Source organism: Polypterus senegalus, chromosome 7 (genome assembly GCF_016835505.1).
Source record: "Polypterus senegalus isolate Bchr_013 chromosome 7, ASM1683550v1, whole genome shotgun sequence".
NCBI classification, from domain to species: Eukaryota; Metazoa; Chordata; class Cladistia; order Polypteriformes; family Polypteridae; genus Polypterus; species Polypterus senegalus.
This window is the reverse complement of record NC_053160.1, coordinates 28,474,413-29,051,128: the sequence shown is the minus strand read 5'-3', so window position 1 is coordinate 29,051,128 and position 576,716 is coordinate 28,474,413. Positions and strand designations below refer to the sequence as shown.

At 38.6% G+C, this 576,716-nt stretch overlaps 3 protein-coding genes across 6 annotated transcripts; 2 read left to right on the top strand and 1 right to left on the bottom strand.

Moving 5' to 3' along the window:
• The first annotated feature begins 18,429 nt into the window (after nt 1-18,429).
• aggf1 (angiogenic factor with G patch and FHA domains 1) lies at nt 18,430-69,147 on the top strand. Of its 3 annotated transcripts, none has more exons than XM_039758402.1 (16): nt 18,430-18,479; nt 18,587-18,686; nt 23,030-23,226; nt 23,846-23,945; nt 24,335-24,531; nt 25,249-25,383; nt 27,125-27,310; nt 44,651-44,987; nt 57,874-57,982; nt 58,338-58,389; nt 59,047-59,148; nt 60,013-60,178; nt 60,607-60,686; nt 61,394-61,521; nt 64,933-65,032; nt 68,651-69,147. In XM_039758402.1, exons 3-16 carry the CDS (start codon nt 23,044-23,046, stop codon nt 68,846-68,848), a joined length of 2,073 nt encoding a protein of 690 aa, XP_039614336.1. In that variant the 5' UTR covers nt 18,430-18,479; nt 18,587-18,686; nt 23,030-23,043; the 3' UTR covers nt 68,849-69,147. The 3 variants fall into 3 exon arrangements, with proteins under 3 accessions (XP_039614336.1, XP_039614338.1, XP_039614337.1); XM_039758404.1 differs by lacking the exon at nt 44,651-44,987 and adding an exon at nt 37,659-37,728; XM_039758403.1 differs by having other exon boundaries at nt 18,440-18,686.
• Nucleotides 69,148-129,633: 60,486 nt separating this feature from the next.
• On the top strand, nt 129,634-478,111 carry pde8b (phosphodiesterase 8B). Of its 2 annotated transcripts, none has more exons than XM_039758399.1 (22): nt 129,634-130,488; nt 297,283-297,339; nt 361,865-362,055; nt 373,592-373,651; nt 376,825-376,882; nt 380,815-380,903; nt 386,755-386,833; nt 389,816-389,956; nt 402,922-403,010; nt 406,040-406,094; nt 423,953-424,004; nt 427,892-427,963; nt 429,269-429,345; nt 433,595-433,759; nt 437,645-437,690; nt 440,161-440,296; nt 444,338-444,536; nt 446,738-446,955; nt 448,922-449,060; nt 452,355-452,522; nt 456,297-456,426; nt 472,033-478,111. In XM_039758399.1, exons 1-22 carry the CDS (start codon nt 130,207-130,209, stop codon nt 472,143-472,145), a joined length of 2,616 nt encoding a protein of 871 aa, XP_039614333.1. In that variant the 5' UTR covers nt 129,634-130,206; the 3' UTR covers nt 472,146-478,111. The 2 variants fall into 2 exon arrangements, with proteins under 2 accessions (XP_039614333.1, XP_039614334.1); XM_039758400.1 differs by lacking the exon at nt 129,634-130,488 and adding an exon at nt 297,028-297,159.
• Nucleotides 478,112-478,365: 254 nt separating this feature from the next.
• On the bottom strand, nt 478,366-553,927 carry wdr41 (WD repeat domain 41). The gene is made up of 14 exons (XM_039758401.1): nt 553,745-553,927; nt 546,059-546,115; nt 536,581-536,696; nt 531,276-531,324; nt 517,212-517,340; nt 516,026-516,088; nt 508,899-509,010; nt 504,415-504,477; nt 503,136-503,246; nt 502,402-502,586; nt 501,673-501,794; nt 500,720-500,805; nt 486,073-486,206; nt 478,366-479,350 (listed from the first exon to the last, which is right to left on the bottom strand). Exons 2-14 carry the CDS (start codon nt 546,104-546,106, stop codon nt 479,210-479,212), a joined length of 1,359 nt encoding a protein of 452 aa, XP_039614335.1. The 5' UTR covers nt 546,107-546,115; nt 553,745-553,927; the 3' UTR covers nt 478,366-479,209.
• Between the last annotated feature and the right edge of the window lie 22,789 nt (nt 553,928-576,716).

Below are 576,716 nucleotides of genomic sequence, written 5' to 3'. Positions count from 1 at the left end.
CGGACTGTGCAGACTTGTTAACAGAACAGAAGCCACAAGAACAAGACCTCTGCTTCCATTGTTGGAGTTCGTGTCACTGCTGGGCAATCGGCATTTTCTATTGCACTTGGCCACAAAAGGCACAAGTAGACTGCTGGTGTCACTAAATAAGTTATAACTTTTATAGAAGCAGATAAATGAATCCGCAGGAAAGGAGTCGGTGGATAGCTAGGATTTACTGTATTGCTAAGACTTGGATTAATGCACCTCTTCAAACAGGGGGCAAGAAAGAATTTTCCAGTAAACAGGAGATCATACTTCATTGTCTGTGTGGAATTTCTTTATTGTCCCAATATCCATGTAGTTTTCTAAATGTACTCCAACTTTTTCCAAATCCCAAATTTTCATTACTTGATGTTACTTAAATTTTGCTAGGATGTCTGCCTCAGGAGGTGCACAAGACATGACCAACTGGGAGAAGCTTAAAGGTATCACATAACATGCCGGAGGGATTATATGGTGGGAGAGCCTAAGTATTCCTCAAGAAGGGCTGGAAGCAGTTGTCAAGGATAAGAAAACCAGCTCAGCATATTGCTACCATAGCCATCACCAGGAAAAGTGAACTAGGAATGATGATGAGGATACACACTGGATTATGGAAAGTATTGTGGTTGTGTCACAGTTCTGTGCACCCAATATCAAATACATACCTGATTACTTTCTGTGTAGAATTTTCACATTCTTTTATGCTATTATGTGCAGGCTTGGTTAATTGAAGACTCTCTATTTGCCCAATATAAGTGTGGACATGGCAGAAAGTATGCAGTGCACTGAGATGGTTTCTGCCTTACGCCCAGTGCTGTAGAGCTGGTGTTCAGGTTTCTGTGACCCTGCAAAGGAAAATCAGGTATGGAGCTAACTAAATACATTATTATATGAATAGTACATATGTAGTTACTATTGCAGTTGTCATTATCACATAATTCAGAACAAAGTGAAAGTTCTTACATGACTTCCTTAATATAGATTTTAACAGAAAGATAGAGAAGATGTTGCCTTATCAAGCAGCACAAAAATAAATTTAGTCAATAAATAAAATGTATTTCCAAATGATACTGGTCTAATCTGCACACAAACATCTTTTTATTAAAACAGTGGTTCCCAAACTCAATCCTGGGGACCCCATGGGGCTGCAGGTTTTTGTTCCAACCAACTTCTGTTCTTAAATGGACTCCTAGCCTAATTAAATGGGCTGTTATTTCCCAGTTTCCGTGTTTTCAGGTCAATAAAGAAATTACAAGAGTAAGTACGTTAATACATTTTAATAAAAATTAAGCTGTTAAATGTGGATAAAGCATTTTTTTTATTTATGTTCATCCTGATTTCTATTCTGCATTTCCATTATTAAGTAATTAGTGCATCTAACACTGAAGCAATTGCAGCCATTCATCCAGGTCTCTGCTTTGCTTCTTTCTTATTGTTCCTATTAGGATACAATGAAAGGAGCAGACTACACAGAATAAAAGAAAAATAATAGGAAAACAGCAAAAAAGTAAACAGTTAAAGGTAGAGCAAAAAATAGACATATTTATAAATGTCTTATAATGTAAAAATCATAATGCTCTGCTTTTCTGAACACAGAAAAAGAAAAGAGAGAAAAAAATCAGCTAACTAAATGAGATCAGTTATTATCACTGATTGTGAATCTGGTTGGAACAAATACCTGCAGCCACATGGGGTCCCCAGGACCGAGTTTGGAAATCTCTGATTTAGAATTTCTTTCACTTTGCTGATGCATTTAAGACAATGCTGATTTTTCATGATACTATGCTGCCCTCTAGTGGACAAAAATTAAAAAGTGTTTTCTTTCTTCTGCCCCTCCCCATTATGTGCTTGGCAGAAACAATTCTAGGGAATCTGGGGGCCCTAAACAACAAAACTCCATGAGTCTCCAACTCACCTTTGTGGAGTCCCAACATAGTAAAATGTATTGCCATTATTTAAGCACAATGTCTGAATTAATAAGACTAACAGGGAAAATTTAAGAAACACAAACCCTTGTGCACTAAATAAAGAAGTGAAAGCTGCCTATATAGGATGGTAACATGGGATCCAAATTAAGAACAGTAAAATTACACAGTCCATAAGCTGGTAAGTCAGTTGTCTCTGAAACTATTAAACAAAACACAAGTATTAGTAACTATCTTAAGAAATTGTAGCAAAATCAAACAAATTAAAAAGCTAGGGAAGAGGAGGACCTTCAGAAATAATGTATTCATTCATTCTCAAGCCCCCTTAATCCAGTTTTAGTGGACAATGAAAATTTTGCTTCCTAAGCATTTTTGGGTAACATCTTAAAGATTTTGGACTGTTGATTATACAAACAATGGTGGATAATTTTTCTATCTCAAGGCAGCATCACTCTTCCTCTGTGTGCTCTCGGGGAGTACATGCTGCTAATCTTCGCACGCTTCCCCAGGCTCGTCCTGCAGCAAGCTCTTCGACTTCTATCAAGGCTGCTGTCTTAAACGTGAGATTAGTGTCTAATAAAACTTTTATTCTGCAAGACTTTTTTTTATCTCAAATAAACTGGATTTCTTTTTCATCACTGAGACCTGGATTGTAAATGGTGACTCTTCATTTTTTACTGGCTTGGTACCATCAGGTTATTCATTTCTAAACTATCCTCGGCTGACTCATCGTGGTGGGGGCATTGCCACTGTTTTTAAAAGTATGTTCTTGTCGGAGCCTTATAAAGGGTACGTTTCGTAGCTTCAAACTGCAACTGCAGCTCCCCTTCTTTATTGTTTGCTGTGGTTTATAGACCTCCTGTAATTAATGATATCTTCATTTCTGAATTCTCTGATCTACTGGATGATATTACCCTCTCCCATGACAAAGTATTTATTGTTGGTGATTTTAACATACATGTTTGTTGTCAATCGAAACCTTTGGTTAATGACTTTTTATCAGTATTGGACTCATTTGATTTTATCCAACATATTAATATGCCAACTCACTCTCTCATTCACACCCTTAATCTCATTCTTACACGTGATATTTCAGTTAATAATATTGATTTATATGGTGTTTCTTTTACTGATCACTTTTCTATAATGATGGATTTGAATATTACTGTTGATGTTCCTACTACCAGTTGTGCTCCACACTGTTCTTGCTTTTTAAATTCTTCTGTTATATCTGATTTTAAAACCATATTCTCTAGTCTTAATGTACATGTTCAATATGATGCTATGTGATTCTGTTGTAGAATTTAATTCTTCTTGTAAAACGGTTTTAGACTCAATTGCTCTGCTCAAGATACGCTGTAATAAGGAAAGACCTGCTCCCTGGGTAAATGAAACTATGTGATCGCTGCACTGCGTCTGCCGAACTGCGGAACGGCATTGGAAAAAAGATAGACTGACTGTTTCTAAACAGATTTTTAGGACTTCTCTATTCAACATCCAGGTTGCAGTTATGAAAGCTAAAAATGATTTCTTTGCTGATTTAGTATCCCGTCATTCTAAGAATCCCAGGGTCTTATTTAATTCAATTAATGTGGCCATTCACCCTCATTTTGTGATGGGATTAAATAGCACTGTTCTTTCATATGAGCAGTTTCTTTCATTCTTTGTCAGTAAAATTGATACAATCCGCTGTGGTATTGTTCCAACTGGCTATGAACTTCCTACTGTTAATCATGGCATTCTCTTGGAATCTTTTGATCTTGTCTCACTTTCACAGTTAAAAAGTACCATTGACACCCTTAAACTTACTCTCAGTCCTTTTGATATTGTACCACTACGCCTCTTTGTGGAAAGCTTTGATGTTTTGGGTCCATCTTTACTAGCCATTATCAATGGTTCTGTTAGTGAGGGTTTTGTGCCCTCATTTTTTAAACATGCTGTGGTGCATCCCTGTCTAAAAAAGGAAGAATTAGATCCTGGAGTTTAAGCCAATTTTCGTCCGATTTCCCGATTGCCATTTCTGGCTAAAATATTAGAAAGAATTATTTATAATCAATTGGTTGATCACCTTAACTCCAATAATTTATTTGAGATCTACCAATCTGGCTTTAGGCATTATCATGGTGTTGAGATGGCCCTCCTGAAAGTATACAATGACATCTCTATTATTACTGACTCAGGTGGCGCTGCAGTCCTTGTCCTCCTTGACCTATCCGCTGCCTTTGACACTATTGACCATGAGATATTGCTGATGTGGCTTGAAAATCTAGTTGGGCTTAAAAGGGGCAGCTCTTTTCTGGTTCAGGTCATCTTTAACTGGTAGACACTTTTCAGTAACTTTAAATTCCTCTTTTTCGTCTACTGCTCCTCTTAAATGTGATATTCCTCAGGGATCCATTTTGGGTCCTATTTTATTCTCTATATACCTCCACTCTATTGGAGCTATTTTTAGGAAATTAATATTTCTTTTCACTGCTATGCTGATGATACTCATGTTTATATTCCCATCTGCAACTCTGCAATGAATCAACTGCACAACTGTCTTTTTGAACTAAGATTCTGGATGGCTAATAGTTTTCTTGATCTGAATCAAAATAAAACGGAAGTGCTTATAGTGGGTCCATCAGCTAGTCCATCATTGGTCTTGGACTTCTCGGCTCTTTCTCTGTCTTTTGCAAACCTCAAATCTGTAATCTTGGTGTTATTTTTGACAGTAACCTCTCTTTTGAGAAACAGATTAATTCTGTAGTTAAGAGTTGCTTTTTCCAGCTTCATCTTTTAGGTAAGATCGAGCCTTTTTTATCTTCTAGGGCTCTTGAGAAAGCTACTCTTGCTTTTATCTTTTCTCGACTTTTCTTACTGCAACTCTCTGTATTCTGGGATTAGCAAATCCCTGATATGCAGGTTACAGTTGGTCCAGAATGCTGCCGCTCGCTTTCTGGTTAGGGCAAGAAAGTATGACTATGTTTCTCCAGTATTAGCTTCTTTACACAGGCTGCCTGTCAGTTTTCAAATTGATTTTAAAATCTTGTTGCTAGTTTTTAAATCTTTACATGGGCTTGCTCCTGCCTATTTATCTTAATTGTGTGCTTTACACCAGCCATCTAGAGTGCTTAGATCTTCTGGTCAGTTGTCTCTTGTTGTCCCTCGTACCAAGTGTAAAACTAAGGGGGACAGGGCATTTGCAGCTGCTGCTCCTTACCTGTGGAACTCTTTACCTCGTCACATAAAGGAGTCGTCTACAATTGAACTGTTCAAAATGAGATTAAAGACTCATTTCTATTCACTTGCATTCCGTGACCTTCAGTATTACTGATGGTTTCCTCATTGTGATTATGTAATCTTACTTCTATTTATTATTTACAGTATTTTATTTATGTTCGTTTATTTTAATTCTATTTATGTTATTTATGTTAATTGAGTGTTTTTTCTTCTTTTATTGTAAAGCACTTTGGCCACAGCATTCCTATGTTGTTTTAAAGGTGCTATATAAACAAATTGACATTGATAAATCACCTTTAAATTTTCACCTATTTTGTGATTTCCTATTAATTTCCTTATATTTTAAGTATACATATACAGTACAACAACTACAACTAGAACATCTGTGATGATCCAGATATAGTGGCACTTCTATTAGGAATGCAGATCAGGGCCATCTTAACGTATGGGTACTGCAATGCAATGAGCACTGGCCAGGGGCCCCAGGAGCACAGGGGCCCATGATGTTTCTTCTGATGCTTATGTATGTTTCTGTTCTACTATCAAAAAAAGGACACCAGCACACTACTTTTGCCTATGATGCTGTTAAGACAGCCCTGTGGATATGTCAAGTACTACGTTTTCATTTGTGAATGGGACAGCTGTGCTAAAGGGCCTGATTACATTAATAAGAACTGGCAGCTCTGTTAGCATTTGTGTTGTGTTGTGTTTCAGCCAGGTTTTTCCCCATGAGTGGGGTTTAAATTAATTTTTGGTCTGTTTTGTTCATTTTTGTTTCTTTTGCTTACTGTATATTAGTGTTACTTTTGTTGATTATTTGAATTACTCTTTGTTTTTGATCATGGTTTGAACATGGGGTTCAGGGCCCCCTATCCCCGCCCAGACTCCTCCTTGAACCTACCCCTGGCACCCGATTGGTTCAATAAACTGTTAAGGGCCCATTTGATGGATGTCTGCCCCCTCGTTGAACCCGCCCCACACCTGCTTAGTGAAATAAACTGTCAAGGGGCCGTTTGATGGATGTCTGACTGCTGTTTGAACTCACCACCACCCCCCTCTCCCATGCCCGGGCGTGTTACAGCCTTTACCTCGACAAGCCCAGACATGCCCGGGGCCTGTCCTGACCAGCTCAGACATGCCCGGGGTCTGCCTCGGCCCCCGCCCTTTCTCTAGCACAAGCCCAGACATGCCCAAAGTCGTCCCGCACCGGTCCGAGGACGTTCCCATCCGTACCCTGCCGGCCTGAAGGGTCGGCCTCCCCACACTGCCCGGTCACCCACACTTCCCTGCCGAAAGCCTAAAATGCGAAGCATTTTGTTCTCATCTTTGCTTCAAACTAAGTCAAGCTGCTTTTTATCCATCTCACACACAGATAACAAACTGTGAGATCAAAGACACGGTCTGAGTCAGCCGCAAAACCTGACGGTCGTCCTCCCCACACTTCCCAATCCCCGACACCTCCCAGTCCCCCACACTTCCCTGCCGAAAGCCTAAAAAGCTAAGCATTTTGTTCTATCTATGATTTTAAGATGAGCACACCATTAAAACAACTCATGTTTGCTTCAAACTAAGTCAAGCTGCTTTTTTTTCCTTCTCACACACAGATAACAAACTGTGAGGTCAAAGACACGGTCTGAGTCAGTCAGCGTGATCGTACCGTTTCTGGGCCCCCCGGGGTCAGGCCGCACCTAGCAGCTGGTCTCCCCACCACTTCCCAGCCACTTCTGATAGTGCTGTATAAAAAAGTGAAGCATTTTCTTTGGTTTTATCTATGATTTTAATATGAACACGCAATTAAAATATCTATCTCATCTTTGCTTTATCACTTACAGGTCCATCCTTTTCCATCTCACAGAAATTCCTCAACCAACATTGAATCAGGTTCCCAGTGACAGACTCTGCAGTAAAAACATTCTTAGCAAAGAAGCAGGTTTCTCAGAAAGAAATCAAGTAGCCCCGCTTTTAGCAGACCCCTTTGCAAGCAGGCCTGTGTGCTCTCTCTCTCTCTCTCTCTCTCAGAGCCCAGACACGGGCTGAGACAGCCCCTGCTGCAGCCTGGAGCGCGATCGCCTTCACATAGTTGTGTGCTTCGAGCACCCATTCGCGCTGGGTGAGCCCCTGCGAGATTGCATGCTTGTCAGCAGCTGTCTGTAAACTCCCCTACCCCCATAATTTCAGCGGGCTCGAGACCGCGCAGACCCTCTGTCGATGGATCTTTTAAAGTTAAGGGATTTTTAAAGATTAGCTTGTAAAGTTTGAGATAACTGCTAGTTCAGCCCTTTAAAAATCACACATAGTTAAATAATATGCCGCAGTTCCCTTTTAAATCACGTTTGAGACGTCTAAAAAATCTAGCCTGGGCTGATTGGTGGCTGATATCAAAAATGTTCACATATATACAGAGCTTAACCTTATGGTTTATTTTCCAGGGTCTGTCTAAAATCAGACAAAAGAAACCTCTCTAAATACCATTGTGCATTTCAACGAAGATATTTATAAGAAAGCAGGTTTTCTACCTGATCCCAGTGTTGTACATGCATGTAAAAGCACTTACTGTTACACTAGCGCAAAATATTTATATTTTCTGTCTACTCAAAAAACTGAAATTATTTCTATTTACACAGGTGATAATTACAAATCATTTTACTATTTTTAACCCCTTTATACTCATACTTATGTAGACCTTAAAACATATTCTTACCAAAATAGTTCATCACTTCCCAATTCCTGTAACTTCAGGTAATTAGAGAGAACTCCATGACAGGCAAGAAAAGATTAGAGGTCAAATACACAGTGTCATAAAATAAAATAAAGTGTGAACACCGCGCAGACCTCTGCCCATGACGGATGGATCTTTTAAAGTTAAGGGATTTTTAAAGATTAGCTTGTAAAGCTTGAGATAACTGCTAGTTCAGCCCTTTAAAAATCACACATAGTTAAATAATATGCAGTAGTTCCCTTTTAAATCACGTTTGAGACGTCTAAAAAATCTAGCCTGGGCTGTATAATTTGTAATTATATTAATTAATATAATTATAATTTGTATAAAATCGATCTAAAAAAAGCCCTTTTTCTATTCAAACTCACGCAACATTTTAAATAAAGGTATCTTCAGCTGACCCTAAGGAAACATCTTGTGGAAGCAAGTGGCCCGCATGGCTCAGGGAGGGGATGATGGTTCCAGCACGGACCGATTTAACACTTCAGCTAAATCAGGTTTCCCAGTGATGGACTCTGCAGTAAAAAACAGTTTTAGCAATGAAGCTGATTTCCCAGAGAGAAAGACCAAGTGGCAGACCCAGTCAGCTTTTAGTCGACCCCCCTGCGAGCAGCCCCTGCTCTCTCTCTACACACAGAAAGTAAAGTCAGGCTCTGCAAGCACCCCACTCAGGGGAAGGACTCTGCGAGTTCGCTTGCAAACAACTGAGCCTGCCTGTTTCGAGCACCCACCCCCCGCTGGGTGACCCTCAGAGAGCGCACCGGCTGGTAGTCTCAGGAATTTGTTAGGATTAGGTCATGTACAAACATCCAATTTGATTTATCACCTTTAAAGACATCGAGCAGTCTTGTGCTACAAATGCATTGTGTCTCTTTTTAACACTTCTGCCTGTAAAAGCTCTCTCTCTATTCCTTCTGTGGCCTCAGGTTTAATAGGGGCTTGCACCCAGGCTAATGAACAAGGTCCTGTACATGTTGAGATGCCAGCCCATACCTGCCGTCCCTTAAAATACATAACATTTTTAGGTTACTCATTTTGTAAGTATAATATAATGAAGTTATTTTTAAAAGTAACCCCTCACCGCACAAGAGAGACAGATTCCACGTGTTTTTGGATTTGCTGCAGTCAGTGAATTTTAGTGTTTTGCTTAGCTCATTTCTATCACCTAGGAGCCTTTTGACAAAGGAAAACTCTGTAAATACACTTGTGCATTTAAACGGAGATTTATAAGAATGCACAGGAGGTTATAGTGAGGTGCGCTGGTTTAACTATAGGCAGGGGATGTAAGAAATGCTTTTCTTCACCTCCGAAGTTCATCGAACTAAAATCATGTTTTTAAAATCAGCAGCTTTAGCTCATGCTAGTGACCTCATAAATGGGAGCCAACAGCTCAGCACGCTTGTATAGCTCACAAAATAGCAGAGCTAATTACTCTTTCTGCTTAAACTAATGATCAAATATTCAGGTAATTCTTAATGAAACACTAAAGCGTTAGTGAACAAAAATACATGTTCAGTAGCCAAGTAAAACGACCGGTTGCTTTAACATGAAAATAAAGCATCTTTAGAAAATAAAGCATCTAAAAGCATCTTTGTAAAGTTCTGATTTTAAAACATTATAAGAAAAATCCTAGTTTCCAAAAAAGTTCTGCCCATTTTTCCAACAGTTTTCCTGACTGATCTTTGGAATCATCAGTGCCTTTCTGATCACATCCACCCAAAACAAAGCATAAAACTTAATTTCTGTACTCATTTTAAATGATAATAGCCAGTATAAAGTCCCTAAAGGAACTGGAGACATCTGATATCTTCTGTCATATATGTTTTCTTGCCAGCCCAAGTCATTCAGATTCTGCTTACAACACAAATGTACGATTATTTTTTCTCAAATGGCCAGTTCTTTGGCCTGCTAATCATGAAAAAATCTGATTTTATTCTCATGACACTTTATTTGCATATTTTATTATACCTACTTAACTTGTATCAACATTTATCTATCTCTATATTTATTTTTCTGTATCAGAAGGTAGTTTAAGTTAATTTGTTTTGAGTTCAGTAGATGTATTTTTCATATTTTCGACTCTTGTTTTCTTTTTTTCACATCTTCGAGTCCCCTTTTTGTTACTTCGCGCCCCCTAGCGTGGTCCGCCCAGAGTTTGAGAACCACTGTGTAGGGTTTTATTTTGTAAAACACTCTGCGGCATTTCAAGCTAAGTTAGATTCCCTTGTTTATTCAGCCGTCCACCGGTGTTCCATTTTGTTATAAATTGTATTTAGTCTCTCTTTATTTACTAAGCATTTTATATGATGATTAGAAAACAGTTATCTTGTTCAGGCTTTAATTTAAAACAGCATTTTCATCAACAGGTTATAACCACTTTGGTACTCAGGGGCTTTGTATAATACAAGTTTTAGAAATTCTGTGAATGCTTGGTAATAGCCTTCCATTTGACATTAGTGATGAGCCCCTGAAAATAAGAACGGTAATAGTAGGTTATAGGAGCCTGTACACTACAGGGCTGATGATTAGGCTTTGGACACGTTAGGCCAATCAGGATGGAAAATGTTTTTAGTGAATAGTTACATCATATCTATTATATGCGTCAGCACAAGGATTATAATTTTACTAAAACAGTAAGGGTTATTCTTTCTTTTAGGTAGTCAGGTGACATAGGACACCTGTCATTGAAAACTGCTTTTCCCCTCTGTTTGTAAAAAAGCACCCTTGGTTTTAGTAGCATTCAGGGTCATGGGATGCAAGTTTGAACTGTGATTCCAAGTGTCTGCAAACTTCTTGAATACGAGTCCAAGGACCAGGGTTTGTGCAGGGATCATAGTCAGGGGCAGAATTAAGATAGACATTATTATTCCAACATGAAACATTGACTCGCCCCTATCACAAAGATAAGATCGGAAAAACTAAAATTTACAAATACTAAGTCGCAGAGGAGATTAAAAAACATCTTAAGACCGGATCAACAAGGGATCACCCCAAGCTCACCGCACACTACAACAGAACCTACGTGTTCTGCGGTATATTATCAGCTAAACTGTCATCTATGTAGGCAGTTCCACGGGATTGCAAAGAGTTGGGGAAAACATTATTTAACATCTGCTAGTATGAGGCTGATTAACATGAGCCGGTTATTGTTAGAATCTTACCTGGCACTAAAAGTCAGGCTTGTGTTCCTCCTGATTCAGGAAGAACATTAAATATTGGAGTTTAGAATATGAACTAGACTGATAAGGACATGTGTGCCAAAATAAATAAATAAAGTAAATGACCACATGAAAAAGTGGAGTGATTACAATTTGAAAAACTGTATAAAATGTATAAAAACATTTGAAATAAATAATAAGCTTTTTTGACATGCGCAGTCTGGAATAGTCTGAATGTGTCTTAAAGAGTTCATTTTTAAATAAAACTTAAAAAGGCAAATTAAAAATATTAAACCTGAATAAAACACAGAAGTATCATTTAATGATATCAATTAGGGTTAAGTATTATCAAGCACCGGGATCTATTTATAAGGTTTATTTAATTTAGTTATAAACAAAATGATTGTTGGCATTTTGCTTTGAAATGAACAATAGTTTGATAGAGCTTTAAGAATTAGAATGCAAGGGCTGACAAAGAGTATCTCGGATCTCTGTTTTATTTTAATCTTTTGACAAGAAACCCCTGGTCAGGGAAATATACCTCCTATATTGAAAATGAACAGTGCCGACATGCTAACTAAATAGATATAATCTAAGATATTTTAGAATATGGCCCTGGGCACTAACCCCCATGATTCTGACCAACTAAACAGGTCTGAACTTAATTGTCCAGCTTCCTGCGGGTGCTATGGATCTTGTAATGGAGACTGCAAAAGATTCTCTAATCTTTACTCTGTAATGGTCCATATGACGGAGATCTAGCGCCTGGGTCCGCAGTGTTAACCGGTCATAGGACATGATGTTCAAAATTCACCTCGGGTTTTTCAAATGAGATAGGACGAGTGCGGTGTGTGTTCTGTATTCTCTTTACTATATTCACTATTCACAGCGACCATAACCCCGAGACCTTAGGTTTTTTATGCCGAAGTACCTTTCACTGACCCGAATAAGAGACATCCATCAAAATGCTCTTGACAGTTTCCTTAACCAATCAGACCGGTGGGGCGGGAGTCTCTTTTCAAAGAGTATAAAAAACGTTTGCAGCTGCGGTGAGCTTGGGGTGATCCCTTGTTGATCCGGTCCTAAGATGTTTTTTAATCTCCTCTGCGACTTAGTATTTGTAAATTTTAGTTTTTCCAGCTGTCCTATGTCACCTGGACTACCTAAAAGAAAGAATAACCCTTACTGTTTTAGTAAAATTATAATCCTTGTGCTGACGCATATAATAGATATGATGTAACTATTCACTAAAAACATTTTCCATCCTGATTGGCCTAACGTGTCCAAAGCCTAATCATCAGCCCTGTAGTGTACAGGCTCCTATAACCTACTATTACTGTTCTTATTTTTAGGGGCTCATCACTAATGTCAAATAGAAGGCTATTACCAAGCATTCACAGAATTTCTAAAACTTTGTATTATACAAAGCCCCCTGACTACCAAAGTGGTTATAACCTGTTGATAAAAATGCTGTTTTATATTAAAGCCTGAACAAGATAACTGTTTTCTAATAAAATGCTTAGTAAATAAAGAGAGACTAAATACAATTTATAACAAAAATGGAACACCGGTGGACGGCTGAATAAACAAGGGAATCTAACTTAGCTTGAAATGCCAGAGTGTTTTACAAAATAAAACCCTACGGTGGTTCTCAAACTCTGAAGGAACACGCTAGAAGCTGAAGTAACAAAAGGGGGACTCGAAGATGTGAAAAAAAGAAAACAAGAGTCGAAAATATGAAAAATACATCTATTGAACCCAAAACAAATTAACTTAAACTACCTTCTGATACAGAAAAATAAATATAGAGATAGATAAATGTTGATACAAGTTAAGTAGGTATAATAAAATATGCAAATAAAGTGTCATGAGAATAAAATCTGATTATTTCATGATTAGCAGGCCAAAGAACTGGCCATTTGAGAAAAAATAATCGTACATTTGTGTTGTAAGCAGAATCTGAATGACTTGGGCTGGCAAGAAAGCATATATGACAGAAGATATCAGATGTATCCAGTTCCTTTAGGGACTTTATACTGGCTATTATCATTTAAAATGAGTACAGAAATTAAGTTCTATGCTTTGTTTTGGGTGGATGTGATCAGAAAGGCACTGATGCTTCCAAAGATCAGTAAGGAAAACTGTTGGAAAAATGGTGTGGAGCCGACCCGGACACAGACAGGCAGACATGTTGTAATCACCACCGCATGTTTATTAATACAAATATTTACAATATTTAAAGTCCAAAAGTGCACACAAACAAACCCCAATTCATAGTCCTGGCCACAAATGCCTCTTCTTTGGGCCGCCTCCACACCTCTCTTGTGCCTCGTCCTGCTTCCACTCAACTCCAGCCTTGAATGAAGGGAGACGGCCCCCTTTATACATGACCCGGATGAGCTCCAGGTGCTTCCGACACTCCCCCGTTGGCCACACCCCAGCGTGGCGGAAGTGCCGGCTGTTCTCCCGGCAGCTCTACAGGTATCGTCCTTATTCTTCCCCCCAGCACTTCCTGGTATGGCGGAAGTGCTGAAGTAACAGGTCCCCAATGCATTGGGGCACCTCCTGGCGGTGACCACTGGCCCCTACAGGGTGGGGCTTCCATGCCCACAACCCGTGGCCCCCAGAGCAACCAGGAAGGCTTTGACCCTCTTCCGGTGCCTCACGGCGTCCCGGCCAGGTCGTTGCCCCTGGCATCCCTGACAATGGGCAGAACTCTTTTGGAAACTACAATTTTTCTTATAATGTTTTAAAATCGGACCTTTACAAAGATGCTTTTAGATGTTTTATTTTCTAAAGATACTTTATTTTCATGTTAAAGCAACCGGTCGTTTTACTTGGCTACTGAACATGTATTTTTGTTCACTAGCACTTTAGTGTTTCATTAAGAATTACCCGAATATCTGATCATTAGTTTAAGAAGAAAGAGTAATTAGCTCTGCTATTTTGTGGGCAATACAAGTGTGCTGAGCTGTTGGCTCCCATTTATGAGGTCACTAGCATGAGCTAAAGCTGCTGATTTTAAAAACATGATTTTAGTTCGATGAACTTCGGAGGTGCAAAAAGGGCTTCTTACATCCCCTGCCTATAGTTAAACCAGCACACCTCACTATGGCCTCCTGTGCATTCTTATAAATCTCCGTTTAAATGCACAAGTGTATTTACAGAGTTTTCCTTTGTCCAAATGCTCCTAGGTGATAGAAACGAGCTCAGCAAAACACTAAAAATCACTGATCGCAGCAAATCCTAAAACACACGTGGAATCTGTCTCTCTTGTGCGGTGTGGGGTTACTTTTAAAAATAACTTCATTATATTATACATACAAAATGAATAACCAAACATGTTATATAGTGTAAGGGACGGCAGGCATGGGCCGGCATCTCGGCATGTACAGGACCTTGTTCATTAGCCTGGGTGCAAGCCCCTATTAAACCTGAGGCCACGAAGGAATAGAGAGCTTTTACAGGCAGAAGTGTTAAAAAGAGACACAATGCATTTGTAGCACGAGACTGCTCCATGTCTTTAAAGGTGATAAATCAAATTGGATGTTTATACATGACCTAAACCTAACAAATTCCTGAGACTACCAGCCGGTGAGCTCTCTGAGGGTCACCCAGCAGGGGGTGGGTGCTTGAAACGGGCAGGCTCAGTTGTTTGCAAGCGAACTCGCAGAGTCCCTCCCCCGATTGGGGTGCTTGTAGAGCCTGACTTTACTTTCCGTGTGTAGAGAGAAAGCAGGGGCTGCTCGCAGGGGGGTCGGCTAAAAGCTGACTGGGTCTGCCACTTGGTCTTTCTCTCTGGGAAATCAGCTTCATTGCTAAAGCTGTTTTTTTACTGCAGAGTCCGTCACTTGGAAACCTGATTTAGCTGAAGTGTTAAATCGGTCCGTGCTGGAACCATCAGCCCCTCCCTGAGCCATGCGGGCCGCTTGCTTCCACAAGATGTTTCCTTAGGGTCAGCTGAAGATACCTGTATTTAAAATGTGGGGTGAGTTTGAATAGAATAAGGGCTTGTTTTAGTTCAATTGTTATACAAATTATATTAAGTAATATAATTACAAATTATACAGCCCAGGCTAGATTTTTTAGACGTCTCAAACGTGATTTAAAAGGGAACTACTGCATATTATTTAACTATGTGTGATTTTTAAAGGGCTGAACTAGCAGTTATCTCAAGCTTTACAAACTAATCTTTAAAAATCCCTTAACTTTAAAAGATCCATCCCTCACGGGCAGAGGTCTGTGCGGTGTTCACACTTTATTTTATTTTATGACACTGTGTATTTGACCTATAATCTTCTCTTGCCTGTCATGGAGCTCTGTCTAATTACCTGAAGTTACAGGAATTGGGAAGTGATGAACTATTTTGGTAAGAATATGTTTTAAGGTCTACATAAGTAAGAGTATAAAGGGGAAAAGTGTCACCCTAGGGCCCTCCCACGACAAAACAAAAATCATAATTGGGCTTTTCTGTTTTTAACTTTTTAATTAAAAATAGTAAAATGATTTCTAATTATCACCTGTGTAAATAGAAATAATTTCAGTTTTTTGAGTAGACAGAAAATATAAATATTTTGTGCTAGTGTAACAGTAAGTGCTTTTACATGCATGTACAAAACTGGGATAAGGTAGAAAACCTGCTTTCTTATAAATATCTTCGTTGAAATGCACAATGGTATTTAGAGAGGTTTCTTTTGTCTGATTTTAGACAGACCCCGGAAAATAAGCCCTAAGGTTAAGCTCTGTATATATGTGAACATTTTTGATATCAGCCACCAATCAGCCCAGGCTAGATTTTTTAGACGTCTCAAACGTGATTTAAAAGGGAACTGCGGCATACTGTATTATTTAACTATGTGTGATTTTTAAAGGGCTGAACTAGCAGTTATCTCAAACTTTACAAGCTAATCTTTAAAAATCCCTTAACTTTAAAAGATCCATCGACAGAGGGTCTGCGCGGTCTCGAGCCCGCTGAAATTATGGGGGTAGGGGAGTTTACAGACAGCTGCTGACAAGGGGCGATTTCGCAGGGGCTCACCCAGCGCGAATGGGTGCTCGAAGCACACAACTATGTGAAGGCGATCGCGCTCCAGGCTGCAGCAGGGGCTGTCTCAGCCCGTGTCTAGGCTCTGAGAGAGAGAGAGAGAGCACACAGGCCTGCTTGCAAGGGGGTCTGCTAAAAGCAGGGCTGCTTGATTTCTTTCTGAGAAACCTGCTTCATTGCTAAGAATGTTTTTACTGCAGAGTCTGTCACTGGGAACCTGATTTAATGTTGGTTGAGGAATTTCTGTGAGATGGAAAAGGATGGACCTGTAAGTGATAAAGCAAAGATGAGATATTTTAATTGCGTGTTCATATTAAAATCATAGATAGAACCAAAGAAAATGCTTCGCTTTTTTATACAGCACTTTCAGAAGTGGCTGGGAAGTGGTGGGGAGCCCAGCCGCTAGGTGTGGCCTGACTCCGGGGGTCCCAGAAACGGTGCGATCATGCTGACTGACTCAGACCGTGTCTTTGACCTTACAGTTTGTTATCTGTGTGTGAGAAGGAAAAAAAAGCAGCTTGACTTAGTTTGAAGCAAAGACGAGATGTTTTAATGGTGTGCTCATCTTAAAATCGTAGATAGCACAAAATGCTTAGCTTTTTAGGCTTTCGGCAGGGAAGTGTGGAGGACTGGGAGGTGTGGGGGACCGGGAAGTGTGGGGAGGACGACCGTCAGGTGCTGCGGCCTGACTCAGACCGTGTCTTTAATCTCACAGTTTGTCATCTGTGTGTGAGATGGATAAAAAGCAGCTTGACTTAGTTTGAAGCAAAGATGAGAACAAAATGCTTCGCTTTTTAGGCTTTCGGCGGGGAAGTGTGGGTGACTACTATCTCATTCAGATTGACTCTTCTGCCTAGGATGTAATCTACCTGTGTGCATCTTCCTCCACTCTAGTACGTAACCCTATGTTCCTCCCTCTTCTTAAAATATGTATTCACAACAGCTATGCCCATCCTTTTTGCAATATCCACTGTCATCTGTTCTTCTTCATTCCTCTCCTTGACACCATACCTACCCATCACCCCCTCATCTGCTCTATTATCTTCACCAATATGTCAATTGAATTCCGCTACAATCACCACTCTCTATCCCTTCAGTACCTCGTCCATCACTTCATCCAACTCACCCCAGAAATCTTCTTTCTCATCCATCGCACACGCAGCTTGCGGGGCATATGCACTAACAACATTCATCATCACACCTTCAGTTTCCAGCTTCATAATCATTACTCTGTCTGATACTCTTTTCACCTCCAAAACACTTTGACATACTGTTCCTTCAGAATAACCACTACCCCGTTTCTCCTCCCATCCACACCATGACAGAACACTTTGAATCCACCTCTGATCCACCTGGCCTTACTCCCCTTCCATTTAGTCTCTTGCACACACAATATATCAACCTTCCTTCTCTCCATCACATCGGCTAACTTTCTCCCCTTACCAGTCATACTGCCAACATTCAAATTTCCTACCCTCAGTTCTACTCCCTTTACCTTACTCCTCTCCTCCTGTTTCTGGACACGTCTCCCCCCTCTTCTTCTGCCAAAAGTATCCTAATTTCCGCCTGTACCCTGTTGGCTAACAGTACTGGTGGCGGCCGTTGTTAACCCGGGCCTCATCCGATCTGGTATGGAAATCTGTATTGTTGCCTGCATATTGATCTGGCAAAATTTTACACTGGATGCCCTTCATGACGTTGTTTGTGTTTGTGTATCCCCTGTGGCTGGGTTCTTTATCCCCCACAGACCAAATGTGGGAAATCTCACCTGAAACGAGAAGCACCAGATATTGACTAAAAATGGAAATCAGCAGCAAAACATTTTAGCTCAGTTAAGCTAAATGTCAGCAATGTTAAGCAATTAAAACACATTTTCATAAAAGATGTAGGAGGAAAACCCGTGCAGGCACACAGAGAATGTAAAAATTCCATATGGACAATATCCTGGCATTTAATTTGAACGTGTAGGATCAAATTGAAAAGGTTAATACAAAACTTAAAAAGTAAAGTAATGGGTAATCCCTAGATATAATTATCATAAACATACTAATGAAATTAGAAATTTTACCATACAACTCTAGACTGGAACAAACCTAAATATAACTGGAGACAGGACTCTTTGTTCAGTTTAAGTAACAAGAAGTGTGGGTCTTTCTTAGACAGAAGAAGCAATATTCGCGTCAACAAAGCTGCGCAGATGCTGCCCTGATGGTAGAAGAACAGCATTATATGGTGCAGTTTAAGCGTTCTTGCATGAACTCCTTGTAGAAAATCTGTGGATGGGAAACGCCTCCTCGCGCAGATTAAAGGTCACGTGAAAAGTCCGTCATAGCCCCACAATGCCCTGCGTTCCTATATGGTGGAGATCGTTTTGGTGTTTGTGAATTGTAAACATCTAAGCTTTGCAAGAACTATATTTAACTGTAAAATGGCAGCTTTGCTGGATGTAATCGCGCACAGAAGTAGTCATTTATTCTTTATTTTACTCTTTCAGGTTGGCATTTGGCTTTTTAATAAAGGACAATTCTTTAGTGACCTGGACGACGCCGAAAAAAATCACGAGGGGTAAAGCAAAAGCCCATAGACGTTGAGAGGTAAGGCAGATAGATATTAATTTCATAAAGTTTCTGTTTAACGGCGTTAATATTGGATTTCGTCTAGTAAAGCAAATTTCCAAGATGTGTGGTAAATTAAATATATTTTACACTTGAATATTTATTTTGCGGGAGCTTTAACACACATGCCACACATAAATGACCTGTGCAATTGATCAGTTTTCTATGGGTCGTTGTGTAGCAGTAAATCTGTAAGCGGACCTTTTGTGACTCTCCATTTTGCTTTAGTTGATCGTCGTAAACTTTGAACAGTTCTCAAAGTGCGGAAAAGTAAATCAAATAATTACCGGAGAATGAAGAACATTTGTACCATGAAGGGGAATGGTTAAAACTGAAAAGGTACCACAGATGTATTTGGAAGACAGAAACGTTTTGTCCTGAGAATAACTACCTGTAGTTTACCAACATGAAATTTGTGTCTAATTAAGAATATTAAGTCCTTCGTTCTGCATTTATAACTACAAGTTGATGAAGCTACCAGTTGACAAATCTTTCTGTCGTCAGCTTCAGTTTAGCTTGATTCCTGTGTTTTTAGAGTATATTCATTTTGATTATATATTTGAACAGCAGAACATTAATGGCAAATCACACAGTGAAATAAGAAACAAGGCAGGTACAGCCATTTACTTCAGAGTCGGCTAGAGAAAACAAAAGCAAAGTATTCTGTAAGCCAACCTAATTCAGTGTGCTCCTAAAAATTATAATATAATTTACTTCATGAGGTAGAAGTGCATACTAAACAAGAAGAGTTAAATCAAATATTTGAAATTTTAAAATTTGTCCATAAATTTAAATGTTTAAAGTCTAAATATAATCAATTGTAAAAGAAAAAAAAACACTAGTAATCACAGACCTTGAAATTGTCCAAAATGATATCCTTTATGCTTGTTACAACAACAACATTTATTTATATAGCACATTTTCATACAAAAAGTAGCTCAAAGTGCTTTACATAATGAAGAATAGAAAAATAAAAGACACAGTAAGAAAATAAAATAAGTCCACATTAATTAACATAGAATAAGAGTAAGGTCCAATGGCCAGGGTGGACGGAAAAAACAAAAAAAAAAAATCCAGACAGCTGGAGAAAAAAATAAAATCTGTAGGGATTCCAGACCATTAGACTGCCCAGTCCCCTCTGGACTCTTGTTAGAAATTTGTCATTTTTTAATCTTCTGCTAGTGACTCTTAGAGGACTAGATCCATTGGTAAAGAAATGCACATCAACAGTAGTATCATATTCGTGATCAACAGCTAGAAGTAGCATAAAACTGCACTTCTCATGCCTGTATTGCCGATCACTATTTTTCCAAAGTTTTGTGACAAGAGGTAACTTGGACTTCTTGTATCCTTTTAGTGGGCAAGCCCCTGGGGTTGGTTGATACAGCATACACTATATGTATTCTTTGGATCATTTGTATTGAAGACACCAACTTGTTTACCTGTTATCACAAGGATGCAATTTCCTACACAAAATATGGTCTAAAAATGACCTAAACATGAAAAGGGGGAGAACCACAAAAAGATTGTCATTTGGCATGTTAGACATCAGGACAGTTCAAATGGTGTATCATATGTTGGGGCTTTTCACTTACTGGTGAATCAGAAGGCGCCGGATGTAATAAAATTTTGATTTCAAAGCATTCATAATTCATGTGCACAAAATGCAAATGAAAACCTAAGCAAAACAAAAACCAACCCCCACCCCGATAAAGAAAAAAGGGTGGACACAAGAAAAAAAACTTTTTTTAAATGTAAGAAAACAATGAATACCATAAGAAACTCAATCACAGTAAATATTAGAAAAATTTTTATGAGAAAAGGCCCATTGAGCCCAAAAAGTTCATCCATCCTAATTACCTGGATTGTCCAAGATAACATCATTAGGATTTGAAGGTCCCTAAAATCCTTGGCCCATATTTATCAAGCATCCCATGGTAGTAAAACTGTTCTAACTGGCTCAAAAATCTGAGTGCATCAGATTTGGTTCTACTGTTAGGAATCAGAGAAATAATATTTTATCAATTTTCCTAATTTAGGAAACTACTCTTAATAATGATAATGCCCAGGCAGAGATCAACATACACATCCCAGGAAAGGCAGAATGCTTTGGAAATACTAGACAATAAACTCAAAAAGAGATATCTTTTTCACAGAGAGAGTTTAATATTTTTAACAAATCTTGTATGTTACATTGTTGCTCCATCCACGTGGAGAAGACCTCAGCTAAAATGAAAGTGTTGGTAATGTTACATGTAAAATGCAGCTTTGCAGTAACAATGATTTTGTTATATCACAGCTTACCATTTCTTGAACTTTGCAAAAAACTTTGAACTTCCTTACAACATGTTAGGTACTACACAGATTTATACATTTCCCCACCACTCCACATTAGGTAATGTTAAACCAAACTCCATTTGTACATATCGGCAGTCACATAAAAATCATTGCCCCAAGTGTAGACAAGCATACATTTGTGAATCCCATGCAGTATCACAATATATCGGCACACAGTGGTCATGTACATAACACGCATAGGGTGCAAGGCAGGAAAGCATTCATTGTTAAATAAGCTTGCCAGATTTCAGGCTTTACTCTCATTCAGTGTGTGTGCCTGGGTCTTTCAGTCTCAGTGCTCATTACAAAATTATTCTTTATGTTGTGAAATAGCAGCTATTACATACAGCTTAGCTCAATATCCTACTTTTTATATTCTTTCTAGTGTTATTTATTATCATCCCACTAATTTGATTATTCTTAGTGCTGTTTATTGTGTTTTTTCATATTATTCTTGTTGTGCAGCCTTCGTGTTAGTAATAAGAAAATACAGATCATCATTATGACTTTCAGTTTGCAGCTTGGGGTGTTGTGAAGTAATGACACCATTCATTCTCAGACATGGCCCCCTGCTCTTCACTGGGCCTGGGATGCTTTGTAAAGATTACTTGTGTCCTCCTCAGAGGTAGGACAGATTCTTATCCTAGTGTGACTTGTTTTCCTTCCTAGGCTTAAATGGAAAATACCCGACTTATTTAAGTATTCTTTATTTTCCTACCCCACACTGGGCCATCAGATCTTGACGTGGCAGTGGTGTTTGTGGTGGAAATACTGTGGGAAACAATGCACATGTCTGGTGGAAACTGGAGTTGTGACAGCTTTTTAAAATAATAAAATGCAGTAGCATCATGTACAAGTCTGTTTCCTGTTCAGCATCCCATGCATGATGGTTATTATCTCCTAGATAATGTAAAAACATGATTTAGAATTAACAGTAGTAGCATTGCCACATATAGAGAATACAGTTAAATTATTTTTTACATGTATGACTAGCAAACAATGCATTGCCAATCTATGACACGTTGATTTGCCACAAGAATATATTAAGAATGTGCTTTGTTCATAACATATACCTTTTAATGTTACTTTAATATTGGATTTTTCTGCCTATATGTATCTTTTTTTTTTCCCCTCCCCCTGACTTTCCTGTATATAACTCCTTTACTTGTATGACCACCACACACCTTAGGCCTACTTTCTGTCTGTCTGTATAGTGCCTTTTATCACTGTATCCACCAGAATTTCCCTTGCAATTGTTATTAACAAAACCTAGAGCTTAGATATATTTATAGGTGAATTATTTTATCCTGAATATTTTTTTTCAGTGGCTTATTTCATGTGAGCTAAGTTGTGACCCTGAATAAATCTGTTAACCTCCCTGAGCTTCAGTTGCGTGAGGTGTTTTGTCATTTGTTAGATTAGAACATTAGAACAATCTAGACGAGAACAGGCCATTCAGCCCAACAAAGCTCGCCAGTCCTATCCACTTGTTTCCTCCAAGAAAACATCAAGTCGAGTTTTGAAAGTCCCTAACGTCTTACTGTCTACCACACTACTTGGTAGCTTATTCCAAGTGTCTATCGTTCTTTATGTAAAGAAAAACTTCCTAATGTTTGTGCGAAATTTACCCTTAACAAGTTTCCAACTGTGTCCCCGTGTTCTTGATGAACTCATTTTAAAATACAAGTCTCGATCCACTGTACTAATTCCCTTCATAATTTTAAACACTTCAATCATGCCACCTCTTAATCTTCTTTTGCTTAAACTGTAAAGGCTCAGCTATTTTAATCTTTCCTCATAATTCAACCCCTGTAGACCTGGAATCAGCCTAGTTGCTCTTCTCTGGACCTTTTCTAGTGTTTCTAGTGTGTCAGTTTCATCCAATACGTGGTTTTTGTTATAGTATAGTGTTTAATGTGATTTAAAACTTGTTTGATTATTTATTAGTGCCTATATTTAAAATATTTACATATGTTTACTTTCAGTATGTCTTGACACTATGGCATCCACTGAAGTTGATGGCCCAGAGTGTGAACTAACACAGCTTCATCTAAGAGTACAGACCTTGGAGGAAGAGCTGAAGTCTTGCAAAGCTGAGATTCATAAGCTTAAAAAACAACTGAAAAAAGCAGATCTACTATGTCGAAATACAGAAAGTTACAATGAAGATTTAAGAAAACAGGTGTTGTATTTCAAATTCAAACTCCACTGAGATTAGTCTTCCTGAATCTTCTGCTTATGTAGAATACTTTAACATAATACACCATCCTTCACATAATAATTTTAAATTTACACTTCCCCCTACCCCCGTTTCTTTTGAAGTTTAAGGGTATATATGAGGGATGATTCTTAGGTTTTTTTTTTCCTTCACTATTTATAATAATGCTGAAAATTTGTCTTGTCCTCAGTGATTCTGTGTTTCAGAATGTTTTGTGATATGTTTGAACTGTAGGATTTAGTTTGTATTTTTTCTTACTAAAATATTGATTTTTATTTTTTTTTTATTTAAAAAGCTACAGGGCATAACATGTAAAATAAAAAAAAAAAGGTTTTATACTGTTTGGTTTTCATGTCTGTTTTTTTAATGTCTATTAAAATTATTTTACCTCTGCCTATTTGTATTTATATCAATACATATTGTTCACATTTATGAACTTATGTGACAGAAGACTTCTGCTAGCAGTACTGGTGATCTGTTTTCTGGTGCATTTTACTAGTTACATTGTTTACACAGAATACATTTTTAATTGCAGAATAATCTAACAAAGTAAATTTTTTCTGCTTTAATGTTTATTGTTTAGGTGGACAAACTAAGTGAAGAAATTCATGAAAGGAAGAAGAAAGAGAAAAACAAAGTGAATGCTGAAGTACAAACTGAAACTCTGTCTTGGTCAGAATCAGGTAGTTTTTTTCAGTACTTTAATTGCTGTTAATAAACTGCTCCAAATAGCATGTGTAATAGTATTTCACTTTATTTATGAAATGTACATAGTGATCCTACTTTATTATGCAGCATTTATTTAATATGCTGTAGCTGTAGACTCCTGGAGCATATCATTGGTTTCAAATACTGAGAATAAAAATAGTGTTTTGCCTTTTGTTGTTCTTAAGAACCATGCAATGTGTGTCAAACTATTTATTGCAGCAGATGTGTGTGTATATATACAAGAACTAGAATATTGTGATAACAATGAAGACGTACAGTTAATTACTACACAAAGCCTAATTTGCTTAAAGCAATTATATCTACTATAGTGTATAGTCTGAGTGGCTAATTTCTATTTTTACAGACTATTTCAACTATTATGCACATTTTTATGAAAATGGAAGAGAAGATGCTGAAAGTTCTGTCTCATATGTGCATGGAGATCAACAATACAACTTTCCTAGCAAATCAACTGCTGATGACCAAAATATGGCAGAAAGTGGAGAAGTCGGTGAAAAAACTAATTCATTTACTCAGCAAAATTCAGTTCCAGAAGAGGAGGTATAACTAAATTTACCAGAACTTAAATATCCAAAGGACAGTTTAAAAAGCATAAGCAGCATTATAATCATACTTTGTGAAATCATAAAATATTAAAATTTTTACAGTAGTTTTTCCCAGTATGCAGTATTTTTATTTGCTTCTAAACTGCATTTGTAAAATTAAATAGTTATATAAGTACCTGTCACTATATAACTATATAACTATATATATATATATATGCCAACATTATGCCACTTTTAAGATTTCCTTGAACAAAGGAAATGTTACATTATGTAGATGTCATGTTTAATTTGGTGACTTTTTGGTGACTAAAGACAAACTTGAAAAGAGTACTTTTTTTTTCTGAAATGTCACTGCTTTGGAGGAATGTTTCTTGATATAGCTTAAGGGTGTCAAATTTTATTTCACTGTCTAAGGTGTGTGTACTGTTGCATGGAAAAAAAATCGACCATATGCACAAGCAGATTATAGTCATGCTCTTGAATTTTTCCATGATCTTTCCCTAAGTAACAGTTTTAAAAGTAATTAATCTGGACGGTTGTGCACATAGTGGTTTTTGTAAGAAGCATATATTGTAGCTAATGAGGAATGTAGAACTCTCTTTAGAAAGTTCCAATATACCCAGTTTACAATCGTACAGCAGAGATTAGTCTTTATCGTGTTATATCCACTACTGAAAATTTTAAAGTAATATTTTTTTTCCTTAATTTATAGGAGAATACGGGTGGAAATTCTTTAGCAGATCTATTAAGAACTACGGCAGAAGCTGCAGTATCCCAAACGGGCTTTGTCTTTGATGAAACTTTTGGGATGTACTACGACCATAGCACAGGTTTCTACTATGATTCAGTAAGAACCTATTTTACAAAATGTTTTCAATAGAGAGTATAACAGCTTTTATAATATTGTTTAGGAGTAGTTGTCTTATGTGTTTGTGTATAATGTACGTAAACATTTTTTCAGGAATAAACAACACCGTTATCATAATAATTTTAAATGTGTTAAATAAGTGTGCAGGAGCAAATCGGACATGTGAGCTACTAATGACCAGTGCAAGACTGATATAGACGATAATGATTCTGATTTCCTAGAGGACACTAGTAATGTAATTCATTTAAATTACAGAATACCAAAATATGATGGGTTTGGAAAATACAAAGGAAATTTTAAAGATGTTTTACTTGCAGACAATTAACAAATTACATCCTTAATGCTTAACACAAAGGTTATTATGGATTTTATGTTAAATAACTGTATTGTATAATTTATTTAAAATCCTTAATATATTCTGATCTGTTGAACAAAGTTAAATACCATTTTTATCAAAAAATATTAATTTAGTACAATGTTGTTGAGTATTGTAGGCAGCGTATGTAATTCCTGAAAACTTGCATACATTTTTGATAAACAGTATTTCTTTGCTATCAGTTACATAGTGTAGGTAGTAGATTATGTGTCTCGAGGTGGGGAATTAAGCTTTTTAAAGGAGCTAAATAAATAAATAAACACGATATCAAACATCATTCTCTTTAAATACGCACAGACTAAAAAGTAAGAAAAGTTGTAACTTGGTCAAGATACAAAGAGCAGTCACAATTAGGCTTTATGGTTTTTGTTCTGCAGACAGTCATCTCCTGTTCTGGGGGTCATGTTCTTGGCCATAAATGAAATCATAAAATATGTATTGCATCCAGACTCACAAGAAAGCTTTTCAACGTAAACTTCTGTATACACAGAAGTCATGTTTAGATTGACCCATTCTTTATTTTAATATTTTCTTGTTATGATTCCAGAGAGTGATATTGCATGTTGGTTGGACATGCAAGTTAAGAATTGAATGTTTATGCAACAATTCTACTTACTACTATTGGTAATTCTTCTTCTGTTTAATATTATTGTCAGTGATGACAAAGACTGGCAGTCTTTAAAATACTTTAAAATGAAAAAGATTATGGTGTATTTTTAATTTAGTCAGGCAAAGTACAGTAGATAAGAGTAAACATTTTAAAAAAAAAAGAAAAATCATTCATTTTTGAACTTGTTAAATATAACTAGGCATGCAGCAAGCCTAATGTTTTCATGCAATATTGAACAAAGGTAACCTTAATTTGGATTCCAGATTATTGCGTTATAGTTATACCTACACATGAGCAATCTATCTGCTCATCTGACAGTTCTGTTGATGTTCTTTTTATAAATACTGCATGTTTTTCCAGTTTTTGTTTAGAAATCAAAGTTATGTTGGGGGAGGGGGAAATTGTAATTTAGTGGCTAAATTAATGTAGTACTAGGGTGTTGTACCATGTTAGCCATTATGGGTGTAGTGAAAAGTCGAACAAAATGACACCTTTTATTGGCTAACTAAAAAGATTACAATATACAAGCTTTCGAGATAACTCAGGCCTGGAATATTGTAATCTTTTTAGTTAGACAATAAAAGGTGTAATTTTGCTTGACTTTCTAGCTAAATTTACAAAAAAAAAAGTTTGTATTAACAGTAAGGGTAATATGTTTTAGGTTTGTGCTTTATAGTAGTATTTTAAAAAATATTGGCAATTTCTGCATTGAAGTTTTACTTTTTCTACCCCAGAATAATCAGTTGTATTATGATCCAAACACTGGAATATACTATTATTATGAAGCTGAGAGTGGTCGTTACCAGTTTCACTCTCGTGTGGATCTCCAGGCTTATCAGACACATACAGAGTCAAATTCAGACAAAAAGACAAAGAAGAGGAGGAAAGCCCCTGAAAAGCACTCGACTAATGATGATAAGGTATATTTATTTAGGTTATTTTTCATTGCAAAAGTAGCATAGGCTGTTACATCTCACAAAGTATATATCTATGTAAATGGTTTTTGTTTCAGTTTTCATTGCATGTTTTTACATTTTCAATTTTAACACAATTAGAAATTTCTTTTCTTTTTCTAGTTATGCTTTTTGACAGCATAATAAGCAGTGGCTGTATTACTGCATTTGCATTACTGGGTCTCAATCCAAAATCAGAATTCATGAAAATCTAACCTGATGTGTGAGGTATTTACATTACGTGGTCCTGATGTGGTTGGAGCGGTTACCTACATGCTCAGCTAAGCCCATGTCACATTAGACAACTTTTCCAGTGATTATTAGATTTCGCCATCATTTTACATAATCTAAGCCAGTTGGAAGTGTGCTTCAGTGAAGACAACCACGTAATGTTGCATACCTAATAGCTGAGCCCAAATAGTCTACGACTGGCTGAGATAATATTACACCTGTTTGATTTTCTCATTATTCAGAGGGGCAGGCTGTTTGCACAGGAGAGCTGACAACCAGTAAATTCTCACCTGGAAGTACAATTCATAGAAAGAATATAGTGATGAGGAATAAAAATGAACGTGTTTTAAACTTCACAGATCGAAGAGAAGCTTGTCTGTCTGTCATGTTTTATTTACTAGAATAGAATGGGAGGAAAAAAGAAAAGTGGCTGAGGCGGCGGCTGCATTAACCCTTCGCACAGCACCTGCTCTGTCACAAACTGAAGAGAAGCGTGTTTTGTCTGATGTATTTTACATACCATGACAGATTGGTGGGAAAATAAAGGTCTGAAATTGCTGCCCTCCTCGCTGTGGCTGTTAATCCTTCATACAGTGCCAGCTCCTTCAGTAAACCCACTATTCACTGTCGGGATAAATGGCCAAGCACAGCTTGATTGGCACTAAGTCAGTAAATGTGACAAGCTGCAGTTTTAGTCTTGTAATTTGATGTGATGCAGCTATGGGATCTGTGATTATGATTAGCAGATCTGACATACCCCACGACAAACATTTGTGTAATCTCACATCGGCTTTACTTGACATTTTTGACCTGAGCTTGTGTTGTAATATATTTGCGCTGGTAAGGCATAAGTCTTGATCTTTGCATATTTGTTTACCCTGATGCTATAAACTTTTCTACATTTTTGAAAGTAGAGTTTGTTTTCTAAATATGTTGTCTGCACAGAACAGCTACAGTATGTTATCATATGCATCAGCATTTTCTGCTATGATTTTCTGAGTACTTTCAGAGAAGAATATGGATACAGAATGGGAGTTATTAGTCATTCGACTATTATTCACTGTTTACTATTTTTATTTAACTGTTTATTGTTATGTAAGTGTTCAACTGATAATCCTAATGGCTGAAGGAATTTGGAATGAGACAAATACCATTTTAATATCCATAGAATTGTCTCTCATCATGCTACCCTCTTCTTTTATTGTGTTGTGTATTGCACCAAAATGATGTAATCAAGCCTCATCCTTAAATTAAAATCTGATCATGCTTTTTAAACTCGGATAGATTTTGGGTAATCGAAACCGAAATGTAATTCCATGCCATGCTCAAAAGTGGCCTTTTTTCTTATGCGAAAAGATCAATAAACCATATGTTGTTTTTTTTTATTGGGGGTATTTACACCAAATGTGAACAAGCTGCTTCAGGTATATAGAACAAAATCATAACCAAGTCACATCAGAGTGGTAGTATAAACATGACTTGTACAGAAACATTTTGAATTATTTACTTTTCAGGGTTTTGTGTTATATTAGGCTTCAATGTAAGTGTTTTTATAGCCCTGAATGGGTTAATCCTAGTGTGTGAATGCAAGATGAAGGTTATTGTTAATTGTATTGTTTAGCACCGGTGAAGTTTGTTTTCATACTATATTTTGGGATGTTTGTGGTACCTCATTGGCCCATTAATTGCAAACTTAATTTTAAAGCACATGCATCATGTGTTGCCATCACTGTGATTGATCAGGAATACTTTATACATTTAGGTGCAAAAGTATTTGGTTTTAGAAGGGTGTAATTTCTGAACCTTCAGAACATAGCAATAGAAGATAAAGTTGCATTTGTTAAAAATGCATAACAAGTAACACGAGAAATATCGGAAGTAACTTGTGCTAGTTGACTTATTTATATTGATGGTACCTCAGTTAAAAAAAAAAAAAAAAGTATTTTAAACATTATTTCTGTGAAGTAACAACATCCATTTGAAGTATCAAGTATAAATAAGGTGGTCTGTCACAGTTAAAACAGGCCCATTAACAATGCAAACAACATTTTAACTACAACATTTATATAGCATATTTTCATGCAGTCAGTATAGCTCAAAGTGCTTTATAAGATCTCGGAGAATGTTACATGATAAACTCCTGTAAGATTAGACAATAATAGTAGAGTGTAAGTAACAAAGATAACGCAAATCTATACAATCTTAAAAACAGAAATATCAATATTTCTCTACAAAGGCAGAGCCATAACAACAGACAGCTTCTTCACGTCGATTTTGCTGGCTAATAGACTGCTACAACACAACAGGAACTTCCACCTGCAGCTAAAATCACTTCAGTACACAAGCAGTTCTCCACATTAGTGTTTATATCTGGTAGTGCCATGCTGATGGTGTATGTGCCCAAAAAGAAGTCTGTCTGCATTCTCAGTACCATGCACCATAGCGTGGAGATTGGGCAAGATCGGGGGGTGGGTTGGGGAGAACAATGTTTAAATGACCTAGTGTTTTCAGATAATGATGTTTTCATGTATGGATGTGTGTGCATGTGTGAGAGAGGCAGAGACAGATTTGATATCATTTACTAGGTTACTAGAATATAAAATAAACACTTTCTCAAAGGTATAACGAAACAAGTGTGCTTTTATTCAAAAATAAAACTGAACAAAAAAAAAAAACACTCAAGTGACAAAAAAATACCAAGAAAACATGATTCACCTGCGTTTATCTGCTTATATCCCTATCCCTTCAGTGATATCTTTTACAAGTAGCAAAAATTTATACCAACTGAGTCATTATTATATAATAGTAATAATAATTGCAGCTCACTAGTCAAAACAGTAAATGCGGGAATGACCCAGGATCAGACCCAGAACCTCTTGATTATAAGGAAGCAGTTCTTACCTCTGAACCAGCTAGAAAGGCATGTCTTCTTTGTGTCAATTGATATTTGGACTTCGGTTTTTACACATTGATAGCAACATGTAAATTGTATAATTTTTCTTTGGTTATATTCTTGAATAAAACGTACTTGTTACACCTTTCGTGAAAGTGTTTTTGATATTTGGATTTCAGTCTTCACACATTATACACATCAACATTTTGGCATTATTATAACATGAAAAAAGTTTGTTTTAGTTATGTATTAAAAATTTCTTGCCTTGCTTATTCTACATTTACACAGACCGTTGTAGGTATGGAACACACACTAAATATATGTATTCTAAATAACATTATATTACTTACCCTATACAATTCCAGACACCCAACTCCCAGATAAAGTGACTTCAGGTCTGAGAATTTTGTGTCTAACTTCACCTGCTTCAGTGGAGGATGAATGAGCAGGCTGCCTGCTGCCAGTGCTTATTGGCACATTTGCAAAACGAAGATGCTGATGAGGGGGTGCGATGGAATTTAAGGTGGCTTGGCATTATGAATATTTTCATAGGCTTCAGGGATTCTGGTGTTAAACACTCAGAAGACAATGAACCAAAAGAAAGCTCCTTTTTCCATTAACTGCTTTAAGGTTCACAACCAAAAGTATAGTTAATTTTCAGTAAACTGAAATTCTTTACAGAAAACCATGAACAATAATTTCTATCTTGTGCTTTCTAAAGTACATTCACTATAAATACATTTTGAGTTCTCAGATCTGCAAAAGCCATAGCTTAGTAAGCATGTGTTTTTTTTTTTTAGGTTTAGTAACAACTAGCAGAATACCCACGCTTTGCAGCGTAGAAGTAGTGTGTAAAAGAAGTTATGAAAAAGAAAAGGAAAAATTTTAAAAATAACGTAACATGATTGTTAATGTAATTGTTTTGTCATTGATATGAGTGTTGCTGATATATATATAGAAAGAGAGAGAGATTGATTGATTGTGGACTGGGACCCGGACACAGGCAGACGGACGTTGTTGTTACATCCAACACACTGTTTATTTTCAATCTATTTACAATAATGACGTGTAGTCTCAAACCCCAGAGCCTCCAGCACCGATTCCTCCAATGTCCAGGCCTCACAGTCTCTGTGCCTCTCTCTCCTGGCTGTCTCCAGTCCTCACTCTAGCTCCATCCTCTTCCACCCGACATCCGCCGATGACTGGAGGGAAGCGGCCCCTTAAGTAGGAACCCGGATGGGCTCCAGCTGCTTCCCGGCACTCCCCTTTGGACACACCCCTGTGTGGCGGAAGTGCCGGCTGTGCACCCGGAAGACGACCGGGTGTCTTCTGTCATCTTCCTCCCCAGCACTTCCTGGTGTGGCGGAAGTGCTGGGCTCCAGGGTTCCTTAGGCACCAATACAACCAGGGCAATCGCCCCCTTGCGGTCTGGAGGAGGCACAAGCCCTCCTCCGGTCCTGCTGGGCTCCAGCCCCGGCCGGGTACCACACAGGATATTCGGGCACCGGGGAGCTGCCTGGCGGTGGCCACGGGTCCCTACAGGGCTGGGCTTCCAAGCCTTGTACCCGAGGCCCCCAACATAACCCGGCCGGGGACCACTATATATATTATATACTATGGGGTGCCAAACAGGCAAATACTGTACATTGATTTTCTGAATATATAAAGTCAAAACCTGAATATATAAAGTCAGCGTCGGAATTTATAGTCATTCCTGATTATAAAAAGTCAAAGTCAAAATATATTGATTGAAATGACTCTGAACTGAACTAAGTTAACAAACGTATTCAGAAAAATAAATTAAAAAAACACTGTTCGGTTAATGTTTTGAAAATGATGCATGTGCCCTGCCCAGGATTGGTTCCTGCCTTGCGCCCAGTGTTGGCTGGAATTGGCTCCAGCAGACCCCCGTGACCCTGTGGTCGGATTCAACGGGTTGGGAAATGGATGGATATTCCAGCACTTACTTTATATATTCCAGCGCTTACTTTATATATAGTTTTGAGTTTATATAGTTACATTTATTCATCATTGCATAACTTTTTCTTTACCATAGAAATTTTAAGACTAAATTCAACTTCCATTCCTAACAAAGATATTTCTGGTGACTAAATAGAACCTACTTATATCCAAATTCGAGCTATTGAGCTTCTCACCTGCCTGCCTGAATAAGTCACCCTCGCTTCGCTCTTACTTTTTTTTTACCATTCATTTAATCATGGCTAGTGGCGGAAAATTTATAAAATGGAAAGTGGATTACACCGAGTATGGCTTTACCAAAACAATTATTGATGGCGAATTGATTATTCATAAAGATTCAATTGGTGATCTGTTTTTCTGTGTTAACCTCATATTTTTTCATACTTCTTCTCAAACCAAGGGGTTGCGAGGGTAAAATGAATTGGGAAGCGCTGATCAATGTAATCGGTGTACCAGGAAATCATGCATTGACAGAAGTTCCCCTTTGCTTGGAATTGAAAGTGTGATTAAATGCGTGATTTTTTTAACGCGTTATGGAGCACATGCATTGAAGCTTCTCAGCTGTGCTTGTGCTAAGAAAAGGAAACATTTTAAAAATAACGTAACACGATTGTCAATGTAACCTTTTGTAAGTAGTGCCTGGAGGATTCAGTGTGGAGAAACTATAGAGACAGCGTGTGTATTAACTTGTGGATTTTTCTGTGAGTATTTGGTAGCAGCGTCACAAAGTCACTTCTGTAAGACTGCGTTAGCTGCGGAGCTCAGCTCAGAGCGAAATGAGGTTAATGGGACGGGAGATGATGATGTGACTCCCCCTCCCGCCTTAACTGTCAATCCCCCACAAACACAGTCTCTCGGAATTTGCATAAGCATAGCCCTTCACCTGCAATTTTAACTTAGTTACAAAGTGATCAAAACTCGTTTATATCCTGCGTCCTCTCATTAAACTTGTATCCCGCATTACCCGTGGGCATGACAAACGCCAGCGGCAGCCTATCTATGAACTTAATTTAAACTTTAGGTTTACACCGTGCTTTGTTTCCGAAGTAGCAGCACTCATGAATATGGTTGTATGTGTCACTCGCTCACTTCTTATTGTTTCGCTGCCTTCTCAATTATATAATGCATATTTTCTTCAGCGCTTTTTGGAGCTCTTCCTGGTTTTCTACGTACTGCGTTGACAGTCAGTTCACGTGATTATGTGGGAGGCGTGATGATGTCACACAAAACTCCGTCCCGCCCCCACGGCCATCGAGCTCAACTCCATTACATTATATGGAGAAAAATAGGTTCCAGTTATGACCATTACGCATAGAATTTTGAAATGAAACCTGCCCAACTTTTGTAAGTAAGCTGTAAGGAATGAGTCTGCCAAATTTCAGCCTTCTACCTACACAGGAAGTTGGAGAATAAGTGATGAGTCAGTGAGTCAGTCAGTGAGGGCTTTGCCTTTTATTAGTATAGATGCAATTACAATATGTAAATTACTTTGTAACTTGAATAACAGAATCCTCCCCCACAAAAATGTTAGAAGTAAAGGGAGAAATCATCTGTCAAGAAAAAAACTGCAAAAGTGTTTCTCAAAATATCCGCTAATTCTTGTGTAAAGTCGCGTGTCATACTGAAAATTAAACATGTGCCAAAATATGGGTTTATCTTCACTCATGATGCTTCCATGGTCCAACCTGTCACTGTTTTAGCAGAATCATCAGTGGACAGGGGATGCACAAACCAGTGTGTTTCTTCGCGCCGGTCCCAAGCCCTGATATATGGGAAGGGTTACGTCAGGAAGGGCATCTGGTGTAAAAGTTTGCCAAATCAATATGCGGACAACAATACAAATTTCCATACCGGATCGGTCGAGCCCCGGGTTAACGACCGCCACCAGTACTGTTAGCCAATAGGGTGCTGGTAGAAATTGGGATACTGTTGGCCGAAGAGGGGTGAGACGTGTCCGGAGGCAGGAGGAGAGGAGGAAAGTAAAGAGAATGGAACTGAGGGTAGGAACTTTAAATGTTAGCAGTATGACTGGTAAGGGGAGAGAGCAGATATGATGGAGAGAAGGAAGGTTGATATATTGTGCATGCAAGAGACTAAATGGAAGAGAAGTAAGGCCAGGTGGATTTAAATTGTTCTATCATGGTGTGGATGGGAGGAGAAATGGGGTAGGAGTTATTCTGAAAGAACAGTATGTCAAGAGTGTTTTGAAACTGAAAAGACTGTCAGGAAGAGTAATGATTATGAATCTGGAAATTGGAGTTGTGATGATGAATGTTGTTAGTGCATTTAGTGCATATGCACCGCAAGTTGGGTGTGCAATGGGTGAGAAAAGATTTTTGGAGTGAGTTGGATGAAGTGATGAACAGTGTACCCAAGGGACAGAAAGTGGCAATTGGAGCGGATTTCAATGGGCATGTTGGTGATGGGAACAGTGGAGACGAGGAGCTGATGGGTAGGTATGGTGTTGAAAGGAATGAATAAGGTCACAGGATTGTGGATTTTGCCAAAAGGATGGACATGGCTGTGGTAAATATGTATTTTAAGAAGAGGGAGGAACAAGAAGGGTTACGTACAAGAGTGGAGGAAGATGCACACAGGGTACATTACATCCTAGGCAGAAGAGTTGATATGAAGGAAATTGAAGACTGCAAAGTGGTGGCAGGGGAAAGTGTAGCAAAGGATGGTGGTCTGTAGGATGATGTTGGAGATCAAGAAGAGGAGCCAAGGATCAAATGGTGGAAGTTGAAAAAGGAAGACTAAGGTTGAGTTTAGGGAGGAGGTGAGACAGGCACTGGGTGGCAGCGAAGAGTTACCAGACAGCTAGGAAACTACAGCACATGTAGTAAGCGTGACACAAGAAGGGTGCTTGGCGTGACATCTAGAAGGAGGAAAAGGAAACTTGGAGGTGGAATGAGGAAATACAGGAGAGTATACAGAAGAAGAGGATGACAAAGAAGTGGGACTAGTCAGAGAGATGCAGAAAGTAGACGAGTACAAGGAGATAAGGCGCAAGGTGAAGAGAGAGGTGGTGAAGGCTAAAGAAAAGGCGTATGATGAGTTGTATAAGAGGTTGCACACTAAGGAGGGGAGAAAAGGACCTGTAACGATTTGGCTAGACTAAGGGACTGAGCTGGGAAAGATTTGCGGCCAGGTTAGGATGATAAAGATGAAAACATACTCGCAAGCGAGGAGAGTGTGTTGAGCAGATGGAAAGAGTACGAGAGAGAGAAGAGGTTGGATGATGTGGAGATAGTGATTCAGGAAGTGCAACGGATTAGCAAGGAGGAAGTAAGGACAGCTATGAAGAGGATGAAAAATGGAAAGACCGTTGGTCCAGATGACATACCTATGGAAGTGTCTAGGAGAGATGGCAGTGGAGTTTTTAACCAGATTGTTTAATGGAATCTTGGAAAGTGAGAGGATGCCTGAGGAGTGGAGAAGACATGTACTGGTGCCGATATTTAAGAATAAGGGGGATGTGCAGGACTGTAGTAACTACAGGGGAATAAAATTGATGAGCTACAGCATGAAGTTATGGGAATAAGTAGTGAAAGCTAGGTTATGAAGTGAGGTGATGATTAGTGAGCAGCAGTAGGATTTCATGCCAAGAAAGAGCACCACAGGTGCAATGTTTGCTCTGAGGATGTTGATGGAGAAGTATAGAGAAGCCCAGAAGGAGTTGCATTGCGTCTTTGTGGACCTGGAAAAAGCATATGACAGGGTGCCTCGAGAGGAGCTGTGGTATTGTATGATAAGTCGGGAGTGGCAGAGAAGTACATAAGAGTTGTACAGGATATGTACGAGGGAAGTGTGACAGTGGTGAGGTCTGTGGTAGGAGTGACTGATGCATTCAAGGTGGAGGTGGGATTACATCACGGATCAGCTCTGAGCCCTTTCTTTTTTGCAATGGTGATGGGCAGGTTGACAGACGAGATTAGACAGGAGTCTCCATGGAGTATGATGTTTGCTGATGACATTGTGATCTGTAGCGATGGTAGGGAGCAAGTTGAGGAGACCCTCAATGGTGGAGATATGCTCTAGAGAGGAGAGGAATGAAGGTCAGTAGGAACAAGACAGAATACATGTGTGTATTGGGTGTGACGAGGATGGATAGGATTAGAAATGAGTACATTAGAGGGTCGGCTCAAGTTGGACGGTTGGGAGACAAAGTCAGAGAGGCGAGATTGCGTTGGTTTGGACATGGGCAGAGGAGAGATGCCGAGTATATTGGGAGAAGGATGCCAAGGATAGAGCTGCCAGGGAAGAGGAGGGCCTAAGCGAAGGTTTATGGATGTGGTGAGAGAGGACATGTGGGTGATAGGTATAACAGAGCAAGATGCAGAGGACAGCAAGATATGAAAGAAGATGATTCGCTGTGGCAACCCCTAACGGGAGCAGCCAAAAGAAGATGATGATCAGTGGACTATTGTGAGTTGTATAGCATACACACTCACAAGTTTCAATAATCAGCTAGTCAAAGGCAGATGTTATCAGTGTAGACTAGAATTTTCTTTTCTGTTGCCAGCCTGTAATAGACATCAGTGCAAATAATTAAATGGAAAAGTAAAACTGCACTTTTCTATTAAATACATGGATAAACTTGTTTTACTAATTTCAATTGGGACTGAAAGTGTTTTATTTAAAGGTAACCAATTAGTCTTTATCATTACATTTTTTTCTTTCTGATTTGCTTTTGTGTTTGGAATTATACAAAGGTCATTTCCCTCACAAAACATATAGTCGTCTTCATATTTATGTAGAATCCTAGTATTTCTGCTTCTCTTCTAAATAATCCTAGACAGGTTTAGTAGCCTATGGCATTATGGCACAGTTGTTGGCACTGATGCCTCAGCAATGGAGATTACACATTGTACGTGCAAGGAATTCTGGGTAGTCCAGTGTTCACGCTGCATTCCTAAATATGTAAAGATTAGGTTAATTCACTATTTTAAATCAGTCTTGTGCGTGTTGACCCTGTTATGGACTGATACTCTGTTCAGGCCTTTTCTTACTTTGATATCAGTGCTGCCAAGACAGCCTCTGACTACCTGTAACCCTGAATTGGATTAAATGGATCTGAGGATTTTATGTTACGGTTCCATAGAGGAATGCAATTGTGCTACTCATAATAATAAACAAGTTTTGAAATGTTTTGAGGTGAATGAGATTTTATAATAAAGTAATGTCTTACTTATTCCTCCTGCTTCATAGATGCAACAGTTGTGTAAATCAGTGGCTAGAATGAAGATTTCTTCTTTTGGACATTCAGACACAAACAAAGGTACATTGGCTTTATCGTTCATAACCCAGTGGTAAAATTTGATTGAATGGCTGAAATTAGACTTTATAAAATAAACAATGGCGAACAGAATAAAGTAAACATTTACCAGTTTAAACTTATGTTCTTGGCTAATGTAGTGTTAGGGGGAAGTAACATTTTTAACTACTTTGAAAAGAGGTGTTAGATTTTGAAACAAGGAATGTCATAGTTTGAGATAGTGATTGGGTTTTTCTGTTTTTAGTTGTTAGTGGTGGTGTTTTAAATACAAAGAGGACTGTTTGATTTATGTTAGGTAGATTGCCCAGAGGGGACTGGGCGGTCTCGTGGTCTGGAACCCCTACAGATTTTATTTTTTTTCTCCAGCTTTTGGAGTTTTTTTTTTTCTGTCCACCCTGGCCATCGGACCTTACTTATTCTATGTTAATTAATGTTGACTTATGTTTATTTTTTATTGTGTCTTCTATTTTTCTATTCATCTTGTAAAGCACTTTGAGCTACATTTTTTTTGTATGAAAATGTGCTATATAAATAAATGTTGATTGATTGATTTCAATTTGTGTGTATTTAATTGCTGCTTCTTAATTAAGGTCAGCCCAAAGTCATTTAAGGTCACAAAAAAGATTCCTTAAGTTTTAGCGGTCAGCTAGATTTTATTACACACTAATGGAGTGTAACATTCGAGCACCTGGAAGATTTTTAAAGAGCTATAGATGTTTTACAAAAAGGCTAACAAGTGGTCAAAATTATGACTGAAACAGCAAGCAGTAACTAAATACCTGTTCTTTTCAAACAAAAGCTGCTGCTAAATTAAGTTAATGAAAAGTCTGTCAAAAGAAAACTAGACAATATGGTCTATAAGTCCATCACCCGCAAAAGATGGGATATTTAAATTGTTAAACTTCACTGGAAGTGCTTATGAGTTTGACACTCGGCTCAAGAAAGTTTGATAGAGTCACAAGAGTGAATCTGTAGCAAGCTCAAACTATTTTTGAAACACCTAAATTAAAGGCAATGGCTAGATTCAAACTGCAGAAGATAGGTCTTGGGCTCAAGTCATCAAAGATTGAGTAATTGAAAACAGCACCCCATCAGACTGAAATCAAGAAGTTTACTTAATGATAGTGTAGTAGTGCTTTATTCAGGAACTGATTGAATGTATTTTATCAAATTGACTAAAGTTTGTTTATTTAGATCGCTAAATTAGTAGATAGAACTGACCCTCTGTTCTAATAAGTACACAAGTTTTTCTCTCTCTCTGTTTTTGGCCCAAGTATAGCCTTATTCTGTTTAATCTGTATGGTTTTCATCAGTATTTCTGAGCTCCAAATATCTGTCCAAAAAGCAGTGCTTTGGTTGTTTTTTATGAAAGTAAGGTTGCATTTGAAAGCATAGTTCCAAACACAAATGTCTTGTATCCACTTATCTTCCAAACTTAGTGCATATTTTAGCATAACGGGGTCAGCAGAATGCAGCAAGGCTGAAGTCTTTTTTTTGCAATCTCTTAAGCCATAAAGTGACAGTGTAATTCTCTCACTCACTCTCCAAACACTGACTGTAACTTTGGTGGTACTTAGTTATATTTGTTATCTCTCTTCCCAGAAAACACATATTGCCACCATCTACTGTAATGAAATATGATGTAGATATGGCCATGTTCATATTTTCGCACCTAATTCTGTTTTTAACTATAATTGCAACTACAGCAGTATAGTCCTTATTTATTTGGTCCCTCCTTTCCTCAAAACCCTCTCTCTTGCTACATACCTTTGTGCTTCCCTTTACACTTTTAACCATACTTACACATTTCACAATATTCAGAACTTGCTATTAACACATACTACCATTTCACTTCATTTATAAAAATCATACATGCCCTTATGTATTCCCATTAGAGCCAAAGTTAAATTTAAACCACTGTGCCAAGTCATCCAACTTGCCAGCCAGTGCTTTCTGTTTCTGCACATACAATGCTTCTCTTGTACTATCTTTCACAGTCCTTAATAATGTCTAGCCCCCATACTTCGATTCCATATTTTATTGTATTTTTTAAGCCCAGCCACAGTCAAAATTCTGTTCCTTTTTCCCCCAGTACTAACGACCTTTAATTGCTATTTTGATGAGCAGGGACTATACCTTTTTAGATGCTGATTGCCCCTGTTAATGGCAATGTGTGCTTGGGGGAAACTTTCTGTTTTAAGTGAAGCTTTAACTCTGTTGTCCACTTAGAAAGGACCAGTGGGATGTCATGAAGAAAAGTGTGTTTGTTTGAATTGTGGTGGTGTTTGTCCTTCCTTTTGGTTGTTCAAAAGTAAGCCACTTTGCTAAAGCATTACATTCTCCAGGATCATTAAGGATTAGTTTATTAGAGAAGTCCAGTGCTTATTATGGGAGCTACACATTCAACCAAGAGGATTCAGGCTTCTAAACAACTGAGTCTTTGTCGTGGATAACCTTAGCAGAGTATTCTTGCAGCATGTGCTGTTTCCTTTGCAGGCTGTTCATATTTACCTTTTTCACTTACTAAAGCTTATCTTTTTACGTTAAAGAAACTATGTAGTAGAGATGAGCGAACCCTGCAGAGTTCAGCAAAATCACGGAAATTGTCAGGAGCTTCATTGAACTCGACAAAATGTATTGAAGTCGATGGAGAAAGAGGTGCTGAACTAATTTTGAATGGATTATGATGATGTAGTGGTGTTTTTAATTGCCCTGATGTGAGCTGTGAGCCAGCAGTGCTAACCACTGCAACACTGTGCTTCAAACAAGAAAAAGTGGAATGATAACCACAACTAAAATACAACAAATAGCCACAAACTAGCAATGAGTATTAAAAAAATGTACATCTTTGCCCTCGCAGAGTTCCGCTCTTGGGGTACACATAGCCATGTGACAAAGTGGTGGCACGGGACTAGCTTGTTCCATTGTTTGAAGTCGCAGCATCTGTGCAGATGCATTGAACTTTTTCCTTCAATGACTTCAGGCTGTCATTGCCAGCAAAAGGCTTTCAACCAAGTATTAGAAATGACCATTTTATTTCCAGATATTTAATTTGTCCAATTACTTTTGAGCCCCTGAAATGAAGGGATTGTGTTAAAAAAATGCTTTATAGTTGCCTCACATTTTTATGCAATCGTTTTGTTCAACCCACTGAATTAAAGCTGAAAGTCTGCACTTCAACTGCATCTGAGTTGTTTCATTTAAAATTCATTGTGGTAATGTACAGAACCAAAATGAGAAAAAAGTTGTCTGTCCAAATATTTATGGACCTAACTGTAGGTTGGAAGGCTGGAGTACTAATCAGGTAGTGATCTAATGGATGCAAGTAGCAGATCGGCTATGATCTTACTTCTGCTCATGACTGCTACAACTCTGTAATTTCATGCTGGCTTTACAAAGCATCATGGGCTGCTGGAAAAAAATGGGTTTGTGGAAGGTATATCATGGGATTTAATGTCTTTGGTTGTCACTGAAAATCACTCACAGTCTATCACTGCATGGGAAAAAGATCATAAAACAAATCAAACGCTGGCAATCCATTTAATAGACTGCAGAAAGCATCCATAGCTTGGCAATTGTAGATTCACAAAGATTACTGCAGGACTCCATATTACAGGACAAAACACTGGCAGGAATATTCAATTATGTTATGAAGATTATTAAAAGACTTTCAAAATTGGTTTGTAATAGCTACAGATCACAACTTAGAACTACCTCATTGTATTACGGGCTTGAATAGATGTCTCCTGACAAGAAATAGTACATTTTGCTAATTACTTTGACCCATTTGAAAACACTGCCCTCATTCATTCCTTTTCTATCATATTCTCAACAAGATTGATTGGTTCATCCTAGGCTAGCCGTTTAGTAATAGGTGAAAGTGGATGGCTTACAGTGACTACGGTTTGTTGGCAGGTGCATACTTGGGTCATTTAATTTCTCAGCATATTGATGGCTCTGGTGTTGTATCAGATGCCGAGCTTACATCCACTATGTAAGCTTGAATTATTTTGTGTGGAGCTGACTTGCCGCTTTTTTTGTTTCCATACTGTATATGTTCTCCAAAGTGTGTTTTTCTTTCTTAGAGTGGGCTCTGTGCTGGTTTGCTGAACACACAAGGCTTGAGTAATCTGTACTAGTTGAGCAAACCTACGATTTTCCAAAGTGTAATGTGAAATTTATAAATATGGCTGTAATTTTAAACTATGCTTAAAATGAGTTTCTGTTATGTGCAGAAAAGTGTGTTTTTGCTATTTATAGTTAAATACTGAAGTAGTTTTATGCCGTGCAGCTGAATGGCTCTGAAAACTTTTTTTTTTTTTTATTAAAAACACATGCTTTGTGCAAATTATTTTTTACATAAACTGAAACCGTTTCAAGCTATCTGTGGTTTTTATTGGGCAGAACAGTAAGGAACCGTTATCAGGATACTGGGCTGGTGGTTCATTAGTGAGAAAAAAGGAGGCAGAAACCGCTTGGCGTAGCACTGGTAGTTATTGTAACTAAAAATGTGTCAGTTGTACAGGTACTGCACAAACTGTAGTCTGCCCTAACAGACTGAATTTAATGTGCATTACAGTTATTTGTAATTTGGTGACTTTAAATCTCTACCTGAGAGGTAGAGGCAAACGAGGTGTTTCAAAAATGGTAACTTTCTGAATTTGCTATTAGAGCATATTATGCTGGGATTTAAAGTAGTGCTGTACTTTATAGTAATCACTTGAATGCTACCTCTCATGGGGGTATGGAAGCAGCTCCTTTCTGTGCCTTGATCTCTTCAGAGGAGCATTGGTCTTTGGGTTGTGCTTAATGCTAGATGATTCACTGATAAGGAATACTAGTGTATACTGTGACCTAAGTGGATGATTTTCTTTCTCTCTTTCAATATAATTCTGTCAGTTTCTATGATAGCCGTTGTTTGCCAGTGTTGTTTTACAACAACAAAAGTATGCATACCAGAGTTGAACTGAATTACAATACAAACATATCCACAAAAATGCTTACAAATTTTACTTTAAGTCGTATTCACAAGGGACATTCTCACTGTAAAGGTATTCATACATATTTTTAATTGATTAACTTAAGTTGGAGTTTTAACACTATTGTTTGCTGTGCGTTTTAAATTAAATTCTTATGAAGAGGTATAAATTGTGGGAATGTATCTGCTTTGGGTACAGGGTGGGATACAGGGTTTATTAAGTACACATGTCAGATAACAACCTGAAGTGTGTTTTACACAGAAAGCATAAATTCTGCCTCTTACTAGTTGCTCGGGCTATCACCACAAAGGGAATCGCAGTGTGTGACTAATGATGTGATTATTTCAGAGCTTTTACACTTGTACCAAGATGTGTTTTGTGGCATCTGTAGCACTTGTGGGTGATTTTGGGAGCCGTTTGATTTAAAGAATTCGGTCATTTGCTTCAAGATTGAACCCCATTCTACCAAATCACAAAAATAAAGGAGTGTGTTTTCATTACAGACCATGAGCATTAGTGGTTGTGTGACAGGTGGTACATCCCTGCTTTAGAATATACATCTTTTCAAAATGCATCTTGCAACCCTGGAAATTTGGTTAAACATAAAAACCTATGAATGTCCTGGAAACTGGTATTACAAGAAAGAGGAGAAATACTGAATAAAAAAATTTTAAAATTGTATTAGGAAGTGAAATAAACCCTTATTTACATCATATTCAATATTGGCATTAACCTTCCTTTCTACAGTATCATATGAAACTCCATATGAGATATGTTAATGTTAACTTTTGGTGCTACTCTAGACATTGCAGATATTCTTGTAAGTGCTGAATTAGTTGTGCATCTGACTGTATGTTTCTGTGTTTAAAATTAAAAATTTTTCAACATGTTAACTTTGCTACACATGAAGTATATAGGATGTGCAGACTTTGTGCCATTTTATAAGGAATCCAGAACCAGATTATAAACATCATGTTGTTTTTGCTGGATTTGGACAGAAGTATTTACATTTTTGCACATTCTGCCCTTTGGCATGATGCGCTTCCAGTAAAATTACTGAAAGGCATCTGTAGTATAAGAACAATTGAAACACTGAAGATTTTTCTCTAAATATTTAGAAGGGACAAAATGTGCATTATAGAGAACTAATACCCATTTCAACTCAAAACTTTTATAGAAATTAATATTCAGTTAATATGTAAATAATTTAGTAAATCATAAGCTGAAGGATGACAATAGTTCAGAAGTACTAGATAATTCCTCAAAGTTTTCTGTTTTTTGGTCTGGTGTTTTTGGGGGATATCATATTAATATGTACCTTGCTCATTGTCAGTCAATGTTCCTATAATTACTGTAAAATTATCCTATTTAATACAGCACATCAAGTGTGCAGGTTGTTTTATCAGTAGATTAAATTTCTGGAGCACTGAGAAGTGATCATTTCTGAATTGCTGAACCGCATTTTACATTACTAATACATCTTTATATATAACTGAATACCTATAAATACTAAAAGATGAGCTAGTATTATTGATTGCTTACCTTACTTCAGAATATTCAAAAATAGTTTTTTGTGTTAGAATTCATTCCATTTTAATTTGGTCTTTTTTTCCTATGAAGTTTGTGCTTTTATTTAGCAACAGAAGTTTAAATGTTTCGTCCTAAGTTATTAATGTTTCATGTTTTAGTTTCAAGTTAAGTACTCATTGATTTATTGCGATCACTCAGAGTATTTTCAGAATCCTTGTATCAACCTGAAAAAAAAAGTTGTTAAAACTTTCACTATGTATAACATGATAGCATTTATGATTTATCAATGGGCTGCATTATCATCAATAGGCTGCATTTTGTTAAAACGTTCCTCGGCTTTTATGGTAGATATTTTCTGGCACACTAAAATTTAAAAGGGTTACTGACTCTGTAACCTTTTTGATATTCTTTAAAAGGATAGATCAGAAGAGGTGTTAACCATAAACGATATTCAAAAGAATGTAGCGGAGGAACAGGAGCCTGATCAGAAACGGAAGAAGACCGTAATCTCTTCTGAAATCCTAAATGATCAACTCTGCTCTGTGAATAGTGAATATTGTACATTAGAAGACAGTAATGCTGAAAAGAATTACAATCAGAATGATCCAGGTGATTGTGAATGTAGTGAAAGTGAACCGGAGGAAGGGGAAATCACGGAATCGGAAGCAGAGGGATCTGCAGAGGAAGTTACATGCAGAGAGAGCTGTGAATCAGACGAAGAAGAAGAGGAGGAGGAGGAGGAGGAGGAGGAAGGTAAGATGCAATCAAATATTCCTAAAACGCAATTGATTTATATACAACACAGAGTAATGTGCTTTGTATCAAACTAGCGGTTTTGCAGTATGCTGATAATGCACTTTGAAGCCATTTAGTGCATTTTACTTTATGAAAGCCTTTTTTGTTATTGCCTTGCAGCTAATGTTGACAAAATAGCTTTCAAAGTGAACTGCTCACTTTTTAAAATAAATATTTCATTCATTTGTAGATAGTAATAGCTTTTTGATTAACTTGAAACAAAATTTAAAAGATTTAGGTACAGAGCATGGATGATCTTATGGACTGTTAAAAATTAAAGTTTATAAAACAAAAATAAGGATATTTTTCCAACATTTTCCATTCACATTGTTGTACATACACAAATTACTATTCTGATACATTATTTTATTTAAAGCAACAACTTGTATAAGAGGTAAGGGGAGAGAGTTAGCAGATATGGTGGAGAGAAGGAAGGTTGATATATTGTGCGTGCAAGAGACTAAATGGAGGGGGAGTAAGGCCAGGTGGATTGGAGGTAGATTCAAATTGTTCTATCATGGTGTGGATAGGAGGAGAAATGGAGTAGGGTTATTTTGAAGGAACAGTTTGTCTAAAGAGTGTTGTGGAGGTGAACAGAGTATCAGACAGAGTAATGATTATGAAGCTGGAAATTGGAGGTGAGATGATGAATGTTGTTGGTGCATATGCACCGCAAGTTGGGTGTGCAGTGGGGGTGAGAGGTTTTTTGGAGTGAGTTGGATGAAGTGATGAACAGTGTATCCAAGGGACAGAAAGTGGTGATTGGAGTGGATTTCAAAGGACATGTTGGTGAAGGGAAAAGAGGAGACGAGGAGGTGATGGGTAGGTATGGTGACAGAGAGGAATGAAGAAGGTCAGAGGATAGTTGATTTTGCCAAAAGGATGGACATGGCTGTGGTGAATATGTATTTTAAGAAGAGGGAGGAACAAGAAGGGTTACGTACAAGAGTGGAGGAAGATGCACACAGGTAGATTACATCCTATGTAGAAGAGTCAGTCTAAAGGAGATTGAAGACTGCAAAGTGATGGCAGGGGAAAGTGTAGTTAAGCAGCAATAGGATGGTGGTCTGTAGGATGACCGAGATCAAGTATAGGAAGAGTGAGGGCAGAGTCGAGGATCAAATGGTGGAATTTGAAAAAGGAATACTGCAAGGTTGAGTTTAGGGAGGAGGTGAGACAAGCACTGGGTGGCAGTGAAGAGTTACCAGACAGCTGGGAAACTACAGCAGATGTAGTAAGGGTGACAGCAAGAAGGGTGCTTGGCATGACATCTGGAAAAAGGAAGGAGGAAAAGGAAACCTGGTAGTGGAATGAGGAAATACATTGCAGATGTGCAGCAGGATAGACATGGAAACGTACTCACAAGCAAGGAGAGTGTGTTGAGCAGATGGAAAGAGTACTTTGAGAAGCTAATGAATGAAGAGAACCAAAGAGAGAAGAGGATGAAGAATGGAAAGGCCATTGATCCAGATGACATACCTGTGGAAGCATGGAGGTGTCTAGGAGAGATGGCAGTGGAGTTTTTAGCCAGATTATTTAATGGAATCTTGGAAAGTGAAAGGATGCCTGAGGAGTGGAAGAAGTTTACTGGTGCAGATATTTAAGAATAAGGGGGATGTGCAGGACTGTAGTAACTACAGGAAGATAAAATTGATGAGCCACAGCATGAAGTTATGGGAAAGAGTAGTGGAAGCTAGGTTAAGAAGTGAGGTGATGATTAGTGAGCAGCCAGTATGGTTTCATGCCAAGAAAGAGCACCATAGATGTGATGTTTGCTCTGAGGGTGTTGATGGAGAACAGGAGTGGTCAACCCACGGCTCCCGAGCCGCATGCGACTCTCTTCCTGGTTTCATGCGGCTCTTACGTTCATATCGAAGTTTGTATTTGTGTTTTTTTGTTTTTTTTTAATGTTCGTGTTTGCTTCGCTTGAGTTCAATATGTTATTTTCGTCAAATGCGCATGTGCGTGAGATGAAAATACCACAAAGTTTCCTAGTAGGGGCAAGATCATTTAGTAAACAATTTGTGTCAAGTTTGCTCTCAAAATGTCAAGGAAAAAATGCACAGCAAAACGAAAATATGAAGATGAACACAGGACGTTTTTAACAGAGTGGGAGAGTTTATATTTTTTTGTTGAACGTAATGGCAAGCCATTCTGCCTTATATGTCAGGCATTATTAGCACATTTCAAAGCTTCAAATCTTCAGTGCCACTTCAGCTCACTCCATGCTAACATCGACCAGGAATTTCCAAAAGGGACTGAACTTCGCAAGCACGAGTTGGTCACTTTGAAAACTCAGGCAGAAAAGCAGATACAGTTTTTCCGAAAATTTACGAAGTGTTCAAAGACCGTAACGCTCGCATCGTATCAACTGGCTTGGAACAATGCACGGGCTGAAAAGCCATGCAATGAAGAGGAGTTCGTTAAAAAATGCGTCAGTGACGTTGTTGAAATCTTGTCTCCTGCCTGAAAACGACAAACTAAAAGGCATGGTATCAGATGTCCAACTGTCCCGCCACACTGTTGAACACAAAATATAGGACATTAACACGGCTATTGAATCACAGTTGCACTCTGACCTTCAAGCATGCGAGTATTTTAGTGTCTCATTGGATGAGAGTTGTGACATACAAGACAAGCCTCAGTTGGCAATATTTGCACGGTCTGTGTCAAACAATTGTGTGATCAAAGAAGAACTCCTTGATATTGTGCCATTAAAAGACAGAACCCGTGGCATGTGAAAGACACAATGACTGTATTTGCGAAAGCAAATCTGCCCATACTGAAACTAACTGCAATAGCCACGGATGGAGCGCCAGCCATGATCGGATCTGTGAACGGGCTTGAGGGGCTGTGCAAAGCTGACCAAACATTTCCTGAGTTTTGGAATTTCCACTGCATCATCCACAGGGAGCAACTCGTGTCTAAATCATTGAATTTAGACAACGTCATGAAGCCTGTGATGGAAATCGTCAACTACATCCGCACACATGCGCTTGACCACAGGCATTTCAAGAATCTCATTGCTGAGCTGGACCATGGGCTTCCAGGTGACCTGCCACTGCACTGTGAGGTGGCTGTCAAAAGGCCAAGTACTCTCTCGCTTCTTTGAGCTTTTGGATGCCGTGATACTGTTAATGGAAGAGAAGGACAAGGACTATCCCGAGCTCTCTGTCCTCAAGTGAATTATGGATCTGGCCTTTTTGGTTGACATGCTGCCTCACTTGGACAGACTGAACCTGACCCTGCAGGGTAAGTTAAAAATACTGCCTGACCTGGTGCAAAGTGTGTTTGCGTTTGTCAGCAAACTGAAGCTGTTCAAGGCGCATATTCAAAAGGGAGATTTAACGCATTTTCCAACTTTTCTAAAAGCCAGCGGACAATTCACCAATGCCACCCTGAATAAGCAAAGAGCCAGATATGCAACGCTGGTTGAAAACCTGCACGAAAGCTTTTTGACCAGGTTCCGTGATCTACAACTGAAAAGGCCACAGATAACGTTCCTCGTCGACCCATTTAATGCGGAAATTGACTGTTTGAAAGCCCCGCTAGTCACAGATGAGGCAGCGGCTGAGTTGTAGATGATCGATCTTTGTGAGGAGGACCAACTGAAACCTGCTCTAAGTGAAGGGACCATTGAGTTCTGGAAAAGTGTGCCAATGGAAAAATACCCCAATGTCAAACGGGCTGTCAATGTTTGCGTCAACATACGTCTGCGAGTCTGTGTTTGCTACCCTGAAACACGTGAAATCAAAGCATCAATCTGTTCTGACTGACACCCATGTGAAAGAATTACTTCGAGTGGCAACAACGGAATACATGCTAGATTTGAAGAGGATTGTTCAAGGCAAGGAATGCCAGATGTCCCATTAAGCAGCATGCATAGTAAAAGAAAAATGCTATTGTAAATTATTATATTTTTGTTTGTGGATTTGGTTGAACTGAGAGTTTGTGTATGTGAGACAGTGCACACAATGTTCATTGTTGAAAATGACTAGCTTGTGGTTTTAGTACTGTAGGAGTCAATTTCTGTCATGTTGGTGTATGACATTTACAATAAACCTGGCTGAGCAGAGGTGTGTGTGTGAGGAAGGGATGGGTGATGTTCATGTGTGCCCATTTGTATGATGTGGCCCTTTGCGGTAACACAGTAAAAAATGTGGCTCTTTGCGGTAACACAGTAAAAAATGTGGCTCTTGGTCACTGACTGGTTGGCCACCCCTGATGGAGAAGTATAGAGAAAACCAGAAGGAGTTGCATTACGTCTCTGTTGTCCTGGAGAAAGCATATTGACAGGGTGCCTCGAGGGGAATTCTGGTATTGTATATGGAAGTTGGGAGTGGCCGAGAAGTATGTAAGTGTTGTACAGGATATACAGGATATGTACGAGGGAAGTATGACCGTGGTGAGGTCTGTGGTTGGAGTGACAGATGCATTCAATATGGAGGTGGGATTACATCACGGATCAGCTCTGAGCCTTTTCTTTTTTGCAATGGTGATGGGCAGGTTGACAGACGAGATTAGACCGGAGACCCTGTGGACTATGATGTTTACTGATGACTGTGATCTGTAGCGATAGTAGGGAGCAGGTTGAGGAGACCCCGGAGAGGTGGAGATATGCTATAGAGAGGAGAGGAATGAAGGTTAGAAGGAAGAAGACAGAGTACATGTGTGTAAATGAGAGGGAGGTCCGTGGAATGGTCAGGATGCAGGGAGTAGAGTTGGCGAAGGTGGATGAGTTTAAATACTTGGGATCAACAGTACAGAGTAACGGGGATTGTGGAACAGAGATGAAAAAGAGAGTGCAGGCAGGGTGGAATGGGTGGAGAAGAGTGTCAGGAGTGATTTGTGACAGACAGGTATCAGCAAGAGTGAAAGGGAAGGTTTACAGGACGGTAGTGAGACCATGTTATATGGGTTGGAGACGGTGGCACTGACCAGAAAGCAGGAGACAGAACTGGAAGTGGCAGAGTTAGAAATGCTGAGATTTGCATTGGGTGTGACGAGGATGGGCTGGATTAGAAATGAGTACATTAGAAGGTCAGCTCAAGTTGGACGGTTGGGAGAAAAAGTCAGAGAGGCGAGATTGCGTTGGTTTGGACATGTGCAGAGGAGAGATGCTGAGTATATTGGGAAAAGTATGTTAAAGATAGAGCTGCCAGGCAAGAGGAAAAGAGGAAGGCCAAAGAGCAGGTTTATGGATGTGGTGAGAGAGGACATGCAGGTGATGGGTGTGACAGAGCAAGATGCCGAGGACAGAAAGATGATGATCTGCTGTGGTGACACCTAACTGGAGCAGCCAAAAGAAAAAGAACAACTTGTATAACATACCATTTGCAAAATCTCTGAACTGGATTAACAGAAGTCACACTTTCTTCATGAGGTTCAGTGTAACAAGTAATATACAAACTTAAAAATTTTTCATTTAAAAATTAAGATCATTAAAAGTGTTCTTTGTGTAACCTCAAAAACTAGATTGCTTTACTTGATTTAATTATATGCTCCTAGCATGTGTTGCCAAATAATATAGTTTGTTCGTTTGTTAGTGTTGGATTTAGCATTACTTCATTTTAACACAGTAAATGCAGCAATCTCCTGAACCATTGGCCCTGGACAGTTACCGAAAAAGTGTATGCGCTGGTACAAGAAAACACTTTATAATGGGCAACAGGATGGAGGTAGCTGGTTGTGGTCAGTCAGAAAAATTAAGTTATTGTTAGGATGGGGTTTCCAGAGTCTATTGAAACCTGTTTGTGACAGAAAGGATATTTGGGTAGAGTTATTAAAGTTGCATGTGCTGAGGTAGGTGACTCAGGAACAGCTAAAGTATAATAAGGACAATTGGTGAGTATGCACAAGCAAGGAGAAAAGAACAAGTACTAGCAGTAAAACAGTTTGGCATTTTAGTTTGGGTATGACCCTTCATCTAGGTTTTTTGATTGCAAAGTAGTAGACTTTAAGATACCACTGAAGTACCCTCTTAAATAATGAATGGAAACTGCTTTAAATAGGAGTGCAGCCAAAGAGGTCAGTCATGCCCACAATATTCTTGTGTGAAAAATATTTTTAAAAAATGAAACCTAAAATTGTAGCCAATGAGAAAGTCTTGGACTTGGTATCAGCAGTTAGGCTGTGTGTAGCAGTGAATAAAAGTCTTAAAGGAATTCTGCATTATGTGGCACTCTGTATAGAGTTATGATTATGCTATTTAAAAGCACACATGCGATACATTGTGTCATTTTTATCTTTACTTTAAAAGATTAAGAGAATAAGATGTGCTATTACTTCATGTACAGGTAGTCCCCAGGTTACGGACATGCGACCTACGACTTACGAACAGGGCCGCAGCTGTGACGCATGCGCCTCAATAACTCCCACTCCGTCATCATCGGCTTGGGGACGCTGCAAGTGGTGGCTGGAGGGGGCCGATTTTGCTGCTCGCGCACTGTAGTGCCCCTTGGGCGGCTCCCAGTGGTAAGCAATGACCCGTGGTCCATAGTCACCAGGGCCACAGCTATCGCTCGTATGCAGGATGGAGGCTTGATGGCGCGGTTTGCTACCTGCCCACTATGCCACCGCAGCTACTTCCCCTGGATGGCGCGGAGGAGGTCGTTTTACTGCCCGCCCACCACACATGGCTACCCCGTTTGTTCTCTGTGGGCGGCTGGTAATGCTGCAAGCGGTGACCCGGTTGTGGCTGAACGGATGGCCATTGAGTGTGAACGGGGCGACGGGGGGTAAGCATTGTAGGGTGGCTGCCTGTTGAATGGGGGTGGTGGTGGTGGTGGGCGATTCACTACCCACCTTTGGCCGCACCGTGTTTGATCTCGGTGGGCGAACGCTGCAGGCAGCATACTGTGGGGTGGGTGGGTGGTGAACTGCCCCTCACTGCCCCATTCATTCTCAATAGCAAGCCTGCTTGTACTGTTAAGCACATAGTAGGAAGTTGTCTCTTGTCAGTACATCAGACGTGTTGACGACGGGTGCCTTACCTGCTGTGATAGCGTGTACACTGCTGTGCAGAAGAGCTCATCTTAACCTTTTTTCTTCACCCTTCAAGAATGTCTCTGAAACACAAATCTGATGCTAGTGCTGGTGATACAGTAAAGAAGAGAAAAACCATCACCATTGAAAATAAAGTAGAAATAATAAGATAAGAGAGAGGTGAAACTCCATCATTCATTGGCAGAGCACTTGGTTACAGTCAGTCAACAATAGCATTTATTAAAATAATGTACCTGTTTCGACTTATATACAAATTCGACTTAAGTACAAACCTACAGACCTTATCTCGTACGTAACCTGGGGACTGCCTGTATTTACAGTGCATCCGGAAAGTATTCTCAGTGCATCATTTTTTCCGCATTTTGTTATGTTACAGCCTTATTCCATAATTGGTTAAATTAATTTTTTTCCTCGGATCTCTACACACAACACCCCGTAATGACAACATGAAAAAAGTTTACTTGAGGTTTGTGCAAATTTATTAAAAATAAAAAAAACTGAGAAATCACATGCACATAAGTATTCACAGCCTTTGCTCAATACTTTGTCAGTGCACCTTTGTCAGTAATTACAGCCTCAAGTCTTTTTGAATATGATGCCACAAGCTTGGCACACCTATCCTTGGCCAGTTTTGCCCATTCCTCTTTGCAGCACCTCTCGAGCTCCATCAGGTTGGATGGGAAGCGTCGGTGCACAGCCATTTTAAGATCTCTCCAGAGATGTTTAATTGGATTAAAGTCTGGGCTCTGGCTGGGCCACTCAAGGACATTCACAGAGTTGTCCTGAAGCCACTCCTTTGATATCTTGGCTGTGTGCTTAGGGTCGTTGTCCTGCTGAAAGTTGAACCGTCGCCCCAGTCTAAGGTTAAGAGCGCTCTGAAGCAGGTTTTCATCCAGAATGTCTCTGTACATTGCTGCAGTCATCTTTCCCTTTATCCTGACTAGTCTCCCAGTTTTTGCCGCTGAAAAACATCCCCACAGCATGATGCTGCCACCACCATGCTTCACTGTAGGGATGGTATTGGCCTGGTGATGAGCGGTGCCCGTTTTCCTCCTAACATGACGCCTGGCATTCACACAAAAGAGTTCAATCTTTGTCTCATCAGACCAGAGAATTTTGTTTCTCGTGGTCTGAGAGTCCTTCGGGTGCCTTTTGGCAAGCTTCAGGCGGGCTGCCATGTGCCTTTTACTAAGGAGTGGCTTCCGTCTGGCCACTCTATCATACAGGCCTGATTTGTGGATTACTGCAGAGATGGTTGTCCTTCTGGAAGGTTCTCCTCTCTCCACAGAGGACCTCTGGAGCTCTGACAGAGTGACCATCGGGTTCTTGGTCACCTCCCTGACTAAGGCCCTTCTCCCCCTATCGCTCAGTTTAGATGGCCAGCCAGCTCTAGGAAGAGTCCTGGTGGTTTCGAACTTCTTCCACTTACGGATGATGGAGGCCACTGTGCTCATTGGGACCTTCAAAGCAGCAGAAATTTTTCTGTAACCTACCCCAGATTTGTGCATAGAGACAATCCTGTCTTGGAGGTCTACAGACCATTCCTTTGACTTCATGCTTGGTTTGTGCTCTGACATGAACTGTCAACTGTGGGACCTTATATAGACAGGTGTGTGCCTTTCCAAATCATGTCCAATCAACTGAATTTACCACAGGTGGACTCCAATTAAGCTGCAGAAACATCTTAAGGTTGATCAAAGGAAACGGGATGAACCTGAGCTCAATTTTGAGCTTAATGGCAAAGGCTGTGAATACTTATGTACATGTGCTTTCTCAATTTTTTTTATTTTTAATAAATTTGCAAAAGCTTAAGTAAACTTTTTTCATATTGTCATTATGGGGTGTTGTGTGTAGAATTCTGAGGGAAAAAATGAATTTAATCCATTTTGGAATAAGGCTGCAACATAACACAATTTGGCAAAAGTGATGCGCTGTGAATACTTTCCGGATGCACTGTAATCTGTGAGGAAAGACCGAGTTGAGTGTTCATTTTAAGCAAACCCAATTAGAAGCCATAAGTTGATTAGCCTACCTATTTTAAGGAATTTATCAAAGGGTTTGTACACTTTAAAACCGTTCTTTAGCATGAACACTGAACCAAAGACGCGAGTTCCATGATCACTAGTTTAACCAATATTAAGATGTATGTCATTTCTCGACACATAGAATAAAAACAGTTTCCTGAGTAATTTACAGATAGATGAATTTTAGTACTGTGAGGCTGCAAAAGCTCGACTGTAACATTTGTAAAAGATAGGAGAATAAGAAATCCCTTGCTGTGTTGGACTGAAGGGCTAAATAATAAAGATTCATTACTTACTAGTTTGTTCTTTTGCTTTATTATATAAAATGAAGTTTTTGTTCCCCTGAGATTCTTCTTCTGAGATTGGCTTTAGTTCTGCAAGATAATTTTAGCTTGTTGATATAATTCCCAAGTTTCAGCATGTATTTTGCATCCAAAGCTATATAGCCTTATTACTATCTGTCCAGCTTTGTCCCTTAACTATGCAAGCAAGACTTAACAGCATATACATGGTAACAAATATCTGCTCAGACTATTAAACAATAGAAGTGGTTGAATAACAACAAATGATTCTTGCCGTTTGCCTTTAATACCTCTGCCTACCTGAACTTTCTTCGAAGACATGAGCATTTTAAAGTATACATTTGCTAAGTATCAGGGAATTATTCATTGCTTTTTTAAAATGTATTTACCATTTTTCTAGTAAGAAAATGCTTATTAACAGGAACATCACTTCTTGACACGTTTTAAGTGTATCTTATGTGCTTCCAGGTAGGCTCTTTTCCAAAATCAGTACAATCAGTTTTTCTGTTGATGCCATTGGGTTTTGCTGACACAATCATTGCTTTCCATGGTTTATGGTACATTTGAAATCTAGTTCTGGTTTGCCATGCTCTTGGTTGTGCTTTGCACGGAGTTTAATTTACATTCAAGCTTATTTGAATGTTTCTCTCTGATAGGACGTTTGCAAAAATTGATTTCATATTGGCTGCACAGAAGATACTACTTAAAATAGAAGATTTAATTGCATTTGAAGCATTCCTGTTAACAGAACATCTATGTCCCATGGTCAGATGTATAAGTAACAAAGCCAATGTATTTGCTTATTTGTCGGAAGCAAATCTGAAAAAAATGTTGATGACATGGACATTTTTTAAATAAATCGCATATAGTGGATCCTCGGGTCATGACCGTAATTCATTCCAAAACTCTGGTCGCAGTCCGATTTGGTTGTGACCTGAAATACTTTCCCCCATAGGATTGTATTTAAATACAATTAATCCATTCCAGACTGTACGAGCTGTATGTACATATATATTTTTTTAAAGATTTCTAAGCACAAAAGTTGTTAATTATACCATAGAAGGCACAGTATAATAGTAAACTAAATGTAAAAACATTGAATAACACTGAGAAAACCTTGAACAGAGAGAACTCGCATTGCAAGAGTTCATGCTATAGCCTTACGAACCGATCGCAGTAAACACACTATGACTTGACCCGGCTCGCATCCATCACAAGTATCATTACCAGGGTGAAAATGAAAAGATAATATAGTATCACCCATTTTAATTTCATCACCATGTTCCGAAGCATATGGGTCACATTTTGTTTTAGGCTGAAAGGAAAAAAATATTTTATTAATTATTATAATGTATTTTAGACTTGTGTTTGTATATGAAGTACCATGCAAAAGTTTGAACACCCTTGGCTAAGTTACATATTTTGTTGAGTTTGGAAGCTCACTCGCTCACACTGGTTCTTTCCACGCTGCTTCCTGCTTACTTCTTGACTCCGCAGCCTCAGTCTTTCTTTTTCCTCCCTTTAGCTGCCTCGCGCCTCTATTTATGAAGAGGACGTGGCAGCTGTAGCAATCAACCACCACGCCCCCTCTAACTGGCCTCTTGATGTGAGCTGTGGACCCGCTATACCACAAAGCCCCTCTGCGTGATTCACGTCTGACCAAGAACAATGTACTGTACAGGGAGAGACTGAACACGTGTGTAAATCACCGGCACATACGAACCGGAAGGGAAACGAAATAGAGCACAAAGAGTTCACAGCGAATGCACAGGAAGAGACTGAACACGTGCGGAAATCATCGACGCGTAGAACCCGGAAGGCTGGCTTGTTCGTCACCCGAGCGTGTGGTAGTGAACAGATGCAAAAGTTTGGCGAAATGTTTTGGTCGTAACCTGATTTATACATGTTCAGAGATCTTCGTGACTGTATAGTCAAGTGGATATGCCAGGTCTTCTCCACAGTGACTGGATGAAAACATCGGTTTCGGACAAATTTCAATACTTTGTTCCCAGTAACTTTCTCCTTAAAAAAAAAAAAAAAAATCATTAATCTGTTCCTGAATAAATGTAAAATAATTTACAGGAACGGTTCTTAGAATTTTTTTTTTTTTATTATTATTTTACTTTTTGAATTATTGTTTTTGGTTAATGGTCAAGTTTGGCTGTAGGAAAATAGACTTATTAAATATACATAATCATACAGTACTAGTTTATTTTATAGCTGTTGGAGAATTTGCAGTATTTAATGAGCCAGCAAGTAATTCTGATTCCAAACTTTTTATGAGAAGGTAATGTGCTTGGATTCTTAGAATGTTCAGTGCATGCATAATACTAATGCAAAGTCCTTAACAAGAAACCATACAGACACGTTCTCAAAGAGCTTAGAAGAGGAGCAGAGTGAAACAGGGTCAGTCAGTACAAATAAAAAAGCAGAATGCTCTTTAGTAATATGGTTATTTTACCTCTGTCTTCAGTCTCCATGTACACAAAATATGTATCATATATTTGTTTGACATAATGATCAAGTAACACATTAATATTGTGGAGAGAGAGAGAGAAAACCAACCTGCCTATCTGCTGGAAATATTCCCACAAGTTCTGCCATTTGACCTACAAACATATTATAGTATTTAGAAAGATTATAACTATTCTATATAGTGTTAAGGGGCTTTACGTCAACGTTTTGGTTTGGAAAATGTTAGGGGGTGGTTTACACATAGCAAGCAACATTTTAATACACAATTGTAGTCTATTGATGGGCAAAAAATTTGTAAGTTGCATAAGAGTCTGCACTGGTGCTAATATGTTAACTGCTGAGCAGTGAGTGGAAAGTTCTTTACATTTATGAGGATGCAAAAAATTGGTATTTCATCAGACTAATCATCATTCCCTGCTCAGGAGTTTGTGGCAAGGCATGGGGCAAAACCATTTCAAAGCACACTTGCCTTCCAGCATCTGTAAAGGTAACACATTTTAAAAGGTACGAAGCACAATTGATGTTTGTATTTTTTGCATTTTCAGTTCACTTTATTGATAGCTAGTTGGAATGACTTAATATTTTTTTTATTTTGGAGATTAACAGCAATATGTGTTTTGCCAACAATGTTTATTAATAACATTAGAGTTATTAGCTAAAATGTATTTTAACCAATTACATTATTCATTGTAATAGTGACATGGCAACAGCCCAGAATGTTAACCGTGCAGTGTGTACTTCTTGACCAGCAGATACCATTGATACTGATAATATAGGCTTTGCAGTTGATGCATTTATTTGAGTAGGTGGAAGCAATTTTTAGACTGATATGACCTATTTATCTCTGGTATGCTCTCCTATGGTTTACAGTATAACTAATCAATCTCCATTGTTATTTAATACCTTGTAATAGGAGTGCTTTGATCATGGGAAAGGTGCCATATAAAAAAAATTATTTTTTGAAGACTCAATAAAAACAGGCATCATTATAAAATGATTCTCTGCATATTCATATTTTTATGTAACTTCTGTTTACAGCTATTGAGCAGTGGCCACCATGTGTTCGAGTTATTGTTGTGCGATCACCTGTCCTGCAAACTGGGATGCTTTATATTATCACTGCAGATAAATCTGCAACCATTGGAAGGTAAATCTACAACATTAATAGTAAAAATACCACTTTATGCTGTGGTTTTTTGTCTATCTGGAGTGATTACTGTGTTTACAATAGTCATGTTAAAGACATGTAGTTTATTATTTCTAATGAAATTTGTTGTTTAAAGAGCTTTACATGTATTTTAAACCCTGTAAGATGTTTAATTCTTTATGTAGAAGAAGGTAGTTAAAAGGAATTAATTGCAACTAGTAACACTTTCTGTTTGTGTACCTAAAGTCATTTTAATAATGTTGAATGAACATGAGGATAAGCAGAAAAATACAATATTGTAATTTCATTTTTGCATATTGCAGTTTCTAAATACATATGTTGTATTCCCCCTCAGGGAGAAGGATATGGAGCATGCAATCCGAATTCCTGAAGTTGGTGTCAGCAAGGTAAGCTAAAATTAAGTGCTGAGTTAATTGAATATTAAACGTGTTAGTAAGGATGGGGGGGACTAGGGTATGTATTTATAGCTGGAGATCAACCAACTCTAATTATTTAATCTGAAAGCAATAACTATGTTTGACCAACACTGAAAATGAGAGACTAATCACTATTCAACATTTCAAGTGCAACTAAGATTTAAAACCACTCTGTCTCTACTTTTTCATTTTATTGTTTGAATATCTTTCTAGCTGTCTGTCTAGCTTCTGTAAAAAGCCAAATTTCCCCTAGGGTACAAATAATGTATCTCTGATTTGTAATCATAATAAATGCATTACTTTCCGGACTGCAGGTTAAACCTTACTATAGCAGGTCTTGTAACAAGTTAGATTTTTGACAAAGCAGATCATTTTAAATAGTCCAAACAAATGGAACAGCTCATAAGGCATGTGGACAATGGAATAAGTGAAAATCGGTGATATTCAAACTTTATTTTACCACCTTTCTTCTGAAATGTTTATAATAAAGAGCAAAGAACCCATAGAAAATCTCCTTCATAGCCTAGCAGTTTCAGTTGCTTGGTTAATGCAACAGTGTTAAGGCACATTTAATCAGTAACAATACTGCTACCATCTAAAGAAATAAAATTTTACTTTTCTTTTTAGTTTCATGCAGAGGTATATTTTGACCATGATTTACAGAAGTATGTCATTGTTGACCAGGGAAGTCAAAATGGAACTGTCATCAATGGAAACAGGATTTTACAGGTCAGTGTATGCAGTTTATATGTATGTTTGTGCCCAGGTTGTTTCCTATGCATTTGTTCCTAGAATTTAGGCCACAATGCTTTCTTTGCAAGTTATTAGTTTTTTAACAGATTCTGTCCTCTATCTGAACTAGAAACAAGCCAAAGCTAATGTCATAACCCAATCAGTACTTAAACCTTCCATACTGCATGGGTCTTTTTTTTAGTTACTTTTTTTTCTTTTCATTTAAACAGCACATTAGCTTACATTGTGTATTAATTTTGAGATAAAACTTCTAAAATGTTGTAATGGTACCGAATTGATCAAAGCATTACATTCAAATCTGATTGAAGCTACAATTTTTACAAGATGTACTGCAAGGGTATATTTATACCCAAAATTCCCATATTACCAGTTTAAATTTAAAAGAATACAGTCTCAAGTAAAACTGTTTTCCAGTGACCACCAACAATAGCCAAGGACAGTCACATAGAAAATCAGACTGATGGCACTATAATTGAGGCCCATTGATTTACAAAATATCCCCAATGAACTCAGCTAGTGTGTGTGTGTGTGTGTGTGTGTGTGTGTGTGTAAAGATAGAGATATAAAGATATGTATAATACACATGCTACATCAGGTTAGACTCTTTTTACACTTTTTAGTTTATGAAATAAATTGGAACTTTACATTAATATATTCATAAAAATGAAGAAAATGAAATTGTTTTAGTTTGTTGATGTTGTATTTGCTAATTTCTGCTTCCGATCTCCACAAAATACCATATGTAATTTAGCCAAGGGTGTTCAAACTTTTGCATGGTACTTCAAATACAAACACAAGTCTAAAATACATTATAATAATAGAACATTTTTTTCCTTTCAGCCTAAAACAAAATGTGACCCATATGCTTTGGAACATGGGGATGAAATTAAAATGGGTGAAACTGTATTATCTTTTCATATTCACCCTGGTAATGACACTTGTGATGGATGCGAGCCGGGTCAAGTGATAGCACACTTGAATCGACACAAAAAAGAAGAATTGTCTGGTGAGTATACTGCTGGCCATCCAGCTGAAAATACGGACATGGAATGGTACAGGTTAACCTTTTCCATGAAAAATGCATTTAAAATTTATGGAAAAAAATGTCAAATTAAATAGTCAGTGTGATTGCTTTTGCCTAAAGTTTTAACTTTGAAAGTGCACTTTTTAATTCTATTCAAACTGATGCATTATTGAATCTTGTGCTCACTTGTGCTGCTATGATGTTCTTCATATTGTATAGGTTGAAACCTTTTGATTTTCATTTATATCCCTTTTTGGGGAAAAATCATTTCAACCATTTTATATAGAGGTTAAAATTAACAGAAGTAGGCTGACCCTGGTGTAAGCACTGGTCTGTATGTTATATAAAAAATTATCATTTATCATAATTTTTAGCTATATTCATCTTATCTTAAGTTTTTCTTTTATTAGGATTAGTTCATAGTAAAGAAGATAAAGAAGTACTTAGACAAAAAGAGTTGAAACATATTAAAGGAAAATATGGTCTAAAAGTAAGTATTCTCGTATGCTTGTAAACTTACAGTACTAGTAAACATGTATGTTTTGCACTTACAATTAGGAGGCCATTTTTAGGTTGTTTGAAGTTTCTAAAATGGTCCTGTCTGTTACGTAACATAGTATGCATCTGTTATGAGCCAACAGTATTGTATCACTAGAAAATATTTGTGTATGCTTAGCTTCTCAACTCTAATTTGTGACATTCTTGTTGAAGGAATTATTTTAAATTAACAGCAGAGCATCCACCTTACAGTAGTATGTTGCTGATTTAAAGGCTTTTGATTGGGATTGGGGGGCATGCACTTGAAAGTGTTGGACTTATTTTGCTTTTTTAAACTGATTTTTTTTTTCTATTCTTGACAACTTAAAAACATACTATAGCTTCTTAAGGATAGATGAACTGTTCCCTAATAAACTGCCTTTAGTTCATGTTCAATATCATCGCGTCCTGTAATGAAAGGATATTGCACTTAGCTGAGCTGTGCTCAGTTTATTAATTTTATCTTTTATATCCACTCATGACCATGGGCTATTGGTTTTTAAGTCTTTGAAATTATTTTATTATTTTACTGTGTGCAATGCTCTGACATGAAGCATTGTATACTATATCCCAAACAGATCAGAAGAGTCTGGCGTAAATGGAGTAAAGAAAGCTGTTTGCAGTATTTTAAATTAGTTTTTTTTTTTTCCTGAAATGTAGAACAGTGATTATGATGATACAAAGTTATTGAAAAGCTCAGTTTATAAGGACCGAGCAGAAAAACGAAGGCAGACTGTTGGCAGTGAAGGAACCTTTCAAAGAGATGATGCTCCTGCTTCAGTTAACATGTAGGTAATTTTTCCACAGTACTATTACTTATTTCTTAAACATATACATACATTTTAAACTGTTGATTATTACATATGAGCAAATTCCAAGAAAGAATCTATGAATGATTTAAATTAAATTTCATTAATCCTCAAATGCAGGAATAGTGTCTATTCTCTTTCAGTGTTTTCATTTAAATGCATTTTATAGTAATTTAATAGGTAAAAAAGCAATGTTAACTGAGTGTTAGTACTATCTCTATCTATCTATACAAAAGTCTGCATTCCATGTTCATGACGTTAGTGTGTGGGTGTGTATATTATTGCAGTGCACTTGACTCGGTTTTCTATTTAAAACCACATAAAGTCTTTGATAATGTGACTTTTTTTTTTTTTAATGAATGACCATACTCTTGCCCTGGAATCTGCTATCATTATCTTTTTGGGAGATCACAATTGTATTATTAACATTTGAATGTTTGTAATGGTTTTTATGGGACCACACTTTTTGTCAAACTTAAACCAAATCAAGAACTATTCACTGACAAGAAGCTACAGTTAAAATCCATGCATTATCTTGGTCATGAGCGAGTGAAGCTAAAATCTGTGAGTGTCAGCTGCTTTCCCATTCAATACTTATTCTAATAAACATATGCAGTAGCATCTGGAATCGCTAAGAAATTTTCATATTTTTTGAAAGAAAGTGATACTTTTTCATGAAAGTATCAGTAATTTGATTTTAAAGTGTAGCCAAGATGTTAATACTGTAGTGTTGCAAAAGGCCAATACTATTTGAAATGACAGATTCATTTATAGTTGCGCTGTGTCCAGCAGGTTGTTCCTGCCTTGCACCCAATGCTGGCTAGAATAGGCTCTAACCCCCTGCAACCCTGCCCAGGGTTAGGTGGGTTTAGAAAATGTTATTGTTTGGTATTCATGTAATGGCCGCAAAGCCTCATTTTCAGCAGCTATTGTCCTAATGATAACTGTCTTATGTCTTTCGTAATTTTTGATGAAGTTCTAATTAGTTATTGGAGTAACCTTTGTAATTATGTTAGGACAGCTAAAACGTATTATGCTGCTCAGTAAAGCAAAGGGTTGCAAGATTGTGGCATTTTTGTAGTTCAGTTTTTGGTTCAAAAATGTAAAAACCAAACAATTTCCTGAAGAAGCATGTTAGCCTGTTGTTTTCTGAAATAAGTTATACCATGTGTCAGATTGTTAAGAAACTGAAGATTATATACAAAGGTATCCACTACTGTATTGAGAGGTGATGGCAAGAGGGATCTGTCCATCTGTGTGTCCTTTTTATGCATTGTTGGCTTTGGATTTGTATTATAGCTGTTTAAATGGCCAATCTGTTACAGTGTTTCCCTTGTAAGAGTTAATGTGTGGCTTGTTTCTAATTAGTGTCGTTAAAGAGGTGCGAAGTTGGTTGTGTTCAGACCCCCTTCAATTTTTGATTGCAACCAGTTGTCCTGTCCCTGCAGCATGATGCTGCCACCGCCATGCTTCACTGTGGGGACTGTATTGGACAAGTCCCCACACATACCGCTTAGAATTAAGGCCAAAAAGTTCTATCTTGGTCTCATCAGACCAGAGAATCTTATTTCTCACCATCTCAGAGTCCTTCAGGTGTCTTTTAGCAAACTCCAAAATAGGACTTTTTGGCCTTAATTCTAAGCGGTATGTGTAGAGACAAGCAGGCACTGCTCATCAATTGTCCAATACAGTCCCCACAGTGAAGCATGGCAGTGGCAGCATCATGCTGTGGAGGTGTTTTTCAGCTGCAGGGACAGGACGACAGGTTGCAATCGAGGGAAACATGAATGTGGCCAAGTACAGGGATATCCTGGACAAAAACCTTCTCCAGAGTGCTAAGGACCTCAGACTGGGCCAAAGGTTTACCTTCCAACAAGACAATGACTCTAAGCACACAGCTAAAATAACGAAGGAGTGGCTTCACAACAACTCTGTGACTATTCTTGAATGGCCCGGCCAGAGCCTTGATTTAAACCCAATTGAGCATCTCTGGAGAGACCTAAAAATGGCTGTCCACCACCGTTTACCATCCAACCTGACAGAACTGGAGAGGATCTGCAAGGAGGAATGGCAGAGGATCCCCAAATCCAGTTGGTAAAAACTTGTGGCATCTTTCCCAAGAAGACTCATGGCTGTATTAGCTCAAAAGGGTGCTTCTACTAAATACTGAGCAAAGGGTCTGAATACTTAGGACCATGTGATATTTCAGTTTTTCCTTTCTTAATAAATCTGCAACAATTTCAAAAAATCTTTTTTTTTTTGTCTGTCAATATGGGGTGCTGTGTGTACATTAATGAGGGGAAAAAAATAATTAAAATGATTTTAGCAAATGGCTGCAATATAACAGAATGAAAAATTGAAGGGGGTCTGAATACTTTCCGTACCCACTGTAAATGCTAGTGTTTTTTTGCTGAGTTTGTTTGTGAGTTATTTTGCTTCCTTTATTGTAAAATTTGATAAAGGACTTCATTCTTCAGTCCTGTGGTGATTGCTTCCTTTAATTGTATTAACTCAGTTGAGGAGTAACAATAGAAAAGGTTAACCAGGATACTAGTATAGTTTACCTGACTATGTATACAAATTGGAAATGTTAGAAACTGTGCTCGCAGTTCACCACAAGGATTGCTTTTGTTGATTAGAAAATTAGAATACGGGTATCATTGATGAGTGATTTAAACTTTGTTGTTCTTTTTGCTTTTAATATTGTTGGCCATTATTGCTCAGTAATTATTAAATTAAAATACTATGTTCATACTTCATATTCAGAATTCTTAAACTAGTCTTTATTACAAAATATACTTGTATGTATGGATAATTAGGAAAGAAGTCTAGTTACTCATGGACATGTGCAATAAAGAATGATCTTGCTATTATATACAGAAGTACAGATGAGATCCTATATTGACACTCATGATTGTCAGCCCTGCTGATTTTTTGTTTTCCCCAGCTTATATTGTAATTTGGCATCTGTTTAAATGAGGTTCTTAACTTAATTGGTACATTTATCTGAATAACAGTACTAGGACAAAGAAAATCACTTCAGGTCGATTGTAAAATCAGTATTAAGAAAGACCCTGGCTGAGAACACTCTGCTTTGCATTGATAAGTAATTCTACAAAATACCCTGTAGCTTTCAGAAAAAAATGGTTATTTTCATAGCAGTTTTACTTGGAAATATTAGACAGTTGAAGCCCCATAAACAAATGTTTGTGCTTTATTATTCAAACAAATAACTTCTTACTAACCATACATTTAACTGTTTTTTGTTCTGTCATTTGATATTTACAGATTATTGAGTTACTTTTTTTTGAAGATTTTTTGAGACTTTCAAAATGTAACATGCATTTTTTTACACATCTTTTTTATTTCCTCTCTTTGTTTCTAAATTAGTGAAATCAGTGATGAAAATAAGGGTCGTAAAATGCTGGAAAAAATGGGCTGGAAAAAGGGAGATGGACTTGGAAAAGATGGTAAAGGAAGAAAGGATCCGGTATGTTTCTAGTGAACTTGAATTTGGTGTATAAAAGATTCATTCATTCCCCAAAACTCCATCCCCATTTGGGCAGTCAATTTAATGGTCATTTCTTCAAACTTACATCAGTTTGCCTTTGCTTTATAAAAATTGTATTTGTAACTTTACAAGGGAGAATTTTATTGCTGTCTTTTTTTTTTTTTCCTCCCCCCTTTGGTATACAGTAATCCCTCCACGACCCTAACGCCCCGCAATAGGTGAAAATCCGCGAAGTAGAAACCATATGTTTGTATGGTTAATTTTATATATTTTATGCCCTTATAAACTCTCCCACACTGTTTATAAATATTCCCCGCACAGTTATACAGCATAAACCCTTTGTATTCTCTTAGATATTAGGTAAGATTCATTGAAATTATGTATGTAAACACACTGTTTATATACAGTAAAACCTAAATATTATTTTAAAGATATCAAGCGTCTCCGATATCACATATGTTACAGCCATTACGATAGACAGGCCACCAGCAATAAATACGTACAATGCAAGAAAAATTGTAAACAGTAAATGTGTGTACAGTGACACTAAACATAAGTACATGTACTAAGTACTGTAAGTAGAAAATTAATTATGGTTACTCACCAACAATGACGCGTCCGATAATGATGAGTTTAATTTTACTGCACAACAAAGGAGAGCGTTACAGCCCTTCTAAAGGAGCCTCTTCAGGCGACTGTGTAGCACCGCCCTTGTTCTTCTTCCGGCTGTCTTCAATCCAAATCCCTAACGACTGCCTTATTATGTCCACTTACAACTCATTTTGCGCCCTGGTTAAAAGGACACTGCTGCCATAGATCTTATATTCTTTTCCTCCTTTTTAAATAAAAAGAATCGTGGACTCATTGTTGCCGTAATGGCGTCCTACAGCGGAGTAGCTTTTCCCTTCCTTCAACATATCCAAAACTTTTACCTTTTCGGCAATCTCTAGCATTTTCCGTTGGCGCTTGGGCACGGCCCCTGAAGCAGTAGCAGGAGCAGATCGCTTTGGGGCCATAATGAAGGGCTTGACGACTATGCACAAACAAATGCAAAAGAGCACAAAAGTTAACTCTTTACACAACGAAACTTGTTGATGCTGAATGAGCGAAACGAGACTTCCTGGTTAACTCCGCGGAATCGAATTTGGCGCTCTGTCGCTGAGCCAGTCAGCACACAGGAACTTAACTGCATGCTCTGATTGGTTAGCTTCTCAGCCATCGGCCAGTAGTGTCCCTTGTATGAAATCAACTGGGCAAACCAACTGAGGAAGCATGTACCACAAGTAAAAAGACCCATTGTCCGCAGAACCTGCAAAGCAGCGAAAAATCCGCGTTATATATTTAAATATGCTTACATATAAAATCCGCGATAGAGTGGAGCCGCGAAAGTTGAAGCGCAATACAGCGAGGTATTACTGTATTCTTCGTGTGTCTGAGTTTCTAACATTTTATCACAAGCTAAAAACCTATATTATCTATTGAATTCTAATGATGATATTCTTTAGTTCCTGATAGTTAAATTACTTTTGCCTTTTTCAAATAATAAAATGTCACTGTTGGAATTCCAATATGGAGACCAGTAAAATCTTTAGACACCTAGTATCATGATAACTGCTGCCTATCATATCTACATGAATTTGGTATATCTTCTTCAGGTGCATCCAGCCCTGCAAGTAGGCCCTCCAACCTGGAGGGAAAACTTGGTGGTTGGTGGTGGAATTGGCAGTCCAGCCACCATAAAATACCTCACACTATTCCATTCCATCTGAACTAGTGTGGCGCTGAGGAGTCCCCCATTTTATGGCTGCACTCTGGTCCTAATCTGGGATCCTGAGGTGGTTTATCATGTGGTGGGTGTGGCAACGTGCTCTATCAATGCATGCTCCTAACCTCTTGTTCCGGTGCAATGGTAAAATTTTATTTCAGACTAAGCCAGCTCTTTAATCTGTTCCCAGTTTTGCATTTATGATATTCTGGGTTGAGTAGACACCATTAGACACAAAAATGTAATTTTGATGACTGATAATTTTCATATGATCTGCAGAAGCAAAAACAGTTTTAAGATATATAGTTGATCAGGCCAGAAGTTCCAGACTGCAAGAAGTTTGATAATGGGCTGTTGAAGTCCAAATCCTTCTGGGAACCCTGCAGCTTACACTGTGACTGTAAATGTGCAAGTGAGTTGTGCACATAATGCATTATCAATTCAGTCTTTTAATGTAATTTCCCATCTCTACCCCCTGTTCATTCATGGCCATAACCCACATTTGCTGCTTCACTGTGGGATTTCTTTAGAATTGCAATTATGACCTCAGGAATTGTAATTAGTTTACCTGTTATGGATGGAGTAAACAACATATTGAGTATCTGATTTCATAGCTCTTCAGTGCGTTTGGAATGGCATTGAAACAGTGTTTAAAGTGAAGTATTTATTACCTGTTTTATTCGTAATTTATTCCTACAAATTTAAAGATAGGAATATTTGATGAAAGTTTTGTTTTTATTGAAATATACAATTTGTAATACTTGCAAGAAAATACTGTTGGAACTAAAAGAAATATTGTTAATTTTATCACTAACTTTTTATATATCAATTCTTTTAATTACACGATAACAAGTCAGAGTTTAACAGACAGAAAATCAGACATTTCAGTGATTGAAACAGAATCAAACACTTTACCACCACACTGCCCCAGAGTATCTAAATTTTAAAGTATAAATAGCTTTAACTTTTTTTTTTCTTTGTGTTGTAATTTACTTCTGCAGTCATCTTTTTGCAATGCAGAGCTTGCAAATGCTAGCATATTTCTACCTTGCACACACAGACAAATATAGTAGCATTTTTATTAGTTTTAAAATTTATAGCAGTGACATTTTATTGAAATGCTACAATTTCTTTTTTTGTCCATTTCTTTCCTATCTGTATTCCTCTTCCACCAGTATAATTTGGTCTGTGCTATTATGCAATTTGCTTGGTAAAGCACTTTCTAATACTGCTTGTTGTGACAGATTCTAAATAAAGCAAATTTTGATTAAAGAATTATAGATACGTTTTCTAGGTCTCAGATGCTAATTTGGAGCAGTTTCAAGAATGACTCAAAAGATGGCTGCAGATGGTGATAGATGCATTTGGCAGGAACTGAATATTGAGTTAAAATGATCAAGTTACATAAGCTGTGTTAGATGTTACAAGAACATTATTGCTACTGTAGTGGTATATAATTATATGCTAAAATGTTGTTAAAATAAGTCGTGGCAGTCTTTAGAAAGCTCATTTGTTGTTTTAGGAATAGATTAACTTTTAATAATGGTACAAAATTAAACACCAATATGTTTGTTATATAGTATACATTCTTTGTGATTTTTTATTTTTTTTTTTTCTAACTTTTAAATTCTTTTTATATATTCAGAGTTTTTTCCAGTTGATTTTGTTATATTTATGACTTTTAAACATTTTCTTATCCTGGATAGTAGTATAACCAGCATTTAAGCATTTAAAAAGATTTATTTTATTATATCCTCCACATCCACACAAAACATTGATTCTTTAATAGAAATTCTATAATTAACTTGGTTTGTATTCCTCTCTATTTTCAGATTCAGCTTCAGATACGTAAAGCTCATTCAGGACTGGGGGCAAGCGCATCTTTGTCTGTTGAGGATTCTCTGATAGTCAAAAGCAAAACGCAGAAGAACTGGGAGAAAGCTAGGGAAAGGTTTGCTGATGCATGTCAGACAGAGCCAAAGAAAGCGAATGTCAGTCCAAAGACTTGGGTTAAATCTGATGGGGAATAAAAGAAGAATCATTAACATATATTATTGATTTTAATTAAAAGAAAAAAGATCACTGAACTCTGAACGACTGATAATAAAATTAGAACCTATTCTGTGTAAAAGAAATGTTGTAGTTTGTGGGCATATCATTACATTATACTGGATAACAATTATCCTCAGTGCCCAGCTTGCCTTTATTTAAGTTTATGATGTTTGTTTATAAAACATCTTACAAATGTAATCAAATCTGCTCTGTTTTTATTTTGTAATCTTTAAAAAGTATTGTATAGTAATGCAGTAAAATACTCCTTGGAATTCAATCTCTTGCTTATCTCTCATTTAATTATTTCCATTTTTTACTATGGGAAGTAGAAAGATATTTGAAGAGAAACTGCCCAGAGTTGGTTTGGACTTGTGGAGCAAGAAGTAGAGAATAATGATGATCATGTTTTGAGAACCAGGCCAAGAATAGAGATGAATATGATGTGTTTGAATGTGGTTGGAGTGACATTGGAAAGATGGGTCTTGACGCTAAGGATATCCATCTTTGGAGAAAGTAGAAGGCAATGCAGGATAACAGGTGAGCCGGAACAAGCCATTAAACTGGTGGTAGTACAGGATAAAGGACAAAAGGAGCACTTGTCAAGCCAATATTAAGATGCTAAATATGTCCCTAATTATTTTTTCAGTTTGGGAAACATGGTTATTAACAAAAATTAAAAATTCTTCTACTTCGCAAAAAAAAATGCACAGTATCATTTCAAAACAAACCACAAGAGGCGTAGGTTATTTAAAAAAAATAAGTTATGGAATGTGACTTAGTGGATACGTTTGCAGAGCTGGGCTCTAGTAGAGTTCACTGATCAAGGAACGATATACAAGATTGAACTAAATGGAATTATCTTCCCCTTTTACAGGTCCAGCTAAAATATTAACACATGCTATCTGTTAAAGGTGTAGTATTACCCCTTTGCTTTAGGCATTATGTGTTGTCAAGCCCACAGCCTCTAAAAGACACACATTGGCTGTGGTAGCTAAGTATACTTTGCCATTACTGAAAATGCTCTTTAAAATGTCTTTTTTTTTTTTAAGATTTTATAACAATTAAAGGGGAAAGTCAGAAGCATGTAAACAACTGCAAAATGTGGCTTTAGGGGTTGAGTAAAACAGAACAGGATCAAGAGCAAAACGATTCTTTTAAGATGCTACAGAACTGTTTATAATCTGTTACTATAAGGTTTCTTTATTTAGTGTGTAAACATGAAATTTGCCTTCTCAGTTGCATCTAATAAAGGACAGAATGAAATAAAACAGACAAATAGAAACAAGAAAGGTTAAGGAAAGGAAGTTAGATAATATATATTTACACAAAAAAAGGTTACAGGATATATATCAACCTTAATCATTATCTCTGATGTTTCTTATTGAAAAGTCGTATGGCACTAGGAAGAAAGGAGTTCCTGGAGTGATTTGTGTGGGTTTTCAAAGCGACTATCCTTCCTAATTTACTAAACTTTAGTTCTACATGTAATGGATGACTGTCATCAGTTGAGATGATTTCCAGTTTCTTTAACTTTGCCCTCTGACACACACACACTCGTCAAATCATCTACATCAGCCCCAATAACTTTAGCTGCATATGTCGTAATCTGCTGGGGCTTTTTTGAGTTTTGGTTTGTCAGACTATTCAACCAGGCAATGAAACTGAAAATGATCACAGACTGGATCAGATTGCGATAAAAAGACAACATGAGGTCCTTGTCAGCTTTAAATAGTTTGAGTTTATGGAGGCGAAATAAGCACTGGTTGCATTTAGTGAATAATTTTTTTGTATTTGTATTCCAGTTAAAATTGTTATCTAGGTAAGTTCCTAAGTATTTATATTCAGTCACTATTTCTATCTCCTCCCCCAAAACAACAATGTATATATATGATGTAAGATACCTTTGTTGTTATTAAGGAATACAATGAAGGATCATTTGGAGCAATATAGTGTGTGTATGTGTGAGGATATGTATATACATTACCCTCCACAATTATTGGCAACCCTGGTAAATATAAGTTAAAGTGGCTATTAAAAATATATATATTCTCATTTGGTGAATTGCCTTAATCTCATACTAAAAAAGTAGAGCAATCTAACCTTTAACTGAAGTAAACATATTCTGAGAAAAAAAAAGCCCTCATCAAGAAATAATTCTCTTTAACAAGACCACATGTGCCACAATTATTGGCACGTCTGCATTTAATACTGTGTCCAGCCTTCTTTTGTCAATGAAGCAGCACCAAGTCTTCTCCTAAAACATCTTACAAGGTTGGAGAATATAGAGTAGATAATCTAAGACCATTCCTCTTTGTAGAATCCCTCCAAGTCATCCAGGGTCCTGGGTCCTCTCTTGTGCACTCTCCTCTTCAGTTCACCCACAGTTTTTCAATGGGGTTTAGGTCCAGGGACTTAGCTATGGCAGAAGTTTGATTTTGTGTTCCTTTAACCATTTTGTATTGATCTAGACGTATGTTTTGGATCTTTGCCCTGCTGGAAGATCCAACAATGACCCAGTTTTAGTTTCTTGGTAGAAGCAGCCAAATGTACACTAACAAGGTTCCCAGAAGGAAAAAACGCTCCATAACACCATACTCGACATTAGGGATCAGGGTCCTTTCTGTGTAGCCGTCTTTCTTTGTATATTAAACTCCTCTTGAGTGTTTATTGCCAAAAAGTTCAATTTATGCTTCACCTGGCCACAGAACACGATTCCAATCGAAGTTCCAGTAGCACCTAGCAAACTCCAGGTGCTTATTTTTGTGGTTAAATGACAGGAAAGCCTTTTTTTTTTTTTGGCATGCTATCTAATGGTAGTTTTGGGGACTTGTGACCCTCAATTTGCTACTTCTTTTCTGTATTTCTCCAACAATGATCCTTGTGGATTATTTAACTCTTACAATCCTGCTTGTTGTGCATTGGGACGAAAAATAAACTTGGGTCCTCTTCCAGGCAAGATCGTAACGGTGTCAGTTGATATAAACTCTTCAATAGCTGTTCCCTGACTTATGAAGGTCACAACACACTTCTCTCATTTGAGTTGTGTGTTCTCGTTCTTGTCTTTCCCCTGTTGATGAATTAATAAGGGAATTTGGCCCCAGTGACACATTACTGCTTGAATCTTCTACACACCCTTCCTGAACAGTTTTTGCAGTGGGGCAGGGTGAGTTAGCCTGCTGAAAGACGCCACTGCACATGGAGGAACACTTTTGCCATGAAGGGGTGTACATCATCTGTAGTAATATTTAGGTTGGTGGTATGTGTCAAACATCCACTTGAATTCCAGGACTCAAGGCCTTCCTGCAGAGCACTGAACAGGGCATCATACTGCTTCCTCCAGTGTTCCTTCTTCCCTTAGTGTATCCTACTCCCTTCTCATCCCCAAGTAAATAACCCACCTAGCCCTCCTCATGATCTAAAAGAAAACGTGATTCATCAGACCAGACTTCCACCTTCCATTGTAGGCACTTTCTGTTATGGACAGAGGTCAAGCACTCTGGCTAGGCTGTGGCTGTGCAGCAAGCAGTGATGCACTGTGTATACTGACAACTTCCTCTCATGATCAGGATTACGTTTAACAGCAATTACTGCTACAGTAGAACTTCTGCAGAATCGGACCAGACAGGATAGCCTTTATGCCCCACACACATCAATGAGCCATGGGCATCCATAACCATGTTGCTGATTCACTGGTTGTCCTTCTTTGGACACTTTTGGTAGGTAGTAACCACTGCATACTGGGAACACCTCACAAGACCTGGGGCCTCATGTATAATGCTGTGCGTAGAACTCGCACTATAACACGGCGTAAGCACAAAAGCCGAAATGTGCTTACGCACAGAAAAATCCAGATGCAGGAATCTGTGCGTACTCCAACTTCCACGTACTTCCGCTACATAAATCCCGATCAGCGTGAAAAGTAACGCTCGTGCACGCTTTATGTAATGCCCCAAATCCTCCCAGAATTACGCCACTTTGAATATGCAAATCAATATAAATCGCCCTTAAGCTCAGCCTTCTGTGAGAAGACAATGGGAAAAGCACGGGGGAAATATAAGAATTTCAGCGAATACCAAGTGGAGGCAAAGGAAAAACATACTATTTGTTCAAATAAACCGTGATATAATCAACAAAAGGAAGCTGATCGAGTGGCATAGTGTGTTGGAGAAACTTGAAAGCTCACTTCACAAAATTGCACAGTGCCGGAAATATAAAAGAAGTCACATATCAAAGTCGCCGTGAAAAGGCAAGTTGTAGCCCACTGTCTGAGTGTCAAGCTTATTAGGGTACAGAGAAAAAAAGGCACACGGTGGGGGGAAAAAGCACGAAATGTGAACTTCAATCTCGACATTTCCACTTTAATCACGTAGTTTATTTTGTCATTAAAGTAGAACATCATGAACTTCATCTTAAAATCGTTTAACCAGTTTCTCAAATCACATCGTAATTAAAGTAGCACGCTAAATGCTTTGTTTTGTATTTGATCTTCTATGTGCTCTATGTGTGTGAATCACTACTTGCTTCTTAAACCGGCTCTCTTCCTCCAACTGGACACAGAGTCCATTACATTCGTTATATTACAGCTCTTGAATAACTAAAATACTGAGATGTATACGTGATATCATTTTTATGATGATAGGAGTTAAAGCACGTTATTAAACATGGGTTTCACTTGATGAAATAATTTATTGCAGCAGTACTCGGGCTGCTCTAGGCTTGTGGTGGCACTGGGCAGAGGAAGAATCGGTGGCTCCTTCACCCGCCAATGTCAGTAAGGTAGCTTATGCACGGCGGGTGGCCACGTCTGTTGCAGACACTGCATAGCCGCCGCCAAGCATTTAACTTTTGCCGAAATATGTCGCTGTGGTGTTATTTTCTCTTTCTGTTTTATATTCAATATATATTGGCGTAGACGCCACTGCAGTCCTTGCTTTTCTTTCCCCAAGTAACCGATCGTCACACAATCAGCTCTTCTCACAGCAACGATTCTTCGTTGTACATGTTTATTCTATCCTTCACGACACTCTCAGTGAAGAATATAGATTATTTAAATGAAGTTAAAGTTTTATCTGTATAATTTAATAAACATTTTGCTGCATTTCACCTTAAAAATGATATCGTCATCATATGTAAATATGCGCTTTATAAAGTGGCTCAGGTTGTGTAATATTATAACTGTAGTGCAAGTTTACAGTGGGGTGATTGTACTTATAAGTACAAACAGTTCTACAAGGTGCAATTGATGGAGTGCATTTAAAGTTCTTGGGATGAAACTGTTTCTGAACTGCAAGGTCCATACAGGTAAGGCTTTAAAACGTTTTGCTGTGGCTTAGACAGTGTGTCCTTGAAGCTGTATACCGATAATTCTCTTTCCGATCAGCTGCTGCTGTGATTCACACTCGGATACAGTGATATAAATACTCTGAGTGGTGCAGTGAGAGTAATATGGAAAAAGATGATCTGCTGTGGCAACTCCTAACGGGAGGAGCTGAAAGAAGAAGAAGTGAGAGTAACAACACTAAAGCAGTTATGGTATTTGGAATACTATGGCTGTTGCCTGGACCATTATATTGTTACAAGTTAATTACAATCAGATGCGTTACACTAATAAACAATATGCGGTTAGTTTCAGTGTATTTATAAAGCTGTGTCAGGAAAATAAGGTGTAATCACACAGGAACAGTAGCACTGCTTTGACGCTGAGTGCCGCCAGTCTGCAAAACCAAGCGGAGAACTTGCGTACGACAAGGTATGAGGTACCGTGGAAAAGTGCGTGGCTTTACGCCAAGTGTAGGTTTTATACATCGCGATTTGAACGTGCAAAAGTTCTTATGCAACATTTCTGTGCGTACGCACCGTTTATACATGAGGCCCCTGCTGTTTTGGAGATGTTCTGACCCAGTCATCATGCCAGGGTTGTTAGACCTTGGCCAATAGAGGAACAGTGAAGCTGCAGATGTAGCAGTCCCTCAACTGTCTTCCCCATCATACCGACACTGCAGATCACCCTCCCGATCCCCAGTCTCACCTTCGAGACTCTCCAGCAACTCATCCATAGAACCAAGGAGGCGCATTATGGTCTCTGCAGTACTCTGTGCTTTACTAAATCGGATAGTAGACTTGATCCTCATTCCACTTCTGACACCAGTGTCGCGCCAGCACCACATGCCGATATGGATCCTTTGCACTTTACATGGCTGCTTTAGGTGGCTTTCTGTCCTTAAAAGGATGTGATAGTGCGGGTTGGCTCCATTCTCCCTTTATGCTTTTGGAAGCTTCTTTGACCCATAACCGTTGATAGTCATGAATCGAGATGAGTCGGGGAAAATGACGCCCACATGCATCAAGGGGTGGGTGCCTAAAGTGTGAAGTGCTTCTATTAACATCAATCATAAAACTGAAACAGCGTTCAAAGAATGCAGTGCGTCCAACTAATCGTCAATAAATAATCCATAAAAATAGTGTCTATGTGGAGGTTAAAATATTCAAATAATAAATACTCCATTCCATTAAAATGGGTTAAAATCACAGGGAGGGGATCTGTTCTCCCTTAGTGTATGTGCCCTGCGGTGGGCTGGCACCCTGCCCTGGGTTTGTTTCCTGCCCTGTGTTGGCTGGGATTGGCTCCAGCAGACCCCCGTGACCCTGTAGTTACGATATAGCAGGTTTGATAATGGATGGATGGAATCTGTTCTTTAAATAACGCACAAACCCTGGTGCATTGTTCTAAAACTGATGTCTCCTCTGCACAGCTAACTTTTTCTCACAGGCTCGGCTCCCGGCAGGACGCCTCTCGGTCGCTACCACATTTGGACGACACGTGCAGAAAACGGTATGTAAATTCTGTTCCCATTTCATGATATTCATTTACGACGTGTTTTTACCACTGTGACGAGTATAAAATGCCAACATTTTTTGCTTTATTTAAAAGAGTGAATCTAGAACTAAACAAATATTTTTCCTATTTAAAAAGCAAACATATCCTTAAAGACACAACCGGAACAGTCAACATGCAAATTACATGATGCGGAGTGCCAGTTGTGTTCCTGCTTTCTTATCATGTGCTGAGATAAGAGATAATCAGTCATGTTCGATTAGGAAGACGCACAAGCCAAACTACTACTTTATTGCTACGAAACAATTATAAAATGTTACTTCATGTACAAAACGAATTACAATTACATTACTAAAGTAATTCATTTTACACTAACTTAGAAACGATCTTGCACAGATGTTGTCCAAATTAGGTTTCTGGTCCACGTAGTGACACTCGTCCCTTCATCTCAGGAGCATCGGGCCATTCCAGATACCCCAAAATGCTCAGTTGGAGCGGCCCTCTTCAGCCCCCCTTGAGTGTCAGCTCTACACTCCTCCAAGGGGCTCTCCTCCCAGCTGCCTGCCTCCTATCCTCCGTATCCTGGCATCTTTTATTTCCTTAATTCTTTTTGTGTGGGCTCTCTCTCTCTCTCTCCTCTTTAACATCCATCTCTCATTCTGTTCTGATCTTTTTCTTTCTCTCTCAACCATGCAGGCTCTTCTTTATATGGCCTGATTGGGCACAGGTGCGATATGACGCTACCTCCAAGGTGCGAGTAAGGCATCTGACGATCTGCTTGCCGAAGCACCACAGTCAACCCCGGAGTGAAGCATACTGGCGCACCCCTGCACCCAACTGGAGTCTGCACACTCTCACGACGCGATTATTTAAAAGCAGCATAACGCCACAGTTCACTTATCACAAAGGACTGCTTGTCATTACCACACTTGATGGGATTCCGTTTGTGCCATTGCAATCTTGTCGTTTTTTTGTAGGTGCCCATGCTGCTGGCTTTGAAGCTGCCGATTTGGTTTTATGGAATACGGCTGGTGGACTCATCCCTGACTGCAACTTATCAGTAGCTAACATGATTGGTTATTTTGTGTTTTATGTTTGTAATTCATTTAGAACACTTTGACATTAAAGAGTCTGTTTCTGTTGAACACTGTTGAAAAAGCCAAATTAATCCACTGTGATTAAGTGTGGCATAAGAAAACGTGGGAACTTCCAAGGGGTGAATGCTTTTTATAGGCACTCTGTGTATGTCAAGTAAAGTTAGGTTGGGAGTTTTAGCCCGCAAAGTTTGGATTGTTTGTTGCCAGAGTTCAGTTCTGATGTCGCTGCCTTTTTGTACGAATTCCCCTCACTGATTCTTTGGCCTGATTAACACGTGGCCTTGAATCAAAATGCGACAAACTCGGAGTGGCAGCTGAGTGAAATGCAGTACATTTGCTTTGCTTTTAGTTATGACACACGATCAACGGAGGTGAATTCAAATGCAGTGTGCTTTAATAATGCATTTCAAAAATTGTGTGCTGCAGTGAAAAGCAGTCGATCATTTGGTTGATGAGTTTTTAATCACAACACAATAAAACCTTCCAAACATTAAATATGCCGCATGCATAAGCATTGCATTACAATATAATTAACATTTTGGATTACATTTAACTTTGCGCCAGATCTTTCACATTACTTGGTCATTTTCATTGAGTGGTTTATTAAAAAAAATTCTAAGCCATTAACACCTAAATTCACCTGTTTAAAATTGAAATATGCAATTAAGGTTTTGAACTGTAATACATTAACAAAAATTAAGCCCATTAAATACATTGTTTGAGCAGCAAATAAATGGGTACTTATTAATGTAATTATTAATTTAAAAATTAACTTTCTTTTGATTTTTCTTGCTTTCTAGTTATTCCAGTGTGTGTTCAGACCAAAGTGGCTGTGTGTATATATTTACTTATTTAGTTACCTTATTTGTCTATTTATGTATTTATTTATTTATAAAGCTTATGTAAAAAGCCAAATTTCTCCCTGGAGATAAATAAAGTTATGTCTATCTAAAAAAAAATGGTAGAAGTAAATACATGCAGCCACTCCGACCCTCCAAGATCGTTACTGAGGACCCCAGCTTTGTCGGCCCCCAGTGTCTGTATGCCCACTTTGTTGTTGCAGTGCATCCTGAAAGTATTCACAGCGTATCACTTTTTCCACATTTTGTTATGTTACAGCCTTATTCCAAAATGAATTAAATTCATTTTTTTCCTCAGAATTCTACACACAACACCCCGTAATGACAACGTGAAAAAAAGTTTACTTGAGGTTTTTACAAATTTATTAAAAATAAAAAACTGAGAAATCACAGGTACATAAGTATTCACAGCCTTTGCTCAATACTTGGTCGATGCACCTTTGGCAGCAATTACAGCCTCAAGTCTTTTTGAATATGATGCCACAAGCTTGGCACACCTGTCCTTGGCCAGTTTCAACCATTCCTCTTTGCAGCACCTCTCAGGCTCCATCAGGTTGGATGGGAAGCGTCAGTGCACAGCCATTTTAAGATCTCTCCAGAGATGTTCAATTGGATTCAAGGGCTCTGGCTGGGCCACTCAAGGACATTCACAGAGTTGTCCTGAAGCCACTCCTTTGATATCTTGGCTGTGTGCTTAGGGTCGTTGTCCTGCTGAAAGATGAACCGTCACCCCAGTCTGAGGTCAAGAGCGCTCTGTAGCAGGTTTTCATCCAGGATGTCTCTGTACATTGCTGCAGTCATCTTTCCCTTTTATCCTGACTAGTCTCCCAGTTCCTGCCACTGAAGAACATCCCCACAGCATGATGCTGCCACCACCATGCTTCACTGTAGGGATGGTATTGGCCTGGTGCTGAGCGGTGCCTGGTTTCCTCCAAACGTGACGCCTGGCATTCACACAAAAGAGTTCAATCTTTGTCTCATCAGACCAGAGAATTTTGTTTCTCATGGTCTGAGAGTCCAAGTGCCTTTTGGCAAACTCCAGGCGGGCTGCCATGTGCCTTTTACTAAGGAGTGGCTTCTGTCTGGCCACTCTACCATACAATCTTGATTGGTGGATTGCTGCAGAGATGGTTGTCCTTCTGGAAGGTTCTCCTCTCTCCACAGAGGACCTCTGGAGCTCTGACAGAGTGATCATCGGGTTCTTGGTCACCTCCCTGACTAAGGCCCTTCTCCCCCGATTGCTCAGTTTAGATGGCCACCCAGCTCTAGGAAGAATCCTGGTGGTTTCGAACCTCTTCTACTTACGGACGATGGAGGCCACTGTGCTCATTGGGACCTTCAAAGCAGCAGAAATTTTTCTGTAACCTTCCCCAGATTTGTGCGTCGAGACAATCCTGTCTCGGAGGTCTACAGACAATTCCTTTGACTTCATGCTTGGTTTGTGCTCTGACATGAACTGTCAACTGTGGGACCTTCTATAGACAGGTGTGTGCCTTTCCAAGTCATGTCCAATCAACTGAATTTACCACAGGTGGACTCCAATTAAGCTGCAGAAACATCTCAAGGATGATCAAAGGAAACGGGATGCACCTGAGCTCAATTTTGAAGTTCATGGCAAAGGCTGTGAATACATGTACATGTGCTTTCTGATTTTTTTTTATTTTTAATAAATTTGCAAAAGCTTAAGTAAGCTTTTTTCACATTGTCCTTATGGGTTGTTGTGTGTAGAATTCTGAGGGAAAAAATGAATTTAATCCATTTTGGAATAAGGCTGTAACATAAAAAAATGTGGAAAAAGTGATGCGCTGTGAATGCTTTCTGGATGCACTGTATGTCTCTTTCATTCCATCTGACGGTGCATCACAAGCATTAACATTGCTTTTGTGAATCCCATACCAAATGGCATATAACTGACATATGAATTGCATTTTTCATTCCAACAGATGGTGCATCACTTAAATTAAGACCACATTTACAAATGCCAAACCAAATGGCATATAAGAGACCTGTCAATTGTTTTTTTCATTTCAACAGATGGTGCATCACAAACATCTGCATATATTGCATTTTATTACTACAAATGTTCTTGATGCACCATCTGTTGGAATAAAAAATGCAATTCATTTTATTACTACAAGAATTACAAAATGTATTCTAATAGATGGCGCACTGAGGCCTACTTTGATTATTCAGATATCAAGCTGTCTAAGATGGGTATCACAACTGGTATTTGTAATAAAATTGTAGAGTCTCTCCATCTGTCACTTGATTACTCGCAAAATAAGGCTAGAGCCTTGATCTTGGTCCTAATCAAATGCTTATGATCTGACATGTGCTGGAAATTCAAAAACATTTAGGTAGTAGCGGCAACCTGGTGGCAGAGCCGGGTCTAGGATTTTTGCTGCTCTAGGTGAAGTTGTAAATGGCACAACACCACCCACTTTGCTTTGAGGGGAATCATCACTGCTAGACCTGGATATTGAGACCTGGAGACATGTAGGACTGGGGACAGCAAAGTTCTTAGGACCTCGAATTCACAGTTTGAGAATGTTCAGTTGTAGCAACGTTTGCTTACAGGACTATCTAAGAAAAATACGCTCTTGAGGGGTACCATTTCAGAAAATAAGTAGGAATCAAGCTCTGTCGTTTCTCTACCGAAAATTAAAATAAAAAATACGTGTATTATTTTAAGACCATGGTTTAAGTTGTGTAGTTAAGAATTTAAACTACCTGCTAAACAGATGCATTTTGATGATGGTGACATTCTATGTAATACATCTTCTTCTATAATACGCTACCGTGGCTGTCCGTTTGTCTGTCCAGGATTTTAAATCACCTGTAGCTCGCAAACTGTTTGAACTATTGACCTGAAATTTGGAACACATATACTACATGACCTCTACTATCCGCTTTCAGCTTGATGATTTTTATTCCTCTTTTTATTTTATTGTACAATCAACTCTTGGCGGCGGCCACCTACCACCTTTGCTGTCACTTCCCCTACCTCTTCATAACTTAAATCGTTCTTGAGGCAGGTTAAGCTGGCACTTAAGTCTTTAAGTGAAAAATGAAAACATACTAAGTAAATGCAACACAAACACTTAATCAGTTTTAATGTGAAAAGATGCCAACAAAAGAAGGAAGGAATGCTCAAGTCAAGTGTATTCACTACATGTTGTTGTGCAGTACGCCGTTATATATATATATATATATATATATATACACACACACATACATTTTTTTTAAACTAAGACATTACCGTAACACATCTATCCATCCATTATCCAACCCGCTATATACTAACTACAGGGTCACAGGGGTCTGCTGGAGCCAATACAGGGCGCAAGGCAAGAAGCAAATCCCTGGGCAGGGCGCCAGCCCACCGCAGGTCATACACACACACACACACCCCCAGTAGGGACAATTTAGGATCACCAATGCACCTAACCTGCATGTCTTTGGACTGTGGGAGGAAACCCACGCAGACGCGGGGAGAAAATGCAAACTCCACGCAGGGAGGACCCAGGAAGCGAATCCGAGTGTCCTAACTGTGAGGCAGCCATAACATATATACTGTATGCTGTTAAAATTAATAAAATAAATATAAAACTTAATATAATGATTATCATTAAACTGGAATCTTTGCTCATGTATGCAAATAATGCAACCTACTGATCCAAAAAACACACACCTGCTTTAGCATGCCCAGCGTGAATGTCACAAATGGTGGTGAGCAACAGAGGACCATGCGTTTTGAAGTATGTCCATTTGGGAGACAATCATAGTTTGGGTTAAATCAGCTTTCAGCAATTCACACAACAGCTGCAGTCCTGTTGCAATTTTAGTCGTTTAATTTTATTTCGCCATGTCGGTCTCTCCTATGCTACAGTTTGAGGATTACTATTGGCGTCATCATCGTTTTTGTTCGTGTTATTGTTGGACTGTGTAGGTCGTCGGATGTTAAAACCAAACAACACTGGTATGTGAAAAAAATATAACACAATATAATTAGACATTTGCTTCGAGTCTGTTTGTTCGTAGGTCTGTATTTTAAATAAATAAATGTCTTGTCACCCAGGACCGTTTCTGGGCAGCAGATTGTGCCGTGCATAGTGCAGACAGTGCAGGCGCTGCACAACATAAACATTTTGTTCTGTTCGAATCCAGACACATTTTTTTCTAAACACAATAAAGATAGGAATTTCTACATGGAGCTGCAGTAATGCGTCGTGACCACTAGAGGGCACTTGCCTAGACCACCTGTGCCTAGAAACAGTCCTGCTGGGTGTACAGAAACGTTCATCATAAATAAAGCACAGCCCATGTACCAGTAACCCTGCAGGACACGTTACATACGAGTTTAGAATTTGTAATCGAATGTGATTTCTTAAAGTTGGTAAACGACAGGCACAGAGTGTACTGTTGTGTCTACTTTGCTTTTTGTAGCCTTTTACTTCAGGACTTTAGGTCTGTGTATTGCACTCATTGCACCGTTCATTTTAATAAATACATTCCAGAAGGAGGACAGTCCATAGTACAAGTGCATTTCCAAAAATGTTACAATGCTGTCTTAAAATGTAAATGAGAACAGAATGTGATAGTCGGTGAATCATTTAAACCTGTATTTCATTGAAAATGGAACAAAGACAGCATATCAGATGTTGAAATTGAGCAGTGTTATTTTATATATATATATATATATATATATATATATATATATATATATATATATATATATACACTAATTTTGAATTTAATGCCAGAAATGCATTTTATTATAAAAAACTAGCAAAATACCCGCGCTTCGCAGTGGAGAAGAAGTGTGTTAAAGAAGTTATGAAAAAGAATAGGAAACATTTTTAAAATAACATAACATTTGCTTTCTATTCGTTTGCATAAGCACAGTCCTTCACCAGCAATTTTAACTCGGTTACAAAGTGATCAAAAGTCTCGTTTATACCCCGCGTCCTCTCAGTAAACTTGTATCTCGCAAATATCGTATTCATCGTAGATATGACAAACGCCAGCACCAGCCTGTCTATAAACTTAACTTAAACATACGGTTTACACCGTGTGCTTTGTTTCCGCAGTAGCTGCACTTATGAATATGCTTGTATGCGTCACTCGCTTCATATTCTTTTGCTGCCTTCTCAATTGTGTAATGCATTTTTGTTCAGCTCTTTGGAGCTCTTCCTTGTTCTCTACGCATCACTGCTCACAGTCAGTTCACGTGAGCCGCTCTCTTGTGTGATCTTGCGATGTCCACGGCTTTATTTAATGTTAGCTAAGACCCAGCACTTAAGTTTCTCTCGCACTTTCGCTGAGTTTGTGCCAAACACTAGTCTATTCCTGACCATCTCATCTTCGTTTGCATAAGCACAGTCCTTCACCTGTGAATATTTACCTAATATGAGCAGGCACTCAATTACGTGGGAAGCGTTACGATGCGGGACGCAACTCTCCCTCACACGGTGACCGAGCTGCAGGCTATGGCCGTATATATGGTCGAAAGTAGGTTCCAGTTATCAACCTTACACGTGGAATTTCGAAATGAAACCTGCCCAACTTTTGTAAGTAAGCTGTAAGGAATGAGCCTGTCAAATTTCAGCCTTCCACCTACACGGGAAGTTGGAGAATTAGGTCTTGTTCACACGGGCGTTAAAATCGAGCGTTTTTTCGTCAGAAGGTCCGTGAGCGGATCAAGCGCTGAGTATTTTCTACACGTAGGAGTCAATGAGAGTGTTCACAAGGGCTTTGGTGACGTGCGCTTTGTCCGGCTGCGCGCTTATACGGCATCAAAAAAACGTTGCATGCAGCTTTTTCTTGGCGTTCAAAACCCAACGAACGCAAGGAAACCGCTTCTAGTTCGTTTTCTGCGCGTTTATTTTACACTTCGGAGGAGCGGGGCATTTCAGTGCATAACACCGGTGTAAGCGCATACTCGACTACTGTTTCCTTACCTCAAAGTGATAAGTAGTCTCTTCGCTAACACCAAGTCGCATATTGGTTGATCGGCGTGCAATGTGGCATTGCACCAGCTGCAGCAGACAATCAAAAGTGGAAACCGACATCTGACAGTAATTAAAAAAACTTGCGCGGAAATTTTCGCATTTCTTCATAAAGCACAAAAAAACTTCCTTTAACCCGACGTTGTGCAGTCAGAGGATGAACCAAGTAGCGGCAGTGATTTTTTCTCTCCCTACGTCGCCGTATTACGAGTATTTTTAAAACAAGAAGATTAATATCTAACATAGCAAAATGGTCCATATTGAAAGGAGGCACCTCAAATAAAACGACAAAGGCTTTCATATCCAGTTCCCGACACTGCCTCCACAGGTTAACACACAAACTACAATTTGGGCTGCAGGCTGGCGTTAGACAGAGACAAACGAACGCGGGTGTAGAAGTCAATCGATCGCCACCACAAAATGCAACATAAACGTCTAGGACGTTCAGAGCAAGTTCGTTTATCCACAAACTTAACGCCCATGTGAACAAGGCCTTAGTGATGAGTGAGTCAGTGAGGGCTTTGCCTTTTATTAGTAGAGATTTGGAATGGTGATAACAAAAGACTGGAAAAGTTGCAAAAAAGACCCACCTGGTGTAACATCTCGCAGCTAATGTGGTTAATTGGCAGCCTGTCGGGAATTTGATTGGATATAAAAAGAGCATCCTGGAGTGGTGGAGTCTCTGAAGTCAAGGGGGAGGAGTTCACCACTCTGGGAATGACAAACAGCTCAACAACATACCAATAACATTCCTTGGCGTACAAATTGACAAGAATTTGGGGGTTTATTTATCTACAGTGCATTAGATAGATGAAAGATTCAGAGAATCCGCAGACGCCAGGAATGAGACAGCAAAACAACACTGGACAGCTGTGATCTTCTGGCCGTCGGGTGACAGCAGTGCCTTAAAAACGGATCTGTAGTGGAAATCGCTGCGTGTGCTCAAGGACACATCAGGAAACCATCGTCTGTGAGCAAGTGTGTAGCGAAGTTAAGCAGGCTTTGTGGGACCCTTCCTCTCCAGCCATGTCTGTTACGTGTTCTCATCATTGCGGGCTTGGAGCCACTCCTCCTCCGCTGGACCCTGGGTAATCATTACCCCACTACGACGTCCGCGTCTGATAGCTCAGTTCTTCGCTGCATCCACAAGTTAGAACTCTTAACCATGCAAAGTAGAAAGCATTAGATAAACCTGATTCAGAAACAACGCCACCTCCTCTGTGCCCGAGCTCGCCCAAGATGGACTGAGACAAAGTGGAAAACTGTCCCATCAGTGCCCAGTTTAAAAGCCAGCATCAGCTTTAGTGCACATGGCACACCATTAATGATTACGTAGAGGGTTTGGAGTAACGTATGCTGCCATCAAGACAATGTCTTTTTCAGGGGGTGCCTTGCTTATTTCGTCAAGATGATGCCAAGCCACGTGCTGCACGCATTGCAACAGTACGGCACCCGGTGCTAAAAGTGGCCAGACGGCGGTCCAGACCAGCCCCCCGGAACATCTGGCGCATTATGAAATGAAAGCTACGACAAAAGAGCTGTTGAATAGCTGAAATCATACATCAGGCAAGAATGCAACAACATTTCACTAAAAAAAAAAACCTATAATCTGGTGGTCTCTTCAGTTCCTAAATGTATTTAGAATGATTTTAAGAGACGAGGCGATGCATCACAGTAGCCAAGTCTCCCAGCTTGTTTGAAACGAGCTGATGGCATCAAATTCTAAATGATTCAAAAAACAATACTTCTCAGTTTCAGACATCTGACGTGTTTTCTTTGTACTACTTTCAATTTAAAAGCGGGTTTTCATGGTTTGCAAAAGAAATTTAGTTTTATTTACTTTTTCAACTGCTTCCCAATTATTTTTTTTGTTTGGAAACAGGGTTGTAATTTGTCAATAATGGATATACGTCTTACGTGGTTATAGTTGCGATCATCTTTCATCTTCCCCGACTTAACTATAAAATCCCCATTTTTGTTATATTATAGTCACAGTTCTCTCCATGCATTCTGAAGTGGGCGACCGCAAACTCGCCAAGCACTTCAGGCTGAAGTCAAACGAAATGAGGGCTACTTAAAGTGACCACAAGGGGCGCTGCAGTGCGCTTTCCGTAGCACTTGCAGAAAACTCGAAAACTCCGCTGAAAGTTTGCTCGCCGAATTCTGATCAGAACGACGTGAAATTCCGAGACTCGTCTAATCTGATTCGGGGCCACGCGGAGATGGAGTTTATCCCACCATCCTCAGGCGAACGCACACCCACCTCTGTCCTCTCCAGTTTACACCCCCCTCCAATAAGCCGAAATAAAAAACAATAAACTGAACGTGCAAAGTAATTTTGTGGTGGGAATCTCAAAACCTAAGCAACGCTTCCCAAGTAATGGTATTAAAAAGAAATGCGAGTTGTTGTGTATCACCGTCCCAGCCAGCTTATTTAGAGAAGATGACAGCAGCACCGTGAGACTGAATGATATTTGCATTCTCTCCCCATGTCTATTAATTGGTATCAGAATGCGCTTGCGCGGTGGCAGATAGGCGCCCCGTCCAGGATTGGCTCCCGTCTTGCGCCCGATTCGACCATCACTCGCTTCAGTCACCAGTATCTTATGCTTTGGAAAGTGTGCACCTTTTACCAACGATTATTTGCTTTTCTTTCGAGTGATATTAATATAGCTGCCTGTCGTTTGCACTAATGAATCCGTGTAATTGTTTTTGTTTTAGCGCCCCTTTGTGGTTGTGTTTTAAATCAGTTGTCTTTTCGCTTTCTTTGAATGTGACGTTTGTTCTCGCCTATCTACTGTATATTCAAGCCGTTCCAGAAGTGGTTGCCGTAGGCGCTATATGAGCTATGATCAGGCGTGGACTTGAGATCGCCTTGCCGCTCTTCGGTAGACGGTGCCGCTGGACTTCTGAGGTCGTTTCAGCTGGCAGTCCCGCTCACGCACACACGACATTCACGCGGCTGCTCCCGTCTACTTGCGATCTTTGAAGATCTCTCTATTGGATATCAGACCCCTTCGAGTGAAACTTGTGGAATCGTGCAGACTTTGTCCACTCGGAATACTTAAACTCACCGTTAGCTGTGCAGAGTTGTAGCCGTCAATAATAATAATAATAGTAATAACAAATACTCGGAATTGCGTGGACGGACACATTTCTGTTGGAATTTACAGGGAAAACTTCTGTTTCTCCTCTCCGAGGCTTTACTATGAATGGAAGAAAACAGGGAGAGGGCATTCACAACGGACCCCGCCTGGAGGTGAGTGACACGCCAGTTTGAAACCCGATTTGGGGGTGCCACGCGGGAACAGGTGGGCGCACGTGGGTTGGAGAATCCCGTGCATAGCGCACATTCGCTTCATTGTAGTCCACAGGTGTTCTTTTGAGTTAAACTCGTTTTAGATATGAGTGGGGCATTTGATTGGAAATCTGACTGTATGCCTGTCATGTACTGACGAACTGTCATTATTAATAGTTGAACGAATTATCTCGATGTCACCCATTAACTGTAGTTTTGTTTTTTTTTTTTTGTTTTTTTTCCAGCAGTGCGCGCTACGCGAAGTGACAGATGTTTGCTAAAATCGAAACAGAATTCAGATAAATCCGAGATTGCGAGTTGCAGTGTCGGCGCGGAGAAAGCGCAGTTTGAATATCGGAACTGTCACCTCTGTCATCGCGGACTCGCGTTATGTGCGAGTGTCTCGCTGTCTGTCGGCTTCTCGGTGCCATTCCTGAACTCGCGTTGTCCCCATCAGGATTGCGCAGATCTGGAGTGAGAGATTGCAGAGGAACTGGACGGGACGTCAGCTTATGTCAGTGTATATGAGATTATTACACGTGTTTATGTAAAAGAGTTGTGTACATAAAATGTGCGGGACAGAAATATGTTTTGTTTTTTTGTGAGTACAAAAAAGGAGGCCTAATGCACCTACGTTTGCAAATATAATGCATGTGCTGCAGATGCACCCTCATGTACTTCTCGGCATAAATTCAGAAACACATTATTGGTTTATAAAGATACAATTATGGGCAGATGCGGCGAAGTTGTGCTTATCTCTCCTGCTTCACAATTTCAGGGTGCCGTGTTCAAATCTCAGACCAGGCCAAGTCCCGGTGCACCGCATCACAAAGGCATGCGTGTGAGCGGAATTGGCTTCTTTGAGGTCACCTCGGGAAGAGAGAGAGAGAGTGTGTGTGTGAGAGAGAGAGAAAGAGAGAGAGAGAGAGAGAATACCTCCCGCGATGGCCAGCAGACCCCCTGCCTAGTGCGTGATGCTACAGGGGGAGGCTGCGTCTCTGTAACGTTGAACTGGTTTAAGTAGGTACGCCGCACATCAGTGGTTCTCGGGGCCACCATGGCTGCAGGTTTTCGTCCCATGCAGTTTGACCACCAGTGAGGTATTTTACCTTTAACCGATCTCGTCATTTAATTACGTGCCCTTTTTTTCTTATTGCCTTGCTTTCCGAAAAGTACAGTAGTGCGAGCTTTACAGTGACAAGAAATACGACGTGTGTTTGTGCCACATCTTTCAATGCTTTTCTCATTTTCGTTTAAATCCACTTTTGCTTTGGAGTTTGCTCTCTTAATTCTGTGTACTGACAACTAATTTATAGCTCAATAGACCCCCGTGTTGTTGGGGGCTCCAGGACTGAACTCGACAACCACTGATGTGGTAATAATGCGTGTGATGTCATCAGAGTATATGCATGGAGGACATGACTGCAATGATGCTGAGAAGGCTGATTTAGCTCTTCATATCGGTAGTAATCGTAACAAAAATGTAATCGACTGAACAAAAAGTTAATAATAATACTGTAATCATTAATGTACTGTATATTATGAGCTGAGATGCACTGATGTGGATATTCATATCAGTAATAAGAAGTATGTTAAAGTATATCATTAATAGAAATACACTGGTTTAGATGGACATATACAGTGGATAATACTTAATGATAACTGATGATAATAACATTTTAGTTTAGATGTATTGAATTGCGTATACTTATTGGTAATAATAATTTATAATAAAGTACATTTTTGGTCTAGAGCCATTAGATATATAAATATTGCCAATAGGAATGATAGAATATGATATTATTAAAGGACATACAATGCGTTAGATATAATAATAATAATAATATTGGATTAAATATACATATTGGTGGTGGTAATAATAGTAATGATGATAATAATCTTCTTTCTGCTGCTCCCGTTAGGGGTCGCCACAGCGGATCATCAATAATAATAAAGCCTAGATGCAGTAGAATGCATGTACATGTTAGTACTAAGAATGATAAAATATTATATTATTAATGGACACACAAAGGTTTAGATATACAAACTAATAATAATGACAATATTATTAATGGATATACACTGGATTTAATATACATATTGGTAATAATGATAATGTATTGGATTGCATGTGCATGTTAGTACTAAGAATGACAGAATTTGATATTAATGGACACACAAAGGTTTAGATATACAAATTGATAATAGCAATATTAATTGGTATACACTGGATTTAATATACATATTGGTAATAATAATGATAATAATATAATCTATTGGACTGCATGTGCATATTAGTAATAAGAAAGATAGAATATAATATTATTAATAGATATACAAATTGCGGATAATAAGCATATTATATTATTATATGAACAAACACTAGATTCATCCATCCATTTTCCAACCCGCTGAATCCGAATACAGGGTCACGGGGGTCTGCTGGAGCCAATCCCAGCCAACACAGGGCACAAAGCAGGAACCAATCCTGGGCAGGGTGCCAACCCACCGCAGGACACACACAAACACACCAAGCACACACTAGGGCCAATTCAGAATCACCAACCCACCTAACCTGCATGTCTTTGGATTGTGGGAGGAAACCGGAGCGCCCGGAGGAAACCCACGCAGACACGGGGAGAACATGCAAACTCCACGCAGGGAGGACCCGGAAGCGAACCCGGGTCTCCTAACTGCGAGGCAGCAGCACTACCCACTGCGCCACCGTGCCGCCGTGCCGTCCTCAAACACTAGATTGGATATACATATTGGTAATAATAATAATAATAATAACTGAAAATAATAAAACATTTTTGTCTGGATTAATTGAATATACTTATTGGTAATAATAGTAATAACTAACGTAAATGTCTATTATTTGCTTAGAATGTCTTGTTTGGATGAATTTTTTAATGATAACACTAATAATAGTTATGATGCAGTGCTTCAGATATATACTGTGTCTCTTGGTAGTAATAATAACAATAATAATATTAGGTAGAGTGTAGTGCATTTCTCGATTCTATTTCTAAATTATTAAAGCTAAAGTAAACTGATTTATTATCAGTTAAGTTGAGAAGCACTGGTTTGCATATATATATTGGTAATAATAAACATAATAATATATAGTTCACATGTGCTGTGTTGGGTGTTATTTTTTATTTATTTATTTTTTATATTTGCCTAACAGCTTGATCCAAGGTGACGTACAACATCAGGACATATGAAGTCTGCTTATTGATTTTTCTAGATGAGCTGCTCAGGGTCACACAGTGAGGTTTACGTCCACAGACATGCTGGCTCTGCGTTGGTTCTGTTGTACTCTAAACACTCGTTCAGGTCTCTTAGTCTCGGCAGATGCTGGCTTTGCCGTCCTCTGTGGATCATCAGCGTGTGAAAGAAGCTGAGATATCCTGTCAATAAGAGCTGACAAAAACCAGACCATCGTTCTATGAGATACGGCAAATACTGGCATTTATTCAACATGCGATTGGAATTGTTTTAAGACTTGTGCAGTCAATCATTTTTTGTTTAATTCTTAACTACTTATTAAATATTTCTGCAATTTCTGTCACATTGAATAATGAAGCAATTAGACACATTTAGATTTAATTTCATGCTCGGCAGAATTGGAAAATTTTGCAGGATGTTAATCTCACAAGACACTTTCTGTTTTATATATACTATATTTACACACACTGGATTCTGCACCCCTTTACTTTCTGCACACTCTATTGTATGTTGTAGGTTTCATTTTAAATTGATACATTTGTGATTTTTGCTCATCAGTCTACACTCAATTAACATGTAATGACCAAGTGTAAACCTGCTCTCAGAAATGTCTACAAATGTATTCAAATTAAAAACTGAAAGCTCTCACTCATGTGAGTATTCAAAGCTTTAATTCAGTACTTTGCAGAAGTCCCTTTTGGCAGCGATGACAGCTTCAAGTCTTCTTGGCTGAGTCTCAACAAGATTTGCACACCTGGATTTAGGCCGCTTATCCCATTCTTTCTTGCAGATCCTCTCAAGCTCTGTTAGACTGTGAAGAGCCGTCTTCAGGTCCTCAAGATTGAACCTCCTTATCCTACCAGACTTTTTATCGAACCTACTTATCCTACCACAGCTTATCAGAGAAGGAGAGCCTGAGCCTATGTAAACAGCACTGAGGAGAATCCATAATGGGACTCGAATTTGCGTCTGAGCACAATGATATACAAAGGATATTAGGAAAGCTAAAAGACAGTTGGAGCGAATACTGCGGAAAAGGCAAAAGATGACCCAACAAGATCTTTCAATATCTTAGTAGTAAAAGAACAGTCAAGGAGGAGGCGAAGAGCATTAAGTACGGTAAATGTGAGCTAGAATGTATGGAAAGTGAAATAGAAAATGCTTTGAAGTTGCGCTTTATTGATTTTTATACGTGTGAAGAAGTCGATGACCTCTCAAAGGTGAAAGAGACTAATAAAGAGGTACTTAGTGATTTAGAAATTGTAGAGAGAGATGTGCTGCTTAGATTAAAAAGGCTAAAATCTAACAAATGAACAGAACCAGATAACATTTTTAGATAAATAGATACTTTATTAATCCCAAGGGGAATTTCACATACTCCAGCAACAGCATACTGATAAAAAACGATATTAAATTAAACAGTGATAAAAATGCAGACAAAAGGTAAAACAGACAATAACTTTGTATAATGTCAGCGTTTACCCCGCCAGGTGGAATTGAAGAGTCGCATAGTGTGGGGTCTCCTCAGTCTGCCAGTGGAGCAGGATGGTGACAGCAGTCTGTCGCTGAAGATGCTCCTCTGTCTGGAGATGATCCTGTTCAGTGGATGCAGTGGATTCTCCATGATTGACAGGAGCCTGCACAGCGCCCGTCGCCCTGCCACGGATGTCAAACTGTCCAACTCCAGGTGTGAGGCGTCCCTCTTCTTTATGCTGCCTCCCCAGCACACCACCGTGTATAAGAGGGCGCTCTCCACAACCGTCTGATAGAACATCTGCAGCAACTTATTGCAGATGTTGAAGGACGCCAGCCTTCTAAGGAAGTATAGTCGGCTCTGTCCTCTCTTGCACAGAGCATCAGTATTTACTCAAGTGCTCATGGAAATTAGTAAGTACATAAGTAAACCCTTAATACATATTTTTCAAAAGTGCAAACTGGGGACATTCTGATAACCTGGAAGTTACCAGATATTATCCCATTGTATAAAAAGGGTGATCAGGCTGATCTGAGTAACTAGAGACCAGTAAGCTTGACGTGCATCACAGGTAAATAATGGAAGCAATTATTAGGAAGATTGAGAAGCAGATGTCTAGAATAGGAGTGTCAGCAAATACTCAACTTGGGTTCAGACAAGGAGTCTTCATGATGAAGGTCATGTTTCACTAATATGCTGGAATTCAAGGAGGGAAAAAAAAAACAAAAGGCTAGTACAGTATAAGACTTACCTTGATTTTCAGAACGCTTTTGATAAGGTACAACATGAGAGGTTAGTGATCAAAGTAAAAGAAGTGGAAGTTCAGAGCATGGCCTGTATGTGGATCCGAAAATTGGCTCAAACACAAGAAAAGAAAGGATTATGGTGATGTTAAAAGGGGTGTCCTCTGGGGGATCAGCGCTGGGACCGCTGCTCTTTTTTTATATACAGTACACATGATCTAGACAAGAATATAATTGATAAGCTCCTTAGGTTTTGTAGATGATGCCAACTAAGTCGAAGGGTAGAAAATGGAGACATTGTTACAGAGGAACTTGACAGCTCACTGTCTTGGGTAGATTTGTGGAAGATGAAATTTAATGTAAGTAAAGTATTATTGTAAAGAAGTATTGCATTTAGGAAGTAAAATGAAACTTGAAAGCACATCTTATGAGAAGAACCAAAGAGTTGTAGTGAACTCCTTTCTATCTACACCCAGACAGTGAACAGAAACGATCAAGTAAGCTAGTGGGATGCTGGGTTATAAATCACGAGGTGTGCGTGCAGTACACATCATGGACATTATTAGGTTATACCTAAGCTTTCTAACACAGTAGTGAGGCCTTGCCTGGAGTACTGTGTGCAGTTTTAGACCCCATATTATGAAAAAGGCATAGCAGCGCTGCAGAGAGTCCAGAGAACTAGGCAAAATCCAGACTAAGCAGTATGAGCTATAGGGAGACATTGAAGGAGTTTAACCCTTTCAGTTTAAAAAAATGGAGATTAAGAGGAGACATGATTGAAGTGTTTAAAATGATGAATGTACAGTCATATGAAAAAGTTTGGGAGCCCCCCTCAGCCTAGTATTGACTCTACTTTCAACAAAAAAAGATAAAAATGGTATGTCTTTCATTTCCTAGGAACATCTGAGTACTGGAGTGTTTTCCGAACAAAGATTTTTAGTGAAGCAGTATTTAGTCGTATGAAATTAAATCAAATGTGAAAAACTGGCTGTGCAAAAATGTGGCTCCCCTTGTAATTGTGCTGATTTGAATGCCTGTCACTGCTCAATGCTGATTACTTGTAACACCAAATTGGGTGGATGAGCTCGTTAAGCCTTGAACTTCATAGACCGGTGTGTCCAATCATGAGTGGTAAAAGGTATTTAAGGAGGTCAATTGCAAGTTGTGCTTCCCTTTGACTCTCCTCTGAAGAGTGACAGACAGCATGGGATCCTCAAAGCAACTCTCAAAAGATCTGAAAACAAAGATTGTTCAGTCTCATGGCTTAGGGGAAGGCTATAAAAAGATCTCGGAGGTTTAAACTGTCAGGTTCAACTGTAAGGAATGGAATCAGGAAATGGAAGGCCACAGGCACAGTTGCTGTTAAACCCAGCAGGTCTGGGAGGCCAAGAAAAATACAGGAGCGGCACATGTCAGGATTGTGAGAATGGTTACAGACAACCCACAGATCACCTCCAAAGACCTGCAAGAACATCTCGCTGCAGATGGTGTATCTTTACATCGTTCTGCAATTCAGTGCAATTTATACAAAGAACATCTGTATGGCAGGGTGATGAGAAAGAAGTCTTTTCTGCACTCACCCCACAAACGGAGTCACTTGTTGTATGCCAATGCTCATTTAGACAAGCCAGATTCATTTTAGAACAAAGTGCTTTGGACTGATGAGGCAAAAATGGAGTTATTTGGTCAGAACAAAAAGCGCTTCACGTGGAGGAAGACAAACGCCGCATTTCAAGAAAAAAACCTGCTACCTACTGTCAGATTTGGTGGAGGTTCGATCATGCTGTGGGGCTGTGTGGCCAGTTCACGGACTGGGGCCCTTGTTAAAATCGAGGGTCGGATGAATTCAACCCAATATCAACAAATTCTTCAGGATGATGTTCAACCATCAGTCACAAAGTTGAAGTCATGCAGGGGTTGGATATTCCAACAAGACAACGACCCAAAACACAGTTCGAAATCTACAAAGTCATTCATGCGGAGGGAGAAGTACAATGTTCTGGAATGGCCGCCACAGTCCCCTGACGTGAATATCATTGAAAATCTATGGGATGATTTGAAGCAGGCTGTCCATGCTCAGCAGCCATCAAATTTAACTGAACTGGAGAGATTTTGTGTGAAGAATGGGGTCAAAAATACCTTCACCCAGAATCCAGACACTCATTGAAGGTTATAGGAGACGTCTAGAGGCTGTTAGATTTGCAAAGGAGGAAGTGTTGATGTAATATCTCTGTCGGGGAGTCCAAATTTATGTACCTAATTTTGTTATGATGCATATTGCATATTTTTGGTTAATCCAATAAACTTAATGTCACTGCTGAAGTACTACTGTGTCCATAAGACATGTCATATATTAAAAGGAAGTTGCCTGTTTGAAAGCTCAGCCAATGACAAAAATTCAAAGAATTAAGAGGGGTTCCCAAACTTTTTCATATAACAGTCAATCCCATCTGTTTCCTTACAATAATTTCTTCAACAAGAACACAAGGGCGCAATTGGAAACATGTTAAAGGCAGGTTTCATACAAATTGTTTTCATGCAAACAGCTGTAGACATGTGGGACAAATTACCAAGTAGTGTGGTAGAAAGTCTATCTTTAGAGCCCCTTAAATCTCGACTTGATGTTCGTTTGGACAATCTCTGTGAATAGAATGGATGAGCTCATTGGGCTGAATGGTCTGTTCTATTTTCTAATGTTCTAATGGTGTCCATGTTCTCTCTGAGGTTATCAAGCTTCGCTTGAACTGGTACAGTGGCCTATTTTTGGATGCCTTTTTATTTGACTGGTCCACTTAAATTAGTGTTGAGATGCTGTTGCTCCTGAAGACTCCTTTGGGACAATGAGGATGGCATACACCTATAAGAGGTCTGCTTGGAGCAGCAAGCTGAGGGGGGACCTGGGAATTGTCTTTCTTTCTATGTAGCTGAGGTCTGTTATTGTGGTTTGAAAGGTCTGGTCAGACCTGCTCAGCCTGTTGCTACCAAGGTGAGATTAGAGGCAGGCGTGAGTTCCCACATAGCACATTGTTTGCAAAGTTTTGCTCTGATTTGCCCAGTATGAGTGAGCATTAAGTGTGAGGGGAGGTCTCTGATGCGCTGGAGCCCCTTCCAGACTTCTCTAACCAATAATGAAAAACTGCTTAGTCAGAAAAAGGTATTTATGAGCTTTGATTTTGGATTTTGCAGAAAAACACCAAAAAATGCAGTGTGTCTTTTCTTTAGTAGTCATTAGGACAAATGGTGTTGGAAAGGTGCCTTGATAAAAAGAAAAAAATGAAACTTCTCTCTTATGAATTACATTTGCTTTGTTAGCTTCATAAGAAAATTTTTAAGAAATCAAGCCTTGATGACTGGAGTCCGTTCAGAGTTGGTCTCTACATGGCGGAATGATGCCATGGTTGGCTCTGGCCCCGGAAATCCTGAATTGGAGAAAGTAGGTACAGGAAATTGATGAATGGTTAGATCTTTAGAAGTCAGTCAGTAAAATCATCCATTATATGTTAACCAGTAATGGCGGACTATACGATAACATGCAATTAATACACTTGACTTATAATTTTCATCCTCTTTCTCTGTATGTTTAGCATTCGTTTGTTCAGAGGTTGATGCGCTTGCTGCTTCGTGAGCAGCTCTTCTTTTCTCCACTCTAGTCGCCCGACTTCTTCTCTTCTTTCGTTGGCATCTGTTCGCGGTAAAACTGATTAAGTTAGTGTTTGTGTTGCGATTACTTACTACGTTTTTTTTCTTAATTTTTCACTTAAGCTGGCACTTAAGTGTTCAATCTGCCTCAGAAGAGTTAGGGGAAGTGACAGCGAAGGTGGTAGGAATGAGAACGGCATCCGTAAACATGCGCCACATGGCCGCCCTGCTGGCTGCTGCCGAGAGTTGATTCTACAATAAAATAAAATACACATAAAAAGAGTAATAATAATCATCACCCTGAAAGCAGATAGTAGACGTCACGTAGTATATGTGTACCAAATTTCTGGTCAATAGTTCAAACGGTTTGCGAGCTACAGGTGACTTAAAATCTTGGACAACCGCGGTAGTGTATTATAAACTCAGCAAAAAAAGAAACGTCCCTTTTTCAGGACTGTGTATTTCAACAATAATGTTTTAAAAATCCAAATAACTTTACAGATCTTCATTGTAAAGGGTTTAAACGATGTTTTCCATGCATGTTCAATTAACCATAATCAATTAATTAACATGCACCTGTGGAATGGTCGTTAAGACCTTAACAGCTTACAGAAAGTAGGCATTTAAGGTCACAGTTCTAAAAATGCAGGACACTAAAAAGACTTGTCTACCGACTGTGAAAAACACCCAAAGAAAGATGCCCAGGGTCCCTGCTCATCTGCGTGAACGTGCATTAGGCATGCTGCAGGGAGGCATGAGGACTGCTGATGTGGCTAGGGCAATAAATTGCCATGTCCGCACTGTGAGACGCCTAAGACAGCGCTACAGGGAGACAGGAAGGACAGCTGATCATCCTCGCAGTGGAAGACCACGTTTAACAACACCTGCACAGGATCGGTACATCCGAATATCACACCTGCGTGACAGGTACAGGATGGCCACAACAGCTGCCCGAGTCACACCAGGAACACACAATCCCTCCATCAGTGCTCAGACTGTCCGCAATAGGCTGAGAGAGGCTGGACTGAGGGCTTGTAGGCCTGTTGTAAGGCAGGTCCTTACCAGACATCACCAGCAACAACGCCGCCTATGGGCACAAACCCACCTTCGCTGGACCAGACAGGAGTGGCAAAAAGTGCTCTTCACTGATGTGTCACGGTTTTGTCTCACCAGGGGTGATGGACGGATTCGTGTTTATCGTCGAAGGAATGAGCGTTACACCGAGGCCTGTACCCTGGAGCGGGATCGATTTGGATCGATGGCTAGGGCCATTCCCCCCAGAAATGTCCAGAAACTTGCAGGTGCCTTGGTGGAAGAGTGGGGTAACATCTCACAGCAAGAACTGACAAATCTGGTCCAGTCCATGAGGAGGAGATGCACTGCAGTACTTCAAGCAGCTGGTGGCCACACCACATACTGACTGGTACTTTTGATTTTGAGCCTCCCTTCATTCAGCGACACATTGTGAAACATTTTTAGTTTATGTCTTATGGTGTTGACTCTTTTAGTGTTCATACAAATATTTACACATTAAGTTTACTGAAAGTAAAAACAGTTGAAAGTCAGAGGACGTTTCTTTTTTTTTGCTGAGTATATAAGATCATCTTTTTTTAGGTGGCACAGTCGCATGACAGATTCTTGGATTGAAATCCCAGGTCTATCTTTATGGAGTCTAAGTTTTCTCTTTCAGTTGCTGTAGATGTTTTTTTTTTTTTCCCCACATCCCAGAAATTCTCTGCTTTAAAGTAGCAAAGTGTCCTGAGGTGGACTGGCATCCCATCCAGGATTGGTACTTAAGTGAAGGGTCCGAACTTCCTACAAATGTGTAATACATTAAGTAAAGTTTAGGAGCTGAATAAATATCCCGTAAATAACAAACAACATTTTTATACAAGATGCTTTAAATATACAGTGGTCCACATGAATACACTGTAAGAGAACATAACTGACAGAGAAAAAGAATTGTGGCACGTCTGTGACCCCATATAATTTAAAACACAAAAACACAAAGATGGTAGCGACATCTTTTCAGACGCGAGTCCAACAGAGAACCAACAAAATATGGCTGAACCTCTGGTCATATGAGTTCCAGACAAGAAGGGGCAGATCCAGGAGGGAGGACAACAGAAGTGGCGTCAGTGGTGGAGTGGCAGTTAGTATTCCGTTCTTCAGATGGCGAAAAAGAGAAGGCATTAGAACAAAGTGCCCACCACTGGCTTGGCAGGTAACTACCATCACCAGAGGCCTCTTAAGAAACCTCAAGTGCACGTGCGTGACAACACAAATGTCGAAAACTGGGCGGGTAGGCAGGAAGTGGCAGCAAGAACCAAGAGCACCACTGCATCTACATGCACAAACCGAGCAAATTCTTAGGAACATTGAACTAATCAAGAGGTGGTAAGTGGGGTGACCGCCCCAGGCCCCGTGCCTAAGGGGGCCCTGCTTTTGAGGTCTGCGTGTCCCATTCGAGCGGATTTGTCAAGTTATATTCTCAAGTATATATATATATTTGAGATGCTTCTAAGAGGAACCCTTTTAAATCCATCTTTAAGGTCAAATACATGTACGTCTTTGAAAACATTCCACTGTCCACCTTCATCGCCCGAAAAGGGTTGCTACTATAATCCCTTCCTAAAATAGGTATAGCCCATTAGTCACTGGGTTGGCTTCCGTTTTGACTTGGAAACAACTGATATCTTGTCGCTTACGACTCATTCGTGTCCGGAGAGCCTTCCATCGTTTCTTAGTCGAGTCTCTTTGGTTCAGTTTGCTACAGTAGGCCTAGTTGAAACAGTACGGGAAGTAATTGGTAGTGGAACGCGCAGCAACGTTTTATTACTGGTTTAGCTGTATCGCTGTCGACGCCATGAGTGGAAGGAATTGTGACGCACGTTTTTTAATAGATTATATCGTTATATTTTGCTAAAGTCAGTGTGTTATCTTGCAAAAATGTAGCTGAATACTGTAATGAGAAAATCTATTTTATGTTAACATAATTTTTATTAAATTCGTATGCAGGTTTATACAGTCCACACAAACCGGTAACAGCGTTTGACGTAACGGCCTCCCCTTTGGTCAGCCCTAGGCCCTGCACACCCCTAAAGCCGCCTCTGGAACTAATACTGTGTTGGGTCTTTGTTTTGCATTCAAAACACCCTCAGTTCTTCATGGCATGGACTTTACAAGATGCTAGAAACATTCCTTTGAGGTTCCGTGAGATGTTGACATGGTTGCATCATGCAGTTTCTGTAGATTTGTCAGGTGCTCATTCTTGCTGTGAATTTCATGTTCTACCACATCCTCAAGGTGTGGATTCAGATGTGGTGACTAGGAAGGCCACTGAGGAACACTGAACTCATTTTCAAGTTCAGGAAACCAACTTGAGATGACATTTGCTTTGTGAAATGGTGCATTATCATGCTTGAAGTAGCCATTAGAAGATGACTAAATTGTGGCCGCGAAGTGATGTACGTGGTCAGCAACACACAAAACAGGCTGAGGACTACAAGAGATGATTGATTGGTATTAATGGGCTCATAGTGTACCAAGAAAACATTTAGTACCATCACCAGCCTGGACTGTAGACACAAGACAGTTTGGGTGCATGGAGTTGTGCTGTTTGGTGCCAAATTCTGACCCTACCATCTGTGTGCCTCAGCAGAAATTGTAGGTTCATCAGACCAGGCTGTGTTTTTCCACTGTTCAATTGTCCAGTTTTGGTGAGCCTGTGCCCACCACAGCCTCAGATATCTGTTTTTGGCAGACAGGAGTGGGACCCAATGTGGTCTTCTACCGTTGTAGCCCATCCACCTCAAGAATGGACGCGTTGAGCATTATGGGATGATTTTCTGCTCACCACAATTGCACAAAGTGGTCAGCTTGTACCGCTACACAAAGAAACTAACTAAGCCCAGTGCATTCGCAAGATCAGAACACCACTCTAATAATAGAAGTAGTGCTTAATATACTTAAAAGAAATATTTTGGGGTTCCGTGACGGTGGCGCAGTGGTAGCGCTGCTGCCTTGCAGTTAAGAGACCCGGGTTCGCTTCCCGGGTCCTCCCTGCGTGGAGTTTGCATGTTCTCCCTGTGTCTGCGTGGGTTTCCTCTGGGCGCTCCGGTTTCCTCCCACATTCCAAAGACATGCAGGTTAGGTGGATTGGCGATTCTAAATTGGCTCTAGTGTGTGCTTGGTGTGTGGGTGTGTTTGTGTGTGTCCTGCGGTGGGTTGGCACCCTGACCAGGATTGGTTCCTGCCTTGTGCCCTGTGTTGGCTGGGATTGGCTCCGGCAGACCCCCGTGACCCTGTATTCGGATTCAGCAGGTTAGCAAATGGATGGATGGGTTTCGTGACTAACACACATCCTGTTTAATCTACCCATCTCATGTCGCAGATCAGCACTCAATGAAATGCAGTAAACAGATAAGACAAACACTTTAGACATAACCCCTTAAACAACAAATACGTTCCTAGAACAAAGTCAGAAACAAACAAATTAGGGTGCAGGATATAATCGCTATTGTTTCCAACAAATAGCACAGTCTGGTTTTACTGTCCTTAAAGTTGTTAGAGGAAATTTAATTGCTGGAAGCAGAATGGAATACCAATGCCAAGACTAATAACATTAAGTCCTACTTGTCAATATGTTAGTTGATCCATAACAAATACAAAAAAGTTCATCTTCGGAGACGCGTCTCAATTGTAATCCTGAAGAACAAAATCCGTCTTCCAGCAGGAGGCTCCTGTTGTAGACTTTCTGTGCTAACATGCTGTTGCTCCTTGATTCATCACCCAATGTCTCTTTCCCCTTTAGGCCAACAGTCCTATCACCTTAAAGGCACAGATCCCTATTATGGGGTAAAGCCACAACAACCTATTTCCTCCGGTAAAAATTAAGGAGAGGCAAACTAACTAAAGGCCAATAGTACACGTGGTACCTGCTACAAGCTGAGTTGGTGTAGTCTTTCTGTCAGCTCTAGTCAGTCTGGCCATTCTCCTCTGACCTCACTTATCAACAAGGTGCCTCCATTCAGGGAACTGCGGCTCTCTGGATGGTTTTTGTTTTTCGTGTCATTCTGAGTAGACTACAGAAACTGATGTGTGTTGAAATTCTAGGAGATCAGCAGTTATAGAAATACTCAGACCATCCAACAATCGATGAGATTATATTTTTTCCCCACTCTGGTGTTTGAACATTAACTGAGGTTCCTGACCTGTATGTATCATTTTATGTATTGCGCTGCTGCCTCGGGATTGGCTGATTAGATAACTGCATGGATAAGCAGGTGTTTTAATGAACTGTACAGTGAATTTATTTACAGTACTTATAAAAAATATTCACCCTTTGGATGTTTGAACATTTCATTGTTGTGCAGTATGCACAAATCCATGATCAACCATACTTGGTGTGATGACCTTTATGTGTGTGCCATCAAGCACACCAACAACTCCAGGAAACCCAGTGATTTGCATGAATGCAGAGTGCTTTAACGTTACCTCACATGGAGTGGTGGGGAAATGCATGAATCTGCGTATGACGTTACACGTTGTAAGGACATTTAACGTTTTGGGGCAAATTCAAGAAATGGTTGGTTGTGACATACCTAGATCTTCGTTATTGCAAAGCTACATTTTCCCTGTGTCCAAAAAACATAACGTTACCAACACTTTCATTTCGGCTGAGAGCGAATGGCTTCTTCATATAAAGGACATGGAACAATTATGTGATATAAATTTTTTTATGAATATTATTCCACCTCTTTCACATCACAGTGCCTACCACTCTTTGCCTGTCATCTTCTGGCAGCCCCTAGCAAGTTTGGACAGCTTACAACCACTCCTACATTTTAAAGACGTTAGGAGTAGTTTCCTAAATTAGGAAATTTAAAATGCTATTACTTCTCCTAAATTTGCGTCACTCTCAGATTTTTGGTCCAGTTAGGACTGTTTCCCTACTTAGAAAATTAGCCATCTATTTGACACAATCTTATCCATACAAGGGTGATCAAGTTCATGAGAGTGTCTACTGTGCAATGTTTCTGTGGCTCCATGCTTGTGTTTTGAGTTGTGTGGTTGATATCTCCTCTGTGATGTTGTCCGAAGTAAGTAGATTAAGAGTGTGTAGTTTGTGTCTGCATGAACAATTGCTTTGCGTACTGCTGTTGTATGCTCTTTTGTTTGGAAGAATTTTCTTAAATTATTAATCTTCAAGTTGAGTAAATTTAAGTATGTATATCTGTGAGATCCCTTCTTCCCTTAGCAATTGAAAGAGCAAGTGGTTCTATGGCTGCTGTTTGTGTTTTGTGAGTAGAGGTCATGTTTTCCTTTGGAACTGTTCTAAGTCTGTTTGTGACCGAAGTATAACTCTGAAGGAATATGTGAGCATTGGTATGGCGGGTGTATTTATGGCTGTGTAGGTGTGTTTTGAGTATTTGTGATAGATGTGATGTATATTTTTGTCTAAGAACATATTTAAATTGTTTATATTAAATATGTTTGTTAAATATTTGTAAAGTTCACCATCTACAATGGCCTTGATTAAGTAGCCATTTTCGAGGATATGCCCAACTTCTCTTAAGAATTCCTTTTTTAAACATTATTATTATTATTATTTTTATTATTATTATTGTTATTATTATTTTATCCCTTTTGTAGTGAAACCTTAGTGTTAGTTTTAGAAAACTATAAAACGGTATCATAATTTCCAAGGAGACTACAAAACACCTTGTGACTGGCAGCCAGGAACAAGGCAAGACAACGTGAAAGTTTTGGGTTCAACCCCGGTAATCCCGTTTACTTTATAACTCAAAAGCAAAGAAAAAACGTTAACAGAAACAGTCCCAAAAATAACAAATAGTCATAACTGAAATATCTTATATAACGCATAATTGCTTGTCTGAGCTCCTTTCTCCTCCATGGTCCTTTCAACACAGTGCCACCTTCCTGGGGTGTTGCTTTTTATGTCCCTGAGACTGGAAGGGGTGGGACTTCCTTCTGACATTACTGTTGGGCTTAGTTGCCCTCACTGGGCATGTGTTTTTCACTCTGGATAAAGAAGAGGAGACCATTATTAACAGTGTACACTCTCGTCTGGAAGTGGAACTGCTTACCTTGGCTGAGCTGACTGGGCAGCCCTCTGGTGCACATGCATGACGACCTTCACAAGTACTATTTTGAAGCTCAGGATGCCATAAAATCTTGATGTTATTCATTGTCAAATGTGAGGTCCTACTCCTCCCTGGAAGTGGGTGTAGGATGCTTCATAACTACTCGTGTTCTGCTCTGCGGTAGGACAAATTCTTATTCTGGTCAAACTTTTATTGCAACTGCTCAGAGTATTTCTAAGACAATTGGTAGATACGGGCACTGGTTCACCACTTTGTTCATCTGCTGCTATCTTTCAAAGAGTCATTTTGTCTTAAAAGTGAAGTGTTGCCCAAATCATCAAGCAGTGCCTTAGGGGACATTACATTGCTGAAGCTCCCATGAAACAAAGCTAATCTGGCCTTTTGTATGTTAGGTCTTGAGGGTGTTCTTGAACTGCTGGCTCTGACCACCCTAGGCTCACTGGTCTTGATTCTGATTGGGACTATTCTCTACTTTCGAAGAGGATGATCCTACTGCCTGTCTTGCCAAAGATGGCCTTCTTGCTAGTCTCCCTAACTAGTGGCTTCATGCTGCCCTCTCTCTACTACCCACCCTGGCCTCACTGTTTCTTAGAGCATTTGCTGTATTGGCTGCCTTCTACTGGCCTGGAGGGTCTTTACCTGCCATAATGTCCAAAACTGGTGTCTGTTGCCATGCATCTGGGCCACCCGTGAACAGAACTTGCCACTTGTTAGGGGGCATTTTGTTTCCACACTCCAATGTACAGCACCTGACATGCTGCCAGCGTAGGATTCACTTCCTGCTCTGGAGATCTTTTGTAAGACTCTCTCCTGCATTGTGCCATATTACTGGTGTCCTTTCACCTGGCAATCTCCTGCCAACTACCACCCACAACATACATACTTATCACACAGATGTCTGAATGAATTTATAATAGTGAACATCTCCTTATGCCTCAAGGAGGACTGATAAGGCCTTGTGTGTACAAGTATAAAACAATCGTCATGTGAGAAATAATAATTTTTAAAATGAAACTACAGACCATGTTATTACGATTCCTATTATTAACAACTAACTATCTTAAGGAGTGGCACTTCATTTTCAAAGGCCGCTTTAGACCCTCTCACTAATGGCTACTGTCACACTGCAGGTCAAGTGACTTATTTGGGGCTTTTGTTGAAGTGATGACATTATCAGATGATCTGCTTTGTTTGCTGCACCGCATCTTGCTATGTTAGTGTTGGAAATGTAGCTGTTATCAGATCTTTTTGTGGGGGAAAGTTCATGGTGTTCTGTAGCAGTGCTCATAATTAAGTAAACAGAAGACACACCACAGGCGCAGTGGCTCCCGTTAACATTTTTCTGCATTTGCTTATTTTGTGCTAGGACACTTGGCAGCTTTACAAATATGTCGAGGAAGTTTATTCATCCTTGACGGCATGCATACTGCTGTCCTGTTATTGTGACTTATTGGATGAGACTCCAGACTCTAAAGCATAAGGATGCGGGATGAATACTCACAAGTGTTAACCTGCCTGTGCTGCAGTTATCTGTAGGGTCTATACAAAGCCCTCATCCCCTTCACATTTTATTGCTACAGTATGCAACATTGAATCACAGCTGATTTGATCCCTGGTTTCAGAACATCTGATTCCTCCGGAGTTTGCCTATCATCTTGCCTAGGATGCTCTCCTCTACATGCTCCACAAAGCTCACTCCCACTTGGACAACGCCGGCACCTCAGTCAAGTTAATGTTCTTTGACTTTTTTTGGTGCTTTTAACACCATTCTGCCTCATTGACAGGGGAAAAAGCTCAAGGCTTTGAATTAGTTGTTCCTACAATGTCCTGGATGATGGACTACCTGACCAACAGACCTCCGTTTTGTGAGGCTGAGCGACTGTGTGTAATACTGGAGCACCTCAGGGAACTGTCCTGTCTCTCTTCCTGTTTACCTTCTACACAACGGCTTCTTGCACAATACCAGTGCTTGTCACCTTCAGAAATTTTCAGATGACTCGTCCATCATAGGCTGCATTAATAATGGAGATGAGTCATCTGCAAATTTCTGTAGATGGCAAGAGCTGCTATTGTGCTGGAAGTCTGTTATGCAAAGGGTAAACAGGAAAGTTGTGGAGGACTTCATCTTGTGCTGTAAAGAAGCCTCCGAGACCAGTCGCAATTTAGCAGAAAGATGTGGAAGTGGTGCAGAGCTACAAGTACCTGAGGATTCACAATAATAACAAACTGCACTGGACTGACAACCCAAAAAGGGTCAGAGCAGACTGGACTTGCAAAGGAGATTCGAGTCTTTTGATGTTCATGGTAGCCAGTGGGGTGTTCCACGCTATAGTCTCCTGGGGAAGCAACCTGACCACAAAAGAAGCACAATGTCTGAAGAAATGTATCAGTAATGCCTGCTGCATCACTGGGTGAACCCTGGACACACTGGCAGCTGTTGTGGAAAAGAGGATTTTATGCCATCATGAAAAATCCTCCTCATTTCCTCCAGGAGGCGCTCTCTTGGAGCACTTTAAGCCACAGGCTTATTCCAAGTTAGTGTGCTAATTGCTTCTGGGGGTCTTTTCTGCCCACTGCTATTAGGCTTCAATGCTTCTACCCAATGTGCTCATTAAGTTTGTTCATTTATTTATTGATTGGCTGTATAATCTGTATCTTTGTTTTTTATGTTTTTGCTGCTGTATGTATTTGAATTTCCCCATATGATCAATGAGGAAAGATGTGGGAGTTCACTGTGATGTTTATAGATGGGTGCAGAATTGATCGGACACAGGAGGCAGAGGGTGATGGTGAGAAGATCCTTATCAGAAATAGCTGATGTTAAGAGTGGTGTTCCACAGGAGTCCATGCTGGGGCCACTGCTATTTTTAATGTATTTAAAAGATTTGGATAGGAATACAAGTAACAAGCTGGTTAAGTTTGCAGATGATATCAAGATAGGTGGATTAGCTGATAATTTGGAATCCGTTATATCATTACAGAAGGACTTGAACAGCATACAAGCTTGGGCAGATTTGTGGCAAATGAAACTTAATGTCAGTAAATGTAAAGTATTACACGTTTGGCGTAAACATGAATACATAATGGGAGGTCTGAAAATGATGAGAAGGATTTTGGAGTCATAGTGGACTCTAAGCTATCGACTTCCCAACAGTGTTCAGAAGCCATTAAGAAGGCTAACAGAATGTCCGGTTATATAGCGCCCTGATGTGTGGAGTACAAGTCCCAGGAGGTTCTGCTCAGGCTTTATGACACACTGGTGAGGCCACATATGGGGTACTGGGTGCAGTTTTGATCTCCAGGCTACAAAAAGGACATAGCAGAACTGGAAAAAGTCCAAAGAAATGTGACTAGGTTGATTCCAGGGCTACAGGGCATGGGTTATGAAGAAAGATTAAAAGAGCTGAGCCTTTTCATTGTAAGCAAGAGAAGATTAAGAGGTGACGTGATTAAAGTGTTTAAAATTATAAAGGGTATTAATACCCTGTGGATCGAGACTGTTATGTTAAAAGGAGTTTAACGAGAATACAGGGAGACAGATGGAAACTTGTTAAGGGTAAATTTTGCACAAACATTAGGAAGTTTTTTGCTTTACACAGAGAACCGTAAACGCTTGAATAAGATAGCAAGTAGCATGGTAGACAGTAGGACTTTAGGGACTTTCAAAACTCGACTTAAGGGTAAATTTCGCACAAACATTAGGAAGTTTGTCTTTACACACAGAACCATAGACACTTAGAATAAGCTAGGAAGTAGTGTGGTAGACAGTTGGACTTTCAAAACTAGACGATGTTTTTTTAGAAGAATGAAGTGGATAGGACTGGTGTGCTTTGTTGGGCTGAATGGCCTGTTCTCATCTAGATTGTTCTAATAAAGTTTATCTAATCTAATTTGTCTTTTTTGACATTGATCAACAGAAAAAGTCTCTTTAATGTAAAAGTGATCAAAATAAACTACAAATATAAAACACAAATAACTGATCTCATAAGTATTCACCTGCTTCAGGTCAGTGCGTAGAAGACAAACCTTTGACAGTCATGTCAGCCTTGAGTCCGTGTGCTCAGGTCTCTATCAGCTTTGCACATTTTTTTCCCACTCTTCTCTGTCAGGGGTTGTGAATGAACGGCCTTTATCACATCCAGCCACAGCATCTCAATGGGACTGAGATCTGGACTTTGACTGAGCTACTACGAGACCTGAACATTGTCGTTTGTAAGTCACTGAGCTGTAAAATGAGTTAAGCAGGTGAATGTTATTTTATTATTGTTGAATTGCTTTGTAAAAGTGTTCTTGATGCCTGATTGTTGTTGTAAATTTCTCATTTTACTAAATCGGATCCACAATAAATGACAAATTAGTGTAATTCCACTAAGTAAAAAGCGACAATAGGAAAAATAAAAGAGAAGGTTGCTAGTGTCACCTAGATGGATAATGAATGTACTGTAATGTTATTTTCAAAAATCATCCAAGTTTATGTTTGAAATGAATTACAGCAGCACTTCCCTGATAGTCTTACTAGTCTAATAAATGAGCATCATCTGTTTTAATTTTCAGATGGCTTTTAGAAAATGTAGATGACAAAAGTTCTCAATCTGTTTATAAGAACAAAGAGTCTCGCCCTATTTATTCATCTTCTTTTCATAATGCAGTGCATATAATAATGTTGGTCTGTGGGAAATCAACAACCCCTTAAGGTGTCTTTAAGTGGACCAGAAACATGGTATACCACATGCACTTCAGAACAGGTCATCCATCTGTCCTTCATAAAGAGCAGAGTGTATCCCGTGTGCTGGCTAAATTGCCCTCCATGGTCTTGTCTTTCTGGCCCCCTAATCATCCCTCATCTGTAATTGGCTCTCACACCACTTCACCACCTAACAGCTAATGTGTGGTGAGTTTACTGGCACAATATGGCTGCCGTCAGATCACCCAGATGGATGATACCTTTTAGTGCTGGTTGAAGTGGCTCCCCACTCACTGTGTAAAGCACTCGGAGTAGTGAGAACAGAGCTTTATACGAGTATCACTTTCTCTGCAGTCAGTTGGGATCTGAATTTTGTTGTTTCATATTTGCCTATACTTTTAGATTTGTCTTCTTATTGAGAGATAAGAATTAATCCAGCCCATCTACAAAACAGTCTGCATCATATGATATGAAACAAATTAAAAACATTTCAAGTGTGCTGAAGAGGAAACACAAAAATTGTGAGATTTAAAAAGCATCTGTACCCTTTGTAAATATAAGGCGAACTTTGCACCTAATTTGTTGATGGTCTCCATCTGTGTAGGAAATACTTGGATCACCTGTTCTCAATTAATTTATGAGGATAAATGCCACCTCACTCCCTTCGCCAGGTCTAACGGTATGGTAGAGACTTTCAACAAAGCAAACCAACAAGAAGACAAAAGAGTATTCAGAGCAAGTTGGGGATGCACAGTGAATTCAGAGAATATTCAGATTCCTCCTTCTGTGCACTTTGTTGTGTTATAGTTTTAATTTTACAGGTGAAATCAGGTGTTTCCATACACTTATGGTGAATCCTTTAAAACTGACCTCCACAGATTTTATACTAACAAACCATAAATTTGGCATATCGTTCAAGACGTCTACTTTGTGCAGGACAAAGTAATTTATTCCAACAATGTTCACAGACCTCAGATTCGTTCACTTTTTATTGACTACAGTGATCCCTCGCTATATCGCGCTTCGACTTTCACGACTTCACTCCATTGCGGATTTTAAATGTAAGCATATCTAAATATATATCACAGATTTTTCGCTGGTTCGCGGATTTCTGCGGACAATGGGTCTTTTAATTTATGGTACATGCTTCCTCAGTTTGTTTGCCCAGTTGATTTCATACAAGGGACGCTATTGGCGGATGGCTGAGAAGCTGCCCAATCAGAGCACGTATTACGTATTAAATAAAACTCCTCAATGATATACGATATGCTTCCCGCACAGTGCTTCACACACTTCAAAGCTCTAACAGCACGTATTGATTTTTGATTGTTTGCTTTTCTCTGTCTCTCTCAGACATTCTCTGCTCCTGACGTGCACTCCTTTGAAGAGGAAGATTTGTTTGCATTCTTTTAATTGTGTTTAAACATTTGACTAAAGGGTGTTATTTCATGTGTAGAGGGCTCTAATAATGTTAAAAAACGTATTTAGAAGGTCGTAAACAGGTTTTCTATGCTCTAACTGCGAAAATGTTAGATTTATAAAAAATGAATCCTACTTCGTGGAAATTCATTTATCACGGTAGAGTCTGGAACGGATTAACCGCGATAAACAAGGGTTTACTGTATATCACAATTCTAGTGGGTAACAAGTTTAATTTGTTAATATTTAGTAATATTGCCTTTAAATTGTTTAACTTGAGCCAAACGTTTTGGGTCACCTTCCACAAGCTTCTTAGCATAAGTTGCTGGAATTCTGGCACATTCCTCTCCCAGACAGAACTGGTGGAACTGGGACAGGTTCGTAGGCCTCTTTGCTTGCACACACTTTTTCAGTTCTGCCAACAAATTTTCTATTAGATTGAGGTCAGGGCTTTGTGACGGCCACTCCAATACCTTGGCCTTGTTGTCCTTAAGCCACTTTGCCATAGCTTTGGAGGTGTGCTTGGGGTGATAATCCAATTGGAAGACCCAATTTTGACTGGGCTTCAACTTCCTTGCTGAGCTCTTGAGATGTAGCTGCAGTGTATATCTACATAATTTTCCTTCCTCATGATGCCATCTGTTTTGTGAAGTGAGCCAGTCCCTCCTGCAGCAAAGCACCCCCACAACATGGTGCGCCCATCCCAATGCTAGAAGGTGTGGATGGTGTTTTTTGGCTTTCAAGCCTCACCTTTTTTCCTCCAAAAATGACAATGGTCATTATGGCCAAACAGTTCAATCTTGGATTTTTCAGACCAGAAGACATTTCTCCAGAAGCTAAGATCTTTGTCCCTATATGCTATTGCAAACTGCAGTCTGGCATTTTTATGGTGGCTTTGAACCAGTGGCTTCTTTCTTGTTGTACAACCTTTCAGGTTATGTCGATATGGTACTCATTTTAGTGTGGATATGGATATCCAGCATCTTCATAAGGTCCTTTGCTGTTGTTCTGGGATTGATTTGCACTTTTCCTGCCAAAGCATGTTCTTCTATAACATACAGAATGCATCTCCTTCTTGAGTAGTATGATGGCTGTGTAGTCCCATGGGGTTTATACTTGTGCATTATTCTTTGTACAGATGAAGATGGAAACTTCAGGCTTTTGTAAATTGTTCCCAAGGATGAACCAGATTTGTGGAGGTCCACAGCTTTTTTTCTGAGGTCTTGGCTGATTTCTTTTGATTTTCCCCATTATGTTAAGCAAAGAGGCAGTGAGTTTGATGGTAGGCCTTAACACCCATCCACATGTTGACTCCAGTTAGGCTAATTGGCTATTAGAAGCTAATAGAAGATCCAAAAGTACAGTGGGAAGATGATCTCTCACTCAGCATCTCAGAAAAGGAGTGGAAGGTACACAGAATTCACTCAATAATTGTGAAATGGAAGACATTTGGGACCACCAGGACTCTTCCTAGAGTTGGCAACCCAGCCAAACTGAGTAACCAGGCAAGAAGTGCCTTAATCAGGAAGGAGACTAAGAACACAATGGTCTCCTCTAATAGAGCTTCGGAAGTCCTTTACTGAGATGAGAGAATGTGTCAGAAGGTCAACCATCTCAGCAGCACTCCGTTAATCAGGCATTTATGGTACACTGTCTGGACTGAGGCCAATATTTAGTACTCACAAAGAGCACATGACAGCCCACTTAAAGTTGGTCAAATGGCATTTAAAGAACTCTGAGGAAAAAATAGGGAGGGAATGAAAAGCAGAAGGAGGAAAAAGATTACCTGGTCTGATGAGACAAAAAATGAACTCTTTGAGAAGAATTCCAAGCAATGTGTCTGAAGAAGACTAGGGACTGCTCATCACTTGCCTAATACCATCTCTGTGTTGAAGCATGATGGTAATAGGAACATGCTATAAGGGTGCTTCTCAGTGGCACGGCTACAGAAAGTGGTCAGAATTGAGCGAAGGATGAATGCAGCTAAATACTGAGAGGTCCTTGATGAAAGCCGGCTACAGAGTTTACGCCACCTCAGACATTCTTATTTGCAATGGTAATGGACAGGTTTACAGAGGAGATTAGACAGGAGTACCCATGGACTATGAAGTTTGCTGATGACATTGTGATCTGTAGTGAGAGTAGGGAGGGGGTTGAAGAGACCCTGGAGAGGAGGAAATATGCTCTAGAGAGGAGAGGAATGAAGGTCAGTAGGAACAAGACAGAATACATGTGTGTAAATGAGAGGGAGGTCAGTGGCATGATGAGGATGGAGGGAGTAGAGTTGGCGAAGGTGAATGAGTTTAAATACTTGGGATCAACAGTACAAAGTAATGGGGATTGTGGAAGAGAGGTGAAAAAGAGAGTGCAGGCAGGGTGGAGTGGGTGGAGAAGAGTTTTAGGAGTCATTTGTGACAGATGGGTATCAGCAAGAGTGAAAGGGAAGGTCTACAGGACGTTAGTGAGACCAGCTATGTTATACAGTATGTGTTGGAGACGGTGGCACTGACCAGAAAGCAAGAGAGAGAGCTGGAGGTGGCAGAGCTAAAGATGTTAAGATTTGCATTGATTGTGACGAGGATGGACAGGATTAGTAATGCGTACATTAGAGTAGTGGTCACCAACCTTATAGACACCAAGGGCCACTTTACTAGAAGCAAATTTTTCCACTTATTGAGGATTCGGGGTGGGTTCATAGGACAGTTTTATACACAACTTACATTGCATCTATTATTATTAAGTTATAATAGCGTAATAGAAATTATACAACTTACCATAAGCAGAATCTGTGGGAGCCCTGAGCTTGTGTTCCTGCAACCAGACAATCCCATTTGGAGACGATGGAAGACAATGACACACGAAATGTGTTGCTAATGCTCAGTCTACTCCGTAATCTCATTTTGGTTACTGTCACTGCAGGAAACACTACCTAACAAAGATAGGATGTTGGAAATGGAAGCAGACTTTTCAGTGCTTTTGTGGCAACCTCAGGATATTCCGCCTTGACTTTAATCCAAAACGTATGGAGATTTGAAGTTATCTCAAACATACTTTTAAGGGCACCGTCATTTGCAACCTCAAGCAGCTGATCCTTTTCGAGCACAGACAAAGTTGAATTACCTGGCTTATTCACAAATGGGTCATAGATCCATTCCTTCCCATTTCGGGGGTCTTTTGAGGTTGGGAATTATGCTCAAACTCTATTGAAAGCTGAGAGGTGATCATACACTCGCTGGGAGAAAGAAGAGTCCTGGCTTGGTATCTTTAACAACCTCTGCTAACGTTTGAAACATATCACTAATCCCAATGTTCAATTGTCGGCCCCATAAATCAAGTTTGGCTTTGAATGCAGCCACTTTATCTGCCAACTTGAACAATGGGTATCTTCTGCCTCTGCCCCACGTGCTGCTGCTCCACCTCAGATTTTCCTTCTCAGGCCCCTCCAGCACTCCTTCAGCTTGGCTGGATACTGAGTCTGCAGAGTGGGTAAAGGTGGGGTGCCCAATAGTGCCTGTATGCCTGTTCATATTGTGAGGTTTCTAAACTCTTTTGGAATCCCCCCCACCCAACGGGAACATCATGCTGAAGTGCATGCCGAAGCACGATTGCTTTGAAGTAGAGCGGTGAGCCTGCTGTTGCCCTGGCAACAGATAAACCATCTTAAACTGACGTGGTGATCGCACTTCGGGATGCCCTTCGGCGTGTTGTCCCGTTGACGGAAGTCCCAAGAGAGTTTACAAACCTCACGTTTTCTTGAATGAGTGCCGCATTAATAGGAATGTTTCTTGAACGAGCATCACTGAAGCCCATAAAAACTGTCTTCAAATGCAGCAGTTCGCATACGTTTGCAACCAGAGAGTTTTCTTCTTTTTTTGCATATAACAAAGACATATGCATTGCATTTGTCATTCCAACAGATTGCACATCACAAACATTAACACTGTTATCGTTTATTCGTGTTAAATTCCAATGGATGTTTTTCAAATGTTGACAAGCAATAAGCAAAAGGTATCACTGAAAACCACAGAAAACAAAAACAGCAAAAAAAAAACAGTACGGAAAGTTCAAAGAAAGAAATTTTTTTACAATGTTTCTGTTTGGGGATCGTTGTGCAAATGTGCACAACTAATCTGCGACCACAGATCTAACTGCTCTGTGGATGATTCATTCAAACATTTCAAGGTCACTTTGTTGTAATGAAAGTATCTGCTGAATGTACTTCGTAGTAACGAGATTTCTGTAAACTCGTGTCATATGAGGAAACTGTCGGGACCGTAAACATTCTTTGTTGTAATGCTCTCTCACCTCGGTCTCTCTCCTCTCTCTGCGCCATTGCAAAACCCCACCCGCCAAGCGTTCTGTAAAAAGAGTGAGTCTCCGTTGCTAGCAGTTCTCTTGCGGCCCAGCTGTGAGATGGCTGTGGCCCGCTAGTGGGCTGTGGACTGGGGGTTGGGGACCCCTGCATTAGAGGATCAGCTCGGGTTGGATGTTTGCAGCCAGAGAGGTGAGATTGCGTGAGTTTGGACATGTGCAGAGGAGAGATGTTGGGTATATTGGGAGACGGATGTAGGGACGGAGCTGCCAGGCAAGAGGAAAAGAGGAAGGCCTAAGAAGAGGGTAATGGATGTGGTGAGAGAAGACATGCAGGTGGTGGGTGTAATGGAGCAAGATGTAGAGGACAGAAAGATATGGAAAAAGATGATCCGCTGTGGTGAACCCTAATGGGAGCAGCCAAACGAAAAAGAAGACTGAGACAACAGTTCAACTTTAAACGCAACAGTGATCTGAAGCATAGAGCCAAGAAAACACTGGAGTGACTTCAGGACACGTCTCTGACTGTCCTTGTGTGGCCCAACCAAAGCCCAAACTTAAACCACCATAACAACATCTGTGTAGAGTCCTGAACATAGCAGTTCAAAATTAAGGTACGGAATACTTACTGTACAGTTGTGCTCATAAGTTTGTATACCGTGCCAGAATTTGTGAAATATTGGGCACTGTTTGAAAAATATAAGTAACCATGCAGAAAGCTTTCCTTTTAATTAGGGAGTGTGCTCAGGCAAAGCAATTTATTATAATAAAATTATCATATAATTGTGTGTGCCTTTTTAAAATCATAATGATAACTGAAATCACCCAAATAGGCCTCATCAAAGTTGACATTCCCTTGAATGTTGGGGCTGATAATATGCACACAAGTTGACACACACAGGTTCAAATGAAGGGGAATTAAGGGAGAGTGTCCACATTGTGTCTGTGCATAAATAGTCAATTTAAATTCATGTAGAGCTGCACTGATTTTGCTGGATGCCGAACCATGGGGGAAAGCAAAAGAAATGTCAAAGGACCTGTGAGAAAAGGTTGTTGAATTGTATAATTCAGAAAAAGGATATAAAAAGATAAGACATCTCAAAATGCCTGTCAGTAGTGTTCAGACTCTGATAAAAAAGTAGAAAGTTAGGGTTTCTGTTGTCATCAGGCCACAGTCAGGTAGACCAAATAAAATTTCAGCCACAACTGCCAGGATCATTTGTTGAGCTGCCAAGAAAAACCCAGAAGCCACTTAAGCTGGTGTTGCTGTTTCAAGATGCTCTGACAGATAGGGGACGCTATCGCTCCCTTGAACCCCTGTCCAAGACTCCAGACACCAGATAAAATTTCAAATGTTGACTTTATTTACAACACATAGTGCACAAAGCACCCTCTCCTCCACAATACTCATAAACACACACAATAATACACTCCACCACTCCCAGACACGTTGCCCTCCTACCACCCAGCTCAGCTCGCCGTCTGGGAGCTGTCACTGTCTTTTTATAGTCCCTGACCCGGAAGTGTTCCAATCCCCAGTTCATGTGATCCTTATCACTTCCAGGTCAGATAAAAAGTCCTTTTCTTCATCCTGGAAGTACGTCACTTCTGCTGTCACTCTGCCTATGACGCACTTCCGGGTTATAGGGCACATATGACTCTCTATTCCTCCCTGCAGCGTCCTCTGTTGGCCCCTGGGGTATCCAGCAGGTTTGTAAGGGAAAACTCCATAGTCCATGATTCCCTGCTGGCATCCGGGGCACCTCCATGCTGCAGGGAGAGCTCCATCTGGCGGCCTGGGGGTATTGGCCGTGATGACAAGCCGGCCATAGACCACAATGCACAATAAGGAGGTACTTGAATGAAAATGGGCTGCATGATCAAGTTGCAAGAAAAAAGTCTTTACTTTGCCAATGCCTTAAAACAATATGGCAAACAGGATCAAGAGAAGGCTCAAAACCTCTGGAACAAAGTACTCTGGAGTGATGAGACCAAAGGTGAACTTTATGGTCACAACCATAAAGAGGAGAGGATGCGACAAGGCACATGACAAAAAATACACCATCCCTACTGTGAGGCATGGAGGTGGATCTCTGACCTGGGGGTGTGTGAGCTACAGTGGCACAGGTAACTTAGTGAAAATTGATGGCAGGATGAATGCAGCATGTTACCGGAAAATATTGGAGAGCAACTTGCATTTGTCAGTCCAGAAGCTGCGCATGCGACACACTTGGATCTTCCAGCATGACAGTGACCCAAAACACTAGGCCAAGTGGACCCTTCTGTGGCTACAGCAAAAAACAAGTGAAGATGCTGGAGTGGCCATCTCAGTTTCCTGACATTAATTTCATTGTGCCTCTTTAGGGAAATCTCAAATGTGCAGTCCATGGAAGACAACCCAGGAATGTACGAGTTCTGGAGTCCTTTTACCAAGAAGAATGGGCAGCTGTACCACCTAAGAAAATCAAGGGCTTCCTCCACAACTATCACAAAAGACTGCATGCCGTCATTGATGCCAAAGGGGGCAATAAACAGCAGTAAGAACTAAGGGTATTCAAACTTTTGAACAGGGACCATCTCTTTATTTCTTTTGTAGCGGGGCTGCATCGGGGTTTTTAGTTTCCATGTAAGTATGTCCAGTTGAGTGTCTGTGAAATGTGAATGACAACACTGGGTGCACTGATTTCTCTTTGTAAATTGGGGTCGGTGTCTTCAAACAGGTTTGCACTGATGCGGAGGGGCTTGAGGGATTTGTAGTTTGTGGTTTGTATGCAGTGTACCAATAAAACCGGAAGAGAAAGATGTAGTGGGACTTTTTTGAGTGGGCCATTTTCTAATCACAACAACAACAACAACATTTATTTACTGTATATAGCACATTTTCATACAAACAGTAGCTCAAAGTGCTTTACATATTAAAGAATAGAAAAATGAAAGACACAATTATAAAACAAAATAAATCAACATTAATTAACATCGAATAAGAGTAAGGTTCAATGGCCAGGGGACAGAAAAACAAAAACTCCAGACGGCTGGAGAAAAAATAAAATCTGTAGGGATTCCAGACCATGAGACTGCCCAGTCCCCTCTGGGCAATTAACATCATCTACAGAAGCTCCTAAACACTTTCAGTTACTGGACATTCATAGTGAAGAAAGATGGTTCCCGGCCACCAGACGGAAGGATGGCGGTGGGTTCTTTTCCTCCCAATCCAGTCCTTCGAGGCTTTTGAATAAGAGGCGCGCCTCCAAAGACTATTCTTCTACAGAATTTCACTATCCATATTCCGGGAAGCAGTTTATTGGACAGGAGTGTTCCACACTTCTTTCATTTATTTAACCCTAGTTTCCATTTCTAGAATCACTCCCATCATTTACAGTAAGGTCTTTTTTTTTCCAGGATTGTAATCATCGTCGTGTCAGGGTTTGTTTGTGGGGGGTGTTTAGAATTTTTTGTATTTGTAAATAGTTATTCTAGCAAATAAGGATCATTTTATATATTTGTGTGTTTGGTGTATTTCATCTTAAGGGTTTTTTTCCTGGGTGTTGTTAATATTCGGGTGGCAGGGTGGAAATTTGGTAGGGCTTAGGTGTTGGCCTGATTTTATCCATCCCTCATTTTAAAAGCTTCCTTGCTACGCAAATCTGGTAACATAATCCGCACGAGCTATAAGCTGGAGGGTGTGCTACATCTTTATTACTATGTTTTGTTTAATGGGTGTGCTAATCTGTGATGCCTTACTGTTTCATTTTGAATTCTATTAAAAGTAAATAAAGTGTCTTTTGCCCAATCAGTCATCTTTTCTTTAAAGTGTGGTACACATTTTACAAATTCTGCCAGAGTATGTAAACTTATGAGTACAACTGTAAATGAATGAGAGATTTCAGTTTTAGATTTTTAGCAAATTTGCAACAAACCTTTCTGAAAACAGGTTTTCACTTTGTCATTAAGGTTTATTGAGTGCAGATTGATGGGCAAAAGTGGCAACTGTACCCATTTAAAATAAAATCTGGGTCACAGTAGATTGTGCAGAAAGTGACAATGTCTGAATACATTCAGAGTTCACTGTAATTCTAGAGAAGCACAGACTTGAGAACGGTACAAGAAAGCCACTGAATATACATCAGAGCTCAGTGCAGTCCATCATGCAGAAGTGGGGAAAAATGAAACTATAGCCACACTGCCATGGTCAGGCTGCCCCGCTAAACGTAGCTGTGAACAAGTATGGCATCAATTGTCACTCAGACTGAGTTGCAGAAATCAGAGTCTACAATTAAAGAGTATGTTGAAGACTCGACAATCTTCAAGGCACTGCACAAAAAAGGGATTTTATGGAAAAGTGGCAATGAAGAAGCCCTGACTGTAAAAAGATAAAACACGGTGATACTAGTAAAGGATTTGCAGCATGTCATTTGAAAGGTCCTGCTAAGATGTGGCACAACATCTTTTGGTCTGATGAGACCAAATTGCAGCTTTTTGATTTGGACAACTAAAGCGGTATGTGTGGAGTCAATCTAACGTCATCAAGGCAACACCATCCCCTTTGGAAAATGTGGTGGAGGCAGCAGCAGGCTGTTGGCATGGCTTTTAGCAGGTGGTACTGGACAGAACTGATGAATGCTGTACAGTACAGAGAGATCCCGAAGGAACAACTGCTCCCCTTTGGTAGAAAGCTTAGACTGCGGAGGAAGTTTGTATTTCAGTAGAACAATGAGCTAAAGCACACTGCCACAGTAACAACAGAGAGGCTTAAGATGAAGAAAACGGATGTCCTCAAGTTGCCCAGTCAGAGTCTTGACCTTTACTCTCTCAAACCTGAACGTTGCCTTCCACCATTGTTTCTCTACTAAACCCCAAGTTGCCCAGTCAGAGTCTTGACCTTTACTCTCTCAAACCTGAACGTTGCCTTCCACCATTGTTTCTCTACTAAACCGGCCACAGCCTGATCAATTTTACAAGGAGGAATGGGCCACTTAGTAGGAATGAGCCATAAAATTCTGAAGTATCCTAACAACATCAGGTGGAAGGCAAGAAGCAGCCCTGAGCAGGGTGTCAGTCCGTTATGGTCTGTTCAAAAATTCCCTGAAAGATGAGAGCACACAGAAAGGAAACGGGGCAAAAAAATATAAACACACTTCAATGGAAACAGCTCTGTGGAAGATTTTTTTCAGTGTATTGCAAGGAATCTCCATGTAAGGGAAGAACTTATTCTGGTCCTGCAATATGGAAATGTAAAAGCTGAAAGAACCGTCTTGACTGACTCATTCAGTCAGTCAGTGAAGAGAAAAGGCTCAAAACTCTGCCTTAGGAAAGCCACATCAGTAGTACAAATGTATATGTAAAATATCAGTCATTTCGCAGACTGATGATTATAAAGAAGAAAATGAGATTCGCCACTAACATAACTTGTGTAATCCAATTGTGGTGAAGTGTGTCCGGGTTCATGGCAGATAGGAATAGGTGAAAAGAACAGTGCGGCTCTGACCTCGTGAGTGTAAGTGTGCAGGGAGAAAGTGTTTAATGAGGGAGTTGGCTCAGTGTTGGTGAACAGTCGGCACATCCATCCCTCATTGGCTTTCAGAGGAACCTGAACTCATAAAGTGAGTAAAAGGTCTGAGTTGGTCAATAGGTGGGAGGAAAGAAAAAGAGAAAACCAAGGAAAAAAGATGAGAGCAGGCATGATTGAGCAATCGGGCCATTGCAATGGAGAGGAGGTGAAGAGGGTGGGATGCCCTGTGGTGGAGTATGGGAAACAGCGATCCAAGGGAAGATCTCTCCTTCAAGAGCAGGAGTGATTGTGGGTTTCCAATGGTCGTGTGGTGTCCCTGTGGGTACTGAAGGAGGTGGCTGGGACAAGAGTCAGATGGTGGTCGACGTTCGCCATTGTCTCAGTCCTGCTGCAAGATCCGGAGGAGAGACAAGAGGGAGAGAAAGCACAATGGGGATGAGAAAAAACAAGCCGAGTCTAACTCGATTTTCTTCCTGGTTGTAACTCTTCATTGGACTTACTTATTGGTTTTAACATCCCTGCACTATTTTATGGTTTATGGTTGCATTGCACTTGTTGGGCCCTTTTTGCATTTAATAAATGCATTTTGCACTATTGCACTTTAAACCTCGTTGTTATGTGCCCTTGTTGGCCCTAGTCCATCCCGGGTTATGACTATCAATGTCCCTGGAAATGGAACGAACCCGTGGCTGCAGGCTCCTGGGGCATCACACCAATTCAGGGTTGCCGGAGCTGGACCCTATTGGGTTGCAAAGCAGGATGCAATTCTGAACAGAGCCCCAGTCGATTGTGAGACACACTGTCACACACTTAGACTGGACCAACTATGAATTGACAAATCACCCAGTGGCACATTGTCTATGCAGAATTTGCATATTCTGCCCATGCGTTTGTGGGTTACCTGTCTTAACATTCTAAAAATCCCGCAGTTCTATTCGGTATCTGTTCTAGATGCATCGGACACAAGGCAGGAAATGGCCTTGGAAAGACACCAGTACACTGCAGGGGCTCATTAATGCACACAACCACATGGAGTCAATTTAGAATCGACAATTAACCTAACCAGCATGTGTTTGAGGATGTGGGAGTAAAAACAATGCAGAAACAGGGAAAACATTCAAACCTGACGCCAAGAAAGCACTGGATTTGAACCTGCGTCTGTGAAAACAGCAAAACTAACCGATGCACTGCAAAGATCAATCAGTACTAAAAATAAAATCGAATACCTGAAAGCACGTCAAATTCTTAATGAGCCCCCTTAGACAAATATGATTGTAGTCTATGCAGACATGACATTTGAGACCAATGTGGTTTTCCAGCGAATGCCTTACCCAATGGTAAAAAGAGTGCTGTGTGTATATATAATGAGTCACTTCAGCCAGTATTGAGGGCCACTGAAAATAAAACTGCAGTAACCACAGGATGAGCCAACACTCATAAAGTCCTGACCCTCCCAAAGCACTAAAAAAGGAGAGCATTTTCTAGAGACAATAATAATAATACAGAGCTGGCATATCAATTCAAGAAGGTGCAGCAAAACATGATGCAATAATCCACTTGCTTTGCTTTGAAGTTCAAGTTCTTTCTGTCACTTTTCATGTCCAATGCCTGCACATACACTCAGTGAGCAAATTATTAGGAACATCTGTGTGCTGCTTATCCATGTAATTATCTATTTGGCCAATTATTTGGCAGCAGCACAATGTATAAAGTCATGCAGATACATGTCAGGATCTTCAGATAACGTTCACATCAAACACCAGACTGGGAAAAAAAATGTGATTTCAGTGATTTCAACTGTGCCATGATTGTTGGTGCCATACCTGCTGGTCTGAGCATTTCTCCAGGGATTTTCACTCACCACAGTCCCTTGAGTTTTCTCAGAATAGTGCAAAAAATATCCAGGGAGCAGCAATTCTGCAGATGGAAATGCCTTGTTGATGAGAAAGGTCAGGGGAGAATGGTCAGGCCAGACTGGTTCCAGCTGACAGAAAGGCTATGGTAACTCAGATAACCACTTTGTACAACTGTGCTGAGCAAAATAGCATCGCAGAATGCATAACACATCAAAACCTTGAGGCAGATGGGCTACGACAATAGAAGACCACGTTGAGTTCCACCTCGGTCAGCCAAGAACAGAAAGCCGAGGCTGCAGTGGGCACAGGCTCATCAAAACTGGACAGTTGGAGACTGGAGAAAAGGTAGTCTAGTCTGATGAATCTCAATTTCTAATGAGGATCACAGATTATAGGGGCGGAATATGGCTGCAACAGCATAAATCCATGCACCCATGCCTTGTGTCAACAGTCCAGGCTGGTGATGGTGGTTTAATGATATGGAATGCAATGTTTTCTTGAACACTTTGGACCAAATAATACCACTTAATCATCACTTACATGATATTGGCCTATTTGAGTGTTGTTGCTGACCATGTGCGTCCATTCATGGTTACAATTTACCTATCTTCTAATGCAGAAAGTCCTAATTAATTTTCATTGACTTACCAGTTAATTATTTCTTTTTCCTTAATTAGCAGCCAAGCAATAATGAGATACAAAATGAGTCAAAACATGACCAGCAAACTGTGTCCACCATACAGTATCTGAAAATAAAGAAAGGTGAAAGTCTCAAGAATGTCGATCTGCTCAGGTCCCCAAAACATTTTCAGAATGCTCTTAGAAAAGAGAAAATCAACAATTTCGGAAATGTCTGCTATTGCACAATGAGAGCCTCAACAAGCCGTGGAATTTAAGAATGGGTTTAATTAACAAGAAGAATCGGTGCCTAATTAAGCAACTGGTTGGAGTGAAACTGGTTGGTTGGAGTTTGAGGCCCTGACTTAGTTGGTCTTCAGTTGGCTCACTCACTTCACATTTCATTTCTGTTTGGGTGCCATTTAAGGAAAGAAATGAAGCAATTCAGAGGAACGATGAAGAAATCCAGTGGAACAAATCTTAAAAAACAAGTCAATTAAAATGAATTCAAAAGAAGTTAATTAGCAGCAAAAACAGTGCACTAATTAAGAAAAGGGTTAGAATGAAAATCTGCAGCCACTTCGGCCCTTCAGGACCGGAGTTGGGGACCCCTGTTCTGATGACTACTTCCAGCATGGTAATGCACCAGGTCACAAAGCAAAGGTTGTCTCCAACTGGTTTCATGAACATGACAATGTGTTCAGTTCAGTTCATGTCAACAACAACAACAACAACAACATTTATTTATATAGCACATTTTCATACAAACAGTAGCTCAAAGTGCTTTACATATTAAAGAATAGAAATATGAAAGACACAATTATAAAACAAAATAAATCAACATTAATTAACATCGAATAAGAGTAAGGTTCAATGGCCAGGGGGGACAGAAAAACAAAAACTCCAGACGGCTGGAGAAAAAATAAAATCTGTAGGGATTCCAGACCATGAGACCGCCCAGTCCCCTCTGGGCATTCTACCTAACATAAATGAAACAGTCCTCTTTGGATTTAGGGTTCTCACGGAAGGGCTTGACGATGATGATGGTCACGTAGACTTCTGCCTTTTAATCCGTCCATCATTGTTAGAGCATCATGAAGCTTTGAGTAGGTGGAGGTGGCGCAGGCCACCACCACAAAGAAACCGGAAAAAGAAACAGAAAAGAGAGTAGGGGTACGGATTTTAGAGCCACCATGAATAGTTATTTTGAGGAAATTGAACATACAGAGTATCAGGATTAAGTTAAATAAAGATTTAAATGAAGTTATAAAAAGGCCATGTTAAAGTAATGTGTTTTCAGCAGTGTTTTAAAGTGCTCTACTGTATCAGCCTGGCGAATTCCTATTGGCAGGCTATTCCAGATTTTAGGTGCATAACAGCAGAAGGCCACCTCACCACTTCTTTTAAGTTTTGTTCTTGGAATTCTAAGGAGACACTCATTTGAGGATCTGAGGTTACGATTTGGAATATAAGGTGTCAGGCATTCCGATATACAGTATAAGATGGAGCGAGATTATTTAAGGCTTTATAAACCATAAGCAGAATTTTAAAGTCAATTCTGAATGACACAGGTAACCAGTGTAGTGACATCAAAACTGGAGAAATGTGTTCGGATTTTCTTTTCCTAGTTAGGATTCTAGCAGCTGCATTCTGCACTAGTTGCAAAAGATTTATGTCTTTTTTTGGGTAGTCCTGAGAGGAGTGCGTTACAGTAATCTAGTCGACTGAAAACAAACGCGTGAACTAATTTCTCAGCATCTTTCAGTGATATAAGCGGTCTAACTTTACTTATGTTTCTTAAGTGAAAAAATGCTGTCCTAATGATCTGATTAATATGTGATTTAAAATTCAGATTACAGTCAACAATCACCCCTAAGCTTTTTACCTCCGTCTTGACTTTTAATCCTAATGTATCCAGTTTATTTCTAATAGCCTCATTGTATCCATTATTGCTGATCACTAAAATTTCAGTTTTCTCTTTATTTAACTTGAGAAAATTACTATTCATCCATTCTGAGATACAAGTCAGACATTGTGTTAGTGAATCAATAGAATCGGGGTCATCAGGTGCTATTGATAAGTACAGCTGTGTGTCATCAGCATAGCTGTGGTAGCTCACGTTGTGCCCTGAGATAATCTGTAAGGAATGTTTCTAGCATCTTGTGGAATCCATGCCATGAAGAATTCAGGCTGTTTTGAGAGCAAAAGGATGTCCTATCCAGTGTCAGTATAGTGTTGTTAATAATTACCTCAGTGAGAGTATATTTTCTTGTTAAAAGAATTGACAGTGAGGTCCAGTTTTTTGAGGCCAAGTAATGTCAAGTGAATTGTCCACTGTGCCAGAATCAATAAAGGCGGCACTAGAGAAACTTTCACCACCTTGAAAAACCAACACACTTACAAAAAACTGGAGTTAAAATAATGAGCCATGCCAGCTTTGCTCAATAAAAACACCTTTTCACTGGCACATTAGTCACTACAGCTGGAAAAGTGGCTTTAAGCTTAGGCTATTGTCACTTTTCCTCTCATCTTTTACAAATGTTGTATAGCTATGCTAATGAAGGTTGTTCAGGTCAGATTGGTTTTCTAGATTACTTATGCTGTGGGTAATAACTCCATTGCCAAAAAGACACACCCTGGATATCTGTACACAGAGGAGTAACTAGAATATAATGAGCCATTGTATAAAAAATAAATTAGCCCCCTCCGTGCCACCATGTAAAGTTAAATTAAATCCAATTAAAAGTAACTGCCACCAATGAGATAGCTCAAGCATTTAAGATACATGAAAGGTCAGTAGTCATAATTAAGCTTTATGGAGTTGTGGGAATGACAACACCATTAACCTTTTGATTCCAAGGTCAAGTAGGTTAGCATGTTAAAAATAAAGCCTTTGGAACAACAACCATACAGTCACCATGGGACCCCAAGTCTCACAGGCCTTGGTGCAACTGCCACACTTGCGGTGCCTAAAGTTACATCACCAGGCCATATAAATCATGGACGCCACAGGGCCAGGCCAGTATAATAATATTAATAAGATCTACGGGGACTTTCCTCAAATCAAATCAGATTTGATTTCTCAAATAATTATGTACACAGTACAGTATGCAGTGAAATGCTTAATTGCTAAACTCCAAGACTGTGCATTAAAGAAGAATTTAAAATGACAATAAATACATGAGTCTATAAAATATCAAAAATCAATATGTACAATTACATCAGTAGAATGTATTATATTAATATTTAGAAATATGTAATAAATAACTTACTTAATATAGAAGAATTATCAATAGGGCATCATGTAACTTCAGGCACTGTCTTCATTTAGGATGCAGATGGACTGTAGACAGAAGCTTCTCCTCAGTCTCTCTGAATTGGTCTTCAGGCAGCCATGGCGTTTCCCCGTCCGTAGCACAGAGAAGAGGCCGTTGTTGGGATGGCTGGTATATAATATATAATAAAACTCTAAGATCTGTGTGTGTGTGTCACTTCTTCAGGACAATTTGGCTTTGGTGTGATTGGTCAGTCTAACTTTGCTTTTGTGACTGAGAGAGGAAGTATGAGACGCATGAGGAGGAGTAAAGGAGTAGGAGGCACACTGATGGTCTCCTTCAAAGAAGGGAGGTATAAAAGCTGACAGGAGGTGAGCAAAAGACACCTCAGAATGACAAAGTCTCAGAGTCTAAGAAGCAGGCTTTACGAGAAGGTGCTCAGGGGAGGGAATTCTGGAGAAGAGAGTGTTAGATATGCAAGGAAACAGAGGAAAGGTGCTGAAGGTACATGTGGGGCAAGATATATCAAATATTTTTAAATTTATTTTATAACCCGTCTTTTTTATTTTATGTTTAATTAAAAACAAATAGCAATCCCTATAATCAAATCAAACTTAAAATAACAAAAATTCAACTCCCATCCAAAAGAAAGAAAGAGAGGAGAGCCTGCCAACAAAGCAAATCTTTGAAGTAGCAAGGAAGGAAGAGTATCCTTTACCCTGATATAGAAACTTATTTTAAAATATTATTGATTAGATCCTGACATATTTTTAAAAAGGTTTGAACAGATCCTCTAAGTGAGAATTTGATTTTTTCCAGTTTTGAATAGTACAGTATAGGACATCATTTACCCACTAATTTAAAAGTGGTGGGATGGGATTCTTCCAGCTGAGCAAAATAAGTTTATTTGCTAGTAGTGAAGTAAAGGCAATTACGATTTGTTTGTCCTTCTCCACTTTAAGCCCATCTGGAAGTCCATGAAACACAGCTGTTAATTGGATTAGGAGGGATTGTGACACCAAGGCTATCTGAGAGACATTCAAATATTTTTGTCCAAAACAATGTTAATTTGGTGCAGGTCCAAAACACAGGGCCCAATGAGGCTGGAGCTCGATTGCAACGTTCACAGATTGATTCTTGCACTGGAAACATCTTTGACAGATAATGTGACGAGTCACTAATAATTTTCTTTGCTCTGGACCAAGATTGTTTAATGTGGATATCCTGGACGTTAGAAGGTGTACATCCAATCAGGTGCTCAGCTGACTGCACCGCATGCTACAGAGCCGTATGCTGTTTCCAAAACAAGTGGTGATAACTCCTGTCACAGTATTTTAAATGGTTCTTTAGTATTTGGGAGGGCAGTCTACAAGCCCTGATGCTTCTGAAGTGGTAAGGGCATGGTTGTGCCTTCTTCACCAAAGTTTCCAGAGAACCAGGTCAGGTCATCTATGCTGTAGACACTGAAAGTGACCAGAGTGCTGTTAATACTGAGAGAGGCGGTAGTGCCTCTGTTGTTTTCTCTTACAGTCCACAATCATCTCCTCTGTCTTGCTCACATTCAGGAGTAGAGTGTTGTCCTGACACCAGTGTGATAGACTCTCTGCACTTCAGGTGAGCTTGCTCATTGTTTTAAGAGATCAGGCCTACCACAGTTTTGTCATCAGATAGACTCTCTGCACTTCAGGTGAGCCTGCTCATTGCTTTTAGAGATCAGGCCTACCACAGTTGTGTCATCAGCAAACTTGACAATGATGTTAGAGTCATGTACAACTGTGCAGCCATATGTGTAGAGGGAGTAAGATACAGAATACAGCCCTGTGGAGCCCCCTGTGTTGTCAGTGAGGGATGATGATGATGAGGTGTGGCCACCCACTCAAAGCACCTGCGGTCTACCTGTCAGGAAGTTAAAAATCCCCTGTGTGTGAGCTTGGTGACAAGTTTACAGGGGATTATTTGTTAAGTGCAGAATGATAGTTTATAAATAACATTCACACATAACTCCCCTGCGGTGGGCTGGCGCCCTGCCCAGGGTTTGTTTCCTGCCTTGCGCCCTGTGTTGGCTGGGATTGGCTCTAGAAGACCTCCATGACCCTGTAGTTGGGATATAGCGGGTTGGATAATGGATGGATGGATGGACATAACTCCCTCTCCTGTTGTCCAGGTGGGCCAGTACTGAATTTGAGATCATTTGTTGTTACTCTGCATCACTTAATGCACTGTTCGCTCAGTAAAAACATTGACAAGGTTAAGGATGTCAACTCCTTGGCTGCCTCCAGCGTATCATCAAAATGGCTCAGAGAATTACTGTCACTCAGCTACCATCACTGGAAGATCTTTTCACTACCCGCTGCAGCAGAAAAGCAAAGAACATTTGTAAAGATCCAACCCTGCCCGGCCATAACATTTTTACTCCTCTGCCCTCTGGTAGGCACTTCAGAGCCCTGCATGCCCACATTACTAGGCTGAAGAACAGCTTTTACTCCAAAGCAATTAGTCTATTAAATGCACATCGGTCACTGCCCCTTCCTATAACAGAGACCACCTCTGATTGAACTGAACTTCAACATTCATGCGTTACACTTATACATGATCCATTTAGAACTTATGACCATTGCATTGACTGTAATCTTCACTGTGACTTCATTTGTTGTTTATTTATGTATGCTTATATGTTTACCTTTACTTTTACTTTGTGTATACAGTGGAGTCCAAAAATGTATGCACACTTCAACAAAAGAAATGCCTGTAATAATGTTGCAATATTGAATTTATACTGGCATCAAGGGATTCATTTAAGTCAATTTTGACTTCTACATTTACAACAGGCGCTCAAAATGGTTACCATGAGCGTCCACACACTTCTTATTACGGCAAAGTACTGCTTGAACAATGTTGGCCAAAGTGTCCAGTGAGACTGTTGCGCATGCTGTTTTCACTTTCTTCTCGAAGTGTGGTCATTTTTTGCCCCCCTCCGTATTTGGAGCTGTCAATAGTAACTGTGATTCTCATAGTTTAATGTTTACTTAATTGTCTACTCTTATATACTTTTATCTAAGGCACCTGTAGGCTTTCTCCAAATTATATTTCACGGCTGCAGTGGGTTGGCATCCTGCCCAGGATTGGTTCCTGCCTTGTGCCCTGTGTTGGCTGGGATTGGCTCCAGCAGACCCCTGTGACCCTGTGTTCGGATTCAGCGGGTTGGAAAATGGATGGATGGATGTATTGTACAGTGACAATAAAGGTATCTTGCATCTTTACCTCAATAAACTTGGTACTGCCAATATCCAAAGTTCTACCCCTAGTATACAGAAAACTATGAAGAACTCGGTTATGTTTTGAAAGTTTATACTTTCCATTTGATGCAGATGAAGTTGAATCTCAGTAAATGTAAAGTATTACACATAAGACGTAAAAATGTTAGGTTTGAATACACAATGGGAGGTCTGCTAATGGAGAGTACACCTCATGAGAAGGACTTAGGAGTTGTAGTGGACTCTACGCTATCAACTTCCAGGTAGAGTTCAGAAGCCATTAAGAAGGTAACCAGAATGTCAGGTGTGGAGTACAAGTCCAAGGAGGTTCTTCTCAAGCTTTATAACACACTGGTGAGGCCTCGTCTGGAGTACTGTGTGCAGTTTTGGTCTCCAGGCTACAAAAAGGACATAGCAGCGCTAGAAAAGGTCCAGAGATGAGCGACTAGGCTGATTCTAGGACAACAGAGGATGAGTCATGAGGAAAGATTAAAAGAGCTGAGCTTTTTCAGTTTAAGCAAAAGAAGATTAAAAGGTGACATGATTGAAGTGTTTAAAATTGTGAATGGAATTAGTCCAGTGGATCAAGACTATTATTTTAAAATGAGTTCATCAAGAACACGGGAACACAGTTGGAAACTTGTTAAGGGTAAATTTCGCACAAACATTAAGGAAGTTTGTCTTTACACAGAGAACCATAGACACTTAGAATAAGCTACCAAAGTAAAGGGGTAGACAGTAAGACTTTCAAAACTAGACTTGATGTTTTTTTAGAAGAATTAAGTGGATAGGACTGGCGAGCTATGTTGGGCTGAATGGCCTGTTCTCATCTAGATTGTTCTGTTCTAATGTTCAGTCTATTTATCAGTGGTCAGAGAGATTGTCTAATGTGTTAGATTATATTTATGCTTGCTCTATTAGAGAAACTGTTCTCCAGTTGACCTTGACTTACCTAGCATAGGTGACAATGTCCTCACTGCTGCTACTCCAACATCTTTCTAAACTGGGCAGCTTTGGTTTGCTCCCACATACCCGATTAGCTTTACTAGTAAATCTCATGTGATCCTTATGAATGAATGTGTGTGTGCCTGCAGGGACTGTGACATGGGATGGTGTGGTATCCTGTTTAGGGTGCCATGCACCGTTGTGATCCTGAAACACCTACATTGCTGGACGGATGTAAAGAATGGAGCGACTTTCCTTTCTTTCCATTTCTGTAATTGCTATGCCCTATATAATCAAATACGGTACATCCATACAGAATAAACCTGTTGTTCTAATTAGTTTTCGATTAGGCACAGAAATGCGGTCACTACAAGTAAAACAAACACCGTTCAACTCTGTATACCCTTTTTATCAGGAAAGAATCCATTATGCCTCAGATAGGCAAATTAACTGAAACCCGCACTCGAAACGATTAAGGAAGCCGCGCGTCAGGATGACACACTGTAGCAGCTGACAAGAACTGAAGACAGCAGCGAATGCGGATTCACCGTTAAAAAAAAAAATCACACACTGAGGATGCACCGACAGTGAGTGAATGAATTAGAAACTGAATTGGATTAAGAAGAATGCAGCGAGGCCGGCTGTGTACGTAGCTCGCCGTGCCTTAGGCGCTTGCAGATTTCCCGCAGGTTACGATTCTCGACCAACGCAAATCTATGGGTCGAGGTGTCTCGTTGGCAGGGCGAAGATGCTCGAGCGCCTCGGTTCCAGTTATTGCGATCACGTTTCTCAGTCTTGCAACGCCGCCTTCTGAGAGAAGCACTTGAATGAGCGCCGGTGCTGAAGAAGACCCTCGGCGAAGGTGTCAGTCGCAGGAAAATCCCAAAATCATGCAGCAAAAGCAGAGAGGAAAAGATGTGAGTGGAAGCACCGAGGAGCGGAGATAACGGGGACAGAGGGCCACGTGAAATTCTAGCCCGACGCGGCGCCTCATGTGCTGAATGTTGCTGTCTTTGGACTCGCCGGCTTGCTGCCTTGAAGCGGTGCAGGAGATCTTGGACACGCCACTGAGAGGGATCGGGGCTGCCTCGCTGGTCCGGCGGAGGCTTGCCGACTTGTCGACGCTGCAGAGGACTGTCGAGTTGCGCGCGGAATGGGCTGCGCCCCCAGTATTCACGTCTCTCAGAGCGGGGTGATCTACTGCAGGGACTCGGACGAGTCCAACTCCCCGCACCAAACCACCACTATCTCCCAGGGCACCGCAGCTACTCTACATGGCCTCTTCATTAAGACCGACGCCGCCGAGTCCATCCCGTCAGTGCTGGCTTACCAGAGCCGGCACACCCGCACCAACTCCCGCCGAGAACGCAGGGACAACAGCGGGGGACAGTGCTGCATCGAGGCCGAGACCCAGACCAGTCACACCAGTGTTAAGGTACGGGGGGCACCATAGCGGGCTTACTTAAATCGATTAATAAAATAAAAACAATAAAAAAAAGCGTGATGGCAATGATGATGAGGTGCCATGCACACAGGTGAACGACAGCAAGTGGCTGGGAATTCGAGCGTTTTTATGGGGGGTGAGGGGGGTTGCTGCACGGTCACACCTGCGGTGAGTTTAGCACGAGTTATCATAGTCTCTACTCAGACACTAGTATATATTATTTTTAACGTTTACTAAATGTGTAGGGATGTACGTATTTATTTTAAGGATGTATTAATTTCAAGTACTGCATATGTAATGCGTATACACAGTTGATGTTGAGTCCCAATAACCGTGATGCCAAGGGCATATATAGATACATGATGCATATTCATACACAAATATGCCTATGCATACACACGTATATTATTCAATGCATATGTACATTATACGGACATCCTGAGCAGGCCTTCTTTAATAAGAGCCTTCTCTGTGTAAATGGTGGAGGGTACTCTGGAGGTGAGTCCTGTCCGTGAGTCATGCACAAATAGCAGTGCAAGATACTCCTATCCTATACAGTACACTGCACCCATACACGGACATACATATCAGCGTTGATCTCCCAACCATGTGCCCCGTGTTCAGGGAAAAAATGTGAGCATTGGAAAGCAATTGATTGCATGTATTTGCACACACACAGTACTTTTGTAATCTGCTCTTTCCTTGTCAGATCTGTGAGCCAAGGTTTAATCCTCGAAACTCCTCATGTAAATCAGGAACGATCCCTGAGCAGGTCTTCAGCTAATTTGGAGTCACCGGCCCAACTTAACAGGATCATTTTATTTGAGTAAGAATGATTTATATGAGCAAGTTTAAGGGTGTGCCCTGAGATTATCTGGGCACAGAATGATGCCACCTCTCTGTAATCCTATAAACTGTTACTTAGCTGACACCTTCATGCAAGGCAACGTACAACATTTAAGAGATGCATTTGGTTGTGTTGATTTTTTCCAGGGCGGCATGGCGGCGCAGTGGTAGCACTGCTACCTCACAGTAAGGAGACTTGGGTCTTCCCTGCGTGGAGTTTGCATGTTCTCCCCATGTCTGCATGGGTTTCCTCCCAATGTTCAAAGACATGCAGGTTAGGTGCATTGGTGATTCTAAATTGTCCCTAGTGTGTGCTTGGTGTGTGTGTGTGTGTACCCTGTGGTGGGCTGGTGCCCTACCCAGGGTTTGTTTCCTGCCTTGCGCCCTGTGTTGGCTGGTATTGGCTCCAGCAGACCCCCGTGACCCTGTATTAGGATATAGTGGGTTGGATACTGACTGACTGACTGATTTTTTCCAATTAGAGAACAAGTAGGTGAAGTGACTATTTACTGATAGAGCGTCAGTAGTGGGATTTGAAGCCACAACTTTAGGATTTGAATTCCAAAGCATTAACCACTACACTAGCTGCATATCTGTCTATCTAACAATCAGATTTTATATATCCAGGGTCACTCACACCGTTTAGACTCGCAGTGTTTCCCAAACTCGGTCCTGGGGACCCCCTGTGGCTGCAGGTTTTTGTTCTAACCGGATTCTTAATCAGTGACAACACCTGATAACACTGATTTCATTTAATTAGCTGGTATTTTTTTTTCTTTTATTCGACATTGAGAAAAGCACAGCAGCATGATTTTTACATTTATAAGACATTTATAAATATTTGTGCTTTTGCTATAGATTTAAATGCTTAACTCTCTTTTGTTAATTTCATTATACTTTGCCCTTTCTCTGTGCAGTTTTTCCCCATTCGTTGTATCTTAATAATGACAATTTAAAATAAGCAGATCAGACACCCAGGCAAACAACACTGAATAATCAAAGGCTACAACTACTTTAGAGTCAGACCCACTAATTAGTAAATAATGGATTAATTAAACAATTAGAACACCTAGAAAAGTAGAATGAAAATTAAGATGAAAATACTGTTAAAAAGAAAACAAAAAACATTCCTATATAACTACTTGGTACATTTTAATATTTTTTTTTCGCAAACTTAGTTTTCTAATTTCTATATTAGTTCCCTAAACACAGAACTTGGGAAATATCAGTTCACTTAATTAGCCCAGGAGTTCAATTAAAAAAAGAAGCTGGTTGGATCAAAAACCTGCAGCCACAGGGGTCCCCAGGACCGAGTTTGGGAAACACTGGTTTAGAGTCACCAATCAGCTTAACAGACATAACTTTCATTCCAGCCTCTTTCTTAATTCATAACCATTTACTGCTTTCTAATTGAACAGACATCTTTTGCTTAAATTTTAATTGCCTCACTTGTTACGATTCAGAACTTTCAGTTTTTTCTTTTTAACTTAACTACAGCCATCAGATGACAGGCTAACTTAGGGGTCTCAGGCTATGTCCACACTACTAAAAACACAGACATTATCCTCTGTTCATTCTCATTTATCTGATATTCAATGGAGATGGGTAGATCAATATTTCTTAAAATACCTTCATTTTTTGTTTTTCAGATATGTTATTGAGACAAATTGTACGATGCACGCATACTATAGGCCTAAATGCAGTAAAGTCGTTTAGTCATCATTTGGCTCACTTTTCAAGGTTTTAATTTTTTGGGTCACTGGTTATCTATCTATCTATTTTTATATAGTGCCTTGTAATCTATCTATCTGGTTTTAAAAATATCATTCCATGCCACGGACGCTCACACTACCTATTTAGTTACACCAATTAGCCTTATAGACACACCATTGAGATGTGAGAGGAAACAATTTAATGTGGAGAAAAATGGAGCTGCATTCTATACTCTGATGGGTATGGTGGCCACACACATACCACCATGTAATCCTTATTGTTAATATTTTGAAATATAACAGTAGTGTTTATTGTGAAGACCTGTTACTACTGCTGACTTTTAGTTCTTGGAATTCATAGAAAGGCTAGACAGCTGCCTTTTTGGTGTTTGCATGTAATCTGTTTTTACTCAGGGTGCTCTGATTTCATCGGGTTTTCTCAAAGACAAATATTTAAGGTTAATTGAGAGATCTGTCTTGGTCTGGAGTGAGTGAATGTGGCCATTGATTGACTGGCACACCGTCTGTAATTAGAGTTAGCCTTGTGCCTGATTCTAGTTGAATAGGCTTTGGTCCTCCCCACACCTAAAATACATTGAGCAGATGGATAGAGTTTATTATAAAATATTTTCAGATTAATACATATCATGTTCTTATGTAAGCCTTTAAATGAAAGTTTAATTATGTAATTAAATCGCTTAGATCTTTCCCTTATTTACTTGCACACCCCAGTAGTGGGTCATAGGACACAGAGCTTTTTCTGGAACCAGGAGCCAACCCTGGATGAAGTGTCTGTCAGTCAGTCAATGGGCACACGTACACACATCCTACACTCATTCATACAGGGCTATTTAATAAAACATACATATCTTTGGGAGAAAAACCAAGGTACCCAGAGTGCAACCACATAGATGGGGGAGAATATGTAGAGTTGAAGATGAGCCTAGGATTTAAACTCGGACTCTAATGCTAATGGCAACCACTGCACTACCCATGTTTATAAAATGTAATCACTGCAGTTTGTTAAGAAAGCTGATTTCTGCTTAATATCTTATTACATATAATAGGTTTAAACTCATTTGTAGGAATATTCTTTGCTGTGATTCAAGGGTGTTTCCCAGCACAAGTGAATGAAATATCTATGTGAAGTTTTGTGGCCAATGTGGGCATTTCACTTTCCTCAAGGAAGAAGGGTGAAAAGGAATGAGGGTCCCAAAAGGCATACTGCTTAGGGCCCCAAAAGATCTAGAAATGGCTACTTCAAATCACATACAGTGGTGTGAAAAACTATTTGCCCCCTTCCCGATTTCTTATTCTTTTGCATGTTTGTCACACAAAATGTTTCTGATCATCAAACACATTTAACCATTAGTCAAATATAACACAAGTAAACACAAAATACAGTTTTTAAATGATGGTTTTTATTATTTAGGGAGAAAAAAAATCCAAACCTACATGGCCCTGTGTGAAAAGTAATTGCCCCTTGTTAAAAATAACCTAACTGTGGTGTATCACACCTGAGTTCAATTTCCGTAGCCACCCCCAGGCCTGATTACTGCCACACCTGTTTCAATCAAGAAATCACTTAAATAGGAGCTGCCTGACACAGAGAAGTAGACCAAAAGCACCTCAAAAGCTAGACATCATGCCAAGATCCAAAGAAATTCAGGAACAAATGAGAACAGAAGTAATTGAGATCTATCAGTCCGGTAAAGGTTATAAAGTCATTTCTAAAGCTTTGGGACTCCAGCGAACCACAGTGAGAGCCATTATCCACAAATGGCAAAAACATGCAACAGTGGTGAACCTTCCCAGGAGTGGCCGGCCGACCAAAATTACCCCAAGAGCGCAGAGACGACTCATCCGAGAGGTCACAAAAGACCCCAGGACAACGTCTAAAGAACTGCAGGCCTCACTTGCCTCAATTAAGGTCAGTGTTCACGACTCCACCATAAGAAAGAGACTGGGCAAAAACGGCCTGCATGGCAGATTTCCAAGACGCAAACCACTGTTAAGCAAAAGAACATTAGGGCTCGTCTCAGTTTTGCTAAGAAACATCTCAATGATTGCCAAGACTTTTGGGAAAATACCTTGTGGACTGATGAGACAAAAGTTGAACTTTTTGGAAGGCAAATGTCCCGTTACATCTGGCATAAAAGGAACACAGCATTTCAGAAAAAGAACATCATATCAACAGTAAAATATGGTGGTGGTAGTGTGATGGTCTGGGGTTGTTTTGCTGCTTCAGGACCTGGAAGGCTTGCTGTGATAGATGGAACTATGAATTCTACTGTCTACCAAAAAATCCTGAAGGAGAATGTCCGGTCATCTGTTCATCAACTCAAGCTGAAGCGATCTTGGTTGCTGCAACAGGACAATGACCCAGAACACACCAGCAAATCCACCTCTGAATGGCTGAAGAAAATACAAAATGAAGACTTTGGAGTGGCCTAGTCAAAGTCCTGACCTGAATCCAATTGAGATGCTATGGCATGACCTTAAAAAGGCGGTTCATGCTAGAAAACCCTCAAATAAAGCTGAATTACAACAATTCTGCAAAGATGAGTGGGCCAAAATTCCTCCAGAGCGCTGTAAAAGACTCATTGCAAGTTATCGCAAACGCTTGATTGCAGTTATTGCTGCTAAGGGTGGCCCAACCAGTTATTAGGTTCAGGGGGCAATTACTTTTTCACACAGGGCCATGTAGGTTTGTTTTTTTTTTCTCCTTTTCTCTTTTTTTTAAAAACCATCATTTAAAAACTGCATTTTGTGTTTACTTGTGTTATATTTGACTAATGGTTAAATGTTTTGATGATCAGAAACATTTTGTGTGACAAACATGCAAAAGAATAAGAAATCAGGAAGGGGGCAAATAGTTTTTCACACCACTGTACATATGAGACTATACTGGTGAATGTGTAGCTCTGGTGAAGTTGGCTTTAAATAAATGTATTTATCAGGATGTACAATCATTCTCTAGGTAAAACCATCCAATTTTTTCTTGTACCGTACTTGTGGACTTTTCTCTAACTTGAACAGTCTAGTAACAATCACACAATTGATAACAAATATATTTCAGAATGTTCTAAATTATAGGAAGAAAGAAATATCTTATTTAATGAAGTTTAATTGTGGTGTTATTCATTATATGGTGTAGCAGGTGTCTTACCGTCAGTGCTAGAGAGCTGCCCTGGTTTCAGGTGTTTCTTTCAACCCGATTGCTTGAGCAGAACTTGAAGTTGTGATGGGAAAATGAAGCCTCATGAAGCTTTGAGGCTTTGTTTCTATTTGTGTCTAAAAAGATTCGAAGCTTTGAAGCCTCAGCCTGAGGTCAAGGTGAGCTCTCAAGAGCGCAAGTGAAGCAGCACTCACTGTTTCAGTCTCATGTCACCAGTAAAAAGTCAGAATAGTCTCTGTTCATTTAATTTTGCTAAGGTCCTTGTCCATTTATACTAACTAACTGTTAGTCGCCGTCTGTCACCAAAGCTCTTCAAATCTCTCACAACCCAACATTGTTGAATGAGAATGATGCATTTTGTATAGGCTACCTATTAATTTAGCACCAAAGCTGTCAAACCAATAAAGCGCGCTGTGAAGCACTGATGACGTTTGAAGCTTCAAACGTCACGGGTCACGTGACAGTGGTGTTTTGACAACAGGCTCTGATGCAGTGATTCGACTCACTACACTTCAGATTGACTGACACAAGTTTTGGTATCGTTTTCCCATCTCTAACCTGAAGTCAATGACAAAACTTGTTTAACTTCGTTGTGTTTAAGTGCTTCAGTCAGCCACATCAGGTCATTCTTTTACTGTAGATTTTTCTTGCTTAGAATACCAAGCAAATGATTGTGTACTAGAGCAAACTAATAATTATCTGTCCTTAACTTTTTCCGCTTTCATTTCTTTACAAACGTTTTATTAACACTAATGCATCATGATGAACACACACATAGGTGTAAATGTGTCAAAGTTAGATGATGAACTGCTAGTTCCATTGTCGTTTGCATCATGTTGTTAATTGTCACCTGCCTCTGAAAACAAGCAATTAATGGCAGTGAGTGCAGCTGTTTAAGAGCAAAAAAAGCAATTAAGGGATGGGAATCTTAAGATGCCAGTTAATGAAAATGAAGCGAAAAAATGTTGCTTCAGTAGTAATTGCTCCAGCAGCCATAATTGGCTTCTAATTAAGAAAATGGATGGTACCAAAAACCTGTAGCCACTGTGGCTTTCCAGATCTGACCTGAGGACCCCTGTTGTATGCTGTGTTTAACTTAGGGTTCTGTAAACTAATTAACCTCATATGGTGGTTCTGTTTTCTGAATGGGGTTAATTATGTTGAAAGGTTTAAGAAATACTACTGTTTCAGCCAACTATTGGTTCTCTAGATCAGTGGTTCTCAATCTCGGTCCTGGGACCCCCTGTGGCTGCAGGTTTTTGTTCCAAGCAACGACTGTTTTTAATTGGACTGCTAGCCTCATGAAGTGATCTGTTACTACCCGGTTTCAGTATTTTGGAGTCAATGTAAAAACTACTTTTTAATAATATTTTAGTCCTGATTTTCATTGTTCTTCTCCAGGTTTTCTGGTTATTTAATCCATCATTTACTAATTCGTGGATCTGACTTTAAAGTAGTTGCAGCCTTTCATCGTTCAGTGCTGTTTTCCCACTTGTCTGTTCTGCTTCTTTCTACTGTAATTGTCATCATTAGGATTCAACGAAAGAAGCAAACTACGCAGAAAATGGTCAAAATAATAGAAAAAAATTAGTTAAGCATTTAAAGATATTGAAAAAACAGAAATACTTCTAAATATTCCTTAAATGTAAAAATCATACTATTGTGCTTTTCTGAATGTAGAATAAAGGAAGAGATAAACGTCCAGCTAATGAGATCAATTATGATCACTGATTGTGAGTCTGGTTGCATCAAAAGCCTGTAGCCACAGAGGGTCCCCAGGACTGAGTCTGAGAGCCCCTGCTGTAGATTATTATTCTGCTTGTAGATGTACGCCCTAGAGCTGTCCAGAAGTGCACCACAGTGCTGTCATTTTACAGTAAATGGAGTTTTTCATGTCTTGCTTCCATCATTGCTCATTAGAGTTGACCTCTTGAGCAAAGATCTTGTCATAATGCTAAAACCTGGACCGGCCCATGCTGTCATGAGTGCTTTGTAAAGCAGTTTAGACCAATGTATATCCCCATTTACAACCTAGAGTATGCACTCATACTGTATTTGCCATTTGCTGTAGACCACAATTCCATTATCATAGCAGAGTGAAACGCATGATTTTTTCTGAATGCTGCTTCTAATTTACAATACACCCTGTTAACTACCACTATCAATGACATGTTCAGCAGTCTAGCATTTTATTTCTGATTAATATTTTATGAACAAATTAAGTATTTAACAATTGGCTGCCACCAGTTATAGCCTGTCTCCATTATATCTGTTCAGAACAGTTAGACGATTCATATTTATGATCCATGTCTACTGTTTGAAGTACAAGACCTGAAAAAGAAAATAATGTGGAAATTGCGGGAATTGATAGTGTTTCTCAGGCTAGTATTCCATATTCGATTCTGTCATATTTCATTTATAATTGCTTTTCAATCATACATATTCAAAATGTGGCGACGCAGTTGGTGCAGGTGTCTTGTAGCTCCAGGAGATCGGACTTGAATCCTGGCTCACTCACTGTCAGTATGGCGTTTTCAGGTTCTCCCATTGTCTGTGTTGTTTTTTGGTTTTTTTTTTCTTGGTTTAATTTGGTTTATTCATTCTAGGTTATTTGACAACGCTAAATTGACCTGTGTGAATATCGGTTTGTTTCCTTTCTAACACTTGACGTTTTCAGTTTTGGTTCCAGCACTTTATGACCCTGTAAATGGAGCAAATGGATTCAGGAATTGACAGATGGGTAAAGAATTAACACACATGTTTTATTTTATCAGTCCAACCATTCCTGAGTCTCTGTAATCCAGTTATCGAATTCATAATCTGAAAAGACACAAAAGAGGGACCAACCCTGGATGGGCCACCAGTCCATTGCAGGGGACACTTATTCATCCACCCATCCATCCATCCATTTTCTAACCCGCTGAATCTGAATACAGGGTCACGGGGGTCTGCTGGAGCCAATCCCAGCCAACACAGGGCACAAGGCAGGAACCAATCCTGGGCAGGGTGCCAACCCACCACAGGACACACACAAACACACCCACACACCAAGCACACACTAGGGCCAATTTAGAATCGCCAATCCACCTAACCTGCATGTCTTTGGATTGTGGGAGGAAACCGGAGTGCCCGGAGGAAACCCACGCAGACACGGGAGAACATGCAAACTCCACGCAGGGAGGGCCCGGGAAGCGAACCCGGGTCTCCTAACTGCGAGGCAATAGGAATATCTGTCCATGAATTCATTAATTGCTGAACTAAAATAAGATGAAAACTCCACACCACAAAGATCTAAATGCAGGACTTACCACTGCTCTACCATTTGCCATATACATTTTCAAAAATGTATTTATGATAAATTGCAAAATTATTTTTCAAAATTCTGCAAGCTAGCTTTTTTTTATTGTCAAGTTTTGTATACAAAAACAATTTGTTTTCTATCCTGTTATTTTTGCAACAATGGTGGCTTGACAGGAAACAATTCTGGATGGGGCTGCTAGTCCATTACCAGGCACATCAAGTTTGGTTTATTTGTTTATATTACTATCCATCCATTCATTATCCAACCCGCTATATCCTAACTACAGGGTCACGGGAGTCTGCTGGAGCCAATCCCAGCCAACAAAGGGTTCAAGGCAGAAAACAAACCCTAGGCAGGGCACCAGCCCACCGCAGTATATTACTATGTCATTTCAATTTATTCTAAAACTAACAGGTGCTAACCAATTAAAATGGGTTGAAATCTAAGTAATCAACGTAGTGATCAGTGTTAACCTTTGCAGTGCACCATGTGATAAAAATCTCTCTTATATGCCTTTTGGTATAAGATTAATAAAAGCAGTGTTAATATTTGTGATGTGCCAACTATTGGAATAACAAATGCAATGCATTTTACTATTAAAAATGTTTGTGATGGACACATCCAGACAGACACAAAGATTCAATTATTAAGGTGGATGAATAATCATAAACGGCAGCATCATAACACACACATATACTGTAATAGTGCAAGGGCACTAGATTTAATTCCAGGCTGGGCTTTCTTCTGAATGCAGATTTTATGCACGCTTAGTGACTACAAGGATATTCCCTGAAATGTCATGTTTCTTCCCACAGTTTCTGGTTGCCTCAGTGTGACTATGTTTGTGTGGCCTCTAAAAGACTGTCAGATTACATAAGCAGGGTTAAAAAAGTTAGGATGAATGCTAATGGGTCGCATAACCATCTTGAATTTACCACATCTTGGTGGACCATTTGCCAAATTGTAGAAGCACAATGAAGCAGAGCCACAAGTCATTTAATATGTGCTGCTCATGAAATATAATCCTAAAAGCTGTACCGTGTTCATAACCTTGCTGGATCAAAAATATGCTGATATAAGCAGATGTATGCAATATAATCCATCTGATCAACCTGCCGTTTTAATTTTACTGTGTAGTCAGCTAACTGATTTTCTCCTATTAAAGTGCTGTCAACGTAAAGCCAGATTTCAGTTATTTGTGTTAAAAAACCAGTTAGGTGGGTCCCATTATTTTAGGCATTCAGCACGATTATTGACTCCAGAGGTGCCAAGCTACTTATATGTCTAGGTTTTTAATTGAATCCTTGCATGTTAGTGAAGTATGTAAAATGATGTTTTATTTTTCAATTGCTGTGTAAAATTCTTAGAAACAGCTAATGACTAGAATGTATGAAAATATAAGGAGGCGATTTAAGGAGAATAGGCTACTTCAAAATTGTCTATTCATTTTATGTTTTTAAAACAATATCACTTTGAGACTTGAAACACCCCCAGGGTTCTACTTATCATCTCTGTATTTAGAATTACAGACTTTTAAGGAATAACTTACTGTGTGTGGCTTGTTATTTTGTAATCACGGCCTGTTTACAGTGTCGAAAAGGAAAATCATGTTGTGTCACAATGGATAATGGAATGAAGCATGTGAAGCCACAACAAAGCAGTGATAACAGAACATCTTTAAAAGTCAGTTTGATAGATTGAAAACAGTTTACAAATGATTTTAATTTGAATACATGGAGCCATGCAAACGTTTTGGCATCCTCAGTCTAGAATACAGCCATCTGACCACCTCACCAAATCAAATATGGTCTGTGGTCCGTTAGAACATTAGAACTTTAGAAAACCTTTGGACAGGAACAGACTGTTCAGCGGAACAAAGCTCACCAGTCCTATCCATGGAATTCCTCCAAAACAACATTAAGTCAAGCTTTCAATGTCCCTAAAGTTCTACTGTCCACCACACTACTTGGTAACTTTTTCCATTGGTCTCTAGTTCTCAGTGTGAAGAAAAATGTCCTAACTTTTGGGTGAAATTTACCCTTAACAACTTTCTACTTGTGTTCCTGTGTTCTTGATGAACTCATTTGAAAGTAGCAGTCTCGATCCACTTTACTGTATCCTTTCATAATTTTAAACACCTCATTCATGTCACCTGTTAATCTCCATTTCCTCAAACTGAAAAGGTTCAGCTCCTTCAATCCTTCATCAAAATGCATCCTCTGTAGTCCAGGAATCAGCCTAGTCATTCTTTCCTGGACTTTTTCTAGTGCTGCTATGTTTTTTTTGGAGCCCAGAGACAGAAACTGTCCCACAGAGTACTCCAGATGAGGCCTTGCTAGTGTGTTATAAAGCTTGAGCATAACCTTCTTTGTCTTGTACTTGTACATCATGCTATATCCTCTTTAATAAAACCCCTGTGTGTATCCAGGTGTCAGTGTGTGTGTGTCTTCTGGTGAAGGGCGCATACGCAGGGCACGGTGCGATGCACACGGCACCGTGGACGCACACACACTGGGAGCTGGGCACACAGTGAATGGCATAGCCGCGCCGCGCATGATAAGCAAATAAAGGACATCATTGCTAAGGAGAGTGCTGATTGGGTAGTTGCGGCCACACACATAAAATTCTTTGCTGGGGAGATGCCACACATACTGCCCCGCGCATGTTTACTAACTAACTATCTACTAACAACGTGCCACCCAAAAAAAAAGGACACGTCAAGTAGGACAAAAGACACACACACTCAAATCGTATATAAGCAACATCTCCTGGAAGAACAGTCAGCTCAGCAAGTAAACATCAACAAAAGAAAGGCTGAAAGACAAAGAAAAATACGAGCAAATAGATCGATTGTAAAAAAGAAAATGAGCGTCAGAATATTCCCCATATTGATTTGGCTCCATCCTCTACTAATTCACCCTTTACCATAAGAAGGCGACAATTTCCAGTTACATTAGCCTTTGCCATAACAATTAATAAAGCTCAAGGGCAAACCTTAGAAAATGTTGGCATTTACTTGCCGGAACCAGTATTCAGCCACGGTCAGTTATATGTTGCATTATCAAGAGTTAGAAGTTTTACAGATGTTGTTGTCAAGGTTGTAGATGGTCCTGAACAAGACAAACTGTTGCCAAACTCAGACAGAGTGTTTACAAAAAATGTTTTCTATAATGAAATTTTATAGAAAAATTTCATGAGGTAAAAAATAAAAACTTTTTCCTAAATATCTTCTTCAGATATTGTGTATTACAGATTGTTACAAAGTTTTACACTAAGGCAATATTAATTATACTTACTGTATTGTCATATACGTTTCTAATTTATTTTTAATATTATTTTACTTTAGGCTTCTTGCAAAAATATTTTTAACAAAAAAAAAAATTAAGACAACAAACAGAATGAGGTCAAGGTCCCTTGCCATTTAATATAAACTGTTCCTACTAATGTTTATGCACTACTGTTCTAGCGGCCGTTATTGTAACGGGCTTAATGTCTAGTAAAGTAATATTCTGTTAGCCTTCTTAATGGCTTCTAACACTGCTTGGAAGTTAAGAGTTACAAGTCCACTATGACTCTTAGGTCACTCTCATAAGGGTACTTTCAATTTTCAGACCTCCCATTATGTATTCAAATCTAATATTTTTACTTTCTATGTATAATATCTTACATTTACTTACAATAAATTGAATTTGCCACAAATCTGCCCAAGCCTCTCTGTAATGCCAATCCATCTTGCTTGGTATCATCTACAAACTTAACCAGCTTGTTACTTATATTCCTATCCAAATCATTTATATATATTAAAAGTAGCAGTTACTGTAGTCGCTGACCCCTGCTGAACACCACTCTTAACATCAGCCAATTCTGATAGGGTTTCTTGCACCATAAACCTCTGATTTCTCTGTTTGAACCAATTCTGCATCCATGTATTCACTACACCCTGAACTTCCTCTTCTTTTAGTTTGATTCCCATCCTCTCATGTGGCACCTTATCAACTGATTTCTGAAAGTTAAGATAAATAATATTGTACGCACCAGTCTGAGCATATCCTTTTGATGCTTTCTCCTAGAATTCCAGCATGTTAGTAAAATATGATCCCTAACACACCTGTTTTTGCCATGTACTGCTCAGTCTGTTCCTTAATAATTCCTTCTATTACTTTACCTGTGATGCACGTTAAGCTTACTGGCCTATAGTTATTTGGATCTGCCTCATCACTCCTTTTACATAATGAAATAATGTTTGTTATTTTCCAGTTCTTATAAATTCCCCAGTGTGTTGTGACTCTTGAAAAATATGCATCAAGGGCTTAAAAGTGTACTCACTAACTTGTTATGAACTCTGGGATAAATGTTATCTGGTTCCAGTGATTTCTTAGATTTCAGCCTATTTAACTCTTTTAGGGCTGATGTCGACTTTTGTCAAAAGGAGGAATTTACAGTGGCAATCAACTGTAAACGGTGACAAAACCAAACTATGTTTTAGTTGGACTCTCGTTGCTAGAAGGAAAGTTAGCTTCATTGGTTTGACCGAAATTTCCGGCGCTCGTGTGAGTAGTAAGGTGCAGGCAACGGCAAAAATGGTACTGACGTAATGGTGAGAGATCAAAGCGAATGGATAAAGCAAAATACTCCGTGGACAACGTTTTGCCTATTATCTCTGAACTGGACTATGAGTTGTTAGACTCCAATTTTGATACAAGAGATCGAAAACAAACGTGAGGTTCCAGCTTCAGTTGAATGGTCCCCAGCTTATCGTGGTGCTGACAATGTTCATCAGGTAGGACTGCCACTTAACAATGGTAAGAGGTAGAAACCAGATTGCAATGCACTGCGACTGTGGCCAGCCACGCAAAGACAGCCTGGCAGCAAGCCTGATGCACATTCTTGGCAAACTGGCAGCCACAGCATGCGGCAACAGACGTTTTATGTTGGTTTCTGGGTGAAACCATTGCTTTTCATAAACTATGTTTTTTGGAAAAAAAAAAAATTCAGCCCTCAAAGAGTTAATCTAAGCAGCACTTCTCCCTCTACAATTTCTAAATCACGCAGTACCTTCTTAGTGCTCCCTGTTATTGCTGGAAAGTTGTAAAACTTTAGAAAAGGTTTAGAGTGTTTGCCATTTCACACAGTTGTAAGCATATGGTATTATTTTAAAGGAAAATATACCAACTTAGAATAACTAAATAAAAAAAAATAGAATACTCATTGGTCATGAAGTAAAGTAACTAGAGAGGGACTGTTCAGTATTAAGTGGATATTAAGAGATGGAGTGCACATTATGAATGAAAGCAAGTGCATTTGATTAAAAGCATCAGAAAGAACGGCAGGTGAGAGTGTCATTTAGCCCATAGGGGCTCAGCCACTGCTGGCCAGTTACTTTCCATTAATTTTCAGTATTCTAGTTCGGATGGAGTGAAGAAAAAAAACTTTAGCAATTAACAGATGCCTGCAATGTATTTTTTAGTAGTGGCTGCTTCATGTAAGTAAATATATAATAGCATTCCATATAAACAATGCAATTAAGTCAGCATTTTAGCTTTTTAATGTTATTTCCAGACAGAAAAATATGCTACCTTTCAGCAATTGTTAATGGTTTCTTACCTTGGAAGTGCAGACTTCAAATTAGTATTGTAGATAGTTTTACTGTTTCCTTTTGCCTCGTTTTAGTAATTCAATACAAACTGTGACTTTGACAGATGTTAGGAGTTATACTCACCAAATCAACAAGCTATTTAAAGGGGCAGGCTCAGGTAAGGATCAGATTCTAGACCCCCTGGAGGTCATAGTGAAGGTCAGGTGAGGTTGGGGAGCATGCACTGGTACAGCACATTACTGCACCCACCACACAACAAAACAGCTCAGGATTGGCAACTCCCAAGGCAGAAATGCAGTCCAGTCCCACCCTCTGGGAATGACCCTCTATCTACTGTAGCCAGGTATTCTGTGAGTGTCCCCTTGGTCTGGTCCGGCTACTCAGGTCTTCAACAATTAGGATCCTGCAAGCCGGATCACCCTCGGGAATCACGCTGCATGGCTGAAGTGCCGTAACTGATGCTCCCTCACAATGCAGATAATGTGCCTCATTCAGGACTCCATGAGCAATCACTCATTCGACACAAAATCACATCAGCTGTACCCAAGGATTCTCCAAAGAGACACAGTACCAAAGGAGTCCAGTCTTCGTGTCAGGTCACAGGATAGCATCCATGTCTCGCAACCATATAGGACAGGGGTGGGCAAAGTCATTCCTGGAGGGCCGCAGTGGCTGCAGGTTTTTGTTCCAACCCAGTTGCTTATTAAGAAGCATTTATTGCTCAAGTAACTCTTCTGCTTCATTTTAGTTGCCTCGCTCATTAGGATTTTGAACCCTTATTGCTTGTTTTAGTCTTAAACAGCTGTTCTCTTGGTTTCTAATGGCTTTTTATTAACTAAGATTCAAATGACAAAAGAAAGCAGCATTTCTCCATTTTGCTTGTTTCAATTTACACCTGTGTGTATTGTGCACTATTTGGTTTAATTAAATACTTGGGAGGAAAGTGAAGAGAAAAAAGTGAAAGACAAAATATTATTCATACATTTTAGACTTCATATCATTTAGATGATATCATTAGAAAGAAATAAAAATCTAGGATATGAGAATGGCCTGACATGGCAGAGTTAAAACACTAACAAGCCATGAAATTGAATTATTGGCAAGGATTGTTTTCTGATTAAGCATCTGGGTTGTTGCAAAAACCTGCACCCACTGCGGCCCTCCAGGAATGACTTTGCCCACCCCTGATATAGCAAGACAGGAAGCAACAGGACGCTAAAGACTTGGACCTTCGTCCACCATCTGATCAAAGCACCGTGATGTCCCTACATTGATGGATTAAAGGCCAGAAGTCCACATGACCGTCGTCATCAAGTTCTTCCATGTGAACCCTGAATACCATGAGGACTGATTGAGGTCATTTATGTTAGGTAGAATGCCTAGAGGGGGCTCAGTGGTCTTGTGGCCTTGGAACCCCTGCAGATTTTATTTTTTTTCTCCAGCCGTCTGGAGTTTTTTTTGTTTTTTTCTGTCCTCCCTGGCCATCGGTACTTACTTTTATTCTATATTAATTAGTATTGCCTAATTTTATTTCTTATATATAGTGGGATGCAAAAGTTTGGGCAACCTTGTTATTAGTCATTATTTTCCTGTATAAATCGTTGGTTGTTATGATAAAAAATGTCAGTTAAATCTATCATATAGGAGACACACACAGTGATATTTGAGAAGTGAAATGAAGTTTATTGGATTTACAGAAAGTGTGCAATAATTGTTCAAACAAAATCAGGCAGGTGCATAAATTTGGGCACCGTTGTCATTTTATTGATTCCAAAACTTTTAGAACTAATTATTGGAACTCAAATTGGCTTGGTAAGCTCAGTGACCCCTGACCTACATACACAGGTGAATCCTATAATGAGAAAGAGTATTTAAGGGGGTCAATTGTAAGGTTCCCTCCTCCTTTAATTTTCTCTGAAGAGTAGCAACATGGGGGTCACAAAACAACTCTCAAATGACCTGAAGACAAAGATTGTTCACCATCATGGTTTAGGGGAAGGATACAGAAAGCTGTCCCAGAGATTTAAGCTGTCTGTTTCCACAGTTAGGAACATATTGAGGAAATGGAAGACCACAGGCTCAGTTCAAGTTAAGGCTCGAAGTGGCAGACCAAGAAAGATTTGGATAGACAGAAGCGGCGAATGGTGAGAACAGTCAGAGTCAACCCACAGACCAGCACCAAAGACCTACAACATCATCTTGCAGCAGATGGAGTCACTGTGCATCGTTCAACCATTCGGCACACTTTACACAAGGAGATGCTGTATGTGAGAGTGATGCAGAGGAAGCCTTTTCTCCCCACAGCACAAACGAGCCGCTTGAGGTATGCTCAAGCACATTTGGACAAGCCAGCTTCATTTTGGAATAAGGTGCTGTGGACTGATGAAACTAAAATTGAGTTATTTGGGCATAACAAGGGCGTTATGCATGGAGGAAAAAGAACACAGCATTCCAAGAAAAGCACCTGCTACCTACAGTAAAATATGGTGGTGGTTCCATCATGCTGTGGGGCTGTGTGGCCAGTGCAGGGACTGGGAATCTTGTCAAAGTTGAGGGACACATGGATTCCACTCAGTATCAGCAGATTCTGGAGACCAATGTCCAGGAATCAGTGACAAAGCTGAAGCTGCGCGGGGCTGGATCTTTCAACAAGACAACGACCCGAAACACTGCTCAAAATCCACTAAGGCATTCATGCAGAGGAACAAGTACAACGTTCTGGAATGGCCATCTCAGTCCCCAGACCTGAATATAATTGAAAATCTGTGGTGTGAGTTAAAGAGAGCTGTCCATGCTCGGAAGCCATCAAACCTGAATGAACTAGAGATGTTTTGTAAAGAGGAATGGTCCAAAATTCCTTCAACCACAATCCAGACTCTCATTGGAACCTACAGGAAGCGTTTAGAGGCTGTAATTTCTGCAAAAGGCGGATCTACTAAATATTGATTTCATTTCTTTTTTGTGGTGCCCAAATTTATGCACCTGCCTGATTTTGTTTGAACAATTATTGCACACTTTCTGTAAATCCAATAAACTTCATTTCACTTCTCAAATATCACTGTGTGTGTCTCCTATATGATATATTTAACTGACATTTTTTATCGCAACAACCAACGATTTATACAGGAAAATAATGACTATTAACAAGGCTGCCCAAACTTTTGCATCCCACTGTATTTTGTCTTTTTTTCTTTTTCTTCATCCTGTAAAGCACTTTGAGCTACATCATTTGTATGAAAATGTGCTATATAAATAAATGTTGTTGTTGTTTTGCATAGCTATTGGAAGCTCCACAAACCCCTTACCAGCCACCCCATGACCCCCGATGCACCAAAGACATGAATGTCACTGCCGAGGTAATTAAACTTCTCAACAAGGTCGACACTCTCTCTTCAGACAGACACACTGCTGATGGCTGTACCTAAGAGGTCAATAAAGGCCTGAATCTTGGTTTTTATCCAGGGCACTCACAAGCCCAGACACTCAAGACTCCTCGCTCAGTCTCTCAAGCGCCCCGATGAGAGCCTCCATTGACTCTGCGAGTGAATCATAGGGTTTCTCATGCCTAAAACTTGTTATCTCTGAATATGCACTACTAAACAGACGAACAGACAAACAAAATGTTGCTTCACAACACCATTAGCTAAGGTTTGAATCCTAGAGTAGCCTCAGTTGAAATGGAGTCTCCATGTTCAGCTTACGCTTGTGCAGGTTTTTCTCCAGATGTTTAGGTTCTTCTCCAACATACCAGAAATGTGCTTGTTATTCTAATTTTGTCTTTGAAGGTATTTTTATTTTGAGTTGGATGAAATATTTTTCAATTTTTCATTTAGGACTTGTTTAAAGCATTTACTGTTTTGTTTGGCCCCTATTTTGAGGATTGGTAATCTTTCTAAAATCTTTGCCTGCACACGGAAAATGAGCTGGGTGTGGAGTTGAAAAGTGTGCCGAATATCAGCTGTGTTTATTTTTAATGATAGTTTGCACTACAGATATTGATTTTATAATGAATGGTTACTCAGTTGCTGTTTATGTTGGAGTTTCCTTTTAAGAACAAATGACTGACAGCTTTTCTGGACTAATAGAGTGCAGCATGATTTCAGGTAGCAGTTTTCTTGCATTGTATTAAAAGTTCTTACAGCCATTATGATGAAACCGGTAGATAACATAATCCAGAATGCTTTTATAACATAAAATAATACATCATAACATTCTGAAACCTGCTTTATACAATTTTATTGCAATGAGTGCAATGCAGAAACCAGTTCTGAACAGGGCATCAGAAGGCCCACTCACCTTCCACACACATAAGGATCTAAATTAAAAGTATACGTCTTTTGGTGTCAATCTCTCACTTTATTCATTGTAAATATATAGGGAAAACAATCAAGAAGTAATGAAGTTTGGGGAGCAGCCTGTGACCTTTTTAATACAGTAAAGAAAATAAAGTAAAATTGGCAGCAACAAAAATAATTAAAGAGGTTGTATGTCCGATGCGGCCTCTCTCTCTAGGCTGCTCTTTACTAAATTCTCAGAGCTCCATGCTCTTTTAAGTCTGCTTCGTCCATGAATGCAAACTTCCTGAACTTTCAGTCTTTGAATTGCCCATAGGGTGGAAGTGGCAGGACCTTCTGGGGTCATACTGGACGTGACTTCAATGGGCTTTGCTATCTGGGCTGTGGGTGAAAGAGAAGAGACTGTTAGATGTTGCGTTTCCACAATTTCTTACCTCTGAATTGTCGCTTGGATGCCTCCAAACTGCCCGTGTGTGACATAATGTAATACATTAGTTACTAGGACTTAACTTTTGCTTTAAATATATACTGTATAATACATCACTAAGGTCTGTGTGTGAAGTCACTCTGAGCAATCTGATTAGTCAGTTTGGCTTTGGTAACCCGGCGAAAGAGGAAGTGCAAGTGTAAAACACACAAGCAGGAGTAAAGGCATATGAGGCCTGCTGAGACAGCTATATATGTACTCTATTAGTCCTGGGTAACGATTAATGTGGCCTGTTTAATGTGTTCAAAAATATTGTCACATTCTGGGCAGTGCTTTGATCAGGGTGGCATTTTCATGTCATTTTTTTAACATAATGAAACAATAATATAAAAAAAGTTAAGTGTGTACCTAAAGAATTACATATACATCCAGTATCATATTTATATACTACCTTTAAAAATTTTATTAAATAAAATTTTAACTTAAAGGTTGGTGTTCATTTTCTTGATTTATACATACTGACAGAGTTGCAGGGGAGTTGGGTTTATGGTAGTCCTAGTGCAATGCTAGAGAAAAGCTATGAAGGTAAAAAAATGATGCTCTCTTTCTTTTTTTTTTTCATTTGATGCTTCTGTAAGAAGATCGATTCAATGTTGTATCACATAAATGCTAAATAAATTATCTTTGAGTGGCAGTAAAACCAAAATAAATCTCCAGTATTTAACTTGCTAGTCTGCCAGGTAGCTTGTGCCTGCCCTAATATAATGACACAATTCTCCAAAACAGAAGTGTAATGATTATCCCTACCCATTATTCCATTTTGCAGTATCTTCGTTGATTTATTCAAAGAACGCAAAATAACCACCCAAGTAATGCACAGTGTCAGTTTTTAAGTGAGCTAGCAGCTATTGAGATCTTTTTTAGCATGCCAGGAACAAAGGTATAGATAGAATAGTGTTTTCACAGCTTTTTTATGTGGTGGCACACTTTTTGTAACCCAAAAAATCCCAAGGTACACCACAATTCTACCAATGACAAAAGCATTAAATTTCTTAAACATGTTAAACTGTCGGAAGGGACACCTTAGAGATTGCCATAGTCAGACACAGCACTTGTGTAGAGTATAATCATCAAGTCATTTATGGTGATGAACAATTGAGGATAGTATTTGCAGAGTTTTAACATAAGTTTTAATGTATGTCCATTTAAGAGCTGCGTATTCTGTCAATTAAATTAGTCTTTACTACTGCATTCAAAGTCAACAGTCTGTGTCTCATATGCTATGCATACTTGATAATTAATACATTGACCTTGCTTTCTTTTACACTCTTTTGATTTGCTCAAGTAGTAGTTTGTTAAAAGGTCAGGTTTAAGGTCATTGTTTAAGTTTAAACTATGTCATTCATTTCTTAAAATTCCTTTGTGTTGATTCTGCATTAATTTTGTGATTCAGTGTGTATTCACTTCATGATTCATGTCTTAATTTTATAATTATGTTTTATGCTAGCTGTGATTAATCATGATTAGTTACATATATTTATGCAATTCCCAAACCTTGACTATACATACACTGTATATATATATATATATATATATATATATACATATATACATACATACATATATATACATCTTACTCTCTCTCTCTCTCTCTCTATATATATATATATATATATATATATATATAGTGAACATTCCAGTCCTGAACACAGACTGACGCTATTGACACCAGTACCAAAAGAACACTTGATTTTTATTTACAGTGTCCCCAACAGCCCAAACACACACTTTCTTTACTCTTTTTATCTCTCACTCTCTTTTCTTTCTTTATCTCTCAGTCCTTCTTTCTCCTCCACTCCTCCTCAGCAAGCTTTGTCCTCCTCCTCCCGACTCTGGCTCTCGGAGTAGTGTCTGCTGGCCCCTTATATAGGGCACCCGGAAGTGCTCGAGGTGTCTGATGATGTGTTTCTGGCAGCTCCTCCGAGTTTGACGGAGGAACTGCTCTCCAGGGCTCAGCAGTAGTTGTAGCACCCTCTGGCAGTGCCCGCGGATCCCAATAGGGCTGTACCAAACTCCTACTCCCATGAAGCCCTGTGGGAGTCCAAGGCACCACTGCAACCCAGGGCGGCTGCCATCTAACGTTGTGGGGGAGGTAATGCACTGGCCATACTTGCTCCCCTGATACTCCCATCGTGGAAGCGTCCCGACCAGCGAAGGATCCTAGCCGTCCACCACAAGGCTCTTCTTATAGCCCACCCGGAAGTGCTTCAGGCTGCACTTCCGGGTGTGGCTGCATTCCAGCCGACAGGGGCTCGTTAAGCCATGCAGCTCCTCCCGGTGGTGGCCACGGAGCCCAACAGGGCTGAGCCCTGAAGTCCCATGCCTGTGGCCCCAATGTAACCCCTGGTCCGGGCATGGGTCCCGGCCATCATCCACTATATATATATATATATATATATATATCTGCTCTTTACACCTGCAACCACCCATGCTGTTATAATTTAGATCTCTTTTTAAAGGGTTATGTTTGATCTGCCTTAGCACAGAGGAGGTGGAAATTCCCATGAAAGCAATGAAGTGAAGGGGGAAAAAATTACAAATGGTAACTCTGAAAAATTTCTAACCATTTGAATGTGGCATAAGATGTGTAGTTGCAGTCTTCACCTTTTTGGTATTTCTGTCAAATGTTTCCCTGCACCAAAGATCAATTGAATTAAATTCTCCCTTATCTTCAACCTAATAAACAGTTACTTCTGTGTAAGATTTTGATATTTGCACAATACTATGAGTGTATAGTTCCCTGATTGTTAATAACTTTAAGAATCAGACATTGATTGAACGTGGTATCTCAGTGCAAGGCACTGCTTCACCTTTCTAATCTATAAATATTAACTAGCTGTACTACCCATCTAAGGCAGGTTGAAATCTAAATAATCGACGTAGTCCTCAGCGTTAACATTTGCAGTGCACCATACAGTACAGATGTCTCTATTATATGCCATTTCAATAGGATTTATAAAAGGAGTGTGAATGTTTTTGATGAGCCATCTTTTGGAATGACAGAGACACAGCAACTGGACAGACATACAGACAGACACGCAGACACATCCTTTTATTAAGATGGAATTATTTTTTTACATGAGATAAATACCTTCTTATATATATTTCTGGACTAGCAAAATAAGTGAAGCTACTCTAAAGCAGTTTAATTAGAGACAAGAGTTGCACTGGCGATTTTCCTACATGCACTTATCCAATGTGCCGTTGTAAACCTAAATTTATTCTTGTGCTTATTTTTCTAAAAGATTTATGCTGTGGTGGATTAAAAACACAGTGAGGATCGCAGTGTCAAAGATTTACTGCTACTTTTCAGGGGTTCATCTTGCTTTCCCATTATCCTAGAATATATCTCCAAGCTGTGGCTCAGTTTGCTCCTGGAAGGAAACGTGTCATTATTGGGCTGCTGTATAGTTTAAATATAATTCTTGCCTATTTGCCTGCCCTGAATATAAACGTATTTTAAGCAGACACCCAGCTATGAAGCATGCAATGAGGTTTTTTTTTAGCCAACAAAATTTGTTCCCAGGATCTAGATAGTTTAATGTTGACTTTATGCAGCAGTAAATGCAGCTGATAATTTCTCAGAGGGCAAGTTATTAGTTCTTGTGTGTAAAAGGTGACTATATATAGCTAACTATATAGGTAACTATATATTTTACAAAATTAAAAAATATCTTTATTGAATGCTGTACCATGGTATTATTTTGAAGGAACATCTTTAGTAAACACATTTCATTATTTTCCTGCCACAGCGAGATGTGACAATTTTGAAAACATTCACATGCTAACTTGACATTTAGAGTTCACTCTGTTAAAATTGTATTTCCATTGTAAAAATAAATAAATCAATAAATAAATATTTGCAGTTTTATTCAAAATTGTTCTGGCAGTGTTATTTTTTTCTGCTTACTCTGGTGTGTGGGAAACTAAGAAATAACTGATTGTTTCACAATTGAAAATTCCCAAAATTTTACAAGTGGTTGTTTAAAGTCACAACACTCTCTTCCATATATAGAAATAAACCAATAAGATTTGCCACATTTTTATGTTTACCAATCAATCATTCATCCATGTGTTGTGTATATCCTTTTATCTTTATTTAGAGTTATGGGGAGGGAACCACACTGTGAGACAGCAACCAGCCAAAGCCAGTTGGTCACCAGACAATCTCATAAACACATCCATACACACTTGCATTATGCCAGCTTTAGGTTTTCAGAACTGTATGTCTTTGAGCTATTGGAGGAAACCCACAGGAACATGACAGAACATGAAAACTACACTAAAAGACAATGAAAGAGACGACTTCACTATGGTCCATGAACAGTTAATGGATATGTTACATTTGACCATTATTTCAGCCATTTTCAGTCATAGTCTACATTTATGTAATCTTAGTGAGTCAGAGGCACGTAGTCTAACATGCCCAGCAACCCACTCCAGCTAATTGACAACTTGCTCTAACAATATCACCTTTGGTCACAGGAGCGGCTCTGTGTGCATGAGAGCTGACAATCAATGAGTGCTTGTCTGGAAGTACAGTGCATATAAATTGAGGAGAAATAAGGAATCGATCTAGATAGATAGATAGATATGAATGGCACTATATGATAGATAGATAGATAGATAGATAGATAGATAGATAGATAGATAGACTATATTCTAAACACACATCGGAATGACTAAAAAGGGAGAAAATTAAAAAGAAAGATGAACTGCTGACTTGGCAGTCTCCATAACAGTGAGGCATTATGCAGGCATATTGCTGATGGTATACGACGGTATAAATGAATCCCAAAAGTGTTTCTTGACACACTTCTGCTGAATAATTCATTGTTTGAAAGTCCTCAGTATCAGTGTGTCAGAGAGAAGATGTGCAGAATTGTTCATAATGGCACTCAGTTTTGTTTTAATCCTCTCTTCACTACTACCTACAGGGTGTCAAGGGTGTGTCTCATACCTGAGCCTGCCCTTTTAATTAGCTTGTTGATTTGGGGATCCTCTCTTGGAGTGATGTTACCAGCCCAACTCACCACAGTGTAGAAAATCGCTCTGGCCATTTTATAGAAGATGTTAAGGGTATCATTGCCCACATTAAAGGAGCATAGTATCCTGAAATAAAGAGCCAGCTCTGCCCTTTTTATATAGTTTCTCTGTGTTCCAAGACTGGTTCCACTTGTCATTGATGTGGACCCCCAAATACTTGTAGGAGAGTACCACCTTTACATCCATTCCCTGAATAGTCACTGGACACAGAAGTTCTTTGGTGTTGTGAAAGTCACTTTCCATCTCCTTGGTTTTGTTAAGATGCAGAAGGTTCTCTTTGCACCAAGAAACAAAGTTCTCCACCTGACTCCTATACTCTGTCACTATCAATATACCCCATAAGTGCAGAGTCATCTGAGAATTTCTGCAAGTGACATGGATGTGGATATTTTGGGAAGCTCGTCCTTCTGATGTCTCGTGTTTTATGTACCATGACCTAATTAGAAAAAAAGAAATTACAGTAAAGAGCCGAGACAGTGGCTGAACTCACCATTGCTGTTAACCCTTGGTACAACACCAGCTCCATCTGGCAACATGCTGTTGACTGTTAGAAAAAGGAGAGATCATGACTGTGACTAAATTTGACATGCCTAGTAATTTTCAGTCAGGTAAACTGACATTGTCTGACAAAGAGATCAGCAACTGTGGTCAGCAAGTTTGATATACCCTATGACTAGAAGTTCTGTAATGTGGCATCAGCCTAAGTAGCCAATACTGACCACTCCACTATTATATTAAAAGTTTCATAGCACTAACCAACTTGAAGTGAGTTACAGAACAACAGACATTAAAATAAACTAGTCATTAAAATAAGGGTAATATTTTCAGACTAGCCGACGCCCGCCATAGCGTTGTAAGAATAGGAACGGAAAACTGTGAGAAAGGAATTCAGAAATCAAGAAGAAAGAAATACTTCTTGAAAGGCATAGTTGTGAATAGGTGTTTTGTTGAAGACGACAGATAATGAGTCGAAAGATCTAACCCTAGAAAAAGCCATGTACAGCTGACCGCGGCTGAAGACTGGTTGTTGTACTGTAGATTAATACAAATTTTTGCAAACGGTTGTCCTTGGTTTGGAAACGTTGCTTTGCAGATGTCGCATTGCAAGACTTGTGAATGAGTTTTGTTGTGTTTAGTCAGACAATCCTGTGTAGTGAGCTTCTTATTGCATTTCTGGCACTCATATAGTTGTTGGGAAAAATGCGTTTTCTTGTGTTCAGCAATTGAGGTTCGCGTTTGAAAAGTTTTGTTACCGGAATCGCACTGGAAGAATGTGTTACTGGAGTGGGTGTCAGGTAACTTATCAGCGGAGTGAATTTTTGTGTGTCTCTGAAGATAGTTGTGAAACGATTTGTGTAAGTGTGACACTGAAACAATTTGTCGTTGCAGTGAATTTTCTTGTGTTTGGCAAGGCTGGGTTTTGTTTTGAAAGGTTTACTATAAATGTCGCAGAGGAAGGTTGTACCAGTAGACGAAACTGTAGTGTTTTATGGAAGAGAAGAATGACTGAGGGCTGATGTGTTGGTGTTATCAGACATTATATGCTGCTGTGGAGACATGATCGGAATCGGTGGGAGGGCTTCATAGTGGCCATTGTCCAGTTGTCCTGAGTACAGAAGTTAAATGAAGAGAGTATTTCCAGAATTGTAAATGCAAGGCGGGATGTTGGGGTCATGTTTGAAGTAAATGACAATGGTAGCATGGAGAATCTCTGAAAGAGCTTGAATTTCAGGTTCACCACCATAAACTCCAGATGTTGCCATGTATTGATAGTACTCCTGACTTGTTGTGATAACTCGATTTGCATTGGAAAGAACAACAGAAAGACCGTCTCCAAATTTGTCCCAATGTGAAGCAACGAAATCTACTGCCCTATGTTGTAGTGAGAGTGCATTGCCTTCATCAATCAGAACAGGCAGTTGCCGGATCCCGGGATAGAGATGACTTTGTACAAAAACCTGTCGACAGAGAAGATACTGTCATTCATTTTATTACAAAGGCTTAGGAAACAACCGTCGCAGTACAATGAAAATAGGAGGGTGTATGGGAGACCGCAGGCAGCGTGGGGAAGGGTTTGAAAGAGGACGAATAGGAATCGAGAAATGCCGTGTCGGCCATAGACATATATAGATAGACTCCGCATTCACTGTGTTGCCCAGTTGACAGGATACACTAGCGCGTCCGCCCAATTGCGAGTGGCAAAAGTGCCATTTAAACTAATACAGGTAGTCGTGGAAAGCAGGTTTTCTGATGAAAACACAATAAATTTCAAACAGTATCGTTTAAATACAACAGATTTTGGCAAATCGTTTAAATGCAATTATTTATATCCATTTATACACTAATAATGGCAATTATTAAATAATAATAATAATTATTAAATAATTCTTCTCATATAAGTAACATTTCTCTGACTGCCTTCTTCCATCTTCAAAACATTTCTAGACTTCGTCCTGTTCTTATGCAACACAGTACTGAAGTATTGGTTAATGCCCGATGTCACTTCACGTATAGATTACTGTAATGCTATTCTATCTGGCATCCCACAAAAACTTATCCATTGCTTACAAGTTCTTCAAAATTCTGCTGCCAGGATAATAACCTGTTCTAAATCCACTGAACATATTACACATATTCTATCTCAGCTTCACTGGCTCCCTGTTAACTACAGAATACAATACAAAATACTGTTCTTAACATTTAAAGCCCCCCACCACCTCACTGATCTCCTACAGACTTACACTCCTTCTCGCTTGCTCAGATCCTCATCTGCAGCTCCACTTTCTGTACCACGCATCAAACTCTGTGCTATGGGAGCTCGAGAGTCTCTCCTAGTGCTCCTCAACTCGGGAATTCTCTTCCTTCTCATATACGTCAGCTCGATTGAATAACACATTTTAAAACTGCCCTCAAAACTTATCTTTTTAAACTGGCATACCAATTGTGAATTTTGCACTGCTGCTGCCAGTTATCTTTGTTTGTTTGCTAATTATTGCTGTTTGATTTATCATTCTCTTGTTTTCATTTTGTTAATGTTGTTTAATTTTATTGTAAGGTGACCTTGAGTGCTAAGATTCTAAAACGGGATTTTCTAATGGACAAATATAAGCAAAACAATTGTTCAGCCTTACCAATGAAATGTAATCCTCCGGGATCTGGTTTGGAGTGTACAGCGGTTTTCACAATCCCAAGCAGCACATGCGTGAGGCACCTTTACCTATTACTCCACTCCACAGCAGTGCCACTCGCAATATGGCAGCGACGTTGACGTACAATACTGCTGGTCATGCGGCTTCTAGTAATTCTATGTCTATGGTGTCGGCTGCGTGTGGGCGGGAGCGGTTTTGATGAGGAAGCAGGACGAACCAGAAGAGAAATATATATAAGAGAGGCAGTTGCCGGATCCCGGAATAGAGATGACATTGTACAAAAACCCGTTGACAGAGAAGATACTGTCGTTCGTTTTATAATAAAGGCTTAGGAAACAACCGTCGCAGTATAACGAAAATAGCAAAGTATATGGGAGGCCGCAGGCAGTGGTGGATTAGTTTCCTTAGTTACACCTTAAGCTTTAATTTCTTCTGCAGTTCTCTGACTGTTTGACTCTCTCTTGACCTTTTCATTATGAACCTCAGTTTAAAGACTACACACCATATCTTGTCACCACAACCACCTGTTTTTCCTTTGCGTTAACCTATCCTTTTTATCTTTCTTTCCTGACTCCCCTTTCTTTTCGCTTTATTCATTTCTCTTTATGTATATATTTTCTCAAACCTGACTTGTGGAAAATACAGACCATGAAGGTTAAATTGTAATAAAGTGGAGTTTTGAACTTTCTCTTAATTGTGCAGTATTAAATTAAGTTTTGCCTACTTTTTCTTTACATATTGTGGGGGACTTTCCTGATTACAATTGGTTAACTTGAGTAAAAGCATCAGCAAATTGGCAAAAGTGCAAGGGATAGTCTCAATTGGGATCATTTAAAGCGGAAAGCGTCACTTTGACAATGATAGAACTTGTCTATACGACATTGTGAGACATCAGGTGCTGTTAGGTTTCTGTAGACCCTTTGGAGGTTCACAAGGAGAAAGTGAAGTCATTGTTGTCTGGGATCAGATTCTCCAGACCAGTAGGCAGCAGCATGTGAACTCAAACTTTGACTGTGTTGCCCACTTAACAATGGCCCATGGATGATTGGCAGGAGGAGAGTGTAAATCTTTTGGAAAATTAGGTATCATCACACGGCCTCCTTTAGGACAGAATGAACCTTGTTGCCATTCAAAGCTGCCAAAATGGCAGTTGCTTGAGAGACCCGGACATTTAAGGGCTACACAGTTTATAAAGGCGCTGGAATCCCAAGGACGACCATATTATTTTTTTCTTTCAGCTCAAAAGGACTGCTCGAGGATGGAGCTAAAAGGCTGCCAAAGCTGGAGGAACCCATTTATTTAAAATGTGGAGTATCCCCATTTTGAGAATTTAGGCTCCTTAGTATTGCTATGTTTCTGCTAAGATGGCAGGAGGGCACATTTCTTTTTTTTTTACATTATGTGTATTTATTTTGTGAGGTGTTGGCCTTATGGCAAGGGCTGCCAGAAAGTCAATTGTGGCAGATGACAGGCCTCAGTAATTTAAATTCTTAAGAGATTTAATTGACAGCATAAAAAAAAAATATTTTGCTGAATAGTGACTTTCCAACAGTTTTTACTGATATTGTTTATCTTATGGTGAGCACTTTTTCAGAGTACAGTACTGGAGGCAGCAAAACATTTAGAGGGGCATTGTGGATTTGTTTGATTTACCAAGATAGTATTATATATATGTAATACTCTAAGAATTATTATTCCATCAATCCCTTTATCTGTAATCCTCTTGTCCTTCAGAATGTCAAGATAAGCTAAGGACTAGACCATCGCTTATAGAAAATAGAGTGGGGGATGGCTAGTGAACTATACAGTTTAAAAGGTGGAACCTGCATACAAGTATAACTAACACTAAAATGGAGTGAAGAATTGACAAAGAAGTAGGAAATGTAAACTACAGATTACTTGTAATATTCCGATTGGGTGACACAGTGGTCATTGTAGCTGCTTAATGCTTCCAATGTCCAGAGTCTGAATCTCATACTGTCAGTGTCTCTGTGGAGGTTGTGCATTTTTGTGTGGACTCCAAAGATATGCCACTCATGGGTGTAGTTTTGTGTGTTAGTGGGCTCTGATATGAGTTGGCACTCTCTCCATGGCTGATTCCTGTTCTTATGTTCTTAAACAGATCATACTGGGATGGGCACAAACCTCCAATGACTCCCATGAATTGAGTTAACAGGTTTTTGTTAAGATGTCCAGCCGCTGAGTAGCAGTATACTTCATTGCTTTGTTGAAATGTATCATTTTATTACATCAGAACCCCAGTAAATGACAAGTTAGTATAACTACAGTATTTAGAAGGCTTAAAATAGGACATATAATGGAAAAGGCTGCTAGTGTCACCCAAATGGATAATGAATGTAGTATGATATTCAAAAATCGTCTGTTTTTTTTTACCTCAAATATAGAAGCCCTGCTTTGAGTTTGGTGTCATGGAGAGAAATTAAGAAGTTCAGATGATAGTGGATTTTGCAAAAAGGATGGGCATGGCTGTGGTGAATGCGTATTTTAAGAAGAATGAGGAACATAGGATGACGTACTGGAGTGGAGGAATATGCACACATGATTAAAGACTGCAAAATGGTGCAAGGGGAAAGTGTAGTTAGACAGTATAAGATGGTGGTCTGTAGGATGATGTTGGAGATCAAGAGAGTGAGGACATAGCCAAGGATCAAATGGTGGATGTTGAAAAAGGAAGACTGCAAGGTTGAGTTTAGGGAGGAGGTAAGACAGGCATTGGGTGGCAGTGAAGAGTTACCACACAGTATGACAACTACAGCAGAAGTAGTAAGGGTGACACCAAGAAGGGTGCTTGGCATGACATCTGAACAGAGGAAGGAAGTAAAGGAAATCTGGTGGTAGAATGGGGAAGTACAGGAGAGTATATAGAGGAAGAGGATGGCGAAGAAGAACTGGGATAGTCAGAGAGATGCAGAAAGTAGACAAGAGAACAAGGAGATAAGGCACAAGGTGAAGAGTGATTTGGCAAAGGCTAAAGAAAAGGCATATGATTTGAGTTGTTTGAGAGGTTGGACACTAAGAAGGGAGAAAAGGACCTGTATCAATTGGCTAGACAGAGGGACCAAGCTGGGAAGATGTGCAGCAGGTTAGGATCATAAAGGATAAAGATGGAAACATACTCACAAGCGAGGAGAGTGTGTTGAGAAGATGGAAAGAGTACTTCGAGAGTCTAATGAATGAAGAAAATGAGAGAAAGAGAAGGTGATGTGGAGAAAGTGAATCAGGAAGTACAATGGATTAGCAAGGAGGAAGTAAGGACAGCTATGAAGAGGATGAAGAATGGAAAAGCTGTTGGTCCAGATGACATACCTGTGGAAGCATGGAGGTGTTTAGGAGAGATGGCAGTAGATTTTTTAACCAGATTATTTAATGGAATCTTGGAAATTGAGAGGATGCCCGAGGAGGGGAGAAGAAGTATACTGGTACCGATTTTTTAGGAATAAGGGGTATGTGCAGAGCTGTAATGACTACAGTGGAAAAAAATTGATGAGCCACAGCATGAAGTTATGAGAAAGAGTAGTGGAAGCTAGGTTAAGAAATGAGGTGATGATTAGTGAGCAGCAGTATGGTTTCATGCCAAGAAGGAGCACCACAGATGCAGTGTTTGCTCTGAGGATGTTAATGGAGAAGTATAGAAAAGCCCAGAAGGAGATGCACTGCGTCTTTGTGGACCTGGAGAAAGCATATAACATGGTGCTTTGAGAGGTTGTGGTATTATATGAGGAAGTCGGGAGTGGCAGAGAAGTATGTAAGAGTTGTATAGGATATGTACATGGGAAGTGTGTCAGTGGTGAGGTCTGTGGTAGGAGTGACAGATGCATTCAACATGGAGCTGAGATTACATCAGGGCTTTGCCCTGAGCCCTTTCTTATTTGCAGTGGTGATGGACAGGTTGACAGATGGGATTAGGCAGAAGTCTCCTTGAACAATGATGTTTGCTGATGACATTATGATCTGCAGCAAGAATGAGAGAGCAGGTTAAGGAGACCCTGGATAGGTGGAGATATGTTCTAGAGAGGAGAGGAATGAAGGTCAGTAGGAACAAGACAGAATACATGTGCATGAATGAGACGAAGGTCAGTGGAATGGTGAGGATGCAGGGAGTAGAGTTGGCGAAGGTGGATGAGCTTAAATACTTGGGATCAGCAGTACAGAGTAATGGGGATTGTGGAAGAGAGGTGAAAAAGAGAGTGCAGGCAGGGTGGAATGGGGGGAGAAGAGTGCCAGGAGTAATTTGTGACAAACGAGTACCAACAAGAGGGAATGGGAAGGTCTACAGGATGGTAGTGAGACCAGCTATGTTATATGGGTTGAAGACGGTGACACTGACCAGAAAGCAGGAGACAGAGCTGGAGGCGGCAGAGTTAAAGATGCTAAGATTTGTATTGGGTGTGACAAGGATGGACAGGATTAGAAATGAGTACATTAGAGGGTCAGCTCAGGTTGAACAGTTGGGAGACAAAGTTAGAGAGGCGAGATTGCGTTGGTTTGTACATGTGCAGAGGAGAGATGCTGGGTATATTGAGAGAAGGATGTTAAAGATAGAGCTGCCAGGTAAGAGGTAAAGAGGAAGGCCTAAGAGAAGGTTTATAGATGTGGTGAGAGAGGACATGCAGGTGATGGGTATGACAAAGCAAGATGTAGAGGACAGGAAGATATGGAACAAGATGATCTGCTGTGGCAACCCCAAACGGGAGCAGACGAAAGAAGAACAGCAGCACTGCTTTGAGGTTCTTGCTAATCTAAGTGTCTATTATCTGTGTTTATTTTCAAATGGTTTTTAAAACAGTAGGGGACATCATTTTCAGAAACTGTTTATGTATGTACAGTGTCTATAAAAAGTATCCCATCCGTTCAGAGTTTTGACATTTTTTTATTATGCAACATTGAATCATAATGGATTTCGTTTGGCTTTTTTGACATTGTTCAACAGAAAAATGCTATTTAATGTCAAAGTGACAATGGATCTCTGCAAAATTTTGTAAATTAGTAACAAATATAAAACAAAAAATAATTCACTGCGTAAATGTTCACCCACTTCAAGACAGTATTTAGTGGAGGCAACTTTAACAGACATGGCAGCCTTGCATCTCTGTGAACAGCCTTTCCAAAGTCCACCTTCAAATTATGAATTGGATTGAGTATCTGGACTTTGACTTGGTCACTCCAGTACATTAACATTGTTGGTTTTAAGACATTGCTTGTAGCTTTTGCTTTGTGTTTGGGGTCATTGTCTTGCTAGAAAACAAATCTTCTCCCAAGGTGTAGGTTTCTTGCTTCAGTTTTCTTCCTCCAGGATTTCCCTACATTTTACTGCCTTCATTTTACCCTCACAAGCCTTTCAGGGCCTGTGTCAGAGAAACATCCCCACAGTATTATTCTTCCACGACTATACTTCACATTTGAGATGGTATATTTTTGATAATGTGTAATATTCAAACATGGGATTTAGTCTAATGTCCAGAACGCTCAATTTTGGCCTCATCAGTCCATGTATCCTTCTTCCAGTTAGCTTCAGAGTCTTCATTGTGCCTTCTGGTACACTCTGCCTGAAGTGATTTTCTCTTTGACACTCTCCCATAAAGCTGCAACTGGTAAGGGCACCTGGGTAATGCTTGTTGTATGCACAGTGTATCCGGTCTGAGTCGTCGTAGCTTTTAACTCCTTCAGACTTCCCATAGGTCTCTTGGGGGCCTCTGCCACTCGTTTTCTTTATGCACAATCATTCAGGTTTTGTGGACAGCCATTCCAGTCAGAATTACAGCTGTGCCGCACTGTTCTCATTTCTTGATAACAAATTTGACTGGACTCCAAGGGTATATTCAGTAACTTAGATATTTTCCTGTCTCCATCGTCTGACCTATCCTTTTCATTCATCTTTTCACAGAGTTGCTTGGATTGTTGTTTGGTCTTCATTTTGTAGGTTAAGCCACCATCCTGATTCAGCACAAGTTGGACCTTCCAGTTACAGGAGCATTTTTACTACAGTCAATAGAAACATCTTCACTATAGACATCCATCCATCCATCCATTATCCAACCCGCAATATCCTAACTACAGGGTCACGGGGGTCTGCTGGAGCCAATCCCAGCCAACACAGGGCGCAAGGCAGGAAACAAACCCTAGGCAGGGCGCCAGCCCACCGCAGTCACTATAGGCAGTGATCTCCATTTAATTTTGTGACATCTAAAACCAAATGGCTGCACCACTGATGTTTAGGTGTGTTATATTAAAGAGTTTGAATACATATATGATCCATTATTTTGTGCTTTACAATTGTAATTAATTTGGATCACTTTGCAGAGATCTGTTTTCACTTTAAGATTAAAGAGTCTTTTTCTGTTGATCATTATCAAAAAAGTCAAATTAAATCCATTGTTATTCAATGTTGTATAACAAAATGTGAAAACCTCCGCACTGTCTTTTACTTTTGAAATCCTACATCTGATTATCATCTTGTAATTCTCTCCAAGTTCATTTTCTTTATTTAGCTTGAAGCAGTTGACCCTGTCCTTGGTGATTTTGTGTATCTAAACAGAGTCCCAGTCAAGGCCGATGGGTTCAGTTTGTTAATTACAGTCTTCTTACTCTGGCTCTTGAGTACAAGAATTTCCAGGTTTGCTGTCATTCCTGCTTTATTCTTTGATTGCCGAGGAGAGATCTGTATGTCTGTTATTGTCCCAATTACATTTTTTTGTAGAGTATTCAATCACAGCTGGCTGTACTTTCTTGGTTTATGTTCTACATATGTTAGTATTTGGTTGGCATTGTTTATTGATTCCTACAAATGCACACAATCAGTGATTGAATACAAGGACAGGCAGCAATACAAAACATTTGGTATAGAGAAGAGAAGCAGAAGTGTACTTTGCACTGTAATTATAATAGAATCAGCCTCCATTATTAAAAAAAGCTATAAAGAAATAGTAACAGCCCAATATCTACTTGTTTTTATGCCAGCCATATTAGAAATAAAATTGGTGAACTGGTGTTGTTCTCTACATAGCAGCAAATAATCATTAAACTATTTGGATAATAAACAATAGTCATTGCAGTACTGATACAATTGTGGCCTTACAGTACCATATCTCTGAATTCACTACTTAGCCAGGGTCCTGCCTTTTTGGAGTTTGCAGTTCCTCCCCATGTCTATGTAGGTTTTCCATTGGGTTTTACTCCCACATCCCAAAGATGTGTGTGTGACAGATTTATTGGAGAATTGAAATTGGCCCCATATGAGTGTGTGTACATGGGTATGTCCTGCAATGAATGCATCTTGGGTTGGCTTCTGTTCTGCATTTGATGCTTTCTGGGTAGTCTGCCTCACCACGATCATCAACTAGACTAGATAGATAGATAGATAGATAGATAGATAGATAGATAGATAGATAGATAGATAGATGGATGGATGGATGGATGGATGGATGGATGGATGGATGGATGGATGGATGGATGGATGGATAGATAGATAGATAGATAGATAGATAGATAGATAGATAGATAGATAGATAGATAGATAGATAGATAGATAGATAGATAGTTTATTAATCCCAAGGGGAAATTCACATAATCCAGCAGCAGTATACTGATAAAAAAAAAAAACAATATTAAGCAGGGTTGATAATGGATGCATAGATGGAGAAGATAACATGAATAAGTCTCCATTCTGAAGATGATGATCGGACATGGTCACATTATTATATCACTTGCTGAGAGCTTTTCTCTTCTTTTGCTCTCTGAGGATGATATTAAATCACTGTGATATTTCATCAGTCTAGCTGAGCTGTACTTCTTACTTTATTTGTATTCTGTGTGAGACTTCTGTAAGGGCAGGAAAGTGCTGCAGTGGTAGTACTGCTGTCACACAAAAAAGAGACAAGGTTTCAAATCCTTGTTGCTTGCTGCCTGGAATTTGAACAGTCTCAGCCTGTTTGTGTGGGTTTCCTCTGGGTGCTTCAGTTTCTTTCCATATCCAAGTCCATGTAGGTTAGGTAAAAATTATCCACAGCTTTGTGTGCGTGTGCGTGCGTGTTTGTGTGTGGGCATGGAGCCATGTCTGGGGACTGTTCCTACCTTGCACCAGATGCTTGCTGGGATAAGTTGCAGATTTCCTCCGGACCTGTTCTAGATAAGTGGGTTTTGGCAATAGTTGGATGACACTATTATGTCACTTGCGAATGGCACAGTGGGTGGTGCTGGTACCTCATGGATCCAGCTCACTAGGTTTGATTTACATGCATACATGTTGCTTGTCTGGAATTTATATCAAATCTCTGTGCCTGAATTGCCTTTTCTCTGGGTTCTTTTCTCCTATATCCTCGAATTGACTCCGCTCCTCACAGCCTTGAATTGGACTAAGTGAGTTTGAGATTCATTGTGTGCAGTGATATACCATACATTTCTTCATCACATACTTTAATGACGTTCCATTTTCTAGACCTGTTTAAAATTAAAAAAAGGAATCTTAAAGGGAAGCCTTTATTCTGTTCCATAATAATTTGAAGGCTGTTTCACCTCTGGTTTGCAAACACTGAGAAGCTACAATCAACTGATTGGTTTCTTTTCATAGATGGTATTTAAAGAGTTGCTGTTGGATTTAGTGGTGTAAAAATGATGCAGAGGTACCATCTACATGTCACACAATCGGCCAGCAGTAAGATTTTGAATCTGACTTGTGTCCTAACTGGCAGTCAGTCAACGGGATTCAGCGTGGCATAACCTATAAACCTAATGGAGGGCCACGGTCAAAGTGGCTGCTACACTCAAGATGAGATAATGCTTTGTGGTAAATGTGTATTAAGTCACTTGTCCATCTTTACTGCAGCACCTTCCAAGGTCTGGAGAGCCATAGCAGGCTGAATCTAAAATTTCTTTAATTAGTAGAATCACCGTTTAACAATCAATAACATTTCTATTTTATCACTTTGTTGCTCTTCAAAAGATATTACAGTTAGTAAATGGAAAATGACAATGTTTAATTATGTGTTGTGTGCAATTTCATAACTGAAATTATATTTTTGAAGAAACATTACTAAATAATGCAAATTCCATAATGTTCTCTAATGAACACATTATCTACTTTTTAAAAGCATTATTTGAATCATGATTGACTATCTTTAAATATTTGAGTTGGTTTAAATGCTTTCTCTAGACTTTCATTGCAATTAGGGTTACTTCATTTATTATATTTGGAGAAAAAATCTTTAAAGGTATATTCAGTTAGTTCCCACTACTGGCACTTATCAACAAAACATACATTATTTAATCATAAAGTAATGGGAAATGGGACATTGACGTCATCCATAGATCCTACCCTCTCTGCCTCTCCGCTGCACAGTCTCCTAGTCCAAGAACTCTGTCTTCATATCTGAAAGGAGATGGTTGTTCAAGAACTTTTTTAAAATATTAATTCCTTCTCTGATTACTTCTTGTGTCTGTCTAATTTTTTTTTAGTTTATAATGGTATTCTACTGTCCAGTTTTAGTTCATTATCTTCTTACATGAATCAGGCCTTTTATGCTAAGGCCAGTTTGTTGGTTTGTCCATGTGTCCAAACTTTGTTTGTCCATTATTTTGCATGGTGGTAGAGGCTTCTGATTAATATCTTTTCCTGCATTATTCTTTTTTCACTAGTACAATTGCCCTTGCAGTTTTTTATTACACATGAATTACTTATAGCAAGTTGAAAGTTTGTGTAATGTACTGTATAAGTTAGAATTTATTTTGAATTATTCTGTATGTAGCTTAGTATGTTCTCTTGGGCTACTGTTTATAATGTGAAATAATACAGTAAAGAAGAAGGACCTCTTTTGCATGCCCTTTTGTTGGCTGTGATTTCAAATATAGTTAAACCTAATAAGAGAGTTTTCTTTTTAAATGTTATTATAACCAGTTAAAAAGAATTTTAGGTCTTTCATTAAATGTTTTCCTTTTGAGCATCAAAGGTCCTTAATTTGTGATTTTAACCCTGAAATAGCTTTAGATCCATCATCGTGGAGCTTAATTCTACATGCTTTAGGTTCTTTATCAATGATCTTAAAAATAAAATATTCTTATCCTTCACTGTGGAGCTTGTTTCCAAAAGGCTGAGCCTATGATTCTGACTCACTGTGTGTTATAATGTGACATGATTTGGGGAGTCCTAAAAGTACAGGTACCAAAAACACTTCCAGAAGTTGCCCACTAGTGGGGGAGAAAACACCGTCAAAAACCCAGACTAGAAACCCAAAGGGCCAAATTAAATCTTTATAAAATAAAAGGTTTATTTTCAAAGGCTATGAAATGCACAAAGCTTCGTTGAACATAAGGATTTGCCTGAATAGGCAAGACGATTCACAGCAAACAAAGTTCCAAAACAATTGCAAAAAACTGTGGACATAAAACGGAGCGGAAGTTCAAAAATAAAAAATACAGTCCCAATACGATATCCAGAGGTAAGGTCACAAACAGAGCAAGGGTTAAAAATCCAGAAAATCATATAGCAGTAACAAAAGCACAGAAACACAAGAAAGCCCTTCACTTCCAAATGGGTTTAGTGAACTGTAAGGAACTATAGGAGGCCCTCCCTTAAACAGGGTGAAGGGAAATTCCTGGCGGGCGCTGATTGGCTTGTGGCGCCACACCTTGGGGAGCCACCCACAAAACACATGGGTCATGACCTAGGCCACACCCCTTTCCCATTACACACACACATGCACAGTAAAATGTACATTATAAACAAAAGAGACATTAACACAAGTAAATGATACAAAATTAAACAAAACAGAAGAAGCACAACTGTGAACACTGGCCAAGAAGAAAATGCAGACTGAAACGTGACATAATGTATCCTGATTTAGTAAGTCACCTTGGGTAAAAGCATATGCCATATTTACAGTAGCAGTAATAATAATTTATAACGTTTAGAGTTTATAGGGCATCTTGAGTCTACATTTTCATTCATTGATCATTTATGTTTTAATTGATTTAGGTCCTTCTTTGTAACATTCTTTTTTTATTTCTACAGAACTTAGTCTTGTGTTACAGCAAAGGCTTTTTCTCTTATTTTTGTTTATTTTCCCTTTTGTTTTTTGTTAGTTTTGAATTATTATTTTTCATGCTTTATGTTATTTCTGTTAGTTTTGCTGATTATTTGTTACTTGTTCATTGTCACTTTAATTGTGCTGTCATTTCTTGTACTTCCAGCTTCATATTGTAGTCAGAATGAGGGATCCTGCAGTGGATCATTGAGTTTATGTCAGAGCTTACAGTATTTTTATTTTGTGTTTTTTCTTCTTTATTTGATTTTTTCACTTTTATTATAGGAATTTTGTTGTTGGATTGTGATTTTGGACTTGGTTATGTTCAGATTGCCTTTTAGGTAAATCCTTTTTTCTAGATTTAAGGATTTTCTCTTTTTTCATTTTTATTTATAAATCTGCATTTTATAAAGTTTCATCATTGCCTGTTTGTTTACAAGTCAGAGGTTTATGGTGGCCTTCTGCCTTGTAGAGCATTTTAGTATATTTTTGGGTCATTCTTTGCATTTTGAACTTTAAAGGCCAGCTCCCCATTTTGGGCCTGCTTCAGTTGGAGCCTGCAAGTAGTAGGGATGAGGGACAAGGATACATTAAGATATGCTTGCATTGTGGCTCATTTCGGATGCCTCACACCTCCCTTTGCCATCTTTGGAAATCCTGCATCTAACACTTAGAAATCTCTGTGATGAAAAGTTCAGTAATTCACCCAGTTTTGGCTGACCCAGTTGATGTTGTTTTCACTTACAGCTGAAGGCTATAGGAAAACAGTAGAGTAATAATATTCAAGAACTTGCCAAACCAGTCACTAGAGGCCTCAGTGGCCGTATGCCTTTTGTTTATCAAGTACTTGCCAGCCATAGAGTGATAAACTCTGTATAGAAGCAGTGAGATGAATGGTGGTGAAGCTGCAGAGGCAGCAGCTTCTTGGCTCTCCTTTTCCTATACTGATGCTGCAACCAACCAATAAGTAAAAAAAAAATAACATTGCTGTGCCAGATTTCAAATCTTTTGGGCACTGATTGACCATGACACACAGCATTTATTTTGAAGTCATGCCTCACATAACTGGCATGTCTTGTTTGTTTCTGATCTGTGCAGATGCCTTGCACTTTTTTCTTCTATTAGGAAGTTAGAAATGCTTTGTAAATTGTAATCTTTCATTATTTTTATTTTCATTTTTTTACAGAATCTCATATGTTTTATGACACTTTAATATTTGCATTGATTGGCGCTGCTCCACGTTGCTAATTCTTTTGCATTCAGCTTGCACTGCTCTCCCTTACCTGAACCCGGAGACTCAGAGATCAGTTTGCGCTCCTTCATACCGGCAGTTAAAGTATGCATACTGGTGACCCTCACCAGACTCACAGAGCCTCAGATGCAATGACCTGTACACTTTGTGATTGTCATACAGCCAATATGATCTACATACAGTATTATATAATAGCACTATGGTTCTTTAATGATGGAAAGTACTCTTTTGAACACTGTGCAGATAATACTTTTGTAGCTGTAACTGGACCAGCTCTGAGGAACTGGTAGAATTTATAGTTCTAGAACACACATAAATAAATTTGCTGTTTTTCAAATTTTATAAAATAATCTTTATTTTTTTTCAAAAATTCTGACATTATGACAAAAGATAAATACACTGCTAATGTTTTCTTGATCTCACTAGAACCTTTACACACCACCAGCCACCTGAAACAAACCTCTTTTGATGTGACTGATAGCTCTTTCTGAGTGGCGCTCACCAGTCAAAACATACTTCATAAAATATTTCTTTTCTGTGACAAAAGTGTTTTTTGGGTTTTTTTGGTCTTTCTGTTTCTATGGTTTCAGTATAACATGTTTCTGTTAACTCAGGTTTGATAGAATCAACTCTTCCTTTGCATTCCACTGAAGGTCAGATTAAATTGGCTTGTGTGTTAAAGACATTCCATTCAAAAGTTATATTTTTTGCAAAATAAAATGCTTAAGGTTCCCAGCTTACTTGAAGCATTCTTTTTGAAAAACCATTTGCAAAATATGGTGGTCTAAATTGATGCGTATTTAAAATAAAAAGTAATATGACTTATGCACACTAAAGAGCAAATATTCAGCCTTTCATTTACAGAATTATACTACAGAAATAGAAGGACCCTCTCCTCAAGGACATTTATTTAATGTTGTCCAGGAAATGATGCCCAGATGAATGCATGTTAAGGATAAGCTGGAGGTGTTGTTTGGTGTCTAGTGTGTCTTCATTTGTGCCTTCAGTGCTAAAGGTATGGCTTCCTTTTGCATAATTCTGTGGGGTCAAACTTTCATCTTAGGAATCTCGATTCCTGTTTGTAAAAGGAAACCCAAGAGCGAAATACATATAAACTACAGAATACCTTGGCCAGTGAAACACCTGCTTCAGTGCAAATGAATGTAAATATTTAATGTGGTAAAATATTTTATGCTTAACAGTTTCAGAGGTGGCACAGTAGGAGTGATAAGCTAACAGACATCCAACTGTGGGTACGGAAGAAACATAAAGACCCCATCTGGGTGATCATGTAATCTTCCTCATAGTTAAGTTGCTTTGGTTGACAACACTTTTCTGCTCTATGGTCCAGATTTTTAAATGACAAAACCTAGGTAAGTGCTCTCTTCAGCAGAAGTTAAAATATTTTAAATCCAGATTAAAGTGCAGGAGATTCAAGATGGATGTGATTTCTCAGAGTGGGCATGCTAACTCTTTTGCCATTGTTGTGATGATTTCTTACTTCCATTAAAATATTTGAGAATTTCAAAAAAACATTTCAAACAAGTATGTACTGTGTTTTATTTCTAACTACTATCAATCGATAGACAGCATAACTTCCAGGAGCAGATGTGTGCACTTAAAGTTATTCTCTTCTCTCCCTTATTTATGTTATTATTTTTTATTTTTAACATTTATTCATTAAGTTTACCAGAACATATTACATATTATCTAGGCTGTGGGCAGCACCATTTTCTTACAGGTATGAGCATTTTTATGGTTTCCAGGTTTTTTGTTTACTGATCAGTGGCATCATCATGCCACTCTTGTTTAAAATTGGGCATATGCTGTGCAGTTCTGGTCAGATTTTAGGCCTGATTTGCAGTCACTGACTGATTTTCTGAGTCAGCCCGACTTTCAGCTTCATCAGCCTTCATTTTACACGCAGCATGAGAAGGGGATACAATGCCCGATTGAATCTTAAGATTTGGCTGTCAAGCATTTGGTAGAATTTCTGTCAAGTCAAAAATTGTAGTTGTAGCGGTCTTGTGAACTGATTTTATGATGTGACCATTAAACTTCGTGAAATTCATTGTGCAGCGATTGAAGTGTGTGTATGTTGCCTATGGGATATTGCCATTGTCCTGCTCATTTTCATCTTTTTGATTTCAAAAAGGTAACTACCATATAGCTACATGCATAACAACAACAACATTTAGTTATATAAAACGATTTCATATGACTAAATGGCCAATGACAAAAATATCAATGATCTGTATGATATATTTTATTGTTTTTACTTCCATGTAAATGGAAGTTTGGTGATGGGGTGAAAAGTTTGCTGTCACATTAGGTTCAAATTATGATTCAAAAATATCAAGAAAAGATGATCTTATCATTGTGTTTGGGGAAAATCAAAATTGATATTTTATGTCTTAAAATTTCAGTTTTTGTCAGAAAACTATGCGTTTTCTTGATGTTGTATAGAACTACTGAAAGGCTAGCTCTCAGTAAAGATACAACAATTTAGAAAAAAGCGGTTTCTAAGATGTCAATTGATTGTTGTTGTTGTTAAGTGCCATTGAGTCTATTCCGACTCATAGTGACTGTATGTACAACAGAAAAAAGAAACTTCCCAGTCCTGCTCCTTCCCCGCAATTTCTGATGTTTGACCCCATTGTTGCAACCACTGTATCAATCCATCTCATAGGTGGGTCTTCTTCTCTTTCGTTGTCCTTCCACTTTACCAAACATGTCCTTTTCTAGAGAATGATCCCTTCTCACAACATGTCCAAAGTATCATCATCCTTGCGTCTAAGGATCATACCGGTTGTACTTCCTCTAAGACAGACCTGTTTGTTCTCCTGGATGTCCATGGTACATTCAGTGTTCTTTGCCAGCATCATAACTAAAAAGGAATCAGTTTTTGACAGCCTTCCTTATTCATTGTCCAGCTTTCACAACCTTAGGAAGGGATTGAAAACACCATTGGTTGGATCAGATGCACCTTAGTCCTCCCAGGGGCATCTTTGTTTTGAAACACTTTGGACAGGTCTTTTACTACAGATTTTCCCAATGTAATACAACATCTGATTTCTTGATTGCTGCTTCTGTGGGCATTAACTGTTGATCCAAGTAAGATGAAGTCCTTGACAACCTCAGTCTTCTCTTCATCTATCAGGATGTTACTTCCTGGTCCAGTTGTGAGGATTTTTGCCTTCTTTATGTAAAGATGTAGTCCATACCGAAGGCCATAGTCTTTCATCTTCATCAATAAGTACTTCAAGTTCTCTTCACTTAAGCAAGCAAGGTTGCTTCATCTACATATCACAAGTTGTTAATCAGTCTTCCTCCAATGTTGATGCCATGTTCTTTTTCATATAGTCCAACTTCTCGGATTATTTGTTTAGCATATAGATTGAAAGAGCAGGGCGAAAGGATACAACTTTGACCAACATCTTTCTCTATTTTAAACCACTCAGTATTTCCTTATTCCGTTTGGACAACTACCTCTTGGTCTATATACAGGTTCAGCATGAGCATAATTGAATGTTCTGAATTCTCATTCTCTTCAGTTGATTACTACTCTTCAAATTGTTCAATTTAACCTGAACTTTTCAAGTCTGCTCCATTTAGTCATGGGACCAGGCCTATTGATTTTCAGAATTTTTGCATGAGTAGTTTTTGAAATGCATAATTTTTTAATTATGCATATTGTGAAATGATCAGACTCGACACACTTAAAAAGGTTTGGGGCAGCCAGCCGTATATTATCCCTGGCTTCAATGGCTTAATTTTGTACAAGAAGTGTCTTGTTTGGTGTCCAGACGTGAACTGATGAGGGTTTGTAAAGATGGCAGATTATAAGTAGTCAGATGGGAAGTGACTATCTTCTGATGTCATTCGAGGCACCAGAACTGGAAAGGACATCATCTTAGGTGCCAGAACTGGAAGTGACATTCTCCTATACATCTTGCCTGAAGAAGGGGCCTGAGTTGCCTCGAAAGCTTGCATATTGTAATCTTTTTAGTTAGCCAATAAAAGGTATCATTTAGCTTGGCTCTTCTCTACATTCATAATGGCTAACATGGTACAACACCCTAGTTCTATACACCGGAACTGGAAGTGATATCCTCCAAGGAGCCAGAACCGGAAGTGACCTCATCAATGCTGAGTCAGACAGGTTTTCTCGCAGCTGGTCTGTAGAGATAACAGGAGAAGATTAAGTGCACCCCGCCACCCCCTGGCCTGTTGTGGAATTACCTTCACTTAGTCCACACAACATCCTCCTACTCGCACGTGTGTGACAATATATACATGAACTAAGACACTTGCAAGCACACACACACACTTACTCAAAGAAATTTATAAGTGAAGATAGCAGGCAGCTTATATGCCCTACGAGAGCACATGTTGGATCATGCAGAAAAAGAAATGAACACACACATACATACTCACCCCTAGATCTGTAAAGGTCAGTAAAATGCACATTAAGCCAACCCATGTCAATCTGTCTTTCTACTCAGCTTGTTTACTCCATTTGACCCACATGTATTTCGTTTTAAAATAAATATTATTTAAATTGTTCATTTGATTCAATTCCCTGTTCAATTTACTCCACATTTCTTTACGTATCCTCTTTAATAAAACCCCTGTGTGCGTCCAGGTGTCCGTGTGTGTGTGTCTTCTGGTGAAGTGCGCATGAGTGGGCTGCACCGCACATTGTACCGTGCCCCGTCCATGCGCTCGGCACGTGGACATACACACACTGGAAGCTGGGCGCGCAGTTAATGGCCTAGCCGCCGCGCACGATAAGCAAATAAAGCACACACACTGGAAGCTGAGCACACAGTGAATGGCCTTGCCACGGCCGCGCATGATAAGATATAAAGGACACCATTGCTGGGGAGAGTGCTGATTGGGAAGTCGCGGCAGCGCACATAAAATCCGTTGTTGGAGAGACGCCACACAAAATAATCAGTTGCACGCCCCCACAGATTAAAATACTTGCTGGGGAACTGCACAGTACTTGCTGGGGAGACACCACAGGCACGATTATAAGCAGCACGCCACACATTACATCAGTTGCTGGGGACACTCTGCTGATTGCCCACTGTTGTGACAGAAAATTAAAGTCATATTACGAACATCAAAGCCAGTAGTACTGTCTGAGAAAATTACAGGCATTTTATGGAAATACAAACCAGTATTACTGCGAGAGAAAATTAAAGACATATTAAAGGATGCATATTACAGCCACATACAAGCCAGTATTACTGTAGGAGAAAATATTACGGACGTTTCTACTAACAACATGCCACCCAAAAAAAGGACACGTCAAGTATAGGACAAAAGACACAGACAATCAAATCCTATATAAGCAACATCTCCTGGAAGAACGGTCAGCTCAACAAGTAAACATCAACAAAAGAAACGCTGAAAGACAAAGAAAAATACGAGCAAATAGATCGATTGAAGAAAAAGAAAATGACTGTCAGAAAAACGCTAAAAGAGAAAGACTCAGAAGAGCAAACCTTAGAAAAGGTTGGCATTAACTTGCCAGAACCAGCATTCAGCCATGGTCAGTTATATGTTGCATTATCAAGAGTTAGAAGTTTTCCAGATGTTGTTGTCAACGCTGTAGAGATTCCTGAACAAGGCAAACTGTTGCCAAACTCATTCAGAATATTTACAAGAAATTTTGTCTAAAATGAAATTGTACAGAAAAATTTCATGAGGTAAAAAAATTGAAAATTTTACCTAAATATCTTCTTCAGATATTGTGTCTTACAGATTGTTACAAAGTTTACACTAAGGCAATATTAATTATACTTACTGTATTGTCATATGTTTCTATTTTATTTTTATTATTATTTTACTTTAGGCTTCTTGAAAAAATATTTTTGACAAAAAAAAAATTAAGACAAGAAACAGAATGAGGTCAAGGTCCCTTGCCATTTAATATAAACTGTTCCTACTAATGTTTATGCACTACTGTTCTAGCGCCCGTTATTGTAACGGGCTTAATGTTTAGTTTAATAAATATTACATAAGTTAATGTACTTGATTATATTTTATTGTATAGTACAGTTGTATTGTATTGTAAAACCTTCCATTGAGTGACTTCCTGTGGTTTTGCTAAAGTGTAATTTACATGGAAGTACTTTATGGACTATTCCATACCAAGTTTTTCTCTCTATTGTTGTACTTTAGATGCCGTTTAAGAATTCTCTAGGAGTGTGGATTAGAAGTCAGTCCATAAAAGTCAATAAGGGGCACTTTTTTGATTTTTGTTTTTTTGTAAGGTGCAAACATTAACATGTTTAGAATGTTTTATAATGTCTAAAATATTTGTATTGTTTTACTTCATTGTTTTATTCATTCATACAAATACTAGCTCTGCTACTGGTCTGAGACAGGTTGGAATCTTAAGTTATCAACGTAAACCTCAGTGTTAACGTTTGCAGTGAAGTGTGTCTCTGTTACATAGCACATAGTACCAGCACAGGATTTGTCAAAGCAGTACTAATGTTGGTGAAGCTCCATCTCTTGGATAGCAGACACACAGAGAGACACACAGACACTTGTGCTTTTATTAAGGTGGCTAATATAGTATTTTAAAATGGTAAAATGTACTTATATTACACCTTTATATTATTATAATAAAAATGTTAAAACGTTCATAGCATTCATAAATGCATGTTAGTGAGAGCTGTTAGATATACTCTCCTGTGGCGAGAAAGTGCTCAGCAATAATTCATAAAGATGAAGAGAAGGTGTCTCAATAATTTGTCATTTATAAGCTAAATGACTGAATTGAGAAAATCAATCAAGCACTGTGGTCATGTCCATTAGGCAGTTTTCATTTTCCTAGAAGATTTTGTTACAGCAGTTTAAATACCATGAAGAATTTTCTGTACTTCTCATAATACAAATCCAACTTACCGCACACATTTAAAAATGACTGAAATTATCTAAAGCATATTTAACATTAGATAGAAACATAAACAAACTTATTGCATAGATAACCATCTAGTGTATTCTGACAACATTAAGTTAATAAATTATTTTATGAACCTAAGAATTTCTCTTGGTGTTACATCCATACACATAACAAAGTAAATGCAATTAAACAACACAATATACAATATGTGACACCATCACAACATTATATACAGCAGTAGTGAAAAATATATTGCACAAAACTTCTAGCTATGTTACCCAGCTTCGCCTGTGAGATTTCATAAGACAATAGGTGTCAGTTGTAGTGCTGTCAGTTAATTGCAAGCAGTATAGTGTAGTGGCTAAGGCTTTGAAGCTAGGACTTCAAAACCTCAGGTTGTGGATTGAAATCCTGTCACTGGCACTTTGTGTCCATGAGCAAGTTACTTCACCTGCATAATGTGGCTATGCAGCCCCATGCACAGCAAGTTGCAATGCACTGTATGTTCCGATGACTTACTGTCATGGTCAGCATTACATTTTTTGAGATTGGACCAGACAAGCTCGCCTTTGCTTCCTCAGTGAACCATGGGTGCCCATGACCCGTCACCAGTTAACTAGTTGTCCTTTCTTAGACCACTTTTAGTGGGTGCTAAGTGCTTACTAAATACTAGGAACATCCTACAAGACCTGTTGTTTTGGAGAAGCTCTGCCCCAGTTGTTTAGTTATCACAATTTGTCTTTTATCAAAGCCATTCAGATCCTTATGCTTGCCCATTTTCCCTGCTTCCACAACACATAATCTTCAAGAGATGACTGTTCACTTGCTGCCTAATATAACGAAACAGACATTTTTCCACAACTGCAATAGCAAGTGTAAAGGTATATTGAGAGTGAAGCTGACATTTACTTCTGCTACCGAAAATTCTGAAATACCTGTACTTTACCATTTTTTAAAATGTGTCTTTTTGTACTTTACTAGTACCAGTATACTGCACAACCCTAGCAGAAAGAAATAAAGAGAGAGGGGAGAGACAGAACTCAGCCCAGAGGCAGCCCATTCTCAGGGTCAAGGGTGCTGACTGATGTTCACCCATTTTCACAGTCTGACGTCTTAGAAAGTAATCCAGAGACATGTGGCATAGTCCAGATTTATACTGAGAAGTTTGCTATGGAAAACCCCTGGTGTGATTTTGTTAAATGCAGAACAAATAAAGTCCTGGCATAAGTAGATGAAATATTTAAATGCTATAACATATAGTGAAGTGCCATGTTTTCTGCATCCTGAACTGACCTTTTGGCACAGTAAGTAAAAATTAGTGGGTGAATTAAAGAATTTGTGACAGACTTGACAGATGTTCAAATGTCTTCCTTATTGAAGAGGTCACAGGAAACACTTGGCCATTCAGTTGTCAGGGCTCTGCCCCGTCCCCTCCGTCACCACCTATTGCCTGCCACTGGACTTGTCAGCTTGATTGGGTTGCTGGACAGCACTTATTATGCTACTTCCATGAGATAGAGTAATAGGTAGGATAAGAAGAGATCATTGCCCTTAGAGAAATACTCATTCTAGCTTTACAAAGAAAACTAGAGGTGTGGGAATTCTTATACATAAAACAGTCTCATTTGTAGCATCAGATGTAGTATTGGATCCTGAAGGAGGATATGTGATGGTCATGGGCCACTTATCTAACTGTAAAATGATTTTGATAAATGCTTATGCACCTAATGTTGATGATAAGGAATTTATACAAAATTTATTTGCATCCATTCCCAATCTGAACACTCATAAAATTATAATGGCTGGGGACTTTAATTGTGTTTTAAATCCTCTCTTAGATAGGACTTCTATCACAGGGGGGACGACATCTAACACTGCAAAGATAATTACAAAGTTTATAACTGATCACAACTTATCAGACCCCTGGTGGTTTTTAAACCCAAACTCAAGAACATATTCTTTCTACTCACCAGTACATCATTGCTACTCAAGAATTGATTATTTCTTTATAGATAATAATTTCTTGCCTATGATTAAATCTTGCAAATACGATGCTATTGTTATTTCTGACCATGCACCTCTGATCTTGGAGCTAAAGTCACTATGCCCCACACACTCACCTCGCAGATGGCGTCTCAACCCGCTTCTATTAGCAGATGAGAATTGTACAGAATTTATATCCAAACAAATCAGTTTCTTCCTAGAGACAAATACATCCTCAGAGATTTCTGCAGGAATACTCTGGGAAACTCTTAAGGCCTTCTTAAGAGGACAGATTATCTCATATCTTTCCCACAGAAATAAATTAGAAACCAAGAAAGTAGCAGAGCTAAAAAGCGAAATTACTAGAATAGATGAAGAACATGCCAGGCTTCCAAGCGAGGCTCTACATAGGAAAAGGCAGGCTCTGCATTCAGAACTAAACCTCTTGACAACTAAAGAAACTGAACAACTAATTTATAAATCCAGACATCATTACTATGAACATGGAGAGAAAGCTAATAAGCTTTTAGCTCAACAAATTCACAAGCAAGAAGTGCGCAACGCAATCCCAGTAATCACCAACACGAACGGAGACAAAATCATCGACCACAAAATGTAATGCACACATTTAGAGACTACTATAAATCCTTATATTCTACTGAGTTTAAAGAAGACAACACACAATCTAATGCATTTCTGGATACATTACAGATACCACAAATAGATACTTTTAGTGGGAGGAACTGATAAACCTCTGCGTTATCAGAATTACTAGATGCTATAAAGTCACTTCAAGGCGGAAAGCAGCAGGCCCTGATGGCTACCCTGCAGAATTTTATAAGAAATTCTCCACTCAGCTAGCTCCCCTCCTATTAGCAACATTTACAGAAGCCAGAGACAATCAAACTCTTCCTCAAACTTTTCGCCAAGCATTAATCACCGTTTTCCAAAACAAAATAAGGACTTATTACAATGTGCATCAAACAGACCAATTTCACTTTGAATAATGACGTTAAAATACTCTCAAAATCATAGCTAGAAGGATGGAGAAAGTGCTCCTTCGGTAATATCACAAGATCAAACTGGATTTATCAAGGGTCGACACTTATCTTCAAATCTTCGACGCCTGTTTAATGTAATATACTCACCAACTAAATCAAACACCCCAGAAATATTATTATCATTGGATGCAGAAAAGCATTTGACATGATTGAATGGAAATACCTTTTACTACATTGGAGAAATTTGGGTTTGGCCCTGAACATTTGTGCATGGATCAAATTACAGTATACCAATCCAGAAGCTTCAGTTTGTATCAACAACATTTGTTCAGACTACTTTAAACTAGAACGTGGTACCAGACAAGGATACCCTTGTCACCGCTGCTGTTTGCAATGCCATTGAACCACTGGCAATACACTGTCGAAATACTGATCAGATAAAGGGGATTATCAGAGAAGGACTGGAACAGAAAATTTCTCTATATGCAGATGATATGGTACTGTATATATCAGACCCACAAAATTCTGTGCCTGCAGTCTTAACAGCACTCACAGAATTTCAAAAGATCTCTGGTCTCAGAATTAATCTGAATAAAAGTGTACTCTTTCCAGTGAATTCTCAAGCATATAATATTAGATTAGACACCCTACCTTTTATCATTGCAGAACAGTTTAAATACCTCAGGGTAAACATCACAAGTAAACATAAAGCTCTTTATCAACAAAATTTTGCCGTCTGCATGGAAAAAATTAAGCAAGACTTGCATAGATGGTCAACCCTTCATCTCACTCTAGCTGGAAGAATTAACACTGTTAAGATGAATATTCTTCCTAAGCTCCTTTTTATTTCAAAACATTCCAATATACATCAATAAATCATTTTTAAGCAATTAGATTCAACAATAACCTCATTTATTTGGAACTCAAAACATCCACGCATCAAAGAGCGACCCTACAAAGACAAAAGGCAGAAGGTGGCATGGCTCTACCTAACTTCCAGTTTTATTACTGGGCAGCAAACATACAAGCTATAAAACCTGGACACAAATAGAAGAACATACACAGGCTGGTCCGCAATAGAAGTAAAATCCTGCAGTACTTCTTTATATTCCTGCTCTGTGCCCCAATAAATGCAAGTTATCGGCAATATACTAATAACCCAATTGTGCTTCACTCACTTAGAATATGGAACCAATGTAGAAAGCATTTTAAGATGGAGAAGCTTTATCTGTGGCACCTCTGCAAGAGAACCACCTCTTTCAACCTTCAAACATATGCAGTTTTAATATCTGGAAAAATTTGGGATTAACTTGCTTAGAGATCTTTATATAGACAACGTCTTTGCATCCTATGAACAATTACATTCCAAATTTAACATTCCAGCTACACATTTCTTTCACTATCTTCAAATTAGGAACTTTGTTAAACAGAACCTTCCTGATTTTCCTCATCTTGCACCCTCATCCATGCTGGAAAAATATTGCTCAATCTCAAGGACTCAGACACCATCTCTGCAATATATAAAATTATTTTACAGTCCCTCCCTTTCAAAGATCCAAGAGGACACTGGGAAAAAGATCTCTCAATTAATATATCAGAAAAGGAGTGGAAAGTAGCAATGCAGAGAATTCACTCGAGCTCCATATGCGCAAAGCATACAATTATACAACTCAAAATTATATATCGAGCACATCTGTCTCGACTAAAACTCTCCAAAATGTTTCCAGGGCAGATCCAACCTGCGAACGCTGCAATCAAGTCCCAGCCTCACTGGGTCACATGTTCTGGTCCTGCACCAAATTAACATCATTCTGGACCAAAATTTTTAATTACCTTTCAGACAGCCTTGGTCTCACAATCCCTCCTAACCCATTAACAGCTGGGTTTGGGGTTCTTCCAGATGGATTTAAAGTGGAGAAGGACAAACAAACTGTGATAGCATTCATTACACTTTTGGCACGCAGACAAATTTTGCAAAACTGGAAGAATCCTAACTCTCCTCTTTTAAGTCAGTGGGAAACTGATGTTTTATACTATTTGAAATTGGAAAAACGCACAGATCTTTTTCAAAACATGGCAGGATCTAATCAGTGGTATTTTATAATAAGCTCTTAAAGCAAAGAGGAAGCAATTATTTCAGCATTTCTTTTTCTTCTTCATTCATCCCTATTGGCTTATCAAACTCATCTATTTAGGTATGTTTACAAGCCTTAAGTTTTACTCCGTTGGCCTTGCTCTCTCTCAGGGGTGGGGGTCGACTTATTCTTAATCCTACATTTTGTAAAAATTGATTGATTTGTATGGAATGAGTGCGATAAAATTAATAAAATTAAAAAAAAAAATAAATAAAATCGAAATATTCATTATTCCTCTCTAGCCTTGTTCTAAGCCATTTTGTTTTGTTTTGAGTCCTTCTGTCTTATTTATTGCCCTATATGAAAATATGGAAGCTTTATTTTTCCATTATCCAGTGTTCTTGATAGTTTTGTGTTTTAACATTGCCTCCAGTTTAACTAATGGCCAATTTTGAATGATTTTGGCAATAGGACTTTGTATATATAGTATGTGCAAATGACTTTGGAAATCTTTTCTCAGCTGCATCCAAAAACTCTTCCTCAATGAAGCCTTTTAAATAACATCTGAAGGCATACTTTTTAAACTTGCTTTTCAATACTGATTTTAATTTTTTTTTATTTTAAGTACCCTACGATGTTTGTCAGTGTAAGTGTTGAATAATATTGTTTTTCTAATAAGTTGGCTTATTTCTGTCCTTTTCAGTTCACTGACTCAGGACATGTGAATATGCTAATGTCTAATTTCAACTTTGACAAAACTACATTTTCAGTTGAATGTTGACATTACTTGTTATATGGGTGTATAATTGGGCATAACTTCATGTCTTCCTGTGCTTCTGACACTAATACAGTCTTGACATTAATTTAATTGCTGTTTGTTGTAATCTTTCACTGCTCATTATTATCTCTTTGGATTTCCTTAGATCTGAGGGTGCTCATCTTCAGGTGCTATGTTGTTGCAAGGCTGCCTGTTGTCCTAGACGTTGTATTTTTTTTCTTGCCTCTGTACTTAGTAATAATTAATATTATTGAATATTCAAAATGTTCTAGCCTTTCACCAGCTGTTGTTGCCCAGTAGGGACTTCCAGGATAACATTTGGTTAGATGCCTCTGCTTTGATTTTTCTCACCTCAGGTAGCCTACTGGAAATACTAAACTGCTGGAGGCATAGCTCTCAAACTCATGTCCTGACAAGGCAGCCATCTGTGGTAGACATATTAGTGATATAAAATTAATTTAACACTCAAGTTAAATGATAGTAGAGCAAAACAGCTTGTTACACTATTGTTATGTAAAAGGCTATGTTGTGACTCTCATATAAATTTTTAGTTATTTAGTCAGAGAATTATAAGCTACATAACTTACATTGTTATTTGGTTTGCTGTTTTACCTACTTTCCCATTCATTTTCTAAATCCAAATAATGCAATTGTTAAAGACCACCTGCATGTACACACAGCGTACTGAATATTACTTTGTTTCTTGGAATGTTCGACTAAAACAAATTGTTACTCAATTTTGTTTAATGGTGCAGCATTACACTATAGCAAGCCCCCCAGAGTGTGATTAAATTTGAATGGGAATATAAGTATGTTGATTTTGTGTTTTTCTTGCTCTTCATTATTGTTATCCACATAATTTGGATTAAAAAAACATCATATGATAGCTATAAAAGTGATTTTGTGTTAACACAAATCTTTATTTAATTGTATAATAGTAATTTGACCCCAGCTGGAAGGCTTTCACATTTTGAAAATGAGCTGCTATGATGATTTTCCTGCACAGATATGCCATGTTAAATGCCACTAAACATGGGGGATGTTTTGAGCCCTGAGACTTTTTCTTTAGATGTATATTTTAAGTGAAAGCAGAATCCTTTCACTATGGATTTCATTTTGAATTCAGAAGGAGTCAGCCAAAATGACATAATGCCATCCATCTATTTCAGTTTCCTTAAAATCCAAATGAGATGAAAGGTTGAGATTCAGCTTTGACTTTAAGATCCATTCCTGACAGATATGACATTACAGTCTTTGTGTTATTCATATTTTATAGGAGTCGGAGGGTTTTTCAGTTCAATGGTTTCTTTTGTCCATATTCCGTATTCCATTATGTTTAAGAGGGTTGAAAGTATCATGTTGTTTAAATACATTTAACTTATATATTTATTATGTACACAAATAAACATACAGTAAAATGAACAGAAAAATGCATGAACTTAAATAATATTTTTAAACTAAAAATATGTGGTCAAATGATGTAAACAAGCTACTTAGACAGACAAATGCATACAGGGTGACTTGATGGTGTTGTCATCAGGTAATTGAACTTGTTGAACCATTGCTTTTGATTACATTACAGGGTCCTGCTTCCCAAACACTACAAGAGTACAAAAGTAAGCTTTGAAATAAGTTAATACTTTACGTTAAATCCTTCTACTTTTTGCTTCATATTTCAGTAGGTAAAGAAGTATTTGATCTGAATAAGATGTAGTATTGAAAACTTTACTCATCTATAATTGTATGTGTGGTAATGAAACACTGAACTCAATAAATGTAAATGAATAAAATGACAAAAGTAAGACTATGTGTGCCTTTCGTGTCTAACATAAAAATATAATAGAATTAGTGATTAAGCAAAGTGAGCCATAAAGTTTGACATTTTTATGCTTTTAGAATGTAGTGCCTCCATTTAAACTTTATTCATAAATAAAGCCCTGACTTGTGTATAAGGCAGTAAATCTGCTGTAATTCTAAAGAGAACTTGAGGGTTAAAGGCATGGAAAGCACTTATTGCGTATAGCACAATGCTAAAACATTTCATATGTACTGTATGTAAAGATTTAGTTTTCTGTGGAAGTGAAGGGCAGGTCGAGAAACTTTGCACTTTGTAACACACCAAAGCTATACCTGTGATCTAAAATAGTCAAGTTTAACAAGCAGGCCAAGCTGCTAACATTGTTGAGCGTCATTTTAACAAGGAGCAATGGCAAATTGTAATGCATAATACGGTTAATAGTAGGCTTCTAAAAATGGATCCAGTTTGAACAAATAATCCCGGGCAGCATTGTCAGCCCTCCTAAGCTTTTCTGTCTCTCGTTTGCAGGATGTTAATGCAGTTTCCATGTGATGTTTGATTAATTGCAAACTGTTATCTGTGGCAAAACACCACCAGTGGAGAATTATGACCTGTCCTCCTTCATGATGTTCGACTCCCATTACAGATTGTTGGATGTTTGCTTAGCTCTGTAATCTAAGGTCAGAGGCAGTATAATTCAAAACAAATTCAGAATGTCATTGCCAGCACTTTTAATCAATGATATCTTTGTCTTATATATGAAAGAAATCTTAGACTCTCTTTAAAAGCTTTTTCATTGTTTTTATTTATTTTTTGTTTTTTATTTAAAAATGTATGATATACTGGTAACAAAGGCCTACATAATGAAAAGTTTACTCACTCTAAGACTGTGTCTAGAAATAGAACAGAAAAACTGACATTACCTGAAATTAATATGAAATGTACAATATATTAAAAAATAGTGGGTTTTCTAAGGATAGTCGGTTTTCCATCCACATCCCAAACGAATGCATGTGAGGATAATGGTTGAATCTAAAAATTGGCTCCCATGTGTAGGTTAGTATAGTAAAAGTATGGTTATGTAGTGCTATGGTAGAAGATGCAAATTCGTATGTCCATGGATCAGGGTTTGATGTGTGGCCCGGCTTCTCTCTTTATAGAGTTTGTATGATCTTTCCATGCCCACATAGGTATTTTCATTTCCATTGACATTCTAAACACATGAATAAGTATTGTGCTTTATAATGCACTAGTGTTCTGTTCTAGATTTCTCAGTCCTTTGTGCCTAATACTGTTAAGAATAGGTTCTGATTTCCCATGACTCTTCAATGAGAAACGGCAGGTTCAGATATCTGTATTTTAGGTTTTTCGGTATAGAAGTTAAAAATGGAAAATATGTTGGAATTGTGATATGTTACATATACTGTAGATCTTTGTTACTGTGCAGCCATCAAAAGACAGAAGGCAGTAGAGTTGTAGTAGAAAATAAAACACTGTTTACAGCTGCTGTCATGCAGCTCCAGGGACTTTGCTATTCGGAGCACAATCTGTATGAAACTTGCACCAGTTACTGTAGTATCCTCTGATATGTTAGGATAGATGACACATTTAATTTAACCCTATGTGAATAAGTAAGGGAGTGCGTGCGAGTGTGCTTTCCAATGGACTGACTTCAAGAACATGACTTTGATTACTAACTCTATAATGGACTGCTTGAAAATTACATTAGATACCCCAGTTTACTCACATGACATAAAGATGTTAGGTTAGATCACCTGACACAATTAGGTTAGCCTTATTTGAGTCAGTGTGGTTGTTTGTGTGTCTGTTCCAATGGATCAGAGTCCCTAAACAGGGTAGATGGTTTTTCCTTGAGCAATGATCCCATAAAAGAAGCACTGATTTACATTGTGTGTCCATGAACAAATCACTTCATCTGCCTGTGCTATAAATGGGATAAACAAAAATGTAACTGTATGTATCTCAATGATGTAAGTCACCTTGCATAAGAAATAATAATGAAAACCTGAATAAGTAAGTGTTTCCTGTATGAAGAGTACTATACAGCAAGAGTAGGCGTACTGTTCTCAGTCATTTGATACCTGCCATGTTTTGTTACTGTAAGAACACATTTAGTACAGGTCCTTTAGATTGAAACAAAGGAGAGAGCTATTATCTGCATCAACATCACTTAAGTTGTTTTCTGTCAGTGCAATCACATACGACATTTGCATGGAATTTTGCAGATTAATTACGGCACTAAATATAATTTTCAAAAACTCTTTTGAAATAAACAATTCCTGTTTTTTTTTGCCATTGTCTTGGTGTTATGAACTTTCTTAAGTCGCTCATCTCGTACATACCTCTTACCGTACGCGACCTCATGGCATCAAAATCTTGATCTATCTCAAAGTGAATGCAAACAGATGTTTATTAAGAGTTCTCAGTCATTTTGAATAAGTTCATTTTGGATTGTGCATGTTTATAGATTACAGCCTCAAGTTATTTGAATTAAATTTGCAAACATTCAACTTTATGCAAATGAATAGCAAAACATAAGAAGAGAAGAAAAGGAATGCTAAGATTGAAATATGTGTGCTGGTGCAGTGTTTTTCCTATGTGACGTGATAAATGTCTCCAATATTCTCATTCTGTGTCACTTATTCTGCAGAGTGATGTCACAAGAAAGTCATTTACTCTCACTTTGAGCAATATGAGAAGAACAAAGATGTACAGCTGTCAAAGCGTGGCTCTTTCTCACTCGCCGCTTGTATTCCCCCATATGTAGATCTTTCTTTGATAGCTTTGATTGTTGTAAGACAACACTCAGGTCTAACTCTTATGACTGCCTCTGCTGTAGCATTGTGTGCAGAACCTGAGTTGTGCATGTACTCTGTGATGGATTGATGCCCTCTACAGAGTTGTGTCCAATATCCTGGATGGGCTGCCATTCTCCAGGACCCTGATTTGGATTAAAAGGGTTTGGTAATGAATAGAGGGGTAATGTAAAAAAAGAGTGAAGCTTTAACTTTGATATCATACTTTTTGTGTTGATCAGTGGGAAAAACTGAGTAGAAAGTAAATAAATTAAACAGCCTAAGTATAAGCATTAAAATAATCAGTCCTATTTGAAGTAATTATCTTTTTTTCAGTATTTCTAAAATAAAATAAGTACGTTTACGAAAGCACAAATGTGACCATTAAAGGTCAAATAATGTCAAAGATAACACCTTCATTTCAGGTGGATTCATTCAAACTAAATTTCAAGACATTTGAGGAAAATATTTTAAGTATTGCTTTTCCATTTTCAGAGTTACCCCACCTAAGCAACTTTTTTTTTTCTTTCTGAATGTGAAGAGAAATTACCCTAGGTTAGCAATAGTTTTATTCCAAGGGTTGTACAAGGCGTTTTGGCATCTTATATATAAACGTCTAGGCGTGGAAGTGTGTGTGTCTGTCCAGCCTGGAAGTGAGAGGTGGAGTCGGGGTAAGAGCTCCGCCTCCAAGGAAACAGAAAACTCGCTTAAGCTGCTAATAACACAAGCGAGGCCAGCACAGCAAAACGAAACCTCAGAAAAAAAAGACAAAGTCGCTTAGCCGCTAACATCGGCAAACTAGTATCCCTTTTAATTGTCCTCCCGCCACTAATGCACAAGTGAGGAGAGCACATCTGCAAAACGAAACCTCTGAAGAATGACAAAGCCACTTAGCCGCTAACAAGCGAGGCAAGCATGTCAGCAAAACGAATCCTCCTAGGAGAGAGATGCCCAGAGTAGTTCCTTTCAATTACCTGACATTTCAAATTTTTTTCTGACAATTTCAATAGTTTTAGGACGCCAGGCTTTTTACAGCACAGGCAAACACAGATAGTGCTTTATAATGGTCAGTCCAAATATGAAGTCAGGTTTCTGCTTAGTTTTCTTGTAACACCACTTTCATAATTTCATAATTTAGTGTTTTCATGGCCTAGAAATATTAACAAATAAACATATACTTTTGAAATATTAATCATACATGATACAACTTTTTAAATTCAGTTATGGAGACTTTTAATCTTGAACATAATGTTGTTGAGCAGCTCATATTTATTTACTCTTCAAAAGTCTACCTGAAAGCTATCCTTCTCCATAATGGAGCAATATTTCTTGCTGAGAGGAGAGTGAGAACATGAAATTACTTTTATGTATTAGAAACCTCAGTGGAATATCTCTGGGGATCAAAAGGTGATTGCACTTTTGCTTGGCTTGCAGCTTGGTTACACCAAATCTTATTGTTTTTTGTGTGAGAGGGAAAATAGGAGCAGGAAGAACCACTGTGTTCAGACATACTGTCCAAAACGTGCATCACAGTTCCAGGAAAGAAAAGTCTACTTGTTGACTCTGAGAAAGTTTACCTTCCTCCTCTACATACCAAATTTCAACTTGTGAAAAACTGTTAAAGCAATGGATAAAACACAAACAGGATTCATTTACTTAAGAAATAAAATTCCCCGAATTAGTGATCCCAAGGTTAAGGAAGGCATTTTTGGAGGTCATCAGATCAGAGAAGATTTAAAACATGAGAGATCTTGAAGATGAGTTCAGTGAATTTGAGAAAGCTGTTTGTCAGAACTTCAGAAGTGACAGCACATTTGTTTTTGAAAATTGTAAGGCAGAAAGCTCTCCTGAAAGAGTGAGTGACCTTCACAAGAATACAAAGCAATGGAGGGCAACAGATCATTAACAATTAATTTTCTGTACTCTTAACTGAGTTTGTTTCTTGAAAACCTTTGTGTGGTCAGTGATAAACTTCATTAAGACAGTCCCAAAATGTATAAATGGTATCAAGGCAAGTGGAGTCCCAGAATGCTGTCTGACTACTGCTGGATGCTTAAAGCAGTGAAAGACAACCTTTTTCGAGTTGCGGCGCACTAATTCCAAATATTTTCTTTCGCGGCACCTGAGGGACTGCCCATAAATAAAGTCGTGATGACACAATCTATGGACAATCGCCAATAACAGTTAATTTTCCAAGTTTGAAAGACATTTTATTAATAAAGGAATCAAAGGATAAATCTTAAATTTAATTAATGTGAACGTTGAGATTGTTTTTCAGCACATATGAGATTGATGCGAGGATTAATTTTCCATAGACAGACGCGCATTTCCTTGTCGATCATTTGAAGTCTTTTGCGTTTCTTAGACTTCATTTCCGTAAGTGTTCCGTTATCTGTTTTTCCAACAGAAAACATATATTTTTTTTTTTTATTAATTTTATTACAATCAATACATAGCAATCAAGTTTTTACAAAAAAAAGAATAATGTTAAGAACAGATCGATCCCCACCCCTGAGAGAGAGAGCAAGCCAAACGGTGTAAAATTTAAGGCTTGTAAAAATACCTAAATTAATAAATTCTCTGTGCTTTATAAACTTATTTTAAAATATTACTGATTAGATCCTGCCATGTTTTGAAAAAGTCTGTACAGATCCTCTAACTGAGTATTTGATTTTTTCCCATTTCAAATAATATAACACATCAGTTTCCCACTGACTTAAAGAGGAGAGTTTGGGTTCTTCCAGTTTAGCAGAATGAGTCTGCGTGCCAACAGTGTAGTGAATGCAATCACAATTTGTTTGTCTTTCTCCACTTTAAGCCCCTCTGGAAGAACCCCAAACACAGCTGTTAATGGGTTAGGAGGGATTGTGAGTCCAAGGCTGTCTGAGAGGTAATTAAAAATTTTTGTCCAGAATAATGCTAATTTGGTGCAGGCCCAGAACATGTGACCCAGTGAGGCTGGGGCTTGGTTGCAACGTTCGCAGGTTGGATCATGCCCTGGAAACATTTTGGAGAGTTTTAGTCGAGACAGATGTGCTCGATATATAATTTTGAGTTGTATAATTGTATGCTTTGCGCATATGGAGCTCGAGTGAATTCTCTGCATTGCTACTTTCCACTCCTCTTCTGATATATTAATTGAGAGGTCATTTTCCCAGTGTCCTCTTGGATCTTTGAAAGGAAGGGATTGTAAAATGATTTTATATATTGTAGAGATGGAGTCTAATTCCTCAAAATTGAGCAATATTTTTCCAGCGTGGATGAGGGTGCAAGATGAGGAAAATCTGGAAGGTTCTGTTTAACAAAGTTCCTGATTTGAAGATAGTGAAAGAAATTTGTAGCTGGAATGTTAAATTTGTAATGTAATTGTTCATAGGATGCAAAGACGTTGTCTATATAAAGATCTCTAAGCAAGTTAATTCCAAATTTTTTCCAGATATTAAAAACTGCATATATTTGTGAAGGTTGAAAGAGATTGTTCTCTTGCAGGGGTGCCACAGAAAGAAGCTTCTCCATCTTAAAATGCTTTCTACATTGGTTCCAGATTCTAAGTGAGTGGAGCACAATTGGGTTATTAGTGTATTGCCGATAACGTGTGTTTATTGGAGCACAGAGCAAGGAATACAAAGAAGTACTGCAGGATTTTACTTCTATTGCGGTCCAAGCCTGTGTATGTTCTTCTATTTGTGTCCAGGTTCTTATCGACTGTATATTTGCCGCCCAGTAATAAAACTGGAAGTTAGGTAGAGCCATGCCGCCTTCTGCCTTTTGTCTTTGTAGGGTCGCTCTTTTGATGCGTGGATGTTTAGAATTCTAAATAAATGAGGTTATTGTTGAATCTAGTTGCTTAAAGAACGATTTATTAATATTAATGTAAAATATATATTTTTAAACATTTTCTTTTTAATCAACCAAAAGTTCAAAAACACTAGCAATTTTAAATATTTTACAAAAGTTTTTGCAGCGCCCCTAGAAAATTCCACAGCGCAACACTCAACTCAAAAATGATATTTTTTTATATGTTACATACCCCATATAGTCTGAAGTGATGGCTGAAGAAAAAATGTAATCTTGTGTTTTTTGTGGAGAAAGTAATAACAAAGTTTCTGTTAGAATGGCACCTAATGATTACCAATGCTGAACAATACCAAGCAGTATAAAACATCTTATGTTACCTGTGAAGATATCTCGTGTTACTTATGTCACATAGCCCACACATTAAGTTATTAAATTAAATGCTCAGAATATAGAAAACACAAGCATATTTTGCTAAACTTTTGTTAAATAAATAACTCCAGGAAATGGAAGTAGGGCACAAACTGGAAGCCTCTTCACCCTGTGTCACCTCTACCACTCATTCATGGGTCAAGAGTCCTGTTTTCAATTCAAAGTTCCACTTCATTGCAGGAGATTAGAATATCACTTAACAATCAGAATTAAGGAAGTTTCAGTGCAGTGACCAGGGCAAAAGCCATTTGAAACTTCTTACAAAAACTACATTTTTTAAGATAAGATTCACGATGTAGTTTTCCTTAAAACTTTAAAAAGAAAAGTTAAATTGGAAATGAGTTTTTAATCATAAATAAGACAAATCTGGTTTCTTTAATGGTTTTATAATGATGGCCATGTTGAAGGAATCACGGTCTGTGCCATTTTATAACAATTCATCCATTACTGGGCAACTAATGACAGTGATTTTCTCAACAAGCTATTAGGAGTTGAGTCTAAAGAGCAGTTTGCATTTTTTAATTTAGAAATCAGACAAGATTTTAAGTTCTATTATTAATTAGTGAAGGTGGTAGCTACATGGGTGACATGATATTATATACTTCTATTAATTTCAAAGTTGATTGCTTAGTCTGTAAGCTTATTATTAAAGCAATTCATAAAGTCATTATTACTAACACTAAGGATTAATACTGGAAATTCTTATTAAAACTTGCTTTAATGTCTTTTGGTCCATTACTTTATTTGCAGTGGTGAACCTGTTTCATATCTCTTGTTGTTTTGCTTCTCTGTTACTTAACAAAGATAGTCTCCATTTTTTTTCCCCAAACAGCTGTGCTTAATTATATATGCTGTTCGTGGTTATTAGTTTAGTGTGTTTGGTTGTTAAATGTGTGCTGCAAAACACACCAAATTAACACCAGAAATTAGCGAAAATAATTTAAAGCCCCGTTTTGAGCTGATTATCTTTGAGAAGCTTACTTCTCTTACAGAGTTCATGTGAATCAGTAGAGAATGTAAGACAACATATATTTAAAGGGTCACAAAAGTTATCTCTCGTTGTCTTAATAGCATTATGGGATATTTAAGTGCAGGAGAAAAGATTGTATCATGCCTGCATTTAAGAGCTCCTTTAACAGTAACCACCAAGGTGGTAATTAAACAAGTGAATGGGCCGAGGCAGCAAAATTAGTTTTGTGGGAGACACCTTTTGTTCTGTAATTGAACTGTATCCTGGCAACCTAAGCATTCATATTTTTACACCTACAAACTACATACAATCAGAGGTGACGAGACTGCTATTTCCAAGCCACCCTTCTACTTTACAAATGTAGCAAAATAACCTCTGATAACAGTGTCAGTGCCCGCGCAGGGAGCTGGAAGCGTCCTTTTAATCAAATGGATTCTGTGCACAAGGATTCATTTTGACTTAATCTGGTGCGTCCGTACATCTACTGTATAATTTCTGTGTTCGGTTTGTCTTAGACTTGGTGACTTAGCTATGAAGCTAAAATAAAAACCCCAAACCAGAGACAAAATTGGAAACTACACATTTTTACAGGAATGATACCCCAGGACCCCAAATTTCCCAGTGATTGCTTGCTAAGAGATTTTATCACCTTTTACCCTGAAATCAGTACAAATCAGTATCAGGGTTGCTGAGTGGTGCTGAAATTGAACTTGATATTGTTTTTGAAAGATTAAAAATGGATGGGGCCACAAGCAACCTGGTTTCTTTTTTGAATGGAACAGATTTTAAAATCCATCCATATGAACAATACAAAAAACAACTGTTAACAGTCATTTATAGGGGGACCCATTTAAACAGGCAAGTCAGATTTATATTGTGCTGCTTGCAGAGCATAAAATATACCACTACAAGAATTAAAGAAACAGAAACTGTAGCAGATTCATTGTCGCCATGGTAGAGTGGGAGGCATGGCGGCTGCTGCCTCACAAATCCAGAGTTCAGGACTCAAACCCTTGCATGCTCATTACTCTATTTGGAGCTCCCTCGATGTCCACGTGTGTTTCTCTGGGTACATGTGTTTCCTCCAAAATCTCAAAATTCATGTTAAGTTGATGGATGATTTGGTCTTGTATAAATGAATATAGGTATAGGCTCAAACATCTCCTACAGTGCACTGCTGTCCCGATCTGCTTTGCAACCTGTACTGTCCAAAGAATCTCCAGACCCATGTGCCTTTCTACTTGATTAAACTGGTTGATTCATATGATGCTTCATCCAAATTGGCTTATATCAGCTTTTATTTGGAGCAGTTAGGGCTTTTGAAGACCTTCACTAAAGTTAATGTAATGGAAATAGCGGGTTAAGGAAATGAATGCACTGAATGCTTTTTTTTCAACCATGCTTAACAGCCTAAATATACTCATGCATATGGTGCAATAAAATAGGTAAACTGAATGTTTCAAGCTTGTTGTATAATACAATACTGTATATCATACTGGAAGAACAAGAAGATGTCAAAATAGTACACAACAAACTAGGTAATAAGTGCAATTTCTGGCAGCTCCATTATTGAGTACTTTCAAGTTCCAGATGGACTTCTGCATCCCATCCCAGGGCACCTAACACTTCTTTGCTGATCGAATATTGACAACTGGCTTCCTGAGTAAGTCACTTGTGATGAGCAAACTCTGGCTATAAAAAGTACTTGGACATATTTATAGCAGGTCATCTTGCATCAAGTCGTCAACCTGTGTGTCTATCTGGTTGCCATGTCTCTGTCTTTCCAAAAGTTGGCGCATCACAAACATTTTTAGTAATAAAATGCATTGCATTTGTCATTCCAATTGACAGGACATCGCAAACATTAACACTGCTTTTTTGAATCCCATATCAAATTGCATGTAACAGAAACATATGCCTTGCATTGTGTGCTGCAAACATTAACGATAAGGTCTATGTTGATTAGATTTCAATATGTCTTCAGATGGGTAGCACAGCTAGTGCAAAAACAAAGGTAAGCTCCATCACATGTTCTAAGAGCCCCTCACAGACCCCAGTCCCACAATCAGTTCTGGATATCCATCTTTCTTCATAATATTTATTGATCATATTTACTTTATATGAATAATGAATTTGTAGATTGTCACTTTCTTTTCAACTAGAAATTCTAAAGATCAGTGTATATTTTCATAAATTGAGAAATGAAAAAATAATCCAGATTTTTAGGAGATACAATTTCTTTTTATGAAGGAAATCAAAGGAAACACTCATTTGGCTTAAAACGTAGGTAAAAATATATAAAGCTCCTTCAGAAGCAGAAGAAAGGTTTGCCTTTCAGGAAAGTTGGTATGACTGATTAAACCCTGGCAGTGTTATGGTTACTGATTCAGTCTGGTGGTTTCACCTTATATCACTTAAACTCTCAAAGAAACTCTAAGCATATTGAGAAAGCTATTGTATTGTGTATTGAAGAAAGGTTGTGGTCCTAAGTAGGAAACCCTTTTGCAGCAGGTTTGTATGGAAGTGTGAAAGGACACTGCTGGCATTGCATTTTTGCACTGTATATGATGAGAATGATGCTTCTTGTTGTTGCATGAGATGTTTTTTAATAAAGTGTTGTGAGTGATGCATCTTGTGGTTGTGTGAAATGATTGTTAAGCCTGAGTGAAGTCTATTCAATGGCATTGGCGATAAGACAGGCAGTGTGTGCAAAGGTATGCAGAGATACCTGGGGGCCACCAAAGTCTTCTTAGTCTATGACTTTGGAACTATAAAAGAAGCAGACAAACAAACAAGCTCTCTGTCATCTTCTAAAAACCTGTCCTGTTATCCCTCTGGCTTAGTCCCAGCAAACTTGCGTAAATGATCATGCATTTACCGATGTGTCTTAGATGGACACTGTGCTTTTAAGTTGATTCTAGAAGAGATTTAAAGTCACTGCTCAGATGAAGGCATACTAAGTTTAGACTCAAGGGTCAGTTCTGGTGAAGACTTAAATTGTAGGTATAATGGCCAAGGTCCAAAGATTCAGAAGGAGAAAGAGATAGGAGAAAGATGGAAGGTATGAACTTTTAAGTACTCATGTGGCAGATGGTGGTTCAAGACCTGTTTAGTTGGATAAGCAAGAGGGTTTAGTTTATGTTGCCCTTACTCTGCTACTTTGTGTTTTTTTATTGTTCCTACCTCTTTAGTATTCATCTGTAATTGGAGATGCTATTTGTTTTTGTACTTTTTGATTTTTGTTGAGACCTGCTGAAAGGACCCTTTCCTGTCACACTGTTAATTAAGTTATTTTACTGTGTATTTTATGTCATTTAAAAATTAAACTTGATTGCTCCCTTATATGAATCACTTTTAAACTGGTGTACAGTAGGCATGTGTGAATGTGCATAATATGTTCACACATCTTCTATATTAAGAGAAAAGAGTTAAAAGTTTACCAATATAAGAAAAGTTGCTTTTATGGCTTCCATGCTGGTAGCCCAAATCTGAGCAGGTGCATTGTTATTATGGATGCAATCAGTGGTCAAAGTGCAAAGTGAAAAATCCCTGTGAGTGCGGCCATCCGTTTTAATTGCATGATGGAATTAAGTTACAGGAGCATTTGATTACTTCAGCAGGAAAGGAGCAGGTGGCAGCCCCCTTAGAACACCTGGCTTTCAAGGACAATTCATAGTTAGATTTATATTCATACCTTCAGCTTTGTTTGGTGCAGGTATAGAAATGGGTTTGGTAGAGGGGAGCAAGTGGCACTAGTGAACTTCCACCAACAACACGCCTAATAATAAATGCTAGTAATAAATATAATAAAGCAGTCTTACTGAGGCAGTTATTAGGAACACCTTTACACCTGCTTATTCATGCAATTATCTGAACAGCCAATCGTGTGCCAGCAGGGCAATACATAAAATCATGCATATACCAGTCAGGAGCATCGGTTAATGCTCAAATCAAACACCAGAATGGGGAAAAAAAAGTAGTCACAGTGATTTTAACCATAGCAAATTTGGTTTGAATATTTCTGTAAGTGCTGGTCTTCTGCCATTTTCACACACAACAGTCTCTTGAGAAGACAGAGGGAGGTCAGAGGTGAATGAGCAGAGTGGCCTGAGCTGGCAGAAAGGCTGTGGTAACTCAGATAACCACTCTGTACAACTATGTTGAGCAGAAACACATCTCAGAATGGCAACATATCAAACTTTAAGGCAGATGGTCTACAGCAGCAGAACGCCACATTGGGTTCCATTCCTGTCAGCCAAGAAGAGAAAGAGGATGCTGCAGTGGGCATTGGCTTATCAAAACAGGACAGCTGAAGTGAGCAGTAAAACGTAGTCTAATCTGATGTATCTTGATTTCTACACAGATGGTAGGGTCAGAATTTAGTGCCTACAGCATGAATTCATGCACCCATCCTGCTTTGTGGCAATAGTCCAGGCTGATGATGGTGGTGGCGGTGTAATGGTATGGGGAAGGTTTTATTTTATTTAATTCTTGGCATACTCTGGGCCTGTTAATACCAATCAATCATTGCTTGAATGCCACGGCCTATTTGAGTATTGTTGCTGACCATGTGCATCCCTTGATTATCACAATATACCCATATTGACTACTTCTAGTAAAATAATGCACCATACCACAAAGTAAAAGTTGTTTCAAACATGACAATGAGTTCAGTGTTCTTCAGTGGCCTTCCCAGTCACCTGATCTGAATCCAGAAGAACACCTTTAGGATGTGGTAGAACGGGAAATTCACACCATGAATGTTCAGCAGACAGTTTTGCAAAAATTGCATGATGCAGTCATGTCAACATGGAGCTGAATGTCAAAGGAATGTTTCCAGCATCTTGTGGAATTCATCCCATGAAGAATTGAGAGTGATTTGAGAGCCTACTGTAGTATTAGTATAGTGTTCCTAAGAACTTGCTTAGTGAGTGTGTCTCAATTTTAATATTTGTTGATAAGCAGGAAGGTTGTATCACAGGTTACTTTCCAAAGCCAGCTGAGATGAGGTTATAAACCAGGGATCCTCAATCACAGTCCTGGAGGGCCGCAGTGGCTGTAGGTTTTTGTTCTAACCTGGTTGCTTAATTAGAAAGCAATTCTTGCCAATAATTAATTTCAAGCTAGAGGTGATGGCACTCCTCAGACGCAAGCAAGAGATTATATATGAAAATAACCACATTTGTATCTTCCCTGATTTCTCTCCAGCAACGGCTACTAAACGTGCAGCCTTCTACAACATTAAAAAGCGGTTACGGCAAGCCAATACCAAATACAGCCTCTTGTATCCTGCCAAACTGAAAGTGGAATTGCACGGTCAATTCTATGTCTTCGCCAGCAAGATAGAAGCAGAAAAGGAATTAAGAAAGCTGATCCCGACACTATTCTGAAACACAATAGTGAGTCGTAGTCTGTCATGACATGGCAAGGATAAATAACCTACTGTCTGATCTATTTGTTAAGATACAGGTTTTTATAATTATATATCCTCTTTATTACTCGGACGCTATCTGTTTATGTTTTAATTACAGTTATAGACTTTTGTGTTTATTTATTTTAATTTATTTTTTCTCTACCCTAAAGGAGACTGTTTAACATCATACCCTTGGTATATTGTTATTGTTATTATACTACGCTTACTAAGCTTATTCTGGACCACTTTCTGACACCATTCCCCGGGTTTATTATCTGGCTTTATTATCTTAATACATTAAGATTGCTGAAGATTATATATATTTTAAGTCTATAGTTTTTAATGATTATATTTTATACATATAGTATTTAGACTATATTGGTAATAGATATCTCTATTTTTTAATCCTAAAACACCACTGTGTGGTGGCTTGTTTTGCTTTGGACGCACTCTGTCTCTGAGTATGTCAGAGGACCGGGACTGCATGAAGTGGGGTCCAGCCTCATGTGGGGAGGGAAAATGGGAGGGTGGGGGGTTTAAGGGGGGAGAGAAAGAGAGCAGGCTATATCTATTTCTAGTCTATCCTTTTAATCTTTATAATTGTAACTACCAATGTAACAATAGGCAGCATGACAATAACTCTTGGGGAAATAGGAAATTGAGGTTAAAGCTGTCTCACTTCCAGTTAAGACTATAAAATGACATCAAAAATTCAGAATCAATGTCTCCATGATGGGACAGTTAACTTTGTTAGCTGGAATGTTAAAGGGCTGAATCACAAATTAAAGAGAAAGAAAGTACTCTCTCACCTAACAAGCTTAAACGTAAAATAGTATTTTTACAGGAGACCCACTTACTAAGCAAGGCTTAGTTCTGGCTGCAAAAGAACTGGACTGGCCAAATGTTCCATTCTAGCTTTACAAAGAAAACTAGAGGTGTGGGAATTCTCATACATAGAACAGTCTCATTTGTAGCATCAGATGTAGTATTGGATCCTGAAGGGAGATATGTGATGGTCATGGGTAACTTATCTAACTGTAAAATGATTCTGATAAATGCTTATGCACCTAATGTCGATGATAAGGAATTTATACAAAATTTATTTGCATCCATTCCCAATGTGAACACTCATAAAATTATAATGGCTGGGGACTTTAACTGTGTTTTAAATCCATTTTTAGTTAGGACTTCTATCACAGTGGGGACGACATCTAACACTGCAAAGATAATTACAAAGTTTATAACTGATCACAACTTATCAGACCCCTGGAGGTTTTTAAACCCAAACTCAAGAACATATTCTTTCTACTCACCAGTACATCATTGCTACTCAAGAATTGATTATTTCTTTATAGATAACAATTTCTTGCCTATGATTAAATCTTGCAAATACGATGCTATTGTTATTTCTGACCATGCACCTTTGATCTTGGAGCTAAAGTCACTATGCCTCACACAGTCACCTCGCAGATGGCGTCTCATCCCGCTTCTATTAGCAGACGAGAATTGTACAGAATTTATATCCAAACAAATCAGTTTTTTCCTAGATACAAATACATCCTCAGAGATTTTTGCAGGAATACTCTGGGAAACTCTTAAGGCCTTCTTAAGAGGACAGATTATCTCATATCTTTCCAACAGAAATAAATTAGAAACCAAGAAAGTAGCAGAGCTAAAATTACTAGAATAGATGAAGAACATGCCAGGCTTCCAAGCAAGGCTGTACATAGGAAAATGCAGGCTCTGCATTCAGAAATAAACCTTTTGACAACTAAAGAAACCGAACAACTAATTTATAAATCCAGACATCATTACTATGAACACGGAGAGAAAGCTAATAAGCTTTTAGCTCAAGAAATTCACAAGCAAGAAGTCCGCAATGCAATCCCAGTAATCACCAACACGAACAGAGACAAAATTATCGACCACAAAATGTAATGCACACATTTAGAGACTACTATAAATCCTTATATTCTACTGAGTTTAAAGAAGACAACACACAATCTAATGCATTTCTGGATACATTACAGATACCACAAATAGACACTTTTAGTGTGGATGAACTCGATAAACCTCTGGCGTTATCAGAATTAGTAGATGCTATAAAGTCACTTCATAGCTAGAAGGATGGAGAAATTGCTCCCTTCTGTAAAATCACAAGATCAAACTGGATTTATCAAAGGTCGACCCTTATCTTCAAATCTTTGACGCCTGTTTAATGTAATATACTCACCAACTAAGTCAAACACCCCAGAAATATTATTATCATTGGATGCAGAAAAAGCATTTGACATGATTGAATGGAAATACCTTTTCACTACATTGGAGAAATTTGGGTTTGGCCCGAACATTTGTGCATGGATCAAAGTACTGTATACCAATCCAGAAGCTTCAATTTGTATCAACAACATTTGTTCAGACTAATTTAAACTAGAACCTGGTACCAGACAAGGATGCCCTTTGTCACCACTGCTGTTTGCAATCGCCATTGAACCACTGGCAATACACTGTCGAAATGCTGATCAGATAAAGGGGATTATCAGAGAAGGACTGGAACAGAAAATTTCTCTATATGCAGATGATATGGTACTGTATATATCAGACCCACAAAATTCTGTACCTGCAGTCTTAACAGCACTCACAGAATTTCAAAAGATCTCTGGTCTCAGAATTAATCTGAATAAAAGTGTACTCTTTCCAGTGAATTCTCAAGCATATAATATTAGATTAGACACCCTACCTTTTATCATTGCAGAACAGTTTAAATACCTAGGGTAAACATCACAAGTAAACATAAATCTCTTTATCAACAAAATTTCAATGTCTGCATGTAAAAAATTAAGCAAGACTTGCACAGATGGTCAACCTTTCATCTTACTCTAGCTGGAAGAATTAACACTGTTAAGATGAATATTTTCCTAAGCTCCTTTTTATTTCAAAACATTCCAATATACATCAATAAATCATTTTTTAAGCAATTAGATTCAACAATAACCTCATTTATTTGGAACTTAAAACATCCACGTATCCAAAGAGCGACCCTACAAAGACAAAAGGCAGAAGGTGGCATGGCTCCACCTAACCACCAGTTTTTTTACTGGGCAGCAAACATACAAGCTATAAAAACCTGGATACAAATAGATGAACATACACAGTCCTGGTCCGCAATAGAACTAAAATCCTGCAGTACTTCTTTATATTCCCTGCTCTGTGCCCCAATAAATGCAAGTTATCGGCAATATACTAATAACCCAATTGTGCTTCACTCACTCAGAATATGGAACCAATGTAGAAAGCATTTTAAGATGGAGAAGCTTTTATCTGTGGCACCTCTAAGAGAGCCACCTCTTTCAACCTTCGCAAACATATGCAGTTTTTAATATCTGGAAAAAATTTGGGATTAACTTGCTTAGAGATCTTTATATAGACAACGTCTTTGCATCCTATGAACAATTACATTCCAAATTTAACATTCCAACTACACATTTCTTTCACTATCTTCAAATTAGGAACTTTGTTAAACAGAACCTGCCCGATTTCCCTCATTTTGCACCCTTGTCTATGCTGGAAAAAATATTGCTCAATTTCAAGGAATTAGACTCCATCTCTACAATATATAAAATTATTTTACAGTCCCTCCCTTTCAAATATCCAAGAGGACACTGGGAAAAAGATCACTCAGTTAATATATCAGAAAAGGAGTGGAAAATAGCAATGCAGGGAATTCACTCGAGCTCCGTATGCGCAAAGCATACAATTATTCAACTCAAAATTATATATTGAGCACATCTGTCTCGCCTAAAACTCTCCAAAATGTTTCCAGGGCAAGATCCAACCTGTGAATGCTGCAATCAAGTCCCAGCCTCACTGGGTCACATGTTTTGGGCCTGCACCAAATTAACATTATTCTGGAACAAAATTTTTAATTACCTTTCAGACAGCCTTGGTCTCACAGTCCCTCCTAACCCATTAACAGCTGTGTTTGGGGTTCTTCCAGATGGGTTTAAAGTGGAGAAGGACAAACAAACTGTGATTGCATTCACTACACTTTTGGCACGCAGACTTATTTTGCTAAACTGAAAGAATCCTAACTCTTCTCTTTTATGTCAGTGGGAAACCGATGTTTTATACTATTTGAAATTGGAAAAAATCAAATGCTTAGTTAGAAGATCTATACAGATCTTTTTCAAAACATGGCAGGATCTAATCAGTAATATTTTAAAATAAGCTCTTAAAGCAAAGAGGAAGCAATTATTTCTGTATTTCTTTTTCTTCTCCATTCATCTCTATTGGCTTATCAAACTCATCAATTTAGGTATACTTACAAGCCTTAAGTTTTACTCCGATGGCCATGCTCTCTCTTTCAGGGGTAGGGGTTGACTTGTTCTCAATCCTACTTTTTGTAAAAATTGATTGATTTGTATGGAATGATTGCAATAAAATTAATACAATTTCAAAACAAATAATAATAATATTTTTAAGGCTTTAAGGCTTTATTAAACCCAATAGTGCATGATAAACACACATAGGGTGTACATGGTAACAAGGTAAATGGAAAATGGTTTCTTTTTTCATTTGCATGTTATTGCTAATAAGGAGCAATTAAAAACAAAGAATATAGCTGTTTAGGACTGAAATAAGCAATAAGGGTTCAAAATCTTAACAAGCGAGACAACTAAAATGAAGCAAAAGTGTTACTTGAGCAATAAGCGCTTCTTATTAAGCAACTGGGTTGGAGTAAAAACCTACAGCCACTGCGGCCCTCCAGGACTGTGATTGAGGACCCCTGGTGTAAACCTACTGTATATGTTAAACTGGAGTGGTATCCAATTAGGTGTCCGAACACAAACAGACTCAGAAAGCTTACTATTAGTCAAAGTAGCAGCAGCACCCATTAATACAGCTGGCATTTGATTACTTTGTGCTCTTTTTTTGAACTGGGGTGTGCGACACATCTATATAAGGGATGAGTTCAACACTTGTTTTTATTTATTCATAATTTACACTGTTCACAGTTTATTGATAAATGAAATGTCAGTTCTTCCATTAAAATATATCCATCCATCCATCCATCCATTATCCAACCCGCTATATCCTAACTACAGGGTCACGGGGCCATTAAAATATATTTGTGACCAATTTGGGGTTGTCCCTTTTAACATTTTCTAGGAAAAGATGTTTTAAAGGTAAGAGTGTTGATTCTGCAAATATTAAATGCATTTCAGTTTTCATTATATGTAGAAACGAACTGCTTCCTAATTTTGTGGAGGGATGTGAACATGGTTTTGATTTTTCTAAGAATACTTAGAATTATATTCCCTGTGTATATGTATTGCATAAATTATATTTTAACAGATGCATAGAGCGGGGTGGCTAACTCCAATGCTGGACAGCCACAGTGGCTACAGGTTTCCATTCTAACAATTTTCTTAATTAGTGACTACTTTTTGCTACTAATCAATTTTATTTAATTTATTTTGCTATTATATATAATACACTACCGTGGCTGTTCATTTGTCTGTCCAGGATTTTAAATCACCTGTAGCTCGCAAACCGTTTGACCTATTGACCTGAAATGTGATATACATACGAGGTGTGGCAGAAAAGTAATGAGACTGGAAACACTGCAAGCGATCTGGCAACGCTGCGCTGTTGTCCTTGATAGAGCACGTGTATCAGTACCCTCCCATAGCTCAGTGCGAGTTTCAACTCCTTCCGTTAACTACGTGATTTTTGTGACTGCTATTAGCGGTTCTGTTTTGGTTGTGCATCACGCAAAATGGAACAGCGGAATTTGGAGCAACGTTGTGCCATTAAACGGCAAGTGTGACGTTTGAAAAGTTAAAACAGGCCTATGGGGAACATTCTTTATCCCGAGCTCAAGTTTTTCGCTGGCACAAATCATTTTTGGAAGGCAGAAAACACGTTGAAGATGAGCACCGTTCAAGGAGGACTTCAACTTTGAAAACCAATGAAAACATCAAACGTGTGAACACGCTTGTGAGATCAGACCGTCGTTTAACATTAAGAATGTTGAGTGAACAATTAAATTTGAACAGATTTACCATTCATCAGATTTTGATTGAACATTTGCACATGTGAAAGGTCTGTGCCAAAATGGTGCCGAAAAACTGCCCTCTCCATAACAAAATTTTTGACCTCAAAAGGCATTCCTGTGGTTCCCCAGCCCCCTTATTCACCTGACCTCAGTCCGTGTGACTTTTTCCTTTTTCCTAAACTGAAAAATGTCCTCAAAGGACGTCATTTCGGGACTTTAGAAAACATCCAAAAGAGTGTAACGGACATGCAGAAGACCATACTGGTTGAAGACTTCCAGCGCTGCTACCAACAGTGGGAAAAACGTCTCCATCAGTGTGTAGCGGCCCAAGGGAACTACTTTGAAGGGGATAACATTGATATTTGAAAAAAATAAAAACTTTGGTAAATAAAAAATCAGTCTCATTACTTTTCTGCCACACCTCGTATACTATGTGACGTCTGCTATCCACTATCAGGGTGATGATTGACCTCCAAGGTTATTCCTCTTTTTATTTTTATTTTATGTTATTGTAGAATCAACTCTCGGCAGCAGGGCGGCTGTGCGGCGCATGCGTAAATGCACCGTTCTCATCCCCACCACCTTTGTTGTCACTTCCCCTACCTCTTCATATCTTAAATCATTCTTGAGGCAGATTGAAGACTTAAGTGCCAGCTTAAGTGACAAATTAAGGAAAACGTACTAAGTAATTGCAACACAAACACTGACTTAATCAGTTGTAACGTGAAAAGATGTCGACGAAAGAAGAGAAGAAGCGGACCACAAGGGTGGAGAAAAGAGGAGCTACTCAGGAAGCAGCAAGCACATCAACCTTTGAGCAAACGAATGCTAAATGTACAGAGAAAGAGTATGAAAACTATAAGTCAAGTGTATTCACTGCATGTTATCATGCAGTCCGCCATTACTGGTTTAATATAATATTTCGAATTTCACACTATTGATCTGTTTACTGATGAGACCACCTTACCTATAGTCTATACTCAATACAATCAAGCTATGCTTTGAATATTTACAAATCAGGTAGTGTGTTAACTAAGTAATGTCACCTAAGTATGCTGTTTATATCCTGGACTTGGCATTATTTTATTTACCTTTTCGTGCATTCATTTACATAATTAGCTTAGGCAGTTTTTAGGGTCACAGGAACAAGGACTCTATCCTGGCCGCATCAGGTACTAGGCAGAATGCAGTCCTGGTTATATTTTCAGATCAGTGCACACTCGCAGACACACCCATACTCAGCCAGTTTAAAGTTTTCAGTTGGCCTACTTGTTAGCTGCACGTCTTTGGGATGTGGATGGAGAGCTGGATGATTACCCTCACAGTCACAGGAAGAATCGTCAAGCTGCACGTAGACAGTGACCAGATTGGGATGCAGACTTAAGTCTCTGGAGCAGTGAGGCAGTAGCCCTTTTACTAAGTAAAGCTCAACAAACGGTTTCAATTCCCAAACAAAAAAAAACATACATAAATCCTTCAATTCTCGATTCAAGTGGTAAGGATCTATTCATGAAAGTTCTCATTCGTTTTTCAATAACAAAGTCTTGGAAAATGGTATTAAAATTCTGGTACTGCATTATCCTTTTCTGGACCTTATAATTAAGGGAAACTTTGTTTTGTCTACGTTAGAAACAAATGACGGCAAGAAGATAATTATTTACAATAAGATAAGCCATGAAGCCACTTCTTTGGAGCACTGCTTTAACCAGAGTGCTTATAACGGAATTGATTTCAGACAATGAAAGGGGGCTTTCCCTATTTTTATTTAGTTCAAGGCAATATTCTGTGACCCATTTTGGCTTGTTTTCCAGCTGTGCTTTTCATCTGCTTGCCTTGGTTAAATGTCAGAGCTGACGTTAGACTTGAGTCATGGAGAGATGGAGGGCTGTTAATTTTATATATGTTCTTAAGTTTGGCTTGGTGGTCTGAATTTGAAGAGCAAGTAGGAACCCACCAGTTGCACACTTAGGGTGTCTGTTGTTGAGCCAGGATTCATTGCAGTATTGTGTTTTTTAAGTTTATTTGTCAACTGTCTCCACCTCAGCAAGTCAAGTAACCTGCAGTGCTCCAATTTTGAAAAATACATTTATAACACAACATTCCCCATCCCACTTAACCCAATTCTGATCATGGCAGCAATGGGCACAAAGACAGTAAACAACTCGAAAGAGTGTCAGTCCATTGTAGGGCCCCGCACACAAGGTCGCCATTTAACCTAACTTGAGTATCTTTGTGGAATTGGGAGGTAAACCACAGTACCTGGAGGAATAAACATGTGGGAAATATGCAAACTCCACATTGACAATGACCATAATAAAATATCTATAAATGTAGGCAATGTCTCTTTCAACCTGATGTGACCATCCACCGCAGGACACACAGACAGACACACTCTTACTCACCCACAGGGTCACGATTAACCTAACCAGAACAGCAACTTAGAGACCTTTAGAGACATACTTGCCTACAAAAGATATAGGAAATACACAGCATGTAGCCAATCATAGTCCATCCCCATATCAACTGTGCTGTGCAAATGGTTCAGGAAGGATGTTGGAATATACAGTTTAGTGCCCATGCTGAGTGGAGTATAAAACAGCAAAGGCTATAAATAAGCTGTATAACATACTGTGGAGGCCACAAATGTTGGCAGATTTTCTTATTATAAGCTGGGCAAAATGGCACTGGAAAAAGTCTTAAGAACTGCAAAGCTGATTCCCATACTGTGGGTATGAAGTATGAGGAAAATGTCATGAGCTGAATACTGTATATTAAGTGTAATAGTGTTTAAAATTACAATGCCAATTAGTATGCTGGATGCTAGGTGCTATTTTATAGGAACTGTGGAGGCAGAGACAAATATTTTGTGTTAAGTTTTATATTTGTTTCATGTCCTCCTCCATCTGACCATTTTCAAGCTTGCCTGCTCAGTAGTGGTGCAACGGTTTAAAAAACTCATGATTCGGATCGGATCACGGTTTTAAGTCACGGATCGGATCAATAAAAAAAAAGACAAATTTAACTCTCCGTTTAGTATTTTTTGCCCATTCAAAAACATTCAACTCAAGACTCATTCCACTCAATTATATAAACACAAATTAAGGTGCAATATAAGGCATGATAACTATTTCCTTTAATGTGGACACAATAAAAAACAACTTTAAATGCAATTTAAGGCATCATTGCTTCTTAATTTGAACATGGAGAGAGAAATAAAAACTAGCTTATGTCCACATCATCAAAAAAGAAGAAAGAAAGCAAAGCAGACCTGAGCTTATAATTTCATTTTTTTTTTAAAAAACATGAGGATGTCTACATTTTCTGGGGAAAGTGTAGATCTCTTTGCTGTAAATATGTCCCCTGCTGTTGAGAACACCCTCTCGCTAGGCACTGAAGTGCCAGGCACAGCAAGATGGTGTCTTGCCATTGTGGAAGGGTGAGGGTATTTACATTCGTTGCTTTTCCACCAAGTCAGTGGATCACCATCGACTGGAATGCCACTTGCTGCCTCATAGGATACCACCTCCTCTTTGATGGTGTCAGCAAAAGCCTTGCTGACCATGTCCTTCTGTGCAAAGGTCTCGCCAAAAAGCTCCGCCATTGCCGACTGCTTCTGAGGAGGAGATGTGTCTGCTCCTGTTGGTGCTGCATATTGACGCTGTAGAGAAAGTTACATTATTGATTAAAAGTTTTTTTTAAATGATGCTGGAGGTTTGTCGCGCTCTTCTGCTCCTCTGCTTAAACTGCTACCGCTGGACATGACCACCCATATGAAGCGGCAAACCGGACAAAAGTCGAGCGAAAATGCGTGAGAGAGGTTGAGTTAGTGCGCGAGAGAGAAAGAGTTAGTTTGCGAGAGAAGTTTAATTGCAGTTCAGTGCGCGAAAGCTACCGAGTTGCGCGAGAGAGAGACAGAGTTAGTGCACGAGAGACACGCGCACAATACAGTGGAACTTTTTTTTTTCTCAGATCTTCGGATCACGTGCGTACCGAATGTTGGGAAGGAATCGGTTCGGATCACGGAACAACAGTGAATTGTTGCACCAGAATCACAGTGACCCAGGAGCTCTACCAGTTCACTGGGTTAGTACCCAATAGTGGATGAGATGATAGTCCATTGCAATGCACGCTCAGCCCATTCACACCCACATTGACTCATACAAAGCCAGATCAGAATTGCTGTTTCACCAGATGCGCATTGTTTGGGATGTGTGAAGAAAATTGGTGTACCCTGAGGAAAACCCACACAGTCACAGGGAGAGTAGGTAAACTCCACAGAAGCACTGACTGGGCCAGTTCTTTTGAAATTTTAAGAGATGTGAACTTGTGTTAGAATTCTTCTATGACTAATTTAATTTGGATTGAATGGAACATGGAATATTGCATAGTTTCTTAAATTCAGATCAATCCCTGTTCATTTTTCCTTGTAGAACACTTAACTTCGAGTAATGTCAAGAGACAAAATTAATAATGTGGACAATGCTTTTCTGGTAACCCGACTTTCCTTCGGGGCATTTATGATTTAGGAAAATGTAAAAAATCCCCAGTGTGTGTTGTGTATGTGACTAATGAGAACTGTTATTTGGACAGAGTGCCGTACTTTCTAGGTGCCCAGAGATGAAAGGGCCTGTGGTTTTGTGTACCTGTGCTGTTGCTATGGAATGCCGAGGGGAGTTTGCGCGGATGCACTGGTTTGCAGGATTTATGTATGTTTTTATTTATTTATTTATTTGTGTGAGGAATTGCTATGGTGACATGAGGCACAGTTTCCTGTTGTGGTTTATTCATTTAAGAAAATAGCCATCCCTAGTTTCATTGAAGAAGAATGATGAATAATTGTCAAAACAGTGGAAACTTTTCAGTAGCCAGGTTGTTGGGTTGTGGATAGTTAACTGACTTTCTGTATTCAATCATTTGATTTGCCGAAAAATGTTAACATTTTTTTTAGCTTTCATTGATCATTATACATATTTCATGACTATAGAGAGTTATTTAAATTTAGACATAATTCACCGTGAAAAGCAAAATGTGCAATCTGAGCTGGACCTTCTCAACCTCAAATTCTATTATTTTGTTTAATGAAGGGTGCAGGCCAGCTTTTTATGGTTAGGCTAGTGGTTACTGCTTTAGAGCATTAGTTCCCAAGTTTGGTTCATTTTTTTTCCTGATCAACTTCTGTGTTGGAATAATGAGGAGCTAACTGTGACTGTGGCATCACTCCATTACAGAGTCCACTCATTCCCACTCCCACATGGTGTCTATTTCGAATTGCTGATTAACCTAACATACAACCAATTCTTAGCTTCTTATTAAAGTTTTTAAACATGGTTACATGTAAGATAAAAAAATTACAAATCTTTAACATGCTAAACTAAAGCCATGAATGGCAGGCATTTGAAAAGCTTTTTGATGCATAGTTTTGCAGGTGTTCAGATACCTCCAGGTTGAAGCAGACGTTTAACTGAGGATCCAAAGAATGTCAGCTACAGTAGCCATAAATACATAGGACAGGTTTCAGTGGTCTGCCTCATGCACACCCTAGGACATCCATAGTGTTAAATCTGGGATGGAATGGTAGAGTAGGTACAAATAAATGTCAATTCCATCATGTAACATTCAGAAGCTGCCAGAAAAGACAAGTAATTTTATAATTTTAGTTCAAGAATGAGAAACTGCTAATGCAGATATACAGTAAATGAATATATTGATACTGTATATTAGGATATAGCGGGTTGGATAATGGATGGATGGATATTTATTTATTTGATTTTAATCATATGAATTCCTCACCTGTATGTTCATTAGAATTTAGAAATGTCATTATATGTGACAGCTACAAGCTTCTGTCATCCTTTCCACATAATTGATTACTTTTGACACCCTTTTACCCTGATTCCAGTCTACAAGCAGTGTGCACTAATATTCAGCCAAAATGACAGGTTTGTCTCTAGTCTTCCAGTGGCTCAGACCCCCTGTGACCCTGAACTGGATCCAATGTGTATGAAAAAGTTTATTAGATTCTATTTTTATTTTTTCTCCAGCCGTCTGGAGTTTTTTTTGTTTTTTCTGTCCCCCCTGGCCATTGAACCTTACTCTTATTCGATGTTAATTAATGTTGATTTATTTTGTTTTATAATTGTATCCTTCATTTTTCTATTCTTTAATATGTAAAGCAGTTTGAGCTACTGTTTGTATGAAAATGTGCTATATAAATAAATGTTGTTGTTGTTGTTGTTTATGTGGGAAGTGATGTCCTTCACATCATCTGTTACTCTCTGATGGCCAGTGCAATTCTCTATACTGTGGTGTTCTAGGCTGGTAGCTGGTATCACTTCAAGAGAGGCCCACTGAATCAACAAGCTAATTAAAAGGGCACACTCAGTTATAGGGCACACTCTGGGCTCCCTGGAGGTAATAGTGAAGGAGAAAATTTAAACAAAACTGAGTACCAGGATGAACAATTCTGCACATCCAGCCAACAAATCATTCAGCAGAAGTGTGTCAAGAAATCCTACAGGGCACCTTTATACCAGCAGCAATGTGTCTGCATGATGCCTCTTTGTGACTGGGATGGCCAAATCAGAACTTTCTTTCTTTTGAATTTTCTATCTATCTATCTATCTATCTATCTATCTATCTATCTATCTATCTATCTATCTATCTATTCTATTGTTAATGTTTAGCTTATGGCTGAGCCATAGTATTCTTCATCTTTAAGGTACAAAATTTCAATGTATATTTTCTTTTTTTTTTTTAGCAAAATTATTTTTTGTTATTTTTTTACCCTATATTTTACTACATGCAGTAGTAAGTTGGGAAAATTTCCAAGAAACTCCATTCATTAGATTTCAAGTATTTTATATTACAACCTTCATTTTTTCATCTAATGCATAATTCATTTCAGAATCATAATGGATATAGCAATTTAAGTTTGGTTAAATTCATCAATTATTGATTCAATTACAGACATTAGTGCTGCTACCTCATCAATGCACCATTCTGGGTTCAAATCCCATGCCCCATATGTCAAGTTTGCATGTTTTCACTGTGTCTTTGTCGATGTTCCTCCAGGTAATCTCACAGATCTCCAGGTACATGTGTATTTGATAAATTGGTGATTCTAAATAGGCTCAATGTGGTTGTGTAAGGCTGTTGAAGTGTTTGCTGGTGCTGGGACAGGCTCTTCCTCCTCATCAATAAACTAGATTAGGCAAGTTTGAGAATGTTATGCAATTCCATAATCAAGTATACAATTCTTAAAAGTCTTAAGATCTTGAATGCTTTATAAATATATTATTGCTTTAATACATGTACAGTGCTTACAAAGAGTATTATTTGGAAATGTAGTCACTTTATTGTTATACAACATTAAATCACAGTTGTTTTAATTTGGCCTTCTAGTCACCTATCAACAAAAAAGGCTCTTTAATGTTAAAGTGAAAACAGATCTCTGCAAAGTCATCATAATTAATTCCAAATATAAAACAACAAAATTATTTTTTGCATATTCACCCCCTTTAATATGACACACTTAAAGTATCACTGGAGCAGCCAACTGGTTTTAGAAGTCAAAGAATTAGTTAAATGGAGATCATCTGTCTGGGGTTTCGATTGATTGTAGTATAAACCCACTTTATCTGGAAACTACAACATTTGTTGAGTCAGTATGGTAAATTTAACTACTCAATGAACACCAAAGAACACTCCAGAAACTTCATGAAAAGGTGATTGAAAAACACAAGTCGCAGAATGGAGATAACAAAATATCCATGTCATGAAAAAGCACAGCTGCAAAAACACTTCCAATGTAGAGGAGGAAAGACCATTTAAATACCCCAACTAGAATCCCAAAGGGAAGAAACAAATCTTGATAAATCAAGATGGAGCAAAGGTTTGAAAAATCAGTTACACAGTCCCAATACACAAATCCAAAGACAAAGTCAAGATACACAGCACAGGTTTGATATCCAAGAAATCAAAAGGCAATAGTACTCTCCACTCCAGCACATTCAATGAACCGCGAGGAATCATGGGGAGGCACCCCCCTTAAATAGGTTGGAGGGCCATTCCTTGTGGTGATTGGCAGGTGGCCCCGCCCCTTGTGGGATTACCCACAAAGCACAAGGCATAAGGCTAAATGAGCACAAAAATGTACATAATAAACAAAATAAACCATAATACAAATAAATGGCATAAAATCACATGAAACAAACAAGAAACACGACTTTGGGAATATGCTGGCTTAACCATGATGATCCAAGTCACTGAATATCCCATGGAGTCCTGTTAAATCAGTCATTAAGAAGTGGAAAGAGTATGGCACAGCAGGCTGTCCTTAAAAACTTAAGTGATAGTGCATGAAGAAGATGAGTGAGGGATGCCACCAAGAGCCTCACAAGTACATACTTTGCAGATGACACCTGTTGCCAGGGTACTTTACCAGTTGCATCTTGTTAAAAATGCACATAACATGTTGGCTTGAGTTGGCTAAAAGGCTTATGGGAAACTCTGAAGTCAGCAGGAAGAAGAGTGCATGGTCTGAGAATAAAATTAAGCTTTTGACCAGACTAAATGGCATATTTGGTGCAATAATAATGATAATGCATTTTTTTTATATAGCGCCTTTCCCATGCTCAAGGCACTTACAGAATATAAGAAAGAACGGCAGGGTATACAGTATATAGAATTGTACAAACCAAATAAAGAAGATTGCGACAGTGAATTCAGAGAAAAAAAGCCTAACAGACAACATAATTGATGGTCTAGCACACACATACTGTACAGGTTACATGAGCATCTTGACAGAGAGGTAAACTGAGAGATGGGTAATAAAGTCAAGGAGAGCTAAAAGCCTTCCTGAACAGATGAGTTTTGAGTTGTTTTTTAAAAGAATTCATGGAATCAGCTGACCTGATTAATTTCCAGAGTCTGGTATAAGCCTAACACTCTATATTACAAAACACACCATCCTCACCATGACACATGGCAATGATAGCATCATGCTATGAGGATGCTTATCTGCAATGTGGGCTTGGAAGGTTTTGTGGGGGTAGAAGGTAAAATGCAAAGATGATTCAGCAAAATTCAACGAAAGGAGGAGGAAAACCTGAATCAGTCTGTGGTTTAGGGAAAACTTGTGTTCCAGCAAGACAATGACTGGTGAATACTTCTGTGTGTTGCTTTGTGTTTTATATTTGTAATTAATTTAAACCGCTTTGCTAAGATCTGTTTTCACTTAGACATTAAAGGCTCTTTTTTTGTTGATCAAGACCAAAAAGGCCAAATTAAATCCACTATGATTTAATATTGAGCAGAAAAAAATTGTGAAAACTTCTAGGGGTGAATACCTTTTATATGCACTGTACTATATGTGGACTAAGGCTCCGCACATCCCTCAGTAAGATTAAACTGGTTTAAAAATGGATGGGTGTGTATTTACATTATGTGTACTGACTAAGTACTTTTGTACACATATATTGTTCAGGATTTTTGCATTTTATTGTAACTTTATTTTTAAATGTGTATACAATACAATACAATACAGTTTATTTTTGTATAGCCCAAAATCACACAGGAAGTGCCGCAATGGGCTTTAACAGGCCCTGCCTTTTGACAGCCCCCCAGCCTTGACTCTCTGAGAAGACAAGGAAAACTCCTAATAAAACCTTGTAGGGAAAAATGGAAGAAACCTCGGGAAAGGCAGTTCAAAGAGAGACCCCTTTCCAGGTTGGTTGGGCGTGCAGTGGGTGTCAAAAGTAGGGGGTCAATACAATACAATACACAGAACAGAACAATTCCTTAAGACAGCATAATAATAAAAATTTTAGAAGTACGGTTTAACAGTAGATGATATGACATAATTAGGTTTGTATAGCACTCCAAGGCCACACAATGGGAAATACACTGTGATATTCTTAAATTTGCTTAATCCAATCCAGGGTTGTTGGAGGGATGGAGCCTGTCCTGGCAGCACTGAGCACAAGTCAGGAAACAGCTCTGGGTAGGATTCTAGTCCACTGCAACATTTTAAAATTATCTTTCACCAAATATTTAGTCGTTGTCTGGCACTTGATGTACCAGAACAGGCTCCAGTGCCAGCTTTCTGTGACTTGAAAACTAATAGAAAATGGGTTTAGTGTACAGAAGAATTTATTACAATGCTATTATGACAGCAACAAATAAGGACATTTATATACTTTTGGGCTACATTCACTATTCCAATAAAAATTCTTTGAAGGCAACTAACTGTTGAATCTTGCCACCTCATCAGATTCCCATTTGTACATAGATGGAAACTCATCAGACAGGTTAAAGATACACTCTGTGGCTATAGAGTGGAAGATGACCTCCATTTGTTTTGTGACAATTGATCCTCACTCACTACACGCATCCAATCTGTTTGAACCTATAATTTTAATAGAATGGAGCTTAGAGGGAAATTGAATTACACTGACTGTGAGGGAGCTTTGTTATGCTAAAATCTTATTCAGATAATTGAAATAGAAGTGAAAGCAATAATAGGAAAATATACCAGACATGAGTAAATTCATGATCACGCAAAATTTGTAAAGGAAGGGAAAAAGGATTATTTGGTCATTACTTAAGTAGTCGATTAACTTCACACTTAGTTTTCTAGCTGTGTTAAACAAGGAACCAGAGCATTAAGTAAAATATTATATCAGCATTTTATTCAACATTAAAAGTTACTTGAACTGAGAAGATTGTAATATCTCAACAGTCTTGGAAAGGTAAAAGTATAAGATAATGATAAAAAAATACAAATGGATAATAAGTGGAATATCTATATTATAAAGTGAATCCATCTTTGTTTATAGTATGTGATGATTTGTGCTGGACGCAGTAGCATCCTGGTTCACTATTTTTGTAAAATTTACAGATTTTGTCCATATGGGCTTTCTTCTGATATTACAATTTCATTGTAATTTAATTGTATGTTAAGAGATGAATCAGAATTGGCTAAGAAGACAGACATAGGCCATGTGACTCTTTAATGGAAGTGTTAGAAAATGGATAGGTATTCCAATATTGCAGTCATTTAGCCTCATTACATGTTACATTTTCTTTATACATCAGTCATTAGTGGAAACAAGAATGTAAATGTGAACTCATTTATTCATTTTTTCCTGACCTTGCTTATTCTAATGCAGCATATCAGGAGGACAATGCCTGTCTTAAGAGCATATGAAACAAGTCAGGAGACAACCTTGTTCAAGGTGCCAGCCCATCACAGGATACACTCACTTTTACCTGTTCCAAGCCAATTCAACGTTTACAGTTAGGCATGTTTGAGTCATAGGACATGGATAATGTGCAAAGGTTTCACATATGGTGAACAGTCCAGGATTTGATCCAGGATTCTGGGACTTTGAAGTAGTAGTGCTAACTACTGCACTGTTATCATACATGTAGCCAATTCTGATTTATCACATATTGTGTTTCTCTATGAAAATAATTCAGTTTGATTCTGTTTATTATTAGAAAGTGCTCACTTCCACCTCTTAAGCCCAGTATGCTATGATTCCAAATGGAAACATATTCTCTGCACATTTTGAGAAAAAATAAATCAAAGAGGAATTGAAGGTATTTTTGTTTAAGAATTTGTCAGGTAGTGCATTTTACTTGCTAAAGTGAAACTGTAGTGGTTTTAACTAAAATTATACTTGATATTAAATGAAAAATCTGTGCAAAACACCCAAATGTTTTTATTAAGCTCCATTGTTTTTTTAGACGTACTGTATGCCCGTCAGAGAGCCTACAGTGGGCACCACAGTGAGTAAGGCTGCCTTCTCATAACATGCACACCTCAGGTGAGATTTTGGCTTGGGTGCTTTCTTTGTGGAGTTTATATCCTTATCCTGAGCTAAAGTGTGTCTTGGTTTCTTCTCACAGTCCAAAGATTTGCGTTCAAGGTGATTAGCAAATCGAAAATGGTTCTTTTGTGAATGAGTATCAGGACATTATAAGTGCAAGTGTGCCCTGCAGTGGACTGGTGTCCTTTCTATGTTTGGTCTTTACCTTGCAGCCATTGATCTGGCTACCTATGAGTCTGTATTGGAATTAGACTGTTTCAGATAATGGATGGATTTATGAATTAACTTACAAACATGTTTTTTTAAATATCCACTTTATTAATGGGTCATCTGTCCTACCCACAGAAATAAGTATGGGTGATTAATATAATCAGTTGAATATGACATCAGCCTTTTAAGTAATAAATATCTTCCTTTTTAGTTCATTTAAGTTGTCATTTTCATTTTGTCCCACAACTTTAGCAAAACTAAGGAGCTTACTGTAAACTTCGGAAGACTGGAGGCTTCACATGTTTTAAATCCATAGTGTCTACACATCAATGACAATCCCTCTTAGTCCCTTAATATTAGAGATTCGGAACTTTAAAATAGTTTTGGCATGAACAGCCCATTGAGCCCAACAAAGTTAGCCAATCGTGTCCTGCTAATTTCACCAAAATAATATCAAGTCGAGTTTTGAAGTTCCCTAAAATCCTACCACCTACCACACTACTACGTAATTCCATATGTCTATGGTTTTCATTGTGTGAAAAAAAAACTTAATAACATTTGTGTGAAATTTACAGTTAACAAGTTTCCAGTTGTAGTCCCTTGCTCTTGTTGAACTCATTTCAAAGTATTAGCCTTGATCCGCTGTACTAATTCCTTTTGTAATTTTAAAAACATCAGTCATATCCCCTCTTACTCTCTGCTTGCTAAAACTGGAAAGGTTCATCTCCTTTATTCTTTCCATAAGACTCATATCCCGCACTCCTGGATTCAGCCTAGTTGCTCTTCTCCGGACTTTGTTTTTAGCTCTTCCATGTCTTTTTTTGTAATATGGAGACCAAAAAAGCACCATGTAGTTCAGGTGAGGCCTCACCAGTTCACTCTGTAGTTTAGTATAACCTCCTTTGACTTCACACAATGTGCTATATAACCTAATATTCTGTTGGACTTCTCAATGGCTTCTGATTTCTGTCTGGATGTTGGTAGTAACAAGTCTAAAACAACATTTCATAAGGTTGATTTTCAAGTTTCAGACCTCCCATTATATTTTCAAATCTAATATTTCTATTTTCTACACATAATACCTTACATTAGGTTTCATTTGCCATGAATGTGCCCAAGAGACTGGAGGTCATGACCTGCGTGCTTCCTTTGTGGAGATTGGATGTTCCCCTTGTCTGTGTTGTTTTCCTCTGGGTGCTCTGGTTTTCTCCCACAAACCAAAGAAATGCAGGTTTGATGAATTGGTGTTGCTAAATTGGCCCTAGTGTGCATGTGCTCATCCTGTAATGAACTGCTCAGGTGTTGTGTGTGCATTGTGCCCGATGATTGCTAGGATGGGCTCCAGCTGTCCTGCAATCCTGCCCTGGGGGAAGTGGATGAGGAAGACAGAGTATGGACAAATCTACTCAAGTCTTCATTCTCTCCAAGTCCATGTATAATGATTTAATGGAGTCAAGATCACCTGCCATCCCGCCTAGCTTGGTATCATTTACAGACTTTCCCAGACTTGTCATGTACAATATATTCCTATCATTACCATTTATATATTGTGGAGTGTGAGTCCCTGTCTTGCACCCCAAAACATGAGGCTGATTCTCAGTATACTGTATTAGCAAAAACAACTTTATTCAGCTTGAAACAGGATCAGCACAGTTATTTATTGTATCAGGATCTACCACTCTCCTATACACAGACACAGCAATCAGGCAGGGTTGTGGCCAGGTTAGTGGCCTCTGTTCCCTGCATTTATAATGTTCTTTGCATGACCATCAACAGCAGGCGCTTATAGTGCGGCCGCAATCTTTTTGGATTTGCTTTCTCGGCAAGCTGCTACAGCACTGGGAGCCTGTGGTTGCCCCGGCAACTGATAGACTGTCTTCCACAGACGCGGCAATCGTGCTTCAGGACGCTCTTTGGTATTTCGTCCCATTAGGGGGAGTCCCAAAAAAGTTCAGAAACCTTACAATATATTAGAAATAGCTGCAGCTCCAGCACTGATTCCTGAGGGGCACCACAATTAACATCACCTTATTCTTATAAGGTTCCTTGCACCATAATCCTCTGCTTCCTGTGTTTTAACCAATTTTGCCAGTGCCTATCTATTATGCCATGAACCCCCACTTCTGTTAGTCTGATGACCATTTGTCATGTGGGACATTATCAAATGCTTTCAGAAAATCAAATTATACCATTTACATTGTATCATTTTGTTGCTTCATCATAAAATTCCACCATATTATTAAAACGTGACTTCTCCCTCATGAACCCATATTGACTGCCCACTAAGACTCCTGTTCTTGTAATTAATTTACTCTTACTGCATATTAAACTTACTATCCAATAGTTACTAAGAGTTATTTGGACATCACTTTTTTATGTACCAGGATAACATTTGCTGTTTTCCAGTCTTTAAAAATTTTCTCAGTGTGCTGTGACTTTTAACAAATGTGCAATAACAGTTGCATTACATCACGTAGGAAGGCTCAGAAACACCTTCATTTTCTGAGATGACTCAAGAAAGTTAATCTTTCTCCCCAGATCCTCACTGACTTTTCCAGATGCACAATGGAGAAAATACTAACTGCATTACAGGCAGGTATGCAGCTGCATTGTCACAGATAGTAAAATGGACCAGTTAGTCTTTGGAGCCACTCCTTCATCCATGCAGGATGATTTTTTATTACAGATGCTGGAGGAAAGCCCTTTCATAATCCATTCTTCTCTTCTGTTGAAGGCATTAGCCATGTTGATGTGGGCATGCTTGCGCCATGTTGATGGTCAACTATATTTAGCTTTGTCGGTTACACTTGTTCTTCCCTCTTTAAACCTTTCTACCCGTTCACAAACTTTTCATTGAGTATTACTGTTTTCACTTCCATACTGACCCAACATCCTTCAGGGAGGTTCAGCAGGTTTCACTCCCTCTGCCCAAAGAAACCTAACGTGTTGCTCAACAGTGGTGCAATTCCAGAGTGAAGAGCATTAATGTCAATTTGAACTTGACTTCAATTGGACTAATGGCAGAGGGCTGTGCTGTAGTGTTCAAGCTACCCATAAGCCATTGCAAACATGTTGTATTGCATCAGTTCCCGCCCATTGTGGTTACCACGTAATTTTCAAATTCCCTTTACTTTTTGATTTACCCTCTGTAACTGGCAGCCAGGAAGCAGGCAAGAAAACGAGAATGTTTGGTGTACCAATCCAGTAGTCCTGTTTACTTTTTAGTTCAAAAAGAAAAAAACAGTAAAAGAAGCCGTCCCAAAGTGACCATAGTCTTTAAAGAACTGAAATGTTTTTACATTTAAACCACTAATGTAGCAGGTAATCACTCGTCTAAACTCCTCTTTCCTCCGAGGTCTTCTCAAGACAACGTCACCTTCCCAGGGTTCTGGTTTTTATGTTGCCAGAACCAGAAAGGGGTGAGAGTTTCTTCTGACCTTACTGTCACCCTAATTTGCCATCACTAGGTGTGTTTTCTGTGCTGTGAAAATTTAAAGGAGACCATTGGCAACAGTGCACCCTCTCACCTGGAATTGGAACAACTTACCTTGGCTAAGCTGATCGGCGACCCCTCTTGCACACAAGCGTGAAATCTCTTTATTAAATTTATTTTTAATTTGGAATGATGCATGTTTATTTTTAATTTTCATTGCTGTGCTGTTCTGTCATTGAACCATAATGAATCTTACAGAATCACTGTCTTAGACAGAATGGTGGAATAAAGGTACTAGTTGCATTTCTTTTCTTGTGGAGTGCTGTCTGGTCTTTTTTGTAGCCAGTTATTAGTTTCTCATATACATAGTATAGAGAAAGAGTTGGAATCATGAAAAAAATTGAGCTCGAGATTTTGATGAATCTTGACGTTTTAGAGTCCGAAAATACCATTTTTGAAATTATTTCTGTCTATGTGTAAACAGTAAACTTGAAAACACTTTGACCTACGTCAATACACCTGCTTTATATCAAAAATAAGGAATCTTATCATCTTTTGAGCCACTTCACAACTGGAAATAGTATTTTAACATGAATTTTCAAGTAAACTATACTTGTAATAACAGATAGATGATTCAAGTTTTGTATAGATATTTATAATGATAAAAAGCAAACAGATATGAAATTTGAGCAAAAATCACTCAACCAGAAGTAGTATTTTATTTAAACATCCATCCAAATTTTTTGTATCATGAAAATATAAATGTGTACACAATATTAAAAACTTCATTCATCCATCCATCCATTATCCAACCCGCTATATCCTAACTACAGGGTCACGGGGGTCTGCTGGAGCCAATCCCAGCCAACACAGGGCACAAGGCAGGAAACAAACCCTGGGCAGGGTGCCAACCCACCGCAGGGTGCACACACACACACACCGAGCACACACTAGGGGCGATTTAGAATCAAAACTTTATTCAATATAATGCATATTCTTTCAATAACTATTATTGATTTTATTTTAATTTATGCATCATCAGTTTAAAAATAATGTGTAAACATTGAACATGCCATGTAGATATAAAGATGAAATGGGAAAAATAAACTGCTGCATTCGTGTTGTGTTTCTAGTAATTTATTAATTTTATATACAGTATTTTTTTTTTATTTACGCCATCATTATCATAATTAAATGTAGCTAAGTGCAGTTTTTTCTATAGCAATTTATTGTAAGAAATATTATATAATACTAACACTTTTTCTCTGTTTTTAGGTGACTATAACTATTATTAATTTGCACATAATCTAGGTAATGCATACAGTATGTAATCATGACAAAATTCCACCACCGTTTTCAACCTCTATGTGCAAAAATATCATTTTTATATAAAGTTTGATTATTAATAGAGATAAATGATTCTGTATTGATATCATCAATTAGTTATGATGACAAACAAAGACATATGATATTTGAGAAATACTGTGCAACTGGAAGTGATTATGAAGACCTTTTCCTCTATTTCAGTATACGAGTAAGTCGAGGGGAGCACACTCTCGATTTTCTAATTCAGAAGTTTAGAATGGTAAAGACTTCCTCTGCAGCAGTGTACACAAAGATGACATACTTCATAAACAATGTTTAAGTTTAGAAAAAATGAAGTGGTTGATAGAGTATCATAGTACTTGTTTTAGAAAATGGGCAGAATACAATACAAATGTGCTTAAAATATTAATAAAGTACAAAATAAGGAAAGGAAACATGATTTAATTTGCAGCTTTAATGCCCCACTGAGCTACTCTCACACTGTATTTATTATTCATTCTCAAAAGCAAAGGTTTCCATTACAGATTCCCCTGAGGCCGTGATGACATTCCTAAAAAATGAAAGGCAGGACAGTAGATAAAAAGTCTTTTGCATTTATACCATTCACACCTCCTAATATAGAACTGTAAAATAAATCACAAACCTTTGGACTACATAGTCCTTGTTTTGAATTCTGGTCTTGGTGCTATCAGAGTGGACTTTACATCTTCTTCCCACAACTTTGTGTGCTTTATGTGCTATATCTATGGATATCCCCTATTTTATTTTCTCTCTCACAATTTTGAATTTGTCTTATGTGTGTATTTATCTTTGTGAGTGTGCACTGTAGTGGGCTGGTGCCAATTCCAGGGCTGGATCCTGCTCTTCACCCTTTGCTGATAATATATAGATGGAAATATATGGACAGGTCTAAATGAGTGAAGATTCCTTTCTAACATACAAACACATGTGCTTAGCTAGACTACTATATTCACTGTGCCAGTGCCCACATTTGTCTTCTTACTCTAATCACTTACTCTGTGTCCATTCAGGAGCAGTAGTTGCGGCGGCGTGCTGGGCAGGCAGCGAACTGCCCCATCAAGCCTCCTTCCTGTACACGAGCGATAACTGTGGCCCCAGTAACTATGGACCATGGGTCACCGCTTGCCACCAGCAGCAGCGAAATCACCCCCCTCCAGCCACCGCTTGCAGCGTCCCCAGTCCAAAGATGACAGAACGGCAGTTACTGAGGCGCAGTTCGTAAATCGTAGGTCGAATGTCCGTAACTTGGAGACTACCTGTACCTTCCTCTGCCATTTATAGACTTGTGTATGTCAAGAAGACTCCAAAGCCCACTTCCTTATGCAGACACTTCTGGGCATTGAAGCCTTCTAATTTTGAGCAATAGTTATAGTGACACATTTAGTGTAGTACCCCACTGGCATTACACCTAGCATTCACTGTTATTTCAGAGATGGTATTTTTCATAGAATCTTGACAAACAATAAATAATACAAGCTTTGAGAATACAAGGTAGATATTAGTAGTAGTAATGAAGATAAATAAAAGCAACAAAATATTAGAAACAAAAATGAAGGTATTGTTAATTTGGTCTATGTGGCTTATGAATAATAATATCTACACTAATTTTCATGATATACTGAGTTCATAATTTGTTAGTAAGTACAATAAGTTGGTGGGTTTTTTTCTCATGACCGTAGCAGACATTCATTAGGAAATGGGATGGCAAATAATGATTCTGTTACTTTCACACAGTCATCAGTGAAACCCAAGCAGTTCCCCTAAAGATGATTACATCTTAATAACATATTACATAAGGAGGCCCTGTCCTTGATCATTGTGACAGGACGGCAAACACTGAATGCTGTACTGTACTTGATGGATCTAACTCCTAATTAAGGACTTAGCAGATTCAGATGTATCATTCTGCCTGCCAAGAACACAAACCATTTGTCTGCACTGTCATTGACAAAGCAGGTTGTGTCAGGCACCCGTCTTTTGTACTGCAATAATTAGATCTTCATGTGTTTATTCAGTAGAGCCAATGCAAGGTGTAAAATGGATCATTTGCATAAACACAGAAGCATTATTGGAGAAACTATGAATGGATAATAACATTGGTGTTTTAGATGTACCGTATTACTTCATATTTAACACATTTAGCTTTCTGGTACCTTGACATTTCAAACTGAACAGTAAGGATGGAACTGATGATTTCATGTTGAGTGGTACTGTGTTATTTGGAGAGTTTGTAAGCCGTAATTATCCATATATATCCATACATATTTGCAGAAGAAAACATGTTGGAGTCACTCTAAATTACACATTTGGATAATCTCAAGTGTTTTGAAGTGAGTCCTAATCATAAAATTGACTCTGGCTTGGTAAATGACTCAGTAAGCCATTTCATTAATTACATATTCAATTTTTGATACATGCTTTTACTTTAGGGCAAATGCTTTTTCATTTAGGCATATAATTTACTGCACCCCTTTGTGAAGTGACTGGGTGCTACGCTTACTAGACCTATTGCGTTGATTCATAGTGAATACATGCTTTCTATTCCTCACACTGCCATATCAACTTCATATGTGAGTGTCACCTTGAGTCCCTTTATATTAGCTCCTCACAAGCATCTTTAGCCTCCAGGGCAGAGCTGATCAACTTTAGCCCTATTGGACAGCTTAACTGTTAATGTATGTTTGCATGAAAGCTCCTTGTCCAGTTGATGCCTCCATCACTTGTACTTTTGCATGCAAAAGCACTTTTAAATATGAGAGGGGTGTTTCCTCAGGGCATGCCATTTACAACATTTAAACATTAGTATTGTTTTTGATTATAGGGTTGTATTCAATCTCTTTGATAAAAGGCAGATTAGTTGTTTGAAACCTTTCAGGTAAATAAGTAATTAGCTTAAAATAAAATGCCTTAGGTCAGAAGAGTTGTTTGTGCTGTTCTTAAGAGGAATGGATTGTCATTGAATGTCCGTTTTCTCTGTCAGGAGTGATCTCTTTTTTAGGCTGAGATTAGTGATGAGCCTGGACCTAAAGAGCCTCATGACAGTATGGTTATGTAGATTCTCAGAAATTACAAAATACTTTGCTGATAATCTTTGGATGATAAAACTGCATGGCCTGTTGCTAGGCACTGCTGAAATTCACATTTACACAAGTATTCAGATACTTTACTTAGTATTTAGTTGACTCACCTTTGGCAGCGATTCCAGTCTGTAGTCTTCTTGGGTTTGATGTGACAAGCTTCATACACCTGCATTTAGGAATTTCCTTCCATTACTCTCTGGAGATCCTCTCAAGTTTTGTTGGTTGGATGGAGACTGTTGTTGGAGAGCTATTTTCAGGTCTCTCCAAAGATGTTCGACTGGGTTCAAGTCTGGGCTCTGGCTGGGCCATTCAAGGAGAATTCTAGAGTTGTGCTTAAGACACTCCTGTGTTGTCTTTGCTTTGTGTTTAGGGTCATTTTCCTTTAGGAAGGTGAATCTTTGGCCCAGTCTGATGTCCAGAGCACGCTTGAGCAAGTTTTCATTAAGGATATCTCAGTACACAATACAATACAATAAAATTTATTTTTGTATAGCCCAAAATCACACAAGAAGTGCCGCAATGGGCTTTAACAGACCCTGCCTCTTGACAACCCCCCAGCCTTGACTCTCTAAGAAGACAAGGAAAAACTCCCCAAAAAAAAAAAATCTTGTAGGGAAAAAATGGAAGAAACCTTGGGAAAGGCAGTTCAAAGAGAGACCCCTTTCCAGGTAGGTTGGGCGTGCAGTGGGTGTCAAAAAGAAGAGGGTCAATACAATACAATACACAGAACAGAATAAATCCTTAATACAGTATAATAATAAAAATTTTAGAAGTACGTAGCAGAATTTAACAGTAGATGATATCCCATAATATGATTTGGATATGTTTAGAGTCCTGGAGACCTCATTCATCAAGCTGCCTCCTCCATTTGGCCATTCTACGGCCACATTTGAGTACCGAGAAGAGAAACAGAATAGGTGAAGGTTAGTAACAAATTATAACTATTATGTTACTTATGTTTTAGTGCTAATGACTAACAACAGAGATGCAGTCTGTACTGTTAATCAGCAGCTCTAGTCAGGATATGTTAAACTGAAGTAGTGAGTCTTCAGCCGGAATTTAAAAGCTGAGACCGAAGGGGCATCTCTTATAGTAGCAGGCAGACCATTCCACAGTTTAGTGGCCCTGTAACTAAAAGCTCGACCTCCCACTGTTATTTTATTAATCCTTGGAATCCTAAGCAGACTAGCATCTTGAGATCTTAATGTGCGCTCTGGTTTGTAAGTCATGATAAGTTCAGACAAGTAAGCTGGACCATGGCCTTTTAATGCTTTATATGTTAAAAGGTGGACTTTGAAATCTGCCCTAAACTTAACCGGGAGCCAGTGTAAGGATTTAAGAACTGAAGTTATGTGCTCGTATTTTCTTGTTCTTGTAATAATTCTTGCAGCCGCATTTTGGATTAACTGGAGGCTGTATAAAGAAGAGTTTGAACATCCAGTGAACACCGCATTGCAGTAGTCAATCATACTAGAAATAAATGTATGAATTAATTTCTCAGCAATCTCAGTACTTTGCTCTGTTCCTTTACTAAGGAAAATCTTCCGACTGGCCTCTCTACCATAAACACCAGAGGCCTCATGTGTAACGCCACGTATAGAATTCACACTAAAACCTACTGACAAAAGTTTGAAATGTGCGTATGCACAAAAAAACTCAGATGCACAAAACCGTGCATAAACCAACTTCCACGCACTTCTGCTACAGCATGAAATGTAACACACGTGCATGCGCCTACTGACTCACCCCGACTCCTTCCAGAATTACACCCCTTTGAATATGCAAATCAATATGAATAGCCCCTTACTTTCAGTGTTTTGTGAAAATACAAAGGCTAAAGCACGGGAAAAACGTGGAAGCAATGAAAAATGTACTATTTGTTGGCTTAAGCAGTGGTACTGTATAAGCAATAAAAAGAAAGTGATATAGCATGACAGAGACTAAAAAGTTCAAGTTAAAAATACAAAAGAAGTGGTCAGATACCAAAGTGGCTGTGAAAAGGCGAGTTGTAGGCCACTGTCTGAGTGTGATAGAGAAGCGTATTAAGGTACAGAGAAAAGAAAAAAATAGGGACACTGTGAAAACAAAATGATCAAAATGTCGACTTTAATCATGAAATTTCCATTTTAATCTCGTAGTTTATTTTGTTATTAAAGTAGAACGTCGTAAACTTCTTCTTAAAATTGAAGTTTGATTTACTAGTTTCTCAAATCCCATCGTAACTAAAGCAGCATGTTAAATACTCTGTATTCTATGTGTTCTATGTGTGTGAATCACAACGTGCTTTTTAAACAGACTTTCTCTTTCGTAGACAGGAGCCAGCAGGCACTGATCTCCACACAGATTACATTATATTCATGATTTTACAGCTCTCTGAACATGTATACTTGATATTATTTTCATAATGAAATACATTAAAGCATGTATTAAACATGGGGGCATGGTGGCACAGCAGTTGTGATGAGATGGCACCCCGTCCAGAGATTGTTCTTGCCTCCCCCATCCAGGGATTATTCGTGCCTCCAGCAAGATGCTTGCTGGGATGTGCACGACCCTGATGAAATAATTTATTGCAGCAGTACTATGTCTGTCAAACGTACCAACCCCCAATTCCTGTCTTTCCCTGTTCTTTCTCCATGTAACCAATCGCCACAATATATGTTTTGTAATAAATGTCAAACCAGCTGTAAGCTTAGAACATTGATTCTTCAAAACATTTAAGCAACATTGAAAAATCTTCGTAATACATGTTTAATCATTCCATCCATCTATCCATGCAGGGTCACGCAAGTCCCAGCAAGCATGCGGCACGAGACAGAAGCAATTTCATCTTAAAAATGATATCAAGTATCATCTTCTAGTAGTCTAACAGCTCACAGCTCCAAGAGGATAGTGCTTGGAAATCTACAGCGACTTAGAAGCCAGTCGTCATCATCTGTAAATACACACTTTCTTCTATTTAATTGAATTGAATTCCAAAATGCAAACTTTTTTTCCTATAAAATGATAAATTAACAATAATAATAATATTATAAAAATAACGAAAAATAAATAATTTGATAGCATAAGTACAATAAACATGTACATACAGTGCAGATAGCGCAAGTGGTTCATAATTGGCTCAGGTTGTGCAATGTTACAGTTGTAGTGCAAGTTTACAGTGAGGTATTTGTAATTATAAATACAAACAGTTCTACCGGGAGCATTTGATGGACTGATTGAGTGCGTTTATAGCTCTTGGGATGAAACTGTTTCTGAGCCTCGAGGTCCATGCAGGAAAAGCTCTGAAGTGTTAGCCAGATTGGAGACGTTCATGCAGCATGGCTGAGTGGATTCCATGCAGATGCTGGTGGCTTTCCTGAGGCAACATGTGCTATAAATGTTATCCAGGACTTGAAGCTGTGTCCTGATAATCCTCTGTGCAGCCCGCTGTAGAAGTTTTCGATCAGCTTCTATACAGCTGTAATTCCACACTCAGATACAATGGGTTAAAATACTCTGAGTGGTGCACTTAGAGTAACAACGCTAAAGCAGCTATGGTATTTGGAATAGCTTGGCCATTCCATGCACCATTATATTATTACAGGTTGGTTACAATCAGGTGCCTGAAATTTATAAACAATATTGGTTAATTTCAGTGTATTTAATAAATCCTGTGTCATGGATGTAAATCTAAAAAGGAAAGGGAAACCACACAGAAACAGTAGCACTACTTGGATGCTGAGTGCCACCAGTTTGCAAGACCGAGCAGAAATGTGCTCTGTTCCTTCCATTTAAGAATTATGGAGGCCGCTGTGCCTTTGGGAACTTCCAATGTTGCTGTAACCTTCATGAGATCTGAGCCTTGATGCAATCCTGTCTCTAAGCCTGTATTCAATTTCTTTGACCTCATGGCTCGGGTTTTGCTGTGATACACATTATCATCCATACGTTCTTTTATAGACAGATGTATGCCTTTCCTAATCACATCCAATCACTTGAATTGATAGGTGCTGCAACATCTCCACGATGATCAACAGAATGGGAAGTACCTGAACTAAATACCTAGTGTCATGGAAAAGGGTCTGAATATTAGTGTAAATGTAATATTTTAGTTTTTTATTTATAATAAATTTGCAAACATTTCTAATGCTCTGTTTTTGCTTTTGTCATTCTGAAGTTTTGAGTGTTACACGGTGTGGGAAAAATACATTGAAATGATTTTAGCATAAGTCTGCAACATACCAAAATGTAAATAAAGTCTGAATACTTTCTGAATGCACTGTAAATGATTCTTGAATAGTGCTTGATGTTTTTTCAAAGCACCAAATGGTGGGTTTTGTCACAGGATAACTGTGGGCTCTCAAGTATTGTTCTGGGGACTTGGACAGTCAATGACAAGGTGTACCAGTGGCTCGGTTAGCCCAACATCTTATTAAAGCCTTTTGTGTAGGTGTCTTCTGGATTTTGTAAATTTAGGTTTAGGTAAGACTTTAGATTTAGCACCACAATTCCTTTGCTTATATACTGTCTAGAAATTGGTCATCTGCAATATTCAACAGTAAATATGTGAATTAATTTACTAGGTAGTATAGTAAATAACGATTTTGATAGCACTTTGTAGGAATTATATGAATAGAGATTAAAACCAGTTATGGACTCAATAGCCATTTCTCGTCAAAGCATTACTTATATTTTTACAGTCATGCAGGTGGTGCATGCAGTGGTTTGTATTGCTGTCTTGCATCTCCAGAAGAATTAATTTTAGATTTGATATGGAGTTTACATGTACACTGTGTGTTCATGTGGGTTTTCTGTCAAAGTTCTCTGATTTTATTTCCCAGACACATACAATTTAATGGATTGGTTAATCAGTGTAATAAAGAGAAATAATAGATTCCTATTCGGGTATAGTCTGCCTGACATAGACCCCAAGCCCCTTTTTAAACCTTTATTGGAATAATACAAACAAATGACTTGGGTAACATTACATTTTCAAACTCACTTAATGCAAATTATGGTCATTGACGGGCACACTGTCTGTCTTGGCAGCATGAGGCTCAGGAAGGAAACCGGGCATTGACAGGGTACCAGTGAATTATAGATGAATGGATTATTCAAAACAAAATTTTATATGTTGTATATATTTGAGTTCTTATACATGTATACATTTTAAAAATACAACTCTAAAGGATGCTCTTATTTAAAAATAAATTAGGCTCTGCTTCCTTTCTTTTCATTTTCTATACTGCAGCAGGAAAGAGAGGTCATGAAAGGCTTGTACAAAGCTTTTAATTTCTTTTGAACGCTTGTTTATTTCAAACCGGAAAAGAGCTTGGGGAAAATGCATTATCTTTGCTTTAACTACATGCCCTTTGCTCTAAGTTCGATCGTGACACTGGCAGACCCACATTGGACTAAATATTGAAAGCTGATTAAGTAGGGTCCATTTATGTACTTTTAGCCAAGAAATACAAGCAATTTCAATTTTGACCCATTACCATAAGTCCTGTTAAGTTGTCATCTATCCAGTGACACCCCAGGCCCGTTACACTATAGAGATTATACTTGTGAAATAGAATTAAACACTGTGCAACTATAGTGTTTATTATCTAAATATTTAGGGTTTTTTGGGTGTGGGTGGAGAGAAGGATACTAGTAGAAGTGCATGGCAAGAACATTAAAATATAATACTCATTGTGGTGTAGTGGGTCTGCGGGGCAGAACGGGTAGCCAGTTATTTTAAATAAATAATTGTCGGTGGCGTGGTAGTGTGGCTGGTGCGATACGGACATGGGTATTTCCTCACTGAAGTACACAGATGCGTGATCGCCCATGTGCGTAATTGATGCCGGGAGCTACTATTCGCCACACCTGTGCCACGTCCCCGTTATAAATAGGAGAATCGCGAGTGCAAAGGTATGGAGAGGGAATAAGAATAAGAATAAGAATGGTGGATGCAGGCAGCTGGGAGGAGAACCACTCAGCAGGAGTGTTTGGCCGATACTCAGTGGGGGAAGCAGAAAGCAGCCGCACCAGCTGAGAGATCTCCAGGAACTAGAGTGACCAAGAAGGTGGTTGGCTCACTGCGTAAGGATGTGGAACGCTGCGGGAGTTGGAGGCTTGGAAGGTTGAACCCCCAGCGTGAGTGCCCTGGCTGTTGGAGAACCCGAGTCTCGGTCCGGCTGGAGCTGTACAGAGCCAGAGGTTAGAAGGCTTCCAGACCTTTGTTCATCTGGTTACATTACCGATGGTGTTGGGTTCCAGAGGATCCCAGAAGAGAAGTGGGAGCATTTAGCAGGACCCGCATCGTCACACAGATGATGAACAATCTGGGAATCAAGTGTATGTTAATAGAGTTGTGAGGTAACAGTGTTAACCGCTGTGCCACCGCACACTCACTCAGTTTTTTGGGGTATTATTCGACCTAATGAAGCTTTACTACAATAACCCTCTTCAGAACATTAAGGTAGTTAATTAAACTTTCACTTACTGTACATTAAAACTAAGAAGTGGCTTGTTTAGAACTAGGATATTTTTGAGAAACCCAAACATGAAAGCTCCTTTATTCTTACTACACTGTCCATCAGGCTACAATAAGCAGTATTTCACCACGTTGTTCTTTTGCTGGTGGGAGTTTGGTTACTAGTAAAGATGCTTTTATTTTTTCTTGTTCATCTCTCCAGCCATCCTTCTATTCATTGTCAGTCAATTTTTGCCTCAGAGCCTTGCAACTAGCATTGGGTAATACTAATTGTAAATGTAACTTAGAGACAATACTCAATGCTTACAAAAAAGTGACTAATTAAGTTATTTAGTTACTTATCTTAAAATGAAATGCGTCACAAACAGTGTGTAACTTCTACATTACTTTTTCTTTTGTGTGAAACATATTTCACTGGCCAGAATTTGTTATTGGATCTTAAACCCTGTAATAAACAGAAAGGCCATCGAGATTTGGAGGACCAGTCAGTGATCCTCATATAATTTATGAAAAACAATAAAGGTGGTTTTACAAACACCAAAAAGAGCATCTTTCCAGACGTGAGTCTTGAATAAAATTGGCCAAAGATGGTTGTGGAGCCATTTAAAAAGCCAGAGAGGTGGAAGATGTGGGCTCAGGGGACCAGAACCAAGAGGTGATGTTATTTGGCATCCATCACCAATTGTTGGATCTGCAGGATTTAGGAGGAGAAGCATAAGGTAACAGCACCAACCCTCAACCTGGGGTGGTATTACCATTAGACGAGCCCTGGAGTTATCTCCCAAGTGCACATGTGACAGCTGATTATTTGACCCATCATGAAACTGATCAGACACACAGCCAGATTTGCCAATTTTCTTGTGTTTTATAAATATATTTAGTTCTTAGTCCATGTGTTGTCAAGTAGGCCAGTACGTACTGGAACAGTTTACTGACAATCATCCATTTTTTGCCATAGCATACCAGCAGGAAACAGTGTGTACCAGCAGTAAATTATTGCATACCTTCAAGGAAGGACCCTTCTCCCTCTGTCCATTTTAATTAAAAGGCAAAATTAAAAGGGACAAATTCATTAAAGTAGCTTTTTTTACGTTTTTTAATCGCACAACACAACTCCTCCAATTCCTTTGTGGTTTATTATTCTATTTTCTTTAATGTAAATGCTAATATTTCAATCTTCCCTTGCTGCTTTCTTTTCACAGGAAGTTCACAGCAGAAAAGACTCAACTATTGTAATACCTACAATACTGTAAAAATGTTGCGACTGGCCAATTTACCAATCACTGATTGAGTCTTTTGTATTGAAAATTGTCTGAGCATCACTAAAATGTACAAATGTCATCGTCATTGAAACTCCAACCCCAACCCTGCCCTTCCTACCCCCAACCACTGATTAAGAAACTAAGCAAAATTTACAAAGCAGGAGGAGAATGAAGAGGTTGACAGAAGCACAGGGTACTGACACTTATTTGTTTGTACCTCACGCACTTCTATGAAGTAAATAACATTCATCCCCCTTTTCCATCTGCATGGTGAACCCCTGAAGATGAGCCAGATGAACATTGACCGTTGCTCCATTCGATTACACTGTTTGAACATATCAATAACAAACAATGGATGAAAACTAAATTAATAGTTTAGGCCTGGTGTGGGTTGGCTCCATGCTCCCTCTTTCGTTTCTGGGAGCCTCTTGAACCCGACACCGTCGATAGTCATGACTGGGATGAGCTGAGCAGATGAGGACGAACACACCAAGTAAGGGGATGGTGAAAAAGTGCTTTTATTAAAATAATTCACAAAACAGTGTCCCAAAGTGCAGTGCTTTAAAATTTTTTATAAATAAACAAACCATAAAGTGCACATTGGAGGTGAAAATCCATACAAATGAGGTTAAAAAAACACAGTCTTGGAAACTCATTTAAAATCCACAAGCCCTGGTGCCTTCCTTTAGAACTGAGGCGTCCACTGGCTTTTCCTATTCAGTCCTTGCAGCCCGGAGGGACATCGACCAATAGGTGCAGACACAGATCTCATCTGGTGGTGTTTGCAGGCAACCACTGAGCCCTGCTCCGCCCGAACTACTGCTGACCCTGACTCCACCCGGCACGGGCACTCTGTACTTCCACCACTGTCATTGGCTTCACCTTGCGAAAGCACCACCAGAGCGCAACGGTCACTCCTGCTCCAAAGACGCTCAACAGGAGTGACCCACAGCCCCCGCTTGAGCGATGGCCACATGCTTCTCCTTGGGGCCTCACTCCCGTCCACCTTCTTCCATTCACCACACCAGCTTGTTTTGTTTCTCTCTCTTGCCTGCTTCTTCTCCCAACCTTTAACCTCTGCTTCCTTTGTCTCTTTCGTTTTTTCTGTTCTCCTTTTATTTCTTGTGATCTTGCATTCCCCTTTTTATATGCTAGAGAGTGGTTGCAGGTGTGATCGCATAATTGTCGCCTCGGGCTGTTACTGAGACAATCAAACTGCCTGCACGTGCCGGCAAGGCGATGCATGTTTGGCTGACCGCCTCTTACCAACCCAGAGATGAGGCATCTTCAGAGCAGATCACTTTCACCTGCTCCACTCCACAGCGCAAGCACAACCAATTATTTATTTACTAAAACAGCCAGTTGTTCTGAGCTGCAGCACCCACTATACTGTATACCACAGCCTCTATTAGCAGATTGCATGCTGCTTACTCTTGTGATTGTCTGAGGGATTGAGCCCTGCAAAGGACCAGCATACATCCTCCACATTTGTTTCTTGCAATACACCCATTGCTGTTGCAGTAATCACTGGCTCCCTGTGACCCTTAACTGGGTGGATTACATTTACCCCTCAGTGCATGCAGGAGTAAATCTTTACTTTACTTTTGTTCAGCCCTGTTCACTAGATTACAAGCTACCCACATACTTAACCTCTTCCTTATTAGTGGTTACCAGGTCGGCGGAGGAGTAGTAACGCATTTCTTTTTTTTGTTTTCTTTCAGTAAAGCAGGTATCTTTTACAGTAATTAAATAAGTATTATTTGTTACTTACCTTGCCCAGGGTTTGTTTCCTGCCTTGCGCCCTGTGTTGGCTGGGATTGGCTCCAGCAGACCCCTGTGACCCTGTAGTTAGAATATAGCGGGTTGGATAATGGATGGATGGATGGATTTGTTACTTAAAAAGTAATCTGTCTTCATTCATTTGTGTCACGTTCTGTTTAACCCTGAATGTCTTTACAAAGGCATCGGTTAATTTAAACAATTAACATTTCCTTTTACATTTTACACAATATTAAACATTTGCCCAGAATATCTTTTCTAAATAAGTTGTACAAATGGATAACACATTAATTAAAATTTTGTTGTTTTATTTAAGTAATATAAGTAATCCAAGATGAAAGATGGGGAAGTTAAATATAGAATAACAGTAGCTCCCATCATTGAAACAAATTGATTTTTGGCAGAAGAGAAATGGTCACCTCTGCTCACATCCAAGCCGTTGTTGCAATACTGAATTATTGAATTATGAGCTGCCAGGATAAGAGATGATACCTAATGTGTGCCGAAGTTTTCAATGTCATTTATTCTATAAATGGCACAATACTTTCTAAACATGAGCCTATTCCTATCCTGATTACTGTTAGAGCCCACGTCCGTAAACTGTGGTGGATTATGATACAGCAATATGATTAAAATAGATGACACTGCTGTGTTGGGACAGGAAGTGTTATTTGCTGTATTGTCCCCTACCTGTGCTTATGATGAATGTTTGTGTTTTAAGTTAATGTCAGATTCCAATGCTACAGTGGTGCTTGAAAGTTTGTGAACCCTTTAGAATTGTCTATATTTCTGCATAAATATGACCTAAAACATCATTTCACTCAAGTCCTAAAAGTAGATAAAGAGAAACCAGTTAAATAAATGAGACAAAAATATTATACTTGGTCATTTATTTATTAAGGAAAATGATTGAATATTACATATTTGTGAGTGGCAAAAGTATGTGATCCTTTGCTTTCAGTATCTGGTGTGACCCCCCTTTGCAGCAATAACTGCAACTAAACGTTTCCGGTAACTTTTGCTCATTCCCGCACACTGGCTTGGAGGAATTTTAGCCCATTCCTCCGTACAGAACAGCTTCAACTCTGGGATGTTGGTGGGTTTCCTCACATTAACTGCTCGCTTCAGGTCCTTCCACAACATTTCAATTGGATTAAGGTCAGGACTTTGACTTGGCCATTCCAAAACATTAACTTTATTCTTCTTTAACCATTCTTTGGTAGAACGACTTGTGTGCTTAGGGTTGTTGTCTTGCTGCATGACCCACCTTCTCTTGAGATTCAGTTCATGGACAGATGTCCTGACATTTTCCTTTAGAATTCTCTGATATAATTCAGAATTCATTGTCCCATCAGTAACAGTAAGTCGTCATGGCCCAAATGCAGCAAAACAGGCCCAAACCATGATACTACCACCACCATGTTTCACAGATGGGATAAGGTTCTTATTCTGGAATGCAGTGTTTTCCTTTCTCCAAACATAACGCTTTTCATTTAAACCAAAAAATTCTATTTTGGTCTCATCCGTCCACAAAACATTCTTCCAATTCTTCTGGTTTGTCCACCTGATCTTTAGCAAACTGCAGATGAGCAGCAATTTTTTTTGGAAAGCAGTGGCTTTCTCCTTGCAACCCTGCCATGCACACCATTGTTGTTCAGTGTTCTCCTGATGGTGGACTCATGAACATGAACATTAGCCAATGTGAGAGAGGCCTTGATTTGCTTAGAAGTTACCCTGGGGTCCTTTGTGACCTCACCGACTATTACACGCTTTGCTCTTGGAGTGATCTTTGTTGGTCGACCACTCCTGGGGAGGGTAATAATGGTCTTGAATTTCCTCCATTTGTACACAATCTGTCTGACTGTGGATTGGTGGAGTCCAAACTCTTTAGAGATGGTTTTGGAACCTTTTCCAGCCTGATGAGCATCAACAACTCTTTTTGTGAGGTCCTCAGAAATCTCTTTTGTTCGTGCCATGATACACTTCCACAAACATGTGTTGTGAAGTGCAGACTTTGATAGATCCCTGTTCTTTAAATAACACAGGGTGCCCACTCACACCTGATTGTCATCCCATTGATTGAAAACACCGACTCGAATTTCACCTTCAAACTAACTGCTAATCCTAGAGGTTCACATACTTTTGCCACTCACAAATATGTAATATTTGGTCATTTTCCTCAATAAATAAATGACCAAATATAATATTTTTGTCTCATTTGTTAAACTGGTTTCTCTTTATCTCCTTTTAGGACTTGAGTGAAAATCTTATGATGTTTTAGGTCATATTTATGCAGAAACATCCTCAACTCTTGTCTCTTCTGTTGTTTCCCGAGGTGATGCAGTGTTTAGTGGTACAGCCTTACAGATCCAGGATGCCAAGTTAAAATAATATATGTGGTTGTTGTGTGTGTGGACTTTTCATGTACTTCCATGTGAGTACTTTAGTTTTCCTGTCTCAAACATGTGTGCTTTAGGTTAATTTGTGATTTCAAATTGGCCATGTGTGGGTTTGTACATGCATGGACCCCATGATGTGTTTGTGATCTGTCTAGGGCTGCTTCCTGCCCTGCCTCCAGTTCTGCCTGCCTGGAATTGGATTAAGTAAGCTTGAAAATTTTATTGTTAGAATTTGACTTTGTTTTTATTTTTTGTCATAATTTCTTGGCCTAAACAAATTGTTAAGCTGATATTATGTGAGTTTATGAGGTCAATGAATTCAGTGGTTGCATTCATTTTTTATTTTGTTCACTTTTTATGAAGTACTATCTTAAATTCTTTTTCCCACGATGGCATATTGTTTTCATATTAACGGTGCCATTGTTGTACAGTTGTTAGGCTGTTGCTTGGCTTAATGATTGCAGGTGCATGTCGTGTAATGTCACGTGATAAAGGTCAGCATCGAACATTTCCGAATCATCTGAGTGTTCAGATTACTTCTAGGAACTTTCCATGTGGCTTTTTGCAATAATTTGATCTCTTGGTTTGACTTGTTTTGGTTTCCTGACTTCGATTCTTGCCTCTTGTATTGGTAAATAAACACTACTTAACTTCCTGACTCCCAGCCCCTCTTGCTGTGTCCTTTTTGACCCTGATTTCTGTTTCACATTTTTGCCTCTGTTTAAAATGTACATTTTCTTACTCATTGGCATCCACCTTAGCTTGCTTTTCTGATTTCATGTCCTGAACCATAATTTATAACCATCATTGGCTTTTTGTTCCTCCTCAGGTATTATGATTATGTTATGTAACTTTGTTTATGACTTGTATCCCTTAGTTGTCTTAATATTATGTTTTTTGTAGTTTCATTTGATTTTTGGGAACTGGATAATAGAAAAATAACTCAAATTTCTATACTACATATATCAATCATTTTGTAAAATTTAGCATATTTCTGTTTTAGAGTATATATATCAAATTCAGTGATGTTAATGTCATAGTGATTGTTAGTGAGCATTCTTGGTTTTGCCCTGGTTTTCACATCACATTCTCACTAAACTCAGTGAAGTGACATCCTTCTAGCCAACAAGTGCTGACCCTTACTACTTACTAACTCAGGGGACTTTTGTACAATATTATATGTACAGTGGTGTGAAAAACTATTTGCCCCCTTCCTGATTTCTTATTCTTTTGCATGTTTGTCACACAAAATGTTTCTGATCATCAAACACATTTTACCATTAGTCAAATATAACACAAGTAAACACAAAGTGCAGTTTTTAAATGATGGTTTTTATTATTTAGGGAGAAAAAAAAAATCCAAACATACATGGCCCTGTGTGAAAAAGTAATTGCCCCCTGAACCTAATAACTGGTTGGGCCACCCTTAGCAGCAATAACTGCAATCAAACATTTGTGATAACTTGCAATGAGTCTTTTACAGCGCTCTGGAGGAATTTTGGCCCACTCATCTTTGCAGAATTGTTGTAATTCAGCTTTATTTGAGGGTTTTCTAGCATGAACCGCCTTTTTAAGGTCATGCCATAGCATCTCAATTGGATTCAGGTCAGGACTCTGACTAGGCCACTCCAAAGGCTTCATTTTGTTTTTCTTCAGCCATTCAGAGCTGGATTTGCTGGTGTGTTTTGGGTCATTGTCCTGTTGCAGCACCCAAGATCGCTTCAGCTTGAGTTGACGAACAGATGGCCGGACATTCTCCTTCAGGATTTTTTGATAGACAGTAGAATTCATGGTTCCATCTATCACAGCAAGCCTTCCAGGTCCTGAAGCAGCAAAACAACCCAAGACCATCACACTACCACCACCATATTTTACTGTTGTTATGATGTTCTTTTTCTGAAATGCTGTGTTCCTTTTACACACAAGGTATTTTCCCAAAAGTCTTGGCAATCATTGAGATGTTTCTTAGCAAAACTGAGACGAGCCCTAATGTTCTTTTTGCTTAACAGTGGTTTGCGTCTTGGAAATCTGCCATGCAGGCCGTTTTTGCCCAGTCTCTTTCTTATGGTGGAGTCATGAACACTGACCTTAATTGAGGCAAGTGAGGCCTGCAGTTCTTTAGACATTGTCCTGGGGTCTTTTGTGACCTCTCGGATAAGTCGTCTCTGCGCTCTTGGGGTAATTTTGGTCGGCCGGCCACTCCTGGGAAGGTTCACCACTGTTCCATGTTTTTGCCATTTGTGGATAATGGCTCTCACTGTGGTTCGCTGGAGTCCCAAAGCTTTAGAAATGGCTTTATAACCTTTACCAGACTGATAGATCTCAACTACTTCTGTTCTCATTTGTTCCTGAATTTCTTTGGATCTTGGCATGATGTCTAGCTTTTGAGGTGCTTTTGGTCTACTTCTCTGTGTCAGGCAGCTCCTATTTAAGTGATTTCTTGATTGAAACAGGTGTGGCAGTAATCAGGCCTGGGGGTGGCTACGGAAATTGAACTCAGGTGTGATACACCATAGTTAGGTTATTTTTTAACAAGGGGCAATTACTTTTCACACAGGGCCATGTAGGTTTGGATTTTTTCTCCCTAAATAATAAAAACCATCATTTAAAAACTGCATTTTGTGTTTACTTGTGTTATATTTGACTAATGGTTAAATGTGTTTGATGATCAGAAACATTTTGTGTGACAAACATGCAAAAGAATAAGAAATCAGGAAGGCGGCAAATAGTTTTTCACACCACTGTATATCGCCTTAAGGGGGCACTCGTGAGCTGATCGCTGAACCCAGAATGCACCTAGGAAGCCAAGGTAAAATGATAAAGACTGACTTAATGAAAGAGTAAATAATACAAAGGGTAGGTAAACAATGAAGGAGTAATATGGATACAAGAAAAATCCTCTTAAATCTGTCTGGGCCAAGGTAATATAAAAAAGTGCCCTCCATTAATCCACAAAGAGTGTAAGGATTAAGGTTAGGGGTAGGGTTGAAAAAACAATAAGTACTTCTTCTTATCTCCTTCTCTTTGTTCTGCCAGGCGAGTCCTGGCCACTTGCTTAACTCCCAACTCCAAGCTCACTGGTGTTAAAGTTGGTTTTATATGTCTTTTTCTGAAACTTGTTTGTCTTTGCATAACAAATTATGAATCCGACAATATCATTTTGGAGTCTCCGTTCACGCTATAATAGTTACAAAAAATATTTATGACTATTTCCTCCGCCTTTTTCTCTCTTAAAGATCAACACCCTTTTGCATTTTCACAGTCTGCGCCATTTTGGACTCCCATCATTAGAATGGCCTCACACGTTGTTAGGGGTGCGTCTTTGGAGGTTGTGGTCTGCATGCTATGATGCAATGGGTTAAAAAAAAACACTTTCTCATCTAAGTTGTGGTTTCAAAACTCATTCTGAAATCGCTTTTTTCAAAGAATTTTCAATTGTACACGTTGACTTTTGCTCTTGAATTTTTGACCACGAGTTTTGTTTCTTGTTTTAGCTTTGTCACTCGTGTTATTGATCTCCCAGTTTTTTTTTTAAATGTCTGTCTCCTGGTTCTCTTGGTTTCTCAACAAATAAGTGTGCTGACATAACACCTGGCGCCGTGACCAAAAAAGAATTCTAAGCATTCCTCTGTGAGTACCTCTGGATCCCAATCTTGAACCATCCTTGGGATCAGGAATTCCCTTTACAGCTCCTGCAGTAGAGCTAACACTATCAACCCAGAAAGCTGTGCAGTCCTGAAGCACAACTTATTTTAAGAAGACTAAACAACACTGCAAGTGTGTAATTATTGTAATACATAATGGGTGGATATAGGTACAGCAATACCCGCCCTTGTCACCTTGGGTAATTACTGTATTATTTTTTATATCCACAGCATCTCATTGTTCTATCCCATAATAATGACTTCCAAGTGTCTTTGCAGTATTCAACAACCTGGCCTCCTGCCAGAATATTTATAGCTGTTGGCACCTTTTTCACATTAATGCATCTTTTATGCATTTCTTTTTGGTGTTTTTCTGTTTATATCTCAGTATTTTGTGTTTATATTGTATGTCTTTTAATCACATCTGTACTTACTGCATACTTGGGCATGTTGATCTCTTAAGGGAAAGTACACTTAATAAGAGTAATTTGAATTGAGTCAAAGTAACACAGCTCAATTTGGGGTCCTAGCAAGGGTGGTATTCATTTTGGCTTATTCTGCTTTTATACTCCTATCTTATTCTTTCCTTCCCTTTATATTTCTGTCCTTACTTCTCTTTACTGCTGTTAATCAGTTTTTGTACATTTAGGAGCTGGAGGAGTGGTAAAAGTTATAAGTAGCTTTCTTTGTACATTTTTCTACTTCAGCCGAGTTCTGCTAAGAGTAGAGGGGGCGTGGCTCTGGATGTTGCATCATGGTAGTAAATGACACGAATACAAATACAGTTACACAGTATGCATATTTTTCCTTTAATAAAAATTGATCACAAAACAGCTGGGAAGCTTGTTGGCTCACATCAGTCCCATCACCATCTGCATGGAATTTATACATTTTCCCAGCGCCTGTGTCAGTTGTACGTAGGTTACTTAATAACTCTGAGTTTATCATGGTGTGGTGTGCTTGGGTGTGTGTATGTGAGCAAGAGAACAGTACATGTGATAGAGTGGTGTTCTGTCCTGGTGTGGTTCTAGCTTTCTGTCTAATCCAACCAGGATAGACTCAGGCTGCCATTGACTCTGTAACAGAAAACATAGATTTAGAAAATTGATGGATGTAAGTAAGTATGTCTAATCTGATAGCAATATGAGAACAATTGTGTAAATTAACCCTAATTCTAAAATAGTTACAGTGTATCGCTATATTTTTTTACATTCTTCCCATGTTGGCATGAATTTTCTCCAGGTACTTCATTTTTCCTTCTGTATTCCAAAGATGTACATCCATCCATCCATTTTCTAACCCGCTGAATCCGTTTACAGGGTCACGGGGGTCTGCTGGAGCCAATCCCAGCCAACACAGGGCACAAGGCAGGAACCAATCCTGGGCAGGGTGCCAACCCACCGCAGGACACACACAAACACACCCACACACCAAGCACACACTAGGGCCAATTTAGAATCGCCAATCCACCTAACCTGCATATCTTTGGATTGTGGGAGGAAACCGGAGCACCCGGAGGAAACCCACGCAGACACGGGAGAACATGCAAACTCCACGCAGGGAGGACCCGGGAAGCGAACCCGGGTCTCTTAACTGCGAGGCAGCAGCGCTACCACTGCGCCACCGTGCTGCCCCAGATGTACATTTAAGGTTAATTATTTACTCTAATACCCATTCGAGTAAGTGTGGGTGTATACAGTATCTGTGTTTGTGTCCTGAGATGGACTGGTGCTCTGTCAGATACTGGTTTCTGCTTCCCTCCCTTTCCAGCAAAAAAAAAACGGTGACAATGGATGGATGGTTGGAAACTTGATTGTATTTCCTCAGAGGTGGGTTATTTCACACTCCCCATGCATACTATACATAAATGGCTCTTGTGATTAATTTGAAAACAGGTTCATTTTTAAAATTTGCTTCCGCAAGTCTTTTCTACAGCTTCATGTTATAATGACTGAAAATTGATTTCAGAAGAAATGTCATTTTCTAACAAGAAACAATCATCACTGATTGTTGAAAGTGATTATCTTGGAGTAATCCTAGACTCAAAACTGACATGTAATCAAAACACAAAAACAATCTATAAAATGAGACAACAGAGCCTCTTGCATGTTAGTTGATTTTATGTATTGAGCTTCCTTTAACTTGTGCTCTGCTAGCTAGGTTTGGGAATCATATCATTAGCAAGAAAACTCAGATTCATCAGGTCTTGGAAGTTTGTCATTAATATTAAATTCATAAAGTCCCAACAGTCAAACCTAATAACCAGTTATCGCAGAAACCTAACCATCCTCACAGATGGAACTCAACAACTACATTTAGAATTCCAGCTGTTGTCATTAGATCAGAGGTTCAAGTTGTTAAAGATAAAATATTTCTCTGTCCCAACTTTTGTTTTATCATGGCACTGGATAGTGGTGATATGTTGCATGGTTAAACATCCATTTTCCTAACCCACTTATCCAGGGCAGTGGCATGGGTCAGCTGGAGCCTATTCCAGCTGTCATCGAGCACAAGGCAGGAACAACCTGGACAAAACATCAGTCCATCACAGGGTGAACACACACAGGGACAATTTTGAACAGTACCAATTCATCTAATCTACATTTGTTTGGACTACACTAGGAAAGGGAGAACATGCAAACTCCATACATAGCGACCTCCTTGTTGGCGAAGCAGCAACAATACCACTGTGCTACCCTGGTTAAACATTCAAATTTGAATTCCACTGTACTTCACTACTACTGTTCCTACTACTACTCCTCCAAAGAAGGGCAACTAGGCTGAGGTATGAGTGATGAGGAGAGACTGAAGGAGTTCAACCTTTTCAGTTTAATCAAATAGACATTAAGAAGTGACATGTTTACAGTTATAAAGGAGTTAGTACAGTGAATTCCAGCTGTTACTTCAAAAATAATTCTGCAACAAGAACACTGGGACATAGTTGGAAACTTGTTAAGGGCAGATTTCACACACATTTTCTTGAAAGAACCATAGACACATGAAATAAATTACCAAGTGCTTAACAAGTAAAGAGTAGGAGTTTAGGGGGCCTTCAAATCTGAACTTGATGTTATTTTTGACAGTCTTGGAGAATAGAATTAAGAAGTTTGTTCGAATGTTCTAATGTACTATTAATCTTCAGAAGCTTTATATTAAATAATATCTGCAGGCGTAGCTTGTGTGTCTGACATTTATCATAGGCCGAGTCTTAATGTTTGTCTAAGTTTAATATCTAATAAGTATTGTTTGATATTACATCATATGCATTATGTTCCTCCACTTTATTTTATTTATTTATACTAAATTATATTTGATCATTCAGATTTTGTCTGTCAGTTCCTGCTTACAAACCATATTACCATCATTGGGTAAAAAAAAAAATTTGAATTGAACTGAATTGAATCTCTGAAATCTTTTATGTTAACTTCTGAATTTTTGTGTGATTAAGTGTGCTGCATAGCCATAAACACAGAGTATTACACTAATAAATGAAAGACAAAGCATTTACTCTGAGCAGCAATTTTAAAATAAATAGCCCAGAAGCAGACATTTGATCTGAAGGCAGCTTAGTGAAGGAGCAGACTGGGAGAACGGCAGGCAGCAGGTAAACATCTGTAGCTTCAATCTGTGTTTACTGTTGCTTTGGAAACAAGAAGCACACAAACAGAACTGCTTCCAAATCATTTACATGCAGCTGACCAGACTAGCCTTTAGTTTACATATTAATCCAGCCCCTGGGCTTTTAAAGACTGCATAGTGTCCATGAAAGCCAATTTTAAAAGGACTAACTTATGCTTTATTTTATAATGTATAACAGTAACATATCCTTTGTAAATCTGTTTAATTCAATTGAATGTCCCCAGGTTCGGGGGCAGAGCCCATCCTGGCAGAATTGGGTGCAAGGCAGAGATCAGAAACAGACAGGAGCCAGTCTATTACAGGGTCACGGAGTATAGTAATAAATTTTTTAGTGTTACTTTTGCATATTTAAGCACTCTACAAGATCAGAAGACCTTAACTGTGTTAATACTTTATAGTGCAGGCAGGTTAAGCGACTTAACATAGTAAATCAGCGTGTGATTTAAAGTCTACACTACCGTACCTGCTTTAGTGTACAATAATTATATCACTTGAAGTTTTCTGAAAGAACTAGCATGCAACACATTCAATCGATCTGATTCATTAAGACACAAAAGTTACTGTATGCACTTTTTAAATACCTATTTACATGCCCAACTTTTTTTCTGTCAGGTTGTATTCCTTTTTTTTTTTAGTTTATTTTCAGTACGCTTGCGAATGTATACCTATAACATTTCATGTAAACATTTTCATTAATTAGTAAACCATGAATGTGTAATGAAAATAATTTAATCCATCCATCCATTATCCAACCTGCTATATCCTAACTACAGGGTGACGGGGGGTCTGCTGGAGCCAATCCCAGCCAACACAGGGCGCAAGGCAGGAATCAAACCCCGGGCAGGGCGCCAGCCCACCCCAGGAAAATAATTTCTACTGTTATTATTATTATCAATTTTCTAACCTGATTGCCCTGTTCAGGATTATAAGAAGTGAGTGGTAATCTTATAAATATTGGTCACCAGGCAGCAACTAGCCCTAAACAACATACCACTAGCAATCATGCCACAGTAGGTAGGTAGGTAGGTTTGGGAAGGTAGGTAGGTAGGTATGCACTCACTATAAGATAGATAGATCTATAGGTTTTGACAAAGATTCTTAGTCCATAATGAGAATTTATGAATTTCATAATTTCTTTATGTACACGTTCCTCTTCATATTCTTACCATCAGTCCATTTATCAGCACACTGCTACGTTGAATGCAGTTTCAATGTATATATGTATGCTTGCACACAGGACTACCTGGACTTATTTTTATCCTCTTTTATCTCTTCATATTTTTGTTGCATCATATTTTCTCTTTTTATATTTTGCATTGTATGTTGTCCTTGTATGTTGCATCAATACTACCAAGACAAATTCCTAGTACACATTAGTGTTCCTGGCCAATAAAATTAAATCTAAATTTTTGTGAATGTAAAATAAATTAGCAGTACCCTGAGTTCTTATGTAAAGATGATTTGAAGTTAGAATTTAACAGTGGCAATGCGTTTAAAATCTGGGTAAAAGTAATACACAACCTCACAAATATTCTCTGTTAAGCTCTTCTCTCAAGTTCTGGGTTATGATTTCATTGTATATTCAATAAAACAGAAAGGAATAAATGTGCTGAATTGTAAACCCAAAATATGTAATCACTTGTCTCATGTGATAACATTTATTTTTGCTTCAGCCTGTCAGGTTATACATTACATTTTTAAGTGCTTACTGTAAATGTTTCATCCATCCACTTTCTCAACAATCTATTTAATGTAGTAACCAGTCAAGCAAATTCATCTTTGTATACTTTGTAGTTAAATGGCATCTACACAGTGATAAAATAATTAGCAGTGCTGCTTCACCTGCTCCAAGCAATAGAATCCAAACCACAGCATGGCCACTGTTTTTGTGGAGTTTCAACACTTCTCCCATTTCTGTGTGGGGTTTCTCTGGGTACTTCGGTTTTTTCCCATATCATAAAAATGTATTTGTTAGGCTGTTTGTTGGCTCTAAATTCTCCCAACATGTTTCTTTTAATAAACTGTTGTCCTGGTTTGTTTTCACTGGTACCTGAGCTAGATCCTATATTCAAAAAATCAGTTACTGGATGCGTGAGTAGATTGGTGGATATGCAACAGAGTTCGAGTGAAGTGAGTCTGTGCACTCGTAGCTCTTAGCCTGAATTTATACTCGAGTTAAAGGATTCATCCTGGTCCTCGGCTGGTTAAAACAGTTTTTTTTTTCACATTTCGCAAATGGAGCAGGACCATATAAAATTGTTACCCTTAAAGAAGTCTAGCTAAATTAATTTTATGGTATGTATATAATAGAGTATTAAACTGACCGAAGTGTAGTTTTAAGGGTGGCAGGGTTGTTCAGCGTTTATCACTGCTGCCTTATGAATTCAGTATAATGTGTATAAATTCCGTGCCCGGTTGTTACCTATATGGAGTTTTTATTTTCCTCCTACGTCTGTGTGGATTTGCCCCACAGATCCCAAAGACACGTTTGTTAGATTAACTGACTTTTCCTAATTGTCTCAGTGGATGTGTGTGTGAGAGTGGGTTCTGTGATGGACTAGCCCCCTGTCCAGGCTCCTTTATGCCTTATAACCTGGTGCTGCTGAGATAATCTCTGACACACTGTAAAATCTGAGAATATTTGTGTACTGTGTTGCTTTAAGCTGAATAATAGCAATAGTTTTTTTTCTGATTGTGTAAAATGATAAACATTTTGAAAATGTTTATTTAGAGCCAAGACAAAAATGAAATTTACATGTCCAGCGGGTGTCAACTTCTGTTGAGATATCTAATCACAAATGTTTATTTATAATGCAGGCACAAAATCTTTATTAATTGTTAAATATGTATTGAATTATATGAATAGTTTAATGCCTTTAATGTCAGTTCAAAAGAACTGTTAAATATTGTACATTACCCCAATGTATGTTAATTCATTTCTTTGCCGATATCTAAAATTTAATGATCTGTAGCCAGTTTCCACATCCATTGCAACAGTTGGATGGCCATTCACTTTTTGTTTCCTGAAGTCAACTATTTTAGTCACTGCTTTCAAACTGCTCCCTCCTTTCTGGAACGTGTTAAATAAATGCAAGGAGGTAATCACCAGAAGCATGTGGCTAAGATCCACCTCTGAAAAATCTAAGAAGTAAAAGTAATTTAGCTTGCCTTACGGTGTTGCTTTTTGAGATAAGCTACACTCTTGGGGCCGCTCTTTTTTGCAATGCAAAATACAGTCATCAAAGCAGAATGTCTGAGGTTCATTAGTCACTGTAAGCGCTTGTGGTGTCAGCCGCAAAGTGCAGGATCTGGTGCCCAGCTGTCTCTTCATTGGTTTCCCTTTGGTTAGAGGAAAAACCAGGGCAAAGTAGGAGATATTTTCTTAGCAACAACATGTTATTGATTTTTGAAGATTGAATAGCTGATTGTCAGTCTTTCAATATAAGGTGTAGTAAATACATTAGTTTAAAAATGCAACTGTTTCAGTGTTTAATTTAAATGGTCTGTTTTGTTTACATGGCAACCTCAATATGTTCACTGATCACAGAATAATTGATATGGATAACGTGAAGGACAATCAAGGGCAATAGTGCTCTTTATACTTGAATTTTATAGGATTCTTTGGCCAGAATTAAAGTACAGAGTTCTTTATTATTATTATTATTATTATTATTATTATTATTATTATTATTATTATTATTATTATCATCATCATCAATAAACGCGACTGGGACTTCTTTTTACGAACATGTTTTCTTTGTTTTTAAATTTTCTTTCATTACACTCATTCCAGTGTGTGCTCAGACCATAGTATGTGTATATATATTCATTTATTTAAAGAGCTTTTCTAAAAAGCCAAATTTCACCCAGGGGACAAATAAAGATCTATCTATCTATCTATCTATCTATCTATCTATCTATCTATTATATAGTGCCTTTCCTATCTATCTATCCATCTATCTATCTATCTATCTATCTATCTATTTTATTGTGCCTTTCCTATCTATCTATCTATCTATCTATCTATCTATCTATCTATCTATCTATCTATCTATCTATTATATAGTGCCTTTCCTATCTATCTATCTATCTATCTATCTATCTATCTATCTATCTATCTATCTATCTATTATATAGTCTTTCATCTATCTATCTATCTATCTATCTATCTATCTATCTATCTATCTATCTATCTATCTATCTGTCTGTTTTAGTATGAGTTCACTTTCTTTGCCACTTTTATGTTAAGAGAAGAGATGCCTGTCATGAATGTCATCCAACGGGATGTTTTTGTGTTTCATATCTAAAAAGCCAAGGTGGCACAGAGATTTAGATTACCTCACCACAATTTCAGTGTCTGGGGCTCAAATTCTTTCTAAGACAGTTTCTACTTAGAGTTTGCATCTTCTCCCCAGGCTTGCATGAGATCCTTGTTCAGGTGCTCCAGGTTTACTTCCCAATCCCTAGATGTGTGTGTTAGAGTAACCGACATCTTTAAATTGTCTCGGTACAGATGTGGGTAGCCCAGCATGCTATGCAGAGTTGTTCCTACCCTTGACTATAAAAGGATTATTTATGGACTCTTTTTTTTTTTTCTCTGGCACTGCCTTACTTACAGATGTGGAAAACCCCCAACATATGATATATCTTGTCTTGATGTCTTTTTATGCAGATGTCAAGCTTTTTGGGGTCTCCCCCCCCAATTGTAATCCTCACGGCCTGAAAAACACTTATTTTGAGGCCATTTCTAATCACATTTTGTGTGCTGTAGTAAATACTACCCTTATGATAAAGAGTAAGCCAACAGGTATCTTCAGAAAAAAAATTTACTGACCCCAGGGGTTCACCAGCTAGAGGGATATGAGAGGTCAAATTTGCTCCTTTTCACAAAACTTTGAAAAAACGCGGGTTGGTAAAATAGGCAAGTGGAGCGTCATTTTATGCTATTTTGAGATTGCGGATCATGAAAATGATAATATATTTGATATTTGTTTCCTCATTGATGGCTGTAGCTCTCTAAGAGCCACTCATAGAAGCATGTGGAGTATCATTTTAAACTTGGACAGTGACTATGAGCAGGATATTATTATTGACTTTTAATTATTTATTAGGGGTTTACCTTTCCATGGACCTCTGTCAGAGGGTAAAAAATGAAAAAAGTTGTATTACAATCAAGAATGTTTAGACTTTAAATATTTACATTGAAGCATACATTTACATATTTCAAATATTTGACTATTCTTTTTATTATGTACTTCTACTTCATGAAGTAAATCATTAAATTTCTGATGAACACCCCAAATTAGGGCAGCTTTTATGTATATGACACTCGGGGGCTTTGCCCCCTGCTCGCTTCACTTGCCAGATTGTTATTTACATGCGAGTTGTTATATATGCATAATAGAAACTATTTTACATTACAGTGAGTAATTAACCATATTAAAAAACAGTAAAACGTAATAATTTGAAAGTAAATTATGTTTCATTGCTTAATACGATTTAATTTTGTTTGGCTTTGAAATTAACACGCAAATACTTTTTAAATGTACACTTTTACTGTAAAACTTCAGTAAAAACAATTTCTTGAATTAAATTTTCGTCAACATCGCAATTAATTTTGATTCTGTGTTTGGACTTTCATCTTGACAACGCAACGTATAACTGCCCATGATTGAATTTAATTTCTTTCTTTCTATTGAATAAAACGACTTTTTCGAATGTTTGGCTCTGAGATTTGTTAATTGTCTTTGCAAAATCTATTCTAATGGAAAACTGTTAACATTTTAATATGAATAGCATATCAAGATCTCCTTTGTTGTGTAATGTTATTCCCTGAAGATGTACTACATTACCTTTCTTGGCTACATCCTTCTTTATACAGTAATTTGTGTGGAGGCAGACCGGACATTGTTAACGGTTGCAGATATTCTTCGGGATATTTTCATCTTCCGCACAATCACCACCAACTGTTGCAGCATAGTCTATTGATACGCGTTTAACCAATTTGCAGTGTAACCGTCAACATTTTTGGCGTTAATTCTTTTGACTTCATCATTTCTTGGTGATTGGATTGTCCATGTGCTCATTTTTTCTGTTGATAACCTTTCGTCATGAAATTCTTCAATAAGATTCGGACATAATACGTCTTCTTTAATTGGGAACTTAAAGTGAGGAAATGTGAAAATTTATAAGAGCTGAGAGAGCAAGAACCGTGTCTGTCAAAAGCATTCACACGAATGAGAGGTGAGAGTACCATGTGCATGGCTGAATATGGTTGAGAGGAAGGCGTAACTTGAAAAAATCTCTTCAAAAAAGTCTTGTCTTGTCACAGGATTTTTTTATTTAATAGAGAGACATTAATGTATAGTAAACCTAAACATTGTATTGTTTTAGGTACATGCCAAAGGCTCAAACAAAAAAAGGATTTATTAATAGTGAGTTTACAAGACTGAAAAATGGAACAAGTTACAGGTGACATTTTGAATTGAATTGTACTGAAGGAATTCTGAACTAGTTCAGTCTGGGAAGGCTGCGGCATCTGCAAGTTTTTGTTCTACCTCAGTTGTTTAATTAGAAGGCCATCCTTGCTGATAACAGAACTTCCTTAGTTTATTGGATTATTAGTGTTTTCATTCTGCCGCATCAGATCAATCTTATGTGCTAGATTTGTCCTTTCCAAGGATATTGTCCAAATTATTTGTTGCCCAGATCAGATAAATAATTCTCAGTTCTTCATTTTTTTGCCTTCTATTTCTCTGCAAAAATTTTAGTAAAACACATTCAGGTACTTCATGATGAACACACACAGCATTTTAATGGGGATCTGATGAAGAAAGCAACAACATTAACAACAACAACAATAATCCATCCATCCATTATCCAACCTGCTATATCCTAACTACAGGGTCACGGGGGTCTGCTGGAGCCTATCCCAGCCAACACAGTGTGCAAGGCAGGAAACAAACCCCGGGCAGGGCGCCAGTCCACCGCAGTGCACACACACACTAGGGACAATTTAGGATCGCCAGTGCACCTAACCTGCATGTCTTTGGGCTGTGGGAGGAAACCGGAGCACCCGGAGGAAACCCACACAGACACAGGGAGAACATGCAAACTCCACGCAGGGAGGACCCAAGAAGCGAACCCAGGTCTCCTTACTGCGAGGCAGAAGCGCTGCCACTGTGCCACCCAATAAAAATAATAATAATAATCATAATACATTTTATTTTTAAAGAAGAAATAAAGTAGAAGATGCAGTTGTTGAAAGTAGCAATTATGGTTTGGGAATCTTAACCAGTGATGTAACTAAAATGAAGCAAAAGAATATTGCTTGAGCAGTAACTGCTTCAGCAGCAATTGGCCCTAAATTAAGAAGTGAGCCTGAACAAAAACCCGCTGCCTCTGTGTATCTCTACTGTTGCAACTGGCAGCTGTGGAATAGCTTCCACTTTTTATTGCACAAGATGGTTACTTAAAAAGTCATATGCTGTGTTGGTGTATTTCCTAGTTCTGACCAGGGATGTAGCCAGAAATTAATGTGAGCTCAGGGGTGAGAAAGTGCAGTTCTTGAATCTTTATTCTGTCTATGAGCAATCAGTTTGAACTGCCACAAAAATATTTTGGGGGGAATCAAACCCAAAATCCCCACCTTCCCTTTGGTTATGCCTGTGGTTGAATGCCTGGTTATGTGCTTTTTCCAGATATGTTACTTTTGTCATTCTTAAGAGCTAGTGTGCAGTGTGTATCGCGATTTTTCACTTTTTTTGTGCTTCTTGGAGAAACTCTAAAATCCTATCAACACCCAGAAAGTTAGAAAAATCTCAGATTTATTCCAGGAAGCCCTGTGGTGTCATAGAAATCAAAATGCAGTGACCTAAAATGGAAACAATCAAACATTTCAGAGTTCAAAATGTTCAGAGAGGAGAGACTAGGATGATTCCAAGACAAAGCAGTATGAGCTACTGTACATGGAGAATTCAATTTAAGCAGAGATTAAGACGAGACATGACTGGAGTGTTTAAAATTATAAAAGGAATTTGGACAGTGGATCCCAGTTGTTACTTTAAAATACATTCTGCAATAAGAACATGGAGATGTGGAAAGTTGGCACATTTCACACAAGTGTTAGAAAGTTTTTCTTCATGCAAAGAACCGTGGACACAGAATAAATTACCAAGTAGTGTGGTGAAGAGTATGACTTTAGGGACCTTCAGCACTCAACTGGATTTTGTTTTGTGCAATATACAGTATAGTCGGTGAAGGAGATGGGTGAGCTCATTGGGTTGACTAACCTTTGTAATGTTGTATTTTTATACTCTAATTTATTAAGTTTTTCTTTTATTCTATTTGATGCTTTGTATTTATCGGTTTAGTATTCTATACAGAAATATTTGTATCCAATGTTACATATACCCTGCTGTTTAAATAAGTGCCTTGATATATAATATAATAATATATTATTATTATTATTATTATTATTAATCTGTATAATTTATGGTGTGCTCTTTGTATTAAACCTCTGTAGTGCTAATTTGGATTTGAAGGGTTTGAAAATGTTTTATTGTCTATGTCTTGGTATAAAATAATTTAAGATGATGTTTAGTGTCAATGAAAAAAATTCTGACAAGTTATATACAGATGGAATATTTGAAGTAGCAGTGACTGCTTTTGGCCTGTTAATGATGGAGTTCATTATGTTTAGATAGTAGCATGACATATTTTATGTCATAGATCTCCACTTTGACACGAACTCCATCTGTATGATGATAATGCCATTTAGAAAGATCAGGTGTTCAGCTGTTAAACCAGTGAGGTTCTTTACACAGTAATCTCTTCTTAATTATTTTATGATACCACAATCAAATTAGGCACTCCCCTACTATAAATTCTGTTACCGATAAGGTTAGGCAATTGAAATAATATAGCAATGCCTGGATAATGTCCAAGTAAAACAGAGAAATAAATTGATTAATTTGGTGTTTTAATATTAGTCTGAAATGTTATGAAGCACCACAGAATGTTAACTAATTTACAGTATACTTTAGAATATTAGAACATTAGAAAAAATGGGACAAGAAGAGGCAATTCAGCCCAACAAGCCTGTCCTTCCTGTTCACCTAGATTGTCCAAAATATCATCAATCAAGAACATCCATCCATCCATTATCCAGCCCACTATATCCTAACTACAGGGTCACGGGGGTCTGCTGGAGCCAATCCCAGCCAACACAGGATGCAAGGCAGGAAACAAACCCCGTGCAGGGCGCCAGCCCACCGCAGGGCACACACACACACACACACACCCACACACCAGGGACAATTTAGAATCGCCAGTGCACCTAACCTGCATGTCTTTGGACTGTGGGAGGAAACCGGAGTACCCCCACGCAGACACGGGGAGAACATGCAAACTCCACGCAGGGCAGACCCAGGAACTTAACCGGGTCTCCTAACTGCAAGGCGGCAGCGCTACCCACTGCGCCCCCAATCAAGAACATGTCTGACTAGATAGTGTAATAAGGAGAGCATTAAGATCTGGGGATGGTCACCCCATATACTGAAAAGCACGTTGATAACAAACCAAGTTCAGATCAGAACTGAGCACAGAGGGTGATATAGAGACATTCATATGGCTGAAACAGGAAGGGGATGGATCAGGGTGACTAGATGTGGAAGTGATGTCTTCGGCAGGTGGATTCTGAGGAGGAAGATTTTATCAGGGATGGACAGAAGTGCCGTCATCAGAGAGAGGGTTGGTGGTGACGTCACTGTTTCATTGCAGAGGGACAAAAAGAGAAATGATCAGATGACAATGCCAACCCCCGGCTGACAAATTACATCATTTGAACCCGTTGACCTTCTCCCAAGTGCATGTGTGTGACAATAGATAGATTTTTTTGTCCCTGTGGTTATTTGGCTTTTTAGTGAAGCTCTTTAAATAAATAAATAAATAAATAAGTGCATGAATAGGTAGATAAAAAAATAAATATGCACACACACTTTGGTCTGAACACACACCAGAATGACTATAAATCAAGAAAATGAAAAAGAAAGAAAACTTCTGACTTGGCTTTCCCAGTCATAGTGAGACACTATACAGGCATATTGCAGTTGGTATAAAGGTGTCCACGTTGCGTTTCTTCATAGGCCATTGAAAGTTGTCGGTTTTAGTGTGTAAGAGAGAACATGCGCAGCTGTGTTCATAATGGCACTCAAGTTTGTTTTCATTTTCTCCTTTGCTACGACTTCTAGGTGGTCCAGAATGCGTCCCATAACTGAGCCTGCCCTTTTAATTAGCTTGTTGATTCGGTGGGCCTCTCTTCAAGTGATGTTATCAGAACATCACACCACAGTGTAGAAAATCACAACGGCCATCACAGAGGTGTATCAGACTAGGTGCACAACTTAGGAGTGTGACACTTACTTTTACTTCCAGCGTCAATTTATAAAAGTCTTTGAAGTGTACCAAATGTTAAGTAAAATACCAATTACCTGCTTCTGTGTGTTCAGTTTGTGATTTAACACTATGACTTTTATATCTACAGTCCTTCTGCAGTGCCTATAAAATGTGTTCTCCCCCTTGGAAATTTTCATTTTATTGTTGCAAAAACATTGAATCACAGTGGATTTACTGTAATTTGGCTTTTTTGACACTGATAAACAGAAAAGGGTTTTTTATAAAGTCAGCGTGAAAAAAGATCTCTGCAAAGTGATCTATATTAATGACAAATTTAAAATATAAAACAACTGATCACATCTACAGTCTATAAGATTAGATGGAGCTTTCAGGCATTCTCCTTATCGAAATCTTTTAAATGAGTATTATTCTTTTTCTTGTATGTAATTTCTACACTGAAAAAACTATAACCTCCATTCAACTTAAAATAATTGAGGTAATGATTCACACTTAATATTATCAATCTGAACCAATATAATTCTTTTTATCTGATTGAACCCACAATGTTTAAGTTGAGGCAAATCATTTAGAGTGATTGGGTGTAATTCACTTGTTTTAAACTGAAGCAAATCTATTTTTTAAGTTGTTACAATTTAAAATTGGTCATAACCTGTTTCTATGCTATTAGAAATAATATTAACATACAATCCAATGCTGTACTTTTTACATTTATTTAAAAATCTAGTGCAAATACACAAGCATTTTGCAATCTTAAATATTACAACAAAAAAATACTAAATGTTTCTACAGCTTTCTTGAAAGTATGTTTTATTACGAGCTCTTATACTTAAAATTAACAGTTGAGAAACAGGGTTGCTTAGAAGAAATCCTCCATTATAAAAGTCTGCTGCTGAAAATGACCAGACCTGTATAGCCACGTCCACTTCACTCAGAAAAGTGCTCTTATTTTTTGGCAGTTGGAAAGCCAGCACGCTGGAAAGTTCTACCGGAAGAATATACAAACAACAACATTTATTTATATAGCACATTTTCATACAAAAAGTAGCTCAAAGTGCTTTACATAATGAAGAATAGAAAAATAAAAGACACAGTAAGAAAATAATTAATTAACATAGAATTAGAGTAAGGTCCATTGGCCAGGGTGGACAGAAAAAAAACTCCAGATGGCTGGAGAAAAAAATAAAATCTGTACGGATTCCAGACCATTAGACTGCCCAGTCCCCTCTGGGCATTCTACCTAACATAAATGAAACAGTCCTCTTTGGATTTAAGGTTCTCACGGAAAGATTTGATGATGATGATGGTCACGTAGACTTCTGGCTTTTAATCCATCCATCATTGTTGGAGCATCATGAAGCTTTCAGTAGGTGGAGGTGGCGCAGGCCACCACCACAAAGAAACCGGAAAAAGAAAGAAAAAGAGAGAGTAGGGGTCAGTATGGATCTTAGAGCCACCATGAATAGTTATTATGATGAATTGAACATACAGAGTATCAGGATTAAGTTAAAGTGAAGTTATGAAAAGGCCATGTTAAAGTAAACGGCCCCTACCACACAACACATGAAAAACCTAAAATATTAGGTTAACTGAAATAGGATTTTTATGTTTATTCCCTCCACCATAACTCCCTTTGGTACAAACAGATTTTTTTACTTTGATTGAGATCTGCAACCAAATATTTCAAGCTACAACACTAAATGACTAATGTTAAGTTGCTTGAAAGAGAACATTTACGTTGCATGAACAACATCAATGTTATACTTTTTTCGGTGTACTATCTTGTTAATGTGTTTATTGAATTGTAAAGTGTCCTTGAGTGTATGAAAGGCACTACATAAATAAAACGTATTATTATGATCAATATGAGCATAAATTTCTCTCCCTTCTTCTAGAGAAAAGCGCTTGGCTTTTCTCTACATTCATAATGGCTAACATGGTACAACACCCTAGTTAGATAGATAGATAGATAGATAGATAGATAGATAGATAGATAGATAGATAGATAGATAGATAGATAGATAGATAGATAGATAGATAGATAGATAGATAGATAGATAGATAGATAGATAGATAGATAGATAGATAGATAGATAGATAGATAGATAGATAGATAGATACTTTATTAATCCCAAGGAATTTCCCCCTTCTTCTACAAACAGATAAATACTTTCGTTCTAAAAATGTTGGAAATAATTATTATTTCATAAATAGTCCTCCATTTTCACACATTGTACTGCACTTACATGTGAAGCATTTGAATCTTTTTAGTTTTTGGTTTTAGGCAGCAAATGAACAATTGTACAGAACTTACGTATGGCACCAGTGTACAATCTTCAAGGAGGCTAAACTGCAAATTCTAATCCAAATTGTCCCATTGTTATAACTTAACTTAGAAACATACAGTAAGACACATCTTATTAGGTGTTTCTTTGTTTACAGGCTCAAAGGTTTGGAAAGCCTGGCAGGTTTACAAATGCAGGATTAGAGTTAATGGCTGGGATCTGCTAGTTGGAAGACCTCCACTTGTAGGGCAGACTGTCCTACCTGTATGTGTCAGAAGAGCACATCACCCACAGCTGTGGTCACCCATCTAAATTCTGACCAGAGGTGTTGTATCAGAAACTAAAATCTTACCTACCTTTTCTACTATGGGATCAAGGGTGATGCCAAAGATTATCTAATCAGTTGCAAATAGAAAAGGAGTAAACAACTCTGGGTGAGGCACCAGTTCAAACAAAGAGAAACATGCATACACTCACCTTCACCAACTCTGGGACAATCAATTTAGGGTCACCAGTTAATGGGATGTGGTAGGAAAACCTGGAGGTAAAAGCCTTTAGAACAAACTGACTGCATGCAAAATGCTGCAACAAAAATAAAGATGACAAATCATAACAACAAAATATAGTACTGGATACCTTAGTTAGATTCTTTAATTAAATATTTCCGCAGTTGTAAAGCCAACAAGGCAGCAGTTGTGGTGAGCACCCGAAACAATGAGGCTTACAACTCTGATGTTCTGCCATATTCCCCATGACTTTAAATGAGTAATTCATGTGTGCAATCAATGGAAAGTATTGGTAACAGTCTGGGTGCTGGTGTCACCTTCTCAAATAATCATCTCTGCGTGTTTGTGGTGAGAGCAGCTGAAAGTCAAGAGTATAAAATGTTGAATATGAAATTAGTTAATGCAGGGCCAGAATTTAGAACACATTTTTGGTAACCTAAAGGGCTAGTATCATGTAAAATGTACTAATCCTAGTAAATCAATACTGGTCCATATTTAAAAAGAGCTCAGAAAAATATCAAGATAAACAAAAATTACATTTTCAAGTTAGCATAAAGTGCATTTCTCCAGAGCTTAGAATTATCATGGCAGTCCTTCGATAAAATGCAGACCCAATTGAGTAACTGAATCCATCATTAACCCTAAATCCAGCGGGGCTCAGTTATGGTAAGCCATTTTAACACTTAACGTCTTGTGCCAATTCCTGTGTCTTATTTTTAGTATCTACAAGTACATTTCAAGTCCAGCCACAAGTACTCAATAGGACTGAGATTTGGACTCTGACTCGACAACTCTTGAAGCAATTCCTGTCTAGCTTTGGCTTTATGCTAAGAGTCCATTGTTTTGCTGGAACACAAATCTCCCAAAGTGCAGGTCTCTTGCAGACTGCATCAAGTTTTCCTCCAGGCTTTCTCTGTAGTTTTCTTCATTCATTTTTCAGTCTACCCTCACAAGCCTTCCAGGACCTGCTGCTGAGAAGCATCCCCACAGCAGGCTTCATGGTGTGCTTTTGATAATGTACAGTGCTTGGCAAACATGCTGTTTAATCTTAATGCTCAAAAAGCTCAATGTTATTCTAATCACATCTTAAAACCTTCTTCCAGCTGATTTCAGAGTCTCCCATGTGCCTTCTGGCAAACTCTAGCTGAGAGATCATGTGCATGTTTTTATCAGTGTCTTTCTAGTCTTGGTCACCACAGCTTGCAATTCCATTAGAAATCTCAAATGTTTCCTGGTGGCCTCTCTCACTGGTATTTTTCTTACATGATCCCTCCATTTTTGTGGATGGCCTGGTTTAAGTAGAGTTACAGCTCTGACATACTCTTTCCATTTCTTAATGACTGATTTAACTGGACACCAAGGGATATTCAATGACTTGGATATTTTCCTCTCTCCATTCCCTGACTTGTGCTTTTCCATCAACATTTCATGGACTTGTGTGGAGTGTTCTTTTGTCTTTATTGTATAGGTTAGGCGAACATACTAACTTACCACAAGTTTTCCTTCCAGATACAGAATTGCATTTATACTACAGCTGAAACCCCAGACTGATGATCTCCGTTGAACTAATTCTGTGACTTTTAATGGCCAAAACTGCACACAGTAATCCCAATCTAGTCTCACAAGTGCATTTTTGGTTTCCCATGTTAATTGTTTCTACACATTGCCTGAAGAATGACAATGTTGTGTGAGTGAGAGCCCCTAAATCCTCACCTTACTTGCTCCTGTAGGCTAGTATCACCCATTTTATATCTATAATTATATTGTCCCTTTGTTAAATGACATGACAGCATTTCTTTCTCTTAGTAATTTGTAAGTCTTATTGTGGAATTAACCGGACTGATTGAAAACTTCCAGGAGAGCAGTAATTAATAGGCTCAGAGAGCTCAATGAACACAATTTCCAGGCCTTCTTCCAGGGTGGAAGAACTGACGCTAACAATTTTTACAATAAAATTCTCTTTAATGTCAATGTCATTAGTGTAATGGCAAACATCATGCATAGCAGCACCTATCACATTCAGCATTTTCTGAAATTCCTTAACTGTTGAAGTATGGCCAAATGGCTTACTCTGTGACACAGGAGATATAGGAATGAATGCAGGAGAAGATCTTCTGCTCCTTTTGTGTATTCATCATTTGCTCTAGGTGACTTTTTTTCCATCCGTCTACTTTCAGTCCTGCACTGACTTTTATCAGAGTCTCAGGAGTAAAAAGCAGGAAGCAGTGCTGGACCCGAGTGCTTAGCAACGCATATTTACTCATACACCTATAGTACACTCACTAGTGAGGGCTAATCTAAAGGTGGAAAAGAACCTAAAACACCATCTTTAGCATGCGGGAGAAAAACCAGAATACCCAGAAAAAAAATGATGACACCGAAAGAATGTGCATGTAATCAGCTTACTTTCCTAGAGCTATAAGGCAGTATGGCCACTTCTATGTCACTCTTTCTCTTATTGTGACCAGTAGGATAAATGCCTAAAGAATTGAGTGGCTATGGGTATGAGTTTCTGAAATTGATGCATTTTACTCCTGAAATAATTTCTATGTACATAGAAATCAACTTCATATTATCAAGAAAAATAATAATGATTTTTTTTCTTTTACTTTTTCTGACTTTAGTCTGATGTGAATATGGTGGTGCATTACAACTGACTGTGTCACTGTCATATATTCTACATTGAGCTATTTCTGTAATCTGCTGACTCATCTTTAAATGCTTCAGCAAAATGTTACAAAACAAGCGGGTAGGACATCAAGCTTGGTTATTTTCAGCTGAACAGAATGTTCATGTTGTCTCAAGCAATGCCACGAAAAAGTGTGAGATGAGACTGCCAAACAAAAAAAAAAATACAAAGAAGCCTGTTTTGAATTTTTCTTTCTCCAAAGACCGAAAGTGATGTGCTTTTTATTTAAACTTAGAGCCCACATTTATTGAATAGCTTCTTGAAAGTACAGAAGGCTTGAGTGATAAGTCAGTCAGTTATTTTCTAATTCACTTATTCCTGAACAAGGTCACGGGGAGTGCTGGAGCTTATCCCAGCTGGCACAGGGCATAGGCAGGGACAAAAACTAGACAGTGTGCCAGTCCATCCATCGCAGGGCGTTGACTGATAACACAGCACATTAAATGCTTTATATATGATGCATACACATATACACTCACAGGGAAAATTATTAAAAACTGAACTAATACTGAGGAGAGCCTCCTGTTTCTCTCAAAACAGTCTCAGTTCTTAATGGCATGGATTCCACTGGATGCTGGGAACATTTGAGATTCAGATCTATGTTTACATGATTACATCACACAATTTCTGTAGATTTGTCAACTGCAAATATCCCATTCTAACATATCTCAAAGGTGTTCTTTTGCATTTAGAATAAATAGGAAGTTACGCCACTGAAGAACACTAATCTCATTGTCATGTTCATTAAACCAGTTTAATGTTTCATGGTATATTACCACCCCGGGAGTAGCCATTAGAAGATGGGTAAATTGTCGTCATGAAAGGATGCACATGGTCAGAAACAATGCTCAAATAGGCCGTTGCATTCAAATGATGATTGATTGGTCTTAATGGCCACCAAGTGTTCCAAGAAAACATTCCCAGAACCATTACACCACCAACACGCACTATTGACACAAGGCATGAGTTCATTGATTCAGGTTGTTGGCTCCAAATTCTGATCCTGCTATCTGTGTGCCTCAACAGAAATCAACAGATCAGGCAACGTTTTCCCATCCTTCGACAGTCCAGATTTTGTGAGCCTGTGCCAATTGCAGCCTCAGCTTTGTGTTATTGGCTGACAGTTCTATCTATCTATCTATCTATCTATCTATCTATCTATCTATCTATCTATCTATCTATCTATCTATCTATCTATCTATCTATCTATCTACCTATAGATCTGTCGATCTGTCAATCTATCTATCTATCTATCTATCTATCTATCATATAGTGCCTTATCTATCTATCTATCTATCTATCTATCTATCTATCTATCTATCTATCTATCTATCTAATCTAATCTAATCTAGATCTGATCAACATGTTGTGCATTCTGAGATGCTTTTCTTTTCACCACAGTTGTATACATTGGTCAACCGAATTCCGATAGCCTTTCCATTAGCCTAGGGGTCCTCAATCACAGTCTTGGAGGGCCACAGTGGCTGCAGGTTTTTGCTTCAACCCAGCTGCTTAATAAGAAGCACTTATTGCTCAAGTAACACTTCTGCTTCACTTTAGTTGCCTCGCTCGTTAAGATTATGAACCCTGTGATGGATGGCTGGGTTCCATGCCTGGCTGGGAAGCCCCTGCTACATATGTTCGGGGGGAGCAACTTTGGACAGCTCAATACCTCCCCCGGGACGCTTGGTGGCAGTCTTCCGGGCCAACGATGATTTCCCAGCCTACCACCTGGCTCCATGGGAGATGGAGTCTTCCACAGCCTGGTTGGGAGCTGGGATGGCTGCTAGGGGGTGCTACCGAGTCTCAAGAACCCAGCTGGACGAGTCATCAGCCCTACCCGGAGGTGCAATTGGGACCGGGTGGTCAGCACCTGGAACACTTCCGGGTGGGCTATAAAACGGGCCAGCCTCCACCACTCAAAGGCGAGAGTCGGGAGCGGAGTGGACTGAGCCTACTGGAGGAGGCAAGGAGGTGGCCTGAAGAGGGAAGTAAGGCATTGTGTGGCCAGGACTTTGGGGACTTTGGGGGTTTGTGGTGCACTTTGTGACTTGTATATATTGTAAATAAACGTGTTTGTGGGTGACATGAACGTGTCTGCCTGTCTGTGTCCGGGCCAGCCTCCACAACCCTTATTGCTTATTTTAGTCTTAAACAGCTGTATTCTTGGTTTTTAATCACCCCTTATTAGCAATATGAAGCAAATGACAAAAGAGACCAGCATTTCTCCATTTAACTTTTTACCATTTATTCCTGTGTGTATTTATCATCCACTATTGGGTTTAATTAAATACTTGGAAGGAAAGTGAAGAGAAAAAAGGAAAGGACTGATAATTACTCCTCCATTCTAGCCTTCAGATCATTTGGATGATATCCTTAGAAAGGGGAAGAAAATCTAGGATATGAGAATTACCTGACATAGCAGAGCTAAAGCACTAACAAGTCATGAAATTAAGTTATTGGCAAGAACTGCTTTCTAATTAAGCAACCGGGTTAGAACAAAAACCTGCAGCCACTGTGGCCCTCCAGGACTGTGACTGAGGACCCCAGCATTAGCCTAACAGACAGGTCTTCTCAGTTTTCTAGTTCTATTCTCCTTGTCATCATCATAAACGGGATTAATGATATGGAGCCATTTCTGCTTTCCTAACTTAAGCCTATTGCACAAGGCTCAGGGGCACAAGAGCGCACTGTTAAGTTTTTAAATCAATTTTCTCAAGTATTTAGAGAATCAGTCAAAATAATTGGAAGAATCCAATATTAAAACAGTTTTACTACACATTTAAATGTTTTTTTTTTCCACTTCTGATTTTTTGAAATGTGGATCTCAGAGACGCCACTGTCAAAAAGGACACATCAATGTGAATGCTTCTACAGTTTGCATGCAATGTTCAATAAATGTAACAGAGCAGCTCTGGGTGTCTGTCAAGGTCAGATGAGGACACTGCAGGCAGGCAATTTGAAACCTCTTCTTTCCCCCCCCAGTGCACTGGCTTACCTCAACTGTTTTCAGGTTTATCACCAGTGCTTACAGCTCCTCAGTTAGCTCTTTAGATAATCTATACTTACTCTTCATCATTTTAAAGGATTATTGAGATATATACTCATTACCCCAAACTGGTTTATACATTATACTTGTAAAAAACTATATCTCTGTGTATATAAAATCCAGTGCTTGTTTGTCTGTCTGTCCGCTTTTCACGAGAAAACTACTTAATGGATTTAGATCTGTTTTTTTTCTATAATTTACTTAACATTTCAGTTAATTTTGTGACTTCTAGTATTACAGTTTGGTTGCGGCACCAATTTATTTGCGTAAATCCGAGAGACAGGCTGCGGGCCGAGGAGAGGGGGAGGCAGGACCTCAGGAGTAGGGAGCCGGGCCGGGCCATCCTCACACACGTACCAGCCTCTGTTTGAGTCACTCTACCTCTCGCCACGTGTCGGAGCATACCTTGGCCCCGCTCAGCTAGCAATACGTGATTGTTCAGGAGATGTTATCATCTAGAGATTGTTAAAGAGTAACGTTTGATGTTTTTGAGAGGGAGATCACAGCCACGTGTGTTTTTGAGGGTAGCTGCTGATTGGCAGAGATATCACGGCCATGTGCTCTTCTCCCCACACGGGGGACGCTCTCCCGTCAGAGCTGAACATGATCAGATACAGTGGCAACGTTTGATGTTGGAGTGTACCTACCTTCCGTCTGGCCAGAGATATCTTGCCAACTTTTTACATTTTTAGCAAAGAGATCACAGCTACATTCTCGCCACTGATAGCAAAACCAAGAGGCCCTCAGATACAAAAGCTATCAATATAAATTCTTCTCAATACAAATTATTATATTTTTAAAAAAAAATTTAATAATTATTAAAGTTTGCTGTGTTTCACTATTACACGCTAGTATATTAACAAAGATAATGTGTAACCACTGCACCTTAATATCCACTGTAAATGCAAAATGGGATGGATGGGCATTCCAAACAGATTTTTTTTCAGTACCTTTCCTGGCCGGGATAAAATGGAAAGACAGGGAAGGACTGTCTCTGGGGGCTGTTTATTAGCCCATTACACTAGGTGGCCGCTTCCCTCAGGCAGAGTTCCCATTCATACTCCTGCAGGGCTACTTGGGACATGTAGTCTTGGAGAACAACCCTGTTGGGGTGTGTGGGTCCCACTAGAGGGAGCTGTAAGAAAGGTGCGCATCTCAAAGGATGTTCCGCCTGACCCTGAAGTGCTTTGAGGCTGTAGTCAATTGACACCGGTATAAGTACTTCCGGGTCCTGGGATGAAAGGAGCCACTCAGTCTCATCCATGTTAACTTACTCGGGAGGAAGTGAATAAAGGTTGCCTGGAGGAGAGATGGTGGATATATTGTGGAGAGAAGTCTGTTTAAGGATTATTGAGACCTGTATAAGGTACTGGATTTAATAAAACCACTTTTATTGAAACCTTTTGACTGTGTGACTGCACTTGAGTTCTGGGTTTGAGAGCTGGAATGCCATCTAGTGTCCACACCATTCAGTCTGAAAGCCCCCCTTACCTGCCTTACTACCACACTCACTCCTCCTCATGCCTGCAGTAGTTCTTGTAAACGAAAGATTTGTTTTCTCATAATGTATGTGAAAAGTTCAAAATTAGGTAATTTGAGTGTGTTATCTGGCACCTGTTGGCTTGTAATTTAGTGATATGGCTTATTTTTCCTCCATTTAAGAGTGATTCCTAAATGCTGCTTCATCCTGCCTATTTTGAGAATTAAGGAAAACAGCTTAACTGTCTCTGTTTTAGGAATTTGCACATTCTTTAAACATTCGTCTAGCTCTTTCTCCTTAACTTGGTTTTCTTATCACAATACATAGACATGTAGCGTAGGGTATTTGTTGATTCCAGATTGGCACAGTATAAGTGGAAATGACTCTGCACCCCGATATGTTTGAGATGGACCAAGTGGGTATGACAGATGGATGAATTATTGATAGAATAGTATCATGGCACAGTATTTAGGACTGCTGTGTTACTGATCCAGGAGAGTTACTTTGAACTCCACTCCAGTAATCATTTATTTAATTTGTACATTTTCTCCATGTTTCTGTGCATTTTCCCCCTGGTAAACTCAGGTTTATCACACACTATGCAAAGACTTGCAGGTTAGGGTATGTGTTGCTCTAAATTGGTCCAGTATTAATGTGTTTGTGTGTGTGAATGTATACAGCAGTGAACTAGCACTTTATGGAAATGCCAATAAGCTACTCATCTCTGAGAGTCAGATGAATCATTCATATGGGAGCATCATGGCATAGTGCTTAGCCATGCTGCTTCACAGTTCTAGAGAATCCTACCCTAGTTACTGCCTTTATGCCATTCCATGTTTCTTCCCATTACCCAATACATATATGGGAGTGTGGGTATGGATATTGCATGAGTGTGATCTGACTTACACCCTTGAACCTGATGCTATCCGAATAGATTGTGGTCCACTATGACCCAATATTAGGTTTATTTCAGTCTAGATCAGGGGTCCTCAAACCCAGTCCTGGAGGTTTTTGTTCTGACCTGGTTGCTTAATTAGAAAGCAATTCTTGCCAATAAAGCACTAACAAGCTATGAAATTAAATTAACTCTGCTATGTCAGGTCATTCTCATATCCTCGATTTTCTTTCCCTTTCTATCATGCAAATGATTTGAAGGCTAAAATGGACGAGTAATTCTCAGTCCTACACTTTTTTTCCTCTTCATTTTTCTTCCAAGTATTTAATTAAACCGAATAGTGCAGATAAATACACACAGGTGTAAATGTAAATAAGCTAAATGGAGAAATGCTGCTCTTTCTTGTCATTTGCATGTTATTGATAATAAGGAGCAATTAAAATAGCTGTTTAAGACAAAATTAAGCAATAAGGGCTCAAAATCACTAAAGTGAAGCAGAAGTGTTACTTTAGCAGTAAGTGCTTTTTATTAAGCAACTGGGTTGGAGCAAAAACCTGCAGCCACTGCGGCTCTCCAGGACCGTGATTGAGGACCCCTGGTCTAGATGATATGTGGCTGCATGATTTCTTGATACATGTAAAATATAACATCATCTCTTCTAAATTACGTTGAACATGGTTAAATCTTGTAAGGTGGCGGGGAAAGCTGACTTGGGCAAGCAGGCAAATGTTTTTGATACCAGCCTCATCAATCCTCTTAAATATGACAAAAACACAACCACGAAGAAAATACAGTAATGGTTAGTCTTGCAATGAGTAGTGCTGGCAGCAGAGTTGGACCTCTGTTCTCCTAATATGCAGGTCAAACTGTGACGCCATCTTTCCTGGACGACTCCTTTTTATATCATTGGTGTTGGAAGGGGCGGAGTCTTCCCAGAGCATTATGGGTGAACCTAGGGTGACATTTTAATACTACTAGGAAAGAGAAGATGCTGTTAGCATCAGCGCCCCTTCTCGTCCTGGGGTGGAACTGCTTATCTCATCAGAGCCAGGAAGGAGATCTCCAGGTGCACATGCTTGATACCATTTATAGCCCTATGTTTGTAATGATAAATAACTTGAAAAGTATACTTTCTGTTGTCAGTGATATTCATTTATGCAAAAGCTATATTTTTGTCAAAATGGTTTTCAACTGTAAGTATTTGCGCTGGTATTTGGAAGGTTACTGGTTCAAATCCTGTTACTGCCAGTAGGGCCTGTTGATAATATAATATTGTTTTTGTTTCATTTGTACAAAATTGATATATTCCTTTAGAATCAATCAAAATGTTGCCATTATATACAGTGTCCAGTGATATATTTTATATGTAGTTTTGAACGTGATCTCTTCAGTTTTATTTATGAACCAGTAATGGCACACTGCATAACAATGTGCAGTGAATACACTTGACTTGAGCATTTATACCGTGTTTCCCCGAAAATAAGACAAGGTCATATTAATTTTTGTTCCAAAAGATGCACTAGGGCTTATTTTCAGGGGATATCTTATATTTATTCATGTACAACATTATCCAAATACAGTCATGTCATCTTCTTCTGCAATATCGTCATAACTCTCCACATTCAAACCCTGAATTCCAGCCTGAATTTCTTGCTACTCCAGCCGCTTTTAGGATCCTCCAGGATCGATGTGCTTGCTTTGATGTTTGATGAATTGTTGAATGGTTCGATGTGGTGAAGCAAAATGCCGACATACAAATGCATTCGTGGTGCTTTGATATTCAAGCATCGCATATTCCCCAAATTAATGATACGATACATTTTAAAAGTCTCACATACCATCGTCAGTGCCTTCATTTTTATTTTTTTTTTGCACCTTCACAACAGCATCAGAATGTACAGCGGCGTATTTGAGCCACAGAGAAAAAAAAATAAGGACATAATAAAAATGTCTATATTGTGATTAAAGTGGAAATTTTGGCTTTAACCTAATAGTTTATTTTGTCATTAAAGCAGACCATCATAAATATCATCTTGGACTTCCTCCTGACCTGACAGCAGCGGCAAGCAGCAATAGATCACCACATAGAAACACATTAAATTTATAATATTCCAGTTCTCTGCACATTTAGAATTCTTAGATTTATACTTGATATCACTTTCATGATGAAATGCATTAAAAATATGTATGTTAAGTTTTACTGATAAATTGTTAACTTTATTTAAATAATGAATACTGCAAATAGTTAAACATTTGGGGTGGCACGGTGACAGAGCGGTAGCACTGCTGTCTTGCAGGGAGTCACGTTCCTTGTTATCCCTGCCTGGAGTTTGCATGTTTTCCTGGTGGGTATCCACAGTATGCTCAGTCTTCCATCCATAGACATGAAGGTTTAGGGATTTGGTGAAGCTACAATGACGCCAGTGTATACGTGTGCTTGTGTTCACCTTGCGATGAGCTGATATCCTGTCCAGAGATTTTGTTTGTCTTGCTCCGATGCTACTGGAATGTGCACATCCCCTAATTGATGGATGTAATCATTAAACATCATTAAACATCCTTTTCAGAGATATTGTGGCAAAGTGTCCTTGGAATTTAATGGATGTTTCGGGCACACGCATCGCATCGCCTGAAGTATAAACCTGGCCTTAGGCACCTTACTTTTCAGCTGACGATCTTGACTAGGCATATTTTTGGGGTAGGGCCTGTATTACAGAGCAGCCTGAAAATAATTCTAGGGCTTATTTTCGGAGTAGGTTTTATTTTTGGGGAAACACGGTAGTTTTCATACTCTTTCTCTGTACATTTAGCATTCGTTTGCTCAGAGGTCTATGCGCTTGCTGTTTTCTGAGCAGCTCTTCTTTTCTCCACCCTTCTTCTCTTCTTTCGTCTGTATCTTTTCACATTAAAACTGATTAACTCAGTGTTTATGTTGCAATTACTTAGTACGTTTCTTAAATTTTCACTTAAGTTGGCACTTAAATGTTCAATCTGCCTCTAGAATGATTTAAAATATGAAGAGGTAGGGGAAGTGACGGCGAAGGTGGTGCGGATCAGAATGGTGCCCATGCACATGTGACACATGGCCAACCTGCTGTTAATAAAATAAAATAAAAAGAGGAATAACCACAGAGGTCAATCATCACCCTGAAAGCGGATAGTAGATGTCACATAGTATATGTGTACCAAATGTCAGTTTAATAGTTCAAACGGTTTGCGAGCTACAGGTGATTTAAAATCCTGGACAGACAAACGAACCGCCACGGTAGCATATTATATAGAAAGGCAGATACAGTATGTAATGTATTAGATTAGTTTTTACTCAAATTTTTTGAGCTCCAAATGTAAAGATGGATTCATTTTGTGAATATAATGTTTTCTTATAAATTGATAATTAAAGTTTTTGTTCAGTAGATTCTTGCCTCTCAAGTGCACAGCTGGCTCACTATTAACAATGTAAGAATGACTCAGACAGGTCATAAAGGGTTGGGGCACATACATGATCCCTGTATATTGTAGGCTGAAAAAAAAAAACAAAGAAAACCCATGATATTCAGGTCTTTTCATGCAGGAGTCCGAAACAAGACTGAGGTGAGGTAGAACAGGAGCTGGGTATATAGGATGCAGGCAGGAAGACGTGTGTCCAGGAGGGCGTATGACAGGAGTGACATTAGACGCGGTACATTTGTCAGTCTTCTGTTCTGCAAAGGGAGGAGAACTAAAGGCATTAAGCAACAGCGCCAACCCTTGGTCCGGAGATAAATTATCATCACCGGAGCCCTTCAGCCGTCCCTGAAACAAAGGCGTGTGAAAAGAGGTACAGTACATTTTGTCAGAGATACAACGTGCAAATATATTTTTGAGAAATTTTGGGTACATTAGTCACAGTTAAATGTTCTTCCTCTTTAGCTGTTTTATTTTATTATTTTACTGAAATCCAGTAAACATTCTATATTATTTCTTACTCTTATTTAGTAATTAGCTCATCAACCAAATGCCAATTGCATTAAATTTTATTTGTCACATACAAATTGTACCTGCGGTACAATATGTAGTAAAATGCTTAGTTGCTAAACTACATGACTGTGCTTTTAAGAAGAATAAAAGGACAATTAGATAATACATGACTTTATAAATATCAATAAAAATCATTATCTATATATATAATTCACTAAGGCAAGACACCCATGGAAAGTCTAGACACCCATGAAAAGCACGCCGGAAAGGGCGTGGACTCACTAAGCCGCCGACAAGTAAGACACCTATGGTGCACGCAGGAAGGAGCCACACCCACCAACTCCAAGACCATTGGATACGACGACAACTCGCAGAGCCACGCCCACCAACTCGGACTCGATGATGCAGAAAAACCGGCGTTATTTATATTCGTCTGTTGCAGAGGCTACATGCACCTCCGAGCCACGTTGACTGTTCATAGAGGCATGTTTCTCGCGGAGGTGAATCGCCATATGCATCGTGTAAAACAGTTTGCGAGGGGTATCCCATGGGATCCTTAAAACAATCCTTTACAACTGAGTTTAAAACATAATGAAGTAAGCAGTCTTTAAAAACCGAGTTTTACATGCTACATACAGCGATTCGCATCCACGACAAACATGTGTCTTCTTCACTCACGAAAAGTTATATGTTGCTCTCTCCAGAGTTCCATCTTTTCATTCACTTTCTGTTGTATCCTCTAACCCTACCTTTTTAGACAACTGTGTCTTTCCAGAAGTGTTCAACCATTAATAAATAATTATGCGCCGTTTGTTATGCCACAAGTTCACTATTGTGTTGTATTTTGCTCTCTCCAGAGTTCCATCTTTTCATTCACTTACTGCTGTATTCTCACACCAACCCGTTTTAGATAACCGTGTCTTTCCAGAAGTGTTTAGTATTCAATAAATAATTATGCATGAGATTGAGCATGTGTCTACCCGGTGAAGAGAGGCGTGGGTAAGCCGTTGAACCTCATTCGGGCTGCAAACAGTGGAATTCCCACTAAGTCCGACTCATACGCTCCCATTGGTTACGTCCCTATATTGTGCCTATATGCAGAAAGAATGTTGACCTCATTGAGTGGTTTACTTACCTCAGCAGCAACATTCATGTCTTTGCTGACTCTTCCTATGAAGTCAGTAGATGGACTGGAACAGCATGGGAGAGGTTGCTCACTGAGTGAGGCTATTACCTGCATTGTGATGGAGTGTCACTTACGGCACTACGTCCATGTGGTGCGATTCCCGGAGGGCGATCCAGCTTGCAGGATCCTCATTGCAAAGGACCCAAGTATTTGAACCAGGCCAAGGGGATGCCCACATAAAACCTGGCTGCTGCAGATAGATGGTCATTTCCTTGGGGCCAAAACAGGACCACGTATCTGCCTGGGGCATTGCCAAATGGAATCCCGAGCTGTTTCCTCATGTGGAGGCTGCGGCAATGTGTTGTATAGGCACATTCTCCCCAACCCAACCTCACCTCACTTGACCAGCTCCAAAATCATTTGGTGTGCTGTAGATGTCCTGAAAGTTAGAGAGTGGATACCCATTGATGCATTCAGCTAATCACATCATTCCCTGAAGAGACTTGCGGTCCCGCTGCATGTTCCCAAACCAAGCAGTAATACTTCCTGTCATGATACTTTCAATGGTGAATGTATAGAAGCTACCATGCCTTCTTCACCATGGTGTCAGTGTGTTTGGACTGGTGTCGGTATGCTGTGGACACTACGGTATCTAAGACTGCCTAGCCTATCCACCTGAGTGCCATTAATTCTTAGGAGGTGGTTGTGCCTCTGCTGTTTTCTCTCAAAGCCCACAATCAGGTCCTTTGTCTTGATATTCAGGGGTAAACTGTTGTCCTGCAAATTCCACTTCATCCAGGTAAGCCTTCTCATTGTTGTCTGATATCAGGCCTACCACAGGTGTGTCATCAGTATTAGGTAGTATTAGGTCACTACTGTCAAGCAGAATTAAAATCATTATAATTACATTTAATTTAATTCTATATTTGATATGTGTTAAAAAGTATACAACAAATCACTAAAACGGTCTTAGAAAAAATAACCAGAGAATTTGGAGTCTTTCCCAAAGTAAAACTGCATTATATAAGAAAAATGTTAACAGTTTGGCTGATTAAGTAGTTACAGGATTTTTAATTGCATGTTTTTGCCAAATCACTTTTATTTTCTCAATGTAAGCAGAAAAGTATGCCATATTTAAATCAAAATTTACATAATCACCATTATAAGTATTCCATAAAAATATAATATAATTTTATCAATTTACTTTGTAACGTTTTTGGTCATCTAAGTACAGCATATCTGCTCAGAACATTTCGTAAATGAATTTAGAAAAGCACCTTGCATCAAAGATGACTTTGTAACATCCATGAATATTATTAATTAATGCCATGAGAAATATTTTCCTTGATTTGTTTAGAACTTCATTGACATCCTTTAAAAGACTGCTGCAAATATTCCTAACGCTGATATGTAACAACTCGAAAACTAGTAAGTTACAAATTAAATAAGAGGTACAGTCTCTGACAGATAGTTCTTAATATTGATTGCCATGTGGCACGTTACTGTGATGGCAGGTTAGAGTTTGAGCTGCTTCTCCCAGTGCCACACAGAGCCCATTATTTGACTTTCTGTTCCATCATACTTATAATATTTAACTGTCAAGAGTGTATAGTAATACAGGGAGATTCACTATTCTGTAATAACTCTCGCTAGGATGAAGCAATCTGAACGAAACAATGTGCAATGTGCTATCCAGTATATGAAGCTTCAAACAACAACAACATTTATTTATATAGCACATTTTCATACAGATAATGTAGCTCAAAGTGCTTTACATAATGAAGAAAAGAGAAGTAAAGGACAAAGTAAGAATTAGAATAAGACAACACTAATTAACATAGAATAAGAGTGAGATCCGATGGCCCGGGAGGACAGAAAAAACAAAAAAATCTCCAGACGGCTGGAGAGAAAAAATAAAATCTGCAGGGGTTCCAGGCCACAAAACCGCCCAGCCCCCTCTGGGCATTCTACCTAACATAAATGAAACAGTCCTCTTTGTATTTAGGGTTCTCATGGAAGGGCTTGATGATGATGGTCATGTAAACTTTTGGATTTTAATCCATCAATGTAGGAACATCATAGTGCTTTGATTAGGTGGTGGTGGTGGCGCAGATCGCCATCACAGAAAACCGGGAAAAGAAACAGAAGAGAGAGTAGGGGTTAGTATGGATCTTAGAGCCACCATGAATAGTTATTATGATGAATTGAATATACAGAGTATCAGGATTAAATGAAGGTGAAGTTATCAGAAAGCCATGTTAAAGTAATGAGTTTTATTCTCCGCTATTCCAGATTTTAGGTGCATAGCAGCAGAAGGCCGCCTCACCACTTCTTTTAAGTTTTGCTCTTGGAATTCTAAGCAGACACTCATTTGAGGATCTAAGGTTACGATTTGGAATATAAGGTGTCAGACATTCCGATATATAAGATGGAGCGAGATTACTTAAGGCTTTGTAAACCATAAGCAGTATTTTAAAGTCAATTCTGAATGACACAGGTAACCAGTGTAGTGACATCAAAACTGGAGAAATGTGTTCGGATTTTCTTTTCCTAGTTAGGATTCTAGCAGCTGCATTCTGCACTCGTTGCAAATGATTTATGTCTTTTTTGGGTAGTCCTGAGAGGAGTGCGTTACAGTAATCTAGTCGACTAAAAACAAAAGCGTGAACTAATTTATCAACATCTTTCAATGATATAAGAGGTCTAACTTTTGCTATGTTTCTTAAATGAAAAAATGCTGTCCTAGTGATCTGATTAATATGCGATTTAAAATTCAGGTTACAATCAACAGTTACCCCTAAGTTCTTTACCTCCGTCTTTACGCCGACTTTTAATCCTAATGCATCATTTATTTCTAATAATCTCATTATCTCCATTATTGCCAATCACTAAAATTTCTGTTTTCTCTTTATTTAGCTTGAGAAAATTACTATTCATCCAATTAGAAACACAAGTAAGACATTGTGTTAGTGAAACAACAGCGTCTGGGTCATCAGGTGCAATTGATAAATACAGCTGTGTGTCATCAGCATAGCTGTGGTAACTCACGTTGTGCCCCGAGATAATCTGATAATCTGATCTAACGGTAGCATGTAGATTGAGAAGAGCAGCACACCCAGGATAGAGCCTTGTGGAACACCATATAGAATATCATGTGTCTTTGAGTTATAATTACCACAACTAACAAAGAATTTTCTCCCTGCCAGGTGGGATTCAAACCAATTTTTAAGAATGTTGTGATCAATGGTGTCAAATGCGGCACTCAGACCTAAGAGGATGAGAACAGATACACAGCCTCTGTCTGCATTTGCAACTGCAGATGCTGTTATTTGTTCTAAAACCTGACTGAAATTTATAAAGAATAGCATGTTTATTGAGATGGTTATTTAACTGCATAATGACTGCCTTCTCTGAAATTTTACTTAAGAAAGGCAGGTTGGAAATGGGTCTAAAATTATCAAAAGCAGAGGGGTCAAGATTATGTTTCTTGAGTAGGGGTTTAACTACAGCAGTCTTAAGACAGTCTGGGAAGACTCCCGTATCTAAGGACGAATTTACTATGTCAAGAATATTATCAACTAGCTAAATACCTGTGCATCACAGCGGAGACGTAGTGTGTTAAAGAAGTAAAGAAAAAGAAAAGGAAACATTTTGAAAATAACGTAACATGATTGTCAATGTTATTGTTTTGTCACTGTTGTGAGTGATGAGTGTTGTTGTCATATATATATATATATATATATATATATACACATATATACATACATATATATATCTACATATATACACATACATATACACACACATACATACATACACACACATATATACACACAAATACATATATATATACATACATACACACACACATATATAAATATACATATACATACATATCTACATATATACACACACAGCTATTTCGTATCAGTGCAATACGCTGCTTGTTAAAACGGATAACTCCCGCTCTTACGTGCAAGTCTGCGTGGATATTATGAACTATCGATTTGTTCAAGTTCTATTTAAATTTTAAATAGAAGGAATTTTTATTTAGTCGACAGAAATATCTTTGGTAGGAATGGTAAAAACAGACAGGAATATTATTCCTGAATAAATCAACTCAAACCTTAAACAACTTATAATATTTTGCTCTCCATAAAAATATATCCTGTCTAAATTATACAAGTTAGAAATAAAGTAAACATTAAAAGAACAAACATTCAAATTTCTTTACTCTTATGTAATTTTATATTTTATAAAAATAAACTTAGATTTTAAATATCCCAAAAGATTTTGCTCTCCATAAAAATATATCCTGTCAAAATTATACAAATTCAAATATGAACATGCTGCATAACAAAACCTGGAAATATAAATAAAATGTGTTCCTTTCAGCAATAACAAATCAAATCATTCAGTTTTCTTTGCTCATATGTCATTTTACAGCTGGACGCCTGGCATCTTTTTTTGGCCACAGGTTCGTTTATGTTTGCTGTGAGGTTCTGTGTTGTGGAGATTCTCAGGATGGATTGCAGGTGCTCATCAGTGAGGCGACTCCTGTGTGCTGTTTTGTTAGTCTTTATCACTGAGAAGAGCTTCTCACACAGATATGTGCTACCAAACATGCACAAGGTTCGAGCCGCATGTAGACGGACTTTTTTTGTTCTTCAAGTCACCAAAGCGCCGTGCAAACTCAGTGCGCAGTGCGCCAGTTTATCAGCAAAGTGCGATTTGGGAACACCGTAGTGACGACTTGGTTTAACATTACTTGGCAACAGGGAAAGTGGGGCAAGTGGTTGTGTCTCCCATAAAAGTAGCCTCAATTGAAATCACTTTCTGATTGTGCACGGGTAAAAACGTCCGCTGAAGTGTCAGATTCTTATTTAATTCTTCTGCTTTCTGTATCTTCTGCATTGCATTCAGGTCTTTCAGGTTACCCTGATGTTTTGTTTTATAGTGCCGTCTTAGATTAAATTCTGTAATTACAGCCACATTAGCTCCACAAATGAGACACACGGGTTCAGTAAACATATACTCAGCCTCCAATCGGTTTTTAAAGGCTCTATTTTCAGAATCAACTTTTCTCTTCAGCATCGTGTGAGCTAGCTTCGCAATAACTTGCAGCATCTTAAGGTAGACTTGATTAACGCGGTAACTGTTCGGCAAGGCAGCTGAAGCGCTGCATTATGGGATCTGTAGTTTATTGTGTTACCAGCGCTTCATATACCCGGGCTTTAATAACAATAATACAGTATATAAAATGATCTCGGGCGGATATAATTACACGCCGGGCGGATGTGGCCCGCGCCCTTGAGTTTGACACATATGGACTAAATAGAACTTGAAAAGATATATTTTTTCAAATGTGATTCGCAATTCAGATAGAGTTGACGCGACTACAGCCTGCATGCCTCAATAAGTCATCCTCCCTTGCCCTTTTTACCGTTCATCTAATGAATACACTGAGTATGGCTTTACCAAAACAATCACTGATGGCGAATAAAGTATCCATTATTCGAGTATGTAGATCGGGTTATATATATTGTGAACTTGACCCCGGACACAGGCAGACAGACATCGTTTTGCTCACCACACACTCGTTTTTTTATACTATTTACAGATTTTTCCCGCGCTCAAGTCCCCAGTGCCTCTTGCACCGATGCAACGATTCTAGGCCTTACAACGCCTCTGTCTCTCTTCCCAGGCCTTACAATGCCTCTTTTCTCTCTTTTCTCTCTTTTCTCTGGCCGCCTCCAGTCCTCCCGCTAGCTCCGTCCTCTTCCACCCGACTTCCGCCAATCACTGGAGGGAGGCGGCCCCTTATATAATGCCCCGGAGGAGCCCCAGGTGCTTCCGCCTCTAGCCACGCCCAAGCGTGGCGGAAGTGTCGGCTGTCTTCCTGGCAGCTCTCCGGGTGCCACACAAAGTCTTCCCCCCGGCACTTCCTGGTGTGGCGGAAGTGTCGGGTTCCCGGGATAATCAGGCACCGGGGCGCCGCCTGGCGGTGGCCACGGGTCCCTACAGGGCTGGGCTTCAAAGCCCTGTACCTGAGGCCCCGTGCCTAACCAGGACGGACGCCCCCCTCTGTCTGGAGGAGGCACTCGCCTCCTCCGGTCCTCCAAGCGTCCCGCCGGGCTCCTGCCCGACCGGCAACCGACGGGATAAACCGGCATCGGGCGCCGCCTGGCGGTGACCACGGGCCCCTACAGGGAAGGGCTTCCATGCCCTCAACCCGTGGCCCCAACAGAACCAGGACGGACGCCTCGCGGTCTGGAGGAGGCACAAGCCCTCCTCACTTCCTCCTGCGCCCGGCCGGGCTCCAGCCCGCCGGGGCCTAATATATATATATATATATATATATATATATATATATACACCCGTATCGCAGCGAGAAGTAGTGTGTTAAAAAGGTAAAAAGAAAAGGGAACATTTTAAAAATAACGTAACATGACTGTCAATATACAGTATTTGTTTTGTGAGTGTTACTGAGTGTTGCTGTCATCAAGGATTTGATTATCATTATTTCTTTCAATCAGGTTCGTATTTGTAGGATGTGTTGTGTTCAAGTTACATTCCGTGTTTGTCAATCGTTGTAAAGATGACAGGTTTCATTCATCGATTCGTTTCTTACTGCATCAATAAACAGCTCGTCTTCTTCTTTATCTGAGACCTGACACACTGCATGCACGGGTTTTTTACACTCTCTTCCTTTAGCGGGACATTGACTTTTCCAACGTGTGCTTTGTTTCCGCAGTAGTTGGATTTATGAATATGCTTGTATGTATGAGACGCTTCATATTTTTTGCTGCCTTTTCAATTGTGTAATTCGGTTTTTGTTCAGCGCTCTTTGGAACTGTTGCCTTTTATATGTGCACTGCGTCCGTTCACGTGAGCCACTCGGTGTACTTGCTTCGAAGGTTCCCAGCTGTGCTGGTGCCATCTGGTGCTATGTCCGTGGCTGTATTTAATGTAACCTTAGTTCTGGCACTTAAAACTTTCTCTCGCAGTTTCGCTGAGTTTGTGTCAAACACCACCCTGACCATCTCATCTTCCTCTCCATAAGCACAGTCCTTAACCCGTGAATATTTAGTGGCAGTTTGCTATTGGATTGCCGCTGACGGACGGCCTTATATGGGCAGGCACTAAATTACAAACGCCAGCGGCAGCCTGTCTATGAACTTAATTTAAAGTGTAGGTTTACACCGTACTTTGTTTCCGAAGTAGCAGAACTCATCAATATGGTTGTATATGTCACTCGCTCGCTTCTTATTGTTTCGCTTCATTCTCAATTATATAATGCATGTTTTCTTCAGCGCTTTTTGAGGTCTTCCTGGTTTTCTATGTACTGCGTGATTACGTGGGAGGCGTGATGATGTCACACGAAACTCCGCCCCCACGGCGTTGAAGCTCATCTCCATTACAGTAAATGGGGAAAAACTGCTTCCAGTTATGACCATTACGCGTAGAATTTCGATATAAAACCTGCCCAACTTTTGTAAGGAAGCTGTAAGGAATGAACCTGCCAAATTTCAGCCTTCCACCCACACGGGAAGTTGGAGAATTAGTGATGAGTGAGTGAGTGAGTGAGTCAGTGAGTGAGTGAGTCAGTGAGGGCTTTGCCTTTTATTAGTATCGATATATATAGCAAAATACCCGAGCTTCGCAGCAAAGAAGTCGTGTGTTAAAGAAGTTATGAAAAAGAAAAGGAAACATTTTAAAAATAACGTAACATGATTGTCAAAGTAATTGTTTTGTGCATTTGGCGGCAGCGCCACAAAGTTGTTTTCGTCTAGCTGCATCAGAAAATGTACCACAACGTCTGACACGCCTCCTTTTTTGTTCTCTCACAGCTTGGATTGCTGCGGTCATAATCGGTTTGAGTCTACATATATATATATACACATATATACATATATATACACATACATATCTTCATATATATATACATATCTATATACATATCTACATATACACATATAAATATATATATACATATATATATATATATACATACCTATCTACATTATATATACACACACATACATACATACATACATACACACACACAAATTATATATGTGTGTGTGTATATATAATGTAGATAGGTGTGTGTGTGTATGTGTATATATATATATGTATGTGTCTATATGTGTGTGTATAGCTTTGGACACTGAGTGCAAGGGAATAAAAATAAAATGTAGTCTATAAGTTATTAAACAGTAAAACATTAATGGTTTAAGAAGTAAAGATACATTGAGCACTACTGGAGTGGTTTCGGGTAAACTACATTTTAAAGACTGTGTAACACAACAGGTAAGTAGTACTAACAGCAGCTAAAATGTATATGGATCATCTCTTGGTAGTTGATACCTTTTGAAAGGCGCTACATGACGGCTGTGGTATAGAAATTACATTTTCTATGTAAACGTCCAAATTTCTGCCTGTGGTAATGTGCTTTACCGGCATTACCAGCAATTAAAAGAAAATCATTTTTGTGTCCTCTGCAGTGTTAAGAGAGAAAGGCTTTGGTTTGGGATAAAAGGAAAATTAACTGGCCGGGATGGCACTGTCGGTCCTCCACTCCTGTGCGTGTCTTCATAATCCGACCTGACGACCTCATAATCGTATAAGTGTAAAAGAAAGTGCGAAGCGCCTTAATATTAGTTTGCCGCGGTCTAGAAATGGGATACCGTGTTTACAGTTGTCTGGTCTATAGCTCATGGGAAGGAGGAAAAAAATTTAAAGTGTTTACTTTCACTTAAGGCAGAAGCGCAGTCAGCGTCTCAAAGGCCGGCACAGCTTTGCGCGCGCACGCGCCGGCTGCCCAACTTTTGCAGTATTTTTGCAGTGCAGGAAACACCACTTTTTGCAGACACGTTCACGTGATCAAAAGTCTCCGCGCTCTGTAGAGGTCTTGTTTTCTCTGCGTACTGCGTTCATAGTCAGTTCACGTGAGCCGCTCGGAGTACATGCATCGAAGCTTCTGAGCTGTGCCTGTGCTATCTCATGCGATCTCGCGATGTCCACGGCTTTATTTAATGTTAGCTAAGACCCGGCACTTAAAAGTTTCTCGCTACAGCAATTTTAACTCCATTACAAAGTGATCCAAAGTCTCGTTTATACCTCGTGTCTTCTCATTAAACTTGTATCACGCAAATAAAGTATTCAGCGTTTTTCTTCAGCGCTCTTTGGGAGTTCTTCCTTCTTTTCTGCGTACTGCGGTCACAGTCAGTTCACGTGATTACGTGGGAGGTGTGATGATGTGACACGCAGCTCCGCCCCCCACGGCCATCGAGCTAACATCCATTACAGTATATGGAGAAAAATAGGTTCCAGTTATGACCATTACACGTAGAATTTCGAAAATGAAACCTGCACAACTTTTGTAAGTAAGCTGTAAGGAATGAGCCTGCCAAATTTCAGCCTTCTACCTACACGGGAAGTTGGAGAATTAGGGATGAGTGAGTGAGTCAGTGAGGGCTTTGCCTTTTATTAGTATAGATTAGCACTCCTGATACTTCTTTGAAAAAACTTGCTGGTATTGGGTCAAGGACGCAAGTGGAGGGTCTCAGTTGAGAAATTATTTTATGTAAATCAGGTAAATCTATCCTGGTGAAAGAAATAAATTTGTTTATAACGGAGTACTGGGGCTTAGGAGGATTTGCAGTGTTGGGGAGATATACTATATTATTTCTAATATCATTAATTTTTTGATTGAAGAATACAGCAATACCCTTACGGGTTTCACAGGAGGTATTTTGGAGGCATTCCTTTGTGCTACCTGCCGGGATGTGCTTGCGTCGGAGCGATGTGATAGGCACTGGACAGCCATTAAGACATTTAACCTCCGTTTGCAACTTCTGGGTGCATACCACCCGTACCCCTTCACTCAGTCACTCGACTTCTCATCAGGATAGTGGTGTAAAGTATTGAGCAGCGCATCTTCATAGTGTGAACCTATTGAGTCACCAATTCGTTTAAGCAATGTCAAAATCAACTGGATGATTGTGAGTTAATGGAAGGTTACTTCCAAAAAGATGGAGTAACATGTCAGACATCGGCAAGGAGCATGGCAGAAATTGAGTCCTTCTTCAGCAACAGGGTTATTTCAAAGGAGCTTTAGCCACCACGGTTGCCGGATCTGACACCACCAGACTTCATCCTTTGGGATCTGCTCAAAGGAAAAGTCTATCGGAACAAACCTTGCATTGTGGAAGATTTGATTTGAACATCCCGCGAGACGCTTGCTGATATGTTCAGGAACATGGAGTGCCACATCGAAATGTATCTGGCAGAATATGGAAACAGTTTCCAGCATCGCATGTAATGCAATTGATTACACATACGTCAAGGTATATAGCGTATATTTTTGATTCAGATTGCTTCATCAAAATGGAACAGAATATTCGGGGCCTCTTTTGAAAGAATCTCCTTGTACTTACTGTCACAGAGAATAAATGTCTTTCTAAAGGCTGGAGACCCCATCAGTGTACCCATTATCAGCTATGACCACAAGTGTACAGCAGCAGCTAAAATGAGGGTCCTGTGCAGGTTGGTAGAATTACTTTCTGCATCGTATTAAGGAGGTAAACAATTCAGGAGGACCTTGGTGTAAAGCATCTTTCCTTCTAAATCAAGAGAAGCTGAAGTGGTTTGGGCTTCCTGTAACAATGCTACCCATGTACATCTCCCAAGGGGCTGATCCAGAACATATTAGGTTTCAAAAGTACTGATCTGTCCAACTCTGCTGATTATACCATAGCCTTCACATAGTAAAGCAAGTTGAAAATGATGATTTTTTTATATGATAAAGCAAAACTGATGACATGAACTTAAAAATACTGTATATAACAAAAAGGTGTTTTGTTTTCCTGCCAGTTCTCTAATCTTTGTCAAAAAGATTTGATTGATCCTGGGGTGCTATAGATTCATAAGGTGGGTTACGTCCCGTGATGGTCCACGTCTCTTTTAATGTCCCCTGATTGCCATTTCCCAGTCCTGTGCCTTACTAGTGCCCACACCAATATTTCCTTGAAATGTTTTGCATAAACGTGAGAATATATATATTATTCCTTGCATCATGTAACTGATATGCAAATCAGTGTTTATGGTACTTTACACAAATCCATTCAATCTACAACCTCCTCCATCTGAATCAGTGTTGTGGTACATCATTTAATGTCTTAGTAGCATTGAGCTCAAGGCAGGAATGAACCCTAGACAAAATGCCATCTTGAGTTTTAGCATCATGAGGGGCAAATTTCAAATTGCCACTTAACATACATGTCTTTGGGATGTATTAGTTAATGTAAAAGGGTATCTGGGAAAAATCCATGCACACGCAGACAGAATATGTAAATTCCACGCAGATAATACACAAACTGCTCAATTCAACCCAGGCCCTAGGGACCCAAGACCATTCTGGCAACATCACACTAAGGGCTCTAATTAATGCTGGATAGCTCATCATAAAGGACATTGATGCACACACCCACCACCATGCCAAATTAGATTTTTGAATTAGTTTAACATGAATGTATTTGAATATGGAAGGAAACTTGGGTAACCAGAGAAAAATACACACTGGATGGAGAAATGGAGAGAGAGCTTACCTGTACAAAAATGTGACCCTAGGAGATGGGATTAATCAGCTGTAACCATCCTGGACTGCCAAGTATGTGAGTAGATGGCCTTTAATGCAATTTAACATTTTTCATTTATGAAATACCCTGTAAATTGAGTACATTTTCCTGTCAGCACATTTATCTGGTAGCTTTTAGTAAAGCAGGAAATTGGATTGAAATACAGACCTGTTACCACACGTTGCTTTGGGTGACAAACAGACACTCTGAAACATTTAAATGGATCATTTTATAGCTGTCCAGAGTTGATGGCTATCTTTAAAAAAATTGAATTAATGCACTTTTGTAGTCAGCCATAAAATATGGAGCAGATTAGCATGCTAATGGCTTTCATGGTGTTGGTAAGATTCCCTTTCCTCAGTGAGAAAGTGGAGGTCCCTTGTGCCTCTGCTTAAAGCAAGGGTAAAAGAGAGGGTACTGACTGGTGAAAACGGTACGGTGATGAGGGAAATAACACACTATTGTATGGTGATCCAGACTCAGTAACGGAAGATACACATTTAAAACTTAACAAAATTGATTATCCCTATTAGAATCAAAATCGATTATTCCTATTAAAAAATCCAGTCATCAGGAAGGATTACTTTTCACAGAGACATTCACTATGCTTTATATAGAAATATTAACTCCCATGAGCCCTTACATAGTCTTCATGTAACATATAGCATATGCTTATAACAAATACTGTACATACAACACATAAAACGTTACATATAATTTTATTAGATGTCGCTGAAATTTTCAATTTACATGTATTATTATATGCAAGTTGATGCTTTTATCCAAGTCAAATTACAAAATATTTACCTGGCTCCTGGGCAATAAGGGGCACTAAATGGGTCTGAAGTAGTGACATGTCAGACGGATGGACGGCTAAAACGGCTGGATGGAAGAGCATTTCCTCTTTTTAACATTGCTATCAATTTGTTGTTTTCTCACATTACTTTTCCAGTTTTGGGTCACATGGGAGCCAGAACTTAACTTGATATTATTATACGTAAAGCACAAATGAACTGTGAATGGATTGTCTGTCATAGTAGGACACACCAGGTTGGTTCAGAGTTGCCAGTTTACCTAATCTGCACCTTTTTAAAATGTGAGATGAAAACTGGAATACCCCAAGAAAAGCCCATGTCGCCACAGAGGTGAACATGTGAGATCTACACACATGATCAAGGTGGGGTTTGAACCCAGAACTTGGAACTATGAAGCACTGCCCTGTCATCTGTTTCCTAAAAATAGTCATTCTGTCAGCTTTCTTATATACTGTCAATGTGTTAGTTAGAGCATCTAGAGCAGAGTTAACGCTTTAATTCATTTTAGTATGGCACTCTTCACTGAGTATAGGCTCAGAGCACTTCCACACATCTCTTTCAAGATCTACATCATTTACATACAGTATATAAACACACAATTTACAGTAGACATTCAGGCAAATGGAATTGATATGAATTAATAAATAAACAAATTGTGACAATAGAAAGTATTTTTAATGTCCAGTTGACATCAGAGAAAAACAAAAACTCCACTCAACAGCATTCTTAGAGAAAATAAACAGTCATTTGCAATTGGCAAAGTCACATTTGTGATAAGTGGCCGCTTGTGCTTTCCTGGTTATTCTGTGATATCACAAGTGTATGGTAGACATTGAAATAAGCAGGTGAAATGCTTTTGTAATTGAGTCTTAAGGCCCTCACTATGTCTGTGTCACTTTTCATGGCCAGCAGGAATAGCTTGCCACAGTGGAATACTGAAAAATGAAACAGAACTGAGAAATTTTGGTAACGGTTCATAAACATTACCAAAAATGCAATAATGGTATTAACAATGTCCAGGTAGTGTGGTTGACAAAACTTTAAATCTAAAAATTGCCAGCTCAATCTGCATTCTGCATGATCTTAAACAGTCTTTCCTTTTAACCATTTGTAATGAAGTACAGTATATATAGATTATTTTACTAAAGCTCTCTATTTCTAAAGAACTTTGAAATTGTATTAAACTTTGTTTATTACAGCCTTTCACAAATGAGCATGATAGGGGGTTAGCTTGGAGAAGTACATATCTAGCTATAATCCCGTGTGGAATTCTTTGATTTTCACACTATCCCTAAATGTTATTTTCTTTGCTATGTGGCAAAATATTCTCCAAACTGTATTAAAACATATCGCTTTCACTTGAACAACATTTGTCAGCCATAGTGCTTCAGCCGCTAAGGTATATTCTTACATTTGGTGCTGTCTCACCCAAGACTAAACTATGCACAAACTATAATTATTAAATCAGTGTGTTTACATTTCTTCTGTATGTGAAATGGAAAAACCTACAAACAATTCTTAAACCTTAACCAAAGCAAAGAAGAATACTAAAATTTTGATCTCCGGTTTTCAATGGATCTCAATGTTTTAGGGTCCCCTGATAAAGAAAACATTGATATCTCGATGATGGGTTTGTTTCTGTTTGTGTGTGTGTCGTAGTTTCTTGAGGACGGTCTATAGGTAAAACAGCTGGACAGAAAAATACCAAACTTGAAACTTAAGCCTATTATGAGATGACAATGTGCTAAGTAGTTTTTGAGCCAAATCATGCAAGAGAAAGAGGCACTCTAGAGGAACCCTCAGATGCCGTACTTCTGTAATTAATTATGAATTCTTCTCGTCAATTGCTATCCTAATGACCTATTTTATGATCAGAAGATCAGCATGTCCATCCTGAAGAGAGCAGATCAGATGATGATCAGAGCGGTAATTACTCAAATGTTATAGAATAATTCAGATAACTTGGTTCCTAGGGTGCAGAGCCTACTGACGCTCATGTCTGAATTTTTTTGATTAAGCTTTACAAACTGCAGTTTTGTATGTAAATTGGCAAAACAAATTTAACACAACAAATGACCTAAGTAGCCTTTTACTGCAAAAAAAAGTAAAGGAGAGGAACGCTTCTTTCGCTTTTTGCACAATTCTCTTCTCTACATTCCCACCATAACACTTGCTCATGCATCACATGGAGTGTTAAATCTGGAGTTAAGAGAAGTAGCACATTTTCTGAGTATAGCTTTGTAGGCATGCCAGTTTCAATCAACAATTTAACTTTCTTTGTGTGTTCTGTGATCGAGTGAATTTGTTCCTCAAGCAATGATGCTTTAAAAACATGATCTTTTGCATCATGTGGTCTTGGACTTGCATGTGATTGTTTTCCCTTTTCATCCTTTTTTTTTTGCCCATTTGAGATTTTACATTTTGTGGGATTTTTACTTTTAATTGTACAGCACACAATGTATCCTGCACCAAGACTAAATGTGCTTACAATTGCCACTTTCGATGTTGCATTCATTGGATATTGGAATTGTTCATCGTTCAAGTCTTACTTTTATAGAAGATTATTTGTACCAAAATGAAATGCAGTCCAGCGTGTTAACTATATTTTAGCATAATGCATATGCACATTGGTCATTTAATTTTGTCATGGTTTGATCATGTCATAATTAAAAACCTAACAACGAAATGATTGATTACTTTTTACTACAGCATGCAATTTTCATGTCAGGAGTGAGGTGCTGAGGTGTCACCCATTTCAAGGCTGTGCTCGGGTACTAATTTGTGAGCCTGAGGTGGTTCGTTGTGTGGTGGGTATGGCAATGCTTTGTATCATTGCATGGTCCCAACCTCCTCCTGTTTTGCATTTTAATTCATGTCCATTTATCATGTGTCATTATCTCATTGATAGAGATGTCTAATGACACATTATTATGAAATATTATGTATTTTTGATAAGCACAGTTTAATCTATGTGAAGAGTTAAGCTTATTGTCTTAATACCGCCATAGAGAAAAAATAGTATTAGACCAAGCATTGAACCCTGAGGAGCACGGTATCTATTGTAGGACAGGAATGATAGAGTATTGTCACATAAGCTTGGCAAAATTGTTTGATTAGAACATTTTAACAACTGTGATGAGAAGAGGCCATTCAGCTCAATACACTGAATGTCCGAAGTAGCACTAAGTTGATATTTGAAGATCCCTCTACTCTCAACCGCACTGCTAAGTAATTCATTCCAAGTGTGTGTGGTTCTTTATGTGAAGAAAAACTTTCTAACATTTGTGTAAAATCTGCCTTTAACAACTTTCCAAGTGTTCTTGTGGCAGAATTACATTTAAATAACAACTGGGATCCACTGTACTAAATATTTTCATAATTTTAAACACTTTGATCATGTCACCTCTTAATCTCCGTTTGCCTTAATCTCTCATTTGATCTTTTTTCCTACCTCATACCTTTTACTCCAGGAATCAGTGTAGATGATTTTCTTTGGACTTTCTCTAGCTTTACTGTGTTTTTTGTTTTGTAATATTCAGATCAAAACTGCACACAGTACTCCAGGTGAGGCCTCACAAGTTCATTATATAGCATAGACAAAACCTCTCTTGACTTGTACTCCACACATCGTGGCTCTCTGGCTAAAGGATGTGGGCTGGTAATTCGAACGTTGCTGGTCCGAATCCTGGCAGTGACAGAAGGAATGATACTCTGTTGGGCCCTTGAGCAAGAACCTTAATCTGCAGCTGCTCCGGAGTGCTGTACAAATGGCTGACCCTGTTCTCTGACCCCAACAAACTCTCTGGAGAGTAATTTGGGGTATGCAAAAGGTGACAAATTCCTAACTCAGGAAATTGTATGTGGTAACTAAAGGATTAAAAATCACTAATCACTTTAAAATCACATCATGATATAGAATCCAACATTCTTTTGGCCTTTTCTGATTGCTTTTGTGGTGTAGTGACGACTCCACTTTGACTCAGGCCCTTCTCATAAGAGGTACTTTTAAGCTACAGACCTCCCATGGTGTATTCAAATCTAACATTTCTACCTCCTACGTATAATACTTTACAATAACTTACATTAAATTTTATTTGCTACAAATCTGCTGAAGCCTTTATTCTGTCTAGGTCCCTCTATAACAGTTTAGCTGATTCTGCATTATCTGTTCTTCCACCTAGTTTGATTTATTTTAGTGATTTTTAACCCTTTGATTGACATATACAATTTCTTGTATTAGGAATTTGTCATTTTTCACATTTGGTGTCATCTGCAAACTTGATCCCCCCTTTTTGATTTTATTCTTCTCTAAATCATTTATGCATGTTAAAAACAATCCCAGCAATGATTCCTCAGTGACACCACACATAATGTCACCTAATTCTGAAAGGTTCCCCACACCATTCCACACAATTCTTTCATTTAGATAGCAGCTGGACCACATAAGAGTATTATATGATGGAATATTTTCAAACCCTTGTAATCCAGTTGGGCGGCACGGTGGCGCAGTGGTAGCGCTGCTGCCTCGCAGTTAGGAGACCTGGGTTCGCTTCCCGGGTCCTCCCTGCGTGGAGTTTGCACGTTCTCCCCGTGTCTGTGTGGGTTTCCTCCGGGCGCTCGGTTTCCTCCCACAATCCAAAGACATGCAGGTTAGGTGGATTGGCGATTCTAAATTGGCCCTAGTGTGTGCTTGGTGTGTGGGTGTGTTTGTGTGTGTCCTGCGGTGGGTTGGCACCCTGCCCAGGATTGGTTCCTGTGTTGGCTGGGATTGGCTCCAGCAGACCCCCGTGACCCTGTATTCGGATTCAGCGGGTTAGAAAATGGATGGGTGGATGGATGTAATTCAGTTCAGGGCACCATAGATCCCAGAAGGGCACCATAGATCCCAGAAGGAAGTGCATGCCAATAGGAAGAGAATGTTCAGGCTCCAGATGTGCATTTTTTTGTTATAAAAGTTGTCGATATATGCTGTATATCATTGTCATATTTACATTGTTGGGTCACTAAACATACATAAATCATAATTTTTATAAGGTAATACAATAACAGTTTTCTCCATTAGCACATCTTTATATTTTTAAACTGCAGAAAATACAGTATGTCCCATAAACTTGTTATGTAATGGACAACTGATATCTGGGTACATTTCAGTTTTGAGAGCTTACACTTTTCAAAGGTATGGAAATCTTAAAAAAAGATAAATCTGAAAGGTAGTAAATGAAACTATAGAATATGCTGTCTCAGGAGGTTATGGAAGCAGAAACAGTGAGGGAATTCAATAATACCAGAGAGAGACATTGCTGATTCTTTTGGAAGTGGGAAACATGAAGCTGGAATGCAGCTTCTGTGATGGACTAGGAAATGGACAAACGTGAGGTTTTGTATTTCGAATGATAATCTAATGGAGTTGGTTTACTGTAATATTTCACTGTGTTTAATAGAATATAATATTTGACCTTGGGGGGAAAAAAATATATAACAGATTTTTTTTTGCTTTGTAGTATTTGATTATCATGTGTATCAGACACACCATCCCTACACTTGTTCATACAATGTGTTTACATTGTTTTTAAGAGCATGTGTGGCTTTCCCACTGACATACAGGAGAGTGAGAAAGAAGGATATACAGAACACAGTAAGTTTTATGTTATAGACTCACAAGCATAGGTAAGTTGAAAAGCAAATTCACTATTAATTGCTATGCCTTTTTAGTTCACTGATACTGATTGTTATACACAGTAGCACACATCTTATTTATGAGTTAGGAGTGCTGTACAAATTTACAAATTGAAAATCACATGCAGTAAAAACATACAAACCGCATATGATAAAGCAATAAAAATGCTGCAAAAGATGACCTGAGTATGGTTTTTAAGAAAATGAAATTAGCTAATTTAATCAGGTTATGGGCAAAGCAACTTACACTCTGAATGACACCATTAATATCCTGTGCTGGAGTGTAAAAAATGAGTGTGACCAGCAGTAGGGAACCAGTTCAGAAAAAAACAAAGAGTTGGGGTACCAACCTGGCAATCCACATTTAGTTGGTACAAAACAAAGGCTTAAAGAGTGCACAGTGGCACAACAAAAGGGATACTAACCAAAAGATCAACTAATACCAAGTACTCTGTTGGTATTTTCTTGGCTGTTGCTCAGGAGCTCATTTGAAGTCGAGTCCTGGTTGCAAGTGAGACACTTCCTTCAAGGCTGTGGGGAAAAGAGAAGATATTCTTAGTGACAGCACACTCTGTCACTCCAGAGTGGTATTACTTATCTCACCTGAGCCTGGAAGTCACACCTGCGTGACACTAGCATATAGGTCAGTAAATATTTTTTATGCCTGTGTTTGTACAATTAACTTCAGTCAAGCTGTCTCTGCCATGTTCCTGAAGATGTCAATCCTCAAGAGAGAAGATCAGATGATGATCTAAAGAGAGCTGACTAGGAAGAAGCTAGTGTAACTAGAAGTTTATGTGCTGTCTGAAACTACACATCTGGCAATATCATGTTGTAATGGCTTGTAACCAACACTCATTGTACTCTTCTTCCGTATACTTTGGGGATATCTTCTTATTTAATACACTACCGTGGCTGTTTGTTTGTCTGTTCAGGATTTTAAATCACCTGTAGCTCACAAACTGTTTGAACTATTGACCTGAAATTTGGTACACATATACTACGTGACCTCTACTATCCGCTTTCAGGGTGATGATTGACCTCCAAGGTTATTCCTTTTTTATTTTTATTTTATCTTATTGTAGGACGGTACGGTGGCGCAGTGGTAGCACTGCTGCCTCGCAGTTAGGAGACCCGGGTTCGCTTCCCGGGTCCTCCCTGCGTGGTTCTCCCCGTGTCTGCGTGGGTTTCCTCCGGGCGCTCCAGTTTCCTCCCACAGTCCAAAGACATGCAGGTTAGGTGGATTGGCAATTCTAAATTGGCCCTAGTGTGTGCTTGGTGTGTGAGTGTGTTTGTGTGTGTCCTGCGGTGGGTTGGCACCCTGCCCAGGATTGGTTCCTGCCTTGTGCCCTGTGTTGGCTGGGATTGGCTCCAGCAGACCCCCGTGACCCTGTGTTCGGATTCAGCAGGTTGGAAAATGGATGGATGGATCTTATTGTAGAATCAACTCTCGGCAGCCTACGCGGCACATGCGTACGCGTGCCGTTCTCATTCCCTACCACATTCACCGTCACTTCCCCTACCTCTTCATATCTCAAATCATTCTTGAGGCAGATTGAAGACTTAAGTGTCAGCTTAAGTGAAAAATTAAGGAAAATGTTCTAATCAGTTTTATTGTGGAAAGATGCCGACGGAAAAAGAGAAGAAGCAGGCAGCTAGGGTGAAGAAAGGAAGAGCTGCTCAGGAAGCAGCAAGCACATCAACCTCTGAGCAAACGAATGCTAAACATACAGAGAAAGAGTCTGAAAACTAGGAATGCTCAAGTCAAGTGTATTCACTGCATGTTATAGTGCAGTGTACCGTTACTGGTTATCAATAATCTACCTTAATAACAGGACAAATGTCTGTGTGTCTGTCTGATTGCTAAGTCTCTGTCATTCCAACAGATGGCACATCACAAACATTAGCACTGGTTTTATGAATCCCATACCAAATGGCATATAACCGAGACATGTGCATTACATTTGTCATTCCAACTGATGGTGCATCACAAATATTTGTAGTAATGCATTTTATTACTAGAGATGTTTGTGATGCACCATCTGTTGGAATGACAAACACAATGCATTTTATTACCACATGTATTTCAAAATACATTCCAATAAATGGCACATTTCAAAAGTTAACGCTGAGGTCTACGTTGATTACTTAGGGTTCAACCCTTCTTAGACGGGCAGGACAGCTAGTACAATATAGAATTTGTAAATTAACTCCTGCATGTTCTATTACTCAGTCTAATTGTCTGGGGTTATAGACGTTAAAAGGAAGGGGATAGGAAGCGCTGCACGACAGTACCTAACAGTATGGTAAATGTATGGGATTTGAAGTATTCCGGTTGTGGACACTAGAGATCACTCCAAGTTACCAAACACCCAACACAAGCATGCACGGACACAAGTTAAAAGGCACAAAGAGTCCTTTATTGAGGATAAACTCTTTAAACCAAGCGTTTCCCACCACCACTACCACAAGTACAATAAAGCACTGTTATAGTATACTCATTGTCTTCTTTTTCTTGGTCACTCTTCCACTGCCTGCTTTACTCCTCCTCATAAGCTTCATCTACCTTCTGTCTGACTTTGGCTCATTCTTGTGAGGCAGGCAACTCCTTTTATCTCCCACCCAGGAGTACTTCTAGTCTTCCACACTTGTGGTCTGAAAGCACTTCAGGGTGAGACGGAAACCCCATTAAGTAGAGCTCCCCAGTCCCTGCAGCACCCCGGCGACACCCATGGAACCCAACAGGGCTGATTTGAAGAACTCCATGTCCCATGCTGCCTTGTGCACACTCTCCCCCCCATTCCTTCCAATTTGAGGGCGTCTCAGCAGGGGCTGTTCCTCATATGGTGAAGTCTATTTATTACAAAGTATAAAACAGGAAAATAGAGTCATGTAGGAGTCTAACACCACAAAACAGACCTTCTTTTCCTTTTTGCTTCATACTCAGAAGCATATGCCCACATATGCCAAAGGAGAACGTATACCATCATTGGCTTCCACCTATTCATTAAACATCAGGTAGTTGTCCTAATGTGGAAAAGGTTCTAATATCTTTCAAGTACTGCACCATAATGGTCTGCTGAATGCCCTTTGTGAACTGCTAACAGATACTGTACATACACAACAATGTATCTTTTGTATAGCAGTCTTCACTTTGTTATGTGAATCAGAATGCAAATGTGTAACTTAGTACAGGAAATTGTTACAGTTTTGTGGCAGAGAAAAGTAAATCTTAAAGTGCAGCATTACTTGGATCCTTTTACAAATTTAATGGTCATTTTTATCAGATAAGGAGCTCACACTCCATTTTGAACTCAGGTCACATCTAGTAATTTTGATGTGAATTTCATGTGGAATTAAAGTTAAACTGATGTCACATTACATGATTTTTATTCATAAGATATATCAGACTCACCCACAGCAGTTGCTGATCTTGTCACTGGACCTTGTTAATTTATTTGATGGAATATCGCTGGGCATGTCAAATTTACTGGCCATGATATTTCAGTATAGATGTTCTTGCCCCTTTTTTTGTGATATCCAGTTGCATGCTGCCTGATGTAGCCAGCACCGTACAAAAGGTTAGCAACAATTGTGAGTTCAGCCATAATCTCATCTCCATTTCCATTCTGTTGTGGTACATAAAATATGAGACATCAGACAGATGAGCTTCTGTTCTGTTTTGTCAAGTCCAAAACATTATTCCTTGTTTCTCTTTGATTTTGTCAGAGCTAGTCATGGATTATTTAGAATGATGTCACATTAGACGACTGAATTTATAACAGCAAACCACTGACTGCTTCTGACTCTATAAGAATATGTAAATGAAGGCTATGACTGAAAGTTGCTGGAAAATAACATAATTTGACTTGGTCTTTAAGGGATCTTACTAATGCCAGTGTCAAAAATACTATAGGCTCTTCTTCAATAGCATCAGTGAAAGTAATTTTTGTTAGGTGGGACCCTAGAAAGTTGGCATCGTGACCTGGAGAATATTTTGCTCTAAATTTGCGGCCAGCTTAGGTAAACACTCCCAAAAGTACCCTATGTTGCTTTGCAAGGCCAGTGTGACATTACAGAGCTGTAGCAGCCATGCATATAACTTTCTTGCCTGCCTCCTGTAAGATCGTTGTCAACGTGACCATAGCTGGGTTGTAAGCATAAGAAGAAGACAAAAAATGCTGTTTTAACTACTGAAATGTGCTAAACCACTCTACCCCTCCAACCGAAGCATTTGACGCAGTGTTGTGCAATATGTTTCCCCTGTCTCTAACCGCACTAGTCACTAGGCTACGCATGCACCCTCAGAGCACGAGTTACACTTTTTTTGAAAATTTGCGCTGCCATAGACCTGTATTTAATCACACTCAGATGACATGCTATATCATTACGTATTGCCTATTTAAGATTGTGTAACATAGTAGCTTTTGTCCTGCTTTGGAACCAATGAAAAAACAAAGACAAATTGTCTTTTCTAGATTAGTTAGGTATAAACAAAACAAAATATTTTTTTTTAAGACTTTGTTTCTGGTTTAGTGTTTTTGCTTTAACATTCGGTTTCATTTGTTTCTCCAGTATTCTGACCCCTTCTATTTGTTGTGCACAGTACTGTCTGTCTCTTTTGATTTCTTTTTCGTCTCCTGACCATTTATTTTTGCTTTATAAAATTGAAGCCTTAGTGTAAACCTTAATATCTGAATGCAGCTTCAATGTGAATAGCATGGCCAGTAACCAAAGAAATACACTCTTCAGCCCACTTTTGTAGTCTACCTTTTCCATCTCTTTGTGGCTAAAAATGTGTGCGTCAGAGACAGTGTTAACACTATGGTGTGGGCAGTTTAACAATTTTGTCTCTGTATATATATTAGTTATCGTTAATACAAGTATTTATACATCACACCTATGTACAAATCTTATATAAGAGAACATTTTTGTTCTACCACTATGTAGGAGGCAGACAAAAAAACGTAAGATCTCAGTGACCAGGAGAATGTGTAGACCAGTTTGTATACGGTACCTGAGAAAAATAATATCATATAACAAACACAATAAGGAAACACAAAGAAGAATTGCCATAGCGAGCTGTGCTTTTGCAAAACTGAGGATAACATGGAAGATCAGGAATATGAATGAGACAACTACTGGATCCAAGCATGATATCTACACTCACAGGCCATAGGCGGACCTTGCTAATACTGGGTTGGACCTCCTTTTGCCTCCAGAGCTGCCATAATGATTTGTGGCAAAGATTCAACAAGGTACTGGAAACATTGCACAGGGATTTTGGTCAATGCTGACATGGTAGCTTCACGCTACAGATTTCTTCATTTATGATGCAAATCTCTCATTCTAACACATCCCAAAGTTGCTCTGTTGGATTGAAATGAGGTGACTGTGGAGGCAATTTGAGCACAGTGAGCTCATTGTCATGTTCAAGAAACCAGTTTGAGATAATTTGAGCTTTGTGACATGGCACATTATCCTGCTGGAAGTAGGCATCAGAAGATGGATACACTACAGTCATAAAGACATAGTCTGCAACAATTCTCAGGTAGGCTGTGGCATTTGAATGATGCTCAATTGGTTCTAAGGGGCCCAAAGTGCCAAGAATATCCCCCACACCATTAAACCTCCATCACAAGCCTGAACCATTGACAGGATCCACGATGGATCCATATTTTCATGTTATTGATACCAAATTCTGACCTTAGCATCTGAATCTCACAGCAGAAATTGAGATTCATCGGACCAGGCAATTTTTTTCCAATCTTCTTTTGTCCAATTTCGGTGAGCCTGTGCGAATTATAGCCTCAGTTGCCTGTTCTTAGCTGACAGGAGTGGCACCCAGTGTGGTCTCCTACTGCTGTAGCACCCATCTGCTTCAAGTTTCTATATTTGGTGTGCATTCAATGATGCTCTTCTACATACCTCAGTTGAAATAAGTGTTTATCTGAGTTACTGTTGCCTTTCTACCAGCTTGAACCAGTCTGGTCATTCTCCTCTGACCTCTGGTATCAACAAGGCATTTCCGCTCACTTTGATATTTTCCCATTTTTGACCATTCTCTGTAAACCCTAGAGATAGTTATGCATGAAATTCCCAATACATCAGCAGTTTCTGAAATATTCAAACCAGCCTGTCTGGAACCAACAACCATGCAAAGTTCAAAGTCACTTAAATTCCCTTTCTTAAATTTCCCATTCTGATGCTTGGATTGAATTTCAGCAGGTCATCTTGATAATGTCTACATGCCTAAATGCATTGATTTGCTGCTATGTGGTTGGCTGATGGGATATTTGCATTAAGAAGCAGTTAAACAGGTGTGCCCAATAAAGTGGCCTGTGAGTGTATATTACTACAGTATATACATGTGAATTAGGGGAAACTGAATACATTTGAAATAAGGTATTACAGGAAAACAATGAGAACAAGTTGGCAGAACATGGTGATAAACAAAAAGAAATAAGATTTGAACAAAAAAGGAACAGTTGGATTAGATGAAAGCAAGCAAACTCAAACTAGACCTGAGTCTGCAGGATGGGTGACAAAAGATTAAGAAAAAATAACATGGTTTTGAATAGTCAAGGTGGTGAAATAAAGGGGACAACAAAGAAGAAGAAGGTTAGATGACATCTGGGAATGGTCTTGATTAAACATTCAAGGAGCAGCCCTGATGGCCCAAGTTAGCCCAATACTATCCACTTGCAGAGCCACAGCACCATACGTCACCGCAGTTGTAGATCCACAGTTACAGACCCGGAAGTGACGTCTCTGTCGTTTCAGATCTGACTTTGTAACTTATTACTTTTGGAAGGTTTCGGCAGGTCTCGGCAAAGCCGAGTAACATCTTGTGAAGGACCCGTTCAGAAATTAAGCGATAAAAATGAGAAGGAAAAAAGTACATCAAACAAAATAATATGCATCATTGTGAAGTTCAGAGGGTTTCTGCCATCACGTCGTGTCATACATCAAACTAAACAATACAGATCGCTTCTGTGAAATATTAATATTAACATTTACATTGTGTTTGGGTCTGTGGGAACCATTTAACATGTCGACAAAATTAAAGTCATGAAGATCTGTGTTAATTGAAAATAGTTTACAATCATGAAACAAAGTATACAATATAATTATAATGTTTACACCACGTTAGAGTTTAGTAAAACGTTAATAATAAAAGTGATTAGGTTTTTTAAAACGTACTATGCATGTGTGCAATATTGTTCTAAACCAATTTAGAATAAACATTGAAGCCAATCTAATATTTTTAAATATGCATGTGGAGAAAACGGCAATACATAATCATACCTTGAATTATGCTATATACTGTATTAATTGCCTTACATAGAACTGCTCTAGTTTTTGTCACTTATTATTGTAAATGATTGGCCATCAAAAGAAAAATACTAATAAGAACACAATTCATTTATATAGCACCTTTCCTATGCCCAAAATTCAGAAAGAACAACAGGACCCATATAACATTGGCTACAAATAATATCTTCACTAAATAAAGATAAATACAGGATATACAAAACACTCAAATAGAATAAAACACAATAATGCAGACTAAAATACAACATATAATACTACAAAAAAATCTTGGAACAAATAGCATAAATTGTGATAAAAATGCAAACCCTAAGTACCTGAGCAGATAAAGGGGGTAAACTGAAAGAAGGGGCAGAATGTCAGGTCTGTTTAATGTCTTCCTAAACAAATGAGTTAAAAACAAATGAATGGAGTCAGCTGATGTCATTCATTTTGAGAGGTCATTCCACAGTCAGGGTGCAATACAACTGAAGGTCCTGCTGTCACCCACAGAGTACAGGTTAGTGTGGGACACAGAATGAGAGGACCTTAGTGAGCAGATTAATAACAGAATTTGAGATTCAATCCTGTAAGACACAGGGAGCAGTGAAGCTGCAGGATGGCTGTGATGTGCTCGCCGTTGCCAGTCCCTGTCAGGACTCTTGCAGTTGAGTTTTGAATCAGCTGGAGCTGTGATATAAGATTAGAAATGGCACCTGCCAGTAGTGACTTACAATAATCAATGTGGGATGTGATAAAAGCAGGGACAAGATTCTCAGCATTAGAAAAGGAGAGGAATGAGCAAACATAAGAAATGTGACACAGGTGGAAGTTTCTTAATATGGTTTACATGGGAGAAATAAGAAAAGGAGGAATCAAAGTGACACCAAGATTCTTTTCAGTAAAAGAAGGTCTGATGAGATCATCACTCAGAATGGTTGAAGAGGAGCTTGTTTTCTTAAGTTACACTCTCTGCTCATGCTCACCATTTTTTCAAGCTAATATAAATATGAGAAATTCTGCAATATCTTTTCGCTTACAACTGGTGACGTATGATGTAGTTAGTTGTCGGGTGGATGCGCCTCCTGTTCTGAAAAATGCATCTGCTCGCACAATAGCTTTAGATTTCATCTTGAGTCAATAAAAGAGGTTTTTTGTGTCTGTTTAATCAAATATTTAAATTTGTACCAACATATTTTTTTGCCTATGTGTGTGAAGTGGGATAGGGATTGCTGACGAGGGGCCCACCAATGCATTGGGCCCTGCTCGGCCATTCCCTACGCACACGCCCTCCCTCTTTGAGACGGCCCTGTCTCTGCAGCTGGATACAGACTGCCAGATGGATCAATGCCAGATAATTCCTTTCCTTTTTTATTTTTTTTTTTAGTTTCTTTTTTAAGAGTAACTGCTTTGCAGTATATTTTTAAAATGACATGATATATAATGTATAATTAATAGGACTCCAGTGTCTGAGCTCGCTGCAGTTTCTTTGTGACATTCCTAAATCCCTTGCTGAGGAGATTAACACAATGACGCAGGTCAGCACAGATTCCTGCGTCACATTTCCTGTGATGTGTGGTAGATGGCTTCCCGGGGCTGCTTACATGCTTCTGACTTAGAAAAAAAAAAAAGTACTGCCTAAATGTATAGCCACAAAGAAAAAAAAGGAGGACTGATGTGAAGTGAGAAATCTAAAGCAAACATATGTGAAGCCTTCAATTTAGGTTATGTAGGCAAGTAATCTAACAACAGAAAAATAAATGATAACACTCTAAGCCATTAGATAGTGATGGTGAGTACATTTAGGAGGGGGAGTGGTCTCTGACTTATTTACTTTTACTTTTTACATTTGATGTTAATGCTGAGGGAAAATCATAATGTTTCTAAACTTTGTATTTGCTTTTTGTTTTGCCAGGTTTCTGCGACTGAGGTGCGTTTTGGTCCCATGAGAGTGTCGCAAGAGCCAATTCAGGTATTGTAACTGTATTTTTGTTATTTTTTAATATAAAAGTTGTGTCCACCAGCTTTGCATAAGTTTAATTTATGCCACCACTCAGTTCTTAAAGTTTTAATTAGTAGCTGTGAGGTGATGCCGTTTCTCAGCTCAAGAATCCTATATTTAAATCTCAGGTCATCAGTTTAGAGCTTGATGTCCCCCTGTGCCTGCATGGATTTTTCTCTAGGTACAATAATGTTTCTGCCACATGCTAAAAACTGCGTGTTAGGTACTTAGGCCGTGTATGCACATGTCTTGTGATCGAGTGGGGTGTTGTTCACTGTTGATTTCCACGTTGCCCCTATTAGTACTTGATGTAAACCCACTCACCACTTTGAAACTGTAAAAGCAGGTTGAAGAATATATGAAGAGATAATTGCATTATAATACATTTTCTTTACAAACTTAAGGGATAAAATTACAAGAAAGCCTGGCTCCATCACTATCCTCACCCTTTCATGTATTTCAGTAGTTATATACTGTACAGACAAAAAAACTTTAAACGACTGACACAAAAATGATCATCATCCATTACATTTAGATAGATAGATAGATAGATAGATAGATAGATAGATAGATAGATAGATAGATAGATAGATAGATAGATATGAATTGCACTATAAGATAGATAGATAGATAGACAGGCACTATGCGATAGATAGATAGATAGATAGATAGATAGATAGATAGATAGATAGATAGATAGACAGATAGATAGGCACTATGCGATAGATAGATAGATAGATAGATAGATAGATAGATAGATAGATAGATAGACAGGCACTATACGATAGATAGATAGATAGATAGATAGATAGATAGATAGATAGATAGATAGATAGATAGATAGATAGATAGATAGATAGATAGATAGATAGATAGATAGATACTTTATTAATCCCAAGGGGAAATTCACATACTCCAGCAGCAGCATATTGATAAAAAAAACAATATTAAATTGAAGAGTGATAAAAATGCAGGTAAAACAGACAATAACTTTGTATAATGTTAATGTTTACACCCCCGGGTGAAGAGTCGCATAGTGTGGGGGAGAAACGATCTCCTCAGTCTGTCAGTGGTACATTTAGTAGTGTTAAGCTATTATAAATCTTGCTTGACCATCCTGTGAAAAGACACATAAAATGCATGCATAATTTCTAAGTTAGTCCATGGGGTTGTCTACTTAATGCCCACATCTGACTTACTGTATGACCTGGAACAAATCATTGAACCTCTGTAGCTCCAGTCATGTATTTGTAAATCAGCTTGAGATTGTGCTTATTATTGTGAAGTACTACTTAATGTAAAATCCAGGAGTGTGATTTTGTTCTAATCATACTGTAAGAAATTGCATATTATGTGCAAAGTGAAATTTGTGATTTTTGTGAGGTCTGGACATATAAATTTGAAGATATATGCTTGTCCTTGAGAACTGTCTAATTCATTGTTGACATTAAAGTGCCAAATAATTATAACATTTCAATCTACATGTATATTTTACATGGCACTTTACATATGGTTCTGAAGTATATTTTACATTAGAACATTAGAACTTTAGGACAATCTAGACAAGAACAGGCCATTCAGCCTAGCAAAGCTCACCAGTCCCATCCATGTAATTCTTCCAAAAAACATCAAGTCAAGTTTTGAAAGTCCCTAAAGTCCTACTGTCTACCACACTAATTGGAAGCTTATTCCATGTGTCTATAGTGCTCTGTGTAAAGAAAAACTTCCTAACGTTTGTGCGTAGTACTAGGGTGTTGTACCGTGTTAGACATTATGACTGTAGAGAAAAGCCAAACAAAACAACACCTTTAATTGGCTAACTAAAAAGATTACAATATGCAAGGTTTCAAGGCGACTCAGGCCCCTTCTTCAGGCAAGATGTAATGTTTGTGCAAAATTTACCCTTAACAAGATTCCAACTGTGTCCCCATGTTCTTGATGAAGTTCTTTTAAAGTAACAGACCCAATCCACTGTACTGATTCTGATTCCCTTCATAATTTTAGACACTTCTGTCATGTCACCTCTTAATCTTCTTTTGCTTAAACGGAAAAGGCTCAACTCTTTTAATCTTTCTTAATAATTCATCCCCTTTAGCCCTGGAATCAGCCCTGTTGCTCGTCTCTGGACTTTTATTAGCACTGCTATGTCCTTCTGGTAGTATGGAGACCAAAACTGTACACAGTACACCATATGAGGCCTCATCAGTGTGTTATAAAGTTTGAGCAGAACCTCCTTGGACTTGTACTCCACACATCAAGGCGCTATATAACCTGAAATTCTGTTAGCCTTTGTCAAATAAACAGACGAATGCCACAGAAAAGTTTTGAGGCAGCCACCCATATACTTGAAATAAGGAAGCTAAGTAGGTTATTATATACAGTATTAGTCTTCTTAACGGCTTCTGAACACTGTCTGGCAGTTGATAGTAACGAGTCCACTATGACTCCTATATCCTTCTCATAAGATGTACTCTTGATTTTCAGACCTCCTTTTTTGTATTTAAACCTACCATTTTACTTCCTACATGTATTACTTTAAATTTAGAAAGGGGATGCAGGTAATAAGGAGTTAGATACCATGCAATAGTAGTTTGTGGACCCGGTATAGTCTGTATTTGAAAAAAAAAAAAAACTTCAAGTATCAATCTAGTTTTGATTTGACTTTATTTAATGTTCCTGGCTGCTATGCTCTCTTCCTAGTATACCAAGCTCTGCCTATTTACTGGCCCCCCAATACACAATTAAAAACATATTTTAAGATCTTTGCCGCTCATTTAAAACTTGACTATATAAACTTGTATGAAGCATGCTTAACAGCCACGACACAGATATAATTAGAGCATACTTGTTAGGCTTTGCATTAATATTCAGTGATGCAAGAATACCTGGAAATGCCAGAGTACGTTCTGCAAGTCGGTCTGCAGAACACTTGAAAGCCATTCCTGATCCCAAACTGTTCTAAGAGTTGTTCATAAATGCAATTGATGTACAATTGTCCTAATTTTTATTTTATCAGCTTAACATTTTGGATCTGAGTAACCCTGTTTTATTTTTGTTGATGTTTTTGCAATATCCTTTGGGTTTAATAAAGTTTCTTGCCAATGGTTATTAAATTGTATTGTAGTATTTGTCACACTATTACAGTGTAATTTTATTTGTTTGTTTCTCTGCTGTTCACTGCCTTTCAGGCCTTTTCCATATTCTTTACTGTGTCTGTGCCTGTTGCAAGTTGTCATAATGATAACTAAAATGTATAAATTTCATATTCCTTCAAGAAAGTTTTCTCATGCTAAAGAGCTTCCTATGTTCCTCCTGCCGCAGTGATTATTATTTCATTATTATTTATTTATAAAGTTCTATAATTAATTATTAGGAATCATTAATGTGTTATTTGCCATTTTGAACTCTTCTTTTCCAAGGGTTGCTAAGGGAGGATTATGGGAAGTTGAGCTACACTGATGTATTTATCCGCAAAGTTACTTAAACCCCCCCGGGTATGTCCAGAAGATTGTCTAAATCTTAAATCTTGTTTTGTAGTTTTCTTTGTACTTCAGTTTCTCAGTTTATGACCTTGTGGTCGTTAGACTTACAAACCTCAGGTTTTATTTTGGGTTTGTTGTCTCTCTTAGATCTGTCTTTCTGGTTTTCCTGACTATGTACTTTCTTCATCTTTTTCCTGGTCTTGTCCCTTTCTGACACTGACAACCTTGCTGGCAGTACGGTAGTCACATGACATGTACGTCATGTGACATGACACATATTTTACCTGTATTTATAAGAAAGCGGCCTAGTACAACTGCAGTCCAAGTTTATATAAGTTTCAAATACAAATCTTTGTGTGTGTAGTTATTTATTGAAAAGCTTTTCAGGTAAACGATAGTGCTTGTTTTGTTTTGTAGCCTCTGAGTTTTTTGATTCACAAATTAAACTTTGATAATTGATTTAGACCTTTGCCTGACTATACAACTGCTGTCTTTCTTGTACCTTTTTCATTGCCTTCATTTCCTTATCTGTGAATTTAACATTTACAGTGATCCCTCGCTATATCGCGCTTCGACTTTCACGGCTTCACTCCATCACGGATTTTAAATGTAAGCATATCTAAATATATATCACAGATTTTTCGCTGGTTCCCAGATTTCTGCGGACAATGGGTCTTTTAATTGATGGTACTTGCTTCCTCAGTTTGTTTGCCCAGTTGATTTCATACAAGGGACGCTATTGGCGGATGGCTTAGAAACTACCTAATCAGAGCAAGTATTACGTATTAACTAAAACTCCTCAATGATATACGATATGCTTCTCACGTGGTGCTTGATTGTTTGTTTGTCTCTGTCTCTCTCACTCTCTCTGACATTCTCTGCGCCTGATGGAGGGGGTGTGAGCAGAGGGGCTGTTTGCACAGAGGCTGTTTGCACAGAGGATATGGACGCTCCTCTAAAAAATGCCGCTTTATTGCGGTGCTTCGGCATACTTAAAAGCCCAAAAGCACGTATTGATTTTTTGATTGTTTGCTTTTCTCTTGTGCTCTCTCTCTCTCTCTGACATTCTCTGCTCCTGACACGCATTCTTTTAATTGTGAGAAAGAACTGTCATCTCTGTCTTGTCATGGAGCACAGTTTATAATTTTGACTAAAGGGTGTTATTTCATGTCTAGAGGGTTTTAATAATTTTAACAGTGTGGGAGAGTTTATAAGGGCTTAAAATATATAAAAATAACCATACAAACATATGGTTTCTACTTCGCGGATTTTCACCTATCGCGGAGGGTTCTGGAACGCAACCCCCGCGATCGAGGAGGGATTACTGTAGTCTTTTGAGTTGAGCTTCCTCCTCGTCACAACAGAGGGGGGTCTTTAAAGGGAAAAGATATTTCAAAGGGTGGATGGGTTCTACTGGTCAAATCATAAGCAGCAAGTATAACCCCAAAAGAAAAATATCAGCAACAGAATCACTAGACTAGCAAAGGTTAAAAGTCCAAATTTGTCAGGGGTATCCCAGCATCAGCTCTCCCTCATTAAAAGCAGGCGTGGGAGCTGCTTTGCAACACACTGCTCAATACAGAATGGCTAAATGTGTGCACTTTAAAAGGAATTTCAATCCAAGGGTGACAGCAGTGAAGCATATATGTTTAAAGGAATACATGATTTACCATTATCCAAAAGACAGTCTGACATGTAGATGGAAGTTCATACTCAGAAAAGGTGAGCTACTGTATATGTGGAAAAAAATTCCAGGAAGCACAAGAGTATAAACAAAATTCAGACATGCAACGTTAAAAATGTAGGTATACAAAATACCGGTGAGGGTCAAGAATGCATAAGCACTAACAAAAATACTAAATCTAAGAGTTCTAGAAAGTGGCTGTTGCAAAGACAAGAATATGAATGTTCAAGCAAAGCCACAATCCTTGATTATTTTTTTATGCCCACAGCCCTTTCATCCAGGCCCAGGCTGTACACCACACTGGCCAAACCACCAAACACCTTACTCAACACAGTATTACTTTAACAAATTAAGATAACAAAATACACGTTTCAAAAAATAAAAGTCAAAAGTTTCAATAAACAATAATGTAAGAAATAAAAGATCAGCTAAACAATAAAGGTGAGGAATAAACTGAAACATTTATAAAAAATCCTGAGAAGTAAGTGGACTCCTCAAAATGAGTGAAGTTTTACAGTTGTATAAAGGATATCAAGTGTTATTTCAGATATTTAATCTTTCTATTATTCTAAACACCGCTTGCTCACTCATTACTCCTACTGCGCACATCCTTTCTCCATACCACCCTGTGACACTCTCAGTGCTGCTAACTAATCCTTCAATGCGGTTGATTATAACCGTAAGGCAGAAAAGGAAATTATCTATGCAAGAATGTTGAATTTTAGATTGCGATAGAAAAAAAACAGCAGTAAGAGCTGATAGTGAATGTCGAAAAAAGAAAATGAACAAAAAAGCTGCATATAATTAAAATCAAGAACAAAGGGAATTGTCCAATAGGGCGGGGCAAACTCAGGGCAATGTGAATGGAGAGACGTGGCCAGCTCAGGGCAATGTGGGCATATCAGGCATCCAGTAGAAATTGAAAATTCATTTAGGATCAATGGTTGTGTGAGACAGATTGTAGGATTGTTTCTTGGTGCAAAAAAAATTTGTGACTTAACATCAGCAAAGAGAAGAACGTTTTATTATCTTTCAATACACCAAAGAGCCTCTACGCCAGAAGCCTCATGCATAACGCCATGTGTAGAATTCACACTAAAATATGACGTACGGACAAAAGCGGAAATGTGTGTATGCACAAAAAATCCAGATGCATAAATCTGTGTGTATGCCAGGTTTCTGTATAAAACCTAATTTTTCCCTGCGTACAAAGAAAGATCTATCTATCTATCTATCTATCTATCTATCTATCTATCTATCTATCTATCTATCTATCTATCTATCTATCTATCTATCTATCTATCTATCTATCTATGTGAAAGTAGGTTCATCATTTCAGATGACACAGACCAAGTGCACTGCAAAAACACAGAAAAGAAGGGATAAAGAACAGACATAGTAATGGTCAGTCAAAATAATTACTATAATTAATTAAAAGAAAAATGAGAAAGAGTTTGCAAGGTGTGATAAAGATATTCCAGCCCTAATAAAAGTTACTAGCAGATTAAGTTTCTTTCCTTTTGAATGGTAAATTATTACAGACTTTGGGAGCCTTATAGCTAAAGGCTGAACCTCCTAGACAAGTTTTATTTCTACTTGGAATTTTAAGTCTGCCTCTTGAGATTACAGTGTACACCCTGTAGTACAGCATTAACAAGTTCTCTGTATGGAGCTTAACTACTTATGGTGTTATATGGGAGAAGGAGGATTTTAAAATAAGCCTTAAACTTAACTGGAAGCCAGTATAATGGTTCAAAAGTTGAACAATGTAGTTGTATGGCCTCACATGTCTTACTACACTTATCTTATTGTGGTTTCAATTAACTGTGCACCATAAAGCAAATGATTCAAACAGCTAGAAAATAATGTGTTGTAATTATTCTGTATCAGAGATGAACATTTTAGCTCTCGAAGCTCTGAGAGCTTAGGAAACCACCTTAGTTTCAGAGTATTTCTGAGACAGAGAAAGTGGGATTTTAAAAATTTAGAAATGTAATGCCTGAAGTTTAAATATTTGACAAAGACAACATCTAAATTTCAGACTGATACAAGCAAACTAAATTGAAGCATTTTGAATTAAAGGTTCTCAGCATAGAATAACCAACCATTAAACCTTTTTTTTTTTTACGTAATTTAAAGGTAAAATAATTGTCATTCACCCACTGTATATGAATAAAAAAGTTAATGTATATAAATAAAAATGTAATGCTCTTTGTCAACTGTTTAAATATTTTGGCTTTGTTTGATGTTATTTATCCATTTTGCACACTAACGACCTCATTTCAACCATCAGGTCAAAACAAGTCTGTTTGGTTGTTCACCAAACATTTTGCAAAATTTCATAATATGCTGCATATAGGTTGCTGTTGGTCCAACTTAAAATATATGGCATTTCAGATTTTTTATGGTAATGGGGTGCACCTGAAAACTGTGTATTATTTTGAAATTGCTGTGTTGATCTTAATTAAATGTTACTTGCATAAGAAAGATAAGCAATCCTAAAATCCAGGTTATTTGGTGTTTCAAAAATGTTGTCAGGAAGGGTGTTTGTATTGGGTTATAGTCAAAGTTCTTAAACATTTGCATACAATACCATTGATATAACCTAAAATCTAGACTTTAAGGCCAACAAAAAATGGGGTTGTAATTGAGGGGAGGGGGCTGCACATAAAGAATAGAATTGTGTTATCATGCCAAAATACTTTAGCTGATGATAATGGGCAGTTTGACATTCGACTTGATTAGATATACTTTATTAATCCCAAGAGGAAATTCACATGCATTCTGCAGAAGAATCATAAAAAACAAAGATACAGACATAGATAGATAGATAGATAGATAGATAGATAGATAGATAGATAGATAGATAGATAGATAGATAGATAGATAGATAGATAGATAGATAGATAGATAGATAGATAGATAGATAGATAGATAGATAGATAGATAGATAGATAGATCTTTTACAGTACTACGTGGGAGGCAGCATTGAATTGCCTGAATGCAGTGGGCAGCAAATAACCCCATAGGAGCTTCCCAGCCCACCATAGTGGATAAGCTTGCAGCTAACAGTCCTCCAAGAGAGCACCTCCTGGATAGGATGGAGGTGATTTTTCTTGATGGCATCCAGCTTTGTCACCATCCTTTTTTCCACAACAGCTTCCAGTGTGTCCACAGTTCGCCCTGTGATGGACAGTAACTGTATGTGGCATGTTCTCGGGTCAGCAGCAGAAAGAATATGATGTGCATCCAACAAAAAAAAACAAACATATTGTCTTAAAGGAAGTCTTAGTGTTAATTCAGAAATCTCAAATTAGGAAGAAAGTTCTGTCCATACTACCATTATAACTCAACTCTTTATATTTAAAGAGCCTTATAATGAGGAAGCATGATGCAGGGATATAAGGATAGGAAGAAGTTTTTATACCGTAAATAAATGTTTTGTTGAAGAAAAAAACAAGAAACATCTTAAAATGATAGTAGGATGATTGTGAAGATGCTAATAGTTCCAAGAACGGTTACATGAGAGCAGAGAAATTGCTAGTTATCACAAGGTATTGTAGATGATGGATAAATCACTAATATTTCAGCCAGCAGTGACAAAAGGGTCAACACTTTAATAGTAATTATTTGCGTTCTCACCTTAAATGATCATAAACATATACCTAGACAATGCCAGGTACTCTGGCTAGTTAATTATATAACTGTAAAAGTGTTATTTAGATAAAATAATAAAAACTTGTTAATTGAAAATCAATAAAATAGTTAAGCTCCTAAGACTCTGTGTTATATGTCATGTTGTAATTGGCAATCATTCCTTTAATGGGGTGGCAGGGATAAGGTAAGTGCTCCACTTATAATTAAATTACAACTAGAAGAATTAAAATTAAATATTTGAAAAAATAAAATGTCCTAAAACTATAACTAGAATAGAGTATGTTATTGCTTGCATTGTGCATCAGTTGTTTTGTTGAAAAGTAGTTGTTAAATACATGAGCTGCATCAGCTTTTCATGTCCCTTTGGCTACTTGCGTAATTGTAGTTGTGTCAGGTCTTCTCAAAGTTCTTGTATGTACAGCTTTATAAAGAGCCTTCATCTTACTTTTTGCATTTCAGCAGTAAGTCACACATCTTTTTCCTATTTTTTTTCTCTATTGCCATTATAATTTGTCCTTCTTGGAATTTGAAATATTAGTTCAATAAACAAACCTTATGAGGTTGTAGACTACACAAAAAACTCTTATTATTCACTGTGTATGTGTAAAACTTTACATTTATTTACACTATTCTTTCGCATCATATTGTATATTTCATATCTTTCCATGTCCATTTATTTTCCTACAAGGCTGTTTGCTATTTCTGCCACACTAATGTCATCCTTGTAATATGAGTTTTTCTAAATCATTTAACCCGTTCACAAGGACAAAGGATCAAGTAGTGGTCCTTGTAAATCCCCACTTCTGACATCTCATTAACCAATAGGATGCATTAATATACAATTTTTGTGTAGGTCAAGTTTGTATATATGCAGTGAATTCAGAAATAATTTTTTACACATTTGATTATGTTACAGCCTTTGTGCTGCAACGCATAAGTATCCATCCATCCATTATCCAACCCGCTATATCCTAACTATAGGGTCACAGGGGTCTGCTGGAGCCAATCCCAGCCAACACAGGGCGCAAGGCAGGAAACAAACCCCGGGCAGGGCGCCAGCCCACCACAGGGCACACACATACACACACCCCCATAGGGACAATTTAGAATCGCCAATGCACCTAACCTGCATGTCTTTGGACTGTGGGAGGAAACCGGAGTACCCAGAGGAAACCCACACAGACACGGGGAGAGCATGCAAACTCCACGCAGATCTCCTTACTGCGAGGCAGCAGCACTACCACTATGCCACCCTGTAACACATAATTATTTAAATTATTTTCCCCATATAGAGCAACATTTCATAGTCCATAAGGGCAAAGTGAAAGAAGGATTTTAGAAACTTTTGCAAATTTACTAAAGATTAAAAATTTAAAAATCCCATTGATGCAAGTATTCAGACCTTTTACTCAGTACTTAGTTGAAGCCCCTTTGGCAGCTATTAAAGCCTTCTTGGGTACCATGTGACAAGCTTTGGACACCTGGATTTGGGGATTTTCTGCCATTCTTCTCTACAGATCCTCTCAAGCATTGTCAGGCTGAATGTAGACCGTACGAGGACAGCCACTTTCAGGTTTCTCCAGAGATGTTCGATTGTTTTCAATTCTGGGCTCAAGAACATTCACAGAGTTGTCCCTAAGCCACTCCTGTGTTGTCATTGCTTTATACTTAGGGTCATTGTCCTGTAGGAAGTTGAACCTTCGGCCCAGTCTGAGGTACAGAGCACGCTGGTGCAAGTGTTGTTTAAGGATATGCCCGTGCTTTGCTCCATTCAGCTTTTCCTCAACCATGTCTAGTCTCTCAGTGTCTGCCTCTAAGAAACAACCCCGTGGGACGAGGCTGCCACCACCATGCTTCACCGTTGAAATGGTATTGGGCAGGAGTTGAGCAGTGCCTGGTTTTCCCCAGACGTGGCATTAATCCTGAAATAATGAGATGAGAGAATCTTTTTTCTGACAGTCTGAAGCTCTTTAGGTGGCTTTTTGCAAACTCCAAGCAGGCTTCCATTTGTCTTTTATTGAAAAGAGGCTTCTGTCTGCCACTCTGTCATAATACCCAGATATGTGAAATGTTACACTGGCAGTTGTCCTTCTGAAAGTTTCTCCTGCCTCTACACTGGTTCTCTGGAGCTCAGCCAGAGAGATCATCAGGTTCATTGTCACCTCTTTGACTAAGGCCCTTCTCCCACTCTTGTTCAGTTTGGCCAGGTGGCCATCTTTAGGATGAGTCATAGTTGTTCTGAATGTCTTTCGTTTAAGAATTATGGAGCCCACTGCACTCTTGCACACCTTCAATGCTGCAGAAATTTTTTGTAGACTTCTCTAGATCTGTGCCTCAACATAATCCTGTCTCTAAACTCTGCAGGCAATTCCTTTGACCTCATGGCTTGGTTTTTGCCATGATACACATTGTCTACTGGTGACTGGTGTGAGACATTCCCGATCTTCAAAGAAGATGAAGAAACATCTCAATGATGATCAATAGAATGGGATGCACCTGAGCCAAATTTTAAGTGTCATAGCAAAGGATCAGAATACTTGTTTTATTTGTACATTTGCAATAAATCATAATTTATTATTGAATACAATTATTTGTTTGTAGTAAAATGTTACTAGCTTTGATGCTATTTTAGAAAAATGAAGTGGATAGGAATGGCAAATGTTGTTGTGCTGCATTGTCTGTTCTCATCTAGATTGATCTAACGTTGTAAATTCCAGGTTTCACTTTGTCATTTTAGGGTAAAATGAGCATTTATGTGATGTGAGGGAAAAACCTATTTAGGTGATTTTAGCACAAGGCTGTAACATAGCAAAATGAAAAAGTGAAGGGGTCTGAATACTTTCTGACTCAACTGTGTATCCAGAGGTGGTAAACATTACTTGTGTGTTAACCTACACTTAATCACATGGGGTCAATTTAAAGTGACTAGTTAGCCTAACAAACACCGTATGTATTAGGACTGTGGAAACAAGTCAAAGCACATGAAGAAAACCCACGCAAATGCTGGAAGATGTACAGACTCCACAGTGACAGTGACTAGGTCCGGATTTGAGCCCATGACTTCGGTGAAGTGAAGCTACTGTAAGGTCCCTACCTTGGGTCTGATGGAGTCAGGATAGTCTGTTGCTTTCATTACCCCAGATTTATTCATTTAGCTGTGTCTTATTTTCCAATATTGTGTTTTTTTAATTCATTAAACCAATTTCTCAATGTGTTATGTTTATAAGACTAGAAGTGCAGTAATAGTTAACATGTTGTATTAAAAAATCTAAAATATAAGTGAACGCTTTTTTTCCCATATTTTATTGTAATAACTCACAGGGAACCTCAACTTTGATTTAGTGTTTGTGAAATGTCACTAGAAAATGTGTGTACACAATCTTATATTTTGATTTAGGTTTCCCTGTTTTTTCAGCATATTTTAAACTAAGCTGAATTTATTCAAGGAATCCATTAAAACAGTATACCATTGCGTCTTATATACAAAGTGGTCATTAAGGACAGCTGCTTCCAGTCTTATTTTCTAATGTTTAGAAAATGGCTAAGCTGAATGATTCATTTTGTTCTCATGTGGCTAGCTTTTCGTCTTTTCTTGATGTCCGTTTTTATTTGCATTATATTTTTTTCTCTAAACTTTTACTTTGTCTTCAATTAAGTTATATCATTTAACAATTTGGAGTAGAAATGGAAAAATGATTTCCAAATTTTGAAAACATTAAGTTTTATAATAAGAAAAGGCAATGGAGGAATAAATAAATAACTCACAATAAAACATTCTACTTGCTATTCTTGTTTTTCGTTAGTTCCTAACTAACTTGACGGGGTGGCTTCCTCTCTTGCCCACTGAGCTGCAACTCTGTTTTTTTCTTTCATAAATTCCCTGACCAATTTACTTCTTTGCATGTAGGCCTTTGCCCCATTTCACCTAGTTTTACCAAGACCCCAAGCTTAAAGCTGAATGCAGATAATCTAAAATCCTCAGACATGTTCCCTAGCTTCAAGAAATTGCCGAATTTTTACTCACAACAATCCCCAAATAGAAATGCTAAATATTACATGTTTCTATGGTGTAACATTGAAATGTGAAAAAAAAAAATCTAACAGGGGCTAAATACTTTCACTTTAACGTAATATTTTGTTGTAATTCTGTCTTCAACTTAAGGTACTTGCTTCGATTAAGGAAGATGGAAATTTCAAGTTAGACAGATAGAAGTTTTGCGGAAAGGAAAGGAAGAACAAAGTTTAGAGTTAGGGTAGTTACTGTACACTCACTGATGATAGCACCAGAAAGTGGTGATGTGCTGCTTATTGAATGGGATATACAAGCAACAATTTCACTGAACCTATGAATTTAGGCGTAATTGGCCAGTAACCATATTATGATGTCACCCAGGGTTACTTTTACAATTATTTCCAGCATCATGTTTGTGGTTAATGAACGCTTTAAGCAGTTCCTGAAGGTGCTCATATATTTGATCTTCCTTTGTGTATTTTTAGTGATTTTAGTGCACATAAAGACAAGGCACTAGGGAACTGAGCAGTGAGACCATTATGGCGCTTTTCCACTGCATAGTACGGCACGACACGGTTCAGTTCAGCACACTTTTGGGGGGTTTTCCACTGGGAACAGTACCTGGTACCTGGTCCTTTTTTTAGTACCACCTCAGCCGAGGTTCCAAGCGCGCCGAACCGTTACCAAAACGTGACGTGTAAACTGCTGGCCACTGATTGGCCGGAGAAAATCGTCATTACTGCGTCACTGGCTATTCTTTTCTTTAAAGGTACACACACGCGGAAGTTTGTGTCCCGTCTCTCCATCGCTGGACGCAGTTTGTTGCATAAGTGGATGAATGTTTCTTCAGACATTCGAAAGTTCTCCAGCCACTGAGTGTTTGTAAAACCGGGAACAATCACATCCCACCACTCTGAAGCACGGTTAAATGTCCAAACAGATGGTCTGCTGCGGCGACTTTTTTGCAAAATGTGGAAGATCTGTAATATACAGAACCAGCATTTTAATGTTACACTGGCAGTTAAGTTCATTTTATGCTTTGCAACAGTGATAAAAGTTAGCTAGTGATGTGCGTTTTTTAGATGCTTACCCTTGCGTCGTCGAGCTAAAGTGTTGTCGTTGTCTGCGTGTTGTTGTAAAAGTTCCACGGTGTCACGGCAGTAGAGGCGGCGCAACTATAACGACGCGTGAATAATCCCGCCCACTCTAAAGCGGTACTAAACTGCAGTCGAAACGCAAACCGAGCCGAACTGAGCCGAACCAAGGTGAGCTGTACTGAACCGTGCTGTGCTGTACTATGCAGTGGAAAAGCGCCTTTATTCTGGCACTTGAAGAAGCAGTATTGAAGCTTTATTCAAACACACAGCAAACTTGACAACTTATTAATTGTCTTTCTCCTGTGGTGGTTCCTTCAGCTTGAAAGATCTTGAAGATGTCTTCTTTCAAGCGTTCAGTTGAAGGGAGGCAGGAGCAGTGGCTGGAGCAGAGCCACAGGCAGTCCAGACAGGGCAAAGCTGGTTGGGTACCCATCTTGTGTAAACTTTGCGGTACACCAAGTCGTCATTATCTATAACAATATCCAAATGTGCAGCAGCACTGGGCAATGTAATCCATCGGTGTTCACTGATGAAGGCGTTTGCCACGTCAACATGGGCTTGTGTGTGTGATGTCGATTCACACCAGACATCTTAAAAATATGGCTGAGCTGAAACACTTCTATAAGGAAGAATGGTCCAAAATTCCTCTTGAATGATGTGCGGGTCTTATCAGCAGCTACTAGAAGAGCTTGTTAGAGGTTATTGCTGCCAAAAGAGGTTCATCCAAATATTAAATCCACCATTTTCCACAACACACTGTGAATGTTTGATGGGTTTGTTCATGAAAGATTATAATTGAGACATGAAAGATTATAATTGTGTGTGATTAGTATAAGCATATTATATTTGTCTATACTTGTGACATAGGTGAAGATTGGATCACATTTTATAACCAATTAATGCAGAAACCAGGTAATTTAAAAGGGTTATATCATTTTTCTTCCCGCTGTAAATCATCTTCTTTTCATTTTTTTGTCCTCCTTATACTTGTTATTCTGGCACATAGCAAATATATTCCATTTGTATTCATTTGTACAAATTATGTAGAGATTTCCTGTATTACAAGTTTTTAGCTGTGATACAGGAGGCTTTTGCTAACTCTGTGTCCAGCTGTAGTCCTGAATAGGCTTTCTTTTGCCAAGGATACATAGCCAAAAAAATCATGGCTGCCAACTGGTTGTAAATTCCCAGGCGGTCTGTTGAAACAAACTAAAATTGGAAGTATCTGTAAAGTCTGTGAGAACATATTGTGCAGATGCAAATAAACTGCAGATTAAATCCATTCATGTACTTTTTAAGTTTTATATAGAGTATTATCTTCTGTACTTTGAATCTGTAAGTCAATTAATTTGTTAATTATTCTTTCTTCGGCTAATGATTTTGAGTAAAAATCATGAAATTATCTATAGTGATGTACTGCATTACTGTGATTTTACTCAAAGATCAAGTATTAACAGACCTTGTACTGATTTGAACAACCAGAGCTCTCCATGTACTGCATCTACTCGTATGATCTTCAGTTTCCATGACAACACGTTCTTGTCACCAACCAGATCACCACTCCACCGTAGGCCTGCACTTAGTCTTGAAGCTTTGTGGTCTCGTGTTCTTGGGCGTGTTGTCATTTCTTTGTTATGTTTTGGTGTTTAATTTCAACTGGTTCAGCCCTCATGTGAGGTGTTACTCATTTGTGCACTTAACGTGCAGTTTAGGCTCAGTGGAAGTGCAGATGGTAAAGAAAATGAAACATTGTGATTAATTGAACTGTGGCCATTACAACATGCTTTATTGTGTAAGAAATACAGTATAAGGGAAATATACTTGCAGTACTATGCGTCAGGGGTCCATGGCAAATCAGAAAGGTGCAGTATTTTGTCTTAAAACAGTGCTATCTTTGATACTGTGTATGTTTAGGTATGTGTGTGAGAAAATGGGTGCCGTGGAGTGCTTAATGTTGGAGTTGACTGGTTGATTATGCACGTGTACAAGTGTGATCAGCAAAGCCATCCCTCAGTAGTGCTCTGTGGATCATTTAGAAATCACCTGCATCCACATGCCTTTAAAGAGTAGGCCTGAAAAAATGACTAAAGAGAAGAAAACCAGAGGAATGAGACTGTTGAAAGGAGAAAGGTTGGTGGAGCTGTGATGAAAGTCAGATTAAAGACCATGTTTGTCTGTGTCTCAGCCCTGCTGAGCAAGCTTTGAGAAAGACAGAGAGAGGAGCACTGTGGACAAGATGGAAGGGAGTGGATTCTGACTCTGATTTTATTCCTGGTTTTTACTTATTTATTGAATGTAATTATTTATTCATTTCAAATTCCTCATAGTACTATTGGCACTATTTGTTTATGAACTGTTATTTATTGAAAATTTTAAACTGCACCACACTTTTTGTATAAAACACACTTTGCACTTTCCTTGTTGTTTTTTCACTTGCCCTAGCCCACCGTCAGTTACAAACTACTGGTGCTCCTTTTGAACTGGTGATGATCGTAGCTGTGAGCACAGAGCATCACAATACCACTGAGGAAAGATCATTAATTTCTAGTGATAAAATATATGCTTTACAAATATAACTGGCCAATTTGCTCCTAAGTGCTTCCTGTTTGCATCTTGAATACACCTCAGGCTTTTTCCACAGTTTCACTGAAATGCTTTTAGAAGCACCAGTTTGATCTTATTGACATTTTCTATTTTCAATACTAGAAAGAATGAGGTTTCTTCACAAGTGAGAGTGGAACATGGCTGTTTATAGTAAAGATGTTTATAGTATACGCTTGCTGGGATACTGTCTCCTGATACTTGCCTCCTGCAGCTTAGTCTTTTTTTTTCAGACTGGCAACCCTTAGGGTGATAGTAATGCTGCAAAATGTGCTCTGTGGTACAGTATAGAGTATAAGTACAATATTTACTTTTAAATTATCCAGTTTTCAAGTCATAGTATTTGCCTGTTGTGGACCACCAGGGGTCATATGGCTCCCCCTACCCTGACACAGACAGGCTGAGACGCAAGGCTTGCCAGAGAACACACCTTTATTTAAGCGGGGAAGCATTTTCTTTTGCTCCCCACTTCAAAGCAGAGTCCAGAGCACCAAACAGTATAACACACAGTCCTTTTCTCTTGTCTCTCTCTCTCTTAGTTCTCCACTCCTCTTTCCACAAGCTTTGTCCTCCTCCCGACTGTGGCTCTCCAATTATTGGTGAGGCAGCTCCTTTTATAGTGCACCTGGAAGAGCTCCAGGTGTTTCTTCACCTTCTTCCAGCTGTGCTTCTGGGTGTGTGGAAGTAATGCCACAAAGGACCCCCTGCCCACGCCCACAGAACCCAATAGGGCTGCTCCAAACTACAATTCCTGCATGTCCTGCAGGTATCCGAGGTGCTGTAGCAACCCTGGGGTGCTACCCACTACCATCTTTGGGAAGATAATGTCCCAAATATGGTCTCTCCCTTGGTCCTTCCACCCAGCTGGCATCTTGGCTAGGTAATGGCCCTGGCCATCCGTCACACTATATTGGAGACAAAAACTTGGCTTAACGGGCAGCCTCCAAAAACACCTTAAATCAGACGAGGACCTTCACTGGCCTGCCAAAAGATAAACCTCAGCTCTGGTAGCCTGACCCCAAAATCAACTGGTAGGTTTTGTTGTGCATAGGTCCAAATTAAAGTTAAAAAATACTGTAAATGTTCAGGGGAGAGAATAAACCATAAAACCTCTGGCTTGTGAAGGCAAGGCCCACAGATAATCTTTGTAAATAAAGGAATAATTTAAATGAACAACAGAAAATCAAAAATAAGAAAGGTAAGGAATATAGGGCAGAAATAAGTCAAAAGGATTTACTTAAAAAGTTCACCCAAAGCTAACAAGTTCACATCATAATCTAATTATCAGTATCCCCCAAAAAAAGCAAAAATTCATAAACCAGAAAAAACCCAAACAGTACGTACAGTGAACTACACTGTACAACTACAATGAATCTCTGCTGGGATCATCTCTTCCAGAAGAATATAAAGGCAGAGGGCAGGTCCTGCCGCAGGATGGACTCTCCTTGAAAAGTGCTTCACCCAGAGGGCTGTTAGGCCATGTACAACAGTTATGGACTGAATGGCCCATTTTCATCAAAATATTTCTATTGTTGTGGCATTGTATTTTTTCTTATTTTCTCTTTGTAGCAGTTTTTTTTTTGTATCTTTTTTACCTGATGGTCTCACTTGTAGGTAGCTGGTAGACATCTGGTGCACAGCTCTCCGTTGCGCTCTTTTCTGGGATGCTGCGTCCTAGTGGGAGCTGCAGGGAGACTGGATGTTTAGTTTTTATTGGGCTGGTTTGTGCAGTGCATGTGTGGGCGCCTAACACAGATTTGAATGAAGATGCACCTGATGAAATACTGTAGATTATTTCATGCATGTGCATGTGAAAGGAGCTTTGGAATTCACTTAAGCATCAGTTGATGCACCAGGATTATTTTTTAAAAGGTGGGAGTGTGCTTGAGGAGCCGTTCCATGACTGAATGGAGCTGCTAGGAACCAGCGTGCTGACGTAACAAAGTCCATTTGCACGCTCTGAATGGCCATTAAAATGAGAGAGTTGCAAAGGTTAGTGATCAGAACTGACAATTTGGCTAGAGCTCTTAAATATTTTGATTTTTTTGAATTTTTTTCATTTTTACACTTTCAACCCTGTGTATGTATAACATTGAATTTGGGTGACGTTGTAAAATGATTTAATGTGCAAGTTTTTAAAGAGCACCATGTCACCATTTTAATAATGCTTTTTTTACCATTACACCTATTTATGACAGTAGTTCTCAAGTTAACTCCTGGTGGTCCTCTGTGGCTCTAGATTTTTGTTTAACCAGTTTCTCAATCACTCAGTCATTGTTGCCTTTAATTGCTCTCATTGTTTAATTAGCTGATCCATTTTTTATTCTATTTTGCCTTTAGAAAATAGTAGTATTAGATTTAGACTTGCAGAAAATGAATTCATATTTGTATTTCTTTCTGTACCATTACATGCTAACTTTGTTTTGTTATTGTTGGAGTCACTTATTCTGTAGAGTTTTCTTTCTTAGTTGTATCTGAATACAGAAAAATGATATTGGGCAGTGTGAACACCAGCACAAATGACTCTAAAAGGAGCAGTGTTACTTACTTGTAGGCTTACTAATAATTTTCTAGTTAACAGAAACGTTAACAGATAAAAAAAAAACTGAAAAGGAAAAAGAATATCCCCTCTTACCCTTCATTCAGGAAAAATATAGCATAAACAGTTTGTAATTTGTGGATGGATAAAAAAAACATAAAATGTGTGAATAAAGGCAAAAGTCCAATTAAGAGAAGAAATAGGTTGAGAGAAAAACCTGCAGCCACAAGGGGACCCCCAGGACTCAACTTGAGAAGCACTGATTTAGGGGTGGCCACAAATTTATATCACCATTTAATTAAAAATGGTCGTGGTTATGACATGTATCATGGTATATGCTTATACTGTTTAGACTGAATCCAGTTTAGGTGCTTCTGTTGGACTAATTTTATAGGTTAACAGTAGGTAGTTCTACTGTGATGTTTCTTTTCATAGGGACCATTTTAACCAACCAAAGTAATAAAATGAATTATTATTTTTATTATTTATATAGCACCTTTCCCATACGCAAAGCACTTCACAGATTACACAATGAATAACCGAAAAAAAGTAAAAAAAAAGATGAAATGCATAACATTAGATACCAAATGGTAGCATAAAATGGCCAGAGACCTTTGCGAGATGCCTCAAGTAAGTACCAGTTTCCTAATACAGGCAACATATGGCACACTTCCAAGACCAGTGAACACCATGGAGGAGAGGTGCAACCTGTGTGGGGCGGTGGAAGCATGCCTGCAATACACTTTGTCTAGATGAAAACTGATACAATGACAGTTCAGATGGTGCCATGACCAGGTGCCGAGGAAGCTGGCAGAGACTGTGGAGCCTGTAACACTCAGGCTAAACACCAGTTCTCAGAACCAACACAAATAACGTATCCAGTTTGTGCCTTCAGGTATGTCAGCACTGAGAGCTGCCACAAATCATACAAGTTCAATCTGGGCCTAAGGAAAGGAATAGTGAATGAAAGTAGACTTAAACCAGTAATGAAGTTCACTACTGGGATTTGCACAACAGCCTTGAGATCTGACATTGTCATCTGGCCAGTGCAGCAAAAGGAAATTGTGTTGGTGAAAGCAACAGTCCCCTGGGATGAAACCGGGGAGACTGCATATGGGAAGAAGAAGGCCAGTTACACCGAGCTGGTGAGCAAATGCAGGGAGAGTGTCTGGAAGGCATCAACTAGACAGGTTTGAGGGTAAGCTGAATGGAGCAAAGAATAGAGATAATCACAATGGAAACCTGCCCCACAGTGCTCTGGACCTCACACTGGGCCGAAGATTCACCTTCCAATTGGATAATGACCCTAAGCCAGGGGTCCTCAATCACGGTCCTGGAGAGCTGCAGTGGCTGCAGGTTTTTGATCCAACCCAGTTGCTTAATAAAAAGCACTTATTGCTAAAGTAACACTTCTGCTTCACTTTAGTGATTTTGAGCCCTTATTGCTTAATTTTGTCTTAAACAGCTATTTTAATTGCTCCTTATTATCAATAACATGCAAATGACAAGAGAGAGCAGCATTTCTCCATTTAGCTTATTTACATTTACACCTGTGTGTATTTATCTGCACTATTCGGTTTAATTAAATACTTGGAAGAAAAATGAAGAGAAAAAAGTGAAGGACTGAGAATTACTCGTCCATTTTAGCCTTCAAATCATTTGTATGATAGAAAGGGAAAGAAAATCTAGGATATGAGAATGACCTGACATAGCAGAGTTAATTTAATTTCATAGCTTGTTAGTGCTTTATTGGCAAGAATTGCTTTCTAATTAAGCAACCAGGTCAGAACAAAAACCTGCAGCCACTGCGGCTCTCCAGGACTGGGATTGAGGACCCCTGCCCTAAGCACAAAGCATAGACAACACTGGAGTGATTTATGGACTACTCTGGGAATATCCTTGAGATGGCCAGACTTACACCCAATCAAACATTTTTAGAGAGACCTGAAAATTGCTGTCCACCTATCTTGAAAGCATCTTCAGAGAAAGCTAGCAGAAAATACCCAAATCCGGGTATACAAAGCTTGTCATATCTTACCCAATAAGACTTTAGACTGCTTCAACTAAGTACTGAGATTTCAGTTTTTTACTTTAATACATTTTCAAAATTTCCAGTATCATGTTTTCACTTTGTCATTCTGGGGTACTGGGTATAGCTTAATGTGGGGAAAAAAAATCAATTTTAAAAGATTTTAGCACAAGGCTACAACATAGCAGAATCTGAAAAAAAATGACAGGGTTCAAATACTTCCTGACTCCAGTTTATGCAATGTAAAATGTAAAATGCTGTATTTCATACTTTATTTGTGTGGCCTGACCATTAGTAAGCCACTTCACTTGCCTATGCTAGTAACCATTGTAATCCATCCTTATATTGTAAATTGGCTTGAATTACGAAGATCAATAATATAGGCTATGTCATGTCATTTTCTCACCAGCTTAATCCAGACCAAGGTGCTGGAACCTATCCCAGCTAGCATAGCGTGCAAGGCAGGAAAACTCTGGACAGGTCATCAGCCCATGATTGTAGAAGGCATCCCCAAGCCATTCCCAAACACAGAGAAGGGTTTATTTTATAGGGAAGGTGCAAAACAACAAAGCGAATATAAACTACAGTAAAAGAGTAACATAAAAATGCTACACCATTCCCCGTCTGGTCTACCTGTATAGACAGAGCCCCTGTCTAGCAGTTTGTGCGCTTGATCCATTTACCCATGGTGTCACATTCCCTGCTCACCGTCAAGTAATACTCCTTTCAAACACCTTGGCGTCTACTTCCACCCTTGCCAAATGTTTACTTATGGACTTCAAGCTTAACAGCAATATGTTTTGAAGGGGCTTTTAAGCCCCAACCATGAATTCCTTTTTGATGTCTGGGATGTCATATAAAAGCCCTGGGGCTCTACGCCTAAAGCCTCTGTAGTAGGCTTGGGTGCTAATGCATTACTTTGTCACAACCATAGAAACAAAGTGATTAGTCCCAACCAAGTAATTGGTATTTTCAAAGAACCTGCCTGCACTGTACACACTGCCTGGGCATCCGCAAATGCCTTCTAGTAACTTGGAGGAATTGTGCAATGCTACTAGGAGATTCCTAATTCAGGATTTTTAGTACCCTGTTTCACTATTTAGCAACAGGTGGTGTGACTGATCAAGCTCCTGTCAAATATGTCAAAAGGGTTCACACTTAACTGCACACTTTTAACATTATATAGTCTTTTACATCTTAAAAACTGTTGCATTTAGCCATTGAACAACATATGCTTTAATCCAGATTAGAATCACTATCAGATAAGACAGTAGCACATCAGGTTCTTTCAGTTAAGCTTATTAAAAATTTGACATGCAATAATAGGATCAGTCATAATCTTCTAGGTGGAGCATATGAAGACTTATTGCTATGAGCAACATTAATTCAGCAAATGAGGGTAGAATGAAAGTTAATACAGTATTCATTAAGCAATGAAAAGTGCCATGGTGGCACTATGGTTAGAGCTGCTTCTTCACAGATTTAGCATCCTAGAGTCAAATCCTTTGTGTAGCTGTTGTCTAAATAGGGTTTGCTTTGTCTATTTGTGTCTGCTACCTTTACCTCCAGGTACTTTAGAATTCTTCCCATATCCTGTGAGAAATCAAGCAAAATGACACCTTTTATTAGCTAACTAAAAAGATTACAATATGAAAGCTTTCGAGGCAACTCAGGACGCTTCTTCAGGTAAGATCAAGGGGCCTGAGTTGCTTCGAAAGCTTTCATATTGTAATCTTTTTAGTTAGCCAATAAAAGGTGATATTTTGCTTGACTTCTCACTACATTCATAATGGCTAACACGGTACAACACCCTAGTACTGTACTTCACATATCCAGTAAACTGTGAATATTAGCTTAATTGTCTGCTCTTAATTGGCCTGGTGTGACTTTAAATGACATTGGTGTCTGAGTTGTGCCCTGTCTAGATCTGGTTCCTGCCTTGTGCCAAGTGCTGGAGATACGTTACAGCCCCCTGCAAACCTGACCATCTAAGCTGGGTTAAGAATGTTCTTTTACGTAAACTTAAAGTGACCAGTTGACCTTAGGAAATTACAGTTAGATGTCTTCAGTTACGTTTCCTAATTCACAGTTTAAAAAAAAAATAAACTCAACTTTGGCACAAAAACAGGCACAAAAGAAATAATGCCTGTAGAAATTCAGATTGATGAGGCTTCAGCTCCCCAAAAGCACACTTCAGCAGGATCTCTGTCTCTGTTGAGAATCAGGTTCAGAATGAACATCTCTTTCTGGGGACCTCCTATTTTTATGGAGTCCAGGGTGGGGTAGTGGAACCTTTTCTGGGTGTTGTGGGTGGATGCAGGCATGGTCCTAGCATGTCTCCCTGGAACTGTGCTGGTGGAAAAGAATTGGGTACTGCCAGTGCACTGTGGTATTGCTTACCTTTTCGAAGCCTGGAATGTGGCTCCCAGGCGCACATGCATGACAATGTACAATATATTGCTTCATTTTTACAGTTGGCCATATTGTGGATCAGTTCACTGTTATTTGGACAGGTCATCTCTTTTTTGTCAAAATTCTGAGGATCTTAAATTCAGAGCTCTTTCTCGATGCCCTGCCTAACTGGTTATCTACAGTGTATCCTGAAAGTATTCACAGCGCATCACTTTTTCCACATTTTGTTATGTTACAGCCTTATTCCAAAATGGATTAAATTCATTTTTTTCCTCAGAATTCTACACACAACACCCCATAATGACAACATGAAAAAGTTTACTTGAGGCTTTTGCAGATTTATTAAAAATAAAAAAATTGAGAAAGCACATGTACATAAGTATTCACGGCCTTTGCCATGAAGCTTAAAATTGAGCTCAGGTGCACCCTGTTTCCCCTGATCATCCTTGAGATGTTTCTGCAGCTTAATTGGAGTCCACCTGTGGTAAATTCAGTTGATTGGACATGATTTGGAAAGGCACACACCTGTCTATATAAGGTCCCACTGTTGACAGTTCATGTCAGAGCACAAACCAAGCATGAAGTCAAAGGAATTGTCTGTAGACCTCCAAGACAGGATTGTCTCGAGGCACAAATTTGCGGTAGGTTACAGAAAAATTTCTGCTGCTTTGAAGGTCCCAATGAGCACAGTGGCCTCCATCATCCATAAGTGGAAGAAGTTCGAAACCACCAGGACTCTTCCTAGAGCTGGCCGGCCATCTAAACTGAGCAATCGGGGGAGAAGGGCCTTAGTCAGGGAGGTGACCAAGAACCCGATGGTCACTCTGTCAGAGCTCCAGAGGTCCTCTGTGGAGAGAGGAGAACCTTCCAGAAGGACAACCATCTCTGCAACAATCCACCAATCAGGCCTGTATGGTAGAGTGGCCAGACGGCAGCCATTCCTTAGTAAAAGGCACATGGCAGCCTGCCTGGAGTTTGCCAAAAGGCACTTGGACTCTCAGACCATGAGAAACAAAATTCTCTGGTCTGATGTAACAAATATTGAATTCTTTGGTGTGAATGCCAGGCATCACGTTTGGAGGAAACCAGGCACCGCTCATCACCAGGCCAATAACATCCCTACAGTGAAGCATGGTGGTGGCAGCATCATGCTGTGGGGTTTTTTTTCAGTGGCAGGAACTGGGAGACTAGTCAGGATAAAGGGAAAGATGACTGCTGCAATGTAGAGACATCCTGGATGAAAACCTGCTCCAGAGTGCTCTTGACCTCAGACTGGGGCGACTGTTCATCTTTCAGCAGGACAACGACTCTAAGCACACAGCCAAGATATCAAAGGAGTGGCTTCAGGACAACTCTGTGAATGTCCTTGAGTGGCCCAGCCAGAGCCCAGACTTGAATCCGATTGAACATCTCTGGAGAGATCTTAAAATGGCTGTGCACCGACTCTTCCCATCCAACCTGATGGAGCTTGAGAGGTGCTGCAAAGAGGAATGGGCGAAACTGGCCAAGGATAGGTGTGCCAAGCTTATGGCATCATATTCAAAAAGACTTGAGGCTGTAATTGCTGCCAAAGGTGCATCGACAAAGTATTGAGCAAAGGCTGTGAATACTTATGTACAGGGTGTGGCAGAAATCACTCCCACATTTCAAAGGGGGATTGAAAAAAAATTCTACGAGGTATCACCAAAATTTTTTATTTCCCAAATGTAGATATAAAAAAGTTTTTTTAGTTAGTAAGTTTTAAAAATTATATCGTCCAAATGGTGGCCTTGACGGCTGATACACATTTGGAGCCGTTCTTGGAAGTTTTCCATCACTCTCACTAGTATGTTGGGTGAAATTCCTTCAATTTCTTCTTGAATAGCCTCCTTAAGTTGGTCCAAGAACCGAGGACGATGTTTGAAAACCTCCTGTTGCCCTTGCTTTTTGAATCCACAGCAAAATCGTTTTCCGGTCTGGAACACTTTCATTAGCACGTAAACTGAACCACGTGCGAAACACCCTCTGCATCACAGCTACAGATTCACCATTTTTGAAAAAAGCCTCCACTACAAAGGCTCGATGCTCACCCGACCACGGCATGGTGACGACTGAAAACTTTATTATATACCGTACCTAACGGAACGGACCGCCCCCTTCTACCTGCTTTGGGGACCCCACAGTGATCTTTCGAAATGTGGGAGTTATTTCTGCTGCACCCTGTACATGTGATTTCTCAGTTTTTTTATTTTTAATGAATTTGCAAAAACCTCAAGTAAACTTTTATCATGTTGTCATTATGGGGTGTTGTGTGTAGAATTCTGAGGAAAAAAATGAATTTAATCCATTTTGGAATAAGGCTGTAACATGCGCTGTGAATACTTTCAGGATGCACTGTATCTGTATATTTTATGCCTAATGTGTTATGTACAGTATCAGATTGCTGGTAAATAAAACATTAAGCAAAGATTAGATTAGATAGATAGATAGATAGATAGATAGAACTTTATTTGTACACTTCTTTAAGTGTTCCTTAAATGTTGTGAAATATCTTAATCTTTGTCTGTATAACACCTTTCATTTCTAACTGACTTTAGGTAGAGGAAGCAGTTACCCAACAAAAAGCATGAATGTGTGTCCATCAGCGTAGCCTGTGTGGGAATATAGAAGCAGCAACTGATTTTAATTTTTGCTTACTCCTAACTTTTGTTTTTTATTGATTTTTTATGGACCCATCTGTTCGCCTTAATTAAAGGCACACACATCAAATGGCTATTACATAACCATTTGGAATTTAGAATGTATTGGCAGCATAGATACTTTTCAGTAGTCTGTGGGAGACATGCAATAATAAATCTCATTGTACTGTGTAGAGTCGATAACAATGTTGAACCTTAACTTATTGGAACTAGTTATATTCTAATTACCAACTATAGACATTGCAGGAATTCATGCTGATATTACAGACTGCAGTTTTGGAGATCCATCCATCATATCTTCCTTAATAATTTGTGCACATAGGAGTCTTTTCCAAAAGCATAGATATTTGGGAATGCAATGATGAACAACTGCCTGTCTTTTGCAGGACACATAGATGTACTCACATGGGCATGTTTGGGAAACCCTTTGATGAATACACGGATTGGTTTTTACGGTCTCTATACATGTTGTTTTTCATTCACTTGCATGGATGCCCTTGTTTTAAGCCAAGCAAGTTAGGCCATACTAATAATAGTTAATTTTTAAACAGGCCTGTAATTGATTTGATTGACTAAAGTTAAATAAGTTATATAGTTTAGTGTTTTACAGTATATCCTTGTTATCTGTCGATTCTGTTTTTGTGGATTGTTGATCTGTTATTAAAAAAATGTAACTCCTTTTGCAAAACCCATGATGTATGTGTGCCCATATGCAGATAAGGTCCCTGCTGTGGGCCACAGGATATAGCAAGGATATAGCATATTTGTGGCCATGCACTGCAGAAAAAAGAAAAAAAACCTCAGAGAGGCCTATTGCACATGAGGGACACGTAAGATTCAATCAAGCAATCAACATTTATTTATATAGCACATATTCATACAAAAAAATGTAGCTCAAAGTGCTTTACAAAATGAATAGAAAAATAGAAGACACAATAACAAATAAACATAAGTCAACATTAATTAACATAGAATAAGTAAGGTCCGATGGCCAGGGTGGACAGAAAGAACAAAATAAAAACTCCAAAAGCTGGAGAAAAAAATTAAATCTGTAGGGGTTCCAGACCACGAGACCGCCCAGTCCCCTCTGGGCAATCTACCTAACATAAATCAAACAGTCCTCTTTGTATTTAGGGTTCTCATGGAAGGACCTGATGATGATGGTCACGTAGACTTCTGGCTTTCAGTCCATCAATGTTGGTGCATCATTATGCTTTGAGTAGGTGGTGGTGGCGCAGGCCGCCACCACAAAGAAACCGGAAAAAGAAACAGAAGAGAGAGTTGTGGTCAGTACGGATTTTAGAGCCACTATGAATAGTTATTATGATGAATTGAACATACAGAGTATCAGTATTAAGTTAAAGTGAAGTTATGAGAAGGCCATGTTAAAGTAATGTGTTTTCAGCAGTGTTTTAAAGTGCTCTACTGTATTTGCCTGGCGAATTCCTATTGGCAGGCTATTCCAGATTTTAGGTGCATAACAGCAGAAGGCCGCCTCACCACTTCTTTTAAGTTTAGCTTTTGGAATTATAAGGAGACACTCATTTGAGGATCTAAGGTTACGATTTGGAATGTAATGTGTCAGGCATTCCGATATATAAGATGGAGCGAGATTATTTAAGGCTTTATAAACCATAAGCAGTATTTTAAAGTCAATCCTGAATGACACAGGCAACCAGTGTAGTGACATCAAAACTGGAGAAATGTGTTCGGATTTTCTTTTCCCAGTTAGGATTCTAGCAGCTGCATTCTGCACTCGTTGCAAGTGATTTATGTCTTTTTTGGGTAGTCCTGAGAGGAGTGCGTTACAGTAATCTAGTCTACTGAAAACAAAAGCGTGAATTAATTTCTCAGCATCTTTCAATGATATAAGAGGTCTAACTTGAGTTGAGATTGAGTAACAACATTTGCTACACTAAACGAATAAACATTTGTCAACCCGGCACTAAGAGATTTGGGTAAGCTGTTGAATCCCATTCATGATGCGGACTGGGGCCTGAAATTGTACCTCAAGAATGAGAACTTCCTAGTAAGTACCAGTCATAAGCTTGCACTGATTAAGTTCCTTCCCCTTTCACACCACCTGTTGTTAGCACTGGTTGGATGGTTTAGTAAGGTCCTCAGATCAGCTCAGCTGCGTTTGCTGTAGGCCTGTGGCGCAGTGCCTAAAAGATGATCTAACCTGATATAGAGGAAGAAAAGTTCCATAACAAGGTTTCCGTACATTAACCTGTGGAGAACCATTACCAAGTTCCTAAGGCTGTGAGCAGGGGTCACCCTCTCCCCCTCATCGGTTTCCCCCTTCAGTTGGAACCTAACATAATTTTTTCCCACAGGGTCAATGCTTCAGTATCCACATTTTCAGTATTTGCAGGGTTTTTCAGGAATGTAAACCTCTCAGATAATGAATAACCCTCTCAGATGAATGGAGGCACTGCCATTATACTTTTTTTCTTTAAGAATATGAAATCAACTTATTTTTTTTAATCCTGTGTCATCCAAGATCAAATTGATAAAAGCCATAATAAATTTTAACATGAGTATAAGCCAAGGTACTTTAAGTAAATACTGTACACATATTCATGATTATTATGGCACCCCAGGAATATTGTACATTATGACCAGGGTGCTACAAATGTATACTCTGTATTTGAATTTATCAGTCAATCTTTATTTCAGGAAGATCTCTTCATAGAGTGCATCATCCTAAGGCACGGTTATCTTGTACTTTGTCCCATGTTTTCTGGCCTCCCCATCAGTGACAACCTTTTAGGGTCTCTTCTCAGCCTTTGGAGTAGCTCCATGGTTTTGACAGGTATCACCATTAGAAGTTAATGGTCTCTCTGTACATTTGTCTTGTTGATCTCACAATATGCCTGTTTGGATCCAGCTGGCTACACCATTTGTTACTAGGGATGTCAAAAAAATTGAAATACTGATATGTATTGATTTTAACATTTCAAGATTACTTCAGTACACATTTTTCATGGTATTGATTCTACTGCATACATTACGAATGCACTTCCAGTTCGCTCTGGCTGTTGACAGTTGAGCCTCATAGGTTCTCAAACGCCAGTGTTGGTGTCATAGCCCCACTTCCACCTACTTGTAGGTATTAATAAGATAGCAAATTCAGTGGCCAACACGCTTAACTGATAAAGAGGGCAGCCGGAGTGGCACTTGGAAATACTTCAGCTTTGTGACAAATGGGGATGGAAAACTGCATTATATGTAAGCCTATATGAAACATTTGAGTAACATTTGAAGGTCCCACAATCGAGTCAATACGAAGATATTTCAAGAGGTATCTTATTTATAAATTGTGGAAACATTAATAAGTATAAAACTGTAAACTATTGTGTCTGAAGTACAGATGTGACATTTATTATTTCTATAGGTTAAAGCTTTTTTGTAGTAAGTTAAATGTTTAATGCATCAAGACAATTATTTTCAACTCTGGGACAGTTTTATTCTGTGCTTTTCATTCGGCATTTTTAGCATATTGCTTTCTTTTTACAAGTGATTTAAAAATGATATTTCATCACATTCATTGTTTAGTGTAAGGCGTGATAACATTTCACTGCTCAGTTGCATAAACACTCACACTTCTCCGTGTGCTCATCCACTTCCAGCTGTGCTTCAGAGCGTGTGTTTAGTACGTCACTGCTCATTTGAAGCCCACTGATGACCTATTGTTAACTCTCTTACATTAAGCTATTTATCTAGTTATTATTTATTATTTATCACATATTTAAAATTCTGTTAATGACCAATGATATTTAAAAATACATGCATTACTGTTATTGTCCTTGTATTCTTCTTCTTCTACCTCTTCATCTTTGCCGAACAGATCAGCCCTCCATTTCCTCCCCAGCCAAACCTTCTCCTTCAGACCTTCTTTTTCGTTATCCATCCACCTCCATTTCAGCCTTCCTTGCTTTCTCTTCCCCTGTGCCTCCATTCCCATCACTCTTTTACCCACATACTCATTGTCTCTCCTCATCACATGTCCATCTCAACATTCTCATTCTCATCCCATCCATCTCAATATTCTCATTTCTGCCACATCTAATGTCTTCTCCCATACTCCTTCACTGCCCATGTCTCAGCTCTATACATCATTGCTGGTCTTAACCACTGTCTTAAAAACCTGACCTATAACCTTTGTCATAATTCTTCGAGCACACAATACTCTTACATACAATACCTTCTTCCAATTGTTACATTCACACTGCACTCTACGAGTTGTTTCTGCATTTAAATTTCTGTCTCGGGCTACCACTGATCCTTCTTTAATGCACAGTCATTGGAGTTGAGCAACTAAGCATTTCACTACACACTTCACTGTATGTATAACTTGTATGTGATGAATAAAAATGGATTTGATTTGACAAAAGCACACCTCACAGAAGAGCACCTTGACGTACTGGTCTTTTTTGCAAAAAATGTGAAAGCTACAATGACATTAAAGTTTACAAAAATGCAACATGCACTGTTTATATTTATGCAACGTCTTTAAGTGTGTTAGTGGTCTGTTTGTGTGTTACTTTTCTGAACAATTATTTACAAAAGACAACATTAATGTTCTTTTTATGTGAATGTTTATTTAATGTCTGTTATAATATACAGTATTTATGCATGCTGTTTACAAAAGATTGCAGTACTTAAATAACATCTAATGACTTTTATATCATTTCTTCACTAACTCACTAACAGTATTTCTTTTCATCAATGCAAAATAACTGTGGTGATCCATCCATCTATCTTTCTTCATAATTTGTGCACATTGGAGTCTTCTTTACTTTTTTCTGCTTACAGAACTTTGCTCTTACCTATTACAAAAGTATCTGAAGTATTTGCATTTAATGACTAATATTTCTATAGTTTGTTTCTATCAATTTAAAGATTAGAATCCACACAGAATTGCAATTTATTTAAATAATTTTTTTATTCTCTTACATTACATACTGGGTATCGAAAATGGTTTAGAATTTCAATACTACAAGGGTTGTTTGAGAAGTACGGTTAAAAAGCAAGTTTTTTGGAAATGAATTGCTTCAAACGTCAGTAAAACGTAAACAATGAGTTGCTTCTAGCTGAAATTTGGCCTGACCTAGTGAGGTCTGAGTGACACTTGCTAGCTGTAACATCATCCGATGAATTATTCATAGAAATTTACCAAACTTAATTATCAAATCACCCTCGTATTCTCGATATCATGTCGAAGTTTGAAATGTTGGTATTGCGACAATCTCAGAGGGGACCACTAAGTTCTCATCAATAAACGGTTAGAAGTATCATGAATGCTTTAAGTCTAGACATTTCTGTCGGGATGTTTCCACCCTTAAAATCCATCTTTTGGGCCCCTACACCATGTCCTTTCTTCTTAAAAATAGGTTTGATCTCTGTAAAGTACCTGCAACATTCTCTCAGGTACATTTCTAGTTATGTTGTCTTATTTTATGTTATGTTATGCAATATTTACTACATGCAGGTTGTGCTCTCCCTAACCATTTAATGAAATAGGTGCATTTAGAAAACAGATGAAGGGGTACAGTAGAGATTTTAATGTATCTAGCAGGCTTATTTTTTGGGAAAACGATATACAGTGCCTGGAGATATTTTATTATTCTTGGCTGGTGTGATTTCCTAAATTTCAGGGAGAACTTCCACTGCTAATGTTTAAACTACAAGTCAGGGAAGTGTGACATAGAAGCCAGTGTCATGTGTGAGGGGAAACCATTTTGTGTGTGCATACAATAACCCTGCAAAAACAAAACTATGTCCCAGTTCTGACAACAATGATAGGTATCTGGCATAGTGTTGGGTTATTTTTTTATGATTCAAAACATGACCAACTAATGGAAAGGTGAAAAAACGTATATACTGTTCTATGAAAAAGTTCCCTTCCTGATTCCTTCCATTTTTGCCGATTTGTGACACTTAATTTTTTTGATTTCTAAACGAATTTAGTACGATGCAAAAGACAACCTCAGTAAACACAGTGCACAGTTTTTTAAAAGAACATTTGATTTATTGAAGGAAAATAATTTACCAACACTTATGTCACTCACGTGAAAAAGGAATTACCCCCTTAGTCACTCAATTAACAAATAAATTTAAATGATAATACCGGGTACTGCGGTGGGTTGGCACCCTGCCCAGGATTGGTTCCTGCCTTGTGCCCTGTGTTGGCTGGGATTGGCTCCAGCAGACCCCCGTGACCCTGTATTCGGATTCAGCGGGTTAGAAAATGGATGGATGGATGGATGGATACCGGGTAGGTTAAATTAGACTAGACAGACCCAAGCCTGATTGTTGCCAGCCATACTGAATCTAATTATCACTTAAACTGAATATTTCCAGTAATTTGAAGCCATACACCATGTCCCAAACAAAAGAAATTTCAGAAAACCTGACAAAGAAAGAAAGAAAGAAAGAAAGAAAGAAAGAAAGAAAGAAAGAAAGAAAGAAAGAAACTAAAATATACAAAGCAATATTTGTAACCCTGGGACTCCAGCAAACCACCATGAGAGCCATTATCTCCAAATGGAGAAAAGTTGAAAGACTGGAAAATCTGCCCAGGAGTGGCCGGTCCAGCAAAATTACTCCCAAGAGTGCCAAGAAATCACAGAAGGACCCTGACAAACATCTAAGGAACTAAAGGCCTCTCTCACCTTGCTTAATCTGAGTGTTCATGAAGCAGCGTCTCTTGGGTGCCTGTTGTATTCCTCCCAAAATGATCTTTAAAGATTGTATTAACTGAAACAGCAAGTGGCTCCAGTTGGCTTCACATTGGAATTTGGACTGACTGAGTAGGTGATGCAAAGTGCAGTCTGTTCAAGTTTCACAGTCTTTCTTTTTGCTTGTATATTTTATTGCCTGATTTCATTAAGCTCATGACTGTGTACCGTAGATGAATTGCACAAAAAAAATCTGTATACCACTAAAGCAAATAGTTCTTTAATTTTGGAACAACATAAATAACTAAGAGACTAGACTATCCAGAGATTTTAACAGACAATGGTATCTCCATGGATTTATGTTTTAGTTCTGCACGCTGAACAAATCAGCCTGCCTGATGTTATTTTATATTAACTGGTAACTGAGAAGGTTTTGAGTGCTGGATGGTGCTGAGGATTTCAAATGTGATCAAGGGCAGCCTTTTATGTCAAGCAAAATTTGGTTAAACAGCAAGTCGTTGGTGCCTCGTCAGTACTTTCCAAGTTTTGGTTTTCTTTGGCACTTAGCATACAAATCAGGCAAATGTGCAAAAGAGAGAAAAAAGCAGTCAATCTCTCAGAATGAAAAGGAAAGCAACGTTTATTTAAAATAGGAAAGCACATGATTCCGTGTGATATGTGATTAATACTGACTTCACATAATTTATTATTAAGTATGAAAGTAGACACCCATGTGTTGGGCAGCCCAGTGGCTCAGTGGTAGTGCTGCTGCCTTGCAGTAAGGAGACCAGGGTTCGTGTCCTGGGTCCTGCGTGGAGCTTGCATGTTCTCCCAATGTCTATGGGGATTTCTTTTGGGTACTCCAGTTTCCTCCCACTGTCCAAAGGCATACAGGTTAGGTGAATAATTAGCAGTGCTAAATTGGCCCTAGTGTGGGTTTACACTGTGATGGACTGGTGCCCTATCCAGGCCCAACGCATGCTAGAAGAGGCTCCAGAATACCCCATGGGCTATAAGCTGGGTACTGAAGCAATTGAATGTAAGATAGATTTATAGACTTTATTTGTCCCCAAGGTGAAATTAAAATTTTAAAAAAGTAAAATACTGTAAAATATATTAATATTATAACAAACATGCAACAACACCCCAAACGCACATAAGAACTTCTGGCTTGGATACTGGAGATGAACTGCTGTCAACAGCAGGCTTGAAGATGGCAGTAAGATGGTCAGACCTGTCTAGATGTACATCTCAAGGCATTGGCATTTGAATATAGGAGGTTCTCTTCCATCTAAAGTTGCCAGGGTGAAGTCACCAGCATTCAGAATGACTCATTGTTACAGTATTGATAACAGATAACAGAGTTTGTGCATTCTCCTTATACTGTATTTGTGCGGTTTTCTTTTATGGCATTCTGGCTTTCTTCTAACTTTCCAATGACGTTTGTTAGGCTAAATAGTGACTGTGAATTGGCCCACTGCGAGTCACTATGACTTACTTCTGTTTGTTTTTGCATTTCTTTTTCCACGATGAGTTTTTAGTTTATTGTTGTGTATTCTTGTCTGTCGATGTGTATTCTTGTCTTTTTCTGGAGGAGTCACAAAATAAGATTGTCATTGTACTGAGGACATATGCCAATAAAGATGAATTTGATAATGGACAGCAGCTCAGGGTTGGTTCCTTCCTTGCAATGATTCTACTAGAATAAGGCTCTGGCTTTTGAGGCTCAAAGTAAGGTTAGATAGTGGATGATCCAAGCAGGAGATCCAAAGATTCCACTTTGGAGAACCACAGTGGCCACAGGTTCTTGTTTTAAAGTCTTTTAATTGGAAGACAAATACTGCTGCTTAGGAAACACACATTTTTTGTTAAGATTAAGCTGACTCAATTGTTGGGTTCAGAGTGCTTACTTGCTCTTAAATTTCCTTCTTGCTGTTTTCAGAGTTCTTAATTGTTCTTCTTTCATAACCAGCTGCTACTTAACAATGAGAAAGAAAGAAATAAAAACACAAAAGTGAAAGACCAAGAAGTAATAATCTGCTGTAGATTACAACATTTTCAGATTCTGCTTTCAGAAAAGGAAAATCTGCAATTGAAAAATATCTGGCAAAGCAGAATCAGATCAGGTTGTAGAGCATGCACTGGTACAGCATCTTGGGATCCTGGTTGTCAATCCTCCAGATAGACATGTGGTCCAGTCCCACATAGCCATAGTAGCTATAACTGACACTCCCTCATAATGCAGCTAATGTGCCTTATTTGGGAATCCGTGAGCAACTGCTCGTTCAGCACAAAGTCAAACCAGCAGTACCCAAGGATTCTCCAAAGACACACAGTACAGAAGGAGTCCAGTCTTCATCTCAGGTCCTTGGAATGGGTCCTTGTCTTGTAACTGCATAGCAAAACAGGAAGCATCAGGACTCTAAAGACTTGGACCTTCATCCTTTTGCATAGATATCAGAAGTGCCAAACACCCCTTTCCAGTGACCTCATGACACCCCATGCTGTCTACTGACTTAATAGGAAGAGTTAACAGAGACATGAATGTCACTGCCACGGTAAGTAAACCTCTCAATGAGGTTGACATTCTCTCCACAGACAGACACATTGCTGATGGCTGTTCCCAAGAGGTCATTAAAGGCCTGGATCTTGGATCCAGGACACTTGCAAGCCAAGACTCCTCACTCAGTATTTCAAGATTCCTGATCAGAGCCTCCATTGACTCCGTCAAGATCACAGCATTGTTGGCAAAGTCAAGATCCGTGAATTTTTCTTTACCAACAGAAGCCTCACAGCCTCTGGACCCCATGGCCATGCCCAACCTATGGTCCATACAAGCATTGAACAGAGTAGGAGCAAGAACACACCCAAGATGAACCCCAGAATCAACTGGGAAAAATGCAGAGGTTTTGCCTCCACTCTGCACATCACACACAGTACTAGTGTACAGGTCGGCCACAACATCCAGCAACTTTGGAGCGATCCCACAAAGTGCAGGATGCCCCACAGGGTATAGCAGAATGAGCACCAATGAGGTGGCTAATTAAATCAACTTATCTCATTAGCAGCTCTAATTGCATTCACTTAAGAAGTAAGTAACAGCAAAACTTGTAGTTAATGTCTTCCCTCCAGATCTTAGACTGTGGGCTCCTAGTGCCCTGTATAAAGTATTTGAATAAAAGTGAAAGGATTATAAAATCTAGCATTTATTTAAAGATAAAATAAACCTCAGTTACAGTTATAATTTTAGTTTTATGTATTGTTTTAGGAACAGAAACAGAAAGTATTGTGACATTGTTAAACATTTCAGTACATTTGCACACTTTAGGCATCAACGAACACGATGTGATCACCTTCAGAGTGATGTCTGTTTGTAGTTTGTGTTAGAATGTTGAGTTTTAAGATATGGCGAATCAAAAATTAACACCTTATCTGAAATTTGACACTGCTGTTAGTATTGATTCTGATCACTGTACAAATTTTACTTTAGATTTTGAAATTCCATCCACAATTATAACTCAACAAGAGAAGACTATACATTTTTTTCAATAGGATGTAAGTCTTGCATTTTCTTTGGAAATAATGAAAAACTCATGTCCCATAGCTATTTCCATTTTCATATGGGGTTGCTATTTTTTAAATAGACTTCGCTAATAAGGGTTTTGGCGTGATTTTTATGGTTGAGTTCTGATATTTCACTGCTAAAATTAGAGCTTATAGGAAAAAGTCTTGTGTTGGGCAGATCAGATTTTTAAGACGATTAGTATAAAATCTCAAAAGTGACTTGGTAGGACTGCATTTTTTAAATTGTGCAACCATGTGTGTCACAAGAAGAATAACACAATTTTGTAAAATGATCCGGTGGTGACGGAGGAGGAGGAGAAGAATGGACCTTTCAGTTTTATTTTGTGAACTATGAGGTACTTTTCTAAGTCTTTGCTGTAGCAGTCTTCGCTTGGTTGTTTGATAAAGTTTCTTACTCAAATGCTTGCTTGATTGGATATAGATTTTACTCTGTCTCAAAGCTTTGTTGCCATTAAGGGAGGCTGAACTGGATTATGTACAGTTTACAGCTTTCTTCACACTTTCATCGTCCATCAGCAAGGAAGACACCAAAGGAGGACCACACGCTAAATCCTACACTACACGTTTGCACCTGTGTGCACACAATCAATATAACTGAAAATTTCTGTCAAGTAAGGAATTCAAAATTTGAAATACAAATTTAAAAAAAAATCTTATGTCATCATTCAGCACAAGAAAAGAAATAGCACAAAAGCTAAAGTACTTTAACAAAACTGAAACCGATTTATCTATTCAGTCCAAAGTTCTGAAAACTAAAAATCAAAAGCCCAAATATCAAAATTCATTCATCCATCCATTATCCTAATCCGCTATATCCAAACTACAGGGTCACAGGGGTCTGCTGAAGCCAATCCCAGCCAACACAGGGCGTAAGGCAGGAAACAAACCCCGGACGGGGCACCAGCCCACCGCGGGGCGCACACACACACCAGGGACAATTTAGAATTGCCAATGCACCTAACCTGCATGTCTTTGGACTGTGGAAGGAAACCGGAGCACCCGGAGGAAACCCACGCAGACACAGGAAGAACATGCAAACTCCATGCAGGGAGGACCCAGAAAGCGAACTCGGGTCTCTTAACTGCGAGGCAGCAGTGCTACCACTGCGCCACCGTATCAAAATTCATTCTCAAAACCAAAAGATTCAAAGAAGTGAAAGAATGCATGTTTACATTTTGTAATTATGTTTTATTGAGTATAGATTGATGGGTAAAAATAGCAAGTTGATCCATTTTCAAATTAAACCTATAATACAATAAAAGTGTACAGAAAGTAAAGGAGCCTGAATACATTCTGAATCCACTGTATATAGGACCCGCAGGCAATCACTGATTTAATTCATGCAACACCAAAGAGTCACAATTGAAAAAGACTATGTTGGGGATAAACCAAAAGATGACAAGATGTAAACCAAGCACAAAGAAGGGAATTGGAAGAAATCACAAAAATAACAACAAAAAAAAAAAAAAGATAAAGCTCCAGTTTGATATTAAATTATACACTAAATTATATACGTTTCCAAGTACCCAGAAATAGACGGCATTCTGCTATCATGTCACCTCACATTCGTTAATTCACCTCAAATTCAAATTGCTTATGTATAAAATGTATGCCATTTTTTCTTGAACTGCCCTGGCACTCATGGAAGGCACTGTACGTCTATGCAGTAATTCTATTTGCAATGATGAAAGATGAAAATCTGAGTGAATGACGTCGACAGAACAAGAGCGGTCACAGTGTCAAACAAGTACCATCTCTTAAGGTAGTGTGTTGAATTTCTCATAGCAGCTTTACAGTTTCACTTCTAGTGAAGATGAAACAGTGTTGACCTTTCACATAGCAGTGCCAAAAAAACTCATATTTTATCTGGCATCCCTATTGACAGCCATCCTTAACTGCAGTGATGTGGCATACTGTGAACTCCTCAAAGTCCTTTAAAAATGTCCATATTGTTCATCTATTTGGACTGAAATGTGTAACTGTGCCCCTAAATACCACCATTAGTAGCAATTCTGTATCATTGAAAAGACAGACTATATTAAATGTTTAGAACTGAAGGCAAAATTAATGTGAAAGTAAACGTGACTTCAAATTGTTCGAGCTGTACCACAATGCAACACACAGCTGCAATGTTATTTTCTAATAATTATTGTTAATCAAGGCAATTTTATGTAAATTTGAATCATTCTGCCTAGATGCTTTTATTGAGAGCTTAACCCTTTTACTGAAAGATACATTTTCAAAATTATATCCTTGCCAACAACCTTATTATATGGACTCTTCCTGTCAAAGTAAAATAAAAAGAACCCAACTTTCCATCGATATTACAGAGCTCTGATATGGAGATACCCGTCCTACCAGCATTGGGCACAAATGAGTCACTCAGCTGCCCTTGATCGGTCTGGGCGAAACCCCCAAACCCCCTATGCAATATCTTGCAATATTCTCACATATACAGTAGCTAATGCATAATTCATTTTTTAACATTGTATTTCTTGCACTGCCTTACTCTTTGTATAAATACTGTATGTTTACATTCTTTTTTTCTATATTTATCTTAAGGGTGTACTGATCAATTGAGTGTATATCTGTCATGTAACCTACATGGAGAGTCATCAAAAACACTATATGTGTGCATACTTGGCAAAAAATCTGATTCTGATTTTGGCTCTGAAATTAAGAACCAACCATAGGTAGATAGAGAGAGGTGTGTTTATTCCCAGAGGGAAATTTGGCTTTTTACAGAACCTCTTTATAAATATATAAGCGCACACACTAATCATCTTAACACACACCATCACAAAGAAAGAAAACTTCAGACTTAACTCTTACAGTCACAGTGAGGCCTTATGTAGGCATATTGCAGTAGGTATAAAGGAGCTCCCATAGTGTTTCTTGACACACTTCTGCTGAATGATTCTTTGGCTGAAAGTCCTCAGTGTTAGTGTGTCAGAGACAGGATATGCAGCGTTGTTCATAATGGCATTCAGTTTTGTTTCAATTCTCTCCTTTGCTACGACCTCCAGGGTGTGTCTCATGCTTAAGCGTGCCCTTTTATTACCTTGTTGATTTTGTGGGTCTCTCTTGAAGTGATGCTACCAGCCCAGCACACCACAGCATAAAAAAATGACATTGATCATCACAGAGTTATAAAAGATGCGAAGGATGTTGTTACCCACATTAAATGAATGCAGTCTCTTAAGAAAAAAGAGCCTGCACTCCCATTTTTTATATAGTTTCTCTGTGGTATGAGACCAGTTCAAACTGGTATTGATGTGGACCACAAAGTACTTGTAGGAGTGCACCACCTCTACATCCACTCCCTGAAGTGTGACCGAACACAGATACCATGTTAGTCCATTACATACTCAGGCCCACACCCACACTCTCTTACATCTTTATCTAGGGTAACACTGCACAAAAATGTTAAAACACGGTTTAAGGAAAAAATGCTAGTGGAGTAGAACAGCAGAACACACACATATAAGCACACAGCGGTCATTTTAGCATCACGAGGTAACTCAAACAGGAGTTAGAGAAGCCCAGAAGAAGTTGCATTGCATCTTTGTGGACCTGGAGAAAGCATATGACAGGGTACCTCGAGAGGAGCTGTGGTATTGTATGAGGAAGTTGGGAGTGGCAGAGAAGTATGTAAGAGTTGTACAGGATATGTACGAGGGAAGTGTGACCGTGGTGAGGTCTGCGGTAGGAGTGACAGATGCTTTCAATGTGAAGATGGGATTACTTCAGGAATCGACTCTGAGCCCTTTCTTTTTTGCAATGGTGATGGACAGATTGACAGACGATATTAGACAGGAGTCCCCATGGACTATGATGTTTACTGATGATATTGTGATCTTTAACGAGAGCAGAGAGCAGGTCAAAGAGACCCTGGAGAGTTGGAGGTTTGCTCTAGAGAGGAGAGGAATGAAGGTCAGCAAGAACAAGACAGAATACATGTGTGTGAATGAGAGGGAGGTCAGTGGAATGGTGAGGATGCTGGGAATAGAGTAAGTGAAGGTAGATGAATTTAAATACTTAAGAACAACAATTCAGAGTAACGGGGATTGTGGAAGGGAGGTGAAAAAGAGAGTGCAGGCAGGGTGGAATGGGTGGAGAAGAGTATCAGGAGTGATTTGTGACACATGGGTATTAGCAAGAGTGAAAAGGAAGGTCTACAGGACGGCAGTGAGACCAGCTATGGTATATGTGTTGGAGACGGTGGCACTGACCAGAAAGCAGGAGACAGAGCTGGAGGTGGCAGAGTTAAAGATGTTAAGATTTGCATTTGCTGTGACGAGGATGAATAGGATTAGAAATGAGTACATTGGAGGGTCGGCTCAGGTTGGAAGGTTGGGAGACAAAGTCAGAGAGGCGAGATTGTGTTGGTTTGGACATGTGCAGAAGAGAGATGCTGGGTATATTGGGAAGTGGATGTTAAGGATAGAGCTGCCAGGCAAGAGGAAAAGAGGAACGCCTGAGCGAAGGTTTATGGATGTGGTGAGAGAGGACATGCAGGTGATTGGTGTAACAGAGCAAGATGTAGAGGACAGAAAGATATGGAACAAGATGATCCGCTGTGGCAACCCGTAATGGGAGCAGCTGAAAGAAGAAAAAGAAGAAGGTAACTCAAACAGGATATCTTTGTGAAATGGTTTAGACAATTAGAAATCTTAAAGGAAAGAATTTCTCCATCCATCCAACCAATTTTCATGCTCAATATATCCAGTTTAGGATTGTTGGTGCCTGAACCTATCCAGCCATTATAATGTAGAAGGTGGAAACCAAAATTAGATGGAGCCACAGTAGGTTTAATGTGTGAGAAGTGAAACTTTTGTAAGTTGCTATGCAAACACTGAATCACTATTTTTTGTTGTTGTTGTTTTTATATCTGAATGACTCCTTTATCCAAGGCAAATTAAAAGATCAGAATACATAACAACGGTGTACTGATGTTTCTTCCAGAGCAATGTTAGGTTAGCCCTCACAATGCCATCAAGTGTTCAATTCTGGGCCTCTTTTTAGATGTGATTCAGACACCCCTTTGTAACCCTAAATCTATTTTATATTGATTGATCATCTTAAGCTGGAGCGCTGGTGACCCAACTTTTAGAACACTGTGCTTTTATGAGCTACTTTAAATGCAGTGGAAAAACTGTCAAGTCAGTGATGGGTCAAAACTGACCCAAAAGACATGACAGTGTTCAAATTGTGTAGCAGATATACAAAATTGTGACATTTGTAAGCTTTTTGCTTTTTGTAAAGATACAGTACATCACTTTTACTAGAAGGCTTCACATTAATGATCTGAAAAGATTTAATTTTTTATAGGTGGATGGTGAACAGCCAAACTACATTAAGTGTAAAAGAAAATCTATTGAAGTCAACGATGGGTCACACTAATCTGAAAGACATGGGAAGGTTAAAAAAAAATAAAAAATGAAAGCTGTACAAATCATGACATGTTTAACTTTTTTTTTATTTTTAATTAAGTTTGGGAAAGGTAATCACATAATTTCATCCTGAACAAATAAAATTTAGGGAACTTTTACTGATTTCAAAAGAAAAAATGGGTAAGATTTGACTTGAAGATGTTGTGAAGGTTAAACGCCTTGCTGAAGCTCACACAGTGAGTCACAGGCAATGATCAAATTGATCGCCTTAGGGTTTGGTCCAGTGCCTTAGCCACTACATAACATATCCTGCTTTTTTAAAATTAGAAAAAAAAATACAAAATGTATAAATGCATTTTTTTCAAATGGCATGCCTTTTAATAAGAAGTATTTGTATGGCCTGAATAATATACTAGACATTTTATACAGAACAGTGTAAATGTACTGTATATTTAAATTTATTCTATTGATATACAGTAGCTCATTTGAATTTATTTGATCAAAATCCACCACTTATAGAGTGTTGTTTTTATTTTCAAAGTGTTATTTTATTAACTAATACTAATAATAAATAGAGTAATAAATACTGTAAACCTACCAGTGTTTCATACATTTTTAAAACATTTTAACTCGTGCTTTTAAATGCATTCTGAGCTCTCAAAATACACATTAGACAAAATTAAGTCAAATCAAGTGGCTTTATTGTCATGCCATCCGTACACCAAATTGTAACATACAGGGCACAAAATAACATTTGCCAGGACCACATTGCAACATATACATAAACACAGGACATGTGCAAGACAGGTAAAGAACTATACTATAATATAAATAGATTGTTAAAGAAATAGTAATAATTTGAAATAAATAGTAATAAATAAAAACAACATATATTAATAAAAATAATAGTAGTAACAAATGTAACAAATTTACTACATATAAATAAGCAATTAGGAGCAGATCTGACAGCCAAGGGGTGGAAGCTGCTGCAGAACCTGGTATGGCTGGTTTGAATGCTAAAGTACCTTCTGCCAGATTGTAGTAGGACAAAGAGGTTGTGAGAGGGGTGGAAGTGGTCCGTCATAATGCTGTAGGCCATGTGGTTGCAACGCTTTATAAAGATGTCTTTCATGGAGTAAAGACAGGTCCCGATGATCTTTTTTTCTGAGTGCACTATCCGTTATAGGACCTTATGGATGGAAACAATGCAGTTCCCAAACCCAGCGGTAATGCTGTTGGTCAGAACGCTTTCAATTCAGTCCCTATAGAACGTGGTAAGAATCAGGGAGTAGGCCTGCCTTCTTCAGCCACTGAAGGAAGTGGAGATGCTGCTGTCTTTTTGGCTATGGTTAATAAACCAAGTAAGGTCAGCTGTAGGTGCACACCAAAGAATTTGGTGCTCATGACCAATTCCACCACCGAGCCCTTGATGTGCAGTGAGGTGTGAACAGCATAGGCCTTCAATCATCTCTGTTGTCTTGTTCACATTAAGAGACATATTGTTGCACTTGCACTAATTTGTCAGTGTTGTATCTCAATTCTGTAATTTCACTCATTCTCATTGCAGATAATACCCACCACCACTGTGTCATACATAAACTTAATGATGGTGTTAGAGCAGTTCGTAATGTAGCCATGCAATCATGAGTCAGCAGAGTGGACAGATGTGTTCTGAGTACACAGCCTGGGGGGCTGCCAATGCTAAGCATGATGATATAGGAAATGGTGTTTCCAACGTGGTCTGTCTGGGGGTCTCTCTGTCATGAAGTCCCAGATTAAGTTACATAGAGAAATGTTGTTTATTCTTATAAAGCAAATGCCCAATGTATTACTTTAATCAAATGTCAGAGCTAGCTACGTTTCACTAGTAAGTAAAGCGTAAAATGCTAGAATGTGCAAATCGTGGGCTGAGAAGGAACTTTACAGAGTTTTAATGTACAGATGAGCTGATCGACAAGTAAATGTGTTTTCTTTCAACTAGTAATGTTCAGTTGTACACATATAAAATCTGATGAAGGTGACATGCCACTTAAAAGCTGCCTAGACTTGAGAATGGTCATGCAAATGTAGCTATAGAGGCTTTCAGTGTGCATAGCTGGTGTGGAAGTAGACCAGTTAATTGGAAATTCAGTACTTCTGGAGCATGTGATCAGAATGAATAACACATTAAGTCTGAGGAGTTTCTCTTCAAAACTCAAAATGGAAAAAAGTGAATGAATAGGCCAGGAAAATTGAGTCAGAATAGATCAATTACAGGTGCCAGCATTTACTTGCTGGGTCTCTAAGACTATGCAAATATAGGAATAAATCTAGCAAGCCCTGGGGGGGTCATCTTTGTTTAGTGGTGTCACCGAAGTCCTGAAGCCCAATCTTTTATTAAAGAAGCAAGTAAACCCCCAATTTATCTGCCCATTATTATGTATTGCAGGATGTTGCGTATTTGAGATAGCATAAATTTGCAAACCTTTTTGAAAGTGTGTTTTCCCTTAGCCATGGGATATAGGCTATTGAGTATAGATTGATGGGCAAAAATGGGAACTTTATCTGTTTAAAATTAAATCTACAGCACAGTAAAGTATTCAGAAAGAGAAGGGGTCTCAATACTGTATGAATCCACTGTATAAGGGTATTCAGATATTTTAGAAGAGCCACCTCTGTATACTTAACCAGTTGAAAGCAAATATGTGTATATATGCTGAAGAGCAAATAAAAAATTAAAAGAAATGTTTCTGCTCATAAGCCTTCATGATGTGTGCCGTATATATTAGACATGCCAGTAGTATAGATTGTTCCTTTTTCTCAAAGCATGTTCAAGCTTTCCCATTATTTGCAGTTTGAGTGAACTGAGTTACCAGCTTTGTTGATATTGGGTTTATTCCAACATCTTACAGACAGCTTTTCTCTGTCTCTTGTCTCTCACTGTTTAATAACCAGTTCCTGTATGGATGTAATGAGCTCAGCAGATGCTAAATAGCCCTAATTGATTAACTTTTATTAGCATTTCTTTGTAATGTATTTGCACTGAGATAAAATAAAATCATTTATTGTTGCTCATTAATTAAGCCGTGCATAATTTATATTTGTGTTTTACATTCCTGAATACCTATCTAGTAGTCATGTGAACTCATGTTAAGCTGCAAATCATGGTATTGCATAGCTGGTTAGTTGCATTAAATTAAAAAACAAAATTAATATAAGTTCTGGTTAAAGTAAATGTCTTCCAGTGAAGAAAAAAATATTTTTGTTTTACAAACTCCACTGAAAGTGAATATACATTTCTAAAAGTAAGAAACTGACAGCCATTTGTATCCATCCTATGGGTTGTATTGTGTTACAGGCAACATTTATTATTTGGAAAAGAGTATTTTATATAGTATGTTTCTGAATTTCTAATTTGACATTTTTAGGAATCTGATAATTCCCAATTATTTTTTATTAATTTTTGAAAATGGCTACACATTCCTGGCTATGTGTATTAAGTGTGATCCCTGAAACATTTGCATATAATCAGTGGCATCTATGTATTAAGGGCAGATAGGGCACTGCCCCCATTCACCAATAGATGGTAGTGTTGCTCTCGCCTCATTGAGTTGAACCATTGTTTAAAATGTTTATAGCAAACTCATTTATACTGTATATATAATATATTCAAATTTTTCATGATATCCACTTTAGAAGAATATTTGGTGACACTTTAGTTTGGGTAGTGAAAAAATATATCTATTACTTATTTACTATTATGTAACAAGACCTTAGCAAATACAAATAAGGTGTTCATGACATTTACAAGGCATCAGCGGGCCTACTAAGAAAACTTCACTTTGGAGTGGTCTGTGGTGACCACATTTCTGTTGGTCTTACATATTTAGTATAAGATGTGTGAGTCCTTCATATTAACAAGTCATTTTACTTCATGCCCATATGCTAAACAGCAAAGAGATGAATAACTGATCTACTGATGGTTTATAAGTGTTGTGAAAACCAAAAAGAAGCCTTTGTTATGGTATTTTTACACAGGGTGTGTAAACTTGCATGTGTAACTCTATTTTGGAGTAGATGTTATCAACATTATGAATCATATTGATTACTGATTTAAAATACAATTTAACACTTTGCCCATTGAGCAAGAAATTATAATTTCTGTATATTCATTTGAGTTTCTTCTCCCAATATTGAGTGTTTAGTTGTGATGTTGAAATATTTTTAATAGTATCCTTCATGCTTGTACTGTATAACAACATTAAATGTTGATAGAACTTCATTTTGTGTGATTTTTAAAATTTTGTTATAAGGCAGAGATTTTATCATCACTGGTGTTGGTAGCCTCCTGTGAAATGCATCGTCTTTTCCTCGGTCATCATGCAACATTTTCTTGAGGCTCTCTTCTTCTCTTCTTCCTCAGCCACACTCAAACACTGCTTCTGCCATGCAGCTCCAGTGATGTTTTCTGTGCTGTTTCTTCTTCCTACACATTCACATTGCTGGCTCTGCCTCACACTCCTCACCTGGGATCAGAGGCCTCACCATCTCCATTCATTTCCCCAACAATGTGAGCCAATCTAGGCCAAGGACTTTCTTGAGTCTTGTTGGCAGCCAAGGGCTGGTGGATTTAAGCAGAAGACTGAGTCTCAGAAGTGTTGCTCTTTAAATTCATGATGCTCTTTCTCTCCCTGCATTCCAAAAACGCTACTTCATGTGATGTTACACAGAAGTTCTCTACTGTTATTAAGAACCCAGGATAGTACAGATACTCACTGGAAATTATAAAACATAGCAAAATAACTTTGATATGGAGTATGTTAAAGGGAAAGGACAAAGCCCAAGTAGAATATGAAAGTGCTGTCAGTACCAAAGCTCAAAAACAAAACTCTAGATCAAAATCTTTTCCAGTAATAATGCTGCACAAATTCCTAACTCTAGCTTGCTTTATTTGTCAATAACTCACACTGTAAATCATAGTTAGTTTAAATTTGATCCAGTACTTAGAAGCGTGTTGCTGGCTTCCACCATTTTAAATATGTGGAGCGCGATGACAAGGTGCTGAAGTCTTCATGCCATGTAATCAGCAATAGACATAGCAACAGTAAAAAACACATCTAAGGCCAGGTAAAAATGTAAGGTAAACACAAAACAAACACACAAAATGACACAAAGTTAATGTTACTGTAGCAATAATGAAAAAAAAATAGAAACATTGAAATAAATGTAAAAAAGTAAAAAAAAAAAGCAGCAAATAGAATCAGAGACACAGAAAATATAGACGCTGTACATATCTAAAACACATAGAATCATTACATCTATAAATGCTACAATGAAGTTATAATTACGTTAAATTAAACTTTTTTATGCATGTTTCACCTAGATTGTAATTTTGCATTGTAAAGGGTGCCCAGTTTGCATGATGTTCCGTGCAGCCTTGGCACAACCATGGTGGCAGAAGGTACAGGGCAGTCTTATAAGATTCTTCCAACAAGAAGGAGAATCATAAAAGTAAAATGAGAGGTCCTGTACATGCCACTGTCAGAGAAGACAGAGATCTCCAGGGGCAGGATGACCTGACTGAGCTGATTCTCATGGAACCAATACAGAACATGGGGGAGTGGGCGGTTATGTGTCTTATAATTGTTGAATCATATGTGCAGTTACTTTTTTTTCTTATTTTTAAATTTTCAGCGATAATATTAACATTAGAATGCAATCCCATATCCTGCTGTACATCCGCAGATAGAGAAAATCACCCGGTGTTTACCAAAAATTAAACTGAACTAACAAGTGCACGATATGTTCTGCATATTTTTGTGAGTTACACATCTGAACAACAAAAGAGTGCCAGTTAACCTCCCACTATTCTCTCATTGTGTGACTCTGAGCAGCTCACTTAACTTGCCAAGTGCAATGCACTTGTACTGCAAATCCTATTATAAAATCTTCTTTCTCTTCTTTACTTTATCTGTAAAATGCATTCTGCATGACATACATTAGCAAAGTCTTTAAGGTAATAATAAATATGTTAGGTTTTAACTGAGTGATACATGAACTGTTAAATAAGATTTAGCGTCACTTCCCTACTGGTTGTAATAATGGATGGACAGACAAGGTCAAGTATTCAAGAATCCCCATATTCAAGTATTGTGTATAGCCTTCATCAGGTATACAACTGAAACGGAAAGAGCAGGTAACATATTTAAGAGGGAACAAAGCCAGGAGAGATGAAAATAGAAAAGGTGAGAGTAGGTGAGAAAAAGCTGCCATTAGAGAAGACGAACAAAGTAATTAAAAAGTTAGTCCATCACTGACACCTGAACAAATACCGTATATACTCGTGTATAAGTTGTGTCTTGAAACCCGAAAAATTGATCATAAAATCAGACCCTGACTTATACGCCCGTTCAAAAATACAACAATTAGATTTTGTTTCATTTTTTTTTTTAGATCTTATTGCTTCCTCCAATCTCACACCAGTTTCTCAGACACATCGAATTCTCCTGCAGCAGCACAGCTACCAACTTCTTTTCACCACTTCCAACGGCTTTTAATTTAAAACCAGCAGTAGGCACAATACATAGAAAAAAAGGCAGTATGCTCCATGGTTACTCTCCCAGGTGGGTGTTAGCATATCATAATCTCTTGGACAAATAGCGTGAGTTTTCCGCATTCGATTTATATGACCGACATTATAAAATCATACAGTAAAATCAATCCCTGACTTATCAGCGGGAGAATTTAAATGTGAGTATATACGGTATGTGATCCCAGGTTGAGAATGAGCTTTGCTTCTTCTGTTTTGCTTGAAAAGTTTCTTTGAAGTCCTGTGAAAAAACACAAACAGAGAGATCAATGTGGCTGTGATAAAGGGTTGCAAAGTTTTCTACAAAAGGCTTTTTGTGGTCTTTGATTTTAATGGCTTTGTCATGCTCCCTGAAATGCTCTGTTAGCTGTCGCCTTGTTTCACCCATGTAGATGGCAGGGCATTTCCTACAAGAAATGCAGCAAATGTGATTTTAGACTGGCCCATTATTTAATAATAAATTTACCAGAGAGACCAGATCCAAGGGTATTGTTGATGACATATTTGCAAGTGACTCAGCAGCTCCAGTTACAACTCAAGTTTCTTAGTAAGGAATGTGGCTCTCCTCTGTGAAGTGAGCTGTAGACAAGATTTTTTTGTTGGTTAGGTGGTTTCAGGTTTTTGTTCCACGTTAATAGTCAGTAATGATGAGCAACCCCTGCTGAATTCACTTTACCTCTAGTTTAGTGAAAACGTGGAAAGGTTGGGAATTTCTGCAAACTGTGCGACATGCATTGAGGTCAGTGAGAAATGAGGAACTGAATTAGTTTTGAATGGATTCTAATGGTGCTTTAAATATCCCTTAGGAAGAGCCTGCTAACTATGCTAGACCAATTATTGTTAGCAGAAATTTTTGTGATAGCCACAATGCCCCCCTTAGATAAACTTGTTCTGCAAGTCCACAATACACCAAGTCCATTGTCTCTCTCTGTGTCTCCCAAAGTCTTATCTCTATAGCTAACCAACACCCAGAGAGCCAGCGCTACGGAGCGAGGAGCATAACCTGCTTAATCCAGCAGTGAAGACACAGCATACAATGAATCTATGCAGAGCAACAAAGTATTTTCATAACATTCTCATTATGGTCAGCTAATTTACCTTTTTTAATTAAACCCATGTGAGACCATGCATGCATGTTTATACTCTAAAAGTATTCACGTCTGAACAAAGCTAATTGAGCACTGCCGTAAAGTGAGAGGTGGAGTACGGCTACAGTAAACATGCGTGTTAAGTTCTGCACATGCATGACACAAATTGAAAAGGTAGCACAGATTGGGTAGTGACATCCCAACTCAACACCGGCTGCTACAGCTTAGTGATAGCATGTTGGCCTTTGCAAAGCATCATGGGGCACTGGGAAAAATAGAATTTTCAGGGGAAAACTCAGCAATCACATCACCGGGGAACCTAGAAAATTCACTGTGATAAGTGTTTTGCTGAATTTCACCAATTACAACTAAGAGCCAGTGTCTGCTGTTAATGCAACAAGCTCTTTGATTCTTTGCCTATTTAGTGCTCTCATCCTGCCTTGTCAAGTATTTCTGATATTGTAGATTTTAATTTTCTGGGAATATTATTAACTTTTTGTTACTTTTTGGTCTATAACTTATTTCCTTGTTTTCTTGCCAATTGCTTCGATGAAAATGTCATTTCATGAATGACAATGAATACACAAAGGTGCAAACAGGACCAGGCTTGTTGCTTTCTTTGTTATTTGGCAGCACATTCAGCAAACAGGAAGCAATTCAATTTGACCACATCACTTCTGATAGTTGAATAAGCAATGAAGAGATGTACAGTTTAATAAGTAAACTAAAATTAAGCCTAAAACAAACAGTAATGAGCTAATCAAGAAGTTAGCAGGGATGAAAACCAGCAGGTGCTACAGTCATCCAGAAACAACACTGAAGATCCCCACCTTAATGATATATTTGAAAAGCAACATTTACAATATCAGAAATCTCCACGTGGCAGGATGAGAGCACTAGCAAGACGCAGTATTAAGGAACTCATTTTAAAAACGGCAGGCACAGACTGTGAAGGCTGGCCTGAGAAAACACCTGCAACCCCCGCGGCCCTCCAGGACGGAGACCCCCGAATAAATCATCAGGTTACTGACATGAAGACCTGATGTGTCCACGTGGCAATACCCCATCTGTCTTCATATTCCTGCCCTTAGTCGATGTTTATTGTGTGTTTGCATCTTTTAGTTTTGTAATTTATAAATGTAAAAGAACAAAGCTTTGGATTTACTGACAGCATTTATTTAACTGATGTGTTTGTTCTGTTACTAGACTGACACTTTTATCCAAGCAGATTTACAACATCTGAGAAACAATTGGTTACATTTGATTAGTTTTTCCAATTGGAGCACAGGCAGCTGTAGTGACTTAATCATGGGCACACAGCCTCAGTGGTGGGATTTGAACCCCCAACCTGAGAGCTTGAAGACCAAAGTCATAACCACTGTGCCACTTTTTATTTGAAAACATGTTGAAGGGAGTACAGAAGATATAACATAACTGACCTTTACTAAGCTCAGAAATAGTTTGCTATTAGAGTTTTATTTTAAACAATTCCAAGCAGTATTAGAGTAAAAAGTACTGGCTGACCCATTTTTGCATAGTTAAAATAATTTTTTAAATATTGAAAGATATGAACATTATATGAATATTCATTATTTTGTGGCATTGTTTCATTTTAATTTTATTACTTCAGAGTTTGTCTTGACTTTCATGTGACATTTCTGGATCTCAGTTTTTACTTTCTTGATTTTCAAAAGATGTCTACGGCTTTACTGCCAATGGATTACTGTGAGATAGGTCCAAATGAGACTTGCTGTAATGTGTGTATGCCGACATGGAGCACAAGTGAAGTCCCTGATCTAATGTTAGATTCGTTCTCATGATTTCCCACAGTAACTTTTCAGCTGTTTATTTCAGTCAGGCTTTGCTTTGTGAAAAGCACAACTTACAAGACTTGCTCATCATTTAAGAGTTTCCTGTGTTTATTTTGTGATGAGCTTCCCACAGTTTTACCAGTCTCAATCCTCTTTTTGCTTGTATTTAGCCTTTTATTATTTGATCCAATAACATTTTTCTTTGCTGTGTTTTTAAACTCAATAAAAATATACATTTTATTAATTACATAGGTAAAACTGTAAGAACACAACTTCTGGAAGTTCATACCACATTTCTTAAAATGGTTCATTACAGTGGTGGCTGACGCGTCAAGTAACATTGCTGCCTCCTTGTTCTTAGAACATCGTAGTTCTCTCTTTGAGTTGTAATGAGTTTCCTTTGCCATCCCCAAGTTTGTCCCATTACTCATAAGAAATAGCTAGTGGAAAATTACCCAGGTATTTGCATCCAGTGATGCACTACCAAGTGTCACGGACCACAGAGTTGAGTCTTTTACTTCTGCACCCTCCTAGTAGTTTGTAGCTTAATGGATTAGTAACAGAGACACCAATCAGATGTTACAAAAGAATACAGATGTTCATTAATACTCGGATATGGAGAAATGAAAAGAATGTTCTTAGAGGATAAGTTCAGTATTTTTCAAGTCAAAGGTATTTCTTCACAAGTATTGTATTCTAAAGTTAAGTGCATCCTATAAGATAAAAAAAAAATATGTTGCCCTCTCTTGCGCTGTGCAAAGGAGGATACGGGGTATGGAGGAAAAGTTTTAAAACGTAATACTTGACAACTGTCTTGGCTTTAAAAAATGACAAATTTCATAATTGTTTAGGCTTTTCCTCTGTGCCCCATAGACTGCAATGTAAAGCACCAGTGTGGGCAAAACATTTTTTTTTTCATTTAGAGAAAGCGCTTCACTGTATAACACAATTTTGTATGAAGAAATAACTTTGACTTGAAAAATACCAAACTTATCCTTTAAACATAGGTGACAACAAACAACCATTCCAAAAATTCAAATGTAAAAATAATCCAATACAGTACAAACAATTACTAAAGAGAACAAGCAAAACTAAAGATCAAAATTATACTAAAATATGGCGAGGATTGCAATCTTTGACACTTTAATCCATACTGAAAAAAAGAAAAGAAGTTAAAAATACCAAGTAAGGAAAACATTATCAGGCACTATATAGATCCTAGCTAAATCAATCAATAATACAAGACCTCTTTGAACCATTGGCATTGTTATGCGGGGCTTCCAGGGCTTTAGCCCCTGATGTTTGAGAGCACAGCCCACCTTCTTCCTGTTCTGCATTCTGAGATGCATGGATGACTGGGTGAAAACTCCACAGTCGATACCCACGCCGTCTTGTACTCTTCGAGTGCACAAGAACTCCACAGCACTCTTGCACCCAGGCATTTCCATCTAACATCTATATGTTGGATTACTGACATTAACAGGGGGGATTGGAGGGGCTATAAGGCCCTAATTAGTGCTAAAGTTAGCCATGCCCCTGCTTTAATTGCAGCCAGTCGAACAAGAAAACCCGTTTTTTAAACAGCCACATAGAGCCAGAGTATAACACCTCGACAACATAACTACTGTAAACTCCGACTACTGTCCTCTCTGCTCTTTTCTGTCCTACTCTACTCTAGAGAGACACAACTTACATATGATTTTAGCAATTTATTAACCAATTAATTAGACCATGCAGGACCAAAGGCTCGAGAAAGTTTCATGGCCACCACAAAACTCTTTTCATAGTATCTATCTATCTATCTATCTATCTATCTATCTATCTATCTATCTATCTATCTATCTATCTATCTATCTATCTATCTATCTATCTATCTGTCTATTTTATTCCAGGATTCCCCATTATTCATATAAAAAACAACAAAATATCCACAATATAACAGACATGGGCAGCTCCACCTGCTAACAGTGTGTTCTCACCTACTACCGCACTTCAACTACGCATGCCCGCCACACTGCAGCAAAGCCACTTACAATATACTTGAATGACTGCCTGTCCAGGCGTGCACAAGAAGTCGCTCCCACTTGAGGAAGGACAACACACGGTGAGGACAGCAGATGGCAGAAGAGCTCTGACAGTAAGGTATGGACAATCCATACCAAAGCACGACACAAATATCTCACATTAAATGTCTGACTGTCCTGAAGATTTTTCACTTGCATATTATGAAGTAGTCTCATGCTACCGTGTTAAGATGCTCTGTTAGCCTCACACTTCCCGTTCAGTTGCAGGGAGAAGGTGATGAGGCTCGACCTGTCACACCAAACACAGCACTGGGTACCTGTAAGAAAATTTCCTGACAGAATATTATTAAGTTTAAAGGATCTGCTTATCCTGCAATTCAGTGTTGGAGATCTTTCAGTTGTGTGTATTAGAGTGACTCATGTCCACATGTTCCACAAGCCAATATTGGATTTTTTGGAATATTTTAAAACCATCTCTGGCAAACACTGCTGTTTTGGGATTTCATTAATCAAATATCTTCGCCAATCTAAATTTTAATTTTTTCATACAGCTGACCTCGTGGGAAACTCTGACCTAACTTTTTCCTTCTGGTTATCGAAGCCATGCAGTGTGTATGATGTAATTAAATGTTTGGGCATTGATGTACTTAACTATGATGCTTTGGGCCAGAACGCTGTCATGTTCAAGTAGGGTGGTCTTGAAAAAAAGACGATGCAGAGATAGCACTTTATGTGAGAAGGCATTTGTCTCAGCTCATCCTTTAAAAAGACAATGATGTCTATAAGCTGTTCTAAATTAAACCAGTAACTCAAAGTCAAATGTAACCACTGCATCTAATTATCCAAAGCCATAGCATGAAAATATATGATATGCATGTAGTATTTCCTTGAAATAATTATCTTTTTGAGCAAAGACCAGTGGGAGTTAGTTGAAGGATTTAGGCCTAGTGTTAGCTACAGTTAACTGTCCAAAAACGACCAATTAGCTTGACTGCCAATTCTCCTGTGGTCCATGTGTGAGTATGGGTGTGTGCATTGGTGGCCCTGTGTTGGACAACATTCAGGTCTGGTTATAGTTTTGATGTTGTTCCTGCCAATACAGAATATGGCTCCATTTAATGTTTAACTGTATATAACTCAGGAACAGAAAATTGATAGATGGATGAAGTGGTGGATGGAAGGATGGATTGCATGAAGTGCATGGTGTAGTACTGTGCAAATGCCTCATGCCACCCAAGAAGATTATTTTTAAAGGTGGTTATCTAGTTGGTGTTTATTTACTTGTAAAAGCATTATATAATTTTAGAATGAATACAAGTAAAAGGAAAAATATAACTAGATTTTTTTTGTATTTCCCAGAAATATACTACTATCTTGTGAGATGCCCAGAGCAACTTAAATTTAGTTTCCAAAGTCTTCCTTGAGGTACCTCTGCCATTCTGTGTACAGTATGTTCTCTCTTCAAAATGCGATTTTGTTCCAATGCAATGCATATAATAGTTTTGTCACATATGTGTGTCGGAGGGTCACCTTCCGGGCTCATCTGAGGTAAGCACTACCACTCTGAGGCACCAGGAGGCATGATCGCTGACTCTTTTGACTCTTTCTCCACCCATAGCTTCAAGAATATGCCTACTGAGTGCAACTAACCCCACGATGTTCTGGTCCACAATCTATAAAAGCAGGGTGCTTCCTGCAAGGAGATACCTCATTTGGAAAATGAGCAACACAACTAATGGAGCTCTCACTCTGAAGCCTGACCTGTCTTTTAAAATGTGTTAAAGTCCAGCCAACAGCTGATTATGCCTTTAATATTTGTTATCGCACTATCATGCACCTGGTATTTTGCTGTACTTTATTGTTTCAAATAAATGGAGTGGCCTGGCTGGCACTCCAACATTTCATTTGGACTCTTGCATTCATCTCAGTTGTTGACAGTACCCACTTATACTAAAAAGTAATATTTAATTTGTTTATGCTTGATTTTCATTCTGCAAGAATATGAACGCAAAAACTGTCACCCAACTGAGTAAACCGTGTACGAGTACACACAGTGCATGCACAGTTTGGCTTACAGCATCCCGCCGTTGTTTTAATATAACCAGTATTGCTTTGTTATCGTTTCCAATTCAAATCCAAGTTTTACAATAAAAAAAAATTACTTTCAACATGTCAAAATATGTCTAAACATTCAGGACCAACAAAGCCAAGTATTGAGTGCAAAAGAAAACCTTTTGAGTATAGAGGAGAAGCTTGAAATACGTTAATAAAACATTTTGAAAGAAACAAGAGAACGTGATATTGTTAGAGCTACTGCTATTAAGGAGTCACTCTGCGTACCTTCAGGAATAATGCTGCAAAAATTAAACAAAGTGCTCTATCTGGAACAACATCCAATGTTGCAACTTGTTGCAGACAGCAATGTTGAAGATGATGAGAGTGAAAATGTACAGTATCCTCTGCGACAGCTACGATTGAGCACTTTAAGTTCTATGGAAAAAAACTTTGCAGTGGTTTGAAGATAATGTGACATTCGTTCACAGTTGGACCAATACAAAGAGCTGTTACGTGAAAAGAGGCCACCGGCAAAGCAACAGAAGATGGATTTGTATTTCAAGCCATGAAACCAGATGCCCGAAACAAACAATGAACCACACTAACAACATTTATTTATATAGCACATTTTCATACAAAAGATGTAGCTTAAAGTGCTTTACAGATTGAAGATAGAGATAAAAGAAAATACAGAAATACAATTAGGCAATACTAATTAACATAGAATAAAAGTAAGCTCTGATGGCCAGGAGGACAGAAAAAAAAAACTCCAGGTAGCCGGAGAGAAAAATGCACAAAATCTGCAGGGGTTCCAAGGCCACGAGACCATCCAGCCCCCTCTAGGCATTTTACCTAACATCAATGATCTCAATCAGTCCTCATGGTTTTCAGGCTCCACATGTAAGAATTAGATGAGGATGGTCATGTGGACCTCTCGCCTTCAATCCATCAATGTAGGGACTGCACAGTGCTTTGATCGGGTGGTGGGCGCCACCACAGAAAAATGGAAAAAGAATAGCAGAGAAAGTAGGGGTTAGTACAGATTTCTGAGCCACCAACAATGATAATGATAATTAAATGCATATAATAATTAATAATTCTTTGCATTTATATAGCGCTTTTCTCATTACTCAAAGCACTCAGCAATTGCAGATTAAGGGTCTTGCTCAAGGGCCCAACAGAGCAGAGTCCCTTTTGGCATTTACAGGATTTGAACTGGCAACCTTCCAATTGCCAGTGCAGATCCCTTGCCTCAGAGCTACCACTCCGCCTGTAAATACAGAATATCAGGGTTAAACTAAAATGAAGCTATGAGAAAGCCATGTTAAAATAATTGGTTTTTAGCCGGTTTTTAAAATGCTCCACTGTATTAGCCTGGTGAATTTCTATTGGTACGCTATTCCAGATTTTAGGTGCATAAAAGCAGAAGGCCGCCTCACCACTTCTTTTAAGTTTATCTCTTGGAATTGTAAGCCGACACTCATTTGAAAATCCAAGGTTACGAGTTGGAGTGTAAGACATTCTGAAATATAGGATGGAGCGAGATTATTTAAGGCTTTGTAAACCATAAGCAGAAGGTCAATACTAAATGGCACAGGTAACCAATGTAGTGACATCAGAACTGGGGTGATGTGTTCGGATTTTCTTTTCCTAGTAAAGATTCTGGCAGCTGCATTCTGCACTCGTTGCAATCGTTTGATGTCTTTTTAGGTGGTTCTGAGAGGAGTGCGTTACAGTAATCTAGTCGACTGCATCTAACCACAAGCATTATCTTCTGGTGTTACAATATTTTGTGCAATTCCAACATTGAACGATACGATATGAAACAATAATAATCAACCACTTAACAATAACCTACCAGCAGCAGCTGTTTGACACCCACTTCACACAGTGAACCTGACATCATTTTTCAAGATCAATACCATGTTTATTGTATGATTTATCAATATATTATTAGTTAAAATGCAGAGATTAACATAATTGCCAACTGTTATGACCGTTTTTATTGTTTCTTTTATTTTTGTTGTGCATAACATTCAAAGTTTTTAAGCAGTTTCCCCCTAACCCTATTTTCCCCATAGGACCTGTACATATATAATTCTATACTATGATTTTGCTTAAGTAAGTTTTTACACCAGTCACGTTATGGGAGTGCATATTGTATTTGTTAAATTCTGCCCACAGCACGCTTGATTCAAATTCCAGTGTGCAGGGTAAGGATCTTCGATCGAGCCCCTCTGGGACAGCAGCATGTTCACTGTGGTTTTGGCACCTTCAGCCAATCTCCTGGAAGAGTACGCCCTGCCTTTCCTTTTTTCTGTTTACTGGCTTGGCCTCCAAACCAGTTAAGAAAGATTGAACTATCCCAGCTGAGATCCCAGCTCAGGCTTGTTGTCCATTACACTGAGTATATATAAATGTTACTTCCTTAATGAAAAGAAGGGAATCAAATGAAGTGTTTACACTGCACTTGGCAGAATCATCTGGCGTCATGTGTTTGGCTCCAAATTATTGACCATAAGAAGAAACCTTGAAAGAAATGACCTTGAATAGTGTGTTACAGCTATGAAACCATTATTGCAGAAAGGCAATAAGCAAAAGAGCTTGCAGTACACAAAAGATTATATATAAAGCACAGCGTGAGAACCAGTGGCGTAATATCTTATGGGGTGATGTGTCAATATTTGAAATTTATGGTCCAGATGGCAGTAAGTCAGAAGAAGAGTTTGAGAAAAGTACATTGATACCTGTCTGCAGTGTTCTGTAAGAGACAGTGGTGGCTCTGACATTCAGCCATTGGTGTAAGGGAGCTAATCAAAATAGGCTAAATCCCCTGTCTTCTGCAAAACAACAATAGATTTTGATTTATCATACTGTACCTTCAGAAAAATCACATATTATCAATGCTTTAATCTTTCTGCTTATTAACAGCCCTAAGCACACTACACACACAATTTACACCAACGTAGAGTGGAATTCTGCAGATGGATCACTAACATTGTTAGGCTGACCACCTCAGAGCCCTAACCTCAACCTAACTGAAGCGGTGTGGGATCACTTGGGTGGGAAAAAGTACAAAAGCCTTCAAGAAGTGGTCTGGTAATTTCTGTAGGAATCTAAGAAAAAGACACCACAAGCCTGCTTGAAAAAAATTACACAGCAGTATGTGTGCAACATACATTTCTTTAAAATATAGCCATCACAATGATGCCTTGAACATGTAAAAGCCATCAAGAACAAATGTTAAAGCCACCCTCTTAAATGTAGAATCTACACGGTGGACTCAGTAAGCATTTAGACCCCATCACTTTTCCCACATTTTACATTTTATTATGTTGCAGCCTTGTGCTAAAATCTTTTCAAATCATTTTAATAAATTTTTTACCCACATCTTTGCAGAGTCATTGGAGGCTGTGATCATTGCTCTCGAGGGACTGAGCGAGGAGTCTGAGTGTCTGGGTTTGTGAGTGTCCTGATATCAATCAAGATCCAGGCAGTGTGTCTGTCTGAGGACAGAATATTGACCTTGTTGAGAGGTTTACTTACCTCAGTAGTGACATTCATGTCTCTGGTGACTCTTCCTATGAAGTCAATAGACAGATTGGGAGAGCATGGGGGGTCATGAGGTTGCTGGAAAGGGGTGTGGGTGGTCGCTCCTGATTTCTCTGCAAAAGGACGAAGGTCCAAGTCTTTAAAGTCCTTGTGCTTCCTGTCTTGCTATATGGTTCAGCCTGAGTCGAAGATTGGACTTCTTTGGTTCTGTGTCTCTTCTGAGAATTCTTGAGTACCGCTGGTTTAATTTTGTGTCAAATGAGTGATTGCTCATGGAGTCCCGAATGAGGCACATTACCTGCATTGTGAGGAAGCGTCAGTTATGGCACTATGGCCATGTGGAGCAATTCCCTAAGGGTGATCCAGTTCGCAGGATTCTTATTGTTGAGGACCCGAGAGGCTGGACCAGGCCAAGGGGACACCCACGTAACACCTGGGTGCGACAGATAGATGGTCATTTCTGGAGGGTGGGACTGGACTTCATGTCTGCCTGGCGGGGTTGCCAACCAGGATCCTGAGCTGTTTTGTCATGTGGTGGGTCTGGTAATGCGCTGTACCAGTGCATGCTCCCCATCCTGACCTGACGTCAGCCAACATTCAATACCCTAGAATGAGAAAGCGAAAACGGGATTTAAAAAATTTTTGCTAATTTATTAAAAATTAAAAGCTGAAATATGAAATTGACACAAGTATTCTAACCTTTGATGTGACTGGAAATTTGGCTCAAGTGTCTCCCATTCTGTTGATCATCATTTCTTTACTTTGCTTGGAGTGCACTAAAGCTACCTAAAGGAACTCTCAGACAGTGAGAAACAGGGTTGTCTGTTCTGATGAAGCCAAGACAAGCATTACATGTGTGGAGAAAACCAAGCACTCCCCATAACCTGCACAATATCATTCCAACAGTGACATACTGTATGGAGGAGGCAGCAGCATGATTTGGGGTTGTTTTTCAACAGCAGAGACTGGGAGTCCAATCAGGCTTGAGGGAAAAGCTGAAGAGCGCAAAATACAGAGATATCGTTAATGAAAACCTGCTTTAGAGTGCTCTGAACCTGAGATCGGACCAAAGGTTCATCTTCCAACATGACAAGACAAGACAACACATTAGTGGCATAAGGACAATTCTGGGAGCCTGGACCTGAACCCAATCAAACATCTCTGAAGAGACTTAAAAATAGTTGTTCACCAACAGCGGTCCAATGCTAATTCCTGCTGCACATCACCATGTACTTTAGGGTCTTCCTGTGTTTTTATTGCCTGTATGTATTGGCTGACACAGTATATTTATCTTGTAGAAGTAATTGTGAGCTCATAAAAAAGCTTTGAACGTGTAATATTGCATATGCCATTTGTTTATGCCTTGATTCTGCTTTTAGAGTCAGCAGGCTTAAATAAGTAAGAAGACTATAGGATTACCCAAGAAAAGAAAAGTGAGTGTTTTAAATACTGAATGAAATGGATAATTGCAATACAATACAATATTTATGTCCAAAAATAAATACTTATTTTTTTATAGTTCTCTTCACTGAGTGCAGGCACAGAGTGTTGTGAACAATTCTCAGTTAAACTAGAAGTACAGTACGCATTATACAAATTCCTAAATAGAGGAGGAGGAGGAGGAGGTTAGGAGCACGTGCTGATACAGCGCATTGCCTCACCCACCACATGACTAAATAGAGAAATAATTAAACCCAAAATTATTTATTATTCCAATTTCTTATAAATAAAAGAAAGTCAAGAAATACTCCTTCACAAACATTAGTATCAAAAAGGTGTAAGTTGAGGTTATTATTTAGTAACTAAGTACATAGTATTTTTCATTGTTCTGCATGCTGTTCCACTTTCTTTCCAGCCCTTTTGTCCAGTGTTCCCAGCTCCCACTTGCCTGGTTTTTAAAGTGTACTGTATTACGACATGTTACTTCACTTCTTTCACGTTTTTTGTGACTTCCTGTTGCACTTCATTTATTTTTAGTTACCTTGTAATCAGCCTACTCCACCGTCATGGTTTACCTGTCATGAATTCACACCACTAACCTTGGCAGCAGCCTTTTTCTTTACGTTTTCCAGTGCTGCATACCATTTTTACACCAGTAGTTTAAATACATTTTCAGAGTAGTGTTCCGTTACATTTTTTAGCTGCTGATGCAGCACTGACTGTTTTTATATTTAAAATGTGTTTTGTTCTCAATGTACAACTGCCAAGCAAAAGACATCAATAACATAGGAACGGTTGTATTCCTGTTTGTCTTTTCCTAGAAATTAAATTGAGAAACATAAATCTTTATTTTTCTTGAGATGATTGGCCTTTTACTTCTGTCTTTCATATTGATCATATTACAGAAAGAAGAATTATTTTTTTCATTATCTGGTTATAACTTTACACTCTGTCCACTACTGTATTGCTCACATTTGTGTTGCCTTTACAGCTTACCAATAGGAATATCACAATGCTGCCACCAAGTGATATTTTGGGGGAATTGCTGCCATGTTAACTTGATGCCATAGTGCATTTGAGATCTTTGAGACAGCTTTAACCGGAATAACTACTTGTAGTATGAGTCCCCCATAAGGGCTGATAATTTTATCTTCCCAAAAATCAACAATAACCTTTATTTATGCTGATATTTATCAATATAATTCTGAAATTCAAGAAATTATTTTTAGACAACAGCATCTGTCTTCGGCAATATCCCTGGTGTAGTGCTTACCATTGCTGCCACAAGGTGCCAGTGCCCTGGATTCAAGTGCCACAACCTGTCATGGTCAGTATGGAGTTTGCATGTTATTGCCTAGTCTGCTTGTACTTTCCTCACACATCACCAGGGCCCTGTTTGAGTGTGATGTGTGCATGAGTTGCCCCTGAAGTGAAAACGTGTCCTGGGCTGGTTCCTTCACCTGAATTTGCATGTTATTGCTTTTATTTTTGTAGTACTTTTTGATTTTTGTATAACTTTTATTTTTGTAGTAGTACTGCATATTTTGTATTGAATATCTCCTTAGGTCAGTGTTTCTTAAACAATGGATGCGACTGGACATTGGTTGTGATGGGTCGCCACATGTTTGTGTAGCACAATTAACCAAGTTCACCCAAGTGTGAATTCTGTGGCGAGTGACTTATTAGCATACTATTTGCTCCAGTAGCATGCGGTCCGAGAAGTGGCCTATAAACGACACTACGGGTGCATCACAGAGAATTTTGCTTCTACAGTAAGAAAATATGCATTTTTCCTTTGGCACCACCACCCCTCTCACAACTTGATTGACAGCAAACACACATATAAGAAAGAGAAGCGGGAGTGCCACAGGCAGCTAGTGTGAGATGAAGTGTCAGATTAGATTAGATATCAAAACAAAAATAACCGAATGTGATGTTTTGTGATGTTTTGTGGGGGCTGAGTGAATAGAGTGAGTGTATATATACAGTGCTGTGCCAGTCTTGTATGCTAAATACAAGTTTGGTGGCTGTGGACAACTGGTCAGTGCCTCGTCACATCTTCACCATTACAACATACTGTACATTTCAATCTAAATTTGTAAGAGACGTGCAAAGAAAATTTTGGATCAAGTTTAATGTGCTTCGGTGACGACTGTTGTAAAATGCTTTGATACATTTCAGTCTACTAGTAGTTTGAACGATGTGTTTGTTTGACAGCTGGGATCTGTAAGAAAATATAAAACAGCCTGTAGAATGGAGCTCTCAGCATTTAGGAGTTGGTACAATTAAACATTTCAAAACTGGACTCTTCACCGAATTCTTCCTCAAAATGTATCTTATCATCCATTTAAAATACTAACAGTGTACATATTTTTTAGGAATATTATCGCTGTTCGATTCCATTTTTCTACTCCCTATATTGAATTGTTAAATTAAAAACAGAACTTGCTGAATAATTTGCAAACCTGTTTAGAAAAATGTAGTGTTAAATGTGAAGCTCATATACACAAATAATGTTATTTAAGACAAGGTAAATAAACTACATCCATTGATTATTTTTTAACTACCTTATTCCTTATCTGGTGCCATGAGTGATGTGAATAAGCATTCAGGTTTTCCCATAAATTTGACCATATTCTCACGCCATCGCTGTTATAAAGAGTCATTTTATTCTTCTCAACTTTACTAAAGCTCACACTAAGCATTTATGCAGTGACGTATCTCAGGAGTCTGTTCCCTCATTTGTTTGATTGTTGCTGTTTTATTAACAATATCTTTGCTTTCCACTTATCTGTTTTAGTGATATTGATGTGAGAAATGTTCTTGAATGGAAACAAAAACATATGGTGTAAGTGCCACATGGGATGTATGGGCGTCCAGACCATGAAAGAGCAAGGTTCCTTACCCAGCCGGGAGGCCCCAGGTGGATGGACAGACGTCCTGGCCAGATGTGTTTACAGTACTTTTCCTGTCTGGGATAAAATAGAAGTACAGGGAAGGCCTGTTTATTCCCCCAGTACACTAGGTGCCAGCTTCCCTCAGGCAGATCTCCCATTCATACTCCCGCAGCGAACCTTGAGACATGTAGTCTAGGAGAACAACCCTGTCAGGGTGTGTGGGTGCCCAGAGAGGGAGCTAAACAAAAAAAGTACACACCTCGAAGGAGGTTTCGCCTGAACTGGAAGTGCTGCCAGGCTGTAATCATTTGACACCAGAAGTACTCCTGGGTCCTGGGATGAAAGGAGCCACCCAGCCTCACCCAGGTGAGCCGAGTTGGATGAGGTGGACAAAGTTTGCCTGGAGGTGAGACGGAGGATTTATTGTGGAGATGTTTATGGAGGCTTTAAACCTGTATAGGATGTTGGATTTAATAAAAACCACTTTTATTGGAGCCTTTTGACTGTGTGTTCTGGGTTTGAGGAGATACAGTGCCCTCTAGTGGCCTCAATGGCCTCTGTTATTTGTCTGTGTATTACTGAGCCATCATTATGGATTATCCTCTTCTTGGGTTAAAGTGTGAAATTAATTTTTTTTGGGCCCTCAGATTAAAATGTTTAGGAACCCCTGCCTTAAGTAATGCATCCTGTACTTTCACACCTTCTGTATGAGTGAACGCTGTCAATAAACAAGCTGTGCAAATTTCAAAAAGTCATTTAAGTGTGTGTTTAGCTGACTGATGAAGTTATTCTGCAATCGACTTGACCAGCGCAATGCTCGTTAATGTTATCTATGACAAAAGACTTCTCTCAATCATGTCACGTCAAGTGTAGCACGATTGTTGAGAAGAATAAGAGGGTAACACAGTTTTAGTGTGAAATTGTTCATGCTGAAACAGTTTCTAAATTTTGCTCTAATATTTGATTGAGTTATAAAAATGCCTTTAAATTGTATATAACTGGTTCTTGCACTTTCATATTTCATATCTTGTGCTTGTTACTCCTGAGATGGGCTGCGGCTCCCACTGACCGTTTTGAAAAAAAAATAGTCAAGCAAATGAATAAATAGATGGATGATTTGGCGATTTGTTAAGAACTTAAAGAATAAAGCATTTTAAGAATTTAAAGACAATGAAATAAAATATTAACAACTGGTGTTTATTTTTCAGGTTCTTCTGGTCTTTGCAAAAGAGGACAGTCAGAGTGATGGATTTTGGTGGGCTTGTGACCGAGCTGGATATCGGTGCAACATTGCTAGAACTCCAGAGTCAGCACTTGAATGTTTTTTAGACAAGCATCATGAAATAATTATTATTGACTCTAGAAATTCACGATATTTTGATGCAGAATCTGTTTGCAGGTAATTGTCCTTTTAAAACTGGTTATTTTTGGTAATTTTAAAGAATTCGGTAATTGAATATTTTTTCAAAATTTTTAATAAAAAACAAGTAAGGCAAAATGATTTATTATAGTGTGACATGATGGTTAGCATTACTGTTTCACAAGTTGAGTTGGGGCTTGGCTGCCTGGGGTGTGGACAATCCAATGGACACAGACCTAAAAATATGGCAGGTCCATCCTTTGTGTGTGCTTTTAGGTGACCTACAACCATTTTTGTGCTTCTTTGTGGCAGGATCACAACAAGATTATTTGATCATTTCTCATAGATCATTTACTCAGCTTTTAGACTCAGTCCTACTGTATGCATGCATGTCTGGTATAGGCGAATGCTTACATCAAATGCGTTTTCAGGTGTTTTTACTGTGGATGAAGATGCTTTCTTAAACAATGTGACAATGCTTGTGTGGACAGTGATCATTTCTCTCTATTATAAAAAATAAAGTTGGGATGAGACGTGATCTTTTGAAGAGAGATCATTTAAAGGGGAGACAGAGAGACACTTTCACAGCCCGCAAGACAGGCAAGTCATGTCATACTTACAACCTTTGGAAGCAAGTCCTGTGATACACATGCAGAGCAGTTTAGAGATAATGGGAGTAGGAAAATTCAAAAATCTCAAAAAAACGAGAGTAAAAATCGCATTAGCACAAAGAAACGGAAAATATTACTTGGTGAAATGACGGAACAGAGAAAAGAGATCTAATAGTGTTTGAGAATGTCTGGGGGAGAAGAGAGACAAGGCAGTGACTTTAAAACGTTTGAAATGCCGCACAAAATGCAGATCATGTGGCACGGGATCAGCAGCAAGCCAGCAGCTGATCAAGCAAAGAGGAGGTAAAAAAAACAACCATTATTTGTTTTCCATTATATCACCATTAAAGAGGGGTTTCGGAGGAGCGTGGGGTGGGGTGCGTTCAGCCCACCTCTTCACAATGGCGAGTAGTGCTGGTGGTGGAGTTAGGCGAGCGAAGAGCAGATCATGTGGCACGGCAGCAGCAGCAAGCCAGCAGTTGATTGGGCGAAGAGGAGGTAAAAAAAAGAATGTGTTTCCCATTGTATCACCGTTTAAGAAGGGTTTCGGAGGAGCGTCCACGTCTTCTTGGGGTGCGTTCAGCCCCCCTCTTCACAATGGTGGGGGGGGGGTGTGAGGGGATGGCAAGCGAAGCAAGCAGGGGGCAAAGCCCCCTAGTTTGTTTAAAAACGTAGTAGTGTGGACATAGCCTATGGGAAGAAGCCCTCACAAATCTGTGCACAAAGGAGCAAGTAGGCCTAATGGACTTGCAGTGACAATGCTTTAAAGCTGATATTTTCACAGAATTTCTTACCAAATTTTTGGCATCAGTTTTCATCAGAGTATACAGATGTATTGGAATGAGATTTTTTGATGCTGTTTATGAACAACATACATTTATGAACTGGACTTTCTGCACTGGAAGCACTTAAGACTAAATAACAGTGGTAAGCTCAATATGGAGCCAGACATCTGCCTGCAGCTTTCATCTCTGTAGCCTTTCCAGTGTTCGACATCCTTGAAACAGCACCAGCCTATTCACTGAGTATTCATGCATTCAATTTTCATTGAAAAATCTACATGTTGCATGTAATATGACCGAGTTAATATATTTGTGTTTTATTAGAATTCTGATAAATAATTGAAGAGAATTTGCTTCTTATCTTCTTTATAGGTTCAGTGCCACAGAAATAGACTACACCACCACAATTAACGAAAACATTTCAGTTTGCCTTTTGACAAGACTAATGTTAAGTGCATGAGATGTCACAATAAAGACAGCAGTTTTTGTGAAGTGATTCCTTCTGTGTTTGCAGATTGCACATGTGTATTTTCTTAGATTATCAGTTTTGATAATTACTGAGGTGAATCATAAGCCTATTTTAGAGCAGTCAGGATAGTCTCGTCTGTGAATTGCTTACAGAAGTTTATGTAATCAGCCAAGGGGGCCCGATTTGTAACAGTTTAGGAACACCTGATGTAAACCACCTTTGCAGAGATCTGTTTTCACTTTGACATTAGAGAGAGTTTTTCTGTTAACCTGTTTAAAAAAAGCCAGATTAAATTCTCTGTGATGCAATGTTGTATAACAATAAAATGCGAACACTTCCAAGGAGGTAAATACTTTTTATAGGCGCTGTAACTGCTCTGTTTGCTGCATTTCTGTGTTCTGTCAGGTTCACCCCAATCATATGGTGTGCACTTTCTTGGAAATATGAAATGTGATTTTTTATAGGCATTGTACATATTGGACCTGAAGTTTTCACACAGAATTATTTTACCTTTTTAGGATCAACTTGAGCTCTGTATTATTTCTGATAATGGCCCAGTTCTGCAGGATCAAATTGTTCCTATTCTGCAGAGTAGATGTTCAAGTGGATTTGTATCTGGGATAAAACTTCTCCAGGGAAAACAACGATTTCAGAAGTCTAGCATGTAGCACCACCAGCTTTGGAAAAAATGCATCAAAAGACCCAAAATGCAACTTTTTCTATCTATCTATCTATCTATCTATCTATCTATCTATCTATCTATCTATCTATCTATCTATCTATCTATCTATCTATCTATCTATCTTTATAATACAATCAATATTTATGGAAATCTTACAATTAAATTGAAATAATAAATACTGTTATTTATATAAATACCTGTTTGACATAACCTAACATAAAGCTGCACATGAGAGAAGCAATCTGTTCTTAAGTCAATGCCTGCAGTTTTCAGGGTCTGACTTTGTGATTTGTGATTTGTTTATAGTCATAACAAAACAGAACCAAATAGGAAATTGTAGATGTTTCAAAGAGAATAGAAATGATTTTACCAGTTCAGTCGCCTGTCAATATTTCAACTTCTGTTAAGTGGCTGCAAAGTGCCATAAGTTTCAAAGTACGTTTTCAGTGTCGGTCAAAGCCCATTTGGAGCCCTAGGTAGAGCTGACATTGTCCTTTGTTGTTCATAGTGGCTAGTTGGTATTATTATACTTCATTGGCCCTTCGGTGTCTGGAGCATGCATCCCTGCAATAGATAGCATAAACGGCATCCCATTGTGCATATACTGTGGACTTTAATGAGCATGCGCATCAGAGCATGTACACTTTTACTGTCATAAACAGTGCCCACTCAGTATCCTGATGTTTGGACTGCATGCGCCTTGAGAAACACAAACAGCGCCCCTTTGTGTACATACTGTGGGCATCATTATCATACTTCTATGACTAGTGGGGGAAAGTTCCTACTTGATGCATGGAGTACACACCCCTTAACTTTTATAAAAGCTGCCCCTTAGATGAGGATGACCTGTGGCCGTCTGAGTCGCCTAAAGGATTGACCACCTCTGATGGTTTAAAACAGTTGTTTTGCTGTCCTTAGCTTTCAGAATCCTACATCAAACACTTTCTTTTGCCATTGACAGATCTTGGATTTAAATAGGTACTCTTTCTAGAAGGCATGTTATTTGAAAATAAATCAAAAAGGGAAATAGAAGTAGCAAAACATGCTGGCTTTATTCCACAGAACATGAATGGGTTGATCTGACAGGGTGTACCCTCAACGAAAATATAAGTTCACCCCCTGGGGCAATACTGAAGTGATACATGCACTGCTTTTTAAGTAGATCTTCATTTAGTTTGTCCCTAAAATTTCATGACAATCTGTTTGCATGCGCCACTTAAATAAAGAAAGAAAATAATTTTTCAAATTGCAATATTTCTCAAAAAAGCCACCCTTGAGACTCCTCTCTCCCATTAGCCTGGGGGCAAAAAAAATTTCCTGTCCTGTTACAGGGACCTTGACGAATATACATACCAAATTTCACATGAGTTAGTTGAGCCATTCTCGAATGATGCCCAGACCACAGACAGATATTCTTAATTTTATTTTTATAGATTAATTATTAATGTTATCCAATTCATTTTAATGACAGTTTGCATTCTTATTTTCCCTAAAACAGATAGCTGGTAAAGCTCTCCTCTTTTCACCTCCTGTTTTCTCCATTATCCACCTAACTTTGTACTCAGTTAGTTTCTAGTAATGAGGTAACTTTAAACCCGATCAGTTCTCGAGTCAAGAGTGACACAGCAGTTGCTCCAGGGACTTTAGGTTAGACCTCAGTGTAGTGGCCCTTATACCCCCTGCACCTCTGAGTCTTCTGTTGACCTTATTAACGTAGATCAAATCACCAAGACTGCTACACAACTGTCTGCTCTGTTTGAGGAACCGCACAGTCCAGTACATTTACTTCTGGAACCATGCTTCTTCTAGCAGCTGATTTTCCTCCATGTCCTCATTCTTTCTTTGCCCACAGTGTTGTGAATCTGTGACATACTGTAAGCTGGAAAAAGGGGGTGAAGGCTTCAAAAACAAACAAGTCAAATAAGGACCTCACTGAATTTAACTCCCAAAATAAGCCTCACACCCGGCAACCAGACACCAAAGCTCGAGAGGCAGGCTTTCAGGCCTGCTGAAGCCCAAAATGCAGCACTGGCTTTAAAAGTTCAAACTTCAAAATATTTAAAAATTGCCTGCAGGGGAGAGGATTAACCGTGAAATCATTGGCTTGAATGACAAGGCCCATGAAGAATCTTTATAAATGAAGAAGTTACTTGTTTAAACAAAAACAAAACAAAAATGACAAAAACAGGAAAAAGTATTAAATTATCCCAATAAAGAGTCAAAGTATGCCAGAAAAGGCAATCCAAGGCAAACAAGACCAATCTACCAAAAAGCAAAGAATCATAGTCTGAAAAAGGAAGCAAACCAGAAAATCAGAGCGTCGCTCACTCAATTCTATCTACACAATTGTCAAAGACACGCTACTACTGCCATCTCTTCCACCAAAATATAAAGGTGCAAGGTGGTCTAAGTAGAAGTGATGTCAGGGTGGGCCTATCTTTTTGGGGTTCCACCTACAGAACATAAGGAATATATTTAAAATTCTTAAAAATATACATAAACAGTAAATATACATAATATTAACACTAAATTACACAGTAACAAAATAAAACACATGGAAAATATTGTTTAAAAAATAAAAGAAATAGCCATAAAACAGTATAACCATAAGCCAGGAAAGAAAGAATAGCGCTAACATAATGCAGAGGGTTTGGCATTTTATCCCACTGCTAGATGACCTGCCCTCTAGCATCCCATGGCGCTCTTCATGATTCTACCCAAGCTATCACTCAAACTCATGCCTTAACGTCTTCTGTTTTCCCACAGTCACATCTGCATGGTCTCTTGCACTCTCTCTTTATCTCTTACCAGAAGGTTCTCTGTAGGACTATAACCTGTCATTTCTGGCATCGCCAATGCACCTAACATCCTCTTGCAAGTTGGCATCCTACTACAATACATATAAAATGTACAAGTAAGTCAATACCTTACAGTATTAATGGCTTTCATCAGAACAAGTTACCCTTACAGATGGTATTGTCAGCTGCAAGGCAAGGTCGACAGAAAGTGTGATATGTGTCATCGTCATAGGTAATAAAGTTTGCCATCAGACAGTTTGTTCAAATTTGTGGATACCACCTAACAGTCAAGCGTTATTTGATTTAAATCTAAGTTTGAATTCTGGTTACCAACTTTTTTCTGTCCCTTTGACCTCAATGTTCAACTCATGTGTAAATTGATGTGTAAATTCTTGGTTTTGATTCTTTTCTCTTTTTTTTTTGAATCTCAGCTATGATTTTTATCTCACATTGTGGGCCCTTTCTTGAGTCTTGCTCTCCCAGTTTTGATGTTAGCTATTTTAGATGGACTTTTACCTGCCACACACGTGAGTCTTCTAGTGTATCAGTAATTTGTATTGGAGATTTATTTTGACATCTGTAGTGACCATCAAATAAGTAAAAGAGGGAAATATACACAATACACAAGTTGAAATTACATTGCTCAATTTCAAGCAGTAAAGTAATCAGTGATTGTATAGACGTTATCGTCAAGAAGTTTGCACTTTAACAGTGACCCTAGATTCAGAAATCCATGCCCACATTGCTGTAGCCATTGTCCTTTGTGAAACATTGTCAGATTGTGATGCTCCTACCAAATATGTGTCAAGTGTGATACTCATAGATCTGTCTGTTCACAATTTGCACACATACCTTTAAACATATTGCAATGGTAGTCATGGAATTAACTCAGTCGACACGCCTTTGTAGAGGTCTGGAGGTGCATTAGAGAGAAAGGATTACCAGAGAATTATGTGAGGATTGTCCAGCATATGTATGTACAAGTGAGTGAAAACTCAGGTTAAAAGCAGTGCTGGAGTAACAAAGAGGATCACAGTTAGAGTAGGTCTGCACCAGGGATCTTCTTTAAGTCCTCATCTCTTTTATCTGCTAATGGATGTATTGAGTCATGAGATGAAGGACCAGTCCCCCCTATTGCAGGCTTTTTGCTGATGATATTGTGTTGTGCAGCATCAGAAAAGAGGAACAGGAGAGGAAGTTGGAAGAACTGAGAAGGGTTTGGAAGATAGAAGGTTGAAGATAAATAGGAAGAAAATCGAATATATGAGGTTTAATGATGATCAGGATTCAGATGTTAGCTTGCAGGGAGAGCTATTGGAAAGAGTGGATATATTTAAATATCTAGGATCAGTGATAGTGCAAGATGGAAACCTAGATGCAGAGATAACCCATAGAGTGCAGTGAGGATGGAAAAATTGGAAGAAGGTATCAGGAGTATTCTATGATCAAAGAATTAAGGTGAAGATTAAAGACAGTGGTTAAAAATGAGAACGTTTATGTGTGGAGTTATAAAAATGGACAGAATGAGAAATGAAGTACAAAAAAGTAGGAGAGATATCTAAGAAAGTTGGCCGAGTTGAAGCAATGAGGAGAGACATTGGATATGTGGTCAGAAGAGTGATGGGAAGTACATTGGAAGAAAAAGTGAGGGAGGCCAAAGTGGATGTGGATGTGGATGGATAAAGTAAAAAGAGGTCTGAAGGAAAAGGTTTAGCTAGGGAGGATATGGAGAACCAAACTGTTTGGAGAAGGTTGATCAAGCACATCAACCCTACATAGAAATTAGTTTTCTTTATTTTGTCCATTATCTATAGAGGCCAAATATTTATACATATTAGTATATTACTTAATTTGTTGAGAACGTTTAAGATAAATACAGCCTATTCTTGATGTTCCCTTTTTGCTCAAATGTTAATTTGTCAAAACAGCCACATAACATTATTATTCTGTATATACCTTATATTTGAAGATGTCAGCCTAACATAAAAATGTGCACGCATCATCTAAAAAAAGATAACACCACATAGCATTTGAGATCTTGTGGCATTCACGTTTTCCCATTTAGCTGTTTGTAAGCCTTAGTTAATGCTGTTGTTATTTCCACTTATAATTGCTGTATACTGTAGCTGCTTTTCTCTCAGCCTTCTGTCTGATCAATTTATAATTTCAATTAATTTTGTCACATTTGCTTGAGTAGGTTGCTTGTGCACCACAAATAGATCTTATTGCAGAATATCATTTTCTTCTCACCTGCCATTTCTATGGTTTTATTTCTGAGAATGCAATGTTTCATTGGGCAATGAGGACTCATTATTATGTAGATAAGCAGATAGAAAATTGTTCGTGATTGGGTGGGCGTCTACTGACTGTATATAGTAGTGTATAAAGTAGTGAATATCAGGTGATAGATGAATCCTCTGTTACATCTTAAGACATCTGAGCTATATTCAGTGTTAGTGTTATAAATGGTGAAGATGTGCTCCTTTTTAACGGTCAGATTATAAGTTTTGTTGATCTTTAGCATCAGTGATGGGACTGATCTGGTTCCAGAATATTAATATTAAGGCAGTGCAGCAGTCCTTATAGTTAGGGCCCTTATTAGCCCTCTGAGTTCCTAAACAATTTTGTAGACAAAAGGTGTGTCGCTGTCAGCATTCGTAAACAGACTACCTTGTCACTATCCAGATTCAAATAATTCAGACGTGAGCGTCAGTAGGGTTTGTGCCATGGGAAACAAGTTACCCAAACTATTCTATAACATTTCAGTAATTATGTACCACTTTATCTTTCTGATCATAAAATAGGTCATTATGGTAGCAATTGACAAGAAGAATTTGTAATTCATTGCAGAATTATGGTATTTGCCATAATTCTCGATATATTATCAAAAATTAATTTAAGGGTTTCTCTAGAGTGCCTCTTTCTCCTGCACGATTTGACTCAAAAAATAAATCAGCAAATCTCATAACAGGCGTAAGTTTATTTTTCCGTCCAGCCAACACACCCCCTTCATCAAGAGATCAATGTTTTTGGATTTCAGGGGACTCTAAAACATCGATATCCTTTTGAATTTACTATACATTATGGTGGGGGTAGGGGGGCGCAAAACAAAAATGACAAGACAGTATTATAAAGAGTGGATCAGGAGAAGAGACTTAATCAGGAAATGTGGAAAAGCCAAAAATCAACCGTACTTTCACCAAATCCCAGTACGAAATTAAAAAAATTGCAGTGAAAAGAAAGTTAATATGCTTTAAGGGTTATCCATGAAACTCGATACTACAGAATTAAAATATCCGGTCTTTTTACAGGTCTGTGATGTCACAAATCGTGTCTCCAGACAATGCTATGCTTATTAGGAAAAAATGGAATGAAAAAGAGCAGCAAGAATGGAAATCAGGATCAGGAGAAAAGGCGTAGTCGTTTAAAAAAGTCAAAATCAAGACCACTGTCATGTTTTAGTCAGGATGTGTTCCCTGGCTTATATTTATTTTTCATTCAGGCGTTTTCCATGCTTATTGTTTTATATTACTTTTCATGTTATTTTTCATTGGAAAACAACATAGTCACACAGGAAGACACAAAAAATAATCATGATAAATAAATTATATTCACAATAAACAAACCAGAAATTTGGAGTCCTTATGTTCCAAAATCCCAAATAAGACCCACAAAAATTCTAGAACATACCTGAATATTATAAAAAAAATTACAATCAACCTGGACTTACTTATGTGGTCACTGTCAATTTGTTGTGAAGGGGTTCATGATTAATTTGATACGTGTTTCTCATTTTTGGGTTTATCCTGAGCCCGAGAGTCTCTCTTATTAATTTTTCAACTGAAAACTTACTTTTGTTTGTTGTAATTTTTTTTGTGTTATTTTCACTGCTGTTTTGGTCATGCCATTGTAAGGACAGCCCCGTGTTGTCAGGGGGTGTGTCCTCAAAGGTCGTGAACTGCCAGTAACGACTCATCGGGTAAAATTGATCACTTTGGACACTTCCTCATGTGGATTTCAAAAGCCTTTTTAATGACTGGTAATAATTCTGTTTGCAGGAAACATTTCCCATTCTAAAACCAGAGCTCTAGCCACTACTCCAATATGCCACGCTACTTGTACTTTACATGTTATTTTTTACTATTTGTCATCGGTTGGGGGTTGAATTCTGTTTTGTTAGGTTTTGTGTCTTTTTGACCCTGCTTTATTTCTTTAACTTGCTGATGTTTTTTTTATCTTTTTTTCTCATTTGTTGTGTAAGTTTCACTTGATTGTGTGGAAGGTTATGAGTTTGACTAGATATTTTGTAATGTTATTTTCTTAATATAAACTTTTTTAAAAATGACTATTTATACTGTGTTAACAATTAGAGCTACGTAAACGTGAGAGGGAGTAGTCTAGCCCTAGATAGTATTCAAGTTTTTGTGCAGTGTTACTTTAAAGACAGTTAATGGAATATTGTTAAAATATTAAATAGGATCATTTAGTTTCTATCACGTTAGGTCAGGGGTTCCCAACTGGGGGTAAGTTTATGCCTACTCAGGGGGTAAAATTTGCTTCAAAATGCTGAAGTTGTAAAGATCTCAATTAGTTCCCAAAGACGACATGAGACTTGCACTTTCAACAACTCCATTAAGAATATCTAAAATCGTTGGTGAAAAGCAAGAACTTTAATAATTCTTTACATTTATATAGCACTTTTCTTATGAACTCTCCATACAGGGATGACCCAGGAAGCGAACCCACAACCTCCTTACTATAAAGTAGCACCGTTACCACAGTGCCACCTGCTTAGTGTCTCAGTGTGTTTCACTCTGGTATTCTGGTATCTGCTCATTATCTGCTATTATTATTGTTGTTGTTATTTGAACTTACAACAAAAATGTTAAAAACAGTACCTTAAAGTTTCCCCTTTGTCGACTGCTTTATTTTGGTAGACATATAAAGTCAAATTATTGAGCAAAACAGGGTGGGGGTAAATTTACTTTTATAGGTTGCCACAGGGTTAACGGGGTGATAAATGTTGGGAACCCCACACTAGATTATGAATTTCTGCTGACCGTGCTCAGCCTGGTTCTTTCCCTCTTCCTGAAACCCAAATCACTGTTCTGCATAGTTAAGTTTTACTATTTATTTATTTTTTATTAATTTTATTGTAATCATTCCATACAAATCAATCAATTTTTACAAAAAGTAGGATTGAGAACAAGTCGACCCCCACTCCTACTATTAATGTTTTTTCAATGTTTTTATTTTTATTTTTCTGTAAAACTATAAGTTCATAAGATGCTGTCACACTGTCAGGTTTCATGTATTTGCAGTGCTACTGAAGGAATGCATTATGACATTTCTATATCCTCAGGGTTTAGCTTTTTTTTTAAATGAATAGATGTGATCAAATTTATGTATTGCTTTAATAATTCTAAATATCCATCCATTGTCTAACCCGCTGAATCTGAATACAGGGTCACGGGGGTCTGCTGGAGCCAATCCCACCAACACAGGGCACAAGGCTGGAAGCAATCCCAGGAAGGGTGCCAACCCACCGCAGGACACACACAAACACACCCACACACCAAGCACACACCAGGGCCAATTTAGAATCGCCAATCCACATGTCTTTGGATTGTGGGAAGAAACCCACGCAGACACGGGGAGAACATGCAAACTCCACGCAGGGAGGACCCGGGAAGCGAACCCGGGTCTCCTAACTGCGAGGCAGCAGCGCTATCACTGCGCCACCGTGCCACCAACTAATTCTAAATACTCCCGTCATATCTTCATTTGCTTTATTGCTTTTTTATTTTTATTTCTGAAATTCCTTGTTTCAAATATACAGCACATAAATAAAAATGGTGTACTGTGTGTGCTGTTTTTAGGAATACGATGACTACTGATTACCGTAACTACAAAGAGGACTGTTTCATTTATGTTAGGTAGAATGCCCAGAGGGGACTGGGTGGTCTCATGGTCTGGAACCCCTGCAGATTTTTTTTTTTTCTCCAGCCGTCTGGAGTTTTTTTTCTGTTTTTTCTGTCCACCCTGGCCATCGGACCTTACTGGTTTCTATGTTAACTAATGTTGTCTTATTTTAATTTCTTATTTTGTCTTTTATTTTTCTTTTCTTCATTATGTAAAGCACTTTGAGCTACTTTTTGTATGAAAATATGCTATATAAATAAATGTTGTTGTTGTTGTACTGATGTGCTAATTTCAATTGTTTTTTCTCACAGGTCAATTCGTGCTACAAAACCCTCTGAACACACTGTAATACTAGCCATCGTGCCTCAAATGTAAGTTCCATTTCTGTATCAAAAATCCAGTACTAGCATTGAGACTTTTTTGAATTTTGGTATCTGTACCTCTTTGCAAAATGTCAAATAAATAGTTGCAAGAAAATGAAACCAAATTAAATTTGGTAAGAATTGTAATGAATAAATAACAAAAAACAAATCAATACGGCCTTACATAAATTAGATACATAATTAGTAGAAGGGTAGAGTCCTTATATATAATATTTTATTTTATATATGATATTTTATATTAAGTCTCTAAAGATGAGTCCAGTGATAAGGTCAGATGGCAGAGAAAAAAATTAAAAACTTCAGTTAAGCCGGAGAACAAAAAAATAAAATCTGAAAGGGTTCCATGGCCAAAAGACCACCCAGCCCCCACTAGGCATGAACAGTATGCAATAGTCAGGCTTGGTGTATACTTTTCTTTTTTCTTGGCTTCTTGTATGGCACGAGGGTAATGTTTGTTATGTAGATGTGCTGGTTGACCCCAAAAGCACAATAAAAGAAGGGGTAGAGGACAGGCTATCTAAAATATGGTAATGGTGCTTTATAATGAACAACAATTGTTAAAGTGGTGAATAAAATGAAATTGGCTGGACATGTTTTTATAGTTGAATGTGCCTGGGCCATTAAAGGCATGGGACTTTTTGATGTTACGCTCTAATTTCTTTTTCTTTTGTTATTCAACTGCAGTGCACACCAAACCAACTGAGTTTCCCATGTAGGCAATACAAACTTATCACTGCCATTACTTTGACCTTAATCATTGAGAATGCTTATAAGTAATCAGTGCTTGTTTGTTGTCTCAGTAATAAATCAATAAATAAACTAGTTAGTTTTTTTTGTAAAGGGGTGTACTGGTAGGAATTAAAAAAAACTAGCAGCAAGAATAGAAAAGGGTCAGGAGCGGAGGTGTTAGTCATTGAAACAAGCCAAAATGAAAACTGTTATTTCAAGATGATCTTTCACAAACCCTTAAATATGAATGAAAAAGTCAAGAAGACATGCCAATAATTCATTAGCCAGAGAACCAAGAAATGATAGTATTTTGAAATGTTATGTATTAGGAGTATTCCGCCATCTTGGATAAGAATAGATCATTAGCAACAGCCCTTTTATCTGTTTTCTCTGAAGACATCACGTCACATGCTGTGTGTGCAATTTCAGGTCATGTAAGACAAATGGCGGTGGCCGAAAGATAAAAATGCATAATACTTTTTTAATAATTCCAAAGAGTTGTCAAAGCAAGAAACTAACAATATAATCTAAACCCATACTAACACTATAATTATGTAAGACAAATGGCAGAGGCCATAAAAAACAAATAATGGCAATAAAATTGTATGGTACTTTTATAATACACTCACCTAAAGGATTATTAGGAACACCTGTTCAATTTCTCATTAATGCAATTATCTAATCAACCAATCACATGGCAGTTGCTTCAATGCATTTAGGGGTGTGGTCCTGGTCAAGACAATCTCCTGAACTCCAAACTGAATGTCAGAATGGGAAAGAAAGGTGATTTAAGCAATTTGGAGCGTGGCATGGTTGTTGTTGTCAGACGGGCCGTTCTGAGTATTCCACTATCTTCTCAGTTACTGGGATTTTCACGCACAACCATTTCTAGGGTTTACAAAGAATATTGTGAAAAGGGAAAAACATCCAGTATGCAGCAGTCCTGTGGGCGAAAATGCCTTGTTGATGCTAGAGGTCAGAGGAGAATGGGCCGACTGATTCAAGCTGATAGAAGAGCAACTTTGACTGAAATAACCACTCGTTACAACCGAGGTATGCAGCAAAGCATTTGTGAAGCCACAACATGCACAACCTTGAGGCGGATGGGCTACAACAGCAGAAGACCCCACCGGGTACCACTCATCTCCACTACAAATAGGAAAAAGAGGCTACAATTTGCACGAGCTCACCAAAATTGGACAGTTGAAGACTGGAAAAATGTTGCCTGGTCTGATGAGTCTCGATTTCTGTTGAGACATTCAAACGGCAGAGTCAGAATTTGGCGTAAACAGAATGAGAACATGGATCTATCATGCCTTGTTACCACTGTGCAGGCTGGTGGTGGTGGTGTAATGGTGTGGGGGATGTTTTCTTGGCACACTTTAGGCCCCTTAGTGCCAATTGGACATCATTTAAATGCCACGGGCTACCTGAGCATTGTTTCTGACGATGTCCATCCCTTCATGACCACCATGTAACCATCCTCTGATGGCTACTTCCAGCAGGATAATGCACCATGTCACAAAGCTCGAATCATTTCAAATTGGTTTCTTGAACATGACAATGAGTTCACTGTACTAAAATGTCCCCCACAGTCACCAGATCTCAACCCAATAGAGCATCTTTGGGATGTGGTGGAACGGGAGCTTCGTGCCCTGGATGTGCATCCCACAAATCTCCATCAACTGCAAGATGCTATCCTATCAATATGGGCCAACATTTCTAAAGAATGCTTTCAGCACCTTGTTGAATCAATGCCACGTAGAATTAAGGCAGTTCTGAAGGCGAAAGGGGGTCAAACACCGTATTAGTATGGTGTTCCTAATAATCCTTTAGATGAGTGTAATACTGAAGAGAAGTCAAACCAACAAACTAACATTATATAACCTAAATCTCCATGGCCAAAAAGCTCACAGAAGATAAGAAAAAGCTAAGACAAAAGCAAAGAAGCGGTCAGGAAAAATTAAATAAAAAGAGCACACTATTTGAAACATAGACATGTAATTGATTGTGACCATTGCATGAAGGATCAGCTGAAGGGTACTTTTATTTAGTGCTCTTGCAGCCCCATAGGAGATACCACCAAAATAAAAAAACCTGGAGTATCCTGATGATCTGTTCTTGTCTTAACCTTACTATGTGTCCCTGCACTCTCTATTTATGCCAGTCATCCTTACCCTCTGGGTATTTCCTCCATCAATTCAGGCCTCCTACACAAAACCAATGTGTTCTGCTGCCCAGAGATGCCATCTATGGGCACTGGATCGAGTCACTTACCGTATGGTCCAGTGGTGCTGTGCTTGGCAGGTTATACCATTTATTAAATTATTCTTATATTTTTAGGGGCCACTCATAACATAATTATTTTTCAGTAAGATTTATTTTAGAAACTTGCTTTGTTTAATGATATTGTATGTTTTTATGTTTTCCAGACAGCCTGATCAAGAAGAATCCTCTGTTCTGCCTCTTCTTAATGCAGGATTTAATAGGGTATGCAACACAGAAATTCTTATGCTGCTTACCTGCTTTTTACCAATCCATAACATGTTTTTGATCCTTTTAAAAATATAGTGTTTCTCATTGTATAAAAAAGAGATCTTCACTTAACAATTGAATGTTCTGGTACTTATAATGATGGTTCCAAGGACTGTAGGTCAAAGCAAAGCAATTATCATTAGCAACATCTCAGACGGCATGATAATTTAGGAAAAAATAAACCATGCAGTGATTTCTAAATTGTATTTCTTTTCATCTCTGCTTATTCTTTTCTTAGAAAAGTAAAAAAAAAAATTGAGTCTTTGACTACTTTAGGAAGAACTGACATTCATTTATTATTATTTTGTTTTCACACAAAAGCTCACTGAAATGATCTGGTGCAGATATAATTGAATGCGCAATTAAAATGAAAAAAAAAAATCCCGTAACAAGTTAGACGTATTTTAATCGAATTAGAATAGTTTCTTACAAAATTTGGAATATACATATACTAGTAAATGTCTATCCATCTACTGCATCTGGTTTAAATTTCAAAGAGCAAAATGTTGTGGAAGGCACAGAAAGCATCACATCGTCGCTCTGCCATGGATGTCAAACTGTCCAGCTCCATGTTGTTTTTTATCAGTATGCTGCTGATGGAGTATGTGAATTTCCCCTTGGGATCAATAAAGTATCTATCTATCTATCTATCTATCTATCTATCTATCTATCTATCCATCTATCTATCTATCTATCTATCTATCTATCTATCTATCTATCTATCTATCTATCTATCTATCATCTGAATAAGACTGTCTGGTTCACTTTAGTGAGGGCAGGAGTTGGCAGTCCAGAATTCAGTGAGCACCCCAGCTGATTGTCATAAAATGAGTGCCACCAGTAATTCGATTCCACATCAAGCACTAATATCATCTGCCACAAATCTGCCCAAACCTGTATGCTGTCCAGGTCCCTCTGTAACAAATACCAGATAGTTTGGTGTCATCTGCAAAATGAACCAGTTTATTGATTATGTTCATGTCCCTATCATTTATGTGTATGAAAAAGAGCAACACCCTAGCACTGACCCCTGGTAGACACAACTGTTAACGTCACCTAATTCTGAAAAAGTTCCCTCACCATAACCATTTGCTTCCCATGTTTGAGAGCATTTTGTATTCATCTACAGGACTGCTCATCCTATTGTCACTTTTGTTGATTACAATGGTAGAATAAAATACTTCACATGGTGAGGTCATTGAACTTCAGTGAAAATAAATGAATCAGAATATTAATGCACAGCAGATCAAATTATTTTTCTTCATTATTTTTATGTTAACCATCATAAGCAAACTCCTGTCAATCATGAATAATCCGCTGCATCCACTGAACAGTGTCATCTCCGGACAGAGGAGTAGCCTCAGTGACAGACTTTTGTCACTGTCCTGCTCCACTGACAGACTGAGGAGATCATTCCTCTCCCATACTATGCAACTCTTTAGTTCCACCCGAGGGGGGTAAACGCTAACATAATTTTTCTTTTTTTTACTATTTAAATTTAATATTGTTTCTTTGTATCAGTATACTGCTGCTGGATTATGTGAATTTCCCCTTGGGATTAATAAAGTATCTATCTATCTATCTATCTATCTATCTATCTATCTATCTATTTATTTCAAAAACACTACATGATGATGGTCATTTTAAAATATTGACTAACTGAAATTAATTCATTCAAAAATGGAAAAGAAACCTTCAATTTTGGGCTTCTTATGGTCGTCTACAGCAGTGGTTCTCATTGTTTATTTCCTTGGGACCCATTTTTACCAATTAATGTTCATGAATGACCCTTTTTGGGTTTCCAGCATGCAGAAATCAAAGAGATGGTTGAGGGGAGGCAATTTAAAAATGGGGCAAATGGGAAAAATACTGCAATCCACTCACTGGAATGGGGGGGCGGGGCAGGGGTCTTATTGCATCAGCAAGTCTGCATCTCAAAGATGGCGACATTTGGTTGAGGATCCCTGGTCTAGAGCAGCATTTATTTGTGCTTTTCTGCTGTTGACAAACCCCATGTGGAAAGGGTCTCATGTTTGTACCTGCCAGTTCAGCAATAAAGATATTCTTCCCTTGGACACCTGTTCCCTTTTTCTAGTCTCCTGTGCAACTTAGTGACCCAAGCTTGACAATATACAGTGGTGCTTGAAAGTTTGTGAACCCTTTAGAATTTTCTATATTTCTGCATAAATATGACCTAAAACATCATTTCACTCAAGTCCTAAAAGTAGATAAAGAGAAACCAGTTAAACAAATGAGACAAAAATATTATACTTGATCAGTTATTTATTGAGGAAAATGATTGAATATTACATATTTGTGAGTGGCAAAAGTATGTGAACCTTTGCTTTCAGTATCTGGTGTGACCCCCCTTTGCAGCAATAACTGCAACTAAACGTTTCCAGTAACTTTTGCTCATTCCTGCACACTGGCTTGGAGGAATTTTAGCCCATTCCTCCGTACAGAACAGCTTCAACTCTGGGATGTTGGTGGGTTTCCTCACATTAACTGCTCTCTTCAGGTCCTTCCACAACATTTCGATTGGATTAAGGTCAGGACTTTGACTTGGCCATTCCAAAACATTAACTTTATTCTTCTTTAACCATTCTTTGTTAGAACGACTTGTGTGCTTAGGGTCGTTGTCTTGCTGCATGACCCACCTTCTCTTGAGATTCAGTTCATGGACAGATGTCCTGACATTTTCCTTTAGAATTCTCTGATATAATTCAGAATTCATTGTTCCATCAATGAAGGCAAGTCGTCATGGCCCAAATGCAGCAAAACAGGCCCAAACCATGATACTACCACCACCATGTTTCATAGATGGGATAAGGTTCTTATGCTGGAATGCAGTGTTTTCCTTTCTCCAAACATAACGCTTTTCATTTAAACCAAAAAGTTCTATTTTGGTCTCATCCGTCCACAAAACATTCTTCCAATAGTCTTTTGGTTTACCCACGTGATCTTTAGCAAACTGCAGACGAGCAGCAATGTTTTTTTTGGAGAGCAGTGGCTTTCTCCTTGCAACTCTGCCATGCACACCATTGTTGTTCAGTGTTCTCCTGATGGTGGACTCGTGATCATAAACATTAGCCAATGTGAGAGAGGCCTTCAGTGGCTTAGAAGTTACCCTGGGGTCCTTTGTGACCTCGCCGACTATTACATGCTTTGCTCTTGGAGTGATCTTTGTTGGTCGACCACTCCTGGGGAGGGTAATAAGGGTCTTGAATTTCCTCCATTTGTACACAATCTGTCTGACTGTGGATTGGTGGAGTCCAAACTCTTTAGAGATGGTTTTGGAACCTTTTCCAGCCTGATGAGCATCAACAACTCTTTTTGTGAGGTCCTCAGAAATCTCTTTTGTTCGTGCCATGATACACTTCCACAAACATGTGTTGTGAAGAGCAGACTTTGATAGATCCTGTTCTTTAAAGAACACAGAGTGCCCACTCACACCTGATTGTCATTCCATTGATTGAAAACACCCGACTCGAATTTCACCTTCAAACTAACTGCTAATCCTAGAGGTTCACATTCTTTTGCCACTCACAAATATGTAATATTTGGTAATTTTCCTCAATAAATAAATGACCAAGTATAATATTTTTGTCTCATTTGTTTAACTGGTTTCTCTTTATCTACTTTTAGGACTTGAGTGAAAATCTGATGATGTTTTAAGTCATATTTATGCAGAAATATAGAAAATTCTGAAGGGTTCACAAGCTTTCAAGCACCACTGTATATATATTTGTATATGAAGGCACCAAAAGGAAGGCAACATGGTGTTACTGTGTCTGTTAGTTTTGTCACTTTTGTTCTTAAGAAATAATGAAATAAATACACTTCAGTAAGTTATTGAACAAAAAGAAATGGATTTTTTTCCCTTATAGAGATTTGCGGAAAATAACAGCATAATGGCTTGCTACAATGAGCTCATTCAGCTGGAACATGGAGAAGTGCGGTCACAATTTAAGCTAAGGTAAGCATAAGTTATTTAGTAATTTGTTAAATTTACTCGATCATTAAACTTTGGTTATTGAAGTGTTAATATTATAAAAAATAACTTTCTGTTTAGAAACACAAATGTGTAGTAATTTTAGTTTTCAGTTCTTAACTGCAGGTGGGATTTATTGGCCTTTCTTGATTTTTCACAACTTTCTTCATCCTGTTATTTGATCTGGTTGAGGTGTCTACAGTAGAGCTGTTAACTAAATTAATCTGTCAGTTTCTAAAAGCTTTCATGACTCAAGGTAAAAGGAAAAAAATCAAATCAACTGTTATCATTTCCACCATAAATCTGCATTTTTTTAAAGGGGGTTTCCATGTGCATTATTACTACTGTAAATATTAATGCTTATTTTATTAATACACACAGATATAATTATAGTGCCTAGGTTTATTGAAGACAATATTGATCCCTGTTGCTTTTATCATTTTTGTTAGTTTTTCCCCACGGTTGCAAGAATGTCAATGTCTTAAATTTTATATAAAATACAGTAAATTGTATGCTTGTTTTCTGCTAGAGTAAATTGTATTACAGTTTTTTCATATTTTGCACAATGCCCCTTTTTCCACTAATACAGCTTGTTATTAGGTGGCTTTCAGTTCCTCTGCTTACTGACATTTTACAGAAAACATGTGCAGTGCATTCATAGCTGGTACTGTGCATGCCTTGTACAAGATGTTACCAGGATGGGCTTCTGTTCCCTCTGATTTTAAAATCAGTCACTGCACTAATAAGCAACGTGTATCTTTGTTGACATGCTGACACACTGATCACTTAAGAAGGTGCTTGGCGCTAGTGATTTGAGTTCAGTATCTCAGCCCTGTTGGGTGTCGTGAGTGCCGCAAAGGGGTGCTGTGGAATGACATTGGGAGACAAGGTTCTTGCCTAGCCCGGAAGTACTAGCAGGTCACAAGAATGAAAGCCCAGAAGTACTTCTGGACTGATTAAAAAACGTATCCATCTGACCCAGAAGTGTGGACAAGTCACGTGGTCGGAAGAACAGAAGCATTTCTGGATCAGACACTATATAAAGTACTGCTGTGAACCCAGCAGGCAAGCCGGAGTCGGGAGGCAGAGGACAGAGCTTGCGAGAGAGGAGTGGAGGCAGCAAAAGAAAAAAAAGAAAGAAAAGGACTGTGAGCAATAGTGTTGGTGGGTTGTGCACTGTGTGTGCTGTGCAGGAAAAAGAAAAATGAATGTGTCTTTTGGGACTTCTGTGTGTCCTGTGTCTGTTTGATCTGGGCTGGAATCTTCTACAGTGGCATCCCAGATGGGACTGCCTGCCTGTTAACTGGCAGGGGACCCAACAAAAAATAATTTTGTGGACAGCTCGGCACAGCAGAGCAAGGAGCGCACACGTCTTTGCATCACGTCATGCAAACACAGCGACCAGCAGCTCCCCTGACGGTCGCTGAAGGTTCACGGGAGCCAGACTTGGGTGGATGTGGGCGAAGCTTGATGGGAGACGCGGAGGAGAAAAGAGAGAGAAGATTTGTGTTGGTGTTGGAATATTTGCCTGTTTATTGTGGCTGTGGTGCTTGGAGGGCACTGTATTAGAAAGAACACAGAATAAAAAACATTCTTATTGCTTATCCCCTGTGTCCTGCGTGTCTGTCTGTTGGGTTTAAAGGGCAACAGTGACCCCTAGCATCCACATCTGACGTAGTCGGCAGGATTTCAGGCCGTCAGCTTGTTCAGAAACCTAAAAAATTAATGTGGACGCAAACCCAACAGGCAGCGCTGCAACACAAGGGAGCCTGCAAAGAAACCTACCCTTGTATCGAGCCGTCATAGGGAAGAAAAGGGCAAAGCAGGCGGATATCACCGAAAAAATCCAGCGCTCGCATATATATATATATATTGTGGACACTAGCAGTATTCCTTCTCAAACCTAAAACAATCAGTCAGTAAGGACACAAGTTAAAAGCACCAAGAATTTCTTTTTATTCTTTTTTCTTCCTTCACAGTGCTCTCCATCACCACAGCCACAAATAAATGCACAATATACAACTATTCTTTCTTTCTCCTTCACATCTCCCAGCAAGTGTTGTCCTCCTTCCACCCGACTCTGGCTCAATTCTGTGAGGTCTGTCTCGTCCATTTATAAACCTTGTCTACTGTATATCCACAGAACCCACTGGCAGCACCCACGGCGCCCAACAGGGCTTAGATGCAGAACTTCAAGTCCCAGGATGCCCTGTGGGAATCTGGGGCACCATTGTAAACCAGGGGAACTGCCCTCTTGCGTGTTGGGGGAGGCAGTGCCTTTAAAAAGCTGCTTTCCCCCATCCTTCCATATCCGGGGCGTCCCGACTGAGTTGAGCTGCCGGTCATCTCTTACAATATATATATACAGTATATACAGTGCATGTAAAAAGTACGGACATTGTTAAGTTTTATTATTAATACTATGTTGAATTACAGTGAATTTAATTTGGCTTTATTAACACTATTCAGCAGAAAAAGACTCTTTATTGTCAAAGTGGAAAGAGATTTCTGCAAAATAATCAATCCTCACTTAAATCCTCACAGTAATTAATTCAATGGCGATCACCTGTCTGCGGTTTCAGCTGATTGTTATATAAATGCACTTCTGTATCTGTAAGGTCCAGCCTGTCATGGGTCTTTATGGTGGACTAATTTACATAACGATGAAAAAAGAACACTCCAGGCAACTCCATTAAAAGGTGATTGAAAAGCAAAGGTCAGATGATGGAGACAAGAAGATATCCAAGTCTGCAAATATCACTTGTAGTCCACTTAAATCAGTCATTAAGAAATGAAGAGTATGGCACAGATGTAAATCTGCTAGAGCAGGATGGGCACAAACACTGAGTGTTGTTGCAAGAAGAAGACAAGTAAATGAGATCACTGAGACGATGCAGGTTGGCTCCAGGCTCCCTCTTCATTTTTGGGAGCCTCTTGAACCCAACACACGTAACCGGATGAGTGTGGCAGATGAGGACAAATTACACATGAAGGCGTGGGCGCTCTGTACTTCCACCACTGCTATTGGCTCCACCCAGCAAAAGTACCTCTAGAGTGTAATGGACACTCCTGCTCCTCCCATAGTTGCCCAACAGCCCCCTTCCTGAGTGATGGCTACTCTTTTGGGGATTCACTCCCATCCATCTGCTTTTCTTCATTACACTGTCTTTTTCACTCTCACCTGCCTGGCTCTTCTTCTGTTCTTTAACCCCTTTAACCTCTGCTTTCTTTTCTTGTCTTTTTCCTTTCTTCTCCTTCTCTCGTGCCAGCTTGTACTTATAAGGCTCCGTTGGCACAGCATCTCAATCACGCAGTGCAGAAAGCCGATGAAGCAGTTGAGAAAGACCGTACCTTTACGCCCCAACTTCTCCACCAACTCCCCGCAGCTGCATGAGCATGCCCACGGAGAATGAGCTACACAGCAATGGCTTTAAAACAGCAATGTGAATGTCCTGAAGTGGTTAAGTCAAAGTCTAGATCTCAATCCAATTGAGAATTTGAGGCAGGACTGGAGAAAGGCTGTTCACTCATGATCATCTGACAGAGCCTGAGCAGTTTTAAAAAGAACAGTGGATGAAAATGGCAAAGTCCAGATGAGTGAAGCTGATAGAGATCTGTGCACACAAACTCAAGGCTGCTGTGGCTGACAAAGACACTACTAAATACTGACATGAAGGGGGTGAATACTTATACAGTCAATTATTTTCTGTTTTATATTTGTAATTAATTGAGACCACTTTACAGAGATCTATTTTCACTTTGACATAAAAGATTTTTTTTTCTGTTGATCAATGTCTTAAAGTCCATGTTCACTTTGTTTCAATGTTCTATAATGAAAGAGCTAACCACTTTTTGTGGTATTTGCAATACACTGTGATACAAGGATAAGTAAACACTGGTATTCCCATTTAATATACAGATGAATGAATGAAGTCAAGGTACAAGATCCAGGCCTTTAATGACCTCTTAGGCACAGCCATCAGCAGTGTGTCTGTCTGTGGAGAGAGTGTCAACCTCGTCAAGAGGTCTTCTTACCTCAGCAGTGATATTCATGTCTCTGGTGACTCTTCCTATGAAGTCAGTAGACGGATTGGGAGAACACGAGGGGTCATGAGGTCACTGGAAAGGGGTGTGCAGTGTTCTACAAAAGGACGAAGGTCCAAGTCTTTAGAGTCCTTGGTGCCTCCTGTTTTGTTATATGCTTGCGAGACATGGATGCGATCCAGTGACCGGAGACGAAGACTGGACTCCTTTGGTACTGAGGCTCTCCGGAGAATCCTTGGGTACTGCTGGTTTGACTTTGTGTTGAATGAGCGTTTGCTCATGGAGTCCAGAATGAGGCACATTACCTGCATTGTGAGGGAGCGTCAGCTATGGCACTACGGCCATGTGGCGCGATTCTCCAAGGGTGATCCAGCTCATAGGATCCTCATTACTGAGGACAAACAGCTGGACCAGGCCAAGGGGATGCCCACATAACATGTGGCTGTGACAAACAGGTGGTCATTTCCAGAGGCTGGGACTGGCCGACATGTCTGCCTAGGGGGTTGCCAACTGGGATCACTAGCTGTTTCATTTTGTGGTGGGTGCAGTAACGTGCTGTACCAGTGCATGCTCCTCAACCTGACCTGACCTGACCTGAATGAATGAAGAACACTGTGTTGAGAGGTACTTCACCGACTGCACAGGTGTCACAGGAAACGCTAGTAAAGAGTGATGCTAGCTTCTTGAACTTCTCTGTTCTTTTCTCGGCTCCTTTTTCTTTACTTGAGTCATCGCCACTGTTTGGAGAAACGCCAGTTCTAGTAAGAATAGAATGTAGCTAACGGTAAGACTTCTGAGCAGTGGCCTAGCACTTTCAGTGTCCCTATGAAATGGTGCTGCTTAACAAAGCTTTGATGAACGTCGTCATGACATAGATAAACATGGATGTAACCTGCTGTGTAACTGATCAGCTCACGTCCAACCCCATCTGTCGTCCATGTCACCTGTATAGCAGAGTATGGTTCACTTTTCTCGAGTCTGTGAAGATTGTTGGTCAGAGTCTGTTCACATGGATATTTGGGCCTTGCAGACATAGTAAAGTTTGTGCATTCTTCCGATTCTCATATGAATTTAGTTTAGGCACCCAAGTCTCCTGTCAATACCCAGAAATGTTAATGTCAGGTCAGCTAATGAGTGTGTGTGTGTGTGTGTGTGTCCTGCAATAGGCTGTTGTGCCATCAAATGTCATTTCCTGCTTTGATCCTGAATCTGCCAGTAAAGGCTCCAATTCTTCTTAACCTTGAAATGGAGACAGCATTTAAAAATGAGTGGACCATGATCAAAGCAGCAGGTTAGAGTTCATTTAGTTTGTCTTCAGAGGGCCTACTGCAAGTGTTAATTGTACATGAACAGGCAGAATAGCGTGAGGTAAATGAAAGGACAAAACAAGAAGAAGCTGTCACACTTTACTCATTTATACACTTTGACCCTCAACCATCACTTGGACTTTTGCTGGGAATTTTCAGCCCAAATCGACTAGTATGTCAAGTTTAGCCCATTGAGGTCGGTAATATGACACTTTATTGGTTAATGGTTACTCTGAACTGCCTGAGGCCCTCCATACTTTATCCTGGGCTCTCGGCAGCTTAGCACCTGTAGGCAGTTATCCCCGGGAACGTCGCCAACACTTTTCACTGACAGCTCTGCTCTATGGCTATAACCAGACCTGTTGAAATTAAAGGATAATGGAGGTGTTTTTTATTTGAATGGAAAAATAAATTGTTAAGGGCAGTTTGAGGTTGTGTCATACTGTTTTTTTTCTACTTAAATGTGGTTTATTTGTGGATTCCAGAACCTGTAATTCCCTGTTTACAGCACTGGAGCATTGTCAAGAAGCAGTGGAGATAACTAGTGAAGACCATGTCATACAGGTTGGGTGATATTCCCTTTCTTTACTGTAAAAGCAATCAATACAAATGTTCAAGGAAATGCATGGTGACATTTAAATTAAAAAGTAACCGTACATTTCAGTACTCCTAAAGTGTCTGTAACTCTCGTTAGGATGCCATGGCGTCACTTTTTATTCCCACCAGTGCAGTGGTTCGTGCCGAGCCAATCATTTCCAGAGTTCCAAGTTCAAATTACATGAAAGGCACTGTCTGCTGCAGTCCCCGCGGCACACCGACATTGAAATGGTCCTCTGATGGCTCTCTGACCAATATCAAACTGCACCATCTTCTTTTCTCTTATTTGCCCCCTTGTGCTTGAAACAATGATGCTCTGTAAGTGGAGGGCTTTGCTAAAGAAGTTAAGTACGAGGGCATCATTCTGTTAAATTTATTAATCATTGATTTGACGTGACTTTAAATCCTACTTGTGAGACCACATTTGGATTACTGTGTGCTATAAAGTGCAATATAACAGTGTGATCTGAGGTGAGAGGAAAGACTGAAGGAGTTTAAATGGTTTAATCTGAAGAAATTGTCAATTAAGAGGCAGCATTGAATAAATTAATGAATTAAGGTAGATGCGAGCTCTTACATTAAATTATTCATCATAGACATGGGGGCATAGATGAATACATAATGAAGAAACATTAGAAAATTAAGCTTCAAGCAAAGGACTTGTACATACTGTATCTGAAAACAAATCCATAGAAGTGTAGCAAGAAGTAGCACCGTGGGGAACTTCAATGTTGGCTTTATTCTTCTTTGGACATGTTGGCCAATTAGGAATTGACAGGCTGTGTTGAGCTGCGTGGTCTGTTCCCATGAAAACTGTTCTTATTGAACATTATACTGTAACTCAATGGACAAGATTTCACAGTGGATTAACAGTTCAGTTGAGTGTCTTTTGTTTTTGGCACCCAATTGAAACAGAGAACATCAATACAAACACAGCCCTGTACTGGAGACTTGAGCAATTCGAGCTCATCCACAAACTACACTCTTAAAAATAAAGATGCCAGAGTGCTTATTTAGAAAAAAAATATCCACAGAAAGAAGCTCTTTATTTATTTTGACCAGTAACAGGTTCCATAAATAACCATTGTAAGAGAAACAGATAACAAACAGCCTGGCCATCCCACATAACTGGTTTTGTAAATACAGGGTGAGTCAAAATTATGTTAACACTAATGGATTATTTTTATCTTGAACACACCTTTCCAGGTCGATGGGTAGGTTGTGGTGGACCACTGCCATGGCCTCCACACTCTCCTGACTTGACACCCTGTGATTTCTGGTTATGGGGTGTGGTGAAGGAACGCGTGTATAGAAGGAAATCTATGGATCATCTATGCCCATGAAATGTGTGTCCGGGCTTTAAATGGTACTGTTGCTCATTGGTTTTTGTGTGTTGAACATGATGGCCAACAGGTTGAGACATTCCTGTAAATCATCTTGAAGTATGTTTTGTGAAGAAATTGTTTCCGCCATTCAAATGTTAACATAATTTTGACTCACCTTGTATAAACAAAATATACACAACTAGCAGACCACGTGCGCTTCGCTGCAGTCACTGTATTTGGTATAATTATGCATCTACAAAGGCGACTTATAGAGCTTCTTTATATACAACATTTTTTGTTTGTCCTCCTGGAGCCAAAATATACAAATTTTCTTTATGACTAATTCATGAACATCCTACATACAAAAGAGAAACGGGAAAAATGGCAACACTACCGGAAACAACAGTAAATGACATAAAGCAAAAGTCTACTAAACACTAAATGAGATAAAGTAAAAAACGGCAACATCACCGGGAACAACAGTAAATGACATAAAGCAAAAGTCTACTAAACACTGAAGTACAAAAACGAAGTAGAAAGTAATAGTAAATGGCAACACCGCCAGGAACACCGGCACACCGCGTCTACTAAACACTAAGAAACATTAAGTAGAAACACTAAAGGAAAAAAATACTATTCAGTAAGTACTGCGTCTAGTAAACAGTAAATCAGTAAAGGAGAGAGGACTAAACACTAAGGAAAAAGAACGGCAAGACCACGTCAGCTGCGGAGCTCAGCTCGGAGCGAAATGAAGTGAATGGGAGGGGAGATGATCACGTGACTCAACCACCCGCCTTAACTCTCCATCCCTCCACAAACACACAAACACAGTCTCTCGGATCCCAACTCTCCTTTATATGTATAGATTATTGCAGAGCCGCCTTTGCAGACACAAGTTACAAAGCAAAACTGTCCCAAAACCGGAAGCCCCGCCATCTTTGGTCCTTCTGACAGGAAGTGATGTCAGAGGTGTTATAGCCGTCAGTCATCCAATTTTCAGAGGGAGGAAAAGAGAAAAGCATTAGGATGCAACGCCAACCCCCAGTGCAGCAGTAGAGCTACAATCACTAGAGCCCTTCGTCTGTCCCCTATATGCACACACATGACACCATAAATAACAGATTTGTAAAATACCGATGAGTGCCTGATTTTAAAAAGACTCTTTCTGTATATAATAACACAGACTAAGGTTTCTTGATCTGTTACATCTTGCTAGGAAGTAAACTTTTCTGTGTTTTTCACATATTAGGTGTGTTTTAAAGACCAAAGAACTAACTTCATATGAAAAGAAAGTGAAATGGTTCTACAAGGAGTGACACAACCGATTAAAGTGCCACGAGAAAAACATTATTTTTAAGAGTGTAGCTTGTCTTGTGACATTTTAGGGAAATAGTGGAGTATTGTGTGGAGAGTGCCAGTTTAGAATCATTTTAGAAACTCTTTCTTCGATAGCTGAAATATAACAGGCAGGAGAGTAATAATCTCAAATCAAAATAGTTATACTTACACGCTCAAATATAACTTTTGAAGTAAACCTGGGAACTAGGGGCAACATTAAAGGATGGGTAACTTTAAAGTAAAGCAAGTTTATTTAACAGCTAACATTTCATTTTATCCTTCACAGTATGTGAATCCAGCCTTTGAACGCATGATGGGGTACCATAAAGGAGAATTAATTGGGAAAGAGCTAACAGAGCTACCCAAAAGTGACAAAAACCGAGCAGACCTCCTGGACACAATAAATATGTGCATTAAAAAAGGGAAGGTGAGTGCTTTATTTTGATTTTTTTTTTTATTATATCATCATTTTTGAAGTAGCTTCTGCAGTCGAGATGGATGCCGCAAGAGAGAAGTTTATCTTCGTACAGAAGTTCAAAGAAATAATACAACAAATGACAGCAAACCCACATCAGATACACACAAGGATTATAAAAAAGAAGAAAACAGCTGACTTGGCTAAAGACAAAAAGAGCTGTGCCAGTCTCAGTGAGGCATTATGCAGACATATCGCTGTTGGCATAAAGGAGCCCCCCGTAGTGTTTCTTGACACACCTCTGCTGAATGATTCATTGGCTGAAAGTCCTCCATGTTAGTGTCTCACAGAGAGGATGTGTAGCATGGTTTGTAATTTCACTCAGTTTAGTTTTAATTCCCTCCTTCGCTATGACCTCCAGTGGGTCCAGAGTGTGTTCCATAACTTAGCGTGCCCTTTTAATTGGCCTGTTGATTCAGTAGGCCTCTCCTGAGCAGTGGCGGTTATTGATATGGGCCGTCGCCCAGGGAGGCATCGTGGTGGGGTCGACATCTTGGGCATCGGCAAAAAAATTATTTTTTTTTGCACGCGCCCATGCTGCCCTGACATCATGCCAGCACATTTTTGGGATTGCATGGGCACCGATCGGTTTTCTATTGCCCATTTGCAGGGAGCTTGCTGCTTGCCACACAGGGAGGAGAGGGGCAGTGCAGCGGGGGATTCTCTGGCTGGCTGGCGCAGCATCTAATAACCAGCATGCAAAATGAAACAAAATAAAAACAAACAAACAAAAGCACCAGTCATTATGATTTAGACCAGGGGTCTTCAACTAAAATCTATCGAGGTCCAGTCAGAGAAAATTTCTTGAAGCAAAGGTCCGGTCCGTCTGAAGATCATGTTGTCTAACTATTTAGTATCATGTCTATTTAAGTAGCCTAGTAGTTGTATCAACATCTGCATGTAATTAATACTAGACTTTCAAATCAAATTAGTTTAGTACAATTCATAATCCTTTTGACAATATTTATTTTCAAACACAGAACTGAACATTTATGTATGACTGCAAATATGTACTTTTTTGTTCTGTCAGTGTATAATTTCTTCTTTAATTTAATAAACAAAAGTAGGGCTGCACTTCAAAATAAGACAAAAATAAATTATGAAAACTGTGCATGCTTAAATAAAGTGCTAAACTTCAGAAGAATACAAAAGGAATGGAGAAAAAGCTTAACATTTCCCCTTTTCTGTTTCACATTTTGACTCAAGTCTCAACCAATTTCACAGATAACAAATCTCAACACATCTTAACAATGTAACAGGTTTAAATGCCCATTTTCTTCCCCTCTTATATTCATTGCACACTTTTTTGCTCAGTGAGAGAATTGAGCTCTAGCTTGTTTGTTTGTTTTCCCTCAAGTAATGTTTCAGCTACTGCACTCATGCATTCTTTGACAACCCCTCCATCTGTAAATGGCTTTCTGTGTTGTCCCAAAATCCAAGTAACTCTGAGGGAGCACTCCTGAGCACGTTGTTGGGCAGTGAATGTGTGGCTCAGGATCCTGGTGGACTGGTCATATTGGCCTCTGAGACTAATGATTTTTTGTGATCTCACTTCAGATTTGAGTGGGTATGTTCGTTCAAAATCTTTATGCTTCGTCTCATAATGTCGTTTCACATTGGCACTTTTTACAAGTGCCACGGTTTCTGAACATATGAGACACACAGGTTTAGTGTTTCCAGTGGGAAGTATGAACAGAAATGAGTTTGTCCATTCTGGATTAAATACCCTATTTTCGCTGTCCACTTTCCTTCTTTTAGAGAGCGCCATTTGCTCCGTATATTTCTGTCCCTTTCGCCGTGTCACTCGTCTCTTCTTTATCCAACAACAACAACAACAACATTTATTTATATAGCACATTTTCATACAAACAGTAGCTCAAAGTGCTTTACATATTAAAGAATAGAAAAATGAAAGACATAATTATAAAAAAATAAATCAACATTAACATCGAATAAGAGTAAGGTTCAATGGCCAGGGGGGACAGAAAAAACAAAAAAACTCCAGACGGCTGGAGAAAAATAAAATCTGTAGGGATTCCAGACCATGAGACTGCCCAGTCCCCTCTGGGCATTCTACCTAACATAAATGAAACAGTCCTCTTTGGATTTAGGGTTCTCACGGAAGGGCTTGATGATGATGATGGTCACGTAGACTTCTGCCTTTTAATCCATCCATCATTGTTGGAGCATCATGAAGCTTTGAGTAGGTGGAGGTGGCGCAGGCCACCACCACAAAGAAACCGGAAAAAGAAACAGAAAAGAGAGTAGGGGTCAGTACCGATTTTAGAGCCACCATGAATAGTTGTTATGATGAATTGAACATACAGAGTATCAGGATTAAGTTAAATTACGATTAAAATGAAGTTATAAAAGGCCATGTTAAAGTAATGTGTTTTCAGCAGTGTTTTAAAGTGCTCTACTGTATCAGCCTGGCGAATTCCTATTGGCAGGCTATTCCAGATTTTAGGTGCATAACAGCAGAAGGCCGCCTCACCACTTCTTTTAAGTTTTGTTCTTGGAATTCTAAGGAGACACTCATTTGAGGATCTGAGGTTACGATTTGGAATATAAGGTGTCAGACATTCCGATATATAAGATGGGGCGAGATTATTTAAGGCTTTATAAACCATAAGCAGAATTTTAAAGTCAATTCTGAATGACACAGGTAACCAGTGTAGTGACATTAAAACTGGAGAAATGTGTTCTGATTTTCTTTTCCTAGTTAGGATTCTAGCAGCTGCATTCTGCACTAGTTGCAAACGATTTATATCTTTTTGGGTAGTCCTGAGAGGAGTGCGTTACAGTAATCTAGTCGACTGAAAACAAACGCGTGAACTAATTTCTCAGCATCTTTCAGTGATAAAAGAGGTCTAACTTTACTTATGTTTCTTAAGTGAAAAATGCTGTCCTAATGATCTGATTAATATGTGATTTAAAATTCAGATTACAGTCAACAATCACCCCTAAGCTTTTACCTCCGTCTTGACTTTTAATCCTAATGTATCCAGTTTATTTCTAATAGCCTCATTGTATCCATTATTGCTGATCACTAAAATTTCAGTTTTCTCTTTATTTAACTTGAGAAAATTACTATTCATCCATTCTGAGATATAAGTCAGACATTGTGTTAGTGAATCAATAGAATCGGGGTCATCAGGTGCTATTGATAAGTACAGCTGTGTGTCATCAGCATAGCTGTGGTAGCTCACGTTGTGCCCTGAGATAATCTGACCTAATGGAAGCATGTAGATTGAGAATAACAGCGGACCCAGGATAGAGCCTTGTGGAACACCATATTGGATATCATGTGTCTTCGAGTTGTAATTCCCACAACTAACAAAATATTTTCTCCCTGTCAGGTAGGATTCAAACCAATTTAAGACACTGCCAGAGAGGCCCACCCATTGACTAAGGCGATTTCTAAGAATGTTGTGATCAATGGTGTCAAATGCAGCACTCAGATCTAAGAGGATGAGAACAGATAAATGGCCTCTGTCTGCATTTACCCGCAAGTCATTTACTACTTTAACGAGTGCAGTTTCTGTGCTGTGATTTGTTCTAAAACCTGACTGAAATTTATCAAGAATAGCATGTTTATTTAGGTGGTCATTTAACTGCATAATGACTGCCTTCTCTAGAACTTTACTTAAGAAGGGCAAGTTAGAGATGGGTCTAAAATTTTCAAGAGCCGAGGGGTCAAGATTATGTTTCTTAAGTAGGGGTTTAACTACAGCAGTCTTAAGACAGTCTGGGAAGACCCCAGTATCTATTGACGAATTAACTATGTCCAGAATATTATCAATTAGCACGCCTGATACTTCTTTGAAAAACCTTGTTGGTATCGGGTCAAGGACGCAGGTGGAGGGTTTTAATTGAGATATTATCCAGCACAGTCTCACAGTATCTCTCAGTAGTCTTTATTTTTATCGCTACATTTCTTTCGAACGTTTCGGTTCCTGACCTTGCCTCTAACACACGTTTCACTATCTTTCTTCTTTTCGACCGTATCTCTGAAAAATCCCTCCTCTGTTTGCGTACATGGATTCGTAAAACAACGTTCACCGACTAGAATCCGCAGACTTGATTGGATGAGAGGTATCACGTGAAATGGCTTAGCGCGTATACTGTGTATTTCCTCACCATTACCGTAAAGATTACAAAGCTGCGCCGGATAAAAATAGAAGCCCCATCATGTTTAAATGATAACCTTTTGTTTTGGCTGTAAGTCAAGGTCCGTATGAGACAGCTTTGCGGTCCGGATGCGGACCGAGGTCCGCCTGTTAGTGACCTCTGATTTAGACTTATAATTTGCACCGATGTGTTTTCTAAATTCTATCACACCCATACTATATATGCGGGAAGTGAGTGTGAGGGCTCTCAGTGCGCCTGCTTGCCGCTATCGAAAGGGGAGGGGGGCGGGTGCTGCCAAATAAAGCACATTTCATTTATAATATTGTCAATCCAAACCCATTACAACACAATTCATTTTTCCTGGGTTGTACGAAATCACAGAAATCGTTAGATGGGCGCTGAGCAGAGTACAGCAAACAGGAATAATAAATCGTCCTGCGTGAAGCTGGCGCCAGAGGGGGTGTTCGCCCAGGGCACCAAACAGGCTAGGACGCTCCTGCTCCTGAGGTTGTGTTACCAGCCCAGCACACCACAGCTTAGAAAATCTCTCTGGCCATCACAAAATTATAGAAGACGTGAAGGAGATCACTTCCCACATTAAAGGAACAACGTCTCTTAAGAAAAAGAGCCTGCTCTGCCCTTTCTTATATAGCTTCTCTGTGTTACGAGAAAAGTCCAACCTGTCATTGATGTGGACCCCCAAGTACTTGTAGGAGTGCACCACCTGTACATTCACTCCCTGGATAGTGACCGGACATAGAGGCTTCTTGGTGTGGCGAAAGTCAATAACCAGTTCCTTGGTTTTGTTGATGTTAAGTTGCCAACAATTCTTTCTGCACCAACAAACAAAGTTCTCCACCTGACTCCTATATTCTGTCAAATCCCCTTCATCAATACACCCCATAAGTGCAGCGTTATCTGAGAATCTCTGCAAGTGACATGACCTGCTGTTATATTTATAGTCTGAGATGCGGAGGGTGAAGGACTGTTCGTTATGGCGCTCCAGTGTTGCCTCACATCCATATCAGAGACACAGTCCTTGAGTCTCACAAACTGCGATCTGCTAGACAGATAGTCCTTTAACAAGGAAACCATAGCCTTATCCACCTGCATATCTCTGAGCTAACCCCTTAACAACAATGGCCAGATGGTATTGAAGGCACTGGAATAATCAAAAAACATAATCCTCACAGTGCAGCCAACTTTGTCCAGGTGAGAGTAAGCCTTCTGGAGCAGACAGGTAATTACATCTTCCATTTCAATCTTTTTCTGATAAGCAAACTGCAGTGAGTCTAAATGGTCCTTCACAAGAGGACATATATATTCCAGGACTGGCCTCTTGAAGGTCTTCATGGTGTGACACGTACCGACTACTGGTCTGTAGTCATTAGATGAGGCGCCTGCCTTCTTTGGAATGGGAGTAATACAAAATGTTTTCCACAGCAGCAGCAGACCCTCAAGGAGAAACCGGCTTGAGAGCAGAGGATATGACAAAGTTGGTCAGCACAGGCCTTTAGTACTCTTTCTGATTGCGTGGCTTTTCCTGAGTAGCCTCTTCAGTTGGTCACTACTGTCAGTCCATACTGATCGTAACAGATGGATTCATCACTGCTCATAAAGGTTGAAGTGGTAGGAGTAGAATAAGTACACAAAGTTGTTCATGCAATAGAGATGATGTGGCAAGACTGCTCATTGGAAGAAGCTGGTGGTGGAAAGAGGGAGGATCTAAACTAAAGTTTACATTTTTTGTATGTTAGCTAAAACACAATAGAGGGTTACATATGTAAAACATTTGAAGTGAAAACATCGCAGTAGCCTGATAGTGATGAAACAGATCTAGTGTTAATAGTGAGTAGCACGCTGTTTAAAATTCCCAACCCAGGGTATTAAAATAATAATTTTATTAGAAGTACAATATTTATTAAAGAGAACAATGTATTAAGGTTGATGATGTAAAACATTTGTATTAATTTTTGCTTCTCTTATCTTCCTTACCATATATGACACACCACTTGAACTGCATGTGTGTTTCGATTGCAGTTAACTAACTCGACTTCCATCTTTCCAAATCTGCTAACTCCTGCCAACACACAAGAGTCTTAGTTCATTTAATAAAATAGCAAAGAAAATAGAAAAGCTGGGACATAATTAGAGTCAAACTATATTCTAACTTGGTTATACAAAGAAGGCTTTCCAACTTTTGGATTTTATTGATTTTAATAACAAATAACATTCCATACAAATAAGTCAAGTTTTACAAGGCTTGGTTCAAAACAAATCAACCTCCACCCATGAGATAGAGAGCTAGGCCAGCAGAGTAATACTTTAAGCCAGTAAAAATATGTAAATAGATAAATTAATAAATAATTAAAAATAAGAAAAAAAGGGCAAAAAAGAGGGGAGAAATTCTGCTTCCTCAATTTAAATGCTTATTCTAAAATATTATTGATTAGTTCCTGCCAGGTTTTGAAAAGGTGAGAATTAGATTTTTTCCAATTTCAAATTAATTATATAATTATGTCCCAGCGTTTATATTTTCTTTGCTATTTTTTCCAATTTCAAATAGTATATAACATCAGTTACCCACTGACTTCAAAGAGGATTCTTCCACTTGAGCAAGATACGTCTGCGTGCCAATAGTGTAGTAAAGTCAATCACAGTTTGTTTGTGCTTCTCCACTTTAAGCCCCTCTGTGAGCCCACCAAACACAGCTGTCAGTGGGTTAGGAGGGACTGAGACACCAAGGCCGTCTGAAAGGCATTTAAAGATTCTGGTCCAGATTGGTGTTAATTTGGTGCTTTCCAATTCTCAACAGTGTCCAGGCTGGCATATGAATGTAAATGTACGACGGGAGACAGGTCTACAATTCAAATGCTCATTTGTACTGAGCGCGTTCCATTATGGTTCATATAAGCCGTCATTGGAGGTGCTGTATTTCACAATATTTTAGCAAAACACGTGTGTTTGGGATGTTGTAAGCATACAACTGGAAAACTTGACATGTGTATTATGCAACATGAGTAATCTTAGACATTTCTGATATTTGATGTCGTCCAGCATTGATCTCCATAGACACCTATTCTATCCGAAAATGTGTTATTCCCACTGTTGAAGATATGACATTAAACATTTTTCTTACCCATCACTACATAGTTACATGGGGTGCGTTTTGTTGGGGCTGGCTGTCATAGACTTCATGTGCAAGCTGTCTCCACGCATTCAGCTTCCTTCAGTCGTTTCATGCGCATATCAGTGTCACAGCTGACCATGTCAGACCATCGTGTTCTTTGCCATCCTCTACTCCGGACTCCTTTCCCTGCATCAGAGACTTTTCTAGTGAGTTGGCTGTCATCACGTGACTAAGGAATGCCAAGCATTGACTAGCTATCTTATCTTGTAAGGGTGCACCACTTTTAATTCTATTAAGGACTTCCTTATCCAGGATTTCACTGTCTGCGGTATTCATAGCAGCTTCCTACAACACTACACTTTGAACACATCGATTTTTTTTTCTATCTGCTATTTTCAATGATCATATTTTACATCCATTAGTCGGTATGGGGAAATAATTACTTTGACCATTCTGCACTTGGTAGCAATGCTGATGTTTTTGCTGTTTGATATTTTAAGTTATGTGGGGTAAGTAACATATAAAAATATCATTTTTGGGCGGAGTATTCCTTTAACATATGGACGTTTAATCCACTGACGTGCAGTCTGTGAGTTACAGCTTCATAAGCGTTCCAATATTCTGTCCTCAACTGAACACATGTCTACCTACCAGGGCTTTCACTGGATTTTTAAAGACTGTTCAACATGCTTTTAACCTCTTTGTTTGAGAAAGTATCAAAACTATAGGGAAAGCATCAAACCACATTTCATATTTCCAGCTGCGCAAACATCAAGGACAGACATTTTTTGTTTTCTTTAGTTTTGTTTTACAAGCAGTGACTAACTTTCACAAATTTCTTGCTCCCTTGGCCTCTTGCATATCCAGCTTTAATGTGTTTGGCAACAAAGCCTCATGTTTAAACCATGTCTCTGGCACCAACGCGAGTTTGGGTCAAGATAACTTGTGTGAGAAATAACAAGCCAGGGGCTCTGGAGGCTTTTGTTGATGTCTCTTCCTTTTCATGTAAAGACCCTCATTAATATTTCTTAACATTTATTTGCTTTACTTGCCCCATCTACCTCAATTTCTTTGTTCCGAATTTAAATTAAATTCCCTAACCATGCCTGGAAAAAGCTGAAATATTACAAGCATCCAAGACCTTCATTAAACAAGAGACTCAAATGATTTCTAAGACAAGCCAGAATGTAATTTTGAATTTAAACTTTAAATGTTAAATGAAGTATAAAAACAAGCACAGGGGAATAAAAGGTCATTCATAAAAGGTCTTGAAGAAAGCAAATTGATAGCACCTTGGATATAATACAACAGTTTGTAAAGTTTGCAATTGAAGTTTCAAGCACTGAGACAAGGATACGACCAGAATATTTGCAGTTTTCTTTTTTTCTGCTTGGCATTAACAGTTGAATTCACACACAGCTTTAAAGAATTACAGTGTGCGGTTGTGGTTGTGGCTTTCTGGCACTGATTCTTGGAGAGTTTCAGAATAATATTGATGATAAGCTTTTCAGGGTTTAGTCGTCACTGCATCAAGCATGTTTTACCTCTCATTCCTGCTTCCCGCGGTAATAAATGGAAAGAAAAATAAATAAAAGGTAAATTACAGTCAATCGGCCTACTGCGTGCCAAACAACAGTCCGTATATATAAAATAATAAAAGCTGACAACCATGTGCGGAATGTACTGAAAACACGATTACTTTCTTGGTATTAGTAGGCAGCTGTGAGACAAATGGCATGCTTTAGCTGTTTGTGATTTGTAGCAGTTGAGGTAATAACAGGGTTTGATCCTGGTGGTCCTGGATTTTCCATATGCCAAACCATAACGTAAGGAGCTGACTGGACTCAGGCTTTATTCCAGCAATGTTTGATGTAGGTCTCACTTAAAGGTTCAGTAGCTGCATACACTCTTCATACAACTACGGAAACTTGAAACAACGTTAAAAATATAAATAATGGTCAACTGTGGCCAGTATCCGCTTTATTGGTGTCCTCAGCAGTCATTGCAGCTGTACAAATACCGTTGTGTGATTCCGTGGCAATGCCACAAAGATGATAAGTGAGGTAAGAAGAGGAATAGGAGGTTCATTAATGTGAATGGAAACCTTGGGTCTGCTCTTACGCTGCCCATGGAGACCATGGAACGCATCATTTGATTACGCCTTGCAGAAGCCATTGCCATCTGAGCAGGACTGCTGAACACTTTAAAGTGCTCTGTCTCTCTCTGCGTCACCTTCTCTCCCTCTGTCTTTAATGATGTTGCCATTGCATTATTGTTGAAGTCCACCTGTTCAGTATTTTGGTTCACCTACATTACATAGTTATAGTGTATTATGGTGTGTGTGTGTATGAATTAATGCTGGGTACATCTGCTTGATATCACTCCACATTTATGGCTTTCTCCACAGGGATGGCTGCCTTAAACTTCTGCATAGCTGTTGTATAGCGCCCTGAATGTGCTACTAGCCTGCATGTGGACAGCTTCTTCAAGCAAAATGAGCCTTCCGTGTAGCTGTTTTATAGTGCCTCACATAGGCAGCTCCCTTAAACAAAATGAGACTTGGATACGCTGTAGCTCAGTGATCTCAACTACTTGGTCACTTCAACGGTCGCACCCAACCCAAAATATAATAGTGCCTCTGACGATCACACTTGAATCACCAAGGAGGAAAGAACTGAACGCTGCCCTGATGATAGTGCTAGAATCACCAAGCTGCAGCTCTGACAATCGTGCTAGAATCACTATGGGGAGACAACCCCTCAGGTGGGTTGCAATGACACTTACAAGAGAAAAAATGGGTTGCAGCACCAAAAAGTTTAAGAAACACTGCTGTAGCTGTGTTACGGCCCCCAGCATAGACAGCTTAATCCATTGGTGGATAGCTGCCTTAAGCAAACTGCAGCTTCAGTATAGCTACTTTATAGCGCCATATGTGTGTAAAGCTTCACCTGCACATGGACAGCTGGCTCAAGCAAAGAGGCTTACTAACTTGGTATGCGCAGACTAAACAGTTGTCTTCAGACCCAAGCGTAACTCAGCACCTGCACAACCCATGAGAACAGGTGCCCACTCACCAACACTGCTACTTGTTGAAAGCTTCCCTTTTCAGACACTAACCCCAGTGGGAATGGCAGTCGCCCGCACTAGTGCTCTTTACATTATACCTTGACCCAAAGCATAATTTGTTTAACACAGTAAAAACAGTTGAAGCAAAAAGTTGGATATCTGTTTGAAAAGAATCTTCTTGAAGATACATTTGTAAGGATGGAGATAGTGAGGTGAAGGATGAGTCCTTTCAGGCCTAAGGTGCATTTCTCCTTGGAAAATCTCTATGGCTGCGGAGGTCTTTTATCTGCCAAGTTCAGTGGGAATGCAAACACATATACTTGAGGACACTGATAGATAGATAGATAGATAGATAGATAGATAGATAGATAGATAGATAGATAGATAGATAGATAGATAGATAAGGCACTATATGATAGATAGATAGATAGATAGATAGATAGATAGATATGAATGGCATTATATGATAGATAGATAGATAGATAGATAAGGCACTATATAATAGATAGACAGATAGACTTTATTAATCCCAATCTTAATTAGTGCCAATTAAGAAGACAGCATGACACTGCAGTGGTTAGTGCTGCTGCTTCATGAATCCAGCTCCTTGTTATCTGTGTGGAGTTTGCACATTCTTCCCATGGCAGTGCTCTTACCCCAACGATATGCGGGCTGTGTGTGTCTGTGTGCACTCTGCGTGTGTGAGCTCTGCAGTGAACTGGCACCTTGTCGAGGACCGTGCACTGCGCGGCAAACAGCCCTGCTAAATTTAGTGTGGCGCCTCAGCTGGATTCAGTGGACTTGAGAATGGTATAAAATGGCATTCAGGATGAAACACAGGAAGCATTTCATTAGAGAAAGGTTGTGGGAATCTGAAATAAGCTACTGAAACATTAAAACTGACAGCTTTTAAATTTGTAATTATCTAAATCAGTGGTTCCCGAACTCGGTCCTGAGGATCCTCTGTAGCTGCAGGTTTTTGCTCCAACCAAATTTACAATTAGTGATAATAATTGATCTCAGTTAGTTAGCTGTTTTTTTCTCTTTTCTTATTCTGCATTCTGAAAAGCACAGTAGTATGATTTTTTTTACATTATAAGACATTTACAAATATTTCTATTTTATTGCTATGGCTTTAAGTGCTTAACTCATTTTTTGTTGTTTTCCTATTGTTTTTCTCTTATTCTGCTCCCTTCTTTGCATCCTAACAATGACAATTAGAAACACCCGGATGAACAACATTAAATGATGAAAGGCTGCAACTGCTTCAGTTTTAGGCTCCCTAATTAGTCAATAATGGAGAAGGAGAATGGAAATCACAATGAAGATAAATAAAAAGTAACAAAAAATACTTGTAGCCATCCACATTTAACTGCTTCATTTTTATTAAAATTTTTAAACACGCTTGCTTTTGTAATTTCTTCAATGACCCCAAGACACACAAATTGGGAAATAACAGTTCATGTAATTAGGCTAGGAGTCCAATTAAGAACAAAAGTTGGTTGGAACAAAAACCCCAGGTAAGATTGAGTTTGGGAACCACTGATCTAGAAAAATGCTATAAAAGTTAGTTATTAGATTAACAAGCTTGATGAAATGAACATTCTAGGTTGCAAAATATCTCATGTTTTCATATGCATACTTTATTGTATACCTTTGAATAGAACTGTGAGTCTTAAAACTGGATCTCTCTATTAAAGTATATGTTTTTAAGTCTCATTCATAAGTTTTTTTTTTTTAATCTGCTCTTACTTTCACTTCTCCGTGTTCCGTTATTTGTATGAAATGTGTAAAAGGTGTTTATATTATGATAAAGCATTTTTCTTTATTTTTCAGTAATGAGAATATCCATTTAATGTTATAACTATTTCACTCACCTGAAGGATCCTGGTAAAGAAAAACCCAACCTGGTAATCATAAGCCACAAAGCATTATATGCATCACGGGTATCAAGTGAGCTATCAGCTCCTGCAATTTTTGAATGACATAGCCGTCATGCTTGTAAAAATGAACGTGTTTTATATGTACATTTTGGCTTATGCTTTTTATTGTGCACAATCTTTTTTTGATCATTTTGGTTTATTTTGACAATTTTATTTTGTTTGTGTTCTGTTTCGTTCTTTTTTATGTGACGTGCTCGGATGGGTCACATGACAACAGTGGCTGCATCAGTTCTGTCACAGGATGTGATGGTGCAAGTCTGGCAGCGGCTCTGTTGCACATCATTCCTTGGTCGATAAACGTCCTGTATCCCAATCTAGCATCATTTAGCTACTTTAACATGCAGACCCAAGTGTCAGGTTTCATTTTTATTTTATTGAACTTCTTTCACCAACTTCTGATTCTGTTTTTTTACCCTCATGATCATTTAATGTTACCTCATCTTATCATCTCCTGGTTATTTTATCTTTGTCACAACAATCCTTAGAGACTTCACTTATTTTAACAATGCCTTTATGAGGGCCATTAATAAAAAGAAGCAAAAACCCAAAAGTTAACAAACAAACAATAAGAAACATGCAAAGAAGTATTAAAAATATGTATTGCTTTCAAAGCCTTTCTTTTCAGTATGTTTTTTTTTTTCTTTTAGGAGTGGCAAGGGATTTATTATGCACGACGGAAAGCAGGAGACAACATACAGCAACATGTTAAAATAACACCGGTCACTGGGCAGGGAGGGTAAGTACACTTTTTAATTGTTAGCAGCGTATAGTTTTGTCTTAAATAAATTGAATGTATGTGTCCTAAATACACTGTAAGATCGATATACAGTGATACCTTGAGATACGAGTTTAATTCGTTCCATGACTGAGCTCGTAAGTCAAAATGCTCGTATTTCAAATCAATTTCCCCATTGAAATGACTTGAAATGAGATTAATTCATGCCAGCCCCCAAAAAACCACCCCAATTTTTTGTTAAATGTTTTCAACATAAGAAAAATGAATTTATAATTAACAAATATTGTATACAACCAAAACAAAACCTAATACATAAAAGACAATCTAAAGAAATAAACAGATATTGGCGAAACCGATTAGCGTATTGTAATGTTTTTTTCTTTCACTTCACTTTTGCTTAACTTAATTTTCTTCTTCACTAGTTTTTTTCTTTTTTGCCACGCTTTGGTCACTTTCATTTGCAGGGTGTTTCAATAGAAACCTGTCCATGGAGCTTTGTTTAGTCCTCCCCTCTAGAATCTTTCTGAAATGAGTTAGGCAAGTGTCATGAAATAGCGCCGCTGCATGATGAGTTTCTTTTCAATAAAGTCGAGCATTAGGCAAGTGTCATTAAATTTCGAATTTTGGCTCGTAACTGAAGATAAAAAATCGACATAGTGATAGCTCGTATGTCAAAAAACTCGTACGTTGGGGCACTCGTATCTCAAGGTACCACTGTACTTTATAATAATTTAACAAGTTTGTGAGGAGCCTGCTGGTCCCCTTTTGAAACTAAAACTGTGATTCCACATTTCTCATCCATCTTGCAGTGAGAGTTAGTTTGTGAAACCAAAGTAATTTTTGTAGCCCGGGGAGCTGCCTAAACTCTTCCTCTACTGTGCAGGTTACTACACCAGTCTTGGACTAGGTGTACTGTATAAGTGTTTTATTGACTTAAATCAAATGAATTACACAAAGAATCCACTTACTACCTGAAACTGTTTTTTTAGTTCATAAACGAACATGATGTGGTCGTGAGCATAAGAGAAGAGATAAGCAGCATGTTAGTTGTGAACATCCTTGGGGCCATCAGCTCACCAAGGCATTCAGAAGTGATCTGCTTTAACAGTTACATGACTGAAATGAAAAATTCTAGTTGTAAACCAGCCGAGTATTTGTAGTTTTCAGTTGTCATCCTGAGTAAGACCTTCAAAATCTTCATTCTAAACTCATGTATATTGGATTGGACAACAACTGGCAGCCAATGTCTGTTTCAAATACATAGAAAGTGCACCGGTACTGGCACAGTGGTTAGTGCTGTTACTTCACAGCTCAGGAGTGCTGGTTTCAGATCCCAGTTTAAATACTATGGCATAGCAAATGACATAAATACTTAATTATGTACTCAAAAGCATCAATGAAGATTAAGTGGATGTGCACTCAACACAGAAACTAAGAAGTACAACTATCAAATCATCTCGCTGAAGGAGATTCCCAAGTGAATTTTTTTGAAATGTCTGGATAAGACAGTGTGGCAACATGGCAATTAGGTAACCAAATGAGCTAAGTTAATCCTATCCTATCTCTCTATACAAGATCAAACCATTTTCTGAATGTACTTTTTCCACTGTAGAGAGCCAGACCTTGTTCCAGTGGCTTCAAGTGAACGTTGGAGACTAATCCTACACAGGACGCTGGCCCATCATCCATTTTGGACACTCTCACTCAAATATGAGCAATTAAGAGACCCAGATAACCAACCGTGTATGTTGTTCTGATCCAGCAGACAGCCAAGGTGGATGGGCCAGCAATCAAGCTCAGGTCCTTAAACTTGTGTGGTTTAAGTGGTGCCCACTGAGCTACCATGCACCAAGTCATTGTGCTTTTATTTTATTTCTACATCAGAAATTGGTATTGAAATCGAATGAATCAGTAAAGATTCATCCATTTGCATATTTAATTAAAAAGAAAGCTCCGAAAATAAGAAACCAGGGCTCAATGTTTAACAAACAGGTGCATAACTGTGTGGAAAGTGATGAAATGGAAAGGGAAGAGTGATAATGATAGTTATTTCTTAAAAAGTATATATATATATATATGTTGTATATTCAGAAAGAGAGTTTTATAACGCTTTTCCACTGCATAGTACGGCACAGCACGGTTCAGTACAGCTCACCTTGGTTCGGCTCAGTTCGGCTCGGTTTGCGTTTCGACTGCAGTTTAGTACCGCTTTAGAGTGGGCGGGATTATTCACGTGTCGTTATAGTTGCGCCGCCTCTACTGCCGTGACACCGTGGAACTTTTACAACAACACGCAGACAACGACAACACTTTAGCTCGACGACGCGCAAGGGTAAGCATCTAAAAAACGCACATCACTAGCTAACTTTTATCACTGTTGCAAAGCATAAAATGAACTTAACTGCGAGTGTAACATTAAAATGCTGATTCTGTATATTACAGATCTTCCACATTTTGCAAAAAAGTCGCCGCAACAGACCATCTGTTTGGACATTTAACCGTGCTTCAGAGTGGTGGGATGTGATTGTTCCCGGTTTTACAAACACTCAGTGGCTGGAGAACTTTCGAATGTCTGAAGAAACATTCATTCACTTATGCAACAAACTGCGTCCAGCGATGGAGAGACGGGACACAAACTTCCGCGTGTGTGTACCTTTAAAGAAAAGAATAGTGACGCAGTAATGACGATTTTCTCCGGCCAATCAGTGACCAGCAGAGTTTACACGTCACGTTTTGGTAACGGTTCGGCGCGCTTGGAACCTCGGCTGAGGTGGTACTAAAAAAAGGACCAGGTACCAGGTACTGTTCCCAGTGGAAACCCCCCCAAAAGTGAGCTGAACTGAACCGTGTCGTGCCGTACTATGCAGTGGAAAAGTGCCATAAGAGAGCTCATCTTGTAGTTGAAATGATATGAAATAATGGCAAGATAATTTTCTTTCATAATTTGCATGGTCCCAGTCCAAGTTACTTACAGCGTTTTAAGTTGTTTTTGTGTTTTTGTGGTTAACTCTGCTTTTCTCTTTCTTCAGGAAAATTCGACATTTTGTATCAATCAAAAGACTGTGCGGTGAAAACCAAAAACAGGTTTTTTTATGCTTTTTCTTGGTTTTATAATACGAGATCTTCTTACAGTGTCAATATGGAAAGTGAATGAGTTAAGGTTCAGGGAGCGGTCCTCCAAGTTGCAGGGAATTCATGGGGGTTGGTGGCAGGATTGGCACTCCAGCCACTGTAAAAAAAAAACCTTCACAAAGCTCCAAGATGACAGAAAAGACTCCTTTTTGCTCTCCACGGGAGTCGCTCTGCTGCGAAGGTTGCTCAGATCATAAAGGGGATGGGGGAAAGCCCTCGGGAGACCCACCCCCGGAAGAGTCGAAACCGTTGGAGAGCCAATAGGGTCAGGTCTGTTGTGGATCGGAACTGGTGTGGTGCTGAGGCGTCGCCCGCTGCACGGCAGCACTCGGGTCCCAATTTGAGGCAGCCCACACGGGTGGGCACATGGAACGTCTTGTCTCTCTGGCTGTCAGAGGAGCTGTGTAATCTCCGCATTTCAATGGCTTCACTCTCTAAGGTGCGCAGACCGGGGACTGGCCAGATCTCTGTAGGTGGGTACACCTTTTATTGGTGTGGTTGCTCTGATGGCTTTCATATTTGGGGAGTAGCTGTTGCTGTGGAGTGTAGTGGATTGGCTTCTTCCGATGGTGTCCGATGTCACTCCTTTCAATAAGCGGATTATGAGACCCAGATTACAGCACTCCCTGGGTGTCTTGTCTGTTGTCTCAGTGTATGCTCCGACTGCGGTGAGTGACTTCTCGGCACATTTTATTCACAGCTTGGCTCGGTGGTTGATCGGTGCCCACAAGGTAACACTCCTCTGGTCATGGGTGACTTCAATGCGGCCACTGGCACTGACAGGGCTAGTTATGAGGATTGCCTCAGTCCCTATGGGTCTGGTGACCGTGGTGAAAGTGGCTCCATGTTCCTTGACTTTGCAAAAGGTCAGGGGCTGCGAATTGCTAGAATCTGTTTCCAGCGCCCTGAACCGCATCGTTGGACTTGGTACTCCAATACTGGTGGTGCGGTGAAGGAGATCGATCACATCCTCGTGGGCAGATGCTGGAGGCTCTTGCAAAACTACAGGGTCTGCAGAAGTGCCCAGTTTGTGAATTCTGACCACAGACTTGTTGTTGCTACTCTTAGGATCCAGTTTAGGTCCAGTAGGTTACCACCTACTAGGGAAATGAGCCTGGACTTGGCCAGACTCTAAGACCAGGCTGTTTCTAATGAGTTTGCACGCAGTTTGTGTGAGGAACTTTCAGATTTGGGTATGACTGCCGATCTTAATGTGATGTGGGAGACCTTCCGTGACAAGACCCTGAAGGTTGCTGAGGATTGTGTCGGTGTTACCGGTGTTCCCAGAAGGAGGTGTTTCATCTCACAGGGCACCCTGGATATCATCGAGAGGAGTCGCAGCGCGTGACTCAATGGCAACTCTAGTCTGTACCAGGAACTGAGAAGGATGGCTACGAGGGCTCTGAGGGCAGATAAAGAGACGTTTGTTAGAGGAATCTGTAAGCAAGTGACAAATCATCTGTGGTCTAGCAACCCACATCCTGCTTACAGAGGAATTGAATTATTATGCACTTCTGAATCTGCTCCTCTGAGAGTCGCAGTCAGGGTGGCTGATGGAACGGTCCTTACGAATGACACTGCAGTTGTGACCCTCTGGGCTGGCTACTTTGAGCAGTTGTTCAAAGCTGATCCTCCGGTTAGGACGTTGGATATCTTTGAGTCCACAGTTCTTGAGGCTGATCCTCCAATTAGCTGTGAACCACCCAGTCTCACTGAGATTGCACAGGTGGTGAACCAGCTGAGGGGAGGCAAGGCTGCAGGGATCTGTCATATCTGGGGTGAACTTCTCCAGGCTGGTGATAAGGCTGTCCTCCTGGCATTGCAAGCAATCTTTGCTTCCATTTGGGAGACTGACATCATCCCAACTGACTGGAAAACGGGACTTGTCGTCCCTATCTGGAAAGGGAAGGGTGATCGCCTGAATTGCAGCAACTACAGGGGGATAAAGCTGCTGTCAGTGCCAGGTAAGGTCCTTGCTAGGGTCGTCCTCAATAGAATCAGTGATCACTTGCTCACCTTCCAGCGACCGGAACAGTCTCTTTTTACACCTAAGAAGTCTACCATCGACCGCATCCTGGCACTAAGGGTTCTCATGGAGCGCAAACGTGAATTATCGGCAGAGTTTCTTTGCAGCCTTTGTCGATTTTCACAAAGCGTTTGATCGAGCTGCCCTGTGGGACATCCTGAGGGTTTGCAGGATCCCCCCCAGGTTGCTGGATATCATGGCCGGCCTGTACACTGGTACTGTGAGTGCTGTGCAGAGTGGAGGCAGGACCTCTGTGTTTTTCCCAGTTGATTCTGGGGTTCTTGCTTAACACCTGGCTGCGGCAGACAGAGGGTCATTTCTGAAGGGTGGGACTGGACCGTGCGTCTGCCTGGGGGGTTGCAAACTGGGATCCCGAGCTGTTTTGTCCTGTAGTGGGTGCGACAACGCACTGTACCAGTGCATGGTCCCCAACCTGAGAGAAAAGTTAGAATTTTGAGTTGTTATTTCAGTTACCACACCATTACAAAACTGATTTGTGTAGCATATATTATTTTTAACCAGAAATTTAGGGAAAAGTTTTTGAAGTTATTCAACTTTACATTCTATCACAGAAGTCTAGTTTTATTGTTTGTTCAGCTTTTTTAATATCACAGCCATAACTGATCTGAATATTCCCCAAACAAGAAAGCCAAAGGAGAAAAAAACTACCCCAACCACCAAATAATACTTTTAATAAATATATTTAATTATTGTTTTTCTATTATTTAATAATAAAATCACATCCACAATAAAAAACAATTAAGACAATAAAAACGACACACAATAAAGAACAATTAAATCAATAATGAACCTTTAAATCAATTAAATCAGTAATGAATAATAAACTAATTTAACTGAAAAAAATTTAAATCAAAACTTAACTTAAAATAATTGATACAAGAAAAGAAAAAGACAGGAAATAATGTAATAATGAAAAATGAGAATAATAAATTCACTAATAAATAATGAAGAAGGTTCATAATTCACTGATCACAGAACATTGGAAGAGATTGTAACTTTTAAAAAAGGACATGGAGACGTAACAATCTCATACAACAGTTATGTTCAAACATACATCGGCCCGTCCAGAGTGTGTGCCTGCATGTCACTCCCTCTACACATCGCCAATCACACTCCACTCGCTAATCATTTGACCTCACTAATCAGTTTTTAACCTGTTTTGTATTGAACAACTCTATTTGAAACTGCCCCGAAATAATTTCAGACAATTGCTACTTTAAATCAGTGCAAATCGTTTGTAGAAAGGGATAAACAGTCTCAGCACTCTTTCCTTCAATTTTATATTATATGGCCACCATCACACTGCCTTAGAAAACCACAATGTCAAAGTCCTGGAGTAGCCGAGTCAGAGTCCAACTCTCAGTCTAATTCAGAATTTGTGGCTGGACTTGACAAAGGCGCTTCACTCACGATCCTTGTGTAACCTGACAGAGTGTTACCAGTTTTGCAAAGAAAAGTAGAGACAAATGTCAGAATCCAGATGAGCAAAGCACATAGAGACCTGTCCACACAGACTCAAGGCTGACGTGGCTGCCAAGGGTTCATCTACTAAATACAGTTGTACCTCAGAACATGAAGTTGATCCGTTCCAGAAGGCTGGTCGAGTTTCAAATTATATTTCCCCATAAGAAATAATGTAATTAGGATTGACCTGTTCCAGATCCCCAGATGATTGCTTAGTTACCCCTATATACAATACAATACAATTTATTTTTTGTATAGCCCAAAATCACACAAGAAGTGCCACAATGGGCCTTAACAGGCCCTGCCTCTTTGACAGCCCCTCAGCCTTGACTCTCTGAGAAGACAAGGAAAAACTCCCAATAAAAACCCTTGTAGAGAAAAAATGGAAGAAACCTTGGGAAAGGCAGTTCAAAGAGAGACCCCTTTCCAGGTAGGTTGGGCATGCAGTGGGTGTCAAAAGAAGGGGGTCAATACAATACAATACACAGAACAGAACAAATCCTCAGTACAGTATAAAAAATAAAACATTTACAAGTATGGAGCAGAATTTAACAGTAGATGATATCATATAATATGATTTGGATACATACATAACTAATTGTAAATATCGTTTTGAAACAATTGAAATCAATGTACAGAAGAGATAAACACATATACAGGTAGTCCCCAGTTTACGGACACCCCACCTACGACATACAAACAGGGCCGCAGCTGCGACACATGCGCCTCAGTAACTGCCGCTTCGACATCTTCGGTCTGGGGACACTGCAAGCGGTGGCTGGAGGGGGGTGATTTCGCTGTTCACGCAGTGTAGTGCCCCTCGGCTGGCTCCCGGTGGCAAGCGGTTTCACTGCCTGCCCACCACACACAGCTGCCCCATTCGTTCTAGGTGGGCGACTGGTACTTATGCAAGCTGTGACCCGGTTGTGGCTGAACGGAGGCCATTGAGGGTGAACGGGGCGGCGTGGGGTAGCATTGTAGTGTGCCTCAGAAGGTTGCGTGTTGAATGGGGGCGGTGGTGTTGCAGATGCTGCAGGCAGCTTGCGGTAGTGGAGGTGATTGTGAGGTGGGCTGGTGATGAACCGCCTGTCGCTGCCCCTTTTCATTCTCAAAAGCAAGCCTGCTTGTACTGTTACGCACATAGCAGGAAGTTGTCTCTTGTCAGTACAGGGTGGTCCAGATCTAATTATGCAGATCCAGATTGTCTGGATGACTTTGATTTATGCGGGGACGATTCCAGTTCGGTGTGAAGATGATTCTACATGTCGTCAGTTCGCACACTTCTCGATGGTCTGGGATTTTTCAGGTGATTTTCTATGTAATAAACTTAATAAGTTATAGCGTAATGAAAATTGCATAATTATATCTGGCCCACCCTATACATCAGACGTGCTGAGGACGGATGCCTTCCTGCTGTGATAGCGTGTACAGTGCTGTGCAGAAGAGCTCATCTTAATCTTTTGTCTTCACCCTTCAAGAATGTCTCTGAAACACAAATCTGATGCAAGTGCTGGTGACACAGTAAAGAAGAGAAAACCCAACACCATTGAAAATAAAGCAGAAATAATGAAAAGGTCGGAAAGAGGTGAAACTCCATCATTCATTGGCAGGGCACTTGGTTACAGTCGGTCAACAATAGCATTTATTAAAATAATGAACCTATTCTGACTTACATACAAATTCAACTTAAGTACAAACCTGCAGTCCCTATCTCGTACATAACCCGGGGAACTGCCTGTACTGTAGAAACACACATAGAAATGACAATTTAACTGCAAAATAATTTTGCAAAATTAACACTTTTAATTGTGTCTTTATTTTTCAAAAATGTGCATATCGCTAACTTTGCCATCCCATACTCTTCCGCAAGAGTCGACACACGTGAACCACTTTCATGTTTTATTATTATTTCCTCTTTTAGCCCAATTGTAACTCACACGAGCTTCCTCTTCGCTTTGCTACTTTTACTGCTAACTTTTTTAGGGGCCATAGTAATTACTTTCAACAGGATTAACTCCCCAAAAAAAGCAATAAAACAAGACGTTGACAGAGAACATAGTTTCATCACATCTTTACAACAGGAGCGATACTGCAGCAGTACTGAGGCTCAGTCATAGGCATACAGCACATGCAGGCCTGTTTGGCTTTGTCTCGTCTCCTCACGGCCGCCTCTTGACTCGTACAAGTTTTAGCAGGATGTTCGTGCTCTGAGTTTTTCTTAGAGATTGGGGGCAAAAAAAAAAAAATCGAACGACCCATTCATGTTCTGAATTGTTTGAATCTGGAGACGTTCATGTTCTGAGGTTCTGCTGCAATAACATGAAGAAAGTGGAAACTTATGTGATCAATTATTTTGTGTTTTATATTTATAATTAATTTAGACCACATTGCAGAGGTTTGTTTTCACTTTCTAATTATAGAGTCATTTTCTGTTTATCAGTGTCAAAAAAGCCAAATGAAATCCCCTGTAATTCAATGTTTTATAACAGTAAAATGTGAACATTTCCAAGAGGGTGAATACTTTTTATAGGCTCTGTATCTGCTCTATCTGCAGCATTTCTGTGTTATGTCAGGTTCATCCCAGTCATACAAGACGTGTGTACTTTTTGGGAAAAGCTTTTCCCTTCCTGCTCCCTGCATAAGCAGACCCTCGTCACAAACTCCTATTAGGTTCACCCGAGTGAATTACATCTAAAAAGCTGGTGGCTAAAACATAACCAGATTTAAAAAAATGTTTAGTGATCCTTGCAGCATGACAAAAATGTTAAGGACAAAATTAGACACCATAGCAATGAGAGGAAATTGTTAGGTTAGGGTTAGGCAAATAAAAAAATATTATAGTCCACCTTTTTAGTTAAGTAGGTGAGAACTGCACAGATGGATGAATGCAGAAGTATGCTTTTCACTCATAACTGTTGTAATATTTAAAAAGTTCATGTTTGAAGAAACCTTTGGCGAGAATTCATAAAAAATCAAATAAGTGGCTTGAAGTTTATGTGGCAGCTTAAAGGGCATTTTACTTTGATGAAACACATATTTTATGAAGTGTTCAAAATAATCATTTGCTTGGTTTTTGTATTAAGTACCCTACATGATGCCCTTTCTTTGATTTTACCAATGCTTTATTTTTTTTTTTTTAATCAAGTTAATGCCACCATTTTCTGGTCAGTTGTGTAGAATCCCCCTGCATGTCCCTGGAATCCTTGGCCAATGCTGGACCCTGCCAGATCTATTAAGATGTATTAAAGACAACTGATTTAATAAAACATCTGCAGGTCTTTAATGAGCAAATTTAAAGACATATGTAGCAACCTGAAAAGTCCTCGAGGTCCTGATTTGCCAAGAATCCCAGTATTAAATACCCACCTGACTCAGTATAGGTGGTGGAAATAAATAAATGAAGAGCAGCATTCAAATTAGATCGTTTTGTTCTAAAATCTTTTTTCAGGGCAGCAAAATGATTGCTGCTAATGCCTTTCCAATCCTGGATTTGAATCCCATACCATGTAAATTTCTGCAAATGTTTGGAGTCATCGACGATATGCCCAGGCAGTCAACAATGGACGATATCATCGACCATTCACTTAGCCTTCTCAGGGCTAAAAGACACATTTATGAACTTACTAGATCACATAAGAACTTTTATTAAGTGCTGCTCTAGGCTGGGCCGTTTCTGGTAGGGGGCTCGGCATCCATCTTGTTGTTACTGATTGCTCAAGAGAGCTTTGCTATGACCTGCACCCCTGCTAAGGATGAAACTGCTGCTTTAATACACCAACAGCAACATCAAAAGTAGCATTTATGAGCCTCCAGAAGGAGTAAAAGATTTAGACACATCAGCACCCCTTCCCCTTCCAGGAAGATAGCCTGGGGGAATACAGTTGGCCAAGATGAAAGGCCTCTATTGCCTAAATAGGCTGTGGCCTGCCGAGTCCCTGCCTTGGATGACTAGTTTTGAAAATGTTACTTTATGTTATGACACATAATTTACAGCCTTATTCTCTTTTTACATTATATACGTACATCCAGACCTCATCACTTTCTGCACTTTATTGTGTTGTAGATTTAATTTTAAATGGATAAACATGCTGTTTTTGCCCATCAATCTAGACTCAATAACCCATAATGACAAAGTGAAAACATGTTTTCAGAAAAGGTTTGTAAATGTATTAAAAGTCAAAAAGCTGACCCTTTTGCTTTGGCATTTCAAATTGTGTTCAGGTGCTTCTGCTTTTGCTTTAATTCCAACCAACAAAACCAACAGAGAAGTCCTTAAAGAAAATTGGTGTGACAGTTCTCATTTCAGCATGACAACAACACTGGCATACAGCCAAGACAACACTGGAGTGGCTTTGGGACAAATCTCTAAATGTCCTTTAGTGGCCGAGCCAAAGCCCAGACTTCACAGAAGATCTGTGAAGAGACCTGAAGATGGCAGTTTACAGATGCTTCCCACCCAATCAAAGGAGCTTGGGAAGATCTACTAGGGAAAATGGGATAAACTGATGAAATCCAACTGTGCAAAGATTGTAGAGACTTACCCAAGGAGACATGAAGCTATAACTGCTGCCAAAGAGGCTTCTACAAAGTACTGAATTAAAAATCTGACTCCTGACTTGAATGAGAGATTTCAGTTTTGGATTTTTAACATATTTATAAACCTTTCAGAAAATATACTTTCACTGAACCATTATAGGTTATTGAGTTTAGATTGATGGGCAAAAATGGCAAATGTATTCTTTTGAAATTCAATATACAACACAATAAAGAGTGCAGAACGTGAAGGGTTCCAAAAACTTTGTGAATCCACTGTATGTGTCCTGATCACTGAGGAGTGATTTGATGTTTATTAACACTAAAACCATGACCCTGACTTGGATGAGTGTGTTAGAAAACGGATGGAAGGGTACAATTATACTATAACTTCTTTATATGAAAATGTAGCTTTAGTGGAAGAATGAATACAGATCCATAATGAGAACCGGTTGCACTTTTATGCCAAAAAATATCAAATTGTCATTTTTAATTTCATCAGGTCAATGAAGACTGGATTTGTTCCAGTGTTCCATAAAACATTAGTGGAGTGTTTATCTTCTTTCCATGTCTAAAAAGCTTTCTCATTTAAGCTTCGCAAATGTAATAAATATTTATTTGTTTCAGGTTCTCATGATACACCACAAAGAAATGTGTTATTTTGAATGGAAATAATTACTCATCTGATATTATGGAAGTAATGTACAGGACAGGGAATCAAAATGCGAATTTAATGAGAACCTTCTGTGTGGCATTCTTAAATAATTCCAGTATTTGTCTCTCTGTGATAATGACTACATTTTATTTGTGCTGAGTTAGGCTCTTGATTTGCATTCTTTTATATGCAGAAGAGGATATTTTGCTAATTTCCGCTACAATCTTTGTAATGAAGTCGTGTCATCGTTATGTTAATTGTCTGCGCTAACTCAGCAGATCAGATTAAGTCCTGCTTACCGCACCTCATCTGCAGTCTGACATGGCGTGTTGGTGTCCGGTGTGGCCAGGCCTGCCACAGCCTCTGGCTCAGTCACGTAATCTGCCTGTGCTCTAATTGTGCAAAAGGACTTAAGAGTGTGCCTTGGGAAGGCTGTTACTGTAGAAACGTTATTTATGTTTTCATAGGTTCATACGGTTAATATTGTCACAGAGTACAGTGAAATTCTAACTTGCATGTACGAATTAACATTCAGTAGGCTGCCATTCTCCGGAACCTTTATCAGTCAGTTTACTACCTTATCGTGAAAGTTACGCATTCCATACCTCAGAACCTCCATCTTTCTTACCTTCCTGCACTGCTGTTAGCAGAGCTTCTCTAACATTAAACTCTAGATTTTTTTTAAGTACAGGGTAGCCCATCATTATGTACTTTTAGTTACATTCAGTTCTAATAATAATAATAATGTATTAAATTGAAAACCAAAAAAAATAAATATATCTTAAATCAACATACAAAAAATTAAAGGCAGTGTCTGCAGGATCAGTAAACTTTTCACAATTCTTTGGTCATTTTAGATGGTGTGATAGATAGATAGATAGATAGATAGATAGATAGATAGATAGATAGATAGATAGATATGAATGGCACTATACAATAGATAGATAGATAGATATTTTATTTTATTATATTTTATTTTTAAAAACAACTTTATTAAATTCAGTATGAAATTCATTAAAAACACAAAATCCAAAGACAGAAAAAACAAAACATTCATATTCATTTCATAAATACCCACCCTAACCCTTACCCCTTCATTCATCCCTTCCTTCCCACAATTCTCTCATAATCTCTCACAAAACATAAAACAGTGAAATACAGTCTCCGTCAACCCACAAAAAGGGCAGGTATCTGAAACCCCCAGACAAATAACTGATAAAAAGGAGTTCACAGCTACTATACCATGCAATATCCTCCACTGTAAATCCCCTACCCTACTGGTCAATGGTGGTCTATATAGCGCTCTCCAGGCTGGCAGGGTTCCTTCAGGAATGACAAACTTCTTCCTCCAGGGTGTGTCGGCCTTCAGTGCTTTCAGTTGATCCTGGTTCTTTACTTTTATGCAGATCCTGTAGAGCTGTTTTCCTTTGATGGTGTTTAAGGGCAAGTCTCTCAGATCTTTTGTCACAAGTAGTCTGTTGGTGTCACTATTGTCCCAATCTCCTACTGGAGACACCACAAGTGTAGTGAAAGTCGGATCTTTGGGTGGCGTTAGCTGGTCTTTAAAGGTGTCCTGCAGGAGTGTCCTTACTTCACTTCCTAGAGATCCTTTAACTTGCGTTAAGAAATTCCCCACAAGCCGCACTTAATGCACTTTTGTCTCTGCTGCTACAGTTTCTGGACTTTTCCAATTAAAATCCTCCCAGTTGATTAAATGCTTTAATTGTGTACTGTTATTTCTACAGAGACTATGAATAAAGCTTGCAGACTGTCCTATTGTGGTGCAGATATTGGGATTAAATACAATGGGCTCTTCTAGAATCCAAAACAATGAAAGGTCATCACAGTCTCTTTGAATTGATAAAAATTGCCAAGCTTTAAAAAGACTCCTGTAAAAGTCTGGTACTTGTAAGGTCTTAGGTTTCTCAAGACGACACCATATTAAGCTTTTGCCCAATTCCATTTGTCCCACTTGGTTAAAAAAGAGCATTGCTAGATTCATCCAGGGCTCGGGCATTGTGGAGTATTAACAGTTTTTGCACGGTCTGAAGGCGGAAGGCAATAATTCTGCTTTCAATGTCCATAATGCCTTGCCCACCTTCTTCAAGTGGCAAGTATAATACGCCCCTCCTCAACCAGTGAAGACCATCCCAAAAAAAGTTAACAACATTCTCTTGAATCTTTTGAATTACATGTGGTGGAGGCTCCAGACAGTTACACCGATGCCACAGACTCGAAGTCACCAGATTGTTAATTACTAACATCCGACCTCTGTACGACATTTGGGATAGTATCGATTTCCATCTGGCCAACTGAGCTACTACATTTTCCAAGAGTCCATCCCAGTTCTTCTGGACATAGTGATCATCTCCTAGATGTACTCCCAGGTAGAGAATCCCTTCAGTGCTCCATTGCAGCTCTCCTTGTAAACTCGGCGTCTTATATCCAGCCTAGTCTCCAACTAACAAAGCACTGCTTTTACTCCAGTTTATTTTAGCATTGGAAATCAGTTCATATTTCCTTTGACAGTTCGTGACATTATCAAAGTCTTCTTGATTTGCGATAAAAACAACAATGTCGTCTGCGTAGGCTGTGACCTTTACAGGATTTCCAGTACAGTGAGGAATGGAGAGACCAGTCAGCACTTTTCTCAGGTTGACTAAGAATGGCTCTAAGGCGAGGGCGTACAGCATCCCTGATAGCGAACAGCCTTGTCGAACTCCTCTTTGGATGCTGAAAGGCGCACATAAACCACCATTGACCTTAACTATACCAGAAATGTCACAATACAACAGCCGAATATACTTTATAAATTGTTCCCCAAATCCAAAGGCCTTGAGAGTGTTCCATAGATATGAGTGTCCGACTCTATCAAAGGCTTTTTTTTGGTTAATTGAAATAAATCCTGTTCTAAAATTGAACAGTTTTGCTGCAGCAATAATATCTCTGACTAAGAAAATGTTATTAAAAATGGATCTCTCAGGGATACAATAGCTCTGGTCTGGATGCACCAGTTTCACTAACACTGTGCGCATTCTGTTAGCCAAGGCTTTTGACAGGATTTTATAATCTGCGCAAAGTAAAGACACAGGCCTCCAGTTCTTAATATGGCACAAGTCACCTTTTTTAGGCAGAAGTGTGATCATGGCCCTTCTACAGCTCTGAGGTAGCACACCTGATTCAACACTGTTTGAACACTTCTAACAAATCCTGGCCAATGACATCCCAAAATTCTTTATAAAATTCAATTGGAATGCCATCTATCCCAGGGACTTTTCCATTATGAAGTTCGTTTAATGCTGCTGAAATTTCTGCCATAGTGAGCTCTTTATTCAGCTCGGTGGCATCTGTTACAGGAAGCTGTGGTAAGTCCTCTAAAAAGGACTGTAAGTTTTCGTCACTACCACATCCTTCAGCACAAAACAGATTTTCATAAAACACTCGGACTTCTGTTCTTATCTCACCCAAGTCCTGTGTCTTTTCACCATTAGCTTTAGTCACACAGTGTAGAATTTTACTTTGAGAATTCTTCTTTTCCAGGCCAAAAAAATATTGTGTTGGTGCATCCATTTGTGTTAACTGCAGGATGCGAGCCCTTACTAGAGCCCCCTGAGCTTTTGTGTCTAATAAATGTGAGAGCCTCCTCTTTGTTGCTTTGAGACTCTCTTTAAGTGTTTCATCTGAGCCATTCCCTAATAGCTGTTCAATCTGAGATATTCTGCCCTCCAGTTGTGTCATTTCTGACTGTAACAACCGTGTGACATTTCTGGTATATTGCTGACACAAGGATCGAATGTGGTTCTTCCCCATTTACCACCAATGCTGTAAGCTGGTGAACTCCTTCCTCGAACCCCTCCAACCTCTCCAAAAATAATTAAAAATGTCTTTAAATCGTTGATCTTGTAGTAGGAGTACATTAAAATGCCAGTATGCACTGCGAGGCCTGTAGGTGCTCGATAGAACTGTACAAACCACTAGGCTGTGGTCTGAGAAACCAGTGGGGACAATGGAGCATTCCTTAAATAGACCCAATAGGTGCTTGAAGGTGTAAAATCTATCGAGCCTCGCCATTGAAAGGGTCTCACTAGTTATTTTTGCCCATGTGTACTGCCTGCTGCTGTCTCCATGTTTACTCCTCCACACATCTAGCAGCCCCGTCTCCCCCACTATTCTTCCCCATTCCCGTGGCTCCAGGCTGTTATTTCTGTCCCTCTGAGGGTCAAGGGTACAATTAAAATCCCCACCCAATATCACCACTTCCTCAGGGTCACACTGACTTAAAACATCAGCCAATACTCTATTTTACATTATTTGGTGCATATATATTAATATAAGTGAACCAACAACCATTTACTTTTGTTTTTACTTTCAGTAGCCTCCCTTTCACCACCTCATGCACATTATGATCCTCCATTCGAAAGCCACTGCAAAACAAGACCGCCACCCCTGCACTGACATGTGTCCCATTGCTGAAGAAGCAGTCCCCCTTCCAGTCCCTGCTCCACTCCCACTGGTTTGTCTCATCTATGTGGGTTTCCTGTATAAAGGCGACTGTCAGATTTTTTTGGGTTAGGAACTCAAAGAGCATCAGTCTTTTACTTAGATTCCTCCCGCCGTTAATATTTAAACTACCCAATTTCAAGTTCGCCATACTGATTAAATGTAAACAGCAGCTTAGCACCAAACCAATTGACCACCACAGGTACAATGGCGGAAAATTCCTAAAAATGTTATCCATTACACTTTTCATCTTTTAGTCTGTTTCCTCAACCTATTCGTGATATTCTTTAATCTCACGAGCTCCTTGATGTTAAATATTGTGGTCATGGTTTTGTCTTTTCTCAAACTGCCCACTGACGATATAAACAGATTCACATCGGGAAAAAAAATCCGCCATATTCACCCTTCTCCTGCCCTCCGTCGCCTGTAAAAACTGTTTAACGCTCTGAGTGTTGTAACCGCCTCTGCCACTTAAATCCTGGGAGTCCAAGATGGTTGAACAGTCCGACATTTCTCCGTCACCCTCCTCCCCTGCGCTCACCACAGCAGAACCGTCATCAACCGTCTCTGCGAGAACTGCAAAAGCCCCCTTAGCATTAAACAGAGGATCAGTGGAATCTCCGCCCTCTACACCCAATCCCCGACTCGTGTTCATCCACTTTTTTGTTGTACCACCGTCTTCTGTCCCATGCCCCTTCCGCCCTGGGCGTCTAAACTCGCCGTCTTTCTCAATATCAATATTTCCATCCTCCTCTTCCACATCTCCATATGATCTGCCCTGTACTGTTAAAGAAGTCTCCATATTTAAACCACTTTCATTCTCATCTAGATTACCTTTTTCCTCATCCCCCTGAGGCACTGCCTCCCCCTCGTCTACGATCTCTCGGCTCCCAGCTGCTACAGGACGGCTTTGAACTTCACCATCCAACTCTTTCTGAACTTCAGGTTCATTGCCTTGTTTTTCTTTTTCTTTCTCGGGACAATGTTTAATCAGATGTTGTTCACTCCCACACCGTAAACATTTCATTTCATCCGAAGACACAAAGATTACATAATCAAATCCATCTACTTTAAACTTCATTGCAATATTTAGATTTTCATTCATTTTGTTCAAAACCATGTAAACCTGTCTTCGGAAAGACAAAACATGTTTTAACGCTGGGGATTTACACCCCAATGGAATAAAATGAATTTTAGAAACAAGTCTGCCATGGCGCTCCAGCTCTTTTTCAATAGTTCCTTTCTTTAAAAACAGAGGTACATTTGAAATAATTACTTTGCGTGCTGGGGTGCCCAGCAGAGTTACCTGTACGAAAGATCCATCAATAACTACACCTTTTTCCACCACTATTGAGACCAGATCTACTGAACTTAAGAATAAAATAATACTGCCGTTCATTCTGGAAGCCGATTTAATGTTCTCACAACCGACCACCTGACCGACTGCTAAGACCGCCGTCTCCAACGGGACAAACTCCTCTAACAGAAGTTTTATCCCGTGGCGGCTCAAGGTCTCTAAATTCGCAGCCATACCGGCTGCAGTGGCCTTAACGCCACTCAGTAAAAACAACGCTCAAAACCTTTCAATAATAACTCAAAAGCATGACAGACTAGTGAAAAAAAGGAATGAAAAAATAGATAAAGATTAGGAAAACAACACTCACCGCACTCACTCAGCGTCCAACACAGCCACTCGCACCAGAGCAAACACCCAGCATGCACAGCGACAAACAGGAAGGAAGTGGATAGATAGATAGATAGATAGATAGATAGATAGATAGATAGATAGATAGATAGATAGATAGATAGATAGATAGAAAGAATAAAATACTTTATATTAGGATTACCTCTATTAATTGACAATACTTTCTTTTTTAATTATTTATCTTTTCTTTTTTACATAAACTAAAAGTAGATATTTAGTAATTACTGCCAACAAGCTACAGTAAGAATAGATATCTAAGTGCTACTTAAAACATGCAAAAGTTCATAATTAATATCATTTTATCTACATTATGTTGTCTCACTATTATTTAGTTGCATTTGCATAATTCCGTAAAAATGATACGAGTACGAGAACATGGGGTTTGTATGATGTCCACATTTTTGCTTTATTATTAGATATTTTTCCTTTAATGTTACATGAAAATGCCAAGCAATTAAAAAAAATGTCGAGCAAATAAACAATAAGATTTCATTTATGAAAACACGCATCACTGACAATGATTCACCAAGGCAAAAAGTCAAAAAATAGCTGACTACATCATTTTGAATAATTTTTCTGAGTATGTATATTGAATGTGATTAGGCAGAGATGAAAAGAATTCAGAACTCAACAAACAAATGTGTCTTTTGTTGTACAAAATAAATTGCAGAACTTTTTGTAAGTATGCAAATATGCATGATGGTAAACAGTGACTTGTTAATTAGAGTACATTATTGAAAACATCACCATATATTCTAACCGCCTGCAACATAATTAGGGCAAAGCAACACATACTGCTGCAGTATCTTTTTGGATAATATTTGGTATTCAGTTGGTTCATCTTTAGATACTTCAACAATGAAAGTTGACTTTTTTTCTTGACATCAAGTCAGTTTCTTCCCTTTAGCAGAAACATAGGAGAGTGTAGACAAATACACGTTTGTATGCTGCCAGTGTTTAAACTGTAGACATGTTGTTCTGATCGGTGGTGAACATATATGTGTTCAAAGTTAAAGTAAAGAAATATGTTATATTATATTATATTATACCAGTAACGGCGTACTGCATGATAACTTGCAGTGAATACACTTGACTTGAGCATTCACAGTTTTCATCCTCTGCCTCTGTTTAGCATTCGTCTGCTCAGAGATTGATGCGCTTGCTGCTTCCTGAGCAGCTCTTCTTTTCTCCACCCTAGCGGCCCGCTTCTTCTCTTCTTTTATCGGCATCTTTTCGTGTTAAAACTGATTAAGTTATTTTTTGTGTTGCAATTACTTAGTACATTTTCTTTAAATTTTCACTTAAGCTGGCACTTAAGTCTTCAATCTGCCTCAAGAATGATTAGCGAAGGTGGTAGGGAATGAGAACGGCGCCCATACACATGCACCGCACGGCCGCCCTGATGTGCGCTGCCAAGAGTTGATTCTACAATAAAATAAAATAAAAATAAAAAGAGTAATAAAAATCATCACCCCGAAAGCGGATAGTAGACATCATGTAGTATATGTGTTCCAAATTTCAGGTCAATAGTTCAAACAGTTTGTGAGCTACAGGTGATTTAAAATCGTGGACAGACAAACGAACAGCCACGGTAGTATAGAAAGATTATATTATATTATATACTATATGTATTTATACTGTATATATATATATATAAAGTATACTGTACATAATACATAGTTTACATAACATCAATAAAATTCATCTATGTAAGTAAAAAATAATGTAATCCTGCAATGATCAGAGGGGTTTGTTTGTTTTTGGATTATCAAAATCATTAGAAATTCATTGTCTAACCCACTTAATCCACACCAAGGGCTGGAGCCTATCCCAGGTAGCACGGGGCACAAGGCAGGAACAACCCCTCAAAAGGGTGCCAGTCCATCGCAGGGCAAACACACTCGCCAAACACACACTAGGGCCATTTTAGCATTGCCAATTCAACTAACATGAATGTTTGTGGACAGTGGGAGGAGAGCCACGCAGACATGGGGAAGAACATGCAGATTTCACACAGGGAGGACCTGGAACGCAAACCCAGATACCATACTGCAGGGCAACAGCACTACCACTGCACCACCATGCTCCCCAAAACAAATGTTATTAATAAAAAAGAAACTGCAACAAAAGTGTCGGAAGCCTCTTTATACATAGCTAACAAGTTTAAATGGCAAAACATTGTTACCAGATTGGTTTTCTGCTTAAAAAAATATTTCTTCACTGCACATATGAAACGAGTTACTTGTTTGTCATGTCAGTCGGACATTTTTAATAGCTGCCACCCCGACCGTTATATCTTGAATGGAGTAACCATATTGTGCTCCAATCCCTCCTCTTATACTTTTTTAGTGCAGATGACGTGCCCTGCATGTGCCGAGAGCAGGCCAGCAGATCAATGCAGAGGCCGCCCACAGTCAGATAACGTGGGGCTTCAAAAATGCAAGGACAGGTGAATGACGTGAGAGAGACAAACACTTTGATTTTGGGAGGCTACCGTACAGCATATTGAATTAAGTGTGACGTTTCAGTGTTAAAAATTCAACATCAATTTCAATATTAAACATTGTGAAATTAAAAGACAGAAAAATACATACATTTAAAAACAGTATAAAAAGCAGCTAATGATCCCTAATGAGGCATGCTAAAGTACAGTATAACTAATAACTTACCTTTTTTAAATTATAATTGCATCACATATCAAAAAAAAACAACATTTATCTGATATTGAACACATTTAACAAATGAGGTTTCACTAATAAGCTTTCTGATTTTGTCATTAATAATACAGTTAAATTAGAAGAAATAACAACAGTTTTTCTAAAATGCTGTGCTCTTTGTTCCATTCAGGATTTAGACCTTGAAATATTCTCACTGAATTTGTTTTTTTTTTCTTTTTTCATTGCCAGGTATACAAAATACATTGTGATGAGAAACACATTGGAGAAAATTTCCATACAGGTATGCAGATGTTAAGTGGTGATGCTGACAGCTCGGGTATTTTTATTTTTGCTGGCCCGTTTCATTTTCTGGATCAGGTTCACTGGTTCATGTTGTGCATAAAATGGTTACACAGTTAATGGTTTGGAGCTGGACTGGGCTAAAAGTTAAAAACTTGTCAAAATTGAAACAAAAAAAGTATCTCTGAAGAAAAATATCTATCTTGTTTTCCTGTTAGCCACAGAGGGAACAAACTCAAGCAAGGAAACAAAGAGACTTACTAAAGGTTTTTCAAAAAAACGTAACTTGCGCTCCACTGGTTGTAGCTTCAGATTTCTTGATTTATCCTGCTGGGAATTCTAGCAGTTTACACGTTTAAAAACTGTGTGAACATTTGAAAAATTGTGACGAGAACAGTATGGCAAGCCGAATTAACATTTAGAGATATCTCAAAATAAATTTGAGCTATCTTAAAATGTAATTAACTTGTTAAGATATCTGAAACTCGCTTTGAGATATCTTAAAATAATTTCCTGCACATTTCAAGATACCTCAAATAAATTTTCAAATATCTCAAAATAATTGTGTCTGTATTTCAAGATATCTCAAATGAATTTTCAGATATCTTAAATTGACCTTTCATGCATTTCAAGATATCTCAAAATCATTTCCTGTAAAACTGCGTATTATTTCAATGGGACTTCTTGTTTATTATAAGATATCTTAAAATGTGTTTGAGATATCTTGAAATGAGCAGGAAGTGATGTTGAGATATCTGGAAATGTATTTGAAATATCTGAAAATGGACAGGAAGCTGTTTTGAGATATCTGGAAATGTATTTCAGATATCTTAAATTGTATTGTAGATATCTGAAAATGGTATTGAGATATCTTGAAATAATTGAGTGTCCTTTTAAAGATATCTTAAAATGCATTCTAGATATCTTGAAATACAATTGGAGATATCTTGAAATACATTGTTAGATATCTGAAATGGAGCAGAGACCCATTTTAAGATATCATGAAATTAATTTGAGATATCTAAAAATGTATTTTAGATATCTCAAACAACAGTGAATTTTAAGTTATCTTAAATGTTTTTTGAGATATCTTAATTATTTTTTGAGATATCCTAAAATAACTTCCCAATCATTTTAAGATATCTCAAATTTATTTTGAGATATCTTAAATGCATTTTCAGATATCTCAACATAACTTCCTGCACATTTTAAGATATCACAAATACATTTTCAGATATCTTAAAATAACCTTCTGTGCATTTCAAGATATCTCAAATTCATTTTGAGATATCTCGAAATAGACACGAAGTCCCATTGAAAGAATAGGAAATGTTACAGGAAGTGATTTCGAGATATCTCAAAATGAATTTGAGATATCTTGAAATGCACAGGAGGTTATTTTAAGATATCTCGAAATGTATTTGCGATATCTCAAAATGCACAGGAACGTATTTCAAGATATCTCGAATTGCATTAAAGATATCTTAAAATGCATTTCAGATATTTCAAAATGTACAGCATATCATTTCAAGATATCTTGAAATCTATTTAAGATATCATAAAATGCTTTTAGATATCTTAAAATAGATGCATTTTTAGATATCTGTAATTCAATTTGAGATATCTAAAATGCATTTCCAGATACCTTAAAATCCATTTTGAGATATCTCTAAATGTTAATTCGGCTTGCCATAAGAACAGGCCATCCAGCCCAACAAGCTTGACCAACCTATTCATTTAGATTGTCCAAACTGACCTCGTCAAGATTTGAAGGTCTCTAAATTCCCACTCGCCACCACACTACTTGTTTTTTTTTATGATCAAATATTTATTGTCATTTAAGTAACATTATTGAGAAATAGAAATAATAATAATAACTACCAGAGAAAAGTTGTAAAGACAGTAATAACAGAACCACCCACAAAATGTGCCCCGTTAAAAACTGAAAATGACAGCAAACCCAGGCCAGAAACTTCCACTAGAGAACAAAGCAGCTGTACAAGAGGGTCAGTGAGAGAAAAATGTGAGGAGATAATATGAAAGACAATCGAAATGTATTGATAGACAACCACAAAGCCGAGACTCCGGGGCACTTCTTAAACATACCAGGGATACTTGCCTGGCAGAGGGGACAACAGGGATCAGCGGACAGGCAAAATGTTTTTGAGGAGGAAAATAAATGCGATGAACAATTCTAAATTAAATGCCTTTAAGACTGCGGTTCTTAGATGAAAATAAAATACTATTAAAATTAGATTCCCAAGAAAGTGGGAGTGTTGAGGGGAGGCCCTGCGGGTAAACAAAGAGAACTGGTAAAAGTCTATATGAGGCCTTGCACAGATATATGTGTGGTGATGCCACAGGTCTTGAGGTAGAGGATAGAAAGTTGTGGAATGAATGGGAAAATGGGAAGGAAGACAAGGAAACAATGCAAGCTTTGAGGACAGACCTTAGTTATAAGAAGGAGAGAAAAGAAGACAAGGGGATTCCAAACTCGGACCTCAGGGACTGGAATGTCCAGAGCCCAGCATCATTACCCAAGTATTTGACGCTAAAATATTCTTAAATAAATAACTTCATAAAATTAAAGTAGTCCAGAAACAGGAAGCCCCTTCACACACTATTGTACATTTGAATTGAAGACCCACACCTCCTCCTTATTCATTGGTCAAGAGTTCTGTCTTCATATCAAAAGCATGACCTGAAAAATCATTGTGCTCATTGTGGACTAACGACTGGGTGACTGGACGTGTGGATTGTGTAACACAAGTAACGTGAGATTTTTTTCATGGACTTTTTGTTCTTGTTTGCTGTTGTTCAGCATTGGTTACCATTGGTTGACATTATTTCAGAAACATCTCTTTTCTTCATGAAAACATATTCTTTCAATACCTTTCTGACCAAGACAAACACGATAAACAGTGATTCTTTTCTTCTCTCTTCTTTCCTCAAACTCCTCTTCCTCCCGACTCTGACTTACTAAATGGGGTCAAGCACCTACTTTTATGTTGAACCACAGAGTACTTCTGGTGTCACAGCATGGCCCAACGGAAGTACATCTGGGTCAATCGGAAGTTCCCTAAAGCAGGGAGCACAACTCTCTGTAGTGCCCTCTGGAGATCCCAGAAGGGCTGCCTTACTGCATTACAAGTCCCATGAGTCATGGCGGGTATCAGAATGGGTCCTGAAGCCCGGGGATGTTGCCATCTAGCATGTTGGTGAGGCACATACAGTTTTGAAACAAAGCCTTCCTCTATTGTTCTGTCACATTGGCATTCTGGCTGGGACGCCCATCCATGTGTGAACCTTTTACAACTATTACTAATGAAATGTTTGTTAAGATGAAGTCAGTTCTTTAGGATAGGATTTCAAATTTCAATGTTAAAATTAGAAGTCTGAATGCTGGATCAGTTGGCCAGAAGTCCTAAATTAGAGATAAAAAGAGTGGGTAATGAGACAGTACAAATGAATAAGCCATTACAAAGATGTTCATATTGAAAAAGACAAGTTCAGAGTGGAGAAATGGGCTTCTGGGAAATATGCCAAGGCAAAAAAAATAAATAAATACTGCAAATTGAAAATTAAAATTGCAAATGTAGTCAGATTAGCTAAAAAGGGCACCAAGAAACAGGATAACAGCAAAGTTCATGATTGCTTTCACAAATGTGATGAAAAAGCTAAAGTCTGATGGAGATGACTACATTGCTGTAATTTAAAATTCATTGTAACAGTTAATTTAGCTGTCTTTGAAAGAATACATGTGAGTGGTCCTAATCACAGCTTCATCAGCAAGTCATTTTTTAAGATAGTAAAATATATGTGCATTATTATCACGTCATTAGTTGTGGGTCATAGGTGAGGCTTGTAATTATGTTTTTTCATTGCCAGACTCTTTCAGACATAAAGATCGAAGGAAAGAATCAGTTGACGTCAGGTCAATAGCATCAAGAGGAAGTGAAGGTAAGAACTAGTCACGTGTGATGGGTTATGACCGCACTAAAATACTCTGTAGCCGACCGCGACTTAGCCTCAGAAAATGGCATTAAGCAGAAAGTACAGCAATGAGGTGTTAGTTCCCATTAGTCTAGGGACTGAAGAATAGATGTTACATGTCTGTCTGTTCATCTGCTTATGAATGAGTCAAACAATTTAGTACGAGGGGAAATCAAAAAGTAAAGGCAATTTGGAAATTACACGGTAACTGCAACAGATACAAGCTGACACAATACAAGACATTATTGATGGCTTATGTTATTCATCAGTGGTGCAACTCGCAGCGGAGCGTCCGTGTTCATCTGACCTTGGCTGCAAATGGACTAACATCAGGGCGCTGCACTGTGTGTGTTCAGGTACAGGAGCTTCAAAAAGTGAACCTATCATGGGGAGAAGCACAACATGCTGCAAAGGACCGCATGCGATGGAGGGAGCTCATTGAAGCCTTATGTCCCACTAGGGACGATGAGGATTGAACTGCACTGTGTGTGTTCAGACTACCCTCACGGTGCCAGGTGTTGAGGTGCACTTCTGATATCAATAAATGGGTTTATGTATTTAAGATTTTGATATTAATAATTGCACTGATTTTTTCCTTTAACTGCCTGGCTTAATCAAACCTTAATGGTTAGTTTCATTGTTAATTTAATGGCACAGTATAGGCTGATAATAGTATTACACTTCTCTCTTACTGTGACAAAATACTCCTAAGCCATTGTTGGACTGTGTCAGTTTCTGTCTGTTGCAGTCACCACATCATTTTCAAATTGCCATTACTTTTTGATTTTTCCCTCATCATTAAATAACAATATTATTATTACTATAATATATATAATAATAATCATCATCATCCTTTTTATGTCAGGGCTATGTGAATGTTTCCAAGCATACATATGCTGAGAAGTGAGAAAAAGAAAACTTCTCAGCATATGTGGGCTAGGAAACTTTAACCTGTCCCCCATGTACACAAGACTATTATTATTATTATTAACAGATAAAGATTTTAAACAGTAAAAAGTAAAGGATAAAGTAATTAAGTATGTTTCAAGTCTGCTTTTAAAAACAGACAGTGACTTAACCTCATGGAGGCCTGTAGGTCGGAGCAGAGTCTAAGAGGGTTAAGTGAAAAACACTGACAGCTAAGGCACGGCTTAAACAGGACTTCAAAAACGTACGAAATTCTCACAGCAACAGACTGAAAAAAAATAATCGAATAATCCTGTGTCATTCCTGCATTGCCTGTCTACGCATTCATCATTTATGTCATTCCAGCTCCAAGTCTACAGAACAGAAGATACTCGTCAATGGCAAGAATACATTCAATGACTATTGAGGCACCCATTACAAAGGTAACTGTCAGTCAGTCAGTCATATCCTAACACAGGGTCACAGGAGCCAATCCGAGCCAACACATGGCGCAAGGGAGGAAACAAACCCCGGGCAGGACACACACCCACACACCAAGCACACACTACGGTCAATTTAGGATCGCCAATGCACCTAACCTGCTTTGGACTGTGGGAGGAAACTGGAGCACCCAGAGAACATGCAAACTCCACACAGGGAGGACCCGGGAAGCGAACCCAGGTCTCCTTACTGTAAGGCAGCAGTGCTACTAATGCGCCACTGTGCCGCCCCAAAGGTAACTGGGACTGAATATTTGGAATGGATGTGTTGCATGGCTCAGTTTGCATTGAAATATACAAACCACCCAAACATTGATGGCTCAGTCCCTGAATTAGGGCTAACTTGACTTTAATAAAGAATTACCTTTAATTAAACATGCAGAGCAACTTGCCTCATACCACCGTAAGAAAAGACATTAGATTAGATAAACTTCATTAATGCCAAGGAGAAATTTGCACTTTGACTTCTCTCATTCGTTGTGGCATTAGGCGAGGTGTCAGACCTGATCAAGACCCACTGCAGTCCATGGCAGTGTTACAATAGTGGCTTTCTATGTCACTCTTTAGAGAGCCCCGTGCCTGCAGGTTTTTGTTCCAACAGATTTCACAGTCTGTTGCATTTTTCTTTTTAATTGATGTCGTTGTTTGGTTATCTAGTCTACACATATTTCTTAGAAATTAATAAATGTGTGTATTCCTTCTCAATGCTTTTCATGCTGAGTGTTTCTTTTTTATGGCACGTTGGCGCAGTGGTAGCGCTGCTGCCTCTCAGTTAGGAGACCCGGGTCCTCCCTGTGTTGAGTTTGCATGTTCTCTCTGTGTCTGCGTGTCCAAAGACATGCAGGTTAGGTGCATTGGCGATTCTAAATTGTCCCCAGTGTGTGCTTGGTGTGTGTGTGTGTGTGTGTGCAACCTGCCCGGGGTTTGTTTCCTGCCTTGCGCCATGTGTTGGTTAGGATTGGCACCAGCAGACCCCTCTGACCCTGTAGTTAGGATATAGTGGGTTGGATGATGAATGGATGTTTCTTTTTTTTAACCTTTTTCTGTGGAGTGCTAGTGAATAGTAATGAGCTTTTCCATACACAGGGGGCAGACATCATTGCTTGCTAGAGGGGAACAATTAATTTCATGGCCAGTTTCATTTTCCAGCTTATTAAGAAACATTTCTTAAAATGAACTGACAAGTCAATATGGCACTACTGTACCATAATTCCTCTCCTTTAGCATTCAGTGTTGTCTGCATTTGGGTACAGTTATAGTAAAAAGTCAAGTGCAATGACACCGTTTATTGGTTAACTAAAGAGATTACAATATGCAAGCTTTCGAGGCGACTCAGCCCCGTTCTTCAGGTGAGATGTACTGTAATGCATCCATCGATTACGTCACGGTGTCATTGTGCTTGACTTCTCATTGCATCCATAATGGCTAACACGGTACAACACCCTAGTACTATGGCACAGTTATAAAAAAGAGTAAATGTAAAAGTGTAAAGTTTTGGGAAAAAAAGAATTTCACAGAATAATAGCATAATAAAGGGAAGCTCATTAAACAATGAGATCAATTAAAAGTAAGAATGATGCACTGAGTGAGAGAAAGAGATGCTCAGAACCACTGATCAAGAAAATTAATATAAGGAGTTACAAATGAGAAGGTAAGCATACTTGCCACCATTTAATAGATCACTGTTTAATATGAAGTGCTGTACGTACTCTGAAAGTTTGTGCAAGTTCATGCAGTGTTTCAGGATCCTAATTTTGTGGCATCTCTCACACTGACAGAGACAAAATATCATTCCCAAGTTTGGAGGTCATGGAGGTGAAGGTGCGGCAATTTTAAGAATGCCTGCTTCTGATGGCCAGTGTGTTACCATTAATACACTCCTCAGTATAATAAAAGGGGTGAAGTCATCCCCAGCTTTATGTTTATAGGATTTTAAACTCAACTATAAATGAAATTGAAAGCCAGTAGTAAGAAAAGTGTTATATAAATGTAGGAAATATTATTATTATTATTATTATAATTGTAGAGGGTTGAAGTGAAGTGTTCTGAATGAACTTTTGGGTAGTAATTAAACAATCTGAACAAATTTGCTCTCTAAGAATAAATAAACTGTTTCTATATATTTAGTAGAAGTCCTGTACACTTGGCTGTATTTCTAATCTGTGGACTGACACTGTTAGGTGGCGCCATTGAGGGATGTATCTGGCAGGAGGCTTCTGCGTCCTTGGAGTTCAGTTCCTTTGACTTGTAGTCCATTTATCCCCAGCCCAGCAGATAAACAAACACAATACTAGAAATTGAACTCGTTTTACTGCTGATAGTCAATAAGCACAACTGAGAAGAGCATAAAAAACCTGAAGAATGCTGTAGTCTTATTCAGCAGGTTTACAAAATAAGCACAGAGTTGAACAATTCCCAGGTGAAGTGCTTATTTTCATTCTTTAGGCTGTTGGTAGGCTTACAATGTTTTTATAATATTTACTAGGGGGTTTTCCCCCTGCTCGCTTCGCTTGCCAACCCCTCCGGCCTGCACTATGCGCCAGCCACTTTGCGCCTCTGCCGCTCGCGTTGTGAAGAGGGGGGCTGAACGCACCCCGCGGTCGACCCTCCGAAAGCCCCTCTTAAATGGTGATACGATGGTAAACAAATGTTTTTTTTTTGCCTCCTCTTTGCTCGATCAGCTGCTGGATTGCTGCTGCTGCTGCTGTGCTTCGAACATTTAAAAGCCTGTACAGCAGCTGTTCTACTCTTTGTCTTTTATTTCCGGCCCCGGGTGTAGTTAAATCTCTTGGCACTCGCGGGACGTGAGTTCTTGATATTTTAGTTTATAATTTAAAAATGGAATAAGAATCTGAAAATCTAACAACTTCACATTAAAGTTCGATACATTCTGAAAAGAATGATACCAAACATATATATGTGGGTTTTAAAATAAGCCCAGTTTAAAGCGTGACATAAAATCGTTGCACTTTTAGGCTTAGGATTTTATATAGAGAGAGTAGATTTTAAAGCATTTTTGTCCCCTAGTCAAAAAAGTCAGGAAAGATAATCATTTTAATACTGCTAAGCATCTCCAGATTCTCTTCTCCTTCTCAGTTGTTGCCAGAAACATCCAGCGCGCCCCATCCTGTTAGAATTTTGTGTATTTTTCTGTGTGCGTGCCATATTGTTCATTGTTAATATTCTTCATTTTACATCAATAGTATTTTTGTTTTGAAATGTGGGGATGAAAGTGTCTGCTTTCTCACTAGTGTAAAATTTAATAAAGCGATATGTACAGAATTATCCCTGGGAGCTCCACTTTCTTTTTTTTTTTACTAGGGTAGGTCTTATGAAAAACTTAAACATATATTTTCATAGCTGACATTTTTCTTATATAGTTTGATACTCTTGTTCTTCGCAGACTGTTTAACTTGCACATTTTCTGTGTTTCTTATTCTAATAGAAGTTATTTTATACTAGTGAAACACGCAGAGCACTAGTACTAAAATAAAAGGCATTACTACTGGCGACTCCTTTTATTTCCGTATTTAGACATCACCACTCTTCTTTTTCTTTCCGCTACATCACTTGGTCCATATTTAATAACCTTTGATGTTCAATGAGCAATAAGCAGAATCTCTCCACTTGATTATGAATTCTGAACACTTATGCACTGTTCCCTGGGGGATCATCAGATGGGCTGGTGGGGGCTCTTTTTTATTTAAAATAAACTTCTCTACCCAAGTGGACAGCTGGTTGCCACAACCTAAAATTCTTTGAATTTCCAGAACATATCAGGCTCTATTCAGGATTTCTCCTTGCTTGTCTATGTGCTTCAGTGTTCTGTCTGCGTATTCTTCCTTGTTCTCCCTGTTTCTTCCTATTACGGTGTTGCTCCTCTCATAATCAGCTTGTGTGATTTGCTTGATGCTCAGCAGATGTTACTCCTGTTCTTTCTCTTTCGGCCATGTCACTGGGTCTGCCGTAATAAACACACAAACACAGATCACTCTGCTGAGGAAGTTGCTGTTCTTCTTGTTACTCCCATGAGAACCACTTAGCCTGGTGCTGATCTCTGAAGATGGCACCTCATCACTTAATGCAGCTCACGTGAGGAAGTCATGGGTACCGAGGGGCCATAGTGTGTAGTGACATCAAAATATCCAACCAGTGTGAAATGTCCAATTTCTCACTCTGTTTGTTTCTATAGGTCATCAACATTATTAATGCAGCCCAGGAGAACAGTCCTGTTACCGTAGCAGAAGCCTTGGACAGAGTTTTAGAAATCCTCAGGACAACAGAGCTATACTCACCTCAGCTGGGCACCAAAGATGACGACCCACACACCAGTGACCTTGTGGGAGGCTTGATGACAGTAAGTTATGGGAAGGATTGTTGTAAATTCATTTTGTTTTTGGAATTAAAATGTGAATATTAAAAGAATTTTGCAATACAACACGTAAACCTCCTTAGATCATCTCATAAGGAAATGGAAGTAATTTGTAGTTACATCAAACAGGCAGTGCTCTGTAAGTAATTATTAAGCCATGACTAAAACTGTGGCCTAATAAACCCAGCACCATGGGTTCAAATCCTGTACCTGGTCGTTGTCTGCACACCCCACCACACCACGACCCTCAGTTCTGGTGGGTTTTCCTCCCATATCTCCATTTCTTGCATGTGTCGACCTTGTGATGGATAGGAGCCCCCTTCACTGCTGGCACTTGTGTTGCACCCGATGCCCTCAGCATGGGCTCCAATCCTGTTTGACCCTTCTTTAACTTGAGTAGGTTTGAAGGTGCTGTGTTTTGGTACGACAAGAAACATACACATTTACAGGGAGAATATGAAAATCCAGACAGACAATGTGTTGTTAGGTTATTTGGCCACTTGAAGTTCCACTCTTACACACACTTCTGGGGCCTGCAATGGGCTGGCATCCTGTCCAAGGCTGGTCGCTGCTTGGTGCTGCCAGGCTGTGCCCTGTAAGCCCCTGATTAGGTTAAGTAGGTCTCAAAATGTTACGTTATGACAGGGAACATACAATGTCTATAAAATAAATCCACACCCAGGCTTTTCCACATTCACATTGTAAGTTACTGTAACTAGTTAAGATTGTTTTTTGCTACTTAACAACACATTAAACTATAAGTTTATTACTATAGACATTATTATCATTTTAAATACAGTTATTTATTTATTACAACGGTTAGGTTAGGTTAGGTTAGGTTAGGTGGACTTTATTATCCGAGAGGGAAGTCTGTTTGCAGAAGACATTGTTACTGAGATCCAATAAATAAACAAAGACACGACATTTGGCAACCGAAATGATTACATAAACACACACTCAACCTTAGCACAAGAAGAATAATTACTTTTAACAGTACACAAAGCAATAATACAGAATTTAACATTTAGCAGCATCCCTACAAGTAACAGAATTTAAAAATGCTTATAGCTCTAGGAATAAAAAAGTCCTTAAACCTGTTGTACTTCATGTTTGAATATCTAAATCTGCAACTTGATGGCAATATCTAGAATTTAAAGAAAAGAGGATGGCTGCTCTCTGACAGAATTCAGTTGGCTTTCTTTCTAATCTGTGTGTAAAATGTTTCAGTGATAAAGGCCTGCTGTGAGCCAATAATTTTATTTCTAGTATTTCTAATGTTGTTCAGATGGTTTATATTCTTATTGCTGAGGTTGCAAACCAACAGATAAAAGCAAATGTAGCAATTTATTCAATAAACGACTTATAAAAAGTGTCATTATGGTGGTGTCCACTTTAAAATGGTTTAGTTTCCTAAGAAAGAAAAGTCGTAATGTTGTCGCCCCTTTTTGGAAATTTGTGCTATTTTAAGATCAAAGTTTAGTTTGTTATCAATGATTCTTCCCAGATATTTGTACTGCTCTAGCATCTCCACTGTCTCCTTTTTAACTAAAGTTAGGACAGTGGATGGTGGGGAGCACCTGAAATGTACAATCGTATCTTTTGTCTTCAAAATACAGTAATCCCTCGCTATATCGCGCTTCGACTTTCGCGGCTTCACTCCATCGCGGCTTCACTCCATCGCAGATTTTAAATGTAAGCATATCTAAATATATATCACGGATTTTTCGCTGGTTTGCGGATTTCTGTGGACAATTGGTCTTTTAATTTAAAGTACATGCTTCCTCAGTTTGTTTGCCCAGTTGATTTTATACAAGGGACGCTATTGGCGGATGGCTTAGAAGCTACCCAATCAGAGCATGTATTACGTATTAACTAAAACTCCTCAATGATATGCTTCCCGCGCGGTGCTTGATTGTTTGTTTGTCTCTGTCTCTCTCACCCTCTCTGACATTCTCTGTGCCTGACGGAGGGGCTGTTTGCACAGAGGATACGGACGCTCCTCTACAAAATGCCGCTTTATCGCGGTGCTTCGGCATACTTAAAAGCACGTATTGATTTTTTGATTGGTTGCTTTTCTTATCTCGCGTTCTCTCTCTTTGACATTCTCTGCTCCTGACGGCGCTCCTTTGAAGATAAGATATGTTTGCATTCTTTTAATTGTGAGAATGAACTGTTATCTCTGTCTTGTCATGGAGCACAGTTTAAATGTTTGACTAAAGGGTGTTATTTCATGTCTAGAGAGCTCTAATAATGTTAACAGTGTGGGAGAGTTTATAAGGGCTTAAAATATATAAAAATAACCATACAAACATATGGTTTCTACTTCGCGGATTTTCACCTATCGCTGGGATTCTGGAACGCAACCCCTGCGATCGAGGAGGGATTACTGTATTCCAAAGTAAACAGCAGTGATCACACCATCGTACAAACCCAGCAACAGTAGGTCCATGGCTGTCTTCCTTATCTTATAAGTCTCCCAATGACACAGTTGTCTGTTCAGGATGTGTCTATCTTTGTGTAAACCGCTGCACTCATATGTATGTAAGATAAACAAAAGAGGAGAGAGGCGGCCACCTTGCGGAGTACCCACAGATGCACTTAGGCTATCAGAGAAACAGCCATTAACACTCAGTCTTTGTGGTCTGTTTGTTAGAATAAAGTACAGAATCCACACCACCAAACAAACAGAATTGATCCATCAGTTTCTCAACTAAAATGTGGAGCTGGATTGTGTTATAAGCTGACGAAAAGTCCATAAACAGCAATCTTGCATGGTTTTGATCCTTCCAAGTGCTCATACAGTAAATTCAAAAGTGTTGCTGTGGCGTCCTCCACACCCCTCTTTGCTCTGTATGCAGGTTGGTGAGGGTCCAGATGAGCCTCAGTTTTGTTAAGTAGTTGTCTCTTAATTAACTTCACAAAGGATTTCATGATATGAGAAGTTAATGCCAATGTTCTAAAGTCACCTAATGCTTTGAGGTGTGCAGTTTTTGCCAATGAAATAACAGTTGCTTGTTTCCATAAGCTGGGCACTTGCTGTAAATCCAAAGACATTTCAAATATGGAGTGGAATGCTGGAGAGAGCTCTTCTGCACAGTAGTGAAGCAAATTGCCACTTATAACTCTGGACCCAAGTGTTTTTTGATTTTTGTTTGTTTTAGGACCTTTCTGACATCATTCTGGTCAAAGAAGGGCTGACTCCTGGCTCCCGTCCTCAGTCTGTTGTTTTGCTGACTTACTTCTGAAGCAAAACCCTGCGTTTCAGGGGTCCCGTGTTTCAGTACTGCGGTGTCTTACTGTTCGGAGGTTCAGGTCCTATATGGAATTCCTACACTCGCTCCTCCTCTCCGTCTGTGTGGGTTTTTTGAAAGTGTTAAGTGAGCTGACAAAATCTTAATTGAAATCATTTGAGTAAGTGTGGCATGTCCATGAATGTGCCCAGTAATAGACTGGCACCATGTCCAGGGTTACTTCCTGCCTACTGCTGCTACAACAGGTACTGGCCTCCCATGACTATGAATTGGTTAAGTGGGTTAGAGTGTGGATGAATAGATAGATAATCAGTGGGGCAGTGTGCCAGTGACAGTGCCAGTGGCATTACAATAGTGGATGAAGAGTTGAACCTGCTATTGATTAGTTTTTAGTTGCTGGCTTCTTGTGTAGCTACAAACAAACCATTACACCATTGTCTGTGCTCCATTTGTGTCAACATCACAGCTGTCTTCCTGAGTGAGGTTTACCATTAAAGGTGTTATGTACAATAAAGTTAAACTGATGGCTTGAATAGGAGCATACGGTATGGGAAGGAAAAGAAAGCAGATTCTACAGCAGCCTGTTCAGGTCCTTCTTCTGATTTTATGTATGTTTCAGGATGGCTTACGGAGACTTTCAGGAAATGAATACGTCTTCTCAAAAAGTAAGTACACGTGTTTTCATTTTTTGCTCTTCAAGAGTCTGCAATTTTAACACTCGCTTGGGTGTCACTTTAGAATAGGGGGCTACCAAGATGCATCTCTTAGTAAGTCACTGCTGTGTAACAAGACCTTAACCAAAGGCCTTCTTGTGTTAGGTTACAACTAATGACTAACAGATGCACAAATGAAAACCCTTAAAGGTGTTGATCTAAAGTGTTAAGAATTTAAGTTTTTGATGCTAGCCACAATAGTCAGTCCCTTTGTTGGCCTGGAAAATTCACTATTTTGATCAAACCATCAAATCTGTTTCTGTCAGGCTTACGGTGTAACACAGCAGCCACGTCTTGGCAGTGGTTATTTCAGGCTTAAATAAAGGGGGGCTGTCCACTTCCTCTTATTCCTAATTTATCCAAGTAGCTTATCCAGTTATTCTTTAAATAGCTGTAGTGTGCCAGCTTGACAGACATAACTAATATCCATCACTCTCTAACAGTAAGTGCTTTCTGACGTGTGCTGATTAACTTGGTCGCACCTGCCATGATTTTTCTCCATGAAATTTGAGTGTATTTTGATTTCAGTGGATTCTTGTGAGATGCCTGGAGTTGATACTTCTAAGAATTTTGAACATCAGGTTCAGTTCCCCACACAGTTGAAACTTCCCTGGTAGTTTCTAGTGCCGCCATGTCTTAATTGTAGGCCTTGCACCCAGAACTGCACACATTTCTGTACATTTGTGTTATACAGCTTGAGAAGAACCCTTTTTTATTATTTTTTGTACGTTAGAAAATGTTTAAGAAGAATAGTCCAACAAAGCTCACTCATACTGTCCATCGAATTTCTCCTACTGCCTACCACACTACTTGGTAATCTGTTCCATGTGCCTATGGCGCTCTGCATGAAGAAAAACGCTGAGATGTTTGTGTGAAATTTACCCTTAACAAGTGTCTCCCTGTGTCATTGTGTTCTTGTTGAGCAAAGTAACCGTCTAGATTAATCATGTCACCTCATAATGGCCGTTTGCTTTTACCTGACAAGGTTCAAATCCTTAAATCCTCCTCATTAGTTGCTCTTCTCTGGTCTTTTTCTAGCTCTGTGATGTTCTTTTTGTAGCCTGGAAACCAAAGCTGCCCCCTGTACTCCAGATGAGGCCTCACCAGTGTGTTATGAAGCCTGAGCAGAACCTCCTGTGACTTGTACTCCACACATCAGGGCGCTATATAACCTGACATTCTGTTAGCCTTCTGAATTACTTTTGAACAACACTGTCTGGCGGTTGATAGTCCACTACGACTCCTAAATCCTTCTCATAAGGTGAACTTTCAACTCTCAGACCTGCCATTGTGTATTCAAACCTAACATTTGACTTCCTATGTTTCATACTTTACATTTACTTACATTCAGCTTCATCTGCCACAGATCTACCCAAGCCTGTATGCAGTCCAGGTCCTTCTGTAATGATATAACGGATTCCAAATTATCTGCTACTCCACCTAGTTTGGCATCTTCTGCAAACTTAACCAGCTTGTTCTTTATATTCCTATCCAAATCATTGATATATATTATAAATAGCACCAGCCCGAGCACTGACCCCTGCTGGACACCATCGGCCAATTCTGATGAGGTTCCTCACACCATCACCCTCATCTTCCCGTGTCTGAGCTAATTCTGCCCCCATCTACACAGAACACCGTGAACTCCCACTTTTTTATTTTGATGCCCAATCTCTACGTGGGACCTTATCAAATACTTTCTGAAAATGAAGATATCATATGCACCTCCCTGATTATACGTTTTTATTGCTTAGTCATAGAATTTGAGCATAGTAATAAAACATGACCTCCGCCTTCTGAACCCATGTCGACCGTTCACTAACACTCCTGTTCTAAGATGTTCATAGCAAAGGAACCAGCAGTTCTTCATCTAACGTGTTTCCATTTACACCTTTGTGTGTTTATTCGTCGTGAACTGTCTGGATTAATAAAAGATTTGGAAGAAAAATTAGGAGATAATAGTGAAGGACTGAGAATTACTCATCCGCTTCAGTCTACAAATCATTAGGATACCCTCTTGGAAAGGAAAAATCTACAACTTGGCAGAATGAAAACACCAACCAAGCCATAAAATGAAATAAGTTCTGTTATTGGCAAGGATTGGCTTCTAGTTAAGCAATCAGGTTTTAACAAAAAGCTTCAGCCACTGCAGCCCTCCAGGACCAACTTTGTGTACCCCTGCTCTAGAGCATGAAATGTTTTAAAAATGCTGTACAAAATGTTCAGAGCAGTTTAGAAATGATAGCATTGATCCACAGACATAGATAAGAAAGATGTGCATCTTGCATGTTGAGGTGTGTTAGCCTGACTGAATACCCAGAACAGTATGAAACCAAGACCAGGACTCCTGTCTTCTAAATCTCTGGTCCTCTGAAAGAAGAATTCATCGATTAACATTAACACCTCGTCTCTTTGTCTCCAGACATGACTGACAGTCACAGCCAGATGGTGGTGCCCATCACTCTTAATGATATCCCCCCTCAAATTGCACAACTGTTGGATATGGAAGAAGAGTGGGACTTCAACATCTTTGAATTAGAGACAGCCACTCATAAAAGGTGAGTTGTCTTGTACTTACCAAGGTTAAAGCTTCATGTGGTCCGCTTTAAATGTGAACAGAGCTTCTCTACCTGTAATTGAAATTCAATAATTGTGATGCAGTGACTGTAATTAATTGTTCATTTCTAGTAATGCTGTGTAAAGTTAAGACTTCTTTGTCAATCTTTCAGTTTATACTCACACACTTTCTAAATACAGATGAGATGCCCATACAGACTCTTAAAAATGCTGCTTCTTTTATGGTTCTTTACTGGGTTGTGTGGTTCCTTGTAGCATCATTGCTTGACCAAACACCATTTCATTGTTGGAAGGGTTCTTTGCATATGAAGTTGGGTCTTTGTGCTTTGAATAACTTCCTAGTAATATAGTAATAAAAATGAAATCTTTAATTTACGTTAGGCTACCTAGCAGGACAATAACAGATTAAGAAAACCTGGACTAGGCCTGAGTAACTGTAAGTATGCAGCAAGAGTCCTTTTAAACCAGGAACACATTAGTGTTTCTGCTGCTACAGCGTGATGGCCTTTTACAGATAATAATTCTTTGCATTTATATAGCGCTTTTCTCACTACTCAAAGCAATTGTAGGTTAAGGGCCCAACAGAGCAGAGTCCCCTTTGGCATTTATGGGATTCGAACCAGCAACCTTCCGATTGCCAGTCCAGATCTCTAGCCTCAGAGCCACCACTCCAGCAGATTTAAATAAGTAAAGGCTCTTTCTGAAACCTTCACATGGATGGGTCTTTTGGGATCCAGAAATGGTTCCCCTATGACATCGCTCTGAAGAACCGCTCTAGCACCTTTATTTTTAAGAATGTACTGTACATACAGTAACACGGGCTAAGTCCTGGTTTTCTTAACCTGCCTACCATACATTCAAGATTTCACATTATTTTTAAAAGGGTACAGTTCATACAGTACTTTAAGTATACTGATGTTCATTGTCTAGTTTAATATAAGGAACTGTGTTAGTTTTTTTTTAAAGAAACCAACTTTTAGGCATCAGGTGCTGTATGTCAGCTAAAATGTGCTTGATACAGTAAATTCAGTCTAAACATTATATGTGCATTTTTAGAGACAGACGTTTTAAAAGAAAGCAGTGCTTGTATCACCATGTTGTAGCTTTACTGTCGACGATGTACAAATGTGAACACACACCAAAACATGTCTGACCTGAGAGAATGCAATTTAGCATCACATACAGCATTAAGACACGCCAAGAATAATATTCCACGTTCAAACCTGCTTAGTCCACTACATTGTTGCTGAGACCTGGAATTTATCCTGGCAGCATCTTGAATGAGGCAGGAACCAACTTAGGACCGGGTGGCAGTCTTCTGCATGGTATACTCAAGCATGCACTCATGCTTATTCACACTGGGGCAATTTAAAGTTGTCGGCGTACATCTTTTAGATGAGGGAGATAAAGTACCTTGAGAAAGTCAGACAGATATTGGGAGAATAACAGAGACAGGATTTGAGCTGAGGACTCTGGAGCTGTAAATCTGGGGTGCTGACCTTTGCATCAGTGGACCATCAAGTAAATTTATGTTCATGGTTTTGCACTATAAACACAATGAAAATGTCATTTCATATGCCATGTCATCCACAGATACCGTGTCCTTTGTATAAGTAAAGGCTAAGTAAGCCCCCTGCTGTTACAGCTCTGATATGCTGTATCGCCCCTGCTGCTTCTTACAGTAAAATTGAAGCCATACACATTCCATGCAGATTACATACTAGTTAGTTACTTACAGTAAATATTTGTTACATTTGAAATTATTCAATTCAGATGTACTGTTTTTATGGACGGCACATATTAGTAGAGGACTTTGAGTGGCGCTTCCCTGCCCTCCCTGCACTCATCAGCTTCTTTTCATACCCTACACATGCAGGCTGAGCTGTTGTCACACTACACAACTTTTTCAACATTTTACAGTCACAGACTTCATTTACATAATATCACATAATCTCCGGTTAAAGGCAGTCGTAACACACACCTTTACTGCCGGCCACAGTGGCGGACCAACATTTTTCAAGTTTGAACTGTTACGGGGGGCCCATTGCAACCAGCAATAAGGTCTGGATGACCACTGTTGTCTTCTTCAGTGGGGTTGCTCCACGACAGATCACCATACACGTCTTTCAAATTTAAACACTACATCTTCAATTTTCATGAAAATTGATGTGTTATTGAATTACAGTATTTTTTTTGAAAAACCCCTCTCATATAGATAGATAGATAGGAAAGGCACTATATGATAGATAGATAGATAGATAGATAGATAGATAGATAGATAGATAGATAGATAGATAGATAGATAGATAGACAGATAGATAGATAGATAGATAGATAGATAGATAGATAGATAGATAGATAGATAGATATGAATGGCACTATATGATAGATAGATAGATAGATAGATATGAAAGGCACTATATAATAGATAGATAGATAGATAGATAGATAGATAGATAGATAGATAGATAGATAGATAGATAGATGCTGTGCAAGTTAAAAAATGCAAAGTGGAGAGTGCGAGGCGGGTATAATAGACAATAATTTTGTATAATGTTAATGTTTACCCCCCTGGGTGACATGGAAGAGTCGCATGAGGAACGATCTCCTCAGTCTGTCAGTGGAGCAGGATGGTGACAGCAGTCTGTCGCTGAAGCTGCTCCTCTGTCTGGAGATGATCCTGTTCAGTAGATGCAGTGGATTCTCCATGACTGACAGGAGTCTGCTCAGCGCCCGTTGCTCTGCTGCGGATGTCAAACTGTCCAGCTTTGTGCCTACAATAGGGCCAGTTTGTCCAGGCGTGAGGCGTCCCTCTTCTTTATGCTGCCTCCCCAGCACACCACCGCATAGAAGAAGGCGCTCGCCACAATCATCTGATAGAACATCTGCAGCATCTTATTGCAGATGTTGAAGGACGCCAGCCTTCTCAGGAAGTATAGTCGGCTCTGTCCTTTCTTACACAGAGCATTAGTATTGGCAGTCCAGTCCAATTTGTCATCCAGCTGCACTCCCAGGTACTTATAGGTCTGTACCTTCTGCACACAGTCACCTCTGATGATCACGGGGTCCATGAGGGGCCTGGGCCTCCTGAAATGCACCACCAGCTCCTTGGTTTTGCTAATGTTCAGGTATAAGTGGTTTGAGTCGCACCATTTAATCATATAGTGGACCTCAAATAAGAAATGTGCACTAAAGTCACGTCTGGGGACGCCCCGGGATTAGGGGCCCTGAAGCTTAAGCTTCATTAGTATGAGCGTAGATCCGCCCCGGTCACACACAATTTCTCCCCTGATGAAGTGGTGGGCTTGTGTGCAACTGACAGATGACAACTAATGAGTGCTCACACGGAACTACATCACATACAATAGGGTCCTGTGAAAAGGAAGAACGTGGGCGTTCTGTGCCGCACTAAGAGAAGAGAGGCTTGTCTGCCTGATGTCTTGCATCCCTCATGCCAGGACAGAACCCAAAAAGGAAAATAAAAGAGCCGAGATTACAGCTGGACTCACCATAACTGAAACGCCTTCTTACAGACACCAGCGCCCTCAGGCTGCACATTATTGCCTATCAGAGTGCAGCAAATTGACGACACTTTGGAAATGTAAATCTGTATTGAAAAGTCTGCATGTGGTCGGTATAATTTGTCATCCTCTGTGATTCTGAGTCCTGTAATCTGATGTCCTCAAAGCAAAGAGACCCTGCAACTGCATTCGTTAAGTCTGTGTCGTGTAATGTGCCACTGCCTTTAGGTTAATTGATGATTAGAGACTGGCCAAGAGGAAGATTTGTGCAGTTTTTGTAGTTTCTACAGCACTGATAAATTACTTCACAAAGGCCAAACAGATAAGGTGTGGTTTTCCATTCGCTATTGTGCTTTGAAAAAATGCCCATTTGATTCCATTAAGCATATTTATTTTGTAATCAACAGTTTATTTTTTGAAATGACATAGTTTTATTCCTGATTAAAATTCTCCTAATAAAAGATGCCAAACATAAACTTCATTTTTGCATGTGATTCATAGGCCCCTCACTTACCTTGGACTGAAAATCTTTGCCCAGTTTCGAGTGTGTGAGTTTCTGAGCTGCTCTGAAGCTTCACTGAGGTCCTGGCTACAAGTGATTGAAGCTAATTACCATGCCTCCAACTCCTACCACAACTCGACACATGCTGCAGATGTCCTACACGCCACTGCCCACTTCCTTCGAAAGGAAAGAGTCAAGGTAGGTAGAGCCACATCATTTATCTTGTGTATCCATTTTCTAACCTGGTCAACTCGTTCAAGATTTTAGGGGAGCCAGGGGGCTCATACTAGGAGCATTAGGTCCAAGGCAGGAGCCAACTTTGGATGGGGCATCCATTCATTGCACACAAGCTTTCTCTTGCCAGAATAATTTTTATTCAACAGAAATACTGAATGAAAACTGGATATAGTGGCAAAAATATGCCAACTCCAAAGCCTGTGCCATGGCTGGGATTTGAACCCACATAGTGGAACTTTGGGACAGCCGTTTAAACAAGTGTGCCATCTTTCTTTACTTATATTATGTATGATATAATTACTGTACTGTAGTATTCTACCACAGGTTTCATCTTCTAGTCTTCAGTTTATGTAGATTAGATGCTGCTTTCTTCGATTTAGGTTCGATCAGGGGTGTCCAACTCTGGTCCTGGTGGGCTGCAGGTTTTCATTCTAACCATCTTCTTAATTAATGAGCCATTTTAGCTGCTGATTAATGTGTTTTGCTTTAGTTTTAATTGACGTGACTAAGACCCCTTAGTTTTCCTTAATGAACAAGCCAAACAATAATGAGACACAAAACAAGCCACCACATGACCAGCTAACCTGAAAATAAAGAATGGTGAAGGTCTTGGTCATGTTGGCCTGCTCAGGTCACCAAAACATCTTGACACTGTCTTAGAAAAGACAGAAAACCAACAGTCTGCTGTGGCAGAATAAGAGCAGAAACAAGTCCTGATATTCAATAACGGCTTTAATTAACAGCAAGAATCAGCTTCTCATTAAGAAACTGGTTGGAGTGAAATTGGCTGGAGTTTGACGTTCCAATTCAGCGGGTCATCTGTCGGTTCATTTCACATCTTATTTCTGCTTGGCTGCCATTTAATGAAGAAACAAATCAATTCCGAGGACTGAATCCTTAAAAACAGGGCTATTAAAATGAAGGGAAAAACAGTTAATTAACAGTGAAAACTGGACACTGATCAGGAAAAGGTTAGAATGAAAACCTGCAGCCACTGCGGCCTACCAGGCCCAGAGTTAGACACCCCTGAGTTAGAACCTGAACCACCTGTCCCCTGCTTTGGCAAGCAGGACCCAACAATTCCTGAGTGGATATCTGGGCTGCATATTGCAAAAGATTGCAAGGCTTGTTGAGACTTTGGTGAAGCAGCCTTCTAAATATCAACATTCATGAGCTAGGCAATCATGGCGGTGTCAAATGAACGCAACTATCGCAATGATGACATAATGGATGGTAGGTACACTGTATGTATGAGGGTGGGCACAATTTACATTATGCCTAATTGGATTAAAGGACCTGATCTTCACTGCGATAGTTCAGGTGGCATTTTACCACCTTTGTGCGACTGCCCTTTACTGACTGACAGTCATGCCCACTTTATTAGGTTATGCCCATTCATGTTCATTATTCATTATGCTAGTAGCTCATGCTGATGCTCACATAGCAGGAGAAGGCTACAAGAAGATAGCAAAGCGTTTTCAGGTAGCCGTTTCCTCAGTTTGTGATGTTATTAAGAAATGTCAGTTAACAGGAACAGTGGAGGTCAAGTTGAGGTCTGGAAGACCAAGAAAAGTTTCTAAAAGAGCTGCTCGTTGAACTGTTAGAAAGGCAGATAAGAACCCCTTTGACTGCAAAAGACCCTCGGGAAGATTTAGTAGACTCTGGAGTGGTGGTGCAGTGATACCAGAACAAATATGACCCTCATGGTCGAGTCAGCAGAAGAAAACCTTTCCTGTGTCCTGGCCACACAATTCAGCAGCAGAAGTCTGCAAATGAACATCTAAACAAGCCTGGTGAGTTTGGGAAGGAAGTCCTGTGGACTAGTGAAGTCAAAATAGAACTTTTTGACCAGAAGGTGCAAAGGTCTCCAACTATTAAGCATGGCGGTGGATCTGTCAGGCTTTGGGTTGTGATGCTGCCAGTGTCACAGGAAACATGTCACTGGGAGAGGCAAGAATAGATTCAAATAAATACCAGCAAACCTCCAAAACTCAGCTTGATGTTATTTTCGAGAAATGAGGTGGACAGGAATGGTGAGCTTTTTGGGTATAATGGCCTGCCGTTACAACTGTTCTAATGTCCGTGTAACTTTGCAGCCTCCCTGAATATAGTATATTTGATTTTAAACTGCATCCTTATCTGTCTTTTTCTGTTATTTCCAGGGCAGTCTAGATCAGCTTGATGAGGTGGCTGCTCTGATAGCGGCAACTGTACATGATGTCGACCACCCGGGGCGCACCAACTCCTTCTTGTGCAATGCAGGCAGTGAACTTGCCATCCTGTACAACGACACAGCGGTGCTGGAGAGTCACCATGCAGCCCTAGCCTTCCAACTCACAGGACGCGATAACAAATGCAACATCTTCAAGAATATGGAAAGGTCTGTAGTGCTCTATTTGAATGACTAGATGCAATCAACTTTTTGTTGCTCATTCAAAAGCAGTTAGTAACACTACAAAAATCACGTGCTGCCATGTAGCTCCACATGAACATGAAATACACCTTTAAGATAATGTTAGTTAAAGGCTAGTTAGTGTAGTGAAGCGACCAGTAAAGGATAGGTTATAGTTACTTGGTGCCACTTTAGATTAGGTGTGCCAAATACACTGTATATATCATGTAATTATCTGTATAATTACACAGTAACTAGGTGTTATTACCTTGTACTTACTGTGTAATACAGCATAATGCTATAATTAACTTATCAATTGTAATTGTTATTCCATAATTTATATACCTATGTACTTATCAAAATTGTGGAATAAAAATTACAATTGAGTGCTTATATTTTTATATATATATAAGTACTTTATATATATATAAGTACTTTTATATATATAGTACTTATATAATTATAAACATTTTCTGCACAGTTATACAGCACAAACCCTTTGTATTCTCTTAGATATTAGGTATGACTGTTTATATACAGTAAAACCTAAATATTATTTTAAAGATATCAAGCGTCTCCGATATCACATATGTTACAGCCGTTACGATAGACAGGCCACCAGTAATAAATACGTACAATGCAAGAAAAATTGTATACAGTAAACGTACATACATGTACTAAGTACTGTACATAGAAAATTAATTATGGTTACTCACCAACAATGACACGATGACTTGTCCGATGAGTTTAGTTTTACTGCACAACAAAGGAAAGCGTTACAGCCCTTCTAAAGGAGCCTCTTCAGGCGACTGTGTAGCACCGCCGTTGTTCTTCTTCTGGCAGTGTTCAATCCAAATCCCTAAAGCAGATTCCATCCAGACTACTGCCTTATTACATCCACTTACAACTTGTTTAGCACCCTGGTTAAAAGGACACTGCAGGCATAGATCTTATGTTCTTTTCTTCCTTTTTAAATAAAAAGAATCATGGACTCATTGATGGCGTCCTGCAGCGGTGTAGATGTTCCCTTTCTTCAATATATTCAAGACTTTTACCTTTTCAGCAATCGTTAACATCTTCCATTGGCGCTTGGGCACGGCCCCTGAAGCAGTAGCAGGAGCAGATGGTTTTGGAGCCATAATGAAGGGCTTGACTACGCACAAAGATAAACACAAAAGAGCACAAAAGTTAACTCTTTACACAGCGAAACATGTTGATGCTGAATGAGCGAGACGAAACTTCCTGGTTAACGCAGCGGAATTGAATTCGGCACTCCGTCGCTGAGCCAATCAGCACACAGGAACTTAACTGCGTGCTCTGATTGGGTAGCTTCTCAGCCATCCGCTAATAGCGTCCCTTGTATGAAATCAACTGGGCAAACCAACTGAGGAAGCAAATACCGGAAGTAAAAAGACACATTGTCCGCACAAACCCGCGAAGCAGTGAAAAATCCGCATTATATATTTAGATATGCTTACATATAAAATCCGTGATAGAGTGGAGCGGCGAAAGTTGAAGTGCGATATAGCGAGGGATTACTGTATATTAATCTGGATAAGAGGGCTTCTTTAGGGATGAAATTGTTAGAATGGCACTTGATTAGTAGAAGTTTATTAAATTCTTCTATTCTAAAGAGGTTTGGCTTTTCTTAAAACTGGTTTTAATATTATGAGTTAATATTCTAAAAATGAAGGTGAAACACTGTTCCAATGTGAAATGTGCTTTTAACCAAAGCAGTGAACATCTAGGGTTGTAAAATGATCCAAACATCACTTCTCCTGGTGCTCACCCTTTGGCATACCCTTTGGCACAGAATGTAAGGCAGCAAGGCTCCCACTTCACTGAAATGCACACTTGTTATACAAAGTAAATGTTATTATTTTTTAAATGATATGATTAAATGAAAAATGATGACAAGAAAATCTGTGTTTTCTTTGTTTCATCCAATGTGCAGGACTCAATTTAGAACATTACGGCAGTCAATTATCGACATGGTGCTGGCCACAGAGATGACCCGGCATTTTGAACATGTCAGCAAATTTGTAAACAGCATCAACAAGCCAATGGCGGCCATAGAAGAAACTAGCTCAAATGTAAGTATTTCAGATATTCTACAGACTAAAATGTGCAGTCACTTTTATTTTATGATTAATGGCATGCATATGTATAATTTTCTATTATTGCTGCAATCAGAAAATTAAATACTTTTTTTGTGCTTATTATCTGTCTTACGCTTATTTCACTTTGATTGCATTGTTAATGGGCCCATTTCTATTGAATTATTATTGTAGTGCACAGGTTCCCCCACTTTATAGCACCTTACGTGTACGGCCCTATCTGAACATGAACAGCTCGGCATAAGCAGACCACACCTGTGCCAATCACCACAGCAGGCGCCCGCTCACCACTGTGCTGCCGTTGAAGATGGCTCTTCTCAGCCACTGACCACTCACACACATTAGCTGCTCCTTAACTTGACCCAAATCAAAATGAATGAAACACAGTAAAGCTAATAGTAGAAAAAGTGTTTGAAAAGAGACGTATTGAAAGATAATTGTGTAAGGATACAGATGATGATGATGACGATGAGTCCCTGTGGGTCTGGGTGCATTGCTGCTTCAGTGGGCCCACAGGCATCTCCTCTGGCAGATGGTGACTATCTTCTCTCTTTGCAGTGTGCATCCCAAACTTAAAGGCCTCGCTCCACGTGGTATTAACAAAGATTAAATAAATGACTGATAATCTTAAACCCACTATCATGTTTACATGCGTAAGTGTGCTCTCTTCTGTGGTAAAGCTGGTGTTTTTAGACATTGCTAGCAGCACAAAGTTCAAGTCAATACCCAGAAGTCTGCACTGCAGTCAGTTTCATTGTCTTTTGTTGGTGCAGGTGACCTGATCGCTGACTGTTAGTTTTTATGGTAATCTGTCTGAGGGGTGAAATGTATAGTTCTGATTTGGATTATTTTAAATATTTGCAGTCTAAGTTCCCCTTTATTTTATATATTATTTAATTCGTAGTTTGGTATTGTGAGTTTAAACATTTATAAAAAGTGTCTTCATTATGTTTTCCATCACCATACAATCATTTTAAACAAGACTGTTTAAATTTGAGACCCCTGGTTAGTGTAGACCTCTTTATAGCAATGTTTCTTGTGTTGTGAATATCCAAAAGCTAAAAGCTGATCATAAAAAATACAGGCAGTCCCCGGGTTACGTACAAGATAGGTTTGTACTTAAGTTAAATTTGTATGTAAGTCGGAACAGGTACATTATTTTAATAAATGCTATTGTTGACCGACTGTAACCAAGTGCTCTGCCAATGACTGATGGAGTTTCACCCTTCTCTTACCTTTTTATTATTTCTACTTTATTTTCAGTGGTGATGTTTTTTCTCTTCTTTACTATATCACCAGCACTTGCATCAGATTTGTGTTTCAGAGACATTCTTGAAGGGTGAAGACAAAAGGTTAAGATGAGCTCTTCTGCACAGCACTGTACACGCTATCACAGCAGGAAGTCACCTGTCATCAACACGTCTGATGTACTGACGAGAGACAACTTCCTGCTATGTGCATAACAGTACAAGCAGATTTGCTATTGAGAATGAATGGGGGCGGCAAGGGGCGGTTCACCACCCACCCACCACACAGTCACCTCCACTTGAATACAGTATGCTGCCTGCAGCAACAGCCCACTGAGAGCGAACAGGGTATGTCCAAAGGCGGGTAGTGAATCGCCCACCACTGCACTCATTCAATAGGCAACCACCCAAGGCACACACTACAATGCTACCCCCCGCCGCCCCGTTCACCCTCAAAGGCCTCCGTTCAGTCACAACCGGGTCACTGCTTGCAGCATCACCAGTCACCCACCAAGAATGAGCGGGGCGGTCAGGAGCAGTGGCTGCAGCGGCATGCTGGGTGGGCAGTGAACGGCCCCATCAAGCCTCCGTCTTGCACACAAGCAGTAGCTGTGGCCCCGGCGACTATGGACCCCAGGTCACCGCTTGCCGCGCACCCAGCCACCCACTGAGAATAAATAGGATGCGGCTCCTACCACCCCATTCATCATCCGGAGCCGCTCGAGGGACACTACACTGCGCGAGCAGCGAAATCGCCCCCTCCAGCCACCGCTTGCAGTGTCCCTAGGCCGAAGATGACGAAGACGCAGTTACTAAGGAGCCTGCATCGCGTCCCCCTGACAGATGCAGAGCAGCTGCGGCCCTGTTTGTAAGTCGTATGTTGGATGTCCGTAACTTGGGGACTACCTGTATAAATATATCCAAAAGTCCGCTCAATAGTTCCTAAAACTGATACTTCCTTAACTAAATATTGTTCAAATTGCAACTTACAACATAAGGATACATTTCAAAAATGTATATTTTTACAGCTGGAACACTGGCAGAATAAGCGACTTCCTCAGGGTTACCCAGCGAGTCGCTGCTTGGTATTCAATCAAGATTTTGTTAGTTTAAAGTCTGCTGATACTGAATACCTAAAGCTGAAATGTCAGTAAGGGTGTTTAGATTTTTTGAACATCAGTCGTATATCTCATATGGTGACAGGCATGCAGACTTGTGCTTGGAAGGCTCGCCCCGTTTTACTTGGTGGAGATGTTTGTTATGCAGTATGACGTACACTGTAGTGGCTGCCAAGGAACTTTCATCTCTTTCAGATGGTAAATTTTGTAATGCTTGTAGTCGTGCCACTTTGGTACCATGATTAGTGCTGTGTAGTTTATTGTGTCTAAGGTAGGCTTTGGAGTGGAGGTCAGAGGCACGAAGAAGGATGGGGTTCTGTTCGATGGAGAAGAATGGATGTCGTTTTGAAAGAGGTAGGAGGAAGAATGGAGTTTTGCCACAGGATTGAGGGCTGTTTTAAAGGAGGACGGATGGATGTTTTGGCTGAGGTAGGAGCGAGGATCAAGTATTCCAAAAGTGAAAATTTAAAAGATCCATTTTTTCAAAGCTCTCACATGAAATGGTACTTATCGCCATTAAAACATTAAAAAAGTGACTGTTCCCCTTTAACATTTCTTAATTGGTGTCTCTTTCTTTTAGAACTGATTTTAAAATTCTTTCATTTGGTTTTTAAATGTTTGCATATAACTCAAGGATGTGATCCTCAGATATGGTCCCACCAGGCGGCTCAGATCTGCAGCCTCCCAGTTACTCCTAAGACCAGGCTAAAATATGGGATATATTGATCATTTTCAAAAACTATATAACTTTTTTATTGTGCTTGTATTGTTCTACAGCTATTTGATTACGTTTATTTGTAAAAAAAAAAAAAAATCTCAAATAAAGATTATTATTATTTTTGTTATTATTAAAACTTCCTAAGAGATTGCTAAGGCCTTTTTGCCTCCTCCGCTCTTTTACACAGAGTGAAAGCAGTGACTGCGATTGTCCGGCCAGCATAAAGAACTCCCCAGAGAATCGCCTCCTCATCAAGCGCATGCTGATCAAGTGTGCCGATGTCGCCAATCCATGCCGGCCACTGGAGCTCTGCATAGAGTGGGCCGGGAGGATTTCTGAAGAGTACTTCGCACAAGTGAGTTGTAAATAATGAAATTGATTCCATTTTTGAATACCTTTCCCTTTCTTCTTGCTATCTTTAGAAGACAAGGCCTCAACGACTAAAGAAGGTGGTGGGTTCCTTGAATCCAAGGAATTTCCCAGATCTAGATGGCTTGCCTTCTGAACTCCTTAACATTTAGAAACAGCACTCCCATACATGCAGATACTGGACTCTGCTCTCTGTTTCTCCAAAATGAAATCTTCAATGAATTTAGCCATGACTATGTGTCTGGTTGTTCTCGCTATCATCCTATTTTCTTGAATTTCAATGAAAAACCACTGGCAAGGTTTCTTGCATTCCATCTGTAGCTGGTTATTCATAAATGAATTGATCTAAATGAGACTGGTCTTATCTGTCCCTGCCAGGCAGCAGTCAGCATTCATCATCTCTTATGAATCTCAGATCTCCTCCGCCCTGTCACAATATTCTTGGGCCGTGACAGTAACTCTTAACAACTCAAAACATCTCTCTGCTCCTTTCAAATCCAAAAATATACCAGGTTTTTCCTTAAATATCACACTTAAACTCCTTGCTGTTGTTCTGTATGCAGATAATATTTTGTTCTTTCGAAGACAGGAGAAAGTCATTTTAAATGAGAGAACCAGGGGATGAACATGAGTCAAAATTTGTGCCAAGTTTGTTAATGAAAACCACAACAAAACACGGGAATCAAAGTCAGTAAAAAAACAAGTCAAAAAACAGGGGGTTGGGAATGAAAAGAACGTCCTTATTAGCGTTTCAAGGTTTATCTGTCAAGCTCAATTTGGGAGATGGCCCCTCGAGCCAACCTATAAACCCTTATCTTGACGAGGTGAGGGTCATGAATTCTATTGACATACTACCAGCAACTGGAGGATGCATCGTAACAATAGAATCGACAAAATGGTGATGTCTGAGAGAAAAGAAAAAATGGTGTTATGGTAATATGTAGATAACTTTTAAACTTTGTTATGGTGCAAGAAACACAGTATACAATCCTCAGATTCTGAATCTGTGTGTGTTAAAATCCTGTAATTGATATAAAATTAGTCAAACACTCTAATAAAACACTTGCATAAGTTGTTGAAAATCAGAGATCATAACACTTTCTTGGAAGCACTCCTCATATTCTTAGTTTGTTGTTTAACTCTTTCAAGGCTGGTGTCGACAACAGTCAACACATAAAGAACTGAAGGCTAACCCACCAACTAAACTTATGTTATATATTATACCGTTTTATCCACTAGATGGCAGTACAGACCATTAAATAAAGATGAAGCGCTATTCATTTTTATTACAGCATGGCGTCACATACCAGCAGCCAGTCTACGCGAAGGAAATCCTCTCCCAGAGATGTGTTTTGTATTGTCGATGACTTGGATTCTGCATTGTCAGATAAGGACTTTGAGCTGTCGGAAGAAAGTGACAGTGAGGGTGTTGCTGAAAAAACGTTTTGTTAGTTTTATGTTTTTCACAATCTGTAATAAAAAGGAGTTTGACTAAACAAAAAGCCTCCAAAGAGCTAAAGACCCTGTCTGGTCACAAAATTAACTGGTCAAAATCTGCTCTCCTGCCCCATCTGTCTGTTTCGCCACTGCACATTCCCGTCAAGTTCATTGAAATACTTTGGCATTGTCATCTCTCCCCTGTGTAGAACATTGTCTCTCTATTATGTAAAAAAAATCTTGAGACGAGACTTTTTTCAAGAGATTTTATCAAGTCCTGCAAGACGAGACTTTGGCCATGAGATTTTTTCAAGTTACGCCTTCCTCTCAGCCATATTCAAAAACGCTCACGGTCCTCTCACCTCTCATTCATGTGAATGCTTTTGTCAGACACAATTCCTGCACTCTCAGCTCTTATAAATTTTAACGTTTTCCTCACTTTAAGTTCCCAATTAAAGACGACGTATTATGTCCAAATCTTATTGAAGAATTTCATCCTGCATGGTTATCAACAGAAGAAATGAGTACACGGGCAATCCTAGCACTGAGAAACGATGAAGTGAAATGAATTAACGGCAAAAATGTAGATCGGTTACAAGTCAAATTGGTTAAATGCGTATCAATAGACTATGCTGAAACAGTTGATGGTGATCAGCCTTCAATATCTGAAGAATTTCTACAACCGTTAACACCATCCGGTCTTCCGCTGCATTAATTACTGTAGAAAGAAGGATGTACTCAAGAAAGGTAATGTAGTACATCTTCTGCGGATAACATTAGACAACAAAGAAGATCTTGATATGTCATTTGTATTACAATGTTAACAGTCTCCCGTTAGAATTGCTTTTGCAAAGACAATTAACACATCTCAGAGTCAAACGAAATTCAATCATGGGCAGTTATACATTGCGTTGTCATGATGAAAGTCCAAAACAGAATCAAATTTAAATGTGATATTGACGAAAATGTAATTAAAAATAGTTTTTACTGAAGTTTTACAGTAAAAGTGTAAGTTTAAAAAGTTCTTGCGTGTTAATTTAAAAGCCAAACAGAACAAAATCATATTACGCAATGAATAACTCTAACGCAACATGAAACATAATTTACTTTTAGAATATTACGTTTTATTATTTTTTAATATAGTTAATTACTCACTGTAATGTAAAATAGTTAGTTCTATTATGCATATGTAAGAATTCTCATGAAAATAACAATCTATTTAAACTGTACATCCGCATCCCCATACGCAAATGGCAGAACCGCAAAGAGGCTAGCGTGTAGCACAAGTCCAGGGGTTGGTGAGCGAAGCGAGCAGGGGGCAAAGCCCCTAGTAACATCTAACCCTAATCCTATTCTTAAGAGTGTCAAGGGATTTCTTTCTTCATTTATCAATTCATTCCAGATTGGCAATTATTAAAATTAATCATCCCACGATTTTTCGTGTTTGCAATGTCTGATTTATATTCATTTTCATGACTGGTAACTCTTGTTTTGAAAAAAAAAAATTTGATAAAGTATTCTCTTCTTGGCATGTAAAGTAATAATCAAGTTGTAAAAGGTTATTATTTGATATTTGTTATTTATAATAGTCTATCAAAAGTAAAGAGCATGTTGGAATTATGAAACAAAAGCCTGTCAGTACTGATATGTCTATTATCTCTACCTCTAAGCCTAACTAGTAACTCCAGCTATGATTTCATATCTGAACAAAAGTGGTATACATCTGCTTCAGGGCTTTCTTCACTGTAGAAAATTGACTGACAGTATATGGCAGTGTGTGGGGAGGAAACTCCCACTGCTGACATTCGCACACAACTTCAGTGTACATCTGGAGAAGCCAGCATGAGTGCCAGTAGTGTCAGCCATTGGGCAAAGCACTTTAAAGATGGGATACCAAACAATGCTGAGCAGCCCGGTGGTGGACTCATTGAAACTAAAACTGATGAGCTACTCAGAGATAATCAATGTGTAAAATGAACAGAAATGAATCTAACTAGGCAGCAGTGCCTCATTCTTTACACATAGTTTGAACCGAGTTTTACCTCAAGGACAATGGGGTCTAAAATACATCAATCAGCATGATGTAAAAAAAGGTATGTAGAGTTCATTGTAATAATTTACTATTCAAAATTTTTCTCAAATGAATGTGTCTTTACATTTGGCACAAATGTCACATTATACAGAACAAAAAATAACATCCTGTACATTTAAACAAATAAACAACTAAAAGCGAATTCCCATGTTAAGGCAAACCTACGCCTTTTCTGTGATGTATGGTTGACTTCTGTCTGAAAATCAGAAACCTGCAATGTTCCTTTTTTAGACTGATGAAGAGAAGAGACAAGGCCTTCCAGTTGTGATGCCAGTGTTTGATCGAAACACCTGCAGTGTTCCTAAATCTCAAATTTCCTTTATTGATTACTTCATTACTGATATGTTTGATGCGTGGGATGGTAAGTTTTTGTTCATTTTCAGCATATTTTAACCTATGTAATCATCTCATTGTACTAGATATGCATGGCAAAAATTAAAACATGAACCTAAAGTTAACCTTACCTTGCTTTAATAGTGTCTGAGTACTATTTACCAAAAATATAGATTTAAATAGAGAAAGAGACACTTGACACTCTCCATAAGAGAAAGAAAGAAAGACTTTACAGCCTTTGTCTCATTTCTTTTATTAATTTTATGGAAAAAATATTCTTTTGCTCTCCAGGTTTTTCAGCATCAATTCAATCAATTTAGTATTCTGCAGATATGCATACTGCACAAGCTATTCACTTAGGATAGGCAGACTTTATTATCTCACGTTGAACTGTTCAGTTATACTATTTAATTTTGCTATTTTATTGTTACAAGTTGTATGTTTGATTATTTATTTATTGTTATTTACTGTATTTTAACGTCAAGTGGTTACGTATTTATTTTTATTACTATTGCTCAGTCTAATCACTGTGCCTCTAACAATATACATGTGCTGTATTGTCGGTGCTTGTTTCTATACCACTGTGAATAACAACAAGTTCTTTTTATTGCAGCAAGTACTTTTTTATTGTACTGTACTGTGAGGTGTAATGACAATCAATTGCATGCAAGTAAATGTCCCTTTGGCATTACAACTATTAGTCCTTCTTCCGTAATGAGCGTTTATAGCAGGCCATGCACACGCACAACCACATCAGGAGAACATTGACTTTCTGCTTCGTCAGCACAGCTTGTGTCACTAACTTACAGACACCGTTGCCCGCAGTGTTACAACACATTTGCTGGACACGCAAGTAAATATCTGACTGTACTCTGCACATATAACAATATTACTACTACTTGCTAGTATTCCTAATACTGAAAGATACACAACATAGGTGACAAACACCAGTTTCGGTAGAAGATCATAAACGATTTAAAATGTGGTCTTATTAGATTGTTGGCCGACCTCTTCTGGAAACCTCAATGTCAGAGATGTCAACCTCAGATTATGAAGGGACACAGTGGCTGATGGTTTTCATTCCAGCCTCCTCCTTAATTAGTAACCAATTAGTGCTGTTATTTAAACATAACCTTAATTCTAATTAACTAATTAAGACTCAGAATTCTTAATTGTTTCTGTTTTGCTTAACAAACAACTAAACAATAATGAAATTTAAAGATAGCCAGCAGCTGATCGGGGTATATTCTAGAAACGGAGATTAGACGATGGCCTGATTTCAAGACATACAGTGCGATTTCACACCAGCGGGTTAGCCGGTGCCCAAACACCACATTACAGCAGGCTAATGGAATCCTGAATAGGTTGCTACAGAATTATGACCGTTCACAACAAAATTCCAAAGCCCTTCAGAGTTGAGCGCTGAACAGCCGATCAACCACGGACTACAAATATGAGAAACAGAGAGCAACAACCGTCATTCATGCCTGCAGAGCAAAAAGTACTGGTGGCATTGCGTGAAGGTTATCAGCATATCAAACAGCAGCAAGAGCCACCAATGAAAGGTGACGGCGTGAAGGAAAATCACTGACAGAGCGAATGTGTAAAACGGGGAATCATTGAAGCCTTGTGCAAAATGCACCTCTGATAATATGGCCTTCCTCGAAATGTTTTATGCCCTGGTGTAAGCATTGTGTTATTGTCTTGCAATATTAATGATAGTAAAAGTGTAAGACACACGGTATTAAGTGTTCAGCATAAAAACGTTATTCTAGTTGTCCTGCCTGCACTGAACTCTGTAAAGTCAGATGTGTGTGTCGACTGTGGAGCCCCTTGGCTTTATGATTAGACCAAAGCCCTGATGATTTCACACGTATCCATCTGGCTGCAAGTCACGGTTTAGACTGCAGTGCTGCTCCTTTTTAACGTTATTACTTGGTGAACTTTACCTAGAAACCTGACAGCCCAGAATTCCAAGCACCTGATCGTCTTCCCATCTTTTCCCCCCAGCTGGGTTGACACCAACACCCCTTCTCTCTCCTGTCTTGTGTATATTCCTGTTCTAACATTAACTTCCAATAAATTCATATTATTTGGACAATGTCTCCATTATTTTTTCTTTTTCACCATTTCTTGTGATGGTACCGTTAAATAGCCTGTCATTTACATTTACAAAGACATACCAGGAGCCAGGAATGTTTTGTGTTTCTGTGCCACACCAGATCACATACGCATGGCTTTATATTATTTATTGAAATAATGTAGACCCCCGTCTTTAGTTTACATTATATATATTGTAAAATACTGAAATTTCTAACACTCCTGTTTACGGTTCTGGTTCATACACTTTGGTCAGGCTGCTGAAAGTGTTTTGATGTTGTATAGAGTTAAGAATATTTGGGTTTTAGACTCATAGTCGAGAGACAAATTAAAGTCCGTATTTAAAGTCTACAGCATACATACCTCCATTTTAAAATCTGCTTAATCAGGTACCAAGTCACGGCCCCCGGAGCACATCCTGGCTGCACTGGACATTATGAATGAACCCGCCTTGGCCACCCGTCCGTCACAGGACACCTCACGCACATTTTAGAATGGAGAGACACAGCTGGACCTTAGAATGTTTAATGTTAAAATGCACTTCAGCGATTGCCTAATTTGTTTAGAATATGAGTTTCTAATAACTACATAGGGTGGCACAGGGGTGTAGTGGTAGCTCTGCCGCCTCACAGTAAGGAGACCAGGGTTCATGTCTGCGATCCTCCCTGCAAGGGGGCTGTATGTTCTCCCTGTGTCTGTATGGGTTTCCTCCCACAGTCCAAAGATGTGCAGGTTAGGTAGACTGGTGACACTAAATCAGCCATAGTGGGAGGTTGGGGTGTGTGTTTGTGTGTTTGCCCCTGCCATGGACTGGCGCCCTGTTCAGGGTTTATTCCTGCCCTGTGCCCTATGCTAGCTGGGATAGGCTCCAGGACCCCAAACCCAATTTGCCGCAACCCTGTTCATGACTGTGCAAATGAAAAAATGAAACTACATAGACAATGGACAATTCTGTTTGACCCCTAAAGTTAACTTGTAATGGAACTCCAGTGACAGAATTCTAGTGTTTGATTTGCCTTGTTTTCACCGGGGTAATGACAGCACACAGTTTTCTGACCATACAAATTTCATGTCTGCAAGTCTGATGTTTGAAAATATGACTGTTTGTTATAATAGAGACCTTTTAAGAGAAACCCAAAGAGACCTAAGCTATACAAGACTTGAACAGATACATCTCACATAAGAACTTTTCCTTTGTATTATCAATTTCTCTGTTTATTTTTGTGCACACTGTTTTGCTTGGAATTTTTACTAAAACTTTTAAAACAAAGTCACTTGAACTGTGAAATTATTCGTGTACGTGTCGACAAGTCACACTCATTGCCTGAACCCCATTAGAAATTAGAAGCTGCAGAGGTTTTGGAAACCAGACGAATGCAGCAAAGACAGTGTTCATGTTTGCCGTAGATTGGATTTCTCCTGCCAGGCTAAGGACAGATTTGCCTCTTGGGAAGATCGCTCTTCTAACACATTAAAAGGCTGTCTTGTGTTAAGCAGAGATGCAGAAGATCACCTCCAGCATGTAACATCTGAATTCTCTCTTATTCACAGCCTCCTCTGTGCCACTTACATGACCCTCAGCAGTTCTGATGCCTCCTTGTGCATGTTCACATGCTGTGCTGCTTCTCTCTGGTCTTGTCCCTAATTTATCCGTTAATAACAGTTTACTCTGCAGTCACTTGAGTCCTGATCATAACCATGCCTGTATATAAAGAAGCTCACTTCAAACTGGCAGAACTCAGTTACTGTGTAATGTTTTGTGTATTCTTGATTGTTGCTTAGTCTTATTTTGCTTTTAAGAAGATAAAGTGTCTTAAAAGCTTATTATTTTGTTGATTCTGAGAACTGAAACTTTTAAAAAGTGAAAAGAAGCTATGATGAAAAGGTGAAGGTCACCACACAAACGAGAAAGAATAAGATCTACGGAGTTAATGCAGTTTCCTTTGGGATTCATAAAGTTTCTATCTATGTGCAGTTGAAAAGAAAGCAAAGGTCAGTTTACTCACCTTTAAAAACTCTTAAGTTCTTGGCTCAAAAAGTATTACTGATCTGGCAGAAACCACTAGGGAGCTGAGCTTTGCCATGCAGCAACAGAAATGAGATACATAGCTGGTGGGAACCTGACAGAAGTGAATGCTTTCACATAAGAAAATTAAGAATCCCCTAGAACATCCATCCAGTTTCTCAGGACACCACAGACTTAAAGATCAAAGAAAATGGCACTTGCATCTCTAGCTGGCACTCGAGAATGCTCTTTTAGGCCGGGCCCCTACCAGTAGGCAAGATCATTCATTCAGCCCCCCTCTCACTTTCGGTACTACCGTCATCCAGAGAAATAAATTAATGGCGGAACCCATAAAAAACTTGACAACACAAATCAGAAAACTTCAAAGTTAACCAGGCAGATGTTTTTAATGACCTAAAATGGAAGAAGTCAGATGGAATGCTAAGACAGACGGGTTATTTTCAGGTTTTGTAGCTCATGTAGCTGAAAAGGTTTGTATACAAAGGTGGCAATATTTTATAATCACGTTATGGAAAATATACAATTTCTGATTATTAGGACAGATGCGGCAGCCCATTTAATTACCACCGAACCAGTAAGGTTACCACCCAGCGTCTTAAAAAGCTTTTCATCATTTAATAATATGACTTTAAATTCCTAGCCATTTCATAAAGAATCCGTGTTTCTTTCTGCACAGAAGTCAACCAAAACATTTCTGTTAGTTCTTTGTTTTCCCAAAAGACTTCAGAAATATTACCATTTTGTTTCTCTTATTTTTCATTTTATTTTTTTTTTATTTTATTAATTTTATTGTAATCATTCCATACAAATAGATCGATTTTTACAAAAAACAGGATTGAAAACAAATCGACCCCACCCCTGAGAAAGAGAGCATGGCCAACGGAGTAAAACGTAAAGCTAGTAATAATAGATAAATGGAGAAGAAAAAGAAATGGGACGAGAATCTGCTTCCTCAGTGCTTTAAGAGCTTATTCTAAAATATTATTGATTAGATCCTGCCAGGTTTTGAAAAAGTTCTGTACAGATCCTCTTAACTGAGAATTAGATTTTTTTCCAATTTTAAATAGTATAAAACATTGGTTTCCCACTGACTTACAAGAGGAGAGTTAGGATTCTTGGTTTCTCTTATTTTACACCACTCATTAACAAGACCTCTTTATTTAAGGAGCAATTGCTTCCTCCTACCGTGCCCAGAATTTCTTATTAAAATGTCAAAGAATAGAAGTAAAATTTTGATTGACAAGAATAATTGCACAAATTCTTCCTAATTGTCTTGTTAAAAAAAGACAATCAGTAGGGCATGTTAACTCCAAGTTAAATTTTTAGCAAATGCCGCTGCATTAAATACATTGGAATGAGAACTGTACACTATAATGTACGGCACATCGGTCCCCGAGTAAACACGGTGTTTGCTTTACATTCACTGCAGATCAAACCAAAAACTATAAATCGCAGCTATCCAACTTGACTCTGCGTGATACATCAAATGACTTACGGTTAACAGTTCATAAAATGAAAAGTAGATTAAGTAGTGACAGGTTGGGTCTCTCCAGTGGTTGGAATAAGTTCTTTCGTAATTGTGGCGTGTAACATAACCTGAAACTATATAGATATAATATAAAAAGGCGATACCCCTCTCTTAGTGATACGGCAGTAAGAAATCACATAGGAGAAATAACTTAGCTTTCTTTAATGGCGTTTTACGCTGCATAACAGACGAGAAGCCATGACAAGACCTTGTGTAGAGTCTGCCATTTTCGTCACTGCGATGGAAGGATGTTCCAGACGTTATCTCCCATCCGCCTGTCAGCTTCAGAGGTGTGCCGGGCAATGTTCCAAGGCTTTATACTCTTTCTCCATGTGCAGGCCCCCACGTAGGTGTCTCATGCCATTCCAAACAAGGAAAAGAAGATCCAATGTCATGCTGACTCTGACACACAGAACTAGTGCAATGCCCATTTCGTAATTGTCCCCCTGTATGCTAAATCTGGCCTTGTGTTAGCTGTACATGTGAGAAGAAGTAGATTTATAAAATATTTTTTGTACAGAGCACAGTGACATATTAAACTTATGTACTTATTACAGTGGGAAAAAGTATTTGCTGAATGCCCAAAGTGCCAATAATGACTTGTACAGTGGGCCATGTAAAAATGTAGAGGTACCTAGGAAGACAGACAGACAGACTTAATTAATTAATTTCTGCCCAGGGGAAATTTGGCTTTTTTAGAGAAGCTCATTTATAAGTAAGTAAACATTATTATATTATGGCAAATAACAAACTCCTCTCAAATACAAACCAGAATGACTAAAAAAAAAAATCTTACCTGCCAGTTACAATCACATGTGTTAACAACAAACAATAATGTTAGAAAATACATGTTAAGAAATGGATTAATTATAAAGCTTTTTTATTAAAAACTGTTAAGATCAATGACCGAGCACCTGCAAGATATTCGATTTAAAGTGATGATCTTGTTCTGGTCATAAACACGAAACTTCTTGGTTCTGCACAAACTGTTACTATCAGCCGAGATGCTGCATTCATTGCAAAGATTTGTGTCTGCCAATACATTAAGTAGATTTCTATATTTGCTTTTTGTAATTTCATTTATGAAGATACCTGCTTGCAATTGTGTGAGCTACCAAGTAATGCTGCCATGCACACAGCAGGCTTGCAAATCCTTCAAATCCATTTCTGAGTAATATGCAATCTGTAGAAATCACGTAAAGAAACTGGCAGACCTTTTTTTAAGTTCACTGCTGCGCTAGAGTTCGGTTACATCCAACTACACTGTCTACATTAATGGCAAAAGTCCTGTAAGCGACATTCACATTCACAACGAGGCATGGAAGCCTGAGCTGTAAAGTCCACACTTCATCCTGAACACTGTTAATAGCACAGGTCTGGCCTATTGCTTTTGAGTCAGATTACTGTAAAGTTCGAAGAATGGAGAAAAAGACAAATTAACATCACTGGAAAACCACAACTGTCCTCCTTTTCTGACTCGGCAATGAAGCATTTCAAGAACACACAGATTGTCCAAAGGCATTGCCTCACTAAACACATTGATGAAAGTGCAGTAGTAATCCATATTGTTTGAAAACCTTTCTTTCCAGAACGTCCTCCTTTCCCATTTGCAAACGGTACTCTTTACATTGATTTAGACACAGCCCCGAGGACATGCCTGCCCTTCTTTCTTTTTTAAAAAACACACATGCTGGACAAAGGCACGCAAGCAACTGAAAACATACGTATTTAGCCGTCTCTGTGGAAGCCTAACAGATTATGACTGTGTGTAAAGTAAACATTTAGTGTATTTAAGAATTTTTTGGGTAACACAGCGTGACAGCTTACTGCCAACTGTAGCATCATCTTGTAAAAAACACTTCAGGAGGGCTGAAATATTTAACATTTCTATGAATGGCCCATGGGCCACTGGCACCTGTGTCACAGGCAGGACCAGGCCAGCAGGGTATCACTTGCTTAGTTCTAGCATATGTGGATATGTAAACTTATTTGTGTGTGGATTTAAAACATCAATACTTGTGTACATTAAGGACTGCAAAACTTATAATTTACATTGAGTAGCTGATGTTAAAAGAATACACTATAAAAATACAGTCGTTAGTCGGTATTGAAATCTTTAAAACAAAATATTAATAAGACATTTACAAAAGCAATTTACAGGTAATTTAATTCTCATGCCTTTATTTTGAGCAGACAGAACACCCACCACCAGCTTGGCCCATTTATTCAAATCATGGCTGAATGTCACAATTATGTCACTGATGCACATGTTTGAGTAATCAATAAACATGACCATCATGGTGGTGCAAGTGCTGCATCGTTACAGTGGCCATGGTTTGAATCCTGCACCCAGTCATTATTTTACATTTTAACAATCTTTGCCTGGATTTTCCAATCAAATCTCCAAAGACATGTGTGTCAGGATAAATAGCGTGTACATGAACCTCATCCCCAGAAGAGTCGAAAATGCAAGAGAGGCAAAATGGTGTGGTGCTGAGGCATCGCCCACTGCCAGGCAGCACTTGGGTCCCAATTTGAGGAGGCCCATCTAGGTAGGCACGTGGAACAACTTGTCTCTCCAGAATGATGATTATCTTACTCTTCTATCAGAGGAGCTTCATAAACACATTTCAGTGGCAGCATTCTCTGAGGACCACAGACAGATATATCTCTCTATGTGGGTACAACTTTTATTGGTCTGGTCGCTGTGATGGCTGTCATACTCAAGGAGTAGCTGTTGTTGTGGCATATCAGCTCCTCCCGGTGGTGTCCAATGTCACTCCTTTCAACAAGCAAATTATGAGATTCAGATTACAGCACCCTCTAGGTGCCTTGTCTGTTGTCTCAGTGTATGCTACGACCGCAGTGAGTGATGTCTCAGTGAGGGAGACATTTTATTTGCAAATTTGCTCGGTGGCTGATGGGTGCCCACAAGGTGACATTCCTCTGGTCATTGGTGACTTCAATGCATCCACTGGCACTGACAGGGCTGGCTATGAGGATTTTGTCGGTCCCCATGGGTCTGATGACTGTGGTGAAGGTGGCTCCATGCTCCTTGACTATGCAAAACGTCAGGGCTTGTGGATCGCTGGATCCTGGTTCCAGAGCCCTGAGCCGCATCTTTGGACTTGGTACTCCAATACTGGTGGCGCAGTGAAGGAGATCAATCACACCCTTTTGGGCAGAGGCTGGAGGCTCCTACAGAACTGCAGGGTCTACAGAAGTGCTCAGTATGTGAATTCTGACCACAGAGCTGTTACTACTCTGAAGATCCAGCTTAGGTCTAGTAGGCTACAACTTACTAGGAGAATGAGGCTGAACCTGGCCAGACTCCAAGATCAGGCTGTTTCTAATGAGCTTGCACGTAGTTTGTGTGAGGAACTTACAGATTTGGGTGTGACTGCCGAACCTAATGTATTGTGGGAGACCTTCCGTGACAAGACCCTGAAGGTTGCGTGGGTGTTCCCAAAAGGAGGTGTTTCATCTCGCAGGGCACTCTGGATATCATTGAGAGGAGTCACAGCACCCGGCTTGATGGCAACTCTGGTCTGTACCGGGAACTGAGAAGGGCGGCTGCGAGGGCTCTGAGGGCTGATAAGGAGTCGTTTGTTAGAGGAATCTGTGAGCAAGTGACACACCATCTGTGGTGTAGTGAGCCACATCCTGCTTACAGAGGAATTGAAGCACATCCGAATCGGTTCCTCAGAGAGTCACAGTCAGGGTGGGTAATAGAATGGTCCTTATGGATGACGCTCAACTTGTGACCCACTGTGCAGTCTACTTTGAGCAGCTGTATAAAGCTGATCCTCCAGCTAGGAGGCTGGACATCTCTGGGTTCACATTTCTTGAGGTTGATCCTCCAAATTAGCTGTGAGCCACCCAGTCTCACTTAGATTGCACAGGTGGTGAACCAGCTGAGGGTAGAGAAGGTCAGTAAGGATCTGTGGTGTCTGGGGTAAACCTCTCCAAGCTGGAAAAAAGGCTGTGCCTGGCATTGAAAGCAATTTTTGCTTCCATTTGGGAAACAGGCATCATCCCAACTGGCTGGAAAATGGGACTTGTCATCCCTCTCTGGAAGAGCATTAACCTGGATTTCAACAACTACAGGGGGATAACACTGCTCTCGGTGCCAGGTAAAGTCCCTGCTAGGGTCATCCTCAATAGGATCCATGATCACTTGCTCACCTACCAGTGACCAGAAAAGTCTGGTTTTACGCCTAAGCAGTCTACCATCAACTGCATCCTGGCACTGAGGGTTCTCAGCAAGCGCAAACACGAATACCAGCAGAGTTTTTTTGCGGCAATTGTTGATTTTTGTAAAGCATTACAACTCAGTTAATTGAGCTGCCCTGTGGGACATCCTGGGACTTCACAAAGTTCTTGGATATCATGACCGGCCTGTACACCGGTACTGTGAGTGATGTGTAGAGTGGAGGCAGAACTCATGTGGTTTTCCCAGTTGATTCTGGGCATCATCAGGGATGTGTTCTTGCTCCTACTCTATTGAATGCTTGCATGGTCTGGGTGTTGGGGCGGGTCTTGGGGTCCAGCGGCTGTGGGAGATCTATTGGTGAAGAGAGATTCACTTATCTTCATGGAGTAAATGAAGGCTCTGATTGGGGCTCTAGAGTGACTGAGCGAGTGTCCTGGATAAAAACTAAGATCCAGGCCTTTAATGACATCTTGGGCACAGGCATCACCAGTGTGTCTGTCTGCGGAGAGAATGTTAACCTCGTTGAGGTGTTTACTAACCTCATCAGTGACACTCATGTCTCTGGTGACTCTTCCTATGAAGTCAGTAGATGGACTGGGAGTGCATGGTGGGTCATGAGGTCACTGGTTAGGGTTGTGCGGTGCTCCCAAATATGTCTGCAAAAGGACGAAGGTCAAAGTCTTTAGAATCCTGGTGCTTCCTGTTTTGCTATAATGTTGTAAGACATGGACACTATCAAGTGACCTGAGACTGGACTCCTTCAGTACTGTGTCCCTTCAGAGAATCCTTGGGTACCACTGGTTTGACTTTGTGTCGAGCAAGCGATTGCTCACGGAGTCCTAAAAGAGACACATTACCTGCATTGTGAGGGTGCGTCAGTTACAGCCATGTGGCGCGTTTCCCCGAGGGTGATCCGGCTCGTATGATCCTAATTGTTGAGGACCCGAGAGGCTGGACCAGGCCAAGGGGACACTTACATAACACAAGGGTCATTTCTGAAGGGTGGGAACGATATCGCGTGTCTGCCTGGGGGGTTGCCAACCAACATCCCGAGCTGTTTCGTCATGTGGTGGGTGTGGCAGTCCGCTGTACCAGTGTGTGCTGCCCAACCTGACCTGACCTGATTTGATTTCATATTATACTGCATTAATCCCCAAGGAGAAACTGTTTGCCGCCTTTCTGATTTCCTCTGATTTCTACTTATTCTTAACACTTGCTTTTCATCTCCAAACAAATGCATTAAAATACAAAAGACAACCAAAGTAAACACAATACAGTTTTTAAATGATGGAAAAAAGTTCACCAACACATATATCACCCAAATACAAATTTATCCAGCCTTAAAACACGTCTTTTTGCTCAACATTATAATTCAAATCCGACAGTTTTTACTCATCAGTTCATCTTTTACAATAATAAGAATTATTATGCTATACTGCATTTTTATAATATTCTGTGTTACTTTAACATTTTTGTGCTTGTATTGTATAATTTTGATTATTCTTGTAAAGGGATCCAGAGTTTATGATAAGGCGCTATGTAAATAAGTGCTGGTCTTCTTAACCACAGTGTCTTATTTGGGGCCCTCAAAGAAAGTCGGGTCTGATCAGTTTTATCCTTAAACCTCACAGTTCACAGCAACAGACCATATCTTGTACCAAACAACATTTTTAAAATTAACGCCGTAGAAAAAATCTATCTATCTATCTATCTATCTATATATATATATATATATATATATATATAAAATCCTAAGCATAAAAGTGTCACGATTTTATGTGACTTTTTTGTCATGTTTTAAATCTGGCTTATTTTAAAACCTACATATATATATGTTTGGTATCGTTCTTTTCAGAATTTATTGAACTCTAATGTGATGTTGTTAGATTTGCAGATTCTTATTCCGTTTTTAAATTATAAACTAAAAAATATCAAGAACTCATATCCCGTGAGACAAGGCTTTGTGCCAAGAGATTTAACCACACCCGGGGCTGGAAATAAAAGACGAAGAGTTGGACAGCTGCTGTACACACTTCAAAATGTTTGAAGTAAAATGTTTAAAGCGCTGCACGAGAAGCAGATCATGCAGTACGGCAGCAGCAGCTGATCAAGCAAAGAGGAGGGAAAAAAAAACTATTTGTTTCCCATTGCAACACCGTTTAATAGGGGATTTCAGAGGAGCGACCACGTCTGCTTGGGGTGCGTTCAGCCCCTCTCTTCACAATGCGAGCAGCTGAGATGTGAAGTGGCTGTCGCATAGCACAGGCCAGGGGGGTTGGCAAGCGAAGCGAGCAGGGGGATAACCCCCTAGTAAATAACCAAGTGCGTACTTGTGTGTCTACATTGCTGTATTCCTGTGAGCTGGGCTGCATTCCACACCAGCCCACTTTGCTAAGCACCTTGCTATTAATTCTGCTGCAGATACCCTTAACATGTTCAACTCTGTGATGACCAGGGTGGTTTTCTACACCACAGTGTGCAACATCCCCTTATGCTAGGACCACCAAATCAAGAAAGTGATTTTGAAGGAAGGCTGACCCTGTTGGAGGTAGTAGCAGAGGAGAGAATGAAAAGGAACCCGACGGCCTCTATGAAACGCTATCATTAAGTACTTTTAGCAAACAAATTATTCAACAGAAGTGTGTCAGGAAAGACTACGGGGGCTCCTTCATATTTACTGCAATACACCTTCATAATGCCACAGAAGGTTTTTTTTGTTCTTTTTGTAATTCTTGTGTGGTTGCTGTTTGTTAGAATACATCTATATTTCTTGAGCTTCTGTAAAATCCAAATTTCCACTTGGGACAAATAAAGTGGTATCTCTCAACAAGTTTAGTGCCACTGAGTTTATTGTGAACTGAGTCTGAATACTGACTTCAGTCAATGGCTCTCTTAACATTTTGGTGCTTTGAAAATAAAAAGTCACCGATTATGGGGGTCAAAATTTACAAATAAGAAACTAATGTGCTGTACACTTGTGAGTTATAAGTTACTTTGGATAAAACTTTGCTAAACAAAACAAATATATAAAAGCAATTCTGTACATAATGTGCATTTGGGGCTTCAAAAATCAAGAGTTTTAGTGAGCAATACAAATGCTGCCAGTGTGAACAGTAAGCTGGCATCGAGATGAAACTCTTACTGCTTGAGCTAAGCGGCTTTGCCTGTTGTAAGCCTGCCTTGCATTCAGTCTTTACCTTACAGAGTGAAACAAAAGTATATCCGGCATACCGTGAGCAGAGTGCATTTGTTGTGTGCTTGTTTATCTCCAAGTGATTTTAAAGCCTTTGTTTCTTGTTGTTTCTGAATTTCTTGTTTTCTCTTGGGACGTTCTGCATTTCGTGTCTGTTCAGATTCCTATGGCATGGTGCATACAGTTTCTCAAAACAGACCGTACCACATCAATCAAAGGAGTAATCAAAGCCAAAAGAGCGTGATGCTTCAGGGCTGCTGCTCTGATGTAAAGAAACACACATCCAAAAAGTGGCTCCAGCACACCACTGGTGACAGCTTGTAGAATGTCTTTGAATGAAATGATCCTTGGGCCATAATTATCACGGTAAATGACATGAAGAAGGTGATGTTAGAGCCTAAAATTAAATTGGTGCCCAGCTCGATGATGTGCTAATGCTAATGTTCTACATTGAACAGCCAGAAAAAAACAGTGAGCACTACAAACAAAAAAAAAATTGACCAAAGTTAAGGAACAACTAAGGGACTTACAGGGTTAGGCTACTGTAGGTGCAAAAATGTGAGAATCAGAGAATGTTTGAGTAAATTCATGTCAGAGATTGTCACCAAAAATGTTGAAGATGTCATTATTGGTGGTCACTGCATACCTGGTGTGAGATACGCCCAAACACCACTTCTTTATAAAAGCACACATTTATTTTTCCTGTACTTCGCACAGCATGCAGTGCTCCCGCACTAACCACCCCTAACATGGGCCTTCTCCACAATGTTCTTGTTCTGCCTTTCCTCTGCTCCCGGTCCTGACTCTAGCTCCCTGATTGTAGGGAGGTGGCCCCTTTTATTTCAACCCGGATGTGCTCCAGGTGCTTGATGATGTTCTTCCGGCAGCACCGTCAGGTCCTCACCCAGCTTGGGATGGACATTCGCCGGCCCCGTCTCTCACCAATCATCGACGGGAACACGACATACACCGTCCAATCCCTCGTCTGTCATGGGGAGGGACTTCTGGTCCGCCGCCATCTTCTTCTTTCTTAACCTGATGTGGCGACGAGCCTCCTGCAAGCTCTCCAGCGTGTAGCGTCCTCCTGACATGCAGCAGCTTCTCCTCCTGTTTCTTCTGGTGCCGCCGCCATGGCATCGCTCCCCGGATCAGTCCATCTCGGCCACCGACACGGATCCAGGACGTCCTTCCCTGCAAAACATAAACAGTGTACCGCACGACCAGCCTCCTTTGGCCGTCTGCTCCTGGGACATGGACTTGCCTCCTGGAAACCGTCTTCCAGAGGGCCCTCCCTCCGTGTGGCCATCCGAAATGCCAAGCCGACCCAGGAATCCACCATGACAGCAAGCGTTGGGGAGTTAGCTGCTCTTGGGCCTTGCCTGGTCTCCCTTCTCCCCATCAGGTCGGAGATGACGCTTCTGTGCACCAGCGGCGGTCCCTGGGTGAGTCGCTCTTCAACCGCAGTGCACATACGGGCCGCTTCCATGTGGTGTGCGTGTGTGGTGGCCTGAGGTGCCGGATGTCTCACAAAATTATTTTTCGGGGTCCCCTCCTTGCACCAGGCGAAGAGTCCCATCTGCGATGCCATTGTGAGATATGCCCGAACACCACCAGACAAACACCACTTCTTTATAAAAGCACACGTTTATTTTTCCTCTGATTTGCACAGCACACAGTGCTCCCGCACCCAACACCCCTTAACATGGGCCTTCTCCACAATGTTCTTGGACTGCCTTTCCTCTGCTCCCACTCCTGACTCTAGCTCCCTGATTGTAGGGAGTCGGCCCCTTTTATTTCCACCATGTGCTCCAGGTGCTTGATGACTCCCTGGAGTGGCAGAAGTGCTGCCCTTGCACCTGGAAGCACTCAGGGTGTTGCTGGAAGGGTCTTCCTCCACCTTCCCAGGTATGGCGGAAGTGCATGTTTCCCGGACTGCACAATGGGCTTGAGCCTCCTTGCTCCTTTCCTGTGGTCCTCTCAACATCCAGGGCGGTTGCCCCCTCGTGGCCTGGGGGACGTATAAACCACCTCCTGGTCCTTCCAGGTGTCCCGGCTGGGTCTGACCCCCAGCCTCCTGTGACACTGGTAAATATTCTCATTGTTGGAGAGAGATACTATATGAAACAAATCAGATCTTTATTTTTCTAGACCTTTCCCCAACAATCGTTCAACAGATTTAAGCAGTGGCTGCGCACATTAGACTTCGGTTATGAGCTGCAAAGCTCAAAATGGTGGTTTGAGTTTCCATACACGCACTGACACATCTGAAGAGGTGGAGAAGTCCTATAAACTCTGCCAGATTTATTTCATACCTTAATCTGATGGATAAGGATAGCAAGACATGAAAAGGCCATAAAAATGACAGCAATTTATCCAATTTCATTGGTTACCAATGGTGGATTTAAATCTGAATTTAATATGAAACACTGGCACTGTTATGGCCCATGGCACTGTGTTGTTATACAGTAATATATTTCTCTGTAACTAGTAAACGGGAGGATAAAAAAAATAATGGAGAAATGTGTCTTTTACTTTTTAAAAACGTCACTTACCTTTTTTTGTGTTGTTTCATAGCTTTTGCCAGTCTACCCAACTTAATACAGCACTTGGCAGAAAACTACAAGTACTGGAAGACCTTAGACGAGATGAAGTGTAAAGGCCTCCGACCACCACAGGATCTCTCATAGAACCAACATGGTTTCCATCTCACTGTGACTCCACGAGAGGGGAAAGCAAAAACAAATAAAAAGGATGACAACAAGGGGTCCATTCTTTGTATGCTGACAAGACAACCGAGGAGTTCCTGCTTCTGGGCGACAAAACTACAAAATGCAAGATGCCAACCATTTTCCATTTTTAAAATTGGTTTTAGAGTTTTGCTTTCATCTCATATTAAAATGAAGGTAAAGCTAACAAAATACCAAATATAATTTCAAACAATTCCACATAATATTCTCAAAAAAGTCACGACAGACATGAATAATAGTTTTGATTGAAAAGAAATGGTTTATAGGAGAACACATATTGGCAGAAATCAAATTTGGGGAATACAATTTCTCCAGCAGTTCATTTTGATCTCTTGGTATTATTGTACAGGTCTACTGAACAACAAATGGGGGTCCTTTTCTTTGAAAGCATCCGTGTCTTCTGGCATTCAGTCCAAATGAGCTCTTAAGAACAAATTTTCAGCCATTATTTTAAATAAAATAATGTCTCAGTGCAAGAGCTGCACCATGGGTGCTGACACAACGTCAAGATAGAATCACTTTCTGCAATAAATACACATTAAAAATGAGAGGGTTAAAGGGCGTAAAAGACAACGTGCTTTTCAAATTTGTGCCATTTTGCCAAAATATTTTTAGTTTATGCTTCTGCCCTCACTTCCGTAGTCACATTAGCAGCTGAGGTGCTAAAATCCAGAATATCGTAAGAAGGCCAATCCCATGGGGTGCCCTGGTCTCCTCTTAATGCTCAGATGTACCCTTCTGCAAAAAATACTTTTAGTATTTATCACTTGTTGTGCACATTCAATTGAATAGAAGCCACTGGCCTTCAAAGGAAGCTTTTCATAGTATTGCTAAAAATACTTTATTAAACCCATTTTGATACCATCATGTATTCAATCATTCATTCATTCTGCCACCTTCTTACTCTAATATTGGGGAGCTGCACAGCCTAATCTGACCATTATGTGAATAAGAAGTTATTTATTTATTTATTATGGGTGTTTTTTAGAGTCTCTACCATTCCTGCTTTTATAAGACAGCTGTTAATTTTGCATGATTTGAAACTCCTATGTCATGATAGAATAGAGTTACCTTTAACAATAAGAAACCATGACGGCATCTGCTTAAGCCAGTAAAATCAAACATCATCCATGAGCGTCGACTTTGACGGTTTGAAGATTGAGGTGGTGTTCAGCATGTTGGACGCTCCACTAAATTAACTGAACAAAGAAAAGCATTTAATTCTCACAAACCCTTACTTAAACCAGACATGTGGGTTGTTAACTACACACAGTAACTTTAAGAAGGCAGCCTTTGCCAAGTCCAACACACAAATTTAAGAGGCACATGGTGATCACTTTTATCTTGAATCCATTGACCAAGGGGTTTCCTGGTCCCCAGGGAACATCTTAATGTTCAGATGTACTCATCTGCAAAAAATACTTTAGCATTTGTCACTTGTGCAGTTTGGAAAACACACAGGACACAGAATATGTAAATATCACACATCCTTAGTTCATTGACACTTTTAATTGTGAAACTAAATTAAACTCTACAAGTGAATTATCATTTTCTTTTGCTGTGTTTAATTGTGCAAATTCCAGATATATCAGAAACACTGAATTAACATTTCTTAATATAACATCCAATTTATGGTCACAGGGGCTGTAGCTTCCCCTGACAGTATAGGACTCGATTATAATTTAAATGAGAGAAAACGAGCACATTCATACAAGTGACACATTTATCAAAGCTATGAGTTACAAGCCATCTCAAGCAGTCTTGGACTAAACTGTTGATCAGTAATCACGGTCTTGTTTTCCCTTTGCCATGAGCAGTGTGATTGTTTCAAAGGAAGTACATTAGCAGATGTATAAGCAGGAAGTGATATTTCCATTTAAACCTTGTGTTCTGAAGATATGGCAAACAAGCATTTGAATTGGGACATCCCATAAATAAAATCAAACATGATAGGTGAGCTTCAGCTTTGACCGTTTGAAGAGTGAGGTGGTACTCAGTATGCTAGATGCTACATAGGGCTCATTGCCATACTGCTTCCTCTCAAATGCTGGCCACGTGTTAGCTGAACAGCAGATCTTTGCTGCAGGCTTGTCTGATGGCCATCTTAAGCTAGTCGGTTGTGCAAGTAAACAGTTTTTAGCAATACTATTAATGGCTTCCTCTGAAGCCCAATGGCTTCTATTCAATTGAATTGTGCAACTCGAAATCCTCCCTGGCCCTCTGTCTCAACAGTACCAGCCTTTTAGACGCAAGACAAGGTGGTGGGGTATAGGCCAGTAGCCTTGGTCTCCAATTGTTCATTTTTTCTAAGTGGTATTTCTTGCCTCATCTCCTTTCATCTTAACTGTTTTTCCTAGTGAGGGCCATGGTGGCAGCAGGTCAGCCCAGACTTACCTGACCCCTGCTATAGATTCCAGCTCTTTCACATTCTCAAATCAGCCGAGAGATGTAGTCCATTCAGCCTCCCCTAAGTCTGCCATAGGACCTACGCCCAGTGGGATGTGCCCAGGGCAGCTCTATGGGGACACACTTACGGCATTCCCAGACTTCCTCGACTGGCTCCTCTCACTCTAGAGGAGCAGCGACTTTACTCTTAGGCTCTCCTAAATCGCTGACCTTCTCAGAGAGGCGGCCCGGCCACCCTATGAAGAAACCTCATTTCTGCCCCTTGTACTCGCGATCCCATTCTTTTGGTCAGTGCCCACAGGTGAGGACCGGGATGTTGATCGACCAGTAAATCGAGTTTCATCTTTAGACTCAACTCCCCATTCACTGCCATGGACCACTACAAGAGCTGCCGCTGCTACAACTGATGTGTCGCTCTCACGGTCCCCTTTCCTGTTACTTATGAACAAGATCCAGAGACACTTGAACTCCTCCACTAATTTGCCAACCCCCCAGCCAGGCGGGAGTAATCTGGTCATTTCTGCTATCAAAGACAAAGGTGTAAGCATCCTACCAACTTATTAAACCCATTTTGATACCAACATGTATTCATTCATTCATTCTGCCAATTGCTTACTCAAATATTGGGGAGTTGAGCAGCTTGATCTGACCATTATGTGAACAAAACGTTATTTATTTATTTATTTATTATGGGTGTTTTTTTGGAGTCTGTACCATTCCTGCTTTTATAAGACAGCAGTTAATTTTGCATGATTTGAAACTCTTATGTCATAATAGAAAAATAATTTCCTTTTACAATAAGAAACCATGATGCCATTTGCTTCTTTTTCTTCTTTTGGCCGCTCCCGTTAGGGGTTGCCACAGCAGATCATCCAAAGTTGTTGTCCGCATAATGAATTGGCAAAATTTTACACTGGATGCCCTTCCTGACGTAACCCTCCCCATTTATCCGGGCTTGGGACCGGCGCGAAGAAACACACTGGTTTGTACATCCCCTAGTAAAATCAAACATAATCCATGAGTGAAGACGTTTGATGGTTTGAAGAATAAAGTGGTGTTCAGCATGTTGGACGCTCTGCTAAATTAATTGAACCGAGAAAAGCATTTCATTGTCACACATGCTCACTTAAACCAGACGTGTGGGTTGTTAACTACATAGAGTAACTTTAAGATGGCTGCCTTTGCCAAGTCTAACACACAAATTTGAGATTTACAAGGCACACGGTGATCCCTTTTATTTTGTATCCACTGACCAGGCTTCCAACCCGTGAAACAGGAGATGGGTTGGAGGCTCCATATGCTTTTTTTTTTCTCCACATTTACTTTTCAAGTAAGATTTGATTTTTATTATTAAGGGAAAATGAATAATCATATGGGATTTTAGTTTTTTTCAAAAAGAGAGTTTTTGTTTCTAGCTACGAAATACTTCATCAGCATGAATAACTTCCCAACAAGCTGGAAAGAATAACATGAGAGAAAGTCACATCTCCAGAGCTGGACTGGTTGCTCATGTACAACACGCGAGCCGCATGGAGCTTGAAGAAAGACTCTCTTATAACGTAGACGACTGCTCAGGGTCACAGCAACGGGGACTTAACACTCTTGTCAATTATGACGGCCAGCGTTTCAACTGTACCATTAAACAAGCAATCAACCTACTGAATCTGCCGACCTCAGTTGTCTCTGACTTGAACTCAAAACTACTGCAGGCATTGACTAAAGAACATTAGCAGATGTTGTGCTGAAAATGAATAAAAGGGAATTTCTGCCTTTAATATGCTACTTCATCTTAATTTAAAAAAGGTGAATAACTAAAGCGAAAAAGCAAACTCATCCATAGGACTAATATTCAGTTCTCCTTTTGTGAGGTCTGGCCAGGCCACATATTTATTGTAGGGGCTGGTTTATTTTTTGCGGGTGTTTTCCAACTAAGGTCAGAAAAGACTGATCCACACATTGCCTTATTTCAAGCACTCAACCTTAGCTGGTATTTCTTTCAAAACTTAATATTTAGCTGCTATTATACTTCACTATCTGTCATTTAGACAGATCAGCTTGTTTATATCAATGCTTCAGGTGTTTGCCCAGCACCTTTTTTTTGTGTGTAAATTACTTTTTAATCTAAATTTTGCTAAGTGAATGTAGTTTGGTCACCACAACCGACAGCCCTGCACTGTTTATAGAGTGAAAAATAAATGTCTTAGTTTTATAAAATATCCCTAAAGCACAATGGAATAAAATATTTAGTTTTGTACTTGTTTTTGGGGTCAGTTTCTGTAAATGGTACTGTACATACAAACCTTGGTATTCCTCTGGCTGACCTTGAGCTATTGCACAAATTTGCAGTTATACTGTATCTCCAGTCTGAGTGCTCAAAAAAGGGCCATACTGGGAAATAAGTCAAGTGCTGGAATATTTCCAGTCTGTCGGGATAAAGGTTGTAAGCAACTACATTTTATCATTCACAGAACGCTACAAAACACATTACTTTGTATACAAATATTAAAAAAGAGCATTTATAACTGTGTGCCATTCAAGGTCTTACTCTCTGAATGTTTTATTACTGTTTAATATTAAGATCTATCAGTACCTTAAATGAGGCTTAGTTATACTCGGACTGAAGATCATTTACTTCAGGACTGGCAACATTCATTAAAAAATCATTACCTTTCATCTAAATTAACGCCCCGTCCACATTTATCCTCTACGGTGTACGCTGTGCTTAGGGGAGAAAGGGCTGGCTTTCAGGTTAAGGCGCGTTCACCTCTGCTGCTCTCCTGTAAATATCAAACAAAGTGTTTGTACGTGAACAAGACAAAAGAACATCTTAACTGAAACAATTCAAGACATTTGCCAGCTCTCTTACCTACAGTATGTGGCTGCTTTTACATCAGTTGACTCAATATCATTTGTTATTTTTCTTATTTTATAAATGGTGTTCTGTTTCCATTTTTTCTTGAAGATTTTTAATCTTTATGAAAAATCCATTGAACAGATTTAGGAATAAACTGCATGTATCTGGCAGCAGTGAAGCTGTCACTAATCTCTACATTCCAGTATTTCCTGAAAATTGCCAAGTAAGGTGGCATTTGAAAGCCCAAGTGTTGTCATTCTAAGTCTGACTCTGATCTTTGGTGCCACCGTGCATATAAAAGGGTCTGAGCAGGTCCTTTTGTACATGTTCTGGCTGGAGTTTTGTACCATTTTAATACCAAACATCAAACACCTTAATACAATATATTAATGGGACTGTATTTTTATTTGATTTTATGAAGAAGTCATACATTAAATTATATTCTCCCAAAAGTAAGAAGTAACATTGCTGAAAATGTATTTTAACACACAATACATAAATCTTTTTTTTTTGGCTCATTATTGTTTTAAAAATCTGTTTTGTAGCATTCAGTACTTAGCAGCCACTCATCAGACAAATTATTTTGCAGAACTGTATATAAGCTCTATTTTTAAGAACATTGTGTACTTAGTCATGGACTGTATAATTATGGCACTATTGAATTATTTTCACTTTAAGAATTATATTGTTTATACAGATATATACATGATATTATTACGTGTACATAGCATTCCTTTTTAATTAAACAAATGTGTAATTTCCTTTGTTTTCAGTTTCTTCATACCAAGTTCATTATTATATGTTTGATACTTCAATACATTTGTTTAATTAGCTGTTGTGTTTCTTTTTTGTATTGTGAAAATAAATCATTAAATAAATGAACACAATCTTCTAACAATATTCAGTATTCAAACACCTTTATTACTTCCAACAACTGTTTATTTTTTTTAAAAGAACCTTGAATTTCAAAGTTGGTAGAATAAATAATTTTACAATGAAAGAAACTTTTACTAGTTGAATATCACACACATACTCGATACGTAAAACATGCAATACTAAAAAAAATGAGACCTGCCACGCAACTGTACCATACAGGCATCAATTTTCACAAGTGTCCTGTTATACTTAGTTTGTTTTATATATATATATATATATATATATATATATATATATATATATATATATATATATATACACACACACACATATAGGGCACATGCATATATAAATACAAATATACATATAAGTGTGTCTACGTATTGTAATGGGATTGGCAGATTTGTGCAGTGTTCTATATATTATATTTTCTGTTATCACAAGTCCACACTCAACAGGTGTTAAAACCTTTATTTGAAAACAAAAAAATTGAATAAGACAAATTCAATTTCAAGAACTTTTTGGCTTTCTTTAATTTTCTGAGATGTCAATAAGGATGGCATCTGCTAAAAGGCCTTCTCAACTTGCAACAACTGACAGGACAATAAAAAAGTGGAAAGGTTTGAAAAGACACATGTAAAAATTGTGTAGACAAAAATTTTGCCCAGGACACACAAGCTACATATGAAAACAATACAATTAAAAAAACTGCCAGTCTACTTTTACATTGTGAGGAAAATAAGAACAATATCAAAATGATGGTGAAGGAATATGCATGCTTTGCAAGATACATTCAAATGAAAGCAAAACACACATTTGATTCCAAAGGTGAAGGGCACCTGATTTTCTATTTTTTATGCAATATTTGTTACATTCTGCTGTTTTGCTCCAATTTCTGAAACAAGGCGATGCTTCTCAATCTGGACTCTCTGGCTCCATCCTTCCACAGAATGATGAGATTATCAGCAGAGCAAGTCACTAAGCCATTGTCTTTGAAATACAGGAACATCTACAGGAGTAAAAAGAGAATTATGTTTTGGGGATCAACCGGCTAACATGAGTAATCCTGGAAAATAACTGTTAAACATGATGATGATGATGAGGAGGATATTATCTCATTATCCCCAAATTTTTCAAAAAAGTATTTATATACTCAAAAGCCTTTGTTTACACAGATGTCAAATGAATAAAACACAAAAAAGAGTGTCCACTTTAGGGATGTCCCTCCAAAAATCAGGATTTTACAGTACACATCCAAGACATGTTATGCTGGACAACCCTGGAATCAATTTCCTTTAGTACCCCAGTCTGTCAGCTATCATTGTACCAATAGTAATAATAATAATAATAATATATTTATATAGCATCTTTCCCATACTCAAGTTTAGATGTCATATCCCATAGCATTGCAAAGTTAAAGTATTTGGTGTGTCCCCTCTTTGGAAACGTTTACTGTTGCACCTGAACAATCTCTTGAAACAAGTATTGCTGATGCACTTATATACTTTGTTAAAATATACAGTGTATATATATATATATATATATATATATATATATATATATATATACATATATATAAACTGCTCAAAAAAATTAAAGGAACACTTTGAAAACACATCAGATCTCAATGGGAAAAATAAATCCTCCTGGATATCTATACTGATATAGACTGGGTAATGTGTTAGGAGCGAAAGGATGCCACATCGTTTGATGGAAATGAAAATGATCAACCTACAGAGCCCTGAATTCAAAGACGCCCCAAAAATCAGAGTGAAAAATTATGTGGCAGGCTAGTCCATTTTGCCAAAATTTAATTGCAGCAACTCAAAATTGTGCGCAGCACTTTGTATGGCCCCTGTATTCTTGTATACATGCCTGACAACATCAGTGCATGCTTCTAATGAGATGACAGATGGTGTTGTGGGGGATCTCCTCCCAGATCTGGACCAGGGCATCACTGAGCTCCTGGACAGTCTGAGGTGCAACCTGGTGGCATTGGATGGACCAAAACATAATGTCCCAGAGGTGTTCTATTGGATTTAGGCCAGGAAAGTGTGGTGGCCAGTCAATGGTATCAATTCCTTCATCCTCCAGGAACTGCCTGCATACTCTCACCACATGAGGCCAGGAATTGTCGTGCACCAGGAGCCACTGTACCACCATAGGGTCTGACAATGGGTCCAAGGATTTCATCCTGATACCTAATGGCAGCCAAGGTGCCTTTGTCAAGCCTGTAGCGGTCTGTGTGACCCTCCATGGATATGCCTCCCCAGACAATCATTAACCCACCACCAAAGTGCTCATGCTGAATGATGTTACAGGCAGCATAATGTTCTCCATGGCTTCTCCAGACCCTTTCACTTCTGTCAGGTGCTCAGGGTGAACCTGCTCTCATCTGTAAAAAGCACAGGGCACCAGTGGTGCATCTGCCAATTCTGGTATTCTATGGCGAATGCCAATCGAGCTGCATGCTGCTGGGCAGTGAGCTCAGGGCCCATTAGAGGACATGGGGCCCTTGGGTCACCCTCATGAAGTCTTTCTGGTTGTTTGGTCAGAGACATTCACACCAGTGGCCTGGTGGAGGTCATTTTGTAGGGCTCGGGCAGTGCTCATCCTGTTCCTCCTTGCCCAAAGGAGCAGATACTGGTCATGCTGATGGGTTATGGACCTTCTATGGCCCTCTCCAGCTCTCCTAGAGTAACTGCTTGTCTCCTAGAATCTCCTCCATGCCCTTGAGACTGTGCAGGGAGACACAGCAAACCTTCTGGCAATGACACGTATTGATGTGCCATCCTGGAGAAGTTGGACTACCTGTGCAACCTCTGTAGGGTCCAGGTATCGCCTCATGCTACCAGTAGTGACACTGACTGTAGCCAAATGCAAAACTAGTGAAGAAACAGTCAGAAAAGATGAGGAGGGAAAAATGTCAGTGGCCTCCACCTGTTAAACCATTCCTGTTTTGGGGGCCATCTCATTGTTGCCCCTCTAGTGCATCTGTTGTTAATTTCATTAACACCACAGCAGCTGAAACTGATTAACAACCCCCTCTGCTACTTAACTGACCAGATTAATAGCCCATAAGTTTCATTGACTTTATGCTATACTCTGATTAAAAGTGTTCCTTTAATTCTTTTGAGCAGTATATATATATATATATATATATATATATATATATATATATATATATATATATATATATATATATATATGTGTGTGTGTGTGTGTGTGTGTGTGTGTGTGCCTGGGAAATTTTTGGAATTAACATGGCCTAAATGCCATAAAAAATACTGTCATATCCTGGTCTGGCAACAAGGTGAGCACGTCAGGCAGTATTTTGGTCAGGATGGCATTTTCATGTAGTTTTATATATTTATTTTTTTATTTTTAATATTAAAAAACAATGATACAAAAAAGTTAAATGCTTACGGTATCCTTGCTAATTTATGCAAAAAATGCAACAGAATCCCCCAATTAATGCACGGTGTCAGTTTTAAAATGAGATAAAAGCTACAGAGATATTTTTTAGTGTAACAGTAGCAAAAGTTGTAGGCAGAGCAGTGTTTTGCAACCATTTTTCTGTGATGACACACGTTTTGTAACCCAAAAAATCCCAAAGCGCACCATGATTCTACCAACCAAAAAGGCATTAAATCCCTTCGATGTGCTAGGCGGTCTGAAGGGGTGAGACTATCAGAGACGCCAACAAAAGCAAAAACAAACAAACAAAAAAAGCAGCAGCTTGGAGGCATAGCACTTAGTGAGTACTTTGGACGCATTTCTCAGCTGCTTCCTCCCTTTGCCCACTCAAGACAGGTGGTCTCATTCCACACCAGTTGAAAAACACTTGTTTTGAGTATAATTATAAAGTAATTTGCTTTGTTTTAAAGTATGCCCATTTAAGAGCTGCTTATTTCAATTAAGTCAGTCTTTAGCACTGCAATCATACAGTCATTTTGATCGTTTCATTTTACTTTGACACGTCTGTGTCTCATATGCTATGCCAAATTGATAATTAATACATTGGCCTCATTTTCTTATTGCCTTTTTTCAACTTGCTGTAATTTGTGGGCATGCCCTGTTCGATCAAACAAAGGAAGCTCTGCAGTCTACTTGTGACTGTACACTGTAGGAAGATAAGTAAATAAATCAAGGTAAATAACATTCGATCTGGCTTTTAAATAAGTAACATATAAATGTTTTTTATGTAAAGACTATCACAAAACATAATCACAAACAGGGCTTTGCATGATATGTTGGTGAGCTCTGTAAGCACTGCTGTTTCGTTGGTGTGGGGCAGACTGACTGGCAGGATGACACCCGACCTCTTGCTGCATCCAAACGGTGCCATCTTTCACCTTTACACCTGGTGCAGCTGCGTTGTTCTTATTTGTGAGTGGACGTTTCTTGCGGGGGGTAGAACCCTCGTCCTCATCTGAGTTCACCTCTGTTATAGCATGTCTTTATTTGAAAACTAACACTGTTAGATCAGGGGGAGCGTGAACGCGACTGAGAGAATAAAACTGAATAAAAAAAAAAAAAAACGCAAACCTTATATATTCTTGAATAAAAGTGTATTTGTTTTGTTATACTTGTACCTTTTGTGAAAGTGTTTACTTGATATTTGGACTGCAGGCTTCACACATTATACATTTCATGTTTACATTTTGTCAATTATTACTAAAACATGAAAAATGTTTACTGTTTTAACTAAGTGTTTACATAGATTGTTGTAGACACGGCACACACATAAAATGTATGTATTCCAAATAACGACATATTATGTACCCAGTACAACATCCGGCAGGTAAACAGACTTGAGCTAAGAGAACTTTCTGCCCTTTCTGCGTTGGTGGGGGATGAGATAGCAGGCTGCTTGCTGCTTGTGTTGATCAACACATTTACCACACAAAAGACGCTGACGGAGAGGTAAGAAGGGATTTAAGGTGGGCTGGAATTATGGGGTTTTTTTGTAGGCTTCAGGGATTCTAGTGATAAAGTCAATGGGGAAAGACTAACTGAACTAGATTTGACTGGATTATAATGGTGTAGTCGTCTTTAAAGTGTCCCTGAAGGCTAGGGAAACATCTACCAACTATACTGGACCCATTATGGTGGCCAAAAAGGTGACCTGAGCTGTGCAGCAGTATAGGGTGGTCCAGATCTAATTATGCAATTTTCATTACACTATAACTTATCAAGTTTATTACATAGAAAATCACCTGAAAAATCCTAGACCATCGAGAAGTGTGCGAACTGACGACATGAAGAATCATCTTCACGCCGAACTGGAATCGTCCCCGCATAAATCAAAGCCATCCACATGATCTGGATCTGAATAATTAGATCTGGACCACCCTGTAGTGCCAATGATTCACCACCGTTCCTCCATGATATCAAAGAAGAAAGTATGCCGTCAGAGATGCACAATCACAGATTTCGTCAAAACAAAGCAGAAATGCCAAAATTGTAGTCAAAAGGCAGAAAATTCAAAGTGGAGAGTCATAATTTAAACCGCTGGCTCGTTCTATGTAGGCTCTCCAAAATGTCTGTGCTGATGCTCTGCACTTTTTCTTCTAACAAAAAGATAGAAACATCTTGTCAATAGCAATAAACCTTTCATTATTATTATTATTTCATAGGGTCTCCCTGCATTTGGTGGGGTGAAGAGGATGTCAGGCTGCTTCATAGTTTGTTTTATAGCACGTGGCTAATTATTATACATGCACAGATTACACACCTCCTTCTCTTATATTGACATGGCACTTGAAGATCAACCTGCACATTGTCAGAAAACCTTGAACAAACTTTCTGATTAATGACTCATAGAATTCCATTTATCAAATTCAGTTTTGGTTTTAGTATCTTGGTTCTGGTAGCAACTTGTATTTGCTTAATGGATTTTAACAATTCTCAGTCAGGTGGTTTTAATGTCTAGCATTTGATAATGTCAGGCCCATTTAAAACCATCTTCATAAACCCTGTTGATGGTTGGCAATTCAAAGACATCAGTTGCAACTAAGAAAGTAAGTGGGAAAACTCAATGCACTGTCTAGCCAAGCAGTTTGGATATTTGCAACTTTTGATACTTGCTATTGACACAAATAACATTTTATAATCATAACTGTTTATTATAATACATTATAACTTCACATGCAGAGATAACTCATTATTTATTCTGTATATGTTTCATTATTGTGGCCAAAAAGATTACCTCTTTAAAGGCACTCTGAAGTGCCTGTGTGATGCTTTGCACTTTTTATTTTATTAAAAAAGATAGAAACGTCTTGTAAATAATAATAAATCTTTAATTATTGGGGGGGTGAATGTGTCTGCTCCTTCAAGGTTTGTTTCACTCTCACTGTGCCACATGGCTAATTATTATGTATACAAACAGCATGCATCTCCTTCTCTTAAGTTTATGTGGAGCTCGAAGGTCAACGTGCACATTTGGCTACAACCACAGATAACACGAACCACAGAATCTGTAATGCAAATGATCAGCATTATATACCCAGGCAGTTGGGGAGAGTCCCATCTATGTTGGCTGTTACAGCTCCTGAGAACATCACACTTGCCTCATAAAGCATTATTATGGGGCAATGGTATTAAATAAAATAAATTCCCTAAACTGGCCGCATTATCAGGAAATAATTTGATGAATAATGGTGAACATGACATTTTGGCAAAATTCACTGATCAACACTATTCACAATATAATATACTATCCTTGAGCTCCTTGCCACAAAAGGGATTGACAGAGCTGTGAGATACTTTTATCCAGGCTCTAATCACACTTAATCCATTATTTGATTTTATTTCCCACTGGGAATTGTGCTCGTTTCTGCATTTGGAAGTGAATGTGATTTGAAATTGAACACAAGTCACAAGCTGAAACTGTTTTTTTTAACTCATGTGCTCGCAGCCCAGCAACACGAGCAGTGTAATTCAATCAAAGAAGGGTCCTCACATGAAACCTCAAGAGGCACAGGTACAGTGTGACAGTACGCTAAGAAACACTGCTGGTATACTGGGTTCAAAATGAAAGAGCACTGCTTTGAAAACTAACATAGCGAGAATGTGCAGCACACAGCATATGGGTATTGTAATTAATTCCATAATGCTTCAACTACAGTATAAAACTACACGCCATGACGCTTCAAACTCATACTATAAGCAGTACTTACAAATCAAGCACAGCATTGAGTCCTTCAGCAAATGCTTTGGTCTTAGCAAAGTCAAAACTGCGATCAGATTCTGACTTAAGATTTGTGCATAATGGTGCATAAAGATGAGATGTTGTACAAACCTGTCTTTTACACTCAGCTGTGACGTGTGGTATGAATGACCAATCACAGACAACTACACATGACTGGAATGCCCGGAAGCTCAGCTATCCAATGGTAATGAGCCTTTCACTGTATGCAGCTCTATGTACGAGTGGAATCTTTAATCAAAGCAGATTCAATCAGCTGTTAAACGCCACTTGCCTTGACCAATATGTGTGCAAATCAAATATTTTACTAATAAAGACCGTCAACAACATGGAAACTTATGATTTATTTGACAGAAGACACCCTTGAGTTTGTAAAAATACTATTACTGGTTTTGATTGAATTGTGAGGTTTACTGCAATGTATTCAAAAAAACTCTGAAATATGGTGGTGTTCCTCATGCATAAGCAGTTAAACTTGTATTATCTTTCCATGTACCACAAAAACTCATATCCATTACCTGCACAGCACCAGAGTGTCCAATAAGGTCTCCCATAAGCTCTAAAGTGCGTTGGGGTGCAGACTCTGGTGTCTTTTTCAAGTGCTGGCTGGTCGGCTTGGTTGGTCTTCCAAACCCCCACATACCAAAGAATCCTAGAAGTAATAATTCAACATGTCACATTTTTGAATCACTTTATCTCTAGACTCATGTTCTCATTTACTGAAAAAACAGTGTAAAGTTAACAAAGATATATCAGTTTAAATGTTCTTTCTTTCAGGTTTTATAAAAAAATCTCCTTTGCTGCCTAAATGACAACTAATCTTTGTCTTCTTTTATGAGGCTATTCTGTATGTGCCTCCTGTGTGTTTTTTGTTTCTCTATGTGTTTTTTTTTTGATCAGCAGCTTTTTATTATATATATTAAGTTTATAATAAGTGTTTTCTATGTTACTAATAACTAATTCTAGCATGAGACTGGACTGTACACAAATAGGTGCAAACTACTCATTTGTCTCAAGTGCCAAGTTTCTAGTTTTTGTCATGAACAGATTTTACCATCACCATTAGAAATCTGTAAAGCTGAGGGTAACAGTGTAAGGAAAAGGGGAACTGATGAATCAGCGCAGAGAGAACATTGTAAACAAGCCGTACAATCAGTTACATTTGGGAATAATGCTTTGTGGGCGGCACAGTGGCAGCGCTGCTGCCTTGCAGTTAGGAGACCCAGGTTCGCTTCACGGGTCCTCCCTGCGTGGAGTTTGCATGTTCTGCCCGTGTCTGTGTGGGTTTCCTCCCACAGTCCAAAGAAATGCAAGTTAGGTTCACTGGCAATTCTAAACTGTCCCTAGTGTGTGCTTGGTGTGTGTGTGCCCTGTGGTAGGCTGGCGCCCTGCCCGGTGCTTGTTTCCTGCCTTGCGCCCTGTGTTGGCTGGGATTGGTTCGAGCAGACCCCCGTGACCCTGTGGTTAGGATAATGGATGAATAATGCTTTGGTTATTAGCCAAGTTATTTATTTGTCCAATTGTTATATGTTTTGCCAGATTTCACACAATGTTTATATCTAATTTTAATTTATTTATTAATTTAATACTGTTAATTATTTATTGATACTTATTACTTTGCAACTGCTTTCTTGTGTAATTTGTGTCTGCTGCTCTATGTACTGTCCATGTACAGGTTCTGGTCATAAAATTAGAATATCATGACAAAGTTGATTTATTTCAGTAATTCCATTCAAAAAGTGAAACTTGTATATTAGATTCATTCATTACACACAGACTGATGTATTTCAAATGTTTACTTAATTTTTATGATTATAACTGACAACTAATGAAAGTCCCAAATTCAGTATCTCGGAAAATTACAATATTAAGACCAATGCAAAAAAAGGATTTTTACAAATGTTGCCCAACTGAAAGGTATGAACATGAAATGTATGAACATGTACAGCACTCAATATTTAGTTGGGGCTCATTTGGCCTGGATTACTGCAGCAATATGGCATGGCATGGAGTCGATCAGTCTGTGGCACTGCTCAGGTGTTATGAGAGCTCATGTTGCTCTGATAGTGGCCTTCAGCTCTTCTGAATTGTTGGGTCTGGCGTATTACATCTTCCTCTTCACAATACCCCATAGATTTTTTATGGGGTTAAGGTTTGCTGGCCAATCAAGAACAGGGATACCATGGTCCTTAAGGTCCTATTGGAAAATGAAATCTGCATCTCCATTAAGTTTGTCAGCAGCAGGAAGCATGAACTGCTCTAAAACTTCCTGGCAGATGGCTGCATTGACCTTGGACCTCAGAAAACACAATGGACCAACACCAGAAGATGACATGGCACCCCAAACCATCTTTGACTGTGGAAACTTTACACTGGACCTCAAACAACTTGGATTCTGTGCCTCTCCTCTCTTCCTCCAGACTCTGGGAACTTGATTTCCAAAGGAAATGCAAAATTTACTTTCATCAGAGAACATAACTTTGGACCACTCAGAAGCAGTCCAGTCCTTTTAGTCTTTAGCCCAGTCGAGACGCTTCTGACACTGTCTCTTGTTCAAGAGTGGCTTGACACAAGGAATGCGACAGCTGAAACCCATGTCTTGCATACGTCTGTACGTGGTGGTTCTTGAAGCACTGACTCCAGCTGCAGTCCACTCTTTGTGAATCTCGCCCACAGTTTTGAATGGGTTTTGATTCACAATCCTCTCCATGGTGCGGTTATCCCTATTGCTTGTATACTTTTTTCTACCACATCTTGTCCTTCCCTTCGCCTCTCTATTAATGTGCTTGGACACAGAGCTCTGTGAACAGCCAGCCTCTTTAGCAATGACCTTTTGTGTCTTGCCCTCCTTGTGCAAGGTGTCAATGGTCGTCTTTTGGACAACTGTCAAGTCAGCAGTCTTCCCCATGATTGTGTAGCCTACAGAACTAGACTGAGAGACCATTTAAAGGCTTTTGCAGTTGTTTTGAGCTAATTAGCTGATTAGAGTGTGGCACCAGGTGTCTTCAATATTGAACCTTTTCACGATATTCTAATTTTCCGAGATAGTGAATTTGGGACTTTCATTAGTTGTCAGTTATAATCATCAAAATTAAAAGAAATAAACATTTGAAATACACCAGTCTGTGTGTAATGAATGAATCTAATATACAAGTTTCACTTTTTGAATGGAATTACTGAAATAAATCAACTTTGTCATGATATTCTAATTTTATGACCAGCACCTGTATGTGGTTTTGAAAACAGTGGAACATGTAACACTATTCATTTTGCTGTAAGGGATGATGATACAAGCTTCAAATTAACTGAATAAAGTTTGTGAACTCTGGACCTGTAACATGCAGGGGCAGACACATTACAACAAATAATGCTATTACAGACATTTTTAGTAATTGTACATCCAAAGGCATTTGACAAAAAAGTAAAGATTGATTTGAGTATAGGGCATTTCCAGAACAAGTATCCTGCCAAGGGAAGCGCTGGATGACCTCAGTTACATATCAAGTCTCCTCCTGGGTATATTTTGAATAAATACCTTAGATAGGTATGTGCCATGTATGGTTTGTAATGGTGTTAAAACCAGCTTTGCACAAATTGATGAAGAGTGTATCTGGTCAATCAAATCATACATTAAACTAAAGGCTTTAATCAACTACATCACTAATAACTTCATTAGGATCCAAAAAAAAAATAAAGAATAATACTATAGTGTATAACATTTAAACTGTTATGCATTCATCACCAATGCTTTTATTTTATCAGCCAGAGCCAAAGGAAAAATATAGTGTAATACAAAATAGGTTATAAAAATGTGTTTCATGAAGTTAAAATTGTTAATTACAAAAAAGACCAATTCTAAGTTACTAATTTTCTAACACTATTTAGCACAATTCACAGTAATGTACCCAACAGTATCAGTCTTCAAAACATTTCAGGTTTAGCTATGGTGCACTCCTTTCCTTGACAATCTCTGTAGTGAGACTTGATGTACTCCGAGATTTTAAAACATCTGCACAAATAATCATTAGACAGAAATCCATTGTCATTTTTGATACAAGTCATAACAATATTTGTTATTTATTTTATATAATAAATAAAATGTATATTAAATTGATTCAACTGCACACTTTTAATTACAATACATTTGATATCTATTATTCTTATAACAATCCATTATGGTTCTCTAAAGATAAAATGTTTCAGATTGTTTGTAAGGATTTCCTGACAACAAGAATCAACTTTATACACTGTGAGACTTCTGAACTCTTTTGAGACCTTCCCCAATGGGATGACACACACAGGCGCGACTGCCACATCTATTTAGGGTTAGTTGCCTGTTGCAAAGGAAACCACAGATTCACAGCACCACAGAAACAACTACAAGTTGACCAAAGCCACACACAAAGCACCAGTCGCCGATGGATGATGCAGGGAATGTTATAACTTGGTCACTGACCTGGTCCCGACCCTGCCTATTTGGTATGTCTGTGTATAGTAGAGTGGCAGATCCAGCTACAATAAATAACCTTACTGTTCCTGTTTCGAGTCAAATAAAGCTGGTTTTGCTAAAGTACTGACACTAAGCCACATCTTTGGGGTGCATCACAATACAATTATTTCAAGTCATATATAATATTATAGTAAAGCTATACTATGTGATATATGATAATAAAGCTATCAACTATATTTATATATAGTGACGGGCAGCCATGGCCATTACTCGGCCAGGGGATAGAGTATCCACAGGGCACTACCATCCCCGGGACACTACAGGGCTGCCCTACTAGGTGTCTGTGGAACCAAGGGTTCCCGCAGAGCTTGCTGAGAGTTGGAGTTTGGTATAGCCTTGCTGGGTTCTGTGGAAGGCGCCAGCGGGGAGGTGCAGAACCCTACAGTGGACTCTCACCATACCTGGAATTTATTCCAGGTAATGCTGATGAGCCACCTGGAGCACTCCCAGGTCCTACTTAAAAGGAGCCTCCTCACTCCATTCAAGGAGCCAGAGTAATATCATATACTGTACAGGTATATCAATGCAGCAAATGCCAAAGCATTGTACAGTTTGACTTAGTGCCAAAGTCATATTAGTTTATAAGAACACTGCATTTTCAGCAAGGCAAAAAATGTTTGCATTATTTTATATTGAATCAAACGAATTTCCAAAAACACCACATACTTTGGTCTTAAAAACCCATGTTATCCTGGAGACACCTTGTAAAATTATTTTGATGTAAGATTAATACTTTCCAAGATACAGCCAATTATGTGATGGGAAAAGGGTGCTTTATTTTTTCATCAGTTTCATAAGACCATAACTCAAAAACTAATCCACCTAGCAGGCTCAGCTTTTGCATACTGGTACAGGTATTGGTATAGTATGTAACAAAATCAAAATGTTTGGCCCAGATTACACCACTTTGTAAGAGCAGGCCTTCAAAAATGGGGAAAAAATACTTTGTGTCTTTGGCTTTGTCATGTTCAGGCTTTCAGAAAATATACTTCTAACTGATACAGCCTGCTGAAATTTCTTCCATGTTTAGATACACAGGGCTTTTCTAAAGGTTATAAACAAACAAGAAACTGCATCAGGGTTTGACCAGCAGACCTCTCAAATGTGTAAAAATAATTTTGGGTCTAATTTTAAGACCAGCTTAATTATACACACTTTACTTAAGCATTCCCGGAATTATTAGTATAAAATGAAAAAGTTTCTATTTTAGTTATGTAACATTTCTTTCTGTCATCCTACATTTACACAGATCGTTGTAGATACGGAACCACATGAAATGTATATAATTCCAATTAACGATATATTATTGACTATACAATTCCTGGAACCTCACACCCAGATAAACAGACTTGAGCTGGGAGAACTACAACTGTGTCGGGGGAGACAGCAGGCTCCTTGCTGCCACTGCTGATTGACACATTTTCAAAATAAAGTCACTGATAAGGTGGTGCAAAGGAGTACAAACAAAGTTTTCAGAGAATCTCAATACTGGACAAGTAAAAAGTGCACAACCCTGTTCTTCATACTGTGGCAATGTTGGTGACACGTGTCATGCATTTCTGATCATCCTAGCATAGCAACTTGCTTACCAGCCATGTACAAATGGCCTACAAAATGGCAGGGTCCAAAACAAAATGGTGTTGTGAGACAACAAAATCTCAACAGGGAAATGAAGGTAATTATTAGGTAAGTCATACCATGGTATCATTTTTACTGTATATTACAAGAAAATGCAAGTTAATACCTATATAAATATTCAAAACATTTAATATTAATTAAGAATAAGAATGCACGTTTTGAAATATCACACGGTAGACATTGTTAGAATTTAAATGACAACGTGAAGTTGTCTCACCACATTTTGCAGCCATATTTATTTGTTTGGAATAGGAGCCACAAAAGTGGATGAAGTTTTTAAAAGAAGCTTTAAAACATTAACACCACTCACTTTCAGAGTTTAATAAAAGAAGGCTCATCCCTCTCAGTAAAAAAAAATCTGAAACATGCTAATTTCCCTGAATATATTTTCCACACTTTAAATTACGTTACAGTTAGAAATAGCATATTAAGCAGCCACACAGGTATGTAAACTGTTTTAGTATTCAGAACATAAAATTAATAATCAGAACATCACTGTGAGTTATGATTTAAATGGTTATGTACAGATATGAGTCTTTGTTGAAAACACACACAGATTTAGCCTGCTTTTATATTCATCTACTTAAATGAATTTCAGTTTGTACTTAGGAAAGCATGTGAATACAGACACAACATGAGAATTATTTTTAACCTGTGAGACAAGACCCTTTAAAACACTGAAATATACCGAGACAATCTACAACATAAGACTAAACTGAAGGTCGGACTAAAAAGATTACTTTTAATGCTATAATGTGCTGATTAAAGAAATAAGCAGGGAGAAGTGACAGTAAGTGTACTGTATCTCTTACTGGGAAAATTCTTGAAAACAATATTTGAATATGATAAATGAGCAGCTAACAAACCATGCTAGGTGTTTGTCTATTACAACAGCTTAAAGTCTGAGTGCTGTTTGGGAATCCAGTTCATCTACATGTTGAATCTTTCAAGCTAACAAAGACACTTGGACAGAGACTACCGGACCAAGAACACACTAATAAAGGCAAAACATTTCCATGATCCTGTGTACCTGTCATATCAAAGACCATCTCTTGTGCTGATTTTGAACTGCTGTCATCGTGTTACTTGAGAGCTGTTTGTTTTAAGAATTTAAAACAGCATTAACAGTCAGGTTAAGTCCTTTTATCTCTAATGTTTAAGTATTTTGTGATCCTGTTGTATACTTTGAAGTGTTTGTTTGTGCATGTATGGATTGTCATCACCTGAAGGCCATGAAGTAAGAGACTCAATTTTTCAGACTGTGTGCCACACACACAATGTTTCATATTCTCCTTTTTACTTAGGACAGCAAGTACATGTCATGTCTACAGTCAGTGTAGCTAATTGAAACAATATTAAAATGATTCACAGCATCCTAGCACGATTTAGCTTTCCTAATATGAAGTTGAAAGTAAAGTTATGTACATTACTGAAGAACAAACAGCTTGTGTTTACTGCTTATGGTTTAAGCACATATGTTCACAAATTACAAATGAGAAGCTTGCATGGGAGATGAAAACAATCCTTGCAATGCTTCATCACAGACACAAAAAACAGCAAATGCTCAAAATAAAATTTTAACAGTTCAAAAATTACAAAGACAACATGTCTGAATCCCATCTGTTAGCTTCAAAATTATATGATGTTTTTGTTATGATATGGTGTTCTGGACAAATAATGCAGCCAGTGTCATAAATAGGTAATTATACTTACTTCTTTGCTCTACAGCACACTATTCTAACTTTTATTTTAATTGAACAAAATAAATGTAAGGGTTAAAATATTTTTCTTAGCAATTAAAATGTACAGGAATACTAAGAGAATAAAAATCTTTTATAATGTATATTTTAAACAATTTCATTTTAATGCTATTAAACATTAAGAATAAATAATTTCTCCTTTCAAATTCCTATGTTTAAATCCAATATAATAATTAATTTTCTATTTTCTTAACTGTCTCAAAAAGCATTTTCTTTTCAAAGAATAAAACTAAATCTTACATTGTAAAACAGCTGAAAGTATAAAGACTTTACCAATATTAAAAGAAACTGCCTAAAAGATTTATAGCTCCAAACTGATCAGGACAAGGATCATAACTCATTTCTCAGTTATTGGAGAACAAAAGAAAGAAATCAAGAAACAAAGCACTGCTGCCAAACTCAGCTACATAAAAGTACCATAATACTATAGCTACAAAGACATTTAGAGTGCCACGCATTCTATTTTGGCACATCTGACTTATGTGAAGGTTGATCAAAACTACTAAAGGTGAACTCTGAACATAAAAAGGCAATTTAATAGTCTAGTGTAACCTAAAGTTGGCTAAGAACAAATAAAAATGTCTATTACTTTGAGCATTTTTATTTTATTTAATGTTATGTGCAAGTGATTAAGAAGTAAGTAATGCATGCAGTTCTTAAGTTTATGAGAAAAGATTCTATAAACTGTTAATAAATATATACCAAACTTTTCTAAAATCATTTGTTATAAAATGGTCTGTTACACATAATACGCAGATGGAACAGAATATAAAACATTTCTGAACATAAAGTTAATTTTAGCAAAAAGATCTCTCTGATATTGATATTATACAAGCAAATTATTTTTAGCCCTTTTATAACAACATCTGATTCTAAGCAAAAATGGGCTATTTTATAGCAAAGGCACGCCATTTTCTTGCTTCAAAGGTACCCTATATGGACAAAAGTACTGGAACACACCTCTTAATTACTGAATTCAAGTGTTTCAATCTGACCCATTGCCACAGGTGTATAAAATCAAGCACCTAGCCATGAACTCTCCATTTACAAATATTTGTGGAACAAAATGGGTCATTCTGAAGAGCTCAGTGACTTCAAGCATGGTACTGCGAAAGGATGCCACTTTTTCAGTAAGACGGTCTTTGAAATTTTATCCCCGCTAGATATTTCCCGTCAACTGTAAGTTGTATTATTGGAAAGTGGAAGTGTTTGGGAAGAACATCAACCAAGCCACAAAGCGGAAGATCACGTAAAGTCACACAGCAGGGTCAATGACTGCTAGGGTGCATAGTGCATAAAAATTGCCAACACACTGATAATTCCATAGCTGAAGAGTTTCCAGCTTCCACTGGCATTAATGTAAGCACAAAAACTGTGTGGCAGGAGATTCATGGAGAAGGTTTCCACGGCCAAACAGCTGCATGCAAGCCTCACATCACAAAGTCCAATGCCATTGGACTAGATGGAGTCATGGAAACGTGTTCTACAGCGTGACTAATCACGCTTCTCTGTTTGGAAGTCAGATGGGCGAGTCTGGGTTTGGCTGATGCCCTTTCCTGACCACATTTTGCCAACAGTGAAGTTTGGTTGAGGAGGGATAATGGCGTGGGACTGTTTTTCAGGGTTTGTGCTAGGCTCTTTACTTCCAGTGAAGGGCACTCTTAATGCTTCAGCATATCAATACATTGTGGACAACACTATGCTTACAATCTTATGGGAACAGTTTGGGGAAGGCCCAGACAGCGATTAAAACTTTAATGCAGCTATTTAAAACAAAAATAGGCGATTATGGGTTTTGAATTTTAACAAGCAAGTTAACTAAAACTAAGCCCTAAAAAATATTGCTTTATTAGTAAATTAAATGGGTCCTAATTAAGAAACTGGTTTAAATAAAAAGTAAAGTAATTTTAAAAGCAAAAGTAAAGTAATTGAGTACCCCAGCACTATTGGATTGAGTTTTGGGACTGTACAGGTCACTTGTCATCAAGAAGTCCTCATGTCTGCTGGTTACAACACAAGCAATAACTTTAGCAACTCATGGTTTTCAAATGTTTTTAGAGTTATTGCTCTATTAAAAATTATGTTTGTGAACTAAAGGAATCTACTGGCTGGTTCATATGTTTGCAGTGGCACAGAAGTATTATACAGTATGTCATGCATAATTCAAGATCACTGTTATTATTTATTTCCTCCTTATTAAAATACTGAAAGGACATGTGGGTGTTATCCTTGTACTTATCAAAATGGTAAATATTTAAATGGGTTTAAAGAGTAACATAAATGTAATCAGAGATGTAATTATTTTTTCTTCAAAGTAATGAGTTAAGTATTCCCATTACTATTTGGGAGAAGTAATTGGTAATTTGTAATGTACTGCTTTCTTTGAGTAACTATCCCAACTCTGGCAATAATCAAATAAAATGAGCACCAATGAACACTTCCAATATGCAGAGATATAAATCATGTGCAAACTGCTGGGTACTTTCCATCCAGTCTAATGACAGAGTATGTATCCCCATGTACAATTAACACTTTGTAATGTATCCACAAAGAAGGCAGATGATTTAACTTTTAACACAGTTCTTGATGTCTTGAGTTGTTAAATTTTAATGTCTTTGTCACACAACTCAAGTCCTGAGAGTGACACCTTTGCCTAAATTATTATCAAGCTGGTGTGCAATTTCCTTTGCTTCACTCACCAGCAGTGATCACTTGTTTTGTTTAGTATTTAATCGCTGACATTTTAGGGAGATGTACAGTAGAGGTGAGGGGATGCTAAAACTTTAGTAGCTGAATGTTTTTTTGTATTCACAATTCCTCATTCTTCATCCTTTACATATACAGTACCAGCAAGATACCAAAATGGAAGAGAATGACAGGTGACAATAAATTGTTTTAAACCTAGTTGGATTACCTTGCAAATATAAGAACAAACTTCACAAATTGAACATCATGCATTACTGCAGGTACATCTTTTAAAACAAGGCTGCCTATGACTACTTGCTGTAATGCACTACTGACATGACTTCCATTGTCCTGTGGCATGCATTTATCATCTACAATATACATCAAGGTCTTATGCTACTGACTGAACAAACATTTTTTGAAGTTGTGAAAGATAACGAATGAATGCAAAAAATCTTAGCTTTATAAGTCAAAGGTATCCATAGCGTTTTCAATCATTGATGCAAAGATTCCAGAGAGGTGATGCTTATCATAGTACTTTGATCCAGAAGGTCACTACTGCTTTATTGTTGGTGATGCACTAAAGTTTAATCAAGTTGTTTTGTAATTTAAACAGTAGTGTCTAAAGTAAAATATTACTTATAATTGTGACAGTTAATGGATGGCTGTTTAGTATGAATGTAAACGGGGGGAAAAGAAGCAGCTAAGCACAGATGAACACCTACACCTATGGAAGGAACACAGTAATCAACCCATCATAAGACATACACTGCAGATCTGTTGTAAATAATACATGCAGCAGATTCCTTGCCTTACTCTGAAGACTTGTGTAAGGAAAATATGAACAGCGGCGCCAAACCAAACAGAGGTCCAAGCTATGTGAGGTGACAAAGGTCCCAGCTACACCACTGCATTGTTAGTTTATTATTTTTTTAAAACGGGTCACACAAAATATAACAACTTTTATAATAACAAAATATCCATGGACCATTCCCAAATCAAATAAAATTAATTATCGTTTAGGATGTTCTGCATTTCTGAAATATTCATTACTACATTTTTTTCTGCAAAGGAATTGTTGGCTAAGTAAGGAATTACAGTCAACTGGTAAAATCAGTTTATTGAAGTGCACACAAAGTTAAATTTACTGCTTGAATTCATAAGGCAAATAGACGATCACAAGTGACATTTACAAGAACACAACACAGCAGCTCTAACAGCCTTTACTACCATAACCTGAGCTTAAAGACTTATATAATTAAAAGCTGTGATTGCTACAATATTAACTGTTTAACAAAAACAGGAATCACTGCCTGGCAAATCTACCCTCTACTGATAGCAATGCTATCTTAGCAAGATTTTAAAATAATATAGATATAAATATTCCCCCCAGCTCCTCAGCAGGCCATATTGTAAGGCTTTATGAGTGATATTCCTTCCAAAAAGGAATGAAGACTCAGATTGTATTATTTATGGAGACCTAAAATTTAACACTATGTTGACATGTTTTTTTCTAAAATATAATCACATTAGAAAAACAAAAGGGGTACACAATATGCTCATCATTATGTAATGTACAGTACAATACAGTAAACCCTCATTTATCGTGGTTAATCCGTTCCAGACTCTACCGCGATAAATGAAATTCCGCGAAGTAGGATTCTTTATTTATAAATCTAATATTTTCGCAGTTAGAGCATAGAAAACCCGTTTATGACCTTTTAAATACGTTTTTTTAACATTATTAGAGCCCTCTAGACATGAAATAACACCCTTTAGTCAAACGTTTAAACTGTGCTCCATGACAAGACAGAGATGACAGTTCCATCTCACAATTAAAAGAATGCAAACATATCTTCCTGTTCAAAGGAGTGCATGTCAGGAGCAGAGAATGTCAGAGAGAGAGAGACAGAGAAAAGCAAACAATCAAAAATCAATGGGGCTGTTCGGACTTTTAAGTATGAAAAGCACCGCCGGACAAAGCAGCTGCAAGGAAGGCAGCAATGTGAAGGTAGTCTTTCAGCATTTTTTAGAGGAGCGTCCGTATCCTCTAGGCCAGTGTGCGAACAGCCCCTCTGCTCACACCCCCTCCGTCAGGAGCAGAGAATGTCAGAGAGAGTGAGAGAGACAGAGAAAAGCAAACAAACAAAAATCAATATGTGCTGTTTGGGCTTTCAAATATGTGAAGCACAGCGCAGGAAGCATATCGTATATCATTGAGGAGTTTCATTTAATACGTAATATGTGCTCTGATTGGGTAGCTTCTCAGCCATCTGCCAATAGCGTCCCTTGTATGAAATCAACTGGGCAAACCAACTGAGGAAGCATGTACCATAAATTAAAAGACCCAATGTCTGCAGAGATCCGCAAACCAGCGAAAAATCTGTGATATATATTTAGATATGCTTACATTTAAAATATGCGATGGAGTGAATCCGTGAAAGTCGAAGCACGATATAGTGAGGGATCACTGTATACTGTATCAGGGAATCTAGTATTGACTTTTCAAAGTTTATTTAAACATATATTTTAGTTTTGTACATCCACCTCATTTCCTTCAAAATAATGTAAATATAAATTTTGCCTGATGACAGCCATATTTGACTACAGCTGTGTTTAATATGTGGAAATATGTCTGTTAAAAATATGTAACTGAAATTAATATGTATACCTGGAAGTATAAGCCTATAAATCCCAAAAGTCACTTGCAAACCCTGTTAATCCAATTGAGGGTCATAAGGGACCTGATGTTAATACAACAACATTGAGTGCAAGGCAAAAATCAACCCTGGACTGCAGAAGGAGCCAATCCATCCCAGGGCCTACCCACACACACTTGTACAGATTCCTGCTAACATATGGCCAATTCAGAATCAGCATTTAACTTAACATATACAAAGTCTCTGGGATGTGAAATGAAAACCTATCCAGATCCAGACAGAAGTAGTAATCTTCACAGATACAGTGACCACATGTGGGAATTAAACACTGTGCCATAAATGAAAAGAAATGGGAGTCATTTAGGAAGGACTCTTGGAAAGTTATTTAAGATAATTTATTTACTGTCCATATTCAAGAATCACCTTTATATTGTTGTCTCAGTCCCATACACACATCATTTTTTATATAAATTATGGCAAACTATTTGAAAAGAACCTCATGATTATTATGTGCACATAATGAACTGACATACTTTGCAATAGTTCTAACACAAACCTGATCTTGTTTTCTTACGCCAATTTAATGTGTTATTTAAAACGGCTAGAACAAAGGGTTTCAAAGTAAAGTCATGATTTGATATTATTTCTTCCCTATAAACTCCATCACACACTCATGCATGCAGTACAAACCCTTTCTTCACATTAAAAACACAACAGTTAGCTCATATATTAAGCACCGAATTGTTTAGCTACCAAATAAGCTACAATGCTTTATAACTATACTTCACCATAATTGTCTTGTTACTTTTCTCTGCTGATGCAGGTTCAATGTTTACAATGACCAAAGACGAAAATCAGACTTGAAATAGTCATACTTTGTAATGGTTCTGTCAGTGCTGTTCAATGATGCTTTTTTAGGTATTTTTTCTAAGTAAAATAGGTTTGATTAAAAATTTCAGCCAAGCATTACAATTTCAATGGTATGCCATTTAGTATTGTGTAATTATCTTTCATTTAGTAAATGTGGTTATTTACTGCTTGCAATTTCAAAAAAACACAAACACAAATGTTCATAAAACTACACTGAAGACTGAAAGGTTGTATGCTAATGCTCTTTGCTTCTGCACTTCTCAGTCAGTTCAAGTACATGTGAAAATGAAAATTATATGTTCATTTACCCCTTCACCTCATGTGATGTATTATTTCTTTTTTTTTGTGACTTAATTTTGAATTATTCAGCATTATTTTTGAAAATAAGTGCAAGAATTTACTGAGTCTGAGCTTGCCTTTAGTTTGTGGGGCTTAGTCCCCTTTTAGGCTTGAACTCATGCATCGCTAATGCTGGCAGAGGGCTATAATACACTGAAATAGGCCAGCACATATGAACTGGATCAAACAGGTTTGCAGATGTTTTAATTTTTCATGTTACTTTAACTTTTTACTATCTTACCTATTTATTTATTTGGTTTAGTATGCTATATACTGTATACCCTGTCATTCTTTCTTAAACTCTGTGAAGTGCCTTGAGCATAGGAAAGGTGCTATATAAATAAAATGTATTATTATAACACATACAATAATTTTAAAAAAAAATTAGGTTGTGCATTTTGTTACATTATGATTTATTATGATATCGGAGAGTGCTAGTGTTAGTTAGACATGTAACTAAGAATTTCAGTTAACTCTATACAAGCAAACATATTACTAACACAACTACAACTAATAGTACTACTTTCCACATATACTGTAAGCTTATGTAATGACATCAATATAAGTTTACATATCAACGTAAAGGATGAATAAAATTCTAGGGTTTTTATCATCTGCTTTCTTAAACAAGCTTACTTGATTTACTATTAGCATATGAAAGTCTTTGTGAATTTGTTTCTGAATATACAAATTTACATCTAACCTGAGGATGCTGGCTCTGCAGCGAGAGGAAGGTCTTGAAGCTCCCACATACGAACACTTCCATCTTCAGAACAGGAAATTAGGTGCCTAGGAAATCAAAAAAAACAAACTTATTACAACACTAGTAAAATAATATATAAGAAGATAAAACTGAAGTTAATTTTTCTCCTTTAAAGTGTTTTATACAATTAAGGTTAGAAGCCCACTAACAATGATTGCCTAAATTATTTAATGTTGTAGTATTTTTTAAATGTAATATTTAAGTGTAAAATACCTCAAACTTATTTAATCATTATTTATATAATAATTTCTAAGATAATTAAAAGAGAAACAGAGGCATAACACACAATTGCAAGAAACATTACAAGCTACTGAAGTTATCATACACTACCTTTTTAATAAATGTAATCTGATTATGGTACAATGAAAACCAACAGTTTGATCCAAGTAGTTAGACTACATTTTTTAAAGTAAATCAAGGTGCCATGAACTGTTTCCAGCATGAAACATGGCTGATGGTGAGTATTTTATCTGGAAAGATGTGATGAATTCTAAAGGTAAATGCATTTCCTTTTCCTAATTTTTATACACTTCGCATAAAAAAGCTCTAAATAAAATATAGACAAGTATTTATTAGTGCAAACAGGTCATAGTTGAATACTTAACGTAGATTGAAATGGTGCATGAATGGGTTAAGGAGAAACAAAATTCTGTCCTTGCATTTGTGAATAATAAAAGAAGCTGCCAGTATTGCAGTGAAGGTTATAGCCTAGCACTTAACATCAAAAAATGACAGTTGAAAGATGTTTTCCTTAAATACTGTTAAATGCCTACAGACTATTAAATCAAGGCATGTTCCATTTATATCAGGTTTTAAGATGCTCAAAACACACTTGGTGCTGAAAGTGTTCATGTTTTTTATATTGCTTATTAAGAAAATATCAAGTAGCATACTTTTCTGAAAATTTTAAAATCTGTAGGACATTTGAATCATGGGCATTCTTCTTATATGCAGTCACATTTCTTGTCAAAAGGTTATAGAGGTATATGCCATTTCCAACAGCAGCCACAACATACTGGAAGAAAACACATTTATTATATGAGAACTGACATAAATGAAAAATATTTATTGCAGCACAAAACAATGTACAACTTAGAGACAGAAGTGAAAACTAGGGAAGTCATTTTTATCTAATATACAGGAATTTAACCGGACCTTTTCAATACTAAAGACCTGCTAACTGACATCTTGCTCCTCACCTATTTAACTGCACTTTTTGTTACATGTGTAAACTTTAGAATCTTGCAGTTTTCTCATGAAGAGCAAATGACAGTTTCATAGAACAAAAAAAATCATTGCACCACCTCCACATAAAATGACTGCAAGCCATGTATTAATTAACTAAAGAATTATTTTCTTATAAATTAAAATGTACGGGTTATCTTCAGTCAAATGTGGTGTGTTTATAACTTTACTCACACAACTTAAATGTAACTATTAATCGTTTACTGTATTGTCAGCAGTTCACAAAGCTGTGGAACACTGTAAGCTAAAGGTATTTTCAATACATTTTAAAAATGTAGAGCCAGGTGAACAGGCAGACAAAACCAAATGATAATTAATTAGTAGAAACATGTAATTAATTTCAGTTTTTCATTGTACATAATAAAATAATTTCTTACTTCCCCATCAGATGCTAAATGCTGTATAGACATTTCCTGTTGTTTGAATGGTGTTATTTTTATTTCTGGCTGTTCATTTGCATTTGCTGTTTCAGCAAAAACACGTGTATTTGCAATAACCGTCCAACTCAAAGAATCCCAGATGATTATTTCACCAATGTGTGAGCCACTTGCAAAAGCCCAGTCTGGAATGAAAGGTAAAATATATGGTTAAACAGCAAGGTGAAAGTTTTTCATAAAAGCCTTTTATAGGAATAACAAAGCAATAAATATATAAACAACTTGTCTACTAGAAAGCAAAATAGTAGAAACTAGCAATACATTCAACAACCAGGATGTTACCAGCTAAGGACATTTTGTAACAATAGTGGTGTGGTGGTTAATCTTTGGACCTAGAATTTCAAGGTTGTGAATTCAAATCCTCCTACTGACACTGTGTGACCCCAAAGCAAGTCACTTCATCTGCCTATGTTCCAACTGAAAAAACAAAAGAAATGCAACCAAATGTATCTCAGATGTTGTAACTTGCCAGAAATTATGTATTTCCCAAATTATCTTGTTTCTTCTTAAACAGCAAGCAGTCTCGACATAGTCTTGGGTATTTTTTCCATTTTAAATGTGTGAGCAATTAGGTGTACAAGAACATCTGCAGACACCGACGAGTTAATATTATAGTATTATAATATTATATATAGTATAAAATTATACAAATAAAATATTATACAAGGTTTTACCATTTACATTGATCAGAGCCCGAATGCTGTCTTGATGGTCCCTCAGTCTTCTGATCTCCTGAATATCCCACTTCTGTTCATCACATGTTGACAGAGTCAGTCTGTAAATAACTTCAAAAAAGTCAAACATCAAATAAGGGAAGTGTTCATCCATGAAGGCTAACTAACCAAAAAAGTTTGTATAAAGTTAACTAAAACATACCCATTGAAGCATCTGCAAGAACTTCTCTATTGAATTTATCTAACGTTAATGCCAGTGTATTTAAATTTCATGTATACCACAGGACTTCGATTTTTTACTGAAGTATTATTAGTGTATAATGCTTGACATGCAAGCATAACTGAAGACATGTGGTGTTCTGGTCTGCTGTTCATCCCTTCACAATAAAAATACTTTCACTATACAGTGTACATAAAAGTACATTGTGAATATGAAGTTACACATTTTGTAAAACATCTTAAAATAATAACCCACAATCTCTTTACTATCTGATGATCAATAAACCCTTAGTACTATGAGCTAGCTAAAACTGAAGAACTATGTATGTACCCTGTGTGTTTGTGTGAGTTGTCTCTTTAAATGCATCAAGGCTGGAAGATGCACCTAAAACAACAACACCTACACATGGAAACACGGTGAACCAAATCAGTGGCAGCAGTTTAATTAATTACTAATCTATTGACGGGTACATTTTGTTTAGTGCAAAGATGTCAACACCAGAAACATAATCTTAAACAACCTTTCATCATCTAGACCAAAGTGCACTATGCATATACAGTAATGCAGATGAATCCAAGAATGTTCGCTTGTCATCTAAACCTTAAAGTCTTATAAATAATTTAAAAAAATATAAGTAACTGTCATTGTTAGGTTTTACACAAGACACAGAGTTATGTGTCATTCGCATAAAAGTGTAAGGACATGTGATTGAGACTTACATGACCTAAAGGTAAAATTACATGACCTAAAGGTAAAATAAGTATCAAACAGGAAAAAGCCTTAAACTGAACCTTGGACACTATATGAGAAAGATGTTGCATCAGTCACTCAAACAGTGATGAATAAAGTCATACTGGAGCTCATTTGAATTGTTTTTGTAATTGCGAAATAAAAATGTATCACGTTCAATCACAATGTTTTATCACACTCGGCTCTATGAGAAAGAAATTACTGAAATGTAAAGTTACTTATATTAGTATTTTAAATTTTGCCTCTCAAAACAAGAATGGCAGGTGAGAAGTTGAAGATAAATAATACATGCTTAAACAATCAACTTACTAAGTTCTTTATCCACAGCAGCAACAATGCAGTTCTTTGGTAGCTCTATAAAGGTTGTAATTCCTAAGAAATGGGGAACAATAACAGAAGAAACTGTCAACAAACCTAAGCCCATTACATATGTACATGTATGAAAGATGAAGTAGTTTGAAAATGCAAATACAAGGTACGGCTATAAAAGTCGGGAACAGGCTGGAGAAAAGATCTTATAAGAAGACTGAAAGAGGCAGAGTGTAAAGTGACACGTGAACAATCAAAGATACTGACAATAAATCCATCCTCTTATGTGGCTTTTTTTATCACTCTCTGATCCTGGCTGGCTCACTATGCCAGAATGTGGATTAGCTTGCCTGCTAATTGCTCAATAAGGTACAGCACTTAATTTTTTACTTGTGTTCAGCTTCTTGCTAACAATAGCATGTAAAAATGTATTTAGTCTTAACTAATATTCTGTCAGCAATCTGTGGCTTTATGTGCATGTGGGATTAAGCTGAGGTCTGCATTCCCCACGGGAGTGTCAACCTAACTTTTGGCAGCACAAAATGAAGGTTTACTATTGCAGTTGGTCAAGGAAAAGAATGAAGGACTAAAATAACTGTAATCTTTAAAAATGATTGCAGTTTTCCAAGGGGTACATGAAACCAAGTCATTGCTTTCAAGTTGTAGCCTGCTTTTTAATTAGGTGTTGTGAGCCATTATAACAACCAATGAAAACTAATCTATTATGCAGGAAGCTCTACCCAGATTAGTATGAAGCTACGTGATGGTGGGCAGCTAAAGAAACGTTGCCAATGTTAAAACACTGTCAAAAACCATGACTGTTTAAGACATTCAGACAGAAAAGGAAAATCAGATACTGAGATATTTTCCAGTGTAGTTGAACAGGAGACAGAAAAAAACATCTACCATTTACTTCATGAAACCTCTGTTTAAATGTTTAATGTATGATAGCCATAAATTAGATAGCTCAGGTCAATGTTCTGACTAATCACACACTACAAGGTAAGCGGATATGGCAACAAATACAATAGTAACAATCTAAAATATTTTACTTTCCATGGTACTGAACCAAATGATATGTTTCTGGCAAAGGTTTTTTTGAATTTATTCAGTATTTGAAGGACACTTAAAATCATATTTTCTGGTGCTGACTGCTGCAGCAGGTGGTAATGAAGTTGGTTCTATGTTTAAGTGCATTGAAATAGGATTAAAAGTATCAGTCTAGACTCTCTAGATTATATGTTGGAAAATGTTATTGAATAAGACCCACTAGACGATTATCTTTATCGAGTTTAAAAGAGTAAACATGTTACAGTGGCACTACACAGGACGGTGGGGACTGAGTGAGAGAGAGGTTTGCTGATATCACAGAGTTCGGAAGCAGTATCAGACCTACCAAGGCCAGAAGTCTCCTATTAGCTGATTCTGATAAGAGACTGCTTCTGAGGACTGTTGTAATCCAGGCATCATGGGTTCTCAACTGGCCACCAGCAGTTACCACAGTGCAAATTTGCAAACTGAGGTGGCTCATACTGCAAGTCCACGACAATACAGTAAATAACTATTGTTATTATGTTCTTAACCAGGTCTCGCAAAAAGTAATAATAGTCTATACAACAGAAACCAACACAACGCCTAGGAATATAGTTTACTAATATGGCAACCGAAAGTTTAAATGCTGTGAAGTAGCACCTCTGCCTGCAGTAGTACACTGTCATCTCTGGGCCTTGTACTTGTATATTATTTAATGGTAGTTTTCTTCTTATAAGAAGTTTGCAAGACCTAAAAATTCAATTTTGGATTACTGTCCAGCTCCTAGTTGGCCTGTTGTGAGATTTATGCTTTAGTCAGCCCTATGATGAACTAGTCTCTTCTCCGATTCACAGTTGGTTTTTGTACCTGTTGCTGTCAGGATAGGCCCTAAACTTCTGGAAGCCTTGTCTAGAAAAAATGTGGACATACAAACTGGATGGAATTGTAAGATATGCAAATATACTGTTTTTTTGTATTTCATAAACTCCAACAAAAGTACACTGTCTTCATGAATGCATACTGAGAAATACCTTGTGCTTTCTGTCTGTTGTTCTGTGAAATGTCCTCACTTTTTATATTCCCAAGAGTGTGTACAGAAAATAGTTATATAAATGTTTGGTACTATATCATTTGTTGTAACTGATATTGTCTATTTTTCTTGTGATGGCTAGTGCTTTACATCTCTGTTGCAGATGCATAGTCAATCTTTTCAAAAAAAGGTGTTTCATTTGTATTACATTTTGGATATAGAAAAACCCAAGTAGCCCTACTGAGCTTAACAAATGTTCTTTGACAGGGTGTGTGCAGAAGACATGATCTTAAACATAACATTTGCTTAATATCTGACAGAGATCAAGTTACACCTTGTACATCTGCCCTAAAAAGTTGGGATTCATAAACAAAGTGTTTATTGCATATTAACAAGGTGTGGGGATGAGCAGCTGTCAGCAGTTGAAGCTGCTTAGATTGACTCAACTGTTCTAACCACTGCAATATGGAAAATGCATGTGGTAATATTGTCTCAGAAATACAAGTTACTTAATCTATGGATTTGGAAGGGAATTCCTCCTTAAATTTAACACAGTATGGAGGGAATAAATGTATGAAGGGGGTGTGTAATCAAAAACACAGAGTTTAAAAAAAAAAATTTGATATTAATTGTTTTAGGCATTTTTTTGAATGTCACAACTTAACTCCTTGAGACAGTATGTCATCAGCCAGTCTTCAAAATAATTATTTCTGCTGTTTTAAATTTAAATAAATGATTTTTCAGTTTTGCATGAAGATATTTTGATTCATATTTGGCAAAAAAAAAGACCTGCAGAAGAAAAAATGCATTAGTAGAATTTTACAAAAAATATAGAATACATAGAATAAAATATACTGAGAAGAGTTAAGTGTTTTTTATCTAAAAAATGTTGTTTTCCTGTCAGAGTGTTACTTTCTGCAGCTTTAAGAAAATCATAAAGCTGTAAGTGCAATTGCTAACTTAAGACATGGAGATATTAGTTAAAATACAGTTAACATATTTTTAGTTTAAGAGGCACAGTAGTGCACACCAGTCAGTGCTGCCACTTTACAGATAGAGCATACTAGGTTTAAATTCAGCACCAGACTGTATGCAGGTTGCATGGTATCCCTGTGTCTCTGTGTTTTTCCTCTGGGTACTCCAGTATTCCTCACACCTTCTCAAAGCCTTGTAAGTTTGGTTAAATGGTCCCAGTAAGTGTGTGAGCTATGTGGGATTGGACCCTGTGATGTGATGGTTGTCCAGGACCTTTTCCTGCATTGTGCCCAGTACTGCTAGGATAATAAACTCTTGCTCTTCACACTCCTCTGAAATGGAGTAGACAGGATTGAGAATGACAGGACTATTATGAGTTTGCCAGTGAACAGATCTGCTTTGAGATTACCAAAAACTTGTCAAAACCAAATGACATTTCTAAAACACCATTAGAGAATGTAAAGGTAAATTGTGGTATCATAGAGAAAAGCATCCTACGAAGTCCTCTTTATTCTGCTGGATTGTCCTCCTTTTCAGAGTTCGAGAGATGGCAGTGTCAATCATGAGTATATCTACAATCAATTTTCTCAAAAGTTATCCTTGACCATTGTTTCTTATCTATTTGTGTCACTGCAAGGTGTACCCAATAAAGTGGCTGACGAGTGTATGAAATCACTGCATCCACAATCGGTAATCAGAAAACATCATGTAAGTAATACACAGCAGAAAAAGTTGCACTAGCTGTTATGACATGGACAGATTGACTCACTCAGAGACATTATGAACTATATTGTGTTTTATTACACTTTCAGAGAGCAGAGAAATACTGCAATTTCTGTAAACAAACTGAAAACTCGACTTTGCGCACAACTCTTAAGAGACAACATTAAAGTGGTACATTTAAACTTAACAGATTTGTATTTAATTAAATAAAAGCGAAGGTTTAACTAGAAAGAAATACATGGTTAATGGGTTAACAAATGTTAAGTTATTTGTAATTCCAATTTGCTTTATATTTTAGGCTCTTCATCCGTTTGCATCCCTCAGCCACTTTAGCAAACGTGAAATAAAAAGCTACATCTTTTTGATTCTTTCTAATTAGCTAGTATAGATAGATAGATAGTAGTATGTTCGTTTCAAGATAATAATTACTATATTTTATACATTATTTTTAAAACATTCCTACATTCAGATGTAGTCTGGTTGAGGAAAATATATTCAATGAAAAAATGATCAAGTATATCATTAAAAATTTGCCACTGACTGTTCACAGAAGAACTATGTATTTATTTACATCATATAATTCTCTCAGAGTGTATTGCTTTTGTTCACTGGTATTAAAATCAATGTGTTATCTATAATACTATATCTTGGAGTCCAAAGGGTAAGTGACTTTTCTAGTCCACAACATGAGATACTTTTTCTTCATGTTAATAAACCTAATTACCTGCATCAGCAAAAGGTTCCATCTTACAAAGAAGCTCAAAATTCCTGTTCCAGACGCACAAATCATTTCCTCCAGAAAGCCATAAATCAAGCCTTTCCAAGGCATGAAGACACTATAAAATGTAAATTACATACAGTAAGTAAACTCTAGTACATAATACACCTTAATGCAGTAGATATTACCTAAGAGATATTAATAAATAAATTCTGTTATTACTGTTTATTACTATAGAGAACAATTTTTTTATTTAATTAAACAAACAAAATAAAAAGGTTTGCATGATAGGTAGTCAACCGTTTTCATCAAAACCTCTGCAAGACCTAAAGATTCTGCACAAATAATGCAAAATTTGTTTTAGCCAGATTATTTTCATGTTAACAAATAAACAAATTACACCATCATCATGAATCTCCTAAGTACCTGGGGCCTCATGTATAACGCCGTGCGTAGAACTCGCACTATAACATGGCGTAAGCACAAAAGCCGAAATGTGCTTACGCACAGAAAAATCCAGATGCAGGAATCTGTGTACTCCAACTTCCACGTTCTTTCGCTACATAAATCCCGATCAGCGTGAAAACTAACGCTCGTGCACGCGCATTTTGTAACGCCCCAAATCCTCCCAGAATTACGCCTATTTGAATATGCAAATCAATATAAATCGCCCTTAAGCGCAGCCTTCTGTGAAAAGACAATGGGAAAAGCACGGGGAAAATATAAGAATTTCAGCAAATACCAAGTGGAGGCAAAGGAAAAACATACTATTTGTTCAAATAAACCGTGGTATAATCAACAAAATGAAGTTGATCGAGTGACATAGCGTGTTGGAGAAACTTGAAAGCTCACATTCACAAAATCGCACAGTGCCGGAAATAAAAAAGAAGTCACATATCAAAGTTGCCGTGAAAAGAAGAGTTGTAAGCCCACTGTCTGAGTGTCATATGAAAGCTTATTAGGGTACAGAGAAAAAGGCACACGGTGGGGAAAAAGCACGAAATGTCAACTTCAATCTCGACATTTCCACTTTAATCACGTAGTTTATTTTGTCATTTAGTAGAACATTATAAACTTCATCTTAAAATCGTTTAATTAACCAGTTTCTCAAAATTACATCGTAATTAAAGTAGCACGCTAAATGCTTTGTTTTGTATTTGATCTTCTACTGTATGTGATCTATGTGTGTGAATCACTACTTGCTTCTTAAACTGGCTCTCTTCCTCCAACTGGACACAGAGTCCATTACATTTGTGATATTACAGCTCTCTGAATAACTAAAATACTGAGATGTATACGTGATGTCATTTTCATGATGATAGGAGCTAAAGCACATTATTAAACATGTGTTTCATGAGCCTCGTGCTCATGACAAGCATTTATCTTTTGTCGAAATTTGTCGCTGCTTTTAGCTGTGTTGTTATTTTCTCTTTCTGTTTTATATTCAATATATATTGGCGTGGCCGCCCCAACAGTCCTTGCTTTTCTTTCCCCAAGTAACCGATCGCCACACAATCAGCTCTGTAATAGAAGTTAAGCCATCTGTAAGCTTAGCGCCGATTCTTCAAAACGCTTAAAGAACATTGAAATATCTTCGTAGTACATGTTTAATTATTCTATCCTTCACGACAATCCCAGTGAAGAATATAGATTATTTAAATGAAGTTAAAGTTTTATGTGTATAATTTAACAAACATATTTTGCTGCATTTCACCTTAAAATGATATCGTCATCATATGTAAATACGCTTTATAAAGTGGCCCAGGTTGTGAGATATTATAACTGTAGTGCAAGTTTACAGTGGGGTGATTGTACTTATAAGTACAAACCGTTCTACAAGGAGCAATTGGTTGAGTGCATTTAAAGTTCTTGGGATTAAACTGTTTTGAACCACGAGGTCTGTACAGGAAAGGCTTTAAAACATTTTGCCGTGGCAGAGACAGCGTGTGCTTAATGCCGTATACAGATAATTCTCTTCCGATCAGCTGCTGCTGTGATTCACACTCAGATACAGTGATATAAATACTCCGAGTCGTGCAGTGAGAGTAATATGGAAAAAGATGATCCGCTGTGGCAACTCCTAACGGGAGGAGCTGAAAGAAGAAGAAGAAGAAGAAGTGAGAGTAACAACGCTAAAGCAGTTATGGTATTTGGAATACTATGGCTGTTCCCTGGACCATTATATTGTTACGAGTTAATTACAATCAGATGCATTACACTAATAAACAATATGCGGTTAGTTTCTGTGTATTTATAAAGCCGCGTCATGAAAATAATGAGTAATCACACAAGAACAGTACCATTGCTTTGACGCTGGGTGCCGCCAGTTTGCAAAACCGAGCGGAGAACTTGTGTACGACAAGGCATGAGGTACCGTGGAAAAGTGCGTGGCTTTACGCCAAGTGTAGGTTTTATACATCGCGATTTGAACGTGGAAAAGTTCTTACGCAACATTTCTGTGCGTACGCACCGTTTATACATGAGGCCCCTGGAGAGGTTTTATGTATGAGTTATTGTTGAAGATGCTGAGGTCAAGAATTAAGAGCTGGAGCAAAAGATGTGGAAGCAAAGGCAAGTACTAACAATTGTAAAGTTTCTATTTTCATGAAATACTGATAAAAGGTCATGGTTACTCCATCAACATGAAAAGAATTATTTAAATAAAATGTTCCCTTTCTTTTCTGAACACAATATAAAACAAAAACTTAAATAATTGCTCTACTCTATACATGTGTACTTTAACTTCTAATATTAAAAAAAACTATCATTTTGTAGAATATGAATTTATTTTCATTAAGAACTCAAACACTTAGATCACATCATTTTCGATGTTACAATAATCACTTTGCAGGTAATTATCAATAAACCAACAGAAAATAGTACAGTATAACTAAATTCCCTGCACTGAACCACTTTAATATTAATTATTGGTCTTTTTCAATATACCACAACTGCATTGAAGATGGTTGGGAATGAAACATTAGGTAAACGGGTTATGTTTAATTTATTGTTACTTAACTGTTGTTTACTGCAGATAATAAGGACCTTAAACACTAAGTAAATGCGTCTTTCACTCAGACAATTTAGTGACTGTGAAACAGATGCAATTATTAACAAAATAACGATAAAATCACTGGGTTCACCCGTATTGTATAAACTTTAGTTGTTAGAATTTCAGATAATATACTACATCAAGAATAAGCTGATAATACAGGGTAAGGTAATAAGTAAGGCTAGATGGCAAGCTAGCAGTTGAAAAAAGACAACCACATTAGAATGATCATTCAGAATAGGTGTTCTTTGCAAAACTATTTCCAAAATGATTAATATAAGGATGACAGTGCACTAAACATGATTAAGAACTCTAAAAGAATATTAAAAGAATATTGAAAATAGAAAAGAACAGATTCTGTGTTGAGGGAAAAGCTTAAACCCTTGGTCAAGTTTAGCGGTTTTCTCATAGCCCCTCTTATAACTAGGATGAGGTGGTGGTGAACTTTAAAAAGTTGGTTTAGAGAAGTATGTATTGTGTACTGTTTGCCTGTGAAATTATTTAATAATAGCCTTCGCATTATAAATTAAGGTGGTAGTTCAGGAAACTAAAATACATTAAAATGAACACAATTTCTAATTTCTAAATTGGCCTCACTAGTACAGGCCAAATGGTAACAATTAACCATACAAATCTTTAAAGAGCTTCATTTCATGCTAGAAGCTAGATACATACAGTATTTCACTGCAAGTACATATATATGATTTGCTTGTAAAAACTAAACGTATGGGAGTGACTCAAAATCAAAATAGTGCCTGCATTGACATTAGGCTCTCAATTAAATTTTAAGAGAATAAAACAAACTGCAATGTGTGCAAAGTGGAATACATATTAGACTCCTGTTTAATAGAAAATTATTCTCGAAATAAGTGGTTGAGAGTTGCAAGATTCAAGTCAGGCTACTTTTGCTGGCTTCTTCACCCCTACCAAACAGTCTTTACCACAACATTAAGTCTGTATCAAAAATCAAAACACCACTGAATAGTAATTGTCTTTCAATTGTCTGGAGTGGCTACAGGACCATTTTAAGCAACCCAAGGAAGTACTAGTGCTATTAAATGGTCATCTCCTTAAAGGATAGGTTCGGTAGTCAAAGTTATTTCTTCACAAACATGGTACAGTGGAACCTCGGTTAACGAACTTAATCCGTTCCGCGACTTTGTTCGCTAACCAAAACGTTCACTAACCAAAGCAATTTTTCCCATTAATGTAAATACAATTAATCCATTCCTGCCTCCAGAAATTTTGTAATTTTATTTCTTTTAAGGGTTTTTCTGTTATGAAAAATATAGAAAAAATGTATATATCATTAGTACAAACAAATAAACTAAATTAAATAAAACAGCAATGTATTTACGTTGTTTGTTGTAGTTGGTGGCATAGGTGGATGATGGAGGAGGAAGAGAAGGAAGCTACTGTTTTGAAGGGGACTCCCCTTCCATAAAAACATCGGGTAAAACTGATTCGGGTTTTTTTCACGTTGCGATTCCTTTTCTTTGGGCACAAGAAAGCAATCTAATGAGATTTATCTTTTTATTTCCTGCAGAATTTTTCTAAAATGCGATATCGCATTGTCATTCATTATGTTAATTGCCCTATTACGCACAACTTTTTTAGGGTGGTGCGTTTCAATAAATTCCTGCACATCATTCCACTTATTGCAAACTTCCTTTATCTGAGCACTGGTGATTTCCTCCTTAACCTCCTCTTCCTCTGACGAATACTTTCCTGTAAGGCTTTCACCTGTTCTTCCTGCAAGGCAACCAGCTCTTCTGTGGTTAGTTCATCTCGATGGTCCTCCATCAACTCCTCCACGTCAGCATCATTAACCTCTAATCCCATACTCTTGCCAATGGACATGATTTCATTTACTACCTAGGCAGAGTTCTCTGCTTCAAATCCTTTGAAGTCCTCCTTTGGGACACAACTTGGCCAAAGTTTCCTCCATGCAGATTGCAATTTGCAGGAAGAGACCTCGCTCTAGGCTTTGTCAATGAGGTTGATGCAGTGGAGGATGTTAAAGTGCTCCTTTCAAAAAACTCGAAGGGTCAAATCAATGTCATTAGTGACCTGGAAACACCTGAAAAACAGTGCCATGGTGTATAGCTTCTTGAAATTGGAAATGACCTGCACAGGAACATTATCCATTAAGAGAAGACGTCTAAGAGGAAGATCCTTTTCCTGAAGATAATTTTTGATAGTTGGGGCAAACACTTCTGTCAACCAATCCATAAATAAGGTCCGAGTTACCCATGCCTTGCTATTTGCCCTCCATTGTACAGGCAGTTTAGACTTTATCACATTATTGCGCTTAAAGACGCTGGGATTTTCAGTGTGGTAGACTAAAAGTGGCTTGAACTTAAAGTCACCACTTGCATTAGTGCAAAATAAAAGTGTAAGCCTGTCTTTCATAGGCTTGAGTCCTTGTAGTGCCTTCTCCTCTCGGGTGATGTAGGTTCTTCTGGGCATTTTTTTCCAGAATAACCCTATCTCTTCGCAATTAAACACTTGATGCAAGACGTAGCCTTCACTTTCAACAAACTCCGCAAATTTATCCACAAACGCTTTTGCTTCTGTTTCATTTGAACTTGCAGCCTCCCTGTGCCTTATAAAACACTATGAATTCCACTTTGCCGGTGAAAATTATCAAACCACCTTCTACTCATTTTAAAGTCTCATTTGTCGGCACTTGCACAGGGTGTTTTGGTCAACAAATCACTGTGTGACAGCTTAGCGTTTTCACAAATTATTGCTTCGCTAACACTATCTCCAAATATATCCAAATTAACAGCAGTTTTTTTTACTTCATCTAGCACTTTAGACCTTTGTTTCGTCAACACAGTCACTCCTTTAGCCACTTCAGCTGCCTTAAATGCCTCTTTGTTCTTTAGAATTATACAGACCATCGATTTCACCATATTGTATTCATTTGCGATGTCGGAAACATGAATGCCATTCTCGTGTTTTGCTATAATTTCTTTCTTTACTGCTACACTAACACGTTTCTTACTGCCACTATTACTAACACTTTTCTCTTTCTTAGGTGCCATAACGAGTAAATATGTAAATAAAAAAATAACATCGAAACTGAAAAAATAAAAACGTAACGTTAGGGAACACAACACTCAGAAAAGCAATGCTTATACCAAGCGCACCAAAGCACAAATGAGCACGAACAAACAAAACACGGTCTGTGCTTGCGTTCGTTATCCAAATTTCGGTCCTTAACCAAGATAAAAATTGTTCAAAATAAAAGTTTGTTAACCAATTTGTTTGTTAAGTAGGGCATTCGTTAACCGAGGTTCCACTGTATGTGTATATATATATATATATTTGCCACGTGGAATAGAAAGTAAATCAACACAATACTAAGTATGTGGCACAAACAGTTTACTGTGATTTTGTCTTTTGACACAAACCCATACCCCAAGAGGTGAAAGGTTATTCCAGAAGAAGATAAATGCTGATGTAGTGCACACAGTTGTTCTTCTTCTCAAACTGCTGATTATCATAAAATTATTATAACAATTATAATAAAAATGACATATATAAACTATTTTACAATGCACGTGTAATTTCAAGACACAAATTAATGCTTGAATAAACTCTCTTGGCTGGAAAAATTGATGTATTTAATAAGTTTTTATGCTTTTGTTTTTTTAAGTGTCTTGTGCCCCACTGGTCACATTATAAAACTCCAAGACCAACTTTGTATTTTTTAGCATTTATAGAAAATGCTTAACATTGGAACATAAATTTGTGTGGAAAATGCATAAATAAATGTTTATGATACAGTATTACTTTAACTTAAAAATACAATGTGTACACTTAAAGTATAAAATGCATAAAAAAGTGGGATATGAAATAAATGAATGACAAAGTGAATTATATGCCCTTTATTATATTCAGATTAGTAAAATTTTTTCCCAAAAGGATTTGAACAAAATCTAGTGGACCACTGTATTATCTACTTGCAATTGTAAAAATTAATATGCTTCAGGTTCCATAAAATATTTTAATGTATCTAGTGTTTATATCAATGATCTTAACTTAAAATCACTAGATTGCACAAAACACTTACTTTTACTGAAGACTGAAGTTCTGAGACAGTGTGTACTCGGTTTCCATTGTCAACATCCCATAGCCAAGCCAGTAATTAAAGAATCAAAATTTGTTGTAAATAATATTTCTATACTCACCTTCTGGTTACTATTTGGTTGAGACATTTTTTTAAAAATTAATAATACTGAATTTAAAAATGAGATACAAAATTCTTAAAACACAGGAATATGGAATAATGGACTGAACTAATGTCATTCAAAACAAGCATACTTCCTCAAGCTTGCCAAATTAGTATTTTTAATTTCACTCACACAGTTATTTCATGTGTAGGATGCCGCATACCCATTTTCCACAAGCTAAGTCATAAATCTGACAATGGTATGTCATCTGGCTTTCTAGTACCTTCACTGTATGTTTTGATTCAAGGATGAAACAGCCTTTAACGATGAACACTGGGCCTGGGGCAGGTTTAAAGAAAGCAGGCTAAAGACAGAGATTTCTATATGCAATCTATATGCAATATGCTACAAGAGGTGACATTAGCGAACAGAAGCATTTCCTTAAAACACTGCCTATAAAATGTTACACTTTTGCCTAAATAAAAGACAAATATTTGTCTGTATGCTTTATGTACTTTTAGTGTTATGGGGGCTGTTGGAGTGGGGAGAAGTAAACATCAATTTTTAGAATTTGCTGACCATAAGATTCAAACTTTAATTCTTAGGCTTATTTCCTAGGATTCTTTAAAAAACAGAATCTCAGCAGATATCAGGTCAATCTGTGAAATGTACCTTCTTGTATTTTTACCTTTTCTCAATATTCACATCACTTTGTCTTATGTAACAAAAGAGCCATCATAAATATGTTTAATAACAGATCACTCTGTCTACTTTGATTTTGTAGTTGTTCAATAGAAGCATAATGAATGTAGCTGCCTTGTAACAGAAATATTACCAGAAGCACTATTAACCAAGTATCAATCAAGCCATGCTATACTGAGCAAAACAGTTCTTTTATAAAGTGGAATGATATTTCTGCATAATTTTAGTAATCTTTACAAGTCATGTTTCAGTTCATATTTTTTAATACTGCAATTATATTGGTCTATTTTAATTTTAACTACCATACCCATTCTTTACTTTATATTTTATTTTCAAAGGAAAAAAAAAATAAAACATAATGACATTCATTGTAAAGAAGGATACACTGATAGTCCTGTCCGAGGAGGCAGTCAAAAGCATGGAACACCATATGTCTGCAGTTTTCATCTTGAAGCCAGTAATTGCTGTGATCTGCTGAGTATGGCCTCTGAGTTCATGAAGCCTTTCCCCTGTCTTGAAAGAAAAATAATGTATAAAGTATTTTAACTTATTTTACAAGCTAATCCATTACAGGCTCAGATATCACACTAAAATTAAAAAACTTTGTGCTTTAAGGACTATTTAGAAAAAGAATAACTAATCACAGCTTTTCCTTATTAGATATTATTTACAAAGCCCACACAACATCAAGTCTTAAGTTTCTTAAAACTCCATTTAAGCATCATAAAAAGAAACAATTAGTTCAACTGGTTTCTCCTTCCTCAAAGCAAATCAAGTGTAATATTAACTGTGTTAATAAATTATTTTTATTAATTAGGCTGCTTCATGCAGAATGTGAGTAAAATGAGAGGACTTTTTCTCTACAACATTTGGACATTTCCAGTAAAAATACACACAGAAGAACTAACATGGACAAAATGACTTTGTAACCTGTAAATTACAGTATAATAACATTCTAGCTTATAAAACAAAAGAAATGAAGAAATATTATATTTGTAAAAAGTGGTAAATTTGAATTTTTTCTTTCATATATATATATATATATATATATATACACATACATACATACATATATATATATATATATATATATACATATATATACATATATATATATACATACATATATATATATATATATATATATATATATATATACATACATATATATATATATATATACATACATACATATATATATATACATATATATATATATACATATATACATACATATATATATATACATACATATATATATATATATATATATATATATATATATATATATATATACATACATATATATATATATATACATACATATATATATATATATATATATACATACATATATATTATATATATATATATACATATATATATATATATATATATATATATATATACACATATATATATATACATATTATATATACACACATATATACACACATATATATATATATACACACATATACATTATATACTTAATATTAACTAAATTATTTTGATAATATTACCATTTAGTCTTATAAGAATATTTTGTTTAATAGTAGCGTTGATCGATGAAATTAACCAGAGTTTTTTCACGCTGACCTTGGAAATTCGCCATGTGGACACCCTGGCAGAGCATGGAACACTGGTTAAAGATAGCACTATTTTCTATAATATTTCAATTATTTATAATAACATTTATTGACTTTTTATAATGAACTGCATAAAACTACACATATTACCAGAATTTTCAAACTAATACTTTATAAGAACTCAATACTTGTAAATTGTATGTAAAATAATGATTTAAACATTCCTTCAAATAATGCTATTTTTGGCACTACTCGAAAAACAAACATCAAATGTGCCCTCTGCTGGCAAACTTGATGAATTTCTTGCTTCATGTAGTAAAAACATAGTTCAAACAGTGTCGTACAGAGCATTTTACAATTAAAAAATATGTAGATATAGTTTCTTTACAACATGAAATCTGAATTTTGAGTTCATCTACTGTATACAAAGAAAACACTGAACAATATTTCATTTACATTTTTATGCATTTCATTCCCCATGGCTAACAAAAATATTACACTTTCAACTGCATTAGGACACTGGTGGTTGTTTATGTTAGATATTATTCACGGATGTTAATTATCTTGAAGGTTTACAAATACTTGAGCCCCTTTATTTCTTTAAAGCACATTTTGTTTTTGTTCTTTATGCACAGCTGTTTATCAAACAATAGACTTGAAATTTTTTTTACACAGGTTCTTGACATTTAATTCAGGGAGGCAGAATGGCCAGTTTGGGGTTTGAACATGTGAGCAAGAAATTCAACATTGTGACCAACCAGCTGAGAAAGAGAGCCAAACAGGCTGTGGTGGTGGTGTAGTGGTTAGTACACTCCCCTTTCAAGCACACCATTTGGGTTTAAGTCCTGCCTATTGCATTTAACTTTTTATTTGATTAAATATTTCCATTCACTATTTTATCATAGCCCCATACAACCCCAGGTCACACTGGCTTCACAGTCATTTACTGACGTTTATGCTTGTAAGAGTAAACTCTCATTAGTAAAACACTGCTGCAGACCTTGAACTACGCATTGTATCCCATTCTCTTCAGTATACAAATTATAGTTGGTGATTAGTTTAGCTTTAGTGATTGTTATGCTATTCCCATTTTCCTTCGCTTCTGATTTTAAGTAAAGGTTAGGTTGCATATGAAGAGGTGGCATGAGCTACAGAAAGCTGTGAATGCCGCCTGGGATAACACGAAAGAGAACAACTCAGGGATAGTCCAACATAATAATGGCTTATATGGCATCTCATTGCAATAGCAGGGAAGCTTGATGAATCAGAGGTCATATATAACTAGCGATTACCTTTTACCTTTCCACCTTTCCATCTTCTAGCCTTGGAAATGCCAAGTAACTCAGATAATACTACTGAGAAACATACAAGCCAGGGAAAAGAACTGTATGAAATCCAAGAGCTTTGACGAGCATAGGTCATAAATTTCAACCAAAACTTTTTCAGAAGATGACACATTTCTTTCAGACAGTATACATAATTGAAAACATTTTAACTAATGCAACAAGTCCATAACAAAAAGGGTACACTAACAGTTGTTGGACTAATTCATATTTGAAAGGTTAAAAAATGACATCACGAAATTAGCAAAACAGTGTATGAAAAAATTACTAAAAAGTATTAGTAAATACTTTTGAAATTTAAATTTCAAATTTGGCAGATTAAGTCTGAAATTTATATTTACTGTGAATAATTTACAAAGCATAACAGGAAATACTTATTATGTTTGGTTTCAGAGTTAAATGCAGGTTTATTCCTCTCAAAGTTTAAAAGTTTGATTTGACTTTTGTACTCATTTTTATTGACATTTGCTTTAATTATGTATAATTTACAACACTGTATATACATATTCCTGGCATTTTGGGAGTACAAGAAAACAATAAATCATGATCAAATTAAATAATGAATTATTGGTTAAACTATAATAATTTGGAAACACATTCTAATTGACTGTGCATTTATATCTTGACTCTTGAGTTTAACACATTTTTAGTTACTATGTTGTGACTTATAGTGATACATTTCCTATGCAGGAAATCATAGGAGAGTATAACCCGTAAAGGCCAAAGTCATCATTATGCCAATCAATGCTGATTCTGAATCACTCTTGGGCATTTTTTGTGGCCCCTAAATAGGGTTAACAGCAGCTGTAATACTTTTAGGATGTTCAAGCCCGAGAAGTGCAGGAAATATTAAAATTGCTATTACAATAATATCTCACCTTTATTTATATATACTGTTCAAAAGAAAATAGAATTTATATGTCCACATACTCTACATTAAAAAACAAAATTTATTTCCTGGAGTGTAATTACTTTTTCATATGACTGTTTTTTACACTATACTGGACTTGACATGACTTACTATACACTACATGGAAATCAGGACACCTGACCATTACACCTGTATTAGCTTTTTGGACATCCCATTCCAAAACCATGGGCATTAATATTATGTTCGTCCCATTTCATGGCTCTAAAAGCCTCTACTATTCTAGGAAGGCTTTCCTCAAGAATATGGAGTGTATCTGTGGGAATTAAAGCCCACTCAGCAAAAAGTCCCTTTGTGAGGTCAAGGAATAAAAGACCAGTATCACATTTTGTGTTCTAATTCATCCCTAAGGGCTGCGGTCTGATCTAGTAGAGCAGAAATTTCACTTACTCACTTGTGGTAAAGGTGGCACTCTAGGACAATGCCATGTCTAAAGTCATTGAGCTCTTCAGTATGACCAAGAGATTACATGGCTATGTGCTTGATGCCATGCACCTTTTAAAAATGGATATGAGTAAAACACCTAAACTCAATAATTTGGAGAGGTGTCTACATACTTTTGGCCATATAGTGTATACAGTATCTATACAGATTAAGGCGTCAAGAAATTTTTAATGTATAATACGTACTACCTATGTATTTTACAGCAATGTGAACACTGCAGTCACCAGGTAGTGAGGGAATTTGAATGTAAAGGTACAGTTAAATTCCAATAGAAGATACCTGCTCTCTTAATACAATGTTGCTACTAGCAGATAAAAGGGAATGCTTGCAATTCTGAATCATAGCTTCTCAATTCATGCACAGGTATTAGCTGCCATATTACCAGTATACCCAGCCGGGACGCCCAGGAAAACCGGAGGAGGGCTTACGCCTCCTCCAGACCATGAGGGGGCGACCGCCCTGGTGGCTTTGGGGACCACGGGAACAAAGCTTGGAAGCTCAACCCTATAGGGGCCCATGGTCACCGCCAAGGGGCGCCCCAATGCCTGAGGAGCTGTGACCCTCAGCACTTCCGCCACACCCGGAAATGCTGAGGGGGGAAAAAGACCAGGGACACCCGGAGTGCTTCCGGGAGTGCAGCCGGTACTTCCGCCACACTGGGGAGTGCCGGCGGAAGATTAACGGGAGGCACCTGGATGTGTATAAAAGGGGCTGCCTCCCTCTATTCGATGGCTTGAGTCGGGAGTGGAGAAGGATGGAGCTTGGGAGGAGAGGAAAGTAGGCGGCCTGAAGAGAAAGGGGCATTTAGGAAAGGCCTGGACTTTGGGGGAGCTGTTTGGGGTTGTGTGTTCACTGGATTCTTGTAAATAAACATGTTGTGGTGCATTTAATGATGTCTACCTGTCTGTGTGAGGGCCGCCTACCACACCAGTATCCTGCAATTCTAACTTGATTTTCATTAATATAAAAAATAATTCCCAAAGAGAATTAAAAACAAACAAAATTAGAATTGTTATCTTCTTAGGACAACATAAAATAAAAAGTCAAAGTTACTTCTTCACAACAAAAAAAGTCAAAAATTACTTCTTCTCAATAATGGTATATTCTAATTTGTCACATGAAATCATGTTCAAAAGTGAAGCATTTTAATACATTTTAAAAATGCATAGCCTGAACCATGTCTTTAGAATGCACATTGTCACACATGTGCAATTGGGAAACAGGTTTACGAGCTTGAATAAGAGTATTCATCCATTAGACCAGGTGTTGGCCCTGTAACTTAAGACTTTCTCTCTTTCCTCCTCTACAGACCATCAGCAGGAAGTCCCACCTTATGAAATCACTTCCAGTCCCAGGTCTCCTAACCTCACTTCCTGACCTGGGTATCTAAAATCACTTCCTGTTCCGATTACATATAAACTCCACCTTTGTTAGACCTAGTCAGTTCTGTATTGAGCACCATCTAAAAGGACATAATTTTGTTTTCCTTGAACCTAAATTTCAAGTATATGGGGTGGCTACCCCAACTCTTTTTCTGTGTTTTTGTGTGTGTTGTGTATTTCCTTGATAATATACAGTATATTACAAAACAGTGTACCCATGCTGCTTTAGGAAGGAAAAAAGGCAAAAAAGCAAAACAGTTTCTGTGAGATTCAGTGTTTCATTTCATTTCTCATCTTCCTCCAGGCACACTTCAGTGCTAGAGGTGTAATTTCACCTCAAAGAGCCATCCCAAGCCCTGTTATTGACATTATTGAAAATGAATTGCCCAGATGATAATTGCTATATCTGTTCTGTAGACAACTAGACAATAAAAACTGAAAGAAAAAGTCACACTTTAGATTAATTTAACTATACAGAAGCTTAATTCCATCATTCAAAAGAAAACAAATTACTGCATTATTTCCAAAGAAATTGCCTGCTGTCCCAGCTACCATAATGCGTGTTCTTCAATGGCCTTGTGAGAGAAAGACTGAGCACATATGTAGTGTGCAAACAAGTGACAAGCAATGAAGAGATTTTAAAGACATACATTAATTTTAATCAGGCAGAAGTTTATAGATATTTGAGCATAGGTAGAATGGTAGCATAGCAGTTAGCACATCTTCCCCATATACACACGTGGACAAAATTGTTGGTACCCTTCAGTCAATGAAAGAAAAACTCAAAATGGTCACAGAAATAACTTTAATCTGACAAAAGTAATAATAAATAAAAATTCTATGAAATTTAACCAATGAAAGTCAGACATTGATTTTCAACCATGCTTCAACAGAATTATTTAAAAAAATAAACTCATGAAACAGGCCTGGACAAAATGATGGTACCCCTAACTTAATATTTTGTTGCACAACCTTTTGAGGCAATCACTGCAATCAAACGATTCCTGTAACTGTCAATGAGACTTCTGCACTTCTCAGCAGGTATTTTGGCCCACTCCTCATGAGCAAACTGCTCCAGTTGTCTCAGGTTTGAAGGGTGCCTTTTCCAGACGGCATGTTTCAGCTCTTTCCAAAGATGCTCAATAGGATTGAGGTCAGGGCTCATAGAAGGCCACTTTAGAATAGTCCAATGTTTTCCTCTTAGCCATTCTTGGGTGTTTTTAGCTATGTGTTTTGGGTCATTGTCCTGTTGCAAGACCCATGACCTGCGACTGAGACCAAGCTTTCTGACACTGGCCAGCACATTTCTCTCTAGAATCCCTTGATAGTCTTGAGATTTCATTGTACCCTGCACAGATTCAAGGCACCCTGTGCCAGATGCAGCAAAGCAGCCCCAGAACATAACAGAGCCTCCTCCATGTTTCACAGAAGGGACAGTGTTCTTTTCTTGATATGCTTCATTTTTCCGTCTGTGAACATAGAGCTGATGTGCCTTGGCAAAAAGTTCAATTTTTGTCTCATCTGTCCATAGGACATTCTCCCAGAATCTTTGTGGCTTGTCCACATGTAGTTTGACAAATTCCAGTCTGGCTTTTTTATGATTTGTTTTCAACAATGGTGTCCTCCTTGGTCGTCTCCCATGAAGTCCACTTTGGCTCAAACAATGACGGATGGTGCGATCTGACACTGATGTTCCTTGAGCTTGAAGTTCACCTTGGATCTCTTTAGAAGTTTTTCTGGGCTCTTTTGTTACCATTCGTATTATCCGTCTCTTTGATTTGTCATCAATTTTCCTCCTGCGCCACGTCCAGGGAGGTTGGCTACAGTCCCATGGATCTTAAATTTCTGAATAATATGTGCAACTGTAGTCACAGGAACATCAACCTGCTTCGAGATGGTCTTATAGCCTTTACCTTTGACATGCTTGTCTATAATTTTCTTTCTAATCTCCTGAGACAACTCTTTCCTTCGCTTCCTCTGGTCCATGTTGAGTGTGGTACACACCATGTCACCAAACAACACAGTGACTACCTGGAGCCCTATATATAGGTCCACTGACTGATTACAAGATTGTAGACACCTGTGATGCTAATTAGTGGACACACCTTGGATTAACATGTCCCTTTGGTCACATTATTTTCAGTTTTTCTAGGGGTACCATCATTTTGTCCAGGCCTGTTTCATGAGTTTTTTTTTTTATTAATTCTGTTGAAGCATGGTTGAAAATCAATGTCTGACTTTCATTGGTTAAATTTCATAGAATTTTTATTTATTATTACTTTTGTCAGATTAAAGTTATTTCTGTGACCATTTTGAGTTTTTCTTTCATTGACTGAAGGGTACCAACAATTTTGTCCACGTGTGTATTTATGGAATGACTGGAATCAGTGAGTATAAGTTTACTCACTCAAAAATGTTGTCCTCAGTTCTTTTATTACCACGTCCTCTGCAACTATTGACTACACATATAATATAAAACGATAATTTGTTTGTAGCACTTCAATCTGTTTCACTGTGGTTTGGCTCTATCACACACTTTTGTCATTTTCCCAGAATAATTATTTTATTGCGCATGCACACAACATGCCTTGGAAAGTTTATAATGCTAAGTGTTGATTGCTCCTGTGAAACCAGTATGGATGTTCAGGTTGTATATATGACGTACAAGGAAACTCTTATGTGCGCTGTTCACCAGGGGCCTCATGTAGAACACCGTGCATAGAACTCGCACTATAACATGGTGTAAGCACAAAAGCCTAAATGTGCTTATGCACAGAAAAATCCAGATGCAGGAATCTGTGTGTACTCCAACTTCCACGTTCTTCCGCTACATAAATCCCGATCAGCGTGAAAAGTTACGCTTGCACACGCGCTTTATGTAATGCCCCAACTCCTCGAATTACGCCTCTTTGAATATGCAAATCAATATAAATCGCCCTTAAGCTCAGCCTTCTGTGAAAAGACAATGGGAAAAGCACGGGGGAAAATATAAGAATTTCAGCGAATACCAAGTGGAGGCAAAGGAAAAACATACTATTTGTTCAAATAAACCGTGGTATAATCAACAAAAGGAAGCTAATCGAGTGACATAGCGTGTTGGAGAATCTTGAAAGCTCATGTTCACAAAATCGCACAGTGCCAGAAATAAAAAAGAAGTCACATATCAAAGTCGCCGTGAAAAGGCGAGTTGTAGCCCACTGTCTGAGTGTCATATGAAAGCTTATTAGTGTACAGTAATCCCTCCTCCACCGCGGTGGTTTGCGTTCCAGAACCCCCCGCGATAGATGAAAATCCACAAAGTAAAAACCATATGTTTGTATAGTTATTTGTATATATTTTAAGCCCTTATAAACTCTCCCATACTGTTAACATTATTACAGCCCTCTAGACATGAAGTAACACCCATTAGTCAAAAGTTTAAACTGTGCTCCATGACAAGACAGAGATGACAGTTCTTTCTCATAATTAAAAGAATGCAAACATATCTTCTCTTCAGGAGCAGAGAATTTCAGAGAAAGAGAGAGAGAGCGCTCGCAAAGAAAAGCAAACAATCAAAAAATTAATACATGTGCTTTTAAGTTTGGCGAAGCACCAAAATAAGGCAGCATTTTTTAGAGGAGCGTCAGTATCTTCTAAGCAAACAGCCTCTGTGCAAACAGCCCTTCTGCTCACATCTCTTCCGTCAGGCGCAGAGAACGTCAGAGAGAGAGAGTGAGAGAGAGCGAGATTAAAGCAAACCATCAAAAAATCAATAAGTGTGCTTTTGGAAGCACCGCGATAAAGCGGCATTTCTTAGAGGTGCCTCCGTATCCACTAGGCAAACAGCTTCTGTGCAAACAGCACCTCTGCTCACACCCCCTCCGTCAGACGCAGAGAATGTCAGAGAGGGTGAGAGAGAGGCAGAGACAAGCAAACAATCAAGCGCCGCGCAGGAAGCATTTCTTATAGCATTGAGGAGTTTTAGTTAATATGTAATACGTGCCCTGATTGGGTAGCTTCTAAGCCATCCGTCAATAGCATCCCTTGTATGAAATCAACTGGGCAAACAAACTGAGGAAGCGTGTAGCATAAATTAAAGACCCATTGTCCGCAGAAATCCCGAACCAGCGAAAAATCCGTGATATATATTTAGATATGCTTACATTTAAAATCCGCGATAGAGTGAAGCCGCGAAAGTCGAAGTGTGATATAGCGAGGGATTACTGTACAGACAAAAAAAAAAAAAAAATAGGCACACAGTGGGGAAAAAAGCACAAAATGTCAACTTCAATCTCGAAATTTCCACTTTAATCATGCAGTTTATTTTGTCATTAAAGTAGAACATCATAAACTTCATCTTAAAATCATTTAATTAACCAGTTTCTCAAATCACATCGTAATTAAAGTAGCACGTTAAATGCTTTGTTTTTTATGCGATCTTCTATGTGCTCTGTGTGTGTGAATCACTACTTGCTTCTTATACCGGCTCTCTTCCTCCAACTGGACACAGAATCCATTACATTTGTGATATTACAGCTCTCTGAATAACTAAAATACTGAGATGTATACGTGATATCATTTTCATGATGATAGGAGTTAAAGCACGTTATTAAACATACGAACACGGTGGCGCAGTGATTGTGTGCGACCTTCGATGAAATTATTTATTGCAGCAGTACTCAGGGGCGGCTCTAGGCTTGTGGTGGCACTGGGCAGAGGAAGAATCGGTGGCTCCTTCGCCCGCCAATGTCAATAAGGTAGCTTATGCACGGTGGATGGACACGTCCATTGTGGACACTGCATAGTCACTTCGTGCTCATGACACAAGCATTTAACTTTAGCCGAAATTTGTCTCTGCGTTTTTAGCTGTGTTGTTAGTACATGTTTAATTATTCCAACCTTCAGGACACTCCCAGTGAAGAATATAGATTATTTAAATGCAGTTAAAGTTTTATCTGTATAATATAATAAACATATTTTGCTGCATTTCATCTTAAAAATGATATCGTCATCATATGTAAATAGGCGCTTTATAAAGTGGCTCAGGTTGTGCGATATAATAACTGTAGTGCAAGTTTACAGTGGGGTGATTGTACTTATAAGTACAAACAGTTCTACAAGGAGCAATTGATTAAGTGCGTTTAAATTTCTTGGGATGAAACTGTTTCTGAACCGCGAGGTCCATACAGGAAATTCTTTGAAACGTTTTGCCGTGGCTGAGGTAGCGTGTGCTTGAAGCTGTACACCGATAATTTTCTTTCCGATCAGCTGCTGCTGTGATTCACACTCAGATACAGTGATATAAATACTCCGAGTGGTGCAGTGAGAGTAATATGGAAAAAGATGATCCACTGTGGCAACTCCTAACGGGAGCAGCTGAAAGAAGAAGAAGGTGCAGTGAGAGTAACAACACTATATATTGTTACAAGTTAATTACAATCAGATGCATTACACTAATAAACAATATGCGGTTAGTTTCAGTGTATTTATAAAGCCGCGTCAGGAAAATAAGGTGTAACCACACAGGAACAGTAGCATTGCTTTGACGCTGGGTGCCACCAGTCTGCAAAACCGAGCGGAGAACTTGCGTACGACAATGTATGAGGTACCATGGAAAAGTGCGTGGTTTTACGACAAGTGTAGGTTTTATACATCGCGATTTGGGCATGCACCTGTCTGTTGATACAAGCCATGGCAAAACAAAGCCATTGCAGAATAACTGCAGAGACAAAGTAGCAAAATACATAGCCTGTAGCTTCGGACATTTGGCTGGGGGGAGAGGGTATGTTAGGTAGGTGGGTACTGGTAATAGTGGCTATGTAAAAACTTCACCCACAACACCAACTGTAAGGGAGGCATGCGTATTTACCTCAAGAAAATAGTACACAAAATCTGTGATAAAATATATTAAAATTAACTTGTCACAAGCATGCCTTAGAAAGGCTTGTTTTCTTCAACTGAAAACTTTGTTGCTTCAAATTTGAGATATTTGGTAAGTTTTTAAGGCTTTTATTTTTACACTAGAATTCCATGACCCTTAATCGCCATTGTAAAAGCGCAGGGTAGGTATTTTTAAAGTTTATAAAAAAATTCATACCATAATACCATGATTGTGAAGAAATATGTTCAGCTTTAAAACTTCCAAACTTATTGTTGTGGTGTAAGATTTTGTATTTAAGTTGATAAATATTTTGTATGTCTTTATTTGTAACTTAGACAAAGCAATGTAATATTAGTGTTACATTATTGATAAGAACAGCAATGGTTTGATGGTTTGAAGTGCCTAAAACAAGTTGACAAGTGTTTCTCTGCAGGACACTCTCAATCAACCCCCCCACAGGAGAGCCAATCTACCAAGCAGGCAAGCATCAGCTGAGCAAATGGTTTTGGGGGCAGGTGTGAAAGGTATTGTGTGCCTCACTGGTCTGAAGAATGGCCGTTTAGGATTGGCCTGAATCAGAGGCCATTCTGTAGCACAATGCACTACTGGTGTAAGGGTTTGGACAAAGAATGCATAAATTTGGTGGCTTTACCCCTTTCTATCTCTCTTACACCAACTGATGAAGGAGCATCTCACACCATGAACTGAAAAAGACCACACTGAGAAGCACAACTCGGCAGGCATATTGAGACAGCTATGCGGCCTGTTCTGAAGAAAGCTGACCAAAAATGATGCCTTAACTAGAGACATTTAAAGTAACTACAAGTCTGTGTGCCGCCTGAAACTACACATCAGCATTTATCATGTTCTATGGTTGCCAGTGTTCACTTGCACTTTGCTTGTTGTTATTATTTATGAATATTATCAACAATACATTATTTAAAGTGTAACTTAACATCTTTTACTACACCTAATTGCCTGAGGTTATAAATGTAGAAGGGAAGGTGGGGAGAAGTTATATGGTACATATAATAGGCAAAGCCCTCACTGACTCATCAATAATTCGTGCTCATTCCTTGTAGTGTACTTACAAAAGTTAGGTATGTTTCATGTCCTATTGCAACACCCAAGATGGGGAAATGGGTATACCCCCTAAACTGTATACTGTATATAGATAGGGGAACCCCTCCTCACTATTTCTGCAACTTCCAATATAAGTAGGAAGCCCAAATTTCCCATGCTCATCCTTTACACTGTACTTACAAATGTTAAGTATGTTTCATTTCACGCTGTGCCCCTTAACAAACCTTCCAAAATACCGTCTTCTTTTTGGCGGTTCTGACCATTATGTCGTAAGGAACTTTCAGAACTGACCTCTTCTTTTGGCAGTTTCATTCCTAATTTCCATAACAAACCATTTATTTCATGGCAGAAACGCACAAAGGCCGTCAATGGTACCCCTTCCTTTTCCGCACGGCCACTTGTCGCACACCTACCACATGGTTGGCTCACTGCCTAAAAATGTGTATTTCTCATACACAACAATTACAATCATAAATTAAACTCTTTACAATCATCAAATTCACTCTCAATACTGAAATAAGCCTACGAAAATTACATTGACAATCATGTTACGTTATTTTTAAAATGTTTCCTTTTCTTTTTCATAACTTCTTTAACACACTACTTCTCCTCTCTGAAGTGTGGGTTTTTGTTAATACCTTATAAACAGTGGTAAGTCTGTGAAATTTAATAATACAAAAGGGGAAAGTAGAGTATTACTCTACCAAGACAAAACACTTATTTAAAATTCTACAAGACTACTTTTAAAATCAATGTTTTAGGTAAACCCTTAGCAAAAGAATAATCACAAAGGTGAAATAAAAAAATGAGGATAATGCACATAATTAAACAGTCCAAAACCAGCTCAAATTACAGACTTTAAAATGCAGGTATGACATAACATACATCAAAGAGCATTGTGAGATTAATCTTTAATATGAAATTAAATCATGTAAATGTTTAAACAGTGAATTGAAGATGAATGGGTTGTTTTAAATGTTTTCCTTAGCATTATATAAATTGACAATGGTGCCTAGCTTTGGGCGCAAACCAGGAAAAGTCCTGGAACAGGATACCAGTCTGTCGCAGGACTTGTTTATGCACACTCACACTGGGATTATTAATTAACCTAATCAACACCTGTTTGGGGATGTCACAGGAGCATGCAGAGGAAAACGCACATAGTCATAGGTACCAAGTGAGAAGATTTACATGGACAACAACCAGGCATGTGATTCAAATATCAGAAGCAACACAGAAATATGATGTTGTACCGCCCACAACCTTTTAATGTCCAAAATGTAAAAACTAAGCATTAAAAAGAACTGTTGTACTATTCAAAACAGAATGTGGTGAAGGCAGTTTTGAGAACAGCAAGGTTTTCCTGCAATATTCTGAAACCACCAATACTACAGGAAAAATAAGTTTTATGTCAACTGTTTATAATGCATGCAGTGAGTTAATGGAAGCATAGGATCAAAGTTATGTCATTATTTGAAGAAAAAAGGCCTTTTATGATTAACTGAGAAATCCATTGCTTTTAGACACATTAAAATTTACAACGACAGCACAGACTTTGGATTTCCAATTTCTGCAAAGATAGTGCCAAGTTTAAGGAAGCAATGGACATTTACACCCCAATTTTTTTAATAAATTGTTAGAAAAGATTGCTTCGAGATTTTTAAGTATCGCTTTTGGCTTGTTTTCTTCTTCCTTTTTTGTAAAAAATATTGTCTAACAGTTTACAGTTTTTATAGATATCAACAAAACTACATGTTGCCTCTAGAGGTCCATGTATTTTGTGCATTATCACATTATTTGTTAATCAATATGCACTTACCTGGATATTCCATACAAAAACAAGTCCATCATCACCAGCAGATGCAAACCTGTGGGTTACAATCACTTATTAGTTATGCATCCACAGCATATCCAATTTAATATGGTAAACATAAAATAGCTTAATAATTATATAAGGTAATTATACTACAGCCATATAACTTATATTTTTCTTAACCTTAACTTAATGGTAATAAAAACTAGGGGGCTTTGCTCACCAACCCAAAGGCAGGCGGTACGTGCTTGCCACTTCGCAGATCTTCCACTCGCATATGGGGAAGCAGATGTACAATTTAAACAGATTGTTATTTTCATGGGAATTGTTACATATGTATAATAGAACTAACTATTTTACATTACAGCGAGTAATTAACCATAGTAAAAAAATAGTAAAATGTAATAAATTGAAAGAAAATTATGTTTCATGTTGCGTTAGAGGTATTCGTTGCGTTACATGTTTTTGTTCTATTTGGTGTTCTGTGTTTGAACTTGCATTGTTAAAACGTAACATATAACTGTCCGTGAGTGAATATTGTTTTTTTGTCTCTAATAAATAAACAGACTTTTTCTAATGTTTGTCCCTGTGATTTGTTGTCATAGCAAAAGCTATTCTAACGGGAAACATTTTAATACGTATGGCATATCAAGATCTCCTTTGGTCTCTAATGTTATCCACGGAAGATGTACCATATTACCTTTGTTGTCGCCTGTTAAAATTTTACGTCAGAATTGTTCGACAGCATAGTTTATTGATATGCATTTAACCGATTTGCCGTGTAAACGAAACAACAATTTTCATGTTAATTAGTTTGACTTCGTGATAGGATTGCCCGTGTACTCATTTCTTCTGTTGATAACCCTTCGGGGTGAAATTCTTCAATAAGATTTGGACATAATAAGTCTTCTTTTATTAGGAACTTAAAGTGAGGAAAACTTAAAAATGTATAAGAGCTGAGAGCGCAGGAACTGTGTCTGACAAAAGCATTCACATGAATAAGAGGTGAGAGGAGTGTGGGCGTGGATGAAAAATGGTTGAGATGAGGGCGGGACTTGGAAAAAATCTCTTGGCAATAGTCTCTTCTCAAGATTTTCTTTTATAATAGAGAGATATATTGTCACTTAGAAAAGTAGCAGTATACTTTTGAGCACCAAAACCACTTTTGGTTTGCTAAAAAATAATCATTTAAAACAATGATATTCATCAATCAGACCACTGTCCAACATATGCTAGGTCTTCTACATATTATTGTAACTCTGAACATAAAATACATCCTTAGCATAAGAATACATAGTACATTTTTAGTTACATTTAACGTTCCATCAGGTATAATATAATAATATGCGACAAAACACAGTCATAAAACGGTAAATTCTGCTCAACACTACTTAAACATTTATAAACTACGCATTCATTTGTAAATAGATATTTATAAAAATGTGACATTAAATTTGTTCCTTTTTCGTTGTTTTTGCCAGATATATTTCAAACAACTTTTAAAGCAAACTTCCATTTTTTCCTCAGAAACTGTCTTTATTTCAACCTAAATGTCCAAAGTTATTTGCTTGTTAATGCAGTTTAAATAACTATTGTCATTATGTTATAAACTACTGCCTTTTGAATGTCTTTACATTAATATTTTATAAATGCAAAAAAGGTAACTTAGAGGTCTCATTTTAGCCTTTTAATATTTTCTCCGAAGCTAAAATGTAGACAGGTTTGAAAACTATCTTTTAAATGCAGTTACACTTTAAGAGTTTGAGTATCCCTAGTGATGCAGTACAAAATATGACAAAGTGTTCATTTCAATACTCTTGATTAGTCTTGACTGGGGAATGCTTTAAATAAATTAATTAAATAATTCTTAACTTAAAATATAAAAAATGCAGTCTCTGTATATTTGTAAGTGTTCAAATAAAATGTGCATTTATAAAGATGTTTTGAAAAAACATAACCATTGTTAGGATAAAGATTTTACTAAAATTGCTCAGTGAATGTTTTGACTTTTGTTAGCGATGAGTCACTCACAATGAATCATTAAGCTTTTTAAAAGTACATTAGTCAAGAATGCCAAATACTAAAAAACAGTAACGCTAATGTACATCATCACAATATTAGCCTAAATGTGCATTTAATTAAAGTTATAAATACTGATATTTAAGTCCATCATTGTAAAACCATCCACAGGCAGACTTAAGAAAACAGCATATAAGCTAAATAAACAATGTTCAAAAATAACACTTGTCTGAATTAGAATTACACTAGTCACGGTCTTTTTAATTTATAACGTCTTGTACACACAAGCACAAAATGATGCAATGAAAATATACTATAAACAACACCAATGTGTGATGCAAACTAAATCATATAACAATTAAATCAACAGGCCATACTTTTACTAGATTTAATTGTAATCCACAAACAAAATAAACAAAACTAAATATTCAAAATAGCATGCTAAGGTACAAAATGAATGCCAGAGAACACCTGTTTTTCATGCTCTATCAATATCAACATAAAACATTAAAAAAGGTGAATTACTGAATCGAAGGCCATAGAACATAATTAAGCTATTGTTGATTAATTCAATTATTTAAGAAAAAAAAATCTATTTTTATTTTGGTCTACTATATATGCTTTACAGATCCAGCATTTCATTCTAGACCAAAAGCAGGCAATCTTAATCCTGACATTCCACAAACACTATAAGTGAGTGAGTATATATTTTAGTACAATCAGTTCCTTAAATAGAAGACAGTTCTTATTATTAATTCAGGATCTCATTTATTTATGCATCTTGGGTTAACCAGAAAGTGCCTCTAAATAAACGAACAGCAAAATGCTGTTTGGACCACAGTTGATAAATCGTCATTAACCTTCAACTTTTTCAGTCAGTTCTTTTAAAATTTTATTACAAAAGATACCCTTTATTTGCTAGCCACTATTTATTGGCTGTTAGATAAATAAAAAAGAAGAAAATACTCATAACACAGGAAAATGCAAGGATTTGTGTATACCTAAAACATGTTAAAAATATGTATATTTCTGAATTTAATAGATAATTAAAATAAACACTGGTTATTACACACTTAAGTACAAATTTTCAGCGTTATTATCTACCCTAATTACTGACTACGAAGGCTAAAAAAAATCTAACATAAATGAATAACAGTTTAACAATTAAAGATTACAACAGAAAAAAGTATGTAAGATAAAAAAAAAAAAGGCAAAATATTCACAAAATATTATGAACAGACAAAACAAAGCAGGGGGGCAAAACAAACACTGTGTATAGTTATTATTAATAAAAATTAACAATTGTTCCTAAATTAATATTTTTCTGCATTTGTCTGACAATTCCTATAACTGCTATAAAAATGGTGGAATATTAAAAACGTTTAACAAAACTAAAAATACTGTAATACTGTATTGGCAGACTGGACCTGAAAGAAAGAAAGAGAGGGAGACACACACTGGAAACTTCTCGTTGGGGAGTTAAGGGAATAAGAACGACATGATGTTATAATGCAATTTTGCAAAAATCCCTCAGTTTTGATGTGTGCTTTCCAGAGAAACATGCTTCGGACATGAATTGACTCAAAGATGTTAGGAGAGGGTGGGGTTACGTCAGACCTCAACTAGGCAGAGGGAGGCTTCAAATTGGCACATGCGGTAGACATGGAAGAGGAGAACAATGTGGGTGAGTGGGACAGAACTGAAGCAGCAGAAGCACTGGGAGACGCAAAGCCAAACATGAAGACATGGGTTTACGTGCTATGTTTTTTTATGGGCTACTTTTAATGTATGTTCCCTCATGTATCTCACACATTGTGAACCTGCAGCTGTACTCAGTAACTACTCTGATATAGGACTACTTTAAGGCAACAATTAAAGAACATATTCAGTTTCACATTTTTAAAAACTGTGATAATGAAAAACAATCTTAAAAACTGACTTTTTTGTGTTTTAATTTATCAATCTCAGCAGGGCTGCTCTGTACCCCCAAAGTGTGGCATGGTGGCCTCACTCCTGCTCTATGTAACATACATCTTCAGCACAAAAATTATAATTCAGGGCAACACAAGGAAAGTAGAGAACAGAAGATATTGTACACTGAAACGTCAAGATCAAAATAAAGTGAAAAAGCAGGCAGTATGAAAGAGTAGCTGAAACTAGTTTGATTCCTAAGTGTAAGGAGTTTGCAAAACCTCCCAAACTTCACATCCGTTTCTTAACATGCTGTTAGTGTAAACACCCATAATAAACAACTTAATGCGAGTGCATGATGTATTAGACTGTCCCCTTTTTCAGATATTTACAATTATGATTTAGAAAAGCTAAGCACAGGAAGCAGGTGGGTGGGTGAATGGAGGGGAGGATGAAGGTTACAGTATACCTGCCCATTTGCCCTGGTTATATGAACCTTGTTTAAGAAATTTTCAGACTGTGACAGAGATTAGCAGGGCTAGTTTCCACCTGCCAAAAAAACACAGTGTTGGGCACCGACCTAAAATATTTTTTGTGGCACTAAATGTCTACTCAACCTCCATACATTTTCTTCTAGAGTAACTAAACATTTAAAAGGTTAAATCAGTTTCTATGATGGCTATATGCACTATTTAATACTGGAAAAATAGGGGGGCAGTTAATGATTTGGAAAGTACTGCACTGTTTTAATTTTAAACTCTCTACACCTTTTATTTAGAAATACCATTGATATAAAAGATTGCACTGCAAAGTTCCATCTCCAAAGAACATCTTTTAACAGGCCTCTGCACAGGCTTAACATTGCTTGGTGGCCTCTGACACCTGCTGGCCTTCAGTACTTGTTCTAAAACAGAGTTACAGGAAGGAAAAAAATAACAGTCATGGAGTCTGATAAAGGATACATTTTTGTCTTTGAAACCAATCAAAAAAAACTACAATGTGTTTTCAGCTGAGACATGGTAAAGACTAGAAAAGCCTACCACAAAGCCCTCAATAACAAAGGATTATTGGAAGTGTCGAGGCGTGAAGCTTGACTTACAACAGCTTACAGAGATCCTTTTATTGCTGAACAAAAACAGAATAATAAAGATTGTGAAAGCAAGTCTCACATTAAGTTGAGAACAAGAATAAAAAAGCAGCATACTACACCACTGTAAAATACATATATGTAATAGCACTGACTTTTCCAACTTTCTTTTCACATATAATTTATATCTTTCACGCTCTATGAACATTCCTGTTTAAAGTATTTTGGAGTAGTCTTTTATGTATGTCAGTATATGAGAGACATCTATTCAAAATAATAAAAGAGTCAGCTTACCTGAAATCATCAATCTGCACCAGAAATCGAACTATGTCAAAGTGCCCTTTTAGCACCTGCAGTTCTGTATAACAATTCTTTGGTTGTTCTTCCCCAATGAACAGCAATGATGTCTTCTACAGGAAACAAATATTAAAAAAAAAATAGATAATAGTCTTCATATTACACTTTTTAAATAGTGTTATAGTAACATGAACTGAAGTGGTATAGTTCTCATTCTTCCAAAAAAAGAATTTTAATTTAAATTATAGGTGTTTTGCATTGTTTCTGCTTTGGTTTTGCACACATCTCCAGCATGTGTTTTTAAATTTGTCACGTGTACATGGATGAAACCAGAGATGTACTGATGTCCAGACCAAAGTTGGTACCTGCCATCCATCCAGTGTTGCTGGGATAGGCCCTCACAACCCTGAATTGGATTAACTGAATTTTAGAATGTTGACATAACATGCAAATGTTCCTTAATCCCAGTTTCTCACCACACAGATTGCAGAACTCAGAACACCCAGACTGACAAACTATATATATTACATATATATTGTGGCAGAGCGTCTGCACCCTTGGCCGGCTGGGATGCCTGGATATTGGAAGGACCAGAAAAGAGAGTGTGCTCAGGGCATTATCTTCCCCAGAGTGCTAGATGGCAGACCCCAGGATTTCAGCAGTCCTTGGATTAAAACGTGTCTATGAGAGTTCTGCATTGCCGTTTCGGGCTCTGTGGTTGCCGCCAGGGGGTGCTGTAGGGACTGCAGAACCCTATTTTGTCGGGCTTCTACCTCACCCGGAAGTGCCTCTGGATCACGTTAACAGGCCAATGGATGTACTCCCGGGTGCTGCATAAAAGAAGGCCGCTGCCTTCACTCAGGGAGCAGAAGTCGGGAGGATGGGAGATGAAGCTTGCTGGAGGAGGAGGAGGAGGAGTGGAGGGGGAAGGACAGACAGGAAGAGAAAGAAAAGAAGATAAAGTCCTGTGCTTAGTGCTCCATTGTACTGTGGTTTGGTGGGGTACAGGAGAAAAGCATGTCCCACTTGAAAATAAAGCCTGTGTTATTGGACTTGTGCCTGTGTCGGGTGTGGCATGCCCACTGTGGCCATATTATATATATATATATATATATATATATATATATATATATATATATATATATATATATATATATATATATATATATATATGCAAACATTGCAACTGCAAACATTCGCCACAGTGCCTCTTTCAGTTGCTAGAAGCAGATCATAGAATGGTTGAATAGTTTACTGTCAAATAATGCAAAGAGTACGTGACACGTGTCTCGCCCTAATTCTGGGCTCATCAGGCGTACACAATCACTGCATCCCCTCTCAGGGAATCAAACCTCGGACGTCAGCACTAGAGGCGAAGCCTCTTGCGTTGCGCCACAGTGTGTGCTTCGTTTTATTTGACAGTATGTACTGTAGGTCGGGGAAACTGATTTGACAACAAGCAGCCACCTCTGCAATCAATACAGAAACAGTTGCTGAACCATTGACACAGAACAAAGAGTCATGCAACTATGCTATACATTCATATACAGAAAACTAAACAAGTAATTTTACACAATTAAAAATTCAATCAAGCAGGAGCAGTTTGGCTTTAAGAGATGTCACCAATAAGACTAGCTATGTTTACGTTATTACTGTAATTCACAAGATCAATCCTTAATGCAGAGGTGTCAAAGTCTGCCAGCCTGAAGGTTTACATTTTTTAATATAGGCTAGGGAGAAGAAATGAGAGTGCATCCTCACAGCTTTTGAGACCAGTGTTCAATTTTTTACAATGCCATGCGTATTTTGACTTTTTTTCCACCACCCCAAAATACCATATAGGTTAATACACCACTCTTCATCTGGGCTGCCATATACAAGTATGCGTGTAAATACGCACTGTGATGGATTGGCATCCAATTCAGCATTGTGCTAATGTTCAGATACATAAAATGTATGCCTTTTTATGATTACCACTGACTCTCAAAATATTTACAAAATTCTTGTGCCCCACACAATTCTGCTAAACGATTATACAATGCTGGAAAATATACAGTGCATCCAGAAAGTATTCAAAGCGCATCACTTTTTCCACATTTTGTTATGTTACTGCCTTATTCCAAAATGGATTAAATTCATTTTTTCCTCAGAATTCTACACACAACACCTCATAATGACAACATGAAAAAAGTTTACTTGAGGTTTTGTTAACTTTTTTAAAAATAAAAAAAAACTGAGAAATCACATGTACATAAGTATTCACAGCCTTTGCTCAATACTTTGTCGATGCACCTTTGGCAGCAATTACAGCCTTAAGTCTTTTTGAATATGATGCCACAAGCTTGGCACACCTATCCTTGGCCAATTTCGCCCATTCCTCTTTGCAGCACCTCTCAAGCTCCATCAGGTTGGATGGGAAGCGTCGGTGCACAGCCATTTTAAGATCTCTCCAGAGATGTTCAATCGGATTCAAGTCTGGGCTCTGGCTGGGCCACTCAAGGACATTCACAGAGTTGTCCTGAAGCCACTCCTTTGATATCTTGGCTGTGTGCTTAGGGTCGTTGTCCTGCTGGAAGATGAACCGTCACCCCAGTCTGAGGTCAAGAGCGCTCTGAAGGAGGTTTTCATCCAGGATGTCTCTGTACATTGCTGCAGTCATCTTTCCCTTTATCCTGACTAGTTTCCCAGTTCCTGCTGCTGAAAAACATCCCCACAGCATGATGCTGCCACCACCATGCTTCACTGTAGGGATGGTATTGGCCTGGTGATGAGCGGTGCCTGGATTCCTCCAAACATGACGCCTGGCATTCACACCAAAGAGTTCAATCTTTGAATCATCAGACCAGAGAATTTTGTTTCTCATGGTCTGAGAGTCCATCAGATGCCTTTTGGCAAACTCCAGGCGGGCTGCCATGTGCCTTTTACTAAGGAGTGGCTTCTGTCTGGCCACTCTACCATACAGGCCTGATTGGTGGATTGCTGCAGAGATAGTTGTCCTTCTGGAAGGTTCTCCTCTCTCCAAAGAGGACCTCTGGAGCTCTGACAGAGTGACCATCGGGTTCTTGGTCACCTCCCTGACTAAGGCCCTTTTCCCCCGATCGCTCAGTTTAGATGGCCGGCTAGCTCTAGGAAGAGTCCTGGTGGTTTCGAACTTCTTCTACTTACGGATGATGGAGGCCACTGTGCTCATTGGGACCTTCAAAGCAGCAGAAATTTTTCTGTAACCTTCCCCAGATTTGTGCCTCGAGACAATCCTGTCTTGGAGGTCTACAGACAATTCCTTTGACTTCATGCTTAGTTTGTGCTCTGACATGAACTGTCAACTGTGGAACCATATATAGACAGGTGTGTGCCTTTCCAAATCATGTCCAATCAACTGAATTTACCACAGGTGGACTCCAATTAAGCTGCAGAAACATCTCAAGGATGACCAGGGGAAACAGGATGCACCTGAGCTCAATTTTGAGCTTCATGGCAAAGGCTGTGAATACTTATGTACATGTGCTTTCTCAAATTTTTTATTTTTAATAAATTTGCAAAAATCTCAAGTAAACTTTTTTCACGTCGTCATTATGGGGTGTTGTGTGTAGAATTCTGAGGAAAAAAATGAATTTAATCCATTTTGGAATAAGGCCGTAACATAACAAAATGTGGAAAAAGTGAGGCGCTGTGAATACTTTCCGGATGCACTGTATGTTGTTCATGAACTGCGAAATCCTTCAGTCTGTAAGTAACTTATAGTACTACACATGTGTCTATTAATCTGAACCCTTTTCTTTCATTTTTCTCTTTTTTTTTTTCTTTAAAAGCCAGTTAATCAAAATATAAGATACAACATTTTTAAAAAATAAATGAATGGATTGACATTTTTATTTTTTTTGCTGTAGACAATTAAAAAGGTAATGTGAATACTATTACTACTCTGCTTTGGTCTTTCCAATGGCTTTGGGTTGCTACAAAGATCCAGTACAAAATTCTTGTCTTGACCTATACAGTAGTTCTCTAAATGGTTCTGCTACTCAATATTTCCAATCCTTGTCCTCTCCTTATGTCCTTTCAAGAAGTCTCTGTTCTACTTCTGCTGACCATCCCTCCCCTTGCCAGACGTGCCAAGACTGGACAATGCTTGCCCATTCTTTCTCCAAAACTGTTAAATGGTCTCCATTTATCTATTTGAACTGCACAGACAAGGAGTTTAGGATACTGTCTTTTGTCTTAGTCTAGTTGCAGCTATAATTATGTAGTAGGTCTACTCCCTTGTGCTCACTTTTTATCTTGCTCTCTGTTGGTTTGATGCTTGTACCTTCATTCTTGTATATATTATAACTTGCTTGGTAATTCACCTTAGATAAAGGCACCTGCTAAATAAATAATATAGGCTGGGGAGAAGAAATAACAACAATAATAATAATAATAATAATAATAATATAAAAATGCTGAAAAAGGAAATTAACACATTTATTTTTGTTACTGTAATGCACAAAAGGCACAACATTATCTGACAAAACAACAACAATGTATTTCTTGCATAGCCCAAAATCACACAAGGAATGTCTCAATCAGTTTTAATAGACCCTGTTCTTTGACAGTCCCCCAGCCTTGACACTCTAAGAAGACAAGATAAAAACTCCCACAAAACCTTGTAGGAAAAGGAAGAAATTTTGGGAAGGGTTCAGAGAGAGACCCCCTTCCAGGTAGGCTGGGCATGCAATAGGTGTCAAAAAATGGGGAAAATATAACACACAAAAGAGAACACAACTAATCCTTTCACAGAGCTAGATGTCCAATGAATCATGGCCACCTCGGAAATACAATACAATTGGACAAACTACTTTGTTCTTGTACAGCGCACCTCACCAAGTGCAGGTGCTGAGCAAGACAATGAAAGAATAGATTATTACACTCACTAAACATCTGTTACAATACATAAAAAGCAAAGTAGAACAAATTGACATAAATTAAAAAACAATATTTGTCTATCAGTTAATTGTAGAACTAAGGCCAGATTACAGAAGAGAAGACAGACAAGCCGGACACAGTCAACAACATACTCCCCATACTGGCCATTCTACATTTGAGCGCTGGGCTGGCCAATTTGATGAAAGGATCCTTCTACCCAATTGTTCCAGTGCTCCTTTAACTGCTTTTAAATTTTAATTTAAATTTAATTTAATAATTACATTTTTATTTAATTTAAGGATACTTGTATGGTCAGCATTGACACATACCTTTATCATCAGGTTTGAGCTGCTCAATTTAAATTTTAAATTGGATTTATTAGGAAATGGAACAAACCTTAACAAAACCGATAATATAATTTCTCAATGTAGTCTCCACCCTTCACAATTTGCACCATCTGTCTGGAAGTGCCTGGATTCCAGCAGAATAAAAGGTTTTGTCTTGTCCTTGCAACCACTCATGCACCCAAGTTATTGTCGAACACTACATGATGAGGGGTACTAGTCACTAGTGCAAGTTACTGTGACTTGCTGGACACCAATGTGAAGCCTGCTATTATCTCCAAGCAGAAGGGTCTACTGCCTCAAGACGTCCTTTTACTGCAAGACAATGCCCACCCACACACTCCTAAGAACACCAAGGCTTATCTGGATTCTGCTGGAATCCAGGCATTTCCTGGCAGGTAGTGCATGTGCATTGCGAAGGGTGGAGACTACATTTTCTAATAAATCCCATTTTCTAACTTTAGCTTGACCTCCCTTTGTACTTTTATCCAGAAAGCATACATCAAACATGTCATTGTCCTTCAGATCAGTGAACAAAGACATGAATAATCCATTGACTTTCTATTTGTTGACTGGCAGTCCTGGCTCTGTCCAAGTAGCTGTCTATGGAACTTCGTGCATTTGCATCACAGTGGAGAAACCTTTGAAAATCTCTAATGGAAACATCTTCAGTACGCAGATCTCCTCTGGCTATTTTAGGACAACCTATAAGTCTTTCTACAGCTTCCATAAAGTAGCCTCCCACAACTTTTGAATTGCTGCTTGTAGTAAATGTATTTAACCAAATAATATTTCTGGAAATATCCATCAATGCAACTATTTATACAAATACTGCATTGCTTAAGTTTGTAATAAGAATGAAAATGCCATATATAGTTTGGTCATCTTGCAAAATAGTTACACCAATGGAGTCTTCTGGCTTTTCTAAGACAAACTCCTCTTAGATCTAGCACCTTCAATATCAGATGAATATCTTTCTTCTTAACATGCAAACCATTTTTTTGACATTTTGTATACATCCATTGGTAGCCATGAAGCTGATCTGTACTTTGCAATTGTTGCTGTATAAATACAATCATTTCCTCAATGTTGCTATAGACCTTACGATGAAATAGACCTTTAGACTTCAATATATGTTTTAAATGCCTTTCAGTGATAATGTATCCATGATGAACTACAAGAACAAGTGCTATGTCTTTGTGTTAAGACCAAGCTGAAAGAATACTTCTATAAGGTCTCCAATTTCCATTTTTCCTAAGTGCTACTATGAAACCGAACCAATATGCATCAGAAACTATGTATAGGTATGGATCCCCTTTTCAGTTACTGTGCAGTTAAAACTATCTGGTGTGCACTTGGTACTAGCTGGTGATAAAATCCACAGAAAAAAAATTACACAATGGCCCTTCGGGGGCTCCAAAATAAACAAATAAAATAAGGCTGAAAAAAAAATTAAAAATGTACATATAATGTTATTTCAAATTGAGATGGGGGGATTTTTTTATAATGTTAACAAAATGCATAATGTAGTAAGAGAATAATCACAACTCATATGCCCAATTATTTAGTTATTTTTAGAATCTATTTGAAAAAGCCACAATCTGACTTACAGACCAGTGAACAGATTAATCACTCTACATTATTCAAAATATTTAAACAAGAGGTTACATTGTAATATAAAATTTAAAAAATGTTTGCAGACCTTGAGAAATGTCAATTGCCATGAGTCAACTACAGTTTTAGTGCAGTTAATTTGTTTTTCCTTATCATGAACATTAGTCATGACAGTTACACAACAGGTCTCATATTAGCTTGAAGTAAACAAAACATCAAAATCTGCTCAGAGCATAAAAGGACACTTCTTTGAACAGCTCAAACCTGATGAAAAAGGTATGTGTCAATGCTGACCACACAAGTATCCTTAATGTAAATACCTAGAAAACAGTAATATCAAACTCAAGGAATAAATTACCCTGTATAGTTTGTAACGATGGCCATTAATTTTTTTTAACCAAATGTTTTCATGCAGAATGGGGTTAAACAAGTTGTCTTACTGGACAAGTCCCCTTCTTATTCATTAGCGAAGAAAGAGCTTTCCTATACAGCACATGAACTTTACTTAAAACTCATAGATAAGCAATATAAGATCTTTGTATGAACACAGGCTTATAAATGAGAATACGTTGCAAACAATATTCTTATTCAGGCCACACCAATTCCATTAAATGATGTACAGGGTAACATTTTCAGATTGTTTTCTAAATGTATGTAAACCTGTCTGAAAACACCAAAAATGTGTAAATCTTCCCCATTTGACTGGTTTGTTAGCCAAGTGTGATGTTTGATTTCGGAGTAATCCTGATATATATCTAAATTCTGTAAGGCAGAGGAAAAAATAAAACTGGATTTCTTTGTCAGGTCTAATGATAAAGTACAGCTTTGGAAAATATACTCTCAGAGTTCTGCCAAAATAAATACAGTAAAATACTTGACTGTTTCAAGGTGCAGCTCCCAGTGGTTGATTTATAAAATATAGGAAAAGACTTTGACACAGTAGAAGTGAGATCAAAGGGATACATTTAATCATGTTGCCTAATTTCAAATTGTCACAGATTTTTTTTTTGCTTGTTACATACATTACTGCTCAAAAGATTTAGAACACAAGTTTTTCTTCAAATGTAATGAATTGAAAGCAATGAATGACCTAAAATTGTGAAAATGTAAGAAGTAAACTGCCAAAGGTTTAAATTTGAAGTTTAGGTTAGCAAAAACTGAAAAAAATTCAGAATAATACAAATGGGCCTCCTTCAGGGAACAATAGGTTACAATCTACAGATTTTCTGCAGCAATTCAAGTACATTAAGCCTTGCACATTGAAGCAAACAATTTTCACAAGTGTCCCAGCTCCTGTTGATTACTTAAAAACCCCTCTGTCTGTCTTAAAGCACAGTTGGAACAGACTGGGTTACTACACCCTCTGAAATACAACTTGGACAATATTACACTGTAGAAAGTTGTAAATTCCAGTAATAATGGTAAGAAAATGACCATTAACAAATAAAATGACTTGGAAGTGTAGGCCTTTCATTTAGACAAACAGCAAAAAAAAAAAAAAGTGTCAGTGAGTATGGTGCCCTACGCAATCCAAAGGCAATTGGAAACTGGAAGGAATTCTGATAGATTGAGATCTGGCAGACCCAAAGTCACAACCCAATCAGAAGATAAGTTTCTGAGGGTCACCAGCTTACGTGACAGGCAGCTCACAGCAAAACAGCTTCAAGCACAGCTTAACGGTGGTCATAAAAAGCAAGTCACAGTTTGTACTGTGAACAGGAGATTTTGTGCTGCAGTTTGACAGGGTGAGTGGCTGTAGAAAAGCCATTCCTTAAAGGACAAAATAAGGCCATGAAATATTGGCTGTGGACTACTGAAAACTGGAAAAAAGTCTTATGGACCAATGAATCAAAATTTGAAATCTTCACTTCATCGCGCAGGATGGTTGTACGCTATCGAGTTGGTGAAAGGATGGTTCCTCAGTTTGTGACACCAACTGTCAAAGATGGAGGAGAAAATGTGATGGTCTGGGGTTCTTTTGCTGGAGGGAGAGTTGGTAACTTGCACAGAGTGACTGGCATTCTGAATGAAATGTGTTGCCACAGTTTAGCGGTTATATCAGCAAAAGATGCCAGCTTTGATTAATTAAAAATCTGAATACAATATGTATTTAATAATTCCTTATTTTTTATCTGCCATTGTTTATTTGTTCTATGCCTTGATTTCATGAAACATTAATACATTAAATTATGTGCATTTCCATTAAAACTGGAAAAACCAAGGTGTTCTAAAACTTTTGACCAGTAGTATACGTGTGTTGTGCAGCCGATTATGTATCAATCATGGTTATTCCATTTTGTTCATTTGTTTAATTAGACTTAGGAATACACTTTCATCACTGGCCTAGAAACTACTTCTTCAAATTAGGGGACATGAAATTCACAATTGATGAATAGATTATTAAAGCCTCCATTCTACAGCTGAAAATAACTGTTGTTACATAAATCCTAGCTGAAATCTAAGACTGTTGCCTGGACAAGACTGTAAGCGGACATTACCCAGGGACAAATTAGGGAGGGAGTTTATTTCATTCTGAACTATAAAAGAACCATAACATAAAAATAAATTAATTGTGTAGTGTAAATGACAAAATGGTAAACAATTACCAGAATACTAACCTCGGCTGGCCCTTGTGCTTCTCGTCCCCCAAGGAGCCATCGCAACATCACTAATTTCTGTTAAAAAAAATGCATCCATTAGAACCACTCAAATTAACCGTATATATTAAAAAAAATGTAAAACAACCAGACCCTTCACACCCCAACAAGTATTTTCATCTATAACTTGTTAATTATAATGTTACGTCTCAACCATTGTATCATCGGAGTATTACATGTGCCTATTTAAAATTTAATCTGTGGAATTTTATTCCTTGAGTAAATTTTTGGTATACCATAGCATGGCAAGAACAGCTAAACTTAGCATAGAAAAACCATATTATTATAGTAAGAAACTGAGGTTAGTCAATCTAGAAAATTGCAAAAACTTTTAAAGTTTATTTCAGTGCACTTGCAGTAACCTTTAAGCACTGTGGTCATACTAGCTTGCGATATAAATGTACCAGAATCTCTTACTTTGGTAATCATCAATTAACTGCACTACAAAATACAGTCCAAATAAATACCTCTAAGAGTTAACGCAGCAGGCACATCTCAACATTAACTCTTTAAAAAAAGATTGTAAAGTAAGCCTTCATCACAGAGATGCTGCCAAAAAAAATGGCTACTGAAGGCACCAAATAAGAAAAAAACTTGGTTGGTCAACGAAATGCAAGTGGACATCTGTCCTTTGGTCTGCTTAATCCAAAAGTGACACTTTTGGTATCAAATGCAATTTCTTCAACACCCAAAACTTTTTTTTGATGAATCTCCAGATGCCAGTTATTTGCCACACACAGTAGATCCAACTGCAACAGGGCAGAATGCTCCCACAGATCACCTGCTGGTAGATTCCTGACTTAAAACATTGTTGCAGTTTGCGCATTATTGTAAAATAAAGATTCAACCAACTTTAACTATCTAATTGACCAGCAAAATGGGCTTTTCTGTCTATTTTTTTTTAGTTGTGTAGTGTCTTGCCGGTTATAAAATGCACACAATTACGAATCCATGAAGACCGTATGAAATGAATTAAAACAGCGAGTGAACTGGTTCATTGTAAATGCCATTGTTCAATTATTTATGAAGTGCACTCCATACAAGCTCTTTATCTTGGAACTCTATAAAGAAATGAGTTACAGCTTAAGCTGGAATGGATGTGAAACAGTGACTATTATATTCAGTTATTGATTGAATAATAGCAGTTCAGTTTTTCATGTCTGTGTCTAGACAGCCAGTTTGCTAACTGCCTATGTTCCCAGCACCTGCAGCTAAAACCACATCTGTGTGTTTGCACTGAATTTCAGAGTATTGTACTTCAAAAATCATGTCTCTGCCACTAGAGGTCATGCACGATGCAGTTTAGGTGTAGTCACAGTAGGTCTACAGAAAGCTTAAGTCGTACAACAGAGAATTAAGATACCTTTAGTAATGCTTAACATTAAACAGTCAATGCAAACACCATTGGATGTAACAGATTAAGTTATAAAAATAAGTGGTCAAATATTCAGACGATGCTATTTAAGGAAGGTAGGCAAGTGCATGTGTGTGTCTCTGCACAAACTTAAGGGAGACTAAGCAAGTCTCAGGACTGGGTGATCAGACATAGTCATGTCGAGACAGAATGTAGACAGGTACATACGGTACTTCTACACAGTTTAGTAAACATTTTTACAAAGCTACCGGTATTTTGACAGGAAAATCAAGTTAAACATAATTACAAACGTGTGCAAAACAGAGAAAACAACTTTAACCAAGGGCCTTTTAAATTTGACTTTTTTTTTTTTTTTTTACTTGCCTATAAATAGAAGTTTGTTGATGGGGTAAAAAATTCTGTACTGAGTTTAGTTACATTCTGATTCTATAATGTTCAAAACATTAAGAAAAGCTGATTTTAGCATAGTGTCATATGTACAGATGTCTGTGGAAAATGACATTTTTACATCTTAAAGATGCAATTTTATTCAGAAAACAATTAATGTTTGTGCTGTGAGAAGTTTCTGGATGGCTACATTCAGCAAAGATACTGTAGATTAACTAATGTAGAACAAGCAGTTTCTGACATATCCGTTCTGAATGCTCAGACCTATGCACAATGACAAGTTCCAAAGGAATTGAGCCATCTTCGTCAAAAAAGTTGCATCGTGCTTGCCATGTTGCATGCGCCAATCCTATCGTTTTTGGTCCAGTTTGTTCCATTACTTATCTCAAAAACCTAAATGGGATTTTTGCAGTCTGCTCTGTTTAGTTGTAGGACCAGGCCTACTTATTTGCAAAATGTTTGCTAAAGCAGTTTGTCAGATACATAATTTATTTAATACATATAGATGTACATACTGTGGGGTACAGCCCGGACACAGACAGGTAGACATGATGGTTTCACAACACACACGTTTATTCACAATATTTACAAGTATAAGTGCACAAACCCAGTGCTGCAGCACCAATCACCCCTCAAGTCCAGGACTTTCACACAATGTCTTTCTCTTCTGGCCGCCTCCACTCCTCTCCTCCAAGACTTCATCCCTCTTCCACCCGACTCCAGCCCTCGTATGGAGGGAGGCGGCCCCATTTATATCCACCCGGATGTGCTCCAGGTGTCTTCCAGATGACCTTCCACTGACATGCCCTTGTGTGGCGGAAGCACCAGCTGTGTACCCAGAAGCACTCCGGGTGTCCCCGTTCCTCTTCCCCCCGGGTGTGGCGGAAGTGCTGAGGTCCAGGGCTCCGAAAGCAGTGAGGCGCCCCCTGGCAGTGACCACGGGCCCCTACAGGGTTGAGCTTCCAAGCTCCCTACCCATGGTCCCCAAAGCAACCAGGGCGGTCGCCCCCACATGGTCTGGGGAAGGTTCAAGCCCTTGGGCGTCCCGGCCGGGTCTCCTCCCCAGCCGTCTCTGACAAAACACATACATACAGTCAAAGAAATGTATAAGTGAAGATAGCCAACAGCTTGTCCACCCAACCAAAGCACATGCTTGATGATGAAGAAAATGAAATGAACACACACAAACACAACACAAACGATCTGTAAAGGTCAATGTGCAGTGAGGCATCAAGGCACCCTGTACAAATCTATCTGTCTATGCAGCTTGTTTACTTCATTTCACCCAATGTGTTTAGTTTCAGATTAAATATTGTTTAAGTTGTTCATCTGACTCAATTTCCTGTTCATTTTACTCAACCTATTCAAATGATGACCCACGGGCTACATGCAGCCCAGAAGCAACTTCTGAGTGGCCTGGTCAGTAGACCCGCCAGAAACGCAGAGAAAAACCAAGAAAAACACACTCTGTGAGCCTTCAGAAATTCTTACAGTAGTACAGACCACGAATGCAATACTCTGTGTAGCCTAGCAACATTCAACCCACAATGCAGCACATTGTTGTGTGTCTAGAAGTGGTAGTATTCTATGATACTGTGATGACTTGTCAAATGAGCCACTTTTCTGGGGGAATCTCTTCCTGCTCTTTAACCATTCACTCCTCATCTCACCCTTATCCTGTCACTCAGCTCTCTATTGGGTATTTGGCCTTAGCCCTCACAAAGTGCTTTCCCCCCCAAGAGTCAAACACAGCCCATGCTATAGCAAAACACATCACAGTATCGACACAGATGTGGTGATTTAAAACAAACCTATGTTCCCTCAGTGTGCAATAGACGTTGTATTCATGTGTGTTAGTTACTGTTATCACTTGCTATGGGTTTGTGCACTGATAGCTTTGATAAGCGCCAACAGTTCTTTTTTTTTAACTTTCTCATATACGAAGTTTAGGGTAAGTATTGTAATCGTCCAAAGACATTAATCTCGATGTTTTAGACCTCCCTGAGTCCGAAAATACCATTTTTGGAATTATGTCTGTGTGTCGGTCTGTGTGTGTGTGTTATGTAAACACGATAACTTGAATACTTTTACATTTAGGTCAACCAAATTTTGCATACAAATATTAGGTACAAAACGTAGATTTCTATCAACTTGGGCTATTTACGTTAATGGAAATGGCACTTTACCTTTTATTCATGCAGCTGCAGAGTCCGATTTATGCAACTTTACTTTTATAATAATTGTTTAATATATTATTCATTTGATTTGATTTGTTGTTGATGGTTCTTTAATGTACATCTCTCTATTATAAAACAAAAAAATCTTGGAAGGAGACAAGACATGATTTTCTCGGAGACACTTTAACGAGACAAGGCAGTGAGACAAAAGGACAGCTGCTGTACAAGCTTTTCAATGTTCAAAGCTTTGCGCGACATGCAGACCATGCAGCACGGCACAAGAAGCAAGCTGATTGAGCATAGAGGAGGTAAAAAAAAAAATGTATTTGTTTCCCATTGTATCACTGTTTAAGAGGGGGTTTTGGAGGAGCGACCACATCTCCTTAGCGTGCGTTCAGCCTCCCTCTTCACAACGTGAGAGGCAGAGACACAAAGTGGCTGGCGCATAACACGCCCTTGCGATTTTCGAGCGAAGCGAGCAAGGGGCAAATATAAAAATATTATAATAATATTCCTTTGTTAGATGTGACCAGATTTAAACAGCAATAAATGAATAAACATTACTTGCTTTTCAATGCATTCATTTGTTTTGGTTTAAAATCTGTCATTACATGCTTCTTATCGGCCACTGAAAATGTCTGGCCTAGCTAAATTTCTTGTTTGAAAATCTGGTCCAACTGAATTTGTAATTGAATAGCCCGGCTCTACAAGTTAACAAGTTAAAAAACTATAAGTTATTGTATTTGATTCTATTTTTTAACAGTACAATTGACAGAGTTGTATTTTAAAATCTTCTGTTGAGTGATTTGCTGCTTTATCACTAGAGTGTGTTACAAGGAATTATGATTTTTTTGTGTTTTTGCTTTGTGTTTTGTTTTTAGTGTCTCAATACTACCATAAATACTTTAACATATATCATCATTTCCTTAATTTTTTACTATCATACTGTTCAAAAGTGTATTCTGAATGAAATTTCATAATCAGTACAGTATAAAGAATTTTCCTACTAAGAATTAATTGAGCTCAATTTCAAATTACATTGACCTCTTATTAGATACAAATCTATAAATCTTACCTCTTAATATATACAGTATTAACATTAACAACCTCGTAATCTGATCAGACTGCTAACCCTACATAAACACACTGTGTGAGACAACGACAGTCTTTTAATGTTGGGCTTCTTTATGCACTCTTACACATTTACATGTATACTTTGCCAATTCAGAGTTGCTAAATATTAACCAGAGAAAATGTCACACTGATTCAGAAGGAATGTGCAAATTCCAAACAGATAGTACCCAGGACTCTAGAGCTGGGAGGTAGCAGCACTAACCACTGCACCACGATATCACCCCTGAAATTTTTAGTAAGCATTCACATGTTACTATGGAGGTTTCTAATCTCCAAGATTTTCCAAATCTGATTTAACTTTAAATCAAAAAATCCCTTTATTAGTGCTTTCTTTATTTATTCTTTCAGCATTGAGTCCATGATATTTGCTGTGCCAGACCATTATTTATTACAGCTTTTCTAAAACTTCAGTAAACATCACAAAAACCCAAGTTTTAACCCACCTAGTACACACTACAAACATACATGACTGTCTGCCCAACACCAGACACTATCCAACCTGCACTAAACAGTAGGCCCAGACAGTGTCTCACCTTTCTACTTGAAAATCTGTGTTGATCAACTGGCCTGTCTTCAGATGAGTTTTCAACAAATCATTAGTGTTGTGTGAAGTTCCCATGTGCTTCAAACAAGCCACAATCATACCAAACCCACAACAGGACTGAATAACTATCCATCCATCCATTGTCTAACCCGCTGAATCCGAATACAGGGTCACGGGGGTCTGCTGGAGCCAATCCCAGCCAACACAGGGCACAAGGCAGGAACCAATCCTGGGCAGGGTGCCAACCCACCGCAGGACACACACCCACCAAGCACACACTAGGGCCAATTTAGAATCACCAATCCACCTAACCTGCATGTCTTTGGATTGTGGGAGGAAACCGGAGCACCCGGAGGAAACCCACGCAGACACGGGGAGAACATGCAGGCTTTGATATCTATGGTTATAAAAACCTTTAGGAGGCTGCTGTTTATCTTACAGTTCCTCTGTTAGACCACCTTCAGTGTCCCTACCAAGCAAACAGGTCAGCACTACATCCCACAACATCTTAACAACCCAGGGACCTATGCAAGAATACAGTTTGTGGACTTCAGCTTAGCGTTTAACAGTCATCCTTGAACACCACCACTGTAAACTCACCCAGCTTTCTGTCCCTGCCTCCACCTATCTGGCGACTGGGGAAAATTCAACTCTAGCTTCCATACAATCAGCACTGGTGTGCCCCCAGAGATCTGTGTTCTCCCAATGCTCTTCTCCATCTATACTAATGACTGCACACCCTAAGAATGCCGATGTGAAACTCCTCAAATATGCGGATGACACAACTATCTTTGGACTCAATAAAAATGGTGACAAATCTACATACAGACAACAATGGTGACGAGCTGGCATTGAGGGCTGGCCCTTTGGTGTGGTCAGAACAACCTGGAGTTAAACACACTCAAAACTGTGGGGATGACAGTGGACTTTACTAATTTATTATTATCTCCTCCTCCATAGTTGACAATAATGTGTCTTTTGTGGAAACTCTCACGTTTCTGGGATCTATAATTACTTGGGATTGACATGAAAGAGCAACACTGAATCCATCATTAAAAAGGCACAGCAGTGAATGGATGTCCTGTGACAGCTGAATGAGTTCAATCTGCCACAACAGCTGCTGGTTCAGTTCTACACAGCAATCATCGAGTCTGTTCTCAGCTCATCCATCACGGTGCGGTTTGGATCAGCATCTAAACATGACAAGAATGGGCTACAACGAATAATCAGGCCTGCTGAAAAAATCAGTAGCACCAGTCTTCCCACCTTATAGGATCTGTACTATTCCAGATTCATGAAGAGGGCAGGGAAAATTATCACCGACCCCTCACATCCAGGCTATAGCATCTTTGAGCTTCTCCCACCTGCTAGACGTTATAGTCGCAAAAACCACTCCACAAAAAGGCAGATTTAAGAACATATTCTTTCCACAGGCCATTAAGCTCATAAATGGCTAATGTAACTGTCTTTGTTCAGTCTAGCCAGCAAAAAATATCTTGCAATATTCTTATATTTAGCTAAGGCTTAAATCAACATTTCTTGCACTTTTTATGAATATGTCAACATTCTTATCCTTGTATCACCGACTTATTAACTATGTGTATGCCTGTCATGTAACTAGGTAATCATCAAAAAAACGTTGTAAGATTCCTTGCAAGGGAGCATATTTTGCCACTAAATTTGACTTGCTCTGATCTAATCTGAAAATGGCATAACTCAGTACAGCCCGGTGCGGGACGGAATCAATAAAGACAGCACTGGGCACAACTAACTTCCCAATTTCTATCGCGCACTGTTGTCGACTCTTGATATCCTAATTTCATTTGTTCTTGTAGTCCAATTTGTCGGCTTAACACTGCATTGTAATACTGTTTGATAAATAAAAGAAGGACCATAACTCACTGTTTGTTTGAAAATATAAACCAGACCATCCATACGCACAATGCAAGCATTGCTATTAAACATTCTCCACAGTTTAAACAGTGACACAAGCATAAACTAGTCAACTGGAAAGTAAATGAAAAATGTACCTGTAGAGATTAAGTAATCACTCCGCAAGCTAAAATCAAACCCCTTTCTAAAACCCCTCAAGTCATTCGCTGCTTCAGGACTACAGTCCGCTACCCGTCATCACTTCTCGTAAACACTGGCCAAGCACGTGTTAACGTGTCACGTGACTGGGAAAACAAGACGTACGGAAGCCCTTTGAGGACAAACGTGCGAAACACGCTCTGTCTCCTGAAACACGCTTTGCCTGTGATTGAGCGTGATCATCGATTAAATGACGCTGGCGAATATTTTTTTCCAGCTAGCATGAAGTATCATTAACGATACAATGTTAACTATGAAAAAAACACATATGCATATGCTAAAATGAGCGTCTCATAGCAACAACTCGCGGCGGAGGCGGTTACCATGGGAACTGAAATTTGAAATTCTGGCTTTGAGATTTTCAATTCTCTGCGAGGGTCCCCTGGGATGCTGAGAGAGTATGTGTGCTGGGGGTGATAGGAGCTTGTTTGTGAACCATGTTGTTTATTCAAGTAAAAAACGAGTATTTTACAGTATGAATGGATCTGTGTACCAAAAAATGTACGTAAATTATTGCAAACGGAATGAGAACCAACTTGGTTATGTTCTGCTTTAAGGGTAAAGACCTGCTGGCGTTTGTGCAGTAGCTGTTTAGTGTTGAACCCAGTGAAGATTCTGTATTTTTGAGGATTAGTGGATTAATTCTCTTCATCACCTAAACTAAATTAGACTTAATTCTAATTACATTCTGTTAACTTGATATACAGTAATGTATGATGTTTAGAAACAGTGCAACAATAAATATTTGTTTAAAATTGTGTTAAATAATATTCTTAAATCTACCTACTTTAGTCAAGGGTCATGGGGAGCCTGAGCCTCCAGTTATATTTAAGATGAATACATGTACTAGGTTAGGTAGACTATTTTCCCACAGGAAAATTTGTTTGAGGCAGAAAAGTACAAAAAACACATGGCAATGTTACTGAGATACAAGAAAGTAAACCAAGATACAAACACTGACAACCCATATATAATTGCCCGCGTAAATCAGAAAAGTCCAGGGGAAAAGTTAGGGAGCCAACTTGGTCACCCCATTTAATCTGTAGCAAAAGAAAACAAGTGCATGATGTTGCCACATAAACAAAACAAGGGCCATCAGCAGCCATCTTTCTGTGTCTCAGCAGGCTAATCTCTTAAGGGTAGGGAAATCCGCTTTTTATAAGGCTCTGAACAGAAGTGGTGAGGAAGATGGAAGTGGCAGAGAGGTCCAGTATGTTATAACTGATCCTGTTACCAAGTACAATAAACAATTAACGGAACTGAGGATCCAGGAAGTGGTTTTGGACTAAGAATATGAAGTTGCTCCATTTCCCTCAGGCCTGTGAATTTGAAGTTGGATAGAAGGTTGACAAAGAAAAGAAAGCAAAAGAAGAAAGTGAGCAAGGTAAGGATGATTTGGAGTATCATCGGCAGGTAAACAAAAACAACTACCTGATGAATAGGAGACTAATTATTGTTTATCAAGGCCAAGTGGCACAGTTAGCTACTTTTGACTATCCTGTTACTATTTTGTTTTCCCTCTTTATTTTCCTTCATTGTCTTACTAATTTCTTTATTATATAATGTATATATTGTCAGGGATGCCAGGAGCAACGACCCGGCCGGGATGCCTTGAGGGACCGGAAGAGGGCGTGCGCCCACCTTGGATCACGTGGGGGCCGCCACCCTGGCTGCCTGGTGGCCATGGGTTAAGGGCTTGGAAGCCCAGCGCTGTAGGGGGCGCCCCAATGCCTTGGGAACCCTGGGAGGAAGAGAAGCAGGGACATCCGGAATGCTTCCGGGAGTACAGCCGGCACTTCCGCCACACGGGGGCATGTCGGCGGATGATTGCCGGGGAGCAACTGGAGCATATCTGGTTGAAGATAAAAGGGGCCGCCTCCCTTCATTCGAGGCTGGAGTCGGGTGGAAGTAGAACAAAGCAGGAGATGCAAGAGTGGAGGCGGCCCTAAGAAAGGCATAGAGTGTGGCCAGGACTGGGGGTTTGTGTGTGCACTTTTGACTCATGTGGTGGTGGAAAACAACATGTCTGCCTGTCTGTGCCCGGGTTCCGTTCACAATATATATACAGTATGATGCACACACACATATGTATGTATGTATGTACAGTATGTATGTATAAAATATCCTGGGAGAGAAAGACTAGGGAGACGAGACGCGATCTTCACATGAAGATCATGGAAGGCACTTAAAGGACCCACGAGATGAAAGAGATTGGCCACGGAGCGTCTTGCGGGGACCTTAAACATGAGACTTTGTGCCAAGAGATTGACCCAGGACCGTCTTGCAGGACGTAGAACATGAGATTCTTACAAGACACATCCTACTTACAACCAATATCAAATAAGACCACGAGCAGCAAAATACTCATTTGTGTTTTGGCTTTGAGCAGACACAGATCCAGTGTTCTCAGAGCATATAAAGTGTATAAGGACAATATGTTATAGATGAAACGTCAACGACTAAGCGAAGAAGAAAGAGCAGCACAGAGAAAACAGACTCAAAAGCGTAGGAGAGAAAAAATGCAAAAAAAAAAAAAGAATAATCTAGGTGCAAATTCAGAAAATAAGGTAATCAGCCCGGAACAAGTAGAATTGAAAAAAAAGCAGGTCCAATCGGGCTCAGAATTAAAAGACAAAAAGTAGAAAACAAAGTAAAACGTCATAAAGAAGTTAAAAAACAAGGGGGCCAAACACATGCAGAGCAGGTTAGAGAAAATGAAAACAGTGGAATTCAAAAGACTCAAAAAAAACGAAGGCGTGAAACACATGCAGAGCAAGATACAGAATATGAAAGCAGAAAAAACTGAAGTGTCAAAACAAAGAAAGTAAACATCGCATTAGCGCAAACAAAGAGAAATTATTACTCGGAGAAATAACGAAAAGGTGAATAGAGATCAAATATATGGATATAGGTGATATGTCAAAAGTATGTAAATATTGTAAGGCTTTAAAGTTTAAGTCAGAGAATTTCAAAAACGGGGTTTACCTCACATGCATTTATTGGTTACTTTACAAAACAATTATTAACTGCTGATGATGTAATTCATTTTTGTCGGTGCTGAAATTCCAAACAGAGAAACCTATCCTGAATTATGGTACAAAGTCATTAAACACATGTTTCACGGACCTCATTAAAAAAATTCAGCATGCTGGGACTCAAAAGATTCCAAATATTGTTTTTACTGAAGTTCTGAAATAAAAGTGAAACTAATGAAATAGCAACAATTCAAAGAAAAAAAAAATGAAAAGTGTGTATCCAGAAAACCAAACACAGGGGTTGTCAAGAGAAGCGAGCAGGGGTCAAAGCCCCCTTAGTATGTGTACATATATATGTATATATGTTTTCAGTTGTGAGTTCACGGCCAAAAAATTTCAGCATTTATGAGATTGTGCAAAATGCCATTGTTTTGGGTAAATAAAGTTAATATAGCTATGGAGTTATTAAAACTATTGTAATAATCATAAACTGTGTGTCTTTTTCCATAAAAACATCTGTAAATCTACTTTTTCCCACCCCTATATATTGTGTGAGGATTCCCACACAGCTTCTTTCAAGGCATGTAATAACCCGCTGGGGCAAGAGGGGGCACTGCCACTAACACTGTCTTCTCTTTTTTTCCCTTACAATACTGAGAATCTGCCAGGTAAAGGCAAGTAGCTTCCTTTCCAGCCAACATAAATTCCAGGTATCCCAGAAGAAGGTGTCATTTTTGGAGCTTATTCAATGCCGGACTGCCTTAAATCTTTTTCAAAACCCCATGAAGGGATAAGCGACAAGATGTCCTATTTTTGTTGCTTTGCCTCTTATTTTTTCCTCGTCCTTGGATAAATAAAGGAGATAACCCGGTTTTTTGACCCAAAAATTCAGAGTCTTCAAATCTTTCATTACTGCACCTGCCCACAATACAGGGCTATTCAAAATTAAAGAGCAGATTTCAAAAATTTATTTCAAACAAACTGTATAAGACAGAAACACATTCCGCACATCACTGGATAGAGGAAAGTTCAAAGTTTGGTCTTGAGGTTACATGCACTCAACATGAGCACCATGTGTAACGCGGCAAATATCAAAATGCTTGCTTGTGATGTGGATGTCCTAGGTCTCCGTTCAAACAATATTTTCATCTGACATGTGTGGACGACAAGTGCAACCTTCTTCTACAAATTTTTTATGCCACTCGTAAATTTCCTTATGACGAGGCGGCTGTTTGTTGAACCGCTGGTGGAACGTTGCACTTGAACAATGGACTCACACTTCACAAATTTTAGCATGCAAAATTAATTCTTTTGTGGTATTGTCGCCATTTTACTATATATGAGAAACAGTGCTCAGTGGCAGTCACTGGTGCTTTTTGGTGGGCTTTTAAACTTTGAACATTCCATTATCCAGTGATGTGTGGAATGTGTTTCGGTCTTACACAGTTTGTTTAAAATACATTTTTGAAATCTGCTGTTTCATTTTGAATAGCCCAGTATATATAATTCATTTATCCTTCTATAAATCTATTTTCTCTATGGTTGCAGCTCATTCTTTTTTGTAGCTACATTTTAAATCTACCTTTAAAAAACAAGATATGTATAGAATTATCATACTCAACAAAGAATCTGCAATCGTTATTAATCTTTACCTTTTTCTGTTTTCTTTTGGTTCTTCCACCTAATCAGAGTCCTGTGCAGCTGCCTGTTTTGTTTGAATTAAAACAGATACCCTAACTTGCCATAAGACTCACTGCATTGAAATCTCTAGGACAAAATGAAAAAACAACAATATCTTAGGTAGAATGCCTAGTAGGGACTAGGTGGTCTCTTGGCCTGGAACCCTACATATTTTGTTTTTGTCTCCAGCTTTACTGATTTTTTTTTTTTATTTGTTCTGTCTACCCTGGCAATCTGAACTTTACATTGGACTTGCATTTAGAGACTTAAAAAAACAATCCTATATTTAGGGACTATACTTCTCTTAATTATATATGTCTTATTTAAGTGTGCATTATTTAATTGTTGTATGTTATCTAAATATCAATTATTATTCTCATCTAATTTTAATTTGTATTTTTTTTTTGCTTGTAAGTGTTTTTTAACATCTTGTAAAACACTTTAAGCTACACATTTTGTATTAAGGGTGGTATGGTGGTGCAGTGAGTCGCACTGCTGCCTTGCAGTTAGGAGACCCAGGTTTGCTCTCCGGGTCCTCCCTGTGTGGAGTTTGCATGTTCTCCCCGTGTCTGCGTGGGTTTCCTCCGGGTACTCCAGTTTCCTCCCACAGTCCAAAGACATGCAGGTTAAGTGGACTGGCGATTTTGTGTGTGTGTGCGCCCTGTGGTGGGCTGTTGCCCTGCCCAGGGTTTGTTTCCTGCCTTGCGCCCTGTGTTGGCTGGGATTGGCTCCAGCAGACCCCCGTGACCCTGTAGTTAGGATATAGCGGGTTGGATAATGGATGGATGGATTTTGTATGAAAATGTGCTATAAACATACATATTCTTGTTCTTATTATAGTCGTATCAGATGCAGGGCAATAACCAGCACTTAACATGATGTCAGGTCTTTAATGGGCATAACTCAAATGCGCACCTTAACTCACTCATAATTTAGAGATCCACCCCAAATAATACATACAAGTATGATTTTTTAATATGATTTTTCATCCCTCATTTACTAAAGTGTACCCCCTATTTTGTCAGTTTCCTTTCCATATATATACAGTACATTGCATTGCGTCACCTCGCCCTGTCACAGCAATGGAAGCTAACCCCGAAATGTGGAGAAATTCAGAGGGTGCTACTTAAAACTGCTGAAGTTATGCTTTTGCCTTTCCACAGCCTCAACATCCGATTCAGTCATCCTTAGAGAACCTCACATTGTAGGGTGTTGATGAGCAGCTCTTTCAGAAACTAGAACTACCCAGAGACAATGGGCATTTTAAAAAAGATGCACCTGAGGTTACAATCCTAGACATTTTCTTTAGTGTTTTTTTTAATCCTAAGAATTTATTTTCATATTTTTTTGTTTTTTTTGTATGAAGGTTTTCTTTACTAATTACCAGCAGCTTGCAGAGTGGATAAAAGATGCCCAGTCTTCTAAAAAAGTTTGTGGTTTGACTTATCTTAGTGATAACAGTGTACCCACAGAGAACTCATCTGAAAGAATTCAAAGGACTGAATGTGTTTTTTTTCTTTCAATTGTTTCACTTGTGTTTGTGTAAATACGAGCACTGATACAGAACTTAGGAATATTTTTCCTCCAAGTAAGCCTTGAGTTACTATGCCAAAGGGTAAAATTGTTCAAATTACTTTTAAATATTCTTCCAACAAAATAAAAACCTTCACATTAATTAAATATTCAAGCAGCCTCCTAAGCTCTGCAGTATTTAGGACTTAACAATAGATTGGAGCCTTTCAGTTGCAGGTTTCATTGCATCAGAAATACAGGTTTTATTTATTTATTTTGTAGTAGGCAGGTGTGAAGCCATCATTAATCTTTTCTGAGTCTATAATTAGCAGTCCCTCCCAGTTTTTGATTGTAGAGACAAAGAGAAATTGTTTTCTACCCAGCATGGATTTTCTTTGTTTCATTTTCTTTGATTATTTAAAAATTTAAATTGAATACCAATTGCTTACATTTTTCAATGTGCTTTCACTGAATTTAGATTTTTTTTTCATTTTTAGCCTTGTATCATAACCTGCGGGAAGTAGAAATGCACATGTTTATCTTTTGTTCATCTCCTGTACTCTCTTTTTAAACTATCATTTTGAGTTGCTTTTGTTGGTTAAAATGTGTACCTATAATAAACATGGCTTCATATTTAATATGTGTCTTGAACTTAGGGTGAGTCCATGTTGATTGTGGCTGACTTACAACTCCAAGGAATTCAGCTCAGGTTCTTACATGGTCACTGTTTTTGTGAACTTCTCTTTCCCCATGTCTGTGCCGGTTTTCTTTGGTTTCCTTCAATGTCCTGCATCAAGTTAGCAGGTTACTGTAAAAGGCAGAACAGGACTGAGGGGATGCGTGCATGAATATATCTGACAACTGCCTTATATTCAGTCTTGTGAAGGTTCCAGCTTTGTGCCCACCTATCTATTGTTTGTCATTGCCTTGTCAGCATTACAACTACTGATCTACTGGAATTTTCATATACAACCATCTCTAAAGTTTACAGAGAATGGTACGAAAAAAGGAAAATATCCAATGAGTGGCTGTTCTCTGGGCAAAAATGCCTTGTTGATCCCAGATGTCAGAGGAGAATGTCCAGAGTGGTTCAAGCTGATAGAAAAGCAACCATAACTCAAATAACCACTTGAAAAACCATTTCTGCATGAAAAACACATTGAATCTTGAAGCAGATGGGCTACAGCAGCAGGAGACCACACCAGGTGCCACTGCTGTCAGTTAAGAACAGGTAACTGAGGCTAAAATTCACACAGATTAATCAAAATTGGACAACGAAAGATTGGAAAAACTTTGCCTGGTCTGGTGAATCTTGATTTCTGCTGATCCAACCTTGTTGGATTATGTGCCACAAAGACTTATGGCAGTTCTGAAGGCAAATGGGTGTTCAACCCTGTACTGGCAAGGTGTAACTCATAAAGGGGCCGGTGAGTGTATATATAAAAGAGTATATCTGCCTGTCTGTATGTTTCATATACAATCCTAACCCTTTGACTGATCTGGACCAAATTTTGCATAGTTATCTCTCTAGGACCATATGGACTACTATGGACAAGATAGACTACTTTGAAGCCCAAAAGTTTGACCCTGGGGGTCCCAGTGGTTTTTTTTTTATGTATGCTACAGTTTGTATATCAGTGCCACCTGCTGGCTCAGAGCAAGTGAAACATCCAAACAAACTGAAGCCAGACTAGCAGACAAAATAACCAGGGCGGTATTTTCCATATGTCGCTTAAATCATCCGAGATCAGATGCATCATCTTGGATGAGTTAATGCCGGTGAAACTCATCCGGGATAAGTCTGGATCTAATCATCCAAGATGAATGTGCGCGCCCACTCTGATTGAAAAGCTCAAATATATTGACTCTAGAAAACATGATCAGCAAGTCTTTGATAGGCTGCAACAAAATGATGAAAGAACAGGCACATTTTTTCACACAAGCGGAGCAGGACCTTTTAGTCACAGGATATGAAGAATTTCAAGATTTAATATGCACAAGGGGTAACACTGCAAAATCAGCCCAAACCAGAAAAGGCGGCTGGCAAAAAGTGGCCAACAAATTAAATGCCAAGTAGTGTGCATTGTACTTACTGAATGCAGCGTTTCATTTCCTAAGTGTCAAATTAATTATTATTTCATATGTCATAATTCCAGATCAAACGTGAGCACAACGAGAACATGGGAACAGGTTGAAGTGAAGTACAAGAATATACTTCAAACTGGTAAATATTGGTATATAACTAAAGAATTGTTGACATAAAGAATGATATATAATATAAAAACATTAATTTTAAAGCTAATAAGAAGGCAGAAAAGCAAAAAACAGGTGAAGGTCCATGCGGTCCAGACCTAACCCTTGCAGAAGAGTTAGCTCTCCAGCAAAATGCCCATTGCCCTGTTTCTGAGGGCATTTCAGGGGGAAGCTCTTCCTCAGAACCAGTGGCAGGATGCAGTGGTCACTTCATTTCAGGTAAAGGACAGTCATTGCATATACAGTATTTGTCCTCAATGTGTGCCATAGGTATGTTCCATATAGCCCTCTTTTTTTGTTGTATCAGTTGCAGGGAATGTCATATCCCTAGAACCTGTGTCTGACCAACAAGATATTAACGAAGGTCAAATATTTGATAAAGACACTGTGTCTGACTATTCATCAGGAGGAGAGGTACATTTTCCAAATAATGTTTGATCAAACTCCACTCTGATCAGTCCCATGTGCCCCAATCACATTTGGAAATCCTGGGTAATGAAAATGTTAGGCTGATTGTGAGATTCTTTATGGAACTGTGGGTGTTTTTTCCTGTGTACCTGCAATGACTTGAAACGCCTCTTTTATTGTCTGCACACGCAGGTGTCCAGGAAACACTATGAAAACCCGAAGGAAATATTTCAGAGCTAAACAGATTTTACGAATTGCCTGGCAAACTGCACTTTTAGATAGATTTTCCGCATCGCCTACAGTATATAAAAAAAGTGTCGCTTGCAAAAAAACCTCAAAGCAATGCATACTGTCTGTGTGGTTGTGAGAGTCCGACTTCACTTAGTTTGACTTCGAATATAAGGTGCTAACAAATCTTTTGTGCAATATTCCCCTCAGCTAAAGCGGTATCTTTCAAAAATAATTTCCTTCAGGAGCAATTAAGGATCTTGCCGATCGCGCAAAACCCTCTCTATATGAAATTCTCTTCTTATAATTTGCACACCGATATCAATTGGTCGCTCATTCGTGAACGGCAAAGCCATGACTGAATGAATTCCATGCACGGACATTGATTAAGTGTGTGAGATAATCCTTGTTTAAATAAAACAAACCTGCTCCGAGCAGGTTTGAGGATTTGGATGTGCTGCTATGACAACACATCCAGCAAGAGTTTTGAAAAACCGACAGATCCAGGATCATGCCAAATCGTCAAAAATTACATCTGGCTAAACAAGTAATCCACGTATGAAAAATACCCCCCTGAGCTTAACATTACTTGCTTGGGTAATGCTGTGTGGTGGTTCTATTCACTGTAATATAAACTGCTCAAAAAAATGAAAGGAACACTTTGAAAACACATCAGATCTCAATGGGAAAAAGAAATCCTCCTGGATATCTATACTGATATAGACTGGGTAATGTGTTAGGAACGAAAGGATGCCACATTGTTTGATGGAAATGAAAATGATCAACCTACAGAGCCCTGAATTCAAAGACGCCCCAAAAATCAGAGTGAAAAATATGTGGCAGGCTAGTCCATATTGAATTGCAGCAACTCAAAATTGTACGCAGCACTTTGTATGGCCCCTGTGTTCTTGTATACATGCCTGACAACATCGGTGCATGCTTCTAATGAGATGACAGATGGTATTGTGGGGGATCTCCTCCCAGATCTGGACCAGGGCATCACTGAGCTCCTGGACAGTCTGAGGTGCAACCTGGTGGCATTGGATGGACCAAAACATAATGTCCCAGAGGTGTTCTATTGGATTTAGGTCAGGAAAGTGTGGTGGCCAGTCAATGGTATCAATTCCTTCATCCTCCAGGAACTGCCTGCATACTCTCACCACATGAGGCCAGGAATTGTCGTGCACCAGGAGCCACTGTACCAGCATAGGGTCTGACAATGGGTCCAAGGATTTCATCCTGATACCTAATGGCAGCCAAGGTGCCTTTGTCAAGCCTGTAGCGGTCTGTGTGACCCTCCATGGATATGCCTCCCCAGACAATCATTAACCCACCACCAAACTGCTCATGCTGAATGATGTTACAGGCAGCATAATGTTCTCCATGGCTTCTCCAGACCCTTTCACTTCTGTCACGTGCTCAGGGTGAACCTGCTCTCATCTGTAAAAAGCACAGGGCACCAGTGGTGCATCTGCCAATTCTGGTATTCTATGGCGAATGCCAATCGAGCTGCATGCTGCTGGGCAGTGAGCTCAGGGCCCATTAGAGGACATGGGGCCCTTGGGTCACCCTCATGAAGTCTTTCTGGTTGTTTGGTCAGAGACATTCACACCAGTGGCCTGCTGGAGGTCATTTTGTAGGGCTCTGGCAGTGCTCATCCTGTTCCTCCTTGCCCAAAAGAGCAGATACTGGTCCTGCTGATGGGTTATGGACCTTCTATGGCCCTCTCCAGCTCTCCTAGAGTAACTGCTTGTCTCCTAGAATCTCCTCCATGCCCTTGAGACTGTGCAGGGAGACACAGCAAACCTTCTGGCAATGACACATATTGATGTGCCATCCTGGAGAAGTTGGACTACCTGTGCAACCTCTGTAGGGTCCAGATATCGCCTCATGCTACCAGTAGTGACACTGACTGTAAACTAGTGAAGAAACAGTCAGAAAAGATGAGGAGGGAAAAATGTCAGTGGCCTCCACCTGTTAAACCATTCCTGTTTTGGGGGTCATCTCATTGTTGCCCCTCTAGTGCATCTGTTGTTAATTTCATTAACACCACAGCAGCTGAAACCGATTAACAACCCCCTCTGCTACTTAACTGACCAGATTAATATCCCATAAGTTTCATTGACTTTATGCTATACTCTGATTAAAAAGTGTTCCTTTAATTCTTTTGAGCAGTATAAAAAGGAGATCTGTTGGGTGAGGCCTGATCAAGAGTGGAAGTGGGGTGCAACACAAAGGAGAATGAAAGGGCTGTTGTATAACTTTTGTTTAGTTAGCTTTTTTCATAATTTAAGCTAAGAGGACAAGTCAAACATGAGAGCATTCCTGGTTACAATCCAACAAGGATTTACCGCAATTCTGCAATCCAATTAGACCCAAAAAGAACAAATTCCTGACTCACAACAGCAGAGACATTGACAGAAGGGCAATGAGGATGATGAATGGAACAACCAGAAATAACAACAGGGTCACTATTTAAAAAACATATAAACCTTTTCTTTCTTTCCTTAACCTATTCTAAAAATACACCCAGGTAACACCAGGTACTTTGAATAGTATTCCCTTAAATAAAATCCATTTCTGTCTTACCATATGTTTAATTTGTCATTTACAATTGCAATGTCATGTACTTTTACTGTTAAAATTTGTAAATCAATGTTAGTGCTATTGGCCTGTACTTAGTGAAGAATATTATAAGAGAATAAACTGAGCTGAAGTGAAATGAAAAAAGACGAGTGATGGAGGTCATGTAAATTGTCATTAAGTTTAATTTTTGCTTTCAGTTGAAAAATAATGGATAATGATCTAATCATCTGATATGTTAATGTTTTTCAATGTTTCAGCTCCTTCCCTAAGATTACTTTCCATATAAGAGGTTACTTTCTATAGCCAAGGTCCAGGATGCCTTTGTGCTGGATCCATCCTTCTCTTGCCTGTCATCCAAATGGAACCACATATGACTCTTGCTCTTGCTTTGCTGGTGTAATTATGATTGTAGACCCATGTAACTAGAGAATGTCCAGAGAAGAGCAACTAGGCTGATTCCAGGGCTACAGGGGATGAATTATGAAGAAAGATTAAAAGAGCAGAGCCTTTTCAGTTTAAGTAAAAGAAGATTAAGAGGTGACATGATTGAAATGTTTAAAATTATGAAGGGAATCAGTCCAGTGGATAAAGACTATTATTTTAAAATGAGTTCATCAAGAACACGGGGAAACAGATGGAAACTTGTCAGTTAGTCATTACCCAACCCGCTATATCCTAAGACAGGGTCACGGGGGTTTGCTGGAGCCAATCCCAGCCAACACAGGGTGCAAGGCAGGAACAAATCCTGGGCAGGGCGCTAGCCCACCTCAGGAAACACACACCCACAAACCAAGCACACACTAGGGAAAATTTAGGATCGCCAATGCACCTAACCTGCATGTCTTTGGGAGGAAACCGGAGCAACTGGATGAAACCCATGCAGACACGGGGAGAACATGCAAACTCCACACAGGGAGGACCTGGGAAGCAAACCCAGGTTTCCTTACTGCGAGGCAACAGCGCTACCACTGCACCACTGTGCCGCCCTGGAAACTTGTTAAAGGTAAATTTCTCGTAAACATTAGACAATTTAAGGAATCTTTACATAGAGAACCACAAACACTTGGAATAAGCTACCAAGTAGTGTGGTACACAGTAAGACTTTAGGGACCTTCAGAACTCAAGGTGATTTTTTTTAGAAGAATTAAGTGAACATGACTGGCAAGCTTTGTTGGGCTGAATGGCCTATTCTCGTCTAGATTGTTCTAATGTTCTAATAAGAGGAATATGAGTTGAGAGTTCAGAATTTCAGCTTTTATTTTCTGCTATTGACATCTAAATGTGTTAAAGTACAGTACAAAGAAGATAGCGCCTTTTGCAACAGACTAGTTTTTGGGTGAGCAAAAGGATACAAACAGATAGTCTTAAAGTAAATTGTAATAAATAACACTTAATATGTGGTTGCATATCCATTCATTGCATTAACTGAGTCAATGCTGCAACTCACTGACATCACCAAATGGTTGTTTTCTTCTTTTGTTATGCTTTACCATACTGTTAGCATCTTTTAGTTGTTGTTTGTTTAGGGTTTTTTTCCATTCAGAATCCTCTTCTTCTCCTCGTAAAAGGCATAATCATTTGGGTTAAGGTCTGGTAATTTCTCAAACACTAGTTGCAAACACTATTACTGCTGCCGGTGGGTCACGAGTTGTCATTGTTCATAATGGTAGTGGGTTGCTGCTCCAACAGTCACTCTTTTTACCCCCCTTCACAATCGCTCTCAGTTTAACAAGGGGAAATTCACCATGGTGGGTTCCAAAAACACTTAACTTGTGAAAACTGGGTCACCACACCAGAGAGGTTGAGAAACACTTTAACTTAACACATCTCATACTGTATTTACCTTTTGATCTCAAACCTAAATACCTACAGCCTATTGCCATTCCAATACTTTAGGAGGGACTGAAAGTAACTTGACTGTGTGACAAGAAATGTCAATGTGCTGCTTGCACTATGGTGCAACATGATCTGCCATGATGGTGCAAAATCAATATCAAATAAAGCTATATATAAGATGCACCAACAAAAATATGTATCAAATAAAGGATTAGGAATGCTGTATCAACAAATAAACTACAATTCAGGTCAGATCAGGGAGCATGCACTGGTACAACACGTTGCCATACCCACCACTTGATGAAACTGCTTGGAAATCTATTTGGTAACCCCTCAGGTAAACACGCAGTTCAGTCCCACCACCCTCCAGAAATGACCCTCTATCTGGCGCAGCCATGTATTACGTGGGCGTCCCCTTGGCCAGGTCCAGCCATTCAGGTCCTCAACAATGAGGATCCTGTGAGCCGGATCACCCTTGGGGAATCGTGCCATATGGCCGTAGTGCTGTAAGTGATGCTTCCTCACAATGCAGGTAATGTGCCTCATTTGGCACTCTGTGAGGAACTGCTCAGTCAGCACACAAAGTCAAACCAGCGTTGTCCAAGGATTCTCCGAAGAAGCACAGTACCAAGGGAATCCAGTCTGCATCTACGATCTCTGGATAGCATCCATGTCTCACAACCATATAGCAAAACAGGGAGCACCAGGACGCTAAAGACTTGAACATTCATCTTTTTGCAGAGATAATGGGAGTGCCACACACCCCTTTGCAGTGACCTCTTGACCCCCCATGCACTCCCAATCCATCTACTGACTTCATAGGAAGAGTCACCAGAGACATGAATGCCACTGCCGAGGTAAGTAAACAACTCAACAAGGTCGACACTCTCCCCGCAGACAGACGCACTGTTGATGGCTGTGCCCAAGAGGTCATTAAAGTGCCTGGATCTTGGTTTTTATCCAGGACACTTGCAAGCCCAGACACTCAGACTCCTTGCTCAGTCTCTTGAGAGCCCCAGTCAGAGCCTCCATTGACTCAGCAAAGATCACAGCATCACCAGCAAAGTCAAGATCAGTGAATCTCTCTTCACCAGCTGATGCCCCACAGTCGATGGACCCTACAAATAAACTACCATTGGAAAAATTCAATTAAGGAAGTCATTAAATCCTGGCTGGAGTCTTAAGCTAGACTTGAGACCTTCTACAACCTGTAGCGGGATGTGAAACTTGAAACTAAACAGACTTGAATATAAAAGCTGGTACTTATGTGTGTAATTTGGTACTTGATGTTTTGTTATGCCTAAACTATACTTACTAGAGTATCGTATTAATTCAGTTCTTTTTGAAGCACTCTGTACAGTATGTACACAGTAATTAGAAACACTTCACGTAAACATAGTACTAATAATTGGTTTAATTAGCAAATAGTTACCTAAGCTAGCCACCCTGACCAGCTTTGTAAACATTCATCCACCCATCCATCCATTATCCAACCCGTTATATCCTAACTACAGGGTCACAGGGGTCTGCTGGAGCCAATCCCAGCCAACACAGGGCGCAAGGCAGGAAACAAATCCCGGGCAGGGTGCCAGGCCACTGCAGGCTTTGTAAACATGAAATCATTTTTGGGTATTTACCATCTTTAAAAAGGCAATAAGCCAATAATAAAACACACTAGCCGACTGAACATTGTGTGCGCTGCATCTGTAAGTAAAAGGATATTAATTACACAAAATTTACAATTTCTGCTTTCTGCTTTTACCATTTTTTTAAATTGAAGAGCTGTGTTTACTGCTGACTTTTCATTACATGCGCAAGTTTTCTAATTGAGAACATTGGACAGCACACATTAAATATTTGCCCGTGGTAAGCACAAAGGTAAGCTTCATATTTATCTAAGTTTCCAACATCACACAAACATTATGGGCTTTGTCATGACATAGTCACTTAAAAAAATTCTTCCTTCATCAACTCTTTATTATAAATGCATCCTTCACTGGGAATTATTTAATGAAATTCAATCCTAGATGGATGTGACTAATTGAAAAAATAGCAGTCTGTTTAATTTAATTCATCCATGACGCTCTTTTAAATGTATTGCCTTACTCTGGTGGGATAAATTGAAAAAGCAATAGTCGCCACCCCTTATGTTCTTGATGACATCACTGGCAAATACTCACTGATTAATGAGAAGGTCTTTCTGTGACGATAACAATTGATTCAATCAAGTGAACCTTTGTTTGTACACAAGCAGCAGCAGGAAGGCCTTTAGCACTTAACCAGCAGCACAGTGGGACTGCAATTAGTGGTATAAACAAAGCCGGATGTGAGAAATTAGTTTCTTCTAAAACTAAACAGTACTAACAAATTCCCAGGACAGTTATAGTAGAACTTCCTGGCAATAAAAAGTCATGATATAATGTAAGAATCAAGGTCATACACATTTTGATCAATTGGTTTGTTGATGCCTATATTTTGCTTTCTCTACAAAATAAAATCAATGCTTTATTTATATTAATAGTACTTTGAAATATCTCAAGATTTATCCCTTTGATCCTTTTTTTTTGTAGCCATAGTGTTCAATTTTGGATTGAATAGTCCTTACTGACTATTTTACCTTTCATCCTCTCACCCCTTTATCTAGTTCAGGGTCAGGGTGAGCCATAGCCCACTACACTAGCAATGTGCTGTTTCCAGTTAACTCAACAAGATATCTTTGGCATGAGAGATGAAAAGAAAGGACCCAGAGACATAAAAGAAAATGTCAATCCGTCACAAACAGACAAATGAGGCAGCAGAACTAACATCTGTGTCACAGTGCAATTTGTCTAAAATTGCATATTTAAATATTTTAGTTATTTGTATTTTTTTAATTGCATCTTAGTGCAGGATCAGCCCCACATTCACTGTAAGAAAACAGATTGTAGTGAATCCTGCCACAAAGTAGTACAAAAAAGGGTGCAGGCCTCACATAACCCCACACAAAAGGCCTATCCTCTTTTCAGATCTGGGACCACAGGATTGCCCCAAGCCAAGCTCTACCCACTGGTGTAGCACAAAATTTGTGGGCCTCCCTGCAATAGAGGAAGTGGGGAAAAAACTTGGTAAATAAAGAAGAGTCTTGAGCCATTGTTAAAAATGAACTCAAAACATTTTCGTTCTTGTTGGCACAGTGGTAGCACTGCTGCCTCGCAGTGAGGAGACCTGGGCTTGCGTCCTGGATTCTCCTTGTGTGGAGTTTGCATTTTCTCCCTGAGTCTGTGTGGATTTCCTGCAGGTGCTCCAGTTTCTTCCGAATCTCTATAGACATGGAGGTTAGGTAAATTGGCAACTCTAAACTGGTCCTAGTGTGTGTCTGATGTGTGTGTGTGCATTCACCCTGTGATGGACTGTCCAGGGTTTGCTCCTGCTTTGTGCCTGATGCTTGTTAGTATAGGCTGCATCCCTCACCCCCACAACCCTTGTCTAGAAATGAAATGATATTTCCTTCTCTTGTTTAATTCAAAATGGAAGACTGAAGAAATCTAATAGAATAGCTTCCTTTATAAGGTAGGTTTCTTTACACCAGGGGTGTCAAACTCCAGGCCTGGAGGGTTGTAGTGGCAGCAGGTTTTCATTCAAACCCTTTTCCTAATGAGTGACCAGGTTTCACTGCTAATGAACTCCTTTTCCCTTCATTTTAATAGCTCTTGTTTTTAAGGATTCAGTCCTCTGAATTGATTCTTTTCTTCATTAAATGACAGGCAAACAGAAATGAGACCTGAAACGAGTTGACAAAATACCAGATAAATGGGAGCTTCAAACTCCAACCAATTTCACCCCAACCAGTTTCTTAATGAGAAGCCAATTCTTGCTGTTAATTTAACCCATTATTTAATTCCATGGCTTGTTGCCGCTCTCATTCTGCCACAGCAGACATTTCCAAAACTGTTGATTTTCTGTTTTTTCTAAGAACACTATCAAAATGTTTCGGTGACCTGAGACACCAACCATTCTGAGACCGTCGCTTTTCTTTATATTCAAATATTGTGTGATGGGCACAGGTGAGCTGGTCATGTGGTGGCTTGTTTTGTGTCTCGTTATTGTTTGGCTGAGTCAAGTTAATTAAAACTAAGGGAAAAGAGGTTAATTAGTAGGAAAAACTGTCCACTAATTAAGAAGATGGGTGCAATGAAAACCTGCAGCCGCTGCAGCCCTCCAGGAAAGGAGATTGACACCCCTGCTTTACATAATGACTACAAAGCATTTCAATTACAACAATCAGCGTACAGATAAAATGTATTTTCTAGAAACACCTATTTTTTCATTAAGCATTATGTAATATCTCAAATTAGTTAAACATATTAAAAGTCCCAAGAAAACGTCAGGTAAAAGAAATATGACTCTTATTGTATATGTAAGCCATTACCAGAGAACAATATATAAAGTTAAATGTTATATATGATCTCATTATAATATAATATGAATGTGCTAGCACAAATCAAGGTTCAATCACCTTTTTTGTATTTTCCCTTACACAACTCCTCCCTGAAAAAAAGAATTTACAATGGATCCCCAATCTAGTGTTCCCATATTGTGCGTTTCTACACATTTAACATTTTTTGGAGGGTTTTGTTGATGAACATGAAACATCCATTATTTAAAGAAGTGCAAGTCTTTTAAGGGTTTTTCACACTGCAGCCAAAACTGACTCTATCCTGATTTTTGCCTTGTACCTCATTTTGTTTGACTACTCAAATTCGTTTTATGACTTATGAGGTGTGGCAGAAAAGTAATGAGACTGATTTTTTATTTACCAAAGTTTTTATTTTTTTCAAACATCAATGTTATCCCCTTCAAAGTAGTTCCCTTGGGCAGCTACACACCGATGGAGACGTTGTTCCCACTGTTGGTAGCAGCGCTGGAAGTCTTCAACCAGTATGGTCTTCTGCATGTCCGTTACACTCTTTTGGATGTTTTCTAAAGTCCCGAAATGACGTCCTTTGAGGACATTTTCAGTTTAGGAAAAAGGAAAAAGTCACACGGACTGAGGTCAGGTGAATAAGGGGGCTGGGGAACCACAGGAATGCCTTTTGAGGTCAAAAATTCTGTTATGGAGAGGGCAGTTTTTCTGCACCATTTTGGCACAGACCTTTCGCATGTGCAAATGTTCAGTCAAAATTTGATGAACGGTAAATCTGTTCAAATTTAATTGTTCACTCAACATTCTTAATGTTAAACGACGGTCTGATCGCACAAGAGTGTTCACACGCTCGATGTTTTCATTGGTTTTCGAGTTGAAGTCCTCCCTGAACGGTGTTCATCTTCAATGTGTTTTCTGCCTTCCAAAAATGATTTGTGCCAGCGAAAAACTTGAGTTCGGGATAAAGAATGTTCCCCATAGGCCTGTTTTAACTTTTCAAACGTCACACTTGCCGTTTAATGGCACAACGTTGCTCCAAATTGCGCTGTTCCATTTTGCGTGACGCACAACCAAAAACACAACTTCGCTAATAGCAGTCACAAAAATCACGTAGTTAACAGAAGGAGTTGAAACTCGCACTGAGCTATGGGAGGGTACTGATGCACGTGCTCTATCAAGGACAACAGCGCAGCGTTGCCAGATCGCTTCCAGTGTTGCCAGTCTCATTCTCATACTTTTCTGCCACACCTCGTATCCAAATCTGATATGAGTACAAATGTCTAACGTGAATTTGCCATATGAGCAAACTATTTTGTCAAACAAGTGCTGGTTGCTGCACTACTTCACATTGTTTCATTTTCAGATGTCTGGTAATTTGTAAGCTTGTGATGACAAGGAACAGAAACCGTAAACGAAAGATCAGAGCTGCAGGTTTATGTTCATTTATCACTGCCATTGTTCTGTACACAGAAACAAGTGGCTCAAAAGACAGGAGACAGGACTGGGGAGAGGGTGTTGGGACAGGTTTGGATCCAATTTGGTTTTTATATGAGCAATGTACGTCCTTTGTGAAAAGTTCTGAATCCATATCTCTTTTGGTAATCACACTTCTCCAAAAAACGATCATGACTATTAATCACCAGTAACGGCGTACTGCATGATAACGTAAAGTGAATACACTTGACTTGAGCATTCCTAGTTTTCAGACTCTTTCTCTGTCTCTGTTTGGCATTCGTCTGCTCAGAGGTTGATGCGCTTGCTGCTTCCTGAGCAGCTCTTCTTTTCTCCACCCTAGCGGCCCGCTGCTTCTCTTCTTTCGTTGGCATCTTTTCGCATTAAAACTGATTAAGTTAGTTTTTGTGTTGCAATTATTTAGTACGTTTACTTTAATTTTCCACTTAAGCTGGCACTTAAGTCTTCAATCTGCCTCAAGAATGATTAGCAAAGGTTTTAGGAAATAAGAACGGCGCGCATACACATGCGCCGCACAGCCGCCCTGCTGCGCGCTGCCGAGAGTTGATTCTGCAATAAAATAAAATAAAAATAAAAAGAGTAATAAAAATCATCACCCCGAAAGCGGATAGTACACGTCACGTAGTATATGTGTACCGAATTTGTAATCAATAGGTGTAACGGTTTGCGAGCTACAGGTGATTTAAAATCCTGGACAGACAAATGAACAGCCGTGGTAGCGTATTATATAAGAAGATAACACAAAACTGCAGTGAAAATATAAAAGAATCCTAAACACAGCAAAACCTGACCTGTACTTATGGGATTCTTAGTACTCATTAACATTTTTCTGCATTTAGCACTTTTTTCCTCATCAGTCCCTAGAAAAACTCTACATGGGTGTTCTACAGGGTTGAATTATGACCATCTAAAGACACTTACACTGCTTCTGCAGCCCTCCAAGAATCTCTTGATGATGCACTCATCAGTCATATATGTAATATATCTGCTTGTTAGAGGATGAAAATTTGATTTTGGTGAGACTTAGTGGTCTGCCTGACATATCACAACACTGACAACGGCATGATGACTTCTGGGAGGCTCTCATGCCAGTTAGAATGGATTTAGGAGACCTTGGTGGTCTACTGGTGTATCATGTAAGTGGCCATCACAGCGTATAATTCAAAGATTTCCACTATTACCAGAGTTTTGAATGCCTTAATTGACTGACAAAAATGTCTCAGAACTTAGGCCGTGGTGATACTCCACTCATAGTATCCATTAAAACTTCAAGCACTGACAGCTCACCACCACAAACTATGTCTAGATTGCTGTTCATTTTGAAGAATGCAAAGTCCTGTTCAATAATGACTTCTGCTTCCCTTTAAAGGTAAAATATAAATAGATTCAAACATGGCACTGATGGTGATAATCGTACCATGTGGTCATTTCCAAAAGGCATAGGTCAGAACAGGGCTAGAGACCACTGTCATTTACTTTGGTTGGATGTTAGGGGTAGCTGGATACACTAATAAGAAATGGTCACATATTTTATGTTCTTTTGTGACTGGCTTGCTTGAAGTCATCTTCTAACAGGACAATGCTTCAAGAGAAGAATTACTTCTTACCTAGATGAAGAGGGTCTTTTAGGAAGTATTGCAAACTTAAAACATTACAACAATTTTTGACAAGACCAGGCTATTCAGCCCAATAAAGCTTACAAATCTATCTACGTAATTTCTCCAAAATAACATCAAGTTGAATTTTGAATGTCCCTAAAGTCTCAGTCTCCAATACAGTACTTGGTAATTTATTCCATTTGTCCATGGTTCTCTGTGTGAAGAAAATTCTTCTAATATTTGTATGAAACCTACCCTTAATAAATTTCCAACTGTGTCCTCATGATCTTGTTAAAGAACTTATTTTTGAGTAACAGCTGGCATCCACTGTATTAAGTGCTTCCATCGTTTTAAAAACTTCAATCATGTCACCTATTAGTCTCCGTTTTCTTAAACTGAAAATATTTAACTCTTTAAATCTTTCATCATAGCTCATACCTTGCCATCCTGGAGTCAACCTAACCTTAGACACTCTTCTCAGGGCTTTGTGTAATGCTTTTTTGTGGAACGAAGACCAAATTCTTTTATCTAGTCATGTAATTTTCTAACCTGCTTAATCTAAACTAGGGTCACAGGGAAGTACTGGAGCCTATCCAAATTAGCACAGGGTGCAAGGCAGGAATAAATCCTGCTCCAGTCTATTGCAGGGTGAATACAAACACACTCACACGGCAAACACACACTAGAACCAATTTAACATCGCAGATTCACTTAATCTGCACATCTTTGGACAATGGGAAGAAACCGGAGCACCCGGAGGAAACCCAGGCAGACATAGGCAGAAGATGCAAGCTCCAACAGGGGTGGGGAAGATCCATGACATGAACCCCAGTCTCAGGCAGCAACACTATCACTTAATCACTGTGTCATCCTGGAGTCCAAAATCATTTATTTTAAATTATCAATCAGGCTATACTGTACTAATTCCTTTTATAGTTTGAAACAATTCAATTGTGTCACATCTTAGTATCTTAAACTGAATAGGTTCAGCTTCTTCAATTTTTCTTCATAACTCTTACCTGGTAATCCTGGAAGAGCAGCTAAGTCGCTCTTCACTAGACTTTTTCTGGTGCTGCCATTTTTTTTTTTGTGGTATGGAGAGTAAATCTGTACATATTATTTCAGACTAGACCTCGCTTGTCAGTAATATAATTGTACTCCACACATTGTGTTTTACAATAACATCCTGTTAGCTTTCTTAATGGCTTCTGAGCTCTGTGATGAGGTGATTTGGATGTACTGTGTAGAAAATGTGCCCTAATATGCCTACCACATAGGATATACCGGACAAGGCTTATGAACAGGAGATCACACATATCTCACCTGTCCTGGGGGGTATCTGGGGGCTGTTTTTTAGGTTAAGGTGACATGTCTTGCCCACCTCAATACCCAAAGGGAATTTGGAAGGAGAGACAATTTTAGGTGAAAGTGTAAGAAATGTCTGACTATTAATGACTGCTTTATCAAAGAATATATACTGCACTAGAAATTGCCACTTGCCATGTTCCCTGAATGCTTCTCCATCAAAGAATGTTTAGAACATTTTGGGGTGGCATTTACTGGTCAGTCTGAACCTTCTATAGATCATTACCTTTCTCAATGAGTTCCTGTAAAATACTTAGCTGGATGTACCACAGGACATTATCAATACGTTAAACATAGCTTCATAACCAACATCTCTAGCACAATAAAGCTTCTACTTGCATATCTCCCACAGACTAATAACAGTAATACAATAGTAAAAACAGACACTAAAGATAACTAGGAAAAACATTAAACAATGAAAGAAACTTTGTACGACATGGTCATGCAGTGGTCAGTATGGGTGCCTGTTAAGTATCCTTAAAACCTATGGATTAAAACTGTCTGAAAATCTTGTGGTGCCAGTGCTACTTAGCTGTGCACAACTGCTTTTATCACCAACCAAGAGATGTTACTCAGTGACCTCATGCGTTGTCCT

Coding starts and splice junctions, on each gene's coding strand:
- wdr41 (XM_039758401.1), bottom strand. CDS start 546,106: ATGTTGCGATGGCTCCTTGGGGGACGAGAAGCACAAGGGCCAGCCGAG. Junction 509,011..516,025: donor AACTTCAGTCTTCAGTAAAA/GTAAGTGTTTTG, acceptor TACATTTTATAG/TGTCTTCATGCCTTGGAAAG. Junction 501,795..502,401: donor ATTTAGCATCTGATGGGGAA/GTAAGAAATTAT, acceptor GTTTTCTTCCAG/TATGTTGTGGCTGCTGTTGG.
- aggf1 (XM_039758402.1), top strand. CDS start 23,044: ATGGCATCCACTGAAGTTGATGGCCCAGAGTGTGAACTAACACAGCTT. Junction 57,983..58,337: donor AAATCTGCAACCATTGGAAG/GTAAATCTACAA, acceptor ATTCCCCCTCAG/GGAGAAGGATATGGAGCATG. Junction 60,687..61,393: donor AAGGAAAATATGGTCTAAAA/GTAAGTATTCTC, acceptor CCTGAAATGTAG/AACAGTGATTATGATGATAC.
- pde8b (XM_039758399.1), top strand. CDS start 130,207: ATGGGCTGCGCCCCCAGTATTCACGTCTCTCAGAGCGGGGTGATCTAC. Junction 403,011..406,039: donor CCGGTCACTGGGCAGGGAGG/GTAAGTACACTT, acceptor CTCTTTCTTCAG/GAAAATTCGACATTTTGTAT. Junction 452,523..456,296: donor CTGAAGAGTACTTCGCACAA/GTGAGTTGTAAA, acceptor TTCCTTTTTTAG/ACTGATGAAGAGAAGAGACA.